The sequence below is a fragment of the Acipenser ruthenus genome, chromosome 3 (assembly GCF_902713425.1).
Source record: "Acipenser ruthenus chromosome 3, fAciRut3.2 maternal haplotype, whole genome shotgun sequence".
Taxonomy (NCBI): Eukaryota; Metazoa; Chordata; class Actinopteri; order Acipenseriformes; family Acipenseridae; genus Acipenser; species Acipenser ruthenus.
Window position 1 is genome coordinate 24,599,729 of NC_081191.1, and position 542,500 is coordinate 25,142,228.

At 37.7% G+C, this 542,500-nt stretch overlaps 11 protein-coding genes, 1 long non-coding RNA gene and 1 pseudogene across 23 annotated transcripts in view; 10 read left to right on the plus strand and 3 right to left on the minus strand.

Moving 5' to 3' along the window:
- LOC117394471 (zinc finger protein 40) overlaps positions 1-68,771 on the minus strand; it is a 114,331-nt gene extending 45,560 nt beyond the window's left edge. The window contains exons 1-3 of one of the 4 annotated variants that reach the window (XM_033992808.3): positions 68,319-68,771; positions 66,635-66,784; positions 8,425-8,478 (exon numbers count right to left, since the gene is read on the minus strand). In XM_033992808.3, coding sequence (XP_033848699.2) covers positions 8,425-8,478; positions 66,635-66,674 — 94 coding nt within the window. In that variant the 5' untranslated portion in view covers positions 66,675-66,784; positions 68,319-68,771. The other 3 variants (XM_033992807.3, XM_059012737.1, XM_059012738.1) reach the window with 3 other exon arrangements.
- Positions 68,772-91,249: 22,478 nt separating this feature from the next.
- LOC131714263 (androgen-dependent TFPI-regulating protein) lies at positions 91,250-114,921 on the plus strand. Its single transcript, XM_059012739.1, has 6 exons — positions 91,250-91,548; positions 93,212-93,346; positions 101,571-101,672; positions 109,193-109,308; positions 110,112-110,263; positions 114,304-114,921. The coding sequence occupies exons 1-6, from the start codon at positions 91,324-91,326 to the stop codon at positions 114,327-114,329; spliced, it is 756 nt and encodes a 251-aa protein (XP_058868722.1). The 5' UTR covers positions 91,250-91,323; the 3' UTR covers positions 114,330-114,921.
- A 33,666-nt stretch (positions 114,922-148,587) lies between these two features.
- Positions 148,588-172,354, minus strand: LOC117435700 (transmembrane protein 170B). The gene is made up of 3 exons (XM_034059062.3): positions 171,903-172,354; positions 163,612-163,782; positions 148,588-153,546 (listed from the first exon to the last, which is right to left on the minus strand). The coding sequence occupies exons 1-3, from the start codon at positions 171,982-171,984 to the stop codon at positions 153,416-153,418; spliced, it is 384 nt and encodes a 127-aa protein (XP_033914953.1). The 5' UTR covers positions 171,985-172,354; the 3' UTR covers positions 148,588-153,415.
- A 52,086-nt stretch (positions 172,355-224,440) lies between these two features.
- On the plus strand, positions 224,441-309,442 carry LOC117435307 (enhancer of filamentation 1-like). Of its 3 annotated transcripts, none has more exons than XM_034058364.3 (7): positions 224,441-224,568; positions 289,622-290,053; positions 300,970-301,068; positions 301,380-301,487; positions 303,586-304,770; positions 305,235-305,324; positions 306,379-309,442. In XM_034058364.3, the coding sequence occupies exons 2-7, from the start codon at positions 289,628-289,630 to the stop codon at positions 306,886-306,888; spliced, it is 2,418 nt and encodes an 805-aa protein (XP_033914255.2). In that variant the 5' UTR covers positions 224,441-224,568; positions 289,622-289,627; the 3' UTR covers positions 306,889-309,442. The 3 variants fall into 3 exon arrangements, with proteins under 3 accessions (XP_033914255.2, XP_033914253.2, XP_033914254.2); XM_034058362.3 differs by lacking the exon at positions 224,441-224,568 and adding an exon at positions 276,937-277,213; XM_034058363.3 differs by lacking the exon at positions 224,441-224,568 and adding an exon at positions 276,939-277,213 and having other exon boundaries at positions 301,383-301,487.
- A 7,592-nt stretch (positions 309,443-317,034) lies between these two features.
- LOC117435628 (small integral membrane protein 13-like) lies at positions 317,035-323,593 on the minus strand. The gene is made up of 2 exons (XM_034058949.3): positions 323,179-323,593; positions 317,035-318,143 (listed from the first exon to the last, which is right to left on the minus strand). The coding sequence occupies exons 1-2, from the start codon at positions 323,252-323,254 to the stop codon at positions 317,953-317,955; spliced, it is 267 nt and encodes an 88-aa protein (XP_033914840.1). The 5' UTR covers positions 323,255-323,593; the 3' UTR covers positions 317,035-317,952.
- A 4,680-nt stretch (positions 323,594-328,273) lies between these two features.
- On the plus strand, positions 328,274-353,632 carry LOC117394483 (uncharacterized). Its single transcript, XM_059020768.1, has 12 exons — positions 328,274-328,882; positions 329,112-329,231; positions 329,555-329,607; positions 329,982-330,161; positions 330,633-330,740; positions 344,797-344,905; positions 345,048-345,125; positions 345,609-345,857; positions 350,415-350,538; positions 351,258-351,651; positions 353,348-353,425; positions 353,540-353,632. The coding sequence occupies exons 1-12, from the start codon at positions 328,669-328,671 to the stop codon at positions 353,630-353,632; spliced, it is 1,800 nt and encodes a 599-aa protein (XP_058876751.1). The 5' UTR covers positions 328,274-328,668.
- Positions 353,633-353,647: 15 nt separating this feature from the next.
- Positions 353,648-372,936, plus strand: LOC117394484 (collagen alpha-1(I) chain-like). The gene is made up of 22 exons (XM_059012741.1): positions 353,648-353,756; positions 355,582-355,635; positions 356,122-356,175; positions 357,123-357,176; positions 357,278-357,331; positions 357,811-357,864; positions 357,950-358,003; positions 359,149-359,202; positions 359,310-359,363; positions 359,541-359,585; positions 360,131-360,184; positions 360,289-360,342; positions 361,670-361,723; positions 363,013-363,084; positions 363,172-363,207; positions 363,659-363,703; positions 363,801-363,833; positions 364,697-364,843; positions 365,091-365,267; positions 368,730-368,820; positions 368,921-368,998; positions 369,969-372,936. Exons 1-22 carry the CDS (start codon positions 353,715-353,717, stop codon positions 370,163-370,165), a joined length of 1,557 nt encoding a protein of 518 aa, XP_058868724.1. The 5' UTR covers positions 353,648-353,714; the 3' UTR covers positions 370,166-372,936.
- Positions 372,937-385,186: 12,250 nt separating this feature from the next.
- LOC117394307 (CD83 antigen-like) lies at positions 385,187-389,898 on the plus strand. The gene is made up of 5 exons (XM_033992435.3): positions 385,187-385,329; positions 385,425-385,558; positions 387,387-387,618; positions 387,940-388,037; positions 388,485-389,898. Exons 1-5 carry the CDS (start codon positions 385,296-385,298, stop codon positions 388,668-388,670), a joined length of 684 nt encoding a protein of 227 aa, XP_033848326.2. The 5' UTR covers positions 385,187-385,295; the 3' UTR covers positions 388,671-389,898.
- Positions 389,899-391,421: 1,523 nt separating this feature from the next.
- On the plus strand, positions 391,422-409,159 carry LOC117394485 (cytosolic non-specific dipeptidase-like; annotated as a pseudogene).
- A 19,435-nt stretch (positions 409,160-428,594) lies between these two features.
- Positions 428,595-437,391, plus strand: cndp1 (carnosine dipeptidase 1). Its single transcript, XM_033992331.3, has 12 exons — positions 428,595-428,728; positions 429,039-429,149; positions 430,339-430,482; positions 430,788-430,950; positions 431,055-431,143; positions 431,764-431,961; positions 432,928-433,012; positions 434,636-434,796; positions 434,886-435,050; positions 435,550-435,691; positions 436,875-437,022; positions 437,205-437,391. Exons 1-12 carry the CDS (start codon positions 428,726-428,728, stop codon positions 437,275-437,277), a joined length of 1,482 nt encoding a protein of 493 aa, XP_033848222.1. The 5' UTR covers positions 428,595-428,725; the 3' UTR covers positions 437,278-437,391.
- A 3,948-nt stretch (positions 437,392-441,339) lies between these two features.
- Positions 441,340-463,591, plus strand: LOC117435786 (beta-Ala-His dipeptidase-like). Of its 6 annotated transcripts, none has more exons than XM_059012742.1 (13): positions 441,340-441,501; positions 447,623-447,800; positions 450,000-450,110; positions 450,644-450,787; positions 452,206-452,368; positions 455,306-455,394; positions 455,484-455,681; positions 456,601-456,685; positions 457,358-457,518; positions 461,084-461,248; positions 461,563-461,704; positions 462,363-462,510; positions 462,929-463,591. In XM_059012742.1, the coding sequence occupies exons 2-13, from the start codon at positions 447,735-447,737 to the stop codon at positions 462,999-463,001; spliced, it is 1,545 nt and encodes a 514-aa protein (XP_058868725.1). In that variant the 5' UTR covers positions 441,340-441,501; positions 447,623-447,734; the 3' UTR covers positions 463,002-463,591. The 6 variants fall into 6 exon arrangements, with proteins under 6 accessions (XP_058868725.1, XP_033915102.2, XP_033915103.2 ...); XM_034059211.3 differs by having other exon boundaries at positions 447,643-447,800; XM_034059212.3 differs by having other exon boundaries at positions 447,643-447,785.
- A 2,849-nt stretch (positions 463,592-466,440) lies between these two features.
- Positions 466,441-467,937, plus strand: LOC117394486 (uncharacterized). The gene is made up of 4 exons (XR_009315219.1): positions 466,441-466,591; positions 466,925-467,068; positions 467,486-467,699; positions 467,796-467,937. It is a non-coding gene; the product is annotated as an uncharacterized LOC117394486 (long non-coding RNA).
- Positions 467,938-473,468: 5,531 nt separating this feature from the next.
- Positions 473,469-542,500, plus strand: part of LOC117394736 (zinc finger protein 407-like) — a 274,187-nt gene continuing 205,155 nt past the window's right edge. For both annotated transcript variants that reach the window (XM_033993241.3, XM_059012746.1), the window contains exons 1-3: positions 473,469-473,602; positions 485,586-490,189; positions 500,514-500,628. In XM_033993241.3, the coding sequence (XP_033849132.2) occupies positions 485,611-490,189; positions 500,514-500,628 (4,694 nt within the window). In that variant the 5' untranslated portion in view covers positions 473,469-473,602; positions 485,586-485,610. The remainder of the gene's footprint in view (positions 473,603-485,585; positions 490,190-500,513; positions 500,629-542,500) is intronic.

Genomic DNA, 542,500 nt, shown 5'->3' on the forward strand with positions numbered 1-542,500 from the left:
TTTCACTCTCTAAAGCACCCACTCTGTATTATGGCTTACCAATAGCTAGCTACTGTATATTTTATTAATACTATGCTTTGTAGTTCAATGCCACTGTAAACTATGGACCATTTATATAAATACATTTAAAAGAAAAATTGTTTTATTAGCAGTTATGAGTTGGACTACTGGGTCTAAGATCTACTGTATCTGCCTAATGCCTGGTAGGACTACATCCTATACAATTATGCTTTTTTAAAAAAAAATTTACCTCTTGGAGGTAGGCATTGCATAAAGAAAACCTACAACAAATATTGAAAACTCCAAGACCAATATAAATGCTACAATATAAATGCTTATGCTACAATTATTACCTCTATATAAATAGATTGTATAGGATCTTACAATATACTTTAAAGAAGCAAGAATGCTCACATTTCTGAAAAGTCTTCTACGGTTGAATGAAGGTCACTGCACTGCAGCTGCACACATTGCTATTTACATCACATCCTTTCTTGTAATAAGATTTTTTATTTTTTTATTTATAAAGTTGTGCGGATCAAGGTGATGTTGACATTCTGCAGAAAAATTACAAATTAATCAGCTCATGCAAACTTCATTCAGGTTGTGCATCCGCTTTTGCAATCTTGGTTAATAACAGTAACTCGTCATCACATGAAACTGACGTACAGGAATATCAGCAAGGGGCTGGCTGTGTGTTCATTAGTTTGTTCATGTGAGAAAAACAATTTATATACCATAACAACAGCTGTCTTAACCACCAAGCATGTGATTTTTCTTCAGACTGTTATAAATGACATCGACAGTCAAGCAAATTTTAGCCCCTTGTGGGAGAAAAAAAAAAAAAAAAATCAGTACAGGATTATCACTTATTTATTATTGACTGTTATATTGTGAATAATTTTTGACACCATAATAAAGGCTGCATAGAGTATTATGGTGTCAAATATTTTGTATATAAACTAGAATGGAATGCCATTCCATTCCAATTTAAGAAATAATCTGTTGACATTGCAGAGCACAATGATCAAAAGGTATTCTTTTCTCCAACTTTACTGACGATCAAATCAGTTTTCACAAAGGTGAGGCAAGCACAGTAGTGGTGCAAATATACTTTCCAGCTACATGGCTCTTTTTCATGTAACAAGGGCTTGCTTAACATGCAAAAATAAAAGTAAGTCTCACCTTTTTGGCATGTTATTTTGGCAGTACATTTCGGGCAATTTGGGTTTAGATGTAGTTTTCTTTTAGGGAGAGAAACTCTCCTTTAAAATTCAAATGGACAAATTAATATAAAAATACGGGAGGGTATATTTAAATGTTTATGTCAGTGTTCCAATTTGGCCTTGCGCAACTACCTGTATTGTGCAACTTTCTTAAACTGGGTTTACATGAAGTTTTTAGGTTGTGTTGAAGAATCGCAAATGCAGCCCGCTTTATTTAGCAACTTAAAAAAAATAAATAAATAAAAAATAACGGAAACAAAACTGAAAAGTCTAAGCTTAAAGCAATCAGCTATCTGATCACCAAACATGAAAATAACAAAAGTATGAAGGACAAAAAAAACAACCTTTCAATGCTCTCTTTCTTTCTTTCTCTTTCTTTATTTTGTTATATCAAATAGCTGTTTTTTACAGCTCAGTATTTTCTATAACCTTGCTTATAAAACAACTAAATTATAATGCAAGATAAATTTGAAACATTGAGTCAATGGTGTGCCATTATAAAAAAATAAAAAATATATAATTAAAAAAAAATTAAAGAAAAATACACTGAATTTTTTTTTTTTCATCGCAGATCTCACTTGTTAATAAAGAATTGCTTGGTACAGCCTTTAGTTACAGTAGAAAGTCGGACAAGATTACCTCACAAACGGGATCATCACTGCTGAAGTATTGTGAACTTATGTTACAGCTTTCAAACTGGTTGCTATGAAGAGGATTTAATGACCAGTTGGTTTATACTTTTTCTAATGTATTTCTTAAATAAACTGAAAATTAATCAAACTCCAATCACTGTTTGTACACTATACTATGACTTGAGCCTCCAGTTCTATAAAGCAATACTCAGTGAAATTAAAAACATATTTGAAAATATGTTTGTAAATAAATACTGCCCTGCCACTATATAATTTTATTAAATGTTCTGTCATATGTTTAAAAATGTTGTCATAATTTCTTTATCCTGTTATCATATTTACCAAGAAATTTGGGACAAAACTAATTTTTATCTCAGCATGCCTTATCTTAAATAACGTAAATTGGTTTGGGATACTTTTAGCATAGAAGTAAAGATATTTTACTAACGGTTTTATTACTGTATATTTAAATTATAACAGTAATTGGAAAATTGAACACTACCAGGAAGTTTCTAGGTTTATATGTTTATCTTGCTTGTTGTTTAGTCATATGAGAATCACTTGACCTTCCTTTATAACGCAGGTGGAGATCAGTTCATCTGATTAATCTGCAGTTCTATTACTGCTATTTGGAGGCACCCAAACTCGCAAATAAAAATATAACCCTTATTATTATTATGAATCATCATCATCACATGGTTCTACTGAAAACTGTCCTGTGACTATATTTGTATATCTACATATGTTCCCGCCCCCATATTTCCGATACATTATGCTACTTTTTTTCTTAAAAAAAAAAAAAAATGTAAATGTAGTTATTCAGTTGTTGAACTGTTTGATTCTGCCTAGTTTATCCTCCTTGATCAGGATACTTGAGCTTGTCATCACATCACAGTATAACAAACATACCATTTTCATGGACTGGCTCTCTGCAAGGCTTAGCACTGTAAGGTTTATACAGTGGTGGAGGAAGCGAAAGATGGGTCCCAGTGCAGGACCTTATTGCGGGCACCTTAATGTAACACTTGTTTATAAACATAAAACATGTCAAGTCAGTATTTAACAATATTTAATACCGCTCAGTGTGCCGTTTAATTATTATAATATAATATTATATATTCATATGTTGAGAAATTATTTGTCTATGAATGTATAATTATAATGTGAACATATTATATTACCTTTGTTATATAATTTCAAATGAACTACATTAGGTTATTTTTTTCTAATCATACAGTAACTTGGGGATTGTACCTTTTAACTATATAAGTAACAATTCACTTACATATTACACTGTCAGATAGAACAGTTTTAGTATACTTGATTTAATACTCAGTATATGTCAGTGAACCTTAGGTAGTTTAGATAAAATTGATTCCAGCCAGTGCATTTGTAGTTACAGAATGCCTTGACACAAAGCTAAAGGTGCGCCTGCACTGCTGCAATCAGTGATTAATGATTTTCCAAAATCCGCCACTGCACCTTTGAGAGAAGGACGACTTTCAGTGCCTCTGTCCCTGCTACTGTAACAGCCTGCCAATGCATAAACACCTTCCTGTTGGAGCCTGAAGCCCAGTGGAGAACTCCCACAGCATCTCACTGGCATACATTTAACATGCTGCTTGCTGAAAATCAGAATTTTTGGGCACCTATTCCTCAAGAAAATCTTTCCCCACCAAAACCTGAAAATGTATCATCCATTGTTTTTTGTTTGTTTGTTTTTCAACAATTAAATCAACATTAGTACTGAACAAATGTAAATGCATGACTTCCCCTTCCTGTGTTAACATCATAATGTACATTACATATATATATACAGACGTGCTCAAATTTGTTGGTACCCCTCCACAAAAAACGAAGAATGCACAATTTTCTCTGAAATAACTTGAAACTGACAAAAGTAATTGGCATCCACCATTGTTTATTCCATATTTAATAGAAATCAGACTTTGCTTTTGATTTTTTATTCAACATAATATTGTAAATAAGAAAACAAATGAAAATGGCATGGACAAAAATGATGGGACCGCTAACCTAATATTTTGTTGCATAACCTTTAGAGGCAATCACTGCAATCAAACGTTTTCTGTAGCTCTCAATGAGACTTCTGCACCTGTTAACAGGTAGTTTGGCCCACTCTTCCTGAGCAAACTGCTCCAGCTGTCTCAGGTTTGATGGGTGCCTTCTCCAGACTGCAAGTTTCAGCTCTTTCCATAGATGTTCGATAGGATTCAGATCAGGACTCATAGAAGGCCACTTCAGAATAGTCCAATGTTTTGTCCTTATCCATTCATGGGTGCTTTTAGCTGTGTGTTTTGGGTCATTATCCTGTTGGAGGACCCATGACCCATGACCTGCGACTGAGACAGAGCTTTCTGACACTGGGCAGTACGTTTCGCTCCAGAATGCCTTGATAGTCTTGAGATTTCATTGTGCCCTGCACAGATTCAAGGCACCCTGTGCCAGGCGCAGCAAAGCAGCCCCAAAACATAACCGAGCCTCCTCCATGTTTCACTGTAGGTATGGTGTTCTTTTCTTTGAAAGCTTCATTTTTTGATCTGTGAACATAGAGCTGATGTGACTTGCCAAAAAGCTCCAGTTTTGACTCATCTGTCCAAAGGACATTCTCCCAGAAGGATTGTGGCTTGTCAATATGCATTTTAGCAAATTCCAGTCTGGCTTTTTTATGTTTTTCTTTCAAAAGTGGAGTCCTCCTGGGTCTTCTTCCATGGAGCCCACTTTCGCTCAAAAAGCGACGGATGGTGCAATCAGAAACTGACGTACCTTCACCTTGGAGTTCAGCTTGTATCTCTTTGGCAGTTATCCTTGGTTCTTTTTCTACCATTCGCACTATCCTTCTGTTCAATCTGGGGTCGATTTTCCTCTTGCGGCCGCGCCCAGGGAGGTTGGCTACAGTTCCATGGACCTTAAACTTCTTAATAATATTTGCAACTGTTGTCACAGGAACATCAAGCTGCTTGGAGATGGTCTTGTAGCCTTTACCTTTACCATGCTTGTCTATTATTTTCTTTCTGATCTCCTCAGACAACTCTCTCCTTTGCTTTCTCTGGTCCATGTTCAGTGTGGTGCACACAATGATACCAAACAGCACAGTGACTACTTTTCTCCATTTAAATAGGCTGAATGACTGATTACAAGATTGGAGACATGTGTGATACTAATTAAAGAAACTAATTAGTTTGAAATATCACTATAATCCAATTATTTATTATCTTTTCTAAGGGGTACCAACAAATGTGTCCAGGCCATTTTAGAATATCTTTGTAGAATAAGCAATAATTCATCTCTTTTCACAGCTTCTTTGCTTTATTCTATGACATACCAAAGGCATGCAAGTATTATATGATAAAATAGCTTTTAATTTCATCACTTTTCAGGAGGAATGAAGCAGTATTTCAATGAGCTGTAAAGGTACCAACAAATTTGAGCATGTCTGTATATTATATATATATATATATATATATATATATTGTAAGATAGCGGGTTGTGAGAGACAGCAGGGAGGGGGTTAAAACCTCCCTGCGAGAAATGCACCTTTTTGTTTAATTTGTGTTTCATTGTTTTGTTATTTGTTCAATTGTGTCATTTAGTTTGCTAATTGTTTTATTATTTAATTATCATCCGCACCTGGGCATTATTGGAAGTTAGGCCCAGGTGCGGGGTTTAAAAGGTGAGCAGGCAGTCTGTTCGGGGCTGCAGAGTGGAAGGAGGCAGAGAGGTGCGCTGTCTCCAGGTAGCCAAAGGAAGAGAGAAAGAAAAAAAAATAAGTGCGGTTTGAAACCGGTGTGTTTGGAGAAGGGCGGGTAAACAGCATAGCTGTCCCGCGTTAGTCAGGGTGTTCCTGCAAGTCGAGTTAGTGCTCAAGAGGAGCTAGGTGTTATTTTGCTTTTGTATTTTGTTGGTGTTATTTTTGTGTTTATTAAAAAATTAGCGCGTCAGCGCTTGAAAAATCCATTTCTGTGTTCCTGGGTTGATTCTTAAAGGGGCAACGAACCCGAGTGAGGGTGAGTCCTTTACATATGGTGGCAGAGAGTGTGGGCGCCCCTAAGACCCAGAAGATGGATTTATTGCAAATGATCGAACAGATCACCAGAAATGCCGTTGCTCAGAAGGAGCAACTTGAGAGATGGAGGAGAGAGATGGGGTTGGCACCGCAGAAAAGAAGAGAGCCAACCGAATTGGAGCTGTTACTCCAAAAATGGGAGCAGGCTAGCGGAGCTCCGCAGCCTCCCGAGCCAGAGGGGGAGGAGCTGCCGCTGCCAGAACCCAGAGAGGAGGAGCCCAGGGGGGAGGTGAAAAGTTTACCTCCACCACAGCCCCGACCACCGCCCCTACGGTCCAGTCCGGCACCGCTGCATCCAGTCCCTCACCCTTTGCTCCAGGACACCCGGCCGGTCTTCCCGGACCTTCCTGCGCTGGACCTTGAGCCCAGGAGTGTGCAGCACTGGCCACAGCTTTTCCCCTGGTCCCCTGCTCCGCTCTTCCCGAGCACCCAGACGTCGCTGGGCTGCTGCCAGACGTCGCTTTTGCTCCCCCTGTTCGCTGCTTCGCTTCCCCTGGGTGATCGGACGTCACTGCGCCGGTTCCCAGGGGAAGATCTCTGCCCACTGCTGCATCCTCCAGTGCCGCGGTCTACGCTCCGGTCGCCCCTGTTGAGCCGTTGGGTCCCCTTGTCGCCGGTGCGAGGTCCCTACCTGGCTGAGCCGGGACGTGGACCGATCCACCCTCAAGCCTGCCCGTGGGAGAGGGCAAGAAGGGACATTTATGGACTTGAGGGTGGGTGGTTGTGTTTTAGGGGAGGAGGTGGCCGTCTCGTGGCCTGTGTCTTGTAAAGACAAGGGGGGGGAAATGTAAGATAGCGGGTTGTGAGAGACAGCAGGGAGGGGGTTAAAACCTCCCTGCGAGAAATGCACCTTTTTGTTTAATTTGTGTTTCATTGTTTTGTTATTTGTTCAATTGTGTCATTTAGTTTGCTAATTGTTTTATTATTTAATTATCATCCGCACCTGGGCATTATTGGAAGTTAGGCCCAGGTGCGGGGTTTAAAAGGTGAGCAGGCAGTCTGTTCGGGGCTGCAGAGTGGAAGGAGGCAGAGAGGTGCGCTGTCTCCAGGTAGCCAAAGGAAGAGAGAAAGAAAAAAAAATAAGTGCGGTTTGAAACCGGTGTGTTTGGAGAAGGGCGGGTAAACAGCATAGCTGTCCCGCGTTAGTCAGGGTGTTCCTGCAAGTCGAGTTAGTGCTCAAGAGGAGCTAGGTGTTATTTTGCTTTTGTATTTTGTTGGTGTTATTTTTGTGTTTATTAAAAAATTAGCGCGTCAGCGCTTGAAAAATCCATTTCTGTGTTCCTGGGTTGATTCTTAAAGGGGCAACGAACCCGAGTGAGGGTGAGTCCTTTACAATATATATATATATATATATATATATATATATATATATATATATATATATATATATATATATATACACACACACACACACAGTAAATATGGACTGGAGAGGAGAACTGTAGTGGAAAATTATTGACCCAAGGGAAGACTATTGTTACCGACAGGGGGCTTGTGGCAGGGCAGACGGCGAGCCAGAGTACGCTGCCCTAGTCCAGCCTCCAACATGCTGATTGCACGAAGGAGTTGCTCTCTTGACAGACGTGGCATACTGTTTTTTTTCTGTGATTTTCTTTCTTGCTTTTATTCAAGCTTGCAATTCAACAGCTGAACTCACTCCATATCCAGTGTCCAATCAACTGTCTCACTAATTAGGCGATTAAGTGCATATGCTTCAGTCAGTCACTCAAGTATGTCATGGTCAAGGATGAATGATCGAGTGTTTAAAAAGAAACCAAAAACATTTTGTCCATCATTTATATACCTTAATTTTTTTTTAAATAAATGTGTTATAATAGTGATAAGTTTTTTTTGATGCTCGGTATATTTAAAACTTTGTAGTGAAGGCTAATGCCCAGCCTACGTTTTGGTATTTTGGTTAAACCTTTTTGTTTTGGCCCTTGAGCTGGTTATTTTGTTCCTGTTTACTGTGTTTGTGACTTGTTTTGTTAAACCTTTTTATTTAGCTCTGTGAGCAGTGTTTTTGATTGTACAACCTTTTGTTTTTGTGTTTAAAAGTCTCTGTCCCTGCTGATACCATCTGGGCCCACAACGCTACTCTGTCACTGGGCTATAATGCCCAAAGCCGTATGCTAGAAGTTTCAATATGATAATGTAGAACCTAATTCTAGAAAAGTCTAGAATGTAGTGTAGGAGAGCAATGTGACATTAAACCCTGTTTCTTCAAACAAAAAAAATGACATTCTTGCTGACTTCAGTTCAACATTGGTTGCTAGCTGGCTTTAAAGCCAAAAGTGGAATCATAATCTTTTCAACTGAAGCATAATCAGCAACTTACATTTCAAATTCCAGCATGTGAATGGTATTGGAGATTACTACAAAATCAGCTGTGCAGCTCTCTAAAATGCTGTAGCTAGCTTGTTGAGCTAACATTTATTAAACAGGGATTAAAACTACCATATTAATGTATTCTAAATTTTACCTTTTTCAGCGTCTTTCGGCTCTTTAAGTTCTTTCTGTGCTTCTTCAATTTTATCTGCAGAAAAAAAAAAATCCTTGTAATTTCTGTTAAGATAAATGATTAATACAGAATTCAGATTATTATTATTATTTGTTTACTTAGCAGACGCTTTATCCAAGGCGACTTACAGAGACTAGGGGTGTGTGAACTATGCATCAGCTGCAGAGTCACTTACAACTACATCTCACCCGAAAGACGGAGCACAAGGAGGTTAAGTGACTTGCTCAGGGTCACACAATGAGTCGGTGGCTGAGGTGGGATTTGAACCGGGGAGCTCCTGGTTACAAGCCCTTTTCTTTAACCACTGGACCACACAGCCTCCTATAGATCCATTTGATGTTATTATGTTTGCTGTGACAACAACCCAATTAAAAACATTATTTTTCACCGATTTGTGCTTTCACTTAACCTAGCACAACAAAGACAGAATTTGAATTGTGGTATGGGAATGATACAGGCTGGAATATGCCAACATCAAGAGTCAGTTGAGATGAGCCATGTGGCTCACAATCAAATGTTGTGTGGTATAGTAGAAATTAAAATTGTATTATATTTTAAATCCAATTGACATTTCCTTGTCTCAATATAAGGGTTTCCTTTTCACTTTAGGGATCTGGTTAGCAAAATGTCCAGATGATTTCAATACCATCCATAAAATCAGCACAAGCACAAAAAGTACAACAAAATGAATGTGTATTTAATATATACACACAGTTCAATTGAAGCTATAGTACAACCGACAAGCCAGTTGGCACCATTACTTTCTACAATAGCCAGAAATTATCCAAGAGCTTTAAAAAAAAAAAAAAAAAAAAAAAAAAAAGGCCAATTTATTCACTGCAAATAGCAAAGTGTAAACTGCTGAAACACGAGAGGAAGGTCATTTATAAATCTTCACCAGAAAACAACTGAGTGCCCCCAAAGCATTCCTGAACAAAGCAAGGGCACTGTAGACCTGCAGTGCATCCTGCTACTGACAGATTGAGAAGTAATACACAGTGCTCCCTTTGTGCTAACCAATTATTTTCTCCATGCAGAAAGCAGCTTAATGTCAAATTTTGCAATAGTACAGGTACTTAGATATCTAATTTAAACTGCAGCCTTAGCACTCCCAGAATAAACAAAATGCAGTCTCTTCACTGGATGACAAAAAAAACACTGGTTATAACTTATAGATGTTACTGATCCCCTGGACTGCACAGAGCACTATTTTAAAGTGTTAAAAATCCAGATCTTGGAATTAAAACTGTTAAAAAAAACAGACACATGTTTATACATATGAATGTGGGCAAAACAATGCTCATTAGTTTAGTTTTCACATCCAAGTAATTAAACAATGCAAGCTACTGCACAGCCTGCAAAACACTAATGGAAACAAGAGAAAAGCAAGCAGACATAGAGAATATTGTGGAGTTGACCAAATATACTGTTTAATAGTATATGATGGGCTGGTCAATGGACCAGACTTCCATAGATCTGGATCAGAGCACTCATGGCATCCAGTAAGCTTTACATTGTATACTGTCAATATTTCATGTTAATATGATATTAACACCTTATTTTACTTACCTAACGATATCTTGGTCTTAAATACAACATATACAATTACAGGTTTCTTAAGCTGACATTCTTGATCTGTGGTCAATAAATACATTTTATATACATGGTTTACCAAGAATGAGGGGATTAAGCACATTTACATTTGTGTATCACTGGTATAACTCAGAAAGGGAAAATAGAGAGAATGGATGTTCTATGTTTCATCTTAAAATAGCTGAAAAAGGCTATTCGAGTAGAATAATTTGTAACTTAATGAGCAACAATTGTTTTTTTACACAACAGGAAACAGTTGCAAAATATATAGTAAATTCTACAAAAAAAAAAAAACAACTTTTGTAACGTGAATGTACTGAATGAATGTTATGCACAAGAACAGGCATACAATACATGTTTATGGTAATGTATGCTTTGCTTCATTGAATTGATGTACAGTAATATAACCATCAATGGGCTGTGACCATGTGTATATACGGGGGGATTTTCACCATATACAGGTGTGGTGCTTGCTTTGAACTTTTAAATATTTGTTTCTCTTCTCCATTACAGCAATGTTTACCAGTACTTTCTAGTCCAGTGTAGAACATTTAATGTTTTTTTTTTAAACAAAATTGTATTGTCAGCAATATTAGACTACTGACAAGTCAACGATTACTATTATTTATTTTTTTATGTGCACTAGAACAGACCATTGAAATTGTGGGCTTGCCCTTAGTTTGAAATCAATGATTTAGCAGTGTTACAAAACATACCCTTTTCATAGAATGGCTCTGTAGCGAGTCTGCTTTTAAATTACAGCCTTACACTGTTCAGTAGTGTAGATTTATCAAAACACACAATCTGTGTTTTAAAACATCTCTTTCTGCCACAGCAAGTTACAGGAGGTCATCTGGCGCCCTTTGTCTCATTCACTTTCAAAATATGAGCTCCCCCCTACCCCATCCTGGCGGCCTTTGATAATGCAAAAATGTTAACAATAACATGGTTTTCTCTTGTGCTTTAATCACCCCAGTTCTGGAAGATTCCGGATCTTGTGTGTGAACACTTTCAGGTGGAATCATTAATGAGCTTGAGCGTGGTGAGCGTGTTAATAGATTGCAGCATGGGCAGGTTTTAATGCCCGCAGAACCCTAGGAACTGTGAAAATGCTTTTGATGTGAAGAATACAAGACAACAAAAAGCTGCAGAAAAAGATGAAGCCAGGCTAGATGGTGCTGCTGGTTAATATGGCTAATACACTCGTCTTTTGTCCCTGGAGGTCTGTGTTGAAATCTGTAAAATGGGTAAAATTCACGTCACAAACACACCAGACGAGACTGCCCCCTCCGAGCAGGCTTGAGGCTTGTGGGGATGCTCACATTGTTGTCTTTGCATACATAGAGTTGACTTCAGCATCCAGCACCTTTTATTCTTGCAAAAATCTAATCACAAAAAAATCCAAACCATGTCAGCTAGCTGAAGAAGATTTTGCACTCTACAAAAATGCCTAAACAGGTCATCACAAAATATACAGATTACAGTAATAAATAAGTAACAAAATTAAACAAATAATTCAACAAGAAGTCTTCTGTCAATCTCATTTATGTATTAATTAGTTGGTGTTAAAATCCCCTAAAATTACACTCACTATGGAAAACGAGTGTACACACGATCTGTATGGCATTAAAAAGTCTAACCAAGCAATGCAGCTAAAGCATTTGAAAGCCTCTTCATTGGCTTCCTGCTTTCAAGTATACTCTCATGACCGACTGACTTGTTCCAGTCGACTAACTGTAGAGTATTACTATATTAATGGAATTCTGTTCATATGATTACCTGTTCTTGCTCTGCAGTGCAATGTTCATTTTATTTCTTTATTTAAAAAAAAAAGTATGTAATTTGATGCATTTGTACTTTATACAGAAACAGCCCAGCTGTTTAATTAAGTGGTGAATCCACAGCTCTTGTCAAATGGATTCACTTCACATGAAGGTGACTGAGCACACTTAAATCTACAGTTCTCTCTGTCAGGTAACAACACGTAGGTGGAAATTGCGTAAATGTGTATATCCTTTAATGAAAGATGTGCAGATGTGACAATAACCATAATTATATGGCTTAATAACTGTCCATAAGTTAAAAACACAATACTGGTGCACTAATCATGTGACTTGTAAAGAATATTGTGCCCCAGCAAAAAAGTGCAGAATTTAATAAGAAAATTCATCAACAACACAAAAATACATATTTATGATTAGGAATCAATAATCTCAAAATAAAAATTAGAAAGAGAAACACAGAAACCAGTGTAGTACTTTATCCCCTTACAAATTAGATACTTCTCAGATTTACACAAAATACGCAAACCTGATACATGTTTTAAACTAACACGATGGCTTTTTAAAAAAAAAAAAATGTATATTTATAGTATACATACCAGGCAAGAATAATGTAACTTACTTGAAACCTATCGAAAGATGTATTTTTCTTATATTCATCAGTGATTTATTCCAAATTAAAAGGGCCCCTTGGTGTCCATAATCAATGAAGAAAAAAAAAAATGTGTTAGAGGAACGTTTTTCTGATTAGACTGACTGTAAGCGATGAAGTCAAAAAGGGAAAAAAAGCAAGCAGGATTTGACTTGGCAAAAAAACATTTTGGTTTGCAGCCAGATGACTCTTTCACTTCCTTCTAGACAAATGTATTAGCTACATACTGTACACATGTCACTACCTGCAGTAAACACTGCTGCAAAAAAGAGGTAGAGAAAGCACTTGCTTCCGCCTAACAGAGAGAGAGAGAGAGAGAGAGAGAGAGAGAGAGAGAGAGAGAGAGAGAGAGAGAGAGAGAAGAGGAACTAACCATAAAACTCTGACTACATATGTAACAGGGATGCCCAAATACAAAATCAGTTGGTTTGCTGCTTCCTCTGGTCGAGCACTTACCATACTGATATAAACAAATTGAAATCTAAGTTATACAAAACCATGATATAAATCATTTCACAAATCCATTTATATTTTGTATTATCTTTACTATGATTTTTCTAAAGCAAAATAATAATATGGTTGACATGTATCCCCCTCCCCTTAAATTGTGTGAGGTATCCTAATTTATTTTTTATTCTGAGAATTTTTTAACTAATTAGCTGCAGAACTAGTGATATATACCAAAGACAAGACCTGGCTAATCAAAACATTGTCTGAGCCATCTAGAACTATAAAGCATTTCATCGTAAGAAATGTAACAATAATACTAGATGACAAAGTGTGATAGGGAGCGAGAGGATCAGAGCTGCAAATCTCCTTCCTGACCTAAGAGGGCGGTAAGCAGAGGTACTCACATGCCTGTACCGAGACAGGTCAGCTTGGAGAGAGGGGCAGAAACGGCCATCTTGGTGCAGGGCGGAATGACCATATTAGGGGACAAGATTACTATGATCAGCTGTGCTGCATTAGACAACTGGCAGGTGTGCCGAGTTGCGCTGATCATGGGGTGGAGTCTCCTAGTATATAAGAGCTGTCATTTTGTAAGTGCGGGGCCTTAGAGGTAGCACTGAACCTGTGTTGCTGAGCCGTGTGTTTGTTTGTGTGCCACGTGTTTTTGCTTGTTTATCATCAGGACCAGGGTCAGAGTGATCTGTCACGCTAAGGAACTGCCGCACTACTGCCAGCAGTTTCACCTTGGACATCACACACCCCGCACTATTGAACTGGACACTTAAGCACCTAAGCACCTGCAATTTCCACCACACCGAAAGTGCACCAAAGAGCTGAGAGCTGTTTCTTTGGACTATGCTCCCCGTCAATAAAGTACACCTCTCTACCATTGTTGGTAGTGGGGTTGTTTGCACGTGTACCTGTGACTCTGCGACGTCTGTTCCACCACCACACCGTCACACAAAGCCACAAACACAACCAATCAAGGTAAATGACTGAATTTCAATTGAGGCCAACATAAGAACATAAGAAAGTTTACAAATGAGAGGAGGCCATTCGGCTTGTTTGGTTGTTAGTAGCTTATTGATCCCAGAATCTCATCAAGCAGCTTCTTGAAGGATCCCAGGATGTCAGCTTCAACAACATTACGGGGGAGTTGGTTCCAGACCCTCACAATTCTCTGTGTAAAAAAGTGCCTCCTATTTTCTGTTCTGAATGCCCCTTTATCTAATCTCCATTTGTGACCCCTGGACTAATGCCTATAAAATGTTTTATTTGTGACAACAATTTAATAGAGGCAGGCACCAAGTTTGTTCTTAATCTGATAACTAATACTATGAGGCCGACGTGTGTTGACTGGTATTCTCCAATCAGCAGAGATCCAAGTATTGCACTGCAGTGGAACTCTCAGAGCATTAGGCAATTTGTCTCGGGGAGCTCCCCCCTTTAGCAGCGCTACGGAAACAGAATAAGCTGCACAAATAAACAGCAAACGTAAGCTTTATATGTAAGGGAAGCACTGGGAAATGGTATTTAATTGCACTGCTTATATTGCATTGCTCATGAAGGCATTTCAGTCTCCAAAGCATTCCTAAACCATAAAGGAAACACCATTTCTTTGAAAGAAAATGTCCTCTAAAAAAGGCACAAAGAAATCCTTCTAAATCAAATTAAATCAATCTGAACAAATATCTTAATTTTAAGCAATGAAGGCATGTTTCTGTACACATATAAACACACAGACTAGGGTTTCTCAAACGGTGTCTAAGACAATGTGCTGAAATTGTGTTGGAGCTGGCCAGCATATCTGCTAAAACATATACATTACTGGCTCCATTACCGGGAAGTTTAACTGTAAAGATGGTAATACTATCTGGTAATGAAATATACATGATATATGCATATGATATTCTGAGCAACAAGGTTTTTTTTTTTCCTCTTGAGAAATGAGATAAAGATTCCATTATTAAATGCAAATGCAGTTTCTTGTCATCTTGGTTTCTTACTTTGTGTAACCTCAACAGTTGCTAAAATTTTGTTTAGTTAACAAACCTCATAAGACTGTGGTTGAATTCCAGTTTTGTAAGCAAACTACACACCACATTTTGGAATCTGGATTTCTTTTTATGATTTTCCCCAATATGGTTATTCCTGTATTTCACAAAACTGATACCAATTCATCGTACTTGTTCTTCTGAACACAGTCAGCAGTGCTGTGAGTGTGAGTGTGTGTGTGTGTGTGTGTTTTCTATTCCTGAGAAGTTCTTTATTTTCTTGGAACTCCTGTGCCCTGGAGCAACTTATTCCTCAAGTGTGTAGGTGTAGTGGTTGACAATGCCATATATCATCTGTACTGAAAATGACTATAATGCCTTAAAACTCTACCCGCCATTTTCCTTCAGCAGAATTTAACCCTCTATGAAAACTTGCAGCCTTAACTTTTAATAGCACTTTCAGGCTTACAACATCAAATGCAAGCTGACATTAAAATGACAGAACAATGCCAAGAACAACCAAGAGATATCAAGTACCAATTTAATTTGAATGTAAAGAAAAGAAATTAGAGAGAAAAAATCCCATTCATGCAGAGACGGGTTTAAAATGAACTTGCTTCAGATTCCAATTAGTTGGACAGGTACATACTCCCACATGTTCTCAAAAGGCTCCTACAGCAACTAGATTCCTTTCCTTTTAACAATCAGTTCTGTTGTACAGAAAAAAAAAAAAACATACTGTAACACTACTACTCAAAAACCAGCTACTTTTACTTTTAATTTACAGAGGCACTGCACATTAGATTTTTTAAGTTGTACTAATGGAGTTCAACCCTTTACTCTATGTGGGACCTGGTTACCCCACGATTATGATTACACTGTGGAAAGACGATTGCTTCACCCACAACAAGATTCTCTGTTACTGTAATATCTAGACTACAACGTGCATTCTTTTAAAAGTTTTAATCGGCATGCTACACACAGAATGCATGTTATATATGAGCGTGATGGGGTTCCCGCCCCCTTTTAGGTATTTGTATTATTATTATTATTATTATTATTATTATTATTATTATTATTATTATTATTATTATTATTATTATTATTGTGTTTGTGTGCGGACAGACGATTATTTGAGATGGGCGATAAGCCGGCTCTGATAATATGTAGTCGGCATGGATGAGGTTAAATTCCTCATCCCTATAAACCTCGTGGGAATGTAGCTGGAGCCTTAAAAAGGTCATTATTTGATTAATGGTTAATTAAGGCTGCAGCCAAAAAGAATAAAAGGATGCACTCCGGGCTCATATAGAGAGAGAGTCGAGGAGTAGAGAACGGGAGCGAGGACGTAAATGCAATAGTAGAAAGGAAACAAATGCTATATGTACTGGCTCAAAACCAGCACGATATTTGTTTTTCTAGTAGAATTATTATTTGTCTGTTTTGTTTTGCTCACAAGCTGTTTTGTTTTTGATAAAGTGTTTTATTTAATCTTTCATTTATTAAGTAGCTGCGCCTCTGTATCTTACGGGTCTGTGAACTCATCCACCAGCCGTCTTTGTGACAATGAGGCATGCAGTATAGATGTGTATCATAAATCACAACATCAATACTGAGTAGTCTTTTCATTTTCATTTAAAGTACGAGGCTAGAAATCCCAAGTAGAAGGCAGGGGTATGGGGGTCCTCCCCCAGCGTGGGTGCAAGTGGCAACGCCCCCCACTGAAACAAATTACAGGGTTTTTAATAGAGGTCCAAAATTCAAAATAAGTGTATAACTTTGCTCATTTTTTTTATGATTTTAGGCATTTAGATTTAGTTACAAAATAACGTATTTATATTAGAATTTTAAAACCACAAACTTGTCTTAGCACACAGTATATTTCAAAGTAAGCAAAGTTAACATATTTAAGCAATAATTACACACAGAAAAAGTGGTGAAAGAAAGACAGAACCAGACACCAATGAAACAGAGAAATTATATTTCAGGCACAAAAACAAACAATGTCACATAGATACCATAATACCAAGTGAGACAGAAGAGAAAAATGTGAAGCAATTTCTAAATTAAAGCCGATAACAAGCAGTATTAATTGATAGTGAATTTGAATACAGAAAAGGTAAGCCATAAGCTGTATTTTGTTTCCTATTTTTTCATGTATTCCATTAAGTTACACATTATGTTTCTAAAAATATTCATGGAACCAACCAGTCCTTACATTTATTTTTAGTCTTCCAAGATTCTGAGTATAAATACTAATGTTGCATTAACTACCGAATCTGAGAATGAATGAATAAATAAATAAATAAATAAATAAATAAATAAATAAATACATTTTAAAAAATGCGCTTGCGTAGGGGGTCCCGAGTGGCGCATCCAGTAAAGGCGCTCCCCGTGGAGTGCAGGATGCGCTCTAAAGTCTGGACGTCTCGAGTTCGAGTCCAGGCTATTCCTTTGCCGATCGAGGACGGGAGCTTCCAGGGGGCGGCGCTTAGTTGGCCGAGCGCCACCGGGGGGGAGGTAGGGCTAGGTCAGCCAGGGTGTCCTCAGCTCACCGTGCACCAGCAACCCCTGTAGTCTGGCCGGGCGCCTGCGAGCTTGCCTGTAAGCGAGAGCTGTGTTGTCCTCCGACGCTGTAGCTCTTGGGTGGCTGCATGGTGAGTCTACAGTGTTAAAAAAAAGCGGTCGGCTGACGGCACACGCTTCGAAGGACAGCGTGTGTTCGTCTTTGCCCTCCCGAGTCAGCACAGGGGTGGCAGCGGTGAGCTGAGTCTAAAAATAATTGGCCAATTCCAATACTGTTGATTTTACGGTTTTCAGAAGTTCGTTACTGTAGCATTTTCTGTAAACATTAAATGGATTTCTACAGTACGTTGTATTTTTTTTTTCTTTAATTTTTTTTTTTTTTTTATTCTGTTAACTGTTGCGTGATTAAAATAAATAAAAATAACAATAAATAATGTACTGGCATTTACCTGAACAATGTAGCTTGAAAGTAAAAGTCCAGTACATAAATATCAAGTTATATAGGTATATGAAATGGAAAAACACGGAAACTGCTTCAAGCGGAAAATCACTTTGGTGTACAAATTACACATACGGTTTATTAACGTAGATTGTATACACTCTATTTAAGACTTTCAATGTAATACTGTTGTAGCTCAATTTTGCCAGAACATGTTGCTACGAGAGGCACTCAGATCGATGAGCCAACTAGACAGCTGGTGAGTGTGTAGGCGTAAAAAGTTTCAATCTGAAAGCAAATGCAGTTAACCCATTTATTAATGCCTTCATTTTTTACTGTGTATCTATGTTTGCACCATGCCTTTTAGCACCCTAAGGGGCCCGGACACACATTTTTTTATTTATTTATTTAGACACGCAGTAGACAGCGTCACACCAGCGCGTCTATACCCAAGGGTCAGTTACATTTCCCGGGTAAAAGAAATAAAATAAAAAAATTGTACTTTATACTAAGCATTACATTTCGCACGAAAATATCCTCCCTTCCCCCACTGTTGCTCTTGCCTAATATACAAAGAAAATATGGCTGTGTTTTGGGAAGACATCAATAGAAGAGGAGATTCGTATTGTACATACGTTTGAACACACATTTCCATTTGACTTGAACTTCTTAAAAATGGAATTTAGACAGTTTTCTAAAAATAACGAACTTAAGTACCGTGTTTCGTGTTTGTGTGGGTGTACCTTTTATCAGTGATACGCTTTAAATCAACTCTCAAGACCCACTTGTTCTCGCTTGCTTTCCATGCTCTTTAAGCCTGATATCTGCTAATATCTGCTGTGTTGTTGCTACTATTTCATGTATTATGCTACTAGATAATGTATTATGCATTTTTCACTATTTAATGTATTTTGCATTGTTTTTTTTTTACTGTATATCATGTATTATGCATTTCTCTGTATTTAAAGTATTATGGATTTTCTTGTTGTTACTGCATCTTGTAAAGCACTTTATGATGGTGGTCCACTATGAAAGGCGCTATATAAAATAAAGATTGATTGATTGATTTTACAACATCCAAGTTCCCTAAGCAGCTCTGTTATATAAAAAAAGATGTCTGTTAAACCTACAGCTAGACGAACAGTATAAAATAAGATTTCAGCCATCTAAGAATTACCCATTACATGAAAAGTAAGATCCATATGCTGTGATTTTAGTTGCCAGCGATCTCTGTGTTATGCAATTTTTGTGGTACTCTGTACAACTTTCCTTTTCAAATTGTCATTCACTTTAGAGCACAGATTATCCCATAAATAAACGGCCCTTTACTTTGCTATTTCTATTTTTTTATAACCTTTTTTTTTATTAAGCAGCAGTTAAGTTGCTCCATGGAACAACAACAACATTTCTAACATAATAGTCACAACGCTTTCAATACACAAGCATAGCAGTGCAGAGAAATGGTTCCTGCTGCATGGAAAACCACCATCACACATTCCAGCTGTCGGTCCTGAGTGCTGAAGTTCAGGGAGATTTAAGGGCTTAAGATGATAATAATGAGAAGAAGAAGAAGAAGAAGAAGAAGAAGAAGAAGAAGAAGAAGAAGACGACAAGAAGGGATGCAGAGAAGCTTAGAAAGAATAATCAAATAATACAAAAATCCTAAGGATAGAGTTTAAGAAAAATAAATAATAAATTAAGCTCCCTGACCTTACTTTATTACCAAATTAACCTCATGTGCTGTAGCATTAACTACCATCGCCTTAGTTAATTTATAGATTGGCCAATGGGCTGATAAATCTACACATTTTCCGGTTAATCTATAGATGTACCGATTTTTACACATGAACCGTAACATATATACTAATAAAGACTGCCATTTATCTGTCTGGACAAGAAGTTTCTATAGAGAGATGTTTAATGTGGTATATTTCTACATTCTGTATATACTGCAGCAATATATAATTGTAACAACATCTGTATATAATTGTAACAGTGTCTGTATTGTCCCACAGAGATATAGTGTAGGTGATGTTAAATGGCATAAGAATTGTCTTCATGCTGAACCACAATTGTTTATTTACTTAACAAGTAATACCTTTCTGGTCTGCGCTTTTGGATCAACAATGACATCAGATTTATTTTTTCCAAGAGCTGGTTAATTTACTCAATTGTTAAGGGCATTCTTTTGTTTACAGTGAGTTAAGATAGATCCAGATCAGAGGAAGAAAGAAACTATCCAAGCAATAAGAATAGGGAGAATGTTTTTTTTATTTAGTTTTGTCTGTTGACAATTCATTATTCAAGTATTCAATATTTAACACATGCACATGATAAAGATAGGCACAGACCATATTCAGGAAAAAAGCAATAATGCACTACAGTAATGAAACACTAAAGAACACATTTCTTTGAAAATTCCGACAGGATCTGCTTTGACAGCAACCATTTTCTTAATGAATTAAGAAAGTAACATGGAAAGCCACCGCTCTGGGGCCATGAAATGTTTGTCAAAATGAGACATTCAGTAAAGACGACAAGGTAATGAAGAATTCTTGCCAAGTAAAACAGATCCGACGGCTCCATTATATGGCAATCCATCATCATCTGCTGTTGCGCTAGACAGATTACTCTATGGTGGTTCAGTGGTTCATTTTTAGTAATTTTAGGTTTACAAGCATAACAGATGCAGCGGGTATATTTGAAAATAGAGAGTAGTCACAGTGTGGTCAGGAGATAATCTGTATGAGCTCAAACTCAAAACCAGTACTAAATATTTTTAAGACATGCTACTTTTTTGTATTTTATTTTTTTTTAAATGTAGGAAAAATGTATAGACTTTGTACTCTGGATATCACCAAGTTCAGTACAAAAGCTGTACGTTCTGGCAATTTCACAGAAGCTGAAGTACAATTCGGAGCAAATCTCACCACACAGATTCAGTTTCTTGCCTAAAACCATTCATATTCTGCAATGCACATACAAATTTGATTAGAAAGGCAAGTAATGTGCAGTCTGATTTCTTCCACTTTCTTTTCATTAACTGACATAACTTGAAAAAGACATGCGAGTGGTAACATGGCATTGTAAAAGAACCAAACAAATACAACTGAAATACCTATAGACTGATCCCACTGAAACATGCAATTGTATAGTACACTTAAGCACCTTGACAAATACAATCACTGAACAGTTAGATGGATCAGTTTCTGTCATCATTAGTGAGGAGGCTTCCTTTTCGAAGGTCGAGAACAGTACTTCAACATCATCTGTCTAAACAGATGGATGCAATGTGCGCAGATCTACCTATACTGCATCTGCAATGTGTGTAATGTAGTTGAAGCTGACACCCTGGGATCCTTCAAGAAGCTGCTTGATGAGATTCTGGGATCAATAAGCTACTAACAACCAAACGAGCAAGATGGGCTGAATGGCCTCCTCTCTTGTAAACTTTCTTATGTTCTTAACAGCAAATACAAATCTCTTTCACAACAGACGTGGTCAAAGTTTTAACGAGAAGTCTTTATTAATGTCTTGATTGAAACGGTTTCATGTCAAAATATGTATCTAAGATATTAACATATAATAAATCTATTTTTGATTTGTGTTTGCCATATATCCCCATATAAAAAGACTAGAAGAGTTGCTTTTTTTTGTCCCCATGTGACAGGGGTGCACAATTCCGGTCCTGGAGGGCCGGTGTCCCTCCTGTCTTTTGTTCCAACCTTGCCCTAAATTACTTAATTGGACTAATTATTACCAATTATTGGTCTAATTAAGTAATTTAGAACACAGTTGGAACAAAAGTCAGGAGGGATCCGGCCCTCCAGGACTGGAATTGTGCACCCCTGCCATATGAGGTCACCGTGAATGAAATGGTTAAAGAGATGCTTACACACAATACAACAAATGGTATAAATCCCATTAATCTTTTTGCATCTGATAATTAGTAAAGAGCTTGATGATGGTGTAGGAACAAAACAGGTTACAGATTATTTAGAGCGTGGGCCAAAAACTAACCTGCTGGCTGTTGGTGGCATATTGTTGAGATTTGCTGTGTTAGGTAGATATGCTTCTAGCTTAAGATCTCCAACGTTGATGGAAGTGGAATGGGATGTATGAACTGCAATTCCTTTGTCCATGGAAAATTCTATATGTTTGCAATTTCTATATGATAAAACCATATATATGTATATATATATATATATAGTGATGATGTGTATGTACCAAACATTAATTTGGAGGCTTTAGGACCCTGGGGATAGCCACACACATTGTATGATAACAAATGTAACAATTGCTTAATTGTATAATTAATGGGCAAATGCTGATCAGATGCAAGTGATCAAGTGGGGGTTAAAAAGGTTTCAGTTTGTGTGTTCAAGGAGAAGGGTTGAAGTGGGGAGAGGGGAAAAACTGAACAGTGGAAAAGTGTGTTGGACAAAGAAAGATTTTCTGATAATGAAACAAAGGTACGGGTTTTTGACAACGAAGTTCTGGACGGTGATTTGGATTAGGTGATTTGTGGAATTAGTTTAAACAGGGGAACAGGCTTACCCTGCCCTGCATTAGACAGCACTACTGTTAACCAGTTTAGTTAGCACCTGAAGAAGGGCTAGGTTTTGTTTTGTGTTTTTGTTTGTTTGAAATATCAGTTTGCTAATAAACGTACGCCACGGCGTTTAAAGAGCACTTTCATTGTGTCATGTGTAATTAAAGTGACAGACACCTATTTGAAAGAACAACACAGACTCCGGCTGAAAAGGTCAAAATAAGTCACAATACTTTTTATATATATATATATATATATATATATATATATATATATATATATATATATATATATATATAAAACACTAGGTATTGTATTCGTTATTGTACATTTTTAGTTACAGTATGTACCGTAATTTGAGAGTAAATATTTAGGAGGATATTATTCATTGAGTCAATAATCTGAAACAATTTTAATTTGTTCTATATATTAAAATGTTAATACTATTTTCTGTAGAAGTAAAAAAAAGCCAACAAGGAGACTGTACAATGAAGACTCCTCCGCTGTTGGTTTCCCTGACTGGCAGTTCTTGTGACCCTGCTTCTATTTAAACTTCACACAAAGAAAAGAACAGCACAGTATTAATTAACAGCCTGTGCTTAAAGATAGCACTTTAATAGCTAAACGCTAATCAATGCTCGTGAAACATTTGATTTGCAGAAGCACAGACAGAAAACATAATACCAGCTCTGCTTTTCAGACTGATAAAGGCACACATAAAATCACCTGACCATGGTAGTCAAGGGTCTGATCATGCCCAAAAACCTTATGAATCACATGGAAAGTAAATAAATAAAAAATGTAAATACCTGGAAAAGAAGGGCTTGCCTAGTACAACCTCATAAATTATTTAATGTGGTTAACTGATCAAATATAAGCATAACTATACCGTTTTGTATTTAGATTTGAAAATCATTCATCAGCTTGGAATTTAAAAAAGCAGTATTTATCCTGCCTGTATATTTACTGTCTCTGGCATAGGGGGGGTTTTCCAGCTAATATCTACAGCAACACAAAAGATACATGCAGCTAAAGATACATGCAGCAAACACGTACAGGCACTGTGTGACAGGAAAACTAAGCATACGTTTCAGTGCATTTTTATTTGGAATTCAAGTCCAGTTGCATAAAGTCTGGCTGAGGATGAGGGGGTGGTGAAGACTGCGTGGGAGAAAGTCACAGCAAGCTGCCTCGTACAGCTCCTTGATGCATTTTGAAATGAACGATTAAGCCTGCAGGGAGCTTGCTCCATTGAGCGATGTGCTAAAGTGGGTGTCAGGGAACTCAGGAGGGAACTTGAACGTAAATCTATAGAGTTTATACCAATTACCTGTCCTTCATTATTTTATTACAAATTAGGACTGCTATAGCTGTCATTTTTTAATGAACTTACCCATATATATATATATATATATATATATATATATATATATATATATATGTATATATATATATATATAATAAAAGATAATAGATGGGCTTCAATGAGTTACAGGAAAATAATTCCAGTTAGGGTTTATGTGACGTCGTAAACTACAAGACCATTAGGTTGAGTAGTTTATAAACTGTCACAGAAACCCGAGATGAAATTTTATTTTCCTTTAACTCACTGAAGCCCATCTATTACCTTTTATAATACATGGATATTATCTGTGATAAAAAAAGACAAATAATGGGTGTTATGGTTCAAATTGCAAGTGAATTTAATGAATAATAGTAACGTAAATTAAAGGGTACATAAGGACCTTTTTATTTTATTGTGTTACATGTTCCTATGTGTTGCTACAACAGTTTACGTAAGGTGTGTGTATTGTTTTATTTTTTTATTTTGTTTACATATTGACCATTTTTTTCAACTTTTAAATTGCATTCCCTGCCTCAAGATGGCTTCCCATGTACCCGCATTGGCCGCTCAGAACTACATTTCCCATCATCCTCCTGCTCACTGGTAAATCCATCTCAGTTACTTATGCAATCAATTATTTTCTGTTTTGTATTTGTAATTAATTTAGAACAATTTGTAGATTTTATTTTTCACTTTGACATTATGGACTTTTTTGTGTTGATCAGTGGCAAAAACTCCTAATTAAATCAATTTTGATTCCATGTTGTAACACAATATAATGTGGAAAAGTCCAAGGTGGGTGAATACTTTTGAGAGCCACTGTGTGTATATATGTATAAGCGTCGTGGAGTACACTCAGATGCCAACAAAATGTGAAAACTTCGCAGGGGGGTGAATACTTCTGCAAACCACTTTGTGTGTGTGTGTATACATTATATATATATATATATATATATAGAATAGTACACAGTACAAGATAGAAAATACGACACCACACATGCTCTAATACTCTGCCTTATGACCCTGCAGACAGAATACTAAGAGGAGGCAATGTGTGCAACGCAGTCAACAATATTAACAGCTTTGCAAAAGAAAAAAAAAGTTACCTTTGTTTCATGCTTATGTGTGGGGGTGCTGTTGAAAAATTGATATGACAAAACCTTCAGGGAACTCACAGCATGACTGTCACTACAGCAATACTCTCTGTAGAAGATGACATATTTATTCTTTAAAGCTGGCAAAATCTTTTAGCAAGGCTGGTTTTCATATTCTTTCACACATTATGTAAGCCAATGTATGAGGAACACACTGCAATACACAGTGTACCCTATAACATATTTGCAAGAGTAAACAACAATGCTTCCATTTTATTACAATTTAGTTTCAGGGAGGATCAGTAATTATCATTTTTTTGCATTTCTAATATTATTATATTTATTGAACATTTGCCTTTGGACTTCTGTAAAACAGGACCCAATAAAATATCATAGAGTATTATTAAAGAGATACATTTCTTTATAATATTGATTTGAAATAATAATTTTTAACCATATAAAACATATGCAAAAGCAAATTGTTACATGTGCTGTACCCTAATTTAATAGGATTAAAGGCAACTCTAACTATTGGAACAGTATACTAATTGACTATGGCAATGACATTACCAGGTATGGTAATTACATTAAACTCCAGGGTTGAGCATCTTCTGTACAGATTGTTCTTTCTCAGCATCAAAATAAACAGTGTGCATGATTGGTGTTATCTAAGCAAAAAGGTTTATCTGAAAACATTGTGAAGATTAAAATGATACTGCACCATACAGTGAAGATGAACAAACAAACACCCAATAATCACAAACGTTTATAAAAGAGAGATGATAAAACTATAATATCTGTGTGGCACTGGTGTTCTTACACAGTTTTATATTGGCACACCAATGAAATGATTTGTTTTTAAATCATGTGGCTAATTTCCCTTTGGTGTGTTGAGAAGTTTTCTAATGCAACTTATTATTTGCATCACACATAAGCATAAACAAAAGAATACATTTTGTAATATGATAATAATATCTACTATCTTTGTGTCCTTATTGGCTCTTCATTTTCTTTCTTCTCCACGCTTGTTTTTCTACCTCTGTCACTGATGAGGTTTTTTTTTTCTGTATTTTATGGTCACATTGAGCTGCTGTACCTAATTGCCACCTTCTCCTACAACTACTGAAAGTTGCATCAAACAAAACCAGGTCTTCGCTTCTCCCACACTGCCAACTACATCATGCCAATGTTTGGAGGACTCTCATAGGGGCACTTATGTTATTTCTATACTAAGAATATGTTTATAGTAGATGTAGTTTATTATCTCAAAAGTTGTGCATGCAAAAAGTCACTTTGATATTTAAACTCCATTAAAATCATATATTTTACATTTCACTAGAAAATAAGAGAGTTGCATTATTTGTGTGTGTGTGTGTATATATATGTGTGTATATATGTATATAATATATATATATATTACTGCTGTGCAAAAGTCTTAGACATGTTGCATTTTTCTACTCTGATGCATTATGAGCATCAACAATTTACTCAAAGCCTCCACTAATGTTTTCTACTATTATAACAACCTTGACTTGCATAAAGAAGGAAAAACATTGAGTGAAATAGCTTGCATCACTCGACTTTCAAGGTGTGGTTTCTGAAACACAATCAACAAGTACAGATAAACATCATCTGTAATTGACAAACCCAGGACTGGAAGACCCAAAAAGCTGTCTAACAAGGGTGAGCAAGACTTGAAGATAATATCCTTAAGGAATAGAAAGAAGACAAGCAATGAATTGACAAAAGAACTGGCAGAAGGCACAGGTGTCGTCGTCCATCCATCAACAGTACGAAGGTCACTCTTGAAATCAGGACTTAAAAGGATGTGCTGCAGTAAGAATACCTCTGTTAAGAAAGGGGAACAAGACTAAAAGGCTAAAATATGCACAAGAACATAGAAATTGGACTATGGAACAATGGTCAAAGGTGCTTTGGACTGTTGATGAATGGACAACGACACCTGTGCCTTCTGCCAGTTCTGTTGTCAATTCAATGCTTGTCTTCTTTCTGTTCCTTAAGGATATTATCTTCAAGTATTGCTCATCCTTGCTTATGTTTCGGATACCACACCTTGAAAATCAAGTGATGCAAGTTATTTCACTCAATGTTTTTCCTTCTTTATGCAAGTCAAGGTTGTTATAATAGTAGAAAACTAGTGGAGGCTTTGAGTAAATTGTTGATCACACACACACACACACACACACACACACACACACACAATTAACTAGTTTGAGTAACACAGTAGCCCTGTACAAAAATACAAGAAAACTACAATCATTATAGTAAACGTACATTACAGTCAGTTACTATAATTAATGAAGCATAGCTTTTTAGAAAGCAATTGAATAAACCTGCATTGACCCTGCCTACCTCACATGAAAAAGCTGAACAAAAAACACATGGCAAAGAAAAATATAAATGCAGGTCTCATTTCAGAGAAACACATGATGAAACGTATTTCTTTTTTTAAACTCGTCGATAGTCATGTGTATTTGTGGGGTTTTACTGAGCTTTACTGATGGTATCACTACATGTACGTATAATTTCCCTCTTCCTACACTCTAACATTTATTATGTTCATCAAGCAGAAGCAAAAAATGTCAAATTTAATTTATTTTATATTTAAATTTCCCCTTAATTTCCCTACTATGTTTCAAATCTAACATTCACCAGTGTTTTACTTATCTAAACCTACAAAACAAAAAGCTTTTCATTAGAAACTTTTACTGAGATCAAACAGGAAGCAATTTTCATTAGTTTCAATCTGAAAACACATTTTGCATATGATTAAAAAAAGGAACAGTACATTCTGACAAAGACAAAAGACAGTAGATTTATAAGAATATTACTTCATCATAATTATACTGCCTGATGTAGGACAACATAACGCTTCAAAAACAAAATGTGCTTGACTAATGCTGTACTGAAGAGCAGCAATTAAAAGGAAATGCACTACATTTTCAGGATCCTTGTGTAGTATGCATGTTTTAGGGCCTTGGACTAAGTACAGTAATTTGTCAAAATGAATGGTGCTAGCCAGAAACTATTCAATTCGAAAATATTTTACCAAAATAATTTGAGATGGAAACGTGCCAAGAATACTAAACTTTTTATAAGACTGTCTACAATAAGGGCTATACAGTTTGGGTTTCTATACAAAACTAATTATATGCAAGGACTGATAGCAAGAAATGGTTCAAACAGCAAAAGCACACAAATAAATTAATTATTCAAGGATTTATTTTCTTTTTTGCATAATCGCTCTCACAGTTGTGCAACAGAACACTGCCAAAAGCCATGTTTGCCTACTGCTTGACGACCAGTCAACATTTGGGATAAATTCCAGGTGTAGAGTACTAGTTTTCTCTATTAACAATACAAACAATGCTGTAAATTATACATGATTTCAAATTAATGAAGAGAACCAACTACATAATAGCGACTTATTACATTTTTTCTTGAATGGTACCAGACAGGGTTTTTCTAAATATGGATAGACAAGAGCCAACTGCCGTTTCATTTCCATTTCCCTCTAACATATATTCCAATACCAAAAAGCAGCAACATACACTGAGAATGAAAAACAAGAACAACATGAATAACAAACAACAGAAACTACTAGATATCAAATAAAAAAAGTTCTGACCTTTCTCAGTATCAGATGATGTTATATTATGCATACTGGTTTGTATCTATAATCAGCAGTTTGTACCACAAGCAGACTTTTTCTATAGGAAATTATCATAACCCTGGTTCCCTGAAATATAAATATAGCCATTACCGAATGGGTATTTTACCTCCTAAAGACCCAAAACCTGAATACAATATAAAAAAGCAGCTCAGCTGATCCTGTGACGCAGCAATGCCGGCCCCCGAGGGTACAAAAGACTGCGCAAAATGTTTCCCACAAAAGTAGCCCACACTGCTGCATTGCAAATGTCCTTGACAGATGCACACTGGAATAAAGCCCATGAAATTGCAATGCCCCTGCTGGAATGGGCAGTGAACTTTTCTGGGAGGGGACAAGTTGGCTCGCTCATAGGCAGTCCTGACTGTGTCTGCTACCCATTTGGACAGCCTCTGCTTAGACAAGACTTGACCACGTTCGGACTGCCTCCAACTTTTCGTCCTGTCAACATAATACACTAGAGCCCGCAGTGGACAGAACGTATGGAGCTGCCGCTCTCTGTCAGACTGGAAAACAGGTGGATGTAAAGCCTTCAGTTCCAGACTGGTTGACACGAAATGCCGAGATAGTCTTCGGCAAAAAAGCAGGATTGGTACCGAGAGCAACCTTCGTCCTGGCCTCTGTAAAAATTAAGCAGGCTTTCGAAATGAATGTCTGCATCTCACTCACCCGGCTGCGGAGGTGATTGCAAGCAAGAAAGCCGCTTTGAGCGATAAATATTTCAGCTCAGATAAAACCTCTGAGGCAGGCACCAAGTCTCAAAGACGGCCCACTTGTACCCACGCTGGGAGCATTTTGCAGGGTGTCAATAACCATATTGGACAGATGCAGACATCGCCGTTTAGGGGCCAGACCCAGAGCTGCAGGCTCGATGGGTTGGGATGCCATAAGGTCTCCTGCGCCTGACTGAGCAGGTCACGGCGCTTGGGCAGTCTCCACGGCTGGCAGCTCAGGAGCTGCATCAGGGCTGAAAACCAGAACCAACAAGGGGTTACTAAGAGCACCTTGGCCCGGTCCTGCCTGATTTTCTCCAGATACAGCGGGAGCATGGCAAGCAGTGGGAAGGCATGTAACAGGTTGCCTCGGCCACTGGTGTGCCAAAGCATCTATCGCCAGCGGCTCCCCGCCTCCTGTTATGGAGAACCAGAGGGGACAGTGGGTCGATTACTGGGTGGCAAAGAGATCTATCTCGGCTCTCCCGAATCATTCCCACATGATGCTCACCACCTCAGGGTGAAGCCTCCACTGTGAGGTGCTGGGAACTCCCCTCAATAAACTAACATTAAAAGTTCATATATATATATATATAGGTTTAAGGATCTCAAATCAATCATAAATGCTTACTTTACTACTCATAACAGGCAAAAACTAAACTCAAAACATAAAATGATTAAGTTTATTAAGGCTGACAAAAGTAAGAAGAATATAGAAGTTAGAAATCACTTTTACACAAGCAATGTGTGTTATCAACACAAGCAGCATCCCCTTCATGGAGAGAGATAACAGCAAAACAGTAACATATTTATAGAACAAAACTTAATTTTGTTTTAACTTTAGTTATATTGATCATAGAAAGATAAGCAGTTCAGTTTCATTCTTCTAACAACATTACCGTTACAAGCATGTTAAACACGTTATACAATAATTAAAGTAAAATCATTTAAGAATTATTTTCACTTTGAACATCACTAAAACATTTCAATTTTATTGGGAAAACATACTTAAACAACTCTTAAAATTTGTGTCCACAAGATTTATTATTAAAATGATTCTAAAACCAATTTGTTTTTCAATTAACTTTTAGAATATGGAGATTAGTAATTTCTATTCACTTAAGGCTCCATGTTTCATGGTAACAATTCATTTCATTGGGTGGGGGGCAGGTCAGCACAGCAGGTAATCTAACTATTCTCCCATTTTAATCTTTAGGACGCTCTGTTACTAATATATAGTCCTTTGAAGTAGATCTAGAGAATGTTATAGGGGAAGGAAGGGAAAGACAAACATAACACGACAGCATCTCAAGTCTCATAGTTTAAGATTTGAAATGTATTGTACAAAGTACATACAATTACAACTATGAGTTTCTCCCACAACCCTGCCAAGGGGGGTTCCATACACCTTGCGCACCCCTGCCATTCCACACAGTACCCCAGCCCATGCTGGACACGTTCGTGGTGACGACCTCCCTTCTGGTGACACTGCCCAGCGCTACGTCAAAGCGTAGATGGGCAGGCTGTTTCCACGAAGAGAGTACCTTTAGACAGTGATGAGACACTGTCAATAGGCAGTCACAGTTCAATGCAGGCTGAAAAACCCTTCTGTTGAACCAGACCTGCACAAGGCGCATGCGCAAGAGACCCAAAGGTAGGGTCTGGGAATCTGCTGCCATCAAGCCCAGAACTTTGTGGAACTTCACTACTGTGAGCACTCTGTTGAGCTGAAAAAGCTCCAAACAGGTGGCTATTCTGTGCACTGCCATCCAACAGAGTGGACAGCATGGACCTGGAGTATGGAGCATGGACCTAGATAGGAAGCTTTCTGAGAGGCGTGAGCTGGCTTCACATGATTCACCGTAAGGCCCAACAGTTGAAGGTGGCAAGTGACAAGCTCCGTGTGGGCATATGCCTGTGCTGGAGATGGCAGAAATGAACCAGTCGTCCAAATAATTCAGTACTCTGATTGCCTTGAGTCTCCATGCTTCCATGCACTTCAAGAAGGCACGTGGAGCTCCGGGTGGCAGAACCTATTGTAGCCTCTGTGGCGAGTAGCCGCGTGCCAGTTCTGAACATTCCCGTGCGTGGATTCCTGTGCTCGGTGAGAGCGCTGCAGCATCTCGTCCACCGCGTGACCAAAGGTATGCCCCGGTGTAATAGGGGCATCCAACAGCGGTGCTTTATCCCCATCAGACACTCGTGCCTGGAAAAGTCAAAGCTGCCTGCGTGCGGCTACCAGCGCAGTCAGGTTTCTACCTACAGCTTACCCGTTCATTCTTGACAGACAGAGCAGGTTCTTATTAACCAGATGCAGCTCATCCAAATATGGTGGTGAAGGCCTGTGGCTGTCAGAGAGGGACCTCAGCAAACAGGACTGGTAGGCTACAAGAATACTATTAAAGTTGCCCAGCACTGGCTGAATAGGCACATTTGAGTATCACCTCCGAGACCGGATACTGTTTGTTGGGGCAGATAGCATCCTTGGACAGCAGCGCTAAATTAGGCACCTGTACCAATGCGGAAATTGAAGCCTCCACAGGTGGAAATTGGGCCAGGTCCAGCTTCTCCGCAACGTGCACCTATATAAGGTGTCCATAGGGAAAAAAGCAGGAGCTGTAGCTGGGTGACCCCAGAACGACTGGATCTCAAAATGAAAATATGAGGGGGTCCATGGGTGGCTCATCCTGTTAAAGCGCTGCCGCTGGGAGTGCAGGATGAGTCACACAGCTTGCACGGCATCAGTTCACGTCCAGGCTGTGCAAAGAGGCAGAACCTTGTTGGGGACCCCAAGGAGGGTGTCACATTGGCTCCGACGCTCCCAGGGTGGGGGATGGGAAACTGTCAGGGATTGCTTCTCCTCATCGCGCAACAGCGAACCCTACTGGCCAGACACCGAGTACATTAAGAGTGGATAAGTGCTGGTCTCTGTCCTTCGGGATCGGTAGCCTGCCCACCTCTGCTCTGGATTGCTCGGCATAAAAGCAATTCTGGCTTTAGGCTTGTGAGATCAGAGGATGCTCAAACACCCTCAGAATGTCTATGTGGGGGGACACGGAAGAAGTGGTAGGCTCGTCATCAAAGATGGACTGCCTTGTCTCACCTTCTATAGGCCAGGGCACTTGCAAGACTGCAGTGGCCCTCTTGATCAGTGGTAGAAGCTCTGCTGACAGGGAGAGCTTAACCGCAGGGGATGTGCTGTCTGACTCCACATCCTCAGACAGTAATGCCAGCTCCTGTTCGCCCACCTCCTCAGAGGCGGCGAGGAACAGCAGGTCATCTTGCTGCCAATCTGCACTCTTCTTTAGGGGTCAACTCTTCTTATATATAAATGTAAACAATAAATCCAGTTTATTTTATTACCCATGAAATATACTTATATTTGCTATTCAAAAAAAGCAAAATTAATGTGTTTAATTACTAAAAAGAAACATCTGTGACTTTCAATTGTATACGTTCTACCTCCAAAACTCAACTTTATTTACCATATACTAACAACACACCACAATTTCAATTTAAAAAATAAAGCCTTTCTAAACTTCATATGAGGGGAGAGAGAAAAATAGGACAAAAAGATAATAGCTTCATATAATGAATACTTCAGTACCATCCTGTCACAAGTTAATTTGTATTTTGTACTCACTTGCTATCAGTTTTTATTTATATGTTATAATCATAAGTATTGTTTTAATTTGTATCACATGGATATTAAACATACAGCATAGGCCTGGATTAAATTAAATGTATGGCAGCACAATAGTTATTATAAAATATAGCTATGGAGGCTTCCTAAACTTTTATTAAATGTAGTCCCCAGTTATGCATTTGTCAGCCTTCAGGTCAATTAATGTTTGTCAAAAGGCTGACAACAAAGCAAAAAAAAAAAAAAAAAAGGAGACCAACCTAAATACCTTCTGACAGTTGCAAAGTCATGACAGACAGTGTTATGCAACTCCAAATAATTAGTAAAAAAAATACAGAAACCTGATGGCAGTTTTATTGTGTAAATTAATTCAGGGAGAAAAATGTGTCTGCGAAATGCTGCACAATTAACAAATACTAAATTTGAAGAGCTGTATTACTTACCATCACAGCTACTATTTCTCAGCTTAACTTGATGTTCACTTTGCATTTAACTTAAATGTTTTGACTCTGAAGTCTGTTATAGCTAAACAAATTAAAAAAAAAAAAAAAAACACATCTAAAATGCATTTATGCTGATTTATCCTGTAATTGATTAATAAAGAGATTTGAATGAAAAAACATTGCCAAGTTTTGCACATACAGAAGCAAATGATAATAATTCCTATACTTAACATACAACATACAAATAATTAGTAGTGGGACTGCAGGTGATACCTTTATTAAAAATGGTATATTAAAACGTAACTGTCTAGAACAATCCTTTTTACATTTCCCTTTTTTTCCTTTTTTTCAATGTAATATTGCCAGTTGAAATCCTGAACCCCCATCTATCAAGTAAAGCTGCCATTTTCGCAAGGAAAAACATGTTTGTTTCAATGAGAGAAAATGTTTAAGACACAAAAGGAAAAAAGTACTGTATATTTCTATCTTGACATTTGTCATCAGCTAAGGGCATAGTCTTCTGCAGGTATGGTGAAATCCTACAGCCAGTGGTATCCAAGTCCCTCTTTCCTTTTAAAAGCTTAAAGAATTTCTCAACATCATATGTTCTCTCTTCTGGGTTAGTTTTGCTCTCTTTAGCATGGGGTATTTTTAGAGTTCTCATAAGACAAAAGGATATCCTCAAAATCAACAAACAGTTCTTCTACTGCTGCTGTCAGCCCTGTTCTGCCACTGAGCCTGGGGACTGCCTAAATTTGAATGCTCTATGTAATTTTTTGCTTTAACCCCCACCACACCTTCCTACCCAACTATATTAAAAGTTACGGTAATTACTAACAGGCAGAGAAACAACCCTGACTTAGGACCAAAAATGTACAGGATAACTATAGCCCCTTTTACACTGGCACTCCCACCTGGGTCCCAACCCAGGTTCTGGCTACCCGGGTCACAATTCCCTGTAGTGTGAAACCATGTACCACAAAACCATGACATGCTTGACCCAGGTCGAGCAAGACAAAATGCATGATGGGCATTCGTAAGCGGATGAAGTAACAAACAGCCAAGCCTGCATGAAGGTTTCACTTCCACAGGAACATTTCTGTTTAGCCATATTTCTATTGATTGAGACACACCATGAGCCAAATTGCAGCAGGGATGAAGAAACATCTTCTCTAAATCAACATTTAAGCCAATGATTCAAGATGCTTTGATGGAAGCATCCATAGCACGCCACCTTGAAAGCCTGGACAGATGAAAGGGTGGTCATGTGAGCGCGGCTGCTTCCAGGGCATTGCGTATGCGCATTTACTTGCTTCTGACACCCAGGTCGACCCTGCTTCTCCAAAACACAGTGTGAGAAAGGGCTTATGATAGCTACAACTATCCCAGATGTCTGAATGCCACTCTACGTTTCTTTGCAGATCTGGACACACGCACAACAAAAATATGACACTTAAAAAAAAAATCTTGCCGGAAGATGTTGCTGATTTGTAGGTATTTAAATAAACTCCATGTTTTAAGGTTTAATTGCTATTGCCATGAGGTTTTTTTTTCTTCTTTTGGCCAGATAAATATAGTACCTCAAGATCATTTTATTCTGGCACCAAATGTGTGAATCCCCCCCAATAAAAAATACTTCGCTTTAACTTGTTTCTTCTGGGTTTTATTCCCACACTCAAGGACATAAAAAATTACATTTGGAACATAGTTTACCCATGTTTTTTGTAAACAGCCTGTTATATGTCAAATTAATATTTCCCCAACACAAAATACTATGTTTACATTTAAACATGGCAGCAAAAGTGGACACTACGTACACAATATTCCATATTACTTTGTAAAACTTTTAAAACACTGCAGGAAAATGTCATTATGTTTCATGTTGTCTCCTATTCATATTGGCTGTTGTTTAAGAGCAATCATTACAATTCTGTTTGTATCATGGCAAATAATGGAGAATTTAATATGTATATAAAATGAGGTAAACAACTTAAACATGCATTTCAGACTTTTTCATATATAAATCTCTCAGAGAAGAATTTTTTTTTTGTACTCCTCACAACAAGCACCCGCCTTGTCTGAAAACCTCCCAACCAGGAATAACCCTGTTTCTCAGAACATCCAATTTCCTTCCAATTAGCTCTAAGCTGAGGCATGAACTACCAGAGCCAAGCCTGAACCACATCCTCATAGTGCAATACAATGAGGGGAATTCCTGACTCACTAAAAACATTGATGTAGCGCCTCCCCGTCTCTGAGTTTACTTCTGTATTCTGGTTACATGTACAGTTGACAAAAAAAAAAATAACAAAAATAAAAAATCAAGAACTTACAGCTAATATATTGTTTAAAGATTTAACTGACCTAGAAAAGGGTGTCCTTAACAAAACATTCCTTATCCATGGCTCCCTGCCAAGTTGTATCTCTAAAACACAGTACATTATTGCAATGTAGACTTACTGCCCGTGTTGCACACACACACACATACATAACAACACATGCGTCAGTCTAAAACCTGTAGAGCAGACACAAAGACAGCAGCGCTACAGATGGGAGGATTCATTTCTTGGTGCCGATTCTGTAAAATTAGTTATCCTGAGGCAGTTACTTTGTGAATCCCAGCATACATATTTGTGCTTCCCTGAAAGAAAAGACTATGAAAGACAATCTCACAGTTCAAAAAAACGACTTGCAGCAGTGAATTGTTTACAAAAGCTGTTATGAAAAAAACATTTCTGTTGGTATGTATTTTGTTGAAATGCAAGTTAAGTTAAATTACACAGCAGGATTGTTTATTTAGTTTTAAAGTAAAAAAAATAAAATAATTATATTTTTGTTTGAAATCCCAGAAAACTAGCAGCACTTGACTAACATTATTTATGTCCAATGCAGTTTATCTCTCTCTCTCTCTCTCTCTCTCTCTCTCTCTCTATAACATTTCATTTGGGGGGGGGGGGGGGGGGTGTTGGCGATGGATTGAGATTTTTGCACATGGCTGACAGCTACGCCACTGACCTAGACTTAAGAGCTATGCACACCGGATTTCCCCTCATCGAATAGGTCCTGTAAAAATTGCAGTACAACTGCTACGGTACAAGTTGTAGGGTCTAATCCCTTAGGCAGGCACCACATTTAAAAAACGCCCCACTTGTACCCATACTGGGAATGCGTGGATTGCGCTCTGGCATTCTGTAGAGTGTCAATGACTCTATTGGAAAGCCCCAGACAGCTCAAATGGTGCCATTCAGGGGCCAGACCCACAGCTGCAGGCTCAATGGGTTGGGATGCCACAACCGCCCCCGCGCCTGACTGAGCAGGTTGCGGCGTTTTGGTAGGCTCCGCGGCTGGCCTTTCAGGAGCTGTATCAGGGTTGAAAACCAGTGTCTCCTGGGCCAATAAGGGGCTATTAATAACACCCTGGCCCTGTCCTTCCTGATCTTTTCTAAGCACAGTGGGAGCATGGCGAGTGGAGGAAAGGCATACAGAAGCTGCCTCAGCCACTGGTGTGACAAGGCATCTATTGCCAGCAGATCCCCTGCACCCGTTACTGAGAACCAAAGGGAACAATGGGTCGATTCTTGGGAGGCAAACAGGTCCATCTGTGCTCTCCTGAACAGTTGCAAAATGAGGCTCACCACTTCTGGGTGAAGCCTCCATTCTGAGGCACTGGGGACTGTCCTTGAAAGGAGGTCCACTGCCCAATTTGTAATCCTGGGAAGATGTACTGCCCACAGTGAAAGGAGGTAATGGTTCGCCCAAAGCAACAGCTTGCAGGCAACCTGGTGGAGACTGGGGGACCTGAGGCCACCCTGGTGGTTTATGTATGCCACCACCACAGTAGTGTTGTCCGTCTGGACAAGCACATGTGTGCCCTGAACCTCCTGTAAAAGTTGCAAGGCCAGAAACTCTGTCTGCAGTTCTAGAATATTTATATGGAGACCCTACCACGGGGGGTCTCCATACTCCTTGCACTCCTCTGCTGTTCCACGCGGCGCCCCAGCCGAGGCTGGACGCATCTTTGGTGACAACCTCTCTCCTGGTAATGCTGCCCAGCGCTACGCCTAAACGTAGGTGAGCAGGCTGTGTCCACCAGGATAGAGCCTGCAGACAGTGCAAAGACACTGTTAGCGTACGGCCGTGGTTCAATGGGCTGAAAAACCCTACTGTTGAACCAGCCTTGGAGAGGGCACATGTGCAGAAGACCCAAAGGGAGGGTCTGGGAAGCTGCTGCCATCAAGCCCAGGAGCCGCTGAAACGTCACTACTATGAGCCTTATGTTGGGCTGAAAAAGCTTCAGACAAGCGGCTATTCTCTGCACTCTGTCCTCCGAGAGAGTGGACAACATGGTCTTGGAATCCAGACGCACTCCTAAATAGAAGGCTGTCTGCGAAGGTGTGAGCTGGCTCTTTGCATAGTTGACTGACAGACCTAACCGAAGCAGGTGGCCTGTGATGAGTTTCGTGTGAGACCCTGTAGATTGAGCACAAATGAGCCAATTGTCCAGGTAACTGAGCACTCTCATGCCAGAGTCTCAATGGGGCCAGAATAGCTTCTTTTTACTTTGAAAATGCACAGGGAGCTAAAGAGAGGCCGAACGGTAAAACCCGAAACTCGTATGCTGTCCCTTGGGAAAGCGAACCTGAGGTACTTCCTGTGCCCTGATTTTATTTGGGCAGACAGCGTCTTTGTTTAAAAGCACTAGCTTTGGGGCTTGCACCAATGATGCGATAGTGGCATATACTGCTGGAAAATCAGCCAAGCCAAGTTTTTCTGCCTCATACAGGCTGTACAGCATCCCCAAAGAACGTGAAGCAGCAGGTTCTGTAGCTGGGTGACCCCAGGATGAATGCACCTCAAAGAGGAAATCCGGGTGCATCAGAGGAGACACCTGAGAGGGAGCGGGATCATCCTCAAAAATTTTGAGTGTATCCGCTTGTCATCTACAGGCCATGGAATTACAGTCATACTCCAGAGAATCGCACAGGTCTCTTTCAAACCATAGGAGTGTGTAGCAGGGCAGCAGGAGAGAGCCCTGCACACTATTAGAGGGGGCAGGGCAAAGCCCTGCTTGTATATATGTTTCTAGTATTATTATTGTTATTTATTATGTATAAATATGACAGCAAAAAGCTGTGTGTTTTGTTATTGTTTGATTTGAATGTAGTTTTTTTGTATTTAAACTACAATGTTTTGGTATTGTTTGGCAGAATGTGACCATCTCCGGACTGATTAATTGAGTGTTAATCCAGAGATGGTCATATGTATAAAGCCTGCAACTCTCTGTGTTCGAGTGTTTGGAGGAGGAACGTGTGTGAGAGAGCGAGACATGAGAAAACAATAAACAAAACAAGCAGCTTTTCGCCGTCATATTTATACATAATAATAATAATAATAATAATAATAATAATAATAATAATAATAATAATAATAATAATAATAATAATACAAAACATATATACAAGCAGGGCTTTGCACTGCCCCCTCTAATAGTGTGCAGGGCTCTCTCCTGCTGCCCTGCTACAGAGACAGCATGTTCTTCAGCGACCTGTCAGCATTGAGGCTGGTGGTCATTGGGATCAAAACTCTTAAAACCGCATGCATATTTGGAAAGATATACAAGTGGCAATAATCTAAAACTTAAATTAGTGTTGGATATTTTTTCCCCACAGTCGATTTGCGCTTTATTTGTTGAATGAAAACTGAAACTTCAGCTTCATTCATATTAACGCTGTACGAAGTGCATGTCAGTTCTGTAGACTTTCTCTATTGCCGAAGGTGTCCGATTTTGGCAAGCATGCCAGTCGCAGCTTTCATGAGGCCATGTGTCATTTTGAAAGCTGCTGTTCAATTTGCAAAGACGACAATCTAAAATATGATTTTACATTGCTCTCAAATCTTCATTAGAGTGCTCCCTGGTTCACTTTCTCAAAGATGAAGTAACAAACGAATCATCCCGTTGATTTGGTCATTTTCTCTTCCGACATTTATTTTCACATGTTGCCATTTCCACTTCTGAAGTAGATGTAAATATCTGTCCACTGTCTTTTAAAAATATTAAACAGACTCATTTGTTTTGCCAAGTTGACCGCCGCACTACTACTAATTAGTCTGCAAGTTTGCTTAAAAAACTTCACATTTAAAATAAAGCTAGAATATGGAAACATCTAGGACTTTCAGAGGATCCGTGCCAGCTGCCTCACAAGCTGTCAATTAAACACGGCTTGCACATGATTCGTTGTGTGAGAGGAAGATCCCACCCAAACATAGCATCACAATGACTACTTTGCTTTGACTGGCTAAAGCCTACGCCATTTTTAAAAATAGCCTTTTTGTCCTAAACTTGAGCTCCAGCCTTCGGAGTGCACAGTTTTAAAAAAATAAAAAATAATAACAAATATGTAAATTTACTTAAACTTGGCATTCACATATGCACAGATTTGGGTGGGCCTGTGTGCTAATTGCATACGCCCCTGGCCTACTCTTTTTAAAAAAAAAATAATAAATAAAAATAAAAAAAAATAAAAGTATTATATTATCAGCTTGATTCATGGGCTTCCGCCGATCCTGAATTTCTGTCGAAACTGGTGGGTTTAATTTGTTGTTATATTGTTGTGTCTGTAACAGAAGAGCTGCTAGTGTATTTTGAGAAGTGAAGGCATGTTCAGCACGCAGCAGACTAGATGTACTCGTGTGTCATACTGTGTGTCATACTGGAACTCACTTTGACAGTATACAAGTAAGCGTCTTTCTGTCCAGTGAGCAGTGAGCAGAACGTTTTTAAAAAATAAATAAAACTGCCATTCATTTGTAGTGCTTTGCTCCATTACGCGGTTCAGTGACTAACTTTTAGTTAACTGCGATTAATTGACAACCCTAATTTCTAGCTTCACTTGCAGTTTGCATTATTCCATTTAAATCAGTAGTTTTAATAATTGGTGTATTCGCTCGCTCTCATAGTTCGCGTCCGGTGTGCATAGTCCTTTAACAGACTGAAACCAGGCAGACAACAACAACCTTAAGAATCAATTGCACGGACGTGACACACTCAAATTTGTTAAAGAGTAAACCTTGAAACTTGACTTGTCTGCATTTATATGCATAGCAATTTCTGGGTACCAAAAATGTGCTATTTCTTTACACAGTATTGCACACCACTCAAATGCATATCTGACAATTGCATAATTCGCTTAATTGCATGAAAAGATATTTCGTACGCAACTGTATAATTAGTTATGATAATTGCATTGGTTGAGGAGTTGACCGCGTGACCGCAAACAACTTCACTTGCAGTTATGGTGACTTCTGAGAGGAGGTATACCACACTTACTTTAGCACAATGAGTTAAAGTTTTAAAATAAAACAATCAAACAAACAAACAAAGTCAAAAGTCAATTGCAGCTGAGTTTGATGTTGATCAAAGCGGAATTTCCCGAATTCAAAGGAACAGGGAGAACATTCTTGACGAATGGCAGACAGCAGCAATCCAGGCAGAAAACGACACAGATTTGGGAAAGCAGAAGACATGGAGGCACGCTATTGATACCAGTAGATATGCTTTATGTAGTCCTGAAGTAATAAATATATACAGTTTACATATACTCTGGTAATGCAGTCCTGAAGAAATAAAGATAAAATGTTCATATCTACTCTGTTAATGCAGTCCTGAAGTAATAAATATATACAGTGTATATACTCTGTTAATGCTTTTATGCAGTCCTGAATTAATATATACTGTTCATACTGTTCATATTATTGCATGGCGTCTGTCCAGTCCCGACTCCATGCAAATAAACGGTACAATACATATACTGAGCATCGAAAGAAACTTATCACTTATATTTGAGCATCAAAAAGAAACATCACTTATAATTTGACAAAATTCACTAGATGTGATCGAAAAATGACAACCTCTGTTTTAGAGGAGGTGCAGTGACTTTTTTATTGTGCTGGTTAACTGACATCACGAAGATGCTGCAAAATGATCTGTTGATCTTGGGCGGGTGTTGTGACTCTTGTACCATTTTCACAGAAATGCAGCTACTGTGCAGTCTCTGAAACGTTTTAACGAGTGTGTAAAATACCCTTTCACAAGGCATGAAATTGCACATTCTATGCCAAAGTAATAACGTCATAACCCTTTCACACAGCCAAAGAGATCGCGCAAGTACAACTTTCAAACCTGTCAATCAACAGACTGTTCTCATGGCAACAAGACTGTTCGCGTGCAATCTGAAAGACTGATGAGACCTAACACATGCACGCAGTGCTTAATTTGTAAAGAAAGAGGTGCCGGAGCACAAGCAATGACAATAATACCGACCATAAGAAGCGCATATTCAAAATCATAACATGTTTATTTGAAAGAGTATTGTACGTACTTGTGTTAGATGTTTACATTCACATATTCTACATCATATACAAAATAGTAGTACGTGCAGAAAAATTAATTAAAGGCAACCGTAGGACAAATAATTAAAAATTAAAAATGTCTGTATAAATGTGTTGTTATGGTTTTGCATTTAAATGGTTTAAAAAAACAAACAAATTAAAAGGCATTCAGGGGCACTCCGGAAGGATGACAAGGATGAAAAAATGCACCCCAACACGAACATTGGTTTGACCCACAGTTTGCACTATTATCAGCGATGTGTATGCAACAGAAGTCGCTGGTAGATTACAAAAATGATTAATTAAACTTAGGCAAGGTAGTTGTTAACTTAGTATGTTTTTATTCTCTATTAATTAAATTATATTCATTGCAAAAGGCAAGAGAACCAGATCGTTATTATTTTTATTGTTTTGGTTTAATATAATATAGCAGGCTAATGTTCCTATTGAAGTAGGCTACAATATTTTTTTTTTTCATTAAAACGTTGCCGTTGTTCTTTGTTGAAATTAATGTTGAGCTTTCATATTTTGTTGTGTACCAAGTAGTGTAAGAAGTTGCTTGTATCGTTCATGATGTTTTTCAAATCAAGTAAGCTTATTTGTGTATAAAAAACGACAACAGAGTTGCAGCCAGTGTCATCTTACTTAAAGGCACTCAAGCTGAAATTTAAGTTATTTAAAAGTAGGCTACAAACGTGGCAGTGGACTGTCTGTCTTTAGCGCGCACACAAGAACTTGCAGACTTAATGCAACTGTGTTGAGATTTTAAAAAGAAAGCATTTTATGAGATATTGAACTAGAGGTACCGGCGCTGTGACTCTTCACGCCCACAGGTTCTGGGCTGTGCCTCGGTAAGCCCCGGCACAAATTAAGCACTGCATGCACGCCCCTTACCTACCTACACTATAGTGACGTGGCATGTTGACTTTGAAACCACACCCACTATAGCGCTTCAGTGGCGGTATAGCCTTTCACACAGGCAGTTATGACGGTTCAGTGCCATCTCTGAACCACCTCGCGAGGTGGTTCAGAGATGGCATAAAATATGGCGGTTCTGTGGCAGTATAGGCAATTCACACAGCGGCGGTTCTGAACCATCATAACTCCTCTGTGTGAAAGCACCTTTGGTCTCCCAGTCTGTGGCCTGTCATTGACAGAGTGTGTCTGGTTATACCATCTCACCAGGTTTGAAATTGCTGGCTGTGAGCACCCAAGATGACGAACCACAGTACGCTGCCATTATTATTATTATTATTATTATTATTATTTATTTCTTAGCAGACGCCCTTAATCCAGGGCGACTTACAATTGTTACAAGATATCACATTATTTTTACATACAATTGCCCATTTATACAGTTGGGTTTTTACTGGAGCAATCTAGGTAAAGTACCTTGCTCAAGGGTACAGCAGCAGTGTCCTCCACTGGGGATTGAACCCACAACCCTCTGGTCAAGAGTCCAGAGCCCTAACCACTACTCCACACTGCTGCCCTAGTCCAGCCTCAGACATGCCGATTGCACGAAGGTGCTGCTCTCTTGACAGATGTGGCATATTGTTTTTTTTCTGTGATTTTCTTTATTGCTTTTTTTCAAGCTTGCAAATCACTCCATATCCAGTGTCCAATCAACGCTCACTAATTAGGTGACTAAGTGCATATGCTTCAGTCATACATTTAGTCACTCAAGCGTGTCAGGGTCAAGGATGAATGATCGAGTGATTAAAAAGAAACCAAAAACATTTCGTCAATGTCAATCATTTATATACCTTATATTTTTTTAAATATAATTATATATATATATATAGCAGTGTGGAGTAGTGGTTAGGGCTCTGGACTCTTGACTGAAGGGTTGTGGGTTCAATCCCCAGTGGGGGACACTGCTGTTGTACCCTTGAGCAAGGTACTTTACCTAGATTGCTCCAGTAAAAACTCAACTGTATAAATGGGTAATTGTATGTAAAATAATGTGGTATCTGTATAATGTGAAATAATGTATAATGTGATATCTTGTAACAATTGTAAGTCACCCTGGATAAGGGCGTCTGCTAAGAAATAAATAATAATAATAATAATTTATATATATATATATATATATATATATATATATATATATATATATATATATATATATATATATATATACAAAACACAGAACATCAACACTAGCAAAATTACCAGAAGGCGGCAAACAAGGCACATTTTAAATGACAAAGACAATGGTATGGTACAGCTTCTCTCCAAAAGGGAACAAAACTAAAATGTAATCACCTGCAGGGTTTATAATTCATTAAATATAAAAAGCAAGAACTTTTTTTTTTTTTTTAAATAGGCTATCAAAATATGCTCAACCATTTAATTAAAAATCTGCATACTAGCATGCAAATCTGTTTTACACTGAAAATAAATAAATAAATAAATAAATAAATAAATACATACATACATACATACATATAATGCAAGTTAAGCAAACCTTTTATATAGAACAAATTGCCTACTCTTTACCACCTGCAAGACTGCACGTTTGTAAATAATACCAAATGTAAACCGGTGCCACAATAAATAACTGTACCCGAGACAATTTCTCAAAGACAACTACTGTAACCTCTAAACCATTCTGCTAGCAACACAAGCTGCTTTCCAGCCTTCTTTCTTTGTCTCAAATCACATTCAAAGCTTTATTTTATCCCATATGTTTGCTGGTTCTCTCACTCGAATTCTTAATTGTTTAAACGGATAAAATAAGAGTACTTTATAAGGTGGAAGATTCTGCACCTTTAAACCCCATGTCTTCTCAAAGATTATCAGTAAAGCGTTACATCAGTGTTCTGTTGGGGAGAGGTCAGATTAAAACTAATCTCCTTAAACCAGTTTTTGGGCATTCCTGATCATTTGCCAGCTAGAAGGCTAAACCAAAGGACCTCCAGGTATTTTTTCTTCCTATAAAACAAGAAACACACTCACTCTCTACAGCATTTCGGGAAACAAAATAAATTTTTTCAAACTCACCTAATTTCCAAACTGTCTGTGTCCCTGACACACATCTGGAATTTCCACTCCAGCAAAATTAGTTGAATTTGTTCATTTAAAGCAAGCGAGCATAGGTGGGCCGAATGGCCTTTTCTCGTTCTAGAATTTCTTATGCTCTGTTTCACCTTTCTTAATCTTTAAAAAAAATCTTTCTTTTTATTTCCTCACAATTAATTTTTAATGTACTATTCTGTTAAATCTGTAAATACTTTATGCAGCACATAATAAATGTTTAGATTAACCCGAAATGCCCAGTTCCCAACACAGATGTTTATCAAGTGTCTTCATACATTTGATTTAAAAAAATGAAAACGAGACAATAAGCACAAACAGCATGCTCTGTAAATTTCCCAACTGTGTTTTCAGAGAATACCTGAAAGTATGGTTAGCACTTCACAAAAAGCAGACATTCACAGAATGTAAGCAAAGAGAAACCTCAGCATTAAAGCTGTGAACTTACCTAAAAGCCTCTGCTACACAGACACGGGAGGTTCTTAGTCGTTTCCCTTTACTTAGATCAAGGCTCACTGTCATCAATTATGCCAGTGACGTTAGACTGCTGTTTACCAACATTCACTTGCTGTGTCTTGTTTACACATGGACACCCTACAGTAAAATTCACAAGACAGCATGCAGTGTCTACAAATCAAGACAGAAAACGATAGACATTAACATAGAACAAACCTAAACACATATGCAATTGCACTATCCATGCAGCTTCTACACCGTCAACTTATAACAACAAATAGCATCTCACTTGTGGCACACAGCCTCCCACACTTAAATAGGTGCTATAAATATGCATCAATCCTTTCCTGCATTGATCCTATCAGCACAGACAAAATGTGCAGCACACCTGACAGCAGCTCACATTTGCAAACATGCTAGAAGCAAACACAACTCACAAAACACATAAGGTTTCAATCAGTGTTGTTCTGTTTTATTTATATCTGCAGCAAGTTATATTACCAGACAGTTAACAGGTCATCCCCTATCATAGATACAAAGGCACACCTGAATTGCCTGGCCAGTGTGTGCCATTCCCATACGTAAACTAACTGCCTCCCTCAAAAGGATTCTAGGAGTCCACCCCTGCTATCTCTCCATGGTAACAGTAGCTATAGTAAGGACAACCCATATGTTACGCAACCCGAATATGAAACATTGCCAGCAGGCTACAACTGTCAGCAGTCATCCTCTCCACCCCCACTTGCTTGCTTGTGCCCTGTCTACACAGACAAGACTTAAAGGTAAAGGTCGCTTATTTACATTTGAGGTTTCAAAAGAAAAAAAAAGAAAAGTCTGTGGTATTCTAATTGAACGAATTACTTGGACTAATTCAATCTTAACTTGAATCAGCATCTCGTAAACACGCACACACACACACACACACACACACACACACACACACACACACACACACACACACACATCGTTACCAGATAGCAGCTTTGCAGTCATACAAAGAAGCCTATAGGCAGCATTTGACATCCCTTTACAGTCATAATACTGCAAACAGCAAGGGAGTGTTTCATTTTGTTTGTTTGTTTTTTTTGGAGTTGTTATTTCTAGGGAATAAGTGCTATGCTTGGCATAATGAAATACTAAATAAACATACTTAAGTTTATTTTTTAATATACTACATTTCACTAGAATTTCTATTGGGGAATATCATAAACAAAATAATAAAGATAACACACTACAGTTTATATTAATATCATTTTGAAAATAATTTTTTGTACTTATGAATCTACAGTACAGTGCAGTGCATGGTATCAATTTGCCATTTTTCTAAATAACATTTTCCTCAGTACACATGAATACTCAACCTACATTGTTTCTTAAAAGCAAAACAAAACAACAAAAACGTAGTCTGGGCTAAACAGGGCTTCTTTGCTAACAAAGACTGGCATGGTTACATCATCCAAGTTCCAGATGGGCTGCTCCGATCTCAGGATGCTGGGTACCTCACCGTTCCAAACATTTAAAAAAAGAACACAGGTGGTAGAGCATTTGGCTACGGGGCCCCTAAACTGTGGAACGAATTGCCAGTCTTTGAGGGAGGCACCAACTATGGCAGTTTTTAAAACTATGCTTAAGACATATTTTTATAGTCTATCATATACATGACTACTACTATTGCCTTTTTACTGTATGTTTTATTGTTTTTATTTTTTATTGTATTTCTGTATTTTATTGTATTTAATAAATTTGTTGGACTGCTTCTAATGCTTAACGCTCTGTCAATTTTCATTTCTCTCCATGCGCTCTGTGGCAACTTGTTGCAAAGGGTGCTATATTAAATAAATGGATTGATTGATTGATTGACTGATTGATACTTGACAGCAGCCACTGGGCTCTAACTCACTGATTGGTAGACACGGGCATCCGGGGCAGGTTTAGTATGACCGACCTACCGATCTCAACTGGTAGTACCGTTAGGCGAGTCAAATTAGACCTAGATTTTAAAATAAATAAAAAAGTGCACCAATCATTACTGCAGCGGACCGTGTAAAACAATTTAGAAACCAAATACATTGCTCCCTCGCTATAACGCGAGTCTTAGGAGGGGGGACGACACAATATGAGCGCTGTAACCTAAGAGCGTTATAAACAGGGGAGAGGGGCGCCACAGGACACATAACATACATACATCTGACTAAAATACAAAATAAAATAACTCCCTCTCTATAATGCACATATAGTGAAGCAAAAATGTAATTCCGTGAATGGACTACGCATAAAGCACCATGTAACCAAAGCTATATTTATATATATATATAAAAAAAGGTAACATTCCCACTGGGATCATTTTAATTAGCCATTTTTAAACTATAAATAGCTTGGCTAAACAGCGGTCGGGAGTTCAGTTTGAAGCGACAGACAAGCAAAGCAAGTGTGAGAAGGAGAGCAGGTCGGGAGAGAGGAAGAGGGAATGGGCTCGCCCCAGGTTCGGCTGCCAGAGCGGAGCTGAAGAGAAGCTGAAGCGTCTCGTCTCCCGGAGAAGGCTGCAAATCCTCTCGCAGCAAAACAGTAAATACATTAGGAAAGATAACCACGTAATAGGCCTAATATTTATTTAGTTATAAAACGAATGCTGAATAAGATACCTGTGTTCTAAAGTGCCAGCACAGCTTTTCGTCAGTTCAGATACTGTATCAAAAGGGAGAGACAGAAACGGAACTTAGACTGAGAAGTTGTTTACAGTTTGAACAACACCGGTACTGTATTTGCTGTAGAAATATTGCATAAATCACTAGTATAGGGAATTGGGGGACATGCTGTAGGAGCGTTATATCCAAGGCGCGTTATAACCGAGAGCCTTATAGCGAGGGAGCACTGTACGTTCGAAATAGTAGTATGTAGTACATTAAAAGCAACTGCAGGACAAATGAAATAAAATAAATAAATATGCCAGTAATTTAAGAGACTTCATGTTTATTTTTTCTGCCTCTGGATATATGGTCTAGCCCGGGCTTGCTCACAAGGCTAGCTCAGCGCTGTCTGTCAATTCCAACAAACTCAGTGGATGCAGAGAGAGCTGTGTCTAAATATGGACAGGTATTCTGAATTCCGAATTCCGAATTTCTCAGAAAACATTCTACTTCTCTCTGCTGCTGTCAGTGCTACTTATTTTTTATCCTTCAAATCTCCATGCCACTTTCTGCCTCTTATGCGCCATTCAACCACAACTTTCTCTGTGGTTTTGCTCCTCCCGCCTCAATGTCTCTGGCTTCTTCCTACTTTCCTGACACTGAGCTGGTTCTGCCTTTCTCTCTCTCAACACCACTGCCAATTAATCTTATACACTCCTGCAGGCAACAGGGCATGGGGGAAGCCACCTGCAGCCAGCTACTCATGTGGCTGGTTACTGTTGTAAGGGTGGGTTTACACTTGGCAATTAATTGCTAGCAATTTTTCTAATCTACATTTGGCAATTTATTGCTTGCGATATTGGTAGCAATTTCATGGCAATTCAACATGGTGCTATCCAAGATTGCGGCTGCAGTAGCAATTATTGCGTATTGTATTGGAGACGACGAGACTGAAAAGCCAAAAAAAAAAAAAAAAAAGAAGAGGAAAATGTGGACAAAAGGGTACTTGTCTGCCAAGCAAAGACGGCAACACAGAATCTTCCAAAATTTTATGGCACAGCTTACAGAGCTTGCTTTAGAAGATCACCATTCTTACCGTAGATGGCCTTGTTTTGAGGAGCTGGCTGATCTCACAGCGCCCCAAATACAAAAGCAAGACACACCCTTCAGGGAATGTATTTCTCCTTCAGAATGAGTGGCAGTTACTTTGAGGTTTTTAGCAACAGGCAATTAAAGTAATAGACTGGCCATGTTACTTTTGTTTAAAACAAGACCAACTTATATGGGACGCAGTGGCCTGATGCAACTTAATATTTTGCATTACTAAAACTAAACAAAATTATATCATGGTTATGGTTTCGTACTATTATTATTATTACACTCACCTGCTTCTCTCCAAATGTTGCACAGCACTGAACGTTAACTGTATCTTGCGTTCAATGTGAATTGAACTATATTGTACTTTTACAACTCCCTATTAATCAATATGTACAGAATTGTATTGCATTGTAATTTGTTTTCCCCAGTTATCTGTTGATTATAACAAACATACTTACAGACAAAATGTTTGTCGCAATAACCTCCTTAAATAAATAACTGATAAATAAATAGTAAATACGTACTACATAATTGAAGTTATACGGATATTATATATATATATGATTATAGTTATGATTATGCATGAAAAGTCTTTTTCAGTCTTTTGGATTAAATAGTTTCAGCATTCACAATACTGCTTACCAATTAATAAGTACATCACCGAGTTAAAAAGGGATGTTTTAGTGCACTGCATGTACCTTCACCATGATTCTTTCACTTAAGTGTTCATGCTTGATTTTTACCTTTGAAGACAAACACAAATACTTAGGTGAACAGTGTCCCAAGTGCAGAAACGTCTTTACCCCTTCTTTATCCACCACTAGATTAGAGCAACACAGTTGGGTGTTTTTGTTTCTACAGTATATGAAAACATTAAATTAATCCCATGCAATTGAAGCACTTACTATTATTATTATTATTATTATTATTATTATTATTATTATTATTATTTATTATTATTATTATTATTTTCTCAGGAGAATCATACACAGGCATTATACCAGAAAAAATTACGTCACACGTCCACAAATTGCCAGCAATATTGCTCCCGTGTCAGCAATAATTGCTAAATGTAAACTGGCCCTAACAGCTACAGTAAGGCTTGCTTATGCTGCCAGCATCAAACTATGCCACACCCTTAAATGGTGTTTCCTGTGTTAAATACTTTAAATGTTTTATTTTGTATTGTTTCTGTATAATCATATGTACACTGCACTTGTTCATAAGATTGTCTTTCTTATAACAAAATAAATGTCATAATCAATTTGGCCTTCCACCATACACATTTCATAACTTGGTACTTATGTATTGCACTTACAAAGAAAATATGTATATAAAATGCACATCCATTCCACGTTTGCATTTATACACTGAAATATTTATCTGTCCTTTAGCAGTGTTCTTCAGTTGGCAGCCAGCGGGCCAAATCCGGCCAGTGAAAGCCTTCCGTCTGGCCCGTCGGGTGTCCACTGTCCTTGCTTATAAATGTTATTTGCAGATACGCACGGTTGAAAGGTCACCGCTATCTACAGGGCATTTGTGTCCCCTAACAAGCGATATTTATTGGCAACACACCATAATACTGGGACAAATGTTCACTGCACTTTATCTGGTAAGAACCCTTCTCCTTCCTTGTTTACAACTCACTCTGTATGTAAGCTACCCTCAATCAATAAACCTTAATTTCATCACACACTCGGTATGCACATTCATTCCTATTCGTGTCAGTAGGCCTACACTCCAGAACCTGTCGGTAATTTTTTTTTTTTACAGTTTACTATTATTATTTAACTTCTTCAAATAATTACTTATCTCCTGTAACTTCTACCTTTACTCTCTCTTTCTGTAGACGGAATTCCGTCAAAATGGCCTCTCCAGGTCCATTCCTATGATTCGTGTAGAAATGCAATGGAGGGGTGGGGGTTTCTGTCTGGTGTCCGACAAGCGTTGCCAGACGTACGATATTGATCATATTTGTACAATTATTTCAAACCCTTGTACGACGTACGATCGATAATTGCAAAAATGGCCAGATGTATGATAATTCTGGCAAGTCCAAAAAGTATTCAACCTTCAATTTCCAGTTTAAATTTCCTAAGAATTTTCTGAGTCTGATTATGACCTTCTACATCACCACGTCACAACACAATATGTCTTATTTCAGAAAATACGATAATTTTGAGGTTCTGATATGATATTTCCACTTTTCAGAGCTGACAATGCTGTGTCTGACTCAGTGTGTGCAAAGTGTGACACGGAATTAATCCTGCCACGTTCGAAGCTCCATCACTGATCTAAAAATATAACTATATTTAGATCAGCGAACTCCATCTATCAAAATACGGCCGGTTTATGGCACAGGGGCGCTGCTATTTACGACATCAAAGCAGCACTGGGACTCTTGCACTTCCAATAAGCAGTAAAATGGCTTATACGGTGATTAATGCTAGTGCCATTTTCAATGCAGATGGCTGCAGAAACACGTCTTTTGATGAGGACAGCAACATGTTTTGCCAAGTTTGTGTTTCTAAAAAAGAACCAACAACATTCACGGTCGGGTGTTATAACTATAGGACATCTACCTTGGAACGAAATGCTGTTCTTGAGAATGACGCCGATACCACAATAACGAAAATGCTCCACCGGGCAATGAAACACAGCAAGATACTGTTTGCTAGACCAAAACATAGTCATGCCTGCCTGATTAGTTATGCCTGAACTGTTAAGTGGCGATCGATTAGTTTTGGACTGGAGAGAGAGAAAGCAAGAGAACAGCAGAGTAAGAGCCTGTTCACACTGGGGCTTTTTTCAGTACTCAGTACGGTCCTGATCGATTGGAGACCAGTGTGAACAGCAAAGTTTGATTGGTAAATGAACCGAACCGAAAAAAACAAACTGAGGTGGTCTCAGTCCATTTAGCCAGCACACAAGTTTGGTTCGCTTGATAAACATAAATGTGAACCGCAGAGAGACTCGGTTCGTTAACAGACAGGAAACGAACCAGGTGTTGACTTCCACCGGAAGATTCGATTGTAGTTATCAAGCAGGTGTGTCTAGGGGAATGATATGGACAGTAGAAGAAACAAGGTCACTTTTTGAAATTTGGTCAGACAGCATAATTCAGAGAGAACTTGATAAAACCCAGAAGAACACAAAAACATTTTCTCAAAGACTGAAAGATAAAGGGTTTATAAGAAGTTGCGAGCAATGCAGGGTCAAAGTAAAAAGGATGCACCAAAAATACTTAAAAACAAGAGACATGCTAAGAAAAAGTGGCTCATCAGCTGCTGTAACGGACAAGTGTCCAAATTTTCATGAAACTGATGAAATTCTGGGCACAAGACCCTGTTCTGGACCTGATAACGTCTTGGACTCTCTTGATGTGGAAAATGAAACAGTGGTATTGGATTAGAATACAATTGTAGAACCCTTATAGTATTATAGTATTATTTCCAATGCTGATATTATTATTACCATAAAGACTAATGATAATAAAGATCACAGTAATAAACAGCAATTTTACTATTACTATTATGATTAGACACAAAAACCCACAAAATAAAAGGATGACTGTGATTTTGATTAATCGGTGGTAGCACTTATTCTTTGGAGCTAGAAATAGAACAGATAAGTTTCACTATTGCTTTTGCACATATCACCTGTAAACATCTTCGTGGAGATTTTTTTGCAGCAGCAGCAGCAGCAACAGCAGGTCACGTCAAAATACTACCCCTGCCCTTTCTATATTTATAGAGCGTACAGGATAAGCTTAAACTTATAAAAAATATAAAAATATCATTGTACCTTTTCAACGTGTTGTTGCCCAGTGGTTCTGTCCTCAAAAACATCAATATTCATCGGTGTCTTCTTTTAAGTGCCGCCGCCTTCATCAAACACCGACGACTGCTGGTGTTGATGATGTGGCGAATGTGCCGAGACCGACGATTGCTGGATACTGGTAACCCTTCTGCTATGCTCCGCATTACTCACTTCGTTGGCGGTAACAAAATTATAGAATAGTGCCCAAACTGCTAAATATAAAGAAATCATTCCCTCACCAAGATGCTTGTTTATTCAATGTGAACACAAGTGAACTGAGTCCTTAGAAAACACGGAAGTGAACCAAGAAAACAAACTTGGTTCATTTATACACAAGGACAGTGTGAATAGCTAGTACATGGATACACTGTTTCAAAGCAAACAAACCGAATTGAGACCGTTTGAAATTAACCCAGTGTGAATGACACCTAAGAGATTGAGTGACAGAGCGTGAGAATGTGAGAAATGCATTTTGATTTTTTGTATTATCCCTTTGGAGCATATAAGAAGATAAACACATTTTTTACTTTATATCTTTGTTTTTATTTATTGTACAGTAATCCATCATGTATCAGCCCGTCATATATCTGCCATTATCAATCTCTTCAGCACTGTGAGTGAGTGGGTGAGAACCAGAACCAGGGTTGGATACCGAAGAGTGATAAGCCAGTCGAAACCGCCGACAGCCAGGTGAGTAGATGGAGTTTGTTTATTATTGAACAGAGAAGATTAGCCTCAGAGTTTCATGCATTTAAATGATAATTTTTTCCCCACTTATCTACACACCATACTCGACACTATTAAGGGGAAAAAAGTTTTTATTGAGAAAAAAATTATATATTAAAAATACAAAACTGAAAGATCATAATTGGATAACTCCACCCGCCTGAGTTAATACTTGGTGGAAGCACCTTTGGCAACAATTACAGCTGTGAGTCTGTTGGGATAGGTCTCTACCAACTTTGCACACCTAGATTTGGCAATATTTGACCAGTCTTCTTTACAAAACTGTTCAAGCTCTGTCAAGTTCCTTGGGGAGCATTGATGGACAGCAATCTTCAAGTCATGCCACAAATTTTCGATTGGATTTAGGTCGGGGTTCTGACTGGGCCACTCAAGGACATTTACCTTTTTGTTCCTTAGCCACTCCAGTGTAGCTTTGGCTGTGTGCTTTGGGTCGTTGTCATGCTGAAAGGTGAACTTCCGTCCCAGTTTCAGCTTTCTTGCAGAGGGCAGCAGGTTTTCCTCAAGGACTTCTCTGTACTTTGCTCCATTCATTTTCCCTTCTATCCTGACAAAAACCCCAGTCCCTGCCGATGAGAAACATCCCCATAACATGATGCTGCCACCACCATGCTTCACAGTAGGGATGGTGTTCTTTGGGTGATGCACTGTGTTGGGTTTGCGCCAAACATAACGCTTTGAGTGTTTTTTTGCATACTTCAAACGGGATTCAAGGTGGGATTTCTTGAGTAATGGCTCCCTTCTTGCCACCCTACCATACAGGCCAGATTTGTGGAGTGCTTGGGATAGTGTTGTCACATGCACACTTTGACCACTCTGTAGCTCTTGCAAAGTTGCCATTGGCCTCTTGGTAGCCTCTCTGATCAGTCTCCTTCTTGCTCGGTCATCCAGTTTGGAGGGACGGCCTGATCTAGGCAGGGTCTTCGTGGTGCCATACACCTTCCACTTCTTAAAAATCGTCTTGACCGTGCTCCAAGGGATATTCAAGGCCTTTGATCTTTTTTATACCCATCCCCTGATCTGTGCCTTTCAACAACTTTGTCCCGGAGTTCTTTTGAAAGCACCTTGGTGCTCATGGTTGAGTCTTTGCTTTGAAATGCACTACCCAGCAGAGGGAAAATACAGGAACTGCTGAATTTATCCTGAAATCATGTGAATCACTATAATTTAACACAGGTGGAGGCCACTTAACTTGGTGTGTGATTTTGAAGGCAATTGATTACACCTGAGCTAATTTAGGATTGATATTACAAGGGGGGTGGACACTTATCCAACCAAACTATTTCAGTTTTTATTTTTTATTAATTTTCTGCAAATTTCTAGAATATTTTTTTCACTTGGAAGTTGTGGGGTAGGATGTGTAGATAAATGGAAAAAAAAAATATTTTGATGCATTTTAATTCCAGGCTTAAGGCAGCAAAAGGTGAACATTTTGAAAGGGGGTGTAGACTTTCTATAGACACTGTAATATGTAATATGTATATGTATATGCACCCCTGACCAATTCTCTCTTATTACTAAATTACAAATGGTACATTGGAATTTCGTTCTGTTTGATATTTTATTTTAAAACACTGAAACTCAAAATCAATTATTGTAAGGTGACATTGGTTTTATGTTGGGAAATATTTTTAAGAAAAATAAAAAACTGAAATATCTTGCTTGCATAAGTATTCAACCCCTGTGCTGTGGAAGCTCCCAGTTTACACCGATGAAAGAAATTGCCCTAACGAGGACACAATTACCTTACCATTGGCCTCCACCTGTGAACCATTAAAGTTGCTGTCACATTTTCTGGCTAAAAACCCCACTGTTGAAGGATCATTGGTCAGGCTGTGAATCTGAAGGAAAATGAAGACCAAAGAGCATTCTACAGAAGTTAGAGATAAATGAATACAAATACATAGATTAGGGAAAGGGTACAAAAAAATTTCCAAGTGTTTGGATATACCAGTGAGCACAGTTGGATCAATAATCAGGAAGTGGAAGCTGCATCACACCACCCAGGCACTGCCAAGAAAACGCCATCCCTCAAAACTCAGCGCTCAAACAAGAAGGAGACTTGTGAGAGAAGCCACAGAGAGGCCAACAATCACTTTGAAAGAGCTACAGAGTTCAGTGGCTGGGAGTGGAGTAATGGTGCACCAGTCAACCATATCAAGAGCTCTGCATAACACTGGCCTGTATGGGAGGGTGGCAAGAAAGAAGCTGTTACTCAAAAAGTACCATCTGAAAGCACGTCTGGAGTTTGCCAGAAAGCATGAGAGTGACCCAGCTGCGATGTGGGAAAAGGTTTTGTGGTCAGATGAGACCAAGATAGAGCTTTTTGGCAAAAACTGAAAGAGCTATGTGTGGCGCAAACCTAACACTGCCCATGCCTCAAGACACACCATCCCAACAGTGAAGTATGGTGGTGGCAGCATCATGCTGTGGGGATGCTTCTCATCAGCAGCTTACAATAATTGATTTTGAGCTTCAGTGTTTTAAAATAAAATATCAAACAGAACGAAATTTCAATGTACCATTTGTAATTCAGTAATATGAGAGAATTGGTCAGGGGTCTGAATACTTTTGCAAGGCACTGTATATACATTTTAGCTCAAAGAGACATATATATATATATATATATATATATATATATATATATATATATATATATATATATATATATATATATATATATATATATATATATAAACATAAATAAACATCTGAACAGACATCAGTTTACAACATACATATTTATAAAACTGAAACGATAGCAATACATTTTTAACTTTTTAACAGCAATCAGTTTGTTATCAGAGGAGCAAAAGCAACTGAACAACATAGATAAATAAACATTTTACAGAAGCGCACAGCACAGGAAGTTATAAAAAAAAGTCTAATTTATTTTTTTTCCTTTACCTTGAGTCTAAGGCTGTTCACAATCAACACAGATAATGCGCTTCTCCACATCGCCTTTCTGCATAGGGCACAGCTGTCAGAAGTTTTATTTTTATTGCACTTGCCAACCTGGCATTGGCATCTCTTGCGGCTCTCAACGGGGTTGCCAGCTTCAGCAGTGGGTACACACTCGGCAGTCTCCCTCTGTTCCAAATGCTTCTTTCGAAGTTGCTGTGCTAACTGTAAAATATATTTTCTCCTTGGTAAATTCTTCTCTGTCCATTCTTTGCAAAGTACCCATGAGTTGATGGCTGCTAGTTTCAATACATTGTAAAACACCTGAACAGGCCATCGTCGGTATTTAATTTCACTAGTCCCGATGCTAATTGACTGACCAAAGCAGCGCAGCTGGCAAGCAGGCGCCAGCCTTCAAAAGGCTGATTGAAAACAATAGACTATCAGTCATTCACTCAGGCAGCGAGTAGAGACTAATCTGATTACAGCTAAACACATTGCGGACTGGTAAACAAAAATAATAAGGTAGAATACCGTTCTGTATAATCAAAATACAATTGTTTTCTGTGTGGTTGTCAATGTGACTGCTCCCAGGGCTTTTAGGTATAATGTAATATATCTCCTTTATTTCTGCATCCCGCGTTTCATGTGCGAGAATATTTAATACAGACGGACAAAAAGGTACATGAACGCACAGCCCCATATGTGTTACACGACTGGAAAAAATTACATTTTAAAACCAAAAACCGCCAAAATGACTGCCACGGGGCTCTTAGTGTTAATGTTAACCCATTCATTTATTAGTATTTCAAGCAATTGATGCATTGAGCTAGGCAAAGGAACATGATGACAAATAAGCTGTTCAGTTTTACCCTAAATAGTTTATTTATTTATTTATTTGATTTATATAGCGCTTTTCATAGAAAAGTATTGCAAAGCACTGTAATGTACATAGCTGAAAAAAGAACAAAACACAATGCATTTGTACACTCAGCCCATTTAAATACAGATTTAAACAGTATACACATAATACAAAAGCAGCAATTTTAAAGTTACATTAAAACCCACTAAGATAAGAAAGCCATTTTATAAAAGTGCGTTTTTAGTCTTGACTTGAAAACTGTAATGGTCCCAGCTTCCCTGATAAACGAAGGCAGAGCATTCCATAATTTAGGATTATTTAGTTATAGAAGAAAACGCCCTACCACCTCCCGTGTTGTTCTTGTTGACCCTAGAAATAACCAGCAGCCCCACATTCCTGTGATCTCAGAGTGCGGTTTGGAAGATACGGGGTCAGTAACTCCTGCAAATAACTAGGTGTGAATACATTCAGGGCCTTGTAACTTAACAGCAAAATCATTCTATAATGCACAGGGAGACAGTGTAAAGAGGCAAAAACAGGGGTAATATGTTCACTTTTCCTGGTTTTAGTCAGAATTCTAGCGGCGGTATTCTGAACAAGCTGCAAGCAGGATACCACATGTTTTGGGACACCAGAAAAAAAGTGCATTACAATAATCAATTCTAGATGAAACAAAGGCATGCATTAGTCTCGCCACATCAGATACGGAAATAATTGGTATAACTTTGGCTATATATGTTCAACTGGATTGAGATCCAGGGTTAGAGTGGCCATGGAAGATGCCTAGAAGTCTCTGTCGTACTCTCCTCTAGCATGGTGGACACAACACCAAACACCGACCCGGGAAAATAAAAATACAGCATCCTGCTCCTACCTATACAGGTATGAAAGGGATCTAAACAAGCAGTATTTTTTCTAAACAGCACAGGTGGTAAAAAGATTAACCATGGCTTCCTATTCCAGACCCTCCTATATCTGCAAAAGGAGAGAGGATGTTTTTAAGTGGAAAAACACTCACATAAGTAAGCTCTGAGTCATATGAATTACTGTAAAGCACTGGGTCTTATTGACATCTCAACACTAACTAAATAAATAAAAAGCTAAAGCAAGTTCTCACACACTGTCGACTCAGTTTTGAATCATTTTGTAAGCCTTCATGTTCGCCACAGGAAAGCTTCAATAGTTATTTTAATATTGTGTTTTGCTGTTGCTATTTTGTAGTATACATCACCCTTTACAAAACCAATCAGTAGGGCACCATATGTAGATTGTGACCTTTTGTGTTTTCATGCTAAACAATTTACAAAAGTAAGTTTGACGGTAAATCAAGTTTCCTCTCCTCCCTCTAGAAACAGCACATGCGTCATAATACACACATTTGCAGTTCATACCCTTTCAAGAGCATTACTTTTTTAGTTTAAGACACTGACATATCTGTAAAGCTGAAAGGGTTACAGTACACCATGATGTATTTACTACCATCTCAATTTTAGATACAAAAACACAGAAAACGTAACAGCTATAGCTCTAGCTCTCTTTTCACAACACATTGATATGTTAGTCATTATATTATGAAAAAAAAAATCTGAATTAAGTATGAGTATTGCATTACTGTGCTATTCACCAAAATTAAGGCTGTAGATAGCAGGAGTACACATTTATTAAAAACACTGAAAACCCATTTTCAGAGTTGCAGACATTTCAGACTTACAAACCAACCTTCACTCCCAAGGTGTTTAACTCTGAGGTTCTACTTTACCACAAAATGGTATTACAATTACGTACACGGAATTACACTATTTAAAAAAATAAAAATAAAAAATCTACTTTTGATTTCTTTTTCCAGTATAGTTGGACATTGGCACTATTCATCCATCCCTGTACTGTATCCATGCCTGGCCAATTGGCTTAATGGAATGGAAATGGAAACATGTGCTGATTGGCTTGGGAAATGGTCCAACACCAAGCTTGGTGTGCACAATAACTGGCTTGGAATATACTGTGCATAGCAACTGAAGGGTTTCATATCAACCTTGTGATTGTATTGTTGATTTTGAATATACCTTATAAGCCTGCTATTAAATGCAGTAAATATACCTGACCAGTAGATATAAAAATAGGTTGTAAAAAATAAATTATCAATAGAACTGGAATATACAGCACACCAAGGGGCTGGTTTAGCATGCATCAAGAGTGTTATTTTGCCTAAGATAAAGAATGCAGTGTTTTGTTGGCTGTGTTTAGTTCAGGCGGTTATCTAGCCAACTGTTTTCTTATGCCATGTTCCGTTTGTGCAATGAGGACAGTAGTACTGTGAACCATTACCCAGCAAGGTTTTGCCATCTGTCCTGTTTTTAAATGTTTATAACAAAACTGTTCAACAGTTTTATATTCCATTGTTTGTTACATTCTGTACATTGAGCAGAATAAAAAGATTATAGGAGGATGTCAAAAGACATATACAGTACAATATGTGTTTTTTTTTTGTAACAGCAATGGAAATACTGTTAACATAAATAGTATACATTACTGAATACTGAGAGCACGTACCGTTTTAACTTTATATAAATATGAATTATATTAACTATATAATATTTCCTACAATATGCAATACTTACTGTATTTGTCAATGGAAGGGATTCGTCTTTAAAACAATTAAAGAACAATTTATGAAGATTATTTTTTTGCACTTGGAATCATGTCAACGTTCCACAGAGGTTTCCATTAAGCAGATGTTATTGAACCTATTTCTGTTTTAAAATCTGTTGTAGTTACAGTTGCTAAAAACCTTCCCTCAATATGCCCCCGGGAGAGAAGTTCCCAATAATGTACACTGGTTGCTTTATACACATTTACGTGCTGAGGAAATACCTTACAGGTTAAGCAAAGAACAACAACATGAACCTACAAGTAAAGCCAACAGCTTAACCCTTTAGACACTGACCAGGTCAGAAAAAAATAATACTGCCTGTACAGGTTCAAATCATTGCACAACAAAAAGTAAAAAGATTCAGAAGCATTAAAAACAGCTTTGTTCCCCTGGCTCATGTTTACTGGCACAACTAGTTTCTTAATTACATTGTGATTTGTTTTTAGACAAAAAAGTAACAGAGAAATTACTCCCACCTTTACCGAAAAAAATGCAACCCCCACCACCAACAGTAATTAACTCACAAGTCATAACGTTATTTGAGGTTTTGATGGCCCAGCTGAACTGGCTGCTTTAAATGTACATATTGATTGGGTTCTTTGCTCCAGAATTCTCTCAAAAGGAAAGGAAAATAATAAAATCTGTAACAATGTACATTTTCCTAGCCAATAATTACACCCCCTCACCCGTATTCAACAGCTTGGGCACACCTGAGCATCGAGATATTTAAAGGTATATTGGGCCATTCATCTTCTCTTGGCATATACCAATATAGATTATATAAATAGTAGCATTGTAATATTTCTATACCTGAGGGACACAAAAGTCACAGGAGAGCTGAGGAGGCTCTAGTCTAGCTACAGTATTATACATACAATACAGGCACTGTTTGGGCTCCATTTTAAAAAGATTGTGGAGGGGCTAATTAATTTTTTGTATAGATCCCTGCATTTTCAGAGTTTACATTAAGTAGTTGATAGTTTTCACCCCTCCTTGACAAATTGCTGTGCCCCCTGCACAATATTTAAATGTGTGTTACACGCAACTTCTACAAACCAAGGTAAGATACAGAACAATATACTGTATGTATTACTGTATATATCATGTATGTATTTCTGTATATATCATGTAGGAAAATCTACCTATTGATGATGAATTAACATATGGTCCCAACTGCTGATATTTTGCATGCTTTTTTAAATACCTGAATGATAAATCCTGGTGCCTGCCAGCTGTCAGTACAACTTTTACAATAAGCTGTCTCTCAATGGGGCCTTCCATATGCCAATTTAAATGAAAAACAATAGATACATACAAACAAACAAACATACATACATGCTGCTTACTTTCTGTTCAGCTGGTTAGAAGATCATCAGCATAACCATGTTTTTATTTCTTACACCTGTAGCTATAAACATAAATTGGTATGATCTTTTGCAGTTTTTATATTTAAAAAAAATAAATAAGACTCAATCATATATATTGTAGATGTACAGTATACAGTACAGTATTCTGCACCTTCTGTTAAAATCAAGCTACTATACAGTTCAATTATAAAGCTTGTTTTAGATCAATATTTTCCACCTATTTTTGCTCAAAAGAGGCAACTGCCCAACATTTTGGTATGGTTCATACATTTCTTAAGGGAGCTTGTGTTTGAAAACATGGCATAACAACTACATATAGTAGCAACACAAATTACGGAAACAACAATTGAGTTAAAGCAAGTTGTCCATTTTCAAAGCTGGATTTGAAACCCTACTATCTCCGGATTTAATCCAGACTTGGTTCTTAGGGTTGTTTCAGGCAAACAAGTTCAAATGTACATTTTTATGCTGATCAGGTCAAGAGGTCAAAAGTTATAAGAAGTGCTCCCCCTCCCCCCCCCCCTCCCTTAACGTTAACCAACCTTTTACTCAAAAACTGTTTGTGCTACAGTCTTGTGGGAGGTGTCATTTTATTGAAAATCACATGGCAAATTCAAAAAATACATTTGGTTTGCTTTTGACTTTTTCCCCCACTGATGATGTGTTATTCATTTACTCATGTCATTTGATTCAAATTAAATGTTTGTTACCTGAAAATTATTCAGGTTTCTTAGAAATGGGGGGGTTGTGAATTTTTCAAAGCAAAACCAAAATATTACCTTCCAGAAATTTTGCACAGACGAAGCCGAGACCCTGACCTTTTCTTGATATTTTTTTTTAGATTCGTATTTTTGGAGTTTCATCCCAAGGTCAATGGTCAAAGGTCAAAAACTTTGTTAAGGTGTAACTTCCTTTTGTTTTCTTTTCTTTTTTTACATTTCCCATGCAATTTCCAATATAATGACACCACCCCCACAAGACTAGCACAAAAAGTTTTTGAGTAAAAGGTCGGTTAACGGTAAGGGGGGTACCCATCAACCACATTTTGACCTCTCAGTAACTTTTGACCCCTTCACCTGATCAGCCTAAAAATAGAAATTTGAGCTTGCTTGCCTGAAACAACCTCAAGAACCAAGTTTGGTATAAATCGGAGATGGTAGGGTGTAACCTGTTGGGTGATTTGTCACAGAATGACCCTATTAGCAACGTGACATTTTCTCTGTATTGTACATTCAAATAGGATTCTGGCTAAGGACTGTCAAAGACAGCAGTACATTGAATATTACAGTAGTCTTGGCAGTCACCATAGGAAAATATTTTGGGGGGTAAAATAGAGAACAAGTCATTCGTCATTGGTAGTAAATATTTAGGGTATCACTGAAATGGTGAGACGGATTACTCATTAAAATCCTTAGTATATTTTTTAAAGAGGAAACAATGGTCTATTCAGTGTTACCAAGATATTTAGTGAGCAAGTAGTCTGAGTAACGTTATCCGGCAACAAACTCCCCATCCCCAGTTGTACTGCTTTCCTAGAAAAAAGAGAAAGTTTCTGGGTACCATTTGCATATTTTTAATAATTATATATTCAGGGATACCAACATATTTAATAATGGATCCAAGTGACAAAAAATAGGCAATACAATTGCCACCCACAGTCGTTCTGTATTAGTTCTGTATTTATTTGTATTAAATAAACAACGTCTCAAATGAAGAGGAAGTGCATACAGAACATTATGCTTGGAGGCACGCAGCACAAAGCTGTGCACGTTCTTCATTTATTCATGAAGCCAGACTTCAATTCAATTCAACCAAACCTTACGAGTCATTTTAAACATACCAACCAGGAAACAATTTCTGGATGCTTTTTTGTTGTTTTTTAAATAGGGCCCATTATTCATAACAACTTTTCACACTTGCACACCCGAGCCGAGCCGAGCCAGAACCGTGAAACTCTGGCCTCGCAAGATATCTGGTACTGGCTTGCTGCTGAGCAAGGCTGGGGGCGGGGTTAACGAGTACTGTCCGAAACAATAAAGTCTTACAAGATTTCACAGGAATTCTGAAATACGGGACTAAACCACAGCACTAAACAGTGTGAAAAAATAAAAATAAAAAATACAACAGGATTACAAAAAAACTAAGGATCATAACAATAAAGGGGGTCAGACCACCAAAAAAGTAAACATTAAGATTTAATGGACGCAGTTCTTGGTCACAGACCTGCAACGACCAGCGCCGATATGTTGAATTCGGCGACTTGTCTTCTCGAATCGATGTGCAGTCCCACATGGAATGAAGCTGAGTTTACATATTGCAATGTTCTTTAAGCTTTGCCACTTCTTATTTATTTTTTAAGTACTTCTCCTTTAAATTGTTTAACGCTGACAGGCTAAAGCAGAGACCAAAAAAAAAAAAAAAAAATTACTGTGTGTTAACTGCAAGATCTACTGCTGCTTGTATTCCATATATATATTCCATATATATATGTTTTAATAAGCCTACTTTAAATCTGTTTTCTGAAGTGTTTACTGACATCTATCAAATACTATCTGTAACATGTGAAAGTTATTATTACTAATAGTAGTTTATCTAATAATATTTATTAAAGTTAAACTTTAATAATATGAAATTGAATTATTCGGTTTGTATTTGCATTCAGCAACATGCCTAAGTTTAATTAATCGTTTTTGTAATCTGCCAGCGGCTTCTGTTGCATACACATCGCTGATAATAGTGCTGGGGTGCGTATTTTGTTTTTGTTTTTTTAATCAATGTTGTCCTTCTGGAGTCCTCTGAATGCCTTTTAATTTTTTTTTAAACCATTTAAATGCAAAACCAGAATAATACATGTATAAAGGCTTTTTTTAAATTTATTATTTGCCTGCGGTTGCCTTTAATTAATTTATCTGCACGTACTACTACTTTGTAGAATACGTGAATGTAAACATCTAACACTAGTACGTACAATACTCTTTCAAATAAACGTGTTATGATTCTGAATGTACTGTTCTTAGGGCAGTATTATTGTCATTGCTTGTGCCCCGGCACCACTTTCTTTACAAATTAAGCACTGCCGCTGCAGTTTAGTCCCATATTTCTCAATTCCTGTAAAATCTTTTGGTAGACTTTATCGTTTCGGACAGTGCGACCTCGTGATCCATTCTCCAAACAAATCCACACCACTCCTCTGTGCGCTTGTTTCCACTGAATTTGATATCACGTTCCACAGTGCAGTGAACAGTAGTGCAAACACACCAGAGCCGTGCTGGGTGGGCTCGGCTTGGCTCGGCTCGGGTGTGAAAAGGTAGCAAACCCAAAACAGTACTTAAAGTCAACACACATGCTAGGGAAACCAGAATGCACAGTGTCTACACAAAGTATTAAAAAAAGCATCAATATTATAGATAGAACCATGTTGATCGACATGTTGTTAATCAAAGCCTCCTACACAATATACAACATTAAAGATATGGTATATGTTTTATATTATATGGGGTCCAATACTATTTTCTACAAGTTTTTGAAAGGTGACTGTGACAGGGTGGCTGAGCAGTGACGTCAGGCCAGATGCAGGAAGGAAACTGACACCAAGCAGTACTGCAGTTCAAAATAATTGACGTGGCGCACCGTTTTATTTTTAAATAACAAAAATAAATAAAAAGTTCAAACAGAAACAGACTGTGCTCGCAGAGCAAAATAAAATATTTAAACAAAACAAATCTCGTACACAAAATAAACAATACCGGTCAGGATGGGCAATAGCCTTCACTGATCCGGTCTTTCTTTTAAAGTTTCGTTTAGTTTCTCTTTCGCTCCTCTCGCTCTCTCCGCTCTCGCTACTAACACACCCACCCCAGAACGCAGAGAGCTGCAGGCTTATATGCAGGTGACCATCTCCCGATTAGCAACAAATTAATCACTTAATTCGGGAGATGGCCACCATCTGCACAAGGTTTTTTTTTTTTTTTTTTAATTCCTGTGGATGGGGCTACCCATCCACGCTACTAAATAAAAACAAAACACGGCTACGTCGTCATATTTACAAAACAATAACTAAATACAATAACAATACCCACAGCACTTCGCCGTCATCTATACATAATAAATAAATCATAACGAGAATACAACAAAAGAAATACAAAATAATAAACTGCACAGGGGCGGAGGGGGAGACCCCGTTCTACAACTAAACAAAATCCATGTACAGGGCTTCTTGTCCTGTTACAGTGGCCTTAAATTCCATTTTGAAATGTGTTATACAGTAGCTGCTATGTCATATTATGTGCGTCCCTGTTTATATATATTTATATACCTTCTATGTTGGTTCTTAAGCAGTTAATACACCCACTTGTTTCATGCAATGTTGCCAGTGCCAGATATTTTAGGATAGCGTAAAACATGCATTCAGAAAACAAAAGAGGAACAGCTAGAGACAGATCAGCAATGCAGTTATTTGGAATATAAACAGAACCTCCTGTGCCATTAACGAGGAGACTCCTAACTTCCTTCTCCATCCCAAATGCGTCATGGAAAATGTCAAACATTTCAGACATCCATCAAACATTGACACCAAAACACACTTGACCCAAACACTGCCGTCTCCAATTGCAGATGTATTCTGTAGTCACTACAACAACAATTTATTTGATCCTGAATCTTGAATGCTGTGCATTACTTATATATATAATTTGTCACTATTCTACCTATATTGTACTTCAATGATTGCAATGTTCAAGACTGCAGCCGAGTCAAAGCTGAAGATGACACCAGGCATCTGGGACAGGTAAAGTTAAGTAGCTGTTTTTCCAACTTCATGTATTCAAAGCACTTTAATTCACAGTAACAATACACATTACTTGAATGCAATATTTCGATTTATTTTATATTTTCCAAAGGTTAAGCAATTCTATTATTATTAGAGCGGAGGGCTACACTCTGGTGTAACGTGTACATATTACAGTGGAATCCATTATTATGATCTTCAAAGGGATAAAAAGGATTGGTTCTTAAAGATAGATCCTCACATTGCCTGAAATTGACTAGCAAATGGTATAAAATGGACATCAAGTATTTTTTATTGAGTTAGTCAGAAAGAGGGCGTTTACAGTATATGTACAGTATTATGATTTTTTTTTCTTTAAATCCATCCATTTCATGTAAAACAATTGCTATAACCACTGGAGTTATGTGCTGCATTGCACAATATACAGAATTCCAAGTTTTGCTTGGTTTTCGATGCATATCTATTATTTTTGTTATAATTTTTGTGAAATAAGTAAACATATAACAGCGATAACTTACCTTTCAGGTTTTTAGGATTATTCTGTTTTGTTCGAGGCATTTTTTTATTTCCAATCACTGGCACATTATTGATGACTGTTTCAGAAGGTCAGTTGGCCAAGGAAGAGGACAGCCTCCTATGACTCTCTTGAACAACATCAAATCGTCAGTCTAAAAGAAATAAGAAAGAAAAAAGGAGTGGAACAAAACATTATAAATACTCACACATTATACCTTTAGGTTTATTGATGACAACATCTATAGCCAGCAGCAAATAATGTCAATAGATTACCTACAAATCAGCTGTGGTGACTTATTTTTTAGCCAAAACAGATAAAAATCTTAGTTTAATAAACATTTCTTACTACTGTGATTTTGGAATTAATTATTTAGATTTGCTAACTTTTTCTGTAGGTTAAAATGGCAGCAACCAGTAATATTTACTGTTGGGGTACACCTGACCTTCATGCCATAGCAATGTGATGTAAAGCAGTCATCTTTGAAACGCATCTGCTGTGGTGCAATCAGTACCACAGCATTTACAGATTGTGGATGGTACTGTATATGATGAAACACATCCCGTGTGCAATGGCTTTTAAGCCTCCTATAGGATTTACATAGCAAATTGAACCAGTCAGACCTGGTTTTACTGTGAGTTTACCGTAACTGGTCACAGATGATTCTTTCCTCACTAAAGAAAGCCTTAGAAAACTCACAATAAAAACACAGCTTTCCACAATATGATATGATGTATTTACAGTAACAGTTGTTAAATTTCAAAGCATGACAATTGGCATTTCAGTAATTTACTTTTTTTATTTTTTTAATGGGGGGTGGGTGTGCATTTTTGTTTGTATTTATTGGTGTATTTTCTGTTAAAATGAATACACACATTAACTGCAAAATGATCTGTTTTTAACTAAAGCAAATCATGTTGAAACAGACAAAGAAGTCTGTGCTAGACAAGGCTCTAAAATGCTTAATTTCTGGTGCAGGCTCAAGAGGTATACCGCGCTTTGCGTTTTCGTTTCATCTCAGCAAAAACAAGTGCGCGGGATTAAACTATGTATTTTTATACCACTACTAGAATATAAATGTGGTTAAGGGGAGGAGCCTGGGAAAACCCCTCTGCAACAACAGTGTAAAACTAAAAGGCAATTCCCAATACTGGAAAAGGAAGGAAAAAAAAACTCTATACAATGGATTCAAACATTTGTGACTTTTCTCTAAGGTGCCATATCAACTACATTAAGTACAACTATCACCACGAAATAAAAATAAAAACAATGAATTTACAATGAACACCGACCATTGAAAGAAAAAAAAAAATACTGCATGAAAACCACCAAAACAATGCAACGTTGCTTGCAACGATTGATAACTGGCCTGTTGGTTTAGGAGACCACAGTATATTAACACGACTGCATCTCTGCCGTTATCATCGTAACATTAATAGACATTTTTTTTTTTTTTTTTTTTGCAGCTTAAACAAACACTGACCTCTTCTTATTTCCAACGTCCTGACTTGATAGCATACACGCTACCCTTTTACACTTCTCACACAAATGCACCCAAAACACATTAACGCACTAAAAAGGCAATTGTTGGAAACCTAAACAGTCATACTTACGAGACTTCAGTTTAATAAATCTCAGGTTTTTTGGTAATAAACGTTTACGGTAATTAAGGTCTGTTTTTTCTTTACCTTCTCTCACTTTCTATTGCAGGAAACAGGCAGGCCCACTGACGTCAACGGGGTCCCGTCCCCGCCTTCTAACTGCAGAAACGTAAGGGAGGTTTGTGACATACGCACATCTATAAAGCAAACACTTTTTCATTTGAATTACATTTCTTTAAAGAACCCCACATGAGTAAATAAAATAAATTTAAATAAACGTGACTCATGTCTTTCAGCTTTTGGTAATATTACGTAAGACAATACGTTATTATATATGAGAGTTGTGTGTCTTGGTGCCCTTGCTAACCTCCCATTTGTACTTAGTTTGAGGACTGACGGATATCCCGGAGGTTCCTTGTTGTCAGGTCACGTTGTATCCCTTCACTACCGACTGGGATTTCCCATTCAGATCTCCCTTAATCCAACAACCCAACGCTTGGTAACGTTAAACTCGGGTTTTAAAGTAAGTTAGTAGAGCCAGAAACACTTCTCCTGTCGCCACTGGAAGATTTTATAAACCGATCTAATTAATTGGAGTTCAAATCAAAGATTAAATACGTTTTTCAAAATTGCATTAGCAGTGCTTTTGCCAAGCTTCTGGGGGGGGGGTCAGATTGCAGATCACTCATTGGCTTATGATATCAGCTGTTTTTTCTTCATTGGTAGGTACAAGTAAGGAATTTCTCTCTTGACGAGCAGGTTTCATTGATAACTGATGCAGGTCTGAAACAAGTACAACTTTTCCATACACATTCACTGCATAGTACCAGAAGTGCTCTCTCCTTACTGTAAAATATAAAATACCGGTAGTGGTTTTCAACTCCATAAAGCATGCCATGCAGCCCCTATAAACACTAAACATACAGACTGGAAGGCTTTTCTGATTCACAGAGACAGATCACCCATATAAAATACTAAGTGACAGTCCCGTTTCCAAAAGTACAAACTATAGTGTTTTTCGACAGTACTACACTACAGTTTTTATTTATTTTGTTTATTGTATTTGGGCCTGCTTCCTGACACTTAACATTTTCTGTGAAGTGTCTCAACAAAAAAAAAAAAGGTAGCCAGGTTATACTTTTTGGTATATATTTTTTAAAAATAATAATTTAAAAAAACAATGAACAGTACTGTATATGAACAGCACTGTGCAGTCTCCTAGTGGACTTGTCACTCTAGGACATTTTCCATTGGCTCCTAACAGCTTGTGACAGGGCAGACTGGCAGCCTCACAGAATGATTGCTCTCATACCAGAGCCCTGATCACTTTCAGTTGCTGCTTTATTTATGCTGCAGCACGGGATGCTATTATTAAGAATTCACAACATTCTGTCCAGGTCCCACTAATGGGTGTAAATCTCATGCTTTAGGGTTCCCATTTGTAGTGATGTGTTTGGAAAAAAGCCATTCAAGGAATGCAGTTGCAAACATCCACACAACTATTATTATTATTATTATTAGTAGTAGTAGTAGTAGTAGTAGTAGTAGTAATAGTAGTCATAGTAGTCCTATTTAAAAGTCCGATTAGGGACTACTGCAGCCGCCAAAAGACGTCTGGAGAAAGGATTCAGTTTAGCATCCTCAACAAGAGGATGTTAACAAGGTTGGCCAATTAACTAATTTTAACTAAAACACCAGTAAAAGTGCTGCAGATTAAATATTTCAATTTAGTAGTTTAATTTTAATGAAAAAAAAACGGTTTGAAACGGACTTAAAATGAAATGTTCGGTTTAAAAAAACGAAATGAAGGGGACGGTGCACAGCGTGCCATTTAGAGCCCACTGGTCAAAAGGCCATCATGTCACCAGCGGACTTTGCATTGGCGTGCTCCAAATTAACCTGGGACCGGACCAGGGCCCTGAACATGGTTCCGCAGTCAAAGAGACCCTCCCTGGAAATCTTACACTTCCTGATGTTGTAAATGGCCAGTTTACCAAGAGCCAGGAGCAGATTCATTAGGTGGTCTCTCACCTTGGTGGAGCCATGAACAATAGTAGTAGTAGTAGTACTGCAGTCCTATTTAAATGACCTTTGGGACAATTGACAGGTGACTGCTGGAGAAAAAACTTCTATTTAGCACCCTCAAAAAGAGGGTGCTAACAAAGATGGGTAATTAAGTAAATGTAACAAAAAAAGGGTAAAAAGGGCTGTAAATTAAATGTTCAAATTTAAAAGGGAACCAAAATAAACTGTGCTGAGCATGCCATTTAGAGCCCACTGGTCGACAAAGGCCATCATGTTACCAGCGGACTCCACATTGGCGTGCTCCAAAGTAAGTAGTAGTAATAGTAGTAGTTGTAGTAGTAATAGTCATATTAGTCCAGGACTGAATAACTGGGTTCATTATTGAGGTGCACCTGAAGACCTAACAAGAGAAGCTCACATGGGCCTGCCAGGTGCCATACCAGACATCAGCCAGAGCCTGTATCATATTTTCTATAATAAATTTAATAGAATTTAAAGGAAAAATAACATTTTTTTTTTTTAAATTAGGATCCACTTCCTTCCCTATATCCCCATTAGTTAGGCAAACGTCATTCAATTTGTAAAGTTCAATGTAAACAAACATACTCAAGATCCATCTTGCCTAGTTAAACCCTACAGCTATGGCCAACAGTTTTGCATCACACTATTGAATTAACTCATTTTACTTCATAAAGTCAAATGAAACCTGCTGAATAATGTTATATTAACATATTGAATTGCATACCGCATTGTAGTTTTTCATATACTTAACGGAAAATTGAAAAATGTGGCATTTCAAAATGTAACATGAAATACTGTACTGCTATCATTTTGTAGTTTCTTTGATTGCATAATGTTAAATAAAATATCTAAATTATGTTCATATATATTTTAAAACATTATGTCTCAATTCTAAAATTCTAGGTGATGCAAAACTTTTGGTCATAGCTGTATTTCTATAATGGGGACTCGGTTACAGACTAGAAACAAGCCTGCTACCATACAACCTGTTGAAAGAGATATATTCTAAAGCCTGTCATTATTTGTAAGACTGGCTTTTGACAAAGAACATTTTAATTGTAATACACTACTATATATCTTAAATGTCTGTAATTTGCAATATACCATTTTGTTGTGCTTTTTATTTTAATAAATTAAAAGATGTTGACAACATACCAGCTTGAAATCAGACAGGGAAGTCTGTCTTAGCAGGCATATTGTAAAAGAAAATCACTTTGGAAAAAGAAAAATCCTCATTCGTCATTTGTCTGGCTGAAACATCAGTAATTTAGCTACTAATATTTGTTGCTGTTTTTAGTAGTTGCTTTCCACTTTAAACAAAAAAAGCTTTGATAAAAAACCACAGTACAAACCCAGTTTGGTAGAATCTGAAAATAATCAAGCTAACAATAATCAAAGGCTTCAAGCTGTCATCAAAATAATGTGAACAAGGGTTGGCTGTTATTTTCCAGTTTTCCACAGCATGTGAAGTTCCTGGTTGCCTCCATTCAGCTGATTCTTTGGAGAATAGTAAAGAGTAAGTAGCAGGGTTATGACTTTAAACTTATAAGTGTAAAAGGTCGTCAGGATGTTAACAATGTGTGGCAAAGTGGTAATGACGTGCAGGTGAGTGCAGTGCAGAATAATCACACAGACCAACGTTGATACAGGTGCAAGGGTGTTTATTTAAATTAATAAATGTCCAGAGCCTCAAGGCAAAACCTGTAAATAATAATGGTGCTGGAAGTGATATAGCGGCGTATATCACTTCTCGTTATAATCCTACGGGTTTGACCCGCAACCCCAAAGTCCCGTTCCGACACCCACACTAAACACAAACACAAAGACAGTGCGTGATTCAAGTGCTAAAAGGTGCAAACAACAGACAGTTCCAGTAGTGAAAAGGTGAGTGGTGAAGTCCGGGTTTGTCGCTGGCCTGCGGCTGCAGCTCCGGATCGTGCTCAGTAATCTTTAGTGAAACAACACACAAGACACACAGTGTTAGGACACAGACACAAAACACTCACGGTCGATTTCACAAACGGGCTCCTTCTTGGTCATATAATTTAACCATATGCAAAGGAACAGATCACTCAAGCCATGCCCCCTATTTATACCCTCGCCCATGACCCCGAGGTTAACGAGCGCATCCGCTCCTCCAGTCCTCGGATGCCACGCCGCTTACCGTCTGGGTCACTGAGCTCGGGTGCCATGGCTCCGCCCCCTTCCGAACTGACCGACTTCCATCTACCCTACGGAATAAATTGTCGTGCCATTTCATTAAGGGTACTCTGTTCCTCGTATACCGTGCTCTCACAGGTCGAGAGGGAGATCTAACACTAAGACTCATTCGATCTCTGTCACATATCCCACCGCTCAGAGTGGAGCCGAAGGAACACTCGGCTAAACCTACCTTTCCCATTACTCCCCCCTCCCGGGAAAAATAATCCGCATTTTGGTGGTCTTTCCCTGCACGGTGTACCATATGGTACATGAAGGGCTGCAATGCCAGATACCACCGAGTTATCCGGGCATTGCTGTCCTTCATTGTGCTTAACCACTTGAGTGGGGCGTGGTCAGTGACAAGATCAAATGAGTGTCCCAGCAGGTAGTATCTTAAAGAGTGAGTAGCCCATTTCATGGCCAAACACTCTTTTTCGACGACGGAGTAGTTGCGCTCCCGAGGGAGCATTTTTTTTACTTATGTACAAAACAGGGTGTTCTACTCCGCCTACCATTTGAGACAGGACTGCACCCAAACCGACATCTGAAGCATCGGTGTGGAGGATGAATCTCTTAGTGAAGTCTGGAGTGATGAGAGCAGGGGCCTGGCAAAGTCTCTGCTTAACAGTATTAAACGCCCCCTGACATTCTTCTGACCATTTAATTAAATTTGGTGCGCTCTTTTTGGTGAGGTCAACTAAGGGATTAACCACTGTGGCATACTCGGGGATAAAGCGGCGGTAATAACCGGCTAACCCCAGTAGCGACCGCACTTGAGCCTTGGTTTTGGGGATTGCCGCGTCTACCAAGGCCTGGACCTTGGAGACAACGGGTTTCACCCTGCCATTCCCCATTACAAATCCCAAATATTGTGTTTCTCTTTTGGCAAACGCACATTTTCGCAAGTTAGCTGTCAGCCGGGCTGCCCTTAGAGACTGAAGGACGGCTGTGATCCTAGCCAAATGCTCTCGCCAGGTGGAGCTGTAAATGACCACATCATCAATATACGCTGCCGCATATTCACGATGTGGGTGTAAAACCTGGTCCATCAGTCTCTGGAAGGCAGCAGGCGCACCATGTAACCCAAACGGCATGGTTGTAAAATGAAACAGCCCCTCTGGTGTTGAAAATGCGGTTTTCTCTCTAGACCTACGAGTTAACGGGATCTGCCAATATCCTTTCGTCAGATCCAGAGTGGAGATGAACCTCGCCGTCCCCAGTCTATCTAGGAGTTCGTCGACCCGAGGCATGGGATACGCATCAAACTTGGCAATAGCGTTTACCTTGCGGAAATCAACGCAGAAGCGGTTGGTGCCGTCCTTTTTGGCCACTATCACAATTGGACTGCACCACTCGCTCCTGGAAGGCTCAATCACCCCAAGTTCGAGCATGTCCCATACCTCTTTGCGAACGCCACTCCGTCGACTTTCCGGGACCCGGTAAGGTCTCTCTCGCACTGTGACACCTGGGGGAGAGATAATGTCATATTCAGCGAGGTTAGTTCTACCGGGCGTGTTAGAAAAAACATCGCTAAATTCCTCAATTAACCTGCGTAGTTCACGTTGCTGATCAGGAAGTAACTGTTCCCCCATCGAAATGTTCTTTGTGCTAGAGGGTTCTAGCTCGGGCCCTAAATCATCCTCTATATTGCCTGGGGCTATAAATAACACCTCTCTTGCCTGCCAGGGCTTTAATAAATTTATGTGATAAATTTCTTTTTTGTTACGGCGATCGGGCTGTTTAATTTCGTAATTCACCTTTCCTATAGCCCGAATCACCTCATATGGCCCTTGCCATTTAGCACATAGTTTGGATTCCGCTGAGGGAAGTAGCAGCATTACCTTGTCTCCCGGTCGAAAAGTTCGGATTAATGCATTTTGATTGTAATGCTGCTGTTGTCGATGCTGAGCCGATCTGAGATTGTCTTGGGCCAAACGACCGACCAAATCTAGGCGATCTCTCAGTAGGAGCACATGCTGCACTACATTTTTGGACGAGCCTTTGTGCTCCTCCCACCCCTCTCTCAACAGATCGAGGATGCCGCGAGGCTGTCGGCCGTACAAGAGCTCGAAGGGGGAGAACCCTGTCGAACTCTGCGGCACCTCTCTCACTGCAAAAAGGAGGTAGGGAAGGAGCGATGCCCAATGTTTTTGCTCCTGATTCACAAATCGTCTCAGCATCGCCTTTAGAGTCTGATTAAAACGTTCCACCAAACCGTCCGTCTGTGGATGGTAAACCGACGTTCTGATGGGACGTATTTTTAGTAATTTATATACCTGCTGTAGCGTATTTGACAAGAAATTAGTTCCATGATCAGTCAATATCTCGTTGGGGATCCCTACTCTTGCCATAATCTGCACTAGTTCTTTGGCTATCGCAGCAGCACTAGTGGACCTCAATGGAACTGCCTCTGGGTATCGCGTTGCGTAATCTACCACCACTAATATATGCGTATACCCGGAGTCAGAAGGTAGCAAAGGGCCGACTATGTCCACTGCGATGCGTTCAAAGGGGGTGGAAATAATCGGCAGTGGGACCAAAGGGCGGGGCGCACTCGACCCGGCGCTACTCTCTGGCAGTCTGGGCATGTGGCTACATATTTCGACACTTCTTTATAAACACCTGGCCAAAAGAATCGAGCCAATATCCGTTCCCTTGTCTTGTCAACTCCGAGGTGCCCCGCAAAAGGGATATCATGCGCCAGCCTCATGACCTCCAGCCGACAAGACGGGGGAACCAATAATTGTGTTACAGGATGTCCTGTGCCCGCGGCCAGGTTTACCCTATATAGTAATTGCCCCTTGATAATGAAGTGTGGAAATACTAGTGCCCCAGCGCCTTCAACATCCTTACCTTCAATGGACCGGACCTGTCCCCGAATGTGCACCAGTGATGGGTCATTGTCCTGCTCCCACACTAGGTTCACATTCGAGTGCCACATGTCCGGTATATTGAGCGGGGCGGGAGTAACATCTGCCCTTGATGGCCCAGTAACCTCGCCCTCTCGGTCACACTGCGTTCCGACCCCCTTTGACTGACGTTTTTCACCGTTATAACAGGCTCCCACCAGCCCCCAGCCTTGTCTCATTAACGCTCCCTCCCATTTCCGCAGCCTTCTCTCTTTGTTTGTTTTTTTCGGCCGGAACAGGGAAGAGAACATTTCCGCTTGAAAGGGAAAAACATTACCAATCGTTTCCCCTTCTACTTTTTCTGCCACATTTGCGTGTATGGCCGGGACTGCCCTTAATTTCAATAAATCTTTATAGTTGGGCCAGTCCCGACCCAGAATAATGGGATGTGGTAACCTTTCCGCTACCCCAACTACCAGGGAACGTTTCATCGGACCGACCGATAAATATGCTTTTACTGTGGGGTATGTTGCCGTGTCTCCATGGATACAGGAGATCGCCACCTGACCTTGTGGCTGCCACACCATACCGCCTAAGAGAGATGCTCTAATTAAGGTCTGACCACACCCTGTGTCCACTAATGCATGGGTTTTCACATTTCCAAAAATCACCTTAACAATACAAGGCCCCTCCCGACCATTTTTCCCTCGCTCACCCGCTTCAGATGCCAGATTACAGACGGATTACTGATGTCCCAGCTGGCGGCACCTAAAACAGGTAGGGGGAAAGGAGGGCACAGTGTTAAATGGTCTGTCCCGCTGCTGGTATGGCAACGGGGCAGGGGCAGCACCTCTACCCCCGCTGGGGGCCGACCTTGGTCTCCATGAAGAGGAGGCAAGGTCGCCCATTGGGGTTGGTGCTCTCGGAGGTCGTTGAACCGGTCCTGGTGGTGGGGCTGATGGAGCAGAGAGAGGAGGTGGGGCTCGGCTGCTCCGTTGAGGTAGCGGGGTGAGTAGCCCGGTCTGGGCGGATACCAGGGAGTCCTCGAAGTCCTCAGCGAGCTTGACTGCCTGTTCCAGGGTGTCGGGGTTGTGGCGCCGTATCCATCCTTGGGTCTCGGCGCCGACCACATGACAAAACTGCTCAATGACGATGGCCTCCCCCATCTGGGCAGTTGTTTTTAGCGCCGGGGTGAGCCAGTGTATCATGTGGTCACAGAGCTTCTGCGCGACCACCCTGGGGCGTACGTTCGGGGACCTCCTGTACTCCCTGAACCTCACTCGGTGCGTTTCCTCCGTAATGTTAAGACGGCGGAGAATAGCCAGCTTTACCAGGTCATATTGAGCGGCGTCGTCATCCCCCATCGCCTGGTAGGCTGCCTGCGCTTCCCCAATCAGGCAGGGTCCCAGCTGGCTTGCCCAGAACTGTCGGGGCCATGACGCGGTGGTAGCCAGCCGCTCAAATGCCACCAGGTATGCTTCTGGATCATCATCCGCCGTCATTTTATGCGTCCTGGCTTTGGGCGCTATGAAGCCGCGTTCCGCTGATGCTGTGGGAGGTATTGCCAGCCCGACCCTCTCGATCAGCGCAGTGTACCTCTCCTCTCTCCGTCTTTCCTCCCCCTCCCGTCTGCTGTCCAGCTGCTCCAGCAGCACCGACAGTGTTGCGTAGTCCATCCCACTTCTGACACCACGTGTGGCAAAGTGGTAATGACGTGCAGGTGAGTGCAGTGCAGAATAATCACACAGACCAACGTTGATACAGGTGCAAGGGTGTTTATTTAAATTAATAAATGTCCAGAGCCTCAAGGCAAAACCTGTAAATAATAATGGTGCTGGAAGTGATATAGCGGCGTATATCACTTCTCGTTATAATCCTACGGGTTTGACCCGCAACCCCAAAGTCCCGTTCCGACACCCACACTAAACACAAACACAAAGACAGTGCGTGATTCAAGTGCTAAAAGGTGCAAACAACAGACAGTTCCAGTAGTGAAAAGGTGAGTGGTGAAGTCCGGGTTTGTCGCTGGCCTGCGGCTGCAGCTCCGGATCGTGCTCAGTAATCTTTAGTGAAACAACACACAAGACACACAGTGTTAGGACACAGACACAAAACACTCACGGTCGATTTCACAAACGGGCTCCTTCTTGGTCATATAATTTAACCATATGCAAAGGAACAGATCACTCAAGCCATGCCCCCTATTTATACCCTCGCCCATGACCCCGAGGTTAACGAGCGCATCCGCTCCTCCAGTCCTCGGATGCCACGCCGCTTACCGTCTGGGTCACTGAGCTCGGGTGCCATGGCTCCGCCCCCTTCCGAACTGACCGACTTCCATCTACCCTACGGAATAAATTGTCGTGCCATTTCATTAAGGGTACTCTGTTCCTCGTATACCGTGCTCTCACAGGTCGAGAGGGAGATCTAACACTAAGACTCATTCGATCTCTGTCACACAATGAAAATAAAATTACAGGTACATTACTTAAACAGCTGTAGCAGCATGTGAGGACATGTGACGCTATATTTTTCGGAACCCCGCTACTTACTCTAACATAAAATGAAAATACCCAGGGTACTTTGAAAGAGAAAAAAGACCTGACAGTGTGCTAGATCTGATAAAAGGGAAGATAAATGTGATCAGATTACTTTGAGATGAAAATTTATGACATCAGTAAAGCGACAGGCTTTAGAAATATGCATTTCAGATCAGAGGTCCTCTGAGTTTCACAAGCAGGTAACATGTTTTAACAACTAACATGTCAAAGCCTCAGACACTGTTTACACTTATCTATATTCACATGGTTTGCCACGGGAAAGCCAAGTCAATAAGATTAAATTCATATTGATGTGAGTTGCGCTCCCTTGTACAAATGTGTACCCTATCCTACGAGAAGTGCACTTCTTCGGTCATCCACCAGATCTTTTAGTGTCTCAATGCCTAGGTGGTACACAAAGGGCCCTGTTACAGTATGTCCCCTCTATTCTCTTTCTAAGATGAGTTTAGGAACCAATAATTCCACATTCTGCAACCTAGCTGAACCAATCTTTTGTTTTCTCAGTTTTTTAATTGCATTCTGATGTATGACTGGTCAACACAAGTATCACGGATAGGCTTAGTGGTGACATCAGACCAGGAAGTACACACAGTACTGTGAGGTACGAAGCTCTGCTGCACGTGTTTATTATAAATAAATGAATAAAACTTTTAAACAGACAAAACCAACGCTTTAAAACAAACGGCACGACAGCCAAAACAAACAGACAATAACACAAACAAGTATCGTGCTGGTTTAAAGCCAGCACGAGTAGCAATTGTTTATATCTTACTTACTGTTTCTCTCCCGTACCTCCTCTCTGTACACCTAACAACCCAGAGTGAGAGATCTCTACCTCTTTTATGCAGCTGTGCCTGGGCTCGATTGCTTGTTAATCATTCAGTCGGGCCCAGGCACATTCTGCATGTGAACTGATTTGGCAGGGAAGGTAATTAATCCTTCCCTGCTGACCTAAAACACCTGTGCCCAACAAACATTCATTGTAAACAACAATAACACATAACACAAAACATAAACTACGCACAGGGGCGGGGTGTACCCCACCACACATCTCCCCAGCACACATGACCCAAAGGCCACCTCCCCCTTAAAGGCCCAAAAGTCTCAGTCCAGGTCCTGGCCTGTGACTTGAGCTACTAATGGGTCCACGGGCAGCCACGTGTGAGGCCCTCCTCCATTAACAGCAATGTTGTCAGTGGCAATGCTGACAGTGGCAATGCTGTCAGCGGAAGTGCTGACATTGGCAAAGCTGGCTCCTCCATCCGGGGCAATCTTGACAGTGGAAATGCTGCTAGTGGTAACGCTGGCAGTGGCAATATTGACAGCAGTAATGCTTACAGAGACAATGCTGACAGTTGCAAGGCTGGCTCCTCCAGCTGGGGCAATCCTGGCAGCGGAAATGTTATCAGTGGCAACGCTGGTAACTTAAATGCTGACAGTGGCAATGCTGGCAGTGGCAATGCTGACAGCAGCAAGGTTGGCTTCTCCAGCACTAAAAGAGCCCTGAGAAGTGACAAACAGGCATCCCAGGTGGTGCGGGACAAGCATCCCCGCAGGCTTAGCAGCCCCAGGTGGTGCAGGCTTGGCAGCCATAGGCGTTGCTGGCTTGGCAGCCTCAGGCGGTGCAGGCTTGGCATCCCCAGGCGATGCAGGTTTGGCAGCCCTGAGTGTTGCGGGACAGGGCAGGAGTGGTCCCTCGGGAGGTGACGGCAAGCAGTGACCCTCGAGAGGCGAGGGCAGGCGCTCATCCTCCGGAGGCGATGGCAGGTACTGACCCTTGGGAGGTGAGGGCAGGAGCTGACCCTCGGGAGGCGACGGCAGGAGCTGATCCTGGGGAGGTGACAGCAGGCGCTCACCCTTGAGAGGTGATGGCAGGAGCTGACCCTCGGGAGGTAGCTTCAGCTCCTCTGGCGGTGGAGATTGGAGCAGCAGGTAGTCTCTTGGGGACGGATGGGCCTCCTTGAGATTCCCCTCAGGGCCCAGCAGCCAGAACCATATCTCCCTCGAGTGTGTTGAACGCTCATGCTCCCCCCTTGTGGGTGCTGGACGCTCTGGCTCCCCCTCATCAGTGTTGGATGCTCGGGCTCCACCCTTTTGGGTGTGGGAAATTGCATCTGCTTCCCCTTGTTCCCTATTCCTTTTATAACATCTGTACAGATTAGTCTCACAATGAAGTGCTCAGGTGATTTTATCATGACTGCAGACAAATGTATGTGTAGCTTTGACATATAATAAGTGCATACTAGTTTATAAAGAACAAGGTACTGCAAATGTACAAGTTTATAAATAATGTGAAAAACTACACTAATCCAACCTCATGTTGACATTTCATAACAAATGTCCATGCAATGTTTTATTTAAATAGGGGTGGATGTGGCTTTTTCAGTAAAGCAGTACAAACCATAGTGTGCAGAGTGAGTTATACAAGCTCACTGGTCGTGTTGAGTTACCTATCTTGGCTACGGCATGAATCACTGAATTAAAAAGCTGGGTATACTGTGGTTTTCCTCATTGCACTTTTGTGACCCCTACAAGTCCAGGGTGAAACATCCACGGTTGGGCCCTCTCTCCGGGGTTTAGTAGCTTGGTAACATTTGTTAGGTTTGGTGGGTTGATATTTGTTGTTAGGCCATTGGCTTGATAGAGGGAACAGAGGCTGTACTTTGATATTTAGTCTTCCTAATTTGTAAGTGGGGTCCATCTCTGATGCCACAGTCGGATTGGACATTTTAAATTAGGTAGTAAACAACAAGAGTAAAATTGATTTTAAAAATTAGGGCAAACAGTTCTCAATATATTGAGTTCAATAGCTCAGCCAATTTGCTGTGAGTAATGTTATTCTTAGTACAGTAGTCTCTGCGTATAGGAGCACCTCCTAAGAGAACACTTCGCCTAAGAGAACACCCTTGTGGTTAAACAGATTTTTCCCAGTGTAAATGCTCCGGCTAAAGGAACAGGAACTTCGTTAAAAAGAACACTTTCCTGGCACTGATAGCAGTTTGTTCACAACAGATACAGTACTGTTTTGTAACCTGATAAGTCATTATCATCAAATTTAAATGAAAATGGTTTATTCAGTCTTTTCAAAAGTGACTTGTCATCACAAGAGTGTCTTGAGGCACACTGATTGGTTTATTAAAACTTTCCAGAAGTCGACGAAACACCGAGGATGGAAGGTGCCCACTTGAAGACCCCAGAGATGTACCCTACTTAGCTCAATCCAGACAGTTGTCATGCTGATGCGCTGGGGAGACCGCACTGTGGTTGATCCCCGGAGCCAGCATCGCAGCCGTTGTGAGTGCTGATGCGCTTGGGAGGCAATAAGCTGATCCCTGGAGCCAGCATTACACTTCAGCCATTAACACGAGACAGAAGGATATCTACATCATCATATGGAAGGAAACGCAAACGGATGGAGACACATATGGATCACATTAGTTTACTGTAAAGCTACGTCTTAGTTCAAATCAGCATGAAGTTTTAACATCTACTCTCGTGTAATGGAAATCTCATCGCTACAAAATGGCATGTAAACAAATGTCAAATTGTGCCGCTGTTTCTCTTGCTACAAAAAGTTGAAAATTGTTCAATCTCTTGGAAAGAACCTGAATCCGACACAAGTCGCAGAGCAATTTGGTGTTTCCCGTTCTGGTGAGTTGCTTCAACATTCTGTTAAATAATTTGCATGTCTTGTATGTTGCTGCTGCATTTTGTAACGTGTGTAGGGGTACTGTGTTAGTTTAGTTTGACAGTTTGTTTATTAATGTTAGTTTGTCTGTTACATTATTATTATAGTTTATTAACATACACTTGCCTATTGCTTTTCTCTTATTCAGTTCATTTCATATGTTGATGTATGTGCGCCTTGACAAGAAATACATATTTATTTATTTATTGATTCATATTGTGTCTGGTGGCTAATGTCTTAGTGAACTCTTTGCTTGTTTCCCAAGGGGTGTTCTCTTAGCTGGAGACTACTGTATGTTGAATAAATTCCAAATGCCCAGGCAAAGATTCATCAGATTCTAGTGCCCAAAATATATCTTTCAATCCTAAATATATCTTTCAATCATACCACCATTTGGTGTCACCACCATCTAACTGGAATTGGAACATTGGAATTAATGGGAATTTATGGCCATTATATTAAAGTTTAATCATATTTTTTGTAACAAATGTTCAGTCAAAGTTTTACCAAATTTTAACAAGAGCATCAGAAGCTTTAATTTTTACAAAACAATTATTATTAGACCAATTATTACAACTAATAAGAAGTTTACAGAACAGTCCAGGCCTCTTCTTAATTCCTGTCAATACATTGAAGAGGAATACATAATTGTAAAGTTAGCATTCATTACCAACTAAATGTTAATAACTCAATAAACTAACATGGGAGAGAATTGTATGAATTATTGAAATGAAAAAGTAATCAGAATCCCTAAGTAATTTATCATCATCGCAGGCTTCTGTTATAAATTTTTTATTTAAATAAAAATGTTATCTAATGAAGACGATTTAGAACTGAATACAGGAGGCAATTAAACATGTATTTATAATGAATCTAGGATTGTAATTTCCATTCTATAATTCTTTTAGGATTTGTGGACTGGGACACTGTTATCTGGAGGCATTCTTAAAACTATGTTAAAAAAAAAAAAAATTATGCAATTTGCATTGATAAATCTAGTTGTTGGGCTTATTGAAGTTAATTATTCATTTAATGGTTCAAGGGCATTAAAAAGTGTCTCAAGAACAACAAAAAAACAGTATTAAAGAATTCTATTTGTGACAATATTTTGAACACATCTTCATTACCATGTTTGCTGTGGCATAACCATAGCACATTGTTGTAAAGTATAAGTAAGCAGACAAGTATGGTAAAGTATGGTAAAAAGCATAATAAACAATCCTCCTGGATGCACTCGCATCACCTCAAACTCAACCTCTCTAAATCTGACCTCCTGTTCTTTCCCTCCTCCTCCTCCCCCTCCTCTGATCTCTCTATCTCCGTTCCTCTGGAATCTACCACACTCTCTCCCTCCTCCTCAGCTAAGAACCTCGGAGTCACCCTGGACCCCTGCGTCTCTTATTCCCAGCACATCTCCACTCTGGTACGCACTTGCCGATTCTTCCTGAGCAACATACGAAGAATCCGACCCTTCCTCACCAACTATGCCACCCAGCTCCTGGTCCAGGCCCTGGTACTCTCCCGCCTAGACTACTGCAACTCCCTCCTGGCTGGCCTCCCTGTGTCCACCACCCGTCCGCTCCAGCTCATCCAGAACTCCGCTGCTCGCCTGGTGTTCTCTGCCTCGCTTCTCCCACGCTACTCCACTGCTCCACTCACTCCACTGGCTCCCGATCACCACTCGCATCCAGTTCAAGACTCTTGTACTAGCCTGCAGATGCCTTGACCAGACTGCACACAGCTACCTCCAGACCCTCATCTCTCCCTACACCCCCACTCGACCTCTCCGCTCCTCCTGCACTAGAAGACTGACTCTTCCTCCTCTACGCTCCCCTGCCTCCAGAGCCCACTTCTTCTCCACCCTCGCCCCGCAGTGGTGGAATGACCTTCCTACAGATGTCAGGACTGCCCAGTCCCTGACCACCTTCCTGCACCTCCTCAAGACTCACCTCTTTAGACAGCACCTGTAGAACTCCTCTTTTTTTTCCCTATGGACACTCTTCCTTAAATGCGCTTTACATGCTCTTATCTGCCCCCTATTTTACTGCATTTAATCCTGTACTTTAGAGTACTATAATCTGTCAAGTGTTATTTAATCTGTAGTATTTTGTATTTAATTATATCCTGATGACTCTCACTGACACTGTTATCTGCTCTGTTATTGAATCGTATTTTGTCATACTTGTACTTGCTAGAACCAAAGTCATTGTATTTATCTTGCTCTTAATTGTATTATTACTTGTACTGTGATTCTTGAAATGTATTTTTGTTTAAGACTATAATAAATAAATAATAATAATAATAATAATAATAATAATAATAATAATAAATGGTGACATTTTCAGTGCATTTCAGTCAAATAGGTTTTTCACATGCCTTTACAGTCTGTTGTGTCATGTGCTAGTTTCCTTGTGTCAGTTTATCCAAATCCACTTATGCAAGCTTTTAAATGCATTATCATATGCTTCTGGCATCTGAATAGTCCCTGAAAATGCCATTTAATGATTCCAGTCTTTGAATATACTGCATTGCTATATTTAATAGTGGCCTTTTTACTTCTATACTTCCTTAACTACAGTAATGCACGTCAGGATCTTCTGTGTATAGTGGACCACTTTTTTTTTTTTAATTGTCTATTGGAAAGATAATCCACTGAAAACATAGTATAGCATCTGTTTGCGTGTTATAAGACAATACAATTACAGCACACAATTTACTGTAGACTGTTAATGTTTTTTTTTTTTTCACAACAGCAGTTTTATAAACATCAAACTTAATTTTTTCCATTTAACAGACATTCTTTAAATAGCCCATGAATACCCCTTAAATTAAAGCTATTTGAATAGGACCATTGTTTCTTTTGTTCTTTCTTTCTTTCTGTCTTTTTTAAAAATAATTAAACATTTTCTGCCAAGTTTCATTCGGTTTGCCCTGAAAAAGCTAAGAGGCTCTTTTAAAAACGTGACTATATACAAACTAAATTTAACAACATTTTTTGAGTTTTATTATTACTTCAATGGTCCTTTTAATTGCAGTCCATGGGAAGCTGTTGTTAATAATGGTGAAGTTATATATAGCCTGGACTAGTATCACAAAGAATGCAGCAGCAATTCAGAGAACACTCCAGCTGAGCAATAGCTATTTATATAACAGTGTGACAATAGCTAAATTGAATTTTATTTTCACAGAACTTGTTCAGACCTAATTTTAAAGTCACGATTAGCATGATTATACAACTATAAACTATATAATGTGCTATCACCACGTTATGAAAGCATTAGTGTGAATTAAGTTAATAGCAGTCATGTGGTATATAAAGTGTTACCATGCACTAAATTCAGTGCATGGTAACACTTTATATAAAGGCATTGTACTACAGTACACAAGTAGTTGCATAATAACAGTGTTTCTGTTTAAACAAAATTACTAATTCTAGGGTGCCACAGTCTCCTTCCAAATCCAATGTGAATGTATGGATATGAAAGATTAAAATATCAGGGTGTATTTTCATGGTTCCCTTTCAAGTACGAAATGTAACCATTACCGTGTGGGTATTTACCTCTTAAAGATAAGATGAATAAGATATATGAAAGCTGCTCGTAGAGCCTGTGATGCAGTCATGGCCTGCCCCCAAGGGCACAAAAGCACTGCGGTCACAGACCCCCAACTCCATTCTTCCTTTCAAGAATTGACCTGACAGGCGAGCTGGTTCAGATAAGTACTGGTTACTTTTTCTGCTATATATTTCACATTTATTGGGTTTTTACACAAATTATAGGTGATATTAAAAATAAGCGCTATATTAGTTTTACTAATTACACATATTTGTGCACTACAAACTGTTGTTTGTTACGTCCCAATGCAGCCTTGTGCACTGCGTGAAACCAGCGGCTTGAGTCGCTCCTTCCCAGGGATCAAGCAACATAAGCCAGCTGACTTTATACTCTTCCCCAGGCTAAAATATTGGCTTTGGCTAAAATTACGAGACGTTTATATTATTTATGTAATTGTCAAATTTTGTTGAGAAAAGTGTTTTTCTCATTGCAATCTCTCCTACAGCATCTTGACGCCGTTTTGGTGACAGCTTTAGCATCACCATTGCGAAGGCTGTTAGTGCATTCTAACAAGCAGGCTTCCCTCAGTCTTGTGTGATTACTAACTGAGTGGTTTTGCCGACCCTGTACCATACCGTTACCAAACCGGGACAGAGGTTACCTCACCGGTACTGCACCGGTACCGTACCGACCTGGTGCTAAAGTCACTGAACCAGTGCCGAACCGACCCTGTTTCTACCCGGTGGTCCTACACGGCCCGCTACCCACCGATGCTAACGTCTTGTTTGGGTCTTGACCCGCCCGGTTAATATCTATAAGCAGATTGAGGCAGCACTTGTATATCTGTATACTGTATACTGCATTGCTTGCTTCTTTCATCATGCTGCAAGGCCAGTCTGCCTGTTCAGGACAAGCACGGCAGATGCTCTTCCTGTCTGGGGCCAGAGCACGCCAAAGAGGCACTGGTGAACTGCAGTTTTTGCAAGTTTTATGCACATTTCTCTAAGTGCTCTGTGTCCCTGTGACAGAAATACAATGAGTTCTGGTGATAAATCTTCCTCCCGACCTGTGAGGGCACTAAAGAACGGGAGGAGAAATATCTGGAAGGGCTGGCCTGACAGTTCGTTTCCGGGACCGGGAAGTGGGCCAGCCTGGAAAGAAGCGAGACTCTGTTGTAAGACCATATTGATTTGACAGGTAAAGAGGGGCAGCTGCAAGTAATAAGGCAGCTGCAACCGTTTACCTAGATATCATGCAGGATTACATATAGGGGCCAGGGTAACGCTGTTTTTTTCCTTCGTTTGGGTTAACGTGAGGAGAGAAGGACTGAGAGAGGAACTCTCAGAAATATAAAGAGAGAAATAAGTGTTACGTGTTGTGTGTTATTTCTGTCTGTCTGTAATTGTCTGTCTTTTTCGCACCACTAGACAGTTAAAGCACACCTCCGGAGCTGTCGCCACGAAAGCACTATCTGGAGCACCACTGCACAGAGCACCTGCACGTTTGAATTCACCCAGGACTGGTGACCATGCCTTTGTTTTCTGTTCAGGACTGTGGTATTATTTACGCTCCCCGCGCTTTACACATTGTTGTGTACTGCCGGGGATTTATTATTTGACGGTCGCCAGACCTGGAAACAGCACAATAAACACTTATTCACAAAATCACCATTGTCTGCCTGTCACTCCTGCATCGCATCACCGCTACACCTGTTCCCCTTACCAGCCACTTTGGCACAGTCCCTCACTCCTGCACAGTGCTCTTCCCCATTCGTTCCCCGGACGACACACCCGGGAAAGTAGCCCATGCAGGGAACTGTCTTCACAGTCTTTCTCATCTTCCTCTGCTTCTCCTTCTCCTCCCCCGAAGAAGAAGAAGAAGAAGAAGAAGAAGAAGAAGAAGAAGAAGAAGAAGAAGAATAAGAATCGCCGTTCCAAACGATCAGCAGACTCAGACTAGATGGAAAAGCTCTGGGCAGCAGTTTCCCACCAAGGAACTGGTCTCTCAGAATTACTGCGGGAACGTTCAGCGGCGCCTGCCCTGCCTGCCCCCTTGGGACATGCCATAAGGTGATTGGTGTGGGAGAATATACAATGTCCAGACAATAGTTCAGTTCCCATAACAGTCCGTATTTATTAAATAAATAATAATCAATCCGCCCCTCTACCATCAATGGTATCGGTGGGTATACAGCAGGATTGCAGTCCCAAAATAATATTCAACAATCTCCCTTTTCATTTTTCCGTAGGATGATCTTTTGATATCCGTAAATCAAATATAAATTTTAAGAGGATATACGTAAAACATACATAACATACATTAATAACTACTATTGCTATAGTAATCAAAACTGTTCAGTCATGAATTGCAACCATAACTAAGAACTGAGCTAAGAATATAAATACTGAATATAAGAATATAAATAGCTGATAATAATCTTTTTAAATGAAGCAGTTGCTTTATTAATAAGACATAAATATACAAAGTATTTTTTATAATAGACACTTTCAATAATAGATATTGTATTTTTAATAATAGACACTTTTTAATAATGCGTAAACAATGGATCATACATATAAGGAGAAAGGATATGAAACAGACTTCAACCTATGACAAGCTTCTTAAAGAAATACATCTTTTTAAATGAAGTAGTTGCTATTAATTGATAGATACAGATAATAAATAGACAATGCATTTTTAATTATGCATTTACACAATAGATGCCGCTTATTAGCAACTCTGATAAAGACAACTTTTGGTTATTAACATTTTTACAGGAACCAATCCTATCCTATAGTTTTTTGCTTATTAACCACTTTCAGATAATGACAACTTTTTGATGGCTACCAAATAGCATCTACTGTATATAAATAAAAAGCTGAATTCAGGAGTTGTAAAACTTACAAAAGATCATCCCGTGGAAAATTCAAAAGAGAGAAAATGAAATGCGGAACACCTCCAAAGCATTAGTATTATTAGTGATTGCAATAATAATAATAATAATAATAATAGGCCTAATCTACCCGCTACCAAACCACGCCCCAGTCTTGACTGCTCATGAATATGCATGACAGTGGCAATTTCTGTCTGTACTTCAGCGATAAAGAGCTCTTGTCAGGCCAGGTGAAAACATTGATCGTAGAAATAATAACACGTATGTGTTAATGAGGGGTGTCTCTAAATAAATCTAGGTGAATCGTGTTTAAAAATGCAATCGTTTTAAAAAGAGCAGGCTTGGAATAAGAAATTAGGCAGATTTTACATTATATAGAGGGGAAAAGTCGCTACCGGAACTCTTTGGATTCCCATGATGCACCTCTTAAGCACGGACGGAAGTTCGAGTGTTAAATCAGTGGAGTTGACCATCTTTTCTGTATAGAAGATCTTTGCTACCATTGAGTCGCCCCGTCTATGGGAAAGCATACACAGCACCCTTACTGGTCAGGAGGAAGATTTTCAGCTCAGATTCCTTCTCTCTCTGTCACAGGGCCCCTGGGGGCTACAAAGACAGATTGGCTACAGGAGGACATACTATCCATCGTCGCCTCTAAGGAGGCTGACAAACAGGAGCTGGCGTTCCAGTCTGAGGACATGGAGTCTGACAGCACATCCCCTGCAGTTAAGCTCCCCCTCCACACAGATTTTCTTTTTGAAATCATCTTCCTGGGATCACACGGCAATAGCTCCTGCTGTTTCTCGGCCTATATAGAGAACACGATGCGGAGAAGCTGGGTCTGGCCCAATTTCTGCCTGTAGAGGCTTCTATTGCCGCCTTGGTCCAGGCGGCTTATTTAGAACACCTGTCCAAAGACGCTACCTGCCCCAACAAGCAGTGCCGGGTCTCTGAGGTGATCGTCAAGCGCGCCTATTCAGCCAGTACGTTTGTCGCAAGGCTGGGCAATTATAATAGCATCCTGGCAGCCTACCAGTGTCATTTGCTGATGTCCCTTTCTGAGAACCACAGGCCCTCACCACAACAGTTGGATGAGCTGTGTCTGGTTAACAAGAACCTGCTCTGTGTGTCTAAACTCAACGTGCAGGCTGTGGGTAGGAACCTGGCTGCGCAGGTAGCTAGGCAGCTTTGGCTTTCCCAGGCATGCTGGGACAAGGCACCTCTGTTAGCAGGTTAGCAGTTCACCTGCTTCCCAAGCGACCACCTCCAGTGCGTAAACCAGCGGCAAACTGGCGCCCTAGGCCTCAGCAGCCTCTAATGTTCGGAACCGGCCCGTGGCTGGGCTATTGGCATCAGTGCACCAGACATCTGGGTGCTTACTACCGTTCAACCTGTATCTGAGCCAAAGGAGGCTCAAAATGTTGACAATGCAACAGCTTTTGCAGTCAATCAGGCCAAGCGAATGCTGAATCGCGACTGCCTATTGACAGTGTCTCATCACTGTCTAAAAGCACTCCCTTAGTGGAAACAACCGGCCCATCTACGCCTTGGCGTATTGCTGTGCAGTGTCACCAGAAGATGTCACCACAGACGCGTCCAGCCTGGGCTGTGCACTGTGTGGAATGGCAGGGGTGTGCAAGGTGCGTGGAACTCCTCTTGGCAGGGTCTCCACATCAATATTTTAGAGCTGCAGGCAGTTTACCTGGCCTTGTAGAATTTTTTGCATGTGGTTCGAGGGAGACATGTGCTTGTCCGTACAGACACAACAGTGGTGGCTTACAGCAACCACCAGGGCGGCCTTAGGTTGCCCAGTCTCCATGTTGTGGCCCACAAGCTTTTGCTCTGGGCACATGAGAACCTCCTCTCACTATGGGCAGTACATCTGCCCGGGGTGACAGACTGAGCGGCGGACCACGTCTCAAGGAGAGTCCCCAATGTCTCAGAGTGGAGACTTCACGGCAAGGTGGTGAGCCTCATTTGGGAGATGTTTGGGAGAGCAGAGATAGATCTCTTTTCCTCCCAGGAATCAACCCACTCTCCCCTCTGGTTCTCCATAATAGGTGGGGACCTGCTGGCAATAGATGCATTGGCACACTAGTGGCCGAGGCAACTGTTATATGCCTTCCCACTGCTCACCTTGCTACCAGTGTGTCTGGAGAAAATCAGGTAGGTAGGACCGGGCCAAGTTGCTGTCTAAGCAGAGGCTGTCCAAATGGATAGCACACACGGTCAGGACTGCCTATGAAATGGCCAAATTGACCCCTGCAGAAAAACTCACTGCCCATTCCACCAGGGGCATGGCAACTTTGTGTTCTTTATTCCAGGGTGCATCTGTCAAGGACTCCCCATACCTTCACTAGGTTCTACAGACTTAATGTCATGGATCCTCAAAACCCTGGTTTTGGAACTAGTGTGTTAAGGGTGGCTTCTCAGTCGACCCTTACAACACAGGAATAGAGTTGGGTTTCTCCCTCAATTTTTTAGCCCTAGCTACTTGTTACTGGGGTTCCATATGGCAATGCACAAGGCAGCAGTCGTTCTGCAATATTGCCCTTACCATGGCTTTGGTACACTTACGCATATGGTAATGGCTACATTTCATAATTGAAAGGGAATGTTAGGCTATTATCATAACCCCTGGTTCCCTGAAATAGAAATGTAGCCAGTAACCTTCAAGGTCACTGCGTCCATGATTGCAGCAGGCTTGAAGGAAAAATGACATTTAGGTCTGTGACCACAGTGTTTTTGTACCCTCGGGGGCAGGCTATGACTGCGTCACAGGCTCTACGAGCAGCTTTGATATATCTTATTCAGGTTTCAGGTCTTTAAGAGGTAAATACCCATTCGGTCATGGTTACATTTCTATTTCAGGGAACCAGGGTTATGATAATATTTTAATATATTACAATATGTTGTCAATACATTTGTTTCATTAAGTAAGTCATGAAGTTCAGCTGAGCTGCTAAAAAAGTTCATTAATATCTGCAGCTGCGTAACTGTTTAAATGCATAATTGGTGGGTCATGTGTGTTAAATTGGCATTTATAAGCTTTAACAAAATTGCTTTGTATTAGATTTTATTTTTTCATTTACGTAAGTAAACACAGTAAATTCCTTGTGCATCAAAATACTTACATAAACTCCTTGGCTAATTCCATAATTAGCTTCACTGATCTGCTTTAATCTTACAATAAGGGCTTTTCTTTTCTTGTTTGTAGAAGCAAAAATGCCCTCTTGTTAACAGGCACGTGTTGGTTTTATTTTCACAATATCAGTAAGGTCCAAAGCTATATTTGCCATATGGGTTTTGGAAATTGTAATCTCCCTTTCAGTCACTATTCAGCTTTATCCAGTACATCAAGAGGCACCATGAATGGAACCATTTGGAGCAAAGCTTACCATATTGCTATGATTGCCTGGTATACTTTCTTATTTACTATATTGCTTCTTGTTAATCCGGATGATCTGCCAGATGGGCTTTTTCTGTATGGTGGCCCGTGGAAATACCTCACCTTCCTAAATTTGGTAAGAATTATGCATTCCTAATTGTATTTATGTTGGAGAAATCATTGACTAAAACAGAACATGGCATCTATAAAACATTGTGACAGTATACAGTGTTCTTCTAAGCAAATAAAGTGATTTACTGTATCCATGGTATTCTTTGATGTTTCCACAATTAGGTAGCACTATATAGAAAACAGAAATTGCTAATGTACTATGTGTGTAACTTTGTAGTTACTACTGTATGTAATATTTACCCTGTAGGGTTACCACAAATAATGAGAAAGCTCATAATGTCTCCCTTATCTGTAGACGGAAAATTAGCACAAATAAAACTGCAAAGAAAAACATAGCCAATCAAGCCAATCTTTAGTGTAGTCAGCTTTCTGTTTTGATTCTGAACTTTGTATTCAGAATATCTGATTAATACTGAGAGATCTGCAGGTAAGTGTATTTGGGATCCTCTGCTGTCTAGATTGGTGTAGGTTTTCAGTGAATTGTCTCATATTTCAAACATTTTGACTTCTGTAATTCAAATACAAAAGTAAATATACAATTGAACAACTTGTTTCTGGTTAAGAATAGAATATTATTTTTGTTTACTTGAACTTGGGGTTTAAAACATTGTTTTAAAACATAAATTATATAGTAAATCTCTGTTATTTATAATTTTTGGGGTTGATTATTACATTTAGTTCCACATATCCAGAACTGACTGACTGACACTGATGTGTTTATGCTCAGCAGCTACACATAACATTATCTTTTTGAGTCATTCAGTTAAATGTTAGGTCAGCGTAGGATTTTTCACTTTGAAACAACTTTTAAAAAACACTATTGACCTTTTCAATACCACTCCGCTCCTCACTCCAACAGATTAATTTATGGCATTTAATAAAAAAAGGCAGTGAGCTGTGACAAACATTAGAATGTCCTCATCAGTTCAAGGTTTGATAACAATGCATGTTGCTGTGGCAACAGCCACAGTGCGTTACATTACAAAATATGCAGCAACATGAGCATACGCTCAGACAGCCTAATCAGTAATTCCAATAACAAAACAGCATGCAACTGCAACAGTGTTGTTTTCTAATTTCATTCGCTAAAGTCTGTCATTCATGATACTTCAACAGGAATTCAAAGTTACAGGCTCTGCACAGATCGTTATTTTCCTGCAATATACCCAATGTCATAAGGCTTTACTTTTTGAACCAGCACAACTTAGCCTCCAACCACTGAATGAATGATGAATGATAATAAAAAAAAAAGACTATCCAGACTTACTTGGTCTTTCTTTTAAATATTTCAAACTCTCAAAATGGCTATACTGTGTTGAAATAAACTGTTTTAAAAATACATTGTTATAATTTTACTTCACTAAAATTCAAAACCAACAGCATTTTACTTCCAGCCCAGTGAGAGATTCTACTGCTGACACGAGTCGTATACTTTATCAATAAAATGACTTTTTAAAGCATAAATTGAAAACTGCCTTATTCTTGAAAATACCACCGTGACGAGGGTTCTTGTGTATGATGCAGGTGCTAATCTGATTTTTGCTTTACATGACTGATTTTTATTTTGTAATTTGAAACTATTGGGTAGATACCATACCATCCTTGTTTATTTCATCATTATTATGTGTTGACCGTTCTATTAAAATAATCTATTTGATCTATTTTAGGTTCTGCAGATGGTCTTCTTTGGATTTGCTGTTGTGGTTGACCTCCAGCATTTATTTGTCAAAGGGAAAGATTTTAAGAGGCTTAATCTATACAAAGACCTTCTCTATTCAGTTATGGCGTTCCCTGTGGGTGCAGTAAGTGAACCAAACCTTTTATTTTTATTTTATGCATTGTAACATAGGATTCCATAACACAGGATTCACATAGTCCAAATAGACCTTTTCTGTATCAAATCAGATGGTGAAAAGTGCAGAAGACATCCCTCAGAGTTATAAACGGTCACCTAGAAGTTGCGATGAAACTGAATATCTCATTTTACTAATGATGCATTGAAAAAAAAATACACTGAATGGGTGGGGTGCCAGCACTCGACTTTTTTTAAATAAATGTTTTAATATTCATTTTAAGGTTATAAAACAGTGGTTGATGTTGACAATACTAATATCAGCATAAGACACATACTCACCTCTCCACTACAGAGCTTCCTCGAGTTCATTAGTAAGACCTGCGTCTTTGAACCATATGGTTTATGCGTTCTGCATCCAGCCCTTGCCTTTCCATTCAGTTTAATGTACTGAGATGCCAATAATGCAATTGAAGAGAGCTTTCTGGGCCAGGCAATTTGCTTAGCCCTAAACCAAACATTCTTTGGGTCTGTAACTACCAAGAACTTGGATAAAATATGATTGAATGTAATTCAACGTAAATCCAAATTACTGTAAAAAATGAATGGTGAATTTTTCAACAAAGGCCTGACCATTTTAATAGACCTACCAATAATACCCAATGATATTACATAAAACAACAGTTTTCAAACTGGTGGCCTCTTTGAGGAGCCTCGAAATAACATCAGTGGGCATCAGAGGATGACAAACTTTTTATAGTTTAGGTTTACTTGTTGTCATATTGTAGTCCTTTTATAGTAGCTGGAGCAGAGCCATTGCCCCATCCTTGACAGGAATAACATACAAGGATATGGTTGAAGTTCAACATTTTGCCTTAACGATCTCAGAATAAACAGCCAGAAGTCGAAAATGACCTCTGAGTGGAATTTTTCCAAAATCAACCAGTAAATTTACAAACTGTCTGCTGGGAAGCAGGCTTGCTCTAAGTACTTTGGAGACAGAAGATTAGCAATCTACAGTAAAAAGAAAATAACATTTAAATTAAAAACACAAAATTGAGATGCACAATAATGTGGTCATACTTGCCCCACTGATGTTCAGCATTAAAGGTCCAATGTTTCTACCTTGTGTTTTGTCTCTCCATTTCAGTGAATTCACGATTCCTTGGCCTATTTCTAAGCAGGTTTTGTTATTGACCATACATAGGCCCTTTTACCTGTGCTTAATTAGGTTGGATGTATAGAAATGGATACCACAAAACAAAATAATGCATTTAACCATTTATTTACAATTTTACTAATGGCAGCCTGAGTGTTTTTCACCTTTTCTCAACAGTGAAACTCTCTGATATATAAACCTTAAAGGGTATATAAGGCCCTTTTTATTTTATTGTGTTACATGTTCCCATGGACCTCTCAGAACTACATTTCCCATCATCCTCCTGCTCACATATGTAACTGAGATGGATTTACCAGTGAGCAGGAGGATGATGGGAAATTTAGTTCTGAGTGGTTCATGCAGGTACATGTGAAGCATCTTGAGGCAGGGAATGAAATTTAAAAATTAAAAAAGTGGTAGCAACACATGGGAACATGTAACACAGTAAAATAAAAAGGTCCTTATATACCCTTTAACCATATGAAAGGAAATATGGCATTTAATTTGATATCTGAGATAGAGATCTTGCTTCTAAGCTTAAAACATAGCAGCAACAAAGGAAAACAGTCCAAGTAATGCAACTGAGGCGAAATCAGAGTTTTAAAACCATTGCATACTCGCACATACATGCTCCAGTTCAAAATCAATAAACTCAGACTAATTTGCTTAATATTACAGAAAGAAATGTATCTTGAAAGGCTAAGAGTTTAGCATAATAATGCATGTTACAAAATACCGGTAAGTAATTTTCGTTATTTTCAGATCACAACATAAACCCTTTAAAACCTATACTTAGCACAATAAAATCCCAGTTGTTTGTCTAAATAAAATCATCAATGTAGTTAAAATGTGCAAACGTACAGTAATACTAAGAGGTCAATTGTATTTTGAATAACCCTGCTAACGTAAAAGACTGGTATTGTAGCTGCTGTTCCATAAACACATGCAAAATACCCCAGCAGCGCAAACAAACACATTTTTTTTTACTGGTGTAATAATTGATCTGTTCACTCACTATGACAAAATCCACAGACAACTTAAAAATTAACAATATTAACAATACAGTTCCGTCCTCAACCTCCTTTCGTCTGGCAATGTTGATTGTGCCTGTTCCCAAAATCATGCTGCTGTGGTCTGGTCTGCCCATTTTTGTTTTTATGAATGCATTCATTAAAAAAAGCAAAAGGTTTTTAACCAAACTAACTCTAAAACATCTATCCAAGATGCAAATCCTGATCTATTAAATTAATCAAACATGTCTATGTCTATTATTATTATTATTATTATTTATTTCTTAGCAGACGCCCTTATCCAGGGCGACTTACAATTGTTAAGAGATATCACATTATACATTATTTCACATTATACAGATATCACATCATTTTACATACAATTACCCATTTATACAGTTGGGTTTTTACTGGAGCAATCTAGGTAAAGTACCTTGCTCAAGGGTACAACAGCAGTGTCCCCCACTGGGGATTGAACCCACAACCCTCCGGTCAAGAGTCCAGAGCCCTAACCACTACTCCACACTGCTGCCTATGAGCTGATTAAATGAATTCAGGAATTCTGGAAAACAAAGATGACCGTGCAACAGCTTCATTGATCATCTGTTCCGTGTGCTATAGTGCCAGTGGTTGTAGCCTACGGAAATGTAAAATAAATAAATAAATAAATATATATATATAATTATTAAAGCTCCAGAGGGTTGTTTGTGTGTTCATTTCTTTTACAGCGCATTATTACATTAATTTAATATATAAAACATTTTGTTTTAAGTTTATAAGCTTGTACATGAGTTTGGATTCGCAAGTGGTAGTCTGAACAACTTACAATTTTAGCAAAATATGGCTTTTTTGCCAGTTCTTTTTCGTTTTCTAAAACAATGATTTTTTTAAAAAACAAGAATGTTAGATCAATATACATTAAAACAGACAACAAATACTAAACCACTTTTCTACTGCATTTAAGTTTTAAGCTTACATAAATAAAAATCTATACACATCTACCCACCAAATAAGTATTGATTGGTAAGAATTTGAATTAATAAAAAAGACCAAAACCGATTTCAGTTATTTTAGACACAGTTTCTGATTTGCTGATTTCTCTCCTTGTCTACTCCATAGTTCTTGTGAACTCGACGAGCACAGGTACTCTTGATTTACCTTCCATGTTGCTGACGCTCTTCCCTCTGTCTCTATGTTGTCACGTGTTCCTCTCGCTCATAAAGAGGCAGGGCTTGTACGCATCAGAAGAAGGGCCCTGTTATTGAAAACAAAACTGATTGTGTAATTTATTTTATCATAAAGACTATGACTCGAGTCAAGTGGATACTTTTGGGCCGGTACTCGAGTCGAGTCGAGTCACCGAAAATTGCGACTCCAGTCGAGTCACTGACTCCAGTCTTTACAACTCTGGTACTGGTATAGTGCATACAGTATGTGACAGGCGCCTGACATGTGGGTGCATGCATTCGCTGCCCCGCAGGTGAACAGGTTGTATTTACATTAACAGAACAGTTCACGTGAAACTACCAACAATGGTAGCACACTGAGGACATACATGGGAATGTACGTAAATCAAAATAAAACACTGTACAAAAAACTATAAAATCAAATGTGCCGTGAAAACGCTGTGCACTACTCCTTAATAAGTGGAGGTCCCACTTATTTACCTCGCTATACTTTTAAGGGAATCTAACATCCCTGAACTAATCTTTACTCTATAAATAATCGGTATCCTACCCTGGTTCACACACCTGGTTCAGCAAGGTGTTTACGTCTTTTTATCTGGGTAACGTGGACAGCCCGTTGGCTTTGGCTTTGAATAAATGGGACTTTTGTATGCCTGATGCCCCACTGGAACACACCTACCTGCTGATTAGGATTCCACACCAATCACACACAGCAGGCAGAGTCCCAGGAGTGTCCTCTTCATGTGCAGGGCTCCTGCCCTGCCACAGCATATTTTTAAGATGCATTTGTTTTGTTGTTTTTATGGGGCACCCAACATCCTTCCTACAAAATTGTAGTATTTAGAAAAAATAACAAAAGACATCTAAGTTCTTTCGATTTACTGTAGAAGAAATAGTGCAAGATGCCTTATTTTGTCCCATATGATTGGAATAATTGTCCCAATACAGTGAGGCAAATAAACACAGCTTTAAAGAAACTATACACATAGTAGGTAATATATGTGTGACAGAAATTGTAGGCAATTGAATCAATGAAGTAGGCAAATAATAACTGTGGGTGTCTAGATGCCACTTATTAAGATGTTATGTGTTGGGTTTCAGACTTTCTGTTTTTTAGGATCTTCTCTTTGTCTCGCAAGACCTGCCATGTTGTGTGTGTCTCTTTAGTCTTCCTGACCTTGTTTTAGTTTAATCAAAGAAATCTAATCCTTTTCAGGGAGGCGTTTTTCATGGGGGTATTTTTTTTCATTTTCCTTTACTTTTTATTTGAGCATCACGTGTACGGTTTAATTCTGTTCTAGTAGTACCAGTACAGGAATATCCATGAAAAACACTTAAGCCATGTGCCTGTAGTATAACTAATAACCACTTTTAATTTACTTTGCACACACAATCTATTGTCTGTTTTGCATTACCTTTTAAGAAGACATATCTTTTATGGTAGGCTTTTTTCCCCCACAGGTTGTGGGCATTGTTTAAAAGGTCATGTCTTTTTTCATCATAGAGCTGGGTCACAGGGAGGAATCGCGCTTGCAAGGCAGTGAAATAAAACCACACATACATGCACACAACAGCAAGCTGTGAGGGTAATACAACAGACACCACGGCAACGCGGGTGAACTGAAATTTTTAAGCGCACTGAGAGGGCTGGCCGAGACAATCCAGCAGTCAACTCCATAGCGGGGCGCGGCAGAGTGGAGGATCACGTGTCTCTTTATTTAAAAAACTGCAATAGCAGAGGATAACACAAAACAACGAGCACTGTAACGTTAGAAAGCAGACTGCAATCGCAAAGCGATGTAGGCTGTTGAAAAGAAAAAGAGTAAACAGTGCAGTTGTGCAGCGTTTATAGCTGAATTGACAGAAACTGGACAGGGGTGTCTATCCTGGACTACGTGTAGTCAGATGACCGGGGCAGCGCGTAGCCTACAGCGGAGTGGAGCACCATCTACAGGCAGAGGGCATCGAGGCACCTCGTGCACCAAGCACCCAAGGGCACTATGCGCACCGAGGTACTAGACACCTGCCTACCGAGCACCTTAGAGTACCGTGTACCGTGTAGCACCGTACGTTTGTGCACTAACGCTGTAGCGCGTGCACCGTGCATACCGAGCACCGCGCGCACTGAGTACCGAGAGCACTATGTGCACCGTGTACCTTGTGGCGCTGTGTCTGTGCACTGATGCTGTAGTGCTGGGCACCATGTGCCGTATGCAATAAGCACCTTGCGTACCAAGATACCCAAGTACCAATGGCTATGTGTGCGCCGCGGTACCGAAAGACCGGGGGGGCAGCTATGCAATTGTGTGTACCCTAACCACGCGTCACACACCTGGGCACCAGGGGGACACAAGGCCCAAAGCCACTGTCGGCGAGTTGAAGCAGACAGCAAAAAAACATGGTAGAATAGATAGATAGGGGTGAGCACACTGTTTGTTTACAAGGCCCGACTCACCGAGGTGGGCGGGCCTATGCAGCTGGCAAGGTCTACTCAACAGTGTGGATGCGGCAAGGCCTAGCCCCGTGGAGGAACTGTGTACTCTCAAGAAAGAAACAGACAAGCACAGGCAGTCGCTCACACACGACAGACAGGTAACAAAGAGCAGCCTACCACGCAAGCAAGGAGGCCGCTGAAAGACAGAAAGGCGAAAGGCTCGGTCTTTTCAAAATCGTTGATTCGTGGAAAGCGGCGAGCTAGCTTTCAACACGAATGCAAGGGAAATACAAATGACTTGATTCGACTCGAGAAGCTCTTTTCTATCAACACGCTCAGCTAGACATAGAGGTCTTACCTTACCATCTTGAGAAGGAAAAAGAGAAATGGCTTCCTCAGGATGACGGTTTTAATCCCTCGGTGGGCGGGACTGAGTGCGTCATCCCAGGAAGGGGCCTATCGGCAGCTCTGGTATAGAGAGCTCAGCGATACCTACCCAGTGGGCAGGCATATCCCATATATAATGTCGTTGGTGGTCGTCTTCGAATTGAAAGGGAAACTACTTGGTATTTCAACAGAAATAATTACAAGGGCGATACACGTACCTGTAAAACATACAGAAATACATTTTAAAAGTGTGTTTCTTTATTCCTATAAAAATAAGGAAATATAGTAAAGAACCCTCTCTCTACACGTCGAAGATTACTATTTAGCAACCGCACAATACAAGCATTTTGTCAAAGTTGTTTCCAAGCATTCCTAAAACATTATTACTAAGTAATTATTTATCATATTTTAGCAATAGTTATGCATTTTAAAACTTTTAAAACAATCTAAAAAGATATGCTTCTTACCTATTTCCAGTCTGACTGGAAACACAACAAACGATTATGTGATCAGACGCTGTGAATGAAAAAATAACACGGGATGATGTTTCTCCCAAGTAACATAGCAGGCTACCACAATTATACAAATTATAGCCTGAGGCGAGGGTTAAAAATGCCTACCATTGCCAACCGCTATGTCCGCCACTGTATACACAAATTAATTCTGGTAAATATGTGCAATAAAGCTGGAGAATTTCAGTAAGCAAGCTGTCAAAAATCAGTGGGAGGAGGGAAACCCCGACTCCCTTTTTTTAGGCCATCAAAATCTAAATTTATAGATATTATTTTTCTGTGAAATTGACTAAACAAAACTGCCTTAGCTACATGTAAGTAAGATAAACACTAAACACAAAAACTCATTCCAATTACACATTTGCAAAGAGTTAGATTTTTTCTATAAATTGTATATATTTAAATATATTTTAGACATACATTGACATATATTTTAAAATATATCTCAACATATAGTATGAAATATAAGGGAACATATTTCAAAGTATGCTTCCATATACTTTTGAAATACATAAAATGATATATTTTTTACAATATTTTTTATTTATATTATAACATTACTGCTACACATGCATTCTTCTCAGAAGTGATAACAGATTCAACAGAGTTAAATCAGCCAAGTTTTATTCACTTAGGTCAGGGAATTCAACACACAGTCGGGAGAGACAGGGGGTCACATCAAACAACTCAAACACACTATACAGTAACACATCACACTTACCCCAGACAGGACAGGACAGCGGTACACACAAGGGGAAACACACAAGGGTTAACTTCTGAAAAGGGGAACAGAACTGTCTGCTTGTCCTTCAGAGCTGATAGAAAGTCCAATCGCTCGGTCCCAGCATGCCCCACTCCGGCCATATGCTAATAAGGTCCCTGATTCCTTGTACTGTGAGGTAATGTCATTAATAAATTGTTTTGTGTCAAGACAGTAATGACTTGTGTGCGATAATATAAAGTGTTAAACTTTTACAGGAAAGGATAAATACAAATTCATAATAAATCAAAACTGCAATATATGAGTGTTTTTAGAATTGTTAAAATGCACTAAAGAAAATGTGTATGTTACAGAAACAGTGTGGGCACGCCACGGCATGCAAAATTCAAAATATATTTTAGAATTCTGCCATCTATAAAATATATCTTGTATTCTTGTAGGAATGCACTGCAATATATTTTGAATGTTTTCTGAAATATATTAGAATATATAAAAAAATATATATGGTGCACTATACAGCACATATTTAGGAAAGAGGACAATATACTACCATGTATTTTAAATATATTTGTATTACTTTGACATATACTGCAATATATTATTTTATCATATGGGTTTATATGTCAACAGTAGATGATTGTTACAAGCATATGTTCAGGTCGTAAGTAAATACAGAAGTCTAAATTTATATCACTTTATCAAGCTTTCAGTATGTATTCACAACAATGAAAATTAAATTTATTCAGAGACCACATAAGCAAGTCCCTCAATAAAGAGTTGGCATCTTAGTTCCTATGTTAACTTTATTTAAATTTTGATTTCAGTTTGTAGTTGCAATCTTTTGGATAATCTTCACATATGATAGAGAGCTGGTTTACCCCAACAGTATCGATGAACTATTTCCACCCTGGCTTAATCATTCAATGGTAAGTATCTTTAAAAACTGTTCAAGAATAGAATTGAATTCTTGTTTTAGAACACAGATGAAATGTACTGTAATACATCCACATTGTTTCATTCTGGAAAGGATTACTGAGTTTAAATCCCTGTATTCAAAATGTGACACATCTTATTAATACTTTAAAGAACAACTTGATAACGATATGAAATATCACAAGTCAATGTTTTTTTTTTTTGGTTTTTTTTAACGGCTCTCATTTTGGGCATGTATATCTTGCAATGATTTAACTCTACCGACAGAATGACATGGAAAATCTCATTGTTCCAATTACTCTGCATCGTTAAGAAGATATGGAGTTTAAGCTCAGGAAAGTAATTCATTCTATCCTGTATCCTTGGCTGTGACATCCATGCCTCACCTGCACTATGTTTACTAGGTGACTTTCCTTTAAAACAAAATGTTTTATTGCTATCCCTTACAATTACTAAAAGAGAGGAAACTGGAAAAACAGAACTAACACATCAATCCCCAGTTTTTAAATATAATTTTGATCAAGCACCTATGGAGAGACTCACAGCAAGGTTTCAGGATGAATACAATGAATTGAATTAAATATGGGCCCCCTTTTTTCTTACATGACTCAGGAGCTATAATGCTTTTTATTTATTTATTTATTTATTTATTTATTTATTTATATTCCATTCTGTATACCAGGCCTGCATTTTCTAGTACATTTTTATATGTGTCTATGTATGTATGTATGTATGTATGTATGTATGTATGTATGTATGTATGTATGTGTTTTGTATTTATTTATATGTTCATGCATTTCTGTGTAAACCTAGAACTCTATGGTTTGTTTCCCTTATTCTAATTATTTTCACATAATAATAATAATAATAATAATAATAATAATAATAATAATAATAATAATAATACTATGGACTTGAATACTGTAGTAAGGTTTCCTGTTTTGTGTTTATTAACAATAATATTAATAATAATACATTACATTGTTTAAATTAGGTTTAAACATACATACATTTTCCAACCATTGTATAACAAACTATTTCATGGAGTGCTGTGGTTATTCCACTCACAAGGATGTACACAGAGCTGTGAAGACTGAAATAGAACATGATATTCAAAGTGATTCTAAACAAGGAGAATGTCAGAGCTATGGGGATATTTCATATCAAGTTGCTTTTTATATTTTATTGAAATAAATAAGAAGTTGGAAATAATGGGTTAGTTCATATGAGATAACATTGACTGATCTTAAAAAAATGTTCCTGTTACCTGTTTGCTTGACTGCCAAACTCATCATTAACATCTATCTATCTGTCTATAGCAAGTTTAATGCACTGTGGTAATTTTTGTTTTTAAACAGCTGAAGAGCTTTTGTCCAAAATGTCCTGAAATAAATATTTTTTTAATCATTTAAACCTTTTCTCTCTCTCTCTCTCTCTCTCTCTCTCTCTCTCTCTCTCTCTCTCTCTCTCTCTCTCTCTCTCTCTCTCTCTCTCTCTGATTTTAAGTCTGTAAACATCCAAACTCACAGGCACTTTGGTCTTAAACATCGCTATATCTGTATTTGTGTGGGCAGAGATAGCAGTGTTTGTGTGGGAAAAAAAGTGAATTAATCTGTCGGGTTTCAAGCAGTGCTAAATTTAGGTCCCAAGACAGATTACATAACTTCTGTAAGTTTATTATCCATGAAACTTAATGCTCAACCTACTGCACTTGCACATGCCCAACTTTAGTCTGAACATTTTCAATTACATTTCTTTAGCCGAGGGATCACTGGTTTTGTGTCTAGAACATCCCAGTCCCATTACAATTAGCCATGATCCCTGCCCCCTTGTGCATGTTTGTTTTCTCTTTAAGTATACAGAGATCTCAATAAGACTCCTCAACCACTTAGTATCCCAAATCAAGCCTAGTGAAGCCTAGTGATTAAAAAAAAATAAAAATTCTGAAATAAAATGAAAAACAAATCTACAAAGAGGCACCAGTGATATTTAACACTATTCTCATTAAATAATTATGAAGTGCTTTCCCTTTAAAGCCTAGTCAACATAAAATGTATCATGTAGCTGGTATATTGGACCTAACCTGGATTTAAAGTGAATATTTACAGGTGTGGAAGCTTAACAAGATTAACATTCTGAAAAATCTGACAAAAACTAAAAAAAATTACAAATAAATTATAAAGAAAATATCCCCATAAAACATGGCTGCGCAATGGTTCTTACACTAACGTAATATTCTCCTGACAACATGTTTGTCATGTGCAATTTAACCCTTTAACAATCAGGTGGGCATGCACAAAACTCAGCTACCAGAGATTGACAGAGAGGCTAAACAGCCGTTCAGTAGCGTAAAAGCCTTCTGCACCACCTGTGTCTGAAATTGCCATTATTTAAACACTAAATCTTTATATGGTATTAATGTATTTTAACTTTTATTGTTTAAGATGTGCAAATAACTAATTTGACGGTGAGGCCTACCAGAGCTGTTTGAATAAATGTTATCGATTACTGGTACATACTGATGGAATAAATTGAAGTGTTGGTTGCTAAATCTTTCAAAGATAATTTAATGCACCCATTCTTTCACTCTGTCTGATATTTTTTTTTGTAGGTTTGCTCTGTTTTTTCTGACGAGTACATACTCACTCTCTGTAACACTTTTTTCAAAAAAGCTATATTGTATATTGTTTGTTTTTAATAATTATTATTATTTATTTATTTCTTAGCAGACGCCCTTATCCAGGGCGACTTACAAATTGTTACAAGATATCACATTATTTTTACATACAATTACTCATTTATACAGTTGGGTTTTTACTGGAGCAATCTAGGTAAAGTACCTTGCTCAAAGGTACAGCAGCAGTGTCCCCCACCTTGGATTGAACCCACAACCCTCCGGTCAAGAGTCCAAAGCCCTAACCACTGCTCCACACTGTTGCCCTAATAATACATCATACAATTTGACTCGTGGCTCTGCAACATTATATAACATGAACTTATATGAAATAGTATTTAAATATGTTTAACTTTTGTTATATGACTGGTCTGTACATAAAGTCCTATAAATTAAAGAAAACTAATGACACTTTGTATCACAATGACACAGTTATTCCTTCTATTGAAAGGCTTGCAGCAAGATTCAGCTTTTAACTTTAAAAGTCATTCTGGTAGACTTAAGCAAATACAAATAATTAGATATAGTTCCTATATTTTTGTATTTGTAAATTAACTATTTGTAATCATGTTTCATAATATGCTTATATAGTACAGTATTACTGTTCAGCCATCTACTGTATATTAAAATAAAATTGGATTCCCAGAATGATCAACTATTTATTTAAATCAAAAAGCGCTTAAGAAACTATCAATTAATATCTAAAACCAAGTAAAATTGTAAAAGTTATCATGACAGCACTAGCAGAAAACATAATAAAGGTAGTGATCCTGACTAATGCCTCTCTTCCACTGTACAACCAAGCCGCACCAGGGCCATACCGAGTCCTCAAGGTGCGGTTAAGGAGAGCCTGGGTTGTTTTTCCACTGCAGAGCTGAGCCGTGCTACTGACATCACACGCAATGAAAGAGTTGCTGTTAATTATTGTTATTAACTCAGTTTACCAAAAGATGTGCAAACAAATGGTGTTCAAAAATGTATCTTGTATCACTATATTTTGTTAATATATTTAGGAATTTCTTTATAATCCACAAATTTTACTGATTCATGGCGACTTAATAAAGTTCAATTAGTTCTGCTGAAGGGGAAAAAAGAAGGTTTTAAAAATATGATTTACCAAAGATATCCCGTTTAAGGATTGTTGTTTTTTTTGTTTGGGTGCTTAAAAAAAAGAAGCTGCACAAGCACACCGAGAGTCGTAGTTGTTTGCATGGTACAGCTCTATTTTGTTTTATTATATTTTTGTAAATAAGTTTAGAACATTTTTATTTTCCGCATTTTTTTCTTTATATTAATATAATAAAGGTCAAGGATAATAAATTTGGTAGAATTTTGTGTTTTTGAGTGTGTGAGTTAAGTGTACCGTACCCACAGTTTATGCCCATTTGCTTCAAATTGTTAGAAATTCAGGCATAAACTTTCTAATTTCTGAACAATATCTGCCCACATAGAAATTAGAGCCTTCACTTCCTCAGCATCCCAAGACTGTACTTTTCTCTCATCACACTCGCTGCCCGCCATGTTTGTTGTTTGTCTTTCTGGAGTGTACTGACTGATGCAACATAATGACGAAAATCCTTAACCCCGCCCTCGGCCCGGCTCAGCTCCGAGCCAGATTCATATATCTTGTGAGGCCAGAGTTTCACGGTTTGGTTCTTCCTCGGCTCGACAAATAGCCAGTGGAGAAACACTCGTACCCATACCGTACCGAGCCCTCACGTGTCGGACGTGCCAGTGGAGAAGGGGTATAAAGAACTAGGAGTGTATTTGGTGCAGCGCACTGAGTGTAATATCTGGTGGGTGACAGGAGAGTTAGTAGGTCTTTGTACAGAAGAACAACGTGGTAGGTTATGCACTAGCTGCAGAGCAGAAAGCAAGTACAAAGATCTGATAGCTAGTCTGACAAAGCAGCTAGACCAGCATGGGGAAATCAAGGAGTTAGAGCAGTTTGTAGACTCACAGGTGGCCCCACTAGATAAACAGGGGGAGGTTGGTGGACCAGGCAGGGAGTGGACAGTAGTTAGAGGGAAAAGTAAATGAGGAAATAGGTTAGAACAGAGTTCAGCAGCATGCAAAAGGAAAGTAGAGCAGAGTCCAGAACCTGCAAACTGGGCCACAAGAGCAGGAGCCGGATAGCGACCAGGGGGAGGAAAGTGAAGAGTTGCAGCAGGCTACAGAACAGGTCAGTAATACAATGGAGAACAGTGTTGGTACTACTAGTAAGCCTGCGGATCAATAGAGTGCAGACAGTCAGAGGCAGACAATCATACTGGGGGATTAAATGATAAAGCATGTACACAGGAAGTTTTGCAGAAGGGACCCAGTAAACAGGAGTGTTATCTGTCTCCCTGGTGCCAGAGTTCAAGATGTGATCAACAGAGTACATTGGGTCACAAAAGGGTTAGGTACAGAGCCAAGAGTGATTGTCCATGTAGGGACAAATAACATACATGAGAGGTCAGAGGTACTGAAAGAGAGGTTCACTGAACTGGCTGCCAGGCTTACAGAGAAAAGAAGTCAATTAATCTTCGCTGGGCTTAGCAGAATACTTGGTTTAAATATATGGTTAGAAAATAAATGCAGAATGGAGGGTTTTTGGTTTGCAGATAACTGGAACACCTTTTGTGGGGAAAAAGCGAGCTTTACAAGAAAGGAAGACTAGAAAGGATTTAAACTAGGCAAAGGGGTCCATGGGAACCAAAATTAGGTTCTAGTTAGGACTAAAGGTGTAAGTCACATAAAATCGAAAATGAAATGCCTGTGTCTAAATGCCAATGTCATTTTGTACTGTACTTAGTCTCTAGCCTACAACACTTCTGACAAATCAGGTATTTTCTATTTGGTATATAGAGCATAAGAAAAGTTTGGGAACAAGAAAAGGTCATTTGGTCCATCGAGGCTCGTCTCTTGTTAGCACACCATTCTCCCCTGTTGGGGGGAACTAATGTAAAAACATATAATCTAGTCTTTTTTTTAAATGTTCCCAGTGTCAAAAAGATTTGCACCCCCGCTATTTTAGACACGGGTGCTGCAGAAGGCCTTTATGTAATTGAAGGGATGTTTATAGCCTGTCTGTCAATACTCTCTATGGCAGCTGAGTTTTGTGCACGCCCACATGATTGTTAAGGGGTCAACTTGCACATGACAACTGTGGCTTTGCTTGGGGTCATGAGAATATTATGTCAGAGTAACAAACCCTGTACAACCATGTTTGGTGAGGGTATTTCTTTATAATTTCCTTGTAGATTTGTTTTAGTTTTTTTCAGATTTTTCTGCTGTTTTTAGATCACTAGGCTCCAAATGTGTTAAACATGTGTCTGCTGTAGAAATGTCATGTTTAGGACTAGGTTTGATGGGGATATTTTCTTTATAATTTCTGAGGAGAGATGTAAAATCATTTTCATACTAACATTGCATATACAAGCCTAAATAAATTAATTTGATTATTAAACAAAACAAAGGTAAACTCTGTTTTGTTAAACGTACACAGCTATGAATATTCACTTTAATGTCTACAATATTTATATTTTTTTACCTGTTTTCTAAATAGGTGTATGTGTGTGCAAGTGCGTACCAGTATATGTAAAAAAATATTTCAGTTAATTTCTCATGGGGAGAGGTAATACAACAAATGAATGCACCTCCTTAATACATATGGCTTTCCCATCTGAATTGTAGGTTTGACTACTGGCCCCCGCACTTCAATCAAAGGTCTGAGCAGGTCTCATTACAAATGGGTTTCAGTGGCCTCAGAGAAAACATTCTTCCCACACTAAAATAAAAATAAAAACATTGGGGGTTTATATGTACTTTTTTAACCAAGGGCAGCTTTTTGATTTAGACTGTTGCATACTGGGTAATGTGTTTATTTACACGGCACATATTGCACAGCAATTACAAAGTAGTTATCTTGTAATTATTGTGACAATACATTATGCGGCGGTGCAGTGCTGTTCATGTCAGTGAGAATTCATGTTCACTGCTCCAGGGTCAGTATGCAAACGAGGGTGCGGGTGGAGGATCTTGGGTATCAGTTTTTCACTATATTTGCCATGATTGAGTTGCATTGGGCTTTGGGTTTTCAGGGGATACCGTTAGTGTATTCTTGCTATGTGGGCGAGGTTCTGCCCCCAGACCTGTATGTAACCAAGCAAGCTGTGGGTGTTATTTAATAATGTTTGGGTTTTTGAACAACTTACTGTATCACTCTGTATTAAGGGAGCACGTTGAAATAAGTTGTGTTGTCTGGGCTACAGTAGGTAACTCAGTTTGTTGGCTTGGTTTTAAATCTGAAATCTAAACAGTTGTTCTAAATACAGTGCTCCAACTTAAAATACATTAGTCCTTGCTGGCATTTACATACCCCAAAATGTGAATTTCCAATAGTTGACCACTAAAATTAGCCACATGCAGTGTCAGAGATGATGGTTTCATAATGTTGTTAAAGGAAATCTTCAACATAGTCAGTTTCAGTGGAGAATATACTACCAGTATACCTGCCTCATTCAACTATGCTCAAAGACTTCTCCAAAGGTTTACATGTGAATATAAAATTGTATATATTTTATTAAACGTGCAGAAACTCAGTTACTATAAAGAATTTCTTCAAGGGTACAAAGAACAAAATGGTGGTAGTTCTTCTTCTTCTTCTTCTTCTTCTTCTTCTTCTTCTTCTTCTTCTTCTTCTTCACTGGTGAAGGTCATGGATGCCCTTGACTACACAGACAATGACTCTAATGTATGCCTGTATTCTGTCTGTGGTTTTTCCAGCTACCTGATGGAAAGTTTCCATTTGAATATCACAGTACAATAAATCACAATTGTACATTTGTATTGCAGCACACAATCGTATTGCCACTGCTTCTGTTAGAAAGCCTGCTTCAGCCACACGCCTACCCAAAGAGAAAAAATGGATTGGCAATTCTGGGGCTCATTTCAGTGGCCTACGTAAGTTGGTAAGAGAGGACGAAGACTTGTTAAAATATTGGCTTGTTGATTCCCAGCTATATTTATGTACCTGTTCTGCCAAAGTTTATACAGTGAAATGAACCAGTCACCAAAGGGACTGAATTGTTACTGGTGGTGCATATTCTGTCATTCACTTGTATTATTTGGGTTAATTCAATGGTAAGAGCAGCTGCCTTTTCAGTTCAGATGAGCATTAACACAGGATGAGCTTTAATACAGTTGGTCATACTTTAGTGTTCCCAAAGATTAACAAAAATACTGTTTAATACAATATAAACCATACCAAGAGGTTCCATAAAGGCTCCATTTAAATGCATTTTAGGTTTCAGCACCTAAAAACCTACAGTTTATAATGTATACTGAAAATCCAAACATCCATTTAAATTGATCCAGGGACTGAGGAGGATGAGAAACTTGCCCCATAGTTTCCTTTTAATTATAGAAGTCATACAGTAATCTGACACATAGGAGATACAGTGATTTGAAGGGAATTCCAAAACATTGCTGGTAAACTTCCCAGATGCTGAAAACAACAGTTCCTGATATGAGGTTGGACTGGTAAATAAACCTGTCCCATCATGTGTGGTTCTTGCTTGAGCTGCATTCTGGAAGGGTAATTAATCTATTAGCTTTGTATCCTGGGGTTCCCAAATCTTTTTATTTAACCAAGGTCCATCTACTAATCTCCATTACTGTTTTAGGCTAATATAAAATGAGGTTGCCAGTCTGTGCAAGATTGTACTTACAATGTTGTGACTTCATTGTAATGTTGTGAATGAATGCTTCACAGGGTCTGCTGGATTTACTTCGCAGTTGGCATTTGGGTTTATCCTCTCCTCGGAAAGCTTAGCCCTTTGGGTTTGGCAGCTTTGTTCTCTGTTAGCGTTGGACTTGTGATATCCCTGTTTCTCCTTGGAGAAGCGCTAAACAGTTACGTCTGGGGTAAGTAACTGTCGTGCACATTAAACAATTACTAGATAATATTGACACACTGAGCCTGCAGTTCTTTACTCAATCGTTATTGGGATGATTTTAATTATTAATTTTTTTTATTACATTTTTAAAAGAATAAGATTATATGCCTGTGTTTATTTCTGGTATGCTAACACTTTGGGTTTTTTTTGTTTGTTTTGTTTTGTTTTTTTTCTCATGCTAATGGAGATTTGTAGTAAAGAGCTTTAAGAATGAAACACCATTATAAATGAACCTGTTTCCGATACTCCTTTGTTCCAAACTGTTATAAGAATATGTTTAGAACACTAGAGGCCAGGGTTAGAATAAGGGGTTAAATTGGGTTGGAATGTAATTGAATGGCATGACTCTATATTCTATTTGGCAGTTAGCATTACTGGTCTTCTGGTTTGTTTGATGGTAGCTGTCAAAGCTTCTGCCAATCCCACATGTTTTTTTTTTATTTGTGTGCTTTGTAGACAAACATCATTTTCTATGGTCTTGTGTTGAGGTGGCTATTTGTATGGTCTTGATCTCCATGCAGGGCTTCAGATACTGAACAGTGTTCAAAACATAACATGTTGTCTTATCTGACTGAATTTATTTTAACTGTATACTGAACCACATGACCATATGGTTTCCAGGGCTGGGTTATTATGCTTGTATTCTATACAAAACAAAAATAACCATTCTTTGTGGGTATTCTTTGCATTTGATTAGAAAATGGTCCATTTTCCAAAGCAAATTTGTTTTTATTATGTATGTATTGGGGGTTTGAAGGCTGACATGCTCTCATCAAAGGATATGGCCAACTTTAAGATTATTTTGATAATACATAAGGTTTTCTAGAGAAAATCATGGCACAGTATTACCACATGTATGTATAGTGGTTATATTCTTATGACTTGAGTTCATGTGAAAAATATACAAATAATTCAATTTTCCAATCCTCATTCATTATTCATGATTTTTTCCTGGGTGGCTTTTTGGAGACCACAGCCACACCTTAACATACCTGTTTTGTCACTTCTTTGATGTGAGAAGTTTTGCAACATCCTGAAAACTGACTCAGCTCTCTTACTGCAATGGGTACAAAGGTTCCTTTTGTTGTTTCAAAAGTAAACTCGCCAGATCACCATCTTTCATTTCATAACAATGAAATGGCTAGCATTTCTGACAGCCAAGTGAAATGTAGTTCTAACCGGAAATTGGATGTCTGGTACTTTTTGATTTGCTGTGTTAGCTGTCTACTGCAATTTAACAGCCTTTCTTATAGTTTAGGATGGTCATAAAGTTCTCTTTTGACCTTTTAATACACAAAAAAAGTTATGTTTTAACTTTACATTTAGTAGTGCTTTACCAAACTTTTACTTTGATTGCTTGTGCATTCATTAAGACTAAGGGCCTGTTCACACTGGAGCTTTTTTTCATACTCAGTACGGTTCGGTTCGTTTGGAGAGCAGTGTGAACATCAAAGTTCGATTGGCAAACGAACCGAACCGAACCAAACTGAGACCACTAGAAGAGGTAGTCTCACACCTGCCTGAGAGAGAGTACCCCGCTCTGTGGCTGCGGCACCCAGCTCTCTCCAAACGACAGCCGGGTTCAGAGGTTGCTGTTGGGGCTGCTCTGGCCAGCCACTGCCTCGCTGTGTGGAGAGGGGTAGCGGTCCAAGGGAGCCCAGATCCAGGAGGGACTCTGCATTGTGTTGCTCTCAAAACCCTCCTGAAGCAGGTACTTCCTGGTCAGGGAAGTGTTTAAGCGGGGGGGCAGTGTAGCGTTGGGTCTCGCGGACCCGCTGAATGGGACTTGTCACTGTTGCAGCCTGGTTCCAACCACAATATTTTGCTGGATACTTTAAGTTCCCACAGGAACACAAATCATAATGCCATACTAATCTAGCAATAAATTGGCACAGGCACATGCTTTTTTAAAAAAAACAAAAAAACAGAGTAAGCTGTTTAAAATCTGCCAGCTTTCTCCAACGTTTGTATCCATAGCCCGCTGCCTGGTAGAAGGAAGCCCTTTTTTGGTACACAGGAAACTTTTTTTTTTTGTTGCTTAGATAGTAGCTTATGATTACCGGTTTAACCATTTAATGCATGTGGTACGTTCTTGGCATACTAACATAACCTATTTGAAAATTAGGCTGCAATGCAAAAATATGTTTAGCAGGTAATAAGAGCTTGAGTCTACTAGAGGAAGCCTTGATGCTTGATTTAGAGAGCAGAGAGCTGATGTACTGCATATTGGACATATATTACAATATATGGTATACAAAAGGAATTATTTGACAAAAAAAAAACTGAAATACTACACTGAATTCCAAATAATTTTTTTAACTTTCTGTGAATGGCATACAAAGTGAATATTGGACAGATTTCCAGACTGAATAAAAAAGTCTGAATTACAGCACTTAATTCTTAATCACAGTTTGTTTTTGCACTGCCTGTGTAATGGAGATCTGAAGCCTTGCCACATTTCTAGGCCAGACAGCCAATAGATCTTGCCAACAAGTTGCAACTGGTTGAACAAGAGCCAATGGACATCAATACAACTCTGTTTGAGGGGCATTTGTTAGGCACCTGACCTCATACAGTCTATTCACACCACTCATTTCAGTTTGAGAAAAAATCAATATTTTCTACAATGATACATTATTTTCAAAGGGGTGTTAACCAAATGCGTTAAAATCAATTATCTTACCTTATTAAAGCTTTATTAACATTATTACTGGTTCCCATTTTATTGTGCAAAAAACTTGTTTTTAAGCCCCATGCCTTCCTGCCCTTATGCCCCAAATGTGCCCTTTTTCTCAGTCATAAAGATATTGTCAACAATGCTTTTCATGCAATGAGATGCTTGAAAAGTGCCCTTTTTTCTCCATGAGCCCTTGCCTTTTTAGTATCCTCTGCACGTTACTGATCAAATGTATAATAAAGTTGCAGAATTAATAAAGACATGCCGAGCACTGGCATAAGAGTTGCACAGCACAGATGTGTTTTTAAAACTTTCCACTAAGTTTTTGAAAAATTGATGAGTTACTACTACCCTGAACAATGCAGAATAAAACCAGTTTTATTTAACCAGTTCACATGTTTCTGAAGGCAGTAAGGATTTTAGACCCACAGCATGTCTGTAGTTTGGATAAAGAACTCCTCCCATTAGATTGTATTCCAGAGTTTGATGCTTACTGTAAATCAGAAATGGACGGATATCAACTATATGCAAAAGAAAACGGTAGTCATTTCTTTGACCAAATTGTGGAGAACTACAGAACTATTTCTTAATTTGGCAAGAAAGGTTAAAATAAATTTGTCAGTTGTTACCAATTCTGTGGATGCTGAAAGAAATGTTTCTTCATATGGACACATTTTCACAGAGCAACGTCAATCCATGAAAGAAGACCAACTGACTTGCTTATGTTTAATAGCAAAATATAATGCACAAGAACTGAGAACACTTATGGGCTTCTTATGAACAACCTTTTTTTATATTATATTCAAAGAACAAAACAAAAGCACTAAAAACAAAACAAAGAAAAAATAAATAAACACAGCTTACATATGTTACAGAATCTATCAAATGCATAGGTTCCATTAAATGGTTATAATATCTATACTGTTCAGGGATTGGTGCCAGAAACGGGACACGCCCACCAGCTGGTTAAGGAATCGCAGCGACCAATCTGCAGCTACGATCCCCTGTAAACAAAACTCACTGGCAGCACTTCACAGGTGGAGCGTCACCTGCAAGTACAGGCATGCACTCGAGAATCCAGTGACGGAACACGGTCCCTGTCACACCCTCCTACATGATCCAGATACTGTTGCATTGGTCCTGTTTTGGACCATGGTACTGCTCTGAAACCTCATTGCCTTTGAAGAGCTTTTTTCAGGAGCATCTATCTTTTTCAGTTGTTTAAACCTCTTTGGATTGTACCTGACAAATCCATTCTATTTGTTTAATATTAGTTTGAAACATTCACAGGCCTGTTGGTATATGACCTACATTTTACTTTTTGCTGACAGGTGAATACAAGATGAAAAGGAAATAAAAAGTGTTTGCTTGGAAAATCTCAGTAATAAAGCACTTTTTCCTTTGTGAGTTGCCATGAAGGGAAGATATGATCACTGGAAAAGCCCAAAAAGGATCACAACTGATGTAACTTGTATATGCATTTTGGAGTTTTAATTATTTAACATTCAATTAACTTAATTTGTTAAATATAAAAAACAGTACTGAAAGTTGAGTGTCTCTTCAAAGATTGCTTTAAGTTGGTTGTGTATTACAGAGTAAAATAAAAACGCAATGTTGCAATGTGTTCTGTCCTTATGTTGCAATTTGATTGTATTATATTATTGGCTTTTATCCTCCTAAGAAGAGTTATTTTAATCACTGAACATTTGTGCAAATGTCTAAACTTTCCTGCCACGGATGACACAAGAGACACGAATGTTGATGTGATGTGATAGCTGTTAATTTCAGCACATAGGCTCTAGCCTTGACGTCAGACTTGGGGTAAGTTCTGATCAACTAGAAAAACTCATCTCTGGAGATTGATCGCCCACACAAGGTTGAGGCAACTGATACATTTGTACTGTATTTCACCTGCATGCAAAAATAAAATAAAAAAATTGCCGACATTACCTCTCTGTTTTGCCAAGACCAAATGTGAAGGTGACTGTCATAACACACAAACTAGCCCCAGGGCTTACAGGAAGCAATGTAGATAAGCGACAGCATGCCATAGGCTAATAGCTGAAATAGCAACACAGCTTCTTCTACATAGTAAAACAACATTTTCTTACAGAACTCAGTAGTTTCACCCTCTAACATGAGTCACATGATTTGGGGGATTTTTTTATTGATTAAAGTGTTTTGTTTTGTTTTCTCTCAAAACTGTGTGGCTCTTAATTATTTCCAAATGCAACTCCTTAACTACAAATTTTGCATTAGGATCTATCTGTAGAGATGTAGAGACACTGTGCGCTAACACCTTTCAGGCTTGTTTTTAATTATTATTATTATTATTATTTATTTCTTAGCAGACGCCCTTATCCAGGGCGACTTACAATCGTAAGCAAATACATTTCAAGTGTTACAATACAAGTAATACAATAAGAGCAAGAAATACAATAACTTTTGTTCAAGCAAAGTACAAGTGTGGCAAACCACAATTCAATAATACAGCAGATAATAGTGATAATTACATCAGGATATGATTAAATAGTGATAGTTACATCAGGATGTGATTAAATACAAAGTACTACAGGTTAAACACTTGGCAGATTACAGTATTCTGAAGTACAGGATTAAATGCAGTAAAATAGGGGGCAGATAAGAGCAAAATAAAGCACATTTAAATGAAGGGTGATAGTGTCCCAGGATACAAACAGAGGAGTTCTACAGGTGCTGTTTGAAGAGGTGAGTCTTAAGGAGGCGTCGGAATGTGGTCAGGGACTGGGCAGTCCTGACATCTGTAGGAAGGTCATTCCACCACTGCGGAGCAAGGGTGGAGAAGGAGCGGGCTCTGGAGGCAGGGGAGTGTAGCGGAGGTAGAGCTAGTCTTCTAGTGCAGGCGGAGCGGAGAGGTCGAGTGGGGGTGTAGGGAGAGATGAGGGTCTGGAGGTAGCTGAGTGCAGTCTGGTCAAGGCATCTGTAGGCTAGTACAAGAGTCTTGAACTGGATGCGAGCGGTGATCGGGAGCCAGTGGAGCGAGCGGAGTAGTGGAGTAGCGTGGGCGAAGCGAGGCAGAGAGAACACCAGGCGGGCAGCAGAGTTCTGGATGAGCTGAAGTGGACGGGTGGCGGACGCAGGGAGGCCAGCCAGGAGGGAGTTGCAGTAGTCTAGGCGGGAGAGTACCAGGGCCTGGACCAGGAGCTGGGTAGCATAGTTGGTGAGGAATCTGTAATCCTTGATATTTTTGTTTGTTACGCTGCCCATGAACCCTGAGCCATTTTGCCAAGCAAGTGAACTGCTTGTCCTACCAGGTTTTTCATGTTTCTGTGGAGTACCTTCTCACAGCCAGCTGCAGGATTCTTTTTACAAGGTGTTGGGATGATAATTACCTTGAGAGAGAGCTTAATTGTTAACTGGAGACGTGCTTCAATGTAAGTACTGAAACTGCATAACTTTTCCCAATAAATGGAAATAAACATTCTGTCCTTCTCAGCTGTGTTACAGTTACTTTAAAGCTACACAGACCAACAATCTTGTTAAGCCTTAAAGCCAGGAGAGGTATGGTGAAACATATTTAAAAACTGGCAAACTATGATAAACTTTGGGAAATGTATAGTATTACCATGGGAAGAGCATGTAAAAAAACACAAAATGACATTTCAAATTTACTGTGATAAACATTTATAAGGGAATGTTATACTCAAATACAATTCCTTGGAGTATGTTTTAATTAGTATTCATTCATTTGGTTTTTGTTGAACTGAGAAAGTATCATCCATAACTATTAAATACTCAATAGTGCTGAATTTATAAATTCAACGTCTTCAAAAGAAAAACATTTGTTGTTTCATTTTAATTTAATTTAGTCTTTCTGAACATAGAAAGTAGACCATAAATACATGATATACAGTTTTGGCGACTCTATTAACTAATGTTCTTAGACACTATAAAAATGAAAGCAGGATTCACATAGCATTATAGTAGTTGCCACTGATTATATATATATATATATATATATATATATATATATATATATATATATATATATACAGCTCTGGAAAAAATTAAGAGACCACTGCAAAATTATCAGTTTCTCTGGTTTTACTATTTATAGGTATGTGTTTGGGTGAAATGAACATTTTTATTTTATTCTATAAACTACTGACAACATTTCTCTCAAATTCAAAATAAAAATATTGTCATTTAGAGCATTTATTTGCAGAAAATGACAACTGGTCAAAATAACAAAAAAGATGCAGTGTTGTCAGACCTCGAATAATGCAAAGAAAATAAGTTCATATTCATTTTTAAACAACACAATACTAATGTTTTAACTTAGGAAGAGTTCAGAAATCAATATTTGGTGGAATAACCCTGATTTTCAAGCACAGCTTTCATGCGTCTTGGCATGCTCTCCACCAGTCTTTCACATTGATGTTGAGTGACTTTATGCCACTCCTGGCGCAAAAATTCAAGCAGCTCGGCTTTGTTTGATGGCTTGTGACCACCCATCTTCCTCTTGATCACATTCCAGAGGTTTTCAATGGGGTTCAGGTCTGGAGATTGGGCTGACCATGACAGGGTCTTGATCTGGTGGTCCTCCATCCACACCTTGATTGACCTGGCTGTGTGGCATGGAGCATTGTCCTGCTGGAAAAACCAATCCTCAGAGTTGGGGAACATTGTCAGAGCAGAAGGAAGCAAGTTTTCTTCCAGGACAACCTTGTACTTGGCTTGATTCATGCGTCCTTCACAAAGACAACTCTGCCCGATTCCAGCCTTGCTGAAGCACCCCCAGATGAGTCCAATTTTCAGCTTTGCCCAACACCTGGTCGTCTAATGGTTAGACGGAGACCTGGAGAGGCCTACAAGCCACAGTGTCTCGCACCCACTGTGAAATGTGGTGTAGGATCAGTGATGATCTGGGGGGTGCTTCAGCAAGGCTGGAATCGGGCACCAGGGTTTGTTACCAGGGCTGCACAACAACATACAACAGACCATTGGCTGGTTAGGAGCAAAATAAGAACAATACAACATACACACACACACACACACACACACACACACACACACACACACACACACACACACACACACTAGTGGAAAACACTCAGGAAGAATATTTGTTATGCACATGGGTACAAAATAAAGATGGAGCTTTTTAATAACAGATGTTTGACTATTTGAAACCACAGAGTATCAATAAGATATTGTCTGTAAGTGTATTCTAGGTATCAATTTAGATTAGCTGGCAACTTCTTTTGAGACTTAAATCTCTGATTAATTTTCTCATGAGGCAAATTACTTTGTCTATGGTTCTATGGTAACACCTAGGGGGGCAGTGCATACATTTTAACACAGGAAGGCAGCAAGTATATATGCCAATGGTATATCTTTATTGAACATAATTCAAAAAACAAAACATGCCTCCGAGGAGATTTTTGAAGCTGCACCATGACAGCAATTAGAAATTCAAAATTCTAGCGCCATCTGGTGTTGAAAACAAAAATGTAAATTAGAGTTCATGCCCCCCCTCTCAATGCAATATGGGTAGCTTGAGCAGTTAGGTCACAGCCTTTTACATAATATCGCACAAATTGGCCAATTGTGCTTTCTGCTTGGCTGCACCTCTTGCAAGGATGCACTATATACTGTCTTTCAGAAAACACATGTCTCTAAATGACTATCAGACAATGTATGTATTTGCTGTGCATTAAATGTAAGGTATGTGTGTTTTTAATAGAAGCATTATGAAATGGAACAACTAGTTTAAGCTAGCCTTCACCATAGCATCGAAGCTGTTTAGCATAAACTTCATATACAGTAAATTGGCTTGATTCGTTTTCAAAATGAACATTTTTATATTAATGATGTGATATGAAAAGCTGCATCCAACTAATTAGCAATTTTGTAGTGCCTTAAATACATGTTCTAAAAAGAATGAGCAAAAGCATTTATGATACAAGACTAACAAGAAACCACTACAAATAAATGGCTCCTACCTTCTACTAAGTTGCAAATTGTTTTATACTTTTCATTTACCTTTGCATTTATTTTTTATTGAACCTCTGATATTTTTAATGAAGGAACTAGAACATGTACCCTTTCCACTACAGGGAATATGCACTCATTAAGTGTTTACTGCCATATACAGTAACCGCCCTCACCCACTAGTCCTATAAAAATAAGGTTTTTCAGACAATCATTGCCTTGAGAGGCAGTGTGTACTGTTTTGATCTGCCAAGCCACATAATGTCTTTCCCTTAGATTGTAAATCGAACAAACCTACATATACAACTAAGGGGCAATGCAAACACATTCACATTTCAATATAAATAATTACATTCCTCTTATCTTAGTGCACTGTGACTCATAGTCTGTAACACTGAATTCTGTTTTCTCACAAGAACAATACAACTCAAAGGTGGCTCATTATCAAGGCTGTCCTGAATAGGCTGCTTTTATTATTATTATTTGTTTATTTAGCAGACACCTTTATCCAAGGCGACTTACAGAGACTAGAGTTTGTGAACTATGCATCAGCTGCAGAGTCATTTTCAACAACGTCTCACCCAAAAGACGGAGCACAAGGAGGTTAAGTGGCACACAAGGGTCACACAGTGAGTGCTTTTGCAAGAACTGAGTAATATCGTTTCGTTATCCAGTTTTATGCAAAACTCATGTTTGAATAGGTTATTCGCATTTCAATCATGTTATCTAACTATAAGAGTGTTGCATTTATGTTAAAGCAGTGGCACGTTTGGGAATTTTCCTTTTCAGACTGGGAGATAATGTGAATAATAAAGGACTACTATATTTTGTAAAAGCCATTTTACAATAAATGGCTGGAATACAGATATCAGGAGTGTACATTTTGCGTACACCTGGAAGACAGTTTGGTCTAGGGGTCTGAACACAGGACACTTTGGCTCCAAGTCCTAGTTAAAACAACCAACTCACTGTGGTTTCACTCCTCTTGTAAACGTACTGTACTTTATTCACTCCTGGATAAAAACATTGTGAAAAACAATACTGGAACAATATGATGCTGCATCTAATTGGATTACAGATCATGCTTTTAAAAAAAGGGAATAGGGAAATGTTTTTTAATCTTACATTTGTATATAGTTATACACCATGTTATGTAATTTAAACTAAAAACATCAAGGAATGCACAGCATTAGGCTACAGAGATATTTATAGCCAATGTAGGCAGGATGACTCATTCTCCATTTTCACTTTTGAGCATAGCTTATGTTATCCTTAGGGCGAAATTCGGGGGGTGGTAGCTCATCATTAACCTCCTATTTAAACCCCAATCTCACACTCCTTCTCTGTCTAGCGTTTCACTTTCTAGCCAAAGTTTAGACTTCCAAAAGGATTCTGAAATCAAATCTTTTTTTAAAGAAATTAATATTTCAGGTCGGCTGAAAAAGAATCATCATGCCTAACCGACGGCGCTTTATTCTTTCATCTAATTCGGACGACACCGACCAGGATTCAGAGTTTCCTACCTTCCATCCATCCATCCATTATCATTAACCGCTTACTCCTTTACAGGGTCGCAGTGAGAGGTAGCCTAATCCGGCATACACAGGGTGCAAGGCGAGATTACACCCTGGACGGGACGCCAGTCCATCGCAGGAGTTTCCTACCTGCTCTTGTTAATTGTTTCATCCCACTGCAACTTCAACGAAGTCTCCAGCGGCTCCTTTACCAACTGCTTCCCCAATTATCCAGTCTCCAGGCCAGCAACCATGCCATTCAAAGTCCAAATCACAGCATCCTTTGCAGCTTCACTACAAAGATAGGCCCATCGCCAAACTCTTAAAAGCTCTTTTCGATAAAGGGATTAATATTCCAGTTGACAGAGTCTCCTCTGCGAAGCAATGTCTGCTGAGCAGGTACTTCCTCCTCGACTGCAAGCAGCTTCAGGCAGCCGCCCCTCCTCCCCACGCTCTGTTCCCCCTACTGCAGGCCAGCGTAGTTCTCAGCTACAATACAAGACCCGCTTTCGCAATTGCACCAAACAATCTACGAGGATTTGAAAGATCTCATCCAGCCCATTGCTAATTCTATCTCCATTATCAACACCAGATTGGACAATCACGAAACTCACGGCACCCCTTCAGCAACAGCAGTCATATCTACCATGCCAGCAATCTCCTATCCAGGAACAGCTTCCTCTTCCGGTACCTCAGACCTAGTCCCCACTATCGAAATTCCCTAGTACAACTTGGCTTCAGCAACAGTGTTCGGCTCTCATTCAGCCTCCACCATCAAATGCCACTCCCTCTCTGCTAATATACGAAAGCAAATTATTGAAGTGTCACAAGGCTGGCTGGTAGTGACACGTCAGACCCGGAAGAAACACACAGACAGACGGTGGTGATGAGTGAAACTGAGTGCAATGGCTGCACTCAGCGTTTAATAACAAATAAATAAAAAGGTTGAACCAACAGAAAACAGGACACGGCACTTGCGGCCAAAATAAACAGGTAAACAAAACGAACAGACACTGACACACAGGGACGAACACTAAAACAAACATGTACACCGTAGCAATTGCTTTTTAACTAATTCTCTCCTCACTCTCTCCCGTTCCTTCGCCCTGAACACACAACACCAAGTGAAAGAAATGTGCATCTATATATACTGTTGTGCTGGGATTCAATTACTAATTAATTATTCACTTGAATCCCAGCACGTGAATTAATTCTGTGCAACTCCGTGCTCACATACTATACATTAAATGCACGTGCCTAAATATAATTATACAATTTAAATACTCGTGCTGCACACACCCATTTATATCCCATGTACCAGCTACAATACACCAACATTAACACACGCACCATACAACACATAACACACAAATGCACACAGGGGCGGGGCACATTGCCACATGAAGATAAGGACATTAACCTTGTATCTATCCTTATTGCCACATCAGAGTTCCTGGCTTACCGCGTAGTGGACTGTGGGGACCTGTCAGGCACCCTAAAATCACGTGACCCTCGCCTACTAAAAAATCTAACACTCAGAGAGTTTGTCCTAGCCTTTGCAATATTCTATGACGTTCTCTCTTCTGTCTAACCTCATCGCCACACAGAATTGGATCAGTATCTGTTCTACAAAGTAGAGCTCTCTGTTTGCTACGGGGGGGGGGGGGATCATGTTTTACGAATATCACAAGGCTTTCTCAGCTAAAGCCGGCGCAATCCTATCAGCTGATAATCACATCACGGACTGGTCTTCTCCCGATCTGGATCTCTTCAACCACATCTTCAGCGGCCTGAGAGCCAATGCCTGCGGAGTCTGTGCATCTACAGTTGACTGCACCTCCCTCTGTCCAAAAACCGCATCAGCATCATTCAGACCAGACTCACAATCCTCCCAACACACTTCAGTTCAAGATCATCAGTTCCAAATCAATCCTCAATTCACGGTCGCAATATCAAGTTCGCTGGTTCCAAACAGGTTTGCAATAACTTCAACTCCTCAGTTTGCTATCATCCATAATGCAAATTCTTACACATCTGCAGCTTTTGCGGCGACGCCCACTCCAAGTCTATCTGTCCAGTATGTCCCAAATGACATTCAAAGATGCTCCTAGTTTCCACTCCATTCAAAATTCCAGCTCTAGCACAAGCGCTCCAACTTCACCCAGACAAAGCATTCACCTCATATCTCATCAATGGCCTCTCACATGAATTCTCCACAGGACTTTCCGAAATCCCTTCATCATCATTTACCTGCAAAAATCTGCACTCTGCTCTGATAGAACCTAACATAGTCAGTTCTCTAGAAACAAACAGAAATCGACAAAGGTTTTCTGGGTGGTCCATTTCCAGCCCCTCCATTTCCCACTTTTAGCATCAACCCTATAGGATCGCCACCCGCAAGTACTCAGACAAAAAGCGCCTCATTATCGACCTCTCAGCCCCTCGAGGAAACCTCACAAGCAGCATAAACTCTCTAATTCCTCATGATCAGTTTTCACTACACTATATTAAAATATCAGACACCATCAAACTCAAAAATCGCAGGTCAAGTTTCATGACTAGCCAAAGCAGACATATTGTACGCATTCCAGGTCATGCCCATTCACCCCAAATTAAGCCACTTGTTCAGAATTAGCTGGAAAATACTACTTCACCACTCAGTTCACTTTCGCCTGCCGTACCAGCCCAAAAATATTCAACACTCTATCAGAAGCTCTCTGTTGGATCATCCTCAATTCCTGCCACGTCCCCCTTCTGCTCCATTTAATGGATGACCTCCTTTTTTATTTCCCCCGCGTCTCATCCTCCAGCACAAGCAATCAACCAAAACCTGTTCGCTTCCCTTGGTGTCCCACTCTCCGAAGACAAAACCATCGGTCCCGTCCATTCTTTGGAATTCTTGGGCACAATGCTCGATACAACAAAGTTCGAAGCCCGCCTTCCACCCTCCACACTACAACGCATTTGCAATCCGACCGACACTACATCACAGATGCTCTAGCCCCATCTGCCAGATCATCATACACCACCGCTTGGACAACATTCTCAACGATCTGTGCACAAAATCACATCCAACCTATCCCCTTCAATGAAGACTACATCTTAGCCTTCATCGTTCACTCAAGAGAAATTCAGTCCCCTCCCCAACTCTCCTTTCAATACCCTCAGTCCGAGGAATTCTCAACCCCCCCCCCCCCCCTCACCCACCGTCATCTCCCCTCGACTACCTATCTCAAAAGGTCTCATTAATTACGACCCGTCATGAAGGCCGTTCATCCCCTACAGACATAACAGCAGCTCACCAGAGACTGGCTAACATGCCCAGAGTGGGGGCTACCTGTCTGACGGGACCACCAGAGGTTTACCCCTTTAGAAGGTTTTTTTTTCCTCTCCACTGAGCAGCAGGTAATCACATGACGACTACCACTAACACTAACTAACCCTTCCAGTTTGTCTTATATGTCCTTTCTTTTCCAGTTCTTTTCTCAGCTTCTCTTTTATGTTATGCATTGGTGCGACTCTATTGTCTGTCTCACAGTGTAGGTCTCTACGGGGAGCTGGGGGTCCATCCTTTGGGGGGGTAAGTGCGGATTCACTCCACCGATCTCAGGTCGCTACGATACCTCATCCTCGCTCTAAGGGGGTTCTCACCAAGTGAGTCAGAGGGGACCCTCGGGCACACTATTCGCAGCTCATGCGCTTTTCTTCCTCACTATGTGAGGTGCTGTCCTTACTTCGCTAGGGACGTGACCCGCTTTACGCTCTCAGTGCCCAGTCCCAGACTAACCCATCTTTCTGTTGCAGATTCCTTGCGGGAGCTTTTTCCCGGCTTTGGAGGACCGAGCCTCACCTCATGTGTTTTCAGATCCCAGGAACGCTACCTTCGACCAAGCCCCATCCTCGGCAAAAGAAGAGCTGATCAGTTGGGATCTCTTTCTATCCTAATTTAAGCAGGCCCCCTCTAGGCTCATTTAAGCTGAGCCACGGGTTTGAGCCTCTATCCCCGACCCGTCTTACTAACAGCTCATTTCTGCTTCTTCTGCTCTATCCTTACAGCCCAGCGGGCATCCCATGAAATACCACTCAAAAGGTATGTGTAGAAGAGTTCATTGTAGATCACAATAACCTGTATGCATGAACACATATATTATATTTATTTATGGATATAGAACTATGTAGAACTATGTATAATATATGGATTACTATAATGTACTGTGTATATACTATACATATTATTTATTTATTTCTTATCAGACACCCTTATCCAGGGCGACTTACAATTGTTACAAGATATCACATTATTTTTACATACAATTACCCATTTATACAGCTGGGTTTTTACTGGAGCAATCTAGGTAAAGTACCTTGCCCAAGGGTACAGCAGCAGTGCCCCCCACCGGGGATTGAACCCACGACCCTCCGGTCAAGAGTCCAGAGCCCTAACCACTGGGTTAGCTGCCCAACATTTATATATATATATATATATATATATATATATATATATATATATATATATATATATATATATATATATGTATATAATACCACAACATTTCTTTTTACTCAATCACTCCGACTTTGTCATTTTTAGTGGTTTGTAAACACTACAGAAAAACACAAAATACATGTCTGCACATTATCCACCCCTCTCCGACACAGACCTTGAAAAATTCCTGAAATCCAAGATGTCATTATTGTTTAACTCCCGTTCTGCTGAAACAACAGCGTCGTACACTCACAGAAAAAAATGAATTCAGTGCCACCTCAACTCCACCTCCTGGTGAATCTTTTCAATGGCAATGTGCAATTTAACACATCAAAAATAAAGATGTACTTACTTTTGCATGTTTCAATTAAGTCAATTTACTCAGCTTACGGACACTCTGTCAGGCCTTATTGCATACATATAGTATATAGTTACTGTTCAATTATAGTATAGTAGGTTTATAACAATGTAGGCATGTTACTAGTAGTACTGTATGTTATGTTGTTTTTTGAAGTGGTTATGAAGGATAATGCACAGATAGTGCTATGTAGTGTTATGAAGATATACTTTTGGAAAACGAATGTGAGCACTTCTTTACTGACATTAAACATGGAGGGAGGAGGTTGAGTTAGTCCCAATTGTTTTTATTTTTAATGAGATGAGCCGTTTTTTATTCTAACTTGTTTTGTGCAATGGTTTGGTCAGGTATGATTCTACTCCACAATCTCTGTATATCTACTATTTACAAGGCCATATTTAATACCTTTTTAATTATTATTATTATTATTATTATTATTATTATTATTATTATTATTATTATTATTATTAATAAACATGTAACTTTATTGAATCTATAAAAAGGCATAAATATATTAATCATGAGTTAAAGATTTGTGACAGGGCCTATTTTAATGTTTTCTAACTTTTTAAAATTCTGACAAGTACTCTGAGTTGCATATGCTTTTTACTGTCTGTATAATAGAGATGTTATTACTGTAGTGCATCTTCCATAATAAGCATGTGTGGGAGTTTTTTAATGAACTGCTCAGTCTGCAACACCAAATGTAACAATATCCACACAAGACTAACAGTTTAATGATGGCACTGCTATCCTTACAAAAACTATGAAAAAAGCAATTGCAATGTTATTCTTGACAAAACGTCGCATATCTTTAGTAAAGCTTCCTAATTAAAAATTTAAGCCCAGGCACAAAAGAAGTCACTGCAGTGTAATTCCGCTGTCTACGGTTTTGACGTGCTCTTCGTGGCAAGTTACACTGTCTTGACATTTTTTGTATGGTTTTCAGGAGACAGAAAATATTGTTGCTCTGTAAACTTGTGCTTCCTGTCATGTAACCCCTGTTATCTTGCATTTTTGTTTCTGATTATAATTCAAATAATCAAAGCATACCTAACACAAACAACTGAAGTGCGGCTAAACAGACTGTTCCAAAAGACAGCGTGACATTGCCGGCCACAGCTGACTCTTGTACCCCAGTTCCTGTTTTTGTTATCTAATAAAGATTAAACCCATTCCTCCAAATGGATTTGACCTCCCCGCTCAGTGCCTCAGCATGCGTCCCTGATTAGTATGTTCCTGTGCTGAGTGAAAACACGGCCCCGGCTTGGTGGATGTGATAATACACCATTATGTTTCAATCTCTGTCCAGCCTGTAATTTTCAAGGAACAATGATTTGGCCATCTGGACTGGAAGTGAGCTGTAGCTTCTCTACGCAGTCAGTATAACGATATTAGAGAAACCACCTCATCTCCTGATTTTGTATTACAGTTTGATTGAAAACAGCCTTTGTATAACAATGCAGCAGGACCCTTAATATCCTACTGACCACCTGTCTTTTTATCTAGGAATGTTTTTGTGGAATGTAGACCTTAACAGAAATAGGGAGGGGGGTTCACTGTTCAATTCGGATCTCACATTAACCACATATATTTCATTTTACTGCATTCTGTGCACACCGATTGTTTGGAGGGTTTTTTTGCATCGATATAAAATTGGCAATATCTAGTTACATTGGGATCCTTTGAACAGTGGTCCAGTGGTATCGTGGTGTCAGGGACCTGGGGCCACTGTAAAATTGACCTGGACTTCACATATGCTTTGGGTTTCTCCATTCTTGTTCCAACAATATAGATACATGATTCCCAGAATGGGCTTTATAAAGGTGCTGAATAACACAGAATCAGCACACCGCATTGTAAAAAATCAACTCACAAACGGACACAAAAACAGTAATCATTGACCATGGGCAACTTCCAAGAGGAACAAATAGTTTAAATTACTATTTCGTATTGGTCTTCTGTGGTAAACCCTCACTTGTTCAGGTACTGCAGCTCACAGTGTATTCTCATATTAGATGCTTTATTTGGAAGTGTAAAAATCTCAACTGGAAAGCATGTAAAGTTCCTTAAAGGGCAACAGTAATATAAAACAGGCATACAGTGAAGTACAGGCTCTGCTTGATTTATATTACCTCTGTACTTTAGAATTGGAGTACTTTCACCCATCTTGTGCACATTATTAGACCTTAAAATTAATCCTTTTACAATGTTTTATTGCATTTGTAAGGGCTATTTATGAGGCCAAATTCAGGTAAAAACAACAATAAAAAGCATGTAAGCACTGTCATTTACATTTCAAATAAGAAGTTAAAAAATGTGGGTGCGCAGAAAAAGGGACATCCCACTGTCCCACCTGTACCGATGACAACCCTAATATAATTATATCTGCACCAGCATACAACAGTTTACCTTATTGGGGCAGGTGGAATTTCTTTAACAAGGCCTGTGCTTTGCTGGACAGCCACTGTTTATTGCAGAGAGGTGTGTATTGGTGACTTTGTGTGACAGTACTGTCCATCAGCTTGACAGTACTGACAATCTTAATCGTAAATATCTGACAGAAAATGATGCTGCTTTAGTTGGTAAACTTATGGAATGCATTGATGGAAATGTCCAGTGGGATTTTTGACATGTCTCCCAATGGCTTGGACTGTCCAGTTCTGTCAATTTTCTTTTTGTGATTTGAAGGCGAATAAACCTGGCTTGTTTTGGGATGATGTCAGGTCAATACTTTCTATAGATACTATTTCCATCGATTGACCAAACGTTTGCAAAGTACCAGCTAATTTGGAAAAATGTGGCCTCGACTTGCACAGATTCTGCTTCATCATACATGCCAGGGACATTAAACTTAATCAGAAACCAGAACTGCTACACATCATATTCCACGTGTAAAGTGTGTGTACTGAGATTTTTCACCCCGATTTTTACAGATGTTTCAATTAAAAACAACTTTTTACTGCTTTTATCCCTATTTTAATATTTGTAAAATAAACTCCAAAAAATTCCTGGGATTTTTTTTTAAACATAAAAACCGAAAATGCAGTACAGTACAGTACAGTAATAATAGTAGTTTACCACAAAATGGATGCATGTTGTAGTCCATGTTTACAAGCAGGTGTTCTCACTTACTTAATGCTTATCACCACCAAACCAGACTGATGTAATATGAGGAGGTGTAGAAAAAGCATGCTGGCTCATTACAGTTTTCATTTTTGTAACATATGATGATTAAGAACACATATACAAGGAAAATAAACATATTAAATTTATATTATAACATCCTTCAAGTTCTCCTAAACGCTCTCAAGTTTGTTTTTCAATTATTTTGTCACATAATACACACTGTTTTTATTAATCTCAATATGTGTATTATAACTGCTGCCACTATGGCTATAACCTCTTGGAAACAAGACGATAAGAAAGTTTGATAAGAAAGTACATTGAATTGGAAAGGTCACCCCTTTGTACCAAATAAACAAAACAAGAACCTCTCTAAATCAGGTCTGCATGCAAACCAGACAGGAAAGGTTAGGGACCCCAAACTGTAGATCAGTTAAGAGATCTTGTGAGAATGTTATAGTATTTACTTTCTTATCTGTAATCAGTAATGATACAACAGATACGACCAACATGAAACAAATAAATATACAGAATATACTATATATATATATATATATATATATATATATATATATATATATAAAGATCGCTGGAATATATCTAAATATATTTTCAACTGTTTGGCAAGAGCTAAAATCTAACTGCCCAAATACTGTACAAAAAGCATTATGGTGGTTTGGTTCCCCCTAGTGGAAAAAAGGTATTAACAGCAACCAAAGTAATCATGTTAACACTGATGAACGTGAGGGGAGAGCTAGAACATCAGATAAAAAGCAAACTAATACCCTATTCGCACAGCCTATGTAATGTGCAGTCATCACATTTTTAAAAAGTGATTGTTAATAAAGTGAATGGTTTTGCAGTCTCTATCGAAATAATACAAAAACAGTTTTACTTAAGAATGGATTTGTTTCTGCTTTTTGGACTCCTCACATGGAGTATAAAAAACATTCTAACCAAGGCCACTTCTGCAGGATGTCTACCTCTGTAGGCAGTCAGGGGTTAAAATTAATAAATATTGGTATTGTATCAAACTAAAACCTGGCAGTATAACCCACCACTATTTTTATTTATTAATTAGAGGCACTTAGAATCCTTGAAAAAGTTGCTTCAGTTCTTTAGAGCTTTAGAATCTTACATCTTTGTTATACTGCATACCAGTATCGGTACAATAAAACTCAAAAACAGTGTCTTCATACACGAAAAATAATTATTCATAATAATTATGATTACCAGAAATTTTACTTCAGTTGACATGAATTTTCCCTCATGCTTAGATATAAACTTGATGGTGTTGCTCTACAAACCACTGGGAGGGTATATTTGTTTTGAAACGATTCAATCCAAATTTTTTAGTGTCGATGGAGCAACTGGAAGGAACATTTTGGTTTTGATCTTTTCACAGCTGTCTTCTTTCCCATCTCTGGATGCTTTAATGCAGACTTTATCCCCAACGGATAGATCTGATGGGTTGACGTATGCTTTCTTGTCTGCATAAGCTTTCATCTTAGCTTTGGCTAGTTCATCATATATTTTTACTTCATGCTGTTCAGATGACTCGGGTAACTCAGGAAATTTAATCCTGAGTGATCTTGAAAACAGTGCTGTAGTGCTATGAGGTGTTGCTCTGTAGTTTCTGAGAAATCGGTACATCTCATGTCTCCAGTTCTTCTGTTACACACTTGCAGCTTTAAAGGTTTTTGTGATGTTCTCCATAAATCTCTCTACCTCTCCATTTGGTCTCATTTAGTGGTGATGGAATCCCAAGTCTTTTGCAAACAGTTAGACATATGGGCTATTAAACAGTGGTCTGTTGTCTGATTTTAGGATTAGGATTAACTTGATGAAATTACTTCTACAACAGGATACCATGAGGCGTCATCGGATATGACCAGTAGATATTCAATTGTGTGCAGTTTGGCCAAATCCATGCTGAGCTCTTTCCATGGGCAAGATGGCAATGGAGACATCTGAATGGGGTTCTTGTTTCACCACAGGTGTAGCTGATTGACGGGTAATATAGTCCTCTCAATTAGAATGTCGATTCCAGAGAACCACACTTTTTCTCTTAGCAATTACTAGCCCCTTGTGACCTTCATGTGCTAGATCAACAGCTTGTACTTGGAGCTTCTGTTGCATTACCTAACCTGCTGCCGTGTATACATGTTCTTTGTGGGTCAACAGTTAGCTCTGCTTTGACTCATTCATACCCTTTGTATGCTGTTACATCAACACTAGTGTAGGTGTCTGCAATAAACCACTTGCCAGGTTTGCTACTGCTTCTAAAGTGGGGTCATTGCTTGTTGGTTTTCTGATGTCCCCAAATGTCATTGCTATTGATGTAGCATGCGTGGCAATGTAGTTGATAAATTCGTCCAAAACCTTTTCTTCACGGGGTGTTGTATTTGTCTGCTTAGCAGGGTGCCGTGACACATGGTAAGTATGGGTTATCACTTCCTGGCCTGTATAAGATTGTCTGTCGTAAGGCTGAAGTCTTTCTGTGACGGTGGTTTAGACTTTGAATCACTGTAGATGGTGATCAGCAGTTTGTGGTCAGTGTATATGGTGAATGGCCATCAATACACATACATTTGAAAATGTTCACATGCCCAGATAACAGCTAGAGCTTCTTTTTCAGTTGTGAGTACACCAGTGTCAAGGCTTGGCTTCCAAATGTCACAACATGTCTCACTTGCTTACTCTAATCCTTTTATAATAGGATTGTTGCTAGACCTGCATTCCTATGCAGTATCCTTTTTGGTTAATGCCCTCAGCAGTTGAGTTAGTGTTGTGTAATCAGACATAAATTAATCATGCCAAGTACACTCCGAACTTCAGACTTGCTGGTGAATCTAGTTCCTGGATTGCTTGAACTTTTTTGGGGGTCAGCCGTCATCCCTCTGTCTGTGAACGCATATCCAAAGAATTCAAGTGTGTTCTTGTTGAATACTGCTTTTAGGTTTGCATGTGGTTCTGTACACAAGAATGTCATCACTGATATTTCTGGGCCCTTTTGAATCTACTTAGCATCTCTCGGATTGCATTCTGAAAAATGTATTTAGGAAAAGCTGATTTCATACAGAAAAAACCCCATCTAAAGTTAAAAATGTACCTCATCCCATTTCTTATCCTCTGATCTGGCAACACTGCTGCTGATTGCCTGCATTACCTCTGACCCGACCTCCTTTTGCTCAGTCCCTACAGATGTCTCATTGTCAGAGAAATGCAAAGTCCAAAACATTACAGTGTTCATACTTGCAAGAAGTAGCCTAAAATTACCTTTTTTTCCCCCTTCTCTTACCTTTTAGGATATTTGCAATGTTTCTGAGCTGTGCTGAATGCAGTTGCTTACATTAGATATTGAGCTGTTTTGAAAAGCGCCGCTTAATGTATGTGACACAGAGACTATGCCAATGACTACCAATAACATCCATAAAATACAAAACAAATCTGCTCTGTGGATCTTGTCAATGGAGAAGTCTCCAGTGGAGTCAACCTACAGTAGCACCATGAAAAAAATATTCCTCATTTAAACTTCTGGTGGCAACTTAGTATGTCTATGAAACACCAGTTATCTGTACCTTAGTTTAAAGCACCCCAATGGCCTTAATGCTGCTCTCAGAGATGTGTTATTTCTAGGTAGACCTGGTATACCAGAGTGTTACCATTAAACTGTCCCCCTGCTACACTCTGCCTCTAGTAAAATGACAAGTGTTGTATTTCTTACATCCACTAGATTGTTACAGGGGAACACGTTAATGTTTACACTCTGCTGTAACAGAGACATGTTTCTGAGAGCTCTGTGAGGGCATAGGGGCACTTTAGTGAATCTAAACAACTTGAAGAATACACCAGTTAAGAAAACTGATATATTCATACACATAGTTGCTCTTTAATAATACTTGTAAAAAAGTACTGTCAACTTGTTATATTGAGGGGAAACAACACAGCAAATTTAGCTATTTAATATATGACTGTGGCAATGCGCCCGCCCCTGTGTGCATTTGTGTGTTTTGTGTGTATGTTGCGTGTGTAAATGTTGGTGTATAGTCACTGGTACACGGGATATAAACGGGTCTGTGTTTCACGTGTATTTAAATAGTGTATATTTGTATTTAGGCACGGGATTGCACATCACGCACGTGCATTTAAAATATAATATGTGAACACGGGGTTTCACGTAATGAATTCACGTGCTGGGATTCAAGTGAGTAATTAATTAGTAATTGAATCCCAGCACAACAGTATATATAGATGCACGTTTCTTGCACTAAGGGTTGGGTGTTCGGAAGAGGAGAACGGGTGAGAGAGAGAGAGAGAGAGAGAGAGAGAGAGAGAGAGAGAGAGAGAGAGAGAGAGAGAGAGAGAGAGAGGGGAGGGGAGTAATTAAGATCGTAAAGTAAAGATAAGTTTGTTTGTACTCACCGTGTCTGTCTGTCTGTCCGTGCACCGTTTGTTTAGTGTTAGTCCGTTTTGTTTGTCTGTTTATTTTGGCGCAAGTGCCGTGTCCTGTTTTGTGTACTGTTTAAAACCTTTTTATTTGTTAATAAACGCTGAGTGCAGCCATTGCACTCAGCTCATCATCAACCACTGTCTTTGTTTTGAATTCCTGTCTGGTCTGACGCCACCCACTCTGGCCGTCTTTGTGACACGTGGTGTCATCGTGGGATAGCCGCGCCTCCAAGCGTCAGACCAGGAGGGGTTTTGTTAAAAAAAAAAAAAAAAAAAAAAAAAAAAAAAAAATTATATATATATATAATGGCAGAAGACGCCACAAAATGGCGGGACTGGTTCCTGGAGAATGCTGGGCTGGAGGCCCAGGCTCTGCCCATAGTCGTTCGGGCCCTGTGGATGATGGACAGTGAGAGATGGGAGGCTTATCAGCAGGAACACACCCCAAACACCTTGGAGGAAGGTGTGGAGTTTCTCCTCAGCTACCTGGAGGCAATGATAAACGGAACAGCAGCCCAGGTAGCAGGACCACCAGCAGAGGAGTACCTGCTGTCCCCATCTCCACCAGCAGAGGGTGAATGCCTGCTGGTTTTGCCTCCACAGCCCAAGCGGGAGACAGATAAAGAGGTGAAGGACAGGGAGGAGGAGTGCCGCCTAAGGGCCAGGCATCCACGGCGATGTAACAAGCCATCGTCGGGGTGCCTCCTCTGCGACCAGGATCACCTGTTCGCCCACTGTCCCTTCCGCAGTTATGGGGAGGAGCCTGAGCGTCCACAGCCCAAGCGGGAGGAGCCTGAGCGTCCACAGCCCAAGCGGGAGGAGCCTGAGCGTCCACAGCCCAAGCGGGAGGAGCCTGAGCGTCCACAGCCCAAACGGGAGGAGCCTGAGCGTCCACAGCCCAAATGGGAGGAGCCTGAGCGTCCACAGCCCAAATGGGAGGAGCCTGAGCGTCCACAGCCCAAGCGGGAGGAGCCCGAACGTCCTACGCCTGAGTGGGAGGAGCCCGAACGTCCTACGCCTGAGTGGGAGGAGCCCGAACGTCCTACGCCTGAGTGGGAGGAGCCCGAACGTCCTACGCCTGAGTGGGAGGAGCCCGAACGTCCTACGCCTGAGTGGGAGGAGCCCGAACGTCCACAGCCCAAAAGGGAGGAGTCGGTGCGTCCACAGCCCAAAAGGGAGGAGTCGGTGCGTCCACAGCCCAAAAGGGAGGAGTCGGTGCGTCCACAGCCCAAAAAGAGGGAAGTCGGGGCTTCCACAGCCGTAGGACCCAAGCTGCCAGCAGAGGGAGAATGCCTGCTGGTCCCACCTCCACCAGCAGAGGGTGAATACCTGCTGGTGCCGTCCCAAGAGCCAGAAGGGGAGGAGTTACAGGCTCAACCCCCTGAAAATTTTTGGGGGGGAGAAGGGCAGGATGCTGGTGTCCCCCAGCAGCCTCTCGCTATGCTGCTGAAGGCAGCACGGCGTGCACATGCCCAGCCGCCACAGCAGAGGGAGCCAGCACTGCCAGGAGCAGAGGAGCAGGAGCTGCCTCTGCCTCCACCACCTCCAGGAGCAGAGGAGCAGGAGCTGCCTCTGCCTCCACCACCTCCAGGAGCAGAGGAGCAGGAGCTGCCTCTGCCTCCGCTACCACCACCGCAAGGAGCAGAGGAGCAGGAGCTGCCTCTGCATCCGCCACCACCACCGCAAGGAGCAGAGGAGCTGGAGCTGCCTCTGCCTCCACCGCCGCCAGGAGCAGAGGAGCTGGAGCTGCCTCTGCCTCCACCGCCGCCAGGAGCAGAGGAGCTGGAGCTGCCTCTGCCTCCGCCACCGCCCGGAGCAGAGGAGCAGGAGCTGCCTCTGCTGCCCGTACCTCCGCAGGGAGTACGGTGGCCGGAGCCCCAGAAAGGGGAGCTGCCGGCCACGAAGAAGGGGGAGGAGGTCTGGAGACCACTTTCCCCAGCAGCAGTTTCGCTGCAGGAGTTCTTGTGGCCGGAGCCCCACAGGAGGGAGCTGCCGGCTACGAAGAAGGGGGAGGTCGGGGGACCACCTGCCCCCGCAGCTTTTTCGCTGCAGGATGGGACCAACAGGCTGTCAGCCGTGCCACTACCGGCAGGGGTGCTGACAGCATTGCCAGCCAAGGGCCCACTGAAGCCTCCCTTCCCAGCCCGAGACTTTGTTCTGGACTGCTGGGTTTTTAAGGGGGGAGGTGGCCGTTGAGGCCATGTGTGCTGCGCACAAGGGGGGGTATATGTGGCAATGCGCCCGCCCCTGTGTGCATTTGTGTGTTTTGTGTGTATGTTGCGTGTGTAAATGTTGGTGTATAGTCACTGGTACACGGGATATAAACGGGTCTGTGTTTCACGTGTATTTAAATAGTGTATATTTGTATTTAGGCACGGGATTGCACATCACGCACGTGCATTTAAAATATAATATGTGAACACGGGGTTTCACGTAATGAATTCACGTGCTGGGATTCAAGTGAGTAATTAATTAGTAATTGAATCCCAGCACAACAGTATATATAGATGCACGTTTCTTGCACTAAGGGTTGGGTGTTCGGAAGAGGAGAACGGGTGAGAGAGAGAGAGAGAGAGAGAGAGAGAGAGAGAGAGAGAGAGAGAGAGAGAGAGAGAGAGAGAGAGAGAGAGAGAGAGAGAGAGAGGGAGGGGAGTAATTAAGATCGTAAAGTAAAGATAAGTTTGTTTGTACTCACCGTGTCTGTCTGTCTGTCCGTGCACCGTTTGTTTAGTGTTAGTCCGTTTTGTTTGTCTGTTTATTTTGGCGCAAGTGCCGTGTCCTGTTTTGTGTACTGTTTAAAACCTTTTTATTTGTTAATAAACGCTGAGTGCAGCCATTGCACTCAGCTCATCATCAACCACTGTCTTTGTTTTGAATTCCTGTCTGGTCTGACGCCACCCACTCTGGCCGTCTTTGTGACAATGACAAACAGTGTTATCTTTTTAGACCCTTTGGCAAGACATCATGGGTGTAACACGGCAGGCCATCAGAGTACTTGATGTTATAAAAAAGAGGCACGTGATACAGCTTGACGAGGAAGATGCCACATTGTTTAAAATGAAGTGCACAAAGAATGATTTCTATCGGACAATGATAGCTGCCTCTGGGACAACATTAACAATGTAGCTCGCTACAGGATTTCTTATCATGGAGTTTAAAAATAAGTGAATGCAGCAGACATTAATCAGAGGGAGGATACTAGAAAGCATCTTGTACCACAGCTATGGCCAAAAGTTTTGCATCACCCTTTAAAATGAACTAATTTTGCTTCAAAAATGTCGAATGAAACCTGCCGAATAATGTTACATTAACATATTTAATTGCATACCGCTTTGTAGTTTTCCAAATACGAAAAACTGACAAAAAAATGGAAAAATATGACATTTTGAAATCTAACAAGAAATACTGTACTACTATTATGGCTTCTTTGATTACATGATGTTAAATATAAGACCTAAATTATGTTCTGTAACAGGGATGTTCTGTTACTCTGTAGGAATCCGCTGAGAGAACGAGAGAGACACAGAGGGTTTGATTTTGAAGTGCCGCTTAGGCGTCCAGGTTTTACTAATAAATGGGCCTTTGCAGTAGTTGGTGGCCGCCACTAGGGTAAGAGCAATGGTAGCCCTAGTGCGGAAGGATATATACAAACACAGTGTCACAAATACAACCATTATTGGGAAGGACCCCATGTATGGTGGTTTTGTGAAATGAACTACTGGATACAATGGGTGAAGATGAAACAACTAGGCATAGAGAGGTAAAGGCCTGGAGTTCAATTCTCTTATAAAGTATTTTTAAATTAATCTTAAACTACATAGATGTTAAGTATGACCTCTCAATACAAGATCCCAATAGTAACCATAATATTGTATTTTTCGGTGCTTATTTTTAGCTATTTTCGAGTTTTATGTAAATCAGTTTTTTTCAGGGCTTTCATTTTTGATATACTGTATGAAATGAGTGTTTTCGGTTACTTTCATTTTTTTTTGTATCAGGGGTGTTTTATCAGGTTTTATTGGTTGAAACTGAACATCAGAAGCCCTACCTATAATCCTGGGACACTTTGAGATGGGTAACATTTTTTCAACTCTAAACCACAAATGAATAAATTTTACATTTATTGTGAATTTCGCAACCTGTTTTTCAAGATTTATGTATTTGTTGTGAGCTTATAATTCATCATGAGAGCATTATAGGAAAATGGATTAAAAACCTACCGTCTGAAAAACTTACATAAAAAATGGCAAAATACTGCACACACTCCTGTTGTTGCCCATCTTCTATTTGTTATAATCCTGTTTCATGAGCCCCGTCTGTCGCAGCCCTAGTTAAGATTCTTAGAACAGTACATTAACAGGTTTTCTTTCTCTGTCTTTGAAAAGTGGACATACAGAGACTTTAATCAGTAAGAAAACAATCTTCAGATCCATTCCAGTAATGTACGCTATTCAAACTAAACAGTAAAGCTAAAATAAGTAATACATTTTAAATATCATATTTGAACTAGATGCTGAACTCTTCAGACATGTCTGTTATTTGTAACACTGTATGGGTTTGAAGTTTGTGGTACGTTTTTCTTTAAAATGGTACCTGGCAGATTAAGGACCCCTTCCCTTAGGGCCCAAATTCCATTGACTTTAAATATGGGACAAAGATTTAGATAAAAATAAATATATGCCATAATCTTTGAATCAGAGTTTATTTTCATTTGTCTGACAAATATTCAGTGAATCCAATAAAGTAGATATCTTATTTACTTGATATTTTACTAAAACTTATTTGTAGCTATATTTTATGTAAATTGGGCACTAGATATGTTTTTAGAAGTGAACAGAGATATACCAAGGCTGAAGTCCTGTAATCCTAACCGTACAAATACCTATTATAGTGGGTTTATATGTACAGTATATACAGTATGTATTGTAGTTTTATAACATAATGAAACAATAAAAAAAACACATCCTATGGTGAGAGCAGTCAGAAAAAAAAAACTCTAGACAAAAATAAAATACTGTGTAATATGGAAGGTATTAGATTCTAATTTTAAAGGTCTTTGCTATTTTCATTTTTATTTGGGCGTTTGAGAACTGAATGACCTGATCCGAGTCATTCTGTGGCATCTTTTCTCATTTTCTTTGGAAAGCCAGACAAAAAATAAGGTCAGTATTTAAATTTAATGCGGCACAAACATATCACAAGAACAGCTTAACCCATTCTCTTTTCTGGTTTTCTTATCAGGCTTATAAAATTCCTTCCGCTCATAAAAGAAAGTCAAAACAAGATAAGGTCGTCTTTCTCTCGGAAAGGCAAGTAACTTCAGCCACATTCCAGGCTGACAGGCTAGACAGTGGCATTGTTCATTACTATGTCTCAAAATAATGTCATTGTTTTAAGCAGTTAGCTGTGCCACCGCAATGGTATTTTTCTTTATTTCTTTCAGCCCTGGATCATATGGAGTTTATTCATGATAACCCATTTTGACCCCATCCTACTGAATGACATTGAATGACCTTGTTGGCTCAAACAGTATTATATAGTCCCCTTGAGGTTTGCAGTACATGGGAGAACAAGATTGCAGTTTAATAGGACCTTCAATGTCTGAAGCAGTGAATAAACTCCATTGCATTTTCAAGAGCCATTGCCATTGTATATCATTAAAACAGATGATGTTTGTTTTTTTCTGCTATGCAAATATTAATAATACCTATTTATTAACCCTGAAGAGATATTTTAGATCTTGAAAGCCTTTGTTTGTACACCACAGTTAATCCAATTAACAGTATCAACTCTATAGAAGTCAATCACTACAACTTCTCCCAATGTACCAAAATGACAGTGATTTTTTAGACAACCTTAAATAAAGGCTGTAGCCTTTTTTCTCTTTTATTCAGTTGTAAAACTTAAATTGTACAATGTATACAGATATATAGACATTTTTTATCATGGGAGGCACAGCATTCATACTACAGCAAAAAGTCTAGGATATTCTAACTAGTGAATATTCGATCCATTTGTTTTAATATTGCTGGTCTAATTTGACACACTGTTTTCTTAAGTCTGAAATAAAGCATGGACAGACATGCCATGTAATGGGATGTTGAGAGCTTTACCGTGATGGAGGAATTTTTTTTTACTTGAAACTGCTTATTTTTGGACTACCACTTGCTGTGTGGTTAAAAACAGGAAACCTATATACATTCTTTCCTATTATTGGGTTCAATTTCATTCTTAAAATTATGAACTGGGAAATAGTTTTGCCCTGATGTAGTTATTGTTACACTATGTGTTGTTCAAGTTCTCATTTTTAAAAATGTATTTTTAAGAAACGTTTCCTGTCGTTTGAACCGGAAAAAAAAAACAACCCAAAAAAACAATGGTATCTGGTGTTTTTTTGTTATCTTAAATATGCCATTCAGCTTGTGCTGATCATTAAACAGCTAGCCTGCTGGTACACCAGAAACTAGCTGAATAATCAGGATGTTATTGTACAACTGACCTCATTAACACTTTAAGGCTAGAAAAACAGATTATGAATCAAAACAACACACTGTTTCTTCTACAGTAACTGATTACAGTTAAATTCCAAAGCCATTAGTCATTTGTTTGCGCCTAAAATGTCAATTTAACAAGGTAATCCGGAACAATATCATTTTGTTTTAGTATGGACCAATAGCAGAGGGTTGCTGTGGTTATGAGTAGGTGTGGCCTCTGGCAGAGGTGATGGAAACGTTCTGTTCTACATTTTCATTAAAATACACCCTACCTCACCGTATTCCCTGACAGACACATCTAGTGCAAATTAATTTAAAAAATACTAAATCTAGCCTCTCCCTGGAAACGGGTGGGTGTACTTATGCTTGTTTGAAGGACTACAGTATGATAACAGTTCAGTTCTCACATCAACAATAAAGGTTTATATATACTGCACATGTTGACAGATTTATATTGTTTGCCGTCTTTCAGATAAGAGATCCAGACAGATATGCTATGGCTATGGCTTTAGGTAATTTTGATTAGATTTTTTTTAAATGTTTGCCTCATCAGTTTTTGCAAGAATTTGTTTTTTAACAATTATAAAATGTGTATTTTTAATAGGTAGGTGTCTTAAGACCTCTTAGCATTTTAAGATTGCTGTGTAGTGCATTCTTTGTATGTAAGGCTTGCAGGCACTGTGACATTTGCTTTTATGAGAGGAGAATGTTTTAAAACAGGTGTGTGTTATACAAGGCATGTTTAATGAAACAGCTCAGTCATGCAAATAATTCATGGAGTGCATGATATATATATACAAATTACAGTACTTCACGTGTCTTGTAGTTATTTGGTCATTCTCCATCTTGGCATAAAACTGATAGAACACAACATTCCAGTCAGTATCCACAGTTAAGCGGCTGATCTGAACAAAGTCTTTAGTTCCATTGACATCATCTGATTCCAAAGCTTCAATTAACAAGACCGTTTCTTAACTATTGTAAAACTTGGTTAGGACACTTTCAAATAATTAGGTCAAGTACATCTGCATCACCTCAAAGGATGGTATAAAGTCAAGCAGTCTATAATAAGCATATGCAAATGTGGGGGAATAGCTTATAATAGCTTATAATGTGTGATGGTTCAAAGTAACACAAAAATAATCAATCAGTTACGGAAGGCATAGCTCTCGACTTGATAACCTCCCACAAATGAACCCTAAGACACCTACCTATTTCTTTGTTTACAACACAAAGGGTAGCATGCTATGATACTAATGCTATTATTCCTAAAACAATTCACTGGACCTGGTCTTTTTTTTATTTTGACACAGGTTTACAGCTTTCTGAGTGCCACCATGTTAATATTTGGGATGTCACACATCATAAGAACCGGTTTATGAATTAAACGTGCATTGCATTAAAAAGGGTGCTTACAACAACTTTGTAAGCTTTTAGAATGATATTACAGAAACATTCCAATTTTACTTTTAAAATATAAGATGTACTTTTTGTCATTTTCGCTTTTCTCTATCTCTGCCGATGGTTAAATGTAATTATTTGATAAGATTCCCTTTTAAGATTCCCTTTTTTAGTTTGCTGTGCAACAGTTGAGTCAATATGCTGCTGCTAATTAATCTTAAGTGCCATGATCTTAATGACTGCAAGCTAAGGCTTTATTAATTGATCTATACATTTCAGTGGTTTTATCAGCGACAGTCTTAAGTATATCCTCAATTTTATCCTGTATTTGTAATGTATATTCATAAAAAAGATTATTCAGAGAAGTCTGTTGTGAAGTATGTACTTTTGACAATCATGGGGAAGTGCTGATGTAGCTGTATGCCCTTCCCTGGTTGTTGTTTTTTTTTTTTGGTACCAAGTTACATGGGCTCTTTCATTATTTGTTCTTAAGATGTGCATTAAGTATTTCTTACAGGAGATAAGGAAGCGTATAATGTTAATTGAATCAATTTGGCCTACCCCCTCCAGGCATTCCACGCTTGGAACGTGCATTTCCAAAAGTATAGTGTGATGATGGTATGATGACATCAAATTCCTAGAAAATGTCGCTGGTTCTGGCAGTGCATGTATGCCTTTAGTAAAGCAGCGTGGCGTTTTTAAAGCACGTGGCGTCAACTGGGCCAAAACTGGCGCTCTGGTTTGCTGAAAGATTCTGAGGTGACGTGACAGGATAGTGTTGTGGGCCCAGGTGTTATCGGCAGGGACACAGATTCAGAGGCAAGGAAGGTGGCAGTTTAAGCGCTCACATGTACTTTTAATAAACAAAAATAACACAAACAAAAGGACACAGGAACAAAGTAACAAATAAACAGGCACAAGAGCCAAAATAAACAGTTAAACAAAAACACAACGGTCAGGCTGGGCATTCGCCTTCACTGATACATATAAAACAAACAACACTCACAGTGTACACTCACCCCAAACAAAGGCTTTTCCCCCTTCTTAAATACCATGTGGCTGGAGCCTAATTATCCATTAATCATTGAATTTAGCTCCAGCCACTTTCTATGTATTTTGGCAGGGCTAGGAACTTAACCCCATCCCTGCCAACCACCACAAAACACTATTTACAGGCAGGACCCTGCCCTGCCACAGACGTATACAATTATTAATAAAGATTTCTTAAACTGAGCCTTTTCTACTAATGGTCTACTATGTCCTCACATTTCAAAATATTGTATGGTAGCACAGTAACTTTATAAATCCATATATATTGTGTCAACCGTCTGTCAGTTGTCTTGTAATACATAAGTACAGTTGCACATACTGCACCTGCTGTTTTACTTATTTCTGAATACAAAAATGTAACAATTTAAAAAACAGGAAAAGAAACTTTTGAAAAAGATTTATGTTTGTATCTCTATAGCTTCCTATACCCAAAGCTGTTTTCTCCAGCCAGGCGCCACTGAAGGCTTTCCTGTGTGGTAGGCCTTTTTCAAAAGAGACCTGGAGTGCAGAAGAGAATGGAAGGTCAGTCTGTTAAACAGGATACTGCGAGTACAGGCAAGGGTCTGACTAGCCAAGGCACGTCTTTTAAGTCAGCAACAGAATGCAATAGCGTCTCTGGGGAAATTATTTACAAGTCTGGCCTACTTGATAGACCAGCCTCTGGTACAAACACTCTTTGTTTGCTAAAGACATGCATTGTTTGAAAACGCCAGGAAGCAGGCAGAAAAATTCCATTTACCATCAGTGACAAACGCTGCATCTGTAAGCAAGGGGACACATGCTACTGTTATCCAAAAAGAATGATTGCCTAATAGTTAAGTGGCCACCATCTCTGCTCCCTTAATATAACGTATCATTTACAATTTAATTGTCCCTATACCCTTTAACTCAAACAGGTTTCCTCCAATTTATACAGCCGTCTTTGTTTTCATTCTGTACATGCAAAATAGAGAACAATAACATGGCATAACTGCAAAACTGCAGTGGAAATATATACCAAAGGTGATAGTTGAATATTTGAGTAAGTGCAAACATACTGTTCTGTTTATGATTTGTAACATCACAGCAGTCTCTGGTTTGCAGGATTCATTTCCAAACATCCATTAATTTACATACGGATGAAAAAATAACCAATAACGAAAACCAATCTGAACAATTTATACCATGGGCAATTGGGGACAAGAGCAAAATTCATCAAGGAATAAGAAAATACAAATACTACACAGAAAAAAAAAAACATATTTAAACAATACCTGACTACCATCAGCGAGACCCAGCAAATTCCTCATATTTCCTGGCCAATTTTATAGTTTGTCCACAAGAAAGTGGGTGAGTAAAACCAAACTCAGAATAAACAGATATATTGCTTGCCATAACTAAAGTTTCACATTTTACATGGAAATGGGTCTGAATTTAACATAGGGCACACTGTTCAGCCTTAACATTATAGTGTTTAAATATTCTTATTTAATTATAAACACTCTTTTATAGGTTGCTGTATGATACAAGTTCTCGTGGGGTAGATAGGGTTATATTCTATATAAAGGACATTGACAAAGCAAAATAATTTCAGTAAATCTTACCTAATATGGACCATATAAAAGATGCACTATTACAGTAAATGTGGATTTGATAAATAGTATTTTTTTTTCAACTCTGTAATTGAAGAATATTTACTGTCCTTGTGGATATTTCAAAGCTACTCTTCCAGTTCAATGCTTTTTACTTCAAGAGCAGCTATCGATACTAGCCAGTTGAGTCAGAGAAAGACAGTAAATGTGTGTGTGTGTGTGCGTGTCTGCGTGCGTGCGTGTGTGTTTAATGCCTTGCTTCATGTAGTTGTATGTTGTTTAGTAGGCTCAAGTCAAATGAGTAATTAAATAGTCCTGTAGTCTGCACAAAACAACAAAAATAGCAAATAACATTGGTTGCCTGGCAACAATCCTTCTTCCATCTTTCATATTGTTTTTTTCTGCCAATGACACGATCACCAGCACAGTCACCACCACCGGGTTCCAATATCTTCTGACAGACCTTTTTTTGTGTTTTTTACTTTCACATCAGCAGCTCAGTCAGCACAGGCAGCCATGATGCCAGACATTCTTTTAACAAATGCAGGACATCCTGTTTCAGTTGGTTTCTTTTCTCTAAAGATGAAGTACATGAAGACATGTTTTTCAGGCATCAGCAAGGAAAAATACTTTCTGCTGGTACTGCATGAGAGGCAAAATGTTTTTGTCTCACCTTCTGATTTATGAGTGATTAAACAGAAAAGGGGTGTTTTATTGTTAAAAGTGTAAATTCAAAATGCAATAGAGCACTGTTCTTGCCATTTCCTTTTGGCAGCACTGCCCGTGTTGTTGGGAAAGGTATCAGATTAGTTTGTAAACAGACATTGCAACAATTAAGCAACAGAACATACTAAATTTTAAATGTGTGTATCAATGAAAAGTGTGTGTGCGTGTGTCACTGTTTCTGATTTCTCATCATTGTTTGGTGGAATGTCAATGTCTTTATTTTGTATGTATTATTTCTTCTCTGTTGTAGTGTGCTTGCTATAGCGAGAATGATAATGGCGAAAGTTTGTTTTTAAGTGAAGCTGCTGACCAAGAAGTGTCGTGACATAGGAACATGTATTTACAGCAGAATATGTACAGTTGTAGTCAAAAGTTTACATACGCCAATGGAAATGTATACTTTCTTGACATTTCTCGAAAACAAAGTATTTTAGGAAAAATCTTTTGTAGCAAATGTTTTGCTTTTGTGGATGAGGAAAAAAATAAATAGTAATCTACAATTATATTACAAGAAATAGTAATCTACAATTATTTATTTCAGCTTTTTTTTTTCAAAACAAATCCAAAAATTCTAATTCCAAAGTATTCATACCCTTTGGTGCTATGATAGTATTGTCTAGACTCTACAAGGTGCTAGAAATTTCAATATGATCATGCAGAACCTAATTCTAGAAAAGTCTAGAAAATGCTTGATTGTAGGTGAACATTGTTAGAGAGTATAAAGGGTTAGGCATAGGATGATTGCTGTCATTACCAATAAGTTAGAGGCAGAACATTATTTATTTTACTCCAGTTTTTCGTTAAGTATATGGAAAACTACAAAGTGGTATTTAATTCAATATGTTAACATATAATTATTCAGCAGGTTTCATTCGACTTTATGAAGCAAAATTAGTTAATTCTATAGGGTGCTGAAAAACTTTTGGCCATATGGCAGGCATAATTTCTCACCAATGACCTTTTCTGCTACTGTACTTCAGAAACTTTCCTCAATGACTTTTAATGGACATAGGGACCCACTCAAGACCACTAAAACACAAGAATTGTAAAATGACAGTCATAATACAAGTATAAAGGATAGATTTCTGTTAAAAGAGAAATATGAGCACTTATTTTCCAGAAAATAAAGTATATACCTGTACTTCACATTTAAATAATTCATTTGTATTTATCCTGGTTTGACCACCTTCTTTTTTTACAACGACATTCCAAAATATTCCAATTATAAATCAATGTTAAATTGAAATGTGGTAATATACAGTAGAAATAATTTCAGTTGTGTAGGGTTTGTCCTTTTAAATATACCTCAGCATGAACCGTGTTTCTCTCAGACAACCTGGCTATGTGACTTGCACCATAACAGTTTTTCATGGTCCTATTGAGAGTGCTGTATATGGTATTAGCATTTGAATTGCTTCTTGGCCCTTGATCTAGACCATTTATGTATTTGTTTATTTATTTATTTTAGGATTTTTACACAGCAACATTGGAACCCCTGCTCCTGATCAATGGTCATCTAAGCAGTTTTTCTTCCAGACGTGGTGTGTGGCCAATGTTTGTTGACAGTCCACAGATGGCTTTCTCCAGTTTAAAATGAGTGAAAGGACCTTCTTTCCATTAAAACCCTTTTTTCAGTAATTGATCCCGGAACAGGGCATTCCTACTCTGAGTTCCTGTTCTGTAATTGTCAGGACAGGGTCAATTGCTTTAACCTGGTTAACAATTAGTAAGCTTGTTGCTGAACAGGACACTTACAGCTACCGTTGCAGAGACCCCATACTAGGGACACAGCCAGCTGCTTCATGTCACTCTGCAGGGGGTAAGAGCTGATGAAAGATATCTAAATCCCCAGTGGGATCGCTGTAGGATCTTTGATGGTGACACTTGTAAGTGGAATTATGTGAGATCTTGATGTGACACACCTATAGGAATGGGCAGTAATATGTTTCAGGTATCTCACCTAGATACTACAGTTTGCTTTTCATTTGACCTCAAAAAGTGGCATTGCTATTCGACAGGACCCTTTTTCTGGGTTCAGAAAAGGAATACCATTATTGATGATTGTAACAGAAATGGGAACCTTGATAAAACTCATAGAGGCCAAATTCTTTTAACTTACTCAGTGAGAAAGCGTTAGAACATCATGATTGTCTGTTCTTTCAATACAAATAATACCTTATAGGAAAACATTTACTGAATTTGATAGGTTTCAATTCACTGTTATTGAACTGGAACACATGTGAACTGTACACTTTTTTTAGCATTATGCAGCCTTATTGGTGAGAAAAAAGGAGAACAAAAAAAATGATTAGCAAGGATGCATTTAAGATGATAAACCCTGCAAATATAACTTTCCACCTACAGTAAGCCAAATGGTTGAGGAATGGAACCCAGTTTCTTAAAGTTCTTTGAAGCAGATATTAATCACCAGTATGTAACCACATTTTTCCACAGCAGGGCTGCACTGAAAAATACTTTTGTTGTTGGTGCTGGAAAAAAAACATGGTAAGAGTATAATCCAGTAATGTTTTCTTCATCAGTTTTCATAACATAAGAGGGGTTGCTTGAAGTCGCAAGCGCAATATCTTCCTGAAACCAAGCTAAATCCGCTCTTAAATGATTTTTAAACAAGAGATTGCAAAGATAGGGATCTATTGGTGCAAGTGGAGTGTGTCATTTAACAAACGCAGGAAGCTCTTGCTTCATGCTTATCTGTGGTTCGAATCTGCTCTTGACTAAATCTCTGTATCACCTTACAGTCGAAAACAAAGCAAATCACTAAGGCTGCGGTTATGAGCAGTAAATTGAATATTTAGCAGAGAAGAGGTCTTGAAGTTGAGTCAAACCAAATCAGACATAAGGACTGCATAGGCCAGCTGTTGGGCTCTAGGTGTCTTTCAAAAAGGATTATGTTACCAAAAATCTGTGAAGATGTGACTTGACTAACCTGTCCAAGGCCAAATTAAAATATTATGTGCCAGGCTGTTGTTTCTGTGGCTTAGTTTTGAAATCAACAGGTGGTTTATTTACTGTGTCTTAGATGTTTGTTTAATAGCTGTATGAAGCTGAACTTATTTAATTTAGGTCCCAACAAGGTCTGCTTTCTTATAGAGCACAGTTCATAGAAGAATAAAAGATCAACGAATAAAAAAACCAATATATTGACTGAATATTGTTTTTTTTTTATTGTAAGTGAAGATAAAACAAAGACTGTGCAAATATTTGCATAGTGCATATAAATATAGTTTTTGAAAACCTTTGTTGGTGTTTCCTTTCAATTCAAGCTGATGAAAACAAATGCGGAGGCGATGCATAATGAAAACAGAACAAAAATAAACCTATATAATAAAGTCTTACATTGGTATGGACAACAAAAGGAATAGCCACACTATTTAATTCAAATGTTAGACAACAGTGCCATCTGTTGGCCTCTTTAAGACAATAACCATTTAAAAATGCTTTGCATATATGGCCTGATTCACAAAAGGGCACTACATTTGGAGTTGGTGCTCATGTAAAGTAGTGAGCTTAACGTGTGCGATAAATCTAAATTTATTGCCCCATTTACTAACAGAGAACGCATTAATTTACGTGCACAGTATATGGCTAATTTACATACCATACCGTGCACAGTACATTTATTGTGAGCGTTAATTTAATGTGCACAATAATGTCAGACACACTGTCCACTGTGATATCAAAAGCCCCAGAAGTCCTGACTTATCTTTTGGTTAGTAGCTCATTGTGAAGGTGGAGGTGGCTTACAGTGACCGAAAATGAGAGATCAACAGACACAGCACTCAGCAGGGGACAAGCAGAGGCAACGTAAAGTGAAACTGCACTGCTTACCTTTTAATTTTAACATGTATTCTTGTGTGATGTAAAAAAAAAAAAAAAAAAAAAAAAAGGCTCCATGGATCAGGGTGACATTGCTCTGTGAGTACAATCAATAGTACCCATCACACTGGGGAAGCCAGTAACCTGGTAGAAGCCCACTTCACATTGATGTACTTAATTGCAACTGGCAGATGATAACACATATTATTGCTACATGTGCAATCCTGTCTAATCCTGTATAAAAAGTAAAGTAATAAAATGAACTACTACTTAATTTCATACACTACAGCTGTTACTTTGTGTATACATGTCATGTTTTGATTAAATATTATTTATTAAAAAATAGGTGTCATTTTGTTCCACTGGCAAGATGTGTTCACCATACTGCAACACAGTATTAAACATGGGTTGTAAAATTAACTATTTTATTGAGTGGATTTTATGCCAACATAAGCTATTTCTGAACACCTTTGGTGCATGTTCCTTCAGCTATGAACATTCACTAAGTTATATTCATAAAAAAATAATGTACTTCATTTAACCTGATCCCATATTAACATCCCATATAAACCTTTGAGATATTTTTCTGCTTGTGTAGGTGTAAAATAATTTAGCATAACAAACAGGCAGAAAGACAGTAGTAGAATTTTTCATTGTAAAATTTCATTTCAAGCTACAGTATATACAGAATGGGATTTTTACATAAATAGGGAAATTATAAAACGACAGTTGCTTGTACAAAATTTAAAACCATAGTCTACAATATATACAGCCAGTATTTCACAGTTAGGTAGAGGTGTAAGATACAGTAAGTCAGCTCACAGCTGAAGCAGGGGTGTGTATTGTGTAAACATGCAATACATATACATAGGCTTGCACATCAAGTTTTAGTTAAGCCACAATTTATGTCAAGTAAAGTAAAACAGCTAAAACACATACAAAAATACTAGGTGGTGTTTGCATGAACAGCAGCTTATTTTCTTGATAAATAACTTGATCAAAAGAAGGGTTTGGAGAAATGCAGCCTCTGCATCTTTCTATTGATCGTAATCTCCTAAAATAGTGATTGACAAAAAAATATATAAAAATAAAAAAATAAATAAAAAAACACATTCAAAACATTTTTTTAATTGGCTATTGGTTTCCAGTTACTGATTGAAGAGGCAGTGTCATGATGAAAATGGTTCACCCAATTTAAAAAAAATAAATTAAAAAAAAAATCAGGAGATCTGGATAGATGTATTGAATCGCACAAATCTGTTCCCAGGAAATATTTACAGAGCTGTATGCAAAACAAATAAAATGTGGTTCTACCATCTATCAGCATTGAAAAGAGCAATACAGATTGCACTTTATTTTCAATGGGTCAAAGAACTCAATTAAACAAATAATAATAAATCACACATTTATAAGTCCGACTTAATTTGGATTTACATCCTGAAGACAATTTGCAGAACGTTCATTAGGATTTGCACCATTGCAAAATATGGTCAATTAAAAAAAAACACACAAAAAAAAAAAAAAAACACACCACCACATGACTTAAAGCCAGCAAGAAATAACTTTGAAGCATTAAAATGAACCTACCCTTCTTTGTTTTGTTTTTTCTTCCTAGTTTTATAATGCTAACAAAAAACATAACAGGGATACATTTTGTACAGAGGGAAATGGAAAGTAAATAAAAGGTCATTGTGTTTACCAAATCTGCTGTTCTTGGTATACTGGAAAATACTATGAATCTGGCGACACCTGTTGGTGAAAAAGAGCAAAACAGAGTTCTGTTCTCAAGTAGTATGTAGTTTAGCTATAAAACTGACAGGCTAACCAAGGGAGAGATGCATTACTGTACGTATAACTGCGAGATATGCAGCGGGGAGCTCTTATTTTCTCTTATGAAGAGAGATCATCCGTCTCAAAGGGTCATTCATAATATTTAGAAAGAATGCCGACAAAGTCCTGGCAACCAAGTTGATTTAGCTGGATCACTGAGGACTTTGCAATTCCATTCCACTTTTCTACTCACTCATCATGAAGACAACATAAAGAATGGCTTAACCCTTGTACATAAAAATCACATGTACAATAACACAGTTGCATTAAAAAAAAAATAAGATGTAAATATTGCACTCGCAGTAATATTATGATGTAATGCAACACATTGCATGCTAACAATTAAACACAAACTGTTCATTTCACTTATTCACTAATAAAAACACACATATCCCTGTTAAAAAAGGAACACTTATACAACATCATCCACATACAACACAAAACAACAAACACAAAGAAAGCTTTTGCCAGATACAAAGCTTTGTTCCGTGCCATTTGTGTTTGATCCAATCAATCCTTGAATAAGCAGTGAGAAAAAAATATAAAACCAAAATAACTTGGTTGTTTATTGGGGTTGTGCCATAACTGTTTTTTTTAGGTCTATTAAATAGTACAGTTACTGAACTTAATTATGAGAAGGAGCATGTACAGAAATGCATTGAAGCCCATCCTTTATAAAAAAAAAGGAAGTATTTTAGACCTAGTACCTTTGCACTCCAAAAAACACACGCATACTATGTACAAAAAAAATAAATAAATACTCTGTCCAAAAAAAGCCCATGCTGCAGTACACTTGATCTCTAAAATAAGACATCAGCAGCTAATCCACAAGGTGCAGGCTCCTATTCAGACACATTCACAATAATGACTACAGTACATGATCTGGTGGTTTTAGAAAGAATACAACTGGATTTCTGGCAACTTTAGGTCATGCAGTATTACATCACTGAACTAGCATTAAGCCACACTACACTGATTCTAATAATTGTGATATGTTAAACAGGAGATGAAACATCCTAAAGACGAGGCATTTACAGTGTTATAATTGAATGTCTTGTTCTCGTCTAATTTCTCTTCAGGGCCAGCTCTCTCTAAATGGAGTGGAGTCCTGTTTTGAAGTGCAAGTGCAAAAGGCACATTTTCAGAGGAATACAACAATTGTAACTATTGAACTAGCAAAAGTACAATTTAAAGTACTCCTTTCACATAGCAAACTGTTTCTTGCAAATTCATGGCACATGGCATGGTTTCATTTATTGCAATATGCTGCCACCCAGTGGACAAATAATTTGATCAGAGAAGAACCAACCAACCAAACAAGCAGTTTAACAACCTTTGAAAACAGATAAAAGTTGATACCAGAGTTCCTCATTTGGCTTAAAAGCAGATTCACAATGTTCCTCTTTGAATTAAATAGAAAACACATTATCAAAACAGTTTATGCTAGTTATGATGCTTTTTGCAGGTGCCGTTGAGAGAGAAAAAAAAAACTAAATAACTGCACACAAGTTTTGATTTGGAAATGCAAAGCACAAAGTAACGTTGAACTTTTAATTAATCTATCAGAGAAAACCATACTGAAACTTTTGCAAGCAATACTTTTCTCTAAAAATACATTTACACTGGCTTCAGTTTCAAATAGGTTAGATATTATATCCGTCTTTATTATTTGTTTTAAACCTTTCTGGTGTACTTGTTTCCCTCCGCAACAAAACCAGAAGAATGCATAAATTAAACTAGCAGATTTTATCTGGAATAGCATTAGAGTAAGCACAAAGTAAATGGATTCCAAAACTATATATTGAGCAGAGTACCCCCTTTACTGTAGTTAATAGTGAAGGTAAAACATACCACCCTAAAAAAGTGGCAGTCACACACAATTACGTTCAATTTTGCCTGTGCCTTCACAAATTACACTATTTAGAAGTAAAAGTTCTTTCCTTCACATTCCCACGAAAAAGCCAATGTAATCCTCCTGTTATCATTCATTTATTGATTTTTTTATTACTTTTAATTTGCAAATGGATTGTGTAATATTTGGAAAAAATAAAATTGGCAAAATCGATCATGAATTAAATTACTACTCTTCCACAACAGTTAGCAATTTATCATTTTTCTTCAGAGATACACAGTATTTCTATACCTCTCCCTCTAGCCTCTTTGTTTACCGAGGACCACATTTTTGCCAGATTTGATTCTCTTTAAAGCTAGATTAGAGCTGCAGGTATAAAATGCATCAAGGAAAGGGGCTCACCGATTCCAATAGATGTTGGTCTCTGTCTTTCCCCACAGTCAGCAACAGCTGGATTCCATGGGTCTCCCACTCAGAATTTCCTCAATAAATTAATTATACTATCCTGTCATGTCCTCCTTTTCACTGCTTATTGCAAGGTTCTAAAGTTTCTCATTTGCTTGCACTTCAAATGGTAATTTCCATCTGTCCTGGCAGTTTCAAGCTTATAGTATTACTCTGCTTTACAGATTTCGCTTACCCTTCTGGAATCTAAGCAATATATCCCAGTACTTTTGGCCACAACCACATTTCTAAAAACTCTTTCTTTCTAGCATTATGATTTTGTGTTGTGGTTCTGGCTAGACGTTAAATGGCATAACTCATTTTAATTTGGTACCAGAACAGATTAATGAAAAGCCCTTGATGTCAATTCTATTCAAGCAGAACATGCCTTAGTTTGATTTATGTGCATTAAAAAGAAATTGACAATAACAACGGTTTGAGTTGTTGAATACATGTTGTTATGCTCCAACAATGCAGATTATTTGAAAAAAATATATCTTCTTTGGGAATTTCCAGTTTATAAACTTTTTGATTTCAGTGTTTTTGGTCTTGAGCATATATCTTGAGCCTCAAACACAGAAGACATCGCCTAGCAAAGGAAAGTTAAATGCAGACAAAAAATAAAATCAATGTTATGACCTTTCAAAAGCAGTAGGAAATAATTAAAAAAATTATATATAATATTATCATATTTGTCCATGGGAAGTGTAACAAAATATGCTTCAAGTTACTTCATCTTTTATAAAAGGGCAACTAGTGATCTCTGTTTTAACTGATAATGTATATGCATGGAAAACAGTTTTTCAGGGTTAAAAAAAACAAAATAAGCATACCCATCACACTTGCTCAAATCCAGTTACACACCCCTTATTATGCAGTAGGAAAAATATTGAATTAAATCAAAAATGGCATTTCATAGCACTTCATTTTAGCTTTCTTATAAGATAGCTCATTTTATTTACAGTTTAAAAAGTCACGTTTGGCACATTTAATACGGATTCAGAGAACAGTTCTTGAATTCTGTGTATACAGACCCATCACCTACAGCAGGTAATGTCCTCATCTGTCAGCAAAGCTCAACCTGATTGTTAGATGTACAAGGTGCTTTATCACAAGGCTTCACGATGCTGCAACAGTGACTGAGGCACATAAGGTGCAGTAGTGCAACAGCTTGAACACAGGCGGCACTGAATTAACTGGACCTGGCAGCCACTCAGTGCGGATTATTGGCCCCTTCTGTCTCCTGCGGGTTCCAAATCAAAGACCTTCAGTTTTGTTCTTGTTATTTATTTTTTGCATTCACTACTTCTTCCACACACACTGCAATATTCAAAGTGTGGCGAGAATCCTTGAGATTGAGATGATGACAGCGAGCACGGTCTGTCCCACCCCAAACACCAAGGCTTCCAAGGGGGCCATGTTCTTGCCTGCAACCCGGTACACACCCGCCACTGCTGCACCTAGAAGGAAAGCAACATTATCAGTGGCTATTTTGAGAAGAGTGACAGCAGGACAATGGTTACACAACCCACAGCATGCAGAATAGCACCAAATCAAACAAGTGATTCAATCAGAGGCAAGGAAGTTTTCAAAAAATATCCTTTGATAGCTCAGGTCAGTGACAGTACGGTGAAAAATCAGGTTAGTGTGATGTAGAATAGCCCCAGTCCATGAATAATTTCTTCAAAATCAAACAAGCATTTCCAAGATACAGCACTCAGCACACTGTCTCATTTTGCTGGTGATATACCGCAAAACCATGGTTAAATAAAATGAAAAGAAAAATAAAGTGGGGAAAAATAAATAAAATAAAACCGCATACTAAAAAGTGAGGGGTTTCAGAACCTGCATCTTCATAACCAGTTACTAGATTTACAGAATCCCCCCTCCCTCACCCAAACAATAAATATGCCTATTCCTAGAAAAAACAAATGTGTGCACCAGGATAAATTTAGCATCTCATTTATACCAGGGCTTCTGTCATGTCCATGATAATACAATACATAGCTGCTATTAGCCAATTACCCAACTAATCCATCCTATTATCTGTCATAGCTTACAGTGCATTGATGAGACAGGGCAATCAATGTACCCTGTCCAGACAATCTTCCTGACCTACTTGCATCTACTGCCCTAAATCCCTGTGCTTACTTTACATTGGTGTATCAGTCCTGCTACACGAGCTGAAGAAACATTTCCCAAACAGACAGCTCAACACTGCCCTGGATTTCCAGCAGGGGAGAAGGGTTCCAACAGTGAGCTAAACAGCATCAAAAACAACACAACCTAGAACAGACGTGAATAGAATAAACAAATCTATGAAATTCATGTTAAACCTGCTATTTGGACTGCTTTTGTTAGCTTAGGGAGTTCAGCTCTGAAAACAATAAATCTACAAACAAAAGGTTGGCAACAGGTCCCTTTTCTGGTATTATAAATACCAGGTATGAAGTGAACTTCAAATTATGTTCCATTGTGGGAAAGCAAAACATACATCCAAAAAATCATGTGCTAATAAAAAAGTTTGTTATGTTACAAAAACAAAATTTGCCAAAGTGTAGGCTATGTAACGCAATTGATGAACTTTCTATCCATGACTAGTGGGAGTATATAAACCAGCCCCCACATGGTATAAATACTGCAAAGCTTAGTGCCATTGCTCAGACCAATACACAATTTTTGTAATTATAATTATAATATATCTGTATGATTAAGCCTGATTAACTGCTACAGTAGTAGTAGCACAGCAATTTTTCTGGTCTTTATTTCTTTGCAAAATAGGATTACATCCCACAGTACATCTGTTTGAAGAAAGCTGTTGGCACTCTTCAAATTTAGTTCCCTGATCTTAAATTGACCAATTAAGGTATTTGTTCTCAAAAACAACAAAACCCAAAAAAGCATGCACTGTAAGTTGGCCAAATATTGTTATATCAATTCTTTTCAACAGGTACCTGATAAAGCACACATTTTTGAAGCAGAAGAAAACAAACATTCTCAACATCATATTATTGCATTAGTAAACACCCCTGTGGACATAATGTAAGGGGAATGGCATCTCATGAAGAAAAATGGATGTGACAAACTGTGTGATCTGTATCTTTGAATGGGTTAACCCTTTAGGACTGTGATCATGTAAACACCATTATACTGATGTGTCATTCTGGGCCCATGATCAGGTAAACAAGATAAATGCACTTCGTTTCTTTGACTTACTGGGCCGCCATACTTTGCAGTACAGCTTGTTAACGCGTATCACTGGATAGGGGTGGGGTTGAACTTCACCGCCTGATTGTTTTTTCGTCACTGAGACAGGCATTTCATTTTTAAAGGGCGGAGACATTTCACAGCAGCACGCAGAGACAAAAACATGACAAAGGAACTTGTTTACAGCTAAGAAACGGGGAAACACTGTAAATCCGATGCATCTGACTTAGTTATATTAGAACATTTATCTAATCTAATTTCTCTCATATATATATATATATATATATATATATATATATATATATATAATTAAAAACATGAGAGACTTTTACAACATTTATAAATAAAGAAACAAATGAATATAAGCAGATCCTGTTTCAGGGACTAAAATTTATCAGGTATTTTTTTATTACTGATAATGGAGTGAAGAACTACTTTATTTATAAATATTTATTTTGAGAAAACAAAAAAAACACAGTAGTATATGTATATATATATATATATATATATATATATATATATATATATATATATATATATATATATATATATATATATATATATATATATATATATATATATATCTGTCTATCTATTAATAATCTTGGGACCTGGTTGGATCCATTGCATATTTCAACTATCTCAAAAGAAAATGGCTCAAACGTTCTCTTTTATAATAGTGAAAAAAACATTATGCTCCAAAGCAGAAATTGTGTTGGAGCTGTATTCTTCCCTTGTTTGATTATGGTGATACTGCGGAGCAATTAAAAAAGCAGACTGACTTCTTTAGATTGGATCTAACTGAATTGTAGAAGGCAACTGCATGTGTAAAACTCAATTAACATTCATCCAGCTTTTATTTAGTGACTGTCACTTGCTACATTGCACCTCACTTTTGGCAAAAGCCCATTCCGATGCATCACTATGCAGTCAAACTGCTCACCACACCACTGGAGTGAAATCATTGGTGCCACTGCTTGCATTTAGAAGTCAACACCCAAAGAGCCATCAGTGCTGTAGTAAATATAAATCTTTTTCAATACAAACAGCACTTTGTATTATTCCAAACATCCAATGAACACCAAGTATTACATTGCTTATATTTAGAACAAAGAAGTCTGAATTAGTATTACAACCATCATCTGATTGAAATGCAAGATATTTAAAGGATAGAGGCACACATTTTTAGGGATGTCCCTTAAGGTTATCCTCAGTAGGTGAATGAAGACACTGCCAAGTACATGTACCAAACTGGCACTACTGTGAGGGTGGCAGTATAATACAATTCCAATAAAATGCCAAAAACTGCACATTAGTAATCAAAATGTTTTATTTTTCAATCTATGATGTTTTAATTACAGTATACATGGATGATAATTTCAAACATTAAGCAAGTATGTTCTGCATTTTAATGGTATGTTTATCATGTGTGTGTATCAGGTAAATTAAATTAAGTTTAATACATTCATAATTTCAGGTGAGTCTACATGCATAGCCGACATTAATATGTTCAAGATCACCAATAGACCAGAGAATGTATAACATTCAATGGAGTACAATACAAAGATATAAGTGCAACATACTCCCAAGTGTGGCAAATGCAATTAGTTGATGCTCAAGTGTAAAACTAGGACCCAGACAGAAGACAGGACCCAGACTGAACACTGTGTGTGGAGTTCTTTGGGTTTGTTCAATTCTCAGGAGAAGTCACAGTAACGTGTATCAAAGAGTTGCTGCAGCTTCTATTAAGCAACAAAAGCTAGTCGTCTTCATTTAATGAAAAAAAAAAAATCTTATTTTAAAATGAGATAACCAATTTAAACCCTTAAAAATTGTATCACTAGTCAATTGCAGAAGATTTTTTGTCCAAGGTCATTAAAAAAAAAACAAAAAAAAAACAACTTACTAACATGTGAGGCTGGACTGACAGTGTTCTAATTCATCTTCTCTTGCTTTCACTTGTAATAAAAATAATAATAAAAAAATACACAAAAGTTAACCAAATGCAAGACTTTGAGGTTATCTTTGAATTCAAGTTCATCCAATATACACCATGTGACCTTTAATCTTACTGTTAACCGTGTCTCAGTGACCCCTACCTTTATATACTCTTTTTGAATGGACTTCACGTCATTGGTGTCAAAGTAATGGATAAACTAACTTTTCAATAATATTTTACTTACATTTTTCAGTATTTTAAATTAGATTGTATTTTTATATGGACATGGGTCAGTTAGCCGGCTGTACCAGGAGTCTAATCATTTCAAACAAGTACCGGTTAATCACCTCCATCATTGTTTTCTGAACCTCCTGACAAGCCCAATATACTATGCACTCATCCTTTGTGATCTATCTGTTCCCTTCAATCAGAACCTTCATTTTTTCCTTGCTGTTCAGAAAGTAAATCTTGATGTTTGTACACTTCATTAGAATCCTTTTAACTAGATCTGAAGGGAAAATGACTAAATCACAGAAGGCATCCATCTGTCATTGTGGTTTATATGTTTTGAAATGGACTAGCACAAGCCAACTAAAATGAATCATAACAAAGCTAAAATGCAGAACTGCTCAGGCTTTTGAAAAGGTCAGGTAGCAGCAATTCCCTGTTAAGAATGTGTTTTACTGGCATTATGCCCTTGACTGAACACAAGCAAGAAACATTTTTACTGGGTTAACAATTTCACACATTAACTTGCCATTTATCTGAACAAAAAACAAGGTATTTAAAACCATTGCAGTGACACGGAGGGTTCTCGTAATCCCATGAATTGTATAGGAGGCTAGGAGTGGAAAATCAAAATGACTGATTGGTGCAAAATCAATACAGTTTTCATACTCACAATGTAGACTGAAAAACAGATGTGAGTCAGTGACTTAGTTAAATGAACTGTACAATTTAAATATTAGTAATATACAGAGTAGACACTAATTTACAGTTTACCGATTCTAGCCATGTGACATTTTAGATGCATTATATTGAGTGGAATACGTGGGTATTTAAAATATAAATTAAGTGGAGCAACAATCCATTTGGCTAAAAGCATTGGCTAATAGTCAAAAGAAATGTGTTTATTTATGCACATGGGGGCGGGGTCTGTAACAACAATAGACAAAAAGACTACGGGTCTTGAAATGTGACTTGCAACCCAGGGAATTCCGATACATAAACATAATAAAGTTTACAAATGAGAGGCCATTTAGCCCATCTTGCTTGTTTGGTTGTTAGTAGCTTATTGATCCCAGAATCTCATCAAGCAGCTTCTTGAAGGATCCCAGGGAGTCAGCTTCAACAACATTACTGGGGAGTTGGTTCCAGACCCTCACAATTCTCTGTGTAAAAAAGTGCCTCCTATTTTCTGTTCTGAATGCCCCTTTATCTAATCTCCATTTGTGACCCCTGGTCCTTGTTTCTTTTTTCAGGTTGAAAAAGTCCCCTGGGTCGACATTGTCAATACCTTTTAGAATTATAAGAACATAGAATACAATCTATTAAAATCACAACAGGTTAATCCAGCAAAGCAAAGTAACTGCTCACATACCATGAAGAGTAAACTAAGATTTGAAATGAAGGAGACAAATATAAATCATAACAATAGCATTAGGCAACTACTGTTCAAACTGGCCCGTTATCATAACGTTGCAATCGTGTCTGGCATTTTCAAGAACCAAAGGCAAACCGGTGACAGGGATAGGATACGAATGCAAAGTTTGACAAGGCACTTATCTAGCTTCCCCAGTCTTTTTACTTTGGGAAGTAGCTTGCTATGTGCATTGCCTATTTACTGTAAAAAAAACAGTAAGGTTTGCTGTACATCCCAACAGAACAAATGACCACTCTCTAGCCTCTGCAGCATGTTTTGTGTATGCACATTAGGAAGATACTGTGTAAAGTGATGGTTTAGTGCTTTTGGACTGCTTAAGGTTAAGAAAGTGACTAATTGTATGTACAGGCTGAAAATACTGTTATAAAAATGTAAAGTTTATCAGATTATAACCAAATGCATTCCGAAAAAATCTATAGGAGGCTAGGATTGTATGACAAAAGTCTGGTGAAGACTGATGTAAAATTAAAAGCAGTTATCGTGTTTACTTTTTTTTTTTTTTTTTTCACCTCAGTGTCCAAATATATTATATTAAGTCTGTTTTAGGCCTTGGTCTCCCAGGGGTTGGTAGCATGTCAACATTATCTGTTGAGCTCCTTGGTGTGCAAGACGTCCACTGACCTTCAGTTCTCCTGAGCTGTTCTGGGGGGTTTGCCCAGTTGAGAATAATAAAACAAATTGGACGCTGCAAGCCCACGGCACTATTGTGATGATAACAGCCAACAGAATCTATAGCAAATGATTTTAATTTATATTAATAAATAAAATAAAATGCAACCCATTTCACATTGAATAAGTTATATTTAGCTTATGTTTTCATTTAAAAACATAGTAACAGTGCCAAACCCTCTGGTATCAGAAAGACTTATTACCTTCAGGTACAGCAACATAAAAGTACTGATGGGAAGACTGCCTTTGTCTCCTGTCTGATTAGTGCTTTGGAGAGTTTGCGGTTTGTTTATTTTTTATAATAATGTATTACCTTACCAGATACCAAGTGCTTATATTTCGATCATGCTCTAACAATTTGTTTAATATTGTAGCAGTATAACATGCCAAACAAAACTATTTGGTGCCTAGAAATTAAACCTAGTAGTAGTAAGAAAAAAAAAAAAAAGTTTTGGGCAGTGTCACAAAGACGGCCAGAGTGGGTGGCGTCAGACCAGAAAGGAATACAAAGAACAGAGACGGTGGTGATGATGAGCTGGGTGCAATGGCTGCACTCAGCGTTTATTAACAAATAAAAGGTTTGAAAACAGCACAAAAACACAGGACACGGCACTATACGCCAAAGTAAAAAGACAAACAAAACGCACTAAACACAAACGGTGCACGGAGACAAACAAACACGGTGAGTACACACACTTATCTTTACTTTTAATGATTTTAACTCTCCTCTCTCTCTCTCACCCGTTCTCCTCTTCCGAACACCTAACCACGAGTGACTAAAAATGTGCCTATTTATACTGTTGTGCTGGGATTCAATTACTAATTATTCACTTGAATCCCAGCACGTGAATTAATTCTGTGCAACCCCGTGCTCACATATTACATTTAACCAGCATGTGAAGTGATTTGTGCTCTCCTCGTGCCTAAATACAAATCTACACTTTTTAAATACACATGAAACACAGACCCGTTTATATCCCGTGTACCAATCTATACACCAACATTAACATACGCACCATACATACAACACAACACACAAAATACACACAGGGGCGGGCACTTTGCCACAGCAGCTATTTAGAAACTAATCAGGACAACATACCAACAAACTATGCTGGGAATCCTTTGTGTATTCATGTTGTTGGCCCTCAGTTTATTTAATGCAAGTTATTTCACTGATGAAAAAGCATAGGGTCAACAATAACCCACTACGATACAAGCACATAGGCCCTATACACCTATCTGCAGAGGGAAGCCCTGCCACAGGCCTCGGGCTCTGTTGACTGTGAGACTGAGCGTATGCCTGGCACAAGTTCTGGTAAATCACAACGGACCATTACAGCTTGCTGCACCAAATGCACTCTGCAAAGGAGCGAATAATGAACCTAAATGGTTGAAACGACCACTAAAGATACAGGGACTATCAGCACTGTTGAAAGACAGGATTAAATAAATCAAATTTTAACTTGACTTTTAGTGAATTAAATTTATTGATTTAACATCTCCTCTGTACTACATTATTTATAAGGCTTCATGCAGCACAGCGTATAACAGGACCGGGAAGTATGTACCTTATCTAATGATATGTTACTTAATGTAAACATTTTTTATAGCTGTCCAATGAAGGCATCACTTATTGATTTGTTATAATCTGTATATTATCATGTTGCCTTTAATTGCTGTTTGGAAATTATGCATAAGATGGGCTGTACCTATTACACTCCCTGTTAATTATTTTAGCCTTGTCAAATAGCACTATGGTTAATTCTTTTTACGCATTACTTCCATTTTGGTATTATGTAAGCATTATTTAGCCACTGGCACGTTGATGTAAAATATAACAGTCTAATTGTGTAATCGTTTAGTAAATGACATGTATTCAATGTAAAATAAATGGAAATGCCCATCCCCACCAGATACCCACTTGTTTTTAATGTCATATAGCAATGTCCACCACCACCCCCCCCAAAAGTCTGGAAAAATAAAATTGTGAAATCTATCCTTCTACTTACAGTAAATTTGGAACATTTTATCCTTAAAAATGGCACACTTTGTACACACTTCCAGGTGCATCCATATGTGATCGATATCAAAAGTATCTGAGACAGTGGGGTGGGGACCATTGGTCCATTTGGCATGGAATGACAGATACACAGAGATCCTGAGTCAAACATCTGCTTTCCAAGGAAGTTTTAAACAATAGGTAATCATACACAAGCAAACAAAACACATATGCACACATTTCCATACCAGACCATACATAAAGAACCACTATCTACATAAACACAGATGCAGGAACACTGCCAAACCACAAGCTTGCAGCTGATCCCCCATTCAATAGCAGCTTATTATGTTTCACCGCTCAATGCTTTATTTTTAGCTCCAGTTCAGGTAATTGTTTGTTTGGCATTATTATCCATACAAAACAGGAAGAATGTTTATATACCCCCCCCCCCCCCCCATAAATTTGTTTCCCGGTCCTACTGTATGTGGTTTCCATCTCTGGGATCTGTGGTGTTACTGTGCCAATATCCTGTGTCTTGCATCGATTTTGTGAAAGACAAAATAAAAAATAAAAAACCTCCTCTGTACTGTGTTGTATGTTATGCATCGGGTATGTTAATGTCTACCGAGACACCTCATTTTCAAGATGCAAGGGATACTGTAATTATAGACGGAAGGCGGTGTGTTAATTTAGTTTCTTGTCACTAAAGAAAACAGATGGCTCCCCAGATAAACTTGAATTTATTTCCTCACCAACATACAGCAGGTTAGCAGGTCCCTTGATTGATTCAAGTGGTTAGTTACACTACACTGCAGCTGCATTGCCACCTGCATTTTCGCTCAGATACAAATGGAGCCCAAAGAAATAATGAATACTTAAGGGACGAATAAACTAAAACAAAGAAATGAAAGAATGTTCAAAGATTCCTATGGGCCTCTCTGACCACCTTTTCTTTCTACTGATCAATCCACATCCAAATTATGCAATGTTTTTATTTTCAACTTTTTATGAACTAGACACCGAAGTCCTCAATATTGATTCAGTGAAAGATTAGATAAGAACCACCCTCCAATTTAGGCATTTTAATGGTTCTCTAGCCCCAATTTTTATTTATTTTTTTCTTACAGACAGGTAGAGTAAAATCATCAAATTACTTAATAGTTTGCGTTATATTGACACACAAGTACAAGTTGAGGTAGAGCGGTGGGGAGTGGACCATGAAGCCCCACTCTGAAAAGAGCTACAGACTGGCAAGAGGTCTAGGGCAGACATGCGTGACTGATGACAAACAAGAACAGCAAATACCAACTATAACAAATACAATCCACAGATTTAACTGGAATTATTAACTGGACACCCATTGTTAACCTTATTAAAAAAACAGCAGGTCAGGGAACTTTATACAGGGATTCTTCAGTCTGATCACTAGAGACAAAAAATCCATCCATGCTGTGGTTGTCAATAGGTTTGACTGATAAATGACCAAACAAAACATGATGGGAATCTGTGTGTGTGAAATCAACACTAATAGTTATCCCTTCTTCAGCAACTGATGATAAATAGGACTTTATATAGTAATTGTATTTTTCCATTGTGAATGTTATAGGTTATGACCACTGTACGGTTATCCAACTTCAGCACAGAGGCTTTTTTTTTTTTTTTACCTGTCATAATTGGGATTTTACCTTTTTTGTACAGCTGTCAATTTTCTCTTGGACATCAGTATGACAGAATTATTACATCCAGTGTTCTGGGCAAGAGATTTGTGAATGCGAGTGAATAAGAAATTAACGTGTTGAATTGATTGTGCATGTTACATTTAAACTCTGCCTCAAATCTGCTAGTCCAAGGGCTTAATGCTTGGCCACTGTACAAGGCAATTGAGATCCCCTCCATGTTCTGGAAAGTGTGACTCAACAATGAGCAGTGGTGTATATTGGGAGCTGTCCATCCTCAAAACAATTTTAAGTCAACTTTTAAAAGGGGAAGAGCTGGTACCCTCAAAAACACCCACACCACAGTTTGTTTCTAGGCTCACTTACTGGTTATCATTCCCCCAGTGCCAGAGGCCAGGAATCCAACGCTGACCAGAATGAAGCTGATGAGCCTCCCTTGCTTGTGTCTCTGCATCATGACGAGCATGAGGAGCCCAACTGCCCCGTGGACGAACAGTGAGGAGAAGAGAGCCCACAGGAACACCCAGTACCACATCTCTGCAAGGACAACAAACAGCAGCAGCACATCAGTACAACACCATGGCCATTCAACTGAATTTCCACCAGACTGCTGGAACAATAATACAAGCTTATTCCTGAATCTCAGCAATAGATTTAAAGCATTCAGGGAGAAAAAAAAAAAAAAAAAAAAAAGTAGGTTACACTCTTAGATTGCCAAGAAATACACAAATATTCACAAACTGCTGCCGTCTTGCTAGACTCTCCAACTGAAAATGAGGCTTACAATTTATATACACACTATGACTTGAGTCTTAGAACTGCATCTAGTACAAGTATAGCCTAGTCTCCCCATCCCCTTTCCCATCAGACCTACCTGTGAATTAGGTACGGGTCCCAAGTGAATGGCATCGGTCATACAGAGGAAGAAGCCACTCGCCAGGGCTGGAGACACAAATTTACAGTATGGCTTAACTGACTGAAGGAAGGGCTTTATAAGATATTTACATACTCGCACACCAACACCTAGTCATCTATAATGAGATTACCTCATACAATGGCTAGACATGTTTACTTGTCATAAAACTATAATAGGGTCATTCCAGCTCAAGTGTAGTAAGTATGGGGACCCCTTTGACTCAATTTTTAAAGAAACATTTTACTACAAACATGTAATTTCCAAACTAGTACCATACTAGATTGAAGAAAGCCATGTGTGCAGACCTTACTCTTGCACTTCCTATGTCAGTTCACCTAGAGTGTGAAATTCTCTTCACCCTACCTTTCTTGTCATTAACCAACCAGCGGCTTACCCAAATGCAGTATTCTTCAATAATCTTTATTCTAGAGTAGTCTAAAATAGGTGCACATTACGATGTTCAGTCGCAGGTGCTTGTTAATTTTACAAAAGCATGGTAATGTTGACATTGGCAATGACACAAACCTGTTAAACAACTCAGCTGATCTTAAGAGTCCTTAAAATAACTTCCCTTAATTGTTCATTTCAGTTTTATAAAACTCTACATTTACATGTATAGCAATGTATAGCATTTAACCTAAGTGAACAGACAGTGCAGGTGTGTTTGCAGCAAGTAGGGCGTTCCTGAAGCTGCACGTTTTAGAGTCAAACTGGTTTGAATTTTGACGCACACCGCTTTGGGTACACATGGTTTCTGATCACTGAGAGATCAGCGGACCTCAGCACCACGGGCTGCTAAGGACATTCTTTAGCACAAATTGGCTGTCTGACCATCTGAATTAATGAAATCCCCATATATCCCAAGATTCTGATAGCATCTAAATATGAGCTTAATGTACTAACCAAGTGTCATCACAACTGGATAAGTGTTTCCCAAAACTTAAAGTGTGTCACAGGCACATTTGGGTGGGTGCCTCTTCTATATCCCCACCTCCAAGGAAATGCACACCAAGCGGGGTATAAGAAAGGCAATAGGAATAGTGCTTTGCTGCTAGAATTTGGGACCTGTACCTAATCCATTTTAAATGGACATTTTCATTACAAATCTTGCATTCACACAGCATGCTTAATCTCGAAAGCAAAATTCATAATGATGGGCAGAGACTGAAGCCGTCTGTTAGTTTGACGCAGCAAAAGATGACTGACAACGAGAAACATTGACTGTCACTAACAAGATCGAACGAGGGCGCCCTTTGAAGACAATCGAATGAGTGAGTGATTCGGCAGTTCCCGTCTTGGCACATGCTTGTTAACAAAGCAAGTCAAGGCTGATTTGATCCACATCCCCTCCTTTTGTTTTTCCTGCAGGGGAGGATTTATTTTGTTTTCATCCATTATAGTGATTGACTATGCTTTGTGTGTTTGTTGAAATGAAAGCATAAAGCAAGTGCAGTTTATTTTTAAATGTTTTTTACGTGTTCTTTACTCTAGGTATGTCAGTCTAGTCTTATGTAAGTTTGCGCACCCTCCTATCTTTTCAGGACACACATTTAAATTCAAGCTGGTATTATAAGTGTAGTTCAGTTAAGCCAATAACTATTGTGTAAAATATTTTAATTTGAAATCGTGAAGCGAAATATGGATGTTAAAAGAAAAGTATTTCAACAACCTTTAAAAACAAATTGTTATAAATTTCTCCATAACTATGTGTATCACTCCAAGAGTGGACGTCAGACAAAGAAGAGAATGGACACAGTACTGCGAGTGAAGAGCTGATGCACGGATTTAATAAATAAAGAACAAACGCTAGACAGAACAAAAACACACATTAACAAAAATAACCGGCACAAGGGCCAAAAGAAAAAGGACTATACAAAAACACAGGACAAAACGGCACAGCACGAAAAACACTCACCACATACCTCTAAACACCAACATTACCTCCAACACACTAACCCTTTCACCACCCGTGATCACCTTATTTATACACTTGTGGCTGGAGCCTTAATTCATTATTTAACTCTCTCGCTGCCTGTGGCGACTAAAGTCGCCCACCCGCTGTGCATTTACCACACAAAGTTAAATGTACAAACAATGACAAGTATGTTCACACTGAAACGTCAACAAAATAATTAATTAATTAATAAGAATTTCCAAACACTAAACATTAACTTTTTTTTTTTTTTTTTGTACAAAAATGTTTATTCCAACACTGAAGTAGTTGATACTAAAGAAATAAAACGTCAATATTAACCATTGTACAAACATTTGCCTATTATTATTATTTGTTTATTTAGCAGATGCCTTATCCAAGGCGACTTACAGAGACTAGGGTGTTTGAACTATGCATCAGCTGCAGAGTCACTTACAACTACATCTCACCCGAAAGACGGAGCACAAGGAGGTTAAGTGACTTGCTCAGGGTCACACAATGAGTCAGTGGCTGAGGTGGGATTTGAACCGGGGACCTCCTGGTTACAAGCCCTTTTCTTTAACCACTGGACCACACAGCCTCCTGCCTAATAAGTAAACAGTAAATTTGAAAAAAATAATTAATATGCATGTTATTTTCCTACTTCAGATATTTCTGTGATATTTAAGGTAATAAGCAGAAACAACATTTTTTTATGCATTTATGTGAGGAAAACCTGACGTGAGAAAAAACAGCAATTCATACATACATTATAATTGCATATGTAGCAACACGGATCTGATTATAATATACTTAAGATGCAAGTTTAGTGACAATGTGCAATATTTTGACAGGGCGAAGACAGGAAAAGGAAGCGAGCTTTTTTTTGCAGGTCAGACTCTTTCAGCATTTTGGCAGCCATCTTGGTTGGGCAGGCTGGCAGCACAGTGTTCCAAAGCAGGAAGGCAGTGAAAGAGTTAAACATTCAATTAACGGCTCTAGCCACATTTCCATTTTAACTCCATCCCTGCCACCTAATACTTCCCACATATACAACCCCGTGCCTCGGCAGGGCTCTCGTCCTGCCACAGACTGGTAAACTATTTAGTGACCAGTCACTGTGACTGGCAGCAGTTTTTCCTAGCGGAAACACAGAGATCTGCGATAGATTTTATAGGTTTTTTTTTTGTATGTACCGTATTCCTTCGAATTGAAGACGCGCTTTAACCATTTTTTGGTTCTCAAATAGCCTGCGTCTTAGGGACTTGTTACACGAGTCAATGCGCTGGCAACATAAGTTGTAGCAGCGTGTTGCCTGTGACGTCACCACGGGGGATTTGACCTGTTACACGATACAACTAACAGACAACTCGCATTCGATACAAATTGCCTTTAATCCAAGCAATATCCAATCATATTTAAGAACTACGTCACGTGGTTCTGGTTTTCAGGTCACATACTTACAAATACCAAGCATCAGAACAACTATTTAGTAGTACTGTCATCTTTAAATAATTGAACAACTAATAATTATAATAATAAAGTAGTAACGTTTACAGAATAAAAACAAATAAGCCAAATATGTAAAACTCAATTTAACGTACAGTACTACACGTAGATAAGAATGAACGATAATTTTTAATTTCTTTAAATGCTGCATCATACCTACTGTTACATGCTGTTTCCGTGCCATTAACACCTAGAATCCCACTGAGTTCAGAGAGTTTTGCCTCTCGTTTTCCTCTTTTAAAATATTGTTCATCCCTCGGATCCCAGAGGAATTTGTGCTCTAAACAGTTCAGTTAGAATAACTAAATCCACCTTCATTACAAAAAGCAGCATTATATATATTATATATATATATATATATATATATATATATACACATACAAGTCATAATAAAAAAACAGCCTTTTATGGTTATATTATCACAGTGCTGCGGAGTAACGGTTTAAAAAAAGGTAACAAAATAACATAATATGGACATTTTTATTCCCCTATTATTATTATTATTATTATTATTATTATTATTATTATTATTATTATTATTATTATTGCTGTCTTTTATACAAAGGTATTTTAAATATTAAGAAGGGGAGACCTGAACAAGGTGCAGTTCGGGCGTAGTTAACGATAGTTGGACAAAGATTTTAATTAGTTTTAAAAACTTGTTAAAAGTAACTCTCCCAGCATTGGTTGTTATCAAAATAGTCCACTACCAAAATAACAATGTGTTGACCACCCTTCATAAAACTCTATGAGAAGTATTTCTCTCTCACAAGTCCAGGTAATTGCGGCTTTCATTTCCATTTCAACTGTTGTTTTCACTGTAGCAGACAGAATCACGTGACACACACCAGTGCTCTGATTGGATATTGCCTGGAACCTGTTGCTTGGAGTAGGATCGCTGTCCACTCAAGCAATCGCGTTGCCATGCAGTTGCCAGAACGTTGACAATACGTTGTCAGGACTGTTACACGGGACAATCCTCGCGGGATTTGGTCGCAGGCGATAAAAGTTGCTAGTAAATTGACTCGTGTAACAAGGGCTCTAGAGTACAGTATAGTGATGCAAGTATTATAAAAAAAAAAAAAAAGCCAAAAAAAGACGGGACTACCCAAGCACACAAACAGCACCGTGACTGACTGCCAAGAAAAGACAACAAAGGCGTCTGCCCAAATACACAAGAAGCAACGCGACACTGAGAAAAAAAAGACAAACCAAGCTTCCTGAGGAATGCCAAGAGAAACGTTTACAATTTCAGCATTTCTAACAAACAGTACCAGCTTGGACAGATCGGATATTTTTTGAAATGCCAAGCAATGTTCAATTCTCTTGTGGTTGCTGGGTTACATGCTGCTTGATGCCGTGGAGTGTTGTCGTGCTTGCTGTTGCCTGCATGTGTGATGCCGTAAGCGAGTGGTGGTGTGTGTATGACAGAGACGCCATTGTAAGCATTACACAGTGTGCAGCACGATAAACAAGCTCTGCGGTTAATCTACAATAACACTGTTTCGTGTCAGTTTTGTACGATACAACAGCGTAATTGAGGTTGTATCTTTGTAAATGCATATTTGAGGTTTTATTTTTTCCTCAAATTGAGGGTGGTAAATTTGGGCTGCATCTTATATTCGAAGGAATACGATATTAAACCAGACTATAGCAAACATGTTGCTATAGGCCATTCCATGTAAAATTGTATGGTTGTTACACTATTGCCCATAATAGAATACACACAATGGTGGTTTATACAGTACAATGCATTGTAAAGAAGATGATCAAACAGGGCTGACATGCAGATAAACTCTATGAATTGTACAGTGGACACCCATTAAACAGTTTTACACCACACTGCACTGCATTTCACAGGCAGCAACATTATCTCCCAGTCTGCAAAAGCAACAACAGCTGGTCAATGGTCTTCTCCAGTAGCAACATGAAAAGTTTATTGCCCTATATGGTTTTAAAAATAGTTTCTACAGCACATATTGTTTTTTTCCTTATAAAACCTAAGCTATCTGCTGAAAAATGTTATCGTCTATAACAGTGTTTCTCAACCTTTTTCGTAACAATGCTCCCTAAGGATCAGCTGAACTTAAATCGCCCCCTTGCCAGAAAATAAAATAAAAATTAAGACTTGACAATGCCGTTTAATTATCAATTACATTTAATTACACTAGTTCCAAGAATTACACAGAAATAATTTATAAAAACAATAATTAAACCCCAGTCACTGGTATAATCAACATGTAGGTACATAGTATGTATAATGTGTACACGGATCTAATGTAAACCTTGAGCATGGTGTCCAGTTGCAAGTTTATCAGGAGTGAAAGGACTGAAGTTGGCGAGTTTCAGCTGAAGAGCACCACACCTGATTTACGGGGGGGGGGGGTTCAGTATCACCCTCATTGTAGTAACGCCATATGACCATTTCCTTTTTGAATTCCTCATTTACTTCCTAAGATAGTTTGAAGATGTAATTTAAACCTTCCACTGCTTCAAATAGCACCAGAAGAATGAAAAAAAAAAAAAAACTATCTGCGTAAAAAAAAAAACAGTGCTAACCACAATCTGCTTATGAAAAAGCAGAAGTTGCAATAGAGAAGTGATACAATGATGTAGACATATATTAGAGGACTGACTGTTGTACAGACATATGTAACACTGTCTAGATCAGACAGTTTATGTAAGTCAGAGCCAGTGGCACCTGAAGAACAGCTATGTATTGCCAGCCATACAAATGGAAATACTCTAGATGGAGCTGGCTCTCAATTCTTTAAACACAGTGGCCATCTAGCTTGGCTAATGTGTCTGACAAAGTCTACTTGAACAGATGAGCAGCTGCTTTTAACACATGTCAAAATAACTTTAAAACACATCAAAAAAGAAAATACAAAAAAAACCCATAATATTTGAGTAATTGCAATAACTACTCAGAATGATTTTTTGAAACTACTTACTGTTTTACTTCGTGTTTAAATAGTTAAAACAGGCACCAAAGAATTATTCATTGGAAAACAAGAATCTGTTACACTGCATTTTGAAGACTGGATTTAGAAAGCCAATATGCTGCACACACAAAAAAAAAAAATCAAATTGCTGGTGCAACGTAACTGACATTAACCAACATAACGGCATAAAAACACACATTTCATAGGCCGACTTTCATTTCTTCTATTTTTAGAGTACACCCAAATGTATAGAAACAATCCTGCTGAGTCAAGGCCATCAAATTGCTGATGAAAGCATAAACCAACACTGCATAAGCCACCAGCCACATTTTACAAAGTTAAATTTTAAAGATGTATTCAATGCAGTGTGGAGTAGTGGTTAGGGCTGTGGACTCTTGACCGGAGGGTCGGGGGTTCAATCCCCAGTGGGGGACACTGCTGCTGTGCCCTTGAGCAAGGTACTTTACCACGATTGCTCCAGTAAAAACCTAACTGTATAAATGGGTAATTGTATGTAAAAATAATGTGATATCTTGTATTGTAAGTCGCCCTGGATAAGGGCGTCTGCTAAGAAATAAATAATAATAATAATAATGCATTGCAATTAAACCAAGTTATAACTTTGAACGATGATTATCTTTCAAAAATACAGTCCTTAAGGAGCAATACTACTCCATCTTTTTGTTTCAGTGTTTCAGAGTAAAACAAACTGCACTCATCCAGGACAACTTGAATACCACAGTTCTACTGTAACAAGATAAACCTGTGACATTTTGGTACAGGGCAGGGAGGCAAAGGGGTTAGCTTCACTCCTCTCTTAACGTTCCTATTTGTTAGAATGCAAAATATTTATGAAATTAAAGTTACTGGACTTGGAATATCTGTCAGAATCCAATATATAATGTAAGGCTTACAGTACCATGTACTACTTTACAGGTCATACACAGCAGGTTGAAAAAAACAACGTGTGTGTCTTATTCACCTGCATTTCAATGACACCAGAAAAGAGAGCTTTTTTTGGGGGGGGGGGGGGGGGGGGGTTAATGAAAAGAAATACATAAAAGCCAACTACAACTTGCTTGTTTTCTGCCCCAATTCCTATCACAACGTCAATAGAAATCAAACAGAATGCAGACTGAGAAAAGTCCATCACACCACATTTTTTGTTCCAATGAGACTTAGCAGGTGCTTCTATGTCTACGGCACTGCTTAATACTATCTCTTTAAAAATGGACGCGCATGAAGTCCATGTCGCCCATTTATTTCACATGATGAAGTAGCTCACACAAACCTGCTAATAAAGGGTGACCTACATACAACTTTAAAAATCCGAAATGTGGGTGCAGGCAATCAATTAATGATGCCTGTATCTTACCTGTGAAGTGCTCGAGGACGGTCCCGTGGACCCACAGGCTGAGGACTTGCTGCACGGAAAGGTTGATAGAGTAATCCTTCATGTTTCTGCCGCTGCTGCCCGGGTTTCCACTCTTTGTCAAGTTGATGAAGACATTGAGAAGACAGATGGTGGTTTCGCCGCGGCTTCTACCTCAGATGGTTTTTCAGTTTGCCCGTAGCTCTGTTGGTGAGGGTGGTACAGGCAATCTGTCTGCTCTTTCGCTGTCTCCAACGAAGCAGCTGCAGACTGGATGCCATTATGAACGCGGCAGGCAAGCACAAACCAAAACCTCCCACAATTCCGTTAGCACAAGTACACACCAGTTAAAGGGGTGGCAATTTCTAAAGGGGAGTGTAGCGGGAGAACGTTACAGGCAAACCAATCACGAAGAGGCTCCTTTTAATATCGGCATACAGGGCAGTAGCTCTAGACAAGACAGAACAAAGGCTCGTAATTATGACACAGGTCAGGTTTTTGGGATGGAACCGCATAAACAGTCTCGCGTTTTGATTGGTCCTTCTCTGTCACAGTAATATGACATCAACCCGAGTGGGACAGCTTGGAGGCATTGTGATCGGAGAGGGAGATTTGTTTTCCAGAACCTTTCAATTAAAATGTAATGTCGTATTTTGCTGTACTGATATGTATTACTTTATATAAATTGTCATGTTATGCACGAATGTAAGAATTGGCTTTCTGTGGTGATCTACTTTTTTCTTTCAAATAGCATATATTTATAATCATTTGCGGAATTTATTTTAATTGCAAATATATATATCCTGCCCACTATTACAGTTTTGTTGCAGGATTTATTAGTTTATCTATAATGTAATCACAGTTTTACATATAGACTGCTCGTTCTTAGGGTTCTGGGGCGCTTTGCTATAATGTCTAAATTTCTGGGCCGCTTTGGTGTTTAGATAACGTCCCAAATTCTGGGCCGCTTTGCTTTTCCGAATTCAGTTATGCATGCTGAGTTTGCCATGATAAAAAAAGTACGGGAGAACTGGATCGTGAATTCATTTAAGAGTAACCCTTAGTACATTAATTAAAGTTAATGTATTTTTTACTCTCTCCAGAAAACATTATTTTTATGACAAAACAGAAGTAAAATGTAAATGTAAAAAAAACCGTATTTCTTTATTTCAATGAAGAAACAACATTGCACTGAAATTAAAACACATTTTTGAGAAGGAACATGGTATTCCAAAAAAAAAGGGGGGGGGGCATCTAATTTTCTTATGTAATATTATATATTGAAGCATTTCGGGTTCTTTTTGGGACAGAAATGAGACTGCAACCGTGAGTAGATGAAGGCTCAAGCTGTTTATTTTTACAATAATTCAATAATCACAAAATAAAATCATAAAGTGAGGGGAAAGGGAACTGGGAGTCGAAAATGAAAATTAATTATTGTAGTAGTTTTTCTTTTAACCTAACCTTTCTCACTATCTCCCCTGAACACAACATTCTCGCACACTCTGGTCTTCCCCAATCCTCCCGGTGTTTTCCCTGCACCCCATTTAATGCCCTCGCTTCCCCCGCCCCCCAACCTGTCTTTAGCGCCAAACCTGCACCCCAGTTCCCCTCCACACACATCACGCAACCCCTGCATGCATACACACCCAGTACAACCCCCCTGCACACACACACACCACCATGCAACCCCTGCACGCACACAGCACCATGCAACCCCTGCATGCATACAACACCAAGCAATCCCTGCACGCATACACCACTATGGAACCCCTGCACACACACACCAAAGCAGTAGTTTTCCTTAGGCCTAAGGCTACATACACACACAGGCTAATACGGTTGTGAGTTCACCTTTTGCTCTTAATACGGTTTGTATACACACACAGTTTGGTTACAAAGGGCAGCGACAACCGCACTAGTTAATCCTTTTCAGAGCAAGTATCGAGTGCGGTTATTAATTCAGTTCGGTTTGTTAATGCGCACTAACTGTGTGATTACAACAACGCTAACACAACCGCAGTTGGTGCTCAGTGGATTTCTGCGCATCTAATGACGTCATTGTTTATCAGACATTTCAATGTGATAAACATAGATAAATAAAAAAATATATAGGTGCCTGATGAGCCAAGTTGATTTTGTAATATTGATGAATTGTAAATTCATAGTAAATATTTATAATATATAATATACCTTTTTATTTAATCAAAGTACAGTTGTATAATATTTTGTTGTAAGAAAAAAAAACAAAAAAACAACGTATTTTTGGTTTTGAAACTTAATTTAAACAATATGGGACAATTCGTGTCCCCAAACGCCACAGTGCGACCGCAACTTCGCTTTTCCACCGATACCGAACTTCTCATCTGTGTGTTTTGTCACTCCAGGAAATGTCTCAGTAAATGACAAAGATGCACGACTCCTTAGACATGCAACATTTTTAATCCAGTATCTTTGGAAATACTAAGATAATCAACTTCATTGCCTTTTTTGTCAGTTTGGTTTTAAAACATGTTAACAAAAGAAAAAAAATAAACAATGTTCAAACCGTTGTGGCTGACTAGAAGAGACTCAAGATCTGTTGGCTAAGATGTTGGTCAAACACATATAGAGAAAACGTAATAAGAAATTAACAACAAACTAAAAAACAATAATGTTTCAGACTAAAAATAAACTATTTCTTCCTCATGTTCCCAGAATTATGGAACACCACCTTTACTACCAGCAGGGGGCTCAGTTAAACAAAATACAACAAAAGCAAAGCAAAAAAAAAAAAAAAAAAGAAAAAGAAAAAAAAGAAGCTTACAGCTCCAGGAAAAACAGCCACAGAACAAACACAAATAATCTATATGGACTAGAGCACTTGAATTAACATGTTTTGTTTAATTCTGTAAACAAAATAAGACCAGTATTAACACAAACTAACTCACGGTAGACCTGCCTTGCATGGCGAACTGAAGTAAGAGGTTGCCTAGTGGTCTAAACACAGAGGTTATGTTGCAAAGTTCTCTGAAAGAGCATTTAAAAAACACTAAAAACACAAAAGTTAGGGATATCTGACCGTTTTTGTTGTTGTTGTTTGTTTGGTTTTTTTTTTTACATAAAACAACAACCACATTTAAAAAGTATCAGCCATAAAAAGATGTGATATCCACAAAAAAAAAGCTACAAACTAAAATTAAAGAAAATATGATTGGGGCTAAATTGACTTTTGTACATTTTCTACATCTTTTACTAAGATAACAACAGATGTTGGCTTGGTTAAATCACACCTTTATAACTTTCTGGAAGAAACAGTGCCACCTGCTGAGCCAAACACAAACAATGGTTTCAGCTTGTTTTCACTGTAAAATTCGAACCAAACAGTACAATTTCTGGTCGAAAACTATAAAATGAATTGAACCTTCTGCCTTATAACGAGAATACTAATGTTAGTGTAATAGCATTATGGGCCAAATGGAAGCCATGACCGCACCATCTGTTCCGCAGTATAAAGGGCCGCCTTATAAAGGGGGAGCACTATGTTGGGTTTTGTCAGAGGGTCAGGCTGATAAGGCAGGAATCACACAAAAAAATGTATAAATGTAAGTCCTTTTTTGGGAAAAAATAAGTCTTGTCTTAGTTTCAACAACTTCAGGATATGCAGATATTTTAAGTAAAATACTGGACAGTGGTACCTGTGCTGTAGGTCACATGGTCAGTTTAGAGCTAGACCATTGGAGTTTAATTGTAGTTGAACATGCTGTGCCGTCCAGCTTTACTGAAACTCAGGTAAATGATTGACCAGCTGGGACAGCCCGGGCCTTTCTATTGGACTAGATCCGAACGAGAAGGACTTATATGGGGCTATATAAGCAGCCTGCGTGCTTGTGTGTGCAAAATAAAAGAACTGTCCGGTTTTGAAATATTACCTGCTTCTACACTCCTTGTTTCTCTAGCGTGTTACAATATTATTTTAAATTCAAGCTGTAGGTAAAATATATGCCGGTAGTTTTTGTTAAAACCCTAATTGTGGTCTGCTTTGTGACACAGTTCTAATGGAAGTTTAACTGTTTTTGCATATTATTGCTCGAAGTACAGGGAATGGACAAATAAGAGAAACACACAGTATGTCACACATACTTTTGTGCAAATACCTGGATTTGGTGTTGTAAAAAGGTTGCATCAGGAGAACATATTTATATTTGGATTTCCAACTCCAACTGATTATGCCTATGGTGGCCCTACACCCTATGAACAAAGTTATGCTTGCTGTTTATATTTTTTGCCCCCTGTATCTATGTTGGGTCGCACTAGATATTCAATTTAATAAGTTGATGCTGATCAAACGCTTGAGACTGGTGATGTTTAGCATCCATTATTATTTAACTTTGTAAAGTCAGGATTTTTAGACCTTTTCAAAGACTAACTGAGCAGTACTGAAAACAGACCGGAATGTAACAGTTCTACTGTATATAAAGGTTAAGTGGCAACAAAAGGGCAAATATAATATAATGAACTACAGTATTGGTAGTATGGTACATAGTGAAACAGTTTTCATATTTGACATACCAATAGTATGAACCAATCCGCACGAATAACCCAAATCATTAACAGTGCTACTGTATCAAGACCACTGTGCTATATTTGTTGGACATCCATTGTGTGACCATTGCTGGTAATGCTGTTGTCTTCTAATGGTACTCTTTTAAAGAGACTTCTTGTATTTTTAGATTTGTTTTGTTTTCTTTATTAAATCTGACACTAGGGCTAGCATTGCTGGTACCTAAGTGACAGCCTGTGTGTTTAATTAAATCTGCGCGCCTGTACGTTGTGTCAACACCGCATTATTATTCAGTGACAACCCACACACTTCTCCCTGTTACAATACTGGTATTTTTCAAATGTAACCTGCTTAAATATATCTAAATATACTATAACAAAGGGGACTTCAACTGCATAACAGCCAGTTTTTTTTTTTTTTTAAAGGGCAGTTATAGTCATCTAAACGATCATTTGTGAATTAAAGTCTGAAACCTCCAGGGAGTGTTGCATGCATTATTGAATGTTAATACAGATATATGTTAATACAGCAATTTTTGGGTAACTGGTTCAATAATATACCAGAACAAGTAATTATTCATGTCCCTGCTTCACAATACAGCTTTTATAGTCAGGCTGAAAAAAACTGTTCACGTTTTGAATAAATAATAATAGCCTGAGAACAACTGAAGAGATGAACAGCTTTTAAAAAGAACACTTTTTGTCCCCGTTGAATTTTGAAAAATCTTGATATACTGTACATTCTTTCTAAAGAAACAGCAAGCAAGGTTTCTTAAAATGGTTTTGGAAATTAATTTATTATGTATTTTTTTCATCAATTGACCCGACTATGTAACACAGTTGATAGATGGTAGCATGAAGCAATCATTGTGAACTCAGTGCCAAGTGTTTTCTAGAGAGAGTAAAAGTGTACAGGTACTGCCCCTGGTCCTTCCTACCTGTTAACCAAGTAGGTCAGGAACATACATCCCCCATCATGACTGTATCACATTTAGAGCAATAGTATGTACAGAATAGTACAGAAGAAGAACTAAAATGTTTAACCACAGTTTGTTGAGCTGTTCTCTAAATATATGCAAACATTTATATGTCACATACAGATGACTAGATGTATGTACAAACAGAACCTCAAGATAGCCAAACCTGATACTGTTATTAAAACCTAGTTTCATGACAATTGGATTTGCGGTTTTCTAGGTATATGCAACTATGTAAGTGAGACATACAGATGTATGTATGTATGTATGTACAGACAGAGAACCTCTGTGACAGGGTTGGACGAGCGGTCTGACGTCACGGCAGAAGCAGGAAGGGAAAACTGACACCAGGTACTGCAGTTCAAAAAGGCTTGCGCCGTTTTAATTCAAAAACAAATAAAATATTTAAACAAAAATAAACACTTGCTCGCAGAGCAAAAACAAAAGGCTTAACAAAAACAAATCACGAACACAAAATAATCCGATCCCAGGTCAGGCTGGGCAGTTGCTGTCACTGTTCCTGGAATCTTTTTAAATCACGTTACGTTTCGTTTCGTTTCGTTTCGTTTCGTTTCGTTTCTCTCCACTCTCGCTCCTCACTAACACCCACCCCCCGAGCTAGAGAGCTGCAGGCTTTTTATAACAGGTGACCATCTCCTGATTAGCAACAAATTAAATCACTTAATTAATTCGGGAGATGGCCACCTTCTGCACGAGTTTTATTATTACTTCTGTGGATGAGACTACCCAGCCACGCTACAAAACAAATCGGCTACGCCGTCAAAATACAAACAATAACAAAACATACGGCGCTCGCCGTCATATAAATACAACTAAATCATAATAAACAAAAACAATAATCTGCACAGGGGCGGAGGGGACTCCGTTCTAAACTAAAATAAACAAAACAATGTACAGGGCTGCTCGCCCTGTTACAGCCTCATATATTGTATGTTATATAATGTCACAGTTGGATAAGCAGTTTTCCAGAAATATGGAAAAATGTACAGTGTGATATACATACTTACAGAGGTAAATTGTTATTATTTATTTCTTAGCAGATGCCCTTATCCAGAGCAACTTACCACTGTTACAAGATATCACATTATTTTTACATACAATTACATTATTTTTTTACATACAACTACCCATTTATACAGCTGGGTTTTTACTGGAGCAATGTACCTTGCTCAAGAGTAAAGTAAAGTACCTTGCTCAAGAGTACAGCAGCAGTGTCCCCCACCTGGGATTGAACCCACAACCCTCTGATCAAGAGTCCAGAGCCCTAACCACTACGCCACACTGCTGCCCTACATGCATTACATGTTCCGAGAAGTTAGATATATGAATGTGTGCAGAAGTGTATTTGCCATAAACACTATAAGGTCTGCAAATTAAGCACGTTGCTGGAGGTTTGGTTCGTATGCTGAGGCTGATTTCAGTGAGGGTGCTTCATGGCTGATAACAGACAGTCGCTTACCCTGAAGTGCTCCATCACTAGGGATTTCATCGACTGCGGAGGTTATTAATCAAACTGTTGTAAATATTCAAAGAGTAAAAACCAGAGATATTGTTTGTTTCTAACAAAAAGAAAATCGAGTTCGTTTTTAAATAGGACCTTGTTAAAAGGTAGAAAACATATCCCACGCATTACTGCAAAAATTAAGACAATTAAAAATGAATTAATTCAGTTGCAAATAATACTAACAGGGTGTTGTTTTAATTCCCGTAGCAACTGTCTATGACACTTCGGGTTAGATTTACTAAGCTTTTGCTCTAGTGCAATATTTATTGCACTGTCGGTAAAAAAAAAAAAAAAAAAAAACAACACCATGAGCTTTTTATTTCTAGTTTTGAAACATGAAAAACTTAAACTGGAGAACATCCTCATTCTGTGTAGTCGCACGCTACAGAAACAGTGTTGTCTTTCTCCGGAACAGCTTTTGACATTATTTTTTAGATTAATACAATTGCATGCAATAAATGTGAATTCCTTCTTCAAAACTACACATATTAGAGGTGCCAGATCATGGGTGAAACCTAGCTCTGTTCCCAGAGTTAATTAATTCTTATGAATAGTGCTTTTGATGCTCTTCTGAAACTGGGTAGATTCTACTGCTCATTAACCCTTATATGTAATCTTATGTGTTATTCTACCTGAGTGCTACCCCCATTCCCTTTCTAAAAGCTAAAACAGCAAGAAAAAACTGGAGGGTGATACTGAATGTAAAAGATAGCAATCTTATAGGAGCCTGTGAAATGATCAATAATTAAGTTGAACTATAGAACAGAATTAGCGGCTCTTAAAAGTAACATTAATCCTCTGTGTCTTTGTACCTGGTTGTACCATTAAAAACAAAACCAGTTCAGTCAGTCATCTCTGGTAGATTACAAGAGCCTTCACTCACTCAAATCACATCAATTGAAATACAACCTCTGTAACGAATACAACTGTAAGCTCTTTCACAGTTCTCATTGTAACCTTGTCAGACAATTACATGTATAGAAATTTATATCGAACCCCTGCTTTAACTTTATAGGAGCTCTGCGGTTTGCTTGAAAGGCCACCTTGTCAGTTAAAAGCAGTCTATTTTCCCACAGCTCCAGAGACCACATGGTTCCTTTGATCTGGCTACATGTGCATCACACACAAAGGCCACTGTGGCAATCACATCCAGGTCAGGTCGTTGCCATGGTGTATGGTGGTACACTAAGAGGCCTGTGTACCAAGTTGTCATTATATCCTCATGATAAACTGCATTGTCATGATGTTAAAATCACAGAATTATACTTAACTCAAACTGGTTATTCTTGTCTGTGTTTAAACATGGCTGGTACATGCCATTAGTATTTCTCCTTCCTCAAGGTCAAAAAGGTGACAGCTTTTGTGGTGATTTTTTTTTTTTCTTGGACCAAATAAACCAACTCCTAATCAAAGTACCAAATCTCCTAAACCAGCACGACCAGCTGAAAACCAGCAAAACCACCAGCACACACCAGTGCTTTTGCTCAGAGCTAATATAACGAAATGTATCAGCGTTGTAAAAGAATAGTGAACCGCAAACTGTGCAAAATTACCTTTTTAGAAAAAAGTAAAGCACTTTTCATCAGAGTAAAAACGTGTCCCTGTGCATGTAATAATAATAATAATAATAATAATAATAATAATAATAATAATAATAATATGGTCCAAAACACACTGGTTGTCCATAGCAGTACCATGAAACCATTTCAATACCAGTGTGCTAATGTATTAGGACCACAGTGCAATATTTGTGATGCCAATGCAGTTTCAATGCTGTGGCCTCCCAATGGTTCTTCAAAGGTTTTTTTCATTTTATTATACTGGTATTATAAGAATATCCAGATGATATTGAGCAAACTTTTCTGTAAGGGTTGATACAGCAAGTGTATTTTTCTGAATTACTGGAACAACTTTATTGTAAATCAAGTATGAGAAACCAACCAATCACAGTTAAGGATTTGTAAATCCAGTACACCTTTTATTGTGTATACAGTAGATGTCATTCTGTGCATAGAACACACAGCACCATTTTAAAGTTAAAAAAAATAATAATATTTTTTGTGATTTATAATAAATGAATACATCACGTGTAGGGTGTCTCTTATAAAACGGACATAATCTTGCACATTTTGAGTAGCCAGCTTTGCGGTCCTCTCACCCAAACTGCACAAGATATTATCTCATACAATAAGAGACACCCTACACACAACGTAATAGCTCATAAATAACCATTTTAAAGATGCCAGTTATTTCAATAGCAATGTTAAATAGAATTTAATCAAATCCAGGAGGGAATCAAGCATAATGCATGAAATGCTGCTAGACATATAATCCCGCCAAGTAGTGATGGAAAAACAAATTGGACTGTATCTGAACTCTTATTCTCCTGAGGGAGATGCCAGCACATGGAGACTGAGTATCAACACTTGTAGCCCAATGAGAGAAAAGAAAGGTCTTTCACCACACACCATATTCTTTTTTCCCATGTCACTTTTGATACAGTAGCCCAACAATAGTTCTTATCCTTTGACTTTGCCTCCATTCATCTCTGAATCGCGTGTCTCGTTTGTCTTCAGTTAACTTGTTCTCAATGTCTCTGGGGTGTCTGAGTGGGGATTGACCTGCAATGTGGGTCCCACACTCTCCTGTTTCACCGGTTCATTTGGTGTTTTTAGAGGTTCTTTCATTAGCTGGGAGTAAAATGGAACACGATCCCTACCTGTGCGTGATCCACAACTAACCAGGAGAGGGGAAAATTGGGGGGGGGGGGGGGGGGGGGGGGGGTATAGCTGTCTACAATATATAGCTTATTGGAGACCTGACACCAAAATGAATCATTATTACACATATTTTATACAAAGACGACAGTGGTTGCCAGGACTTTTATATCTGAGGAGGCTTTGTTTATAAAACTTTACTCAGGTTTTTGGAATAATAGACTGTTCAGGTGGTAGTTAAACCATGTCAAATCTGTGGCTTTATCTGTTTTGTTTTTTAAAATCCAGTTTTAATTAATCTTTGTGCCTTGATTGATATTAAATCCTGTAGCAAAAATTCTGTTCCAACTGACATGTATACGCCTGGGCCTTGCATTTTGATATCCTGCAGCTGCTAAAAAGTTGCCATAGAAATTTTAATTTGGAAGTGTGTGTGGGTCTTGGATTAAATATATTGTCTTATCTTTCATCGACCATTCCCAAAATAAAAAAGATAAGCCAGTACCCTCTGAGAAGAATAACTGTGAAAAAAGTAGATCCATTGTCCAAATGTAGTGCACTATACCTTTGTGTGTTTTAATGAATGAGGGAAAAGGGCCACCTATGTATAATGGGATAATTTTATTTTTGAACAGTAGTGTATATTTGTATATAGAGCAGGTTACAAGCAACTTGAAACAATATAATCACAGGTATATAACACCATTAACAATTATTAACCTTTTATTACAAGTCAACCTATTAATTGTTCCAACAACTATTTATTTTTCCACATACAGTTCATACTTTGAGTATTATATGATACACTACTCAAAGTTTACTCAAAGATACAATCACTTGAGCTCATTACGCTTATTGATACTTTTTGTATCTATAGGTATAATTAGCTGAAGTGATTCAGCCTATCAGAGCACTAGAACCTATTGCTTGACACAATACCCAATGCCACAACTAGGTGGAGCGAAAGTGTAATTTATTCAGCTGGTCATCTATAAGGTTCATTACTTTGACATGTCTATCGACAACTGTACACTGTAGAATGAAGAAAAATAGATACGATTGACCCACATTACTATGGACAAATGGAACAAATAGTGTTTAATAGCTATAAAATTGTTATCAGGGGTGTCCAATCACAGTCCTGGAGGGTCTTTCCACTCCAGATATAACAGGTAAAATGATATAATTAACTACTTCAGGGTCTGTCTGGAGGTTTAATTCGTCCAACTAAACAACTTAGAACAGAGCTGAAAGGGCCAGCTTTGGCCATCCCTGTTATGATTCATAAACAGTTCTGCCTAACAGCCTGCTATAAAGCACAAAAGTCTTGATGGTTGAACAGTCTCTTCTCATTCCCAGCATTTCTTATTTGTGTAAGAGGAAAATTAGCAAAATGCAAAAGGTTAATTACTTTAGTCATCCCATTCTTTTGGAGAAATGCTTGCACTAGTGAAACAGTTTTGTGTGTTGTAACAGGGGTTTTCTTTATAACAATGTTTTATTTGTTGTTGTTTTTTATGTGCTTAACCCCTCTACGGCTGAGACAGTAGACTTAACATGATGACATGTTTATACATGTTTGATGTTGAAGAGACATCTTTTTGATGTATTTCTGGAACTTCAAATGCAACTTGCTTTAACACTCCAACAACAACACTCTTATTTTGTTTAGTACAAAAACAAATAAAATGAGCTTTTCAAGGGGATATTTGGGTTATTATCAGAAGGACAGTTAGTTAGTCATTTTCATGTAACTGGAATATCTTTACATTTAGAAGTGTTTTTTATTATGTACACACAATATTCCACATGAAAAACAAATACAATTAAAAATATATTTAATAAATATAAATTAAGTTGCCATTTTCAAAATTCCCACATTAAATTGGTTCAATATAATCCAAAATATTCGTGTTGGAGAGTGCAGCCAGCGGCTGGTGTTGATTCGCAGGGAAGCACGCAGAGCACAGAGAAGTTTGGTGTAAAACCAATTATTTTTATTTAAGAACAATAATTAAACAAAAAGCTAATTGAACCAAATATCAAACAACTTGAAGAAAGAAAAAGTGGAAACCAAAAATAACTATTTATAGTCACCTAGTCACAGGTACTGACTTCAATAAATGAGTCCAACCATAGAGCTGCAAAACTGCTCTCTGATCTACACAAAAGGAAGATCCTGACTGAACCAAGTGACAGCCTTTATACCTTTCCAGGCCTACCCCTCCCCCAGAATAAACCATTATGCAGGTGGTTATATAAGAACAAAACAGCAAACAATTATCAAGAATAAATAAAGTATTCAAAAAGAAACAAAATCAATGAATATGTATATATACTAAACATTAATCTAACACATGCATTAATACTATGCTTTAAAACAAACAGAGGGAAACTTAATTAAAATCAACTATCCCCCCTTTCAATATCTTCTACAGGTACTGCCCTGCTACAGGAAGTCAGTACCCAGGGAAGTCAATAAAAGCTTCCCTCACCAACATGGCTGGTTCCCCACTTCCTGTCAAGATGGAGGACCTTACCACCACACCCAACTCAGGTTGCCCAAACCATTGCATATCAAAAACATGCATATTAAAATAACTGTTGTTCATTTTAGCTTAACAATAGTACTGCAATACATTGTTCTGGAAGTGTGCACCCTTCCAAACCAACTGTCTAAACAGCACTCTTGATTAACCTTTCTTTTGTTTTTCAGGACACTCCCAACCACAGGCCTCCAGTCCTGATATCCCAGGTAAGTGAATTTTGTTTTTATTATTTTCCTTACTAGACCAACAAGAGCATTTGCAGAAAATGTCCAGATACATACTGAGACAAATGTGAGGGTCTCCTCCCTCACAATTCGTAATATATATTTATTTTCCACTTGTGTTCCATCCACTCCGAATGGATCTTTTAATTTACAGAGTGTCCAGCAGAGGGGACATTTTCCTACCTGAAGAAAACTAACAAAAATGATTTAAAGGCAACATCCAGTTTACTCAAGTAGAGTTCTAGTCCCCCAAATCAATACTTTACAAACATATAATGCAAATTCATAAATTAGTAAAGGATATTGGTTTCACAATTCTCTCTGTGTGATTTGTTTTCAGATATAAAGTTTTTTTCAATATTACTTTAGTTTAAATAAAGTATTTTTATAATGGTGAGAAATTGTACTTTTCAATATTTTCTCAAACATTCTATTTTTTATGTTGTAGACTCCCATTAGGGCTGTAAAAATAAAATATGAATATTTTCTATATCCCATCCCATCACTGTGTTAGGTAATGCTGTTAACCAGGCATTAATTACTATCATTATAAATCACATACCGGTATCAGTCAACCAATCACAGTGCAGTATTTGCCAAAATTCCAGTATCTCTTATCCTGTGGATCAATGTCATTCCATGCATAAAACACTACACTTAATTCCAATATATTAAAAAAACACATATACCTGGTAGCATTAAGAAAATATTACTGAACTTACAGAAACAGAAAAGCAAGAAATGAAATGGCTGCAATCTGAACAAGGTCAAAGATATTTTTAATCCTTTCATGTGGCTAAACATTTACTTTCAAAAATTAGTCTCACCATGACATAAATATATTTTGTTGACAGGTTAAATATGTAACCAATTCTATTTAATGACCTCAGAGCTATAGATTTGGTTATACATTCCTCATATGCAATCAATAGGTAACAAAGAAAAATTATCGTTAATATATAGTTGAAAAAAAAAAACAGTTTAAACATCAGAATTTAAATGTAAGGCGTTTTGATAGTGCTCCAATCATAAAAAATTAGATCTCAACAAATAATTCATTTTGGGAACTCATTTTAATGCTATTAATAACGGTGTATTATGTTGCTTTGAAAACATAAAACTCCACACTTCTAACCAAACACACTTCTTCCTTTTTGTAATTGTGTGCATTTTCTTTTTAAGCAGTGGGCGTGCTCTTCTTTTCCTGCTAATGTTAACTGGCATCTGATTTGCTGGTCCCATCCTACCAGCGAATCAGTTTTTAAAAATGCTTTGTAAGTATTCGCCCCCTTGGATCCAGAGCAGGACGACAGGCTTGTATTCCTGGCAAACAACATGTAAATAAATTGTGCACATTAAAGAAAACGGACTGTATATAGTTTCTTTGGAGTTTCAAAATGAACTGTTAAACCTGAGAATAATTCTGTTTTTTATGGGGTCTTTTTAAATGTATTTTTCAAGCCAGGCTGTGCGCTCCATCTGCGTTTCCTGATTGACGACCACATCTAGTCGATGCAAGTACAATTCAGTGCCGCCCACAGCTGATCAAACCAATGATGTACATTTGAGGAGATTTTTTGGAATCGGGTCCGAACCGAGTATCTGTCACTGGAACCGGATATTTTGAGTCCAGTTCCCAAACTATTTTGAAGAATATGTCCGTATGTCAATGTGTGAGCAGAAGGAGGTGGGGAGGGGGGGTTGGCATCTTATATACATATAAACAAGCACTAGTGCTACAGGTCTACATCAGCATAAAAACCATTAGAAAGACCTCAACAATCACAGAGCAAAAAATAACTCAAACTTAACTCATCACAGCCACAACCAGACAGTAAACCAAAACAAGGACAACACGAAGCAAATATATAGTCTACCTAAGTGCGTGAATGTGTCCATTATATTTATCAAATTTATTTCTGACAGAAATTAAAAGTCTTTGATAATTCATTGTTTTATGTTTTTTATTAAGTTTTAGTAAAACATAATAGCACTCACTGGAACCGGATCCTTGATATTTGTATCAGGGTTGTCGGTTCCAAAGCAGGATAAACAACCAAACGAACAAGATGGACCGAATGGCCTCCTCTCGTTTGTAAACTTTCTTATGTTCTTATGTTCTTATGTTCTATTACTGAAGACAGGTAGTGCAGGTATCGCAAAGTCCATAAACAAAACAAAATGTCAAAGCATGTACCCGGGTTACGTGGTTCATGGAAACGTGGTACAGTATTTCTCAAATGTGGAAGGATTTAGTATATGTCATTTTTATTTTGTTCTTCTTATGGTGAATTGGGTGGCAGGATTGAGTCTGCATCTCAATTTGTATTCAGATTTGTTACAGATTTTGCTTTTTCAATCTCCAAATTTTGGATTTCTGTTTGCATAAACCACAGATAATTTTTATACCGCAGAGAGTGCAACGATAGGAACATTTTTAGCAAGGTTGTGTTTGGGATATAGTAACCCAGAAATAGTGCCACAGGGACACAGTGATAACACTACTATAACGTTGTCATTCTTGACCGTAGGTGTTCAGATGTTCAGCTATGCTAAATGGCTACTTTATTAGGGGCTTGGGGTGTCCCACCCCTGTGCGTATTTTGGTGTTTCGTGTTTTATGTGGTGTGTTATTGTTGGTGTGTATGTATTGGTGCACGGAGTATAATGTGGGCTATGTAGCAGAAATGATTGCACAGGGATTGCACAATCACTTCACGTGCAGATAAAATGTGTATTAGTATCTGGGCACAGGGAGTGCACAAATTAGTTCACGTACTGGGATTCAAGTGGATGATTAATTAGTAATTGAATCCCAGCACAGCTGTATATATTGATGCACGAATCACTCACTCAGGGTTAGGGTGTTTGGTGAGGAGAGAACGAGAGTCGGGAGGAGAACTAAATAAGAATTATAATTGCTACTCATGCTGAACTAAATCAGCAGGTTACTTGTTTTTGGGTTTGTCTCACCGTGTTTGTTTAGTGTATGTCTATTTTGGCCAATGTGCCGTTTTGTTTTGTTCAAGTGTTTTGTGTTTAAACCTTTTATTTTGTTCATTTATAATAAACTTGTGCAACAGCGCATTTACTCACAGTAATGTTGTGACTTCCTTCCTGGTCTGATGTCACCACACGAGCCATCTGTGTCACAGACCTTTACCTAACATCAGGTTGAGCCACTGTTAGCCTTGACATTACACTGCTGGAAGGTGGCTTGAGGCATATTAATCCATTCAGTCATCAATATTTCACATAATCGGTGCAGAGAGGTAGGCATAGGATGACTATACATTGTTCAAGTTTATACTAAACATGCTCAATTGGATTGAGATCCATGGATTGCGGTGGCCAATGAAGATGTTTGTAATCTTTAGTCATACTCCTCCTCAAACCATTCACATACAATTGTGACAGGTGCATTATCATCTTGAAAGTAGCAGTTGCTAATCTTGAGCTGCAACAATACTTAAAGAAACTCCAGCATTTCAGCTGTCTTCCAGGGTAATCAAGACCGATGGCAAATCAGGTAGACAGGTCTTTAATTAAGTGTATAGACAGTGTATACATTTACCACTAATCAATATGACTCTTACCTCTATTACATAATTTAATGCTTTATAAATATTTCTTGTCTTGCATTCTCTGTAATAGTGAAACATTAACTAGATGTTTATGCCAGATGGAATTCACACCCTTGTCTGTTTTACATCAAGGTTACTGTTGGTGGAAATGCAGACAATAAAATAACTTGATTTACATGTGCGTTCATTGTTAGCCTGTTAGATAAGCATTGTATTTGCTTATGATGTGATGAAGGCTAAAGGAACAAACAGTTATTTTCTAAATAGTGTGGACAGGTTTTCATATCACTTCATTGAGTTGTATGTTCCTATAACATAAAAAGCCAGGATGGCATGTTCTCCCATTACCTGAGATGGGAAATGGGAATACAATAACTGGTGAGCAATTTTTTCAGTGGGATCACCCACCCAGTTGATATTTCCCGTAATAACTGGCCGGTTATTACAGGAAACACTGTTCATTAACACCAGCAACACAGCGTGACCCCAGCAAGAGCTGTAAAACTGAAAGGAATTCCAACAGTACCTCACATAGTTGCTGTCTTCTCACCAGAGATTATACAAAAAACTGCATGAGGTAGTGTGTGATAAATGAGAATTTATGTAACATCACACCCATCAGGTGGGCATTAAATTCTCATATCACACACTACCCAAGGCATTATTCTCTATATAATAATACTGTCATTTCAGGCATTTTGGAGCAGTCAAAACCTTTGAGTTTCATTATACAGAACAGAAAAACATATTAACAGCAAATACATACTGTAAATCCAACAGCTGTTCTTTAAGTGTTGCCTCAGCTCTACATTAGTGTTGTTCGAGCTAAGTGACCTTCTTTAAGATAATTTTGCAAAAGAAGTACAGCTGCAGGCCATTTATCCCCATTGCATAGGCCTGAATGTGGTCTGAAGTCCCATAAGATTTCCAGTCTACTGCAGCTGCATTCTGTGTATCCCTTCAGAACATGATATTCTGATGTCATCATAGTGGTTTAGTATAGTCTGTTTTAAGAAGTATAATTATGGCAAGATAGCCTGACTCTTTTGAATCATTGAAGTGATGGAAAAAGTCTTCTTAAATGATGATATATGATAACCCCACCCCTAGGGTTGTTATGAGTAACTGTATGAGAACGACTATTATCCCCTTGAGGTGTTATAACGCTAGAACCACTTACCTCCTACAAGCCTTATGACTGATATATCACGAATTAAAAGGCATGCCCCCATCTGAACCTTTAATAGGAACAACACTTTTAATTGTGCAGAGAGTGTATGCGCTCAGAAATGTGATTGACAAAAATTCTGATTATTAGTCAGTAAACAATTAATAATATAAGCAATTTAAAATTACTTAAATACAACAGCACTGTAATCTTACCATTTAGAGTAAACTTGAAGCAGCCTTTTAGAAATACTGAAAATAAACACAAATTCAATGACAAAGTGTCGGCTAGTCTTTTTCAATGTCTTCAGCATTATTGATTGTGTAATAGTTATGGATCATTTAAGCATACATTGACCAGGATCCAAAAATTATCAGAACTAAACTGTGGACATATTTTTCTCTCCTGGATGCCAAAAAGTGAAGTAATGAAAGTAGCTGCTCCACATTGACCTTGACTGAACCATTTTAACAGTAAATGTGGCTATTTAATGATCCTAGGATGTTTACAGATTGTGTGACATGATTAATAAGGGCTCTTACTGTGTCTGGAATTCCACACAATTAATGAATGCTTTGATATATGTCTTTAATTTAAACTGATAACTTCCTATCTTACATAGCTAAATAAAAAAAATAGTTGAGCAAAACAAAAAATGCACTCTGTATAACCATTCTGTCATTCTGCCATTTGGATTTGTGTAGGTTTTCAATGTGTAATTAACGGGTAACTAGTTGATGGGTGTTTATACTTGCTAGGTAGACAATTTTCAACACACCTTTTAAAAGAAAAGCTGTGGTAAAACTAGTGAAGTAAAAATGACACAATTCAACACTATATGGACAGTTTTGATGGTCTGAAATGTTTAAAAGATACTTTTAAAATATATATATATATTTTTTTTTTTTTGTTTTCAGCCGATGAAGGACTTGTAGTCCGCAACGTCCTGATAATTGATTTGTAATCAATTATTCTACCTTTTTAAGTACCTGAAATATCCTTTTCTTTTTTCTTTTTTCTTATTGATCATTTTGGTACACAGCAGTTTTCCTTTTTCTCAAACTCTCTCTCTCTCTCTCTCTCTCTATATATATATATATATATATATATACAGTATATACAGTATATATATATATATATAGGGAGAGAGAGAGAGAGAGAGAGAGAGAGAGATCAAAGTTCTGGTACAGTATTCAAATACAATCATGTATGTTTTTTTATTATTTAAACCTCTGAGAACCACTATGTAAGATGAACTTAAGCATTAACATGATCTGCAAACATAGCTTAGTCACTTTAGTATTTTAAAATAGTTTAAGTAGGGCATATTTGATCTTCTCTGCAGTCATTGTCTACTATAAGGAAGTTACTAGCAAAAGAAATGTGATAACCTGCACCCATTCAATACTCTTTGAAATTAAACTATTATGAATGTTACTTGAGCCATGGGGAAAAGGGTGAGTAAAAAAAATAAGAGGTTTAAATTACAGCTCCCAAATACAGCTTGTAAAGTTGATAAAAATGGAAAGGAGAGTAAATGCTACTGTAGATGTATGTCTTTTACGTTGTACTGGGTTCCTCGTGACTCACATTCACGACCTCAAATAACTCAGTTATGAGTTAAATTTGTTCCTACCTCAAAGCTCTTTTAAGTACCAGTTGGCATTAAAATAACTGCCACATTTATTCAGACTGACTTTTCATGCCACTGTACTGGAGTTCTTTTTTTTGTTGTTTGTTTGTTTTTTTTTCAAGGGGACTTAATCCCAGCTGGAGATAAATAAGTAATACTTTATTACCATATTACCATTACCATTCCTTTAGAAAAAAAGATAATTACTTTCCAGAAGTATTCAACATGTATAATCTATTTTTACATAAACTGATTAAATAAAATGATATTTTGTTTACTGTGAAACAAGCAAGTAGTAAATACACGATGGACATGCAAGATCCTTAGTGAGAAACATAAATAGTGATTAATGGTTCACAATCTTATCTCACAAATTGATTATTGTTGTGTTATCCATGCAGAACAATTCTGTTTTCTTTATGTTAAGAAAATGATTACAGATTTATTGAAACCTGTTTAAACCGAACTTTTTCTGTGTGTCTGCCTGCTGTGTTGTTTTGTTTGTTGTAATATTATAATTCAATATTCCCCAATTGGAAGAACTGAAGCTGTGTATGAGTGATGTTCCAAAATAGATCTAGTTGTTGCATCTACAAACATCTTTGGACATACATGAGGCATTGCTCTGTCCTCAATTCCTGTTTCTTTTCCTGTCTCACACTTCACCCTTGTTTATTAGCCATCTGTTTTAGCGTTTTTCGCTTGTTTCCCCACCCTGTAATAGAAGCTCTGTAAAAGAGCTGCACACAATAATACTATACAGCGTGCCTGAAAGCTACCTACAGCTGAGATTTCCCTGTGACATACAGTGTCATTCAACACAGCCTTACTGAAGCCAGACAGCAGAGTGAAGGCTGGAATTAGATTAAAGCAGCCAGTGGAGTTTGATCTCAGAGTTCAGATCTGCTTCTCTCTTTATTCATTTAAGCTCCGGTACTGTATCACTTCTCCGCATCTCTGAACTTCTTCAAACTCCAATTTATGTAATTTACAAGTAGCATATGCTGTTACAGTTAAATATACTCAATAAAAGAATGTTAGGGATCATCTAGAGGTTGCCAGAGAACATGTGACCTTTCAGTTGAGGCCTGCTATCTTTATTGACTAATCCAAGTCAGTGGGGATAGATGCAGTAACAGGCGAGTGTGTGAGGCAGAACTTGGCTTTGATTGACACTGGCAGTTTGACTGCTGTAAGAGCCTTCATTCCATGGTGAGACTTCACTAATGTGGCTGTATGCTTATTGTTGATAATGTGTATCCTCTCTGAGCAGTAGTCAACTGGTATCTGAAGCCCTTATTCCCTTCAACATAAATAAGAATTTATGGAAATCCTAATTTACCTTTTATTCCAAAGGTCTCCTCTATGCATCTCTAAAATAAACCCTCAAGCAGGCAATGAGAATTTTGCAGAATTAATTTTGACATTTTCATATGCTTTATAACAAGTGGTTGTCCAGCCAGAAAAATGTGAAAAAACATAACCTCTATTAGCCTGATCATGTAACATGGTTATTCTTTCCATTATAAACTGCTTTCTAAATCTGTATTTCCAACAGAAGTGTTTCTGCAGCTCTCATGGAAAGAAATACATCTCCACTTTCGTGCCAGCTGTCAAACACACCAGAAATACAAATTTCATTCTTGCAGTATATGCTTTTACACAATCATGCAACACCTCCCTTTATCACTCAGATGCCACATGGATTCCTATTTTAAACCTCAGTAGTATTGAATTGATTCTTTAATATTCCACACATTCTGTGCTTTAAGGCACCTACTGTAAGTTTTCATACTTATGACTAATCATGTTGACTAATTATATTCATCCCAGTAGTCTGCCTTTAACTGTCTTTCATATGAAATGTTATTACACTATTTTACAATTCGAAAACAAAGGACTAATAGACCCACTAGGCCAAAACGGTGCATCCTTACAGCTCTGCCAGGTCTTTTAGGTAATTTACTTATTTGGGTCGGATTGGCCAATCCTCGCCAAATCAATATTCCCATAGACTTTAACAAGGATGATCTCTTAGCAGGCCCCTGGGGTCATCACACTATAACCAACTGGACTTCAATTAAATTACAGACTGGTTTCACAGACCCTGATTAGAACTAAACATGGACTGCGTTACCCATGGCAACATTAGTTAGTCCAAAGTTAGTGTTAATTGGGAATCAACTTCAAAATAATAAAGATCTTGCAGTAAAGGCAAACAAATACACCCAAGAACAACATAAGCATATCCTTAAAACTGACCAAACTTTTGGGAGATCTTTATGCAAATGTGTCTTTTATTCTTGAAACCAGTTTACAATACATTTTTGTTAGTTCTCAGTACTTTTGACAGTTGACCTTTTTTTCTCACAATCACTCACAATGCATTGGAAACATGAAATCTAGTATATTATTTATACAATGGTACAGTATGTCCTGTCATGGCACAGTTAAAACACAGATGGTGTTTTATGGAGTCCTAAAAGAGAAGACATTTACAGAGCATTGCTTGTAAAAGTAGAAAAATATGGGATTTTTTTTTAATAGACCATGAAACCTTAACTTCTCATTGGTGGGGATTTACTAGGCTTTCTTCTTGAACTGTGACATATTAAACCCATTGATCCCTGGTCTAAATTTCATTATGTCAAAAACCCATGGTCAGCAAGTTATCCACTAGATTACTTACAGTGTAACTGTAATGAAACCTCAGTGGCCTGCAGCCAAGGGGCAGTAACTATGACAACATCCTGCATTTTAATTGTTTTAAATGTACTTTTATTTACAGTATCTTTTTATAGATATCTTGTCTGAATGGGAGACATGTCACTCAGGGATGGAGACTTGCTTGCACATTGCTGAAATATGTTACTGATATTACCTACTACAGAATTTTCTAGAAACTACGTCCTATTCCGCAGCCTGTTCATGCATACCTTACAATCAATGCGTACAACAATTTTATATGGGTATCAACTTTAATTTATTTGACTGACTGACTTACTTACATTTCTGAAAATTAACAATTTGATTTGATTTCCACTTGATTTATAAAAAAAATAAACTGTATTACCTCATAAAGCTACAGCAACCATGCATATAAATGTTTAATATCCTGGTTTAGTTTTTCGATAAAAAGGACTTTACTGAGTTTAATGATTGATTGCAATGATTGTCTACCAGTTGGAAAACAATCTAGACAACCATATAGAATTGACAGGGAAATGATTGCTCAGATTGTTGGTACCTGTTCTTTTAAGTAACACATGTTAAGGTCACTCTAAAAAAAGGACTGGATGCATGGCAAAGGGTATTCATCCTTGTGCGCTATGTTTATGATTGATTGTATTATTATGATTTATGTATTGTATAGGATGACGAAAAACCATATCATTATATATTATTTGTATTATTATTGTGTGGCAGGACAAGCAAGGTGCCGTCCGCCATGTTATTGTTTTGTCATTTATATTTTAAGATACCTTGTCAGAATGCGTGACTGTCGGCTACTGATTGTTTAAGTAGCTGACAGTCACGCAGACTTAATAAACCTGTGCAGACCATGGCTGAGGGGTGATAGCTAGGTAACCTAGGGTTACCATGTGGCTCCAGATTAACCGGACGCTGTGAGACAGAACGGGATTTCAAACTTGCCCCTAAATTGAAATAAATGAAGGTGTAAATGAACCATCCTTAGCTACAATTAATAATGGTGCTTAAATACCCGCATGCGCGTCAAATAATTGTATTATACTAAGAATGAATTGCAGCCAGTCGCTATTTTTTTCTGTTTGTTAAAATTCAATCGCCCATATTATTCTGCAAATACAATTTCATCATCATCTCGTTGCTCTATCGATAAATTAGCTATTCGTTCATTAAGATCTGATCAGAAGCAGTTGATCAGTGTGACTTGTTTGCTGCGCCCAAGCAGTTCCACCACAGCAGGATTAATCTCAGCAAAGGTGGAGCTCATTTATACGTGAATTACTTTCAGTTTAGGGGGAATTTTGAAATCCGTCTGTCTCAAAGCGTCCGGTTAATCTGGAGCCATATGGTAACCCTAGGTAACCTCTCAGCCAGAATATAAAAGACCTGCAGTTTGGCTGAACAGGGAGAGTGTGTTCAAGATGTGGAACGAGTCAGGTGGTAAAGGAAAGTAAAACTAAAAAGCTTAAAACAATTGCTAAGTGTGCTGGGTCTACACCAGCACAATACTTGTTTTGTTCCGTCTGTTGGGTTTTTTGGCCCTCGTGCCTTTTGTTTTGAAATCTTTTATTTATTATTTAATAAAAGCACCGAGCATCGTAGCATCTCAGTTTTGCCCCGCCATTACCTGTTTGTTGTGGTTTCTGTTTCTGGTCTGACGTCACCACCAAAGTCATCCTGTTCACAGTCCTGCTTCACATTACACACATTATTGATGAAGTAATGTTCCCTCATGTTGAAATAAAAATAAACCTTGCGTAACTTCTAGAAGCTGAATTAAGTGATTGTGGTATTGCAGTGCACCACTTTTGAGGATATGTATATTCTCCACTGTGGTAAGGACGGCATTGTGGTGATGTCAGACCAGGAAGAGACAGAACACAGTACAGTGAGTGAAGCGCTACTGCACGGATTTATTTCAAAATAAATATTTAAACAAAACAAAACACTTGTAAATGTCACGTTGGCCAAAATAGACAGAAAGATACAGTCGACGCCACCTAATCGGGTTCCTGATAATCGGGATTGCTGCTTAAATGGGATACAACTCCGGGTGATGGTTCTTCACAATGCTATTAATGTCGTTTAATTATGACACAGTATTTAAGTGATGAACGGAGACCGCTTTTCAGAGAAAGACAGGCAGCGTAGCACAGCACAGTCAGTGCAGGGAGTACGTGATTACGCTGTGACTTGTGTAAATCACGATGAACTCTTGAGAAAGAGGAGCCATCTGTGGTTTCTCAGGCTGGTGTTTCAAAGAAAGTTGGTGTGTCAACATCGCAGGTACAATTAATTTTGTTTAGGCATAAAAAAAAAACATGGACTCGTATTTGAATTTAACATTTAATTATAATGTGATGCGATTTCATTCTTTTAACACATAACACATAATTGGAACTTTATGGTAAATGATAGGATAACTATGGCATCATTGTTATTTCCAAGAGGATCATTTAAGTAGTGCAGCAACAACAGAAATATTTAGCTAAGATACATTTGCAGCATCAATTTGAAGCTGATTTCCCCTTGCTTATATTTTTTTACTGTGCTGAACCATGGTTTATTTTTTATACTTTACACATACAGTACTTATCAATAAAAGTATCAGTATCTTGCTCTTAATTGTATTATTACTTGTACTGTGATTCTTGAAATGTATTTGTTTACGACTGTAAGTCGCCCTGGATAAGGGTGTCTGCTAAGAAATAAATAATAATAATAATAAGAAAAGACCAAACATGCTTGCTTGTGCTTTGACTATGATGTGTTGATGCTTCACTTGACTTTGCTAGTAAAACATGGTGTACTACCATGGTAAACCGTGAATCTAGGAACTACGCTTTCTATTTTTTGTTTGGTAAGAATATAAATAAAAAGCTTAATCCCTGTGTTGAGATCCCTGTTGATTATAAAGTTCTTTCAACACAAGAGCCTGTGATCCTCGCTCCAGCTTTATGTCAAAGATAAAAGCTTTCTTTTCACACAGAGCACTATACTTGTACTGCAAGTATGGTTGGGGGTAATTAATCTGTGTAAAAATAGTTCACTAGCCTTAAACGACAAGTACTTAAATTACAGGTTTTTTAACTTTTATCATATCTTGCTTAATGAGCCTGTAAATAGGAATCAAAAGGAACAACCACTGTGAGCTGCAGTCACACTAAACCTTAATGTAATGTATGTATCCCAGTACATTGTAACTACATATTACGTAATTAATTAGCACAAAGTTAATACCAGTCGTATTTTTTTTTTCACAAATCTGGAATCCCTTGTTATTTATTTCTGTGCCGTTGTTCGTTACCCTGTAAACAAAGTGTCATGGTAAAAAAAAGAGCTTTTAGCTCTAAATGCTGCCACCTAAAAAACTGTAATTTTTCAATAAATCACCCAATGGTAGAAAACATCATGGAGTTGTAGTGCTTCAAGATAGTTAAAAAAAGACCCCATTGTCTCCTAAGTAGAAGAAAAACAACAATAATAACAACAACAACAACAACAACAACAATAATAATAATAATAATAATAATAATAATAATAATAATAATAATAATAATAAACTGTTTTCTATTTTTAAAACATGTAACATCAGATCCCAACAGGCTACAAAAACTTCAAAGGAAATAAGTTGCTTCAGCACCAAAAATGGAAGAAATGAAAAGGTTTTTTTGGATGGAGAGAGAGAGAGAGAGAGAGAGAGAGAGAGAGAGAGAGAGAGTACAGTATATACACCCTTGTGGTATAAAAAGCCAAACAGGTGTTCTTGTACTCCCAAAGGGCCTTGTGCACCCTCTGAACATCTATACTTTTGATAATTATTCTATATACACCATGGAGAGAACATGAAACGCAGCCTAGAGTTTGGTGACCTCAGGCACAAAGGAGTAAACACAGGCCCCCACCTCACAGTGCCAACACCTGCCTTGTATAACTCACATCAGTCACATCAAAGCCTTTGAACAGGTCTGGGGAGATTACTGCGACAGGGAGATACATTTCAGTTATTCCTAGTGAACCTGCCATGGAACGAGGGCCTAAAAGTAGCAGTGTATTGTTAAAGCCCTCAGATAAATTGGAGTCTTGTTGGGGGGAGGGATTTGGGAGCAGAACAAAGACAGGTGTCACTGTTTGAGTGCACTCGCCCAGTCTGCTGCCACATCAAACGATATAAACAACAGGGATCACCTACTAAGTCATGGGAAACTTGAGGAAGAGATTACATTAAAAGATACCAATAGCTACAGCTCACTGGAGTCATCAAAGTCCACCTATTTACACTGGCTAAAAATATATACTGTATTGATCTAGCTGTTCATGCAGATACATGTGCCCTTCTGTAATGTAAATAAAGGCACACAGATCTATTTTACAACTGAATATATATATTGCAATTGTGTACATATATTATTATTATTAAAATCTAGATAATGAATACCATTCCTATGAAACTAGTTTGGAAAATCACAGTAACATTCATGTGACGTTTACAGGTATGTCATTTCATTTTATGGTAATGTGTTTGTCTTGTTTGTGTTTTTTTTTTTTATCATGTTTTTAGGTACATCACAAGTTGATAGCTTATTTAAAAAGTGTACCTGATTGGTTAATTTTAGATTATCCAAATAAGCTAATATCAATTTAATATAGTCTACAAATCTGGCATTTTTATGAATAGGTACTAAAATAATATTATTTAAAATGTATCATCACCATGTTTAAGCCCCCTCCACAGGAAATGGTTATATGGATCACAGGACAAGATCCAAGATTCAAAAGAGGGATGATCATATACAATTAGCAACTGCTATCTCTACATTGAACATCAAAGCAAAAAAAGAGTCCACACATCACATATAAGAAAACAACAATCTCAAATAGTCAAGGTGTATCAGCAAGGCTGCTGATACTAATGTCTCAGTGTCTCACCTTCATCTTATCCTGATTGAGTCAGACTGTCAACAGACATAAGAACATAAGAAAGTTTACAAACAAGAGCAGGCCATTCAGCCCATCTTGCTCATTTGGTTGTTAGTAGCTTATTGATCCCAGAATCTCGTCAAGCAGCTTCTTGAAGGATCCCAGGGTGTCAGCTTCAACAACAATACTGGGGAGTTGGTTCCAGACCCTCACAATTCTCTGTGTAAAAAAGTGCCTCCTATTTTCTGTTCTGAATGCCCCTTTATCTAATCTCAATTTGTGACCCCTGGTCCTTGTTTCTTTTTTCAGGTCAAAAAAGTCCCCTGAGTCAACATTGACTATACTTTCTGGATTTTGAATGCTTGAATCAGATCACCGCGTAGTCTTCTTTGTTCAAGACTGAATAGATTCAATTCTTTTAGCCTGTCTGCATACGACATGCCTTTTAAACCTGGGATAATTCTGGTTGCTCTTCTTTGCACTCTTTCTAGAGCAGCAATATCCTTTTTGTAACGAGGTGACCAGAACTGAACACAATATTCTAGGTGAGGTCTTACTAATGCATTGTAAAGTTTTAACATTACTTCCCTTGATTTAAACAGCTGACCCTAATTATCCCTTTAATTGGGTTGAGTTAACTAGTGGGGTCAATAACTTTTTCACACCTAAAGATTGCATGTTTGATTACCTTGCACACCAAACAAATGAAAGAAGCACCAAACTTTGGTGTCATTTTTTCTCTCAGACTCCCTCTATATACTACTACAACCCACAAAAAAATCTGACCAAATACAATGTGAAAAATGTGCAAAAATGCAGAAAATCAGACAGGGGGCAAATACTTTTTCACAGCACTATATATATATATATATATATATATATATATATATATATATATATATATATATATATATATATATATATAATATGAAAGACAAGGTTTTTAAAAAAATATACACAAAAGGTTTACAATAATAAAATGTATCTGAGCTTTCAATTTTTAATAAGGCATGAAATATAATTAAATAAAACACAATAACTAGACACTTTTATTAGTCATTCCAAGGTCGCTAAATTGAAATCATGGAGGTGGATTTTGTCTTTAGCCTACTGGATTGGATATGAAGCTGTCTTCTTTATAAGTGTGCGTCATTGTTCCCGTAATTTGAAAGGTGCAAAGATGTTAGTCAACTACAGTTAGGTTTTGATTTGTAAGCTTTCACCAGGGACCAGGGACATGAGGGAATTGCGCTCCACAGCCTCGCCCCCTCTCCGCTCCTGAATCGCCTACAGTAAAGTGTAGAAAAATCTATTTTGGTTGAGTAGAGAACGCAACCAAAATATTTTACAAAAAATATGCCAATATGTATTATTTACTGATGATTAGAGCACTTTATAAACAGTTACCATCACATGCTTTTAATTATTAATTTGATAACCTGCCAGCACGCTCAATCTTCCACTATTGGACTGTTTTGTATAGAATACATGTACAATTAGAATACATGTAAATATGAGATGATTTGAAAAATATTTGGAATGATTACATTGGAATTATCACGGTATTTCCTCTTCACACCGCATGTCTCTCTGCCCCTGTGAAGAATGGCCTGTTAATGTAACACTACTATTTGCATTTAATAATAGCCAGTATGTTGACTAAACTGCAATGAATCTTACCTGGCATTCCTGGGACAGATTCTTGTATATCAACCCTAATGCTATCACTATCAATAGCTCCTTCTACTGAGGCAAGCAAAGAGTGCATAAATGATGTAATTAGGCTGTATATCATGGGGCAAAGGATGGCAAGATGCTCAATTGCGGTTGGCATTGCTCGACAAAATAAAGTTTCTGCTCTGTTGAGTAATTCTGTGCACGACCGCCAGCCATGACTTCTTCGGTATGAATATGAATTTTATGTTGCATGTGGTGTGTTAATGTTGGTGTATATGTATTGGTGCATGGGCTATAATGGGGCTATGTAGCACAAGTGATTTAAAATATATAGTTGTATTTAGGCACGGGGATTGCATAATCACTCCCCGTGCTCACATACTATTACATACTTTGGGACCGTTGGCAGCGGCAATGCTGGCAACGATACTGCTGTCAGCAGACGGGCTGTCAGCGCCAAGGCTGGCTCCTCCAACCCTAGTAAATCTCCGGAGGTCAGCAGCAAATGGCCTCCAGGGCAGGCATCCCCAGGCGATGGCGAACAGGCATCCCCAGGTGTTGCAGGCTCAGCAGCCTTATGCGGTGTAGCCTCAGCAGCCCTAGGTGTTGCAGGCTCAGCAGCCCTAGACGTTGCAGGCTCATACCTAATGTCATTGGTGGTCGTCATCGAATTGAAAGGGAACTTATTTCTTTCTTTATAAATGTTTGCTCCCAGGATAAAACCTCCTCAGGAAATGAACATGAAAAACCGTGCTTCGTGTCAGGTCAAAGTGTCAAAGTACTATGTGAACTGTGTTTGAACTGAGTGGAAACAAAAACTTTAACCACCTTAACATTGGTCCCCCTGCATATTTACAACACCAGAGGTTTCACTGGCACACCCTGATGAAAGGTGATGGAAGCTCAATGATATTAACAAATGGGATCGGAATAACACTACTATAAAATATATAAACCTGTTATTTTGCAGCTCAATAAATCACCCCTGGGGGGAAAACACCAGGATTAACATAGAGTTAAAATACACCCCGATCAGCTATATTTACAAAGCTTTAACTCTTATTTAAATCATGGATTATCAAAGTCTATTTTTATTAAAATACAGTTTGACATTAAAGACTAGTCTAAAATATCAAACTATATTTTGTTCTTAAAAGAGTTTAAAATAAATTTGTTAAAGCGTTTGTGAATAGGTCCAATGGCATAAAGAAACTTTCAATTTATGTAGTAGAATTAGTGAGACACATAAAATTTGGTATGAATTTGGTAACATTAAGTCAATTCTAATGCTTGCCTAGACACAGTAAAACCTGTTTATAAAAATTGCCTTTTAGACAGTTGGTCTTTATGTATATAGTAATATTATACAAATAGGATGTAACTGTAATAGTCTGACTGTAATCTAATACAAAGTATACTGCATTATTAAATCCTAAACCCAACCCCGATCACCCTAAAAAATGTAGATTAAGTAAATATGCAGCTATTGGGTGATAGTCTTGGATAGGACATTTACTGTATCCTTGGGAACTACAGTAGTTTAACTAATAAGTACATGAACATTGAGATATTAAGTCAAGCTTTTGTTTGTTTGTGCGTTGTTGTGTGCTTTGTCTTAACATTAGTTTAAAATCAGCTAACTTTGTTTTAACTGTCATTTTTAACCACATTATTTTTTTAGCAAAATGTATTTAATGTTTCCTATTTAATGTTTTTTGCAAATACACACGTGTTAAAACTAACCACAAGAAATGGTTAGATGAAGAAAGACACCACAGCAGCTCAGGAAGTGTGTTGCAAGTAGTTATTGTAACTTGTGACATCCTTGAACTGCAATGCTAATGATGCAGTGGTGTGAAGAGCTTTACTTTGAAATGCAGTATCATATCAATTTAATTTATCAACAAGCATCTCAGAGCACATTGCAGGCCAACAAATTGACAAAGCTCTGCTATAAAGTAATGTAAACACAGTAAAGTTCAGTTTTCCAAAACCAAATGTTGTGGTTAATTTATTTTTTCAGCAAACATAACTGGAACAACTATAATTACCATAACATTAACACTACATGAATAACATTAAATTGGAGGAAGTAAAAAAAAAACTTCTTGTGTAAAATATGATCTAAGGAAATTAAAACATTTGGCTAAACATAAAATATATTTTATCATTTAACCAAATAATTAATCATAACTATTGCCGTCAATGTATCCATTTAAAGGTAACATTTTACCTCGACATTATTTACTATCTGAGAAAATCAATATCAAAGAATAACCTACAGTACAGTACAGTACAGAACAAAACTAGTTGTATGAATCCAAGAATATCTCAGCAATTGGACTCCCTGAATATGAAAAAACTACTGGACACTAGACTGATGTATCAGCACAGAAGGGACAAAATACAGAATCTCAGAATGATAGTTATGTGAAGCAGATACCACAAGGGAAAGGCCACCCTTTCATTTCCTCTCTTCTCAACACCTCTCTGTTCCCTGGCTAGTTTTGTAGCTACCTATTGTGAGATGGCAGGGAGGGGGTTAAAACCTCTCTGCAGAAAAAACATGTGCGGAATGCACATTTGTCTTGTTTAATTGTTTTGTTAATTGTTTTGTTTAATTGTTTAATTGTTTTTGTTAATTGTTTTATTATTAATCATTACCTGCACCTGGCTACTACTGAAAATTGGAGCCAGGTGCAGGGTTTAAAAGGACAGCAGTCAGTCTGCTCAGAGCGGCTGCTGAAGAGGGTAGAAGCCTGACTGTGCTGGTGTGTGGGTACAGCCGTAAAATTTAAAAGAAAAAGGCAGAGAGTCCTTTTTTTGTGTGTGCTGTTTTGTTTGTTTGTTTGTTTTTGTACAGGTAAACAGCTTAGCTGTCCTGTTTTAGTTTAGGTTCCTGTTCTGTTTAGTTATTGCTCAAAGAGAGCTAGGTGTTTGTTTTGTTTATTTTTGTTTTTGTGTTTCATTAAAAATAGTGCAACCACGCTTCAAAAACCCATTTCTGTGTGTTGGGTCAGTGTTTTTAAAGGGGCAACAAACCGCGGTGAGTGCGAGTCTATCACACTATCTAGTTCATTAAGTAATTAATAGATAATTAATTCCAGCAATCGATATGTACTGAAAAGATTTTTTGCTGTACTTTCTAATCATATATTTAAATCGTGATCATAGATTTAAAGATTAATTTTATTAGCTAAGCGACTCAATACAACATACATTTCACAAATAATTTGCTTGTTAAATAACTTAATAATATCTACAATTTCCTAGCTAATTACATTTATGTTCAGCTGCTTCTGCCATATTTGCAAATTGTTCTCACTTGTCCCCGCCTTTAACGCAAAGAGTTCTGTGACTTCAGCACAAAAACACTTCCACAGAAGTCAACTGTTTTGTACACTCAGTAGAAGGGTGCAGTGAAGGGCACATAAAACACCCTTCACTCGTTCCCTAAGGAATGGGACAACCCTTAAGATGGCAAACATAGTACTTCTGCCCTCAAAGGAAGGTAACGAGTGAGCAAGGGTGCGGTTTGGGACGCAGCCCCTGTCTCCCTTTTGTCTTGCCTCTCTAAAACCCTTGAGCAAGCGGTACATTGCCAGCTCTCTGCTTTCCTGTCAACACATTCTCTGCTTGACCCCCTCCAATCTGGTTTTCACCCAGCACACTCCACTGAAACTGCTCTTCTCTGTCACCAACTCTCTACTCTCTGCCCGTGCCGCCTCCCTCTCCTCTGTCCTAATTCTCCTCAACCTCTCTGCTGCCTTTGACACAGTCGACCACTCTATTCTCCTTTCCTCCCTCACTGACCTAGGACTCTCAGGCACTGCTCTTGCCTGGTTCTCCTCCTACCTCTCCAATCACATATACAGGGTGTCCTGAGGTGGCTCACCCTCTGCCTCTTGCTTTCTTTCGACAGGTGTCCCCCAAGACTCAGTCCTGGGACTCCTCTTGTTTTCTCTACACCTGCTTCCTGGGTCCCCTTATCTCCTCCCATGGCTTCTCGTGTCATCTCTATGCTGATGATGCCCAGATCTTCCTCTACTTTTCCCCCTCTGACCCCGACGTTTCCTGCCGTATCTCTACCTGCCTCTCAGCCATCTCCTCCCGGATGCACTCACATCATCTCAAACTCAACCTCTCCAAATCAGACCTCCTTTTCTTCCCCCTCTTCCTCCTCCACCGCTGATCTCTCAATTTATATTGCTCTTAAATCCATAACCCTCTCTCCCTCCTCATCCACCAAGAACCTCGGTGTCACCCTCAACCCCTCCCTCTCCTACTCTCAGCACATGTCTACTTTGGCTCGCTCCTGTCGCTTCTTCCTCAGCAACATAAACAGAATTCTCCCCTTCCTCACCAATTACACGCAGCTCCTAGTTCAGGCCCTGGTACTGTCCCGCCTTGACTACTGCAACTCCCTCCTGGCCAGCCTCCCTGCCTCTGCCATCCATCCGCTCCAGCTCATCCAAAACTCTGCTGCTCGCCTTGTCTTTTCCCTTCCTTGCTTCTCTCTATTGCTGCTCACATCCAATTCAAAACTCCTGTACTTGCCTATTGCTGTCTTGACCTTTCTGCTCCCTCCTATCTCCAGACTATTATTTCTCCCTACACCCCCTCTCGCCCCCTCCACTCCTCCACCACCGGCAGATTATCTGTACCCCCCCCCCCCCCCCCCCTCCGCTCCCCCACTTCCAGAGCCCGCTCCTTCTCCAACCTTGACACTCAGTGGTGGAACGACCTACCCACGGATATCAGGACTGCTCAGTCCCTGACCACCTTCTGGCACCTCTTTAAGACACACCTGTTCAGACAGTATCTGTAAACCTCACAACTCTCGACTATACTGGACCATATGGCACCAAATTGTTCCAGTACTTGCATCAGCTTGTACTTGCACTGAACTGCTCCATACCTTACCGTATTCTACTACTGCTCTTATTTATAACTACTTCCTGTATCTTGTATTTGATTTTACTCTTATAGGTATCCATATTCATGTTTTTTGCAATCGTTCTATTTGAAATAATTCTCATCCATCTATCGTACTTACTACGTTCTCATACTGGGCTCTACTCGCAAAAGCAAATATTTTTACTATAAGTTTAACTGCTCTTAGTCAAACTCACTCTTGCTTGTTATTATTTACTGTATTCTCTATTTTGCTCTTATTTGAATGTGCTCTTTTTTGCTATTGATTTTATTGTACTTTACAACTGCTCTTATCTGTAATATGATAATCTGTAATGTGATATTCTGTAATGTGATATTCTGAAATGTGATATTTTGTAATGTGATACTTGGTACTGTGATATTTTGTAACAATTGTAAGGTGCCCTGGATAAGGACGTCTGCTAAGAAATTAATTAAATTAATTAATTAATAAATAAATAAATAATAATAATAATAATAATAATAATAACTAAAGCAGGAGAACTCAAACACCACTAGCTTAGGCTTGTACAACAGTTCATTACCAATTGTAAAACAGTAATGTGATGCCAAAAAAAGGCTTTTCACCTTACGATCTTGTACAATATCGCACTCCCACACTGTTTAAGTTAGCACATTATGGAAATAGTAAAGGATGGAATTTCCCAGGTTGCGCTCTGGAAACGTGCTGTCTCTCAGTTAAGTGGTGAAACCTCCTAAGGGCAGCAGTGTGGAGTAGTGGTTAGGGCTCTGGACACTTGACCGGAGGGTCTTGGGTTCAATCCCAGGTGGGAGACACTGCTGCTGTACTTTACCTAGATTGCTCCAGTAAAAACCCAACTGTATAAATGGGTAATTGTATGTAAAAAAAATAATGTAATTGTATGTAAAAATAATGTGATATCTTGTAACAATCTTGTAAAAGTTGCCCTGGATAAGGGTGTCTGCTTAGAAATAAATAATAATGTATACAGATGTTCCTTGTTTAACAAGGCAAATACCATCAGGGGGTCTCAACTAATTCATTTGCAACTGTAAATCATATTTTAATGGAATTTGCATGCATGAAAAAAAACATATGGCAAAGATTTTTTCTTCCCTGGAAAATATACAATTTGGAAGGGAAAGAGAGTCAATGACTTATGACTTATGTGTCTTCGAACAAATCAGATATGAGCAAGTCATTTTTGATATGGTTATCAAAATTGACACTGGCTTGTTACTGGTTACTGGCTTGTTGATATCTTCTTTAAATCTTTGCAGTATACGTAGGTAGGTAAATTATCTTTCCTGTGGAAAGAATAGACAACTAATTTGGTACACCTTAATGGCATGACAAAGGAAGTGCTTAAAATCTGCGTATACTAAGAACAGGAAGATAAATCCCCTTTTGCCATGACAAAATACCATGCAGAACATCCTTCAAGTGCTAAAATTGAGTCACACTATACGCATGAAAACACCAAAGCGTTCAAAATGTCAGTGATTGAATGTCTCAGAGCTCAAAAGAGTCACGCTACTGTCGTAGCACATACTTTAAAACAAAAAGGCAAACGTTAACCATTTATGCTTCCTTTTTGTTACTCATACATAACTGTAATGATTACATTATAAATTACATTAATGATCAAGCCCAGCTCAGCCATTGGCTCACTGTGTGTGTGTGACCCTGAGCAGGTCACTTAACCTCTGTCCTTCGGATGAGACATAAAAACGAGGTCCTATTGTAAGTGACTGCAGCAGCAGTTGTGGTACATAGCTCACCCTCTAGTCTCTGCAAGTCACTTTGGATAAAAGTGTCTGCTAAATGACTAATTAATAATAATCGATGCACCTGTTTAGAAGTTTAAACTTTGTTTAATACACCAGCTTAAAGTTAAAAGGTTGAGGGAGAAAGAGTGTGTGAGAGAGGATGTAATTAATTATTTAAAAGACTGTTGCATGAGGACTCAAACAGATGTTCTTACACCAAATCTGTGTCTCTTGATTTTAAGATCAATACAACAGTTTGATGATCTCTACTATTATCACCACTAATGCCCAAGTGCATTTCGAATCAGACATGCTTGTATTTCCACATTCTCTAGATAAAATAGCAAATGCTCTTGTACACCCTATTTTAATAAAGAGAAAGATTAGCGTGCTAGACTGAATATAAATGATTCCAGACCAAAACATAGCATAAGAAATAGCATTCTAAATGCAAACAATACAATGAATGCACTAAACCTATTTTATGGTGTGATGTAGCCTGTATAATATTAACTAAATTGTAAAGATTTGGTTAGCAGTGTTTATCTTAAAATCATTGTGCATAGGGTGTTATGGATCACTTCACTCACAAATTACTATAAGCCTGTGGGGTTCTCTATTGATATGGAAAATGGAAGAAAACACCATTGTAAAAGGTAGCCCATACATAGTTTACTGTAGTTTAGAACACATTTGAACCAATAAACCTATACAATGGATGGAACAATGTGTAGCATGACTTTTAGAAATAATTCCTGTAGCCATTCATGCTTATCAAAAACATTTAGGCATGGGTAAACGCTTTTCTCACCAAGAGCAGTATAGTAATGAGTGTGGGGTGAAACAAACACATCTAGGACTTCAGGATTTATTGATATGTACACATTCTGACATTTAGTCTTTAGTACAGTTTTTAAGTACCAGACCTTGAACAAGAACACATGTACGTTTGTGGTGTGAGCTGATGTGTTATGTAACAGCTTCCTGTGGCTAAAAATAGACAAGACTGCAGATAGAACCTTATTTTCCACCAAACGATAAAGACCCAACAGAAAAGTGTGAGTCGGGAAAGCTATAGGCTCATTTTTAAACATTTAAGGTGGAAATGTGTTTTAAAAATACCCCTATATGGTGAACTTCATAGACCCCCCTCCCCACCCCAATTTTTTATTGATATAAACTATCTCCCTATATAGACTATAACAACTTTGAAACAATACCAAACAATACTGCGCTTTTTAGGATATTTGTTTTTTTGTCAAAATATTTAACAACATTTAAGTTCATTTTGGTATCTTTAAATCTTTGTGTATTGTATTTCAAGGGGTAATGAAGCTCAATGTATATTTACCATGGAAATAGAGGTAGCACGCTATGATTGCCACTCTATTATTCCTGAAGAAAATCTGTTTGACCCTGCCCTTTTTTATTATGACATGGGTTTATGTAACAAGCATCTTAAACTATAGTACGATGACGGTATGAGTACATCAAAATTCTAGAAAAGTATAGTACGATGACGGTATGAGTACATCAAAATTCTAGAAAAGTATAGTACGATGACGGTATGATTACATCAAAATTCTAGAAAAGTATAGTACGATGACGTTATGAGTACATCAAAATGCTAGAAAAGTATAGTACGATGACGGTATGATTACATCAAAATTCTAGAAAAGTATAGTACGATGACGGTATGAGTACATCAAAATTCTAGAAAAGTATAGTAAGATGACGGTATGAGTACATCAAAATTCTAGAAAAGTATAGTACGATGACAGTATGATTACATCAAAATTCTAGAAAAGTATAGTACGATGACGGTATGATTACATCAAAATTCTAGAAAAGTATAGTACGATGACGGTATGATTACATCAAAATTCTAGAAAAGTATAGTACGATGACGGTATGAGTACATCAAAATTCTAGAAAAGTATAGTAAGATGACGGTATGAGTACATCAAAATTCTAGAAAAGTATAGTACGATGACAGTATGAGTACATCAAAATTCTAGAAAAGTATAGTACAGTGACGGTATGAGTACATCAAAATTCTAGAAAAGTATAGTACGGTGACGGTATGATTACATCAAAATTCTAGAAAAATAATGTTGCACTCTGGGTAAAAAAAGCTGTTGTAAACACAGCCTGTGTCTGCAGATAAAGATGTCAAAGAATGATATTTTTTGTATAAATTAAAAAATGACTGTCGGCCACTTTAATAACCTTGACATAAAAACCTTAATGTATGTATTCTTTGGTTTTGCAGCATTGAAGAAGAAATAATACACTACGCAGGGTGAATTACCAGTCTAGTCGAAATAACATGTACATTTATGTTGATCTCAGGGATTTTTTTATTTTTTTTTAACAAATTACCTGCAAATGTATCCACCCTTGACATATAGTACAATAATAAATATTATTTGCAGATGACAAAGTACACATCAGAGGTGCAGGATACTAATTATTACTAATTGATAGGTCTTCAGTGTGATTTAGGCATGCAATGTGCTCCACAACTGCAGTATCAATCAGATAAATAAAATGAATTGAAATGAAGCACATTTCAATTGCTTCAGGGATCTAATTTAACACAATTAATAGGTAGGGTATTATAATAACATGTTCATTATCTGTACGATAATAAAAGTAAGAGATTTGAAGTCAGGTTTCTAGGATTTATGATGGGGCCTGCGTTAGTAAAACTGTTTTTTTTTTTTTTTTAAATCTAATCTTCACACTACTGTTTATTTTCATTTGAGAGCACATAAAAGGTAGTTTGGAAATTGGTGACAAGCAAACATAACAGATGACAAAGAACTTAAAGCTGACTGTTGAAAAGTTAGTCGGTCAATCTCATGTTCTTAAGTACTTAAGTGTTTTTTTTTCTAATGGGATTTATTTTCTTTGAATGGGAGTAACAGATGACAGTGAAGAATGCGTTTTTTTTCTTATAGTTTCTCATTAAAAAAAATAATCAATATGGCAGATATCAAAACCACAATAAGTTTATCTTTTCAAAACCCAACAGAACCACTTTGCCAGAATCAAATCTTCTTTCTTTTCATGAAAGCCAGCTTCTACAAAAAACAATCTTATTTAATTTGTTTGTTTTCATAAAACATTTAGCCTTACTTAAGCTCCGTTAGGCTTGCGATAAAAACAAAATCTATGGCAGTTTTCACAAGTTTAATCTTTTTTGATTACCTTCAATAAAGGAGGGCAAAAAGAAAAGGGAGAAAGCAACACTTTCAAATAAATATATATATATATATATATATATATATATATATATATATATATTATTATTATTATTTATTTCTTAGCTGACGCCCTTATCCAGGGCGACTTACAATTGTTACAAGATATCACATTATTTTTACATACAATTACCCATTGATACAGTTGGGTTTTTACTGGAGCAATCTAGGTAAAGTACCTTGCTCAAGGGTACAGCAGCAGTGTCCCCACCGGGATTTGAACCCACGACCCTCCGGTCCAGAGCCCAGAGCCCTAACCACTACTCCACACTGCTGCCCCAATATATATATATATATATATATATATATATATATATATATATATATATATATATATATATATATATATATATATATATATATATATATATATATATATATATATATATATATATGTTATTAAGGCACTCTGGATCACCTAATTGGTTATCAGTAGTAAACTACACTGAGACATTTACAAAGCCTAAGTGATAGATCTTAGTTATACATTTCAATAATTTCTATCACTAAGCATATTTTCTGTTCTGCAGTAAGTAGACATATCCTTGTTACATAATACCATCAAAAATGCTATATTAATTTAAAGCATCACATTTTTTACAAGCCTCTGAAACAGGGTTGATCATAATTTACCTTATAATAAAACATATTGTTATTGCATCTACTTAGGGTATTGCAGATCCCCCTGCAGTGTTTTCAATAAACACATTACTTTACCTTTGCTGTTTGCCATGTTGCCCATATTACCACTTTTTTTCCGCAGCATATTCCGTTAGTTTTTAGATATATTTTTAATAACATTTACTCAGGAAAATTCACCAGGAGAAACTTCTAAACATCACAGTGTATCCAGTTCATGCTCCCTCCTGCAACAATGCTGGTGCTCTGATTGTTGTGGGAGGGAGTGTGATCTTGATACACTGCGATCCTTAGAAGACTTTTTTTTTCTTCTTGCGAACTCTTCCGAATAAATGTTAAGAAATGTTTTGTCCAGTTTATTTATGGACGATGATGTGTGATTATTTTTTTTTTAAAGTTGTCAGTATGTTTAAAAAAATAATGCTGCAATATGGATAATATGAGACACAGCAAAAAGCAAACTTTGCAAGGTGTTCTGTAACACTAAGTTGCACAGTAACATTCATTGTCGTCTTGGAACCTGTAATGTGTTATTGATATTCTTCGTGGGGATAAGATAATATCAAGATTTGGTTTAATAACATCCGCCTGTTTGATTTTATAAGGTCCTTCAGGTAATACAATGACTGGAGTTTTCAAGTAGGAATTGAGTAGAGGTCCTATGACTGTAAGAGATAATGTTCGTAAAAACTGAATTTATAGTCCTAAAGGAGCATTCATGCTTCATATTGCAACACCATGTAATTTATTCTGAGTTCAAAGCAACTGATTCAGCAGGGTTTTCATTTTCTGCATGTGCATGAACTATACCCCTCAGAAAAAAAGTCACTGTGGGGTGCTAAATAAGATAATGGTAGAAACCTGAACATTATCCTATAAAAGATGATGTGCTATGGTAAAAGATAACTCTTTCATGTCTAAGAGTACTCTTTCATGTCTAAGATCTTCTGTATATTTCAGAGGTGGAATGAGTTTTAATATCCGAGATTGCATTACAAGACACATCAGGCACACTGCTTAGAACTGTCGCTGAAAGTGGGGGTTCTCATGGGTAAGTATATTATGTATCACGTGGCTCTGTTTTAAAGAAAACAGTCTGAACATGGAAATCCAATAGTCTAACTGTAATTTTAAACTTGAGTTTCTTCTGCACTTAATTTTTGCTTGTGCTTCATGGGTTGGTTTTCATTGTGATGAAGAGAACGAGGTGAATGATATGGTTGCCATGTTAGGTATTTTATGACATGATTTTCCACAACTTTCTTGCCACAAATAAACAAAATAAACTTTTAGTCAGCCATTTGAACAGGAGTTGCCACCTATTAGTTCGAAAGTAACTGACATCTTCTGGTCCAGATTTTTTTCTATTTAGTAGCCCAGTTCTATTTTCACAAAGCTCTGCTATCATGCCCTATCACCAGTCATTCCCTTAATCAATAGAGCAGTGTTCATACATGATTGCCTTCATCCCTAACAAACTCCCCTTACTTAGACATAAAATACAATATCTACACTCACCAAATCACACTGCCATTTACCAACAACATAAATGAATGTAAATGTAACTGTTCAAATGTTGTATGGTCTTGTACAGTGGCTTTTTTGATAGACACTAAGAATTTACCTTATATCCATTTTTTTTATATCTTATTATGTTCCCTTTATAAAAAAAAAAAACCCTAGCACATTAATACCTCAAATTTTAAAATGATCTTAAAGAATTTTGTGTCAGCACTACATCAAGAGGGTTTTCTTTTCATCCTGCTGAGTTCCTATTACAAGCCAGCTAATTTTACCGTCTGCTCAAAATCTCCATTTAATTACAGTAGAAATTGAGGTCAGACAAGAGTAAAACGTTCATCAGCCCTTTAGTTTATAAAGTTTCATGGTATGGTAAAATTCACTTTATCAGTTTGACTGGGATGCTTTGACACTGAGATGTTTTTAAGTATCTGCTTGCCCTGTCTTAGAGGGTTGCTTGCTAGCTGATATTAGGACTCAAGTTACCTCTGTGCGACATCTCCATTGAAAAGTTTGACGGGGGATGAAGAGAGCTGTAGCTAAAACTGTAATCTATATGAGTGTGACAAGATAATATGTTATGCTTTTTTTTGGTCGGAGATATTTGGACTAAACATGAAAATCCAATTGATAAAAGTATGTTTATATTAAGGTTGAGTTCTTGCTATTAAATGCTTACACTTTTGAACTTCCTAAGTTGTCTAATTCTGCAGTGATTTATACCAGAACTATACTTACTGTAACTCTCTTATTTCTATCATTGGTGGGTACATTACTTAAAGTCTGTGTTGCATAACATTTGAGAAGAGACAGTTGGAAATTAAGTAAAAAAAAAAAAAGATATTAGCCTCCCAAACTCACCCTGTCTCAGACCCGCAATCCCCAATGCAAAAAAATGATGGGGAATGTTTTCATGAATTTGCCGTACACTGGGAGTGAACCAGAGTGAACCGTGGATCAAAAGAGTGCGTGCAAGCGTGAGACACATGATAAGCCAGGAGCGGGAAGTGGAAACGGTTGCTACAGTATTTCCCTAATGCAAAAAAAGGTATGGTAAAAAATAATGATATAAATAACATGTATATATTAAATGCTAAATCGTATTTTTTGAGGAAGATGGAATGGAGGGAAGGGAGCAGAGGTCCCTCCCTCAAGAAGGCTTCCCATGTACCTGCATGGATCTCTCAGAACTACATTTGCTCCACGCCAGGTAACCTGGCGTGGAGCAACCTCCACAACTCGCCCTCTCTCAACAGGAGTCCCCCAAGGGTCAGTCTTGGGTCCTCTCCTGTTCTCTCTCTACACCCGCTCCCTGGGCCCCCTCATCGCATCCTATGGTTTCTCATACCATTTCTATGCTGATGATGCTCAGATTTCCCTCTCCTTCCCCACCTCTGACTCCACCATCCCCTCCCGTATCTCTACCTGTCTGTCTGCTATCTCCTCCTGGATGCACTCGCATCATCTCAAACTCAACCTCTCTAAATCTGACCTCCTTTTCTTTCCCTCCTCCTCCTCCCCCTCCTCTGATCTCTCTATCTCTGTTCCTCTGGAATCTACCACACTCTCTCCCTCTTCCTCTGCTAAGAACCTCGGAGTCACCCTGGAGCCCTGCCTCTCTTATTCCCAGCACATCTCCACTCTGGCACGCACTTGCCGATTCTTCCTGAGCAACATCCAAAGAATCCGACCCTTCCTCACCAACTACGCCACCCAGCTCCTGGTCCAGGCCTTGGTACTCTCCCGCCTAGACTACTGCAACTCCCTCCTGGCTGGCCTCCCTGTGTCCGCCACCCGTCCGCTCCAGCTCATCCAGAACTCCGCTGCCCGCCTGGTGTTCTCTCTGCCTCGCTTCTCCCACGCAACTCCACTGCTCCGCTCACTCCACTGACTCCCGATCACCGCTCGCATCCAGTTCAAGACTCTTGTACTAGCCTACAGATGCCTTGACCAGACTGCACCCAGACTGGCTCTACCTCCTCTACGCTCCCCTGCCTCCAGAGCCCGCTCCTTTTCCACCCTCGCCCCGCAGTGGTGGAATGACCTTCCTACAGATGTCAGGACTGCCCAGTCCCTGACCACATTCCGGCGCCTCCTCAAGACTCACCTCTTCAGAAAGCACCTGTAGAACTCCTCTGTTCTTCGCCTGGGACACTTATCACCCTTCCTTAAATGTGCTTTACTTGCTCTTATCTGCCCCCTATTTTACTGCATTTAATCCTGTACACCAGAGTACTGTAATCTGCCAAGTGTTTAATCTGTAGTATTTTGTATTTAATCATATCCTGATGTAACTATCACTGACACTTATCTGCTGTATCATTGAATTGTATTTAGTCACACTTGTACTTGCTTGAACCAAAGTCATTGTATTTATCTTGCTCTTAATTGTATTATTAATTGTACTGTGATACTTGAAATGTATTTGCTTTCGATTGTAAGTCGCCCTGGATAAGGGCGTCTGCTAAGAAATAAATAATAATAATAATAATAATAATAATAATAATAATAATAATAATACATTTCCCATAATCCTCATGCTCACTGATAAATCCATCTCAGTTACATATGTGAGCAGGAGGATGATGGGAAACATAGTTCTGAGAGGTCCATGCAGGTACATGGGAAGCCATCTTGAGGCAGGAAATTCAATTTAAGTTTAAAAAAGTGGTCAAAATGTTAAAAAAAAAAATTAAAACAATACACACACCGTATGTAAACAGTTGTAGCAACACATGGGAACATATAACACAATAAAATAAAAAGGTCCTTATGTACCCTTTAAGGCCTGGTCAAACGGGCGACTTTTGTCGACGGAAACAAGGGGGCGACAGATGTTGCCGTCTTGTCGCCTCGTGTGACCACCCCAGGCAATAACAAGGCGACATACCAGTGACAGACCGGTAACACACCGGCGACATGTCTCCCACTTAGGACGATGTTCTATTTTTCAGGCAACATGAGGGCAACATTTTCAATACCAGCCAATCAAATTTGATAGTAGTGTCACATGATAATAAGGCTAGACCATAATGTCAGACAGACAGTGTATATGGTACATTCTGATTCCTGCATTTCATCCAATTAATTATATGTAGATAAGCGAACATTAAAGTCCATGATTAAAATAACATATTTAAGTTATGAATACAATTCTACAATAATAAAATACACATGTAGCGTATTTTTAAAAATGTTTTATTTAAATTAATTTGCCATGTATGCAGTAGGCCTGTTGTTCCTACATTAAAGCCCAATCATAACATCTTTCATTTTAACGGTAAACAAAGTGAATTTTGTTTAGAAAAATCTCAGGTCGGGGCTCCCGAGTGGGGCATCCAGTAAAAGCACTCGCGTAGAGTGCAGGATGCGCTCTATAGTCTGGATGTCACGAGTTCGAGTCCAGGCTATTCCTTTGCCGACCGAGGGCGGGAGCTCCCAGGGGGCGGCGCTCTATTGGCCGAAAAGTTACCTGTGTGACCAGGCCTTTAGGGAAAAAATGTTTTAAAACCCTTTAGAAATCCTCTAAAATTAAAAAGGTACCTTTAAAGAAAACTTCTGCCCATTTCTTGCCTCCAGATTGCCCTGAGCAGAAACGTGAAACCTCTAAATCTGGAGGTAAAACCTCTGATCTGGCAACACTGCTGCTGTCTGTGGCAGGCAGAGAGAGATAGGCTCCAAGCTGTTTCACTGAAGTTCAGGCCAAGCGGGCAGCATTCTCTCACAGCACCTTGTGTTATGGGCGCGTGTCTTTCTGAGTGGACCTGACGGAAAACCTTCATCTCCAAAACACTTGAATGTACATGTGACAAAAAACAACATTCAAAATAAAAATGACTTAAAAATAACAAATCCAATCAACTTCTAATGCTACCTCAGTGCAGAGTATAGCTGGCTGTGGCAATGTGCCCCGCCCCTGTGTTTATTTGTGTGTTGTGTGTTGTGTGTGGTGTGTTCATGTTGGTGTATTGTAGTTGGTACATGGGATATAATGTGGGTAATGAGCATGAGTGTTTATAATATATAGTTGTATTTAGGCACGGGGATTGCACAATCACTTCACATGCACTTGAAGTATTTAATGATATGTGAGCACAGGGTTGCACAAATTAGTTCACATGCTGGGATTCAAGTGAATAATTAATTAGTAATTGAATCCTGGCACAACAGTATATATAGATGCACGTTTCACTCACTCGGGGTTGTGTGTTCATGGTGAAAGAATGGAAGAGAGTGAGGAGGTAAAATCAATAATAATAATAATAAAAAAATAAATAACAACGGCTTCGAGTGCTGGAAGCACCAGCATCGTACTTGTTTTGTGTTTAGTGTTCGTGCCCTGTTTGTTAGTGTCTGTTCGTTTTGTTTGTCTATTTATTTTGGCCGCAAGTGCTGTGTTCTGTTTTGTTCAAGCTTTTATTTTCTGTGTGTTATTAAACTCACTGAGCGCCACAGCGTCTAAGATTCACCTGCAAGTACTGCCTGTCTGTGTGTTTCTTTCTGGCCTGACGTCACCCGTACAGCCAGCCTGTTCACACTGGCCTATTAGTTTTTTTTTCCAGGTTTGCTGAAGAATTACATTTAGGCATTGTACACAGGGGACATTTTAACATGTTGTATCTTTTGAAACACTGTTTAAAGTGACAAAGTGTCACAAAGTGTTTATGTTCCAAAGTACATCGCGCTACCCCCTATCATTGCTGAGATATTAATAGTTGCCAAGATATTGTGCCACTATAATGTCATTACACCAGCTGGATTATTTTTTCCTGCTATGCGTATATAGAATCTGGGAAAGAACTGAGCGTGTGAAATTTGTTATTAGTATGTAGACAATTTCTTTATCCGTGTTGCTGTAGACAGTCATGCATGTTTATGCAGTTTGAATGAGAGGAAAAAACAGTGAGGGTGTGGGGCTTTGCCTGCATGTGAAAAGAAAAAAACAAACCAAAAAGGTACCATGTTTGTCAAATTTAACTTGTTTTAAGAAACGGCATTGCATTTAAAGACAGGAATCATTTATCCTTGCATAAAAAGAAATTATGAGACCTGTAATTTAGTCTGTTTTACCATTACCACTGTTGTGCCACATAGTGTTTTTATGGAAAGGCATACTTCATACAATGCTTGTGTGGTACTTGATTTCGCAGATGCCATTTGAGATACAGATGCTCCACAAAATGTTTTCTAACTGCAAACTGCTCTATGCATTATGAACATTTTACACATACAACATCATAAAGCCAAAGCCATTCCAAAGCACTTCACAAGAGCTACACTATATCTAAAAATGAAATACTAAAAATATAGCAGAAAGGACAACTTTAAAAAATGGCATTTTAAAAAAGACTTTTGTGTAGGTTTAAAAGCGTCCAGTGGTTCCCTGATAGATAAAGAAAAGGTGTAGAAAAAGTCTGGGGTGTATACCTGCTGCAAATTCAAATTACTGCAAATTCATTCATTAATAAAAGCAGGAAAGTGTATTTTTTGGAAGGTTATGCAAACCCCCACGCCTTTTGTGAAACATAATATAACAGTTACAACTAACTAATTATTGCATGAGACCTATAAAATACTACCAGTTTAACTGTGTTAAATAAATAACACTTGATATTTGAATTATTTTAAAGATATGTATGGTTAGCAGTTGTCTCAGAACGTCCCCGTACATATTTTGTCTCCGGAAGCTGTGGTTTGTGTGAGCAGATGTCTTTGCATGAGTTGATGATAAGTTAAAATGATAGAACCTGTTTAAAAAAAAAAACACACACAGGGAAGGAAAAAACTGAGAAGAAATAGGAAATCTGTAGCCGTCTGCTTTTTCTTTACTGAAAGAATTTAACAAGAATTTGACATGATCATTTAACACTGGTGTATTTATTTACTTATTCATGTTAAACAAAAATAATTAGGTACACTGCAGGCCTCTTTTTAGAATCGTTCTTACTGTAGTAAATGTCATTTAACCTAACACTCTAAAAGTTACACTGATATACTTCAGACATGACATTGAGGCCACCAATGTGCTTTTAACTCTTTTAAGTCACTAGGATGTGATAACATAAACAGAGAACGATACAAAGTGAATCTAACCAAAAAGAATTATACATTAGTTAGGACGTTTGCATACTAAGCTGTTGTGGCAAAGTGGTTAACAGTGTGCAGGTGCAGGAATGCAGCCGTGATCAATGAACAGACAGACAACGATAATTCAGGTACAATGATATTTTATTTGTAAATCCAATGGTCTGATGACACAAAACACAGTCAATAATAATGATAATAAGCAATACCGAAAAAATAACAGTCCCAATCTTTTTACACCCACATGTAACACAAACACAATCACCAGTCCACAGTGCGTGCTCTAGTGCTCGTGGTGCAAATACAGTTTATCTTGAAACAAAGTGCAGTGTTGTCTGGATTTAGTGCTGGCCTTTAGTGACAGCCCTGGATCGTATTAGCTGTCTAATAATAACAAATAAGCATTCGTTAGACACGACAAACAAAACAAACAAAACACTCACGATTACAACACAGGTTCTCCTTCCGATTCAGCTTTTAACCATAGCAAGGAACAGATCACTTCGCTACGCCCCCTTTTGTACCGTCAATCATGACCCCTTGGTTTAACTAGTGCAACCACTCCTCCAATCCACGGCTGCCATGTCATTTCCCTTCCGGGTCGATGATTTAGTGTATCATAGCTCCGCCCCCTTTCTAGATGACCAAATTCCTTTTAACCCTGGGAATGAATTGTCTGGCCATCCAGACCAGGGCACTCTGTTCCCTTTACACAGCACCCTCACAGGTCAGGAGGGAGATTTATCACCAAGAATCATTCTGTCTCTGTCACAGTTGTCCATACCAATGGTTATACGATTATGATGATGGCACCTATAATATTGAAAAAGTACAGATAATGCAAGCACTGCTCGTCTGGTGTTCTCTCTGCCTCGCTTCTCCCACGCAACTCCACTGCTCCACTCACTCCACTGGCTCCCGATCACCGCTCACATCCAGTTCAAGACTCTTGTACTCGCCTACAGATGCCTTGACCAGACTGCACCCAGCTACCTCCAGACCCTCATCTCTCCCTACACCCCCACTCGACCTCTCCGCACCTCCTGCACTAGAAGACTGGCTGTACCTCCCCTACGCTCCCCTGCCTCCAGAGCCCGCTCCTTCTCCACCCTCACCCCGCAGTGGTGGAATGACCTTCCTACAGATGTCAGGACTGCCCAGTCCCTGACCACCTTCCGGCACCTCCTCAAGACTCACCTCTCCAGACAGCACCTGTAGAACTCCTCTTTTCCCTCTGGACACTTTATTACTCTTCCTTAATGTGCTTTACTTGCTCTTATCTGCTCCCTATTTTACTGCATTTAATCCTGTACTTTAGAGTACTGTAATCTGTCACAGGTGTTATTTAATCTGTAGTATTTTGTATTTAATTATATCCTGATGTAACTATCACTGACACTGTTATCTGCTCCGTTATTGAATCGTATTTTGTCATATACTTGTACTTGCTAGAATCGAAGTCATTGTATTTTATCTTGCTCTTAATTGTATTAATACTTGTACTGTGATTCTTGAAATGTATTTTTGTTTACGCCTGTAAGTCGCCCTGGATAAGGGCGTCTGCTAAGAAATAAATAATAATAATAATAATAATAATAATAATAATAATAATAATAATAATAATAATCAGGCTGAACATGAATGCTTACAATATATATTCATTTGTCATTCACCAATTGCTTTGCATCACAGTCCAAAAAAAAAAAAGTTATATCTGAAATTTGCAGATATGCAGTGTATTTTCTTAACTTTACAGGTTTTTGAAGTGTCATTAGATGAAAGGAAGTTGGGTGGTTAACGTCTTCAAACTGTCATCAGCACAATGAAGAACGAGCTGAAATTCATGGCCCATGGTAAACTTGCACAGTAATTTTGCAGACATTTTTTAAACTGAATTCTAAACTGTGTTTCTCTTTAATCTCTATACAAATGTATTGTATTTAGATTTTCTCCTGTTTTTTTTAGATAAAGAATTGATTGATGATTGATGATTGAATGACTGATCATTTTAAGCTGTTTTTCTTTAATTTCTATACACATGAATTGTATTTAGATTTTCTTGTTTTGTCCTGGACAGCACTTTGATATACTTTTTGTATGAAAGGTGCTATATAAATAAAGTATTGATTGATTGATTGATTGATTGATTTTGTAGGTTTCTTTTTTTTTTTTTTTTTTTACTACTGTAGGGTTTTAATAACATTAAGGGCTTAAGTAACACACATAGCATTGGCCAGGTATGTTCCCATTGACATCTACATCAGTCATTCTTAGATCACATTTAATCTGTTTTTCACAGGGAACCCATTGTTTTGGACATCGCCACTATGTTAAAAGATTTAAAAACCAGAAGCATAGTGGTGGTCTAGATTTTAATCATATTGCATGCTGTCATATCTGCTTTATATGTATGTTATAATTATTAACAATACTAGATTAGGTATATATATATATATATATATATATATATATATATATATATATATATATATATATATATATATATATTAGATGTTAGTTGGAAAATATAATACGTTACCCATAACACATTGTTGGTGTTCAGGATAATTTGTCCTCTTGATGTACGAGTAGAATTGAACGGACCAAGGCTGAAAGCCCATACACAGATGCTTGCAGTTGTATACATCTATTATATACTGCTTTATTATGAATATACAAGTTTAAAATCCAGCTATATTTGTTTTCTAATCATTACCAACCTTTATTCAGTCCATTGTCAATTTGACTTAAAAGAAGGAAAAGGTTGCTGAAGAGAATACCGTTAAGTGGCGATTATGACGTCACGGTTTTGAATGGACTTTGCAGTTGAATGGAATTCCGAGAGGTGCCTTAGTTATGATGTTTTAAAGCAGGTGCCATCAGTCGTGCTGGTATGGAGAATATAGAATGGTAAAAAGTGTCACGGTTGATGTCATGAATATGGTAGCTCTGTGATGTATTGTGGAATACAGAAGGCAAAACGTGTGCTGTGATTGGCTAAAAGATCCTGAGCAGTCTATAATGCAGATTACATCATTCTTTAGAAATAGATATGTAAACGATCTTTTCTACTTTAAATAATTTAATAACTTTACCAGGCTTGTTACTTGATGCTGCCAGAATCCCAAGCATTTTCTTGATGTCTGATGAGCAGAGTAAAAAGCTATGTGGGTCTTATCCAGCAGTCAATAGGTCTGCCTGTCCTGTCTAATCCCCGAAAGAAAACTGGTGAATAATGCTTAGTTTTATATATCTAAAGCTGGGGTTGGAAGGTAGGTTCGGAATTCCTGTCTAGTCTGAATAGCTGAGTGAAGTGATATAAATAGATTGAAAAGGGTATTTTGACCAAACTGAGCTGTACTTCCAATAAGGAAATATGAGCAGACCAAGAATAATGAAAATAATTCTGAAAGAGAGCTGTCTGTCCAGGTGGGGAAAAAAAAAGTACTATGGACATAACTAAACATGCTATCATTCTGGCTTCTTATTGGTTAGCCAAATGAAAGCAATATGTCCAAGGTCAATTACCCAATTTTGTTTAAATGCATGGACATTTGTTTCAAGAAGTTATTCTACTATTCATACTTGTAATATGTGTAGGTGATATTGGCTTATTTTAATAGACAGATTGGTATTCTCTTTAATTAGTTTAAGTCTGCAAATGCAGAGACACTGGTTATCACCAATTAATCAAGGTAATTTACTCAGAGTCCAGACAACATTATGTCAAACATAATGTGACCAGTCAATCAGAAACTTTCCCTGGCTTCCTTTGTTCCAAAATCCCTTAAAACAAGAGTTTTAGCAAATAAAATGTTCTTTCAAATTGCCTTAAGAAGTCCTTACTGCTTTCCTAAGAAGATGCTAACTATACAAATGGAAACTCCACAAAATTATCATATAAGGGTAATGCTTATCAGGGTTACCTAGGAAGAGAGGTAAACCATGATATGGAGTACAAATCTATGAGTGTAGGTGATTAGATAACAGATATCCTACCATATAAATGTTAGTTTAAATATCATTTTAGGAATAATTAAGGTACTTCTTTTGTTAATTTGACTGTATCCAGTACAATGCTACTGACATACCTGGTTAATACCCTTGGCATGTTATATGTATGTTAATTATTTGTGTTTAACATACTTCAGAAAAGGATTTTTATTGCCTACTTAGGAGAAAGACTGTTGATGTTTTCTGGAGAGTAGGAGATTCTGATAGGTTTATCAAAGGCTGATTAAAATATGGTGCTGTTTTTATTTACTCACTTTGACCATATTTGTACAATGAAAGTTTTTGTTTTGACTGAGTGATAGGTAGTCTGTTTTAACCCCAACTTTGGGGGCAGTTGACTTGAGTTCATAGTTTCTTGTCTGATTTTAATCTGAAAGTATGGTAACACTGAATGTAAGCAAAAAGGATTAGTAGATTCTAAACTTACAAACAAGAAGTTAAGCAGTGGAGATAAAAGCCAGGTCAGGATGGACAAGCGTGCAAAACTATGACCATTGCCCACAGTGCCCCCTATATTCTGAAAAGCTCTAGACTGAATCACGAGAATGTATATATGACACTCCATGGCATCACAGACAAATATGGACTTTGGAGACAGTACTTATAGATAGCTTGTCTGAGTCACCAGTGTTTTGACCAGCTTCATTTTTATTCAGACTTTCTCGTGAAAAAGGAATTATATGAGTCACAACCTTTTTTGTACCTCAAAGGGCACTATTTTAATGGTGAAAATGTATTGAGGTCAACCTGTTTTTAGAATATTAAAGTCATACTCCCTTTTACAGTAGGCCTTTTGCATCCTGACATCCTGACATGTGTATTGTGTATATACTGTATATATACACAATACACATTTCCAATCCTATTGCAGGCTATATGCTGTTGATAATATTATTTGTAACAAATACAGCTTAAGGTCAAGCAGATAACCACTTGCAGTAACCCTGTCATTTTGGCCACAATTAGCATGTATGTGTGTGTGTGTGTGTGTGTGTGTGTGTGTGTGTGTGTGTGTGTGTGTGTGCGTGTGCGTGTGAGTGCGTTTAATATAGAAGTGCAACAAAGGTGATGAATCCACAAACTGCAGACCTGTGTCAGTTGTTCATAAGGTAAATGTAGCTATATTATAACAACACTGTTCTGTTTTATTAATCTTTTTTAGAAAAGTAGATTGAAAAATGCTTCCTCTCTTTACCTTGCCAACAATACTTTTGAATCTCGATTGTATTTTAATGAAGTCTTTAGTTAAGTACAGACTGGCCTCCCGACAGACGGTGGTGCTATTAGGCTAGCTTCCCTGCCTTGTCAGGATGCACAAGCATTATTAGGCTCATAGACTATTTAGGCAGGCATCCTGATGAGGGCAGCTTCACAGGTGCACCAGGTTTCACTTCATCAAGAACCATCGCTAGCAGTAGCTCAGTAAATTAAATTACTGGCTACTTCAGGATTGGTGGGGCGGAGCCTGGAGCATTTAGGAATTGTGTTAAGCCGGGGGGGGGGGGGGGGGGGTTGCTACTGGGAAAGAGACCCATTAGTGGCAGACAGCCAAAGACTTTTGTTTTGATAACTCTAGCTATTCCACACTGTCTGTGTGACCAGCAATGCTTATCCAGGGAGCCTTGTGACCAAGGAGTGTAACCGTGAACGGTGGACTGTGAGTATTGACGGCACCAGCTCATACCAGTCTGGCCCGTGGCCCCTACCTATCTTAAGACGGCTGTCTCCCGGCAGTGTCTTATAGTGTTTGTCTAGTTTCCCCAGATTGTAAATACGCGTACACTTGTGTAAATATTTGTACCCACATGCATGTGTCACTGTTTGAACCTTACCACTCACAGTAACTTTTAGACACATTACTGCTCTGGTATAAAAAAAAACAAATTACATTTTACTCCAATGCTACCTCTGTAGTCGTGCATTTGGTAAAGATAATTTAGTTTGGGTTAAGGACACAAACCACACCACAGCAGTGTTGATATTCTATGAAACCTTTACTTAGAAATATATCTTGTTTCCTGTGAGGTTTAACATGCAGGGCGTGACTGCTGAATGTGTTAGAACAAATGCTGGTACAGCGTCTTCTATAATCGACCTGCTCTAAGAGAATTTATACCTTTCACTTGGAATTATTAAAAATTAAAGGTTAAAAAAAACAGAATTGTTTATAAAGAAGCTGTGAAGAATTTGGTTCTCATCATTGGATTATCGACTGTTACAAGATTTCAAAACAGTAAGTTATCTTCTGAGTCTGTGGTCCATTGCGACAGGTAGACATTTCATATTTATTAAGTTCCTTGATTTTAATCTGCAGGGGAACTATATTTTGACCACCAGAAAAACTGAGTTTAATGGTCATATTAGAAGTCTGATGTTTGAATGAGAATAATGATAATGCTTTATTTTCATGGGCTCTATTTTGTTTATTACCTTACTAACATGTCAACAAACATGCTTTTTTATTATTATTATTATTATTATTTATTTCTTAGCAGACGCCCTTATCCAGGGCGACTTACAATCGTAAGCAAAAACATTTCAAGCGTTACAATACAAGTAATACAAGTTTTATGTTTTATTAACATACACTTCTTTACCATAAAGACAACAGTACTTTTTTTTTCAACAATTTATAGATAGTTTCTTTTTTGTATCAAGACTTCAAGATTGATCTATCAGTTATAGGTACTTGTAACTTGATCTTGAAGTTTGTCTGCCAATATACTCCTTATTTTAAAGGTTGTATGTTTGGGAAACATTAATCTGCATGTCTACACAATGCACCTGCAGTGTTAGAGTGTGTTGTAAACACAATGCACCTGTGGTGTGAGAGTGTGTTGTAAACCTCAACAAAAAAAAAAAAATAATATAAACAACTAACCCAGACAACTCTTGAACTAAAGTAGGTGTTTGAATGCATCAGCAAGACATGACAGAGTTTGGAAAAGTTAGGATGCCCTCACAATATGATTAGGTTGAAGAATGTTGAGGGAAATGGACCAACGATTCAGAGAATCTTGTCATTGGAATAAAACACCTTTGTTGCAGAATTCATGTACATTAAATCTAGGCCACCTTCAAGGTGGAGTAACTGACTACAACAAGCTGTTGTGGTTAAAGGTGTTCCTGTGTATTTGCTTTGGAATACCAGCCATGTAAATGTTTTCAACAAATAAAGCACAAAGACAATTTGTTATGTCCGTCAGTAGACCACTGCTGAAGTTCTGTGACTACTGATCAGATCTGACTCTCTCTGCCTCTCGGTCTCTTTCTCTGTCTCTCTCAATTCATGCACTCATTATCCAGTATTGTATTTGTTATTATTTCTTAATGGTTTTATTATGCTTTCTGTTTTTGTAATAACTGAATAAAAAGAATAAATGTACTTTTTTCTTCAAGTAGGTGCCAGGTGGTTTTGTGGTTTCAGCTTTAAGTTCAAATGGTACAGAACAGAGCTACCCATAATTAAGATGTGCAGATGTAGCAGTTTAAACTGTTGAACACTTATCACGCAGCCCTTCACTGCAGTTCTGTGCTCTGGCTGCACCCTCCCAAGCAAAGTGTTAGTACTTTCAGTGAAGTGAGAAAAGTAAAACAAGCAACACGAAATTGAAAGTTCCAAAACATATTGCATAAACATTTGTGGCAAACATTCCACAGTAAATTTCCACTGTAATTTTGCAGTTTTCCTGTGATTTTCCCATTGGTTATACTACGCATTTATCACAATTTACCATGTTGTGCCATGCTTTTTAATATGCTTTACCTTACCTCTCTGGGCTTTTCCATTCTTTACCTATGCTTTACTGTGTTTTCACTGTACTTTGCTATGCTTTTACTAAGGAATAAAATAAGGCACACCTCAATTTCAGACTAGAATGATACTGATCAGAGGACATGTAACATTTATAAATCATCTTTTATTTCTGAATACAAAGCAGCGATATATAAAAAAAAAACTTTCTATCCAGTTAAAGATTTTAATTTATCAATTTACACGAAAAAACAAACCATCACAGTTAAGGGTTTATCACAATTCCAGTAAAAAAAACAACTGTATAAATGGGTAATTGTATGTAAAAAATAATGTGTAAAAAAATAATGTAAAAATAATGTGAAAAAAAAATAATGTAATTGTATGTAAAAATAATGTGATATCTTGTAACAATTGTAAGTCGCCCTGGATAAGACCGTCTGCTAAGAAATAAATAATAATAATAATATACAGCTTTATATATATCTATATTGAAATATATAAAACATATATTCAAGTATGCTATTTAAATTGATACTATATTATAATAATGTGCTCAGTTGCTAGAAAGCTAACAGGCAATAACCATCCCAAAAGGAGAGAAAAACAGTTGGGAATGGCTTTCCACTCCATACATAGTCAATATATGTTGCCTGCTATTGAGGAACAAATTGTACATGGGAATAGCAGTAAGTCAATAAACGTGTTAACGGCCAGAACCTGACTATAAGCAGTTCTGCTTTACTACAGACCACAGGGACTAGATGCAGAATATAGTGTGTAAAATATATTAAACCACTTTATTTAATATAGTGTTTTAAAAAAAAAGATAAATACTTTAAAGAAATTCACTGTTTAAACATTTAACATTAGCAAGGTTTCAAACGTTCATAATTTTGCTTAATCGTTTAACCCAATTGTATAAAATATGCACATCAATTTAATGTTTGTTTTCCTCACGTCAATTCATTAAATACATGTTGAATTTATTTTAAAAAATGGTTCTAACATTCCAAGTTATGTTTAAACTTTGAAATGTCTTTATTACAATGAAACAGAATTGAACATCCCTTCAGGTCACCCCATCAGGCACTCAGCATCAGTGGGTAGCATTTGTAGAGGAATATTTCAAAGGTGTAAAGGGAGTGTTGAAGAGCAGCTTGGTAAATGAATGAGACATCACAGTTATCTTAACTAAATTATTGTTTACTATCTATACAGTATATGGTTTTGTTTCACATCCTGGTGAATTTAAAAAATGCAGAAGTTGAAAACTCCCATGTGGTATTTATAAGCTGTTCAACAAAGTACAGCATCCGGTCTTCTTGCAGAAATGCCACATTAGTTCTATTGTCTGTGGTATTTCTTCCTGATGTATTTTGTTAATTCATCCACAAGGAATAAAGTGTTCCAGTGGGGTACAGGTTAATGCTTTCACTCTGGTGTACCAGCGCGCTTTGACAGAGTTCTTTAAAGTCTGTTTTATAAAGTCAACAGGAAGTGATGACTGAAACAGAAAATGTAAGTAAATCTACGCAAAAGGCATCAGTTCAGGTAACTGCTATGGCTATTTCTTATCCATACCAATTTGCTTTTTGAGATGGTGAGCACTGTGCTTATATGACAGAGAAAGTGTGGTCTGAAAAGTCAGCCAAGTGACCAGGTTAAAAGCAATCATAAAGCCACTGAGACCAAAGGGCTGCAGCTGACCAGTTAGAACACAAGTCCTGCATTACAGTACAGTAGGTCTGTCATTCCTGTGTAGTACTTCTGTATACAGTGTTGTATTCTGACAATTACAACCTGCACTCTTTCTTAACAAATGTAAATATACATATATAGTTATTACTGGAAATAATCAATGGAACCATTCAGACTACAGAGGATTTATCGGGGCTCTAAAGGGACGCAAAACAGCAAAGTTATATAAACAGCGTATATGTATATCAAGACAAGTCTCTGTCTTACATCCTTTTCTTCAGTTTAATCTGATGTTCCAGATGCACCTTTTGAAATCAGATTAAGACTTGCCTGCCCGATGCAGATAACAGATATACTGCTAATGTAACTTTCTGGCTCTTGATATTTTGAGTAAAAACCTAATCTGATTTGTGATCACAGACAGTAGGGTTTTCAAAGCCTGTCTACTGTAATAGGGTTCTGCAAAATAACATTTTGTACGCCTTCTATTGATGACGCGGGCAGTCAACACACAGTCACAGATGGTTGAACAGGTGCCTATTTTATTACAGTGACTGTTGTGCAGACCGGTTGATTCTTTCTTCAAACACTTTATATGCAGCCTTTAATGTGATAAACTATAATCACATGAAATTAGTGCCAACTTGTAAATATCCAAATACCACGGGAATACTATTGTAATATCAGTATTTCCTTAAAGCAGAACCAATAGCTGAACCAGTAACCAGAAACACTGGATTTGGATCAAAGATTGCATTGTTGTCCTGATGTTATAACCTACAGCCACCACTAAGCTTCTGAAACATGTTGCACAACTAACAGGTTTCATAATGTTTCAATGAAGAAACCGAAACGATTACAAGGTAAGTAATAGGCCTAACAATCATGTAATACATAGGTCTATGAATATTTTTTGTATAATGTAACTTCATTTGCATATTTGTTTGTAATGCTATATTAAAAGGTAAAACTGATATTAATACCATCACATACAGTCTTAATCAGTACACGGATGAAGGCACTGAAATGTTATGCACAACACTGATTCTACTTATTCATGAGATTATCTCACATTTGAAACATGGAAAGTGATGCGTTTGTCTCTTGTTGCTGGTCACGAGAGCATTGTCTTCCTCAACCCCAACTAAGCAACTCTTCCCAGACAGAGTTTATATGTTTGACCACAGTCTGCTAAAACATGACCAATTGAAAAAATACATCTACCTTCTGGAACTGTAATCCTGGGATAACACTGGTAATCCAGGTTTATTGTCTGAAATCCACGTGCCTCCATTGTTTACTGAAAATACAGGAATTAGGGCCCCAGGATTAACATTCAGAATTCCCACCATTAGAAATCCTTCCCAAAAAGCATCCATGGGAGAATAGAACACTACAATGTTTGTGTGCTTGGTGCCAGCGGACTAAGCAGTCTTTGTATAACGGTGGTCAGGGAGAAAACAGAGTTAAAGTTCAATTTGGTCAATATACATGTTGTTTCTGGGCTGTGAAACCAGCAATGCATTTCAATTCAGCCCACTAATGCTGTTTACATAGAAAGGGCAAAGGCAAGCCTAACCATTCTCCAAAAAGGCAATGTGACAGTCTTTACAGGGTCATCATTGTAGGACCCAGTTTCATTGTAGAACTCAGTTTATCGGCACTGTTACATGACATGTAATATGTTTTTAATACTGCATAAAAGCTATTTTTTAGGCTTCTTCTTACATAACCACTTTATAACAATGGGAAGTGTAAGATATATATTGTTGCTTATTCCATAGAAAGTTGTAAGTTTTAGAATGTGAAATAAATATTACACTAGTGCACATAGCTGTTTTTTTTTGTTTTGTTTTGTTTTGTTTTGTTAATTGTGAATGCAAATTAACTGGACAGCCTGGAATTCTCATTATCCAATCAGATCGCCTAAATTGGTCTTTGTGATTTTATTTAACTTTTTCTTGACATGAAGCTATTTAAAAATCATAATATACAGACTTTTGGGGCAGTTTGAGGCACTTGGTTTAGCTTCATGTCTTAACACATCCACGTAGTACAAACATAGTGTGTTGTGTACGAGTAATCCGCTGCGAGAGATTGAGAGAGAGACAGCTGAATGGCGAAAACAGTGCAATGAAATAAACACAAAAATGCCAAAACAAAACACTGCTACAAAAACACAACTAAGAAATAAAAGTCTGACCAAACAATGGTCAAATCTTGCTTGTTGGTGGTCTTTCTACTCTACAGAAAGTTTGATCCTTTCATGTCACTGAATGTTAAACCGCACAGCACATTTTGGCAGCTTACCTAATAAATTGCATGGGATCAATAACGCCTGCTTAAATGAAGCAAACATTTAGCTTGCAATTTAAAGCAGAAGGATGTTGTTGACACAACTGTGTGAAAGTGTGTCCGTACATTGAGGTCCTAATTCATGCGCCGTTCATCAGTATAGTGTGACACTTAACAGTCTATAAGCGAAGTGAAAATAAATGTATCAACACATGTATTGATAATATCTCAACATAAAAGGACATTGGTAAAAGCTTATTCATGACAGTTGTCTAATGCAACACTAGAAAAGCATTGCTAATGTTATAGGTTTTAGAAAAAAGATACTGTATTTTCCCTGTTGCATCAAAGTTTCTTATTTTCTTCTAAATTATTGATAGTTTCTGATATTGACACTATTATTTATTTCTAAGCAGATGTCCTTATGCAGGGCAACTTACAATTGTTACAAGATATCACATTATTTTTTACATACAATTACCCATTTATACAGTTGGGTTTTTACTGGAGCAACCTAGGTAAAGTACCTTGCTCAAGGGTACAGCAGCAATGTCCCCCACCTGGGATTGAACCCACAACCCTCTGGTCAAGAGCCCAGAGCCCTAACCATTACTCCACACTGCTGCTCCAAGTACAATTTAAAAGAAAACTTTAACGATATGAAATAGTCATATGATATTGTTTAGGCATTGACAAAATGTGTGTGTACTTCTAATCTGTCTGTGTCTTGGATCTTAATAATGTGAGCATTTATCGTGTGGTCTTGCTTTTGACCAGTTTTATGTTAGGCGTGAATGAGTCACAAGATAAGGCCAAACAAAGAAACATGGCCAAAGGTCACTCAGTGAGCCAATGGCTGAGCTGTAATATAAATCCATGATCTCTGGTTTTAAGTCTTGTGCTTTAACCTTTGTACCACATTGCCTCCCGACCCAGCTCAATGTAATGAATCAGTAAGGTAAGACCTAACACCTGGAAATCAGGGGGGTGCAATTTTTGAAAAAAATGTGTTGTCCAAGGGACAAAATGCTAGAAAAATCTATTTGTCCTTCTTAAAAATCTACTTGCCCCCTACCCGTCGCACAAAACACACACACACACACACAATAAAGTAGAATATAACTTGTAGGACTTTGGTTTTATTTAACTGTGAACACAATCCATCAATTAGTGATTAACAGGGGCGGGTCTAGCCTTGTAGCTTGACTGGTTCAGTAAATTCTTCAAGATACACACAAGGTTCCCTGTGACCCCACCTCACCTCTACAAATTTATACCACACCACACCTGCTAGTAAATTTAAGTAACATACTAAGAGTGCAACTATAATAGGCAATACTTGGGAGTTATTCAAATATAGTGTTTTTTTCACTTTCTCTATAAGCTGAATCCAACTCCTGATGTACAGGTGTTTTAGTTTGTTGCATCACGGATATGAAATCATTGCCAACTATGACTGCTGCTTTGTGGAATTCTGATTTTTCTTTAGTTTTCCATTTTGTAGACGCTGAACCCAGATTTTTAAAAGGACTTGTGTATAACCTGTCAAGTTTCTGCAGTTTTTACAAAATGCATGTAATATTTACATTAGGCTCCATCAAATTCTACAAAGACAAAATAATTTTTTTCTTTTGTTTATTTCTATTATATACTTAAAAAAAAACAGTACAACATTTTACAGCTATTTTTCCTCATCTAACATCTTGGGAGGGCAACATTCTTTCCCCACACTACTCTCACTGAAAAATAAACACATAAATTAATTAACACATTGCCATGAGATTTACAGTCTGTATTTTATTAATATATATAAAGTACAGATAAACTCATATATAAGCATTTCATTTTGATCATTATAAACAGATTTGTCAATCATCATGTTTTAATAGTTTCACAAATCTATGGATTGTGCATATCCAATAAATAACTAATATCGCTTCTGTTCAAATTTAGTAAAAAAAAACAACAACAAAAAAAACCCATTTAAATCTAAAAAAAAATATGTAAATATGGTAAATAGCAAACTAGGTTAGTAGCACTAAAATCGAAAATCGTAAATAATGATCAGTGTTTTTGGACCATTATCCTGAAGATGGGCTTTTTTAGACAATATTAATGCATTCATTTTGATAATATTTTTTATACAATATATTAGATTTCTTTCTATCTTTTCGTTTGTTCTTTCAACATCTGTTGAGTTGGGATACTGCTTTAAGATCCTGGTGATGCAGCTTCTTCAGGTCATACATACTGTACAATAATGAGTATGGTGAGGCAACTAAAAAAGGCAAATAGAATGTTAGGCTATATTGCAAAAAGCATGGAATACAAGTCTAGAGAGGTTATGCTAAGATTCCACAATGCCCTAGTTAGACCGCACCTAGAATACTGTATGCAGTTTTGGTCTCCTCACTACGAAAAATATATCATTGCACTCGAGAAGGTACAGAGAAGGGCAACTAGGCTTATGTTTTGAAGCTCATATCTGTAGACTCGATTACTGCAATGCTCTTTTTTCCTGGATTACCAGAGCATGCCTTTTCACAGTTACAGCTTGTTCAAAATAAAAAAGATAAAAAAGAAAAGCGGCCACATAACTTCTGTGCTTGCTTCTCTACACTGGCTTCCAGTAAGATATAGATTGATTGACTTACAAAACACTTCACGGCCTGGCATCTGATTATATAAAAGAACTTTTGTACCTATATGTACCTAGATGTACTTTAAGGTCGACTGATTCGGGTCTTCTGTCCTTCCTGAAGATTAAGACAAAAAGGGAAGGAGAAAGAGCTTTTAGATACAGTGCTCCCAGATTATGGAATAAATTACCATCTGACATTAGAGATGCAGAGTCACTTAATATTTTTAAATCAAGATTAAAACTCACTTTTTAGACTAGCATTTTATACAAAATGTTAAAAGTGTTCTTCTCTTTTTATTTCTCTACTAATATTGATGTTTTTTGTGTGTTTTGGTTTTTTTTACTATAACTTTTTCATGTTCATGTTTTTTTTGTTTGTTTTAATTCATTTTTGTTGTAATTTTTGTTTTTATTAACTTGTAAAGCGCTTTGAGATACTGTTGTATGAAAGGTGCTATATACATAAATAAACTTAATGACATGAGCTATGAGGTTAGGTTAAAATAATTAAATCTCTTCAGTCTATAAAAAAAGGGAAGGAGGGGACTTGATTGAAGTCTTTAAAATCATAAATGGTATATAAAGTTAACCCAAGACAAAAAAAAAAGCTCTAATTTGTCAAAACAATTTTTTTGGCAATTCTGTAACTTAAAAACTACCGCAGGGATTTTCACGAAACTTGCACAAAAAAATTCTCCATCACACGGACCCAGGGCATACCCCTCAAAATCGAGTTTAAACAAAGCTCTGCTTCTAGTGTGTGATCCCTGGAAGATGACTTCATGAAAGTTTGTTAAGCTGATAGATTGATTTGCAAGGCTGTTTTTCCCCTGCTATAGTACTGTTTTGCCAGATGATTGTACGTGCGTGCTGTGAACTGCTCATCAAATTGACAGAGTGTATCTGCAAGGCGACTCTCCACAGCAGGAGAGCTGAGAATTGTCACCTTAAGTGAGAAAAGAGTGACTTTTCCAGCCAGGCCCAGGATGCTTCATCCACAGGAGGTCTTGCCTCCCCTGAGTTCCAATTTGTTAGCCCTGGCTAATCTTCTACTTTTAAACAGACCCCAACAGTTTAACACTTCTGGGAGGCTGCTTAGGTGAGTCCAGCTGACCATTTTAATGGATTTCTATTAACTTGGTTGATTTTTGTTTCTTTAAAAAAATAGCTTCAATATATTGCAAAAGCAGATTGAGAGAACACGAGGCCTGAGAGTTTAATTAAAACCCAAAACACAGCACTTTTCAAGTAAGAAATCATCTGAATGTACAGGTGAACTAGATAATCGTGGATATTCCTAGAGCTGCTATCTGTAAAGGTCTTGCTTCATGAACAACTCAGCAATTTGATGACAACTTATAAAACACTACACAGGTGCATAAAAAGCACTACTACTGAGCACTATCAATTAGAGTTGCAATCGGCACCCTAATTTCATATTCAATTATCGTATAGGCATTTATCAATGATAATTGATGCATTGACGTTTTATTTTTGAAAAATAAAGGGCAAACATTAGGTTTTTTTTTTTTTTTAACAGAAGATCCAATAACTAAAAACATAATGTGCATAATACTTAAACAAAAAGGCACAACTTACATTCAAATTAGAACACTTCCGATTATAAAAAAAAAATAAAGAATATGCGTGCGTCTGCATCAGATGTCCCTTTAACAAAAAAATACTATATTTTAACAGAAGACATTTCTATCTGAACTACTGTATGGTTGTTAATTAATGTTAACATTTTATGTCCAAAAGCAAAGTAAAACATTTGAATTAATCTCACAAATTCAGACTAATTTAACTATCGTACTAAATCCAGCTTCTTTTTATATAATATTGCCATATAATCCAAACACAACATGCTTTGAAACAAAATAAGGTCATCGGTAGATTTTTTTTTAGATTTAAAGCAACAAAAAACAAACAAACACATATTGTCTTCATTTTCAAAACAAGAAAACGTGAATACAATAGGCCTACTTCTGATTTGGCTTGTCCAACTCGAATGTAGAGGCCTAAAGCGTGTATCCTAGCAACACGCTGATCTACCGTACTAGCACTAAAACAAGCGCACACACTCAAGGTTTTAATGCAAACTGGCAACAGGACACTTCAAATTGGGTTCTAATTTGATGCATCGAATCACCATTATATAATCGAAGCTCAGGAAATTTAAGGACAGATGATCAATAATCGATGCATCGATTAATTGTTGCACCCCTACTATCAATACAATGTATACAACAATATAAAGCTTGTGGGGTTTTCAGGCAGGAAATCTATAGTACAAGTGCCTGGTACATTCATTGGTTAATCTACAAGCCTATTACCAGCAAGTTCACGTATATAAACCTACTTCGCAAACTCAGTCTTACCGTGCTTTCGAATTACCACCTCACCCCCAACCACCACCACCTCAGTCCCAGCCTCGTCTAGAGGGGGGAGTATACTATGCTCCTCTGCCTAATATTTTTTGTTCACTGGGATGAACATGTCGCATAGATTTATTATTTTATTCTTTGTTTTTTAGCAGGCGGCAGCAGGATGCTCTGAAGGATGAGGCCGTGCTCCAACTGTATTTACTCTACTTATTTTTCTTCACCCATTTAGGTTAAATGTTTTTGGAAATCTGTAAGATTGTGTATTATAATAAAGGTGGTTATTTAATGCAAGATTGTCCTGACTGAAATCATTACACAAAATGGTCGCCACCATTGTCTCTTTTTACCAACTCACAACCGATTGTGCCGTTGTTTTGTAGTTTTTAATGTGTATTAGTAACATTTGTTAATATTTATTATGGGGGGGGCAAATTGCCATGACATAACAGCTGTAAAATAATTCTGACCGTCACAAACAGACTTTTCAGGCTCATAAATCCTGTGACTGTCTAAAAATATTCTTTGTGAAATAAAAAAAAACAGGTAGACAGCATCGTCGCTTCAGAAATTGCATTGACTTACCACAGCGTTACTCATCACCACAGCTACTTGTCTCACGTAAAATTAGCCTCTAACATACCATGATATATTTACTGTTTTTCTGGCTTCCAAGTTCGATAGCTAGAAATAGCAACAGTACAATAGTGCGTATAGTGCATGAATATTGATTTGTACCGAGATTTGGTGGTATTACTAAACTGTATTACAGTATACTGCAGTTTTGATAGACCTAGGCTGACTGAGAAATATGTCCGGGTTTGGTCTGTGGAAAAGTTGGCAACCCTATTACACAGCGGACATATATTAGTACGCTTCCAGTCACTTCTGTTTACCCAAACCTAATCTGATCCGGCACCTTGGAACCCCCCTATATTGTATTTACATCTGTGTCATGCTGTGTGTTATATGTAGTGATGCCAGTGGATATGACAACACACGAGTCAATTGGGAATGACTCATTCTGTAGTATCTCGACCAACCAGAGTTAAAAACTGCCTTTAGGCCACACTAGCAGAGTTTCTGTTTAAATAAGAATATAAATACCTTTAACATATCCTTGAGAGGCGGCATCAAGTTAGAGATTACATGTATACAATCCCTAGTTACAACAATCATTATTTTAGACAGGCCTGTATTATAATACCACAAATTAAAAATAACAAAGCCCGAACTGCAATCTGAGTGCATACGATTGGAACACTGTATGTGATTGCAGTGCATAAGAACATATAAGAACATAAGAAAGGTTACAAACGAGAGGAGGCCATTCGGCCCATCTTGCTCATTTGGTAGTAGCTTATTGATCCCAGAATCTCATCTAGCAGTTTCTTGAAGGATCCCAGGGTGTCAGCTTCAATAAACATTACTGGGGAGTTGGTTCCAGACCCTCACAATTCTCTGTGTAAAAAAAGTGCCTCCTGTTTTCTGTTCTGAATGCCCCTTTATCTAATCTCCTTTGGTAACCCCTGGTCCTTGTTTCTTTTTTCAGGTCGAAAAAGTCCCCTGGGTCAGCATTGTCAATACCTTTTAGACTTAAAAAGCTCCCGCCCAAGCCTGTTTCCACATGCTGACAGCCTTTTGTTTTAGGGAAACAACTAACTCAATTCAAATTGTTCCAAAGTTAAGAAAGTAACAAAATCCTTTGCCTTTTAGAAATAGCTGCCCTGGAAAAAATGGCTTTGTTTGAAATTCATAGCAGCCCACAAAGGCTAAAACCACATCATATACAGTACACATACAGTACTATGGTTTTGTGGATGAAAATATCCACAGCTAGCAGTAAGAAGGAAAACTCACAAACATCAATTTCAAAGCAGCAGTTTAATCTATGGGCCTCTCTATTTTATTTATGTTCTGCACCAAGCCCAGGTCCAAATGAACCCAAATAATCATGTCAGGGTGTCAGCTTCAACAACATTTCCAGTAATGTTGTTGAAACTGACACCCTGGGATCATTCAAGAAGCTGCTTGATGAGATTCTGGGATCAATAAGCTACTAACAACCAAACGAGCAAGATGGGCCTCCTCTTGTTTGTAAACTTTCTTATGTTCTTCTTATGTTCTTATGTTATTGTCAATTCAAGTACTGTATCTGAGGAACAGGGCTTCAAGTCTGATATGTATTTTACTGAGTTCTGTCTGGAGGATGTGTTTTGTAAAAGCTGTTTTCCTCAACATTGTTCCCTTAAGTACTTAGTTGGAGCCATACTGAAATTGATGATTTTTTTGCCACATTAAAGTTATTTCCTCCAGTCATTTGGCAGGTCATTGTTGGTTTTCAAGAAACGTTATGTAATCTCTGCAATTGTTTCAATGAAAAATAAGATAACATAATGGACTCCATGGATTGTTTCATTGTGCAGGCATGTGCTGCTGATATGCTTTTTGAAATGCTTATGGACAGTTTGTAAAATGATTCATACAGTATTGTTTTATATAGACCTTTTCAATTTTAAATCACAGATTCCTCCTAAAGTAGATAAGAGATCTTCAAAAGTTACTCGCTGCCCGATAAGCTGGAAACAAAGCTAATTTATCTGCCTTGAAATTGTTTTTGTGATATTGCCAACTTTCCCCATGCAACCCATGAGACAGCCTTTAAAATCCCTTGTGTGCCATTTAAAATAGACAAACTCTGGAAAAGCAAGATTATGCTGTAAATCTATAGGATTCTGTAGAGCTTGAAGGAGACACATTTTCCAAAGTATTTTATAATACGCAATGTGCCTTAAGTGGCTACAACAGCCGCCATGTGGTGCACAGAGGCAACGTTTGCACAAAGCATGTGTTTAAGAACATATTCTGCTGAATTCCTGTGAAGCAGTTGTAGGCCAAAAAAAAAAAAAAAATAGCAACAAAAGACAAAAATTGAATATTATTTGCTGGACAAAGCCCCTTTCCTTGAACACCTTGAACTCCACTGCTGTGCCATACTGCTTTACTAAAACAGTGTACTTATATATTGGAAAAGGCTGCTGTAGAGTGTTGTTGTAAAATGTGTAGTGAAGCTAATAAAATATAGAGAAATTAATTTTAGTTGTACACTCACGTGTTTAGATTCTTTTGTATAAGACGCTAAACTAGTATTTACGCTGTAACCTTAAAAGACCCTGTGACAGGATGGCAAAGGGTTATTGAGACTCAGAGACAGTAACTGAGGATTTAAGCGCAGGGGAGCGCATTTATTACACAAAAATAAATCAAAACACTGTTCACACAGCAAAATTAAAAGGTCAAACAAAACAAGTAACAAACACCATCAACAAAAACACAGGAACAAAGTAACTGGCACAAGGGCCAAAATAAAAGGTTTAAACAAAACTATAATAAATACTAACAGTGCTGTCAGGCTGGGCATTCACCTTCACTGACTACCACCAAATAATACACAATTTTAACCCACAGGTTACACTCACCCAAACACCAACCTCCCAAACAATGGATTTTATCATTTTTTTCTAAAACCATCAATAGTTTCAGGGAACAAAATATAGACAACAACATGTAGGCTGCTTATACAAATGTATTGGTGCCTGTCCAATGCAGTGCTCTGCCTTTCTTCAATTATGATTCACTTGTGCTAACTGTTAAGCTGTGATGGTTCCAGAATGAGTATTTGATAATTGGTTATACTGTTTATAGCTACTGTACATTTGTTAGTTAGGTTATGTCACTGGCATATGGTTGCTATTCAAAGGACCAAAGTTTAAAACTCTGGTGACAGTTGCAAAACAAAAGACATTTGCTCTTTCCTATCACATTAGAAAGTTGTATCCTCCATTAGTTCTGGTAATCAAAATAAAATTGTATGAGTAATGGGGTACGGGTGGTGGTTTCTCTCCACTGAGTGGTGAGATTAGTTTTTAATTGCGGTAAAATTCGTCTTTAATTCCCAGGGAATTTTTCATTCAGTTCATTGGCTCGCAGGGAGTTGGTTTCCCTGTGGCCTGCAAACATCCAAGTTTCTGTCGCTCCTGCAATGACGTCACCTCAAATCGCATACTCTCGCACTGCTACTATGCCTGTCCCTGATTCTCTCAAACTCTCGTCCAGCAGGCCCCCGCAGTTTACAGTGCTCAATCTCTCAATTCCACTGTGGGTGTCCAGCAGGCCTCCACAGTTTACACTGCTCAATCTCTCAATTCCACTGTGGGTGTCCAGCAGGCCTCTGCAGTTTACACTGATCAATCTCTCAATTCCACTGTGGGTGACCAGCAGGCCTCCACAGCTTATACTGCTCCTACTCTAACCCTCCTTCTCTTATGTCTTCTGCGGGCATCCAGCCACCCCCCGCAGTTCACCATTCCCTTTCCTATCACGCTGTTCTTCCTCCAAACGCTTCCTTCCAATTCTGATCCGTCCTCTGCATTGTTGGAAATTAATCCAGTTGGTGTAGCCATATTCCTTTGGGGGTTTTCCTAGCGTTTTACACAAGGCTCTTAAAGCTTTATTTCTCTTGCGCTTCCTTGGGTTTTGACATGTTCAGAATGTACTGCTTCCTCTGCTCATTCATGCATTTATGTCCTTAAAAATGCTTTTGCTCTGCTCAGTACTTAAAATCTACTCTGCGGTATTGAGACCAGCTTGGAACTTTTGGGGGTCACATGCCTCGTCCAGGTGGTAGACTCTCAAACCGGGCAGGTTTGTTACCAAATTGTTTTTTTAGATATCATTGCATAATCATCAATAAGTTTTCGTGTTGTGGGGTTTGTCCCGAACTACTGAATTGCTTATTACGCAAGCATGTTGTTGGTTCGTATCTAAAAGCTCCATGAATAGTGTGAATCAGTACTTTATAAAAGTATGTTATCAATAAAAATGGCTTATAAACAGTATCAATAGTGGGTTAAGACAATAAGGAAATTATGGCCCAGTGCCAGTCAATTCTCTTTCTAAAGGGACAATTGTTTCCATTGCAGTTTTTTTTAAATGAACGCCTAATTGGGACTTTGTAAGGTTAATTTTAAATGTACAGCATGTGCATTTCTAATCACAAATAAAATATCTGAAATGTTTGCTTGTCTTTACTTTTAATAGATATTCACTATGTTCTGACTGCTGTGCTGCAGGTCTCCGATATGTTGGGCAGCTGGGCTGTCACACTGCATGCAAAATGATGTTGCACTGCAATAAAAACCCAGAAGAGTCCCTGAAAAGTCTTCAGCAAGAGTTTTCTTTTGGCCCTAAAACCTGGATGGATGCATGAACTGTGATCAAAACACATTGTTTCATCTCTCAGTTCCCATCTCATTAAATTAGCTTGCGTCAAGCCACGAATATGATTTTCAAAATGTTTTTGCTACCATAATGTGGAGATCCAATACTTTCCAATGGGCCATTTTACACTATGGGGCAAGCCAGGGTTTTCACATCTCACAACTGTAGGTGCTCTTGAATTTGGCGAGTGCTCGGTCCCGGTTTGGGATATTGAATGTATTATGCACATATTTAGAGGTGAACTCTTGACCGCACTGCAACATCATTTTCCAGTAGAATTCTGGGAATAAGCACAGGGCTCTTACACATGGCAGCCAAGAGGGACTTATTAGGGGCAGTACATAGGTTTACACAAACTGAAAACACAAGATGTGTAACAATTTGAACGGGACTTCCCCTTTCATATCCTGCAGCGTTTTTACTACAGCTGAGCAGGTTTCCAGTATATGCCTTAATTAATTATTTAAATAAAAGATGTGTTGACATTTCTTGAATAAAGGAGCCTGTAAATCTAAAGCAGGAGAGTGTCGTCATGGAGAATGTTCTGTTACAAGCAATGCTGTTGCCTGCTCTGTAACCAGACTTATTAGCAGAACGTTTTCTACCACTTAAACTGTGTTATGTTACGCTTTAACAAAATACTAAATAGATCAGCAGAAATGTAAATGTATTTTCCTGTAATAGAAAGTTTTGTTACGTTAAACAGACTCAATTACGTACACTGTTTAGTACAGTTTCAGTTCTCCTGTATTGTCCGAAAGAACCCCCAGTGAAACTTTAGTGCAGTATTAATCACTGGTAAAGTGTCAGGGAGTGACAGCGGGAGTTTTATTAGAAATACTGGTCCCCAGGGCCTGTCTGGGAAGCAGAGAGGAGCTGGAACAGTTGTTTGCTTAGCATATTCAAAGACCAAATTCTACAGCAGGGTGTAAATTTCACAGTACCTTTTCAGATACGTGTCTAGACTCAGATCGGGGGGGGGGGGGGTATTTCTAATTATTGGCAAACACTAACTCTAACGATTACTACAACTGAATGCAATGTCAATAGTTCCATCTCTTGGGACTGTATGCTTTTTTATATTTTAGTGTGCATTTACTTATAAATAGGCACATCAGGGTAATACTTGAGACATAATCCAATTGAATTGTTTTGCTTTACTGTTGCATTTCATTTAGATTTGATAGCAATGCCTGTATCGGTATGCCTTCAGTGCTCTTATGTAAGAACAACTCTGAACAGTTTTTTCTTATGCCAAGGAATGTGTTTGTTACCTTTCTGTACTTAACTGGCAGACTTGTTGGGGCCAGTTTGTTTTTTGGTCTTAGAAATGGTTTGAATCATTACATTAATAAAACATGGATTACTTTTTATTTTACCCATAACTTCAAACACTAAATCATCAATGCTAAGGTGTATAACAAACAAAAAGATTTTGGATATAGCCTTATTCAAGTTGTGTTTTATTCTTTTCCATCAGATTCTATAGTGGGACCCCCACCTTCACCCCCAAATAAAAAAAGGGTTTCCTCGCTAAACCGGACTTGTTTGTCCAACATAAGTCGCAAATACGCTCTTATTTATTAAATAAAAATAACAAACACAAAACACACACCAAACAAAAAGGCACAATGGCCAAAATAAATATAAATAAACAAAACAAGTATCGTGCCAGTCTATACTCAGCACGAGTAGCAGTTGTTTAGTTCTTACTTTCTTTCTCTCGGTCTCTCCTCCTCTGAGTGGTCAAGGTATTAACTGTTTATCAATTACCTCTTTCATCCCTTTACCACATTCCGCACAGGTTTTCTAATGAGCGTGTTAAATAGCCAATTCGTCAATAAATTATTAGCTGCCGACTACGCATTCTCACGGATATATTTTGGCAGAGATGAGAATTTAACACCATCCCTACCAACCACATTTAACAATAATAATAATAATAATAATAATATTAATAATAATAATAATAATAATAATAATAATAATAATAATACACAATTACTTTATATAACCAAAAGTAATAACACAAATACATTAAGCAATAACAATACTAACAATAATACACAAATAAACATAGGGGCGGGCGCACCCCATCACAGTAGGCTACACATCACATAAATCTGTACAGTAGGCTGTGACAGAGAGCGAAGGTATTTGAACTGTAAATCTCCCTCCCAACCAGAAAAGGCGCTGTGTAAAGCTGGTTGTATGTGTTCCCCTCGACTGGCGGACCCGACGGTAGGTGGAAACCGGAAGTCGGCCATCTTTGGGAAAGTGTGTAGCTGCAAGTACTCTAAACAACTCCATTGCGATCAGATACGGGTCAGGCAGCAATTGGATAAACCATGGCAATGAGCATGGGAGGAGTTTGGTGGTACAAAGGGGATGCAGTTGCATGAATACAGCCCCTTACATTGATTTTACTAACGCGACGTAGCACTGTGTTTTCTTGTTTTGTTTGTTTGTGTTATAGAGGAGGAGTGAGAGACCCAGATGCTGCAACCACAGAGCCAGCACTAAACCCTGAGCACTATCCTTCACGTTGGTGTACAATGTGAATAAAAGATTATTTTAAATTGAAACTAAATTATTTTAGCGTTTGTATTATTATTATTATTATTATTATTATTATTATTATTATTATTATTATTATTATTATTATTATTATTATTATTATAATAATAATTATTATTATTATTCATTTTTATTTATTTATTTATTTATGTATTTATTTATTTTTAACTTGGCCTACTTAGTAGCCTAGACAATTAACTCAAAATAGATCATGGTGTTGCATTGACAAGTTGTGATACTTACAGGAGGACAGTAAATTCTTGTTAATAGGAATTTCAAGTGACCAGCAACAAATTTTGTATTACACCACTCATTCGTATTATCATGAGTAGCCTATAAGCCAAATGTATACTGTCAGTTTTTATTTAAGTTAATCAGTGGTGCAGTGCTAAATTGTGCACAATTACAAACCACCTGCACATTAATAGAATAGGTGTGTTTCCTATTCCTATACAGATGCTCAAAATGAGCTGGAGGGGTTAGTGGCACATGTGTGCAGTCTATTGCACCCAACACGTTGGGGAAACCAGAAATGTCACAGAAATTTGTTTTCAAGGATTGTAAGTACACCCTGACTTTAAGTACAAATAGGTATCTGGGTGTTCGCCTCAAAAATGCATTGAGCACACCTGGCAACACACGAAAAAAAGCGGACTGGGAAATGCCAGCAACAGCTGCCACAGTCCCCTGAAAGGACCCAGAGGCATGGCAATGCAGGGTGCTGAACTTGATCTTCATTTAAATCGAAAAAGGTAACGCAGGTACGAAATACCCTTTCTCTTCTCATACTACAAATCACTCGTTCTTGCTGAAGACAATGTCGCTTTGCTGCAATCACAGTGGCAATAGTTAGGGGATAGTGTTTTTCATACTGCCATTTTTTGCTAATTGCGACTGTTTAAATGTGCTTTCAAAAGTTCTAAACAAATTGATGAAATTGTAAGCGTCACAATGGCGGCAGATTTAGTACATCTCATTATAATATTTGAGAACCCCTCATCTCCACCTAATTTTTGCGAATTTATGCAGGAAAGCCCATAATTACATATTCATCTAAGGCTGAACCGCAAAGAAAAAATGCTGCCGCAAAGCATTCCCTAAAATGTCGCTAACAGCAATGTGTTTGTTTAGTACATTTCACCCTTGACTTCCAACTCGTTTGCAACTCGTTTGCAACTATTGTGACAGCCGCAACACTTCAGAACATCTACCCCACAGTGTGAAATGTGACTTTTTTTGTATTACATACTGTGTTTTCACATTTGTCTTATGAGAATCCAGTGTGACATCTGCATGCATCACTGAAAACAAACTGTTAAAAAAAAAACATCTGGACCATTGCTCGTAAGAGGAGCCTCTTTTGTAATTTGCTGCAATCTTCCCCCAGTTGGAAGGGGTTCACCAGAAGGCATGAAGTTGGCACTGTGTTTCATTACTCCATAGGTGCAGTACACTGTTGCCTGTGATATTATTATTATTATTATTATTATTTATTTCTTAGCAGACGCCCTTATCCAGGGCGACTTACAATTGTTACAAGATATCACATTATACATTATTTCACATTATACAGATATCACATTATTTTTACATACAATTACCCATTTATACAGTTGGGTTTTTACTGGAGCAATCTAGGTAAAGTACCTTGCTCAAGGGTACAACAGCAGTGTCCCTCACTGGGGATTGAACCCACAACCCTCTGGTATGTGATATGTAAACCAAAGTTTTACTGGCATTTCCAGTAAATGACAGTCAATGGTGCAACAGACCTTTGGTGTTACACAGTGTTGCTGCTTTGAAATCTGTCTTTCATAAAGAAGTAAACACTATGGTGACAGACAATGACAAATGCAACTCCGGTAATAACAAAAAAAACACAGGGAAACCATATGCAAACGTCTTATCTTGTAATATCATATCAAAACCTTGTTTTTCAGTTAGAATATTCATCTAATCTCTTTAGTATGGTTGGGCTTTTTGCAGCTGTCCTTTAACGATGTTTCTTTCATCCTCCCTGAGATTAAATGTTTTTGTTTGTTACAGCACATCTTAAACAGCTGCAGTGGAAGCATACGCATTTATATGTTTATCTGTCAGATAAACAACTGATAATATCACTGCCATGTACATATCACACCCACAAAGAATATCACTGCCACATTGGTCTTCTCGTTTTCAAGACTTTGGGGCTGATTTTCAAAGTGTTATTACTCTATCATTAGTTACAAGATGAAAAATAAACAACAACTTATTATATATATATATATATATATATATATATATATATATATATATATATATATATATATATATATATATTCATACTGTGAAAAAGAAGAGGAAGTGTTTAGAAATTTCTCCTTGAGAAACTAACATGTTTTGTTCTTACTGGATTCGAATTTTCAGGGGGTAATCTTTACCCTTGTGTGAATCAAGCTTACTTTTTTAACACTATTCCACACTGAAAACAAATGTACCTTAATTAAAGAGTAAAAGGAAAAAAGTCCTGATTTATCATTATAGTACAGTGGGAGATAGGAACCCCTGTTTTCACCAGTTTTAACCACACATTTACAAATGTAGCTGCTGTCCTTAATAAAATTGCATAGCTCGTTATATAAATATCAAAGCATCACAATGGGCAACTTGTTTAAAGAGTAGCTGGTCATGTGTATCCTTGATGAACAAGAAAAATGGCAGAAACATAATTTCATCATTTGTTTAGTATGCATTGTAGTTTTAATATTTGTTTAGTGTAGTTTTTATCTGGGTCACATCAGTTCGGATCAGATCACTGCAATATAGATTTAACAGAAAGGATTATGGATGATTAGCTTGTCAAATTTAAAACATGTACCTTTTCGTATAGTCTAGTTTAAGAATTTGTAACTACTCAACTACTGAGGAAATGGCCCATTGTTTACAGAGTAAAGTGTAAAGGTAGATATTCAGATGTTTCCATTTTTAGTCAACTTCCACTGCCATGCTAAGACCAGTGCCATGTAGTAACCAAAATATATACATTTGTGAATTTTTTTGGGCCACTGTTAAAATGAACTGCATCTTCTGTTTGTCAACTAAATACATATGAAGTATTAAAATCAATGTGAGTGTATATTTGTTTTTCCAATAATACAGAGGGTTTCACTCAGGCCACTGCCCCACAGCGTGCAGTTCTGATGTCTATGAAACTCAGAATTTTTTTTTTTTTTCTCTACTGACTGTAGACTGTAGAGCTGTACCTACAGAACGTACAGTTCAATCGACTGGTGTCACAATCGTGTTTAACAGCAGCTGATGTATCAGATGACAGTGCTTATTTCTCATCTCATTTGGAACCTGAAGAAGGAGTTACAAGAAAATTGGTGGGTAGTTTTTACTCAGAAAGTATTAATCTACCTCATTACATGAATCCTGCACATTTTGTAACAAAGGAGTGTAAAATGTGCCTGTATATTACGGATCATGAAATTGGATTTAAGTTAGGATCAGATGAAACGGCATTACCTTAAGGGTCTCATTGTGCCACAATGAAAAGCAAAGCTTTCATAAAAGAATCATTTTTCATAAGATATTTTCTTATGCACCTGAACAATTCAGAACACTAGGGATTAAGGGGCTAATTAGAATTCCACAGCACCTTCTCTGCAAGTTGTTTCATTACATTATTGTAACTGGAGAACTGAAGTAATTAAATACACTCTTTACATGTCCCAACAACGTGAGAATCACTAACCTCAGGGTGGTAGCCCCTATTGAACTTTCCATTTTCCTAATTGGTCTCTTTTGGAAACTTGGAATGAAATTGCAGGGTATCCTGAGTTTATGGCCCTGCCACTCTATTCAGTTGGCAGATTTTCTGATCCTTTAATACCAGTTTTCCACAGGCAGAGCCTCGGCTGGTATTACAAGCCTGCCTGCATCCCCTCCAGCTGAATAAATCACAATGTGGAAGAAACGCCTAGCAACATCAACCTTGCATAAACTGGCCCACAGTTTGACCTTGCGGTCAATAGAAAGGTCTGTGGACACTTTCATCAGAGTCATTTGTTAAATAGAATGCATAGCATCTCTGAAGTGGCTATTGTGTTATCCTGCCTCCGGGTTAGCTTCCTGGTATTTTACCGCATATTACTTTGGGGAGGGTGTATACAGGCTAACATAGTTAACTTTCTTTGGAGATTCAGTTAGTCACTACCTTAGTGCCTGTTTACATCTGGAATGTGACGTAATTGAAGTAAAATTTAGGGCAGTTGTTGCCTGTCCCTTTTGTTTGTAAAATTGTAATTAAGGGGGGAAAAAAAGATTTCCTTTCATATTTATCTTAATTCTAAATTATGTGTAGAATTCCTGGATAAATAGCATACACTGTTTATGTCAATGTACTGCCAGGATGTAGTTAACATATAAAAAGTATGGATATTATACTACAAACCTTTTGAAGAAAACAATTTGTTGTGCATCACACATGTTTTGCAACAGAATGAACTGCTAGCAATAGAAGACATCTGTGTTCAACTTATTAATAAGCTATTATAGTTTAATTTTGTTAAGCAGCAGCATTACCCACATGGCTGTACCATCCAGTCCAACTGAGCTCTCAGCTATTAGTCTCAGCTGGGTTTCTGCTATAATCTGCAGCTCCTGCATACAAATAATAGAAGCAGCTGGAGTTTTGGGGGTCAACAGGAAGTGGTTATAACAATTTATTAGGACCTGCAAAGCAACCAGTCCTACAATAAGACAGTGGAAGCACAAGAAGAGCATGGGAAAAGAGTCAGTTAACACAAAATTAGTATGATTCCTATAGTCATCTGGAAAAGATACAAAAACAATAAGCGTTCGGCAAGAAAATCCCAATTGCCCATCCAAAATAAAATTAACTAGATTCCCGTAAGCCATTTTTTAAGATCTATTATTAATTTCACTGGCTAATGGTTTTCTACTATATCCTTTCATTTATAATAAATGAATATCAAGTAAACATCAACTAATGACACATTCAACATTTATTCCTATTAGCAGTCCCCAGCCAAGATCTGAAACTCCATGCATGACCAACCAGAGGTCTCCTGATCGTGTGACTCACATTGCACTAACGTGGAAGGGCCTTAAATGGATCAGCTTTTAGGGTTTAATATGAGTAAGTGTGGAAAGTATGATTAACTAATGACTACTAAATTTAAATTTTAAATTGTGTTACTATGTAATTTAATTGTCATGAAAGCTGTAGATGTGGTTACTGTATGAGGCTCATTCAGCGAATGGTTTGTAGTGCAGTGAGGAACTGCTTGAGGTGTGAACTGATTTAATTAACCATATCCCATGTCATGCCACCCACAAGTAAAGCAGTTTTGCTCCACAAGCAGCTCCTCACTAAACTAAAGGTTAATGCCTAACAGTTACATTCATTAGCAGTAATGGTATATTTTATTGATGGAGGTGATGAGGACCCAAACCCAACCAGTCTTGTACACTACAGCCTACAAAAGTGCATCCTACAAAATTCACAAGCTTCTCCTTTTTGAGCTCATATTAACAATGGCTATATCACTCTTTTACATTTAACTGGAGAATTATTTCGATTTTTTTTTACCATTCCAAATCAGCCGAAAGATTGCAGGTGTGTTTGTTATGAAGCTCACATTTGAGTTTTTCAAGTCTGTACTTCTGCTGTGAGTTGCCTGTTGTGATGGAAACAACTATCAATGGTTTAATATAAGGAACCGTTCTGGAATCCTGCATGTGATTTGTCAGGCCTTTCTGACTGGTTTTGAGCTGAGACCAGAACCAGTGTTCGGTTGTCATCTTGTGCCCCTTTTCCTAAGGCAGATTGGGTCTTTGTCGACCAGGATACTATCGAAATCACCCGGGGTACATTTCTATATATATCGAAGTGTACTCTGGTTTAGACTAAGCTATCATTTGGTATCTCAGCATGTTACAAATGTACCCTTGGTTTCAAGTCTCATTTCATGCTGAGAACATCCCTCTGTTACAACATTTGTCTGACCTACATACAGTAGCGTATGTGCCATAGCGAGAGAGAACTTGTATGGAAGATCAGATTGTTTTACTTGTTGAAATACATTTAGATGATTTATTAATGATTTATGAGTCAATATGGCCGATAATGATGATCAGGAGGTGAGACCTGGTAATGATGTTGCTAGAGTAAATGTTGGAGGTGATGATCTTGAATACAGTGACGTATTCTGCCTTAATCTTCCTCTCCTTTCTCGCCATATCGGCAGCTGCATATGTCTGAATGCTCATGAGATAATCAAACAAGTCGCCCTGAGGCACACTAGTTTGATCGTTGGCAGCCATATTAGGAGCTGTAATGCACATTTCATAGCAGAGATGAAGGGTTTGCAGCAATTGCTATTTCTCGCGAGGCACCAAAGGATCGCTTCGTCTAACCAGGGTACCGCGACCGACAAAGACCCAATCTGCTTTCCTAACCAGCAGCCTGGTCATTCCAAACTGTCATTCTGGCATTTTGCTTAGGCTATTTATTCATTCATTCATTTTTATGTTACAGTAACGTTACTGTAATAACCAACTACGGACATAAACACATTGTCTATATATTGTGGCAGCAAAAAACAAAACAGAACATTTCACTTTTTTAATATATATATATATAAATGTGCATTGCTATAATTATACACAACATTATTAATAACCGGCACTTTCAATAGTGTGTGAGTAGACTAGTCGTTATCTTTTATATTTTATTTGGACTATATTTAGTCTTTTATTTTCAACTGTGGTCAGGACTACGGGTCTTGAAAACACATCTGTTAATAAATAAGTTGTAAATATGTATTAAGTTTGAATTGTATATATATTGGAAAAGTAACAAGAAGACATTGTTTGCATGAAGACAGTGTTTGTTCAAATTGATTTTAGCATTTTAATGACCTGCAGATATGAGATTGATGCAGAGTTATTTAGATTTTAAAATGGTACACAATTGTAAAGGTGATGAAAATACATTTTATTTTAAATAACTGAGTGTATATGAAGCCACATTCCTACCTCATGATATATATTTTGCTCAGCAGCAACTTATTAGATCTGCTGAACATAAATGGAGGTGCTGGAACAGCCTTGAGGCAACTCCATTCACTAGGCACATCTGCAGCCAGTATCTATTAAATACAGTAAAACAGGGAGCAGATAAGTGCAAGTTAAAGTGCATTAAAGGGAGAGTGCTATATAGACCAGAAGGGGAGAGTTGAGTTTTACAGGTGTTGTCTGAAGAGGTGTGTCTTGAGGAGGCACCGGAAGGTGGTCAGGGACTGGGCAGTCCTGACATCTGTAGGAAGGTCCACTGCGGGGCGAGGGTGGAGAAGGAGCAGGCTCTGGAGGCAGGGGAGTGTAGAGGATGTCGAGAGAGAAGTGGGAGGCAAAGGCAGAGATTAAATCAGCTTTGCTAGCAGAAGAGTGACAGTTCCAGAGGGCACCAGAGAGAGTGCGGGAGGGGAGAGTGTGAGGGGGGGAGAGGCAGTGGAATGAGGTTAGAGGGGTTAGGGGAGCAGCAGCGGAGAGAGGACAGAGGACGGGAGTGAGATGACAGAATAACAGGGATGTGAGAGACAGTCACAGCAGGACAGGTGAGACAGATAGGTATGGTAGTAGTGGGAGCAGGAGTGGTGGGGGGAGAGTACAGACCTGTCTAGTAGTTGGCGTCTTCCAGAGTGCTGCTAGGTTTGGAATTTCTCAAACAGCCTCTGCTCACACCCTCACTTTGCAAGGGAACTGGTTAACAGCTGCTAAACTGCGCTAAAAGACAATACTTAAGCAATAGAATAGTTTCAATGCACTTCAATGGGATCACACAACTACAAAAAGCTGTGTGGAAACCAATCAAATTGCAAATCAACCTCTATTCAATTTAACCACACTCACCTGGTACTAATCACACACACTACATCACCTAATTAAAACACCTTAACAATGTTACTTAAATACAGCTAATGTGAAGAGTTGGAATGAGGCCTCTAGTAGCCAATGGGAGAGATTTGGAAAATGAAAAGGTCCTCGCTTGGACTGCCACATCTCAGACTGCCCTTGGTCGAGTGGCCCTTAGATGGCTGGCGCTTAGAACGGCTGGCGTTCTGACACTGATTGCCAATTTATACTATCCTGTAGGCCAGGAGCCATATACTTAACACACAATTTGCATCATCCTCACAATTCAACACACCCCAACACAGTTTGGATAATTACTATTTTTTAAGTGCAGGCTGGTTACCTTTAGCAAGCAACGATTTTAACTAAACTGCAATCCACTTACCTATTTCAACGCAGATTCAAACAGCAACATGAATTCCAGCCAGGGGAAGAAGCAGATACCACATGTGTTTGCAGATTAAGCTCTCAACTAAATAACTGCAGGGTTATAGCTCTCGACATATGTGCAGGACGCCACAGAACTGACACACACGCCCCCTTGTTAGAGGACAATAGACAGCTAATTGCCGTTTACTTTACTTTACAACCTCACAATTCAACACACCCCAACACAGTTTGGATAACTTAATTACTATTTTTTGAAGTGCAGTCTGGTTAATATTTGTAGTTATGGAAGTATTTTAGCCTTTTCTATACTTGTGGTTATGAATTTATTCACTTATTTATTTTAACCATTTGTAACTTTACGGAATGTTTGTTGTATTGTTAAAATGATATACCGTTGTTTGCATCAAGTGACTACCAAGAAATTATCAATGCAACTGTAGCCTATTTGAATTATGCATACATACATTATATGACAGCTGACATCTACTGTAGATTTTATTTTAATTATACAACTGAACTCTTGGTATAGAAAACGGCATATTAGTTATTATAATAAAGTTTCTTTAGGTAATTGCGGATTTGCTTTTAACACCTGTGTCTTATCCACACAAGAACGAAGAACAGGCGTCAAGGACACACAGCTATGCACTAGGAATGTGATCGAGATCATTGTCATGGATTTTGCCTAGACGTATTTGTAATGTCAGACTCCCCCCACACTTTATGTACAATGTACACTTTCACCTTCACACGTTTGTATGCATATAAAATAATAATACTGTAAGTGTTCGTGGCTAATCATGTTGAGTTTATTTATCACGGAGGCCGAAGAGTAACAGAGAAAATGCATGATTAGAGGAATTCACCGAACAATTAATTATAAACAAATCGTGTATTGGGTTAGAGAGTAATTTTAAAAGCTTAATAAATATATAATGAAGTGTTACATACATGGCATACATGTATAATAACTAACAACTACAAACTCCAATGGCACTTGAACAGTGTGTATTTATATCGTACATACTAAAATACATACAAGATGTCAACATAAGAAAATAAATTCCAACTAATATACATATATGGCTTATGTTTTTTTTTCTTTTGAACCAAAAAAAGATTGCAAAATGCACATTGAGAGAGTTGTATATAGTAAAATGTGCCAAAATATCCCCCCGAATGAGGGTAAACTACTAATGGGGTTTAATTTTTTTTTTTTTTTTTAATCCGTGCCGTCCGATTTTTACCCACACGCCAGATAATCGTAAATCAGCATTCTATATATGAAGTGTTTTAAATAAATGTACATTCTGCATGACAAAATGCACCATTTTTAGAAATGATACACAAAATAGATATTCCCATTATTTTTTTATTTCCATTTGGCTGCTGCTCACTGGTGGGAGAGCCGTCTCCCTGTACGCTAGTAGTTTCCATAACAGCGAATTCTGCTTCCATTCATTTTTCTTGATCTCGTTAACATGCATTTTGATTAACGGGTTCCCCTTATCAAGTCGTTGAGACAGGAAATGATGTACGTGACCTGCGACAATTAAGCTTTTTAACAATAAAATTCAATGACTCAATTTCAAAGCATTAATGGATTGATTTAATTAACACATTTCGTATGCTAAGAAATAAATAATAATAATAATAAAGGGGATCTACTTTTTCACATTTATAAATTCTACTGGTTTAGAATGCTGTGGTCTTGGAGTATACATTGGGTTTTATTGCTGTTTTGCTTTAAAAATATGATATGTTGATATCTGAAGTTGTCCTGACAAATTAGAAAAAAAGTAATGTGGTTTTGCAGACAACCTTTTGACAATACTTTTTTTTCCATTGGGTTCTCTCAAACCTTGTATTAAATGTTTTTTTATATATATATTTTTACAGTATAGTTGAATGCCTCTGTTTTTCTAGTAAAACAGCTGCAGAGTCACTTACAATTACATCTCACCTGAAAGACAGAGCACAAGGAGGTTAAGTGACTTGCTCAGGGTCACACAATGAGTCAGTGGCTGAAGTGGGATTTGAATCACGGACCTCCTGGTTACAAGCCCTTTTCTTTAACTACTGGACCACACAGCCTCCTGGACAAGTAATCAATTTCCACTAATATCTGAGTAAATCGCAGTAAATGTGTGAAACATGTTAATATACACGGTGGTGTCAAATCAATAATAAAATTGGCTTTCCTTCTTGCATACACAGGCGCAAACACATACACGCACAAACAAACACAGACTCTGCATGCTTTAGTAATGGCAAGTGGTTTGCCCATTCTACCTTTGATGTTTATAAATGAGCATCTAAGATATAAAACAGATCGCTGTCGTTTTTATGGATGGATAATGCCTACATGCAAGTCCCCATGCACACAAAAAACGTATTTTCAACAAAAGGCAAAATACAGTATGTGATCCATTTACTGTGCATTCCATTATTTAATAGCTGGGAGAGAATGTACAGAGGAGTACAGCGGAGACAGTATTATTTATGGAGCCCTAGTATTGGATACCTTCGCCCTCTATTCTATGGTAGAGAACTATCATTGTTTTCAAGGTAGACTGTGGGCCCTATTGTCTGTCCGGTTAGGGTTTCTCACTTTAATAGAATGGAGAAACTGAGGGATAATGAGACTCCCTGAGAAAAGAAGTAAGTCGGCCAGAAAGAAAAATAAATAATGAGACGCTTCATTAGCCATTAGTTGGGCCCATTTAAGAAATGTTATTTGAACCTTCTCAACTCAAAGCCATGCTACAGGTTTGGTTTCAAATGCAGAGTGTTTTGTGGCTGCCAAGATGACTGGGAGACATTTCCTTTGGAAAAAAACACTGAGGTCTACATGAGAGCTACCAGAGGAGCTATAAAGAAAAGAAAGAACGCTGACACACTCATGAAATTTCATTTGTCAAGTTTAGAACCCTTTGGTGGAGTGCCAGGATTGTACAGCAAACTTACTGGAGAGTTAAAAAGCTTTGTGTTAGCAGTTAACAGCGAAGCCTTTGAATGTATTAACTACTCCCAAAATAGGTTTATTCATCATCTCGTCAACACACAGAAAGATTCACACACACACACACACAGTTTGCTGCTTTCTTGGCCAGGGATCTGTTTTAAAAAGTGATTTTTAATCGCAAATGACTCCTTGGCCAGCCCTGTTGTATCACTGGAATAACATTTAGAAGTTTTAGTTTATACACTCTGTACTAACAGTCGGCGAAGGCCCAAATTCAAGGCCCGACCGAACCCAAACTAAACCAACCTGGGCCTGGCCTGAAAACCTCTCAATTTCTTCAAACACGGCCTGAAGCCAGAACTATCATCATTCCAATCAACCCAGTTTATAACAGTGGCACATGCATTTGATACATGCATGTATGGAAACACAATAAAACTGAAAACATAAAAACTAGAAACAATGAGTGAACATCCTTAGTTTATACGTAATTGTGAGTCAATGCACTACAAGAAAAAAAATTAAGCATTTTAGATATGCAGTACTGTTGTCTACTATGTTATTCAAGAAAGGCAAAAGTGTGTTACAAGAAATACATTACAGGTACTTACTAAAATAAATATGAATTCATTTTCTACACTACAATTGAGCTAGGAATGCTGCTGCACTGTTCCCTGAGATAGTGATCTTCAGAAACAACATCAGTATTACATGACATAATTTGATACTATAAAACCAGCCATGCAAATATTTAACAGTAGATATTCATCTATAACTATTAAACACTCAATAGTGCTAGTCAGAAGTGACAAACATTTCAATGTTTGTTTGTTTTTTAGTTTATTAAGTTATTTTTAGTATTTTTAAAGATTTGCATGAAACGAAAAAAGAAGTTGAAGAAAAGTTCCAATTTCTTCTGAAAAAGAAAACAAACCATCATCAGTATTATAGCAAGAAGTAAATTAGCTACTAATGCAGTTGTATTTTTTTTCTTGCTTATTTCACATTTTTAAATTCCTTTTCTTCTATTCCTTGGAGGCAAACGCTGCACTTGCTTCAAAACAGAGACTTCTGTTCTGCTTTAAGTAGTGCTATGACTGAAAAGAAGATATACAGTGGAAAGTAAAACATACATTCTTTTATGTTTTCAAAAAGGAAGAACTAAACATAACAGGAGTGAACCAAACAATCCCAAAGTTAAGCATGGAAATCCATGAATTGTTATATATGCCAGAGATAAGCTCACCCAGTTAACACATTTCCCAGAAGCAGGAAAGGTGTCAAATGCACTTGTTAACAGTAAACAAGTTGACAAAATCTCTTTCTAAACCCTTCAGTAAGCTAAAGAATGTGTCTTATCTACTGAGAATGATAATTCCATCAGAAAGTTCACAGAAGGAAAAATACAAAAACACAATGCGCAATGGCCGCATCATATTATTAAGTGGTGCTTGTCAGCCTTAAAAACTTGATTGACTGCACAAAACTTTGAGCTCAGAGTTATAGACAGTGTGTATTGTTCGGAGTGCTCCTGGGCTTTTGCTTGCTGCCTTTCTTGCTTGCTGCTGGGAGAGGGTGGGATGGGGGTTTATTTCAATGGGATTATAATACAAGTTATTTCAGATGGGGAGATTATTGTGTCCGTTTTCTCATATGAAGAAGAAAAACTAAATCCTAAGGGCTTAAAAACAAGATCTTATCAGGTCAGCATGGCAACTCATCGTATAATTGAATACTAATCGGTGAAGCACAATCATTCTGCATTTTATAAATGCTCCTGTAAACATTAATAATAATCCTAATATGGTTTTTTTTTTATTATTATGCGTGGCTGTATTCCCTAATACTGTCTTTTGATTCTGTGCATCCAAAGACTTCTAATTAAAAGTTTTAAGAATTACCGTCTGTCAGTCCCAAACAGTTGTGACATAAATATTAAATAAACAGGAACAAAATGTAATTTGTTAATCAGGTTATTCTAGCTTTTATTGCAACTGTGGTACCACTCAGTAGAGTGAATATTGTAAAGGGGTGCTTGAGCTGAAACCTCCAGACAGAAGGGGTACAGTTTTAGAACAATTTAAAAATACTGCTTTAAGGTATACCAACAAACAGTTAATGACAATGCTGGTGTGCATGCTTAACAATGATACAGTTTAACATTTGTAGTTTTAAAACAGAGGCTGTTTCCAAGATAAAAAAAACAAGACAGTCTACAGCACATGAAAAAAACTTTATGTTCATAGAGGCTAGCTATATGCAGTATATTCCCACTTGTCTAAAATGTTTCAGAGCAATATACTTGAGTCTTGTATTGATATTTTTGACACTTTTATATACTTTCAATTTTAGTTCTCTTATAATATAAATGGTAGAAGCACAGTAACAGTTCCCTTTTTATAACAAGCACATGCAGGATTTGGTGTTTGCAGTCTATATACTTTTTGGATTCCGATTTTACAGTGGGTGGATTTTTGAGGTTATTTAAATAAAGCTTTGCTGTTTCCATTTCATGAAAGTTTCTCCCATAAAATCCTTTAGGGAATAACTCTATAATTGAGGAAATTGATGCAACCAGAAGGCGAGTAGGGAGGATTGTTTATGCTGTTGGGCAAACACAAATGTAGGACATGTCATATATTGTTAGTAGGAGGAAGAGACCATTGCTAAATGTGTGGTTTCATAACCCAACTCCACAGCTGGAGTTTTTGGCGACTGTGCATTTAGGGAAGAACACAAAAAAAGAACTTTAACATAGTCTTTGGAAACTATTGACGGCCAAGATGGTGCTTGTCAATGTATTTAAAATAAAGAGTGAATATTGTTTTTAATTGCAAACAAGGATTTACTTTTTTTTAATTATTATTATTATTTTTTTATATTATTATTATTTATTTAACAGACGCTTTTATCCAAAGTGATTTACAGAAATTAAACAAAATAGAAAAATAATAAATTAAACATTTTGAAATGTTTCTTGCAAGAAGGAAAAAGAAAATAGAAAAAGAAAAAGAAGGAAATAGAGAGAAATGGCAGATGAAAAGACACAGCAGACATAAAAGCAAATGAAAAAGTATAAACATTTAAAAATACACAACTAACTAACTAATAAAATAACAACACATAACAACACAGCGACGTAGGTGAAAACAACAAAGTCCAGTGATGCGCTATGATGCACATAAATACATAATTTTACTTAAAATAAACCACCTGGATAATTTCAGACAGAGCTAAACAAATCAAGCAAAACCAACCTATAAATCTGCAACAAAAAAACGGATTTACTGACAACTGCCTGACCATTTCTTTGTAAGTAGTCTTGTAACAGCAGTGTGTACCAGTGACATAAATAAATCTAACAAATATTGCCACAGCCAGAGCACAGCAATACATTCCAGTGGACATATTGCCTTGCAATTGCACCACCTCTTACTACAATGTACTTTATTTGTTTCTAATCCAATGTCACTGCCTACAGATTACCAAAGCCTTTTCACAACATACAGTATTATGCTTTCTATCCATTTTCATTTTTGCAATGTGGTTTATGGAAAACCAATAATTATTTTATGTCCAAATATGGAATTGAGAAAAAATATAAATATATATTCTTAAGTTTTTAATAAGAGCCGATATAACGTGTGTTCGTTTTTAAATAGAGTACCTTAAGGTTTGTGTATGGATTTAGAAGGGTGTCTAATTTTCATATTTACAGGACTCTGACTGCAACACTAGTTTAAGATGTATATCCTGAAGCATAGTTTGGGTAGTAGTAGGTTCTGTTTAGCTGTTTAACCATTACAAATAAAATAATACCCGAAACACCATTAAAAAAACAAAGCAAACCAAAAAAAAAAAAAACATAACAAAGTGACATTAAAAACAGACATTTAGTGATTGTAATATTTAAAAAATAGACAATATGTGTGCCAATAAATAAATTCAATAACCTTACCATACAGGGCTTGTATATAAAACAGCAAGATTCATTTATAGTAAATGTTTGTTTATGTATGAATCAGGTGTAAATACAGTTTGAGTATTAACTGTATGCCAGTCAGTATGTGCTAACAGGGTATGTTAGGAGTGATGCAATGAGCAAGGCAGTCTGAATTGTTAAGGCAGCTGTTCCAGGAAGTATGGATCAAAAGAACCACAGAGCTTTATACAAGGTGTCATTCTTCCATTGAAGCAAATTTGGTACATGTACTTTCACTGTAAACTGCCAGTCAGATAAGTACCTGGCCCCCCGTGGGGCTGAGTAATACTGTAGCACAATGCAAGTATCAAAAATCAAGTGTTAAAATTAAAATGAAAGCTACGAACTGGTTGCAGAAAACTATACCATTTGAAAATCACACTTATATTCCCTTATACAAATTCACTGGATTATGCAATTACAGTAAAACATCAAGTAACCAGAACAATGGGGTTTGTAAAAAATCTGGTGCTGGATAATTAACCCATGCCCTGGAAGTAACAAGAACACATTACAAGACAGAAAATTACTGCAAGTGTCTAGCTTTGCCTGCTTTAAAAACACAACGCTGATTGTTCTAAATCTGTGTAGTCTGGAAACCCCAAATTAATGTCTTTACATGTTAATAAAAAAAAGAATAATAAAGAAATACACGTTTTAATGGTAGCAGGCACTTTCAGATACTTGGCTCTCCGCATTACTGTACATGGATTGAGGGACCACTCCTATTGGCTAGCAGCAAGAATAGATTAACCACTAGTAGACTACCAGCTACCTCATCACACAAAATACACAACACTCTCTGTACTAAAATTCAATCAACTCTTAAAAACTGATACTACCTCTACTGTACTTTTAGAGGTGTGATGATCTCATTTTAATCACTCCCCCTGTCTTGGCTTGACTGGCTTCATCTATAGTTATCACATATAAATATGGTAACTGCTGTAAAATAATGACCATGGTACAGCACTGTAAATACATATAAGTATTGCAAAGGCTCGGGTTGTGCAAATGTTTTTTGTTTTTATTTTTGCAAATAGGCCCATTTGATAACCATAAACATTATATTCCTGGAGCACTAAACATTAAATATGGGCCACTAACTAATACATATTTCTAGTGCTCAACACAGATTCACATGGTGGTGCATCCCACTCATTCAAGGCCTTTAATACAGCTCCTCTAGGGGTCCTGATATTTGCCTTTCCATGCGGGGCATCACCTTGCGACTGTTACCTACTGTTACCTAGAGTTTCCCAGAAGTGGAAATTGACTTTTCCCCTGTGCAGATTCTTTGTGACTGCCGCTCTGCTTCATTTCATCTAGACCGTCTTGGCTTTAAAATGTGTTTAAATTAACAAAAGGTTGTTAAGTTGCAGGCACACAAACTTTCTCCCTCCTTGAAACCTGTGAATGTAACAGGCATGCTCCAAGTTCATGAAAGAAAAACAAATAGGTCAAAACAAAACAAAACAAAACTTTTCTGCATGTTTTTGTATACTAAATCCTTTTTTTATATAGGAACTGTACAATTTCCTGCATATATATTTTAGCATGTTGGTGTCTTTCCAGGTTTTAATAGTTCAGTGAGGCCAATTATATTAGGCATGGTGTCATTATTAATTATACACAAATTCTTCTGCTTCGCATTTACTAACTACTGCCAAAACCGTACAAAAAAGTGCTAAAAAAAAGGGTAAAAAATAGGGTTTTTCAACAGCTGCTTGCTTTTTTGAAGCCTGGTCTAGTTTGTCTTCCATAGTTTGCATTGCTTACAAAGATAAAAAAAAAGAGGGAATACAAAACAAAGGTTGTTCTGCCCTAAAAGAGAAGCAACCCTCCCATGTAGTCAGCAGACTATAGGGGGACCACTACTCGTACATCAAAAAGACCAGCATTAGTGTGCCAGGTGAATTCATTTAGTCTAGGAAGTAATCCTGCTATTGCAATTTTTTTCCAAGGCTACCTGACCCTTTTTGCTGAGTTGGTAATTGACAGGGTGTTAAACTAAAAGGGATGAAAAAATAGATGAAAGGGCCCCTGTAGTTTGTTTTGTTTATTGTGTTTTTTCTCCTCTCATTTTATGCCCTAGGGGCTGATTTGGAAATGTTTACAGCTGTCCTTGTTTGTGGCCCTGACCTAGGAAGTAATCATTGCTTAAGGAAGTGGTCCAATTACAATACCAATTATTAATTTCACTATCGTTTCTAGTTTTTAATTACAGTTATACAGGCTTTTTTGGGTAAAAATAAGTACAGTCAAACCTGTTAATATAACATCTGCTTATTATCATCACATTGCAATGTCCTGACCACAATATAAGTCAATGGAAACAAGCTCCTGATAATATCACGTTGGTTAATAGATCAGAAGTGTATGTTCAGTGTTTTTTTGACCAGTGCATATTAAAATGAACAAGCCTCGGAAACTTAAAGATGTAAACATAGCCCCGAAGGCTGAAATAATTGTTCTATCCAAGAAAGGAGAGAGAAACAAACAAATAAACTCTCACTTACGGATTTTCTCTGCGCCCATCAATGACCTCCAAAGATTCAGAAAAACAAGAATGCCTATCACAACTCTTAAGTGGCTTCTGCTACTAAAATAATACGTACAGGAATGTACGAGGAATTAGAAGAGAACTTCAATTGGTGTAAATGTATACGTGGTTGTTTGGTTTATTAGGTTATTGATGAACTCCTGATCATGTCAGCTCTGCTTATTGTCACAATTTATGCTCAGTCCCTTTGAAGGGATCTTAAGCAGGTTTGACTAATATATATATATATATATATATATATATATATATATATATATATATATATATATATATATATATATATATATATATATGTTAGGGCTGTCAAGCGATTTAAAAAGATAATTATGCATGGAACAGAATTCACGTCATTCTATTACTGACATAGGTTCTATTACTGACATAGATTAACCACTCTGCCAAAGTATGTCGGCGTAATGACTGACATTATATATATATATACACACACACACACACACACACACACACACACACACAAATAGCGTAAATATCACTAGCAGTGGTAATGTGAGCTACCCCAGCATGCACGAAACCTCTGAAAGGACCTCTCTCAGGGGGTGGAGTAATTCAGGATCTATGCCTATTCAATCCGTGGCGTCTATTTGACAAGTGCACATTTTGCTGAATTGTGCCTTCTAATGTTAAAATTACACTTAGCACTGAGGGCTAAGTAGAGACCACAAAAATATTACACTTGTCAAACCCAGATCAAACACTAGTTAATACACATTTCGAAGTACTGTGTGCAATGTGTGTGGACCATGGGTTAAATTATTCAATGTTGTACCGTGTCTGGGGTGGTAGCCCCTGTGATGATTGTAGTTGCAACGTCAAAGTAGATGAAAAGTAGTTACCTGGTATGAAATAATTCAGTAATTATTATAATTCAGTTTTTATTTATTGCATTTATATAGCGCTTTTTATACAAAAATATTGCAAAGCACTGTACAGTACATAGCAGAAAAAAAGAACAAACCACAATACATTTGTATAGCATGACACACATACAAGTGCCATAATCAGACCATTTAAGTATACACATAATACAAAAGCAGAAAATTTAAAGTTACATTAAAACCCACTAAGATAAGAAAAGCCATTTAATAAAAGTGAGTTTTTAGTCTTCACTTGAAAACTGTAACGGTTCAATAATTGAGGAGCTCTATAAGAAAAAGCCCTACCACCTCACACGTTGCTTTTGCTGACCCTAGGAATAGCAGCCCCATATCCTGTGATCTCAGAGTGCGGTTTGGAAGAAATGGGGTCAGTAACTCCTACAAATAACGTGGTGCTAATCCATTCAGGGCCTCGTAAGTTAACAGCAAAATCTTAAAATCTTTTCTATACTGCACAGGTAGCCAGTGTAAAGAGGCCAAAACCGGGGTAATATGTTCTCTTTTCCTGGTTTTAGTTAGAATTCTAGCGGCGGTATTCTGAACAAGCTGCAAGCGGGATACCACATGTTTTGGGACACCAGAAAAAAGTGCATTACAATAATCAATTCTAGATGAAACAAAGGCATGCATTAGTCTCTCGGCATCAGATACAGAAATAATTGGTCTAAGTTTGGCTATATTTCTCAAATGGTAAAAAGATATTTTAGTAACTTCTCTAATATGTCTCAAATGAGAGATCAGGATCAAAGATGACCCCCAAACTCTTAATTTCTAGTTTAAGTTTTGATGAGAGACTGCAACGGTGAAGCTCATGTAATCCCACATTTCCTTTTAGTTGGTTCTGTGAGCTCACTAGCATAACCTCTGTTTTATCTGAATTCAACATTAGAACATTCTGTGACATCCAATGCTTGATGTCTGTAAGGCAAGTAGCTAATAACACCCAGGCAGAAGAAATTCCTGGCTTTAGGGACAAATATAGCTGGGTATCATCAGCATAGCAATGGAAGTTCACTCTGTGTCTGCGAAAATGTCACCTAACGGTAGATTTTACCTCCCCAATAGAGACAAACTGAAACTTATCAGAAAGATAAGATTTGATCCAAGATAAGGACCAGGCCAGACAGTCCTACTGTGGTTTAAAGATGATTAAGTAGGATGGAATGGTCTACAGTATCAAAGGCAGCACTTCGAGCTAGAAGAATTAAAACTGATGGAAAGCAGATCATGTGCAGCACGAAATCCAAATATGTACCCTGTATCTGAAAGTATTACCAAACTAAATCTGTACATACTGTAGATCAATATTTTAAATGTAGGTGCTGCTGAAGAGTCCTGGTTGTGAGGGATGAGAAGAAAATCAAGTAAATTACAACACAGCTAGAGCCTAAATTGCAGGCCAAGGCACATTGACATAAAATAAACTGTTAACCCTTCATTTGACACCTGTTGGAAAATATCAAAATTATTTGAAGAAGAAAGCCTTACTTTTGCAAATCTGAAGTCATGCTCTTGTTCTGAAATTACTTCAGCGTTACAGTAATTAATGAGGTGCATTTCTCTCTTGACATGGTTACAGGCACTACAGTTCAGTAGGATTTTCTCTGGGGGGGGGGGGGGGGGTATTACATCAATAACATTTGCATCTGGTTGTCTCACAAATGGAAAAGTTGAGGTCATCTGCTTGCTTCCAGACCTCCAGCATGTTAAGCAGTGACATCAATCTATCCCAGTGAAAACTTACAAAAAGGCAAGATGGGCAATATTCACAGTAGGCTCTAAGGAATAAAAGAAAACTTTGATATGGCAGGATAGTAAACATATATTTTTTTCATGAAACTGTCTAGGATATGTAGGTCATAATAGTCTGATTGTTAAAGCTGACTTCACTTTTGTGATTGATATGTTTTATTAAAATATAAAGTGCAAAACACAGGGATCCAATGAAGTGGTATGTGTACTGGTGTATATTACCATGGAAATGCATATCGTTCCTCTTTTTTCCATTACAATGGTGAGTTAAAATGGAGTAATCACTATCCTCATCTTAACAGAGCCCGGCCCTAGAAAACATGAATAATGTCCTGTGTGCACTGCGTTTTGGGTGTAGGTGTAGCAAAAGACGTCTGGTGCTTGTAGAATGAACCCCATAGAAAAGCAAAGTTATTTTTGTGCTGCTGTCCAGTTCGGGTGTGTGAGAGTAATGAAACTACAGCACAAAACAAACAAACAAAAAAAACTCATGGATGAGAAGCTATTTATTTTCTTAGCCCAATAAAAAAGCATGTTTCCCAAACAACCACTTTAGCTAAAAAGATAAAAACAATGGAATAAATTGCTCCCAATGTTTTAAAAACGATGGTTTCTGGTGATGCTGACTGAGTTGGTCCCTAAATTAGAAAAATAAACTATACTTGCAAGAAGTTTAAGCTAGCAGACATTTCATGTTTGTCTTTCATGCTTATATTATCAGATAATAATGGAAAATACTTTATTGTTTTAGGAAAATGTAATTTGATATACACTTGGTGTACACAGTCATAAATCATGAGGTACAACTACTGTATAGTCAAGCAGACAAACACTAAATAAAATGTCAGAGGTTTACACTAAACATGTAATTATTTGAGATCTTTTCATTTTACCTTTTCCCCCTAATGATCTCTGGCACATCCCAGCAGTACAAAGTCCTTGGCTCAGTTAGTATTGTTCCCTTTTATCTTGGGAGGCAGCATCTCAAGTCTAGTTATGGAGGGGATTGCTGTCTGTGACGTGTTAAGCACTGATATGGACAGCGTTCTTCTCCTCACGGCTTTCCAGTGTGTATTTTGTTTTCAAACTGTAGCAATTTTAGTCTTAGAAGTTGAAATTGTCTCCAATTCTCTTTGAATTCCCTACTGCTTGCTAATGTGCTCCCCTTAATAGATTGTAAACAATCAGAGCATTCTGTGACACACATAACATATACTCTGGGAGGCCTTCATTTTGAGATTGTCAATGTTCTGTGGATCATAGCCTCTTATTCTTTGTGCTTTGTAATGTAAGCCCATTTTTTTTGTTTGTTGTTGTTGATAATGTCACCCAGGTAGTTTAAGGGTTAAACTTGTAAAAACAAAGCATGCAAGCTAAAACCACCGGTAAATATAGTAGGTCCTAAAACCCACTCAGTGTGATCTTTTACAAAGTGGCATCAACCAGACACAGGTGGTGACTAATCCAAAACTGAACAATGTTGAAGTAGTATGCTTCAAATGAAACAAAGAGAAACAAAGCAGTAAGCTTGTACAATTAGAACTACTGTCAAAAGTTGTTAAGCTGAAGTTAATTTCATAATTTCTTTAAGGAAATCTGAATATGTGTCATTTAAGAGTCTGAAACAATCAGAGGTTCTCCTTTATAATAGCAACTTCAAAGTGTATAGACTCTAAACAGAATGATGTAAAAAGAAACAAGCAATTATTGAGCTGTTCAATTTAGTCAATCTCCTATGCAGTCCAGTAGTCCATTAACAAAAATACATTCCCCTTCCTTGGTATTGCATGCTCACAGATCATAACTTGAAGGAACTGCTTTTTTCTTACGGGTTTCCCCAAATAGATACAGTATATAGAGTATAATGCATGTGGTAGTGTGGGATATGTGAATTTTATGCCCACCTGAGAGGTGGGATGCTACATAAACCCCAAGGGCGAAGCTCAAGGGGTTTATCCAAACATCCCACCCCGAGGGTGGGCATTCACTTCTCATTTATCACACACTAGCTCTGATTGTTCTGTTACTGGTGTTAAGGAGCACATGTTACCCATAATAATTGGCCAGTTATTACAGGAAATATCAACTGATGAGCCCATTGAAGAAATTGCTCACCAGTTATTAAAAGGGTAAAATCGATTGTATTGAGTTACAATTCCGTCCTACATTGGTCACCGCAGGTAGTCACAATGAAAATGCTGCAGGAGTACAGAAAAGTTAACATCCCATTTTTTGGAGATAGAAGAGCATGTATTGTATTTTCATAAATTCCACTTATTAATATTATATGTTTTGCAGCCAGCCAAATACCTGTTTTTTTTTTTATCTGTAACTGGTACACAGACTTCCTTTTGTCTAACAGAAGAACTAAAATACTTTAAAGCCGATTCAACTGTGTTGTTATCTGTGTAACACTGAACACAACACTTTAAAGTGTAGGTTTGCATTTTCAAGCTCAACCACACAGACCTGGTTAAAAAAAAAAGAACAAACAAAAGGCTTTATATATTAATAAATTGTGAATAAAAGCAAAATCAGAGCCGTGATGTCTGACGGGGAATGGTAATTATCTGATTGTGTGAGGTGAATAAGACTCCCTTTATCCCTCTATCACAAAGTGGCAACCACAGCCAAAAGTGCAGGGGATGCTCAGGCTAACGACAGGAAGTGCAGGCCAGACACTGGGAAGAGGCTAATGTGAGGTCTGGAATGAGCCCTGAGAGGCTCCGGTCAAGAAAACTCCATTCACCTGGAACAAGAGAAGGTATCTCAGGGATTAGAAGTGGGAAGATAAAATACAGCTTTCAGACTGAAAAAGGGGTGTATGAAAAAACGACATCTCTGAGGTTCCCCCCATAAGCCACATGCAATTACTTTGTTTATACGGTGAGCCAGATTGTATTTACGTTGCCCTGCTGCTACACATTCCCTGTTAAAGTTTTAGCTTTTCTTTAAAAATAAATAAAAAGTAAAGAATTGATATCAATTGAGGAGTGTCTTTGAAAAACTTGATAACCCACATTTAAATGTTCTTTAAGTAAGACCATTGTGTCGTATTATCAACCAAATACAATGTTCTGAAAATTGAAATGTTCGTAGATTATTATCAAGTTTTTCCACCTATCCTTTTTTATTTTCTATTCGGTAAAATGCCCATATACAGGTGGAAATACAATAATGAGTTCTGTCATCAAGGATTGCTAGTCTTCAAATGATACACAGAACACGATATTCATACAACTATGAAGAGATAATTAGGATTTTGTGTAGCCTTTAAAGACATGTTCAACTTTTGTTTGTCTTCCAATACGCTGAGGGTGCTCTGGCATTTCACGCAAATAATAACATGGCTAATATTTTTGTTAATTTTGGGTGCCGCAAACATGTACAATGTACAGGTTTAAACAGGTTAGTTACTTGGATGCTGTTTGTGAAGCACAAATGCTTCTTTTATTACACTCAAATCATTTTTTATGAATAGCTAAACAATATATAACAAATACCCTAATGTTGTTAATTGACCCAGAGTTTGTGTTTCCATGACTTGGTATCTCTACCACTAAATAGTGTGTGGCAGGCATAATGAAAATATCTCTTTTTGGTTGGCCATATGACCAACAAAGAATACTGATAGCAAAAAGATACGTAGAACCAATTTGACAAAGCTATTCATGACATATTGGTCTATTTTGAAAGGCAGACCCTTTAACCCTTTAACCCTCACCTTTAGAACTGTGTATTTCCTGTGCCTCTGTTTCCAACACCACTTTAGCTGATGCATGACATTGATAATTAGTGCAGAAATGTGTAGATTCAGAGGACTTTACAGACCGATAACATGTTATTTGTCCTGGACATATACGTAACAGTGCTCTCTATGGCCAAAGGTGATAGTTCTAGAATCTTTTTATACCTCCACCCTTGAAGTTTAACGTTTCTGTTTGTACACAACATAAAGCAGTGTGAAGTGGCCAACTGACTTTAGTCACTGTGGCAGGGCAGAGCCCTGCATGTAAATTGATTATTATGATTTAAATGTATTGTTCTGTGTTTATTTAAAATGAGTATGTGGCAGGGCACAGCCCTGCTGATAAATTGATTATTATGATTTAAAAAAGGAATGGTTTATTGTTGTATTGTTAAGATTTGGATGTATTGTTTGGTGTTTGGCAACACAATGTTTTTGGTGTTATTGTTTTACAGCATGGATGGGGTTATAATTCCCCATCCAGCTAAACACGTGCGTAATGTGGCCATCTCCAAATGAATTAAGTAATTACAAATTTGGAGATGGCCATGTATATAAAAGCGTATCAGCTGCTCACAAAGGGGAGAGCGTTGGTTGGATAAAAGGAGAAAGAAGGAGATAGAGCAGAGAAAGAAAACTAAAAATAACAATTGCTAGTCGTGCTGGGAAGACCAGCATGATACTTGTTAAAAGAGTTTGTCTGTTTGTTTTGGCCAACGTGCCGTTTTCTTTGATAAAGTGTGTTGTTTTGTTTAAACATTTTATTTATAATAAAAATAACAGTGCATTTGCGACTCACCCACAGGACTTGTGTGTGTCAACTTCCTGGTCTGTGACGTCACCCACTCAGCCACCCTGTCACAGTCACCTTTTAATCTTCTTTTCTGAAAAGCCAGCAACACTCATGCATACTTTGCTGATATCTGGGTGAGAAAAATACAGTGGCCCAATGCAAAAAGGGTTTTTTCGAAGTCCCATGAAAATATTGTTCACTGTGTGTGGGGGTTGTGCAGTAATCTTAAAGGTTGCTTCCAAAGACAAAGAAAGCAAGTGACAGTGCTAACTGTACTTTGTACAACATATAAGAATCAGGCACTTGGTGTGTGAGGCAGCCTACTAAGTCCTAGATACAGTATACATCAGTTGAATCAGGTCATTTATCATGGGTGATATACTGTTACATAATGTGCCCATTAAGAGCTGAAACTTCCCATCTTGTTCAAATGATTTTGAAAGGTTGTTTAATTGTGCATTGTCTAATGTGGTTTAGATTGGCGTAAAAGCTCACGCAATATTTTTCAACCGACTGTCTATCCTTCTCACTTCACTTCTAGCCTTCGGCTCCAGCTTTCTCTGGCACAAACATTTGTCTCCTGGGGTGCAACTGATTAGATAATAATAGATAGTATCAAGTTTGTTTCTTGCTATCTGGGTGGCAGGGGGAGAGACAACAAGGGTTGCATGCAGCTCTGGATATAGCAGGAAATGCCTGGGTTTTACTAGGTGGAAACAATTAATGACAGTGTTTCCAATTGCTAAATTTCCTAAATATTTTCCACCCTGTTTACGTCCTGTACCAGCTGTTAGCCCATTCTGTGCGTTCTCTGGTCTGCGCATACCAAAGATTCCTATTCTGCCATTTTGAACGCTGCCCACATAGCTCAGAAAATATATAGAGTGAACCTCAACTGGAGATAAACCTCAAGTCACTAGGGAGTCCTCTGTCTTCACAAGATCCATGGTAAACAGGGAAAGAAATGTATGAATGAGACCCATTCCCTAGTTAGTTTTTTAGTTAGACGTTGCTGCTTTATGTTATCTGTCAAGCTGAAATACACACAAAGAAGCATGTTAACTAGCTGAAACATGACGTCAATGAAGAAGCCTATATACTATGCAGAGTTCAGAAAAAAAAGAACAACAATCAATTGACTTTGAACCAATATAAGATTCTGTGTAAATGTCATATACAGTATACATAAACAGATGTGTCAAGGCTTGTTGTGGAATAAATTACTAAACTCCCACTAATAAGAGGGTAAAGTCCATAATCCACGTCAGGCACTGGAAGTAACAAACAACAGGGATCATGTTTACATTATGGAGTGTTGTCCCTATTGTATGGTAGTTCCTAGTGGAAATAACTTATTCAGTGGGTTTAACCGAATCAGAAGGGTCAAACTCGGAGAGAGACTCCGACAACACCAACACGGGCAGACCAGAGGGACAGCACAGATGTCCGCGGAGAATCAGCGTCTTGGCAACATGGAATGGTTAATAAAAACCCTTAAGTTTAACATAGATTGATACTTAAAATATTTTATATTACCCATAATCGTATAGTTATGTCAGTCTTTTAGTTCACAATATTGATACATTAATTATTGATACTAGCAGAATAACCGAACGCTGTGGATTGCTACTGGCATGTATTTGACATATCTCTCTCTATATACATATGTACATTATATTAAGGATGTGCACATTTTTGTTTTTTATGAATATTACACTAATCATAATGCAGAGATGCCAACGGCTACGATTTGGCCCTAGCAGCTACTATTTTGCTACTAGTTTTAAAATACGCCTTCTTTTTACATCCAGGCCCATCTCTGCCATTATCATCGGTCTTTCTTCAAAACTGTCTGGCGCGAAATGCACACTACATATGTTGGTGTACTGCCAGTGTGACACATGCCACTTTGCTCGGGTTGTTTGAACTTTTTTCTCCCATATGTGCTACATGTTTGTGTCTTTCGAATAAACGGTGAATACTAATATTCTTTTATTCATTTGCCTGACTAGAGCAACCAGCTACAACACAAATCCGAGGCAGTTTATTATAAAAAATGGGCCTGTCTGTGAATATCAATCTGTCATGTGTTCACCTTCTCCCTCTGTGATGTCACTACCGGTAACCTTAGGCTGCTTCAACAGCTGACCTTAAAAAGGCAACATGAAATTCTCCTGTCAGGACACTGCCCTCTGATTGGCTATCATATTGTTGTTAATAAAACAATGAACAATCCTCTCCCTACACGAAACCCTAACCTTAAGGACAGTATGATATACTGCAATCATTACACATCTAAAGTAGTTCATGTTTGGCAGTGAATAAGCATTTTTGTTACTTTTTAAAAAAAGTGACCGGAGGTGCTGACTTCCTCAGTTGTCCTGACAGGAACATTTCGTGGTAGCTTTGTAAGCACTGCGCTTCAAAACCAAGAGAGGAAGTTGTGCCTGTCACATTAAAATTCGCATTTTATTAAAGAACTGTATCACCGCCAACAATTTTAAATCTTGTTTGGGAATACTTGTTAGTCATACATTTTATGTTTCTTAAAAATGGTTCGGAGGGTGTCATAGGCACTTATTTTATTTTTTGTTATTTTTTTTATCCAAGGCGACGAGGGTGTGTGAACTATGCATCAGCTGCAGAGTCACTTACAACTATGTCTCACCTGAAAGACGGAGCACAAGGAGGTTAAGTGACTTGCTCAGGGTCACACAATGAGTCAGTGGCTGAGGAAGGATTTGAACTGGAGACCTCCTGGTTACAAACCCTTTTCTTTAACCACTGGACCACATAAAGCTATACTGTATTACAGTTAGATAGTGAGAATTTAAAACAGAATAGTAAATTGTGGCAAAATGTAAAAAAAATGCCTACACACACACAAACCCCAGAAGAATGTGCCCGTGAATCATAAGGATTTTGTTGTGATAGACAGCAAAGGATAGAAGGTACAACTAAATGTGCAAGTACTGTCGCCCAAACATTTTGTAAAGTAACTAAAAACAATAACTCTACACAGTATATACAAAGCAAAAGCCCCGAAAAAAAACAAAAAACATTTACATAAAACTCGAAAAATAGATAAATAAAATAGAAGCCCTACTTAAGATCCTTAGCATTACATTACAGCGCATATACACTTAATTCTTAACAATAAATGGTGTACAATGAAGACAGACCTCCTACCGTGTTTACTAAGTCTAGACGCTTGTTTGATTGTGTAGGCTATATTATAGTTGTGTATAAAGTGCTAGTGCCGGTCCCAAAAAAAAAACTTTTTTAAATGTTCCGGGTTTTTTTTATTATTTATTTATTTTATTTTTTTTGGCTTAAACACGGTTTTTCAATTTGCCACAATCCTTGGACAATGTTATGATTATTGTTACAATCACTGACAAACTGCGTTTGTTTGCAAATACTGTACTGTATTTCCAGCTCCCAGAACTGCCTGTTGGCTGCGAAAGGTTAGGCGCAAATTTATCAGACAGCAACACGTGTTTCTTAAATGTCTACATACCCCTGAAAGTGGACTTTGAAAGTGGAACTTAAGAAGCCGGTGTTATTTACAAATCAGAGGAGACTACAAGTAAACGGTACCGATACTATGAAAGTGTTCGATGCTTCGTTCCATGTCTGATGGCAAAATTAAATCTTAATTCACACAGAACAACCATCATGGAGCAGAAACACACAAGTCACACAAATGACACGCTTGTTGATTTAAAAACTAACGCCGCTGTGGGTCTAGTTATTATGCCATGGTTTCATTTTGTAGTCTGGTAATTTTGTAATTTACTTTACAGATGAGATGTTTGGTCAAAATAAAAGTGCACTTTTAGAAAGGCTCCGACGCCATTGACTGCAGGCATAATGATTGTATGTCCATGCTTCATTCAGCGTTCCGATGTAGTATGTACAGTCATTTCATACGATAACGTACTGGGGGGGGGGGGGGGGGGGATTTTCAAAGGGGAGCCCAGCAAAATAAGTTTTAACAATCCCTGCACTATACAATATTGATCTGAGTAAAAACTGAAACTAATTGCAAAGGATAAGCATGCCTTTAATTATAATTTTTATTACAGTGAATAAAAACAGTTACAAGTGTTGGAAGGCAGAAAGATGTCATGGTATGTGTGCTCAGTCACCACAGCAACTAAAGGGTATAACACACACCATGGCCTATTCTGGTTGCAAGTCAGGATGTGCAGAAACATATTCAAAATGTATCCCCAACTACATCTTAACATGAAAAATAAATCAAGACTTGTATCCCCTTTAAGGACATGAATAAATGTACATTTCACATATACGCTCTATAACTTATGCTAACATTTCATTATAATTGAATCAGCTCTTGGTGTGACATATGGAAGGTGATACAAACAGGGTATCTCCAAATACCCACAGATTATGATAAAACTCCTTAGCAAGTTCTGCCACAATTGAACATGTGGTTCTCTACAAGCAAAACAAAAATAAAGTGTGACATATCTCCAGGCACCCACCTCCACTATATCTTCTTCATCAAGAAGTAATGCCACATTACACAGGGATGGATCTAAAGGATGTGTAACCTGACCTTAATTTGAGTCAATAGACCATCCTAGTAACTGCAGTTCCAGAACACTAATGAACTGCTCCTACATACAAACTCCATACATGGCTCCTCTCTGTGTAAACGGCATGCATCACTGACACTTCAGAGCACTGTGAACCAAGATTCCTGATTAAAACAAACAAGTGACCAGTTCTTATGTACTGTACACCATGGAACCCTTACTGCTACATTTGTAGCAGCCATAGTATCAGAGCATATGAAGTTCTTATGCTGTGAGATTAGGCTGAATAGACAATATGTGAGACACTGGCCTAGGAGGAACATCTGTTCTTAGTTATGGTGCATTTTAGTCGCCTCCTTTTCCTGTCTGCCAACTCTGGTTTTACAACCACAAGTACTATTGGCAGATGCCCAGGCTTGGGACACAGGCGTGATTTTTCAGTGATTTGTGAAGTCATTGTAACACTAGCACCTGCTAAATATGCACACTTAAAAATAGCCACTCAGAAAGGTCTGCACTATAAGACATGCTCCTGATAAAAGTACATTGTGGTTTTCACGCATGTGTGTGTGTGTCTATATATATATATATATATATATATATATATATATATATATATATATATATATATATATACAGCTCTGGAAAAAATTAAGAGACCACTGCAAAATTATCAGTTTCTCTGGTTTTACTATTTATAGGTTTGTGTTTGGGTAAAATGAACATTTTTGTTTTATTCTATAAACTACTTACAACATTTCTCCCAAATTCCAAATAAAAATATTGTCATTTAGAGCATTTATTTGCAGAAAATGACAACTGGTCAAAATAACAAAAAAGATGCAGTGTTGTCAGACCTCGAATAATGCAAAGAAAATAAGTTCATATTCATTTTTAAACAACACAATACTAATGTTTTAACTTAGGAAGAGTTCAGAGATCAATATTTGGTGGAATAACCCTGATTTTCAAGCACAGCTTTCATGCGTCTTGGCATGCTCTCCACCAGTCTTTCACATTGATGTTGGGTGACTTTATGCCACCCAAAATCAATGTGAAAGACTGGTGGAGAGCATGCCAAGACGCATGAAAGCTGTGCTTGAAAATCAGGGTTATTCCACCAAATATTGATTTCTGAACTCTTCCTAAGTTAAAACATTAGTATTGTGTTGTTTAAAAATGAATATGAACTTATTTTCTTTGCATTATTCGAGGTCTGACAACACTGCATCTTTTTTGTTATTTTGACCAGTTGTCATTTTCTGCAAATAAATGCTCTAAATGACAATATTTTTATTTGGAATTTGGGAGAAATGTTGTCAGTAGTTTATAGAATAAAACAAAAATGTTCATTTTACCCAAACACATACCTATAAATAGTAAAACCAGAGAAACTGATAATTTTGCAGTGGTCTCTTAATTTTTTCCAGAGCTGTATATATATATATATATATATATATATATATATATATATATATATATATATATATATATATATTACTCAACCAACCCATGTCCTGCTGTTGGTGTGTTTGCATTTGTGAGTACAGATGTATTTAATGCAAGTATCCATAATAAGAAGTGTATGGCTTGAATACATACATACTTGTAGAGAAAGGAGAAAAAACGGCTGCAATTCTTTCTGAAATGGAATAGAGGGAATAATTATGTTTTTGTTTTTTTGTAACTGCTAACTGTCATTTATGCAACTTAAAAAACGGTTAACACACAAAAAAAAAATCTAAAAGGTGTTTAGCATCAGAAAACTGAAACTAACTGTTTCAAGGTGATATACGGCATAAATCAAAAATAAATCAGGTTTAGGTTCATTTAACAGCCTAATTATTGTATCTTCAATTTACAAAACATACCTGTCAGCTTTGAGTGGTTACATTCAATGTGGTGCCCTTCCTGGCAGTCACCAACGAACACTTCACATTAATGTTTTTATTGGACTTGTATAAAATAGACACTGATTTCGCAGGTGCGTTGCATCTTCCACCACCTGTGAGTGGGTTGTGTATGACCCCCCAACACCTTCAAGTGTGTTATTGAGCTCATTATTATTTTGAAATTCTGAATGACTGGTTGTACTACTGTAACCACATGGGTTTGAAATGTCAGGATTAGTTAAATCACATTGGTAAATCAATACAATGTTCTTTTAAAATTAAACTATATACCGGTACAGTTTAACTTCCTAACAGGTAGTGCATTTAGTAGATTTGTTTAAGGGCTTGTGCAATTGGCTCATAGTGAATGTCTTGGAGAAAAAAAATGTCCAACATGATGTTGACATAACATTCAAGGACAGGGTAGATTAGATCACAGCTAAGGAATGTTAATGGAATGTACACCAGCATTTTGCAAAGGCATGCCCTTCTGTTTGGGTTTCCATCTTATTGGTCCAGCATTCTTCATGGAATTACACTCTTTCCAATTTGTACAGATTATTGGAAATTTGTAGTTGTAAACTAAGATGTACTGTATAATGCTTTTATTCAAAGTTTGTGTAAAAGGGAGACTCGTAAGTAAGGTAGAGGTTGAAGAAGTCCATTCACACATAAATTGTGATGCAGCAAATGAAGGGAAGTAATAATTAGTTACACATTGCATGGAATAATAGTGGATCTATTACATAGAGATGGGACAGTGGGTAGTTATCTGTGTTAAAGAAAGATGGACTGATTAGCAGAAGTAAAGTGTCTTAAGTTATGGTGTTTTTTTGTTTTTGTTTTTACAATACAACCACACAAAGCCAATATATTAGAGGAAGAATTGATACAGTACATGTGCAAATGTAATACAGTATTATTGGCGATAATTGTTGTCAAGTTCTGTGAGTAACTTTTAGATACAGTTTTAACACTTCAAATTACTGTAACTGACTCGCTATTAATGTGTATTTACTGTTGGTATATTCCCAGGGTCGGCTGCAATTAACCCAGTCATGTAAAGGTAAAGTTGATGAAACAAGGTTACTTGTTTGGCCCTGTCCACACTACATAACCGATCTCGAGAACCATACTCAAAAATGTTTTAATTAATCCAGCTCAAAGCATCCACACTATGCCCTGTCCACACTATGCCTGTAAACTGTATTTGTTGCCTTTAAACTGGTTTAAAAGTGCTAAATACGGTTAGTGCCTACAATACGCAGTGTTTAATACCGTACTCAAGACCACCTCAGGGGGTAGTCTCGAGTCTGGTTCTAAATTAGATCGCATCAAGTAGTACGGGTTGTCAGAAGTGTGGACGCTGTAATACCGGACTACATTTGTGTGTATCCTCCAGTATCCTAGAATGTTTTCTGATATGTTTTGGCGCGTGGACATATCAAATACAGTACTCAGATCAGGCTATCAATACTGCTGTACCATTGTTAGGCTTATGTTGTAAAATGGTGGATTGTGGCGCCACAGAATAAAATTCATATTTATGGCATGTTGACAGAGACTATGCAAAGCTTGCCTATGGCGAGACCATTGCTACCTTCTCCATCGTTGACACCTTGTGTTTTTAAGAAACAAACCCTTAATGTTCATGTTAAGCAGCGCTATGTCTTCCGTGGGCATGGGCGCCATATTTGCCAGGTTGTAAACAGACAGTGCATGAGGGGATACTATCGTATTAAGTCCCACAGTCCATTGTGCTGCTAGGAACTGTAACCAAACTATTTTAATAGTGTTTGTACGCATTAAGCCCGACTAAACATGAAACTGTACTTTAGTTTGGATGCTTTGAGCTGGATTAATTAAAATGCTTTTGAGAACGGTTCTCGAGATCAGTTATGTAGTGTGAAGCGGGCCTTAGTGATAGTGGCCAAATCATTTGCTTTTGTTTAAACCCATCCCTGCAACTGTAGTAGTTGCACATTGCTGTACTATGTATTATTACTCTGGAGTTTTGACCTCAACCTGAAATGTGAAACTGTCTGTGTTGTTTAATTCGTGTATTGTACCATTGTAAGGTAACACAACTCTGCAATGTAAATGACTCTAGAAGCATAATGTAGAGTTGTAGCAGGCTAATATGCACAGCATCCATATGACTTATTCTGAATTTACAAAACAGAAACGGGACCAGAAAAAAAAAATAAAAAAGATTCCAGAGGGCGTGCGGCAGAAAGCAAAAGGAAAACGTCTGTTTCTTGTGTCGAATTCATGCGGAGAAAGTGAGCTGTATGAATGTCTTTGAAATAAGTGCATTTACGAGGCAGTTGCTAGGAAACAGCATTGTCACATATAGTTGCTTTGTGGGCTCAATTAATTTAACTGAGTTAATCTTTCAAAGCTCAAAGCCACCCTCTCTTTTCTCCTTTAGAACTTGTAGGAAGCTAATCAGCACGAAACAGAAGGATTTTGTGTTTTAGGCTGTAGGAGGGGACTAGTGCAGCCTGCCCAATGGTGGTATGATTATGTAAACGAGTTCAGCCTGTTGACCAGGAGTAATGAAATCACTTGGATCAGATACTCCAGTAACCTCGTTGAAGTGTTTGGAAGTGGGAACTTGTCTCAGACGAACTGCAATTTGGAGAAAACTTAAATTCTGTGCTCGGTTTACATTATTAAAACATTAAGCACCAGGTCTTGGATGTCTTCTCTGTGATTACCAAAGCGGATATCTAAAAAAAAAAAAAAACTCACAGCCATTCAAGATGAAGTATAAAGTAAGTACTGTACCTGCGGTGAAGTGTATAAGTATAGTTGTGTGTTAAGACCTGTCTGGTACGGTGCTGTAGGCACCATTCTTGTAAGATTGTTGGTTTAAACGGTAAAACACACAGTAGTTAAGTTGTTACCAGTTTGATTGACAGTGTGAAGGTTTACTTGTGTTGCGTTTCAGCAGCCAGCGTTAAAGAGAATCGTTGTTGTTGTTGTTGAATGGTTGAGGGGAATTCGAAATTTTTGGGGGGCATTCAAGTTCGATAGATCTTTGAAATTAAGTTGTTAAATGGGGAGTGTGCAAAATATTAACTGATTTGATATTTGATTTTGAAATGTTTTGAAGCAAACAAACTGTACAATTTATTGAAAATCCTGAATAGTCTAATCTTCTGTTAACTACAGGGGAAAAACAAGCAGAACATTGAAGTATCTAGTTGTATTTTTCAGTATCAATAAGCAGTATTTATTTTTTATTTTTTTTTTTAAATGCGTGTTTAACTATTTTATGGAAACATTTCTGAGGTAGAGAGCTTTAGTCTTTGGTATGTTTTTGTTAAACTTAATTTCCTTAAACGTAAAACAACTTGATTTATGCATCATAAAATAATTTACTAATAGTTTTTGTACAGTAGTATATTATTACAAAGAGGCATATTCATTATATATATATATATATATATATATATATATATATATATATATATATATATATATATATATATATATATATATAAAATCTGTATCAATGTTTGTGTGCGTGTATTATATTTTTATATATATATATATGTGTGTGTGTGTGTGTATGTGTGTATGTATGTATGTATCAGTGTTTGTATTATTAGATGTCAGAATTATTTCTCTATTATCTCTTGAAGAGATTAAGTTGTTATATTCTGGGGGTCAGATTTTCAATTTGGTGCTTAAAGTAATTTAAACCCAGCTTTACAAGAAAAAAAAAAGTAATTGACATTGGAAGCTTTGGGTTTGCACATGTAGTCATTCTTAATTAACTATATTTTGCTAAACACTATTTTTAAGATGTTTGTTCAATCTTGTCTTTTACCCTTTTTCTGGCATGTTACGAATTAGAACATAATATATCTCTTCCCCATCCCAAAGGTATCGCTGGAAAGTAAAAGCCAGTTGTCTGGCATTTAACATAAGTTAAATGCCTGCCAAATAAAAACAGTTTGCAAACACATTACTACGCCTTAAAGGTATCCAAGCAAGCCTATCTCATAAGTACTATAAATCAAATAGCAGTTTGATAACACAATGAGTCATTGTTTTACTCATATTTCAAGCTGATAATTGTTTTAACTCTGCACAATGTCAGCTGGGATATTAGCACAGAATGTATACACAACACTAGTCTCCTGGTATTGCATGGTCAGTGCTATGATTCAGCAGTATTCTTTTGTATGTACTCCATGCTTACAGCAGCTAGTTAATTTGTGTTTTTACTATTTGTGTGTGTTTCTGGTATCATAAACACATTATTTAGGAGGGTCTGGTTCATTGCGCATAAGTGCTTGTTGCAATTAACATTATTTACACTGTCAGGAGGTTTGAAAATACATGTCGTCATTATTTTTGTGCTCAGCATCATCTTGTTTAGTAACTATAATTTAGTATATGTGTTTGATGAAAGCTAGCATTGTATATTATTCCAGATGTTATTGGTTGATTATCTTCCAGGTCTACTATCTTTCTCATGATGTTTCCAAAAACAAGTTTTGGTGTTAAGGAATGAAGGAATGAAGCTTGGTGCTTTTTGCTTCAGAATGAATATTTAATTATTTTAGCTCATATGTCTTTATACCCCTAACTATTAGATTGTGAATCCAAAATGCAAATGAAATGTAACAGTATTTCATGTTTAGTTCAGTATGTTCAAACTTGACCATTGCTGCCAGTAACCTTACTTGCTTACTCATTCAGATTAGTACTTATACTTGTTATCGTACCATAAAAGGAATGTACGTTTCCACATTCTAGCACATAACATATATGTCTGACCTCAAAAGTGAGGCTTAAAAGTCTGACTGAGAGGCCACGCTGATTTGTATATACCACCCCCACACCCCTTCTTCAGCTAAGCTGTAGTTCACCACTACAGTATTATTATTATTATTATTATTATTATTATTATTATTATTAATTTCTTAGCAGACGCCCTTATCCAGGGCGACTTACAATTGTTACAAGGTATCACATTATTTTTACATACAATTACATTCTTTTTTACACATTTATTTTTACATACAATTACCCATTTATACAGTTGGGTTTTTACTGGAGCAATCTTAAGTACATTGCTCAAGGGTACAGCAGCATTGCCCCCCACCTGGGATTGAACCCACGACCCTCCGGTCAGGAGTCCAGAGCCCTAACCACTACTCTACACTGCTTCTGCAGTTTTAAAATGGGATAGGTCAAATATGAATGTAGCTGAATGGTCTTTCATGTACCATAACTGGTTGTTTTGTTCTGTTGGTTATAAGTAGATACACGTGTGGCCTGAACACAGCACAAAAAGGTTGATCACCATGGGACAAAGTCAAGGTCATGGGCAGTTAACTGAAACACATTTAGTGACTAACTGTTTGCCATTCCAGATACTTCTAAAACGATTTCTAAAATCTCTCGGAAGATTGTAATCAATTGTTTCTGTGTTAACAGAAATGGCTATATTAAAATTGTGTGTAAGAAAAAGAGGTGGGGGGGGATGGGTGAATGCCTGAGAAAAGACACTTGTATCCCAGGCATCGAGATGCTCAAGCTATTTTGTTTTGTGCTGGAAAAGTAATGGCTGGCCTCTAGGGGCTCATAGCCATTCATTTTGTTTACTGTTTGCATTCCTGCCCCAAGCCTCTGGTTGTTAAGCTGTAAGGAGGTTGATTCTAGTTGTAGTGCATGGAGATCATAGGTCAGATGTAGTAATGGTCCACAGCTTGGTTTATTGGCTACCTTATAAGGAATGTGATTCAATTGTATTACCTGGCGTTTGTTAAAAGGTTTTTGTGGTATTTTTTGTTGCAAGCTTTTTTTTTTTCTATTTAAATGCTTTTTCTTTTTTTGCAATTCAGTTTCCTTTCAACTGTTTCAAGTCTTATGAAGTTGTGATGTGCCAGTATTCTTAGTAATGTTGGGGTCATGTTGAAGTCTAAGGACTTAATGGCGTTTTCTGTCGTAACCTTGGACAAGTGTTTTTATTTTGTTTTTTTGGCACTGCTCTAACTGGCTTATTTCTGTTCTGAACAAGAAAATAAATTAATGTCCACTGAATGGAATGTTGTTTGACTCGTGAATGTTTAACTAGTTAGACATTGCCCATTATACACATATGAATATCGGGCAGCATTATTGTAATTCTTTGAGATTGCATGTGGAGGTCATTAAAAATGTTACATAAATAAAATATGTGTATGACCAATGCTTAAAGACACAAAAGCTTTCATTGTAGCTCAAAATCAGTCTTTGCACTGAAAGAAAATACTTTTATTAGAATTAAAAAATGTTAAATATGTTCTTGTGGCAAAGTGGTGAATACGTGCAGGTGAGTGCAGTGCAGAGCGGATTAATCACACAGACAATGTTGTACAGGTGCAAGGGTGTTTATTTAAATTATTAAATGTCCAGAGCCTCAAGGCAAAACCTGTAAACAATAATGAAAGAAGTGGTACAGCGGTGTGTAACACTTCTGTTTATAATCCAGCGGGTTTGACCCGTAACCCAAAGTCCAGTTCTTTCACCCACACAAAACACATATACACAGACAGTGCGTGATTTCGTTAGTGGTGCAAAGACGGTTCCTGTAGTGGAAAAGGTGAGCAGTGATGTCCGGTTTTTACTCTGGCCTGCGGCTGCAGCTCCGGATCGTTTGGGTTAGTATTCTTTGAATACAACAAACACAAGACAAACAGTGTTAACACACAGACTCACAAATAACACTCACGGTATTCAATATACAGGCTCCTTTTCTAGGTTGTTCCTAACCATATGCAAAAAGGAACAGATCACTTAGGACATGCTCCCTATTTATACCCTCGCCCATGACCCATAGGTTAACGAGCGCATCTGCTCCTCCGGTCCTCGGATGCCACGACGCTTACCGTCTTGGTCAGTGAGCTTGGATGCCGTAGCTCCGCACCCTTCCTAAATGACCGACTTCCATCTACCCTACGGAATAAATTGTCGTGCCATTTGATTAAGGGTACTCTGTTCCTTCTTTCTAGTGCCCTCACAGGTCGGGAAGGAGATTTAACACCAAGCATCATTCGATCTCTGTCACAGTCCTACTTCTTTATTCATTTTTAAAAGGTTTCTTCCCTCAGATTATCTACAAAGCTCTGATTGATATTTTCCAAATGTTAACAAATTGCTGTAGCAGCCTTTAAAAACACTTTGTACATGATAACAGTTCATTCTATAGTTTTATCTTTGCACAAATTAAATAAATTCCCTTTAAAGGCACGTTAGTTTAGTGTTTTAAAGTTTATGCTGTCATGTCAGGTTCAAACTGTGTACAGGGACACTTTCTGGTTTACAGTGTAGAGCATCTTTAGCACTTTCTAGGTGACTGTGCCCCCAGGACAACTGGATGTGTCATCCTGCCCTGTAAGTCCTAAATAAAAGAAAAGCTTAAGATAAGAAACCAGGGTGTGTGCCAGTAGGGATTAAAAATCCCAGTGTAGGATGAAATCAACAGGACAACAAGACTTTGTTAAAGTAGTCTCTTGCACTACTGTGCATCAAAGATGTGTCTAGTGGATACAGGCAGGTTCACTGTTGACACACTCCATTTCCGTTACTTTAATAGCACAGTAGTGTTCGGTAGTATGACCCTTAATGGATAAACAGAGGCACAAAAATATTGCAAACGGATTACTGGCTGGTGGTTGTCCTTTGGCTCATGCATCCACCTTTTTAATAATTTATAAAATAACTGATTGTGGATAATACAAATTCATTGTTAATTCTGTTTATAATGTTATTGCCAAGGAAATCCTCCTGAATGAATAGGTAAGCAATAATACTTGGCTAGTGCACTCTCAAGAACTGTGGTGGTAGGTACTAGAATCTTTTTGTGCCTCCCCCTGCCGAGTTTCATTGATTTGCATTGAGGGTTTTTTCCACTACCCACAAAAAGTGGCTTTATAACCACTCTGTAAATTACTCGCTCAAATAACTTATTTTATCTGTTCTTTCTTTGAAACGGTATAAAGGTTTCTACTTGCTAACATCCTGTTAATGTAATTGTCTAGTGCTGTATATTGCTTAATCCTGTTCAAGGAACATGAAAAATGTAGGCCTCCATTGTATATTAGTCTCTTTAAATAAAAATAAAAAAAATACTTTTTCTTATTGAAATATTTCCAAATATTTAGATTAAATGTGTTATGTGAAAAACAGTGTGTGATGGTAAATACGCCACCACATTTGATTTACGAAATTTATATTTTCAAGCTATTTTTTTTTCTTCTAAAGTTACATATCTGTATCTGCCTTAGTTTGAATCTTCAGCTCGGGCATGATTTCATCCAACACACAAGATTCGCCACCACCCAGTTACAGCATTTGGCCTGAAAGTCTCAGACCTCCAGCCTCGCCCTGTTTCAGTCTGAAAATAATAATAAAAAAAATGTGGGAGTAGTGAAAAAAAAACCAATTATGATTGCAGGAAATGGGTGGAGTACAAAATACACAAGTGCTGGCAGGGTCACACACACTAACAGCGGCCATCCACATCAACCTCCTCCCAAGGGACCGGAGCTGACCCAGGCTTTGCTTTGATTAGGTTTGCCTCATTCGTTTGGCCAAGTAGTGCAAAACTACTGTCTAAATGGAAGGTACTGTCACACATTACTTTCCAGCTCTCCCTGCATTCACACCAAGATAAGAGGACGGAAATTGGTAGGTAGCAGTACTCTGATTCATCTCATCACAATGAGTTCTTGTCACACTCCCCCCCCCCCCCCCCCCCCTCTGCGCACACACACACACACACACACACACACACACACTCTCTCCTGGGAATAGTCACAGTACATGAAGGGAAAGATGAACTACTGGAAAATAAAATAGTGAGCATGGGGGTGGGGTGGCTTCAGAGCTGAAGTATGTGACCTGGAAATGTGTTGCCACCATGTGCTTTGATGTAAAAGAAATAAACAAATCTACAAACAGGATATTTCAATTGGATAACCAAGAATCTGAGTGATCCCAGTCCATTTGTGAACAGTAAGTTGGTGAATAGGGCACAAAATGTTTAACAAATATTGTTTAAACCATGGTCAATTTGACTACAGTAGGCACTTCTAAAAATTGATTTTGATGGTTTGTTTTCTTTTGTTTTTTACCATTTTTTTATGATAAACATTGGTATCATTTACCTGCTACAAATGCCCAGCCAATTTACAGAGGGTTCATCTCTGGTATGTCATCGGTCTGCTTTGTATGGATCAGTGCATTTTACCTGATCAATATAATTTGATAAACTTCCTAATCAGGAGGAAATATATTAGATATTTATTGGAGACAGAGCACAAAATGTGGTGGTTAGCGCTTAGCCAAATTATTATACTAATCTGCTAAGGAAAGAACTATATTGGCATCTAATAGAGAAAAAGGGCCACACTGTAATTGATTCTGTTTAAATAAGAACTGTAAGTTGTGATTTGAACTGCTATCTCCCTACAGCTCCAATGGTATCTCCCTGCATTAACATTTAGTTTTGAAATTTGACTGTACCCTATGCTTCAAAGGTTCAGAATGAACTTGATTTTGATTGATTGATTAGATTGTTATTTGGAAAGGGCAGCCTTTTAAATGAATCTGCTTGTAACCAAATGGTACAAAGATGTACTGTATGGTGCAGATTTGTTTTATTAAAATGGGTGACAGTGTAAATACTTTACTAATGTTACACCCAGTCAGAATGCTAACCCAAACTAACACTAATTTACCTGTTGTGCACAGTTGTAATAATGTTCACTATGAGCTGTTCTTAACCACAGCTCACATTCAGGGAATCCAGCACACATTTTTTAGCCCAAGGCTAGATTATCTGTCTGACTTTCAGTATGTATTTAATTATAGGCCCAGTCCATTGTTGCAGTGTAAGAAGTTCTGCTTCACAGCATTGGCATTAACTTATAGTGGATTTTACACTGGGTGTGAGATCATTTGGGCAAAGTCATATTAATTAAGATGATGGGTAGGTTATAGGCAGCACAGGAAAAAAAAAACATGAACAGTAATGTTTGTTATTACACTTCCTTCAAAGAACATAGACACTTTAATAATGTTAACAGTCTAACAATACACTTTAATTGGCTTCTGCTTTGTTTCTTTGATTTGATTGAATTACAGGCATGTCAAATGTGTACTGTGCTATTGTTTTTCTTAATAAAAGATGTTTGTTTTCAAAGCGAGATGAATAATGCGTTCACCCCATAGACAGGTTCCTGCTTCCATGTGTGCTACGGTACAAACCCAATGGTACAAACCCTAGCTCTGTTACATACTTTCTTTAAAAAGCATTTTCGTGAGAGTTTTCTCCGTGTACAGGTGTCCTTTTCTACCTAAAACATAAATATTATGTGAGAATAAGGAAGTTTCACAAAAATAAGCACAAAAAACACACACACTGACCTGCAACTCATATTAATTAGTTAGTATTTGTAAAATTGATAAATGTTTGCCTTAGAAGTGATATGTGCTTCAAACAGTTATGTTTCATACACTTCAGTCTAATACACATGCCACAGAATGTCCACGAAAGACTCATGGGAAGCCCCTGAAATTAAAGCGAGGGAACCAGTAAATATTTGATGGCTCACAAATGTAAATGTGGACTGCCTTGGCTGATTCTAATACAACCGAATACAAACCTGCCCAAGTAGCTTATTTAGTTTTGCAAACCAAACAGTAATTGAAAGCAGAAGTTCTTTGTAAACCAAAGTTGGTCTTTCAACATTCATATAATGAAATATGTTTTAGCTAGTGCATATTCAAATCTTCAAGAAAGTGTAGTGCACAGAAAGTGTTGGGACTAGCTGATGAAACCTCAGATATGTTAAAAAAACGAGCTACCTTACACTGTACATTAATAGCAAAAGTATCATGTCCTAACATCTATGATATCCAACTCTTGTGTGAATCCCAAGTAAAATAAAAAATAAATAATAAAAAAATAAAAAGTGTTTACCAGTAATATGGATTTGAATCCATTCTTTGTTTTTCACCAGCTGACCAAAGCAGTTATTGCAGAAATACAGCTTTTTACCTCCTTGATGTAAGGATCATAATTTGTTCATAATAAAACTCAGAAGCACCTTTTTGGTGCAGTACAGTTGGAAGCCAAATTCTACATGGTTATACTTTAAATCTAAAAAGTGAGAGGATTGGTTTCCTTTAATAGAGAAACATAGCTCTCTAAAACCACTGCCTGCTGGTTGCCAGAGACCATAAAAGAATTTGCTGTTGGTTTAATGTGCCCTGCGTTGACCAACATCAAATTAAGCCTTAGCAACCAGGTCTAATGTTGTCTTGCTGTACACTACAAACTATATGTTTGTGGTTTGTCAGCATCTGTGGAGGCGGTGTATGTTACTGCAGCTTTCTCATTACTCATTTGAGTATCCCGCCTGAGCATAAACAAAATCGAACAAGCTGCAGGTAGGTGACAACCTTACTCAAGTGATAGTTATTTACAATTGTATTATATGCCTCTAACTAGCCAGTCAGGGCATGCAGTCATCTATAATGTGAGTCTTTACATTTGGTGAGCTGGTATCACCTAAAGAATGTGTCCTCGATCCTCCACTTTAAAGAGTTCTGCAATTCATTAATTATCCATTGCTAAGAAAATGAGGACATGCTGAGGCCTCTTTTGAACATGAGATGTATTTGAAGATAGAACACTTTTGTTAGCAATAACACTTTACAGTATGTATCCCAATTGTAATGAAATGTGTAAGTTCCTTTGCAAGTTCTTCTGGGTATCAAAGTCTAGGCCATGGTGACCTGCTGATGCGTGAGTTCTGACCTCTGATTGGTTGGGTTAATAAATGGCTTGACTGAATTTTTAGGAAACTCAGCCTGAACTTTTGTTTTAATGCAAGTTGTTGCACCCACTAGGAATGTACAGTAGATCAGAGAGACCTACATTTTCACACAATGGACTCCAGGTAGGTTGAGTTACTGAAGTCTATGTCTTGAACTGCCCAAATTTGATTTCCATTTGTATGAGAGTCTGTTCTATATATTGGTAAACCAAGTTTTTTGTTGTGTTTGTGCGAATGTTTAAAAAAAGTATTTGAATACATTGGAATGATCCCCATTTCTGTACATGGTATTTCACTTTTGAGATCTTGGTTGCTGTGTACTTTTGTGATCTTTGTGTCAATAGCTCTGCAGCAAAGGTTATTTGACCAAAGTAATTTTATAAGAAGTTAACATAGTTATCTCTTCGCTAAACATTAGCTATCTAGAACTGTTACTAGATATCTAATGTTTACTGCTGTGTGCTCAGTTTACAACGAACCGCTGTGAACCCTGCCCATGGTCTTTTGTCTCTCATTTCTGTTTATTGTGTGCATTTCACAGATGACTGAGAAATAGCCCTAATGAGCATATTTACAGATCATTAGGCAAAGGTTTCATTGTCAGCTGCTTGAAGCTCCTTATAGGGCCCATGTTTGACAGCCTTTCACTCATAGCCTTACTCATGCATATCTTACAGATGAGCATAGACAGGCCGAATCTGTATGGTCGGTTGTGTTTCTTTTAAAGCCTTGCTTGCAACATGCTGCTTGTGTCGATCTGGAAGACAGGGCCTTGTTATTGAACATCTAATTCGAGAAACTGGAGAATCATGGCTGGCACAGACTGGTGTGGTTTTGAGTTTTAAAATTATAGAATGATGCTGTACTCCCTAATTTGTATTTACAAATAAAAAAAATGCTTGTCAGCTACTATTTCACCAGATGCTCTTCTTCTTTTTTTTTTTAGTTTTGTTGATGTTACCATATACATTTTGCTGCCGATTCAAATTATAAAAAGATCTGTTTTAGGTGATGACCAATATCTTTCTGAGTGATATTGGAATTGCGTGGCAGCTCTCAAATTTACTGGAATGCTGCTGATACTACAGTAGGCTGAGTTGAGAAAAATTGAAGATGATAAGCTCAAAAAGGGTCTATATTTGTGTTTGGGTTCATTTCACAGCGAACCAAAAAAGTGGTCTATTTCCAAGACAATAATGAATGCTATTCCTCAACCTAATGTGTACAGTACCTATTGGACTGCTATCAACAGCCAATATTCATTCATTATTCAAGTGCATTTGCATGTTACTTGTACTTCCTGAAGAATGGAGCTTCAGAATAACAATACTTCTCTAATACTTCACACAGCAGTAAGTTTCCCTTCAAGTTTTAATGGACATTTTTTGTGCACTTGAATTCATTTCATGTGGTAGAATCTAATTAGGTTGTCTCGCTCAGTGTGGTGCCACTGAGGGCAACAACAATGGGGTCACGTTTAAAACGTGTTCTGTGAAAAGCAGCACTCTGGGACAACACAACAATACTGGCGACCCAGGTGGCAGGGAAGTCATTGGAACAGAGATAATAACCCGTTTTAGACGGTTCACATGGGAATCTTTAATCTCTCTCCTTGGAAATATAGCGAGTGAACAATCCATGGGAAAATGAAACCTAGCTAAGAGCTAACTATGTTAACCTCTTCTAAAAGGAATGTGAACTGGAAGGAATATTTCATTGTCTTCTGAACAGTTCAAATAGACAAAGTGAGCATCCAAGGATTAAAATGTGCCATTACGGCTATATCTTGTTTAATTAAATTGTTGATTTATTTTGGACAATCGGCATATCCTCTAGATATAATTGTGCTAATGATCTAAAGTGGATTGAGAAAAATACATAAAAGGTTCAAAGCAATAAGACTGCAGGCCAAAGCTATCTTGTGCCAAGTTATCAGATAAAGTACATGGATTCTATTTTGCAATAGCTATACTACTGCCCTCCATACTGTATCTGGTATATTTTGAATGTAGGATAGATTTACAGATGTACAATTTAAAAGAATAATGTGCCATGTCTGGCTGACCCCGTTAGTACCACAGTGTATTAGTACTACAGTGTATTGGCTCTATTAGATCTGCATTACTGTATATATGGAGAGTTAGGTTTAGTGATCAACTAACTGTTCAGACGTTAGTCTACAGTATGCGAGTAAAGCAGAGTGATTCATCGACATGGGTTCAGCCCCATATCAGGTATGGCAAATGGAAGGAATTGAAGGTGTGCTCATTTGCTAGCAGGAGTCTAATTATCTTTTGTGGCTTTTAGACATTGGATCAACAGAGAACTGTGGTATAAGCACATTCTGTAGTAGATACCTGAGTTCTAAACCACTCGCTGGTACTGTAACTCTTTATATTTTTAAATATAGGATAACTTCGTCTTTTAAAAAAAATAAAAAGTGTACAACTGGTTCAAAAATTGCATTAAGTCTTTAGGTAGCTGAGTACGACATAAACAATGCCCCACATTCTGTGTTGAAAATGTGAGACCAGAAATAAACTAGATGTTACTTCATGTCTTTCTGTTCCCTGGCACTAATGTTTAAAATAGATATTTATAAAAAGTAAAGCCTGTTAGGTTTTTACATTATTCATTCAAGCTGCCATAAGGTTGTGAAATGGTCTCATTTCTGGAGGTGAAGTGTTACTGGGACCAAAATAAAAACAGAAGTGAAACCTGACCTGTAAACCTGAGAATTCATAGCTCTGTTCTGTACTTGAACATATGTTCCAAATATGATTTTTCCTAAACCCCAAATGCAGAATGGGTGAGGCTCAACTCATGTTTTTATTGCCTCAGTCTAATTCTGATAAAGTACAGTATAACTTCAATAGAAATGAAAATATGCAATTCCCATGTTTGGACACCATACCATAATTAGCGTTTTTTATTTGCTGTAGCACCTTCTAAAGTGTGTCAGTTAACATTTAATCCTGCTTTGTGTGATATTTCAAACAGCAGTAACTGTACATTAAAAAACTGGTTAAAGTCCAAGAGTTGTGAAAATTGCTGGCAACTATTCAAACCATGATGAGGATCAGCAGCCAACATCTTGGGGTGTATAGCGAAACACAGAGAACTAAGGACTGGAAGACAAGATTCAGGTTTCAGATATATGCCTAGCCACTGACTTACTGTTTAACCCTTGGGCGATTGAAATGCCTCCTGAAAGCTTCTTTGTAAACCAGATATAAGACATGTTAAATTCCATACTTCATTAACCATCTTCTGTAGTAATGTTAGATCTCTCTAAAACAAGTGGGATAATTTATCCCATGTTTTCTTTTGTTTTTCCAGAACCTGATGGCAAAAGCCTTGTATGACAATGTACCAGAGTCCCCTGAGGAGCTGGCATTCCGCAAAGGAGACATCCTGACTGTGATTGAGCAGAACACTGGAGGCCTCGAAGGATGGTGGCTCTGCTCTCTGCATGGTCGACAAGGCATCGCCCCGGGCAACCGCTTGAAGCTCCTTATAGGGCCCATGTTTGACAGCCAGTCCCCCAGCCAGACGCCCACAACCCAGTCCTCCCAGCATCAGGGTTGCCCAGCACCCATCACACAGAACTCCTCTTTCAAAGACTCTGTTTACCAAGTGCCTCCATCTCATCAGAACCAGCAGAGCATCTACCAGGTGCCCCCCAGCCACCGCTCAGTTGGCAAAGATATATACCAAGTGCCTCCCTCTGTTCAGAGGAACGTCTGGGGTACGGATGGACCTTCCAGCAAGGTTAGTGTATGGGAATTATAGAAATGTGTCGCTTTTAGAAATTATAGGATTCTGAAAGCCCTGGTTTGAGAGATGCTGCTCACCAGTGAGTTTCTTTGAAAAAATTAATACTAATTCATTCATTCATTCATTCATTAATATGTTCTTGATTATTGTTACGTTACAGTACATCTCGCCATCATTTCTAGGACAGTTTGTGTTATTCAGTATTTACTATGGTAAAAGCATAGCAAAGTGTGATAAAGTATAGGGAAACCATGGTAAAGCATAAGTAACCAAAGTAATGCCCAGAGAGGTATGGTAAAGCATATTAACTGGACTAAATGCATAGTATAGCCATGGGAAAGGCATACTGCGCAAAAATACCGTGGTAAACTTTTATAAGGGCTTGTATAGACCAAAAAACAAGCTCTGTTAGACGTCGGCAAAACCTGTGTATGCTGAATGGGGCATGACAACCATCGGCTAGCATTAGTCATTTTATAAGATATTTAATTTCCTACAGAATCCTTGCCTTTTTATAAACGCGATTAGGCTTGCTCAGCACTGTTCTAGGAGCAAGCTTGCTAATGTGTTTTTTCTACTTTGAGTGTTCTGAAAAGTGTGTATGTATCAGCAATCTGTGCATTTTGGAAATTGGAAAATTAGATCAGGATCAAGTAGTCGTCGGGGGGGGGGGGGGGGGGATAAATACGGTTATTAAAACTGAAAGAATGAACTAGATGTTACTATGATTTACAATAATGACAAGCTAACTACCAATTAAGTTGCTTACTGAAAATTGTATGTTTTAACTTTCCCGGTGGTGGAGAAATAAATATTAATTTGTGCAGCTTTATTGTGAGCCCGCATAGTACTTTTAGCAGGAAGTAGTACAGGTTGTTTAATCTTATTTTTACAGTAAATGAGGAGTGTAAATACCAACAAAGTTTTCAAAATGTACGACCGATCTTGTCTGTCTGAAGGAATATAAACTGCCTGGGATTTCTACTTGGATGCAAGTTATTCACGTAGTATATACCGTAATGTCGTGCCATCCTAATGCGCGAATGTGCTTAGGTGTTACATCGTGTTGCTTTCTGCGTGAATGAAGTTGGTGCATCAGTATATGTGTGCTGCCGGTTTTCCCCTCTGCACCTCTCCATGCTTCAGTAAATTACCTAATTTCAGGTTCTCCACCAAACTGGAAATTTACAACTGTGCTACTCCTGTAAACAAGGCAGTTCCTCCAGGTGAAATATTATGTTTTTGATGGATGGACAGACAGGCAGGTGTCGAATTAAAACATGCACTTTTTTTTTTTTTTTGTTAGACACAGAGAGTCCTCTGGGTGACCGTGGAGTTAGTCCATTACAATGTGTAGCTGCCTAAGGCTCCTATCAGCTTGAACTTTAATTCTGAAGTTAGTTAAAAACACTTACTGTTGGGAGCAGCTATATACCCCAGGGACAGAGGCATACATTGATCTCCCTTAAGTATTTAGTGTCTAACAGCTGCATATTTTTTTACTGGTAAAGGTGTTGCCTGAACCAAGCAGTAAATAAGAAAAGTCCTGAAAGCCTGTAAACAAAAGTAGTTTTGCAAAGCGAGAGCATTTACAATGCTTGCTGAAGAGATTTGTATTATTACCCAGGGACTTGGAGGAGGACAGGACAGGAAATGCTTGGCTGAAAGGTACTGCAACTTAAATTCTCTGTCCAGTTTATATTGGCAATAAGGTCAGACAGTTTTTACTTCCACCTCTTTTCCCTTTTTTGGATAGGTTTTATAATCCAAGGCTTTTTTTGCATTTAGTGGGGGGGGGGGGTTATAATCCAAGGCTTTTTTTGCATTTAGTGGGGGTGGGGGGGGACCCTAAATTAATTTTTATCACATAAGAAATTGGGAGGGGGGCATTTTTGTGTTGTAACAACTTGCACACTTGCTGTACTGTACATTTAGGACATAGTTTAAAGTGTATAATTTAGGTTGGTGTGCATCAAACAGACAGCAGTGGATAAGAAGGAATTATCACTTCAATGAGCTAAAAAAAAAAAATACGGAGACAGGCAACTCCCTAAAAGAGGGCTAAGCAAAGACAGAATATATAAAATCCCATACCAATGCGAAGTGTTTTCCTTCATTTTATTTGTATACACACTATACTTCTATATAAAGAGCCGCTTATGTAAGTGTGATAAAACCTGATTATTACATTAATTCCCAAATGTTATTGAGAGTATCAGCATGAGATATTTTGAGGAACCTGTTTTGTCTGACCATGTGTCATGTTACATGCACTGTATATATGTACAGTGGGAGAATGTCATGGTGATCTACTTTCTCATGATAGCAACAGCTCTAATTTTGTATCTATAGTCGTGATTTATAGCCGTGACAGGGGACGTTGTAACATATTCACCAGTAATATTCACTCATGTTTGATATAAAATGGTGGTTGTTGTTTTCCTATTATTGCTGGATTGCTGTTGGCTTTTGGTGATTCAGCAGTGGTATTAGTTTTTTTATTGGAAAGAAGACTTTAATACTCTTAACCTCTATGACCTAACCAAAAAGGAGATTAGGTTACTAAGACAAATTTGTTTTTTGCGACATCATACATTTAAGTACGAAATAAATTAATAATATACCTTTATGGCTTTCATTGTAAAAGTAAACCATACTGCTTTACCACTTAATACTTCTGTGTGTTGATGGCACACTATTAGCTAGTTACTTCTCAGCCTGTTGTGGGCAAAATAACAGTGAAGCCATAACATCATCTAATTTTGGCATATTACCAATGATAAACTTTTGAGTTCCCAAGTCTCCCAGACAAAGCTGAGTTGCATATGCCCTTGTCTTCAGATGACCTGGTTTTAATTAGGACATTGTTTCCCGAAGTGCAAATAAAGTGCAGTAGGTGAAGGACTGGAAGCAGTTGGCATCAGTGCTCTCCGGATGTACAGCAGCAGTCCTCTATAAATAGGTCTTGTGAGAATTTAGCATGGAAAAATATTAAGCAGGCTTATCATTGGTTGGGGCAAACTTCAATAAATCTGCATACCTGCTGTATGGACGCTCATGGTGAAAAGGGGCAGAAGGGGGGCTGTGCCTTTTTGCAGACCTTATGAGGTTTAATTGTTTGTGTTAGCCAGTTTTCCTTTTAAAAGTGCCAGTCTTCCCCGGTGTATTTACTGAAGAGGTGAAATCACTGGGTTACTATTTGCTAACAGGGGGGGACTGAAGGCATGTTATAAAGATTTGCTTCGGTACGTGCGTTTTGTGGCTACTCCTATTCATCCATATCATAATTTAATAAAACATTTTTATAACAAGTGTTTGTTTGCTTTTGGCTGGTGTACACTGTATACTGTCAGGGTTTATGGTAATTGTGCACTGTATACTGTCAGGGTTTATGGTAATTGTGCACTGTATACTGTCAGGGTTTATGGTAATTGAGCAACAATATTGTGCCCTCATCGCTCCCAGGCATCTCTCTTTTGTAACCTCGGTGGTATACCTAGAGATGCTAGGTATGGTGTGTGGAGAAGTCTTCCTGCAAGAATGGGGAGAAGGCGCATCCTTAGACAATTGAATCAACAGACATTGCAGAACCAACATTCATAAGCAGTTTCCTATAAAATTCTATAAAATAGCTGAGGGAGTGGGGGGCATTTTGAGCACTATGTTGGCAGTTGAGGGGATTCGCATGGTGTGTAAAGGAGCCAGAAATGTAATTGTTCTTAGGGTGTTGCCTTTTTTTTGTTCTTTGTTCTTGTTTTTTCTATTTCTATATTACGACTTAAAGACTTGAATCCCTGCGTCTTCCTTTTTAAAGAATTGTGTTGGAAGCTATCATTATTTGTCACACAACAGCGCAAGTACCAAGTACCAAGCCAAAGGAGCTTCCTGTGCCCTGCGGGCTTATCTTTCTATGTGTAGAAGTGAGTAAAAGTGGATGAAAAGCACAAGTGATTATTCGTTAATCTTGTTTTCTGCTGACAGGAGCGGGGGTTTTAGATGCAGGCAGCTATGCGGGCCCCAAGCCACGAGTCTGGCTGAGCAACAAGGAGCTGTCTGATGTTGTGACTTGCAACAGGGTTTGTTTTTTTAAACAGGATGGTACTTTTTATAAGTCTGCTTCAAGCTGAGTAAGTAAATGATCTCACCTCCCCACCCATAGCTGAGCATTATACAGTACAGTCACTGATGTTTATTATGTAAAAGTTACATTCTGTACAGGAATCTCCTCTGTTTTTAGTACCCAAGGGGCAAATTTTACTAGGAGTAGCTGGCATACTGTACAAAAGAGTGTTAAATTGTACGGTCTTTCTTCAAGATTAAAACACACAATGCTGTAGATGTGCTAGCATATAAAACTGTACGTCAAACATTATTAAACCTGATGAGACTCTAAAGCAAACACTCAAGTTACAGTAAACGTTTTCTGTACACTTTACAAGCAAATAAGTTACATTATTATATGTACAACCACATGCAATATGTAAGTTTGGCTTTATATTGTATGGAACTTCCTTGTTGCCATATTACACAGGACACAAACTGGTAACTTAGATCTAGCCTTCATAGCTAGACGTCTGGAGACAGGTGTTTTTTTTTGTGATTCACAAGTTACCGTTAGTGTTGCAGTGCTGTACAATATTTTCAAGTTTTTTCTTTTTAAGGTGGAGGGTAACCACATTTTTAAACTAAAACCTCATCATCTAACATGTTTTTCTTCACAGACAGACTCTCCCTTCCCTCTGTGTCACAGCAATATCTTTTCTCTTATCAGAGGTGGATAAATAGACATTCTCTCCACCTGCGCCAATAGGGCCTGGCTCTGTTACTGCTCCATGTAAAGAAACAAATACTGCTCTGCATCACTGTCCTGCCTTGTTTATTTTAGATCGTACAAATACTATTTCACAAAGAAAGTGACGTAGTGTAGCCTTCATTTTATGCTTTACAAAGCACGTACAGTACTGTGACGCAGTTGGATAAGGTTTACAAGGAGCCTATAAAATAGCTGATAGTGTCTGAGCAAGTCTAATTTAACTGTATAAGAATTATATTTTAGCTATTAGATACGATCTCTATTATTATTATTATTATTATTATTATTATTATGTATTTCTTAGCAGACACCCTTATCCAGGGCGACTTACAATTGTTACAAGATATCACATTATTTTTACATACAATTACCCATTTATACAGTTGGGTTTTTACTGGAGCAATCGTGGTAAAGTACCTTGCTCAAGGGTACAGCAGCAGTGTCCCCCACCTGGGATTGAACCCACGACCCTCCAGTCAAGCGTCCAGAGCCCTAACCACTACTCCACACTGCTGCCCCCCCCCCCCCCCAACAGAAGATATTCAAGTAAAAATGCAGATTACAGTAGTGGGTAGGGGTAGAACAACTTTTTTGCCAGTCAATTAGTCAAGGTAGAAATAGTCGACTAGTCGTGATTTTAATACATTGTGCATTTTTTTATAACACATTGTTGTTTGCGCACTGTATTTTAAAACTGTTTGTAATATTTATTAATATTCTAAAATATAATTTATATTTAATGGATTGCAACCACATGGTGTTATGGGAAGACAAAAGGAGCTTCATGGAGCCATTTATATGTCATAATTAAAGAGGGGGGAGGGGGTTCATTAAGCAAACTTAGTTAAGGAAAGTGAACCTAGTTTATCGCAGCATATACAGATTCTGTACCACGTTGATATATTGTAGGATATACGGAATTGGAATCTCTATAGAAATGGGGCAGACGATTCCACTGTCGTATAATGTTTTCATTGGAAGTGTTTCCCATGAGCTCATCAAGTTTTTATGTTTGTAATTTTGGAAACACTTCCCTTGCAGTTGTACCGGAAAGATAATGCAAGGCTACAGGTCCTGTTATAGGGGAAAATAGTCCTCATCAAAGGTTGAAAGCAGGTGGCCTCAAAACACCATTGCAAAGGAGGGCAAAGGTTAAAAGAATCTCCCTTCTTGCAGTGCTGCCTCTGGTAGGCCTGGGTGCTAATGAGTAAGCCTCTCTCTGAGGATAAAGGGAGTGCACCTGCTCTTGTCTGTACAGTGCTGCGGGAGGGCTCTGAGGGGGCACTAGAGGTCACAGTGTGTGTAGGGAGACTTTTCTTTATGGCCTGTGTCACCATGTCCTTTTAGATGTCTGCAGAGAGAGCTGAATAGCGGGGTTAACCAATTGGTTGCAGCAGCCACTTAACAGTATTTTTTTTTCCCACGTTTTTCTTGTTTTCCTTCTCATCTTTGAACCAATTGATGGGTATACACCAAGGCAAAGGTCTTTCCAAAGTCCACTCATTGACTTAATCCTAGATGCTGAGACAGGTTAGGGAAAGGTTTCCCATGGTGGTGTAATTTGTGGATTTGAGGAGGAAATACAAAACCTTGTAAAAAGTTTGTTAGAGGTGCGTGCAAGTTTCTTTATGGAAAGGCAAGCACCTAGTCGTAATTGGATCCTCTATTAGATAATAGAAAAGGCTGCAAATACCACCAAAACTTGCAGAAAAAGCCCAAAGGAAATTATTTTTTCTTCATCTTAATTTCACTGGCAGTTGAAAAGCTGTGGCTGTCAGGCCAATCGAAATGGAAAATGTAAGCGAATAATTAAACACATTTGTACCATGGTAAGTTAGAAGAGAGTATATCCGAGAAAGAAAAAAGGGTCTTCATACTAAATAAATTAAATAAATGAGACACAGTAATCCGTCGCATATCCGACTGCGGTGGGACCAGAGTAAGGGCGGATATGTAAAACTTTGGATGAATGAATCCTGTTTTAAATACTATTGTACACAGCTGTAACAATGAATATATTTGCACAGTTATTGTTTTGAGATTCAGCTTTTATAAAGGAGCTCCCCTAAACCCCTTGTTTAGAAAGATACAGGGTGCTTGCGACTGAGCACATACAACACAGTGTACGAAAACGTTGGTAGGATCTACAATATCTGAACTAATCTATTCTGTTCAATAATAAACTAATGTTGCTGAAGAGATTGATCCTGGCAGATAAACAGTTAGGGTGGATATGTGACAGACGGATACGTAACGGATTACTGTACTTTTAAAATAAAGTTGTCTTCTGCTTCCAATTTAAACATGTCAAATACACTCCTACTGTACAGGGAGCTACTTGGTAATGAAACCACTTTGTACTGAAAGCTGCAAAATGCACCTGCCTTCTGAAAGTATCTCAAAGGCGTGGATCAAATAATGTATGGAGTCTGAGAACAAAGGCTTCTAAAAGGGCAGCCCAGCAGTAAAACAGCATTAACACCTGGGTTCACAGGCTTGCAATAGTGATTTTTTTTCTCATCTTTTGAATCAATATTGACATACTTTTCAGTGAAAAGAATTAGGAGGGGCTTCACCTTTCCTGTTTGTTTTCCTCAAGGCTTGGTAACTAGCAGCCATGTTGTGATTCACTCTCATTACACAAAGAGAAAACATGTACAAGTTCCTTAACCTTGAAATGCTTTAATTTTAGTTTGATGCAGAATTCTGAAAGGACTGAAGCAATTTTATGACTTTGATAGCTACCATTCTATAACTATATATTGCCATTCTATAACTGACTGAACATTTGTGTGACTGGAATGACTGCACAAAATAAATGGGATGTCCAAACTACAATGATACTATAACACCCGCTACTACTGCAGAGATTTAAAAAGAGGCTGGCAATGCCAATTTTCCACAGGGGCTGGCTCCCTCTGTTTCCATTTAGTAACGGGCTAATCTTTAGCTTCACAAATAGGACAGCCGGGCATAGTGGCAGGACACAGGAATGCTCGTGTTGGTATTTGTGGGCATGCCATCTGTGTCTGTAAAGATATAAACAAGCAAGACGAGTGGTTTCGAATGTACTGTTTGGTTTATGAGAAACCAGATGGTCACTCCTGAAAACAGGAACAGCCTTTGTAGCTTATTGACATTCCCCAGGAAACTGATTCACAAACACCACCTTTTTTTGGATATGGTTAATGTGCCTGTCTTCAGATTAAAGCCTGTAGGTCATTAGTTCTCTGGAATGTTGTAAATATGATTCTGTATGGTAAGAATGTTGGGGGTGCGGTATACAGTAGTCTACTTTAGTGGACTTATGCTTTGGTTCCAGAAAATTAAGGACATTTCTAATACTGATTTAAATGGCGCTAAGCTATTCAATCTTAAGCCAGCAACTTTATTTTTAATACATTTAGGTCACCTTTTTTTTTTTTTTTTTTAAATAAGAGTACCCAAACAATAACCTGCATTTCCCATGACCACAGATTTATTTCTCTACAGTACTGTATTTTAATATGATAAGGTTCTTTGAAACTTGCATTGCATTTGATCCATTAAGGAACTACTGTACCTCATCAATGGATGGCATCTGTTCTGTAAAGGGGGTGTGAGGATGGTTATGTGTTTAAAAGAAGAACGTATGGTTTCTATTCTCCGGGCCTCTCTGAAGCCTGTTAATTGTTTCCCATTACTGTGAGCTGTAGGGGCACATGGCCCTGTTCCATCACTTCCTGATGAGTACTAGAGAACAGCATTCCTCACATAGTTCAGTCTGCCGGAGTGCTATAGTCTCCGCTCTTAAGAATGGAAAAAAAGGAGGCTTGATGGAAGTTTGGGGAGTCGGCAAGCTAGACATTTGTTTTAACACTTTACTTTCTGGAGAGAGAAGCGTCTGCGTTGTCTTTCACTTGTCCATGTGGCAGATTTGCGATGCAGCAACCCGTCTTGGTTGGCGGAAGAGTGAATATGACAAGTAGAATTTGGGAGGGGATGCAAGCCACCAGCTTTATAATAATTATCATAATGCAGAAGTCTGTTTACAAGTTCCAAATAATCAAGCAACACCATGCATGACATTAATGTATTCCGCTGTGTGGCTTCATTTTGTTTAAATTGAATTATTTTAGTAAGTAACATGCAGTTCTTTTTTTTAAAGCCTTCTTTCTAACAGACTAGACTTCACAGAAGGTTAGTGAGATATTGCAAATGGTTGCAGTTTTTAAAACTGTTCCTTTTATAATACTGTGCTATTCACTTGAAACTAAAGGTAAACTGTGATAGATATAGATGTAGTTAAATCATACTGATTTGTTATAGAGGCAACCAATTGTCTGCCATGAATTAATCCAATTATTTTGACTGTTAAAAAGCTTGGCTCTCGATGTATAATTAGGTCTTCTGTTTTTCAGTTTTTATTAACTTCATTTTTTCGATACCCCGAAATGTTGTTTTTTTTTTTCTCTGGGCTTTAGCTTTTTATATAATGTACGAATTGATTATTTTCAATTTCTTTCCAAAATGCTTGGGCGTTTTTATTTTTATTGATTTTTCCACAATATGTATAGTAACTCGACAGTACTTGCACACTTAAGTTGTACCTCCTTTCCTTTGCTGTAATAGTCAACAAAATCCTTCTGGTCACGTGCACATTCTTCTGGGGTTTTTGTGTGTCCAGGCATTTTTTTTTTTTTTACATTTCGCCACAATTTGCAATTTTGTTTTAAATCCTCCCTATCTAACTGTAATATAGCTTTCAATCCTGCGAACAAGTCTCCATTCCTAAATGTAAACTCGTTTTAAATCTCGCAAGTGGAGTCTCCAATAGAAATGTAGAAATTTGCTGCCACGCAGTAGTTGGGGTGGGTTTAAAGTATTCGGATCGAATCAATTCTACAAGTCAAAAAGGAGGGACATTGCCCAACTGCACAGGGAAAGATAGTATTTGTTGTTGGTGTGTTGTTTTTTTTAAACTTGAATTCAGTAACTATTTCTGGTGTTTATTGGCTATACACAGATTTCACTTTTTTGTATCTGGGGGTTTGCTGTCGTTTTTTTTTTGTTGGTTAAAATGTGATGTACACTGCTCTCCTTAGTTAGGAACAACATAGCTGGGTACCTTGTTATTTGTATTTGTATTTTCTTGTTATGGTAAGAGAACAAAGATGCCTTTGTGTGAATATCAATTTACAAAACATTAAATTTCAATTGTTTTTCACTGTTGCATACAAGAGAAAATGGCTTGGCTGGATAAATAAACACTTGTCTAAAACAACATGATTAGAAGGGGCTGCACTTTTGTCTCTGGTTTCTCAGAAAAACAATTAAACTGACCAAGTATAAAAGGCTGTGGGAGTCATGCCTGGTCTTAAAAGTTCTTTTTTTATGTTTGTCCCAAAGAAACCTTTTGGGCACAATGAGGAGAATAGGGCTTGTTTTGCTTTACAGAAAATAATCTTCTATCATTTCTTTCAAGTGAAAATCTAACTGCTCTTGTTGATCATGCATTTTCCTGTAAATGTGCCCAAAGCAGATACTCTTGGGAGATGATCAAGATTGATTAACGATAGGGGAACCCAATACCGTGGGAGGGTGAGATGAGGGCCTATACCTGATTAAGATTGGCAAGCTTTTGAAATGTTTACTGCAGAACTTGTATTCATTCTGAGATATTTATGCAGACATGCCTGCTTACTTAGAATTTAGCAAGGGAAATCGCAACTTCTTTGGGAGGTTTTTGGTATGTCCCCAAGAACTTGATAAGGGGCTACATCTATAGATATCAACTCCTCTTACACATATACTAAATTGAAATACTTGTGAGATACTTTCATTGACGCTACTATAAGTTCAGGTTTATACTTTTTAAAACTCCACACAGGCATAGTTCACAACAACCATAAACTAAATAGTTCTGAATTAAACATCAAGGAGTCATTTTAAACTGGCAAGGGATTTTATATATATAGATATGTTGAGGATATAAAAAGTATTTATAGTATTTTAATATTCTCTGTGCTGGTAAACTTGAAGTATAGTTAAGGTAACTCGGGATAATGTTTTTTTTTTTATTTTTGAATGACATTTTTCCTTGTTTCTTGACAAACAGGTTGTCACCCCAGTCCGGGTTGGACAGGGCTATGCCTATGAGTCTCTCTCCCGATGTCAGCAGGATGTGTATGACGTGCCGCCCGTTCGACCACAAGGGGTAAGTTCCTCTCTTAGAAATGTTCTCTTTCTGAGACATGTATGAACAAATTGTGACTGCTGCTATTTGCCATAACACTCAAAAATGATGGTTAAATAAACACATATATAATGAACATTTGTTAAGTGTAGTATACCATCTTGTGTTCATTATTTTGCACTGTTGTGCATCCTCCTGGGAACACTCTCTCTGTCCCCCCCCCCCCCCCCCCACCACCACCACCCTCCCTCTTCGACCAGAGTATTTTTATTCATTTGATATGTGTTTACTCAAGTGTGGCATGGGGGTCTAAAAAGTTTGTTTTGATCTAGCAGGTGTACGACATACCTCCAGCAATGCAAAAGGGCCCCATGTTCCCTGGCCAGATGGGAGATCCTCGGGCTCAGGGAGTCTATGATATACCCCCTTCAACACATGGGGTAGGTGCATTAAAATCCAACTGCCCTTCACTGAAACAAATCACTACCAAACAACTTTCTTACAAATAACTTTTCTCCTGCTTGATACTGTAATACAAGGACCACATGGATTATTGAACATATTCTTATTATTGAGAGTTATTGAAAGTTTTCTTTCCATTTTGGTCTTTTTAAGCCCCTGATTTAATATAGAGTTGATGATTTATTATTTATTTAGAATATTGAAGAAGTGGGGTTACTGAGGCAATTGCAAGAAAGATCAACCTCAATATTTAATGGATCAGGCACACAAAGGTGTGTTAAATGGCCTTTAAATTGCCTCCCCCTCTATGTACTGAACACCCACCACTCACTTGAGTATTTGTAGAAGCAGTGAAGAGTAAGAGGAGAGAATTTATTGTTAAATGTGTTTTTTGCTTTTCAAGCTACCATTCCGAAAGTGTGAAAAGCAAAGACAAGAGCTAGTTGGTAGGAAATGGTCAATGATGTTTTATCTGAGTGAACCTGTTAATTACTTGGGTCCTAATTATAGTGTTTTTAAAACCTCAACGCTTGTCATCAGATGGAAAGCAGACTAAACCACAGATACATGTTGTTATGTTATATATTTGTATCTAAGAAAAAAAACAGATGCATGGATCAATAAATGCAGACCCCTTCACACATACAAGATAAAATGTATATATTATTATTATGATTACGCACAGCTATATGCAATGTTCAACCATCCAAAACATTAGCTGTTCTATATCTAGTGCACTGTTGGCTACTGCATTTTCAACAACAATGTATAAGTAACAATAATAAAACTAGAGTTGCCAGCAACTTTACGGCGTCCAGGACCCGTACCAGTACCAGTACCAAACACTTTAGCAAATAGTGCAGAATGCCAGTAACAGTACCAGCATTTTTAGTGGCCATTTTAATATGCCAGTACCAGTACTAAACACTTTAGCAAATAGTACAGAATGCCATTTTTACATAGTAACCATGACCCTATGTGCACTCTATAATGAGTTATAAGACAGTTTTACATTTGACCTTTAGGAGAGGTCAAAGGTCATGGGCAATGACATTTTATGATAGAGCATACATGGGTTGCGATGTGTTCCATAGTAACCATGGCCCTATCTGCACTCCTATAAGGAGTTATTAGCCAGTTTTGTATGTTGATGATGTCATCCAAAGTGTCCGCCATGTTTTTTATTGTAGCAACTTTCCTTGAACAACCTTTAAAGACAACCACACTAGGATCATGTGTGTCAATTTTTGGTTCAATCGGACTAGTGATTTCAGAGACACAAGTTTTTGTAGCCCTTTTTTGTATGTTGATGATGTCATCCAACGTGGCCACCATGTTTTTTATTGTAGCAACTTCCCTTTAAAGACAACCACACTACGATCATATGTGCCATTGGGTTTGTTTCAATCAGACTAGTGGTTTGGGAGAAGATCTTTGTAGTTTGTGATTATGATGTCTGTACCGTGCGATTTTGAAGTCATGCAGCATGGCTGCCCATACCACATAACCTATCAGCTTCTTATGAACACCAGTTAATCTTGGACTATCCCTCAACAACTATACCAACTTTCAGCACTCTGCAATAAGTTGTTTTCGAACGAATTTTTACATTTAGGCCAAAAATGTTTTTTTTTTTTTTTTTCAATCCAATATGGTAGCCAAACCATGTGACTTACGACATAAGTTCTTTAGCATTTTCCATCTTCCCATAAGCATCTACCAACCTACCGAATGTGGTGAGTTTTTTAGCAACTCTGGCCGAAAGAAGAATAATCCCAGCAATAACAGTAGGCTTCCCAGCCTATGGCCTGGAAGCCTAACAAGGAAAGCAATTGAAGTGGTTTTGAACTGTAAGCATTAACCTGCAAGTAACTTTAAGAGAACTAGTTTTGTCAGTGGTATATTCAAATAACATGAAATATTGTTTCACTCTTGTTCCTATTTATAGACTGTTTGTTTGGTAAAAAGTGTTTATATATATATATATATATATATATATATATATATATATATATATATATATATATATATATATATATATATAAATTAATATATTTATTTATTTATTTTTTTTAGGTGTTTTCCGCCCCCCTTCAAAGAGAGGGTAACTACGATTTTCCACCACCAATGAAGAATAAAGCTGAAGGAGTATATGATGTACCGCCTCCCAGCATTAAACCACAGGGGCATTCCAACTATGATTTTCCACCAAGTTCTGACATGTTGCCACGCAACAACAAAGGCATCTACGACATCCTGCCCCCCCAATTGCTTGGGCATCAGCTTGGGGCCCACAAAGATGTGTACGATATTCCTCGAGGGATGCAACCCCCTGGAAAGCAAAAAGCTGCTGGAGACAGGCTAGCCCCAGAGAAGGGAGAAGGCATATATGATGTACCCCCTCAGGTTTTGCAAGACTCTAAAGGTGTCCATGATGTGACCGATGGGATGAACAGGTTGTCTTTCTCCAGCACAGGAAGTGCAAGAAGCAACATGTCAACCTCCTCCACGACCTCCAAAGAGTCATCCATCTCAACTACCCCTACACAGGAGAACAAACTCCTTTTAGACTTGGACACAGCCATCCAAAGGGTTTCCTGGCTTCAGCAGAGTATCGAGTTGTCTGTCTCGGGTCTCATGGGTTACGTGGCCCCGAACTGGAGGTCCTACGAATATATGGAGAAGCACATGAATGAGATTCGTGCAGCTGTAGACAAAGTCAAGCAAAACTTGACAGACTTTTTAAATTTCAGCAAAGGGGCGACAGCCAATGCATCAGGCCTATCAGACCTGATCCTGTACAACAAATTTAAAAAGCAGCTTCAGAGACTGGAGGATTCTAACCAGATCCTCATGAAAACCAGTCATGCTCTGGATGGCTGGAGCTGGTCCTTAAACATATTGACTACTAATAAGCCACACAACAAATGTGATGACCTGGACCGGTTCATCATGGTGGCAAGGACAGTTCCGGATGATGTCAAGCAGTTGGCATCCTCCATCTCCACTAACGCTGAGCTCCTGTTTCAAAGGTCCCCGTTCGGCTTGAGTTCTAATAGTGTCAGTGATCCCAGAGCTGAAGATAAAAACTCAGTAGACTACATTTATAATAGCCCACAGCCACACCTGGAAAAAGAGGACAAGACAGTAGTCCAGAGCAGGACTTTGTCTGGCCTGCCTGATACTGACCAAAAGTCAAACGGCATTGCTGAGAAATGTGTGAAGAGCTGGATGGAAGATTATGATTACGTCCATCTACAGGTAGGGAGCAATGAATCATTTCTTCTCTCTTTGATGGTCTTGGTGGTTTAAGTTAGTATATCCTGATGATACTGTTTACCTTTGAAACATCCAATAAATTCTAGCTTGATGTAGATGGGATTATGGAGCCCAGCAGCTTATCAGTTCCCATGCAAACACAAACTAGGCAGTTAATTTATTTCAATTTGTACCATGCTCCCTCTTTATAATGCTGTGGAGTGGAATGGCATCATGAGGAAAATGGGAGCCATGACCATACCACATTATTGTATTCTATAAAGGGCTGCCTTTTGCAATGATTCTATTGTATTTAAGTATTACCTATAGTATAATCGTAATATTTTTTGAAATTGAGTGATGAATGCAACCTTACTCTGATCTAAGAGACAGTGCACCTGATCTAGGAGAAAGGCTGTGAGTACAGGACCTTCTCTTTCATTACCATAATGCATTCATTCCAACAGGGAAAAGAGGAATTTGAGAGGCAACAAAAAGAACTTTTAGAGAAAGAGAACATCATCAAACAGAACAAGATACAGCTGGAACAGGAACAGGTATGTCACAGCTACATTCCAGACACTTCTTTGTTATGCCTTTCAGGTGTGCTTTTAATGGTCGATTTTTATCTTTTGATCATAAATATTTTTGTTGGGCGTCCCTGAGCTACATAAAATAATCCTGTCCATGGACTGCAATATAAGTTCAGTATGTTTCTAATACTAAGCAGTTGTGGACCACATACATGTGCACGCAGTTAAAATACATTCACTTGCGGCTACAACTTTTTCCTCTAAAACAAAGTGCCGATAAATTAATTATATTGACAGGATTGTTGCAGCATAGATGTTTCATTTCTCATTAGATTGGAGTAAAGCAGTAAGGACATATTTTCACACCTGGAGTGCCAGAGGCTATATAATAGAAATGGCGTATCTTATTTGCCATAAAAAAAGTATGCTACACCACAAAATGTATTCTGTCAAAGTTCTAATATTGAATTGTATTATTTTTAATAGCAGTGAATCAGTACAACAACTCTGTTTATATGCACTTATTAATAAGTACTTATTAATAAATACACCAAATATGCACTGGAAACAGTTCTGCAATAAAGCTGTGTGATTTCAGGTGGCAGTATTTAGATCTGACAGGGTTTGTTCAGAATTGTAGCACCAAGTCAGAGGTTCAGTTGGCTTGTTTTAATTAAGAACATGGTTGAAATAATGTCTGAAAGTTTAAAGGTTGCCTCCCTCCTAGTTTAGGTAATTAAAATAGACCCTGAACAGTTTTTGAAAGGGCAACATCATTTCAGATACCTATAATGACAGCACAATGCAAGGCTTAAAAAACAACGGAATACTCCAGCATAAATCCAGCAGGCAGATATTATAAGAGAACAGCAGTAGAAAAGATTCAGCAACGTGGCACCTTCAGCTATGCTATTTTGAACAGCGCATTATGAAACTGGCACAAGTTAGCAGTGTATAACCAGCCTATTTTTGAACTTTGGGTGACTCCATCATGGCCTGTATCGTTCCTTGCAGCCTAGATGCAGTATGTCTGTGTTTTTAAGATGGTGTCTAATAAACACAAAAATCTCTCTTTCAGCTTAATCAGTTCAAACAGCTGGAGAAAGAGGTTATCAAGCCTGTAGAAAATGACATTTCTACATGGAGTGCATCCCAGAACATTCCCCAGACGAACAGTGGCCAGTGTGCTAAGGACAAACAGTTGCTTTTCTTCTATTCTGAGCAGTGCGAGACCCACTTTGTTACACTTCTGAACGCCATTGACGCCTTCTTCAGCTGTATTGGTGCAGGCCAGCCTCCCCGGATCTTTGTTGCTCACAGCAAGTTTGTCATTCTCAGTGCTCACAAACTCGTGTTTATTGGGGATACCTTGTCTAGACAGACGTCCACTTTGGAGATCAGGAATAAAGTTATGAACTGCAGCAACATCCTGTGCGAACATCTAAAATCAATTGTGTCATCCACCAAAATGGCTGCCCTGCACTACCCCAGCACAGCAGCTGTGCAGGACATGGTGGACAGGGTAACTGATCTTTCCCATAATGCACAGCAATTTAAGTTGCAGCTTCTACAAATGGCAACTATGTAAAATAAATTAAAAAAACAGACTTTGTGACTTTTAAACTTTCTTCAGGAACGAAGCACCAATACATTGTATATGTTGTATATGTTTTCTATATATATATTGTCTAGTCCTTCTTCCTGAAGAAGGTAACTTGGCAGGACTATTTTGAAGCTTTAAACAAAAGAACATTTATTTTTACAGTACGATGATGTGTCCCAACATTCCACTCCGCTGATATTCATATTAAGCACCTTATGAAGTATTCATCAGATATATTCAATCAATAGATGTATATCTTGGTTTAATTAAATGCTGTGTTTTACTGGTAATACACTCCTCTCTACAAAGTATGTTTCATGGTAACTTACATGAAGAATCAAAAAACTGTTTGCCTTCTGTGTTTATTATAAAGTTATGAATTAAAAAAAAAAGATGAAGGGTGTATACATGATCCCAAGTCACAGTGTGTTCTTGCTATGTGTAATGATGACTCTTCATTGATGAAATTGGGGTTCCAAGAACTAAACAAGTAGTTTGCTTTATTTCCACTGCATAAAATCTGGTACTCAATCGTTAAGGAGAAGCCAGTTTCATCCAGCATAACTGAATAGACTAGAAGTGGCATAAAGATGATAAATGCTGAGGTGAATTCAAAGCTTCCTGTAAATGTGTATATTTTGTTAAGTACCCAATGCTTATTGTATCACGGTCTTTGTCATCTTTTTTCCATGAAGCAGTTGTTTTAGATATTTTATTAGAGCTTAGTTTTTGTACATATTGATATTATTATATTTTTTTTGTCTAGAAAGATTTGTTATGTTTTTTTTATACTGTTTTTATTTTGTAATCTAACTGAACATGGTGGAAATGTGACTTGCCTACTCGAATACACATGAAAAGGGGTCTGATTGGTAATTAAAAGGACTGTAATACATTTAGCAATCATTATGTTACATTTGTTTAGAAGTTTGAAACCAATTTGGAGCTGATTGTGTTGGCTAAATTAACTAGAAAGTTTAACTAAAACATTCTTGTGTTACATTATGATGTCCCAAAGAGATGTGTAAAGAATACATAATATTTAAGTTACTAGAACCAATTGATTAGTGTCTTTGTGCTTAATTGGTTTTAATTACTTGATAAAAATGAAGGATCAAAGGATACTACATTTTCCATTTTACTTTCTATTGTTTAAAAAATGTGAACAGGTTTTTAAGGGAGCATGAATTGGGGCAGCCTTAGTCCTTGTTGTCCACCCATGTCCACTGTTCTACCCATATCTGTTAGTCATTTAGTTGAACCAATTCAACTCCTGGCCAGGTCATAAAACGATTTAATCATACCTATTAAATCTGGAATAGAGTAGCCTCTGTGACCAGAGTTGTCTACCCCTGTATTACACATTATTTTAACCTCCCAAATTATCTTGTAAAACAGCTGCTTTGAAACCCCTAGCAACCCAAAATTCAAAAGCAGATGCATTTACAAGGACATTTGGTAGCTCTTTGAGGTTTAACAAATACTAATGACTATTATTTATTGTTTTCCCTGTGGTTTTGTTAAGTGTAATCTCTCATATGCCAATAAATCATTGGATTTCAATTAAATTCCTTTGCTAAAATAAATCTCCTAGAGCTTGCATCAATTGGAAGAATCAGTGACCTGCTGAACAATTATAAAGAAAACAATAGGATATTTTTATTCTCAGTAACTTTGACATAAACAACAAAAACATTTAGGAATTTAAAAATCCCTTTAGGGCATAAATTTACATTATCTTTGAAAATTGGACATGGTAATATTTTGCAAAGGTCTTTTCTAAATTGGAGTTTTTTTGCATTTCTTTTTTTTATTTTCAAAATAAGTATAGAAAAATTGTGGAAGTTTAAAAAAAAAAAAAAAAAAAAAAAAAAAAAAAGGTAGCAGAAAAATATATTATTTTAGGATTAAATAAATATGGGAATAATGATCCAGACGCATTCTACACATTTATGTGTTTGTACAGATTAGCAGAGCAATAATTTATCATAGGTAGAATTCTGGACCGGCAACTGATTAGCTAACAAAATAATTCCATAAAACGTACCTGCTGCACTTCCATTAGCTACATAGGTCTCCATTTTTATTTTAAAATATTATACATGGTGTCATAGGAGGTATCTGATGCTCTTGTGCTTCCTTGGTCATTTCACAGCAGCAGTGTTTTCTGGGTCAAAGCATGTTCCTGGCTGAAAGCATGTCAGTCAGTTGGAGAAGCATACTTTTGTCTGCGACTGTCTACTTTATACATACATACTGTTTTAAACCTATTCTTTATGGTGAAGAGATGCATGCATGCATACAATATGTATGCTATTCATTATACATGTGACTTACAAAAAGAATACGCTGTAATGACGCACTATATATACTGTATAATTATATATATATATATATATATATATATATATATATATAAAATCCACTGACTTGATTGATATAATTTAGTCCCTAAAGTAGCTTTGTTTAAAGAAAACAAACCAAAAAAATATATAATAAATAGAATGAAAAAAGCATTCTTTATCTTTATCTCACTAAACCATTCCAAAACCGTGTCTGGTCTTTTTTGAAATCCAGGGTGTAGTTTTGTAGAAAGTGATTACAAAGCATTAAAATACTAATGGTTTTTTGAATGGAATATATATGTGTTTTTGTCTGTTTCCTCCCAAAGTCATTTACTTTCTCTGCCCCCCCCCCCCCCCCCCCCCCCCCCCGTGATATTCTACACTCGGTGACCATCGTTTTAAGTACCCATTACTCGCCTATCATAAAGTCACGTGGCCACTTTGTGCTACTGTTGTGGAAAACACCTGTACGCAACAGCAGTGAAACGGTGTTCTGAAAGCAGAACTACTCGGCTATAAAGAGCACCTTAGCTGATGCCTATACACTGTGTTGCCCTGCAGTGGCTTTTTGCGTTTTAACATGGGGTTTCACTGCATCTTCACAGGTGGTGTACTTCAATATGATCTGGAATTGGTATTCCATGAAGTGACCACATGACTTTATAATACACCTGCAGAAGTCCCTCAACGTAACAAGCCGTTGAAAGCTGTGGTATTTCCACAACAACTGGACTTGCCGGATAACAGACTGCGGCGTTTCTGATTAATATTTGGTCCTGTTCATACCAGCTCTGAATAATCCTTTCGCAAATTGTCAAGGACATCAATTCTTAAGGGAAAGGGCTTTGGAGAACCATGAAGGCAAGATAAAACCTCAGGCAGTGGAGAGACCGCCGTCAACTCTGCTGTTGGACTTCTTGCTGCTAGATTCAGGAATTTTCACCTTTCATCCTTCTCCTTTTTTATCTCAAAGTACAATGCCTTTCATGTTCACTAGTGCATTTAATCTTGGTGTGTTTTGGAAGAAGAAATATTAACATAAGCAAGTTAAATGAGTTAAACAATAAATATTACAGGATTAGGTAGTAGGCAATTTTAATGTCTTTTACATATCTGTGATATAGGTTACAGTAAATGTGACTGACGAAAGTTTCTGGAAATCCCTTCTGGTTTGTGGTGTTTGCAGCTGGGGACATTTTTTGCCCATTTTACTCTACTTGCTAACTACATATCTTAGTATTCCTGAATAGAAAATGATACCCTCTTCTGAAACTGACAAAAGATTTTAAAGGGTGAGCCATCTCACAAGAGCATTAGCATAGCAAATGTTTAAATCATATATCATATTTGTTCTTTCATTTAGCCCCAGAATGTGTTTCTGCAACAGGGACTGCCAAAACATTCAATGTGATACCGGTCTCATCAGTAACTATTGCAGATGATGATTATTTAGTCAGCGATACCAAGATATTTAATAAGCAGGCAGTCTGAGCTGGGTAGAATGGGCAACTGTCCCACCCAAGTACTTTAAAGTCCAGATACTTTTGGCGGGGGCAGTAGCCAAAATCATTTTCTTGAAATGTACTTCAAGATGGCTCCAAGAAAGAGATGACTGATGACAGTATAGGGACAAGCCAAGGCCTGTTTCCCAAAAGCCAAGGGATTATGTTGAGATCATTTAAAAAAAAAAAAAAAATCCACTGTCTGTCTGCTTTGAGCTGCACAGATACCCTGTTAATTATTACTTTTCACTGCTGATGTGTTTGAAAACTTCTAAAGAAACAGGGAATGTTGTGACTCATTGACATATTGGGAAAAGTTAGAAACATTTACAACAGGAAACCCATCATTCATTTTCATTTTTTTTTGTTTTAATTTATAGTTTACACAATTATTTATTACTGGAAACGAAAGTTGGTCATTTGGTGACCGAGGCAAGTTAAGCCTGATTTGGGTTTACTGACAAGCTGCTTTAGAAAATGTCCAAGACCAGAGTTTTTTTTGAGAATAAAAGTTTACCACAGTAAATGTGCTTGGTCATTTTGCAGTTTTTCTCAGGGTTATACATTTTACTATGGTATGCTGTGAAAAACATGGCATACCATATTAAATGCACATAAGTTATAATGTGCATTTAACACAGTTTACTATGGCGTGCCATGTTTTTCGTATGCTTTACCATAGCGCTCTGATATTTACAATGCTTACCACTACTTTACCATACTTCCACTGTGCTTTATGCTTTTACCATGGTAAACTTTTAAATGGCCTACCCAAAATAAAGGCCACCAAATTATATATATATATATATATATATATATAATCAGTTTGACTTCCACAGTTTTCATGACAAGTGCAAAGGAATCACTGTACCGCAAGGCTCTCCCTGTCCCGATTCTTTATTTGTTACCAATGGTCTCTTAGTGCTTTAAGAGGGCAGGCATGTGGTGTGCCCTTATACCAAGTGGGTTTGAGGCAATTGTTCATAATCATCAATAAAAAGTAGTTATTCAAATGTATGTGTGGTTGAGGTTTGTCCTGAACTACTAAATACATATTAGGGATGTTATTTCATATGCACGTCGTAAATGTGTGTTGTAACATACAAATAAAAAGCTGATCGTCCATGGTGATACACAACCCATTGACACAAAAGCAGGTTCTAAATATTTCAAGTGCTTCTCATTTGTAGTCCTGCCTCTGTTGTACAGTGCCAAGTAGCATCACATAATCATTCACTAAAGACACCATTCCCTACAGGTAAATACCTGTCTGAAACAGATGGCCACATACTCGGCGCTTAAGCTGATTTACTGCTTCCATTATCAGAAAACATGTGACAGCTAACAGGAAGCTGCAAAACTTGTAGGGTTTGACATCTACCCTTTGCTTGACACAGTGTTGCCGAACCAAGCTATCTGTAATGACCAGCTTAGATAAATCACAGCTCTGCGTTTGTAATACAAGCTAAACTAAATGTGGTTTGTTTTCTTCCATGTTTCTTTTCCTGGATAGACATGGAAAGGTGTACTATTAAAAATTGTGTGGATATATTTCCATTTTTGTTTTTTTCTACCTGATGTCTGGGGATATTACATTTTTAAGCTCCAGATGACATTTTTAAGCTCCAGCTGCCAAAGGGAGTTCATGGAGCTAGTTGAAGAGACTGGAGCTAACAAAATAATTCTGTAAATCTTCTTCAATGCCAAATCTTCTTCAGCTGCTTCCTGTCCTCACTGACGTGCATTCAGCCGGTAACGTTTGAGTATCACGAAAACTTCACATTTTATACTAAGCAGTGCAAAACAGGTAGGATTTCTGAAATCACTTTGTTAGCTACAATCACAAGAGAAAGGCAAGAATGCTTCACATAGGAAGCTTTCTTGCAGGCCTGTAGCTGAATGTACCAGAATGCAAGCAAACTAAAAAGCCAATGATGGCTTTGTTTTACAGTAGTATAGTAGCCATGATTGGCTTTGTTTACAATGATTTCTGGCACCCAGAATGGAATGTTCTATTTATATACAGAGTATCAAAAGAAACATTACTATCATAACACATTTATTTTTTAATAAAAATAAGGTATATAAATGATGGACATTGACTAAATGTTTTTGGTTTCTTTTTAATCACTCGATCATTCATCCTTGGCCATGACACGCTTGAGTGACTATGACTGAAGCATATGCACTTAATCACCTAATTAGTGAGACTGTCACTGGATATGGAGTGATTTCAGCTGTTGAATTGCAAGCTTGAATAAAAGCAGTATAGAAAATCACAGGAAAAAAAAAAAAAAACAATATGCCACGTCTGTCAAGAGAGCAGCGCCTTTGTGCAATCGGCATGAGGTTGGAGGCTGGACTAGGGCAACGTACTGTGGCTCGGCGTCTTGGGTGCTCACAGCCAGCAATTTCAAACCTGGTGAGACGGTATAACCAGACACACTCTGTCAATGACAGGCCACGAAATGGGAGACCAAGAGTCACAACACCTGCCCAAGATCGACTGATCATTTTGCAGCCTCTTTGTGAAGTAAATTGTTAATCAGCACAATAAAAAGCACTGCACCTGCTCTAAAACAGAGTTTGTCATTTTTCAATCACATCTACTGAATTTTATCCATATATAAGTGATACATTTCTTTTGATGTTCAAATATAAGTGATACATTTCTTTTGATGCTCAGATATGTGATACGTTTCTTTCAATGTTCAAATATAAGTGATATGTTTCTTTTGAGACTCAAATATAAGTGATAAGTTTCTTTTGATGCTCAGATATGTGATACGCTTCTTTTCATGCTCAGATATCATGGATTTTGATGTCTATGGGTCAAAACTGTTGCTAATGAAACCACTGAAATCTCAAGCAAGGCAAACTTGCAGCTCAATCAATATAAAGCCTAAATTTGCAGACCTTATGATCCTAGCATCAAATCCTGTTGTTAGAAAATATTTTAAAAGTACTTCTCTTATAATAATTATTGTAGTTATAGCCTTTCTTTGAACATGAATTGATTTGGAGTTAAAAATCATGTACCTTTTAGCAGACACATTTTGTTTACATTGAATTAAGTTCTTATTACTGTGAAGCTATTCTGATGGTTGCATTGCCAAGGTGGGGGGGTAACGGTAAAACAAAACACATATTATTAGTACGTAAATAGAGTTAGAAGATGGAGTAGTCACTTGGAACAGCTTTAGCACAGCACGTTAACTTGTGTGTGTGCTGAGGGTCTCTTAATGGAGATAAAAAATAAAAAAAAAGGAACCCGGATGGCCACTATTACGTAAGTAAAATTGGAACCTTTCTGTAACAGCATTGTGAAATCTTACAAAGTCATTGTCAGCAATAGATTTAATGTGGGACATTCAAAATATTAGCATAATCCCTCCTTAATTACCATAAAATGACATCCACTGGCATAGCACATAGAAGCTTGTTGTAAACCCATGTCAAAATAAAAAAGGACAGGGTTAAATTGATTTTTTTAAGCACTACTAGCATAGCGACACCTCTATTTTTGTAGTAAACATAGCCAATGTCTTATGATGGACTAAAGTGCTCAAGGCTGAACTATGGTAGAATGCAGTTAACAGTAAACCAGAAATCAAATTATATTATACTGACGAGGAATGTGGGACATTGCACTTTCACCTTTATTATTGGAATAAATGTAAATGATAGGGGAAATGTGATTGGTGTTGAACATTGCCCTAAATAGGTTTATAGTCCTGTTGTAATTGTGCAATGAGGATACAACATAGACACGTTTCTATTTATATATGTAGGAGAGTGGTAAAGAAAGAGCCATTTCCTGACTGTGATCTCTGGCCCAAGCACTTCACTTTAAAACGTGTATAAATGATCTGCAGCCTGCAGTGCTGCACAGGTACTTTTTCAATTAAAGTCTTAGCATCAGGTTTTGCATTAGTTACAATAGTCTTAATAGGAACCGTGTGGTGTATTGGTTTTTCCTGGTGCAAGAGGACACAAGGTATGATTCAGAGCTGATGTTAATCCTAGCACCTCAATAAACACCTCTGTTATACTGGTTTACTCAGTAAGAGGCCATTTGCAGCTCATTCAAAATGCACACCTTTATACCCTGATCTTGTACGTCTGTCTCTCTGTCCATCTGTCTGTCACACTGTACATCGTGAACATGATAAACTGCCTTGAATTTGTATACATCTTCTGATATTTGCCAATACTTTGTTTGTGAATATAACAGAAAGCATCTTTCTTGGAGTAAATACTGTTAAATATAAATGTAATTGTATTTGTGGGTTTTATACTACATCACCTACCTGCAGTATTAAGGTAAGAGAAAATGATTTACTTTAGAAGCACAGTGACAAAAACACATATTACGAGCTTCAGCAGGGATAAATGTAAATCCCAAATAGTATAATGTTTAATTTGGTAAGTAGATAATATTTCACTTTGGCTGGACAAATATTAAGTTAGCCAACACTGCCCCCGTGTGGACTGTTTCATTGTTGTTATCTGTATGTAATAGCCTGCAAAAGGGACTGAAAACACGGGGCCCTTGCAAAAGTGGACAATGCAGGAAATCAATTCTACCACCCACCTGAAAATCTTTAAATGTACTGTGTTTGCAGATGCATTCTGTGCCTTTCCACTCAACACAAACCCACATTAATATACTTGTGGGATATTAAAATTTCATAAAGTGCCCTTTTCAAAATGTGTTGCCAGACAGATCAAATCAATCAGTACCATTACTTGTTTGCCTAATCCATTTCTGGGCTACTTTTTTTGTAGTCAAATTTTGTGCACAAGTAACAGAAAACAAACATTTTTTCAAATATGAAATTTGCTTTGTATAATTTATTGGAATCTTTTTTTAAAAACATATCAATATAGTCTTATAAGAACATAAAAGTTTGGGAAGGGGAACAGGCTGTTCATTCGGCCCATCAAGGCTTGTCCCTTGTTAGCACACCATTCTCCCCTATGTGGGGGATCTTCAATCAAGTCCCCTCTTTCCCTTCTTTTTTTCTAGGCTGGTGAGATTTAATTATTTTAACCTGTCTTCATAGCTCATGTAATTAAGTAATCAGCCTAGTTGCCCTTCTCTGTACCTTCTTGAGTGCAATGATGTATTTTCTATAGTGACCACAACTGCACACTGTTCCAGGTGGGGTCTCCCTAGGGCATTGTATAATTTTAGCATATTCCCTCTGAATTGTATTCCATGCTTTTTGCAATATAGCCTAACATTCTATTTGCCTTTTTGATTGACTTACCACATTGATGAGATACATGTAATGATGACTCCACTATAACCCGAGATCCTTATACAACAATTTATTAGTTTATTATATACTGTTGCCCAAGTTTAAACAGTGTTATAAACTCACACTACCGTAGTTCTGCACACAGCCCTGGCTTTCAGAGCTACCAAGGTATATTATTGAAATAACAATGTGTCAAGGGCAATCAGGCTCAAGGCTAATCTGCTCAGAACCTCTCTCTCTCTTTTCATCACAGCTTGAATTAGTGTCGCCTGAGACTGTACAGCTGCGTTCCACTGTTCCAGTGATTGATTGCCATCCACTCCCTCTGCAAGCAGGTTCATTCAGGCCTTAACAAGAACGGTTAATGAAACCTTCTCTGGTCATGTTGCAGACACAGGACTAAAAACAGAACACAAATAATAGACAGCATATGTGTGCAGAGGATCAAAACCTTAAACTTATTTTATAAAAGCAGAGATATTAAACTCCTGGCTTATGATCATTATATGAACTTATTTCAGGGTAGTTCTGAACACCAGGACTGGGTGCATGACGAGTGAGTTTCCAACCCTGCTTTAAAATTGAATTATTGATGCTAAGAAGAGGGAAAAGTCTTTGTTTACTGTAGCAAATATCTGTGTACAGTACATGAAATTATAATAAATATTTTGTTTGTCAGATATGAATTCAGAGCACTAAAAATACAAGTAGGAATGTAAACATGCCAATCTCCTGCTGGTGATGGTTATTGGATTGGAAGGCAATTCAAGAAAACACACATATGCTAGCATGGGACCGTTTTACATGTTAACTGAGTTATATAAACTAATAATAAATATAATTTATATGCCATGTTTTGCTATTAATACTTTGAAAATCAGTTAAAATATAGAAAGGACTATATAATTTAACTGGGTTCTTCACATTGTAACACATTTTTATATTGAATTCACTGCTTTAATAAACTTCTTTTTTTCATGCAAAGCCAAGCATGTTATATAATAATACCATTAAAAAAAATAAAAATTAAGAAATATATTTATTGAAGACAACAGCTATTGCAAAAAAAGTGAAATACAAGTTGTAAACTGACAGTTTACAGTGTCAGGAGATGTTAAATATGAATTAAAATTACATTAACAATAAAAGCATTCCACAATCAGGTACTGTACAATAAACAAACAACAACAAAAAAACAGTCAAATAACGTGAATGTGCACCACAACATGTACTTCACAGACGGCTGAAAGTTATGTTCAGTTGTTTTTATAGCATAATTGTATAAAGCAGCTGTTCTTAAGCCATGCAAACTAGGATATAATGATGTTCATTACCATGTAGTGTTGTGTCATGATGTAACATTCTTCCTTTGAGGTACCTACTGGCAGAAGCAGGCCAAGGATGGCATTGTGTTGCTTATTGAAGAGCATTTCACAGTTTGGCTACAGCTGCCCCATTTAGACACAATCCGATATTCCTTTCATTGCACATTAACGAGACTCTATGAGCATCATTCAGTTCTGAGTTGGAAAATCTACTAATCTACTGAACTGCTGTCAAATTACAATAAGCTGATTTTGCCATCTAAATGGAGTTGCCAAATGCTGCTCTGACTGAAAGACAGCATTTTGGTTTTGGCAAGCAAATGCATGATATTGTAAACACTGAGAACCAAGCAGCAAAGTTTCATGGACACTTGCTGGCAGCAGCATGTGCTCAAATGTGAAACCAGAGAAAAACATGGTTTACAGTAGATACTGGTTTACAGTAGATACTGGTTTACAGTAGATACTGCATACATTTCAGCAGCAGTGTACCACATTGAGGGTAATGTTACCTTAAATATGCTTTGTGTCTGAAACTAAACTAACTCCTAGAATGCAGTTGTGTTTAGAGGCCTAATTAAGAGGTTTGAGCATGGTGCCCAGGCCGGGTACTCTACATGGCCTCTTCAGCTGGTGCTTTCCGTTGCCGGGCAGTTTTGGGTCTGTGGCGGGGCGTTGGAGGTGACTCACACTCTGCCTCCATTTCGGACGGTTCAATGTCTCCCTCCTGGGACCCGGTGTCTCCCACCAGCTCCCGCAGGAATTTAAATTTCGACAGGAACAGCTGCCACACAACGTACCACCCTGGAGAGAGAAACAAAGCTTTTAATGTTTCTTACTGTGACCTGACATAAATAAATGACCAACAAAATAATTATATACCGTTCTGTACCAGTGGCAGCTGGTGACTTCCAAGTCAGAAGAGGCACAAATACAAACATGTTGTTTCATCAATCTGCCATTGAAAAAGGCGCTTCATTAACCCTTTGCAGTCTTATGTCATTCCAGGTCCAACATAACAATTTTTCCTTTCCAATCCGATGTCGGACCCTGTCCGACGTCATCAGAACAGCGTCATACACAGGTCCCTAGTTGTTTTTTACTCCGGAAAAAGCAGAGAAAAGCTTTCAATGGCCGAGAAAAGCAAAAAAAAAAAAAAAACAGAGGCAGATCTGAGTAATACGCATAGTCCCTTCACCACAGACATAACACAGACATAAATAAGCAAGATCGCTGCTTCTACATCCAGCGCTCAAAGAAAATCGTGGACATTTGCCAAGCTTTTTGAGATGTTATAGTAATAAAATAATGACTTGGATCACATTATTGAGGAGTTTGGTGATAAAAAGCTAGTCATTTTTAAGTTGAAGCATAGAAATGCCATTTTACTTTACACATACACTAGTACTCCTCCTCACTGCATAACTATGCTTGTGATACCCTTTAGTCTAATTAGGAAACTAAATTAAAGGCTTTCTGTTGGGGGCCTAATAAAGGTTCAGTAACTCTTAACAAATTGAATGAAAAAAAAACAAAACACTGTAACATAGATACATATTTCCCCATCATTAAAGCCAGTGGTGATCTAAGTATAAAGTTAATTCTACTGTATATCATTATCCTGGAACAGTTCTTGCGCATGCTGAAGCCAGAACTTCAAGTATGGATACAGGAGCATGATCCTGAATCTGCCCAGGAGGAGGATCCCTTTTATGTAGAACTAGCTGAAATACCCGGCGTTTCCCGAGGAAATTCAATATTTCAATTTTTCATGCATGACAAATTGCAGAACGGTAGCCTTATGGTTTCCTATAAGTTACCGATCTTGGGTGTCGCACAATGCGTTCGGACCCCTTTCCCTTTTTTTAACTATTTTTTTTTGGTTTTTGCCATTTTAAATTTTTTCAAAATTGTTGTTCTTTTTACTTAGTTTCTTTTTTTTTTTTTGTGTTTCTTTAATTTGAGATACATGGCTACTGTAGTGATCCAGCAATGGGGTTACTAAATAAAGTACCCCAGGGGTCAAAATTTTGGATCCAAACCTAGCTCTCGACCTTCCCCTGGATGAAAGAGGAGGTCATGCAAAGTTTGTTTGCACTGGTTCCTGCGGGGTATGAATGCATAAAGGAACAGACAGACAGATAATATTTCTTCTTTATATATTAAGATTACTGTTTGTGATGTTTAAATAATGCATAAATAGCTAATGAAAATGTATGTTTGCATGGCAAAGGATCAATACTGGATGGTTATAAATGTTATTATGCTTGTAGTTCTCATGGTAACGGTTGACTCGAGGGGGGGAGCTACCCATTTCAAAGGATAGAAAAGCTCAGTCGAGTGATTAGCCATTATTTATATTTGTAAATAGTTATTTTAAAAAGTCCTTTTCTTGACTTCGTTGTTTGGAGAAAATAAAAGTTAAGCAATGTTTCACTATACTGCTTTTGCCCTGCATCCTCCCAGCTACGATAACCACTCGACACCTCGACAATTAGACAAAAATCTAATCTAGAGGCAAAGTTGTACCAACATTGAACATTCTCTGTCCCATTCATGGATGAGAAAAAATAGGCAGTATTTGGGCCAGTTTACAACGAGATAGCGTGCTGCGCTTTGTCAACACGTCGTTCTTATTCTTAAAATAAATGATACAAAATGTGCAATGCAAGTATTTTTAAAGCATGGCACTGGTTTATGACGAACTCGAAAACATGGTACAGCTAAGTCTCATTTTATAGTAATAAATTGTGGAACGTTACAGTTGTCATTTTCAATTAAACATGTGTTTTAAAAGAGGGTAAAGGTTGTAACGCTACCCAAATTGCTCTGCTGCCAGCTTCCAATATGCCAGTAAAGTAAACATTTCACAGTTACATACTACTGCTACATTAAAAAAACAGCAGTACAACATTATTTATTTATTTATTTTTATAAATTTAGTCGTTGCCAATTAGTTTTTATTATTTTCTCCCCAATTAGAAATGCCCAATTATTTTAGGCTCAGCTCACCGCTACCACCCCTGCGCTGACTCGGGAGGGGCGAAGATGAACACACGCTGTCTAATGTTTTTGCCGAACTAATACCAACATTTGCATACGACAAAAATATGTTAGAAAAAAAAAATCCATTGATTTTCATGTATAACATTTCCTAATTATTTATTTCCATATAAATGCATATTTAAAGCAATGTAACATTTTAAAGTAGTAATTATAACAGTACGTTTCAATCAGAATTTTTTTTTGGTATCCCAAAACATGTAGTATCCCGCTTGCAGCTTGTTCAGAATACCGGCGCTAGAATTCTGACTAAAACCAGGAAAAGTGAACATATTACCCTTGTTTTGGCCTCTTTACAGTGGCTCCCTGTGCAGTACAGAATTGATTTTAAGATTTTGCTGTTAACTTACAAGGCCCTGAATGGATTAGCACCTAGTTATTTGCAGTAGTTACTGACCCCGTATCTTCCAAATCACACTCTGAGATCACAGGATGCGGGGCTGCTGGTTATTCCTAGGGTCAACAAAAGCAACACGGGAGGTAGGGCTTTTTCTTGTGGAGCTCCTAAATTATGGAATGCTCTGCCTTCATTTGTCAGGGAAGCTGGGAACGTTACAGTTTTCAAGTCAAGACTACAAACACACTTTTATAAAATGGCTTTCTTATCTTAGTGGGCTTTAATGTAACTATAAAATGGCTTATTTTGTATTATTATTATGTGTGTACTGTTATTTAAATCTGTTATTTAAATGGTCTGATTGTGGCAGTTGTATGAGTGACATGCTATACAAATGTACTGTGGTTTGTTCTTTTTTTCTGCTATGTACTGTACAGTGCTTTGTGATACTTTTGTATAAAAAGCTCTATATAAATGCAATAAATAAATAATTAAATAAATAAGCCTGTTTCACACTGGCATGCTCTACCCGGGTCAGGACCCGGTGTCATGTGGGTCGGCTATGCGATTTCACACTGCTTTTGATAAAGCAGGGTTGACCTGGGTGACAGACGCAAGTGCACAATACGCCTATCAATACCCTGGCAGATTGTTACAGATGCTTCCATCCAAGCTTCTCTGGATTGAAGTCGGCCCAAATGTTGATTAGAGCAAATGTTACTTCATCCCTGCTGCAATCTGGCTCGTGGTGTGTCTCAAGCAACAAAAATATGGCTATACAGAATAAACAAAAACGTTCCTTGCTGAAGTGAAACCTTCACGCAGGCATGGCTGGGTGTTATTTCGTCGGATGTCACGCATTTTGTCTTTGTCTCGCTGGGTTAACCCGGGTACCACTCAGGTATGTGGTTTCACACTACGCGGGACTGTGACCCTGGATCAGATGTGAAAAAGACAACGATGAGTTTATAGAGCAATTATGCAAACCCGAAAACGCACAGCCCAGCCCTACACATGAGCCTAAATCTGAAAACACACAGCCCAGCCCTACACATGAGCCTAAATCTGAAAACGCACAGCCCACCTCTACACATGAGCCTAAATCTGAAAACACACAGCCCTACACATGAGCCTAAATCTAATTTTCAAATCTATGGCACCTTTTCTTTTGAGAATGTATAAATAATTTACCTGGGCATAAGCAATATTAATAGTTTCTTCCACCAGTAAATCTTTTCTTGTCTTACTGTGTTTAACATATCTGATATTTGCCTTTGACTCATCATGATGTCAATAATATTATATTATAGCGATCTCAGTTAACACAGGCAGGTGCACCACACAGGGCGAGGCTATCCACACACAGGCGGAGGGTGGGCGCGAACCCGGGACCACTTGCACTAAAGCACAGCACGGATGCCCTGTTGCTGCCTTCCCCCATGCACAATACACTCTCCCCTGCCAGCCCGGACTTGCTCACCAGGCTACAGTCCGAGGAGAGCGTGCCGGGGTACCTGCGTCCACTTCTGACACCAATGTAGCACACCTCAGTTAACGCAGGGAGGCGCATCACACAGGGCGAGGCAATCCACACACACGCTAACCCGGGACCTCTCGCACTAAAGCATAGCGCCTATACCGCTGTACAAAGGAGCCGGCTTTTGCAAGGAGCGTACATCGGGCTTATGTCTACGTGTGTGATTAGGTCACCTACCAGCCCTGCTGCTACCTTCCCATGTGGCTACACTATTATTATAGAAATAATAGAATGCAATGCAGTTCTTTGTTGTAATCACTGGACAACGATGACCTATCAATTAAAAAAATAATGAATGCCGTACACAAGCAATTACATCACATAGCAACCATTCCGGATCCGGGTTAGATTAGAAAAGAATGATGTTTGAAAAATGTATTTTATTCGTTTGTGAAGAAAACTTCGACCACTAATATGTGATTATATTATGTGTCTCGCGGCGGTCAAAAAGTGGAAGAATTAATTTCATGTAGATCGTCTGATGACGCCACTAAATGATCATAAGTTAAACTACGTAATGTGCTTTACAGTAGCAGCATTTTCAAAAATAAAACGTTTTTTTTATAAAACATGTGCAGCAAATCTCTAGGTGAACCCAAGCTGTTCTTGTATTTATTACAGTAAATTAACTTTTGTCCGTGTTTTTGTGATTACTGCAGCATGCCGAAAGCAGAAACATGTAATAATACCCGTGAAACTCAGAGACACTCTGTACAAAAGGCAAATTAGTATGACGAAATCTAGGGCATTGCAACTGTATTTAATTACCACTATACTGTTTAACAATGATCAACCGGTTTAGTGCGTGAAAAAAATACACTATGAATACATGCCGTTTTGTCTTAAGCAATGGAAGCACATATTAACAAGTTAGTTATGTCCTATTATGACAGCGTACTTACCAAACAGCATGAACAGCAGGGCACATACTAGGGTGGCAACAATAACCAAGAAGGTCAGACCAATGCTCTGCCACATTCTTGCGATTATTGTACGCCTTCCTCTTCTATTTATGTTTTAGCCGCAGGCCCATTGATGTTATGAACAGGTCCAGTAGCTAGCTTTCTAAAGGAGTGTAACAACAGTAACTGCGCCGACCATTTGTCTAAAAAAAAAAAAACGAATCCAAAAACTAAACAGTATAATAGACTGACACGAACAAAAACGGTTCCAATACAATACTGAGGACGAAGTACTGACAGACTTCCCATTAAAAAGTACTACACGTTAAAAACATACACACACATCCTGTACTACATACAGACAGTACGTGATTCCAGTCGGTACTTAAAAAAAAAAAAAAAGACTAGAAACGCAATGCACAACAGAGCATATGCTCTTTTCGCGCGGTAGCTTGTGGGGGTTGTAGTCCACGCTATAGAGAATTACTATCAACATGAAGCTAAAAAAACTAGATTTTCCAGCAGCCAGTGCTAAAGGAAAACGGCACTCCACAGGGAAGTATAATAAGCCCACAATTAAGGTATTTAATATCAAGATAAAAGTTTAGCGGATGACATTTTAAAAAGTATATAAAAATATATATATTTGCAGACAATGTTGGATAAAAAGTAATAAGATGAGTGATACAGAGGGTATTACAAAGAGCATTATTAGACAAAATAGGAAACTGGTCAGATGAGTGGGAGGTTTAAGATTTCGACCGAAAATTAGACAGAAAAAAATGACATGGAATAAACAAATTCAGAATATGGACAAGAAATGCAAGCAACGTATGAATTTGTTTAGAGCTATTTTTGGCACGACGGGGGGCGGGGGGGGGGGGGGGGCTATGATATATAAATGTGCAATATGGAGTGTTTTGCATGTCAAGTTCTGGGAGCTGCAAACCCAGTTGCAGGGTTTTGATCAGATACAGGCTCAGGCTTTGCGAATGTGTTCAGGAACGATGCGATCTTCATCGGTTTCAATATTACAAGTTTTGATGGGAGAAATGCCATTAGAACTCCGGAGGGTATTATTAAGTATTATAAAATGGGTATTTTAAATACTCTATCCTGATTGGTCAAAACAGGTCACATGGGGGTTGTATATACCCATGCATATCAGCATATCACCATGGGTCGGCACTTTTTTCCAAAAACGGGCAAATCACTGGCAGATATCTATACGCCACTAGAATTTAAAAACAAAAACGGTAGATATATTGGAATTTATCACAATAAACATGACCGACGAGATTTATGTAAATGTTTAACTTTTGGGAAACCAAAGTGTGCATGAGATATCGAGTGAATCTGAATCGGTCACCAACGATTAATTAAAGTAGTGAAAAAAGGCAAACGTAAGTATTCAAATAAATTCAAAACTCGCCATTCTGATCACTCTGTTCCTTCGCCCTGAACTACGGCGTTTCCCTATCTCATTTTGAAAATAAATAGTTTAAAAAATATCTCTTAAACTTTCAGCTTTTCACAGATTTGGGTCCCTCTTAAAAGACTGGGGTTAAAAGATGTTTTGTTGCCGTTGCTCCCCGTCTGTTCGTTCTTGTCTGCCTGCCTGCTGCCACTGGACCCACCCCCTGTGCAGCTGTGTGATCTGATGCTGAACATTTATAAATTCATCTCGACAATTCCTGCCATACCTTTTAAATGTGTCCAGGTACGATGGTATCATGTCTTCTGCTGTGCCCTGCATTGTTTTAAATTGTCTATTAACAGAGGCCCAGTAGTTCTCCACGTTGCCAAGTTGTAAATTACAAAGTCAGTTCGATAAGTAACCGGGTATTCCATGCAGATAACGTCTTTCTCGCCACTGTGAAGCTGCAGCACAAATATGGTATGGATGCCTTCTGTTACTACCCCAGATAACAAAGGATGATTAAAAAAAAAACACACACTCTCACCTCATACTATTGCAGGTCTTGTGAGGAAGAGTCTGTGTGATTTAAAGGCAGACTCATTTGTGCTGTGTCATAATGAAAATGGACAGTAATATTTTACTTTAAAATGTAATGAATAAACCAAGAATTACAAGGTGTAACGAATCAAAACTACACTTTCAATGGCAATGTTCAATTCAACATCTGAAATTAGTTTTTAATGAATGCATTTTTGGTTTTATTTTTTATGTTTTAAGGGACTATTTTTTCTAAGGTCTGACAGAGGTGGAAGGATATTTAATAAAAATGACTTTTTTGTTTATTAAAACATGTTTTTACGTTTTTGGTTTTTTTTTTTAATGTTGGTTGATCCATTTTATAAGCGCAATAAGGCACATCAGGGTGTGGGATATACTCTAATATCCACACGCCCCGGGTGGTTAAAGCCACTCGGCTTCACCTTGTGACTTATAACGCACCCGGGGCGTGTGGATATTAGAGTATATCCCACACCCTGTCGTGTCTTATTGCTTACTTAAATATTGGAGTAAACTTAATGAATTGAGTATGGAGATTCCAGTCAGAAGGCTGTGTGGTCCAGTGGTTAAAGAAAAGGGCTTGTAACCAGGAGGTCCCCAGTTCAAATCCCACCTCAACCACTAACTCATTGTGTGACCCTGAGCAAGTCACTTAACCTCCTTGTGCTCCGTCTTTCAGGTGAGACGTAATTGTAAGTGACTCTGCAGCTGATGCATAGTTCACACACCCTAGTCTCTGTAAGTCGCCTTGGATAAAGGTGTCTGTTAAATAAACAAATAATAATAATAAGAAATTGTGTAAATGAAAATTGGTATTGGCAGTATAAATGCATTCAATGGAAAAAAAAGCGGAGGTACTTTTGGATTTCATGTAGGGAAGTAGATAGACGATTTAAAGATCAATGAATTAGAGCAGATGGAAAACGCGGATCATATCTGAATACCCAGGTGGACTTTTGTAAAAAAAAAAAAATTGTAATCAACTTACAGAAATTATAGATACATGCAGTGGGAAAGAAGTAATTAAAAGACAGGCAAATAGATATGTGAAAGGGAAGAAGGGGGCATTACATGTATATACAGATATTATATACCTGGCATGGAGTTTTGTAGAGGGGAAAGATTATCTGATCACCTGTTTTATATTTACTGCTGAAGCACTGGCATTGTTAGGTACGATACATAAAGTGATGGAAATAAAACCAGCCAGAGCAGTCCTGTTTACTGATTCCTTGAGTTCACTGAATGCTATTGAGACAGGGAGTGGAGTCAGGAAAGATATTATACATGTATATGATATTTTAATAGCATTAAATGAATGTGCAATCAGAGACATATATATTATATTAGCATGGGTACCATGCCATTTTGGGGTGCTAGGTAATGAACAGGTGGATTTGATGGCAGAAAATGGGTTATTGAGAAAGGAAGTGGATCTGGTACCCTCTTTGTGCCAGGCAGAAATAAATGCAATAGCTAAACAAAAAAAAATGGAATTATGGCAAAATCAATGGGAACACGATCATAAGGGAAGGTTTTATTACGATATACAGCCAAAGGTCAGGTTAGGGAACATCTAGAGGGGAATTGGATAGGGCTGAAGAAACTATAATGAACAGATTGAGAATTGGACATACATCATTGAGTCATCATTTGTTTAGAATAGGGAAACATGTAGATGGATTATGTGGAGAATGTCAAAGGTTAGAAACTGTACAACATTATATATTAGAGTGTAATAAATTCAAACAATGAGAGGTATTAATAAATAAGTTGATAAATAAGGCGTTAGAGATGGATAATTTATCAATAGACAGTATATTGAAGGAGAGGGAAGGGAAAACAAAAAGGGAAAGAAAAACATATATTACAATACATACTGACTACTGGAAAATGGGGATGTATCTAGAAGAAGATATTGCAGAAGGACAATAGAGGGCGCTCATCAACTTTTATTAGATGGCATGCGCCAATTCCCTCGAAGAAGAAGAAGAATAAGCTAGTTCTAAATCTAACAAAGTTCAAGGAAGTGCTACGAAATTGTTAAGGAGGAGGGGAGTTGCCTACCAGTAATGAATAGGGATCTTATCATGGACTGGTCACACAGAGAATATCCAAGGCCAGTATTGCCTTCTTGCCCATTCCTGGCAGTAATTTAAGTTAGGGCTCACCATTGGCACATATTTAAAATAATATGAAAATGAAATACGTTTATATAATTAGATTTGTGCTTGGTTTTAGTGTAATCTAATGTTTAACTTTGTAATTGCATGCAAAAAAGAATATTTTGCATTATTTTGGCCATTGTTTTACAATAAGTTGTAAACCCAGTGAAAGGCACATCGCATACAGCTGATACAGGAACGTGCACTCTGTTTACATGCAGTATCCTTTCAAAATGATATCCTTTCAAACACATCATGCCGATTATGGCTGAAAAAGCCAAGAACCTGCAAGGAGGCTGGTGCTTTAAGCATTCAACCACGCTGGCAAGAAGGCAAAATAGTATATTCTGTAATTTTGTGATGTAAAAGCCTTTTGTTGTTGTAAACAAGGAATGAAAGACGAGAGATGACGATGCCTTCTTATCTACATGATCAAGCATTAGTTTAGTTCATTTTTTTTGTTTGTTGTGCTGTATCTCTGCATGTGGAATTAATTGATATTTTTCTGTAAAAAGCCCCAGAGGTTTAAAATCCATTTTATAACACTTTGTATCTGTAGTATTATTCCTACTCTTGTTGTTAATGTGAATTTGAAACTTGTCAACTTTAAAAAAATCTTTATAAAGAACAAGCTGTTTTGGAGTAAACCTTCTGGCAAATTGCAACACAGTTCTCCAGTGTCATTCAGTTTAGTGCTTGTCTTCCTGTACGTAATGGGAGACATTTGTAAGACACAGAAAACATAGAAAGTGTTCCGTAACTTTCAAAGTTGTCCAATAGTTTACAATCAGGGTTGGGGTCATTTTTTTTTTTTTTTTCAATAATTCCAATTGCCAATTCCAGTTCCCATTCCCTTTTAATCAATTCCAGTTCCAACTTGGAATGGATTAAATAATTGATTTTAAAAAGGAATTGGAAATTAAATTGGAATTGACCCCAACCCTGTTTACATTTTTTTAAGTTCTTGCTGTACTGTTACAAGTTATAATTACCTTAATGAATATTATAGAAATACTTTATACCCACTTTTTTTGCATATTTCATATCTCTTTATTATTCTATTATGCATGTTCTGAATTAACCCCAAAGATAAAATATGGAAATGGGGGTCTTTATTAAACATGCCAACTACCCTGCTGAAGCAGTAAAATATGATGATTAAGAACAGAGATAATGAGAGTATAAAAATAAAAACAATGCAGAGAGGGTGTAAATTAATACTTTAATGTAGTATAATCTAAAAAGAGTCAGCATTTATATCCACCACTATTAAGGTCAATTTATTTAACTGAACTATACACATCTCCATGTATCTCCTTTCCCCAATGCTTTCTGTTCAGTACATGTATGAAGAACTTGTTTGTGTACTGTGGTGAGTATTCTTCAGCTCCTGTGGAAGTGCCAGAGAATCACAAGCATGCAATCTGTGACCTGACCTTGGCAGATCGACTTGCCATTTACAATCATGTGATTGCAGAGACCAGCCGGCAGAAATCTAAGATAGAGTCTACAGAAAATGACGATTTGTACGTGGATTTAGCCAATAAGATCAAAGTAGTAGGTAAGTGCAAGGAACTCCTTGTTTATGTTCTTGCTAATTATTTAAGGAACACTATTTAAAGGAGAAAAAAGAAAATGCCTACTCAGAAATAAATTAAGAAATGTTTTTGCTAGAAAAAACCCACTCCTTGGGTCTGTTCTTTTTCTCTTTCTGACTGTCTTTTGACCATTGCCCAGTCATTTTGCACAGAACCTGTTCATACTCAGTGTTTAAATCTGTTTTGCTGTAGATGAGGACCAGAATTGTTCAAAATCACATATTGAGGTTCTTGCAGAAATGAGGGACTATAAGGAGGCGTCAGTCCTACAGATCCAAAAATGTTCATATTACAAAAAAGTCTTACACAGAGGTAAGGTTTAACAATTAAACTAAATAATGTATTTATAAATTCTAACCAGAATTATCCAATTAGGCTGACATATCATTATTTTGTGCATACTCAGCACTTAGCAGACAGTATTGATGGCAGTGTTAATAACATCTAAGTTTGAACATCAAACAAGTCTTTGCTGTTAGTCTGATATTGATTACTTGACGGTTACAGCAACGCTTGTTTATTTGGTTATGATTCAGTCTACAGGAGTGTTTTAGTCTTAAAATGATTGGAGTCTTTTGTAAATCTGCCTGCAGACAAGAACTTCACTGCTCCCTTTGTTTTTTTTTTCACTGTAGCTTACACACGGTCAGTCCAACTCAAGTGGACCAACAGGGATTGCTCATCCTTGGCAAGTCAATTATTTATGTTTTGGTGGAAAGCCCTTGAAACTTGCCTTAAAGTGACAATAAGGGTATTTGTCTTTGCATTTTTACCACCATGTGGTAACATTTGTGAAATGCTGAGGATAGGGAATGGTCCTTGCACAGCAGAGTACATACATGGCCTACATTTGTGAACTTGGGTAACCTCTATTAATGGATAAACTGTAACAAACATTTACACCAAAATAAGTCTCAAACTTAAATTAACAAATAAATAGTTAACTCAGTTGGCATCTATCTACATCTTAATCCTGACATATACAGATGGTACTCTTGTGTTTTCTTTTAAATTGCCGTCGGATAGCAAGGACTCGAGTACAATTGCCTATTCTGATTGCAGGTTATTCGAGAGGTGATTGATGTGGCCTCAGGGGAGCTGGCCAGGCTGTGGCAGCTCGAGGACGAGACACCCCACATGGCACGAGGACGCAGCAGGGAAGGCAGCCCGTCCCGCACTGCATCACAGAGGTATGATGAGTTTCAGTCCCTGCAGTTGGATAGTATTAGAACTAAAGTCATTGTATTTTGTATCTTGTCTTAATTGCACTGTAATTCTTTATGTATTTTATTTTGTATACAACTGTAAGTCGCCCTGGGTAAGGGCGTCTGCAAAGAAAATAATAATAATAATAATAATAATAATAATAACAGTATGCCGCGTGCATAGGCAGACATGTAAGGAAGCCATGGCCAAGAGTACCACATCCTTTTTTGTATTCATAAGAAATGTGGACTATTATTCTTCTCCATTGGTACCATACCATTAATTCCAGGATTGCTTGTATTCTTATCTGAATGGACCAACAGGTAGTCACAGAATATCTCCTTGATGAACAAGAAAATGGGTATGGTCCACCATACAGCTCTGGCCCCCAGCATGTGATAAAATCTGTTGAGCAGTGAGCCTAAGTAACGTGCTCCTTATGCAGTATGTATTTATTTATTTATTTATTTATTTATTTATTTTCACAGACGGAAAATCAGATGACAGGAGGTCAGCCTCAGTGGAGTCCCGTCAGTCGCATGGGAGCTCAAAAGATGCAGAGCGTTCACGGCACAGACTGAAGAAAAGCCGGGATCGGGATTCCAGGAAGAAGAGGTATGTAGCCAAGATGCAAATGTCAAGGGTTTGAAAATATAGAGAAAGCATATATCCTTCCAACAATATCTATAAACTCCTATATCTATATTTTGAAAGTTTGTTATTTCCTTAAAAAAAAAAAAAAAAAAAAAAAAAATTCTCCTGATGAAAGACACAGGGACCACAAAAGAAGAAAATTAACTTGTTCTTCGCTGTAAAATATTCTGCTGAAGTAAAATTACTGTATCAAAAAAATATTTAATATAAAGCGGTATACATTAACTCTAAATAGGATTACTTTGAGGAAAAAGATATACCACTGTAGAAAACTTGTGCATTACTTCTGATTAGAGGTCTGCTCGGGCTTAAATTTAAAACCCGATCTAAACCCGACCAAACAAATCCGAACCCGAAACGAGCTTGAGACCTTTGAAATATTTGCATACATGACCCGACCATCTCCACAAGTATCATAATTCCAAACATACGTTATTGAAACTAAATACCTTCTGTGTAGAGTCTATTCCCGATTTCCAGTTAAAACTTAAATAAAGAAAAAAAATTACTCTCAGTTAATCAGATCTCATTACTTCCTTTCCTAATAATTCAACATTGCATGATTTAAAAGAAGACAACAACAGACTTCTTTAAAACTTTGTTACCATAAAATAATTTTGGACAAATGTACGACTGACTTGGCCCAACAACAGGACGAATACATCCGTTTTCAGTGTGCTGCTGCAGAGATGAATTTGCCGTCATATTTCAGTTATCGTATGCAAGATTTGCATTGTATAAAGCCACATTAACCTTTATTATCGCTGAATACAACAATGTCGTAATTTTTCCAAACAGTGAATTTAGATGGAACGTTCCACTGCTACACATTCTCCTGTTGATACTAGTGTTTTTTTTGGTTTGTTTGTTTTTTTTTTTACTCCTTCCGCCTCAATGCCATATTAATTTTGAATTAATGCCACAGCATTTATTTTAAATTGCTAAAAACAGCGGCGACGCTTATTCAAGAGCGGCGGTAATAAGAAGTACTATGGTTTTCGAAAGGCGCAATTTTTTATTGCGTTTTTTTTACGGTATTTGAGGGAGGCGTATATTGAAGTTTATTTGCTTTGGGAGGAAGATAAGTTAATCCTGTGTCTATCCCCTAAACAGCAATGCCACAGCGAGAGCTACACTGTCTTCTGCTCACCATTGACACTCCAAAACGCCACACACCCCCACTCTCCGAACTTCTTGTCTGGATCAGGATTCTGCAGCGTCTCTTAGCCAAAATAGCGTGCATACAACCAAAACAAAAAGGCATTTTCACCACTCGAATCTGCCGCTCCCTCCTCTCATTCCCGCGCAGGCGGTAATTATACTCCCCCACTCAGCTGCTCCCACCCACTCCACTCAGACTAACCAACCGGGTCTATCCCTGCTCCTTTCCCCATTCTATGTGGCGTGGTTGTACCCTTACATTACATGCAACACATCCACAGAACAAGACAGACCATACAAACAAACGGGACAACGTAAAAGTCCAGCTGACACAGAACGGTGCCGCGTCTTCCAGCGGCAGTGTTGACGGCGTCGGGGAGCCGCGTCTTCCAGCGGCGGTGTTGATGGCGTCGGGTAACTGCATCCTCCAGCGGCAGTGTTGACGGCGTCGGGGAGCCGCGTCCTCCAGCGGCAGTGTTGATGGCGTCGGGGAGCCGCGTCCTCCAGCGGCAGTGTTGATGGCGTCGGGTAACTGCATCCTCCAGCGGCAGTGTTGACGGCGTTGGGTAGTTGCGTCCTCCAGCGGCGGTGTTGACGGCGTCGGGGAGCCGCGTCTTCCAGCGGCGGTGTCGACATCGTCGGGGAGCCGCATCCTCCAGCAGCAGTGTTGACGGCGTCTGGTAGCCGCGTCCTCCAGCGGCGGTGTTGACGATGTCGGGTAACTGCATCCTCCAGCGGCAGTATTGATGGCCTTGGGTAGCTGTGTCCTCCAGCGGCGGGGTCGATGGCGTCAGGCAGGTGTTGACGGCGTCGGGCAGCCGTGTCTTTCAGCAGCGGTGTTGACGGTGTTGGGCAGCCGCGTCCTCCAGCGGCGGTGTTGACGGCGTCGGGCAGTGTTGCCAGGCGGCCCGAGGGAGAGCCCAGTTTCCCCGGGCCAAGTTGGGGCCGCAGGAGGACTGTTGGCCTTGGCGGCGTTGACAGCGTCGGGCAGCCGCGTTTCCCAGCGGCGGCATGACGGCTGTTAGCAGCGCCAGGCAGGATTGCGAGGTGACCAGGGGAAGGGCTGCGTTCCCCCGGTCCGATCTGGGGTACAGCGGAGCCGGTCACTGGTGTTGAGTTGGAGCTCGGGGGTGGGACAAGGACCCCCAGCTCGGAGGAGGGTGTGATCGGGGTGATGGTGAGATCCCGGCCTGCGGCTCAGCCAGCCAGGGAGGGAGGCCGGTTCCCTTGGGTAGGCTAGTGCCATGGTCGGGCCCCCTTGCAGCTGCAATGACCCAGTCTGGTGGTCCAGCTGTCCCCCTGTATAGCGAAGGAAGTCCAGGCAGAATATGCACCGGTCCTGGACAGCTGCTACCCACACAGGACCCTATCTTTCCTACTCCCTGACTCCCACTTTCCCTTATTCAGTCACTCGCTCCCCCTCTCTTTCTCAGACTCTAGTTCTACATCCCTCCCAGGCTTCGTTCTCACACACTCTCTCGCAGGCCCTCTTTCACTCTAATTGTCACGTCTCAGTGCATTCGTCCACTCACCACTTGAACCTGCAGCTCTCTCTCTCTCTCATTCCCGCGCAGGCGGTATTTTTACCCCCCCACTCAGCTGCCCCTCCCACTCCACTCAGACTAACCAGCCGGGTCTATTCCTGCTCCTTTCCCCATTCTATCGTGGTTGTACCCTTACACCACATGCAACACATCCACAGGACAAGACAGACCTGACAAACAAACGGGACAACATAAAAGTCCAGCAGACACAGAACAGTGCCTGGGTCGCTACAATAGGATAGCATATGAAAATACAAACGTTTTTTTTTCATTTTATTAATTTTTTTATTTTAAAACACATTTTGTGTGAAACCTTTAACAAAAAAAATTAAATACATTTTACTATGGTAACTTTTTTGTGCTGCTGTATAAATATTAAAAAGTCCCTATACCATTAAATATTCTTGAATATGACAGTTCATTGGAGTTTTGAGTCTGCCACCTACACAGGAATGTGCCAGTGTAGCTCTAGGTTTCTCGTTGGTATGGAATCTGCTTATCACATGCCCTCAGTAAAAATTTGATTTTACAACAGCTAAAATATAAAGTAAGAAGAAACAACAATGCCACTGTCTACATGTTAGCACCAACCCTATCTATTTGGGATGATATAGTACACTAAACTTGAATGGATATTACAAATTATAATATGAAATGTCCTCTAGACATCAAATATAGGTTACCTTATGTGGGAATAGGGAACAGTCTCTACCTTTGTTGGGTACATACTTTGAATGTCTTCTAAGACCAAGAGAATGATCTTAAGGCTAATTTAGTAGAGGGAGATAATCTATAGCAGTCATCTCCTTTACATTTTCTCTGACCTACTACATCTAACTTGGGTCAAGCCATAATCTCCTCCATCCTTGTGTTAAATGAATGTGAGGATTGTCATCTATGAGTCATACCTTGGGACCTAAAAGGTGTTTGTAATCCACTGAAATGCATTCTGGTTCCCACTTCCCAGTATCAAAAGTCCTACTGTATGTCATTTAAAAATAAATAAATATAATAATAATAATAATAATAATAATAATAATAATAATAATAATAATAATAATAATAATGATGATTTTTAACTCCAGCCCCTATCTCAAAGGAAGTTAGAAAGGCCAAGAGAGAGATAGAAATCAGTACTGCTAAGGGGGCTAAAACTAATTCCAAAATGTTTTTCCAATATTATAACAGCAAGAGAACATTCAAAGAGGAGGTTAAATGTCTAAGAGACACAAATGGCAAAATTACTTTTCACAGGTTTTTACAAAGGAGGACACGGACAACATGCCCCACATGTCGACCTGTTCCTATCCAAATTACAAACCGCTGACCAAGATCATGCAACAGTCTCTTGACGCATGGGTTGTACCGACAGACTGGAAAATTGCAAACGCAATACCGATCCACAAAAAGGGAGACAAAACTGAACCAGGTAACTACAGACCAATAAGCCTGACTTCTATTATATGTAAACTTATGGAAACTATAAGAAGATCTAAAATGGAAAATGTAATAGAAATGTTACAGAAAATAGAATTGGCTCGACATAATGTACTGGCATTTTGCACTCCTATAACTTTGCTCGCATTACCTTGTATGCTTTGCCTAAGATAAAGTTGAAACAAGGAACCGCAAGATGCCTACACTGCAGCTGTGGCTGTGAAGATAACAGGATGAGCCAGACGTGTCTTTTTGCACAGATACCCAAACTACCCATCCTGTTATCTGCTTGCTTAGCTATATGCCACGTATGCATAGTTATAAGTTGTTTTTTCTTATATGCTAATATCTAAATCATCATTGGCTAACCCTCTGCCTTGCTGACAGTTTTAAGGTATATAAGAAACTGATCTAACTCTGTATGTAGAAACACTGCTTGATGATTATCTAGCACCCTGTGTGTTGAGAGTGTTTTCAGTTTGCAAACTTAAGAAATAAAGGCCTGTGTGTTTGGAACTCGCAGTCTCTCTTCCTTTTATTAGAATTTCCACAACAAAAATTACCCATATGGTAACAATATCCTGGGAGACAGTCATCATGGTTTTAGGAAAGGGAGATCGTGTCTAACTAACCAGCTTGATTTTTTTGAGGATACAACATCGACAATGGATAATTGCAAAGCATACGACATGGTTTATTTAGATTTCCAGAAAGCTTTTGACAAAGTCCCGCATCAAAGATTCATTCTCAAATTGAACGCAGTAGGGATTCAAGGAAATGCATGCACGTGGATTAGGGAGTGGTTAACATGTAGAAAACAGAAAGTACTTATTAGAGGAGAAACCTCAAAATGAAGCGAGGTAACCAGTGGTGTACCACAGGGATCAGTGTTAGGTCCTCTGCTATTCCTAATCTACATTAATGATTTAGATTCTGGTATAGTAAGCAAACTTGTTAAATTTGCAGATGACACAAAAATAGGAGGAGTGGCAAACACTGTTGCATCAGCAAAGGTCATTCAAAATGATCAAGACAGCATTCAGAACTGGGCAGACACATGGCAAATGACATTTAATAGAGAAAAGTGTAAAGTATTGTACGCAGGCAATAAAAATGTGCATTATAAATATCATATGGGAGATACTGAAATTGAAGAAGGGATCTATGAAAAAGACCTAGGAGTTTATGTTGACTCAGCAATGTCTTCATCTAGACAATGTGGGGAAGCTATAAAAAAGGCCAACAAGATGCTCGGATGTATTGTAAGAAGTGTTGAATTTAAATCAAGGGAAGTAATGTTAAAACTTTACAATGCATTAGTAAGACCTCACCTATAATATTGTGTTCAGTTCTGGTCACCTCGTTACAAAAAGGATATTGCTGCTCTAGAAAGAGAGCATAGAAGAGCGACCAGAATTATCCTGGGTTTAAAAGGCATGTCGTATGCAGACAGGCTAAAATAATTGAATCTGTTCAGTCTTGAACAAAGAAGACTACGCAGTGATGTGATTCAAACATTCAAAATCCTAAAAGGTATAGACAATGGCGGTGTTTACATGAAAGTTTTAATCACGGTACTACAGTGCATTCATGACATGTCACACGCAAATGACGCATGATTGTGCTCGTTCCAAAAGTGCACGGCAAAAAAAGTGTGTGACTTAAGTGTCATTACACTTTGGTAAAGCACGATAAAGTGCGTGCTAATTGGCCTAATTAGTCCCAAAGCAACAAACTCCACAGTCGTGCAAAATACTTAACGATAGACTTTCATGAAATAACACGATACCTCCTCCACTTCCCCTATGTAAAAGAACGCTCATCTCTGGGATACGGTCTTTCTGTCCTCCTCTGTACCGTAAGTTAGATTTTCCTTATCCCAGTCTTACTAATACAAATCAGTTAAATATCCATCCATCCATTATTATCAATCCGCTTCTCCTGATGAGGGTCGCGGCTAAATTATATATAAATTGCATATAGAGATGTTGATTTATACCATTATTTATTAATTTCAGTGTATTATGAACGATACATGAGAACTACTAGATCGTCCTAACCAGCATTATTATCATAATAATAATAATTCTACGAATAATAGCTTTTCCCGCAGGATGTTTCAAGCTTCCACCCCTCCTGACAGCACGCTGGATGGATGAGGAAACTCGTTCCCCCCTCCAAATTATTGCGGACCTGGGGGTTATGGATGAACTGGATCGACCTCGCCAAAAATAAATGCCACCATTTTCACCAGTATTACCGGTGCTCTGATTGAACTTGGTATAAATAGAACGCTCCTGCAGGTACAAGATAAATTCAAGAAACTGAAATATCTGTACCTGCAGGAGAGAAAACGCCTGCAGTCCTGCGGTCAAAGCTCGAGGTCCCAATAATGGGTGACCGGCCAGTGGCAGTGGCATCAGACCATTTGCTGGAATCCTCATCATTCCAGACGTCCTGTGAAATACCAGCCCCATAAATACAATATGGTAACTGCGCCAGCCATCATTTACTTTTCTAAATTAAAATATGCTACCTCGGTAAAGTTAGCTTGACGTTTGATATTCGTTTCGACTCAAGCTAACCCAACATGAATGAAAATGGCTGTATCTCGCCAACCACAGAAGCTAGAGTGCTCAAACCAACTTTAATTTAAAGGAGACCAATTGTGGATTGTTTCACGGTCTCTGTTTTACATGTGAATCCTAAGAATAATTTATGGAAAATAATAACATACCGCACATTCGCACACTTAGCCTCAGCCACGCGTAAAAGGGCTCTATCTCCTCAACCACAGTAGCTAGAGCGTCCAAACCAACTTTAATGTGAAGAAGACCAATTGTGAATTGTTTCACAGCTTCTGTTTTACATGTGAAGCCTAAGAATAATTTGTGAAAAAACAAATAGTTGGGGATATCAAGCCATTTTACGCATGTCGGGCTAAGTGTGTGCGCATATGTTTTGTTTTTCACATATTATTCTTAGGATTCACATGTAAAACAAAAGCTGTGAAGCAATTCACAACTGTTCTTCTTTAAATTAAAGTTGGTTTGAACGCTGTAGCTGCTGATCCAGGAGCATTGTCTGATCAACAGCACCAAGAGGTGGTTGTGTTGCACGCCGAATTTCTGCGCACAATACGATTCCTTTCCTGCAAACCCATTGCATGGGACTGAAGGAGTTCTTCCCATACAAGACTTAATCTAGCCAGTGTTTGTCTGCGTCTTCTCCATCCATCCATCTTTGTCACAACTACGTTGTAAGTAGGCCTATGATTTTATATACCCTTATAACTAATTAGCAAATACACACAAATTATGTATTTATTATATTAACAGTGTTTGTGTAAGTTTCCACATTTTCTGCATAATTAATTTTAATATTTCAACAAAGTACCTGTGTTTGAAACCAACACATCATGAGTTGTTTTTAATATATTTGTTCCACATTAACGCATATTTGTGATTATTGAACGCATAATCCTTTTGTTTAGCACATTAACAGTTTTGCAGTTGGCTAAGACTAATATATATGGGTGTGTGAAAGGACATCATTAGCCTAAGAAGCATAAGAAAAGCAGTAATGGGAATTGGTGAGTGCTGTCGGTTTTTGTACACATGCTACTTCTACCATTTCTAGAACAACTAATTCTAAACAATAATAGTAATAACTATTATTATCTTCTTCTTCTTGGCAGCATGAACCGTTTTAACTGCAAGCCCTTTGCATTCTAGACAGATGGGGGGTAACCTTCTCTTCATCTCTGCCTAGCGCGTAAAGCCTCATGTAAACCCCTGTGCATTATTTGAACGATATCCTTCATCGCGCAGCATCTCTTTTCAGCGCGTTTGGTGATTTTTAAATAAACCTTCCCATTATTTTATTATTAATGAGGTCGTTTGCATTTGGACGACTAAATTCTCTCTCTAAAATAAACTCTCATGTAAACGTGGAAGCAGAACTGTCATGACCATAAAAGCGCGAGTCTGTTGTCACGCTTTTCAGTTTTTGCTTGTAAACTGCCCCAGTGTCGACCCAAGGGACTTTTTTGACCTGAAAAAAGAAACAAGGACCAGGGGTCACAAATAGAGAATAGATAAAGGGCCATTCAGAACAGAAAAAGGGGGCACCTTCTTACACAGAGAATTGTGAGGGTCTAGAACCAACTCCCCAGTAATGTGGTTGAAGCTGACACCCTGGGATCCTTCAAGAAGCTGCTTGATGAGATTCTGGGATCCGTAAGCTACTAACAACCAAACGAGCAAGATGGGCTGAATGGCCTCCTCTCGTTTGTAAACTTTCTTATGTTCTTATGTTCTTAAAGCTTTCTTTCTATTCAATTGGTTATACAGTGTCGGATACAAAAAACAAAACAAAAAAAGTTTATGTAATTAAAATATAAACCTTACTGTTAGTTTCTTTAATAGTAATCACGAAATGTTTAATGTATATAAAATGGTATCCAATACATTTAAAATACTTTATTTAACTCTTTCCAAACTGCAAACCTCCAAAGAGTTCCAGCAAAAATAACTCCACGCAACAGACCCGATGTATGAATATGGATTGATTTTCTTCTAAGAGTGTTTAAGAATGTATTGGTTTTACAGAATTGTATTTCTTTTTGTTCTAAAATGAATGCATTCTTACCCTTAAAGAATAGCAAGATATGATGTAAGCCTAAACTAAACTGGTAAAAAAATAAAAATCGTACAAATTAAAATCAGATTTAAAATTCAGTTTAGAAAATAATAATAAAAATACCTCTGTATATGATCAGAACTTTGAGACAATTGGTCCCCTTTTAAAGGAGAACAGAAATGCCACGTCGCAGATTATTCATACATCAGGGGTGTGTTTGAGGATGAAGGGCGATCTGGATATTTGCACTTAAGAGGGTCAGGTATTTCTCACCAGGCTGGGGAGAGTAAATGTCTGCCCGTGGCCCTCTGAGATCAGCCTGACAAACTGAGGCAGATGAAATCCTGCCTTGAAGCACCAGGTAGCTAGTTCACTAGGCTGACCAGGGGGACTAAAATCACACTGGATGATATAATAATGAAAAAAGTCTAAAGAACTCAGTAAAATTGAGTACTACCTGGGACAAGTGTCTGTACTTGTGTACACTGAGATAGACTTTAGCACACTGAAATCATGGCAGCTTCAAATGCAAAGGTAAGACAATGTACCCTCTTTTTTTATTTGTTTAAAGCATGTTAAATACAAAATTAAACTGAGCAGGGAATGTCTGCAACCAAATTGAGACTTGCATGTACTGAAAACATAGATGACGTATTTACTGTAACCAGGCACTAGTTTGGATAAGTGTACGAGAATAGCAATATTGGAATGAGTTGAGAGTTTCTATGCTTAAAATCACCTGTTAACTAGTATATATTTGTGTTTTAAGTACTACCCAAAGGATCTTGTGAATTTTATAATAGTAAATCTACATTATGTGGCATTTTTGTGCTCGTCTTACAACCCTTTAACCCCTACTCTTCCCCTGCCTTGTCAACATTAAAGTTTACTTGAGGTTTGATTGTGAAAGTGGCTACTGTTGTAACTGGTAGAGACAGATACCTAAAAGCTAAAGTAAACAACGCAGCATCTTGAGTGTTATTTTCACTGTTCTACTCAGTACAGCATTGAGTGTTTTGATAAAGAAAGATCCATGACAGTAGTTACTTAATATAGAGTCTCAAAATTAATAGAATATCAAAGGTAATTCTTCCTAGGTATTGATATCTTTCTTTGTCGTTTATTTGAAAACTACACGAACAAGGGTGCTGTGCAGTGTATGACTCATTAAGCACGTTAATGACAAAACAAATGCCTGTGTGAAATCAATGTCAGTTGGCTTCCCAAAAGAAGCCTAATGATGCCTCAACAACAGATTAAACTCATTAAATCCTGCTGCCTTTTCCAGGTCCTGGTATTAAGAATCTTAAAATACACCAAGCCCCAAGTCCAAACAACTTATATAATTACCTAAATGTGTTGTCACATTTTCTAGAGAAATTTAAAAGTACTATTAGAAGTTACTTTTCAGAATCCTCTTTATTTATTTTTTGTGTGTGCATATTTAAGATTATATATTTATAAATATCACAGAATAACTTTGTGGTCAGATATTCTACATTTACATTTTAAATAACAATGACATACTTAGTAATTCTAAAATGATTTGACATATGTACTGATTAGTCAACTAATGCAGCAATCCCTGTGCAGTGGGATGTCTTGCACACCCTCAAGTCCCTTGAGGCCTAGGGGCCCCAATGATTGGAGCTGATGGACGCCATCCAATTTGTGCATCAAGGTCAAATTTTCTCTTCATATAAAGGTGATCCCTGATAATATGTCTTGCACTGTACAAGTATGTTTGTGAAAATGAGTTGGGGGATCATCAACTTTATATATATATATATATATATATATATATATATATATATATATATATATATATATATATATATATATATACACAAAAACAGTGCGCCTCATTATAGTGCGGAATCGGTTACAACACGGTAGGGTCGTGGGTCCCATTTGCTCCATAATGCCATATATATGTGTGTGTGTGTGTGTGTATATATATATATATATATATATATATATATATATATATATATATATATATATATATAGTAACTTTAATTATATGAAACAAATTAATTTAAAGTGTTTAAACAACTCAGATGAGAGACTTAATAGTGTCTCATTCTATTTTTATAATATTTTCAACAATCTTCAATTGCTGGGTTCTTGCTACAGAGTCAGCTGCTATTTTAATTTAATATGACTGATTATTTTAAATAGTTTGATTAATTATGCAGTTGCATGTAGGTTTTATTTGTTGTTGAATGGTTGGTAAACTCAACTTAATTGCATAACTAAAATAAATTAATTCCCTTTTTTGTCAATGATTTTTATTACAATTTTTCAAATATAATTTATGATTGATTACAAAAAGTGCACACCAGTAACAAAAACATAATTGTATTAATGTTTGTGAGATAATTTGACATGTGGTTCAAATAACTGACATAGAATAAGAAGGTCTTAAAATTCCATATTTTTAAAAAGCTGTTCAGTCTACGACAAGCACTACGAAGAGTAAGATGTTCCCAATCTGAGAAATCTGGTCCCTTTCCCCTTTCCAATATTTAAGAACTAGTTTCTTTAGTATTATTGATGAATAGCTTAACATTTTTAATGAAAGAAAGACCTTTCCAACCAAAGATGAACTGGCAGGCACAACTAGAATCGGGGCCTCAGTTTAACAAGTACTTGAGAAAGATGTCATGACAGACCTTACTGTCTTACCTCTGGAAAGGTATTTTCAGAAGAGTACGTTTTGCACTTATCTGTTTTTCACAGTCAGGAGTGAGTAAACTGGTCGATACTGACATGTCCGCTTCTGCTGAAATTATGATATCCCAGGAAAACAGGGCACACACATGGAAGTTTGCTGTGAGTGTGGAATGTTCAGCCTTCATGAGAAAATGTTTCTTTCTAAATGATTTGTCAGACAAGAGATGCAGCAGAACCACTCTTTGTAAAAACACTTCACACTATAGTCAAAGCATTGAAACTATTTTATTTCTTTACAAGTATTCAGTGACCTAATGCGTACATTGCTACATTTTCCAATTTATATATGCTGCCCTTTTTTTTGCAGTTTTGAAATAACAAGACAGCATTCATTTAAGTGATGAAGGATAAACAGTAAGCATGTATACAATTAGCATGCATTTAAGTAAGCGACTAAATTGATCTAGCAACAATAATGGCAGTCAAATAAAAGAAGGTTTACAGTAGTATGATAAACACATTTTACCATTATTCTATAAATTGTCATACTTGATGTCCTTTATTCCTAATGTGGAGCAATCACTTTGAACAACTACTATTTCAACCACCTGTGTGTATAAACATACTACACCTCATTTATTATTATTATCATTATCTTTTTATTTATTTAGTAGACACCTTTATCCAAGGTGACTTATAGAGACTAGGGTGTGTGAAATATGCAGAGTCACTTACAACAACACCTCACCAGATAGACAGGTCACAAGAAGGTTAAGTGACTGCTCAGTGTCACATAGTGAGTCCGTGGCTTAGCCGGGATTTGAACTGGAGACCTCCTGGTTACAAGCCCTTTTCTTTAACCACAGCCTCATTATTGTTTTAAAAGATGCAGTGTCAACTATGGTACAAATGGACAGTGTGGTACGTTGAAATGAACACAATAATATAATAGGATGTTTATAATATTATTGTGCGTGTTTATTTCAATAGAAAGTGAATAGATCATTTTCGAGATAGTAGATCACTGACACCTGTTATAAATCCCTGTAAGTGGCCTGTTGAGTAATATGATTGAATACCACTGGTTTAGCACACACATTAAATAAAGTAATGCTGACGTTAACAGGTGGCGTGTATTCAGGTAGCAAGTATTGTGTAGTGATAAATATCTGTATACATTAATACATTCATGGGATGTTGTTATTTTTAATCAAATATATTTAAAATTACATTTTGTATTATTAATGGAAAGCATTTCCAACAGGCTCCACAACCTACCGCCTATTGAAATAATTACACAATACATCAGTGAATATGTGTGCATAGCCTGCAAATTGCATTCTGTATATTGTGTGTAATATTTACATACAGTACAATTGCATTATATGCTTAAGCAGCTGATATAAATTCAAGACTTTGTTTGAATCATAAACCTTGTGATGTGATACCTGGGAGAAGGCAGCAGCACTAGAGGCTGTACAGCAGTGTTTTCTCTTATAAAAGCGTACCACTGTATTTTTGCAGTTTTGCCATGCTTGACCCATGTTTATACAAATACGCATTCAGTGAATATTAAATAATTCATGCAGCCAGCCTTGACTTCAGTTGTATTTGAAGAATTGTGTTAAGAGTGCACACCTTTTTTCTTCTTGCTTTTGAATAGGATGTTCTCAATGCATCCATTATTGTTGATTATTACTATATTCGATTAGGAAATCGGTTAGTGATTTATAGCTGGTTAAGTAGGCCTCTAATTAGGTAAAAGTAAGATATTCCAAGATTAGTGCTATGTGAAACCAAGCAATATTGTTATTATTATTATTTATTTCTTAGCAGACGCCCTTATCCAGGGCGACTTACACCCACGACCCTCCGGTCAAGAGTCCAGAGCCCTAACCACTACTCCACACACATTATACAGTTTTCACACTTGAGCAAAATTAATCTGTTGATTCTGGTAGTCAGATCCTGGAGTAGTTAATGCGGCTTTGCACCCTGTTCTGTTCACACTAAAAACGAATCCCAGATTTGAAGACGTTTTATTTTTCTTCAGTGTAGACACACTAAAGCTGGAGTTGACTGCAGTGCAGTTCTGTGTAAAGCACATTTTTGTGGTTATAACACATGCAGAATCAAAAATGTAGGTCACATTTTTTTTTAATGTGGTTTTGTTTACACGTGCTGATGCAGGGTCAAATGACTCTGGTAGTAATTCATACAGGCTTGAAACTACCCCCAGATGTGGATTAGTTAGTCCAGTAGTCAGTCGCACTCAATGATGCATTAAGGTAAGTGTGAACGAAACAAGGTGTGAGTCTTGCTTCAGTTCAAACTCAACACCACTCTAAAGTGCCAGTGTGAAAACGGTAATAGAAAAATACAAGTGCAGAATATGGTAGATGCTGTTGTGAATATGAGGATCAATAACGTAGGGCTGTTTGAAAGCATGTTATGACACTTGGTTGACATTGGGGGTATGCTACTCTATTGTAACAGAACAGTTGCCAAATATGTATAACTACTGAGCTGATAGATCTTGTTATAATTGTAAATTGTAGGTTTCATCTTCATCAAGGCGAGGAGTCAGGCTGTGGCTGATTGTCTGGGCCCTTGTTGCTCTGCAGTCTCTTCAGTCCTATGGACAGGATTATTCTGGAAACCATTCAGGTGAGTGAAACTTTCCTCATTCGTTTATAATGGAAGAGACTGATGTGTGCAACATACTTTATTTTTAATGTCAATTAATTCATTTGATTGTTTCATCATGATATGTGAAGTTTATGCTTAATTATCTATCTTGTTGATGAAGGAGATTACGATTCCCATGCCAATGAAGGATCAGCGGTAGAAGACTTAAATGGAGAGCCATCAGGATACCCCCATCCAGGTAGCAAATCTGTCTGATTCATACTTGATGTGAATTGTCTATTTATAGGCAGATCTCAGATTCACTAGTTTGAAAAAAAACACCTTGTAACTTGATTTCAGTACACCTATGCATAAAAAAAGAATTCTTATTGGTAACCATTCTCTACAGTACTATCTCATGGGGTCAACTGCATCCTAAGTGTGTATATATACCATGTATTTAGCTTTGCTTTGCAAGAACCTTACAATTCCAGCAACTCGTTGTCAGCGATATGCACAGAATGCCAGTCCGTGGCAACAGGGTTAGTGAAGGCACCAGTGCATACGACACATTTACACATATCTAAAGAACTGCTGTGTTATGAAACTTAGTAAAGACATTTCATAGAAAGGCGTTGTCCGTTTTAATTTGAATTGAATATAGAAATGCAGACCAGCACATATTCCTGACCAATCCCTCATACTAACCCTGATGGTTTTACCATGTAACAAACTCTTTCAGATGAGTATCCTGTGGAGCCCACACCTGGTTATGAAGAGCACACAGCTTCTGGCTACCCCTATCGCCAAACCACTCCACTGGTTACAATGATCACTGAAGAGGATTACCCCTACACCACCACCACAGAGTCCTATGTTGCTGCTAAAGAGGTCACCACCATGACTACTAGAGTGCCGTACCGCTACCCAACAACCACCCCCGAGCCATATGATGACTACTTCCCTGCCCCTGAAGTCTATGATGATGAAGGTATTTGTTTAAAATGTTTTTGTCAGTTCATAGGGAAGTTATTTTTTCTTAATACATTCGCCAGATTAACTGTACATGGTAAATTATATACAAAGTTTAAAAATCCCTTTAGTTTAAATAGGCTGTCCCACACAAGACACATTATTCATATACAAACTGAATCCCTGACTTGTGTATGCTGTAAATATTATAAAACGTATATATTTACTGTTGTCAGTTTCACTCATGGTGGGTAAAACAGCATATCTGTTAAACTTGTATAAAGGCTGATACTATGGTAGGTTTTCAGTTAGGTGCTTCTAGATCTAAAACTGTGCAAATACTGTTGCTTCATGAGAAGTAGTCTCCACACTATTAACTCAGACTTACTAATGCCCTTGATTCTGAAATCTGTTTTTATGACATGATTTGGTTTTAGAAATGACCACTAAGAGATCAAACTTGAATTCCTGCCCCTTCTGCAACTTTGGCAACTTTGAGTTAGTTAAAATAAATAAATCAATAAATCAATAAATAGAAATTCGGAAGAGAAAGAAAAATCTGTCAAACACATTAGGTAGTAAGCCTGGTAATTTATGTTCTAAACTGAAGCAACAAAAGAGAATAATAGAGAATATACATAATAGGATATTAATCAGATAAGAAATCTTTATCTACTCCTCCACCCTATATATAGTATACTTTCAAACTTAAACAAGAACATCAGTCTATCTAGATATTTCTACCATACCATCTGAAATATATGAAACATAAATATTTCATATATGAAATCTCAAATGGCAAAATGACCCTTGGTAAGTTTGGTAAATGCTTCTATGAGATCCCTATGGGCTCAGGTACTGTTGTATAATTCTTATTTAATTGTTTTTCAGTGATATAAAGATAGACTGCTGTCTAGGCCAGTTCTCCCTCATAACAAATGCATACAGTTATCAAAAACCCTACATTTATTCCATACTCATACTACTGTAAAAGATGAACAGCAGTGGGCACTGTTGCGTGTGCTCTTTTTCAGAATATTCTTTATCACACGTGTATACCTTGGTACTCTGCAGACCAAGGCGTCAATTTGATTAACTTAACCTATGCCACAGTTGGATTTCTTAAAGCATTTTACAGCACTTTGTAATCACCCAAGATTGCATCAATCACTGTGGTTATCCCCGGATTACTCCTAAAAAAAATAGGTGATGATTAATGCAAACATTCACTCACTGGTGCTGAAAAATGCTATCAAATTGAAATAGATTATAGATTTCTTTACCATTTTGACAGTTGTATTGACAATAGAGAAGTTAAGGTTTAGTGTAGTAGAATTTGGCTATATATGTTTGGGATTAATTCAGACAGACTAAATGATGATATAATGTTTGTGGCATAATGAGTACGTTTTTATAATGTCTATTGTTAACATTTTCAAACTATATTAAACAATATGTTAATGTATAAACAACTCAGAAGACATACAAAGGTATAGTTTAGTGTTTTCTTTAAACCACAAGTTTAATCACTTCGAAAGTTTTTTTTCTTTGTTTTCCATTGTTTCATGTACTGTATGCATTATGTACATCCCATGGCAGTCAGTAATAGTTTTATTTGTTAAAACTGTACATTGCAAAAATCTTAACTACTCAGTCCATCCTAAAATGTATAGACACTTTTAAATAATTATATAATGAATGACTTATTTTAGGATTTGTAGTGAAGGGTGAAATAACTCAAATAGTGCATGAGTCCTGTGACTCAACATCACTTGCACTGACCAATGCCAAACACTGCTTACATTAACTTGTAAAATGTGTTTTTTTTTTTTTGTTTTTTTTTTAAACAAATATATTGTTTGTTGAGGTGATTGTTTTTGGTGGTTTTTATTATGATTTGTAATGGTCAGTTTGGGGTTTTCCCAGGATGATACTGTCCCCCACATACAGTAAACAAACTCACTGTAACCCCCTCTATTCATCGCCTCCATTACTGAGTTATCATGTGCCTCTAAATCTGAGCTTGTTTGGGATTAACACCTTTCCTCATTCCATTCAAGTCATGTGATAATATTACTTTTCAACTCTTCCAGCTCTGCATATATATATATATATATATATATATATATATATATATATATATATATATATATATATATATATATAGGTTGGAAATTCTGGCCTGTGATTGGTTAAAACCTCATCATAGGAGCAAATATAGGTTGAACTATAGCCCTAATATCCTTACACCACCGGGTAAGAGTCTCCCCCTATCATGTGATTGGATCACATCACTATCAGTCCCACCCCTTTTCAAAGGAACAGCCTCTCCACTGCACTCCTCACCACAAGAGAAAATGTCTGAATGTGAAAAAACTGCTGAATAGCAATTCTGTGACTTAACAGAAAATGAATTGCAAAACATATTACAAAAAAGATGCCCCAAACACTAAAATGTCACTGTTTTCTGACTTTCTGAAATTCAAACAAATTCAACTCGACAGTGTAAACAAATATGACGGCCAGGATATGAACTGGATTATGCAGCAGTCAAGCCAGATGGAGAGCTGTACGCCAAAAAACTTTGATGACTATGCAGTATGAACTTCAAAAACATTTTCTGTTATTTATTTATTTACTTATGCTGTATCAGCTATATTTAAATAAAATATATAAAGTAATTTTTACTATCCAACCTTGCCTCACTTATTTCCTTGACTGATTTATATATTAAATATGTACTGCAGACTCAAGGGTGCAATGCCTCCAGCCTGCAGCTTTGGGCATTATAGCCTCCTGTCAGTAACAATAGTCTTCCTTCTGGGCCATCATTTTGCATTATAGTCCTCCTCTCCAGTCCATATTTACGTGAAGGGACGAACATGTTTGGATATTCGCTCATAATTTAAATATTTGTTCGGATAGTAATTCGTTTTCAAAAAGTAATAAAAGCCATTATATTTCTCAGAACGCAGGCAGTGTGCCTTTATTTTACAACAAGACCTTACAATATGTAACACGTTAAAATAGAAAACTATCCCAGGAGTAAAGAATAAGTTGTGTAGGACTTACTTTACCCCAGTGAATTAACTACAAAACAAAGGATGCCAAATAGCAGTTCAAGTTAAATTTTGCTCAAACAGTGTGTCTGCACTGAGTAACTGTGAACTCCACCCCCTGGTGTATTATTTCAATGGCAATGTGCACATTATAAAAAATAAAGATGTACTTTCTTTTACATATTTTAATTAAATTAATTTACTCAACTTAACTTAGTGTGTAGTTCAAAGTTATACATGGGACTACTTTATTGGCGTAAGGATATTTGAATATACAGACTTCTCGGGGGTTGGAGGCACTCAACTTTGTCTTGTGCCGCACAACGCCCCGAGGCATCTGTATATTCGATGTATACGGACACCCTGTCGGGCCTTATTGCAAATATATATATATATATATATATATATATAATTAATTTATTCTATTCTGTTCCCATATTTTAGAAGTATTGTAAGACAATTTATTTGGAAATCTATGCTGCAATCTTGATGTTATTGAAAGAAGAAAAGATTATGTGCTTACTTTAAAGAGTAAGTAGCAGTGTTCCGAAAAAATATTGTGTTAGACGTCCCCACGTGTTGTTACAACTGTTTAAATAACGTACCTTTTCATTGTTAACATCCTGACAACTTTTTACATTTCTAAGTTTAAAGTCTGTTTCAAAGCTCTTTTCAAAATGTCTGCTCTAGTGCATTGGGGGTCCTTGCAGGAAGAGCAATTTAAAACAAAACAAAAACAACTAGTTCTCTGGCTTTTCTGTTCTGTACCACATCCTGGATTGTTATCACTGTTACCTATTTGACAATATGGGCAATAATCCTTACATTATCAGTGCACTAGAGCGGAAATTTTGAAAAGAGCTTTGAAAACTTTAAAATAGACTTTAAAGTTATAAGTGTGAAAAGTGTTCAGGATGTTGAAAAGAAAAATTACAGGTACGTTATTGAAATAGTTGTAGCAACACGGGGGGACGTGTAACGCTATATTTTTCAGAACCCCGTTACTTACTCTTTAAGGAAAGGCAGCCATCAAAGATGACAAGACTGGTCGGTTTACATGCATCTGGGAATTATAGGTGACTGATTGTGTAAGACAGGAATGGACAACTGTGGCCTTTCCTGACATGTTCTTAATTCTTTATTTGAACAAATTAAACCTCAATCCAGGTCCTAAAGCTACATGTACATGTTAACTACATGTACTTCATTATATCTGTTATAGTTTGAGTTGCCATTCTCGGTGTAATATGATGGCAATTGTGATAGTAAGTGGCATCATCAGAAATGCAGTCATCTAAACACCTAATGCAGAGTGTGAGGCACATTGGTTTGCAGATTGTATGTAAAACTTCAACAAGTTATATAGTTTATAGTTTATAGTTTTTGACTCGATTAAACAGCTCACATGACTAGTCCAGAGCACTGAAGCAAGTTCAAAGAGGGCAGGTCAGAGTCTGAAAATGTGAAACCTGACCAAAAACTAGATATTCATTGGTTTGTTTGATCCCTCCTTACAGGGACGGATGTTCTTGCGGAGATGAGGGTACCCAGTGCTGTGGGAGTGAATATTGTGCCAGGAACCCAGCAGGACATAAGTGCTTATCGCCTTGGACCAAAAGTGCAGGTTAGACGGGAAACAAGGTATGGCATTCAGGGTACAGTATTTTACATGGTTATCAAAATCTCTTTCAGCCTTGTCTGTGAAGTGAGATACTGCGGTTTAGTCATAAACTGGTAACAATGCCATTTAGACTAAACATTACAATATAGACAAATACATTTTATCATGTTGCTAGCGACATTGAAAATAAAATGTGTATCTCCCTAACCAATTGAGAATTTCCAAACTGGAGAATGAGACAGGTTTTCAATTTGCATGAACAGTGTTATATATATAGTAATAAATCATAAGTAATCTGACTTCGAATAAGTAATCTGATTACATTTTGAATAAGTAATCTGATTACATTTAACTTCACTGCTCCTGTTCAGAGATGTGTATTTAAAACGTTATAAATCCCCAAATACTGTATTGAAATAATGCCCCAATATATACATTTTAAATGGAAAATAGGTATCCCAGGAGGTGCAGGTGATGGTCATATGCAAATATCCAACATAATAGGGAAAGGTGTTCCCAATTTTTGACTCTTGATCCCTTTCCTATTGTCCACCCTCCATACATCAATATTGTGTTTCTGGACTATGAACACTAATACAGAACTTGCATTGATTATGCATAGTGGAAATGAGCATGTTGACAAGTGCCTGAATGCACATGCTATAAAAAAGCAGTTCTTGTGCCCCCGTAGCTCCCAGGTAGCACCTGGAACGTGTGTTGCTTTTCTCTCTTTGCGCAGACTGGTTCAGCCGCATGGATTCCCTCAGGAGTTCTCAGTGGTTTCCACGTTTCGGATGCTGGAGGACACTCCACAGGAGGTGTGGAACCTGGTGGATGTGAAGGACCAGCAAGGTGGAGACCAGTTCCACCTGCGGCTCTACGGGGAGATTGGCGCTGTCAATGTCTTCAACGCGGCCGCTGCTGGGGAGGAGAAGGTCACCACTTTTGAAAACATAGGCCGCCTCTTCGACGGCGAGTGGCACAAGCTCTCGCTCAGCGCTCAGAGGAACCAGCTCACCCTGTATGTGGATTGCCAGCAGGTTGGCAGCGCCCCATTCAGTCAGTACGGATCCATCAGAACTGATGGCTTGACATCTTTAGCCACAAGAAGTAGGGATGCTGTAACCCTTCCTGTGAGTACTGTAGCTACCATGCTTATTAGTCTATGGTATGATATTGATTCATGTGTGATAACATCCTGAGGGCATAGCATTTGTGTAAATGTTCTGGTGTGAGATGTAGGCTGGTGGCATGATTGACAAGTGCGGACTACAAAATATTGTACTTTTCTTTACTTTTCTTTAGTACATCTCTGTGATTTAGAACCTACCAGAGCCAAATGTGAATCTGATTGACTGAGGTGATGATCATGTTGATCAGCGGTCCAGATAAGCTGTGTAACTGCCGTTTTTACGGATTCAAAAATCAGAAATACGCACTAAATTTAAATTGAATGTGTAAAATACGCATTGCAATTTTGCTGCACAGCTTGTCTACCTCCCCTAAAACTTCCACTAACAACTACATCTCCCAGAATACAATGTCTTAAATTACTAGGCAACTGTACACAAGAAAAACCAACCCAACAAACATTGTCCAATCTCTGGCTAGCCCTGTTGTCTTTGCAGCCAATTACAGTAAGAATAAGAACAATTCGAAGCTGCACAGGTTGAAGCGTAAACACCCCAGTCCAGCAACAAATCCAACTACAACTATCGTCAGAGGCAACCGCTAAAAAAAGGTGTCTATAATATTAAACAAACTGTTTAATAACTTATTAATGCATGTCCTTATTTTATTTATCTATATGGCTTTATATTGAAGTTTTAACATGCTCACTGAGTTTAAGAATTTAATTTTAAAATATAAGTAACATAATTAATTTGCAGTCAGTGTGATACCTCGAAAAAAATGCTGAGCCGATAAAGAACCTTGTAGAACAAGATGTACAGTAGTTCAAAGTAACATTGCAGTTAAAATGGAAGGCTCTTTTGTAATGCATACCCCTTTACCATTAAAGAGTGTACAGTGTTTATCGAGATTACTCATGACTTCAAGGTAATGTTGCATTTTACCCCCTGAAAATACATTTTACTCTCTCTAAAATGGGTAAGTTACTCCCAGATCCAAAACCTTATCTGGGGCGCTGATGTTGATGATATATTGTTTTCTATAAAGCATTCAGTCTTTAGATGTGTTTCATCTGACCGGACTCTGCAACAGTTCTTGATGAGCAGGTTGTTTGAATGGTTGTCAGTAAATAGAATGGTTATGAAACCACACAGTGCAGGTTGAAACATGGCTTAGAACATGCAACTTACACGGGTGTGGGAGTAATCTGTGCCACCTATGATCTCCCCTTTTGAACAGAGATTTCTATGCCTTGTTGCTAGTGAAAATGTAATTATTCTGAATGTGGGTTCAATGAACATAGAGCTCAACAGGAACACGTTTGAGTCCACAGATGAGTTATGACAGTACAGAGAAATAGAATGAGATCTTCTTTTCTATTACATCAAACAAGTAGCAGTAACCTGTCAAAATTCCAAAACACCTGATTACTTTAAGGAACCTGTTGTTTTCATTTTAATCCATACACTTAATAACATTAAAAGGAATTTTCCCAGCTTTGTCTTCCATTCCAACAGTCTTGTTTTTCTTTTTGTGTCACTTGGTCTTAAGGCCAGAAGGGTCCTAAAAATCAGAAAGAAAAAAAACAAATACGAGTGCCAAGCAGTATATGGTCAACCTTATATCCTAAGCATTTTGAACATCAGGCTTTTGTACTTTTGACAGCAAAATCAATCAAGATTACTTTCTGTCCCACAGGTTGATGTTCAGCAACTGCAGATTTACAGCAACCCCAACAAAGCAGGAGACGAACCCTGCTGTGACATCCCAGGAACTGTGAGTGTCATGCAATAAATGTGCCAGATAGTAAACTTGCATCAAACAAAGTACTGTACTACACTTGTATTGTGGGATAGAAATCCTGACCTTTTGTCTTTTTCTTTTTTACAGAAAGATGAACGGGTAAGTTATGCATTCATTCATTTTTTATTTATTTATTTATTTTTTTTTGCATTTTGTTACACATTTTATTGGTTCTATTAATTGTAATCTCTGTGTTGTTATTTTGTATCCCTCACAGTGTGCTTTGCTGGGACTAAGTCCCGGCCCAACAGAATGTGACTGTATGCCAGGGGAGCCTGGCTTTGCTGGTTTTGCTGGTCCAAAAGTAAGTCCTATTTTCTACTTGCTTTAATAAGCTATGCTAACAATTTAGTTTTGTTTATTTAAGTAAAGCTGTACATGTGCATTAATTCATTTGGATCTTACTAGTTGGCATGAAGCCAGCTGTGAACGATCAAGGATGTGGATGTCATAGAGACCTTAAAGGCAAAAGGTAGCGTCTTCCCACTTTTCTTGCTTGTTGCATTGTTTCAGCACCACAGTGATCTGGATAGCTCTTGTGCCTGGCATCTTTTTGGGAGATATACACACAGCCTGTTCATTTTACCTGCCACTAAATAAACAAAGAACAGGGAGTCCAATTCACTGTGTATTTAAAGCGTTATAAATCACTGCTCCTATTCAGAGATGTGTTGGTACATTCTGCATGTGACTCCCAAGGCATTAATTAATGCAAATGAATGCTACTTGTGTAGGTAAAGGAACCATTGTTGATTGAATAACATATTTCCAACATTGGTATCCAATCATGGTTCAACATTTAAGGGTACATAAGGACCTTTTTATTTTATTGTGTAACATGTTCCCATATGCTGCTAAACAACTACTTACATAAGGTGTTTGTATTGTTTTTTACATTTTGACCACTTTTTTAAACTTTTAAATTGCATTCCCTGCCTCAAGATGGCTTCCCATGTACCCGTATGGACCTCTCAGAACTACATTTCCCATCATCCTCCTGCTCACTGGTAAATCCATCTCCGCAGGAGGATGAACGGCCAAAATTACTGTTTGTGGAATGGGCAATGTTATGTGATGCACTGCCGTTAAGGATTCTGTCCCCTGCCGGTAAGATGAGATGAGGTTAGAAGCACCATAACTACTAACGCAGATGAACCCGGCTCTTTAGCATAGCGGTTACAGCCCTTTTTTTGTAGTGTGCGTGGTTGCTGGTGTGTGCCCAGCCTTCATCTCTATAATATTGGTGCCGTCACTTGGACAACAACAGATTTGCCTGTGTACATGGAAAAAAATAAATGATTGTAGGTGAATGAGAATTGGGACACGATAATCATATATATATAATTTCACATGTCATATATACCAGAATACACAAACAATGGGGATATACTCAAGTTGGTAACCATTAGGCTAGGAATTGACACTTGTATGCAGTGCCACCCACAAGGGAAAAATGAATGCCGGCATTCCTACCAAGTTCAAAGACGCGCAAAGAATATGTGGTTGTTGTGCATAAGTTTTTACTTAAAAGCAGCAGTGTGGAGTAGTGGTTAGGGCTCTGGACTCTTGACCGGAGGGTTGTGGGTTCAATCCCCAGTGGGGGACACTGCTGTTGTACCCTTGAGCAAGGTACTTTACCTAGATTGCTCCAGTAAAAACCCAACTGTATAAATGGGTAATTGTTTATGAAATAATGTATAATGTGATATCTTGTAACAATTGTAAGTCGCCCTGGATAAGGGCGTCTGCTAAGAAATAAATAATAAAAGGAATAACAGCGATGACATTAAAATAATCTGTTCTGTGTGGTATTTTTTACTGATGTATTTCTTCCACTATGGCAGAATGTTGCCGGGGTAATGATTACACTCTGGTGTACCAGCTGTACTTGGAGATCTTGGACGGTTTATATATATATATATATATATATATATATATATATATATATATATATATATATATATATATATATTGTATAGATAAACACACTGAAGAGCCTCACATGCACTGTTAGAAGTTTTTATTTTATTCATATAACATGTAAACAGGGATGCTATGCAGATCTATTACTGTTTAGATCAAATAGGTTCAATAGACCCGAAAACTAAACATGTGATTTTTCCTTGCAGGGTAGCCGTGGTGAGCAAGGCCAGCAGGGTTTTCCTGGCGAACAAGGCAGAGAGGTAGGTAAAAAAAAAAAATATATCATTTTTTTTTTCATTTGGATAGTGTTTGCTTATCAGCTCTTATAAAAAGAACTAAGATAAAGTCAGGTTGTGTTTGAAAGCATATTTCAAACAACTAAATGGGGGGAAGACTTAAAAAAAAAAATGAGTACAGAAAAGAACATTTAATGCAGCTGAAAGCAACTATTTATAAAGCATGCCAATACTAAATTGCTAAAATATGACTAAATATGTATATATTTGACACATATTTATGTAATAAAGAGAAATGAGGTATACAAGAGCTGAAATATATAGAACTATGGATATTGAAATTTAGCATGCTGTTTGAATACTTTTGGTGTTACTGTATTGCCCATGTTATGAAATAAACACCTGTACCATATATAAGCAAGTTTGACAGGATAGAGTAATTTAGTAATTTAACTATTTGCCCATAAAATGACTTCTTATGTTACTCAGATATGTTCACCTTGTTTTTAGGGGTACAAGGGCTCCAAAGGTGCACCAGGAAGAGGAGGGGATCCTGGTCCTGTGGTAAGGTTATAATGTTATTAGCAATAAGGACGCATGAAAACGATTCTCAATATTTTAGCTCAGTTTTAGTAAATCAAACCCCAGTCCTGGCAGCACTACACAGGTGGCCAGTTCACTATACAGTAGAATCTGGTGGTATCTAGTAAAAGCTTGATATGTCACAATTTCAGATTTTAAAAATAAATAAATCTGGAAAATGTAAAGGGATTTAGTGGAAAAGCTTGATAGTTATTGGTTAGCAATTGCAAGCAAGGATAGGTTGTCTAAAAGGTGATTTTTCCTTCCCAAATATATTTTGTGTTGCATCAACACAACCAATTCCACCCAAAATTCAGCCTAGTATTTTCTAAATTAGAAGATATCTGGCAGGGGACCAAAATCCTTGCACACACAACCCTTTTTTTAGAACATTTTAATAATGTTTTATAATCTCAAGGCCATAGAGTGCTCTATGGTTAGCATGATACATGCTATATAAAATTCTAAAATTTTATAATCAGGAATCAACCACTAAGAATGAGAAAAATGGCATTTGGGCTCACTGGTTTTATTTTGTAAACATAAGCGCAACATCACCTACGATATACAAAGTATGCAAGGAAATGTGTATTTATGTAACAAAATACAACAACGAAAAATGACATGGAGTTAAGTAATAGCAAGTGAGTCGAGTGTGTGTTAATCTTCAAAATACAGTGTAGCATTCTTGAATTTGATCGTTTCAATTACAAATCAAAGATCAAATCATTTTCAATAAATTACCAGTATGGGAACTGTTTATACTGGTGCCTTCGTCAAAAATCAGACGTTGATTCCACTGGACATGCTTTGCAGCTTCTGACAATGTTACTTGAATCAATTGAAGCCAATATAATGCAGACAGACACAAAAACAAACAACAACAAAACAATCTGAAGAGGATATGAATATGAATGTTTTCTTTTCAGGGTGATTCTGGTCCTAAAGGTTCTGATGGTCCTTCAGGATTTTCTGGAGTCATGGTGAGTGGCTTTTATTTAAAAACAAAATGTTCACTTGAGTTGTCTTTTATCATGTAATTTTATATACTTAAACTTTTTTTGGTTTTGTTTTGTTTTTGCAGGGTATTCCAGGACCTCCTGGCGACCCAGGTGAGATGGGTGGTTCTGGTTCAAAGGTACGTTGACAATGCTATTAACACTAGCATGTTTTTTTGGAATAGTTTGAGGAGTATTTGCTTTCATGGCCTCACAGTCTTGCTTCTGGTTCTACTGTATCTGAAAACAAAACTAGAACAGGACAGAACTAATTTTGTAGTCGTTCTAATCATTTATTTTATACACATTCAAACGAAATCCTGGTGAGGAGGGGGACACAGAAAACCGCTTCCAAAATCAAAATCAAAGCAGAATTGATCAACAGCAGAATACAGAATTATTCCAAGACCTCCAGGCACAGTAGAGAAGAAGAGAGGATCCTGTTTTTGATCCATACAATAGGGATTCAGAAAGACTAAAACATGTGTTAGTTAGTACTGTACCTGTACATTTGAATATGACTTCATTAGGAGTGATAATTACTTGGTTCACAAGGCAAATGAAGCTTTTTGAAATTGTATTTGCATGTTTAAAATAATCCCTTATCTTTATACTGCAGGGTGACATCGGACTGACAGGGCCTATGGGTGAAGTAGGACCTAAAGGAACGACTGTGCGTAGTATTATGATGAGTGTAATATAAAAAGTTCACCAACACATTTAGTGGATGTCTGCTTGACTGCTGTGTCTTGTTGCAGGGGGAAGTCGGTCAACCAGGAGAGACAGGACCTGGGGCAGACAAAGGAGAAAAGGTATAATGGTCTCTTTTTTTCACTGTTTATTAATTTCATTTTTCGGTGTTAATTTTTTAGCTATTTTTTTGTTTTATGTAGATACCCTGAAATAGTTTTTTTTATGGGGCTTTCACTATTTATATACTGTTATAGATTATTGTTTTCAGTTACTTTCAAAATTTCTTGGGTGTTTTTTCCTGGCACAATAGGTATAGTAGCACTAGTACCTTCTTTCCTTTGCTGTCTTCCACAACACAATCCTTATGGTTACGGACATATTCTTCTGGGGTTTTTGTGTGTCTAGGCATTTTGTAAAATTGCGCCACAATTTGCTGAAAAAACATTCCTCTGAACCGATTGTAATCTCGTTTTAAATCTTGCAAGCGTATACAATCCTCCCTGTCTGCGGAGTCCCCTACAGAAATGTAGAATTTGCTAGTTGGGGTAGGTTTAAAGTATTCAGAACAAATCAATGCTAGATACAAGTTAGGAAGGAGGGACATTGCATAACTAACTGTACTGGGAAAGGGGTGATGTCAGCGTGAATTGAGTAACCATTTCCAGTGTTTTTCTGTTTATTGGATATACACCGATTTCATTTTTTTTTGTATCAGGGGTGTACATTTTGCTACTGTTGCTTTATAATTCGTGACGGATAACACCAGATACCAGATACATTTTTGTCTGACAAAAAATGTTATTGCAAAAAAAAACACTGTCCTGTTCCATGAATTGAATGAGAAAAGTGTACTGCAAGGATATATTTTAGGATGTAACGTCTGTAAGTAAGAACATTACCAGTTTTTTTACACCCCAAATGGCAAAACTCAAAAAGATTAATCGACCTGCCACTGGCATTGTCGAAACCTGAAGATTATTAAAACATGGCTAGGCAAAGGTGGATATTCAGCTACTGACACTTGAAACAAGCTACTGTAAACCAAGGTCAGGACATTAGGTCTGTAAACAAAAATACTATCCCTCTTCCTTAATTATAAGATCCGGTACCTTTTTGCTTACAAATTAACCCCTGAATTTTACTATTGCTGTACTTATATACCAATGGCTCATACCATTGTAGTTGTTCTTGAAAAAATGTATAAAGCAACATTTAGAGACAAAGTTGAGATATCTGAGATAACAAGAATGACTGCTCTCAACAGGGGTCTATAGGAAAGACTGGAAAGGAGGGACCTGCTGGGCCCATGGGAGAAAAGGTATGTTGATTTATTTATTTATTTATTTATTTTAATTCTTCAGTAATTTGCTATTTTCTAAATGGTCTTACTTCACTAAAATGCTCTCCTTGTCATCTTTTTTTCAGGGTCAGATTGGTGCACCTGGATTTTCAGGAGACACTGGCGAGCAGGGTTATATGGTATGTGTGAAGAAAAAACAGTTTTCGATAGAATGGAACACATTTTTTTTTTTTATGGTCAAAAACAATGAATCGTTATTTACACGATAGACATCCCGCCTGGAATCAATCAGATCAACATCTTGTTTCAGTAAGCAATCATTTAATTGTTATTTATTTATTTTTTTATCTTTATAGGGTTACCCTGGAATTATGGGAGGGATAGGCGATCCAGGCATAAAGGTATATATAATGTGCATACGAAACTATTAATTAAAACTATTGTTAACTGAATTCAGTAAATCCCATGTGTTTGTGAAGGTGGGGAGGGGTCTCTTATCCAGTGTCCATGCCATAGTCTATAAAGGAATCATTCCGCTCCTTAGAGCATCAGCTGTCCACCCTTGGGAGTACATGCCCACACACAAACACATTGGCAGTACTACTCTGAGTAGCATTTGGATTTACAATCACCTCTCAGCACTTTACTTCAGCTGAGACTGAACTCTGGAACATCTCACTTTAATAATGGGGCACATATCACATAGTAATATATGTGGTAACTAGAGTGTAGTTAAAGTAAGTAATTACTCGGTAAAGTATTTAGTAATATGTGTTACTATGTAAATGAACAACAGTTATCTTTTAGTTACATGTCACAAGGTGATAGATGTATTCTAGAAAACATTATCCATTTGCAATACTAACCTTGTTTGGGAGGTCAGTACAAGTTAGAAATACAACATTTATGTGTTAATTCTTGTTTCTTTGTGTCCTAATTTATTAAGGGAGACACTGGCCTGGGAGGAATTCCTGGTACTGATGGCGAGCCAGGGGACGATGTAAGTTGCTGCTAAAAATGAATGAAGCAATCAAAATCGATGAATGAATTGTGATGAAAAATGGAAATATAAAAAAGCTGAAGCTGCAATTTGTGTTTTCTTAGGGTCCTATAGGAGTTGGTGGAGTAGGAGGTGAACCAGGACCATTCGGACAAAAGGTAATAAAAACAGATTAATTCATAGTGGCATTTATAGAATATATTTGCTACATCATGAACAGCACAAGTTAAAACAATAGACACCCACTTTTTGGTGAACAGAAAGTATTTTAAACACCGAAATGTACAGTCATTTTCAGCAGCGCCACAAAAACCAGTGTGGGAAGAGCTACTGTATTTTTAGTGGCTTTGGCGAGAAGTCTCACAGTAAAAGAACTTGTATACCAGTGAAAGTGAGAACTGTGTATAGTCTGTTAGTATGTAGTTTAATGTATTAACATTAAACAGTGTGGAGTAGTGGTTAGGGCGCTGGACTCTTGACCGGAGGGTTGTGGGTTCAATCCCAGGTGGGGGACACTGCTGCTGTACCCTTGAGCAAGGTACTTTACCTAGATTGCTCCAGTTAAAAAAAAAAAACAAAACAAAAAAAAAACTGTATAAATGGGTAATTGTATGTAAAAATAATGTGATATCTTGTAACAATTGTAAGTCACCCTGGATAAGGGTGTCTGCTAAGAAATAAATAATAATAATAATAATAACATGTCCCATTATAAATTAATAATACAATAACATACAAGTAAAAATACTAAACTCTTAAACATCTTTTCGAATGTCTACATTATTTCTACAATGTATTATTTTTTATCCACCAGTCTACTAGTTATCCTTCTAATCTGAAATAACTACTTTGCACTGGTGAAGATATATGTTCAATAAAAGTGCAAGAAAAAGTTAATCCAAGTTTAAAAATCTATATTTTCTTTTGTTATAATATGAATAACATGTTGCTGGATACTGTTCATATTCACAAAGGTTGTATTTGTAGCACACTATGAATCCCAATCAGTTAACAAACCACTACCTATGGCATAACCTGAGTTTTTTTAAAAAAATTATAATTATGGTTAGACCTTGCTGGCCACAAACCCAAAGATGATAGAAAATGGCCTTGTCTGAATGTTCCAGTCACAAAATTAGATAATTATGTTTGATGCAGGATTTAAGAGACATGTAAATTGAAGTTAAAAATGTCATACATGGGACATACATGGGACATGTTGCTCCATATATTCCGAGGTTCTGATAATCTCCATAATATGTAGTAAAGAATGTTGTAACCAAGTTTTATGATAACTGAAATGCTGACAAGCGCATGGGCGGCTCTGCTATACCCCTATTGTTGCACAGTATCAGTAGGGCCCATAGTTCTCAATACATAATGAAATGTTTATCATGGATGTTCTTGTGTCTTCAGGTTTTCTGACTACTGCATTGCACTGTAAAGAAAAGGGTAAATAGTTGATATTGTGCTTCGCTGTTCCAGGGTGAAAGAGGGGATCCAGGACGAAGAGGCCCACAAGGAAGGCAGGGTGCTCAGGTAAGAAACCTGCTGTCCATTTTTATATGCTTGTAAGTGTTCTGTGGCTACCTTTGTGGTAGGGCAGTGGTAGGGCTAGTGGCTGGAATAGAGACACGGGAGGTAGGAGATTGCAGTTCAGCGCTTTCTATGCACACTTTTATTTTACAAAACAAAGTGAACAAAATTCAAAATAAATCAACAAGCTCAGTGAAGTAACAGAGAGCACAACGTGCTGCACCCAGTCCTTTCCCAAACTAATTCTCCCCCAGAGCAAATTAGCTGCCACCTCTTTTACACCACCTCTTTTACATCAATTAATCAATTAGGACCTGGTCACATTCTGCACATGGATTTCTGTAGGGATGGGATTTTAACCCCATCCCTGCCAAACTTAAAACTCAAAAACATACAACTTTATTAACAAAACTAAACACACAAACACAGAGGGCCTCAACCCTGCCACAATCTCTAACAATGCACTCAGCATGATAAAAGGTAGCCACTGAACACCTAAAGTATTACAAGTCTAAAAATAAAAAAAATAAATAAATAAGTCAAACATTTTAGCATTTACATTCTATGGGTTAAAATGATACTGCTATTATTACAGGTGTGTACTACTTCAAACCAAACAGTATCATTGGTGTATAGCAGGGCTTCTCAAAATCAGTCCTGGGGACCCCGTGTGGCTGCTGGTTTTCATTCCAACTGAGCTCTCACTTACTTAACTATACCCTTAATTGAACTGATAATTTGCTTAATTAGACCTTTTTACTTATTTTTTGCAATTTTACAGGTGCAGATTTCATGTTAGCTATACCATTTTATACGTAACTTGAAATAATGAAACGCCCATTGTAGAAATAAGATAGCAATTCAATATAGGAGAATGGGGGATGTCATAAACTTGGAGACCGGAGGTAAGCGGTTTTATCCACACCCCAATACACCAAGATTTGATTGCTACGGTTCATATTATCATATCATAGTTTTCTTTTTGCACTCTGCTTAAGCGGTTTTTTATCTTGATTCATACTAGTTGTTATAATTTAGTACTGACCTGTTGTTAATAGTGAAAACAATAGTGCCTGGGTCTTATTTGCATCAGCAAATGTAAGTGGTACCATTCGACTCTGTGAACAACATAGGGATCCACTTTATAATACAGGGATTCATGCAAGTATATATTATATTAAAGAATGTGACATTACATTCCTATAAACTGTGCAAGTGAAACGAGATGTCTGCTTCAGTCATGCTGTCCCATTGGTTTGTAATCTGTTTTATTGTTATTCTTTTCAATGCAGGGAGCGAGAGGAAACACAGGTGATCCAGGTAAACCTGGGAAGTCTGGGCCTCAAGGATTGAAGGGTCCGGCTGTAAGTGATTCTCCATGTTGATGCCAGTCTATTCCCAATTGACTGCTTTGGTTTGTATTAATTTGCTCCTGACATTCATTTTCTCAGGGCTCTCAAGGTGAGACAGGCCCGGATGGTGAAAAGGTACGTTTGTCCTAAATTTGAATATATTTATGAAGCATTGCCACTATGTACTGTGCCATCCTACCTATTTAAACACTGCAGCATCCCTTATCCTGTATATGACTGTATATAGGAACACTTTTTAATGTAATTTCAGGTCCAATCAGTTTAAAAGGTTTTAACCAATAGGTGAATGAACTATCTGAATGACCAGCAAAAGAATATACAGTGAAAGAAGTGTATTTATTTAACCAGGTATCTTATACCACGAACACCACTGTTTACCACATGTTACAGCTATCTTTTTTAGTTTTTTTACAATACTAGTAGCTGCTCTTTTGTTATTGCACTATTCAATCAAAAGCATTTAACCTCAAAGTTCTTCACATCAAAGGCATTGTTTTGAGTTGTATGAGCGTATGAGGTGTTCAGTATGATGTGTTTATTGTTTTAAAATACCTTGTTTTCCCAGGGTCAACAAGGAAGCACAGGTATCAAAGGAGTTGAAGGGGACAAGGTAAAACTATCTGTATTTTATATTACAATCTCATTTAAAATATTTCATTAATAACAGTGGTAAGATGTTAACTGTTGTCCTTTCTGTTTTACTATAGGGTAGCACAGGTTTCCAAGGAGACAAGGGGCAGGTCTGTATGTTTGTCATTTAATATTTGACCTATAACATGCTTGTGTCAAAGTGACCTTAAACAAATATGTACATAAACATGTTACCATCATAAATGCATACACACGGGGCTCCCGAGTGGCGCATCCAGTAAAAGCACTCGCTAGAGTGCAGGATGCGCTCTATAGCCTGGACGTTGCCGGTTCGAGTCCAGGCTATTCCACAGCCGACCGTGGACGGGAGCTCCCAGGGGGCGGCGCTCAATTGGCCGAGCGTCGTCCGGGTGGAGGGAGTGTTAGGTCGGCCAGGGTGTCCTCAGCTCACCGCGCACCAGCGACCTCCTGTAGTCTGGCCGGGCACCTGCGGGCTTGCCAGTAAGCTGCCCAGAGCTGCGTTGTCCTCCGACACTGTAGCTCTGAGGCGGCTGCACGGTGAGTCTGCAGAGTGTAAAGAAGCGGGCGGCTGACGGCACATGCTTAGGAGGACAGTGTGTGTTCATCTTCGCCCCTCCCGAGTCAGCGCAGGGGTGGTAGCGGTGAGCTGAGCCTAAAAATAATTGGGCATTTCAAATTGGGGAGAAAATAATAAAAACTAATTGCCAACGACTAAATTTAAAAAAAAAAAATGATAAAAAAATAAATGCATACACACATAAGGATTTCTTCTAGGTTACCTTTTGTATGTACTGTATACCCACTAGGTTCCGTTTCCAAATTCGTTCTACCTTTCTAGCTCCGACTACCCATTAAGCTCCAGAAACAAAAGATGAAATCCAGCAAACCTATGGCAGCCTTGTAACAGCAATATAGTGTGTGTTTCAAATGTTTACCGCAATTCAGTTTGTTTCATCATGTGGCTGTTCATCATACTGTTGTGTGTCCCTAGCGTGGTGAGCGTGGCTCTTCAGGTCCGGACGGCCCATTGGGAAGAAATGGCCCCCCTGGTATCCCTGGCACGAGGGGTGAATCTGGTCCCTCAGGAGACCCTGGAGACCTGGGAACTGCAGGAGCCAAAGGAGTCCAAGGGCCACCGGTATGAGGCAATATTTAATCTACCTGAACGATGCGGCCACCAGCTCTTATCATGTCATAGGACTAGAAATTTTAACGCTTTTGGTTCTGCCAGGCATAGGCAAAACCCCCAAATCTTTACATTATATGAAGTTAGATGCTGAAGTTGGAAGCAGGCCTGATTTGCAGTACACTACTGTCCCTAAAAAAACAATTAAAAACAACATATGCATATATACGTTATATATATATATTTTTTTTCTTAACAGGGCCCAGCTTTGTCTGATGCACAGATCTATGAATTGTGCCGTGGTGTGGTAACAGCACAGATATCACAACATGCAGCTTCCATCCGATCCAAGTGCGCCAGTGGCTGCCCAATCAACAACAGGGTTCTCATCGGACCACCAGGAAGTCGAGGATTGCCTGGCCCACCAGGAAAACCAGTATGTAACATTTGTTTTACAGATGTTCTTTCTGGGATGCAACAGGGTTTATACAGCAGCAATGAGATTCCTTCAGTGGTTGGTAATGCAACGTTGTGTGGGGCCAGCTTAAGAAGGTCATGCACAATTTGTCAGTGTGGAGTATTTTTTGAGCAAGCAAATTTGGTAGACAGAGTTTCCACATGATGTTCTTCATACAGTTACAATCTCCACTATGGGCCTTAGGGGATGCTGTTCATCATTGTAAATAAGAGATGCACAGCTTTATTAATAGCAAGGGTGCAGAGGAGTCGTTACTTGTATTCATACTCATTCTTAAAGCCACCATACTTGTACGGGTATCAATACTTTAATAGTACACAGAAGTGGCCACTCAGAAAGTTTTACCAAACAGTGTTTTACATTAAGTCCTAATGTGTGCTCTTGTGTTACATATACTCGGATAATACTCATTATACTCATTTATACACTCCTGATAAATACATTTCTCATTGCGTTTGGTCCTAACATCACTTTGTAACCACAAATCAAAAATGTGTTCAATTAGGAAACAAACAAGAGTTGTTTCTTGCTAGTTTTATTCCAGTCCAAAAACAGTGCCATTCTAGTTCTGTACAGTATTTGGGGTTTAATGGCAGAACCCTGATCAATTTCATATTTTAGCAAAGTACCAGTAGTTCAAAGTTTTAGTTTTCTAAGAAGCAGCTCATCATTCTTCCCTATGATTTTGAATGACTAATGTCAATACATACTTTAAATAATACAGGATCCATAACTATAAAACACTCAATGTTGCTAAATTTAGAAATACTAAAAGAAACTTAATTAAATGACAAACATTTCAACAATACATTTTTTTTCAAAATTGAAAATGTTAAAAAGATTTCTAGAACCCATATTGAAGACATTGAAAAACACTTCTAATTGAAACATTTGTCATTGTAAAAATATATAAACATTAAAGTTTTTTAATGTGTTAAGAACTATTTGTCACCATTTTTTTAAATTGGATTTAACCCTAAAAAAGAAGAGGTCTTCACAGGTCCAAATTAATCACCCGACCTGACCACGAACCGACAATTATTTACTCGACCCGACCCAATGTAAAATTCTTGTTATTAGACCCGGATCCGACCCGGCCCGAAAAAACGCTTTTCCTTTCCCCAACGTAGTATATGCATGACTAGACACAGTATTAAAGCAGTGTTTTTTCCACTCAACCTGGAATTCTGGCTGAACTACAGACAGTGTTTATTCCATCATAAACCTACATGGAGGACTGTAAAATTAAATGTATAATATGTTTGTGTAAAAGATACAAAGATAAATACATTATCTGAAAATCAAATGAACTGAAGTACGATCTCGTAAATGTGTGATTTTATTACAAACTTAACACAGGAGCAAATCCAAGTGAGATGTAAAATGTGTGTTTTGCAAAACTTGTTTTCCTTCTTTGTCCACAATAACAGCAAATGATTCCCACACCACAGACTTGCATTTTTTTGTGAGCTTTTGTTTATGGGATTCGTTTTTCTTAAGTTTGTCTCTCACATCCTTCATAAACAAATCCATTACTCCAACTTTTAACAATGATCTAAAAGAACGCAGTAGGGATTCAAGGAAATGCATGCACATGGATTAGGGAGTGGTTAACATGTAGAAAACAGAAAGTACTGATTAGAGGAGAAACCTCAAAATGGAGCAAGGTAACCAGTGGTGTACCACAGGGATCAGTATTAGGTCCTCTGCTCTTCCTAATCTACATTAATGATTTAGATTCTGGTATAGTAAGCAAACTTGTTAAATTTGCAGATGACACAAAAATAGGAGGAGTGGCAAATACTGTTGCAGCAGCAAAGGTCATTCAAAATGATCAAGACAGCATTCAGAACTGGGCAGACACATGGCAAATGACATTTAATAGAGAAAAGTGTAAAGTATTGCATGCAGGTAATAAAAATGTGCATTATAAATATCATATGGGAGATACTGAAATTGAAGAAGGGAACTATGAAAAAGACCTAGGAGTTTATGTTGACTCAGCAATGTCTTCATCTAGACAATGTGGGGAAGCTATAAAAAAGGTCAACAAGATGCTCGGATATATTCTGAGAAGTGTTGAATTTAAATCAAGGCAAGTAATGTTAAAACTTTACAATGCATTAGTAAGACCTCACCTAGAATATTGTGTTCAGTTCTGGTCACCTCGCTACAAAAAGGATATTGCTGCTCTAGAAAGAGTGCAAAGAAGAGCAACCAGAATTATCCTGGGTTTAAAAGGCATGTTGTATGCAGACAGGCTAAAAGAATTGAATCTATTCAGTCTTGAACAAAGAAGACTACGCGGCGATCTGATTCAAATATTCAAAATCCTAAAAGGTATAGACAATGTCGACCCAGGGGACTTTTTTGACCTTAAAAAAGAAACAAGGACCAGGGGTCACAAATGGAGAATAGATAAAGGGCCATTCAGAACAGAAAAAAGGGGGCACCTTCTTACACAGAGAATTGTGAGGGTCTAGAACCAACTCCCCAGTAATGTGGTTGAAGCTGACACCCTGGGATCCTTCAAGAAGCTGCTTGATGAGATTCTGGGATCAATACAACCAAACAAGCAAGATAGGTTGAATGGCCTCCTCTCATTTGTAGACTTTCTTATGTTCTTGTGTTCTTATGTTCTAATCCACGCAACAGGAATTATAAACAATGATTTTTAGTACTAAAGAGAGTCTCTTTATAGTAATCGACAGTTTGTGTACTACTGAGTAAACAAAATCGGACCGACCCGACGCGACCCGAGTGTTGCGTGACAATTTTGCACCCGAAAACCCGTTCGGTACAGGTCGGGTCTCAGGTCCTCGGGTCCGGGTAGACCCGTGAAGACCTCTAGTCTGGAAACCTATTTCTGGACTAATCCTGCAATACCTTACTACTTAAAGTACAAATGTTCTTTTCTTAGTTTTTTTTTTTTAAACTGCCCCCTTACTTTTTATATGAAGTTTATTCTGAGGTCCTTATTCCAATTACTCAAATTCTGTAACACAGACGTTTTTTAATCTATTTAAACAATTGACTCATTTGAACAAGAGCAAGGAGCGTGTCAGCTCTCTTGTAAGTCAGGTAGTAATAACTGCCCCGGCAAAGAGAAGATTGAGAAAATAAGCGCCCAGATGCTATTTTGAGCAAAAACAGTATACTGACTGAGAAGTGTAGATTTGAATATTGCACAAGTGTGCATTTGGATGAAAAAGCATCTTGCAAACCAGGCTGGAATACATGTAATGATGTGTACTGTGGCTTAGTAATTGAGGATTTATATAAGTGTTCATGTAGCCTGGTGTCTGCTGGGGTGTGACATGAACATGGATCAGCATGGCTCCAGCATATCCATGTCTTCTGTAGGAAAAACAAAATACTACTGGATCTAGTTTTCACAATATAATCGTAACTATTTGACAGGGCAAAAGTGGTCTGGCTGGGAAAAAAGGAACTCAAGGGAAAAAGGGACCGATTGGATTGGAGGGAACGAAAGGAGCTCCTGGAGAACAAGGTAAGGCATCTATGAGTTAGTTTCTGGTTCCCTCATATTGACCTTACCAGCCTTGTCTCACTCTCTCTCTATCTCTCTCTCTCTCTATCTCTCTCTCTAGGCAGGAAAGGTGATAAAGGAGAAACAGGAGACAGAGGAACAGGACTTCCAGGACATGATGGACGCCAGGGTCCCAGAGGTAGGCTACAATAGTACTTTGAGAATTCATGCTGGACTTCCAGATACCACAACTAACAGGCTGCATTAAAATGAGCCATTTTAAAGTTTCTACTTCAGGCACGAGAAGGTGTTTCATGTAATAGAACACACTCCTTAAACTCTGAAGTTCGTAAGTTTCCTGCTTAGCTCTACCAATGAGGTATGAAAGAGGTATCATTGAAATGTGAAAACAAAAACTCATGTTTCTAGTGGTGTTCTCAGGAGTTTCTTAATAAACTGAAAACAAATGTTTAGTGAATAAGTCATCTGTATATTTTAAGTTAACAAACATGTTTCTGGTATTTTTTCAGTTACTGGTTTCTTTACAAAATTTCCCTTACTGTGTTTTCCAGTTATTTAAATATCCACCCTCCTACCCACTGCCCTTTTAAATTGTTCATGTTATTGAAAATAGACATAATAGTTGATACGTTGACTGAAGAGTGTCTCTTATTGTATTGTATTATTTGATATGCCATCTTGATCAAAACGACAGTAAAGTGAAGCTGAGCTACTCAAACTGTGTGAAATGAAGTCTCTTATAATAAAAGAACCCCTACATATGACCTGGTAACTTATTATGAATCAGGAACTATTCATAATGATAAAAGGCGTTGTTTAGAATTGGGCCTTATGTTTTATGCACATTATGACATAAGATAAGAGGTATTGGAATCTTGTCATTAGCATTTAGTGATTGGTTGATTTCTCATATTTTATTTAAAATGAGTGAACAATTATAACAGTGGTGTGTATTAATGTGCTAGGACTGTAATTGGTTCTTAATCATGCCACTACAATAACTATGACGCTCCACCTTCCGTTTTCCACTTGTGTGTTCATGTTTTGGACAATATTAGCAACAAGCCATATTTTGAACTGCAAAATATGTGCAGTTTATTAGTTAATGTATTATAGAGAGTAACCAATTATCAAATATTACCTTCCAGGACTACCTGGCTTTGCAGGCGTTCCCAAAAATGGTATTCCAGGGTTGGAAGGCCCTCGTGGTCATTCTGGTCCTACAGGCCGACCAGGATTGCCTGGATCTGCTGGCGTTCCTGGACGTTGTGAAGCTCGAGACTGTAGTATCCACGCTCCTGCACTTCGCTCAGAACATGAGCTTGTGAAAGGACCAGTAATTTAAAAAAAAAGACAACACACGAGAAAACTGAATTTATCAACAATGACATTGTGTGAGTTTCTCCACATACATCTGAGGGTGCTTAAAGTACAATCTTTACATTACTTTAACTGGAGTCAAAACTAAAACTCTCATAGAAGCAACTTTTTTAAAGCATCATTTGTTGTGAATATCTAGAACCACAAAGATTGTGAGACAACATTATTACCATAGAAAACCAGAAGAACTAGCATACCTCCCCACCCCACCCCCTGATTTGATCAATTGAAAGTTAAAATGGTCAGGCTATGCCAACTCATTTCGAATGGTTCCAGACTACTTTTGATTGAATTTTTTATTTCTGTGGATGAGATTAAAATAAAAAAGAGCAATGTAAATAATTCTGTACAGAATCTTAAGTACATGTGTCAGGTTTTTGCTTCCTGCACTTATAAACTATATGATTTAATGGTGCTAATGCTAACTTGAAAGCATTGAACAAACAGAATAAATTTGTTCATACTGTGCATTTTATAAATAGCTGTTTGGAAGATGTAGGTGCTATAGGCCCTTTGGTTAGGATTTTTTCCCCCGCTATGCAGATAAAACACCATGGGGTCTATTTAAATGATAGAAATGGTGGTGCTCCTTAACTCTATATTAATGTAACTGGGGCTTTCCCCTTGGGGTTTTATATTTAGAAACATTACTCCATATAGTAAAATTAACATTACTGCTTATAGTAAAAATCTAGTGAAATTAGGTTTGTCAAAAAAAATATAATGAATTTGAGTGTGTTGGTATTAAGATCTGCCACGGTTTAGATAATTAAAATAGGCCTGTGTATGACTACAAAATTTGTGGTTCTGGAGCCTGAAGGAGATTTAGGAATTGGGGTGAAATAAGTTACGAAATAACGTATGATTTGATATATAGATATTTTACAACCATTTACAGAATTCTATAACAGTTATGAGTTAACTTCTTTATAGCTGCCAATCTATATATTTTGCTTCTATATGTTAACTGCAGGTGTTGCATTTTTTTAGTTTTGCCAAAAGCTTTCTTTTTCCATAAACACAATAAACTTGGCATTTAGTACATTTTAGTAAAATCTAATAAACAATAGTGAATAGTGTTGAGACTGTCAGATCTTGCACACAAATTGATAATTTATTTGACCAAAAATCTAGTTCTTAATTACCAGTTAATCACTAAAGTTAGTATCCATATACTGGAAGAATGATATTACAATGATGTATGGGCATCTTACTTTTGAAAAGAGTTGTCACCAAGAACGATACCAACACTCCCTTGAAATACCTAGTTCATTTCAGATATATTTTGTGAACAGAGGTGTTCATTAAAATGTATTTATACAGAACAAAATTAAAACTAATGATGTGTTAATTACTTTTTATTTATTTATTTGGTATCCTAACCTAAAAACACTCTTTCAGCCTTCCTGTTTTCTGGCAGATGATTTCAATGTTAAATACACACCTGGGTTTCTAAATGATATGCAACCTGACAAAGGTTTGGCAATAGGTCACATGCTGCCATTGGCAAGATACAACTGGCAGTATAAAAATTATGCCATACATAACTTTTTGTGGCTTATTCAGTTGGAAATCATATTAGCAACTTAAAAGCCTTTAATTTACATAGAATACATTTGAAGTAAACATGAATTAGCTATATCCAATGCTTATTTATATTAGAGACCTCTCACTGTTTACGATAAATTCATGTTAATGCAGATTATTATTAGTAAATATTCAGTTTACACAATTTAATTTGTAATTATTAGGTAGTTAAAATTAAGCTTTGTTGACATTAATCATATTGCATAAATGATAAGTTGTAATGCTCAATTGTTTTTTATGAGAAATTTATCATCTGCTCTTACTACAAGGAAAACTGTTACTTTAGTACTTTGTATTTTGTCTTATAATTATTTTTAAAAATAAAATGACCCAGAATCACTTAACTGTCTGGAATCTATTGGGTTTTCCCAACAACTGCTTTAAAATTAAAGCCAAAACAATAATAACGAATCAATCAGTGTCAAGTCAGCTTGCAAAACCCAATAAAATTCCGTGCTGAAAATAGAAACTGGAAGTAAAAACAGTCAGTGACTCATCTTTCCTAGAAAACAGCAGGGACAGAAAAGCATTAACAAGAATTGCCAAAGGCTTTGTGTTGTAGGTTAAATAATAGGGGTGTGCCGATACTCGTGCTCATACTGTAATTGCCTTTAAGAAGTGTTTATCGGCAGGTATTAAATAAATATTCATTAATGTGTCGATTTCAAAACAAGAAAAGCTGTGCTTCCCTCACAATTGAGTACCAATCAATGGCAATTCACTTCCACACTTTGAGTGCTTTAAAAGCCGATTGGATGCACATTTTACTGTCATCCAGAGGGCTGACTTTTTTTGCTGCCATACAGAGGCTGAAAACTGACAATGAAAGTACGTTTCACATGCTAAATCAGACAAAGTAACAATAGTTTATACAAAGATGAGATGACAAAAGCATTCCTTGTCAAAAGGCTACATACCAGCAGTGGCTTAATTTAGCCTCATTTGCAGTTTAAACCTTGCCTTGGGAGGTTTTACCTGGGTCTTCGTTCATGGTCAGGTCTGATTTGTGTCATTCAGAGAAAAATGGAATCTCTGACTCAAACATCAGTTTCTTGTTTGTTTTCTTGTTCAAGTATTTTTTGTTTTTTTCTTTTTTTATGTAATGCATATTAATGTAAAGTTTGCTATGAAATAAATACACTAGATTTTGTGGTGTTTAAGGTTGTATATGAGCACAAAAAACATGTATTAACATTTATAACAATAATAATAATACCAGAAATCAGATTACTCCAAATTGTCAGTAGTACATTTCTTTCAGACAGCAACATTTTTTTCTGACTATTTTTGTCTATTTAATTATTTTGTGTCGGCTTTTAGTGAAATGTTATATCCAACAGAATTCAGGATTGAATATTGCAATGAATCACTCACCTTTACAGTAACAAATTATTTTTTTAGCCACTGGCAATTTTATCAGTGGGATCTGCTGAGTCCTGCCTGCCAGCAAGGCAAGACCACCTGAGAGAAACATGGAAAGGTAAGAGAGCTAAGGACAGGGGAGAACCTTACTGGGGGCTAGCGACCTGAGGATCCTGGTGGATTTTGTGTGCCTGAAGCCAGAAGTCCAGCTCAAGGGCATCCGCAGGCAGTACCCGGCACTCATAGAGTCCTTGGAGGCCATGACAGAGGTCGTGGACAGGATCTATGAGGAGTGGGAGGCGAAGCAGACCAGGTTGGCCAGGGCCGGTGCACCATGGCCCCTCTTGCCTGCACTGTGGGCATGAGGCCAACTGCCCGGAGCTGGACTAGGACACAGACACGGACCTAGAATGGGAGGAGCCCAAGGTCCAGAGCGAGGCAGAAGAGCTGCTGTCCAAGGAGGAAGAGCCACTGCCATGTCAAGAGCTGCCGCAGCTGCCGATATTCCTGGGGGAGGTTCCCCTGATGGAGGAGCAGGGGCTACACCCCTCCTGAAAATTTTTTGGGGGGACAAGGGCAAACCATATTTAACCCTCAGCAGCCACCGGAGGCTGCTGCTGAGGGAAACATAAAAGGTGGGGCTGCCTGTCTGAGTGCCAGAAAAGGAGGAGCTGCTTGCCCAAGGGCCACAGAGGAACTGTCTGCAGAGAGCCAGAAAAGGAGGATCTGCCTGCACAAGGGTCACAGAAGGAGGAACTACCTGCACCAGAGCCAGAGAGGGAAAAGTTGCCATCCTGCGTGCCAGAGAGGGAGGAGTTGACGTCCTGCGTGCCCACCGTCTCAACAGCCAGAGCGACAGTAGACACTGTCTGTAGGAGCAGTGGAGCTACCGTTCTGCACATGATGCTGAGGGGAGCACGGCGGAAGCCAGGCATGCTACCGCCAGCACCCCTACCAGCTACGGATCCAGAGAGTCCCAGCGCTGTGTTTGCCAGCGCCACTGCTGGAGTGCCTCCCTCCAGTGCTACTGGAGGGCCCCTTGCAAGCAATGCCAGCAGAAAGCCCGAGGCTTGCATTAGTGCCGAGGCCGTCTTCTGGAGAGGAGCCCCAAGAAGAGACTAATGGGACCCATGGGGGTTAAACAGGCGTCCCCTTACTGTAGCCCCTTACAGAATTAGAGAGCATGGGTGAAAATTCTGAATGGATCCAGAGGGGTTCCATTCTGAGTGGGAGAGTATGTGGCAGGGCTGAGGCCTGCCCTGTAAATGAATGTGTTTTGGTGGTGGTTGTGTTTGTAATTAAAAAAGGAGTGTTTAATTTAGATAATTGAAAGGAATTTGTAGCTGGTGGCCAGGTGTCAATTGAAGAATTGATAAATCAATTAACCCTGGTCACCTGACTTTAAAAAGAGGCTGCAAAGCCTGTTTTTTTTATCTTTGTTTGGTTGCAAGCCTGAAGGAGAACAACACTCACCACTGTGTGTGGAACCAGGGTGAGTTACAACACGATCACCGCGTGTTTAATTTAGGGATTCATTTAGGGGAATTTTAATCGAAACAAAAGTCAAAATGCAAAATCGGGACACCTGCCATTTATGGGAGGGGGGTGGTGGTATTGTATATTTACATATTTGATACTGTATATTTAATAACAGTATTTAAAAATTAAATATCAACTTATCAACTTTGAATGCTTTTCAGCAGTGTTTTCATCTCAGTATCGAATACTAAAATATTTTCTACATAATGTATAAAAAAACCTCTTGTTGAATCATTTGCACTTTTCCTAATCCACGTTATAACCCATTCCTCTCTAAATTTGCACAGGTGCTTACTTTGTTGGCCTTATAGGATACCTTTGCAGTATCACTATCAGTGTTACTTCAAAAAAGGCCAACAAGATGCTTGGATATATTGTGAGAAGTGTTGAATTTAAATCAAGGGAAGTAATGTTAAAACTTTACAATGCATTAGTAAGACCTCACCTAGAATATTGTGTTCAGTTCTGGTCACCTCGTTACAAAAAGGATATTGCTGCTCTAGAAAGAGTGCAAAGAAGAGCAACCAGAATTATCCCAGGTTTAAAAGGCATGTCGTATGCAATCTTGAACAAAGAAGACTACGCAGTGATTTGATTCAAACATTCAAAATCCTAAAAGGTAAAGACAATGTCAACCCAGGGGACTTTTTTGACCTGAGAAAAGAAACAAGGACCAGGGGTCACAAATGGAGATTAGATAAAGGGGCATTCAGAACAGAAAATAGGAGGTACTCTTTTACACAAAGAATTGTGAGGGTCTGGAACCAACTCCCCAGTAATGTTGTTGAAGCTGACACCCTGGGATCCTTCAGGAAGCTGCTTGATGAGATTCTGGAATCAATAAGCTACTAACAACCAAACGAGCAAGATGGGCTGAATCGCCTCCTCTCGTTTGTAAACTTTCTTAGGTTCAACTTTTAGAGTCAGCCATTTTGCACACACAAAGAAAACACTGAAATTAAAATACTGTACGGATTGTAATTGGTTTGCTGTCACCAAAGTAGACCAGTGACAGGCTGTTGGGGAACATGTGATATGAGTGTAAAAAGTCACATGATACTGTGAATATATAGTTTTATGTCTTAGATTGGCTATCCAATGTGTCAGTCATTCTGCGGCTGTGTAAGGCATTGCAAAATGATGCGGCAGGGGCGGGGCTTTGCTCCAAACAGATATGCTGTGGTTTGACTCTGGTGATAAACTGTGGAATACCGATGCAACTGTTGCATCTCAATGGAGGAGGTCGGGTGGCAAAAAAATCTTTTTGCCCGACTGAAACCGCAGGAAGGGACGTGTGATTTATTTCTATCTACAATTCTGGCTAGAAGGCGGCGTGATCATGAAAGCCACATATGACTGGAGACATGCATATATTCTCTCTCTATTACACACACACACACACACACAAGGTATTCCATTGGTGTGTATATAATGTCTGTGCCATTACCTTTTGAAAATAAGCCCTGCCCCTGACAGCCCCATAAGCATTGTACTTTTTAACTGTTAGACGAAAAGATACCCGTACAGACATTATATACAAACCAATGGAATACCTTGTGTGTGTGTGTGTGTGTGTATAATAGATAGAGAGAGAAAGCATGCATGTCTGTTTCCAGTCATATTACTGAACGCGGCGAACACATTGGTTGCTGATTTTGAGACTTGCGAGCAAGGTTGCCCGATTGGGGGGCAACCCCCCATTTGTAGGGGGAAATCAAAGCCATGGGGGGAAACATAGGGGGAAATGTTGCGTAGGGGGAAATATTTTTCAAATAGTGGGCTTCAGCTAAAAATGCGGGATTTTATGTCCACTGTAGTGAGCTCCTTAGTACTTTCCCATAGTGTTCTAAAAGTGTTTTAAAAATATTAACCCTGCCTTTTGGCAGTGATGGCCTACTGCAATAGCCAATAGTACATGCCTTTTACCATAAGTCCCGCCTTACACTTGAATCCTCCACCATTCAAACACGCACACTCCTCCACTGCGTTGAATATAGTAGATAGGTAACATGTAGATTGTGTATGGCTCTTGGTTTGCAGAAAATATTTTCAGAGAAATTCTGTACTACGTTATGTAGCATTTTTATTATTATATAATAGAGGACGAGGGATGATGTTGGTGATGGATCAAGATTTTTGCACATGGCTGACACTGAAGCTACACCACTGACCTAGACTTAAGGGCTATGCACACCGAGATCGAAGCAAACGACACGAATACAGCACAAGTACATACAAAATAAAACCACAGCTGTAGCGAGAAAATACAAAGAAATAGTCTGGGTACACCACACACTAAAAAAATGACATTCAACAGTGAATGTTTATATGTGATACATTATTCAAAAAGAATACATCTACACATATTTCTTTGTAAATACTGAGAATTAGTTTAATATATACTGAGCATCAAAAGAAACATATTACTTATATTTGGATAAAATTCACTAGATGTGATCGTAAAATGACAAACTCTGTTTTAGAGCAGATGCAGTGACTTTTTATTGTGCTGATTAACAATTGGCATCCCGAAGATGCTGCAAAATGATCTGTCCAATCAACTGTTTCACTAATTAGGTGATTATGTGTATATGCTTCAGTCATAGTCACTCAATCGTGTCATGCTCAAGGATGAATGATCGAGTGATTAAAAAGAAACCAAAAACATTTTGTCAATGTCCATCATTTATATACCTTATTTTTTTCGAAAATAAATGTGTTATAATAATGATGTTTCTTTTGATGCTCGGTATACTTGTTTATTGATTTTCAGTTTTAATAAAGTCTTCATTTAATGTTGGGAATGTGATTATTATTATTGGTCAACATTGTTAAAACAAAGAAGCGTCATTTTACAGAAATACGAAACCAGTGTGTGGCGCTCCCTTTCACTGACTAAAATTAAGGTGAAATAAAGAGAGAGAGACATCCCATCAATTTCCAATTGTTCTGTTATTTCTTACCATATGGCGTCTTTCTTTTTATTGTCTTTATAACCACTGACCCTGGCATCATAAAGAACGTTATATTTTTCAACTAATAATTTAATTCTCATTGATGTCCATTTCTCTTATTTCTTTGGTAATTTTTGTGTGAATGAGACAGTAACCATCTCACAGCCTCTCCTTCGACTCTGCCTGAGTAATGACATGTTATGTACAGAAACATAGAAGGTTGGTGCAAACAAACCATCAGTCTGAGACAACAAGGCAATTCTATTCTTTGGAGTAAGGGGGAAGTTTGGTTAGCAGCTACAGGAATATAGAATGGTAATGTTACACCTCTTCATGGTGACCTCCAAAAATCACACCTACATTGACACGTATTATTAATCCAATGGTCCCTGCAAGAGAGAATTTAGTCATCTATAGCATAAGGGATTTAAATGCTTACCATAATTAAACACTTAGTCATTACCGAACATCAGCCCTGACTACACGTCCCAAAAAAAACACCCATAACTTTAGTCAATTTAGTCACGTATGAAAATAGGGCCCTTCATGAGTCAAATGTATTTTGGGTGAGTAAAATGCAATATTACCTTGAAGTCATGAGTACTTTCAATAAATACTGTGGAATTCTAACTTATGGGGTATGCATTAACTACAGCCTTTCATAATTATGTTACTTTGAACTACTGTACAAAAACGTGGTCTTATAATAAAAACACAAACAACAATTATTCTTATTATTTGCTTAATTGACCACAAACAGTATGGCTGTGAAGCAAATATTAGATGAGTTCGGCACGGGTAGAAAATCCAAAATCGGGTATCCGTCGTGAAAAATCATATCTTTTTCAGGTAATGATTTATTAATGTGCATGATACATATTTAAATACTATACAGTACACATACATTTAGTCCCTTCAGATCTGTAGACTTGCGTAACCTTTTTCAGTACTGGAAATATCTCTGGTGCCCTCTGGAACTGTCACTCCTCTGCTAACAAAGCTGATTTAATCTCTGCCTTTGCTGCCCACCTCTCTATCGATTTCCTTGATCTCACTGAAACCTGGTTTTCTCCTGATAACACTTTAACTCCGGCTGCCCTGTCCTCTCTACGTCCTGTCCCATACTCCGCGTCTCAATGGACGGGGAGGTGGGACTGGTCTTCTCCTTTCTCCCTCCTTGCTCTTTTCTGTCCCATCTGACCTCTCCTCACTCTCTGTTAACACCTTTGAATTTCATGCTGTCCAACAACCTCTCCCTGTCAACTCCTGCTAATTGTACTGTACCATACCCCTGGACCTCTTGCTCACTTTCTTGATGAAATCGACTATCTCCTTTCCTCCCTCCCCTCTCTGTCTATCCCAACTGTCCTGTTAGGTGATTTCAATATCCATCTCTCCAACCCCACCCACTCTGCCGGATTCCTTCCTCTCCTTCACTTCTTCAACTTCTCTCTCTCTCCATCCCCTCCTACCCACAAAGCTGGCCATCAACTGGACCTCACCTTCTCCAGGACCTGCTGTCCATCCACCCTCTCTGTCACCCCTCTGGATCTCTCTGATCACTATTTAATCTATTTTTCTCTGTCTCTCCCTACTCCACCTACCCCCACGGTCACCTCCCGCCTCCTTCCCTCGACACCACCTCCTTCCAGAACTACCATCCTGTCTCCTTCTTACCCTTCCTCTCTAAAACCCTCGAGCGGGCAGTACACCGCCAGCTCTCTGCTTTCCTGTCTAACCACTCTCTGCTTGACCCTCTGCAATCTGGTTTCCGCTCTGCTCACTCCACTGAAACTGCTCTCCTGTCTGTCACTAACTTGCTAAACTCTGCCTGTGCTGCCTCTCTCTCCTCTGTCCTAATTCTCCTCAATCTCTCTGCTGTCTTTGACACTGTCGATCACTCTATTCTCCTATCCTCTCTCGCTGACCTGGGAATCTCCAGCACTGTTCTTGCCTTGTTCTCCTCCTACCTCTCCGACCGCACCTACCAGGTAACCTGGCGAGGCTCAACCTCCACACCTTCCCCCTCCTCTGATTTCTCTATCTCTATTCCTCTGGAATCTACCATGCTCTCTCCCTCCTCCTCAGCCAAGAACCTTGGAGTAACCTTGGACCCCTGCCTCTCAAACTCCCAGCACATCTCCACTCTAGCACGCACCTGCCGATTCTTCCTGAGCAACATACGAAGAATCCGACCCTTCCTCACCAACTACTCCACGCAACTCCTTGTCCAGGCCCTGATACTCTCCCACCTAGACTTCTGCAACTCCCTCCTGGCCAGCCTCCCTGTGTCCGCCACCCGTCCACTCCAGCTTATCCAGAACTCCACTGCTCGCCTGGTGTTCTCTCTGCCTTGCTTCTCCCATACTACTCCACTGCTTTGCTCACTCCATTGGCTCCCGATCACCGCTCGCATCCAGTTCAAGACTCTTGTACTCGCCTACTGAGTCCCTGACCACCTTCCAGCGCCTCCTCAAGACACACCTGTTTAGACAACACCTGTAAAACTCAACTTTTCCCTTCTGGACAATATAGCACTCTGCCTTTAATTCACTTTAACTTGCATTTATCTGCTCCCTATTTTACTGTATTCAATCCTGCACTTAATTCTACTTGCGCTTCTAACCCTGATGTAACTATCAACACTGTTATCTGCTCTTGAACTGCCCTGATATCAAATCGTAATAAATATTGTTATTTATTATATAGATTTACCTTCCAAAAATTTGGTGGACATATAGATAAATTGGTAGGTTTGGTTGAGGTGGACATGTGTTTCTGGTAATTCCCATGCAGGCTACAATTAGCTGTCTCTGCAGTTCTATGGTCCATTCTCTACCGTATGCAGTATATTCACAAGTGACCATTGAGATGCCAGGAACATGCAAACTCAAGTTGTGCAGCAAAATTGCTATGTGTGTTCTTTACGCATTAAATTTAAATATAATGCGTAATTCGTTGGTGCGAAGTATTGATTGGCTGATTTTGGTAGATAATAAAGACTTATTTGGACCAATTGAGTCTTTGTTTAGTATTTGCTGGCCAATAGATCAATATAATTGAGCTTTCATTATGGCAACTCACAATGAAAGTCGGTACTTGCACGGATTGGTTTTAAATTTGCTTCACAGTTGATGATGTGACATAGCAGTGGGTATCTACTTTTTGATAGAAGTGTGCTAGAGCTGGAAGCTGATTGGCTGATGGTACTGAATCATTTTCTAATGTACTTTACATTTGGCAAGAGTAGTGCACTCCATGTACTCTTAACTTTATTTATGCCTGTCTGTCAACCTTGACTTCCAGTCTAGGTCTTTGCTCCAAACATGCCATTCATTATTAAATTAAACCTAATACATTTATTCAAGTAGTTATGGTTTAGTTAAACCTAGAGTTGAACTGTCCTGAACTGTTGACTTTCCTTCCAGTAATCACTTTTCAGTAAGGTAATTCCTGTCAAAACTCAGAACATTTCCTTGTTTAGTATATCCGACTAAAATAAAACAAGCTGGATGAGATACTGTAAGCGGTGTTTGTGGGGATGGAGATAACATATTAATATAATTACTGTAAGTTAAAAGATGTTTCCTTAAAGTCAAAAAAGAAAGCTTCTTACACATGAAGTTTTGGAACCATGTAGTTGCTTGTTCTTGTAAAAGGATCTAGATTTGAACTGGGTCATATTCTAATTAATTGCTGCACATCTTTGGTATCACCCAGATTTCAAGGGTTGATGGGATTTGTAGTTTTAATGGATGTGCGATGGAGGGTGCCTGCAGGAGTCAGACAAAACACTAAATTAATCTGATGCAAATCAACAGATTGGCCACTGGTCCATGTGTTGGAGATCCTTGGTCTAGCAGTTGGTGAAGTTGTGAGCTACAGGGGGAACTAGGTAAGCACTGTTTGAAGCTACCAAAAGGCAATGTGTCAGGAGATTCTTATTAGAACAGTAAAAATATGTATACCTGGTTAACAAAAAAAAAAGCAGCTTACTGTATCCTTTGTAGGGCACAAAACAATCAGGAAAAACTCAAGACACTTGCTAAGATGAATCTTCCCAGAATATAACTGCACACAAGGATTAAATACATTAAATCGTTTTGTTGTGAAGAATAGCCAATGGAGAATCCTAGAAAACAAGGGGCAACACACCCACTAAGCATTTGCTGAACTGTTTTAGTGCCTTTATTACACACGTGCACACACACAGTAAATAAGTCAGATTGAGAATCATTGCTCCAAAAGATTTGACTAAAATCTCTGAAACAATAAACCCTTTTCCATGGAGTAGAGAAAAACAAAATACCTACATTCATTTTTACATTCCATGTTTGTTCACAGTCCTCTGTGGTTCACAGACAGCCTGGAGTTGGCCTCTGCAGCAGGGCAGAGGAGAGCCCTCCATGTAATTAGTGGGGCAGGGCAAAGTCCTTTGTGTAAATAAATGTATTGTGTTTATTGTTGCATTTAAAGATATGGTTTGGGATTATTCATGGGGGAAATATTGTTGTTTAGTTTAAATGTAGCCTGGCAGAGGCAGTGTTAGCTCATGTGAATGCATGGTCGACAGTTAGTGCTTAATGCGGAGATGGTCACATATAAAAACCTGCAGCTTTTGCTTGGGGGGCAGGGGGGGGGATTCAGAGTGGAGAACGTGCGAGCAGAAATTAAAACAGAAAGTAAAATAAATAAATCAACTGAACAACTCATGCTGGAAGTACCAGCACGGGACTTGTTTTGCATGGAGGGATTTTGTGTTTGAGACTTGTTTTGTTAAATGTTTATTTTTGCTCTGTGAGCAGTGGGTTTGTTTGTTTTATTTTTTAATAAAAATGCGTATCAGCAAATCCACCTGCAGTCCAGTGTCAGAGTCAACTTCCTGGTCTGAGGATGTCACCACCAGCTGTCCTGCCCCAGCCTCATAGATTTGTTCAATATCTGGGCACACACATATAGTTGCTTCTTCTCTGTAATAGCTGCAGACAATAACTCTAAAAAATAAATAAAACACATTTCAGAACACTGCTGAAGCATCTAGTAGAGGTGATACCTTAAAGCAATTTATTCTTGGTTGATGTTACACTGCTAACTGTATAATGATAACCTCAAACTTAAACACATTTCCTGTCAAAACCTCAGCAAATTTTCCCTGACTTTCACCACAATGGTAGTTTATTAGTATTATGTTTTATTTTAATTTGGTAAACAAATGTTGGTGCTTACCCAGTGGGTGCTGAATTAGCAATTGAGACTGATGTTGTCTCTATTTATCCATAAAGCGGAGTCAGCATAAACAGTGTCCATTTGAGTTTACCCCTCACTGCCTTGTGAGCATGTGCATCCTCTTGGAAACAGAGGGAGTCTACTTGAACATTCAGCTGTTTCTGGAAAGACCTGCAAAGGCACCCTTATGGTTAGGGGTTATTATTTTGTATTGACTCAGTCTAACATGCTCTTTGAAAATAATTTCTTAAAAACATAGATCAATAATTGCTTGCTTACTGGGAAACAGGAGACATTGATCTGAACTTCCAAGTAGTTATAAGGAATAATAATTATTAAAAAATGTTGTTATTGTGATGGCTTTTCTGTTTACATTATAAAAATCTACATGGATGTATTTCAGTTATATATTAGAAATGACAAGTCAGTAGGAGTCCAGCTGGATAATCATTTTATACATGTGCTTATTCCAATGATGATTGTGTTAGTTTTGCAAAAATAAATAGTTTCTCATCCTGCAGCGGTGAACTCACTTAAAATTCCAGATTAGTATTTAGTCAAATCACAAAATCACAAGGGTCTCTCATTAATTATGTTACTCCCTGCCAACTGTTTTATTATCAAATGTAAATATTCAAATACATGTCCTTGTTTTAGAAATTTCGAAAGAAAATGTGATTATCATACCTACTAGTTTCAAAACAAAAAAGCCTGTAAACAGCTTTATTTTATTATAAACAGTAGTAGCCACTGACAGCCCTATAGATTATATTATAACTCCCAGAGTTTTCAGTCTTATTGTGCACAGCTGTAAGATTTTAAGGTTTATTGTGTACAGGTCGTGTGGGCATCTTAACTGACTTCACCACAGACAACAACTGGCAGTTTAATAAAAATGATACCAACAGATTTAAAAAATATTACTAATGAAGCATTTAAAAAAAAAAAACAAGTGAAGGGAAATACTGTAGTCATATGTGCTACTTTTTCAAACTATAGTAACCGCTACAACTAATTATAACAAAGTACACCAAAGTGTGCAATAATAAAAGCCTGTAAACGTATCTCAGGCTTCTTGTTATGTATCTTGTCAACCCTACATAGGATTACATGCTTATTATGCATACTTTAATGTAGTTTATTCCTTATATAATATAATGAAAGTATGTTCTGATGTTCTGTATTATAATGACTTATAACTGTGCATACTACCCTGGTGAGGTCATGGTTTCACATTTAAAAAGTACGTCGATACTGTAGTAACCATGTAAGAACAAATGGACACTGTACGTTTGATATCTGCTTGTTTGGAATTTCCATTACGCACGTGACGAAACATAACACAATGGTGGGTAAATCCCCCATCGGCTGGAAAAGGGAACTAGTAGTTTTAGTATGCGCACGGTAATTCCCCTGGTTGGGGGAGGGGGGTTATTTAGGTACTTTCTTGTTTCCCTCGCGCTTACTAAAAATATTTAAATGATTAGAAAGGCAATTGAACAGTTTTCTATTTTACTGGGTTTTTCAGAACCCTAACTGAAAGGACCGGTCTTGTGAAATATCCTCCATCTCGCAGAATCTTTGCTTTCCCTTCTTCGGGTCTCTAAGGAACGCCTCCTTGCTTTCTGTCACTTCACGTGCACGCGTGTGTGAGCTTTAGTGCATTATCTTGACGTAAAGTCATGTGTTGTACTTGAATCATATTATTATTATTATTATTATTATTATTATTATTATTATTATTATTATTGGATACAGCTATAGCCTAATATTTGGCACCCTCTGTCTTTCAAGGGTTAGCATTGGAAGGTTTTTGCTGTGCTGCTAACCCTTTTCAGGCACCCCCATTCTATTTTTTAATGGTGGGATGCCAGATATATTCCAACATTACAATAGCATCAGTAATAATAATAATAGTAAAAAAATAAAAAAATAAAAAAATGAAATTAGATGGATGCAGTAATTGTACCAATTAAATGTGCCAATTAAATTATGCAATTAAAACCAAGATTAACTGAATTTTTTTGTTTTTATTCTCAACATTAATTGTGATTTATAATCGCTTGACAGCCCTAAAACCATATTTAATGTTTTATTTTTATTTTGTACTATAAAGGTAATGCGTTTAATCACACACAGATCAATGTAATGTAAAGCATTCATAGATGATAAATAACAAAATCAAGAAACGTGTCAACATTACAATAAAAAACGCACACATATATATTTGTTTTTACTCTGTTCACTCTCAATCAAAACGAAACCTCGATTCAGTGAAAAACACTTGACGCATTAAGGGGGGGGGGAGGCGCGACACTCATCTTTCAGTTTCAGTATGTCAATTTGTAATAAGTAGCAGTGTTCGTCCTACATCATCAGTCATACATTAGTTCCTTCACAACGAAGAGTGCCACACTTTTGCCAAATATGGTTCATAAACTGTTTCTGTTTCTTGTATACGGTAAGCAGCAATTTTAGTATTCGCATGGTTGTAAATTACTCTGTAATGTATTCATATTCATGGAGTCGTTTTTTTTTTCTTTTTTAACTCTACAGTCTACGCTTGTGTTTACTCTGCTGTGAATGCTACAGTAAAGGAGATTGTTGTAAATTGTGAGGAAGATGCACTTCTCACGTGTGAAGCTGGCATGGAGTTCGGGGTGACATATCGAGCTTTACTCTGGTACAAGGTACGAGAAACATAACTTTCATTTTTATGTTATTCTTAGAGATCCTGAAGTATGTTTAAGGAGCCACACGAAAACAAAGAGTTATATTGTGTCTCCTTGGTGTCAGTATCTACAGTATCTGTTCTCGATTGAACACATTAGAAACTAGTTGTCAAATCTTTTGTATCAATACATTTATGTATGGTATTGATGTGATACAGCCATGCTCTCTCTCTCTCTCTCTCTCTCTCTCTCTCTCTCTCTCAAATTCAAAGGTGCTTTATTGGCATAATAACATTAGCGGTATTGCCAAAGCAGTTATAAAGTACTGTGTATAATATAACATTACATAAACATTATGAACATCAATATCAAAAGAAAATAATGAAAAGGAATAATTAAGAGGTGTAAATGTGTAAAACGGAACAATGGTAAAAATAATCAAACAGTACCCTCCCCCCCAGCCTATGAGAGAAACTAGAGATTCTGTTTTTACATGGATTGAGTGAATATTGTGTTGTTAGTTCCTGTTTGCTGTTCAATAAAGCGTCTGTCTGTCTGGGTATTGAAAGATCACAAGACTCCTGACTAGCTTGAAAATGGGAAGAGATTCTGGTGCATCGACTATTATTGAATGATAACAAATATGTATTTAAATATTGGTTTAAAATGTTTAACAGAAGTATAAAGATGAACTCGGGGTTATCAGACTTTTAAATCAACACGTGTCTAAAAACAAATCTAGTTGGTATAGAGAATCAGATAAAAATAAACCAACTGTTAAAAAAATAAACCAAATGTGCTGTATTTAGCAGAAACAATGCATTACAAAGTAAGAGCAGTTATGTTAAAATGATATAATTCTCTGATAAGATCCCAACTAAAATTCAGATGAAGATGAAAAAAAAAACATTGCATTCAAGAAAGTGTGAAGAATGGCTACTAGTCTGATTAACAAAAGAGTGTGAGCTTAAAGTCAATATAGAAAAAGCTGGGACACAAATAAATAGTATTTGAAAACACAAAATGTTAAAACTTTATTTATTTATTTTTTTAATCAAATTCTAAAGTAAAATCGATACATTTCAATCCTGAGCAAGAGGATATGATGCATCACATCATTGATTTATACAAACCGAATTGTAAAGAAATGCGGACAATTGTACTTCAGACATCATGTGTTTTGTTGGCTTAAGTAATGAGGCTAATACATACTGTATGTGATATCTCCACAACCTCAACAACTTTGCTAGAAATATGGAGGCGGTGGATGGTTTTATCTTCAGTTTTGAAATGTGATTTGGGATGAGAGTGACTCTGCTGTTTTAAATGTTAGGGTGAACTTTCATTACTAAGATAATGATTTGAAGTGAAATTACAGTTATCATAGCTTCATGGTTACTTGGAATAGCAGTGGTGTTTCTGGAAGTTAGAGGGTGGTTTACACTCTGTACTGGGCTCACCTGTTTTTGCCCTGCAGTCAGGTCACGTCTTGAGGACCACTGGCTTAGGAGTTTAAATACAACCGTTCTTTCTGGTTTAATAACAGTGGACAGATGCAAATTTATATTTCTTAACCCAGCCAGCTCGTGATTCTGTAATACTTTACTGTGTAAGGGTTCCTCGCTAATTAACAGCTTTCAGTATTCCACGATGTAATGGAAGATTGAGAATTACAATAGGAAATCCCATCTACTGAATGTACAGTTCAGAGGCTTGTCATAAGTAAAAGAAGATGTGGTATATACTTACTTACAGCACGTATCTGCGCATCTTTTTTTTTTTTTTTTTTTTTTTACCAGCGAACTATTGTTTATTCACCTATAAAAATATACTTGTTTGTTTTTAGTGTGATGAAGATCTCCCAGGCTCTTTGACAGGAATCATTCGCAAGAAAATAAAGAGCAATCAGACCCAAAGGTTTAATGGATTTAATCGGTCAGTTGAAGTATTGGATGATGGTTCATATGATCTGAAAATAAACAATGCCACAGTGGAGGACAGTGGAAAGTACAAGTGCTCTCTATCAGCACCACTTGGAAAGCAGAACAAAAAGGGATACGTCCAATTAAAGGTTCTTGGTGAGTACTGAGTTTACCTACAAAGCTCTACTTGTCTAATTAACAACCTCCTCTGCAATTCAGGCATGAGCCACTTCTAAGCAGAGATGTGCTGAATTATGTGGTGATTGCAGTATTCGATACTATCCACTCAGGGCAAGCTGAGACCAAGAACCAGCCAAAGGAAAATAATATTGTCATGCATTTTTTTAGCCACAGTGGACATGTTTCTATTTGTATTATGTTAGTGTAAACCTATGATCATATGAGGGCTTTGTACAAAATCAAAGAGCACACTTTCCTAACTGTTAAAATTAACCTTTTTGTCTTTTGTTCTTATAGGTTGTCCAACTCATCAGACAATTACTTACTGGGACACTTACTGTATTGTTTTCACAGTGATAATACTGGTAGCATTAGTGACATGTTTCTTGTCTTGGGTAAGTGCTCTATTCACTGCATTATCAGTATTTCTTATTTTTATAGTTAAATAAATACTGCACAATATGGAAGTACTTGTGCAGAATTTCACAGACTCTTTTAAAACATCTAGGAAATAAAAATATATAATAATATTGTGTAGTAGAAAAACAATTAGACAAAAGTGGCAACTAATAACTGGTATTATTCATGTATTTTATCATGCGCAGAAGCCAGGTTAAGCCTCACATTACTTAAATGTCTATTTTGATGCATTGCAAAGGCAAATTTTATTCATATAAAACTAGCAAGGAACTATTCAGACCAACAAGTTAGTTTTATATCATAGTTATGAAATAATTTCCTTCCTAATCAGAAAATGTCATTTTGCTGTTGCCTCAAACGGACCATTATATTCAATGCTTGGTATTTTTGGTAATTTTTTTTTTTTTCTTTTAACTTTTTAGAAATGTTTGAAAACTGTTTTAGAAGGTGGCCTCAGTGTTATTAAGGAGCCGATTAAGATAAACATGAAGAATATTCAGAAGGCGGCAAACTTGCCACTTCTTCAGAAAACCAGCTTGAATGGAGTTGAAGCCCAGAATCCTGCTGGAAATACCTGTCAGCACCACACGTGTCTGTTATTACCTTGATTTGGGATGAACGTCTTGCTCCTACAGTAGCTGCACTTGCAAGATAGAGGTATTTGCCATGGCGCAGAATCCGGTCACCAATCCAGGTTGTAAACAGTGAAAGGTGACAGAGAGAGAAAAAGCTGCACTAATAGAAATTGAGGAAGGAATGCTTTACAGATGTGGTACAGTTTGGACAAACACATGTATTAAAGAGTCTGTAGTCCATAGCAACATGAGCCTGTTGCTCAGCTGAATGATGGGAGACTCAGAGCGGAAGAGGCACAAACAGACTTTTTTTTTTTTTTTGAAGTCCTGGAATTTAGAAAATAAATACTAAAAGTCTTGCCATAGAAGAACTATAACTACAGACCACGCAGTGTGGTTAAAAATGTCATTATTCTGTTCTATAAAATGAAGTACATATTGTGATGCTCAAGTTTTCCATCATACCAATAGGTCTAATTTTTAATTTTGTCATGGCAGAGGACGTATGTTATGTGGTACCACAGTGCCATCTTGTGGGTATTATTATGCTTTTGAAAAAGTAAATTGTAACAGTTTTAGGAATACTAAGGAAGGGTACTACAGTCAAACATTTGGGTCCCCAGACCACTTAGTATGGATAATACTGAGTGCTTTTGTATTTACTTGAAATAATTTCAACAGGAATAAGTAGGTGTTCTACTTTTACTTTTAGAATATGAACATATTCATGTTTGTACACTACTGACTTCTGTAACCAATCATAATGAAAAGTTAAATAAGCTATAATATTGCATGGAAATCAACTGCAAAGAGCAGCAAATTCAAGACCATACAGCATAACAAAGTTACTTTCAAATTTCATATATATATATAGTACAGTGTAGGTTATTTAACAATACACACCTCGTTCAGAGTTTCATTTTTTATGTCAATCAGTCAAAGCAATTTTGTTGTTTTTTATAATAAACAAAGAAAAAAAAACAGATTAAGCCTTATTCATTTTGTTGCAGAGGATTTTTATTTAGCCGATTGGTCAGATCTTCTGACCAAATATAAAATGGTCTCAACTAAAGCAAGTAATAACCTTTCCTCCTTTTACTTAATAGACTACATTACATACATTATATTTCTTGCCATATTCGGGACTTAAACCTCATTTAAAAACATATGACTTGGCATTCTCTTTAATCTCTTCAAGCAGGAACGTGCATACAGTAGGTCAACATGCAGCCCCTACATACTGTATTAACCCACCCTTCAGGGATGCCTAATTATGCAATGCAAGGAAGCAAAGCTGTCAAAGGGGGACACAACAAGGCTGTCTTACAGCCCACAGTGGTGGCCCCTAGATTAGATCAGGTTGCTCACCCCTTGCTTAAAGGCATTTACACCATATACATTTTGAGTGTATATTCGTTTTTACTTGTTTAATATCTATGTGTGTTTTGTATAATTCTCAGTTGCTGTTTCTACCAGGATTAATAACTAATGTCTGTTTTCGACCACATGGACTGCTTTTGAAGAGCCTCCTAAAAGCTCAATTTCTGAAGAACCCAGAATCCCCTGCTGATTGTCAGTTTGTTTCTTTACAGTGCACTTCTATGAAAATGATCTAACCTGTTTTCTTGGATACATAAAATAAGGTGACTTATAGTTTTTTTTTAATAGAAAATACTCTGTATTTTCTATTAAAGAAAACCTCATCATGTACGTAGTCTCAAGTCCGGTTCTAATTAGATCCCATCAGATAGTGCAGTTTGTCAGAAGTGTGAGCGCTGTAATACCGAACAATTTTTTTTGTGTATCCTCCGACATCCCAAAATGCTTTGTGGTATTATTTGGCGAAATATTCAGGCGCAGGCGCCTCACGGACTTGTTGTTAGTGTACAACCTGCACTTGGTGTTCATTTTTTTACTTAAAACAACAAAAATAAATCTCTCAGTTAAAATAGTGGGGAAAATAACAAAAGCACAACGTTAAATTAGGCGACTGCAAAAATGAAATAAGAGTTAAAAGTAGAATCGGCGATGTACAATTCACGTAATTTGTCAGCTCTGAAATAAAATTAAGGGCATCAGAATTAGGCGCAGGCAAGATATGAAGGTAAAAACAAATATTGTTTTAATTAACAGTTTTTTTCCGAGTTTAATTATGAAAACAGAATCAGCTCAATTTGTTTAAAGGGACGTTACCTGAATAAAAATATAACCCGAAAACAAAGCCGTACTTCTGTGTGTGGGGGTTCGAATTTACATTTTTTTCCAAAATACTTTTTTTCTTTTTAACAATATGCACCTCTATTAATATGAATCACAACACATTATTTTAAAATAAAATACAGTGCATAGTGGGATACTATTATTTATTTCCACTGTTCGTTGCGCTGCTAGGAACTGTAACTGAACTATTTTAATAGTGTGGGGACGCATTAAGCCCGACTCAACAGGAAACGGTACTTCAGTGTGGACGCTTTGAGCTGGATTCATTTTATTTATTTATTTACCACAAGGGGTGTACAACTATACCCCATTAAAGCTGTGGAAACTTTGAGACAGTAAATGGAAAATCTCTAGCGCATGTCTTAGGTGACAGACATTACTTTTTTACTTCAAATATTGTTGATTTTTATTTTTAACTAATGGTGAAATTGTGGTGATCCATTGGAAGTTAATTTAGTATTTACTTTAGTTGCCGTTGTAACAGTACATTCAGGGAAGATGGTATTGGAACTCTACATCAGTATACAAATCTCATTACATTTATTACAAACGTGTGTGCTAAATATGACGGGCATTGCTAACCTGTTTACACCCCCTGTACAGTTCATGTAATGTAAAGACTGACTATAGGCCTGCTTGAATAGAAAACATACAAAGTAATAATGGTACTTTAATGTAAATCAAATTAGAGCTAATAAACAGCACGGTGCAGTGCTTTTGCGGCAGACAAACCACCATTCAGAAAGAAAAAAACTGAAATGTAGTCCGAACACCCTTGTCATCTGTCAGCCACATCTGTACAAAAATGAACAATTCTGGAAATAAGACTCCCATTTACCATAGACATTTTGAGCCATTCCAGATTTTATGGTGACATTAATCATTCAGACACAATTAAGCTTGTTACTAATTAATGTATCCGTTAATTATTCAGTGCTCTTCTTCGCAACAGACTACAGTAAATTTGCTTTGTAATAACATTAGAATATCAATTTAACAAAGATTTTCCACTCAGAACACGTTAATATTATTACTTTCACTCAGGAGCAACTAAAATACCTGTGCCAACCTAGTTTCCCAGGACTATTTTCAACATGAGCTTTAAACGGTACTGGGGCACTACACCTTTAAATAAAAACACATTTCAACTTTCACATAATAAAGGCGTTTGCGTAATGTGTCCATACGGCGAACAACGAAGTGAAACTATTAAAATGTACAGCAGAATAATAAATCGGTGTCAGCTATTCCACGTCTTTTTCATTAATATTATCTAGTACTATTATTCTTGTTTAAAAATAGCTTTTTAAATAATTTGTATTACATGATAAAGTCTGAGAGTCAATTTAGCGGAAAACTTACATCAACACCATAAGTTTTAGTCTTCATACTGGCATTAACTTTGGCTTTCAAGACACCAAGTGTACCAAGAATTAATTAAATTTCCCTGAATTTTTTAAAATTAGTTGTTCTTCCCTTTAAAAAAAAGTGAGCGCCGAAAACATTGAAAGTGCCATGTTGTTTAGAACCAGGTGGTACAGTTCTGCTGTATTGCAAAGCTAAACGACCATTATTACAGTACCAAATTTCTCTGTGAGCTACTAAAATTACCACCAGAAATATAGTTTAAGACAAGACAAGATGAAATCGTGTGAGTACTGCAGTTATTTTATGTGTATAACTGCTTTATTTTAAAGTGTGCACAGAAAATATTACCGGTGTGGTGTTATTTTGTGGTACATGGTGTAAATGATTTTAGCTCAGAAAACAAGGAAACGCCCATCTGAAAGCGATGTATATATTAAAAATATTATTTTTAATATATATTTTTTTCACAATTAAGCACATTTATGGGACTTTATCTGATGAGCAACAAATTGGGGTTATCTAAAATTGTAAACATATACAATTTTGTGGGTGAACTAGTTTGTCTTGTTTGTAGTGTTTTGTGCAGTAGTCAATCACAGCATTGACAGCATACCCATTTTCTGACATTACATATGTCAAGTTTTGGTACTCGTACCACATTCTGACTATGTTCCACTTTCTAGTCCTACACCGCTTGGTAGGTAGGTCAGTGGCAATCTGAGAATACTAGCTGTACACTTAGAAAATTCATTTTATATTAAAGCAATAAAAAGGATTACATATTTTTTGTGTAGCTGTAATTAAATAAAATATTAAGCATCACTAAGAAGGTTTCCAAGGCAGACCTCGCTGCTAGAAATGCTGTAAATGTGGTTTGTGGATTTCTGGAGCATATGTGTGGTTGGCTGAAAGCTCAACATCCAAAAGGCTTCCTAGTGTTTTAATTTGAAAGTGATTTCTAATGTTACTGACAGTGCTGAATGTTCTTTCTGCTGTTGCATTAGATATGGGTAGTGCCAACATAGCCAATGCAAGTAAAGACACATGATAGAATCTTCTGTCTCCTGTAGCATCTGTCTTTATACACCTCAAACCTTGTTTCCAGGTCTTATAAGTTAAATTGCATAACTTTCTCTCACTTTGGATTATGTCTCCACATATCGAATGGAACGCCTGTATATAGATTATATGCTAAATACTAAATAAGGTAGCATAGAATTTATATACAGTATGCAAATAAGTACAATTGTAAAATGACTTGGATCAATTAAATGGCGCGATTGGCTAAACAAGATCACATGATGGTGGAGTAAGAATTGTCTTATGCAAGGCTAGGGGTGAATCCCCTTTGAAGATCAATCAATTTTTTGGATTTATTTTCTTTCAAATTTGTCTCTTTGGCCACGGCAATCATTCATTTAAAGCCCCAGAATCTTAAATAGGGGTGGAGATCGGTTGCGTTGGATCTTAACAACAAAGGGACAGCATATGACCAAAAAAAAACCCCAAAACAGGTTCATATTAAATAGATTACAGCAATTGCAGACACCAGTGTGTATTCTAATGCAGTGAGCAGTTTTGTTCAGGTTGACCAATGTGATATTCTGCTTGACTGCCACACTGACCATCTGGGAGGTTCTGGAGAAGTCAGGGTTGGGATGATGGCTGGGACACTGAGCCATTCACACTGGTGGAAAAGGATGGTGGAGAACACAGGTTGTATTTTAATACAGTTTGGTTGATTAAATACAGTATGACTAAATAAAAATGGATTAAACTATGGACAAAATGGTTCATGGATGCTATATTGTTAAGATATTTACAACTATGAAAAGCAAGTTACTTTTGGCCTTGTTTTCCAAAGTCCACTTGGATTCATTGTGACATTATTATTATTTATTTATTAGCAGATGCCCTTATCCAGGGCAACTTACAATTGTTACAAGATATCACATTATCTTTACATACAATTACATTATTTATTTATTTTTTACAAATTATTTTTACATACAACTACCCATTTATACAGTTGGGTTTTTACTGGAGCAATCTAGGTAAAGTACCTTGCTCAAGGGTACAGCAGCAGTGTCCCCCACTTGGGATTGAACCCACAACCCTCCAGTCAAGAGTCCAGAGCCCTAACCACTACTCCACACTGCTGCTCATTAACATGTTTGCTGTAAGTTCTCTTACTTCAGAACTTCAGAGGAATTGTAGAATGCATTGGTAGTGAAATGTGTCTCAAGCAATTGCACAAAAAAGGCCCTTTAAATGGTATATCACTTTAAAATCCTTGGTTTTTGCAGAGATAACGCTGTGACTAAAAAATACAGTGTGCCTTAAAAAGTGAAAAGGACGATGCAGACAATATAAAGCTGTAATCATTCGTGTTCATGAGGAATTTTTAGATGGAAGTTAAACATTGCACAATATCCACAAGTTGTTTTTTCTATCTGTACTGGGGAAAGATCGCCTTCATAAATACTTACTTTCATTTTTAACAGTTTTTTTTCTTCTTCAAATTTGTGTAACATAGCGATTAGCAGTTTATAGCTGTTGCATAATTTATTATGATAGCAATCACGCTAATCTTACTGCTTAGGTGAACATTTTCCTGACAAATCTGCAAGTTGTGTAAGAGTAAAATGAGGCTGAACACTGGAACTGGTTTAAAAACAAATTGTGCCAAACCAAATTGCTCCCCAACAGATTACCCGGTAGTTTTACCACTCTCTAGGCAATCACAAAGACAGGTTGTAGTGAGACATTAAAACATTAAGATTGTTAGCTTGTGAATTAAGAGTTACATTGTTAGCAATGCATTTTTTTCAGAATGCAGTACATGCTACACAGAGATGGAAATACAACTACCATTGCATAGCAGTTTAATCCATTACTGTTTTTACTATGTTTAATAAGACACACCTGAGCTTGTTACTTATACACTGGGGCTAATCAAGCCCATAGTATAGCCTGGAATGGGTGAGACTGTGTGACAGAAATACAATGATTCTTGGTTGTAAATCTCCCTCCCGACCTGTGAGGGCGCTAAGCAGCTAGAACAGAGTTCCCTGGACAGGCTGACCTGAGTGAAAGCTATGAAGGGGGCGAGACTCTGTTACAATAACGCATTGACCCGTAAGGGAAACGACGTGGCAGCCGCAGATTGGAGAGGTGGTTGCACTCGTTTACCAAGGGGTCCTGTGTGACAGCATAAAAGGGGACGGAGAATCGTAATCTGTTCCTTTGTACCGGTTTGTGTAAATAAACTGAGAAGGACTGTGAGAGACCCAGTTGCTCGTAAAAAGTACCGTGATTGTTTTGTTTGTTTGTCTTGTTTTGTGCATTACTCGACGGCTAATGCAGATCGGGAGCTGTCGCCAAGGGCCAGCACTAAACCGGACAGCACTTCTCCATTGTCACAAACATAAACTTGTATCACCCACCACGAGCACTACTGCATACACCCAGGACTGGTGACCGTGTCTGTATTATTGTGGGGCAGATATTGTTTATTATTTGGGACTGTCTTTCCTGTGTTATTTAACTCGTGCTGTACACATTGGTGTGTACCGCCGGGGGATTAGTGTTTGGTCACCAGACCTGGAAAATAAAATAAAAACATTTCCAAACCGGATTACAATTATCTGTCTGCTTCTTTAATGCACTGCATCACTCCTGCACCTGTTTCCACTCAGCCACTTCCTACTACGTCTAGGCATAAAACTCCACAGTGATTGTAAATCGATTTTAGCTAATCGCTCAACTAGGCAGCTTTGTGCTATTTTTGTTACATTTCTTTTTATTCATATTTTGGTAAAATTTCAGTTTTTATTATTAAAATGCTATCTCCAAGTCATCAGAGAGTGAAATGTGATTATTTAAAAAATATATTTCCCACTATCAGCTAGTTTATTAATTTGCTGCGTAATGGCAATTTAGACTCCTGTTTGTACTTCTCCCCTCCATTTCAAACTAAATAATGTTATCATTTTATGCAATGTCATATTTACTTTAGAATCCCCCCGATACTGGAGGTGTCATTTACACCTCACTTTTAAGGTAACATTAAGTAGTTCAAAATTAGCGCTAATCAGGAACTGTAAAACCATAATTGTGCTGCGGTAAACCACTGTAATATGCATCTAACTTAAAAAAAATCAGTTAATTTATCTGATGATTAATCTGTTACTATAGATTTGTGCATTAACTGAATATTTTATTTCAAAATCAGGGAATAGGTTCCTGTCCTAATGGCAAAAAAAGAAAAAGCGGTGTGGTGAGTGTTTGGAATTAAATGTACAGGGCCAGAATTTGTAAGCTTTTGCACAAGCAAAATTTTTACATCACTTAAAGTTTAGGGTTATTTAATATAAATGTTGTTTTTTTTATTCCTGAAATGTAAAGGGAGCTGCCAATCAACATCAAGTTCTTCTTCGAAGGAATGGAGGAATCTGGGTCAGAAGGACTTGACAACCTTATTTTCACTCGCAAAGACTCTTTCTTGAAGGGAATGGACTAGGTCTGCATTTCTGATAACTACTGGTTGGGCAAAAACAAGCCTTGCATCAGGTACAGACTCAGGGGCATCAGCTATTTCTTCTTGGAGGTAAAGTGTCAAATAGCATTCAGCTTGGGAAAATTATCTTAGTAAATAACTCAAACAAAACATTGTCATTTATCAGCTTTGTTTGGCACTCAATCTTATAATTCTAGTTGATGCAAAATTTTTGGCCATAGCTGTACATACCGGTTGAGTTAACAGGCAAACCCTATTTAGCTGCTTCCACAAAACAAAAATGAACAAGCCTAATTTCTTAACCACATTTATTCAGTGTTGATAGTATTGTAGCGTGCATGGGGGAAGACAGCAGCAGGGCAGGTAGGTGACGTAATCACACACGAAGACATAAGCCCAATATACGCTCCTGGCAAAGGAGCCGGCTCTTTTGTACAGTGGTATCGGTGCTGTGCTTTAGTGCAAGAGGTCCCGGGTTCGTGCCCGACCGCCTATGTGAATTGCCTTGCCCTGTGTGATGTGCCTGCCTGCGTTAAGATCGCTACAGTATCACTGTGCATCATATATGGACAGATGTCAGTATTCAGAATGTGTTTGTATTAAAAATTGCCCATTTTGAGGATGACATAGACAAATAAGATTAGTGCCATTATAGCTTGATTCAATGACTTTCCACCAAAAAAAAATACATAATTTATGTCAGCCATTTGTTAAATATTTTTAAATAAGTGAATTTAAAGTGAAACAACTGCAATATCACTGGTTAGTTTGCAATGCAAAAAAAGGTCATAATAATCGGAATGTTCTTGTTGTGCATAGACAACATTATAGAAGTGTATTGAAATTATAGATATAATAAAGACAAATCAGGCTACACACATGCTTTGCAAATGCCTGGAATTATCTGCATGTCCCCTGTGCAGGTGAAATGTAGTGACAAGGACCTTCACGCGGGTCTTTTCAGAGGTTCGGTGCACGAAGCCATGACAGACCTCATTGCCCATTACCCTGATGGGTAAGTGATGGTAACTAGCTAAAAAGAAGGGAGTTAACATAACACAAAAATCTTAATGAAACACTCTGACTTTCACTATTTCATTTTTTATTAAGACAACCATTTTACCTACCACTTAATTTATTTCCTGTTTGCTTTCTAAAATGCAGATCCTTTTATTTATTGGTTGCCATTTTGTTAGAAGTTGTCCTTGATTAAAGAACCAGTATCATGTCTGTTATAACACTACTTGTAAGATGTATTGGACCTTGCTGTGCTATTTTCTATCTTCCCAGATCTATCCTGAAGCATAGTTGTACTGTGTGTTTACATTTTTGGCTGAAATTAGCATCTTCATTCTTCATTCAGGTGCACCATGATAAGTCAGTAGATGCACCTACTAGTCAAACCCAAGAGTTCCCCAAGCTAATTTTTACAGACAGAAGCTGCTCAGGTTGCTAGGATATGCTCTGCTTTGCATCGTGTGCAATAGTGTCACCTGGGATGAATTAACTCAATAGCCTATTGGTTTTTAGACAGGTTTAATTTTTGTATTTGAGACACAATTACAATGTCATTTTTAAATTTTTGTAAAATGCATATTTCAGCCGTAATTCTGCACAGTAAATTAAATATCAAGAGGTCAGGACCCGTTATCCTCTCATGCCCCTTTCCTAACAAGAAGCCTGGTCATTTTGCGTAAGGTATTTATTAATTAATTCATGTGCTTCTTATGTTACTGTAATAATAATTATTATTAAAATATCAACTCTGAAAAACGCCCCTGTGAGAGGGGAGGGATCTGGACTGGCTGTCAGGCGCATGCGTGAGCCTGTAGGGGGTCTGTACACCCCGTGTATTCCCACACTGTCAGGCAATGTCTTGTTGACAGGAGTCAGCTGTGAAGAAATCGGCAGACGCTCTGTCATTGGCTGGGGGGTGGGACTATACGGAGTGAATGAATGGATAAAGAGGCACTGTTTTGTATCCTCTCTGGCTCATACAGGAAGTATAGTGGAGCGTGACTTCACGGCAGAATCCTGAGACTCGGAAGGGAAACTGGAAACTCTGGAGCAGCGAGTCGGGGAGACAGTGCAGCAAGAGACACACAGACCCGGTGGTGCAAGCAAGCCACACAATACCATTGCTGGTAGAGTGCCCCGAACTCACAGAAGCACCTGCCAACTGAGCACAGACTAATAAATCTGGGTGCCTGTGCCAGCGTTTTATATTTGAGCCTCATGTCTGCCTTGTGTTTTCCCACACCCTTCCACAGCCCCTAAAAGTATCTTTCTTTGTGGGAGCAAGAAAGTTTAAACCACAGTATGATACAGGATCTTTAACACACTTGGTTTATTAACAGTTAAAGTGATTGTAGCTAACAAAATAATGTCATAAATCTTGCCTTTTGTGCACTTCCTATCATTATATATGTCTGTTACTGTAAACATGTATTTTTTTTTATTTAAAACATGATATCTGGTACTATACTTGGTTTGTTGTCCCCACAGCCCTACCTCATGAAGTGGCTTCTTTCCTGTCAATAGTCAATCAGCTGCTTCTCCAACTGACTGACATGCTTTCAGTCAGTAACATGGTATGACCCAGAACACACTGCTGAGGTGAAATGACCCAGGGAGTGCAAGTATAAAATATTTCCTGTAAAAATAAATAAATAAATAAATGAAAAAAAAGTACATGTTTCGCTATAAAATGTGTTTCTTTCAAATCTGCACATTTGAGATATATTCAGCTAATGAAAGTGCAAAATGGCTAAGATTTAGGGAATTATTTCATTTGCTACAATTACTTTTAAGATTTCTACAATTTTAATATTTTGGAAGCAAAATAATTGTGTTTGCTCTACAGACTATCTTGTAGATAAGAAAGGAAAGATTCTTACCCCTGGTATTTATGAGGCAGTGGCTGCACTAACTGATGAAGAGAAGAATTTGTATGAGAAAATCGACTTTGATATGGAGGAGTACTGCAAAGACGTACGCGCCTGCAAGCTTCTGCATGACACAAAGGTACAGTCTGTCTTTGCAGCTCAGCAACGCTGGGCCACAACTGAACTGCACACTGTGAGCAGTGTCTCCACTCCACATGCTTCCCCAGAGCACCTTTGCATTGGAAACAATTCATCTGTGTGCACCGTCAGTTACTGACTTGCATTGATCAAGCTGAAATTGTTGACACAAGAAAATGTGAAAAACTACCACAAGATGGCAGTGTACCTTCATTTGGAGTGAAGTTTAAGAAGACTGCATTTCACTTAAACCAATTCAATATGGGGGTAGAGGTGTTAGGAACACACAGACTGAAACTGTTAGCTGGCTAAAACCTGAATCTCACTTTAAATTGTAACCAGCAATGTAAATGCTTAGAAAATAAAAGCAGGCAGAAGCTGCAGGCTACATAGTAAGTATAACAGTTGATTAATGATGGACATAAAGGTAATTTGAGTGAATTGTCCATAATGGGCTACATATCTGATGGTCTTGACTCTGCAATAGACACCAAATTATTATTATTTTCAATTTTTTAATTTTTTTAAGTCAAACAAAAATCAAACCGTCCGTGTTACAAAATTCTGGCTGCATATTTTATGTTTTTACCCATACCCTACAGTGATGTTTTTCTTCATGTCAAAAATAGAGTCTCTTTTTTGAAAGCCGTTCGATAGGAAGAGCCAACATAAATATATGTATACATTTTCTGTTTATTTTATGTAGTTTTTTTTTTCATTTATTCTCCTGTTTGCAGGAACAAATTCTGATGCACCGCTGGAGATATCCATCCCTCTCCCTGCACGACATTGAGGGAGCTTTGCTTCAGAAGCCAAAATTGTCATTCCCAGGAAAGTGATTGGAAAATTCTCCCTTCGCCTGTACCCAAATGTTGTAGAGAAACTTGTAGGCAAACTAGGGAGCCGAGGCATTATTGCGTGTGTTGACATCCCAGCCATTAACCAATACACATAGAGCTCGGTTCACAGCCCCCGATACCTTTATTTTATATAGTTCTATGCCGTAAATGATGAGAAATGACAAAATATGCTTATTCATAACAAAAGGTGTAATACTTTAGAGTATTCTTATTGCTGTATATTGAGCTAAAAGCTCGAGCGTTCTGGAACCAGATACAATAGAAGAGTAAATACTTGTTTGAATCCCATTTCTGTAAACTTGAGGCATGTCAGTAAATGCAGCAGATTTACTGAAGCAAAGACCAAAGGGCTAATCACACTACAGCGTTTTATTCGCTGCGTTTTTTATGCCCAACGTTTCGCTGCTATTTTTGTATTCAGACTTGCGCGTCAAATGGGGAGATGGGGGAATGTCTGATTTATTATAGTAGTGCAGAATGTCTTGTTCGTTATGATAAGCAGCACAAGAAATATCTCGCTAAAGAATACAAACAGAAATGATGGGAAAATATGAGGAAATTGGCACTATTGGTATGTTAAAATAAAAACACTGTTTTGACTGCAGGTTTTTGTTAAATGTCCGGTGTAACTTCTACCTCTGCATGCCATGAGATACTGGGCCCATTATTAAATATATTCCACACACAGTTGTGATACCCGTCCTATAGCTGTATGCTATGGTTGTGAAGGAGTTGCCGGTAACAAGGTATCTGAGAAATAAAAATAAAAAATAAACATCAGAATGCATTGAAATAATTGCGTTTGGTAGTCCTATCTGTACTTTGTTTAACAGTGTTTTTATTGCCAATAACACTGTTTGAGATTATTTGTTACCAATACAGAGGCTGATCTGACACTCACACAGTCTCCCAGTCGCTCTCTCATTCTCCTTTGCTGCCCATTCGCGTCACACACACCCAACCTATCGGGGCTCCCCACCCAATATATATATATATATATATATATATATATATATATATATATATATATATATTGTCAAAAATACCTTGCACTTATTTTGTTGTTGTTGCGACTTTCAGCTATGTGGAATTTTATAAATGAGAACCAAAACAGTATTTTTTTTTTTCTCAAAGCACAAGTAAACTTCATGTTATTATTTTGTTAAAACGTGTCTATGGCCACTGTTTACTGTGAAGAAACAGCAATGGCAAGGAATGGGAAAAAAAAAACTAAAAAATAAAATGAGGTGTCAACTTCATGTACTATTTATTTCAGGAATAAACAAAACAACGTTTAACTTGAACTGCCATTTGGCATCCTGTGCTTTGTAGTCAATTCGCTGGGGTAAAGAAGTAAGGCCTACACAACGTATTCTTTACTTATGGGGTATTTCTCTGCCTGCGTTCTAAGCAATATAATGGCTTGTATTACTTTTTGAAAACGAACAAATATCCTAACGAATATTTAAATTCTGAGCAAATATCCGAACATGAAAATCCTGTGTTTTGTCCCAGCACTAATATATATTAAGGGCGAAACACGGTGGTCTGGCAAGTCTAGTTTTGCTTAGGGCTTCTGGGCGAATTTCGGTACTCGTCTGCGTCCAATCTGGTGAATCTAGATTAGCCCAGAACTTGAAAAAGATGACTGGGCGAAACCTGTTTTTTCAACAGTTTTCACTGAATTTTGGGACTAGCTCAGGCGAGTCTAGTTTCGTCCACCTCTTCAAAATCGATGCTGGGAGAATCTGGTTTGCCCATGCCATTAATTTGGGTGAGTCTAGTTTCATCCAAAGCTTCAACATTGATGCTGGGCCAATCTAGTTTTGCCTATGCCAATTATTTGGGCGAGTCTAGTTTTGCATTTCCTACACTCTCCCCTGCCAGCTTCCAAGTGTGTGTCGGGGTACCTGCCTCGCCTCCACTTCTGACAACAATGTAGCGACTGTGTGCTGGGTTTCCAGCGGCGGTGCTGAAAGGGCAGGACACCAGGGCTGGTTTTAATAGCAGTTAAAACCACTCTTTATTAGCTCTCTCTCCCAAAAAGTCTTGCTCCTCCATACACGCAGCTTGCACCCAATCCATACTGCCTTCAGATTATATCAAAATTAACGCTATAATGTGAATAGCCCTTAAGTAGATAAAAAAAACTTACATCACACATGAAATTCTGCCGGTACTCACCGTTACTCAGTACCGGGACTTATTTTGATGCCGGTACTGGGTACTGGGACTTATTTAATCTGCTTTTCATCCAACACGGACACAGTCCACTAGCACAACGTTTCTCAAATGCGCTGTCATTCAGCATTGTTCGTGCTGCTTGCATTATGTTTCCTCACAGTGTTTCTGTTTCTGTTAGCTGCTATTGGCCACCGTTAACATCAGTATAATCACTGCATGTTGATTGGCCGAGCTTTCTTTCTGATCGGATTTAATTTTGGCATGCGTCACAAATCTCCACCTATTTTGCTCTGTATCCGTGCTCATTCGTTGATCAACAAGAGAAGACCTTAGCAGTGCAACTTGAAAACAGTGGCGTGGAGTAATTATCATTATTATGAAGTAATTATTTTCTTTAGTGCAGCGGAGAAACTATCTGAATATTCGAACAACGATTGCTGCACATGAATTTGAAGGCAAAAATCCACATCAGTGTTAGCCATAAATTACATAGTTGGTCAATATTAGAAATAATTATCATAACACGTTTTGCCTTGCACCAATTTACCACATTGCCAGAATTTGCAAACCAGGATCAAGTGCTGCTCAGATTTGGTAAGCGAGTCAGAATCGGGATACAGATGTAGGTGCGCTTCACGCTTTTCAAACACTGGCCCAACTTGCAAGGTACATGTTAAGCATAGTGATCAACATTTTGTTTTGTTGTGATCCTAGTATTTTCTGTTATAAGGACCGTAATAAATGAAAACCAAAACGGTGAGGTGTATTGTGTACCGGTATGTATACATTTTAAAAGTATTTATTCATTGGCACTCAAATTTTTAAAATGTTTACACCCGGCTGTGCATATGAGTACCTGCACTTCTTTGTTGAGAATTTCACCCCTGGCCTTGGCTATAGTAAACCTGGCAGGTTTGGTTGTAATCCCAAGAAGCCGGTGAGCTGTAATCATTAAACAGCTATTTTTTGTTTCTTTCTATCAAACCGCTTGTAGCAGCCACTGCTTTGGTATTAAAGAGGTGTGTTTTTTGTTGTTTGTTTTTTGAATTTTGCATTGCACTATTGTACTTAAGTTTCCATTCACTTTTTAAACCCCAAAAGGAAATAGTATCCCCGCTCGGTGGCTAACACTGACTGCTATTATCATACAGGGGCCAGTTTTTAAATAAGTTTATGGTGCATTCATTTGGATTTAATCCATAGGGCTTCAGGATGAAAAAGTATCCATATATATTGACAGCAATCCTATATTCCCTGCCAATTATAGTAATGCAATAATGTAGAGATATTTGGTATTACATTTCCATGAAGTCATATTGTGTGTTTACTTTTTTTAAACCTTTCGGAAAATCAAACACATTTCTGGTTTCTATTCATTATGGTTTAGCAATGCCCAAATACTACATAAAGGCTTTTAGAAAATAATAAAAATAATCAGAATGTCATTCTAAAATATCTCTTCTCCATTACTCCATTATGGAAAAATATGCTTAAATGCAGGTTGCGTGCAACATTCTAAATGTAAAAGTAAATAAAAGTCAGAAGTGTTCTTAATTAGTTTTAAATGGTTTATTGGCTTAATTAGGAACACATACTATTATCTACTTTTTCAGTACTGCATTGAAGATGGCACTGTGCCTGTTGTGCAGTACGTCATGTATTGCAGGAGACTGCTGTCCTCTCTAGATTCTAAAGAATTACACTTTGAATTAATGTCTCATTCTATTGGGCATCTCATTCAAAATTAATTAAGTTATTCCCCTTGTTGCGCTGATTGTAGCAGCACGTTGTTAACAGATGTCACGACTGTGCTCAGCTTATGGGAAGAAATTGGATTTGCTTAATCCGATGCTTACTGAAAAGCAATGAAAAACAAATGCACAATGTTGAACCAAATTCTTGTTTTAATAACTTTGGACAGATAGTACAGGAATAAAATGTATGCATTATTAATGGTAGAAACTTATTTAGAAATATATTTCAACACTTCTTGGTGCTTTGCTGATCTACATGCTCATCTTGGCAGGCAGACTGTACCAATATACCAATATATGTTTTTTTCTTTTTTTTTTTTTCAGCTAGTATTGCAAACTCACAGCAAATTTGCACGCACCAGTTATTTGCAGTACAGTAGATTTTAAAGCCATTCAAAAGAAATTTCTCAGTTTGCTTGTGCAGTACTGACATACAGTATATCAATCTAATGTTCATTAAGTTACACTTATTTGTTTGTTTTATTTTTTTCTGAAAGGTTGTTGATCATTTGACCAAAAAGTTTGCCTAACATGCCAGTCCCAACAAGATGAAGGTGACTGAGGGTCATGGAGCAAAGTCCTGGGGGGTCTGACTTCAACCATCCCGACTATGTAGCTGGCAGGAAGGCCATAAAATGTGTGTAAGATCAGGAGAAAAATGGGTAGACTGGTATTACCAAAATAGAACAGCCAGATTAAACAAGGCACAATCCATAGTAATTACCTTTGCCACATGTTAATAAGTTCAGTGGTACAGTGCTCATTAAAATACTTTGCAGATGTTTAAAGAGGACACCATTATCAATTCAGAGATACCAAGATATTTCATAAGTAAGGGGTCTGAGTGAGGGAAACATGGGCAATAAAATCCCCACCCCTGGTCTTGCTGTAAATCATTTGCTGTTTCCATAATTTGTGTTGGCACTTTATGTCATAGTGATCTACGTGTTAATGATACTAATACCTCGTTTCCAAGGACACCCAACTCGAGTCGACTTGAGTCCGCTCAGTTTGGTCTGAAATCTCCGAGTACTCCAGTTGATGAAGCCAGTTTGCTTAAACATTAAAAATAGAATTTCCATGAATGGATTTAAAAAATATGGAATTGATCTGATGCAATCAGAAACCCAGAGGCATGGTAAACTGCGTTTGCTACTGTAGTAAGACTGTTTTTTATGTTAAGCATTTTTCGTGCTTTATTTCTTTTATTTTTTACAAAGGTTTAATTAACAGCCAAAATTGTTTATTCCAGACTTGTTAGAAAGTCTCTAACAAAATGGTTGTTTGTTATTGTCGCTACATGGTAGATACGACTATTACTGAAGACACCCATCGTGCAGGTATCAGTCCATAAACAAAACAAAACGTTAAAATAAATTAGTTCTGCACCACATAAAACTGAGCTGATTTTACCAGTGCTTGCTAGTCTAACTGATTAGAAGGCCTTTTTTGTTCTCCAAGTTAATAAGACCTAACAAGAGAAGGAGGAAGCATTCCTATCACCCTGACTTTCCAAGAAGCCACAGGCCGAAATGTCATGCTGCTACCAGTCGGAGCTTCAGATGACAGAGCACATTCCCAGAATGTGAAGATCAGCAGGTGAGATACCAGGTTAACAATTAAGGTTCAGACCAAGGAAGGAAAAAAATATGCCAGAGATTGGCATAAGAACCTAAAGAAAATCATATTATTTCATACACTCTAGTTTTAAATTACCAATGCTATTATAAAGAGTTGTCTTCTTTGAAACCACAAACATAACTTTTAATTATCCAACATCTTGATTAGGAAATAGTTGTGACTAGGGATGAAATGATAGTACATTTCCACGATAGAAACAGTTGTGAGCCCACTATTTCACGATACACCGATTATCACGGTAGTAGCGGTTATTTTGTAACTACATTTTTAAGTGCATACAAATAAATGTAACTTGTGTTGTGTCTTTTATTCTCTGTGGGATATGGTCTGCAACACAAGGAAGCTAGAGTGTTAAAAGAGCAAGGTTCTAGCGAGAATGAAGATATTTCTGTATGAGACTGAGGAAATCACCAACTTTCATTAGCAGGAGTTATCCTGTCCCTAAAACAGAATGTAAAAAATAAAAACACATACAATCTGCCACTCACCATTTTGTTGATAAATTATTAATAGCACACATGTGGAAGGAAAATAATCTTAATGACATTTTCCCTGTACAGTTTTACCATTATTCATATTTACAGAAAATTGAGACCTTGAATTAAGTCTGTCCAAGTGGGACTGCAAGCTTTTTTCTTCCTTATGCTTTGTTTACACGTTATTTATTTAAATGTACTTAGAAACAACCCAAAATATAAAATATAAAATATAAAACTTTCCTTGTTGTGGTTTTGCCACACATTCTGTAGATTGGATGGCCAGCTTCTGTGGTATTTCCCTCTACGTCTTTTTTGTAGCCAAATTACAACCACACCGATGATTTTACCCTCTGATTTGGAGAGAGAAAAGCGCCTGTTCTGCTTCAACCATGTTGCCTGAGTCATGTGACTATCGTTTTCTACGATTTATCGGATCACTTAAAAATGTCCACGGTACGATTATCATGAATATTCATAATCATATCTCGTACTATTGAAAAATCGTTTCATCCATAGTTGCGATTGTCAGAAAGTGCACACCAGGTCTCCGGGCATCCTGTATGTTTGGGTGTGCAGATGAGATATTTTAGACATACCAACCAAAACTCCCTTTATTTAGACTTTTATCCTCAAATTTTAAATCATTACTACAAAGTGAAGAGTTAAGATAAACAAATTGCTGTATTTAAGTGGCCAGTGTAAATGGGGTGTCTTTAGCTGGCTTTGAGGCGGCTTATCTCTTAGGACGTTTTCTTTTTTCTTGTGTGTGTAAACACAGCCGTCCTAATTCCGGCCATCACAAAAGTGGCCTGCTCCAGAACTGGCTTCACGACGGCTTTGGACTCTTTTTTTTTTTTTTGCTTTAAGGCGAACACATCAGTCCCTGAGTGGGCTCACGCAGAGGCACATGGTAAACCACGCCCACAGTGTCAGCATCACTCAGCCTTCTTGGTAACAGAACGCATAACACACTCGGCTGAAGTAATCAGAGCTGGTGCTTGCTACTTTTTTTTTTTAATAATCTATTCTGGGTAGTTTCACTCATGCACAGGATTCTGTTATCTGAGCAGGTTAAACTAATATAAAACCTACTTTAACGCATAGACATGCGGGGACCATGTGTGTTTTGCAATATTAGCAATCAAAATATGCTTAATTTTATACAAAAAGTTTTTTGCACACTATATTGTAAAGGTAAGGTGTATTTGCAACTGTACTAAAACTGTTTTCTATTTAATGGACAAATAAGGACCTGTGTTCTATAAAATCGAAAAGGATTTCAATCATTTGTAAACTCAGAATTCCCGTCTAGCGAATGAACCTTTGAGCACAGCCCTACTTATCATTAACATATATTCTGGGTCAATAATTAAGCAATAGATCCCTGATTTAAAAAGCATTACCGTCTGTTAGCTGACTGTGCTTGGAAACGTTCTGTACAGATAATGCATTCTAATCAGTGTTTTATAGCAATCAGCAACTGGTAAACAGCTTTTATTGCTTCAAATTACAGATTAATTTACCTTTTTTTAATTTGTGTGTTTTTTAGAGCTAGACATTCGATCTGAATGAATGTTTTGTGGGCATCAACAGCTTGGTAGTGTCATGTAATGGAGTTTCTTAATTGGTTCTAATTAACTAGAATTAAATAATGGATATATACAGTGCTCCCTCGTTACAAGGTTCTCAATTATAACGCGCCTCGGATATAATGCTCCTACAGCATGTCCTCCAATTCCCTATACTAGTGATTCATACAGTATTTCTACAGTAAATACAGTAAAAACTGTAAACAACTTCTCAGTCTAACTTCTGTTTCTGTCTCTCCCTTTTGATACAGTATCTGAACTGAAGAAAAGCTGTGCTGGCACTTTATATAACAGACATCTTATTTTTATAACTAAATACATATTAGGAATATTACTTGGTTATCTTTCCTAATGTATTTACTTTTTTGCTGCGAGAGGAGCTGCGGCTTTCTCCGGGAGACGAGGCGCTTCAGCTTTGCTTAAGCCGTTAATAATAAGTTATTTGTTCAAAACACTACAGGGTGTTCGATAATGCTTTGCAGTGTACAGAATAACCACATGCAAGTCTGCCTGTCAATGTAGCACTACTAACTTTGTTGTCTCTCTTCACAGGTCTAACTGCATACAGGGAATCAAACTACTGTGAGCATACTTCCATGAAGTATCTCTTCTAGAGTGATCCTCAATCAGGATTTCAACATGCAGTGGTAAACAGTTTACCCAGTTATTTTGATTTACAGTATTCTTTTTTTATGGGAATCCTGAATCTAAGGTCAAAGTTAAAATGTAGTGAATCTAGGGTTTCACTACATTTAAAAGCAACATTAGTACCTGGTGTTTATGGGAAACAGTAGTCCATTTTGAGTCCTGAATAATGGGAGGAGAAGGGGGTGATTTGCAAGTGTACAATACTTTTAACCTGTTTTTTTGCCATCTGCTCCAAAATCTTTTTGGCTGGTCCTCAAGGTGGTCTGTTTATGAAATGCAGTTCACATGTCTTAGAAAAATGTAATACTTAAGAGCATATCACGTTAATAAACAATGGAGAGCTACTTCTGTGTCTGATCTTGTTTAATCCTGGGTGGACGACACATTTCCCAATTGCATCAGGTTATTTCTCTGTATCTACTTACTACTCTGTATATTCTGTGTAACGGAACTATCGGACATGGCAAGGCAGTTATACATGCTGCTGGTGCTTATTAATAGAATACACTAGTTACAGTGAGTTGTGACTGGGCTGGGCTGAAAAGAAAAAAAAAAAAATCCTCTACAGTGTGATAGATAAGCGGGCGGTAATGGGGCGTAAAACTAAATCTGTTACTTCTCACAATTATCGGATTCAAAATGCATCCTGAGTTCTACATTGCCTGAATCCTAAATGTGGACATCCTCACTTCACCACAGTACATTTAACTTTGTATATGCATTAATGAAAGGTACATGCAACTTATTATAGAAACTGATATTGGATGCGCTTCGGTGGTGCATCTTTGCAATATTTTACACTAATTCTGTTTTACTGATAACTGTTATTCCTGAGGCGGGTATACAGAAAATAAAGATGTATTTATGTCTACGAACAGCTATTGATACTCTGTGTAACGTTCAGCATTAGCCTTGACCTTACTTTGTCTACACTCTGAACATGTTTGCTGTAGGTTAATCATTTAAAAAATAACTAACTAAACAAAAGAAACAGCTGATGCACTGCAGAGGCTGGTAAATCTGCAATGCCCTGTAATTAGATTGTATACTAAAAAACATTAACATTTGCACTGGTTATTGGTTAGATTAGTTGATTAGTTTAGTATATTATTATTAAAAGAAATGGGTTAGGGGGCACAGCAGACTAATTCACTAGCCTTGCCTTTCACTTCTTGAGGCATGGGCTTGAAACAAGCCCAAGTTACAAATGAAATTAGTTAGGCACACTCAACGACTCCCAGTGGACTCACAGGACTGACTAACATGGTGTTTAGTCAGGGTTGCGGGACGCTTGTTTTCATAGCTGTGAGGGGAATCTATTAGGGTACCCCAGGGCACTATGTCTAAGAGTAGCCCGTGTCATTGTCCTTCTCCTTTCATGCGCACCAAAATTACTTAACAGCACATGCATTGCATTACACTTTTTTTGTTTGTTTGTTTGTTTGTTTGTTTGTTTGTTTGTTTGTTTGTTTGTTTGTTTTTTAATGAGGGGACAAGCCTTCCTGGACCAAAGACAGCTGCATTTTTACTGCAAAAAATAAATAAAAATACCTAAACTGCCTCAAAGCCAGCTTGAAAGTGGCTAGTGTAACAGGGTATAAAAGGCTGCTGGAAATTTAAGGAGAGAGCTGTTCCTGGAGATGAGGGTCCTAGTCAACTTAAAGGTGGCACCAGACATACAATACAGGTTCATTAGCCAGTTCAAGTCACAGAACAGATATGGCTGAGTTGAAGTCACTGCATAGATGTAAGTGTTGTTCTGTGGGCATAGATTAACTCACAGGTTACCTTTTAAAAACACCAGTCTATGATGTTTGTCAGGATCTTCTGTTATAACTACCTGTAAATACAATACCTACTTTATACTTTTTTTGTGGTAAATATCTGATTTGTATCAACATTATTTCTATATCAAAATACTGCATGTGCAGGTGTTTTGTTGCTTTTTCTACACATGGTTAAAAGTAACAAAGCTAAAGTAGTAAGCTACACCAAATTGGCAAGACTGTGAAATGCACAGACTTTTACCCAGTCAGGACTACAGCAACATGCATCAGAGTGTTTTGGCTCTAGTACTTCTACTGTAGAAAAGCAAGGTGTGATAGTGTGGATGCTTTTCTCTGGAGCTCTTCCATTGCAGCAGCCAGTGTAAAACATCTATGTTCTAAAGGGTGTTTATCAATACAATAACTGGTTTTTTTAATACTGCCTGTATTCTACATATAGGTATTCTTCAGTGGTACTGTTCAATCAAACAACCAGGCCTTGATGCACACATCACATACTCTCAGCACACAAATATAAAGTATTATTTTAAAGGGTACCAAAACAAGAAAGAAATGGATACAGGGTTAGGTTGATACCACAGTTTAATACAGAGACAACACGGCAAATCTCGAAGGCACAGTGCTTGTTAAAGTATCTTAAATATATATATATATATATATATATATATATATATATATATATATATATATATATATATATAAAGAGAGCGAGAATAATAGATGGGCTTCAGTGTTGCAGGAAAACAATTACCATCTAGCGTTTCTGTGACGTCATAAATTACGAGACCAAAGGTTACATAGTCGTCGTTGCCCCCCCCCCCCCCCTTCCTGCCCCCTGCCCCCTGCCCCCAGGGTTTATTCAGGGGAACTTGAAGAAAATAATTCTTTCAGGTTGTCGACATGCGCGGCTTCTCTGGGTATACACCGATACAGGATACCCTGCTCAACAGTATAGAATATTCTTCCAGGTCGTACTTTAGATTTTGCAATCTCTACAAAATGTTGGGTATCTGAATCCAGTCTGTTACTTTTCAATTTCATTCCAATCCACTGGTAAGGGAAGATCTCTAGGGGGAGCAAGTACTTGCATTATTTAAACCTTAAAACAAGTAATTTTTTCTTTTTTCTTTTATGTAACCATGTTACAAAGTGGTTCACTATTTGTTGATTGAAACCAGCAGTTAATATTTAATTAAGTTTCCTGATTTCAAAAGAGACTTTTCCACCTATCTCTAGATGTGCTAAAGGCAACATATATTGATCCAGTCTGACCTGATTAAAAATGTAAGAGATAGCAAATATGATGTTCAGTTCCAAAGTCCTGCTTCAGTTGCAGTGTGTAAATGTGGTTATAAAACCAGGCTGTATAATAAAGTATAGTTGCCACCACAGGAGAAACAATGTGCTGCAATGTGCAAGGTCATGATGTCTTTTTAAGCTTCTACTAGATTATCCATGCTTAGCACTAAGGGCTTGGCTGCTCCCTGGCAACTGTACCATCTTTCACAGTTCTATTTGGATGACGTTCTGCCAGGTTGCTTTGAAACTATTTCAGAATTTTAATGGAATACAATGCTTTACCTAATCTAATATGTGAACACCTGCCTACTAAAGGTTAATATATCTCACATGCATTCGAATGTCAATTTCTGCAATGGGTATTGCCAATTTTTTTTAATGTTAAACAACACTAGTATATCACACATCTGTCCATGTTTTTAGTGCACCCCGCTAAGAATATAAGGAATGAGATTCCAGCTCTCGAGCGAATCAGGCTCTGTAGGCAATAATTATTGTCTGGTGGTTAGAAGAGTTTAGTTGGCAAGTTAAATACTGGATACAAATATCCTATAAAGTATATGGGTCTGTAACAGGGGGGAGATCTGTGCTGACTCTTCTGGTGTGTTCATAGTGCTGCAGGAAGAGGGCAGCAGCCTTGCAATATCCGCCGGTCAGTCATGACAGTAACACAGAGAGGTGGGAGAGAGGGTGTGTGCGCTTTCCCTCTCTCTGAGTGGTCGAGAGGCGGGCCTTAGGGTGATTGCTGGCCCTATAAAGTAGCGTTCTGTTGTTCCCTCAGCTCTGCCCCTATAAGATGAAACAAAGAGCCAGTGGGAGCTCTGCACCAGGACTGGGAACGGCTGGAAAAAAACGAAAAGAAACTCAAAGAGAAGAAAATAAAAATATTGGTAGCGGGGAAACCTTGGGTAAACCCCATAAGTGCATAAAAAGCAGGCTGAAGGAGCTGTGAAGTGTAGGACGGGGACCCGGGCCGTGCGCGTAGCGACGGTCAAGGTAACGCTGCAGAGTGCAGCACCTTTTCTTTGTAGTTTTTGATTACTGTGTTTTATTTTCTCTTTTTGATTTTGCCTTTTGTTATTATTATTTGAGAGCACCTGCGAGTGCATCAGTGGGTCTGTTTACCTGTGGGTATTTCCGTGGTCCTGTCTACCATCGCTAGTTTTCAGGCCACGGACAACAGCGCCCTCTGCGGGCTAAGCAAGCACTTGCAAATAAAAAATAATAATAATAAAAAAGTAATAAATAAAACTGGGCACCTGTGTGGTGTTTCAAGTACACCCTGCTGTCTCCCGTGTCAGTGAATACCCACACCCTTCCACAGGGTCACATAATTATCAAAAATATACAATTTTATAATTTGTAGCTATTACAATATTTATTATATATTTTTACAGTTCTTAACAGCCCTTATAAAGACATACACAAAGCTAGTTGTCAATCACATACCATTTAAACACGCGTTGTCATCCTATGAAGTTCTACTGAACGTAAAAAGAAAAGTATGAGGCGCCATTAGGGACATTATTCAAACTGACACCTCATACACTACACACTGAAATCTCATACACTACATAGTGAAATCTCATACGCTACACAGTGAAATCGCATACACTACAGAGTGAAATCGCTTATGCTACATACTGAAATCTCATACACTAAATACTGAAATCTCATACACTACATGGTGAAATCTCATACACTTGTGACAGGAGTGAAAGGAGTCCCTCTTGTAATTCACCCTCCCGACTACTGACAGCGCTGTGCAGGAAGGACCGAGACAGAGGAGAAAGGCTGAGTCATGGTTGGGGCAGAAGTCGCAGTGGTGGCGGCCATCTTAACTTGGGCAGGACCTCATGGTTGAGCCCCATTATTGCAATCAGCTGTGCTGCGCTCGACGATTGGCTGAGGTGGGGCAGTGCACTGGTTGTAGGGGTGGGGCTCGGCACTATTTAGGCTGTGGGGTTCTGCCATTTGGCCCCGCTATCCTGGACTGAGACAGTTGTGCTGCGTGAGCTCTGTGTGTTTTGTTCACTTGTTTGTTTTGCTTATATCCAGACTAAAGATTCCCAGGCCGGCTGCCTTCGAGCCCGGACTTTTCCCTGTGATCCTTGACAGCTTCAGGAATTACTTATCCTGTTTTTGAAGAGGGAGCCCGAGCCACCTGCTGTGCTGTGTGGATCACTGAATTACCTCGTGGCAGTGTTTCTTTTCTGTTTTGGACTATTTTGTTTTCATTGCAAGCCTCTGCTTACCATAGCTGGTAACAGAGAAAGTTTTTTTTGTTTGCTGCAATTGTGTTGAAACCCACTGCTCGGGACTTTGTATTTTTGTGGGTGTTGTAAATAAAAATCCAACCCCCAACTACGTGTTTCCTGTCTCCATCACTTCTGGGTCACGTCACTTCCTCCCATAACCCACCACATGTGGAGTGGGATGCAGGTACCCCGGTACGCACTCGTCGGACTGTAGCCTGGTTAGCAAGTCCGGGGCGGACTTGAGGCTGGCAGGGGAGAGTGTAGCGTGCACAGGGGAAGGCAGCAGTGGGGCTGGTAGGTGACGTAGTCACACACAAAGACATGAGCCCGATATACGCTCCTTGCAAAGGAGCCGGCTCTTTTGTACAGCGGTATCGGCGCTATGCTTTAGTGCAAGAGGTCGCGGGTTCGCGCCCGCCCTCCGCCTGTGTGTGGCTTGCCTCGCCCTGTGTGATGCACCTGCCTACGAGGCTGAGCATATTGCCAGGTACTGCCCAGCTGCTATGGAGTGTGACGTGGCCTCCCGTTTTACCTCAGCGGAAGCAGGTGAGTATCAGGGGAAGGGACAGGAGGGACCTTGTATCATTAATGTAAAGGTAGGCAAGATGAGCACCCATGCTTTAGTGGACTCCGGGTGTGAGCAAACTATAATTCGGCCTGCTCTTTTGGAGGGTGTGTCTTGGAGGCCATAGGGTGCTGTGGCTATCTCCTGTGTCCATGGAGAAACCAAGACATACCCGACCACTAAAATTCAGATGACTGTTGGCAGTCGAACGTGCTGCGTAGCCGTGGCCGTCGCAGGGAAGTTGCCATACCCTGTTATAGTCGGTCGGGACTGGCCTTACTATGGCGAGCTGAAGGTCATCCCGACCAAACCTCTGACCGTAAAGGGAGTGGTTGCAACGGGAGACACAATTGGGCAGGTCTTCCCGTGGCACACTACTTTGTTTCCCTCCAGATTCCGGCCCCAGAAAATGAAGCGAGAGCGTAGGGCAGAGAAACTGGAGGGAACATTTATGAAAAAGGTTGGGACCTGGTGGGAGAGTCTGTGGTATCGGTCAAGCGCACGCAGAAGGGGGTGGGTGTTCAGTGTGACCAGCCGGAGCGGGTTACTGAGGCGCCTAGAGCTGAGGCTACGGAACCTCCGCTCAGCATACCTCAATTCTGGTACCGGGATGTGGATCTAGAGTGGGAGCAAGATAATGACCCTACTCTGGTGCACATCCGGGGGCAGGTTCGGTCTGTTGAGGGGAAGGAAGTTGATGGCTGCGGGCCGCTCACATTTCCCCACTTTAGTGTCTGGGCACTTACTGTATAGGGTATCCCAAGCCCCGGGCACCGGACAACCGGTAACACAATTATTTATTCCAAAGTCTTTCCGCCAGGAGGTCCTGTGGCTGGCGCATGACATTCCCTTTTCTGGCCACCTGGGGTGGGAAAAGACTTTGGAACGGATTTTGGCCCGGTTTTATTGGATGGGACTGCATGATGATGTGAAGAAATATGTAGTGGAGTGCCCTGACTGCCAACGAGTAGCGCCGGCACGAGTTCGCCCGACCCCGCTGGTCCCGCTGCCCCTGGTTTGTACCCCCTTCGAACGTATGACAATGGATATAGTGGGTCCAGTGCTGCCTTCCGACTCTGGATATACGCACATTCTAGTGATGGTGGACTATGTGACGCGATATTCGGAGGCGGTGCCTCTGCGATCCACTAGTGCCAGTGCCACACTAAAGAATTAGTGCAAGTTATTGCGAGAGTAGGGATTCCCAAGGAGATTCTGACGGATCAGGGAACTAGTTTCATGTCCAACACTCTGAAGGAGGTGTATAAAATCTTGAAAATTCGCTCTATTCGAACCTCTGTGTACCATCCGCAGACCGACAGTTTGGTGGAGCGCTTCAATCAGACACTGAAGCAGATGCTGAGACGCTTTGTCGATCAAGAGCAAAAACATTGGGCTAAACTCCTCCCTTTCCTCATGTTCGCAGTGAGAGAGGTGCCGCAGAGCTCAACGGGGTTCTCTCCGTTTGAGCTTCTGTATGGCAGACAACCTCCGGGCATTCTCGATCTGGTGCGAGAGGGTTGGGAGGGACAAAAAAATTCCAAAAATGTAGTCAAATATGTACTACTCTTGAGAGACCGCTTAGAATTAGTTGGTCGATTGGCACAAGAGAACTTGCGCAACACCCAGCAGCGGCAACAGCAGCAGTACAATAAAAATGCATGAATTCGGACCATTCGACCTGGTGACAAAGTACTGCTGCTCCTTCCCTCCTCGGATTCTAAGTTGTTTGCCAAGTGGCAAGGCCCCTACGAGGTGGTCCGGGTGGTAGGGAGGGTCAATTATGAAATCAGGCAGCCTGACCACCAAAAACCACTCCAAATTTATTATGTAAATTTGTTGAAGCCCTGAAGAGAAAGAGGCCCTGTTTGTCACTAGTGAGAGGCCTGAGGAGGATTTTGGTCCTGAGGCAGGGTCACCTGAGCAAACAACAGAAATTTCGATGGGGGAACAACTACTTCCCCGTCAGAAAAATGAGCTGAGACAGCTAATTGAGGAGTTCAGGGATGTTTTTTCAAAGGTGCCCGGTAGAACGAATATCATTGAACATGCTATTATTACTCCGCCAGGTGTTTGAGTGAGACAAAGGCCTTACCGGATCCCAGAAAGTCGGTGGAGTGTGATGCGCCAGGAGGTAGAGGACATGCTTGAGCTTGGAGTCGTTCAACCATCCCAGAGCGAGTGGTGCAGTCCGGTGGTAATGGCTCCTAAGAAGGACGGTACCACCCGCTTCTGTGTGGATTTCCGCCGTGTGAATGCCATCTCCAAGATTGATGCGTATCCAATGCCCCGGGTCGACGAGCTCCTCGACAGGCTGGGTAAGGCGAGGTACTTGTCAACTCTAGACCTGACGAAGGGATATTGGCAGATCCCGTTGGAGTCTAGCTCTCGTGAGAAAACTGCATTCGCTACCCCGGATGGTCTGTTTCATTTCCAGACCATGCCTTTTGGTTTGCATGGAGCCCCAGCCACTTTCCAGAGATTGATGGACAGGGTATTAACTCCCCATCATCAGTATGCATCTGCATATATTGATGACGTGGTTATTTTCAGCTCCACCTGGGAGGAGCATCTTGTTATACTAGCATCTGTCCTTCAATCTCTGAGAGAGGCGGGGCTAACGACCAACCTGGGTAAGTGCGCGTTTGGCCACCAAGAGACCCAATATCTCGGCTTTATTATGGGTAACGGACGTGTGAAACCGGTGACCACCAAGGTCCAGGCCTTGGTGGATGCGCCGGTTCCACGAACCAAGGCTCAGGTGAGGTCGCTCTTGGGGCTGGCAGGCTATTATCGCCGCTTTATCCCCGAGTTTGCTACCATTGTCAGCCCCTTGACCGACCTCACCAAGAAGAGCACCCCAAATTTGGTAAAGTGGACGGGTCAGTGTCAGGGGGCGTTTGACTTGATTAAACAGCTTCTTTCCCAGGCTCCGGCGCTGATATCACCGGATTTCAACTGGGAATACATCCTCCAGACTGACGCTTCGGATGTTGGTCTGGGGGCTGTCTTTTCTCAGGAGGTAGATGACGTGGAACACCCAGTGCTGTACCTTAGTAGGAAGTTGCTCCCTAGGGAGCGGAACTACTCTGTCATAGAGAAGGAGTGCTTAGCCATTAAATGGGCTGTGGACTCTCTTCATTATTACCTCCTGGGTCTGCCTTTCACTCTTGTCACGGACAATGCTCCTCTGAAGTGGTTGCACACGATGAGGGACACAAACGCGTGGATCACTCGGTGGAGTCACAACTTTGTTGTGAAACAAGGAACATCTAAATGCTGATTTATTCTCTAGGGAGGGGGGTCAATTAGGGAAGTTAGGGTTGGCCGAGTGTGCCTACGGCTCCACTCTTGGGGGGGGGGGGGGGTAATGTGTGACAGGAGTGAAAGGAGTCCCTCTTGTAATCCACCCTCCCGACTACTGGCAGCGCTGTGCAGGAAAGACCAAGACAGAGGAGAAAGGCTGAGTCATGGTTGGGGCAGAAGCCGCAGTGGTGGCGGCCATCTTAACTTGGGGCAGGACCTCATGGTTGAGCCCCATTATTGCAATCAGCTGTGCTGCGCTCGACGATTGGCTGAGGTGGGGCAGTGCACTGGTTGTAGGGGTGGGGCTCGGCACTATTTAGGCTGTGGGGTTCTGCCATTTGGCCCCGCTATCCTGGACTGAGACAGTTGTGCTGCGTGAGCTCTGTGTGTTTTGTTCACTTGTTTGTTTTGCTTATATCCAGACTAAAGATTCCCAGGCCGGCTGCCTTCGAGCCCGGACTTTTCCCTGTGATCCTTGACAGCTTCAGGAACTACTTATCCTGTTTTTGAAGAGGGAGCCCGAGCCACCTGCTGTGCTGTGTGGATCACTGAATTACCTCGTGGCAGTGTTTCTTTTCTGTTTTGGACTATTTTGTTTTCATTGCAAGCCTCTGCTTACCATAGCTGGTAACAGAGAAAGTTTTTTTTGTTTGCTGCAATTGTGTTGAAACCCACTGCTCGGGACTTTGTATTTTTGTGGGTGTTGTAAATAAAAATCCAACCCCCAACTACGTGTTTCCTGTCTCCATCACTTCTGGGTCACGTCACTTCCTCCCATAACCCACCACACACTGCATACTGAAATCTCATACACTACACACTACATACTGAAATCTCTCACACACTGCATGCTGAAATCTCATACACTGCATACTGAAATCTCATACACTTCATATTGAAATTGCTTACATTAATACTGAAATCTAATACGCTACAATGAGATCTCATACACTACACAGTGAAATCGCATACACTACATAGTGAAATGTCATACACTGCATGTTAAAATTGGCAAAATAATGATGACAACGATTATTTGAAAGTCAAGGCCTTTGCTTTGGTAGTAACGCTGTAGAATATTTTTTCCCCCTGAAAATGAAGATTATCTTTTGTTTGTTGAGTTGGGCTTTCATACATTCCCTTTTGACAAAAAAAATTGAAAAGAAATGAAGAGGATATTGTGAATCAATGGAGTACTCTGTTGCCTTGAACACATAACAAGGCACGAGTTCAACAATGAAATCATTATTTTGGAGCGTCTACACAGAGATCTTGAAGACCATACAAGAATATTAAGTTTGATGCTTTCTGTGTGCAATTCTTTTACTGGTGAACCTGAACATACACAAGAACTTTGAATTCTAGAAATGATTTACAACACTTTTCGTCATTTTCTAAATCAATATGAAACCAGATCGCTCTGTCCTGCCAATGCATCTTTCCGTGTAGCCGTACCCCCCAGCTGTTAGAACTGGGGTTGTGGGTCGTCCTCGATACTGCATTTCACGAGAACAAATAAATCACTGCATATCTCTTGGATTCTGTTGGCAAAGAATTGCTAAATGCTTTGGAATACACCGGTGTACTCTTTTTAGACTCAGAAACCGTCTCAGAATTTAACCACAGTCATTTTTTGCTATTTCCAACCCTGATTTGAATCGTGAGATATTTAATATACTACAAAAACATATGTGCTTGGAAGTCTAAGAGGACGTAATCTCCGTGTTCATCGCTGGAGTGTAAGTATTTGAGCTGTTGACCCCGTTGGGAGAGCTTTCAGACGGCGTATGGCAATTTGAAGACGGATTTATAATGTCCAAAGTTCTAACCACCTGTGGTATGTAATGTAACCCTTTTAACTTTTAAATGTCTTAATAAATACTTTAATTATTTCAAACGTTTGGCTTTTCCATTATTTTAAACTATGTAAAATCTTGTAGAACAGTAAAAGAACTACAAAACAAAATGTTTCAACATTTGTCGTCTCATTTGTGAATAGGTAAAAGCAAAACTATCCGGACCAGGCATTAAAAGGGGTCTGGTCGTCTTAAAACTAAAGGGTCCTACTAATTACCACAAATTACCCCAGAGTTACCCCCAAACTATTACAAAGTTACCACAAAGTACCACAAAGTTACCCCAAAGTACCACAAAATTACCACAAAGTACCCCAAACAATCCTTAAATAGCATAAACGAAAATACATTTTACTCTAAAAAATGATGCATGCTAAATGAATATAACAGACACAAAACATATATATAATTTGAGGCGATATACTTTATTGCTTTGCAGTGAATTACTTTACAATAACAAAACTTGTTTTTTAAACATGTTTATATCAATGAGGATAACTAAAGGTAACTTTATTAATTTTTTATATATACCACAGGTAATGAAAATAAACAGAGAACTTCAGAACATCAGGTAATGTACTATATTAGCAAAAGACTCAAACACTGTTTACTATAAATGACAAATATATTTCTGTACCATCAGCAGTAAGATTTTCACCATTACCAATGCTTATTTCCATTATCTGTGTTGTATAAAAAACCCATTAATGAAGTTACGTTTAGTTATCCTTATTTATATAAACATGTTAAAACAAACACTTTTCTTCTTGTGAAGTTGTGCACTGAAACACAATAAAGTACATTGGCTCAAATGATACAAATGCATTGTTGTTTATGCTATTTAAAGATTATTTGTGGTACTTTGTGGTAATTAGTAGGACCGAGCAAGAATGCTGCCGACAATTACTCCTTATATAGTATAGCCTCCAAATGAAAAATAATTATCATAATACATTTTTCATATTTTTTTTAATAAGCAAAATGCTGCAGGACCAAGACAAAACTGTCCAGACAGGGCATTAAAAGGCATCTTATCTTCCTAAACCTACATCAAATGGTTAGCCTATTACCTCCCCATAGTCCACATATAAAAATAATTATCATTTTAGCAGTTTCCCTGTTTTTTAAAAATACATTTTAATGCTTCCGGACTGAAACAAAACTAATTATCAATTTTCCAAGTTCCGTTTCTTGGTGCTAAAAGAACAGCTCCCTGTGTCAAGAAAACCTGCAGTCCAGCAGGAATATACGAAATTAGGAACCAACTTGTAAATGTAATGTAAATGTATTTTAACAAATAGTGCAGAATGCCATTTTTACATAGTAACCATGACCCTATCTGCACTCTATAATGAGTTATAAGCCAGTTTTACATTTGACCTTCAGGAGAGGTCAGAAGTCACAGGCAATGATATTTTTTTTATAGAGCATACATGGGTTACTATATGTGTTCCATAGTAACCATGACCCTATCTATAATGAGCTATAAGCCAGTTTTACATTTGACCTTTAGGAGATAGCACATATATGGGTTACTATAAGCATGGCCCTATCTGCACTCTACAAGGAGTTATTAGCCAGTTTTGTAAGTTGATTATGTCATCCAACGTGGCCGCCATGTTTTTTTTTATTGTAGCAACTTACAATAACGCGCTGACAATAAAGGAACATACTGAAAAATAAGCGGCACACTAAACGAAAACAAGAAAGTGAACAAAGACAAGCAATCCATTTATGTGGCTTTTACATATGCTTTAATAAAAAGAAAGTGCAGAATGACTGTGTTAATGAATTTGTCAGAGCACTGTGCTTTGCTGGACAGCCACTGTTTATTGCAGAGGTATGTATAGGTGACTTTGTGCGACGGTACTGTCTGTCCATCAGCTAAAACACTGCCTAATGCGACAATCTTAATCGTAAATATTTGACAGAAAATGGTGATGCTTTAGTGATAAACTTACATGGAACTCATTGATGGAAATGTCCAGTGTGATTTTTGACGTGTCTTCCGATGGCTTGCACCACCCAGTTCCATTATTTTATTTTTATGATTTCAAGGCGAATAAACCTGGCTTGTTTTGTGCTGATGTCATGTTCATACCTTCTGTAGATACTGTTTCGGTCAGCACAGCGTTTGCTCAAACGTTCGCAAAGCACCAGTTAACTTGGTAAAATGTGGCTTTGACTTGCAGATTGTGCTTTATCAGACATGCCAGGGACATTAAACTTAATAAGAAACCAGAACTGCTAGACATCATATTCCACATGTAAAGTGTGTATACTGAAGTTTCCCCCCCCCCCCCCCCCGATTTTTACCGATGTTTCAATTAAATACTGTTTTTTACCGATGTTATCCCTATTTTAATATATGTAAAATAAACTCTGAAAAATTCCTTTTTTTTTTTAAAGATAAAAACCGAAAACGTGGAACACTAATTATGTTATACTCTCATCAAGCTTACCACTGCAGTTTGGTGAGGCACTGGACCTGAGATCAAACTAATGTTTTTTTTTTTTATGTTGAAACCATGTACTCTAATCTTAAGAGATTCTGAACAAAGAAGTTATTATTTGTTTATTTAGCAGACGCCTTTATCCAAGGCGACTTACAGAGACTAGGGTGTGTGAACTATGCATCAGCTGCAGAGTCACTTACAATTACGTCTCACCCGAAAGACGGAGCACAAGGAGGTTAAGTGACTTGCTCAGGGTCACACAATGAGTCAGTGGCTGAGGTGGGATTTGAACCGGGGAACCTCCGGTTACAAGCCCTTTTCTTTAACCACTGGACCACACAGCCTCTGTTTCCAATTTATTTCCTCAGGTCATCATCATACAACAACTTGTTTTAAGTTGGTCTTTAAAATACAACTTACCATTTGAACTGAGTGCTAAATTTTTTACTCCTTCAGCTCCTTCAAACATGGGTGACTGCTCAAGGCTGTGTATTAGCAAGCGCAAAAACTCTCTGTGGGGACCCCCTAGATCCACTGCCTCCTCCAATTTTCCCATATCATCCGAGAACTTAGCAGACATCCTTTTGTTCGGACTATAGGTAGCTCTTCGAAATCCTGTCAAGGCTCCATCCAAAATATTTGCTCAGTTTATGTTAAACCTGGAAATGTCCGCATGCCTTATTTTAGGAGCAAGATCTAATAAAATGTATTTTTCTGGCAAAAGAGTGGCTGCTGAAGTCCTATTTAAATGGAAATAGAGAAGACAATTAGTATTACTAAAAAACATAATTGCAATAAAGAACACCAATTAAACTGGATAATGCAATCTAATACCATTATTTAATTTCAGTAGAAAACACTTATTAAAAAGGAATGTATATTTGCACTAGTTCTGAGTTCCAGTAATATCAATTTCCTATTACTCTTTGTAAATATGCTTTTAAAACGCAAACATATCATTTAATAGATTTTATAATGCATATAAACTATTTCAATGGGTTCAATCTAATTGATTAAAAGAACTCAAATTCATTCAATTACTTTTGTAAACTAGACTGTATTTTCTAGTTGGCAGCTTCGATTTTCCACCAGAAATATTGTAATTTAGTATTTTGCCAAAACTCATACATATATATTATGTATGAGTTTTGGAAAAATACTAAATTACAATATTATATATATATACATATTTAGTATTTTGCCATAATTCATACATTATATATATATATATATATATATATATATATATATATATATATATATATATATATATATATATATATAATGTTTGAATTATGGCAAAATACTAAATACTAAATTACAATATTTCTTGTGGAAAATGTATATATATAGCTTAATATAAATGTACACACATGTATATACTAAATACATATGAGGTTGTGTGGTCTAAATTAATTAATGAATACATTATACACCATCATCATCACTGGATTGGAAATATATATATATAACACTGGCTGTGGTTGAGACGGAAAGATTCTGGCTGGGGACAGGTAAGTAAGCTGGGCTGAGTTGAGTGGGGGACGGAGGGGGGTGATGCTGGGACGCCAGAATCACCGTCGAGCCCTCTTGAGGTGTCGTGGGCTAGTCGACGAAACACTGAGGATGGAAGGTGCCCACTTGAAAACCCCAGAGATGTACCCTACTTAGCTCAATCCAGACGGTTGTCATGCTGATGCGCTGGGGAGGCCGCACTTTGGTTGATCCCCGGAGCCAGCATCGCAGCCGTTGTGTGTGCTGATGCGCCAGGGAGGCAAAATAAGCTGATCCCTGGAGCCAGCATTACACTTCAGCCATTAACACCAGACAGAAGGATATCTACATCATCATATGGAAGGAAACGTAAATGGATGGAGACACATATGGATCACATTAGTTTACTGTAAAGCTACGTCTTAGTTGGTGCTTATCTTAGCGAGAGCCGAGTTCAAATCAGCATGAAGTTTTAACATCTACTCTCGTGTAATGGAAATCATTTATATATATATATATATATACAGGTAGTGGACAAAAAAATGGAAACACCTGGGTAAATGAGGGACACCAAGTATATTGAAAGCAAGGGCTTCCACAAAGGTGTGGCTCATGCATTAATTAAGCAAATAACATCCCAGCATGCTTAGGGTCATGTATAAAAATGCTGGACAGGCCTGGTTGCCTATAATCATGGCTAGCATGGCTGCAAGAGGAGACCTCAGAGACTGAAAGAGGGGTGATTGTTGGGGTGCGTTTGGCAGGAGCTTCAGTGACCAAGACAGCTCAACTTGCAGATGTTTCATGATCAACGGTGTCTAAGGTGATGTCGGCATGGAACTCCGAGGGAAAGGCATCATCAGCAAAGGGCAACAGTGGGCGCATAGAGAATCAAGCTTTTAAGTCACCTCACATAACTGCACCACCAGTCTAATAATTTACTGTCTTTGTTATGCAGATTTACAACATGAATACAGTAAAAGGCTATATTAAATGTAACTGTATATTGGCTGGCTTGGGTGAAGTGTAAATACATAATGTAAAATACAAAAAATAAAATAAAAAAAAAAATCCTACAGCTATTATGAAAAACCTATGAGTACACTACCGTCCTTACATCATCAGGAATTTTTGCATGGAAGGCATCCCTTAATTTGAACATCACCATCATGCTGTCCCAATTCTTATTAAACTCAAAGGCATTCAAAATATACCCCATTTCATACAGTTTTGTACAATGTTCTTTTCTTCAGAGTTTTGCAGGAGAATGACATCCTTGTAGAAGTTTTCATGGGGTGTTACACAGCTTCTCGGTCTAGGATAGAAACACGCAGTGCAATTGATTTCTCTTTTTGTACAGCATTTCCCTTTCAATTCCACAGGAGACATCAGCGTCATAACAATTCATTTATAATCTTTACTATAACCTTTCACCGCTTAATGACAAGTTAAATAAATGTGTTTAATTTGTCGCTAAGCTGTAAGAAGAACTAGATCACAACATAGTTAACAGCTGTTTTAAACGAATTACCCATCTTTGCGTTCTGTTTGGCTATCAGCAAATAACCACATGACCAATGTAACCGTGTGTTTACTAAAGTAGCAAAAACAAACTGGTTTCACGACAATTAACATTTCAATATTTTTGAAAGTTAAACAACAAAAAATTGAAAAGCCAAAGCACTGAAAAAGAACACACGCGACGTGTCTGCCGGCATCAGTTAGTTAGGCCTACACTCTTTCACACTTACTGTTATCTCGTAATACACTTCGTTGCATTCCTAAACTAAACGGTAAAATTTAAAATGAACGATTCTCCATATCGGCCTGCAGCTTCAGAATCTAAAAAGAATAATACAAAATCTTAAATACAAGTTTGTATTAAATATGTTGCATTATTTTGTAATATATATATATATATATATATATATATATATATATATATATATATATATATTATTATTATTATTATTTATTTCTTAGCAGACGCCCTTATCCAGGGCGACTTACAATCATAAGCAAAAACATTTCAAGCGTTACAATACAAGTAATACAATAAGAGCAAGAAATACAATAACTTTTGTTCAAGTAAAGTACAAGTTTGACAAACCACAATTCAATAATACAGCAGGTAATAGTGATAGTTACATCAGGATATGATTAAATAGTGATAGTTACATCAGGATGTGATTAAATACAAAGTACTACAGGTTAAAAACTTGGCAGATTACAGTATTCTGAAGTACAGGATTAAATGCAGTAAAATAGGGGCTGATAAGAGCAAAATAAAGCACATTTACATGAAGGGTGATAGTGACCCAGGATACAAACAGAGGAGTTCTACAGGTGCTCTTTGAAGAGGTGAGTCTTAAGGAGGCGCCGGAATGTGGTCAGGGACTGGGCAGTCCTGACATCTGTAGGAATATATATATATATATATATATATATATATATATATATATATATATATATATATATATATATATATATATATATATATATATACGTTGTCATATTTGCTGTGTTTTATTTGTTATACAATACATAAATAAAATAAATAACGATATGGTGGTTGTTTGTTGTGACCATTGGTCCTGGTGTGACCAATGGGATGTGTTTAAAGCTCCGGCACCCGATTAACATAAAGGGGCGGAGTTATGTTATAAAAGGGCGCTGTGTCGCCAATTATGTATTGTTTTTACGGTCCAGATTTGGCTGTGTTATAGAAAGCAGAGAAGCAGTCAGAGCAGTGGTCTCTCAGTGGGTGCTGGAGATTAGCGTCCTGAAATAAAAGATTTGAAACTGATTTCAGCGTGTTGTCTCCCTTCTTCCCTGCCTGCCTGCGCAGAACGTTACAATTGTACCTTTTTCTTGACTTCGAGTGCCAAGTCCCAAAATGCAGCCTAGTTTGGTAGCGTGGTGTGTGTTCCTTTCTTGAATTTGTCAGTGAAGTGATATTCTGAACTTCGTTTGGTTTGCAAGCAGTTTGACTTTAACATTTAGTACTAGTAGGCCTACAAAACAAACTTCATTTCTGAATTGACAGTGGTATGTGCAGGGCGTGCTTCGGCCGATGCCCTTTGATCAAATGCATTTGAAAGAGAATTTATGATTCCCGGTCTAGTTAAAATTAGTTCTATTAGCTCTACCGCTCTACACCTCGATCCCTCCATTCTGGCAACATGTGCAACTGAAATGAACTCCTTTGCCTGATAAGGGAGTATTTTATGATGTGACATCACTGACCTTGTTTGAATTTTTAGTATGTAGTGTATCAGGTTTCACTATGTAGTGTATGAGATTTCAGTATGTCGCATATGCGATTTCACTCACTGTAACGTATGCAATGCGCTTTCCATCCATTTATAACTACTCAGAAGCAACTACTGTACATGAAACCTCCAATGATTCTATAAAAACAGATCGAGTATATTCATACCGGCATCTGGATTTGTTTTGTGTTTATAACTTCTAAAAATGTTTTAATAAATGTTACCGTAATCACGGCCGTGTGTATTTTCTGACGGACACAGATATTTTACAGCGGTATAGCCCCCATACACACAAACAGCTAGCTTGCAGCGTTGGTTCAGGGCAAATTATCAACACATATTGAGCAAATGTAATCAAGACCTGACAGACAATTAACTATATATATATATATATATATATATATATATATATATATATATATATATATATATATATATATATATATATATATATATATAATGGACGCTCTTAAGAAAAAAAGACAATTAAATATCCAGTTTGTTCAGGCCCAGCGTTACGGGCGGACCTTAGGGGGCCTGGCCCGTCCAGTTTAGGTCCAGTGCGTCCAGTTCTAGCGGTAGATGGTCGCTGGAATGTCTCAGCACCATGTGCGTCAAATTTAAAATCAATCAGCGCAAGTCATTGAGTCATTGTTTTAAATTAATATCTTTAGCAAAAGGTGACGCATTCAATAGGATTTGCTAAAACGTTTCTTGCTCTTATGTTCTTAGCTTTTTTTGTTTGTTTTGTTTTTTTCCAGTATTTTATTAAACAAAATAGCATTTTTTTAATAGACCGTTTTTTTGATTGAAATGAATGGGTAGAAACTTTGAACTTAAAAGTAAACAAATCAAGTGCAGACACAACATCATATTCGCATACATGCCAACAGTCCCTATATGGTCGGGACAGTCCGATTTCCTAGCAAATGTCCCGCGTCTCGATGCATAGTCTCGATATTTACACATAGAAAAAATTAATTTATTCTGCACAGTAGAGTTTGTGAAAACCACACGCTGTGCTCTTCGTGCGCCTGTTACATCTGCTGATCACCAACTTATACAAAGGTAAGAACGCTGAATTATGTCTATTTTTAGTCACGATGGTCGTGTCTTGTTAAGTGGGGGGCGGGGATACGTCTATTATATGATAATGGTTTTTTTTGTGTATGACTCCTCCCATGTGTATAATGCATATTATGTATTATGTAGCGTATGCGATTTCAGTATGAAGTTTCAAGATTTCAGTATGTAGTCATTATGTAGTGTATGCGATTTCAGTGTGTACCGTATGCAATTTCAGTGTGTAGTGTATGTCCCTAACGGCGCCTTATAGAAAAGAACGTGTTCATACAATACAAAGTGGGGGAGGAGTTCAAGAAGGTAGGCTCCAGTATAAAAGAAGATTACTGTAAGGCAACACAGAGAACAGAGAGCGCACGAGAAGTCCGAATTAGGCGTCCAGCAATACTAGAAAAGGCATCACCTTTGCAAGTGTCACTGTATTACCATGGTAAGTGATTGTTTTTAGTTACTCTTGTATGATATAGTTATTTTTTCAAACCATATACAGCTACTTTATGTAAATCTTTCTATTTATACTTTATTGTAATGCTTATTTTGGGCTTCTAAAGTTTATGGTCAAACACCGAGATGTGTTTAAAATCTATTGCATAAAGTTTATTTTTAATTCTTAAACATTTGATTTTACAAAATGTGAGCAAATATTGTACACAAATATTTACAATGTATTAATTACAATATGATCATATTTATCATTAAAAAGAGATCTATTCGTCGCTATTTGTTTTTCCTTTGCCTAGATTCAACTTGCGGTTTTCTCGTTGTTGCTTCTTCACTGTACCCACGTTTGTTCGTTTAATTTGGATGAACTGAAAAACTACATTGATAGCCACCAAGAAGATTATGTACTGGTAAGATTTACAGCTTATGTTTATATCCCTAGCAATGTGGTTAAAAAAAACCGAAACTGATCCAGAGTAATATGAAAGAGTAGGAACAAAAGTTGCCAGTCAGTGCTGTGGTTTTCCATCATGTTTGTATGTGAATCGACCAACACTAATTGCAGTGCCATAAGGCAATGAAACTGAATGAATCATTAGCTGGGAAGCCTATTATTGTTAGGATTTTTCTTATTAGGCTTCTAATCTGGCTTGGGAAGCCTATTGTTTTGTTTTTGTAAGGATTCTTTTGTTTTGTTTATTATTAGTATTAGGCATTCAAGCCAGAATGGCTGGGAAGCCAATTGTTATTGTTATGATTTTTCTTCTTCTTCCTATTCTAATATAAAATCCAAATATTTGGTACTTAATGCTTTTCCGGGCTAACAACAACAACAATAATAATAATAATCTTTTTATATTATACAAATGGAATGATTAGGGTCAACATCCACCGCACCAAAGGGCAAGAAGTTACTATTGTCAATTCCATGGATCGACCTGCCATTCCTTCAAAACATATTTTGAGGAGTTTCATTGTATTGAAAGACTATTGCAGAGTCTTTACTTGACTTGTCTGCAACCTTCTGTGGCAAAAGAAATATCCTCTTTCAAAATCTATTCAAAGTGCTTCTGGACCTCCAAGCTAGTAAAACTCACAGTACCTAATAAACACGTCCCCAAAATGTGCTGTCCAGTGATGAAATGTGCTGCCAACATGATGAACCGTTACATTCCTTTGTTCAATTTGTTCAGTTTGTTTTGTGTAGCGAATTAAGTTTCAAGAGCTATGTTTCTGATTTTTTATTTACCACTAACCAGAGCTAACTGGGGACTTTAACCAAAATGCAGCAAGCAATACAGTGCCTGTTTGAAAAGTAGCTATTACAGTAAAGCATCCTGAATTGAAACTGATGGCACTTAACAAAAATATGTATTTCTGTCTGTTAGGTAATGCTGGTTTGATTACAATTATTTGTGTATAAAGGCATTTTAAAAAGATTCTTACTTGGTAGAATAAGGATCCTTAAAACAGATAGTTTCTATACTTAGTTATTTTATAACACAGTAAACAGATTTTTGAGTACAGTTTAATGTTATTATTTTCAAGTGATTGGCTAAGGAGATTGACAAGCTTGTATTGTTTGTTTTTCCCGCCTAGACCTTGAGAGATTGGGTTGCTGTGGAAAGTGATTCCAGTGATGCACTGAAGAGAGATGAATTAATGAGAATGATGAAAATCACCGAAAACAAGTTCAATGATATGAAAGGACACACAAACCTGTTTGATATTGGTAACCAGGAGGTACAACTAAAAGCTTATTGTTTTTTGAGGAGCCCTGTTTCCATGTATGTTTCCATCTTCCACAAGTAGGCCTTTTATGGCCAGGGTTTTGAATCCGGCTGATGCCATTAGGTGAAATGAGCTTATTTACGTCATCACAGAACCTGGGGTTACAAAGCTACATGGGACATTCTGCCTGCCGATAGCCAGTACCATTGTTCTTCGCAAATTAATGTCAAAACCACCATTTTAGAAAGAGAAATATCATTTAAAAGGGGAAGTGCTATGATTTATTTACCCTCATTTTAACTGTTTACTTATTACAGCTTCCTAATGGTCAGATTATTCCTCTACCAGTGGTTGTCACTGCTAGTTTTGGTAACGACTCGAACAAGGCCACAGTCTGCATTTATGGCCACGTTGATGTACAGCCTGCTAGAATGGACGACGGATGGGACACAGAGCCCTACAATTTAACTGAAATTAATGGTATGTTATATTATGTTTTGTTATGGGGAATATACTGTCCCTGAACTGGCTTGATTTGGGACAGGAGATCTGATTCCATGTTGATTATTTCTGGTTCCCTAAAGGAAATCTTTATGGACGAGGAGCATCTGATAACAAGGCTCCAGTTCTTGCCTGGATACATGCAGTAGAAGCCTATCAGGCACTGGACATGGTAAGTGTCACGTTTCAGTTTTTAGAGGCATCATTCTTCATTGGTTACCGTCTCCTTCAGAGAAACAGTCATCTCTTTTAAAATCTAATCTGTGCAGTCATGGGTATGGAAGTACCTGCCTATTGAACTCTCGTCCCTTTATATAAATCTGTCAGATAAGCTGTCTTGTCCACTGTGAAATAATCTAACTTGCAACACAGTAATGCAGTTTTTAATAGTAATAATAATATATTTATTTATTTTTATAAAGTGCTTTACAAAGGTAGGCTGTGAACTGTGCATTATATGCAGAGTCACTTCCAATATTACATTGATCTAACATCTCATCCACAGGATGGAGCACAAAGAGGTTAAGTGCCTTGCTCAGGGTCACACAGTGAGTCAGGCAGAGGTGAGATTTGAACCGGTGACCTTCTGGTTACAAGCCCTGGACTGTAACCACTGGACCACACTGCCTCCTTGAGTTATTTCATTTGTACATTTGTATAAAAAAGAATCAGCAAACTGAGGGACACATTGCAGATGTTTTAATTATGTTTGTAGACCGTACACAGCATTCTTGGACAGGAGAATCTTGTAGTGACAGCTGTTTTTTTTTTTTTTTTTAATCAAAATACTAGGATCTTCCTGTAAATGTTAAATTCATAATTGAAGGAATGGAAGAAACTGGATCAAACGGCCTGGATGAGTTGATCAGTAAACAAAAAGACGACTTCTTTTCCGATGTCGACTACATCATCATTTCAGACTGTGGGTGGCTTAGCAGGAAACCTGCTCTTACATATGGAACTCGAGGAAACTGCTACTTCTTTGCAGAGGTAAAGGAAAGCACTAATTATAGAGTGCAGAATATCTATATTTAACATCATTCCAAAAATAAATTGTGGTTAAAACTGTAGACCACTGTATGATATTTTATTTATTTATTTTTATTTTATTTTATTTTTTTAAAATTATTTTATCTTATATGTAGTGTTCCTTGTTTCTGGCTTATACCGAATTTTACCAAAAAATTATAGGATTTTTTTTTTTTTTTTTAACAGGACGTTGGTTTTTACTGATTTATACCCGATTTGTCCATTCAATATTTTCCCAGTACAATTTTCTAGGAAATACACAATATTTTGATTAAAATGCTGTTTTATTTTGACTCTTGACATTGTAATAAGCAGCCCTACACTGTATCCTAGGATACAGCCACTGTTAATTGATGGAAATGTCCAGTGTGTTTTTTGATGTGTCTCCCGATGGCTTGCACCACCCTGTCATTTTTTCTTTTATTTTTATGATTTCAAGGCAAATAAACCTGGCTTGTTTTATGCTGATGTTATGGTCATACCCTCTGTAGATACTATTTCCATCAGCACAGCGATTGCCCCAAAAACGTTCGCAAAGTACCACTTAACTTGGGCCTCGACTTGCACAGATTCTGCTTCATCATACATGCCTGGGACATTAAACTTAATCAGAAACCAGAACTGCTACGCATCATATTACACATGTAAAGTGTGTATACTGTGACCCCCCCCCCCCCCCCCCCCCTTTTTTACTGATGTTTTAATTAAAAACTATTTATTACCGATTTTTATCCCTATGTAAAATAAACTCCGAAAAAATTCCTGGATTTTTTTTTTTTTTTGAAAGATAAAAACTGAAAAATGTGGAACACAACTTGTATGTTACCAATATAAATCCATCCATGTGAATGCAAGACCCATAGTGCAGGGTTTCACTCACATTGTATGTATAAAATGCATGTTTATCTGCTTTTTTTTTTTTTTTAGGTAGAAGGTCCTAAACAGGATTTACATTCTGGAGTCTATGGGGGTTCAGTTTTCGAACCTATGATTGACCTCATTGGCCTATTAGGTAAACAATAGATCTGTATAATGTATACAAATGTAATTAATATAATTAATTTACCAGTATGCATAAATATCCCCCCAAAAATATTAATGAACAAAATTAGCCCTATTGTAAAAATGTACAGTATTAGAACTATTATTTTTATCCTGTTGGATGCAGAATAACTTGTCGACTGACAAATCTACTGCCCATTGTGACTGAACTGATATAATCAAGAGATGCAGATTTTTTATATTACTTAACTCATGGCAGTTGAATCAGGAAGATGAGAGGCAGCTCATTTACTCAAAAGTGTTTAATACATATTGCAGGTATATCCATTTTCTTGTCTATCTTCTGTCCATACAAATGTGGTAGTCTAGCTCAGGGGACGCAACATCTAAATAGCTTCTAAATTTTAGAATGTTATATAAACCGAAAGCCTTCCATTTGAATTCAAAGGATGTGCGGCTTTTATTCTCAAGCACGTTTGTACTAAATAAAGCATTCAGATTAGTGCATAGCTATCACTTTTGTATGCGAGCTAGAAACATAGGCCCTGTTCACAAAGCTTTAATTTAATGGCTGCTTCATAATTTATTTCGATGAATGAAGTAAGTATTCATGAAACTGTTCCAGAATGTTGTTGGTTTCGTTAACAAGACGGAAGAGTTTCAAAGACTTGACATCCACATTTTCAGAATACAGTACACCCTCGCTATAACGCCCTTCATTATAATGAATCTTCGGCTATAACAAACTTGTCCCCTAGACCCCAAATAAAACAAAAAAGAGAATATAAACAAACTGAACATCCTGATCTGTGTGCATTTGATGCCAGGTTTGCAGTGAAGTCAACTATTTTGTCTTAATAAAAAGCATGCACTGTGTAACTGTGTTCATGAAACGAAAATCATTTTATGTTGCAACAAAGATGGAAACTACATTGATCATTTGTTCAGCAAATAAAAATCTGAGGATCTGATTAACTTTTCATGTCAAACTTTTTGTCGGGTTGATTTGGAAAAGCTCAGTTTGGGATTCTTAAGATTTGGTGCACTTTGAAACGATTCATGTCAGATTAATTTTGAATAAAAGTTCAGCTTCAATTTGGGATTTTTGCTTTATGTATTGTGTGTTAATTCTTTAACGAATAGGATAAAGCAAAGGCAGAATACTGCATACATGAGACGAACAGGTACATGTAATTCTACTTTTATTCACAATCTCATCTCATTAACTTACTCCAACAGTTTATCAATCATTTTGATTGTCGTTTCGCTATAACGAACCCCTCGATATAACGAACAAAAGGCTTGGACCCCAACAGGTTCGTTGTAGCGAGGATGTACTGTACCTGTATCCTAGTATGTGTGCTTTGTATAAATCTTTATCACTGTTTCTGCATTCAGTCTTTACCAGGCTTATTAACTTGTGTACCATGTTACCTTCTTCTAAAAACCTCCTTAAAAGACTTGAAGCTGAATTCCTGAAGTGAGGTGCCTTTAGAAAAGACCACTAGAGCTGTGCAACTGTAACTTCTGCCCCTCTAAAACTCTGGCACCTGAGTCAGTAAATGGGAAAATCTCTATATAAAATCACAGTTCACTTTGTCACTCACTGCTGTTGTTACCAATGTTATTGCAGACACCCTCATTGATTCCAATGGTCACATCCTGATCCCTGGTATCAATGAAGCAGTTGCTGAGCTCACAGAGGAGGAGAGGAAGCGCTATGAGGCAATTGAATTTGACGTAGAGAACTTCAAGAATAAGATTGGAACAGACGGTCTTATGTATGATACCAAGGTAAATCTCCAGTACTTCAATAACTCAAAATTCGTTCTCTAGGTTCAATAGTTTTTTTTTATACATCTTTTATTTTCTTTTTAATCCAGGAAGAAATACTTTCACACCGCTGGCGCTACCCTTCCTTGTCTATCCATGGAATTGAAGGTGCTTTCTCTGCCTCTGGTTCCAAAACTGTTATCCCTGCAAAAGTGACTGCAAAATTCTCAATCCGTCAGGTCCCTGATATGGACCCCCCAACTGTGGAAAAACAGGTAGAGAAAACTTTGAATCTTTTTGTTTTTTAAACAAGTGAAAACTTAAAAAATCTTAAACTAGCAAGAAAAATAATTATCTAGAACAATAATTAAACAATATTATAGCTACTAATTCCATAGTACTTATCTGTGCACTTGTATTTGTTATATAGGTCTCAAATGATTAGACAAACTAGCTGGTTGAAGGATTTGTCCATGACATTTCTTCGACCTCTCCCCTCCACCTCCACTGTCTTATGTCTGTTGACAACTGTTTCTTGTACTTAAAGTGGAGGGACAAGCTGTTTAACACACTGCAGTTTGTTATTTTAATGTATCTAGCATATACAGCATATATCTTGAGTTAAACATTTCATCCAATGCCTTAATCTGTGCTTTATCTGGAACGTTTTCTTACTTGACGTCAGTTTCTTACAGGTTTACCTCAAGGTTTTTGTTTCAGTGTTTGAAGTGATGGATAAATTAACATATATGTATTTTTGCTTTGCCACTGTAGGTGACCACTTATTTAAATGATATGTTTGCTAAACGCAAGACCCCAAACAAGCTGAAAGTCACCATGATTATTGGAGCCAAACCGTGGCTTGCTGATGTCAGTGATCCCCTGTATGTTGCAGGCAGAAGAGCTGTCCAAAAAGGTATAATGCTACTGCGGATGTGTTACGTGTGTGGGTAGTCACTGGAAAACACCGAGGCAGACACCGAGTATTGGTGTTGATACTCCACCCAGGCGCGCAGAATTAATTTTCAACACAGGTGATGACACTTGGGTACCAGCAATGGTAGGACTAGTGTCACATTTAATAAAGAAACAAAACAAAGCTAAAAATAAGTTTGCCACACAAAATGATGAGTGCTAGTCCCACTAACAGGAACGTCCCGCACCAGGAACCTACTACTCTACGTAACCCTCTCTATATTGGTTTGGGATCCACATCCCCTAAGCTGACCTACTTCTGTTCAGTTGCTTCCCAAGTCCTGGCCTCCCATCGACTCCAGGTCATTCGGACGGTCCTGGCTGGGCAATCTCCTTCACAGGCACCGTCTTGCAGTTAAAGGGTTCCGTGGTAGTAGTTCCTGCAGAGCAGACGCTTTCCTCCTTGATGTAAACAAACACACTTCACGCCCGTCTATGTGTCCATGGCATTGCAGTCGCCCCAAGCTGTAGCGCAGCTGCATTTAGAGCTCCCCCCAGCCAATCCAGAACTCCTGATCAGCTTAGCACAGGGCGAGCCTCCTGCTCAGCTGGTCGCTTAGCAACGCGTCTCCGGCTGCGCATCGCAGCTGATTTCGCTATACAGTGGTAACACTATACAGTATAACCACCTTGCCTGCGGTGTAAAATAAGAAGAAATACATTATCTATAATATTTTTTCTTAAATAATGCATTCTAGTTTGCCATTTGAAATTATATTTTTGTATTAACATATAGGGCCTGATTTATTAAAGACATCACACTAAAATCTTACAAATCAAGTAACAAACAACTAATCTGAGTGTACCTATGTTGTTTGTTACTGGTTACGTTAACAGTTTTATATTTCAAACAATGATGCCAGTTTAATTTTGGTGCCCATGGTGCCATATTCACAAAGTTTTAAAGCATGTTTTTTTCAAAATCTGTTTTCATTTTGGCTGATATTTATTTTTTAATGGGAAAAGGGTAACGTCAACGTGAATAGATTAACCATTTCCACAATTTTTCCAGTGTTCATTGGCTATCCACCAAATTTTTTTTGTGTCGGGTGTTTTATCGGTTAAAACCGAAAATCAGAAGCCCTAGTTATCATTTAGTTACCCATGTCAACATCTACTTACAGTGTTTGGAGTGGAACCTGACTTGATCCGAGAGGGTGGAACCATTCCAGTTGCTAGAACCTTCCAGGATGTCACAGGAAAGAGTATTATAATGCTGCCCATTGGAGGATTTGATGATGGCTTACATTCGCAAAATGAGAAGATGAGCAGGTAAAAAAAAATGTAATTCAGTACACAAGCTGTGGGATCAAATATTTTGTTTACGTAACTGGTACGTATTTTGCTTTAAGTTACTGTGGAATCAGGCCAATGTCGGTAACAATTTGTATGTTCTCCAGGCTTTATTAGGCATAATTTTCTTATTAACCTTAAATCTTTTTTTTTTTTTTTAGGTATAATTACATAGAGGGAACAAAACTCTTCGCCGCCTATCTGCATGAAGTTTCACAGATTAATAAATCATAAGTTTACAACTGAGAAACAGAGACTTCTTAGATGTAAAGTCCAGAGGAAGGCTACAGTACTTTTGTGTAATGCTAGATATGTGGTACCTTTTTAAAATAAACACTTTTAAATGGTTCTTGTGGTTTTTTAATGTCCCTTGGGTTTTGTGGCATATTTTAAAAGTACTATATATATATATATATATATATATATATATATATATATATATATATATATATATATATATATATATATATACATACATACAGTTGTCCGTCGCGTATCCGACTGCGGCTGGACCAGAGTAAGGGCGGACAGGTAAAGTCCTATAATTTTATCCTGTTTTAAAAGCCAATATACACAGCTGTAACAATTACTATATTCACACAATTACTATTTTGCAATTCAGCTTTTATTAGGCAGCTCCACTAAATCCTTTGTTTATAAAGATACAGGGTATTGTGACAGGGTAGTCGTCTGCTGTGTGGGTGCGTGCATTTGCTGCTCTGTGACAGGTGGCAGGCGATCGTGATGATGGTTGAAGTTGATACACTCCGCAGGCAAACAGGATTTATTTACATATCAACACACTGAATAGCTCACGTGACACTACCAGCAGTGGTACAACACAGTGTACAAAAACTTTGGTGGGCTCTACAATCTCTGAACTAATCTTCCCTGTTCATTTATAAACGAACTCCGGCTGTCGGCGGTTTTGACTTGCTTACTCTCTTTGGTATCCAACCCTGGTTTTGGTTCTCTCTCACTCACTCACACATATATACACACACACACACACACACACAGGCGCCAGCTCCGTGGATGCTTGAGCACCCCCAAAATGTATTGATACGGGTGCTGCTGAGCTCCCTGACGAAGTGCAAAAAAATGTTTACACTGGAAAAAATACAGGACACGTATATGCAATTGTAAAACCTCTTGCTGCGTGCTTTCCCCACAGCTTGCATGGAAGCTCCAAAGAGGGGTCAGTGTTACCTGACTGTGAGGGAAATTAACTTGTATTTCTGTGAATGGTCATTTTTTTTATTACTCCCCTCCCATGACAAGTTGGCAGTGACTTGCCGAGAATACGGACTATTCAGTTTCCTATGAGAGGTGTTGTTCAGTGTTAAGACCTTGTCACAGAAAACGGTGCTGTTATAAATGTAATCACAGACAGTTTTATGATATTCCATTATAATTGCTTGCAAATACTTTGATTGTAAAACAGCAGTTAAATTAGTTTACCGTCAACCTTAATTCTCTGTGTGAATGCACCCCCTTATTTTATAATGTACTTGTCTGATAAAAAAAAAGGTTTCTGCGCAGTGCCCACCAATTTAGAGTAAAGTACAGTAATTGTGAAATGGATAAGCTTGTAATTCAGAGCATTAAGAAAACAAGTTCAATATCAGAAAAGACACATAGTACAGAACGTGATGAGACCCCCTGATCTGTAGATCATTTTACTAGTAGGCCTACTGAGAACAACACTATGCGATCCACTTGCAAGCTGAACGATGATGAAAAAACCCAGCAGTAGCAGCGAAGCAAAAACTAAGAAAGGCGCTCATTTCAACAAAAATTCTACTTTCAGTGGCTCAAGTATGACGATGAGAAAGGAAAGGCATTTCGCAGAATTTGTCAAGATGCAAAAGGCAGGGGTTTAATGCAGTTCTCTACAGGAGTAGAATCTGTATTTAATGAGGATGGATTTGATGGATGACATCATGCAATAGAAAGGTTTCATAAGCATGAAAAATTTGACTGCCACCGGTACTTGCAATGATACTTGCAATGATAAGTGAAGCCAAGAAAAAATGAAATGGTGTTAAAAGCATTCACATTACTTGCGTATCTTGCTTAGCAAGGCCAAGCTATACATGGTCATATAGATGACTGTGGCAGGGCGAGGAGCCCTGCACATGAAAAGGGGCAGGGCAAAGCCCTGTCATAAATGTATTGTTTATCGCCCCTGTGCAATTTATTATTTTGTATTTGTGTTATTGTATTATTATTATTATTATTATTATTATTATTGTTGTTGTTATGATTTATTTATAAATGTGACGGTGAAGCCGTGTATTTTGTATTGTTTTCTAGCGTGGATGGGAAGCGCCATCCACATTTAAAAAAACCTTGTCTTGAAGGTGACCATCTCCTGAGTTAATTAATTGTTGCTAATCGGGAGATGGTCACCTGCATATAAGCCTGCAGTTCTCATTGCTCTGGGTGGGTGTTCTAGGAAGGAGGAACCAGAGCGAGGTAAACTGAAAAGAAAACTAAACTAAAAAAAAATACGCTGGACATTTCATGCAGCAAGCTTGAAATCAGCTACGGATAATTGCAGCAAGCTACTTCAATTTTTGCAGATGACTGCCGAGGAACAATCGTACTGAAGTTGGTGCCAAAGCTAATGGATTTTGTTCTAGACTGGAGACATTTGCTGTGTACTTCATGTTGCAACTGATTCTGAAATTATTCTCTCGTGTTGATGCTGCAAATACAGCATTACAAGCCAGCACTTCCAGCCTTCAGCAAGCAGCCTTAATTGTTGAAAATTTGAGGACCACCATTCAGTATCTGAGGAATAGCTTTGCTATGTTTTGGACAAAAACAAAAGAGCAAGCAAACAATCTGAGCAACATGAGATGCGTTGCTAAGGAAGTAATTGAGCAGGTAGGCTTGCCCGGCGCTGAGCTGATTGGGAGGTCCGGATTGGCTGGGGGGCGTGCCCGGGGGGTCTGTGCAGAGTTAAGAAATGTCTGCGCTACAGCTCAAGGCTACTGCACGGCAATAGCCATACAGACGGGTGCTGAGCGAAATGTTGATGTTTTGTTTAGTTGCAGACTCGTATCAACCCGGGAGCTGAAGCTATGGAGCCAGCGCTAACCCCAGGAGATATAGATATTGCTTTGAAATAATGAGTATTGGAAAATGCTTACGATAGTGTTTCATATTAATCAACCCTAAAATAGGCAAAAAGCAAAGGTTGTCTTAAAACCCGCTTTGACTGGATTTTGTATGAACAGTGAAGAAGGTCAGACACAGTTCAGTCACTATAACACTATTACATTTTAATGTTAATTCTAGCCTGTATTTAGATATAAATAACTGGACCTTCCCTTAAATTCTTGAAAGATTTATCAAGAGTAAAATTAATATTACAATTTCTAGGAGTAACTGTTATACTGAAGTAACTTAATTAGAAATACATCTTATAATGCCATTTAAAGATAAACTGTTCAAAGAACATAGTAAAGGTTTATTATAACAGAAGCATGGCACTGACAACATTGCAACCATATTGTTGACACGTTTGCGATAATGTTCATTTCATTTAATCGATTTAAGAATTAGTTCAGTTTCTCCAACTAAACAAAAAGTATTTAGACATTACTCTATAAATTAAACCAAAGAATATACATGTTTAGCTTATATAAAGGTTTTACTGCAGTAAGAAACAAAGGTATTTATTTACAGGGAAACTGTAAAAAGTGCAGGTAACTTTTAGAAACAGAGAGAGGTCAGGCATAGTCCGAGAATGGAACAGTTAAATAAGGCTGTTATATTTAACATGTTTATTATAGCTTAAATTTAAATGAAACTAACTGAACTGACCACTGTATGCTTATTCAAAGGCAAAACTTTGTTAACATGCATTTGTATATGAAGTTAAACTGGCCCATTGATAACACACTGAAATGGTAATGTAATATGCGGCTAAGAGGGACATGTATTTTGGACTCAGCTTAATATAATCAAATAGAGCTGGTGTTACATATTAAAAACATCTCTCATATATACACATATACTTGTATTGTATTTGGTAGCAAGGATTCTGTGAACTTTGGTCCACCTGACTTTTCAGAAAAAGGAGGAGAGAGCGATGAAATCATGTTTCATTATTTTTTGGCATGAAGTTATATCCAATCAGTTTTGAAAAAGGAGTTGAACAGATTGTTCTAGAATGTATAATTAACTTAAAGATAAGAAATGGCAAGGCCGAGTGATGATTAGATTTAGTTGGGACCTGATGTATTCAATGGAAGGAAAATCCTATAAAAACCAAGTAAAAACCCCAGTCAAGTATCGCTCAACTTGCTAACTACAAGCTGATGTGATCCATGCTCTGAGGATCTCTGAAAAACTGATTGCTGTTTAGTCGTATTCACAAGACTCTGCTTTTTGAAGACAGTTCTTATTTTTCAATATATCCTACACTACACTTCCATATACTGGAAGGTAAGCATATATTTGAATTTAATATCTATTTTATATTGATGCATTGCTATAAGGTATAGAAATTATGTTTTAGTCTTAAGAGAGTGATATATATATATATATATTGAATGTTCTAGAATTTAGCAGTGGGCGTTTTTAGCTTTATGCATGTATAGCCTAAGGACTAAGCATATAATTAACCATATCTGTATTACTATATTGAAGTATTAATGCTGTTAAACCTGTAAAGGCACCGGCTTGCCTGTAATGCTTATTACTTGGGATTTACAGTGGTCTGTGCAACCAACCAATCCAATTTTTAACATAAGCATTTAATAAACCGAAAAGAGCACTACTACTGCTCTGATTTGTTAAAACTTCAAATTAAATGAGTGTGACAGGCTGACCAAGGTAAGGAGATTCAGAGTCAGGATGTGCAGGGAAAATAAAAGACTTTTAATTAAACTAAATACACAAAACAAAAGGCACAATGGCCAACCAAAAAGACAACCACAAAAACAGGCTTTAAATAAACTATACCAAAAAGAACCACTCACTTTCTCACACAGGTCTTCTCAATCTCACAAACACTCACCCACTAATATACCCAACCACTCCCTTTTATACAGATGCCTGGGCTAATTGGGCTATTCACACCTCATTAGCCCAGGCACATTCCACACATTCCTCACACAAACTCACTGAACCACACCCCAAACTCACTCATATCCACTCTAAACAATACAAAAAACACAAAACCACCACACAATAGGCTGCACCCCATTACAATGAGTCTGTGTGATTTTCTTTATTATTAAAAAGTCATCTGGATACGTTGCAAGCCCAGTGCACGAACAATCCACTACAGGAGTTTTAAACATCTTAATGTCCTCCTGAACGTCTCCCCTGAGTTTAACAGTGTGCTCAGAGCATATACATAAATAAAAAGAGTTCCTGTTATTATTATTTATTTCTTAGCAGACGCCCTTATCCAGGGCGACTTACAATTGTTACAAAATATCACATTATACATTATTTCACATTATACAGATAGCACATTATTTTACATAAAATTACCCATTTATACAGTTGGGTTTTTACTGGAGCAATCTAGGTAAAGTACCTTGCTCAAGGGTACAACAGCAGTGTCCCCCACTGGGGATTGAACCCACAACCCTCCGGTCAAGAGTCAAGAGCCCTAACCACTACTCCACACTGCTGCCCAAAAGACTAATGCTGTTAATGGGACTAACGCTCACCATTTGTGTGGCAAACTTATTTTTAGCATTTTTTTTTCTTTCTTTATTAAATGTGACACTAGGGCTACCATTGTACTTTTAGTAATCATTTTATTGACTAACTATTTCTTACTGATAACTGAGTTAGTTCAATAAATGTAATGGTTGTTAGGAAAGGGTGAAAGTGCTATGCAATAGTAGTCTTATTTCCATGTTTGTGTGTGTCTGGGTTTCTCTCTATCTTTCCCTTCCCCCTCTTTTCTTTCTCTCTCTTTTTCCCTCCCCCTCTCTCTTACCTTATCAGCTCATCTGAGGAATGTGCAGCAGAGTTTGGGGGTTGTAGAATGTATCTATTGTGGGCTGGGATGGGGTTTGTGGGTCTATGTATTGTTACAATGTTAAACTCACTCACAGTTCAAAAAACAGGAGAGGCTGACACGTGCCAACTGTCTAGAGCTAATAGCTAAGTATTTTACTTGATCTGTTACTCTCTGTAGGAGGCTGTGTGGTCCAGTGGTTAAAGAAAGGGGCTTGTAACTAGGTGGTCCCCGGTTCAAATCCCACCTCAACCACTGACTCATTGTGTAACCCTGAGCAAGTCACTTAACCTCCTTGTGCTCCGTCTGTCGGGTGAGACGTAGTTGTAAGTGACTCTGCAGCTGATGCATAGTTTACACACCCTAGTCTCTGTAAGTCACCTTGGGTAAAGGCGTCGGCTAAATAAACAAATAATACTCTGTATCAGGGTTAATATGCTCTAGAAATAGTGAATTTCTCTGTATAATTTTACATCTATGTTGATAATAAAACCTAATTACTGTGATTTGAAATTGTTAGTTGTGTCTGGTCATGTCTCATGTCTCAATAGATATTAAGAAAATAATTAGTTTTCTTACAACCTGCACCAACAAGCAGTCTTTTTCTGCATTACGTCGCCTAAAAAGATTCCTTCAGTCAGTAACTCAAGAAAGACTAAATAGCATTGCTGTCCTCCATATTCATAGAGTCAGAATCAGTGGACTTTGAAGCAGTTACAAATGACTTCATTAGCAGAAGTGCCATGAGAAGGAACACTTTTACCATGACACAAGCATGAATGTAAGAGATTTGTTTTTTGTACTGTAAAATGGGGGGGGGGTTGCACCGATGTTGGAAATGTGACAAGCGGATACACGAATACAATAAAATGAAAAGAAATGCTGTATCATTTCCTTCAATGCCACACTCAGCACAGTTTTAAATTCAAAGATAATGTTTTTTTTTTTGGTTTCAGCCAGTCATTAATATTAATTATTCTAAAATGGTTTGGATAAATTAAATGCTGTGGTTGACTTAACAAAATCACCTGACCATGCAGTAAGAATGGTCTTTCTGCACGACTAGGGGCTAATCAGCTATTAAGATCAAAGCACGCCTTCAACAGCTTAAAAAAACAACTCACTGCCATACTAGCAGCTAAGGCCTTCAGGCTAAATAGATTTTCAGCATTTTTATATTTCATTGATAGTCAAGCATTAACATAAATTAAATATAATTGTAAAAAATTTAAATGAGAATCAATTTCCATGGATTTGTTTTCTTTAAAATATCAAAATCTCAATGTCCTCGGCCAAGGCAATAGTTCCTATAAAGCCTCGGGCTTAAGTACCAAATTCCGCTGGACTGCACCCAGGCATCCGTAAGATATATATTATGTAATTTACACCTTAAAAGCTTACTTATTAAGGCGTATTGATATTAATAGATGAGTTAAGTGAGTTGATCTGTGTCTTACTACACGGTCATGTGATCTTTTTCAGCCAATCACAGCGCTTAATTTATCTAAGCCATTTTCTAAACAGATTTATACAGGTAAAATTCTAGCTCCTACATGGTTCATGCATTTTCTAGGCCCTGTAATCAGAAAGAAAACACTTGTGTAGTACAATATATGTTTGTAGTGCACAAATAAGAGCCTGTGTTGACTATAAAATGAAAAATGATTTGAACCATTTGTAAACTCAGGAAATCGCAATGTCTGAATTAATTCTTCGCCTTGTGTATAGTGAGGGTGTTATGGAGAGGTTGTCTGAGGTCACGCACTTTAGTTCAGGGCCTGTGTCCGTGCATAATAGTTCAAAGCAGGTTCAGAGTGCTGCTTGTGTAAATGGGTGGCTGAAATGATAAGAATCTTTTAATCTAATTGACACCAAGTCAGACAATATAGACTTAAGACTACTACACACCAGATGCAATGTGATTTTTCATCAGATGACAAGATACTTTCACAGCAACATGACCATACTGTAAGAGGTTTGATTTCTTCTTAAAAATAATTAATCTTCTTCAGGTAAAGTTAATCAAAAATAGTTTATTCAGGAATCAAAATGCAAGCAAGGACAAAGTAAATGATACATCAGTGATCTCACATACAAGTCTCAGTTGATGGTGTACTGAGCTGGCATCAGTGTAGATGTTATTTACTTCTGAGCCAAGCTAAGCCAGCATGGCACAGAGATGTTAGTTCCTGAGCCGCCATCAGTGTAGAGTTTAGTTTCTGGGCTGAGCTGACCAAAGAAATGACTTTGTACATCGCAGATATTCAGCTAGCTTACGTAATTTCCTTGACCAAATTTGGTCTTATTTCCCTAGTACAATACAAACACATTCAAAGTTACATTTGTGCTTCTTCTTCACTTTACCAATGTCGGCAGAAACCATAACAAGATAACAAGAAGTTACATTACTTGTATTGTAACGCTTGAAATGTTTTTGCTTACGATTGTAAGTCGCCCTGGATAAGGGCGTCTGCTAAGAAATAAATAATAATAATAATAATTTAAGAACAATGCTATGAGTTTTGCTGAATTCTCACAGGCAGCAAAGCACTATACCCATGCATTAACAAGGTCGAACAACAAGACTGCTGATTGCAAATGGCTGATGTGCAGCAGCTATGTATGACTTAATTTTAGGACTTCTTTAACCTTTTGTTGATTCAGATATTACATTAAACACAGGAAAATCACACAATGTTTACAGACAGTTTCAATTATTTCTCACTTCTTTCACCATTTAAATGGGAAGCATAAGTACACTGCCCCACACAAGGTGTGTGTTTATTAGAAAAAACCTACGTGTTCCAATAGTGTGTTTCAATTGGTTTGATTATGGTTTGTACTGGCTCAAAACAGCCAGTGGCGTGCCATCAGGACCTTCAAGGTTTTCTCTGCTGACCAGACAGTGCCAAGTAAACCTTCGGTCAAATGACATTACGTTGCCTCGCTCACTTGCGTACAGTGTGCTTGCTTATACTATGAAACATACTACTCTAAGTATTATTTGTTCATTTGTCTGACGCCTTTATCCAAGATGACTTACAAGGTTTACTAGAGGTTTTTTAAGAGTCTAGGAGTTTCCTGAAGGGGATGTGATCAGCCAATAAGAGATCTGCATTTCCCCTGCATAAGTCTAAAACAACAACCAGACGCTAAAAAAAAAACAGTTGAGTGTATTCTCCGTTTCAATTGAAGGTCTTCAGTGAGTTTAACCATTCGGCGAGTCGAAGAATGTCCTTTTTTTTAGACAGGCAACCAATCAGGAGTGAGCAGAGGCGGGCCATAAATCTCCCAGGGTATTCTCTGCCTCACTTGAAGGCCCTGCTTTAGCAACCAATGCGAAAGTCAAAGCTCTGATAGCTGACCAATCATTAGTTAGCAACCCCAAAACATGAATATTCCTTGGTTAGCACTGCAGTTAGGAGGGTAGCTGGATTTCACACGATATTGCTTATAAATATACATTGAAAAATACAAATACCTTTACAACATCTAATTATTTCAAATTCTTTACACTAAAATAAAAAAAAATGTGAGAAAACGGAGACACCATAGTCGATTTGGTTATAAATCCTTTTTCAAGGAGAACTTTCTCTGAAAAATTGGAGATTGTTAAAAAAAAAGGGAGTTATGAAAAGGCAGTCAGTCCTTACAAGGCCAGGGCAATACATAGGCAAAAATCATCCTTACAATACATACCTGAAGCGACACAGACGCGATGAGACAGGTTTGAAAACTGACAGATCTATAAAACTATTAAAAATTACTATTGACAAAACTATGATATTCATCAACATGATATGGAAATTATGAGGGTCTTCTCTGACTGTATTTTAACATATATGGCAATAAATCATACATACCAGACTTATAGAGTTCCTTCAAAATGGACTCCCATATATTATCTTTTATCTCTGTATCTTTATAATTGCAATGATCTTTATCATAAAGTTCTAGGTATTCTCCAGTGTCGCCCTGGTGTCTTTCCCGCATTGCCTGTGGTGTGAAAGATACTTATCAAAAGTATAGCTTCTATTCATTTTGTCGCATCACTGCCCATTTCCGCTTGTTGTATCGCGTCTGGAGTGTAGCGGCCTTTAGTCTACATTGACAGACAACATTCAGAGGGCATGTAAAAGAAAAGATTTTCTTTCATCAAGCAGAAAAAAAGTAAAATACATGAATACTGTGTTTACATATATTCCAGCGGATTGATTTTAAACAGTGATTAAACATAGTTTGAGCGATAACATTCGAGGTATTGATCAACCTCATATTGATCAACCAGGTTAAAGGGAATCTCTGATCCATTTTCTAATTAAGCAATAGATCACTGATTGAAGAGCTTTACCATCTGTTAGCTGATTGTCTTTGGAGTAAGTGTAAATGGGTGGCTCAAATGATAAGGACCTCTTAATCTAGTCGACCCTAAACCAGTCCAGGTCTGTTGTAAGTATAAACACCCTATTGGAGGGGCGATACCTCAAACACTGCTCAGGGCCATTTACCTTCTGGCAGTCCAGCTTCAGATAGCACTTTGATGTGCATGTAAAATCTTTTAAAATACTGATGAATAATGATTTACAGTTTTTGGGTTTTTTTTGCAGGCACATTCTATTGAGTTCACTGTGCATCTTTGTTGGCCTTTGTTGGCCTGTTTCTTCATCTGGGCAGGTCAGAAAAAAGTAGAACTTGAACTATGCCTCACATCATGCAAAAGCCTACAAGAAACAGCTGGTCAAAGACCATGGTGAGCTCATGTTTGGTAAATTCAATTTAATCAAACTAAGTTCAATTACATGGATTATAAACATTCTTTGTGTTTACATGCTTTCAAGTTTTCTGAAAAGTGTTGTTTTAGAAAATTAAATCAGAATATTAGACTTCTGAAAACAGTGTACTTTTATGAATTTACATGACTTAGAATAGTTAAACCAATAACAACATTACAATATTTTTTCTGAAAACTACATGTATTACTTTTGAAAGTGGAATTTACTGTTGAAGACAAACATATCTGTAAAATAGAGTAATTCTTGTGTGAACCGCACAGATTACAAGATTCACTGTCTAAGATCGCAATCACTGTACTGTAAACTGTACATTGCAGTAACAATACATTCTGAATATAGTTTTTGCTTACCCAAGCAAATGATTTAAGAAGTTGTCAGACTTCAGCTTACAGTGAAACAGCAATGTTAACCATGAAGACTACACTTTGTACCTTGTTAATAACTAAACAGTGCCTCTAAAGCTACACCTTTTTAAAATGAAAGTTGCAAACTTCCTGTTGAGAGAGAAATGCTGAATCAATTTACAACTGCTTTCTAACCATCTTCACGGTAGGAAAAAAAAAATCTGTATTTAAAAAAATAATCATGTGTTTTTTATAGGCCTTGCTTCATTTTCCATAGCAATATTATAGTAATTGCAATAAACAAAACTACAGAAATCAAAGGGTCAAAAGCGTAAAGTTTTAAGTTAAGTTGTCAAAATGTACCCAGCACCTGTGAAAGTCAACTGGCTGTACAAGGTTATCCAAACATTTCTGGGAATTAAGTAAGAACAATTTATAGACTACGTAGTTGTATGTTTACTTAAGCAATATATTCTGCATTATAGTTGATCAATAAAAACATACTCTAAAATTATGTTTCAAGTATTAAAAGTTTTCTGTGGTTTGATAAATAATGTGGCTTTTGTTTTACAGCCCAGAACAGATATGAAACTAGCATTAAGAAATTGTAAACCATTGTCCCATATGGTTTGTTAAGCATTTTAGCTTAATGCAGTGCCCAATACAGTCGTAAACTCTATTTAATCTAAGGAAGGCTCTATTTCAATGATCAAAAGAGCAGCCGGTTTCCCCCAAGGCTGATTTATTGGCCAACTTAATGGGGCTGAAAGCTTTTAAAGTGTAAATTACTACATTTTAAAGGTAAGATACACCTTTTTTTAAATAAAAAGAAATACACTTACTTAAATTGCTTTCATTTTTTTTAAAATTTCTGTAAATTTAACAGGGGGTTTTCTCTTTGAAAAAACTGTAAATAAATAAATAAATAAATAAATAAATAAATAAATAAAAATAAATTTGGAAACCAGCCTCAGCAATGTTACTAATAAAGTAAAATTGGATCCTCAGAAAACATATTTATAGAGGTGGTATTAAAATCCACCACTCTTTACACACACCCCAGAATGTTCAAAGACAAAGTTATGTTATATTGGAAAAATAATTTGGAAAAAAATTACTATTTGGAAAAATAAAATGCTTACAATTGTTTTTGCTTACTTGAGCTTTTAAGTCATATTCATAATATCCTGCTTCAGCTGAATTTAAAAAATGTGATTTTAAAAAATAATCTTTTTTACAGATCCGCAATACACTATGACATAATCTTGAAACCTGAGCACTCTACCCTAAAACAGATCAAGTTCTGCAAGGGGCAACCCACAGCTCAAGAGTTTTTGATTGGTTCGATTTTTTTTGTTTTTGTTTGAAGAGGCAAACAAAACCTCTTCTAAAAATCTCATAGTTTTGATTGGTGGTGACAAAACATCTACTGTAATGGGTTAGATTGCTGATTTTAAGTTCAGAAAACTTTTAGGATAGACTTTGCATTTTGTATTGCCCCAAACTGAATGTGTTACAGGGCCTCCCTGATTCTGCATGTTCAGGGAATGTTTACTTCTTAGCTCAGGAATTCTGTGTCAGATAATAAAACACTGAAATACATCACAATAAAGAGAACAGCATAAGTTGAATTGGTATGTATAAAACATTATTTGAGGAAATGCGGAACACACAAAAATCAGGCATCATTATACTGAAATATTATGTCAGCTGTTTGTAAGCCTGAGGATTCAAAATCACATGCAAAAAAAAAACAAAAAAAAAAAACATGAAATGAAACACAGTGCCATTATATTCGGGCTTTGATGCATCTTTTGCTCTTCGCAGGCAAAGCTTCTTATTTCTATAGTGGTGATGCAAATTTCCACAGAGGTGTCCGGCTCAGGCTTGGATCCAATTTTTAAGTATATTGACGAGCAGCAAAATGAATTTGTACAGGTAAGAAAAGCTCAACGACCAGTTTAGCAAGTGCTGGACATATTGTGGCAACAGGCTGTGTTATAGAGCAGGTTGAACTATCAGGGTTGGCTAAGCAAATGGATGAAATATTGGAATATAAAGTTGCAACAGGAAAATTGTGTGCCCTGCAGTGCGGGTCTAACCAATGAGAGGAACTGACCAGGGTACAGAGAGTAAGAGAATTCATATTTTAGAAAAGGTGCTATGAGGGGCCAAATTGTAAAAGCTGGTGTTCCCCGTGCTGGTAAATTTGCCTTTTGTCATATATACAGTACGTAGAGAAGTATTCTAAGAAAACCTGCGTGTGTTCATAACCGCAAATCACAATTCATTATTTTACTATTTTTTTTATAAGACAGATCAAAGAAAGGGGAATTGGGTGTATCATTTCTGTGGTAACACAAATTATCAGGATTTTAGGCCTTGTTTACTTTAACTGGACCCATACGTTGTTTTGCACCATTTGCGAATGGTTCTGTGTACCCAGTAACTCATTTCTTAATGTATTGCAGAGGCTGAAGGAATGGGTGGCTATACCAAGCGATTCCAGTGAACCCCAAACATGGGACGAAGTGGTTAGAATGCTAAATGTGACAGCAGACAAGATCAAAATGTTGGGAGGAAATATTGAGTTTGCAGATGTGGGAAGTCAAAGGGTATCTATTTTACTTACATGATTTATTAATGCAGGTAGACACAGTACCACTGTGAGCAGGTAACCACTTACTGCAATTCACGATTGTAAATACAGGATTATCTATGCAGCAGACTCTGGATAATGCAGATCATCTCAATTGACCTTTAACAGCAGCAGCAGTGTGGAGTAGTGGTTAGGGCTCTGGGCTCTGGGCTCTGGGCTCTGGACTGGAGGGTCGTGGGTTCAATCCTTGGTGGGGGGACACTGCTGCTGTACCCTTGAGCAAGGTACTTTACCTAGATTGCTCCAGTAAAAACCCAACTGTATAAATGGGTAATTGTATGTAAAAATAATGTGATATCTTGTAACAATTGTAAGTCGCTCTAGATAAGGGCGTCTGCTAAGAAATAAATAATAATAATAATAATAACATATATGGTGGCACCATAGCCATTAGTTTCTACACTGTTGAGCAGCAGCTATATTTCCAACATGAAAATTTCTATTTAAGTGCAAGTCATGACTTGAAAGTATATATATATATATATATATATATATATATATATATATATATATATATATATATATATATATATATTTAATGGTAGCATCATAAAAGAAAAGAAAAACAATTATAGTATTGTCTGTTTTTACCCCAAAGGGGTTTTAAGTATGGTACCAGTATATTAAGATTTCAAGTCACTACTCTGAACAGCTTGGTCCAGCGTATAATGTGTGTAATGTGAAGGTGTGATCGCAAGTAATTCGATAAGCAACACTCTAACAATGGTGATACTTGGCCATTTACCTCATGTAATCGGGGTGTAACAGGGGTTTGTGGGTATCCGTTGACAAACAAGAGAGAGATTGGAAGTGCAGTTGGAAATGCCGCTCAGTCACACAGGTATTATTTTGTTTATTAATTATAGTTCAGTGGTAGGTGGCTGCCACTTGGGTACAATCACAGTGTAATCAAAATAATAAATACAAAAAAGCACAGTGGAAAAACAGCTAAACATTCTGCAGGAACCTTCACCCTGACACACACTCGATTGAACTGGGTGGGATTTAATTGCCCTAAACTAATCCCTATTCTAAACACCAAGGATCCCAGTTAGCGCTATGGTAGTCCTTGGTTGCACTCAGGACCCCGGTTAAACACGTATTTGCTTCACTCACCCTGGCTGTACACACAGTCGTGAGGCTTCACGCTGGTAGACAAAGAACAAAGGAACTGGCTTACCAGCTCCTTTTTAAAGGCATGTGGCCAGGGTTAATTGATAATCAATTACCAGCCCTGCCATATCTAGCACAAACTAAAATTTTAAACAAACTTTATTTATAAAGAAATAAAAAACACACTATTTACATGTGCAAGACCTCAGCCATGCCACACCTCTCCCTGAATAATTTATTGTATTTTTTTTTTTTGGACAGATGTCTAATGGGCAATTAGTTCACCTGCCACCTGTAATATTAGCTGAACTCAAGAAGGACCCAAAGAAACCCACCCTCTGTATTTACGGGCATGTTGACGTGCAGCCTGCTAAGAAGGAGGACGGCTGGACCACTGACCCATACACGCTGACAGAAATCAATGGTCAGCTCTCTCATCTTACACAATGTGTCTTCCTTTTGAAATAGAAATTATACTATTTTCTTGTAGAAACTTATTATTTACCTTTGGCTGTTACAGGTATTGAAATTATTACATTTTGTTGAAACTTAAAGAAAAAAATCATAGAACTGTAAAGTACTTGCCTTAACCAACACCTGCTCTTAAAAGCAAATGGTTTTTCAGGTTTCACTGTATAAATTGGTAATACAAAGTAAACCAAATTCCAAAAAAGTAGCTTGACAAAATTACAGTAAAATGGGAATAGTCACAGTTGGGTCTGGTCAGTACCTACATCTAATTTTATGATTGAGACATCATTAAAAAAAAAAAAACTGTACAGACATAATTTAGATCTTTTATTTAACATAATGTACAGTAATCAAAGAAACTACAAAATGGTATTGAAGTCATAATTGTAGTACAGTATTTCATGTTAGATTTTGACATGTGACATTTTTCAATTTTTGTCAGTTTTTAATTAAGCATATGGAAAACTACAAAGCGGTAGGTATGTAATTCAATATGTTAACGTAACATTATTCAGGAGGTTTCATTCAACTTCATGAAGAAAAATTATTTAATTCTATAGGGTGATGCAAAACTTTTGGCCATAGCTGTAGATATGTGGGTATATATTTTGTTCACTTACAAAACATCCAGCTGTCACAAACAGATGATTGACTAATATTTTTAGATATCAGCAGAAGGAAAATATAAACTTCTAGCTTATTAAGTGTCAAATGCCCCCACCACTGCACTCCTACAGTAAGAGATGATTGGTAATTAGGAGGCTCTCTTCAGTGCTGATGTAAGAATAGGCGTTATGCAAAAAATTGCGGCTGCAAAATCCTAGCGGACAGGCAATTAATTTGCACCACGGCCTATATAAGCTTAATGTTGCACGTTTGAATAAATAAACAAAAGCACTTTGCTCCAATAGACAGTCTTTATTCCTGCACAATCTGAAAAAGCAAAATATTCATTTTTACAAAGGACGATCACTCGGGAGGTATTTGCTTTGCTTATACAGAGTAGGTCAAAAATAGTGTAACAACCTCGAGAGGTGGCGGGAATCTCTGTGATAGACAGGTGGCGAGGATGCTGATTGGGCAGATCAGAGAAGCGACAGGGGGCGGGTCAGCATATAAGAGCTGCAGGAATGATGCGAGGGAGGGAGAGAGAGTGAGACAGGCTCTGACTACAGTTGAGGGAAGTGAGAGGAAAAAAGGGAGAGGACGGAAAACCAGTCGGGACAAGGGAGTGACTGACAGAAGAAGAATGCAAGCCGGACGGGGAGTCCTAGTGACAAGCCAGAGGAGCTGCAGCTGCGGAGCAGTGTGTATGTGTGTGTGTGTGCGTGTCTTGACCCCTCCCCCCCATACTTCCACCTACCCTGTGCTCTTTCACCCCTCTATCCTTATTCTAACTAAACACGGGCTGTTACCCATGTTTTTGCTACAAACGTTACAATATATCACCGTCTCAAGTGAAGTTTCCCCTTATCACTAATCTGTACTACAAGAGCCCTCAACGCCATCTACTGGCAGGAGATAATAATGACAGCCCAATGGACTATAATGAGATTAACACCATACCGAATATAGAGACCTTTTTAAATTGCCTGACAAAAATATATTGAATTAACAAAAATAAATTCTTGGGGGGTGTCCATCTCTACTATAACACATTAAGAGCAATGAAAATTACTCAAATATTGAGCTGCAATCATGATAATTGGGGTCGCAATGAGCGCCGCCTGTGCATCTTACAGCCCAGAGGTGAGGTGAGTTAGGAATACAGAGAGCAGTAGGCGCTGTAAGAGATTTGTGGAGCACGAAAATCAAACCAAACAAAAAAATATGTCAGAGGAAGGGCAGCAGGCACATGGAAAATAAATGTTTTCTGAGGAGGAGCTGAGTCCTTACGGTTGAGGTCACTCAACATGAAATCTAGTTATTTGGAAAAGCCTCAGCCAGCATCAGTTATGCTACCAAAGAGGCCATATGGTCCTCTATAGTGGAGAAAGTCAATGCTGTCGGTGTTACCAGGAAGACAGTCAGCCAGATGATGAAACGGTGATAGGACAAAAGCAAAAACACGCAACACAGCACAGGCATGCAGCAGGAACAAGACGAGGCCAGCCATCCACATCACATCTGACAACGCTGGAGAGTACAAGCCGTCCCAAACAAAGTGACCCTGGGTTTGAATATGCGGTCTTCTCCGTCTTGCCCTTCTCCTACGAAAGTTTTCCTGCCTGTCCTCAACAAGAGCCAAGCGTCGCATTATCAGGCAGTACCACAGCAGCCATACTGAAGTTGTGTGGTTTTATAGAGCTCTTAATTACTCACTTCTACAATGGCTTGCACCTTGTCAGAGGAGGTGCAAAGTTTTTGGAGGGTCAGCAATTGCCCAAGTGCAAGCAAAATCCTTACATCTCATTAGAATGTTTGCGCACGCTTAGTATTCTGGAACCCTGCCCAATTCCATGCTCTTTTCTTAATTTGAATACATTTCAACATCATTAATCATTTAAATAGATTAATGATGGCAAAGTGCTAATTTGATAGCGGAAAAACTATTCTTTACACACATTTTTTGTGATCGTTAAAGTCCTAATTTATGCAAGCTGAACAAGTTTTTTGGGCGCAATATGGGTTTTGCAGCTGCAAATCACTTTGCACGTGTCCTTACATCGGCCCCTTAGAGTGCTGTTTCTTAAAGAGATCAATTCATTACAATGAATACAATGAAGTACATGTCTACTGTAAATACCCTTGTACACTGAATTTTCTTTTTCCCTCCCTCTTCTACCTGGTTAAATAAAGAATTTCATCTGTGCCATTTTTGTGGCTTTTTCCTTTTTTAATATTATAAACATTTTCTTGAAGTGTTTAACTGAATGACTTTCTCTTCCAGGTAACCTGTATGGACGTGGAGCTTCAGACAACAAGGGCCCAGTTTTAGCCTGGCTCCATGCTGTGGAAGCTTATCAAGCACTAAAACAGGTAAATTATTACAAAAAAAACCCTGTTAATATATTTCTATGTGTCATGTAGTAATACAAGAATAAAACAAAACCTTGCTTTTGCGTTAGGAAATTCCAGTGAACATCAAGTTTATTATTGAAGGCATGGAAGAGGCTGGATCCAATGGCCTGGATACACTCACCGAGCAACGGAACATGACCTTTTTCTCTGACGTGGACTATATAGTAATCTCAGACAATATCTGGATGAGCAAGAAACCTGCTCTCACATATGCAACCAGGGGAAACTGCTTCTTCTTTGTAGAGGTATTCACAGCTGTAACTTGCTGAAAGGATATAGAACACAGAGTACTTTGTGTAGTGTAGAACAAACTTTTAACTTACTTTTGCAGTCTGTGCTGTACATATCACTGCTGCAATATATTTTTCAATATATAATTCACTTATCTTTGCAGGAAATGATTGTCAAATCATTGATGATGTAGCAACTAAAAACTGTAATTAAAGTGATTGTAGCTAACAAAATAATTCAATAATTGTACCTGCTGTGCATTTGTTAAAAAGTTATCAAATGTACAATTATATATTTTTTAAACTTCTTTTTATTTTATTTCAATAATTTCCATAACATTACGATGACAATCAGTAAGCAATACAGTTGTATAACGTGTGGAAAATCTGTTAATTGCACTTTCACAGAAACTTTTTTTATTTTTTTAAATATTATTAATTAATGTATGAATATGTGTAATATACATAAACAATAAGAACTGACACAGAGGGCATTACCAGGCATTATGGACCATTTGGATAATGGGACCCGAGACAAAATAGGGTGCTATTAAAACCAATTGGTCCATAATGCTTGGTAGTGCCAGATGTGGAGGGTCTTATTGCGTTTATACTTCAGTGTTACAGCACAATTAATTATAATTTTGTATTTATTTTAAATGTATTCATTTCATTTTATGATTTTTTTATGTATCCTTTCACATAAGCACTCTAAAATAAACGTTCTGCAAAATACAGTCCTCCATTATAACAACGTTGCCTATGAGCTTAGTGTACAAAGCAGTAGATATTTTTAGAGAAGTCAGCTGAGACATAATTTATGTATTACTTTCCTAAACTATGTGTCGATAGTCATAATTGTCCTGATAAGGCATGTTTATCCAGACACGTGAAATGTATGAACTCTGTGTGTAACTGGGCTTTTCTGATGCAGGTCGAAGGTCAAAAGCAAGATATGCACTCTGGAGTGTTTGGTGGTTCCATTCACGAAGCAATGACAGACTTGGTAGCTTTGCTTGGTAATAATCACAGCTTTGTTTGGTGTATTAGGTATACTTTAGTGTCTAAATTAACATTTCATCACTGCACACATTATAGTTAAACGCAGGACCTGTCTGCATTGGGCAGCAGTGTGGAGTAGTGGTTAGGGCTCTGGACTCTTGACCGGAGGGTTGTGGGTTCAATCCCAGGTGGGGGACACTGCTGCTGTATCCTTGAGCAAGGTACTTTACCTAGATTGCTCCAGTAAAAACCCAACTGTATAAATGGGTAATTGTGCGTAAAAAATAAAATAATGTAATTGTATGTGGATAAGGGTCTCTGCTAAGAAATAATTAATAATTGTGGAAAGATCCCGTATACAGTGTCACTTTCAAAGAAGAGTGGGGTGTTACTCTTCTTGTTCCACAGGGGACCACTGTAAATAGGAATCTATTCTAAGCGGGTCCTAACTTTTTAAATAGGACTAAAGGTATTGATGACATTTGCACTATTGCCTTTATTTCCATTTCAGTTGAAGTGTTCAAATAACATAATCAGCTTAGCTGGTCATAGCAGTAAATATTGAGGTACAAGCTACAGGCAGCCTCTAGTGGTGCTAATGGCAAATGTCAGGAAAAAGAAAATGTACAGAACAAACGCAGCAGCTGTAACCTGTATCTCTGGTAATTCGGCACTTCTTGAACTTGCAGACAGCCTTGTGGATTCCCGTGGTCGCATTCTGGTCCCTGGTATCAATGAAGCTGTCGCCCCTCTCACAGAGGAAGAGGAGAAGAGGTATCAGGGGATTGAGTTTGATCTGGAAGCACATAAAAAGGATTCTGGTGTGACAAAATTCTTATATGACACCAAGGTATTTACCGTAATTTCTATAAAGTTATATTTCAATACAATGCTTTCAAATCAGTAGGTAGCTTTAAGACCTTTTTTAATTCTTTTTTTTTTGGCTGATATTTTGGGTTACATTTCGGTTGTTGTTGTTGTGTCAAAACTAAAAAGTCTAAAGAAAAAAATCAACAGTGTGTATCTCTTACAGTTGTATAGTTATGGATGATATTTAATGCTGCAGTGTGCAGTTCTTCTGGATGTTTAATATGGTTGTACCGTGTATACCACTAAATATAATACTCACTGAAGTGTTATCCTTGTATAATCATTATGAAAATGCATCCTTATTATGCTCTCTACCATGTAATTGACTTTGATACTAGTATTTCTACTGCTTATGAAACCAGTTTTTCTCTGTTATAAAGTGATTTTTAAAATACATACTGTCATATTTAGGAATAACACTTGAGTGTTAATGCTCACTCATGTGTGCTTTCAAAATAAGAGCAACTATTAACTTGGCACATTTATGTAAGTACTCAACACTTAAGGGTTTTTTGCTGAATATGACTTAGACTCAAAAGAGAAAATTTAAACAGTATATCTTATATAAAATAACAAATGACAGGGAGTGTTAAATAATGTAATTTCATCCAAGGTTCTAATGTGGACTTATAAAAGATGGAGTTATTCAGCGTTATATTACATTGTCTGACATTTATAATTCTCAGTGTAATATATTGAGCTGAATTGTATTGTTTTCCTAAATGATTCGACAAACCCAAATATGATGATATTCAAAATGCAAAAACGGGACACCTGCCATGAAGGGGGTGGGGGGTGGTATTGTATATTTACGTATTTTATACTGTATATTTAATAACAGTATTTCAAAATTAAATATCAACTTTGAAAGGTTCTTAACAACGCTTTCACCTCAGTATCCAATTCTAAAATCTTTTTAGGTGTGCGTGTGTGTGTTTGTTAATTGTTCACATGTGAAATGTGGGGGTGTTTATTGATTAATTGTCTCGTCACTAATATTTAATGGAGGAAGGTGCACTGTTTGAGTAGCGTGTTGGAGAGTGTTGTAAGCTGTGTTGTTGTTTGTTTTGTTATAAATAAATAAATAAATAAAATACAGCTAAAAACTTACCATTTTGCCTCCGGGTCTGTCACATTTGGTGTCAGAAGCGGGAGAGAGCGAGCCCGACAGATCCGATGGTGAGTTGGTTTAAAAAAAAAATAAAAAAAAATAAAAAACCCAGCGAAAATGGGGAGGCGGCAGCCACAGCAAGAGGGGGAGGAGCCCTGGGACGTCTGGCCCGCGTGCACGTGGTGTGGCCAGGAAGAGCACTGCTAGTGGGGATGTCCAGAATTTCCCCCAGACTGGTGTGCCCCATGTGAGGGGTATGGACACTGCTGGATAGAGTGCCCCTATGCAAGACCCGCCTTGGTAAAGCAACACCAGCCCGAAGTAGCGCCGTGGTGCCTTGCTTGTGCCGACATCAGGCACACAACCCCCAGCTGCCCCTTCCCTTGCGGGGAGGTGGAAGGGGTTGCCTGAACAAGGCAGGACGAGGCACCACGCAGCCGAGGCGGGGAGCAGAACCGCTGTGTCCGAGCTTGAACAAGGGTGGAGGAGCTGCTGTTACATGTGGCCAGTTGGGAGGAGTTGATGCTGCTGTTTGGCATGCAGGGATGGGAGGAACCATCACTGCTGTCCCGTGAGCCAGAGGAGGAGCCATCGCTGCCGTCCCGTGAGCCAGAGGGGGAGGAGCCATCACTGCCGTCCCGTGAGCCAGAGGGGGAGGACCTATCGCTGCGGTCCCGTGAGCCAGAGGGGGAGGAGCCGTTGCTGCCGTCCCGAGAGCCACAAGGGGGAGCCATCGCTGCCATCCCGTGAGCCAGCGGGGGAGGAGCCATCGCTGCCATCCCGCGAGCCAGAGGGGGTGGAGCCATTGCTGCCCGTCCCATGAGCCAGAGGAGGAGCCAGCACTGCCATCCCATGAGCCAGAGGGGGAGGAACCGTTGCTGCTGTCTCGTGAGCCAGAGGGGGAGGAGAAATTGCTGCCATCCTGAGAGCCAGAGGGGGAGCAGCCATCGCTGCTGTCCCGCGAGCCAGAGGGGGAGCAGCCATCGCTGCTGTCCCGCGAGCCAGAGGGGGAGCAGCCATCGCTGCTGTCCCGCGAGCCAGAGGGGGAGCAGCCATCGCTGCTGTCCCGCGAGCCAGAGGGGGAGCAGCCATCGCTGCTGTCCCGCGAGCCAGAGGGGGAGCAGCCATCGCTGCTGTCCCGCGAGCCAGAGGGGGAGGAGCCAACGCTGCCGTCCCACGAACCAGAGGGGGAGGAGCCATCGCTGCCGTCCAATGAGCCAGAGGGGGAGGAGCCGAGCCATTACTGCTGCCTCCAGGGCCAGAGAGGGAGGAGTTGCAGGCACCACCATCCCCACCACCACTGTCGCTGAGCTGTCATTCATTATTTAATTTTTGTTACTTTCACCTCCCATTGGGACGGGGCTAAAATGCTTGATTGCACTGTGTCTACAGGAATCCAGGACAATTACGGTGCTAAAATGTAAGATTGCACTGTGTCTACAGGAATCCAGGACAATTACTTGATCTTTACATTTTGGGACTGTCCCGTCCAATTAGGGGCGGGTGGTCACCCTATTTATAGGATGTAATGTGTCTGCTTTAATGCCAGCTAGTGTTCAGAGCAAAGGAGTGATTGTATCAGCAGTTTTCAAATTTGAATCACTTATGTTCAGCAGTGTGGAGTAGTGGTTAGGGCTCTGGACTCTTGACCGGAGGGTCGTGGGTTCAATCCCAAGTGGGGGACACTGCTGCTGTACCCTTGAGCAAGGTACTTTACCTAGATTGCTCCAGTAAAAACCTAACTATATAAATGGGTAATTGTATGTAAAAATAATGTGATATCTTGTAACAATTGTAAGTTGCCCTGGATAAGGGTATCTGCTAAGAAGAGTAAAACAAAAAAAAATGAAATTGGCAACTACTCTTTATTGCAGGCTTTTCTAGCACAAGATTATTGTACAATATATTCCAGTCTAAAAATTCCACTGAATTTACTTCTTAAGAAACAATATGACTTTTAATATAATTTAGATATTTTATTTAAAATCATGTAATCAAATAAATTACAATATGATATTGCAAAAGTATACTGGAAGCAATAATAGTAGTAGCGTATATGGAAAACTACAAAGTGGTATGTAATTCAATATGTTAACATAACATTATTCAGCAGGTTTAATTCGATTTTATGAAGCAAAATTAGTTAATTCTTTTTGGCCATAGCTGTACTTTTTCAAGAAACATGGTAAATCTCATTATCATTTCATTATCTGAAGTTTGCAAAATTTGATCTTGGATGCCAACTTCATATTTGCAATGTAATGTAACACCTTGGTGAAGATCTATTGGAAAATCTAACCTTGACCTGTAACCCAAGATGGTATATATATTTTGTTCATGTGACCAGACACAACACATATGTGATAGTTAAACTGTACTGTATACAAGCTAAGATATTGAGGGTTGGTGTAACCAGAACTTGTACATGTTTTAGGAAGAAATACTTCAGCACCGTTGGCGCTATCCATCCTTGTCGATCCATGGAATTGAGGGAGCTTTTTCTGATCCTGGAAGCAAAACTGTTATCCCTAGAAAAGTGATTGGAAAATTTTCAATCCGTCAAGTTCCTAACATGGATCCTTCAGAGGTGGAAAAACAGGTTGGTATAAAATGGAGTTGAATAAGTACATACTTGTGTTTACTTACAGTATTCAAAATCCATGTTAAACTGGAATGAATGGGAACATAGCTTATTAGCAGTTGTATTAAAAAAGAGGTAAAGATGTCAAAGATGAACTGCCCTCCGATGATTCTTAATGACCATTGACTTTAAACTGGTAAAACATTGTTTTAAATGGTGAAAAAGTTATTATTTAAAGTTAGGTTCAAATAGGTGGGCTATCAGGTTCTCAATGTTCATTGCTATTGGTAAATATCAATTGACTTTACAAGGTATTAATGTTTTTGTTGCAGGTCACAAAATACCTTCAAAAACTGTTCGCTGAGCGAAACAGTCCCAACCAGCTGAAAGTGACTATGCCTATTGGGGCAAAACCATGGGTAGCCAATGTGAGTGATCCTCAGTTTGTAGCTGGACGCAGAGCAGTAAAGACAGGTTAGTTGCATGTAATATTTCATAGAGCTTATAACTATTGCACTCATTCTTCTCATCGTAAAGGAATATATACTAACTACATTTTCAGATGATTTAATGTTTATTATCCTATTATATGTGTTTTAGATTGACTTAGTTGACGAGGGAGTAGAAATTACAGCTGCACTACCCACACACAAGGCTATTTACAGCTTCAGTGTCTGGTTATATTGCTGTTGACAGCAACCTTATGAATACTCAGAGATCCAAACACAACAGCCCTAACACAATTGAAAGTCTGTCTCTTTATATTTAAGGCAAGTCTGAAAGTGGTCAGTAAGGCAATTTGATATCCACAGGCAATTTGATATCCATATCATCTTGGAAATATGCACAGGGAAACTGTCCTATTAATATTTACACATTCAATTATCATGAAATACTTTACATTTTAGAGGGGAGTGTAGCCTTTCCCCAGGTCACGTCGAGCTGAACATACAGTAGGCCTGGCATTGACACTGCAAGCCTGAGCTGAGATCAAATGAGAGGGTGGACCACTCAATAAATTCCATCCCACCCTTATTTTATTTTGCGCATTTAGACTGTTTGTTGTTATCACGTGTCATTGTCAGAACTATGGAAAAAGCATTTGTTTTCAGTTTTGTGTTCTGTTTTTTAGTATTTGGAGTGGACCCTGACCTGATTTGTGAAGGATCCACCATTCCCATTGCTAGAAACTTTCAGGATGTGACAGGCAAGAGCATCATAATGCTACCAATAGGGGGCGCAGATGATGGCGAGCATTCACAGAATGAGAAAATGAGCAGGTAAGAAAGCCTAGGTGCAAAAGGTCACGTAATTATTTATTTTCTTTTTGTATGTATTGATCATTTTACCTTGCATGTTATATTTATGCCACAGATAGACTGTGGTATAGTTTTAGATGCTGGTTGGCCAAGAAGCAATTGGTCCTAAAGTTATTTTTTCAAAAATAAGAAACAAAATTATAAACATTGAATGAATTTTACCCTACAAAATAATTGTACCATTAAATACCAATAATGAATGGACAGGAACATCTTAATACTAGAAGTATAAGCAGGACACAAAATGTGTGTGGTTGTATTGTACATTTCACGTTATTCTTTAAATTAATTCAGCTATATGCTTTATATGTAAGCCTTCAAAAAACGTTTGTCTTTGGCTAAAACAGTATGTGTGTTTTTTTGTTGTTGTTTTTTTTAGGTCCAACTACATACAAGGAACAAAGCTGTTCGCAGCTTTTTTTTATGAACTTTCTCAACTTCCACAGAAATAATGAACAACTGAGGCTCACTCAGGATGGAATAGAATAGACTAGCATTGATTAACTATCCAATATGGTGTAGAACCTAGATGAATATTATGTTAAGTTGGTAGTCAAAGTTCACAAAGGGCCATGGTTCATAAGGTGGTATGCAGTACACCCAAAGTGAAACAATTTGATTTATGCATGGAAGATATGTGCTCCATAGCATGATGAATGTAGATATCTTGAGTTGGACTACTAGGCTTAACCTTCATGAAAAGTCACAAAACAAAAAACCTTGACACAAATTGACTGGATTTTCCCATTCTACTTATCAAGCTGTTGAAAATGCCTCTTTGTCTTGTGCACATTAGTTCACAAAAGGTGTATTGTATTCCATACTCATGGACCTCTTTTATGGCATATTCTGAAATGGGAATGTCCTGAATCACCCCCTGAACAAACTATACCACCCTTGAATTTGAATCATGATTCTATAAAGTACAGTATATATGGTATTATGTCATTAACATGTGTTGTCCTGCATTTCACATCTCAGTTAACAATATAGACCAAATATGGCCTTGATGTAACAAATGTAATAAAATTATAATTCATTACTTTGTGTATTATTGTGGGTTTTATTTTGATATATACAAGGTGGGTTTCACAGTGAGTTTAAGTAAAAGTAAATCAAATTCAGATTAAAAAAACAAACTTCTTCCAAGATTATATGAGGTGACAAGTATAGACCTTCTAAACAGTGACCAAAGCTAAACATGAAATGTAAAACTACTTTTAAAAGCCATTTGAGAACAGCAGTAACGTGAGTAGGAATGTGATTTTGAGTTTAAACAGATCTAAGTTAACACCAGCAAGCCCATCTGGTTTCATTGGTTGCAGAGTAAACTCAGGGACGGACTTCCAGCAAGGACTGGATTGGGACGGTAATGAGCAACAGAATAAATGTGTAAATACAAATATAACAAAATGGACAGTTACACATGCCTGTTTCATAAAGAGGGAATACATTAAACGCAATAATTCAATCAACACATTAAACACAACAAGCATTTAGTTATAACTAAACTACAAATTGTGAAATTTAAACAATTTTATTTTGCATGTAATCAAATACAGTACATATAATACATACAAATATGTAGAAGTAAACACATATTTATGAAGAAAAATGTCTCATACAAATCTTTCCAATTACAAACACCAATAATTAACTTATTTAGATTTTGACCATGTAGCAGCATATAGAAAAATAAATACAGTATATCTAGGATATATTTAAGGTAAGTTATTTTTTTCATATGGGTCAGTAATTTTGGATTTATTATTACTAATCAGCCTAATATATCAGATTTGTTTGTGTTTTTTTTTTAAAATGTAGATTAGACTTGCAGTTTTAAGTTTCAAGGCAGAGGCCATTCCCATATCTCCAGATCCGGTCTTAAATTATATTGATGAGCATGTAAGCTTGATATTATTATTTGTTTATTTAGCAGACACCTTTATCCAAGGTGACTTACAGAGACTAGGGTGTGTGAACTATGCATCAACTATGCAGGGTCACTCGAAAGACGGAGCACAAGGAGGTTAAGTGACTTGCTTAGGGTCACACAATGAGTCAGTGGCTGAGGTGGGATTTGAACCGGGGACCTCCTGGTTACAAGCCCTTTTCTTTAACCACTGGACCACACAGCCTGTGATTTTCAACATGTGATTTTCCCTTAATGGTATTGGTATAGAATTCATGAAGCATATAATTAGAGTATAAGGTGTAAGTCAAGCCATGATAGAGGACAGAAAGGGTGTTGAGCTCCTCTGAGAGATTTCCATCAATAAGTACTGTACCCATATCTGAATATCTGAAACTGAAGTAGGTTGGCAGGGTACACAGTGTGGCTTCTTAAATGTAATCATTTTAACTTGCTGATTTTCTTGGATAAAATAAATAAGTCAAGACCAAAGTTTTTGGGTTAAATCCAAGCCCTTCAAAATAAAAATACAATTTATAATTATACCCAAAATACATGTGATTTCATATTTGTTTCTAAAGATCCCAAGTGTTCTTGCTGTCTTGGAAAATCTGTGCCCTTATATACACAATGTTAGTGTATGAACCTCACACTTACAAACTAAACGTACTTCATTTGAAAGTGGAAGCAGGGCTCCTGGCTGCTGTGTAAGACATGCAGGTCAGATGCTGAGCATTGTATCAGTTAAGCTTACACTTTTGTTTTCTTGTTATTGTTCCTCAGATTTATGACTATCGTACACATACATTAAATAGCTGGAAATAATGCAAGTTCAGTTACAGACATTTCAGTCTTATGAGCAAAGCAACCTCCATTCCTAATGTATTCATAATCCTTGTTCTAGAGGCTGAAAGAATGGGTAGCTATCCAAAGTGTATCAAGCAACCCATACAAGAGAGAAGTGGTTCGTATGATGAACCTGATAACGGTGAGGCTACAGTAGCTGGGGGCAAGTGTTGAACTGGTGGATGCAGGCATTCAAAAGGTAATAAAATGTTTCAGTTTACTAATTTATTTTATTGACACTGAAATGTTATACTGCTGCTTTTAGAAATACAATTGAGAACAAAAGCCACAACACCACCTTGCATTGTACAGCACCTTTCAAACAATGGCTCCAGGCCTTGTACATTTGTCAGGAAGAGTGTGGTGCAATATTGTCTTTTCCACTTCTGTCTAACTATACCATGGATACAAGATACAAGATACATACAGATGCACTTAACCATAGTATTCCGGATACCCTTACAGTTGTACTTTATTTATCCTCAGTTATCCAATGGTGAGATGCTCCAGCTACCCCCATTTGTGGTAGGCACACTTGGGAAGGACCTGAACAAGCTCACAGTTTGTATTTATGGACATGCTGATGTACAGCCTGCCAAGAAAGGAGGATGGTGGGCTACAGAGCCATACATACTCACAGAGATGAATGGTCAGAATTTACTTCATCGTATCAAATTCTGTATCATTTTACAGCCATTTGTTCAGCTTTTTTCTTATAGAAACCCTTGCAGTAAGTATTTCAGTTTGTTTTATTAGTCCAATACAGTAGTTATACTACAGAATAAAATACATTGTTGGTAGAGAGTGCTTCTCTGTTTACTCCAGATGTCAGTTATTAACACAAACCGAAATTACTTTCAGAGAAAAGATACAGGTTTTTAATTGAAAGTGAATATTCTGAAAGTTGGGGAATGTTTTATTTACTCAAATAAACTTTCTTGCTCCTTGAATCCTGCTTGATATGGTAATTCCTGAGACCAAAATGGGGATTACCTTTTTTCTAAATCCAGTTTCTGTTTGCTGACAATTATTTACAGGAAATATGTACACATCTCAAATTTGCCCTTAAAAATAGATAAAATTGTATTTTACAAGTGTATGTGGATCTTAAATTATATCCTTCATTATACACTTTAGGCTTGGATAAGATTGTGAAATAAACAAACAACACATTTTTTGCATGATTTTTTAAGGTAACGTATGGACGTAGAGCATCTGATGACAAAGGATCCATATTGGCCTGGATGAATACCATTGAAGCATTTCAAGCCCTGAAACAGGCAGGTACTAGTAATATGACACACACACACACACACACACACACACACACACACACACACACACACACACACACACACACCCTTTTCAGTGTAAAAAGAGTTTATGTTTTATTTATTTGTTTGCTTTGTTTTCATCAATGTTAATTAAAAAAAAATCCAAGTAGGTAAAAAAAAACACCTTTCTTCTAGAAAAACATGATTAAAACAAGAATTGATTAGTTTTGTAATTACATCGTTATATTACATTTATTTTACTTTATATAATTATTGTTGTTTTTTTTCCTTTTTGAAATGGTTTGCCTTATAAACAGCAGTTCTGGTTCTCTATTTCCTGTAGGATATCCCAGTAAACCTGAAGTTCATCTTCGAAGGCGTGGAGGAAATTGGAAAGAAAAGAACGACACATTTTTTGCAGATATGGACTACATAGTGATCTCTGACAGTACTTGGCTCAGCAGGAAACCTGCCCTCACTTATGGAGGTATACTTTACTACTGCATCCATATGATGTGGTTCATGTAATCTGCCTGCAGTAGAATCCTTCTGTCTAATTCAACCAATAACCAATACAGCAGTTCAGCTTCATGTTCACAAAGCCAATTCAATAACTAATTTGATTTCCTTTAGACTGGTGTACTCAACACATTCCTGAGGGCCTGTCCTACAGGCCCTCATTCCAATCAGGTCCTACATTAGTGAATTGACTTCAGAGGTTTTATTACAACTATTTAGGATCTGGTTGGAACAAAGATATTTATTACTATGGCCTCCAGAGTTGAGAGTTCGGTACTACTGCTATAGAGTATTTCCAATCCAAATCATGCCGTGCTCTCTGGAAGAAAACTTGCTTCCTTCTGCTCTGACAATGTTCCCCAACTCTGAGGATTGGTTTTTCCAGCAGGACAGTGCTCCATGCCACACAGCCAGGTCAATCAAGGTGTGGATGGAGGACCACCAGATCAAGACCCTGTCATGGCCAGCCCAATCTCCAGACCTTGAACCCCATAGAAAACCTCTGGAATGTGATCAAGATGAAGATGGATGGTCACAAGCCATCAAACAAAGCCGAGCTGCTTGAATTTTTAATTTGCCACTTTGTCACATAACCTAGTGTAAGTACCAATAAATATCAGCTACTTGCTATTGAGGTTTACAACTTCATTAGCTAAATGAATCCTCCTGACAGTACTGTGCTTTATGACTTTCAGGCAGCCTTGTAGACTCCGCTGGTCATATTCTGATCTCTGGTATTAATGAAGCAGTTCCTCCTCTCACTGAAGAGGAGAGGAAGCTGTATGAGGTGAGTGAGTTTGACCCAGAGACTTTCAAGAATCATGTTGGAAACTTCTTCAGGAGAACAAGGTTTATTTGCTTTTGCCCATTATATTGTTTCTGAGAACTGTTGTGCAGTCATAAAAGTTTATACATGGACATCTCCATAAACTGCCATACTTTTAACAGTTGCCATAGTTGCAGAGGGGGAGAAATTAGAATAGTGATTATTTCTAAAAAAAAAAAAAACATTACTTAGTAACCCTGGTAAATAATGATCTAAGCAAAAACAATGATAATAAATTATACAAAATGCATATGAAATTAAGTAATACTTGAAGCAGCATATCTAAACTATATAATATATTTGAAAGAATTAAGCAGATGAGGTAGCTTTTTCATTTTGGGAACTTTGAGGTTTGAAGTATTTGTATTGTGTGTATTTAAGAAGAACATACTACTTCATCGCTTTCTCAGACACTGGCTCCAAAACCATTATCCCTGAAAATTCTCCATCGAGTTCCTAACATGGATGCTCCAGCAGTAGAAAAACAGGTACTCTTGTTTTGGTGCTGCTATTATTCATTATTATTATTATTATTATTATTCTTATAAGGTAGATCTTTTTACTGTAGAACCAGTTTTAGTCAGTATGGTAATGGAGCCTATTTGTCCAATAATAATTATAATTATTATTATTATTATTATTATTATTATTATTATTATTATTATTATTATTATTATTAATAATAATAATAATAATAATAATAATATTTTAAAGATAGCACAGATGCACATTTTCACACTGAAATAACAATAATAAAAAAAACATTTAAATTAATTTCGACTTCCTAAAACAAAATTCTCTCAGAAAATGAGCATTTGCATTGGCACTTCAAAATAAGGCCCTACAAATAATCAAATCATTAAGTTCATACATAAAACTGCATAGCTCACATTGAGCGACATCAACAAATGATGGAATCACAGCCTTATTATGCATTATTATTTCCTAATAATGAGAATTGTACATATGTGCATGTTTTTGTAATTATTTATTTGATGCTAATTTGAGGTTTCCTGATAGGGAAGTGAAAGAAAAATGTAACCCTTTACAGCAAGATCTCTAACAATGCATTGCTTCTGTACAGTATACCAAATCAGATTTTGTTCTTGCTCGTCATTGTTTTAGGTTTCCGAATATCTAAACCAGGTCTTTACTCAGCTGATAGTGAAATGACAGTGACTAGATTTCTGGATCTAAACCATGGTTAGCTAATATCAATGATCCTCAATACAAAGCTGGAAGAAGAACAGTAAACAGAAGTTTGTTTCAGTCATTTTTTTACCTTGTGATCCAGCTGCTTATAAGTAGGGTCATGGGCTTTGGTTTCAGGTTGTTTTGTGAAACTTATACTTATGGTAGAACGTTGGTTACAGTGATGACTATATGGAACCTTATTACTCTGGTAATAATTTAACTCTGAAAGTTTTAGAGATATTTTTCTTGGTACTCCTAGATGCTATTTGGTATGTTGTTATCATAGTTGTGCTTGATAAGTAGAGCAACATTGTGTTTTTATCATTGTTACTGGCAGTGATTGGAGTGGAACCTGACCTAACTTGAGTGGGAGGGACTATTCCAGTTGCCAGAAACTTCCAGGAAGTGACAGGAAAGAGTGTGATGCTGCTGCCCATTGGAGGAGAAGATGATGGAGAGCACACTCAGAATGAGAAGCTCAGCAGCCAAAAAACATTGCTCCTTTCCTTCAGAAAATTATAAATCAACTTTGAAAGGGTGGAAACATAAAATACAACAATTCTACATTTACATGTTTTCATCTTTTAAAGCAGTGGATTACAATGTCATTTTTCCTGAGCAAATAATTGTCACAAAAAAGCGTAACAGACAAAATGTTAGTAAGGGCTATAAAAACATTTCAGTCCCATCAAATATATATTTTAATAACAGCTCTATTACAACTTTCTTGTGGATTCTTTCCATGCTTTCCATTTTTCTATGTTGTGTGTTATTTTGTGCAGTAAATGTATGGTTATTATCCCGTTTGAAAATAGCACCATTAATGAAAACTCAAATACATTTTAGAACAAAAACAATGTGGACCTTACTTGCTATGCTTCTACTCCAGTGGGAAGTTGGCTGTTCAAATTGTTAATTTCTTTTTAGTAGAAAGAGTGGGTACACTTGGGTCATAGCTTACAATCTCCAGAGCTGCACTCACATAGCTATAGAACGTCTTCAAATATAAGATTCAAATTGACTGATTATTTTTGAAGAAAATTCCAGAACCATGGCAATTTAAAAAAAAGAATGGACCGACAGAGTTTTAATGATATTTAAAAGCATATAGAAAAAATAGCTAAACTACCATAATAATTGGTGTACAGTAACACTTTCTGAGCATTGGCTTTTTTCCCATTGGACACAATTTTCTGCCACCCAGTGGGCAAAACCAATATTGCATTTACTAATACACCAAGCAGTGCAGGGATGGAAAACAGTCGTGTTTCACTTCACTGTAAATCAAGCATTTAAGAATGAAACCTAAAATGCAACAGAATAGAAAGACATTATGTAATTTAAATACTTTACCCTATAATATTTATCGTGGCTAGACTTGTGTTTTGTGTGCGTCTAAAGTATAGTCTAAAACAATTATAGTGAACACAGATTATTTTATCTGAAAGAAAAACACAAGTTATCAAAAGTGCCAAGGTATTTAAAGTGGCGATATCAAAAACACAAGACAAGTTTCAAGAAACCATTGGGGCAACCTTGCCTAGCACAAAGCAAATAGGCACAAATGTAAAACCGATGAGGGCCAAGGTTGCACCCATTGTTTCTTCTAACTTGTATCAAAAACACAAGCTAAGTTAGAAGAAACAATTGGGGCAACCTTGGCCTGCACCAAGCAAATAGGCACAACTGTACAAATGGTGGGGGTCAAGGTTGCCCCAATTGTTTCTACTAACTTGGCTTGTGTTTTTCAGGCACAATAAAAGCGGTCAAACTTGCATCAAATTATTTCTCTTACTGTATGACGTATTGACTTTTTCTTGTACATTTCACCTAAAGTGTTGGGAACTACAAATTAAAGTGAAATGGTGCTTTTGGCTGATTTACCTTTGCTGCGCCAATACCCTGAAAACACGTAAACTATCCTTGCTGATTGCTAATAACTTGGCGCAAGGAACAACTGTTCATCTCAACATTTGCTTTAACAGGTGAACACACACCTTTTTCTCTTTATAGGGCTTGTCTAATTAAGTTCAGGTATTAATAAGCCCACAGTAGAATGTGGAATGATTCAAACTGCACTGCAATGGGACTATTTTTCCAATCCTGTCAAAATTATAAATGCTCGAACATTAGCCAGTGTTTTGAAGTATAAGTAGGTCATAAATGGTCCGTGGTCAAATCTTCCCTCTACCATCTTCGAAACATCTCCAAAAGTCTGTCCCTACCTTTCCCTGCCGGATGCCGAGATACTTTGTCATGCAATTGTTTCCTCTCGACTCGACGACTGCAACTCTATATGGTGGTCTCCCAGCACACAACCGACTGCAGCTAGTTCAGAATGCCGCCTCCAGGATCCTTACCAGATGTAAAAAACGTGAACACATCACCCCCCGTTTTGCCCAGCTGCACTGGCTACCTGTAAAGTTCAGGATTATTTTCAAAACTGTCCTGCTCACCTACAATGCCCTTCATCACACAGGTCCCGAGTACCTCCTCAACTTGCTATGTCCCTGCCCGCAAGCTGAGGTCCTCTGACTCTGGCCTGCTTGTTATTCCCAAGCAAAAGTGCACCACGCTTGGAGAACGCTCGTTTAGCTTCATGGCCCTGACTCTTTGGAACTCTCTCCCAGCTTTGGTGCGTGATGCTCCCACTGTCGCTCTCTTTAAATAAGCTCTCAAGACCCACCTGTTCTCTCTTGCTTTCCATGCTCCTTATCCTGATATCTGCTATTAGCTGCTGTGTTGTTGCTACTATTTCATGTATTATGCTATTATAATGTATTATGCATTTTTCACTGTATTTAATGTATTATGCATTTTTTTTTTACTGTATATCATGTATTATGCATTTCTCTGTATTTAAAGTATTATGGATTTTCTTGTTGTTACTGCATCTTGTAAAGCGCTTTGTGATGGTGGTCCACAATGAAAGGCGCTATATAAAATAAAGATTGATTGATTGATTGATAAATTACAACCCAAACTCTGGATTAGCTCTGGAAAAGAGAAACATATTAAAGGGACCTTTATACCATTTACATTTTCAAAATATTTTTGAATGTCTTACCTGTTTTAGATCCAATTATCATACCTCACAAGTCTCCCGATTTGGTTTTTACATCATAATCAATATGTTACCCACACCAAAATATATTCTGCACAATGAATTTGTGATTATTCACTGCTAAATGTAGTGGGGGTCATGCAGCTATTCCGGCTTTATCTTTTCCCGCAGGAGTTGTGCCGGACTGAGGAACTGCTTGGCTAAGGAGAAGTTACCTACAGAGCAGCAAATAATAATAAAAAAGTAATAATAAAGTCCTTTCAGACTTGCTTGAGGTGTTCTGTGTTTTTAGGAGCAGTTGTGTTATATCATATATCAGTATTATATTACAGGTTTCTTCTTCCTTTTTAATGGACCAACACAGCTGTCAAATAAAAATATAAAGACCTGTTTTTTTTGCTACTGCCATATCACTGTAACGGGTTATCTTGATGTTTCATGATTAACAGCTTTGAAAACAACTTTACCAAAAAACTACAAGGATTATGCTAGGATCAAGCAAGACCATGAAATAAAGCTTAAAGTAAGAACTATGGAAGCATGATACAATGACAATGAAGGATGCAATGCATACCTTGCACAATGCTTGCATATTCTTTGCAGTCATAATTTGATCATTGCATCATCCAAGCATAACCATCCCTCCTTATCCTTGTACATTCTTTGCTTTGCATTTATGTTCTTTCATTTCTTGCTTAATCCTTGTGTTTTCTAGGTATAGGTACTACTATGCAACATTATCAGGGGTCCCTTTCTTAGTGTACTGAATATATTTTGTATTATTTGCTTGTTTAGTGATTTAATCAATGGAGTGGAAATTACGAGTTAAAGTATAAACTTTAAGGGAACAAAAAATCTTGCTAGAAATTCTACTTTTTTTTAATCCTTAGCTATAATTGTAATAATATAAATAGTTACATCTATAACTCTTGAATGTTAAGTTAAAGACTAATATTTATATACGATGTGTTTGTATATTGGAATTAGTTTGTTTATGCACATTTTTGTTTCTTTGAAAAAAAAACAACTGGTGCATATTGTTCCACTCTACAATATACGGTATTATATTTATTGACTAAACTACCGTTTTAAAATGTTTTCAATTTTTAAGTTCTACTGAAAAGTTAGTATACATCTGTAGCTTTGCTGGTCTGCTATTTTGAGCGGAGTTGTCTTTGTATTTACCCTGATGAGAATTCATTCCCAGACCTAAAGGGTCACATTTGATAAAATACGTAAAAACAACCTCTCTGGCTATACAGTAACGTTTCCACCCCCCTAACATCACCTGATCAGCTAAGCTCCCCACGCCCCCAACGCAAGCCGCTATCAACTGTGAGTGACGCACGACTCGTTCTACGGCACGCCACTTGTGACTAAGAACATAGCGAGCGGACCGAGGGAATACAACGACTAAGGTACGTAAGGAACTTACATAACGTTTACAACAGTTACTTATATTAAATATTAGCTTTTTAAAAAGCTACTGTCAGCTTGTTTGTAGTTGAATATAATGACGATTGCTGATAATTCTGGCTGCAAAACCGTTTCCCTCCCAAGATCGCTCTGCAGGCTTTTGGGCCTCTCTGTGCTGCCGTCGTTTTCTGTCTTTGGCACAGCAATCCCGCCCCGTCTGAATTTAGATTGGACACGGGGTGGTTTGAGTTTGTAAAAATCTGTCTGATTAGCTTTTTGCTTTGTCAATCAGGGGTGTCTTTGGAGTAGCATTTGATGTTGAGAAAGGTGTTGGTCAGACTAGAAAACAATTTTTGCACGATAGAATTCGTTTAAAGAAAAGAAACTAATTTTAATAATGAGAAATGTCTTGACGTTATTCATTTTAATTAATTTAGAATTACGCTTAGTTTTCACGACAATTACAATGAAAATCTGATAGCCTGGGGTGTTAACAAAATGCACAATAAACCACCTTTCTCATTTGAGTCTTGTATGTTTCTTGCGCATTGCCTGGTGTCTGTACACATATCGTTAGTATACTACGACTACTAGCTTGTTCTGTGGTTAATTATTTAAATTAATGGGTCTACGGTCAATGTGTGTGTGTAGCCAGTAAACGTATATGGTCAATTGGAACGAATTTAGACCGTAGTGTACTATCTTCAAAACATCCCCAGCTCTGTTCTGTGCTATTATCAATTGCAGCGAAAAAAAACAAACAAAAAAACAAAAACAAATACAAAATAACACGGGACACGCTGATCTCCAACTTTGATACAGACCTCAGGTTTAAACTGATCATTTCTGCTTCGTGTATGGGAAATGTCAGTGAGTGGGGCGGTGACAGGAGAGTTAGAGGAGTGCAGCATTTTTCAACCATAATTTTAAAACTATATTGTTCCGGCGTTTTCTTACATTTTTCTCCATTATATGCTTGTGTATAATTATATTAATGCAGGCCATGTGACATTGAATATATGCATTTTACACTAGGATTTTTTTTTAAAAGATGGTATTAAGTTACCTTTAAGCACTGAAGAGAGAGAGAGAGAGAGACGTGTCAATTTAATTTCTATACCATTGAATGCTAAAATATTCTGTACTTGGAGTTACAGTGTACCTATTAACCCCACCGCTTCTTATTATAACCATTTTTTTTTTTTTTAAAAGTCGTATCTTCTCTTACTGAAAATCTTGGATGATCCAGTGGGTGTTTGTTTGCTTATGTCAGTTATTATTCTGACCCAATCAGTTGTTAAGATATGAATAACAGTTTTGGTTGTTAAGATATGAATGCTATCCTGGTGGTTGTTTCGAAAGCTGCATGAAATCTTAAAGCACCCACTGAAAACTACGTTTTATATCTATTTTTTACCAATTTAGAGGGTAGTACTGTTTCTTACTATAAACTTAAGGAATTAATGTACCATATGTAAGTGAGGAAGTCTGTATTAGTTATTTTATATATAAAATACTATGTAGAAACGTTTCAGATTAGTGGTACAGTAGTTTCACTCCATCAAAACCAAACAACTTCTAAATTTGTTAAGTTTTTCATAAAATGCAAAATACATTAGCATTAGTTTCCATGTTTTTTTTTTTTTTTTTTTTTTTTTTTTGCAAAATTCGTTTTTTTATGAGATGGGCTTAATAGGTACTCAGGCAACCACTGTAAATTACAATCTAAACTGCTCCCAAATTTAATCATTTAACCCTCAGAAACCCTAAGTTAAATCTCCAACTGAAATAAGATGCCTTATTGTTTTTTCATTAGGAGAGCAAGCATTTAATACCTTATTAGCAGATATGGTGCTGTACTGCATTAAGCCCGCTTTGGTGATGATCAAAATAGTAAGACACAACTAAGGAAAATGTTGTACAGCATTATTTTAGTTTCTAATTGGATGCATGATAAGTAAGAAATGTCACAACTACAGAGTACATTCTCTTGCATGTTGGAGGTATGCTGCTTCTACCAAGAAGGCACCAACAAAACCCAGGCTATCGCTCCATCCATAGCAAGTCACTTACCCGACAGAGTCAGCAGAGCTGCATTCATCTGACCTCCCCGAATGATCTCTAACCATTGACAACAACACCAACTATGCTGTGCGTTTTACCAAACCTGTTTTTATAATGGGAGACCTATCAACAATAGCACTACCCAAAGGTGAGGAATATGTGATTTCATATGACAAGTTTCTAAACATGGACCCTTCTAGGGACAAGATAGAAACCTCATTTAGGGAGTATCGATACGATACCATGCACAATATCATGACATGATACTATTGCGATACTTTGGATCTTATGTCCATTACATGTTGAACTAGAGTTATCGTGCTGCTCTACACTTGCAAGCATTTGTTTGTATGTCATCAGCTGACAAGGGATTAGCTGAAATACCACCTTTTTTCTTAAAGGTGTAGAGCCTCTATACATGAACTCCCAAAATTACAAGCACCTATGTGTACATATTTTACAATATAATAATAAAAGGAATACACGTTTTATTTTTGTTGGATGTGTATAGCTATTATGTACTATGTATAGCTTTATGTATTATATCTTAAAGTGCAATGACAGGACACAAAAATGTACTGAATGATAATACCCGAAAATAATCTTAATATTTTTTAAATAAAATAGCAAATATTATTTTAGATGGTGGATTGCGCCGGTCGCCGGCTTATTTTGAAAACCCTGACTGTAGCTAAAACAAAAATCAGAGGTACTTTGGAAACATGCTGACAAGTCTCTATACATATCTATATATGTTTCTGTGTTTTCTTATAGTAAGGCGGCGGAGCAGCTTTGTGGTTTTAGGGAAGAAAAAGAAGGTGAAGCCAAAGCAAAAACTATTTTCTCACACTTACACATTAAACAAAAATATAGCAGTGAGGAGCCATTTTGCTGTAATTACTTGACCATACTTTAGAGAAAGTCAGTCAGAACTGTTTATCATTTCATTTTGTAGTTAGTTTTGGACTTTATGTCTTCTGTATTCCATTTCATTTCATTTAACCTTTTGTTTTTATATGCGCGCCTCTCAAGGTGCCTCACAAAGTTAATATTGGTATATAAATAAAATATATTATGGGGGAGCTCCCGAGTGGCCGAGCGCCGCCCAGGTGAGAAGAGCATGCGTCGGCCAGGGTGTCCTCGGCTCACCACGCACCAGCGACCCCTGTAGACTGGCCGGGTGCCTGCGGGTAAGTTGTCCAGAGCTGCATGGTCCTCCGACGCTGTAGCTCTGAGGTGGCTGCATGGCGGGCCTGCAGAGTGAAAAGCAGATGGCTGACGGCACGTTTCGGAGGACGCGTGTGTCCATCTTTGTCTCTCCTGAGTCAGTGTGAGGGTGGCAGCGGTGAGCTGGGTTGAAATAATAAAATAATTGGGCTTTCCAAATTGGGGAGAAAATGGAAAAAATAATTGGCGATTCCAAATTAAAAATAAATAAAATATATTATTATAAATTCGATCTTTTGATTTGTATAATGCATGTTACTTAAACAAAAGTTGTTGTATTAAAATCCACTACTAAATCTTAGCAACTCTGTATGGTGCCATTGAATGGAAACTGAGAGTCTGTTGATGTATCATGGAGGCAAATCCAATCTCCGGGGTCACTTGACAAGCGGAAGTTCATATTATTATTAATATTTTTAGTAGTAAAATGTGACTGATAACCTGTTTGGAAAGGTGACTGTTAAATAAAGCTTTGTTTTGCCTAAGTCCGCTGCGGTTGGTGCTGCTGCAGTGCAAGCTTACTGTATATATCACAAGTGTAAATAAACAATGTTTTTTTTATTTAATTTATAAAAACATGATTACTGTTTTAGTATTTTTAAACTACATGTGAACATGTAAAATAATAGGATTTTCAATCAAATATAAACAAGTAGTTATGATGACATCACCAGTAAATTATGCAAATTAGTACCATCGACGGTTCGAACCTTCTTTCGGTAATGTGTTCCGAACCTTCGAAGGTCAAATGTATCCTTTGTTGCAGCCCTAAAATATACGCTAACACTAAGAATTTTAATTTTGAAAACTGAGCACCGTCCTCCCCTCCCCGCTCCAGCTTGTGTTATCCAGAGGCAAACCTTTAATTTCTTCATTTGCCAATTCGACAGAAAAGCGTTGTATAGCATGTAGGAACAATTCAGTAATTGATAATTTAATGTTCATCTGGGTTAATTAGTTCTCTTACTAACAATATTTAATTGATGTGTTACAAAGATCGAGGATTTACTATGAACACACATTCACGCGCAGACACAAGGAATGTTTAATCAGTAGTATTATATTAAGTACACAATAAACAGAAATCAGAAAAGTTAGAAAGCAAATCTCTTAGTCTCTAAGAACAAAACACAATACAAAACTCTCACTGGTTTAACTTGACTAGCAGGCAATTGAAATACGACACCGCCTGTCACCTCACACACAAACTGCAGCAGGAGCAAGCTGTAACGCAGCTAGTCACTCGCTCACATACACATGCCCACATCCAAGCACAGAGGAAATCTGAGATAATGCAAACAACATATCACATTCAACTTATTAATGGTATATAGATTAAGTATATGGCAAGTTTTACTTTTAAATAAATTCTTCATTCAACAATATGAGGTAGATTACTTATAGTTACTTCATCAAGTTTCACTAAAAGTTATTTCACACGTAAAGTGTGCAAACTAAATAATTAACAGTACAATTCTACGTGAATGTGTTACAATTAATTAATTTACTTCCATGAAAGGAAAATGCAACTGGAATTATACTCAACAGTTCCTTGAAACTTAGACTTTTGGTCTGCTCTTTTGGAAACTCAATCTGTTGAAGTGTTCAGTACAAAAAGCTCTCCTCTCACAACGAAATCGTCAATCCCACGTTGGATCAAACTTGGCAACAAAGCTTTCAATTCTTAATAGAATCAACAAACAGCTGCAACAAAGTCTTCAGTCCTCGGTATAGGAGCCACAACAGTGCCCGTCCACTCTGTCCTCTTCGCTGAATCTTTAGCTACGCCGGTAGCAGGGCACAGTTTCTTTTGGATACTGTGGTTTTAGGTGTACAACAGACCCAGACTGGTTTGTCTGATAACAGTCGCTGTAAGTTTTATGGCAGTTTTCCAGTCGGTGCCTCAGTCTCGTTGCTTGTGGTCATTGACTCGCTTGCAGCTTGCTTCCTCGTCTTGGGTCTGTTTTCAGGCAGAGTCCTGTCCCTGTCTTGGTGTGGTTTATAGTCAGTCCCGAAGTTGCAGCTTTGCTTAGCAGAGTGACAGCACCTTGTTTAGCATTCGATGTGGAGCGCAGAATGTTCCGTTTTGCTTGGATATTTAGTCTTTTTCACTCTGCTAAATAGACACTTTTATGAGTTCATTTGTGTATTTTGCCTTTTTTTTTAAACTTGCAGTCATTTGATGTTTTAATGTCCTTTTCCACTGGGACATCGCTAGTTTATGTCTTCCTTGCGTCAAAATGATTGTTGTTGCACGTGTGAATTATCTGTACATAATTCAACTGTCCGCTCAGCCTAATCGAATTCAGGCGCCGGCCCTCTAATCAGTAGGTCACATAAGGGCAGCAGTGTGGAGTAGTGGTTAGGGCTCTGGACTCTGGACCGGAGGGTTGTGGGTTCAATCCCCAGTGGGGAACACTGCTGTTGTACCCTTGAGCAAGGTACTTTACCTAGATTGCTCCAGTAAAAACCCAACTGTATAAATGGGTAATTGTATGTAAAATAATGTGATATCTGTATAATGTGAAATAATGTATAATGTGATATCTTGTAACAATTGTAAGTCGCCCTGGATAAGGGCGTCTGCTAAGAAATATATAATAATAATAATAATAGTTCAGTCTGTCTGCAAACCAGAGGCCCCCTTCTCAAGACACAGCAGTTTGCTCTGTTTCTCAAGACACACAGTTTCATTAATGAATCCAGTTACATTTCTAATACACGTTCATGTATTATCATATTCAGGGAATATGTCCCACAAGTATAAGCTGTATTGAAAGAAATGTCTCGAAACCCCTCAGCTGTTTGGGATTTTTTTTGTCAAATGCCCAGACGACCAAAAAAAAAAAAAGTGCAAGCGACTGTTGATGTATCATGGAGGCACAACCAATCTCTTATTATTATTAATATTTTTAGTAGTAGTAAAATGTGACTGATAACCTGCTTGGAAAGGTGACTGTCAAATAAACCTTTGTTTTGCCTAAGTCCGCTGCGGTTGGTGCTGCTGCAGTGCAAGCTTACTGTGTATATCACAAGCAGCATCATTTACGTGTAAATAAACAATGTGTTTTTATTTTTATTTAAATTATAAAAACATGATTGCTGTTCTGTGTAATGTATTTTTAAACTACATATGAATGTTCTATTTCATTTATATGGATTACCTGTAAAAATAATAGGATTTTCAATCAAATATAAAACTAGTAGTGATGTCACCAATAAATTATGCAAATGAGTACAATCGAAGGTTCGACCCTTCCTTTGGTAATGTGTTGAAACAGAGGTGGTAAGTTTAGAGTAACAGAAAACAAAAAGTAACTCCTGAAATATTGTTAGAGTGCCCTTCAGGTGTTAATTTTCCTAAATATATGTATTGGATAGCCTGACAGTGTCTGAGCGGCAGATTTGCAAAAATAACAATTTTGTAAGCACTTCTACCTACAACTGCAGTACATGTTTTTTTTGTATAGTCTATAATAATATTATTTTAGTATACAAGCCCCACCCCCTGTTCCTTCTTAGCCCACATGGAAGTATGTATTTCAATGGAATGTGGGAGGTGGTGTGGTCTGGCTGTACAACTGCGTCTGTGTTACGTGACAGCTCTGGATGTAAACAAACCTGGGATTCATTTTTTTATATATAGACAATGTCACAGGGGGCAGGGTGCAGGTGTGTGGCTAAGTACTGAATGTGAACTTGCCTCACGCACTGAATGCATGGCTGCACAGGGCTCCTCTGGTTCCTAAACCCTGCTAGGTACAGACTGGGATTGCAGTAACCACACACCGGCCAGGACTTTTGCAGACATCAGAGGTTTGCTGACATAAGGGGGGGTTTTGCTCGTGTATTAGTCGACCCCCCCCCCCCCTCAAATTCAGGATTGTGTTTTGGGTTAAAATTTCTCAATTTATACTCAAGCAAATACGGTACATACACACACACTCTTTATATTACGTTCTGATGTATACTGACAGCTAGGGATGAGACGATTCATTGTGTATCGGTGCATAGCAATACTTTACAACACAATACGATACACCTTTGTGTATCACGATACAAGCTTGAAATGAATAGCTAATATACCACATTTATTAAACTGTAAATCATGAAAGAAAAGTTCTTGGTTGTCTGAACGTAAATTCCACTTGATCCTAGACATATCCCATTGTGTAGTGAGCCGGTCAGACGCTTCCAGAATTTAAGCGGGAGTAGAGGAAATGTTTTTTTTCTGTATTCCATTGCTAGCAGGGAATACTGACACTGTATTGAGGCTTCAGAACAGACTACTGAAACGCTGCCTGGCTAATGGGAGTTGAGACAGCTGTGATTCTGGCCAATGGGAGTAGAGAGGAGGCGGAGACTGCCTTTTTTTTTTTTATTGTGGACAGAGAATCAGTAAGCAAGCAGTGTCTGTAAAAACTTGCTGCTATGGCAAATTTTACTGAAGTTACTAGTTGTTGTATTCAAATGCTGTATATTTCTCCTTTTGTGAGAGAGCATTTTATTTCATATAAATAGATAGCTATGTTTTTTCTTTTTCATTTTACCAGTTTTAATATATTACTCTCTTTTTAATGTTTCCTTATCATAATCCGGTTTGAATGATATATATACACACAAGGAAAGTCTGTCATTTATGAATGAGGACAGGCTATACGAATTTTGAAGTGTATCTGAATAATAATAATAAGTCTTATAATAATCTATTGAGTTAAAGTTAAGTATGATGCAATAAAAAATGCTGATGTGCATTTAAAAAAAAATTAACGTCACACCTTAATGCTGAAAGAATTGGTATTTAGATTTTTCTAAAGAAACACATGAACAAACTTTGTACTTTAATAGTTGTCAAACACATTGCTTAGTATTTTTTTCCTTCCTCAGAAATGTGGTAAGGAGATTTGGTTAATGAAGTTAAATCTCATATCCCAGAAACTCTAGCTGACATACTGCTTTGTCTTTAAACTCAATCAAGTGCTATACTACTTAGTGGTAAATACAGAGAATTGATTTTCAACTGAATCTGTGTATAGATCTGAAATATTTAAGTCCGTCAAGCAGAGTTTTTCATGAGTATCGTGATATGAATCATATATTTAACGTATATCGTATATTTAAACAAATTATTTGCATAAAAGTGTACTGGTAAATTAAAGCCAATACATAATTAATTTACACTTATGCGATCTGGTGTTGTAAGTATTCACAGTTGCTATCTAGAAAATATAATATTTTTAGTGGATTAGGAATGGGGAGATGAATCAGTTGTTTCGAATTATACAAAAAGCAAAAATAGCAGAAGTGGGTCAGATGAGGCAGAGGATGCATAGCGCTGCAAATACATTGAGGTACATGTTCGCACTGACAATAAAAGAACATACAGAAGAACAAGCTACACATTAAACTAAAACAAGAAAGTGAACTGAGAGACAAGCAATCAATTTTTTTACACACGCTTTAATAAAAAGAAAGCAGAGAATGACTGTTAATAAGTTTGTCGGAGCGCTCTGCTTTGCTGGACAGCCACTGTTTATTGCAGAGAGGTATGTATTGGTGACTTCGTGCGACAGTACTGTCTGTCCATCAGCTAAAACACTGCCTAACGCCGACAATCTTAATTGTAAATATATGACAGAAAATGGTGATTGTTTAGTTGGTAAACTTATATGGAATGCATTGATATAAATGTCCAGTGTGTTTTTTGATGCGTCTCCTGATGGCTTGCACCATTTTCTTTTCTTTTTATGATTTCAAGGTGAATAAACCTGGCTTGTTTTGTGCTGATGTCATGTTCATACCTTCTGTAGATACTATTTCCGTCAGCACAGTGATTGCCCAAACGTTCGCAAAGTACCAGCTAACTTGGGAAAACGTGGCTTTGACGTGCACAGATTCTGCTCATCATCCATGCCAGGGACATTATTAATCATAATTTTTGTTTACCGATGTTTCAGTTAAAAACAATTTTTTCTGATTTTTATCCCTATTTTAATGTAAAATTCCCTGGATTTTTTTTTTTAAAGATAAAAACCGAAAACGCGGCACACTATATGGTACTAAGGTTTTCAGTTACTATGCCCCTTGGCTATGGAATTCTATTTCTCATAATATGAAAGCCGATGCAATAATTTTTTTAAATCTAGGCTTAAAGCTTATTTTTTAAACCTGATTTTTAGTCAGTAGCTTTTATCAGATTCAATTACAAGCAAACATTGGTGTGATTTGCTGTGCTAGGCAGTTTTAATATGAACCAATAATGTAACAACCTAAATAATGATAAAATAAAAAATGTAAACCATATGGGAATCTTTTAAAGTAGTATTAGTTCTTTGTCTAAATGATCACCAAGGAAATGATTAACCTAATGACTTGACTCATTATTAACTCCACAGAGATATAGTGGAAGGGCTATTGCATTTGTATGTCACACTTTTACATAGAGAACAAATGATTGGACATCCATTAGTACTTGAGAACATCAGATTCCAGGTGAAAATTCCCCTACCTATTTTTTATTGGGTTTGGACTTGTGATTGGTTGCGTTTTATCAAAGTATATGTGTATTTGTTATTATAAATTACTGAACATCCTATCCACGAACCACAATTCAGTGTCACAAATTTTTATAAGGTTTTATTTACTGGTTCAGTATAGGCTGTACTGTTTCCAAAGACAAAAGTTGTGGGATGTTGTTGAAATAAACAGCTCAGGAGGTTTTTCAAAGGCTTCTACTTGCATCTACAATTTATATATACTTTTTGTACTAGTTTTAGAACATACTGTAAGTAGTTTTTATTCCACTATAAAAAGCGTAGCCAACTAGAACTGAAGTGAATCTGGCTCATGGGCCAGTGTCCACTAGATGGAACCAATCGTCTTTGTTGTACTGTTAATTTCATGAAATTCTCTTAAGATTGCTGAGGAAGCAGTGGCAACTCCAGGATTCTAGAAGAGGAGAGGCGAAGGGGTGGCAGACAGATGGGCTTGGGGGGCTGTGACGGGGTACACCCTGCCCCTGTGCATATTATGTTTAGTATTTTGTATTTGTTGTATTATTATTTGTTTATGTGTGTAAAAATACGTTATTTGATTGTGAAATTGTTTTTGCAGCATGGACGGGGTTAAACTTTCTTTTTATATATATATATAATAATGTATGTATGTATATAAACCCGCAGCTTTGGCTGATCGTGTAGAGTGTGTTCAGAGTGGAGAACGGGAGAGACGTGAGTGAAACAGAAACTAGAAACATAACAATTGCTACTCATGCTGGATTTGGACCAGCATGATACTTGTTTGTTCAGTGTTTACTTGCTGTATTGTTTGTTTCTTTTGGCCAGTGTGCCGTCTTGTATTGTGTCAGTGTTTTGTTCTGTATGTTGTTGTGTCGATTCTCTTCCTAGTCTGTGATGTCGCACCACAAGGCCAACCTGTCACAGGGGCCGATTATTATGATCTTAAGGATAAGGGGAAGGAGACACATGGAAGAAAATTGAAGTTTTAAGAAAGGACTGTAGGAGTATTTTTGCTGCAGAATGTTTTTGTGAATTTTTGTTATTAGTAAACTCAAAATTACCACGGTGACTCGCAATGTAATATTAAATACTCACTGACAGTAAATTATATTCAAGAGATACCAATTGTTAGCATAGCTTGTTTTACTGTACACAGCACACACACAAAAAATCACTAGTCTGGATGTGGACTTGTCAGAAAATATTTCTGTATGACACATAGCTCTATTACCTACTGTAAAGTGTACAATGCAATCTAATATTAATGCAATAAGGTACCATTTTTAAATAGTTTTGTGCCTTTCAAACTTGCAATCATGGGGGGCTTTGTCTGCAAATAATTACATGACTTAGGACTTGTATTTTAACATCTCAATTAAGATATAAATATAACAACATGAAAAAGCTCACAACACAGGAAAATAAAACAAGGAAATGCATTAATAAAAATCCTATAACTTACAAAACAGTTTTGCTTAATAGTATAGGCTACTTGTTTTACTACCAGGAGGTACAAGTCATGGGTCCAGTTTCCTTCCTTCTCACTCGTGTGATCATCTATTTAATCGTCACTGACAATGACACTAAGTAGCACTGAAATGTTCTTACTCTGATTGTCTGTAAAGGTAACTGTGCTAACCAGAGATTGGATAATGTTTTGTTGGGTGTATTTTTCTCGTGCATGGTAGCCTGGGAGATGTAGTTTTTTAGTGGAAATTTTAGGGGAGCAGGAGGGGAGGCGAACAAATTTCAGGCGTGGTGCCCCCCACCCGTCGCCTCCCCCTGGCGTCACCACTGTGAGGAAGGGTTCTCCCACCTCTAAATTGCATGTTTGAGGGTGTTTTTACTGGGAAGTTAATTTAATACTTTGAATGCCAGTTTAGTTTAACACCTACTGTAATTTCAATGATGTAGAAAGTGAAGGTATTCATACTGCATGTATAAGGGAAGACACAGGCAGGCCGAGGGGAGGGCCGCAATGTAGGATGTCATGTCTTCTTTCCAATAAACAGACCTGAAAAATGTAATAAACTATACCATAATGTGAAGATGTTTAAATTAAGAAGCCCTGTTAAAATGATTAGTTTATGGTGAAATTATAGGTAATCTTGGTAAATACAAGCTTGTACTGCATACAATTTGATTTCTAATGTCTTATTTTTGTAATTTACTACAGGTTTGATCAAATAAATGGATAAAACATGGAAGCCCCTAAAGAACCTACAGATTGTAATAATGACAGAGCACAAATCGACAGAAGTAATTCTAAGACAAAGCGTAAATTGAGTCCAGGAAAGGAGACACTTAAAAACGAAGAAGATAAAATTGAAGAGAGTAACCCAAAGCCTGGAGAAGACGATCATGAAAACACCCTAGTAGCCAAAAGACTAAAGCTCGATAAATTGGAACAAATTCAGAAAGATGTGGGCAATGGAAAGGACATGGAGAAGGATAATGAGCTTCAAAAGGTGTCCCCTGGCCAAGAACAAAGTGATTTGTGTAGTGTCAACATAGAAAAGGAAAAACCAAAAGAGGGAAACGATCGTGAAAAGGATGCTGATACCTGTGAATGCTCCTTCTGTGATTTTAGGGGAAAAAACCCCACTGCCTTAAAAGTGCACGTAACAAGAAGGCATTCCCACAGCACTGCTTCCAGTCCATCACAAGCTTCTAGTGCAGAAAAGGAAAGCAACGTTAGCAAAAATGACTTGTGTAGAAAAGGCAATGCTAGTATACCTAGTAGTAAGGAAGTTGCATCTGACTATGACAAGCCTACCAAGAAAAGCCGAATAAAATCAACTAATGGGAACATCTGCCCTCACTGTGACTATAGGACAGAACATTTGGCATCAATGGATGAGCATATCAAAAAGAATCACAAAGAAAAAACATTCACTTGTGAATGTTGTTGTTTTCAGTGTCGTGATGATAGTACTCTTCAGGCTCATTACCTTGGAAAGACACACCTTCGCAGGCAGAATCTTGCAGCGAAGGGGAGGCTGGTAAATGTGTTAACCAAAAAACAAAACAAAACAAAGCCGTCTAAATGCTCACAATCCTCAGTCCCTGAAAGCTCAATTAATAGCCTGTTAATTCCAGCCTCTGATGAAATGGAGGTTGACATTTTACCTGAAAAGAAAGACACCAAAGATCCCAATGCGGAAACCACACAGCAGAATTTAGCTTCCTCTGAAATTGAAGATGAAGAAGACAATAATAAAGCCAAAACTCCACCAAAAGCTAAAAGGTTTAAGGGTGTAAAGCAAAACGCACCAGATGATGATGGTGATGATGATGATGGTGGATCTGATGTTCAGAGTGCCACAGACAGGGAACAAACTAGCAAAGAAAAACTGGGCAGCCAAACTGTTGAACAAGACTGTGCAGCAAATGAGTGTGTAAATAGGAAGAATGCAAATGAAGTGCATCTTGTTTGTAGTCCAAAAGAAAAGATACTTCAGGACAAGGACACCAAAATTGTCGATGTAAATGCAAAGGATAGCCTCCTTGGAGAAAAACAGGCAGAACGTGAAATCAAACCAAATGATACCACCATAGAAAGTTCATTCAATGCAGAAGCCACATCTGAAATGATAGTAAATGAAGTTAATATTGAACTTCCACAGGAAAATGAGTCAAGCTCCAGTTCTTTCATTCTGAACCTTCAGTCTGTTGAAAATGTGGAGGTGGAGCTGCAAGGTTCAGAAATGAGTTCAGAGCAAGAGTCTTCTATTGGGAAGGATACTTCTAACTCAAAATCCAGTAAGGGTGGCGCAAAACGAAAACCACCATCTTCAAACCAAAAACCACCATATGTTTGCAGTTACTGTAGTTATGAATTTCAGAGTAAACTTGGTCTAGAGCATCACATTGGAAGGCGCCATACAAAAGAAATGAAGTTCTTTTGTGAGACTTGTCTATATTCTTGTGTAGTAAAAGGTGACTTTGATAAGCACTGTCAGAGTAACAAACATCAATTAAGGAAAAATGTTACTGAGATAGAAGTGCAGATACCAAGAGATCAAGTGAAACCATCAATAACACGAGTGGTTGCAGTAAACTTACTAAAACGTTCAACACATAGCAAACCCCAGCTACAATGCAAGAAATGTTTATATAAAACAAAACATTCTTCAGTTCTCTTAAAACACATACAAGTAAAACATGAAAAAGAATATCACTTCTGTTGCAAGGTATGCAATTATTACACAGTGACATTTGAAGGCATGGAGAAACATACCAACAGGAGAAAGCACTTGCAAAAGGCTAAGAAAAGCAATCTTGGCATTTCATCTGAAGACATTATTGAGGAAGTATGTATAAGTATGTCAGCGATTCCAAAAAAATCAAAACAACCTACTTTCTCTTCAACTGTTAATACCAAAGAGAAAAATAACAAAAATAGCCATGATGGACGGCTGTCTGATGTTGAGAACACAACACTTGAAGAGTCATCCGGGAATATGGAAGGTATTATTGTGACTGACACCATGATGGCTCCTACCTCGAGAAAAAGTAAAAGAGGACGACCAAAGGCAACTGCATCTACAAAATGTCAACATTGTGGGATTGTTGCTTCCAGTATTGCCAATCTCAATGTTCACATTAAACGAAGGCACAGCCACCAGTACAGTTATGCTTGCAAGTTGTGTAACTTCTTTTCTGTAACTAAAGGAGATATGGATCGTCACTGTGCTACCAAGAAGCATATAAACCGTGAAGAAACTGCCTTGAAGGCAAGCCCAGAGAATGAACCAGCTTCTCTGGATGGTGTTGTTGTAGAAGTTCAACACGTTGAACAGAATGCAGAGAAGTCTGAAGAAACTGAGCATCAAAGCAGTGTAATAAATGCTTTGAGAGCTTGTAAAATTTGTAAATACTATTGTATTCGAAAAGATGATATGGATCGTCATTGTGCTACCAAGAAGCATAATAGTCGAAAAGTAATGGCCATGAAGATAAACCAAGAAATGAAACCAGTTTCTCCTGATGATGTTTTAGAAGCTTCGCACAAAGAACAGGGCACAAATAAGTCTGATGAATCAGAGAATGAAAGTAGTGCAATAAAGTCTCATGCTTTGAAGGCTTGCAAAGTGTGCAAGTACTATTGCATACTTAAAGAAGATATGGATCGTCATTGTTCTACCAAAAAGCATAAAGCACACAAATTATTGACAGTGAAAGCAAACCCACAAACTGAACAAGTTTCTCCTGATAGTAGTGTTGCAATAGCTCACAATGGACAGTATATTTTGAATGCTGGAGACCAGCTACAAGACATTAAAGCTAATACAGGCTTAGACCCTGAAAATCAGACAGAAGCTGTGATAAACCAGGCAAAAAAAGAGCATACTGTTGAAGCTGAAATACCAGAGGATTGCTTTCCTTCACAAAATCAGGATGGCCATGCACAAGTTCTTGACGATTCTCCTTCGACAAAAATGAAAGATGTTGCAGTTAATTCTTGTTCTCACTGTAGTTTTGTTGCTCATTCCCTTTCATCTCTTGACCTTCATGTTAAACGCAAACATACTAAAGACTTTGAATACTTATGTATGGGATGCAACTATTATGCTGTCACTCGTAGGGAGATGACAAGACATGCAGCAACAGAAAAGCACAAGCTTAAAAGCCAGGCCTACCTGTTAAAGTTGAAAGAAACAGCAGAAGTGTTACCCGTGGAAACCACAGCCAAATGTGGAGGAGAAGATGAACTTCAAGAAGAGAGCCACAATGAAACACAACAGGAAAGTCCTAGTGAGTCAGTCAGTGTAAATACTACAGTTATGGAAAATAAGGAAAATGACACAAATGTTACTGGAGGAACTGTGGAGAATAGGAATACAGAATCCACAAGATTACCACTAGAAAGTGTGACCAGTGAAGACAGTGAAGGTAACAACTTGGAGAATAGCCAAGATTTGCATTCAGGAGGATGTGGAACTAAAACTGGTGAGGGCCAAAAAATAAATATCCAGGTAGTTGAATGTGAAGAAGGTGATATTGCAGAAAAGGCTAAAATAGATGCTCAACATGAAACCGAAGAAGCTGTTAAAAACAGTGTTTGGGAGACGGATGAATCGGTCACTGAGGGCTTACAAGTTGATGGTAACCTAGAATTGCAGGAATCTAATCTTACTGGTCAGTCTCAGACAAAGGAATTATCTAGAGCTGTTAAATTTGACGCTTCCATTGTTATGTTAAAAAACTATTCTGATGTTGAATATACTGATTATGAAGGGGCTCAGAGTTCAGAAGGACTTGCTTCCGGTAATGAAAACTTACAACCTGTTAGAAAGAAGAGGAGATCTTCACAAATAGAGAAGCCTCGCATTCGGTGTGAAGACTGTGGATTCCTGGCTGATGGCCTTAGTGGCCTGAATGTGCACATATCTATGAAACATCCCACAAAAGAGAAGACTTTTCATTGTTTACTCTGTGGAAAATCATTTTACACAGAGAGCAACCTCCACCAGCATTTGACCAGTGCAGGTCACCTGAGGAATGAGCAAGCAAGCATAGAAGAGCTGCCAGAAGGAGGTGCCACTTTCAAGTGTGTTAAATGCACTGACCCCTTTAATTCTGAGCAGGAACTTTTCATGCATATTAAGGAGAAGCACGAAGAACTGCTGAGAGAAGTAAACAAGTACATCTTGGAAGATACAGAACAGATTAACAATGAAAGAGAAGAGAATCGAGGCAATATCTGCAAGTACTGTGGGAAGATCTGCAAAAGCAGCAACTCCATGGCATTTCTAGCCCACATTCGCACTCACACAGGTAATGTAACTTTTTACATTAAAAATAAAAAAAAAATCAGATAAAGGCAATCGGTTGTAACTGTGGGCCTGATGCAAAGAGTTGTTTATTGTTTTGATGGAATACGTTCAATCCCCAGTGGGGGACACTGCTGTTGTACCCTTGAGCAAGGTACTTTACCTAGATTGCTCCAGTAAAAACCCAACTGTATAAATGGGGAATTGTATGTAAAAATAATGTGATATCTGTGTAATGTGAAATAATGTATAATGTGTTATCTTGTAACAATTGTAAGTCGCCCTGGATAAGGGCGTCTGCTAAGAAATTAATAATAATAATAATAATAATAATAATAATAATAATAATAATAAACAGCAGGAGCACCTAACAGTAAACGTAGAGATTTATGTTAGACTTTCCTGGAACAAGAATACCCTGGTCTTCCTTAACTTGAAAGCCAAAGGTTTTCCACAATTGTTGTATGTCACCTACTTTTCCTTTCTGACAATGGCTTCCTTGATATACTTACTGTAGATTGAGTATAAAAAAAAAAAGAATAGAATAGAGATAAATGTCAACTGATCTCCTGTATGTGTATTACTCTTATAATAATGCTTTCACTTTTTGTTGCTGTTTGCAATCCTCTCTGATTGATTGTTGTTGCAATATTTTTGCATGGTTCTTTATCATTGGAAACTTAAACAAATACTGATCTGAACTGCTTTCATTATACCTACAAAGTGTTGGTGCTGCAGAATAATATTCTCATCCTTTATAACATATTCTGCCATAGCACCCCTTAAAGTCCACAAAGAATTCCACCAAGTTTCAGACTTTTGGCTCAGGACACTTCACTGTTAATTAGGAGGCAACTTGTGCTGTATGGAAAATAATGGGAATTGGTGGGACAAACGAAAATGATAACTACCTTCCTCAATGACATAATTGTAATAATAATTGTTTATATATTTTAGCATATACTTTATTTACATTATGTATGTTTAAATAATTTTCAGGTACAAGCATTAGGGATTCATACTTGTTGTAAGTGACTCTGCAGCTGTGCATAGTTCACACACCCTAATCTCTGAAAGTCGCCTTGGATAAAGGTGTCTGCTAAATAAGCTAATAATAATAATAATAATAATAATAAATGTCTTAGTTAATTTTAATTGGATATTTCTCCACATTCTATTTTCCCAAAAAGCATTTTCCCCAACAAAAAATGTAGCTGAATTGGGTTCTTGGTTGAAATTCAAAGCATTGTGCTGGACACAATCTAATGTGCATAGTTACAATGGATGGCATACACATTTTAACAAATGTACCTTATGCTAAATTGTTAATAATATGGTTCAACTTTTTTTCTTTTTTTGCTTGTTGGAATTAGTACTCCATCCAGTGCTTAGAGACCCTGGACTTTATTCATATAGCTTACACTTTTTATTGAAGAACTCCTAAGTAAGGTTTTGTATTCATGAAACATTTATAATCTGTTTCTAAAGAGAGTGGGAGTTTATTCTTGCATTTCAACAGACTAACCTTACACACATTCCTAACAAACAGGCTTTCAATAAAGTGTGTGGTAAAGTTTACTTTATTGAATAGGCCCAATTTTATGAAGTACAGTACTAAAATGTTTAACGTAGGTCTTCTGTTGCAGTTATTATTATTTATTTCTTAGCAGACGCCCTTATCCAGGGCGACTTACAATTGTTACAAGACATCACATTATTTTTACATACAATTACCCATTTATACAGTTAGGTTTTTACTGGAGCAATGTAGGTAAAGTACCTTGCTCAAGGTTACAGCAGCAGTGTCCTCCACCGGGGATTGAACCCACAACCCTCCAGTCAAGAGTCCAGAGCCCTAACCACTACTCCACACTGCTGCCCCACTGCTGTTAGAGGTTCATTGTTTAGAATTATCTTACTTAAATTGGGTACATAGTTTATTTTGATAGGGTTTCCTTTTCTGAAAAATATACATTTATATTGCCGTCTGTCCTTTAAAAATGAAGCCATTGAGAAAGATGCTAATGGTTTAGAATTCTTTATGCAACTGTCTGGTCAGGACATGTAGCTTATAATTGATGTGTCCATTACTTGAATTCTCTTGTAATTACAGTCAATAAGTCTTGTAAATGTGTTAAAGCTCACTAAAAGCATAGAAATCCAGAAGAGAGTAAGGCTAATAATTTAAAATAATCAATGTAGGCGTTTCAGCACTTAATTTCCCTTGTGTGTTGATAGCTGATCATTCTTAATCCATTAAGATTTATTTTGTCGTTTATAATGCAAAATAGGTTTGCACTGGTCACTTGTGCGATTTCAAAATGTCCAGCAGGTTAAGTGCTGAATGTAGTCCATTATTCTTCTCTGACTTTATGTATTAATTGCATTTAAAATCAACTTAATGCTGAAACGAGAAGTGAGGTAACCATCAATAAACGACAGTCCAGCTCCCCAGCCCCCCCCAAAGTAAAAGTTATATTCGCCACCATCCCTGTTATTAAATGTAGCCTAAACTAATTACTTTCCAGTGAGATACTGTAAGACTGATAGACTAGTCAGATTTCTTGAAATTAGGGCTTATTAAGGAAGCTCAAGGCATTTCTTGTTAAAAGTTGGTAACAATTTGGACTTGCTGATTTCAAAAATTGATGTTACCAAGCTGACTTTTGAGTTTCAAAAACTCTAACCCTGAGTGCTAATCAAGCATACTGCACCACCCAAAATATCTCATTTCAAACAGTAGTCGTTTTTGTTTGAAGTAAGAAAGTTTACAAACAAGAGGAGGCCATTCAACCTATCTTGCTCGTTTGGTTGTTAGTAGCTTATTGATCCCAGAATCTCATCAGCAGCTTCTTGAAGGATCCAAGGGTGCCGGCTTCAACAACATTACTGGGGAGTTGGTTCCAGACCCTCACAGTACCTTACACTTTTCTCTATTAAATGTAATTTGCCATGTGTCTGCCCAGTTCTGAATGCTGTCGTCTGCAAATTTCTGCTTACTATACCAGAATCTAAATCATTAATGTAGATTAGGAATAGCAGAGGACCTAATACTGATCCCTGTGGTACACCACTGGTTACCTCTCTCCATTTTGAGGTTTCTCCTCTAATCAGTACTTTCTGTTTTCTACATGTTAACCACTCCCTAATCCATGTGCATGCATTTCCTTGAATCCCTACTGCATTCAGTTTGAGAATCTTTTATGCAGGACTTTGTCAAAAGCTTTCTGGAAATCTAAATAAACCATGTCGTATGCTTTGCAATTATCCAGTAAATTGGTAAACAGCACTGTGCTAACAATATCACATGCAAAACACTTTTAAGAAACAATTGTTTGGTGAAAATACTATATACTACACACAACATAATTTTAAATGTTTATATTTACACTTCACTGTTTTAAAACTTCTGAAATACATGTAACTTTCAATTAGAATTCCTATGCTGGCACAGCAGACTTTGGATTCCACGTTCTAGGTGCATTATTATAGAAACCAGGATCCACATAAGAATGTAAGAAATGTTGGGAACTAGTTTGTACAGTACTTTGTTTTATTTATGCATGTGTTACCGGGTCATCTGGTATGGGGGAAGGATAGTTGATGGCTGGTTTAAAAAAAAAAAAAAAGTGTGTCTCCCTTTCTGTCACATCTATCAGGAACCATCACAGAACACTGTATCATTCCTACTCGGATTAATAATACAAATCTGTAAGCAAGGTAACTTTTGTGACTACTGATGTATTCTGAGATTGTATTTCATAGTTCAGCTATAACATTTGATAAGTAACTTGAACTGCAGCAACTGTTTAAGAGCTGAAAACAAGTAAACATATCTAATTAAGTAAATTATTAGTTCAATTAAGGTATAGTTAAGTAATTGAGAGCTCGGTTGGAATGAAAACCAGCAGCCACAGGGGGTCCCCGGGACCAAGTTTGAGAAGCCCTGGGAGCCTAACATAAAACTTTAAATAAACACCCCAGCGTTTATTTACAATGTTCGCCAGTAGCCCTGGAGCCTATTGGAGACCGGCGACTATTTGAGACGCGTTTATTATGTAATATCACTAACATCTGCAAATACTTCAGATGCAGTCATGAAAAAGCTGCCTGCACACAACCTTATAGAAACGACAGAAGTAAATTACAACATTCCAGCAACGTCATTAAAGGTTGTGTCAGTAGGTAATAACAGTTTGTATTGTAATAATAATAAAAACAGTAAAAATCCACTAAAGACAGCCCTGCAAATATCGGAACACAAGCGTGTATTACAATAAAAAAACAAACATGGTTTTAAAGTTTAATAAAAGCAATAAGTATCATCTTAACACATATTATATTTATTGTTCACCCTCAAAACGTGTAAATTGGTAAGCGTGGACAATCGATGAAAAATTAACCAGCAAGAATCTTCATTGCAAAACAATCGCATGAAATCCTGTGTTAATACGAAAAATAAGTTCATATTGTTGGTCCACAACACACTCAAAAATGCTTCAAACTGTTTAAAGATTAACAATAAATCTTAGTACCAGTTTTATCACAAAATTAAAGCAAAAGTGAGTAATTTGTTTTTATAACGTACATTGATAAATAAGAACGCTGAGGCTCCCGAGTGGCGCATCCAGTAAAGGTGCTCCGTGTGGAGTGTAGGATGTGCCCTATAGTCTGGACGTCGCGAGTTCGAGTCCAGGCTATTCCTTTGCGGACCGAGGACGGGCGCTCCCAGGGGGCGGCGCTCAATTGGCTGAGCGTCGCCCGGGGGGAGGGAGGGTTAGGTCGGCCAGAGTGTCCTCGGCTCACCGCGCACCAATGACCCCTGTAGTCTGGCCGTGCGCCTGCGGGCTTGCCTGTAAGCTGCCCGAGAGTTGCATTGTCTTCTGACGCTGTAGCTCTTGGATGGCTGCATGGTGAGTTCGCAGTGTGAAAAAAAAAGCGGTCGGCTGACGGCACACGCTTCGGAGGACAGCGTGTGTTCGTCTTCACCGTTCCCGAGTCAGCACAGGGGTGGTAGCGGTGAGCTGAGCCTAAAAATAATTGGCCATTTCCAAATCAGGGAGAAAATAATACAAATAATTGGCAACAACCTAAATTAAAAAAATAAAATAAAAATAAATAAATAAATAAATAAATAAGAACGCTGGAAAAGGAGCAAAATACGAATATTCATTGTAAGACTCAATGCATGAAATACTGTTAATACAAAAAAAAAAAACACGTACAAATACACTAAAAGGCAACCCTGTTAATATCAGAAAACAAGTTTGTATTTTACTTTCATCACACATAAGTTAAATTCAGTTTTCTTATCATTCATCTTGAGCCTCAGGGCCTCTTCATTGCTGTTGAAAAACACATTGGTAAGCTTGCTGTTCAGCCATGTACGTATTGACTGGAACATTCAGCATGACGTACATTATATTATTATTCATAACCCGACATTTAAGAGATCCGGCGTCTATTTACCATATTTCCCAGAAGCCCCGGCGCTTATTAGAGTCCCGACGAGTATTGGAGACCGGCGATTATTTGAAGTTTTACGGTACATTTACCATAGTTTACCCTGGTTTTGCCATGTTTTTTTCTTACTATGCTTTACCATACATCTCTGGGCTTTACAGTGCTTACCTATGCTTTATCATGCTTTCACTGTGCATTACACTTTACTATGGGGAACTTTTTATCGGTGTTAGTTTACCGTGGTTTGTTCTTAAGTATGCTTTACCCTAACTTTCTTGGCTTTACAATGCTTACCTATACTTTACCATGCTTCATGGAAGCTTACATTGCTTTTCCTGCAGCAGGAATTGTGAACTTAAAAACCGAGTACTATGGCGTGTATTTTAACAGCTTTCTAAACTATGAAGTGGGGCATGGTCATATCTTTTGCTGTTCTTTCGTTAATTAAAATCATTTTTTTCAAATGGATGTTTTATACAGATTCTTAATCAACTCATTTACCAAACACTGCGCACCTGGCATTTTTATGAAATCACATGACTTGACCTCAGTATTTTGTTATCCCAAGGAACAATACTACTCAAACAATCAACAAATCTATCTGCTCACTATTTAAAATGTAAATAACATGCATGTGCCCAATGAGCTATTAATGTAAAACTTAGACTGTTGCGTTTTCATTGTGCATCAGTAATGACACAGTGAATGTTTCCTAATGGTCTTAGGCATTTGAGAGGTATGCTGTAGTTGTGTTAAACAGGCAAGGACTGCTTATCCTAAAAATGATAAAGTAATTTTCATATGAAGTGACTTTCCATAATACAGTATATGACACCATGGTCTGTAATTTACTAAAACACTTGGGGAAATGGGGAAGGTGGGTATTACTTTAGAGATTAGTTTTGTCGACTTGGAAAAGGTCTCACATCTGCTTGGTTTGTGCACAAACAAATCTGACTTCTGTTGTAAGAAATTAAGTTGGAATAGAACTAAGCCCTCCAAACATTCTGGCAATAAACTTTACAGCCTTTACTCTGCAACGTTTCTCTTGTGGGTTTCACATAGTAATCCGCCATCTGACTTCCTCCCTGGATACTGATTAATCTCATCTTCTTAACAAATTTATTACCAACAGGCAATCAGAGCTCTGTCTTCCGAGCTACTTAAACTGTGCCCAGACACACCATGAATGTGTTTGATGAATGCTAATGCTTGATTATATAAATGAAGTTCAGGAACACTGTGACTCCAACTTCCTCTCTCCTTCACAAGTCTTGGCATTCTTTGGATTGGTTCATCTCAAGCATATAACGATTATGCATTACTGGCATTATTTAAAAAAAAAAAAAAAAAAAAAAAAAAACAAGCTACAGAAACAGCAACCAGGATTATTTTTTCAGCAGCTAATTTAGGAGGAATGTTATATAATTACTTTCTGTCAGAAGCAATGTCTTATCTATTTCAGACTCCTTTGCTTGGTAAATAGCACTCATGTTTTTAATTAAATTAATTGTTTTGCGTATGATTTGAATGACTGAATCCCTACCAATCATTCTGCTTGCAGTCCAAATTGACAAGAAAAGATCCATTTTGATATCCAAAAAGGGGTCATTTAATATTATGTGCACAGTGACTCCAAAACAGTGTCAAGCAGGTAGTGAGTTAGCTTTACACAGGATTCATTGTCTACCATATTGCAAACATCACATATACCGATGTGAGATTTTAATGTCTGTGTTTTAAACTCCTACATTTTTTAAGGAGTAGTTTGTGTTTAAGACCTTTCAGTCTTGCTCAAGTGGGTAAAATGTAGTATTATTGCACACTGTCTGTGGTACATTGCAAAACCGAACCAGGTAACTACAGACCAATAAGCCTGACTTCTATTATATGTAAACTTATTGAAACTATAATAAGATCCACAATGGAAAATTACCTATATGGTAACAATATCCTAGGAGACAGTCAGCATGGTTTTAGGAAAGGGAGATTGTGTCTAACTAACCTACTTGACTTTTTTGAGGATGCAACATTGAAAATGGATAATTGCAAAGCATACAACATGGTTTATTTAGATTTCCAGAAAGCTTTTGATAAAGTCCTGCATAAAAGATTAATTCTCAAGCTGAACGCAGTAGGGATTCAAGGAAATGCATGCACATGGATTAGGGAGTGGTTAACATGTAGAAAACAGAAAGTGCTGATTAGAGGAGAAACCTCAAAATGGAGAGAGGTAACCAGTGGTGTACCACAGGGATCAGTATTAGGTCCTCTGCTATTCCTAATCTACATTAATGATTTAGATTCTGGTATAGTAAGCAAACTCGTTAAATTTGCAGACGACACAAAAATAGGAGGAGTGGCAAACACTGTTGCAGCAGCAAAGGTCATTCAAAATGATCTAGACAGCATTCAGAATTGGGCAGACACATGGCAAATGACATTTAATAGAGAAAAGTGTAAAGTGTTGCATGCAGGCAATAAAAATGTGCATTATAAATATCATATGGGAGATACTGAAATTGAAGAAGGGAACTATGAAAAAGACCTAGGAGTTTATGTTGACTCAGAAATGTCTTCATCTAGACAATGTGGGGAAGCTATAAAAAAGGCCAACAAGATGCTCGAATATATTGTGAGAAGTGTTGAATTTAAATCAAGGGAAGTAATGTTAAAACTTTACAATGCATTAGTAAGACCTCACCTAGAATATTGTGTTCAGTTCTGGTCACCTCGTTACAAAAAGGATATTGCTGCTCTAGAAAGAGTGCAAAGAAGAGCAACCAGAATTATCCCAGGTTTAAAAGGCATGTCGTATGGAGACAGGCTAAAAGAATTGAATCTATTCAGTCTTGAACAAAGAAGACTACGCGGTGATCTGATTCAAACATTCAAAATCCTAAAAGGTATAGACAGTGTCGACCCAGGGGACTTCTTTGACCTGAAAAAAGAAACAAGGACCAGGGGTCACAAATGGAGATTAGATAAAGGGGCATTCAGAACAGAAAATAGGAGGCACTTTTTTACACAGAGAATTGTGAGGGTCTGGAACCAACTCCCCAGTAATGTTGTTGAAGCTGACACCCTGGGATCCTTCAAGAAACTGCTTGATGAGATTCTGAGATCAATAAGCTACTAACAACCAAACAAGCAAGATGGGCTGAATGGCCTCCTCTCGTTTGTAAACTTTCTTATGTTCTTATGTTCTTTAATCAGGCCTATGCAATTCTGAATTGACAAGACTGTAAAATGTGGAATTGGGTAGTCTTAGCAGTCTTTAGTATGCATGAGGGCACATCCCAAAATCGTCTAAGTAATCGCATATATCCAGAGTCTTCACTCACCATTGCACTCCACGCTCTACTGTTTTCCTCAGGCTTGTTGAAACCTTGCAGCAAATCTTTTAACAAAAAATATTCTATTCACACAATAGTAAAGAACAAAAATGATGACTACCGCATGTCAAAAAGCAAAGAAAACTCTGGAAATTCATGGAAAATAATAAAGAATTCTGAATCTCAGTTCAAATGTAAAAAATGAAAAACGCCAATTTAGATGGCAGTATTAATTTAACATGACACAGTATTAATGGCCAATTTCACTTTTACTGAACTCCCTTAAGTAGAATGGAGTTTCGTAAGATGTGATGGCTATTAGATGTAATGTCTTCCTCCTTTTGGCATTTAAACACATACAGCAGACTGGATATAGCCATCTATGTGCTAACTATACTTTACACCTACACCTTGCGATCAAAATGGCAGAATTAAGAGATATGGCTTCATTGGCACTGAACTGTGAAATACCATTTCTGAATCTGGTTAGTAAAGGTGGCCATTCAATCTTCATTGGAGCATTAAAATTAAATGTGTCGTTTTTACGTGAACCACGTTTGAACGTATTAGTAATCTACACGATGTCCTCAATCTGTTCAGCAAAGTATCAATAAATAAATATTGCGGTGAATTTGAAGATACTATTTTGAGAATAACTTTTGAACCAGAACGGATTGACCTTTCCTCAAGACCAATACATCTTGATAATAATAATTTGTCATATATATATATATATATATATATATATATATATATATATATATATATATATATATATTAAACTGCAAAATAAATTGTGCAGCTGTATTATTGCTTATTGGTTAAAGAGACCACAACTTGGCTTTCTATTGAAATAGAACAGGAACACTGAAATTTAGAATGCATACATCAAGCACATCAAGTTTGTTCATCATTGTCCATAGACTGTTAATAACTCTGCAAGAGCATTGCACTTATTGATAAATGATGAGAAAAACCATATGCTCCTTCATTTTATACAAGTGACATCAGTTGATTTATTAATGACTCGGTATAATCCTCCCCACACCCAATTAAAGTGATTAGTGTTATAGTGATGATTGAGTGGCTAGTAAAGTCACAGAATTGATTGAAATATTTTGTATTCTGTATGACCTTTTAAAACAGGTTGATAAACTGACAAATATCAAATAAAACTAAGACAAAATACTGAGAACAACCCCCCTAAGAAGTGTTTTCTGAACAATAACTTTCAACACATCCCCTCATAAATCAACTCTTACCTTTTTTTCAATACAAATGCATTATATAAAAGATTTGCTATTGATGTTCATGATTTTATATATAAAATCTAATGTTTTCCCTTAATAGTGTATGGTAAGTCCAGAATTTGTGTGCTAAAAAAATATGGCTTTTTAAATGTGACCAGTAGATGTGTTCAAAGTGGTTATTTCATGGAAAAAAAAGTTATCCAGCTATTAATATAGTGCAGAAATGGCATTGTGTTTAGTTACTTTTTCTAGAGTTTTTTATAAAATGTTTTTCTTTTAGGATCAAAGCCGTTCAGGTGCAAACTCTGCAAATTTGCTACAGCCCAGTTGGGGGATGCTCGTAACCATGTCAAGCGACACCTTGGAATGAGGGAATACAAGTGCCATGTCTGTGGGTAGGTACACTGACTTTATCCCAGTACATGATAAGAAATGGAACTAATAAGGTAGAAATTGTTCAGATCTGCTTCTCGGAATCCAAGAGCTCCGAAACTATACTTGCTTATTTCCATTCTATTATTATGGTAAATTTTTTAAACACAGTTATGACATTCCTCTCCCACTCCTAACCCTGCACTAAAGAGGAGCAATTGTACAATTGTACATGCTCCTAGGTCAATCTGAACCTGTAATCTGTACATTGACTAAATTATAGGATGATCATTTATGCTGTCATGAAGAACTATACATTTCACACTGTGGCATCAAATATATAATTTAGCCTTTACCCGAATTGCATTTTATAAACTGTTTACACTTCTAGTGTTAAGATTAGGTGAGGACATATGCTTGCAAGGGCACAGTGATGTAAACATCATCCAGAAATCTCTAATTGAAGTGACTTTGTCAGTGGAAGTGATGTTGTCCGCACTACACATATTATAAAAAAAAAACTTTCAAAATGTGTTTTTAATACTGTCTGGATGTCACTACAGGTTTATAATATTAGTGTTGTCTGTGAAACTAATTATATTACAAGGAATCTGTAACAATTATTAGTTTTTATATAAATTTTTAAAATAATGAATGCATCCCCAAGACAATACTGGCCTTGTGTAATTCAATAACAAGGTCAATAATACCCACAAAATACAAAGCAAGAATATTGACCCCTGCTAAAAAGGCATGTAAATATTTGGCCACAAAATGTAAAATATTGCACATGTCTGCATAACTTATTGATGATGTTTGACTGGGTTTTAGTCTAAGCTCTTGTCCAGGTAGGTACTGCATATTAACAGTTGGGCAAGGCAGTTTAAGTAACACTATGTTTTGAAACATTGTGGAATTATACCATACCTGCAAAAGAGGTGACGGAAGTGCCATGGGTTTTAATGATGAGCATGTTAAATTTGTTTGTACAAACTGCATTGACAATGTCAATTCATTATCATTGATGGCTAAGTAATGTACAGAATGCTCAGCGGACCTATTAGTTCCTCAACATAAGCAGTTTATGCTGCATTTCTTCATTAACTTTAATTACCATACATTTTACCTGCTTTAAAATATGCTTTGAAGGGTGACCTGATCTTTCAGCAACATTAACGTATTAATATCTGTCACAAATACCATGTCTTTGTACTAGGGCTGTCAAGCAATTAAAAAAAATGAATCCACGATTAATCTCACGATTTTAAAAATGTTAATCTTGGTTTTAATCGCATATTGATACAATTACTGCATCTATCTCTTAAGGTCCAAAAAACAACCTAGCATAAAAACCCTATTTTCTTAATTTAATTAATCATATTGTTAGCCCCTCTGGTTTTATATTTATTTTCACAGAATTATACAGAAAAAATCAAGCATTTGCTGTTAAATTGTTTGAACCAACTGCTCAATCACAACTGAGTCAGTTTATTACTCGCCTTACTGCATTTCAAATTAAACTGAATATTTTCTTATCAGTTTCCTTTTAAAAGGATATCTGTTATACTCCATATACTCTTTTGTTTTTTTCATTGCCATTAAAATAAATGTGGTCATTGAAATAAGATTAAAAGTCGGTAACTATCCACTTTTCAACAGCATTGGTTATACAGGGTGTTCTGCTGAAAGCATCCCAGTAAGTATTACAACATACAAATAAGTAATAAATAAATAAATAATCCCATGATGAAGCAGACACAGACATGTACAGGAATCCTCGCTATTACAAACTCGGTTTATACAGGAATGTCACTCCCAACGTGGACATGGACTGAATGCCAACATCTAACTGAAATACATACAGGGCTACTTTCAAGTGGGACACCCTGTATCGTACTGACATGATGTAGCTTGATTCACAGGCTTGCAGAGATCCTGAATTAAAAAAAGTAATATGTTTACAGCTCGCAGGTTGTACAGCAGACGAGATGCATTCTGTGATACTGGAACTAACAGATACAAGTAACAGTCTTTCTATCCAATGATCTGTCAGAAAGTAAAAAAAAAAAAAAATTAACTTCCCATTCATAAGTCCTTCACTTTTAGTGCTTTGCTCCATAATGCAGTTCCGAGACTAACTTTCTATTCAAACGATGAATGCACTTATTGCGTTGCATGCACTCGAGTATATTAAAATAGTGCCGCAGGGAATAAATTACGATATGCTGAGAGGGTCAACGCAGGGCGATTTAACGCACATTAAAAAACTTAATGTAAAAAAAAAAAAAGTGTATGCGTTAATCGCAGAAGTTAACTGCAATTAATTGACAGCCCTGCTTTGTACCTTTCATTTGTAGAGCAGTTTACTAGTGAATTACTCTTTCTAGATAAAGCAGTTTACAGCACATGAATATGTGCTTCAAGTTTTTTTTTAAATTGTCCCACCCAGTGTGAATTAACTACAAAGTGATGAAGCCAAACTTATTTTCAACATAATTGTAGGTGTTTAAACAAAGATTTTGGCAATTTGTTATATTTGCCAGGAGGTCAGGCACTAACCTTGATCAATGCATTTATCATTGTATGCAACAAAAGTTTCAAATTTAAATCGGGTTTCTAATAGTATGGAATCCTTTACACATTGACTGCGGCTACCCCATCTAACTGATCTGACTAACTGAAAAAATACAAAACTTTTTCAACTTGGATGTGGCAAAGTAAGAAAAATAAACAGCGCAACATATATCAATGTATTATTAATTATTTTTGTCTGCATACTTACTAACATGGTGTATTGATCTAACGTTTTGGCTAGCCCGGTCTAGTACTGTCACTGCACACAAATTGCTGTTGCATGATGTGAAAGGATGCTCTTCCTTTCCAGTGCATAAGAGAGCATGGAAGGTAATGGAGTGTCTACAAGCCCTGTTTATTTTACGTGTATGTATTTCAAACTTTCCTTGGGCTTATCAAGGTGCTTTCAGATAGCAGTGCAACATCTTCAAAAAGTTGATGGAAAAGTACACCATACCATACAAAAAAGCTTCTGCTTTTTACAGCTAGATTGGGAACTTTAGACTGCCAGACAATACTACTCAGTTTCATTACCAAATCAGAACATTTTCTTGCAATCTATTTATAGTTGCTAAAAAATATAACCTCTTGAACTAACTAGGCCTACAAGAATACAATCCTATTTGACACAGATAATTATTTAATATAATCATGAAGGTATTCATGCACAGCAAATCAGTTTCCAAAAAGATGTGCTGACCATAAGGCACTTCCTATATTAATGTCGCTACAGAGTTAAAAAAATAGTTAACAGCAATGACAAATCAACCATCTATACTTTGCTCGATGCTGCTTGTAGAGATAAAGTTGATCACACACTCAAAAATCTCTTTCTTGGAGACTTGACTACAAATATTATACTTCAGATTCCTCTTGCATTTTGTTTAAAATACTTTTTTTTATTATTATTGAAACAAAATAAAAAAAAAAAAACTAAGGTGCATAGTACAGTACATGCCAGCTAAACAGGACGTGCTTACGCGGAACGACCACTTTAGCGAGATGTTTTAATGGGAACCGATTTTCCTTGATTAAAAATGTGCAAGTCGTCCCCGAGTGGCTCATCCATTTAAAACTTGGGGAACGCAGGATGAGTCGTTCAGCTTGGACGTTGCTGGTTTGCGTCCTGGCTGTGCAAAGAGGTCTGAACATTGCTAGGGGGCATCACATTGGCTCTGATGCTCTTAGGGGTGGGGATGGGAAACCTACTGGCCAGACACTGAGCATTTCAGAGTGGATAAGAAGCCCGCCCACCTCTGCTCTGGATTGCTCAGTGTAAAAGCAATTCTGGCTTTAGGCTTGTGAGAATGGAGGATGCTCAAATGCCCTCAGAACATCCGTGCTGTGTGGGGACTTGCTGCGGCGAGGATAAAAAACATGGACATTTGAAATTGGGCGGAAAATAAATAAAAATAATAATTGGTCACTCCAAATTTTATAAAATAAAAAAAAACCTTCGGTTTGTAGGTACAATACAAAAACAAAATTTCGCTTTGGTGGGACGATTAGCCGGCTTCTCACCAGTGTTGCGCTTTGCCTGTACACTGAAAGTTGAATAGCAGCTCTGCAGAACTCCACATCGTCTCTGCCCTCCATTGCTGCTCAATTTCACATCTCCAAAAGCCAGGCAGGGAGGATAAGCAAAAACAGAGATGCGATTCTGGGTGAGTGGCAATCAAACTCAAATCCCGCAATGAAAAGGAAACGCAAGGGGAAAGACCATGTAGAGGAAGCACTTTTCGTTTGGTTTCAGCAGCCCTTAAAGGAGCATGTATATCAGGGCCAGTGCTTAAATCAGAAACTCGGGACCTTGCTGTATATATTGTAAATATGTTCAGTAAACAAAATTACAGCTCTGAAGTAAGATGTAACTAGCAATAAAGTTTTTTTTTTTTTTTGCTTTCAATACATGTTCACGTGTGTTTCTGTGCACTTTATCTGCTGTACTAATTGGCTAATCTGACTTCTTGTTTAACTGCACTTCTCTTTAGGGAGACGCCTGCTTAAGCGGGACGGTTGTTCACTCCACCGGGGTGTCTCACTTAAGTGGCTTCGACCTGTATTTTCTTTATTATGGTCTGCACCTGTTAGCTTTCCTCACGCTTTTTTTTTGCGGAAGATAGAGGTAGTCCTTTTTCAGTTTGAACTTCAGTTAAAGCATGGACACTGATCGCTTTCATTAACCTGGTGTTGTATCAGATAAAAAAAAAAAAAAATGAAAACGTCATGAATGAGACCAAAATTCGTGGGATTATTCTTTTTTTTTTTTTTGTCAGCTACAACCACTTTTTTTAATGTTTGGAAAGTGATTTCCTTTTGCATTTAATAACTTTTTAAATGTATACAGAATGTTTTCCATTTTAAAGCAATAAGTGAAAACTTTATCAAACAATACATTTTTTATTTATATTGTATATTTTGCTCAACATGAAGAATTATGCAGGTAGCTGAATTAAACCATCTTTGAACTGATCCCACATTGTTTGCCCACCATAATCTTCAATAGCAGGAAGTTCAGACTTCTGTAAAACTATTTTTATTTTCACTAACAGTTGTTGCAGTGGGATTCCTATGTGGATGATTATAATGTCACTCTCTGATCTTTGCAGACTGAATAATTGTAAATCATTGCTTCATAATGTGTCTAAGAATGTCTGTAGTAGGCAATTAAATGACAGAATATAATAGACCAAATTATTGCCTGTCAGGTTTTCAACAACACAGTTAGTATTTGAGTTACACTTAATCATTACGTGCATTAGCAACTTCACTGGAATCCAGCTTCAGGCTGAGCATGAAATACATTGCATTATTTAAACCTCTAATGATAGAAGCCATTTATTTGTAGGGAAGTGTACGACATGCAGAGTTTTATAAAGCACAGAACACTTAAGAGCTCAATTGATCCAAATCAAAGTCTTAAAGCAAATAAACTTAATTGGCAAAAATTAGCAATTTTCATAAAGCTAGAAAATATTTAGAAATGCAAAGTGTTAGATAATTTCAGACAGCAGGGATTGATATTAAATATTTACTTTTTAACCAGCAAGGAAACTTGTCGAAGCTTTTTGCATAATTCATTCAATAACCCTAATTCCAGTAAATATTTAAAATGAGAGAATTCCTATTAAACACAATTAGGATCTCTTTCATATAATTCTAACCCTGTTATATGTGGATATCATTTATTTTTGTGGGATAGAATATTTATATCACAATGAAGTTTTTTAAAGTTCACTTCATGGAGTATCGGTGAAATGTGTATAGAGAGTGATTTTTTTTTTTATAGCAGGCTCGATGAGCGCTATTTACTTGAAAGGGAAAAAGTGGATAGGAAAGCAAGTCTCACAAGTCTTGGTGACTGAAGGCTGGTCGGATGACCCCCGAGACCTGGAAAACATAAAGTGTTAGTCCCCTACTCACAGGAGAGCCGCAGCGGCGGCGTGGATGCGGATGCAAACCCACGGGGGAGGAGAATAGTCCCGACTCAACGGAGCCGAACGTTGTGATCAAGTTCTTGAAGGAAGAAAATAAGATAGAGAGGCCCATATGATTCCGCAGCAGCGGCACTTAGAGGGGGCTCTATAGAAACATATGTTAGTATGATTACAAAGTTTGAGAGAGTTGAGGAACTAAAGGTCCAGTATAGATGGAAACGTAGCAGAATAGCACACATAATGCGAAAGATAAGATGATTGTGGCCGGGGGTCCCGCTGGCTAGAGAGCTTGAATGGCGGATGCCTGAGAAGCTAGGGGAAGTGATAAATATCACCCCCAGATAATGGACCCCCGGCTCCCCGCTAGAAAAATCCCACACCTGTGAGGGGAAAGAAGACTGCGCCCTGCACAACACTATAGAATAGAAGACAATCAGGACATAACAAGATTAGTAAGATAACCTAGAAGAAAGCCATCCGTGCAGCAGAGAGGAAAAACCACAGTTCTTTTTTCTTTTTACTTTTTGTAAGGTGGAAACCTCTGGTAGTCCCAGTGGAGAGGGAGCCCGTACTCCGGGCCAGCTAGCTAGGGATTGCTGGGCTGAGACAATGTCTGATGCTGACGTTCGAATGAATGTCTCAACTGCTGATGAAGTCCAGTGACCTACAGTTTTAATATGTTGATTTAGTCCTGCTCTGGCAGCTGAAGTTGCAGCTCCGATTCTAAAGCAGCAGTGTGGAGTGGTGGTTAGGGCTCTGGACTCGTGACCGGAGGGTTGTGGGTTCAATCCCCAGTGGGGGACACTGCTGTTGTACCCTTGAGCAAGGTACTTTACCTAGATTGCTCCAGTAAAAACCCAACTGTATAAATGGGGAATTGTATGTAAAATACTGTGATATCTGTATAATGTGAAATAATGTATAATGTGATGTCTTGTAACAATTGTAAGTCGCCCTGGATAAGGGCGTCTGCTAAGAAATAAATAATAATAATACATAATAAAGGAGAGAGGAGTGAAGAATTGCTGTGGCAGACCTGCTTTAGTTATGAGAGAGGACAGATGAGATGAAAACCAGTTCCTAGTGACAATGTTCCTTGAGTAGTCGGTAAACAGCAGATCTGAGTGACTGGGTTTCTTGAGAGTGATGAGTTTGCCAGACAACTTCAAGGGCAAAGGGGAGAGTTAATCTTTGATAATTGAATACATTGTCCAGAACGAAGTTGATCAGTTTTTGATGTGCTCAAAAACTGCAGGAAGTGCTGGTCTTTATTGCAGGAGAGGTTGCTCGCTCTGATTCCTGAAGCTGGAAAAGGGTGCGACCGTGAACTCTGCATCTTAGAAACCCGAAGAAGGCAGTTGTACAGATTGCTTCCATTACGATGTTGTCTGCTTGATTGAAGCATCCATTATGGAGGATGGAAATCATCTTAAGGAAGATGTCTGTCTTGATCGACATCCTGATAGGAGAAGTACGTGGGAGAGACTTCTCGATTCCGCGGAGAGTCAGGCTGACTGAAGGTGTTGAATCCCAGACAGATAGGATCTAATGGTAGTGGGTGACAGCTGGAGGATGTCGCAGAGGTGCACGACGAATGCCAGGATCCCGTTTTGGTTGAACTGTTCCGGGATGATTTGGTGCTCGGCGCAGAATTGGGAGTATGAATTCCATGCTGTTCTGTATGATGAGTTGGTTGCTGGAGACAGAGCTGCTGTCATGTAGCCCTGAAGTAAACTGAAAAGGGATGAATTTATTCTATGATGAGGTGATGGAAGAGAGGAGGTTGCAGAGGGAGAGGCGATGCTGCTGGCATGATCTGGTGGAATTTCGAGATCTGCAAACGGGAGTACATCGGCAACGTTATTAGAGGAACCGGGCACATGCCTGTCTTGAATTAAGAAATTGTTTGACACAGATAGCCATATGAGCCTTCACAGTAATTTAATGATGAATGGTACAGAAGATCGGCCTTTATTGATTATTTGGACTGTGGCTGAATTGTCGCTATAGAACAGAATTGATTTTATGTCCTTCCTTGCTTCCAGTCTGGTGACTGGAGATGTTGTGATGGAGGTTGGCGAGGTCAGCTGAGGCTGCGGGCTGCGGCTCTTCTGATTGATGGAGTTGCTTAGGCAGAGCTTCCATCGAGAACTGCTGCAGGATGCGCACAGAGTTTGCTGGACAATGCTGCTTCGAAGGCCAGAGCAACAGCAGGTTGAGGTTGAGCAGAGTGCTGCAAGATGGAGTGCGGCTGTCTGCTGCACGACTGGGCAGGTGGAAGGAGCAGGGTTGAAAGGTGAGGCAGAGTGACTGCTGCTTGCGAGCACTGCTAGATGCTTTGCAGTTACTGACTGTGAGGCTGTGCTGGAGAAGGAGGCCACTTAGTAGGTGGGACAGAGCCACAGACTTGACCTCTGGTAGAGAGAGGCTGGCTGGGAGTCTGACGTGACTGCTGAGGCTAGCTGAGAGCCTGACGTGAATGCTGAGGCTAGCTGGGAGCCTGGCGTGAATGCTGAGGCTAGCTAGGAGCCTGACGTGAATGCTGAGGCTAGCTGGGAGCCCGACGTGCATAAAGATTTTGGAAGTTGCGTTCTGCGTGGTTGTGCTGGTAGAAGGGGCTGCTTTGAAGGCTGAGGCAGAGTGGTTAGGTGAACATCGGCTGGGCTATGACTGGCCATGAGAGTTGATGGCAGAATCTTGAAGCAGGTGCTGGCTGGCGCCAAGGAGGAGCAGCAGACAGGAAAGGCGGCGCGGCTGCGCTGGAACAGGTGGCAAGAGTGGAAGCTCTGAGAACAGAGGCGGGTGTAGGATCCAGACAGTGGTCCATTTATTAATTGCACGTCAGGCACGTCAGGCACGCCAGGTCTAATTAATTTTCACACGCTCAGTTAATTTTATATGCGCTGTTTAAAAGTATTTTTTTTCACAGACAAAAAAAAGGTTTAAATGGACCTGCATATCAACAAAGCACTCACTAGGCATCTCCAGCCCCGCCCCACCCTTTCGTTTGCTATAGCGTTCACCGATGTAAGAAATAAATAATAATAATAATAGTCGTACATACCGATCGATCATCTCCGGATCACTCGTTTAATCACCAAACTCCTAAATAATGCGATCCAAGTCATTATTTTATTACTATAACATCTCAAAAAAGCTCTGCAAATGTCCGTGTTTTCTGTGCGCTGATTCAGTCAGCCAACTTGTTCACTTACGTCCGCCCCCGTTATCTGATACCTGATACCATGTATGACTAATCATGAGATACGCCTTTTTTTTTTTGACTTGTCTCGGCTCCTGTCGCTCCCACTCGGCAATTGAATGGTTTTCTCGGCTTTTTCCGGAGAAAAAACAACTAGACACCCGTTTATTACGTTGCTATAATGATGTCGGACCCAGTCCGACAAAGGACCTGTGAGGAATAATTGCAATGTCGGACCCAGTCCGACAATGGACCGCAAAGGGTTAATGGCAAACAGAAGAAAAGTCATGCATTAGCTGCAGCAAAAGTGTTGTTTTTTTTCAGATCTGATTGTTTGTTTCCATGTTAGATTGGTCTTGTTCAGTCTCTTACATGAAATGTTGCTCCGGATTTTTGTCCACAGCTGGTCGGCATTCACTGGCTTGATCAACAGACATACGTTTTGCTGCATCCATCTAAACAGTGATTTACACGGACACCATCCAATGCATATTTATCTATGAGGTGCAGTATTATTATTTTATTTAAATAGCGAGGAATGCAATTGAAATCATTTAGATAGCAGAGTAAATGACAGGTATTGCATGATTCAATTAAAGAATTACAAGATTTGTCATTGATATTGAGAGGGTAAGATCTTAAAAAAAACGTAAGTGTGATTTGCTGCTAATAAAATTTCAATGATATTTATCATGGGTTAAGCTGCAAAATATAGCAACAGATTGAAAGCACTTAGCTGGTCTGGAAGCGAGATGTAATATAATGACAAGGTACTGTATAGCAATGAATTGAAAACACTTAGTTTGGTCAGCAGCTGGTTGCCATGGAGCCAGCGCTGGAGCGCATGACGTCACCGAGAGCCAAGCAGGAGTCTAGGCTCTGATGAAGCAGGAGGAGTTGCTTTTTTGAGCATCAAGCCTGATGTTGATGGTTGAGACGGTCTCAACCAGCGGTTGCAGTTAGCCCTTGATGTCAGCGAATATCTCTGCGTGTCGGCTGGCAGGCTGGGCTGAGGCGTCCTCAGAGACGAGCATCCTCTGAGGCAAAGGGCTGGGCTGGGGCCTGCGAGGCAGACTCAGCAGCACTGGGGCGCCAAGACGAGCGGTCCGGGCAGCTGGAGTAGATCGGCCCGGCTGAGAGAGCGTTGCAAAGAATGGCGCTTCGCATAGTATCAGGAACATTGTGCTCCTGTCAGACCAGGCTGGGATTGCCACGTCCTTGTCGACCAGCGCTTTTAAGAGCTTGCTTGTAGGCCAATCCTTGTAATACTTTTTGTGCACAAGCTTTTACTTAACTGCAATGATATTTAATAGGATGCAAAGGGCTGTCTTCCAAGTCAGATGGAAGGAAAGCCTTGATTGGTGACTCCATATTCGAGTAAACAAGCAAGTAATCCAAAAAAATGGTCCGGATTCCGTAAGCTAGGGAGATCCGAAGAGCGAGAGTCGTCAGCCAGAACCAATAAAGCGAAACGGTCAAACCAGGTACATAGTAATAATAGTAAGGAATCGGCAGCAAAACAAACAAAGCTTAAAAGAGAGAGATTGCTAGAAATGGGAGTGTTTTTATAGAGGCAGGATAGATTGGTTAACCAATCAGGAGACAACAAACACATCATGAAATTGATTTGATGTGCTGGTAGAGATCGAGTTACAGATAGAGAAAAGAAGGAGGAGATAAGTCTCACCTTCACTCCTTGAAATTCAACCTAAAGGTTAACACATATGCTAGAGACATTAAGAAATAATGGATGCCTTTCTTATGATGGATGTGGTGTCATTTTAATCAATATATTGATATTGTGTTTATAAAAGTGCCTTTTGCGATTTGGTAATGGAGAAGCTCTTTATTTAACCTATGCTTGTAATCAGAGTTGGGGTAACTTGTTACTTAAGTAACGCACTACTGTAGTAATAAAATTACTTTTGTCAATAGCGATGTAATATAATGTGTTCGATTTTTACTTTCCGCAAAAAAGAAACAAGTTTGTCTCGTTACCTTTTCTCTGTTGTACACCATACATTGGTGGTCTTTTCTTTTTTTAAAACAAAGTACATTTCAGTTCAGTTATAACCCTAACGTGAACTGCTCTTTTTATTGCATTTTACAGATGCAACCTCCATCACTGTTTGTAATCTGAGCTGTCTCAGCCTCTTGCACAGCATCTCACACAGCCCAACCGGAAGCACTAACAACTCACCTTATGGCAGTGCAGCTTTCATACAGTACAAGCTTTATTGGCACAAGGTCTTAGTTTGGTTTTTATGTGGCTAATCAGGTTAACATGGTTTGAGTACAGAGCTCAATAAAAGCACAGCGATGCTGACTGGTACATTAGATTTATAAACAAAATGTTTAAAATAGTTTGACTGAATGTATGCTTTGAAGAGCTCAAATTGTATGCAAACGAAAAATACAGCAGTTTAATTGATGCATATATATATATATATATATATATATATATATATATATATATATATATAATATGTATCTACAAAATACATGTGTGTATCTATTACGTAAGTGATTTATCTAACAATATATCTCAGGGTTTGCTCTGATGAAGACATGTTTTTGTCGAAACGCGACGTGTTAATGTAAGAATAGTTTGTTTTATTAAGTATCTGCTACGGATCTGGATTTTGTTGATTTTGTTGCCTTGTTTGGTTTACTACAATTACACTGCAATTCTAAAAAGAAAGTTAGCTACAAAATTAGAGAAATGCTTTGACGAGTCTTTCCTGTTAACACAGTGTAGTTGTTTGCCCACCACTTTGTACTGCTGTAGCCTTTACAAAAAAACTTGAGGAATCTAGTTCTTCTGATGTCATTTAACAACATATGCAATGGCCTGTATTGTAACACTGCAGCACATCAACTTGAATTGTGACACTCATACTATTGTGTGACTATAGAGGGGATTATCAAATCAGTCAAATCATTTGTTGAATTCTATTACTTGTATTGGCAGGAAGCAACATTCAATATTGTCTTTAGATTGCCAGTCTCCATATATAACAGCAGTGTAGTGCACATCTGACTAGGGCTGTTTTTAAAGATTTATTGTTGGTGTTCATTTTTAGTTGAAAAGTAAGATTATTTAAAGCTATAGTAACAATTTTAAGAAAGCAGGTTAATTACCAGTTTAGTACTTGGCACAGAGACGACATTAGCACTAAAATGTGCCTTAACGTGAATTATTACTTGTATTTCGTAATTCTGTCTGTGAGTGTAATAGGAACTTCCATGTACCTCTTAAAGTGCATGCACTGCATGCTATTATAAGCATACAGATTTTATGAATACTTTTTAATGGATGATCTACCTTGGAGGCTACCTTGGTGCAGATAAAAAGCACATTGTTATACCCGCAAGTATGGAAAGTGAACATGCTGTGCTGGGCAGTCACTGGAAGTCTTCCACAGAATCAGTATATTAATATTAAACAAACTGCAAGTTTAAACATTTTCAAAAAAAGAAAATGTTGAAAACTACCATTGATGGCCCTCTTTTAGAAACACAGCAACCAAATGGTCAACATTGTATTCCTATATGTCCTAAATGTGTCCAGTTAGCAATGGTCCACTTTCAGGGAACCATTGTTACCTGGACACGAAAAGAATGAATATGTGTGGCTGTTTATTACAAGGCTATTTAATTAAAAAGTCTCTTTCATTTATTTGTATTGAGAAAAACGTAGTTCTTTCTGGAGTTTTGTGGCTGGTAAGAACAAGTGACTGTTAAGTGTAGGTAATTCTAAAGACAGGTTTTACTGTATACGTTGTTGTTGCTGGTCCAATCATAATCTCTGCTCTTGGGTTATAATTACTTTTACATTCCTACTTCTCTAGACCTTATTTATAAATGTTTTACCCCTGAATGTTTGTATTTAATGTTTAGACAAGTTGGTAAGACATTGGCTGGATTATAGTTCATTTTTAACCATAAACACTTAGCCTGAACCTCAGCATTATGAGAGTTGAAATGAATGAAAATTCAAATGTGTAATGCCTGGTTTCCTAAACAGCCTTCTAAATGATGTTAGTTGTTGAATGACTTGGATGGTAGAACATACATCAGGTATTCAATTTTAATGAACACTTTTTTCAGCTACTTCAGTAGGCAGATATAATCCGGGCTGCTAAAAGAGGCATATTTTCTCATTGATAATAGAGACGTAAATATTACTTAATTTAGGTATTCAATCATACTTGTTGCTTTGATAGTTTTAAACGATAACAAAAACTGGCACTGGCATATACACGTATTCCGTACACAATCAATATGTTGCTTATGTTATTGTATTTGCCAAGAATCATTTATCCAGTGCTGAAGTTGCTAAGAACAGTCAACAACTGCAGTGCAACCAAAGCTCCAGAACAAAAATCAATTTGAAGAACACAAATCCAGGAATATTCAGAACATTCTCATTTCTCATCCCTGTGATTTAACCCATTCTTGGACATAACAGAATATTTTGGAGTTCTAATTAAACTAATGTTATTGGCCTCAGATTCAGTTTGTAATAATATTGTGGTCAAATAAAAGGACAATCCATCCTCATTGCATCGAGGGGTTATGTGACATGATAAAGATATCTATCAATGCCAACTCGGAATAGAACGTACCTTTCCTGGTACTCGCTGCCTTCTCTTTTCATAATGCATAAATGACAGTAACAAGTGTTGAATTCAGAATAGTATTCAATTTAATTAACTTATAATAGCTTTACTGCTTAGGATTTCATTATATTATTTAAAATATAATTTAATATTGAGCTTGTAAGAAGCATTGTGGATTGGCATTTAATCAGAGCCACTGTCTGCGTCACGATCGGTGATGCTTGATTGTAGATTTGGACCGTAATTGTCTGGTTGAAAGTACAATTGGGACCGATGATGGTTTGCATGCTGTGTGTAAGATTATGAATCAGTCTCCCAGCCAGTTGGTTGTGCTGTCTCCACTTCTCTCGCTGCTGTTGTGCAGGGGGTTTGTTTGCTTGCTGATGCTGTTGTCTCTGGGGAAGCAAAGTTGCCAGTGCTTGAACAGACTGTATTGTGCCAGGTTTATACTCTGCTGAGCCATTTGTGTAATATATTCTGACCCATATATATTGGTGCTGGGACGAACACAGGATTTTCATGTTCGGATATTTGCTCATAATTTAAATATTCGTCTGGATATTCGTTCATAATAAAAGTAATAAAAGCAGGCAGAGACTGCATAGCACCATGGGCAGGTGTGTGTGCCTCTATTTTAAAGCAAGACCTTACAATATGTAACACGCTAAAATAGAAAAATATCCCAGGAGTAAAGAATAAGTTGTGTAGGACTTACTTTACCCCAGTGAATTAACTACAAAACAAAGGATGCCAAATAGCAGTTCAAGTTAAACGTTGTTTTGTTTATTCCCAAAATAAATAGTACAGAAATTTGACAACATATTTTTTTTTCATTCTTTGCCATTGCCATTTCTTCACAGTAAACAGTGGCCATCGACACGTTTTCATAAAGTAATAACATGAGGTTTACTTGTGCCTTTTTGTAGCTGAACAAGCAAACGAAAACTGAAATTTAACTTTAAACACTTCAAATAAAACAAACGTGGAAATGGCGTTTTAAAGTGTTAGTTCTCGTTTATTACATTCCACATAACAGAAAGTTACAACAAAATATATATAATACATACAGTCTATATAAAAACCACTACACAACATTTACAGCAAGTTGTGCACTGTTTAAGTGAGGCATTTCAGAATGACGTGCTTGCCTTTTTTCTGTCCCATGAGATTCTGGCTCACTCTAAAGCAGCACAACGCGTTTTGGCCCAGATGGTGCTCCATAGAGATCACTAAAGGTGCGTGAGCATAATCTGGTTTGTTTCCTTTTTGCTGTATCAAACTTTTAAATAGAGGCTCAAGAGCTGCTGTGTTGATTCTGTGTTTTTATTACATAGATTAATCTCACATATCACATGGAGCTCTTTTTCATTTGCCATTTTTTTGAAACTGTCGTGGAAATTCTGGTGAGACAGAAAGGTATTTTTGTCATTTGTAGCGAATACAAACATCTCATTTTTGTATCTGAATACATGTCAAAAAATATTTGTTTGAATGTTCAGATATTTTTCCCAGCACTAATATATAATTTATTCATAGTTTATATGTATACTGTGTGTGTGTGTGTGTGTGTGTGTGTGTGTATATAGTCTCAATCGAGCGCCCGTCTGTAAACAATCATTTGATCAAACATAACCACTCGAAAAAGCACACAGAACAAACCTGTTTCCACATATAAATTACACCAACACTAATTCCCCCCTGTGGTATGTTTAAAAGAAAACAGTATGTAAATGAAAAAGGAAAGAATGTATACTTGCATGCTGAATACAGTAATTACATGTCCTTTCTCTTGAAAAAACTATCCAGTGTAGATTGCTCCTCACGCCCGTGGCGTTGCCTGGTCGCAGTTTGTGTGAAGATGACTGACAGGCAACGATTGCATTCATCATGTATGATTCATACTACAACAGGTAATCTTTGAATTAGCGTTGTCTTTGAATTAGTCAACCGTGGTCTTTGTTTTCACTGAGAGAATAACACACTGGACACTGGAGAAAGTTCAGTGTCAGTCCGTACTGAGATTGTTGTATCCGGTTCGATCCTGTACGTGATCGTTCTAATAGGGCTAATTTGCATTGAAAAAATCGGTTCTTCCTGTTGGGATAGTTAAAAACGGGTGTTTGTTATAAGAAGGGTTTGTTATAGTTAGACTTGCTACTATTCAAATTTAATTTTTTTGCCAAATCGACGATTAATATCGACGTTTATTTTTGAAAGAATTTACCATTTTTTTTTCTATCTTTTATTTTTCAATTCAAGCACAGCATGGGCGAAACCGACCTTTATGCTTTAAAAAAAAAACAAAAAAAAAACAGACTTTATGTCATTGAGAAATGTCTAATTTGGAGAAACACCTTTATGGTATTTGACATGCAACAAAACAAAACATTAGATAGTTGAACAGAACTAACTTGCACTTACTCCGAGCTCCGCCCCTCTCCTTAAGCACAGCTGGACTCACTGAAGGCAAGGCAGACTGGCCCACTTCGTCCTGCCGTGGAGACTTCTGCCGTCGATCAGGGTATTGTGCACAATACTCATTAAGTGTTTTCCTCTTGCGCCCCATTTTCAAATCAAACTAGGAACTGTCACCGTATATACCTATAATAGCAAACGCTTACTTACACCTTTAACCCACTAATTTCAAAGTAGGCGCTTTATACATATAGAGAAGAGGTTTATAGTGGGAAGCTATGGCCCCTGAGGGAACAACTAGTTACCAACAGGGACCTATAATGCCCGAAGCCGCCGGGGCCTTCAGTTTATCACTATGAGCCGAGGTCTGCAGTGCATGTTTATTTTATGAATTAGTCAAAGTAAGTGAGGCAAGGTTGGGTACTAAATATAGTTTTACAACAAATACATAAACATCTTTCTCCCTGTGGCATAGAATTCTCTGAGGAGTCTGTTGAGTTTGTGAACATCGTAGTTATTTACGTCATCGAGTTGGATTTGTTTGAATTTTAGTAAGTCAGAAAACACTGAATTTTTATGACGATTTTAGTGTTTTCAGCATTTTTGTCGTGTAGTATATTTTGGAATTCATTTTCTGTAACGATTCAGCATGATGACCTTATTTGAGTGAGTTTGTAAAAAAACTATTGACTGAAAGCAGCGTCACAGGGGCAATAGTTGGATCTCTTTTTGGTCACATGATGAGGTTTTAACCAATCACATGCCATCATTTCTATATACTGTATATATAGTAGGGCTGCAACGAAGGGTACATTTTGACCTTCAAAGGTTCGGAACACATTACCAAAGGAAGGTTCGAACCTTCAATGTTTATTTATTTCTTAGCAGACGCTAAGTAGACGCTAATTTATTGGTGATGTCACCATAGCTACTTGTTTATGTTTAATTGAAAATCCTATTTTACAGATAATCCATATAAATAGAATAAAACATTCACATGTAGTTTAAAAAAACGTTATATAGAACAGTAATCACGGTTTTATAATTTAAATAAAAATAAAAATACATGTTGTTTATTTACATATAATTGAGCCTGCTTGCGATATATACAGTAAGCTTGCATTGCACCAGCACCAACTGCAGCGGAGAAAGCTTTATTTAACAGTCACCATTCCAAAAAAGTTAAGTCACATTTTACTACTACTAAAAATATTAATACTACTACTAATAATATGAACTTACGCTTGTCAAGTGACCCCAGAGATTGGTTATGCCTCCATGATATGAGTCGCTTGCACAGTTTGCATTCAACTTTCTTTTTGGTTCTCTAGGCATTTAACAAAAAAATCCTAAACAGCAGAGGGGTTTCGAGACATTTCTTTAAATACAGCTTCCGCTATACAACACTTTTCTGTCGAGATATTAAAGGTTTGCCTCTGGATAACACAAGCTGGAGCGGGGAGGGGCGGACGGTGCTCAGTTTTTGAAATTAAAATTCTTAGTGTTAGCGTATATTTTGTGTGTTTCAAACATATTCTACCATAGCACTTCTCTTACACTGTCTTGTACACTAGGTATTCAGTACATATTTTACTGAAGCAATACAGCCACTAAAGGTACAAGCCCACTGCTTTGGATACTATACCCTGCTTCTGTTTTTGGGGTTTTATTAATTGTATTTTTCAGTGCTTATTTTGAGCTATTTTTGAGTTTTATGTAAATCCGTTTTTTTCGGGGCTTTCGTTTTTTATATACTTTTTTGTACATTTCGTTACAATTCTGTTTTAAATCCTCTGTATCTTAACTGTAGTACACCTTTAAATCCTGCTAACAAGCCTCCATCCTGATTTGTAATCTCGTTTTAAATCTCGCAAGCGGAGTCTCCAATAAAAATGTACAAATGCACTGTCACTCAGTTGTTGGGGCTGTTTTAAAGTATTCAGAACGAATCAATGATAGATACAAGTCAGGAAGGCGGGACATTGCCCAGCAGTCCTGGGAAATGTATTTATTATTATTTTTGTAGTAGGTTTTATTTTTTTAATGGGAAAACGGTAAAGTCAACATGACTAGATTAACCATTTCCACAGTTTTTCCGGTGTTTTCCGGTGTTTATTGGCTATCCACCGATTTAATTATTTTTGTATCGGGGGGGGGGGGGGGGTGTTTTATCGGTTAAAACCGAAAATCAGAAGCCCTGTATCTAATGTATAATGGTTTGGTAGCAGATTTTATGAACAACTTTTGTTTACGTAATATGCATTATACAAATCAAAACATTGAATTTTGCATGTGAGTGACGTGTAATGTGTGATTTTATAGTATTCACACATTGTCAAACAGTTTCTGTCAATAGGAAGAAAAAAAAAACGAACTTTCGAAGGTTTAAAACAATCTTCAAATCCCTGGCTAGCGAACGAACCTTTGAACCTTCGGACACAGCCCTAATATATAGTTTTATTTGTTAGAGATCTAGATTACATTGACATTTTTTTTTTTTTTTTTAAATTTAGTCGTTGCCAATTAGTTTTTTTTTTATTATTATTTTCTCCCCAATTTGAAATTCCCAATTATTATTTTATTATGCTCAGCTCACCGCTACCACCCCTGCGCTGACTCGGGAGGGGCGAAGATGAACACACGCTGTCCTCCGAAGCGTGTGATGTCAGCCGCCCGCTTCTTTACACACTGCGAACTCACCGTGCAGCCGCCTCAGAGCTACAGCGTCGGAGGACAACGCAGCTCTGGGCAGCTTACAGGCAAGCCCGCAGGCGCCCGGCCAGACTACAGGGGGTCGCTGGTGCGCGGTGAGCCGAGGACACCCTGGTCAACCTAACCCCCCCCCCCCCGGGCAACGATCGGCCAATTGAGCGCCGCCCCCTGGAAGCTCCCGTCCACGGTCGGCTGTGGAATAGCCTGGACTCGAACTCGCGACGTCCAGGCTATAGAGCGCGTCCTGCACTCTAGCGAGTGCTTTTACTGGATGTGCCACTCGGGAGCCCCTTTACATTGACATTTTTTATTTGATTGGGAACTTCCGGTAAGGCTAATGTTTTGCATACATTTCCACACCAGCAATTGCCTCTTTCATCTTCAGTTTGGATTTGATGACCTTCAAGCCACAAGTTTAAACATTTTTTAGACACATTTAGCGTAGCAGTCTTTTTAATTTTTTTTACCAGTTTTAAATATGAAAAAAGTGGACCTTTTTTTAATTTCTGCTTCAGTAACTCAGATGCTGATAACTCATGGTGTGGGCTTGTCTCCCTGCATCCATTATAGACAATTGCCTGACACTCCAATAACTCAAAGCCTTTTGTGGCAATTTATGTGTCCCCCAAGGACAGCAAGTAAAAGAGGGTCCACTTAAACGTACAAGCTGATAACATAGTTTCTGTTAAAATGAAAGATTGTACATAAAGGAAGACTATTAACAAGTGTGTGACACCCAAGGGGGGCAGTTTTGGTCTGAAATGTTGGATTAATTCTAATTTAACCATTTTTAGCAGATTTATGCCTCTACTCGACAGCATGTAAATCTCAGTCTTGGTTACTTGTAGAACCTGTTCTAAGAGACAAAAACTAAGTGTGTCAGTATGTCAAATATTCTGTTTTAGGATGCTGAAGATTCAGGATATGATAGTAGCAAACCAACATGCTAGCCTGTTTTTAGAACACCCTTTAGTACAAACAAGTCAAATGAGTTTGAAAGATTCAGCTTGACTTGATTTAATTAAATCGCTGTACAATTTACAGGACAGTCAGTCATAGCTTGTAGGAGACCCAGGTTTGAATGGCAGAGTTTGTTTATCAGTTTTGTGGAAAAGCTCCCTTTGCACCTACCCACACCTAATCATTTTCAGTTGCCATTGCCACTGAAATCACATTACATATACTTTAAAACTAACAAGCAAATCCAAATTATTTTAACATAAGTATACATTTTATGAAATGATTTGTATTGTCTGTGAACGTGTTTTTTTTTTCTTTGTCTTATAAAAATAATATATATAAAACAAACTAACATTCTTTTTTTTTTTTTAAAATGTAGTAGTCTCTAATTAATTTTACCCTGCTTTTCTCCCAATTTGACATATCCAAGGGTATTTTAAGCTCAGCTCACCGCTACCAACCCTGCGCTGACTCGGAAGTGGTAAAGACGAACACACGACCTAAGCATCCCATCCCCCCCCCCCGGGGCAGTGCTCGGCCAATTGTGCGCCGCCCCCTGGGAGCTCCTGTCCACGGTCAACAGTGGAATAGTCTGGACTCGAACCGGCGACATCCAGGCTATAGGGCGCATCCGGCACTCCACGCGGAGCACCTTTATCAGATGCGCCACTCGGGAGCCCAAAACTAACATTCATTTGAGCCTCATCTGAACAATATTCTGTAAAAAGAACACTTTATTGTTCCCATAGCCCAACAAGCTACAGATTTCAGACGCTTAATTAGTTGCAAAGGACCTTTCACGCAGAACTTGTATTCCAGGAACCTGTTGTGATATGTAATCGGCTAGCTCACTGATCTGAGGTTTAAATGTAGTCAAACCTCCTCAAGGAAAGCTTGTTTTTTCTTTATTCTTGTATTTTACTTTCAGTTTAAACGATAATTATTTTGTGCTTTTTAACCTAATAATAAAAAGTATACATTTCTATTTACTATTTACCTTTAACGTTGACCAATGATTATCATTTCATATCAGTAGCTAATTTTGATAGTTGATTGATTTCTGTATATCATTTTTATTTTATTAATTTAGACAGTTTGGATCTGTCTTTCAATCTTTTTTTATATTTTGTCACTTAAAAGGAGCTTTATTTAATACAGTGTATAATTCCTTGTTGCACAACCATTCTCTATAAACCAACCTGCTACTGTCAATCCACAGTAGAAATAGAAAAAATCTAATTCCTGCTACTAATGCAGTATTATTATAAAGGCTTATGAATATCTTCCACTTGTTCCATTATAGGTCAGAAAGTGAAACAAAAAATACAAAAAAAGGGAAATGCCGTTTTTGTGATAAGATGAAGGAAATAAATACAGTGCATCTCTCATATTTTAACCTTAAAATAACTATTTTTAAAACTGTACGATTCACTACATCTTAAATTTTGCAGACAATTAAGAGCAACAACAGTGATTGGGACACAGTCAAACTAAATATACACATGACACAATGTTATTTGTAATTAAATTGTCAGGTTTAACTAAGTAGATCTGATATCCTTTATTCCTTGCGAGTCTGCGTATTAAGGTGTCTTAATTGTTCTGAAGGAATACACAATGAAGTTGGGGGTTAGAAATCCACAGCCAGGTGTGTTCTCCAGAATGGCCCATAGAGTCATCACTTTTGAACATTTCAGGGAGGGAATCCTTTCTTCTGTGACTGGTTACTTTTGCCCACTGTGTGAAACACAATTGCAGCAAAAACAAAAGCTGTGACTTAATCAGCATTGTTTTGAATCAGTCCAAAGTAATGTTAATGTTTCAGTAAGCACAATTATTCCAAACGAGCCGTTTAAGTCTTCCTGAATTATTTTAGTCTTGATAGATTTGAGAGTGATAATTGTATGCAAGTTATGATTAAAAACCAGTTACTGTCATCCTCAAAGAACAAATTAAAAATACCCTGTTTGGGGAAAAAATGACAGTTTTAAAAATAGATGAAATTACATGTTAGGGGTGAAGAACGATGGAATTTATTGAGCTGAAATGTTTTGTGGGAGATTTAGGAATCTTACACTTAGGGGAAGAAGTTAATGACTGATTAACAACAGCAATTAATAGATGAGAAAAAGGTATATAATTAAAATTGCAGTACTTGCTTTGTCAAGTACATGTGTCATCTATTGTGTACTTGTTAAAAGAGTAAGAAAAAGAAACCAGCATTTAATTTCAGACCCCGTTTTGAAGAAGAGACTGATAATTTGCCTGTAGATACAGACTTGAAGGCTGTAACTCATGTTTAAGTGAGGCTGTGTCATTAGAAGTTCACAGCCATGTATTTTCTGTTGACAGTCATCGACAGAGAATATTTGGCAGTCAGAAGTAATTTAACTTAATTAATGGGATGCATATTTGATGGAGGAATAAAATATTCAGGCTCAGCAAAGTGGAAAAAAAGGAAAGATTTAGTGGGAGTAAAAGGTTGAAGAATGTAATTTGTGCATTAATTCTGCTGCTCAAAATTATGAATTGTCTTATGGAGATATAAAGCTGAGCCAATCCTTAGATGGAAATGCTCTGTCCCTCAACAAAGAAAGCAATCAAGATGAGAGCTCATGATTTAATTGATGCTAGAGAGAACTCTCTCTGACAAATAGGGACATTATGGTATTTTGAAAACTTCTGTAGAATAGTTAGCTGTTAGATTCTTAAATATTCATGGTAGTTTTAATGGTACACTGATGCTGTGGCTGTATTATGTGCAACTCAGTGAAAGCTGTTACAGAGCCCTTAATCTCTCCTGGCACATTTTAATTGACTTCCTGTAGGTATAGATTATTTCATGGTAAGTTTGCTGGGGAAATTTGATATTGGGAAGAATGGCATCTGGTTTCAACTCACTGCAGACAAACTCAAATGCTTTCATATGCACTTGCTGATGGCAAGAGTTATTAAAAAAAGCAATCATTCGTCACGATCATCATAATTGAAAGGATGTGCTAACAATTACATCTCTGGACTTGGACTAGATTGACTTGCAACTGTTTATGCATAAGAAGATGTCCAATGTGGCGAGGCGTATTATTTCTTGTAGTGTCTAGTTAAGTCCAGAATTATTTCAGCCCAAGTTATTCATATACTCTGCCTTTCCTGTGCTGTGTACTAGTGTTGGGAGCACAGTTTTGACATTCAAAAAAGATTTGGATTTCTCATTTGTTAAAGCATTTTATTACGTGTGTTTTTATTATAGTTGGCAGCTTCCCATTACATTATTTTCATGAAAAGTATTTATTGACAAGTATTCAAACGTCCGTAATCTTCTTTCAAGTACCATGTGTGGTACAAGGTCTCAGAACAGTACATATGGATTATGGTATACTGAATGAAAACTACACTAGGAGATTCCGGGAAATGGAGTTGCTAAGTTCCATCTGTATACCAGCCTTAAATAACATAATATAAAAGTTTACAAATTTGCAATTTTAAATAAACAAAACTTTTCTGTTTCTATGGCAAATCTGGGTATTCTTTAGTTCATTGGCGATGGAAAAAATATACACAGTTCACTTTACAATTGTATCTGTGTGTAACAAAACACAATTGGTTTTTCAGAAACTACTATACTGTAAAATCGAAGACGCCCCAATGCACTTTTTTTATATCTAACTGTGATGAAATAATATGATATGAATGATGTTTCCCCTGTCCTTGAATGCTGTGTTTTATTTTCCCAAAGGAGGAGTAAAACTCAAGGCTTATGGCAGCTGTACTTCCATTTTCTATTTATCAACTTGTGTGGGTTTGAATCAGTAATTCATAGACCACAGTTGGGTGCATTTTCCAAAATGGGGGGAATTCACTTGATTTTTTAGTGCAAGTTCAGTAACAAACTAGAGATGTATCAGCCATATACTGTATATGTACAATATATGTGTTCCTTTTAATAGTACAGTGAATATTTATAACAACACAGAGACAGAAATAGGCTAGCCACACAAAACACAGGAACGTTTTTTAGTGGAGCAGTCACAAGAACAATTTATCTGATTGATGCATTGGTTAGGTTTGAAACCGTTTGTGGTATTTACTTGAAACTTTGAAAGTGCAGAACAACCATCTATGGGGAAGTAGTTGAGTTTGAACTTGACTTTGAAATAAGTTAAAATAAAGGTTGACATTGTTTTGTATTAAATCAATCAACACTTTATAAAATGTTTAATTTGGGACTGGAAATTGGACTTTAGCTTACAGTTCATAAAAACAGTAATCAACATCCTACATTTAAATTCAGCTAAAAGTCCATACAAGTCTAAAATGTTTGCAAGTTCACTTTGCATATACGGCAGTGGCGACTTAAGTAGGAGGCAAGCACCACCCCTAACTCTGTCCTCCTCCCCTAAAATTACCACTAAAAATGACATCTCCCAGAATACCATATCTTGTTACTAGGCAACCGTATACTAGAAAAATCCACCCAACAAAACAACTAAAACAACTAGGAGGCAGTGTGGTCCAGTGGTTAAAGAAACAGGCTTGTAACCAGGAGGTCCCCGGTTCCAGCTCAGTCACTGACTCATTGTGTGACCCTGAGCAAGTCACTTAACCTCCTTGTGCTCTGTCTTTCAGGTGAGACTCTGCAGCTGATGCATAGTTCACACACTCTAGTCTCGTATCTGTAAAGCACTTTGTGATGGTGGTCCACTATGAAAGGCGCTATATAAAAAATAGAAATTATTATTATTATTATTATTATTATTATTATTATTATTATTATTAGTCATTATTAGTTGACGGTCGTTTTGTTGAAGCGTGAGCACATGAGCGAGAAAGGAACTAAACTGGGCCTGTATAGAAGGCCATTGGGGTAAACATTGGTTATTTAGTACACGTTTCAAATACTTAGTAAACTTATTTATTTGGACCAATCAGAATACATAAAATAGTATGTGTTCTAAATAAATGTAAATGTCCTATGTATTGTCTACGTAGGGGTCTGGTAGAAAGGGGGTCTGACACTTGTATCTCGCCATGCCAACGTAGTCGCTTGTATTGACTTCATTTTCACAGCGTAATTAAAAGAGCCAATCGCCTTTAGGATAACATATATTCAGACATGAAACACCCTTTAAAAATAAATAAAAATAAACCAAGAAGGAAAATTGCAAATATGATGGCGAGAGATTCTCTTCTACGGTGCAAATACAGATTAGCTGAGTTACCAGGCATCCCACGAAAACTGGGATTGCCCCCGTTTTCAGTTTCAGACCTGATTTTTAGTATTATTTTTTATAATTGTTTGTCCTTGTACTCAATTTTATTTTAAGTACTATACAGTACTATAGCAATGAATTATTGTGATCTGTAATAATTACACTCGATGTTTTAACTTTTAAATTATGACTAGGCTGTTACAGACAGTGTTGACCGTGACACGATTCAGTTTGTATTAATAAGGTACCCAGCTGATTTATTATTATTATTATTATTATTATTATTATTATTATTATTATTATTATTATTATTTCCCAATTATATTTAAATAACGTGTTTTTGACCTGACTGGCATTCCATAGACCAGCAACTTGTACCACCTGGTAGTAAAAGAAAAAAAGAAAAAAAAAAGAAGTGCCTATAATATCAAAACAAAATTGTTTTGCTGAGTTGTGAGTTTGTAAGCTATTCCATGGTGTTGTATTTACATTTTAACACATTAACTGAGGCACCAAGTAACGTAATTATTTGCAGCCTCAATTAAAAAATAAAGAACCTCTTATATAATATAAACAGATTCACACAGTTTGGAGGGAAAATTTCTGTGAGTGGTGTCATGGCAAATCCCCCCACCGCTTCTTAGGCATAAACGAGTCTTAGCCTTTCAGCTGCTGATCTGGGCACAGAGGCACCTCCTGTCCCTCCAGGCTGTACCACTCCTGGGAGTGGTGAACTGGACAGTGGACCTCCTCTCCAGGGAGGGTACCCACCCACCCGTCAAAATGGCGACTGCACCCTCAGGTGGTGCAGCGCATTTGGGAATGCTTCGGGGAAGCCCAGGTCGATCTCTTTGCCATGGCAGAAATGACCCATTGCCCCCTGTGGCTCTCCCTCCGCAGCTGCGCAGGTCCACAAGGCGTCGACGCCCTCATGCACGAATGGCCCAAGGCGCCTTTTATACGCTTTCCCGCCTATACCGCTGCTCCCTGCCTTCCTCGAGAAGGTCAGGAGAGAGGAGGCAACAGTTCTCCTGGTGGCCCTTAGATGGCCCAGGAGAACCTGGTTTTCGAACCTCTGCCAACTGCTACAAGGCCAGCCCCGAGAGATCCTGCTGCGCATGGATCTCCTCAGTCAGACGAAAGGCACCATCTGGCACCCAGAACCGGGCAGACTCCAACTGTGGGTCTGGCCCCTGAACAGGACCGTCTGTCCGCCCTTGGGCTCTCAGACGCAGTAGTGAGTACACTGCAGAACGCTAGGGCTTCTTCCACAAGAGCGTTGTATGCCTATAAGTGGAAATATTTTCAAAAATCGGAGGCCATGATCCCGTGTATTGCCCTATAGCAGTTATTTTACAGTTTCTGGAAGATCTGCTAGAGGCGGGTAAATCCCCCTCTACATTGAAAGTGTACCTAGCAGCCATATCTGCTTGCCACGTTCCCATCGACTTAGTATCCTCGGGCGCTCATATACTGGCGACCCGTTTTCTAAAGGGTGCTCGCCGGTTACGTCCTCCTCCATTCGGGGAGGATGTCTTTTATAGACTAGATGTGGTATTAGAGGCTCTCATGAAGGCCCCATTTGAGCCCATAGATACCATAGAGCTGAAATATCTCTCTATGAAAACAGCCTTTCTATTAGCTATCACCTCCGCTAAGCGGGTCAGTGAGCTACAGGCACTGTCCATGCACAGTTCCTGTATGCGTATTTGGGACAATGGAAACAGGGTGTCGTTGCGCACAAACCCTGCTTTCCTCCCTAAGGTGATTTACAGCTTTTCACTTGAATCAGTCAGTGGAACTAGAGGCTTTCCATCCCCCTCGCTTCGCGGAGGAGTCGGATAGGAGATTAAATTCCATCTGCACGGTTTGGGCATTGAGATGCTATGTGAATAGAACGAGAGCGCTGCGTCAGTCTGACCAGCTCATCGTTTGTCATGGCGAATGGACCCGAGGTCAAGCCCTCTCTAAGCAGCGACTGTCCCATTGGATTGTGGACACGGTTTCGACTGCATATACTAATGCCGGCCTACCCTCCATGCAGTGACTATATATTTCCTCCATAGGCGGGACCGAGGACTTCACTCCATGGAGGGGCCTATCGACAGCTTCGATATAAAATGCTCAGCCAATACCTGACAAGCAGGCATATCCCAAAAGTATCATTGGTGGTCATCTTCTCTTTCGGGGAACCGGGGCTACATCTGTAACCTATCGTTTGTATACCACCCCATGTAGATATGCGCATGGCCCACAGTGCAAATAGTACTGGACAGTGGAGTACAAATACTGTCACATATCACAACGTGGATACAATTTCAAGGTATGAAGTTTATTATAGACAAAAAGTAAAATTAAATCACTGTAAAAACATTGTGATTTTTAAGATAACAGGCAGTGACCTAACAGGATATTAAGTTTTATTCAGTGTCTATAAAATGCTAATTTAATCTGTCATGGAGAATGGCGGCTCTGGTTTTGTTATAATGGTAACCCTGGTTTCACCCACACATAATAGGTAGATAATTATAACTTTATCAAAATTCTGACTACAAACAAACAACCAAACAAAAAGAACAGGCGCAAATAGCTATAACGTTACCATGATCCAAGTAACGGCTTCCTTGTTTTATCAGTGCGAATAGACGAAATACAATTTATCTATTTGTTTTCTTTTTATGAGATTATCGCTACCTTGCGTACTTCTCATGTTTAACTAGTAAAATCTGTGCTTTATCTATATCTATCTATCTATCTATCTATCTATCTATCTATCTATCTATATATACCTTATATATATAAAACTTCAATTAAACGCCTCTGATGTTGTTTATTTACAATATTTGCCAGCAGACCCGGCAAGTATTTGAGACCGGCGTTTATATTAGATCACTAGCTTCACATGCTTCATGCGGTCATTGAGAAGCCGCTAACACACAACCTTGTAGCAACACCGGAACTCAATTTAAACATTCCAGCAACTTTGTTGTAACAGTTTTGTTTTATGACAACATAATATTGCAAAATGTTGGAAAATGAACAAGCAGAAGTACGAATTTGTATTTAAAAACGGAATTAGATCTACCATTGTTTAATAATAATAATAACAACAACAGTTAAATCCACTGAGACAGCCCTGTAGATATTGGAACATAATAATAATAATAATAATAATTAATAATAATAATAATAATAATAATAATAATAATAATAATAATAAATAATAATAATACAAACTTCTAAAATGTTTTTTTAAAAATGAACAATAAAAGCAATAAGTATTATTACCAAAAATAATTTATTGTTTCATCTCAAACTTGTATATTGTTAATACAACAAAACACATTAAAATGAACCAATAGGTTTGTATCTGGCCTACTTTCAGCACGCTTAAAATTATCAAAACCTTTAATAACGTAATAACTGCATTAACAAATATGCATTACATGTAGGCATACCTTAAATTACGTTTTCTATTATTATTATTATTATTATTATTATTATTATTATTATTATTAATCCTGAGAGTCACTTTCATCGCTGTCACTTATTAGCAGTTCATTGAACTCAAGCACTTCCTCAGCTTCAATGGCAATGACAGCGACCCGACGTTTAATAGAGACCTGGCGTTAATTTACAATATTTGTCGCAGACCCGGCATGTATTGGAGACAGGCGATTATTTGAGACCCGGCAAATATATACAGTTGACGTCGACGTATCCCCGGGGTTCAATCTCGGAAATATGACCAATACAGTTGTAAGTGCGGTTCTCTGGTCGGCGTAATAAAGAGAACGTTGAAACAAGCTTTGCATGAAGCCTTTTCTTAACTGACAGGATATCAATGTTTTACAGAAAACAATAACACACAGCGAGCGGTAAGTACACCTCAATAATAATAACTGCGGTGACTATTCTTCTCAGGAACTACATTGGAAAGAAAACAACATCCTGTTGGTTTATGTAAGTGATAGCTCTGTGATCCATTAATAATAATCATGTGACTTCCAATACGGAATGCTTTATCTACAGTTATTGCACAGATATAGTTTCTTGCCAAAAAGGTCAAATAAGTAGCCTTTTATTTTTAAATAAATAAGCAAGTGAATAAAACAAAAATATAATAGTGTACTTCCTCCTTTTGAATGAAGTATTTCCTTGGCAAATTTGCAAATTCCATTTTTCTCTTGCTTGGTTAAAGAAATTCCACCCAATGGTTTGCTTGGATGCCATTGTTATGTATTCACAAGACAGAATTTAGTGATCAGGAACGGCACTTTATTGTTACAACCAAACAGACGCACATGTCCCACTAACTCTTTTGTGACTGCCGTCAAAACCCAGCTGCCTCAATTTACGGTAGCTATTGCGACAGTCCATAATGTAATAGCGGTGGCATTAGTTTTAAAACTGAACATTACAGGCATGTTAACAACAACAGCGGAATAAGGCCAATATATGTTGCAAAGAATCCTGCAGCATGAAGCGCATTTAACATTAATACTGTGATTCTTGAAATGTATTTGTTTACGACAGTAAGTCGCCCTGGATAAGGGCGTCTGCTAAGAAATAAATAATAATAATAATAATAATAATAAATAATAATAATAATAATAATAATAATAATAATAATAATAATAATAATAGTAATAATAATAATAATAACTATTTAAACTGAGATTATTATTATTATTATTATTATTATTATTATTTCGGGTACCAGGTATTTTTCACGATGGGTTTCTATTCTCTCTCTCTCTCTCTCTCTCTCTCTCTCTCTCTCTCTCTCTCTCTCTCTCTCTCTCTCTCTCTCTCTCTCTCTCTCTCTCTCTCTCTAGATGTGCGTGTGTGTGTTTACGTATGTCCGCGTTATTATTTGTAATATTATATTGAGAAACACAAACCAAATTTGAATTCAGACACTCATTTTGTCTCACACAGACACACTAATAGTGCTGGTTGTTTTTGTTGTTCAGGATGCGGATAATCGGGATGTCTTCATAAATGGGATACAATTCTGGGAGACGGTTCTTCCCATTTCTATTTATGTTGTTTAATTGGGACATCACTTTGTTTAATTGTGATACAGTATTTTCAAATGATGAACGGAGATCGCTTTTCAGGGAGTACATTATGCTGTGTCTTGCGTAAAGCACTTTGAACTTTATTCCCTGAGCTAAAGTTGAGCTTACAAATAGCATTGATCCACTCTGCTGCTGCAGGTACTAGATGTAGGATTGCTGTTTAGTTATATGACCAGTGGCTGGAAAGCTTCAAAGAGGAGGAAGCATTTGTACCTGTAGCTAAAGCTTAAGGTCATTTAAACAATCTGGTAAGCCAATAATGTCTGGTTCCTTATGAAGCACTGTGCACAAAACGCTAAATTAATAAAGTACGTAATAAACGTACACCCAGGGATCATGTTTTACTGAAGAATGAAACATGACTGTGGTACATTGCAGCTTTATTTAAATACACTTAGGGTAGAACACAAATACACATTTTAGTGTTGTGTACATAATGTTAAGTTACTGAACCCAATAATGGAGCTTTTCAAATTTCACAATGGAACGCACTGATTTGTACATTTCAAGTTCTCACAGAATAAATTATGCTCGTAACTAACAGTTGCTAATGTGTGGCTGGAAATTTTCTAACCCCACAATATGCACGGTTTTTAATATGTTGCCTTCACAGCAGTGTGCTCTACCATCCCCCCCATGTCTGGAAAGTATCTGCCTAATTTTTCTTTAACTTTCTGTAAATCTCATTCAAGAGTAATCAAGAGACCTAAACTAAAAGGCATAAGGGAAAAGACTGGAGTTTAAGGGTCATTTGTGCCTTGCCATGGAACACACTGGACAAGGTATCCCATTTGGATATTTTGAAGTGCCAGCATTGACTTTAGCTCTAAAAGTAAAGCTTTAATGCTAGCAGAACCTCAAAGTAATTGGTTTATTGGTTTATAACTGGATGGCCTAGCTTCACTACCACCTCCTAACACATTAACATATGGTGAGGGAGATGTGGTTCTATAATGTTTTCTCCATACTAACTAATATAAACCCAAGTAACGGGTTTAAAAAAACAAAAACACTATACAGTAAGTAAACACTATGTTTTCATGTGTGGAAGACTATTTTCAATTTTCCCAAATGCTCGTGGCATATGTAACCCAAGAGGTTACGTTGCTGAAATAATTGGTCAAGGGTTCTTTAGATTCTAATTGTGAGTATGAATATACATTTGATTTAGCTTTTTCATTTTCATCATAGACGATAATGGCTAATTTGAAAGTTTTTGTTGGTAAAAAGGAAGATCATTTATTTAAAACAGAAAAAAGACAAAATGTATGGTATTAAAAATTGAATTATTTTATAATTAGGAAATAAGTTGCAATTCCAGTTTCTTGTTCTTAACACATCTACCAGTAGATGGCGACTGTTTACTGTTAAATGGTAAGCAAGTGTGGAATTCTGCTGTAATGTAACCAGCTGCTGTATTCTGTACCATGAATTTAACCAGAGTTCTGATTAGAATTTTTGCTTTTCTGTTTTTCTTGTTCTTGTTCTTTTGTTTGATCAGCAATACCATAACTTAAAATTTGAACCAATTATTAAATATTCTCTATGTAGCACTGTATCTATAAATGAATACAATACAACACTCTTTTCAGTAATTTTTAAATATAAAAAGCTGTCTGACTTTTAACATCATTCCATTAAAAATCTCCTTGTTTTACAGTACATACAGTGTAGTTTCCTTTCAAATATCTGTTTTTTATTAAATACTTCATTCCAATACTGTGCTGCTTGATATGATAATACATCTTTACTGAACAAAATAGTTACCCATATTTTTATTAATGTGACTCCAAAAATAAACTGTTCTAAATAAACCACAATAATTCTTTTCTTTCTTTCTTTCTTTCTTTTTTTGTAGTTGTAGTTATTTTCCCATGTTAATGTTTTTATGACAGTATAACCCTGTATCCCTATATGGCATGTTTCATCTAAACTGTGACTTAAATATTTTGTTGTTCAAAATTAATCATGAATCTGTTAAGGGTGAACAGTATTCAGCTTTATACTGAAACTTCCATGCTGCAGCTTACTAAAGTGATTTAAAGGTAATAAAAAAATAAATTATATATATATATATATATATATATATATATATATATATATATATATATATATATATATATATATATATATATATAAATGTATGTTATGTCTGTCCCTTTTGGTATCATGTTTAACTAGGACATGCTATGACTGCATTCTGGCTTCCTAACCTTGGGGACATTGGCGGTCTCTAGAGGCCCCTGCTAAGTACACAGAGCACCTCAGTCATGGCAGGGAGAGTGTCAAGAGGGCAATTAGCGGCAGGCCAACGACTACAGTGTAATAAGTCCCTGCAGCACCCTAATAAACAAGACAGTGGGAAGTAGTAAAATTAGCACAGATAGTAGTGAAGGGTGCCAATGAAGAATACTGTTGAACATTAAAATCCCAGTTGTCAGATGAGGTGCCTTTCTTGAAGAGCAGCCTGTCCTCTTTGATTTTCCATTAGCTACAACTACATATATATTAATTGGCCCTGAGCCAATTTGTATTCTCCCCCCCCCCCCTCCCCCCTAGGATAATTTAAATATAATCTGTCCTTCAGTCTGTTTATCTGTATTAAATGTTACCTTTGCTGACAAGTTCTCCTGTTATCTGGTAATCTTTCATTATTCTGCATTATTTAAAAAAGAAAAAGCTGTAGTGTTGTTATAAATCACAAGTCATAAGTGAAGAGAAATCAGTCCAAGAGCCTCAAAGTTATATATTATATTTCTGTCCCTTATTTGTGACCTCAGTTTGGAAAGTATAGCAGTTTTTCAAGTTTCTGTTGTGCTGCTTAATAACTAATTATACAAGCTGCCAAAATGATTGCTCTTGTTCATATTTGTTCTTCCTATTTGTTTGCTTTTGTAAATTTGAAATGCATTTTATAAAACTGTTCATTAGGGAGGAATGCAGAATGCCGGTTTGCTTATTTCTTTTAGATTTTAGCAATTTAATCATATAACCTATATAACCTAAAATATTATCAATGGAGGATAAGGCTCTAGATTATTTAGTAACCACCAGTCACACATATACTGTACAAAGACAATAAATATCAGTTGATAATACAGTGTTTGTATGTATCAATATATTTGTATGTAAATATATATTTAATTAAAGTTTTAGCTCACTTTGGTACTACAAAATCCATCATTTGAACTGGAAATTAGACATACGGATATTCATAAATACCAAGTGCAACAAATGTATTTTTTGTTTTAATTGCTCTGTGGGGTTTTAATAATGCTGTGGTATAAAAGGTATCTGTGCAAATGAGAATTGTAAAATAACAGCATTGTTTATTTTATATATATATATATATATATATATATATATATATATAAAAATTAGAAAATACAACAGCAGATTAAAATATGTTAAACCATTTAGTATGTAAAAGAGCATGTGCTAATTAAAGGCTGCAAACCAGTAAAACATAAAGATACCTTTCATTGTAATGTTATGCTTTTTATAGCATGGATTTGACTCGGTCTGAAGCAAACGTGTATTCATTGCTTACTTGCTAAATACATAAACCTATCATTATCATTGAGCCACGCAATTTACCTTAAATCAAAGTAAATGTATCCAGGTGTTGAAAAGAATGCTGTTACTGCCCTATCATTTTACATAGGATAATTAATAACTGTCTGAATTCATAAAATTAATGTCCATGGTTTTGATTTTGGGTATTGAGGGGGGAGGGAAATGGCCACAACAGATCATCATACATAAATGAAAAACAGAGTTAAGCAGTGCTAAATATATGGGTGTTAACATTTACTTAAAAGGAGCGAGTCAATGCATAACAGTGCATACAATTTGAAGATAGCTTAAGCCCTACCAGTAGAGTGGTTAAACATTAGGTTGAAGTGCAGTCTCTTAGATACAATGTGTTAATGGGCTTGGCTATACAATGTCTTGACAAGTGTATTAGATTTTTCTGGTGTGGTCTTTATGTGTTTAGCCTGGAGTGTTCTTGTGAAAATAGCAGACATGTTTTCCAGTAACACTGTATTCAGGATTATCTCTTTGTGGTAATAATGTATCAAGAATCTGTAGGGTTTTTTTTTATAAGCAAGCAATACTGTTTAAGAAAATGGCTTAATAGAACAGAAATATTTGTAAAAAATGTATTAGCATTACAATTCATTCCATTGTTGAGTTGTGCATACCAAGCAGAATAAAACAGTGCTATATTGTATAATATTTAATAAAAAATGATTAAAGTACAGCATCCATATTTGTTTTCAATTTTTAGTGAGAATTTTGTTTTCAATTTTTAGTGAGAATTATTTTAAAAAACAAAAATGTTCATAAGGAATGCCAAATCTAACCTACACTTTTAATTAGACTTTTGTAATTGGTGAATAGTTTCCTATTGTTGTACTTTTAAAGATAAAAGAGAAGCATGTTGGCGCTGTGACAATTCACAATTATTGTAAATTGTAGTAGTCTTAGTGAAATAGCACACGTTATGTACTTTTTAAAAACATTTCCACTAATATTTAATTAACTCATATTTCTGAAAGGGTAAACAGGCATGAGAACCAAGCAACTTCACAGTGTGAAGAGACTTAATTATAATTATATTTTACATGTATTTGTTTTGGTTGTAGTTGTTGGGTGTTATTTAACCACTGGGGTAAATGCTTTTAAAAAAAAAACAAAACATTTTTTTTGTGTTCATCATTGATATCGCAAGAGATGAAAGATATGGAATTCCAGTAATAACAATTTTCTTAGAATAGAAAAAAAAAATTAGGTAGCTATGGTAAGCTATGTTTACATTCAAATGCTACAGTATATTGATTTTCAACCTTGCAGTTATTACATCTGTGGGACCTGAATACTTTTTCAGTGAGAGGGGAAAAGAGCCTTTGTGTTAATTGAACGAGTTTGTCATACATACCGTAATAATAAAAATAAAACATACATGCTTTATTTTTCTGTGCTTTTATTTTACAGCCTGTTTTTTAAAAAATAATAATAAATTGCTTTAATGAAAAAATATTTACAAAATGTGTGAAATATTACAAAGATTTTGTATTTCAGATATGACAAGTACAGAAATCCAAGAATTATTAAAGCCTGTTTTTTGAAGGCTTTTTTTTTTTTTCTCCTACAGATTCTGAGATAGCTTTTAAAGGAAACTTGGTAAAGGACCACTCCGCCTTTATTACAAGATGCATCTTTATTGTGTGATCTAATACATTAGTGGCCGGCATTTGTACTTGAGTGAGCAATTATTATAAAAAGTTTCTATCTACTCCAATGACAAAAGGGATCTGCGCATTTAACCTTTCAGGCAGAGGTGACAAAAGACACATTTGACGGTTGTTTTCTGAAGCAAATAAACCAAACAGTCCTGGATCTTTTAATGATTACAGTTTTTGATAGCTTTCAAAAGAGTGCACATAATTTGTGACAGCTCCAATAAAAAGACATGGCAGCAAAACTTTCCGAGTTAGCGGCAAAGTAAATAGGGCAGGTTTTGCATTTTGAACAGAAATCGTATGAACTGTGATTGAATTTGTCGTGAAAGTGTGTCAGAATTAATCAAGTATTTATGCGCGAGGTTGCTGGGCTTTTGCAGCCTGTTTAGGGCTAAGGACTGGTTAACATGAAAAGTCATTTCTGTGCATTTAGTATTAGACAGCAAAGGACAAATGTATTTCAGCGTGTCTCGGCTCACAATGCCATTTCTAATTTTCAACTGTTTTTGTCAGGACACCAGGCAAAACAACGATGCTTTGAGGACATAATTAAAGATATCGTTCAAAGAACAACTTTTTGCATATTTGAATTATTACTGTCGTTAAAATCATACAAATATGGAAATATGCTTGCCAGAAGCACATAAATCAATGATCAGCATGGCCTCAGAATCCAATAAATATGTGGCGTTAAATACTTTAAAATGCAAATCACATCTGAGCATTTGCATATGGTAGAATTTAAAGGATTTTTCCCCTTTTGCTTAACAACCTCTAAGGTAACAGTAAGGGTTGTGGGTAAACAGAGATTTTCTTTTTTATTCATCCCTGGTCAAGTTGCAAGATTTGATAAATGATATAAGACTCTATTCCATGGTAAAAACAACAGCATCCTTTTCTGAATCCAGAAACTGCCTTGAATTCATCTGAATAATTAAGAGTTAATTATTCTTCATCCATCTAAATCAGAAAAGGACAGATTTAGGGAAGGAATTTATAATTTTTGCCTGGCGTCCTGTCTTCTTGTAATGTGAAAAACTAAACTGACTTTGAATAATACCTACTGACCTTATAGTAATTATGCCTCATATAACATTTTGGTTTAAATTTTAATTGCTTGTATTGATTCAGGGAGATTCATATTAAAAGGCATATGTTTTAGGGTTTGAATGCATTATTTATTTATTTATTTATTTATTTATTTATTTTGCTTCAAAAAACAAACAAACAAAAGCACACATGACATGCTTTTCCAACATTTATTTATTTTTATTTATTTATTTATTTTTTACAAGTACATTGGTTTTTTCATTATTGCAGGTATTTATAATAAATAACGAGATGTTTTAAAAGTACATTTAGTTCTTGAAGTAACATTCAGTAAATGCATTTTAGTTTTAATTATTTAATGATAAACAAATGTTATACATAACATTACAAATTAGTTATACTGATTGACGCAAATAGGTATAATAACAGACTCCTCGCATGGATTATAATTTATCGTTTATATACGGTAGCATATTGATTTTAAAGACCAAAACAGAAAAGGAAAATATATTTTATTTACTATGTGGTATTTATTATATTGGGGTTTATCGATCTATCTGTAAACATTAATAATTTACTGGGGTTTATCTATCTATCTATAAACATTAATAATTTACTGAAAGGTATATTTTGCAAAACAGGAGCATTTACATGTGTTTATAAGCTTTGCATGGATTCAGATTTTACAAAATAATTAGATTACAACAAGGTATGAAGCCTTAATTTTGCTAACTTGCAAGTCGTGTTTTGTAAATGCAGAGAGGAATGGTCTTGGGGAAATCAATGTACATGATCCTTTTCCATTTATTACTACAGGGTTACATTGTTAGGTTAAATACAGGCTAGGTTCCCCTCTAGGAAATGTATTTGTTGTAAAGTGTATAGCAGCCAGCCTCTCTTCAAAGAATCATTTTACATGGCACTGGGAGTGAATTCTATATTGGCGCCTTGGAATAGTATTGACTAGTCAAAAGTCTAAAAGAAGAGAAACAAGAATCTACTACACAATAGATTTTATGAGATTTTTGTTTAAAAAAGGAATAAATTGCAGGGGTTTTCTGTTTGATTAATAAATAACTACCTAGTGCAGTATGTTGACATTTTCCACCTTTTTCTTCAATACGAAAATACTTTTATTTTTTAAAATTTCAATATACGTACCCCTTAGTTAAATGTGGAAACATAATTCTTTTTCAGATCTTTTTTTTTCTACCACTGGCAAGCACTTTATTTTAAAATGCTTTGACCATTTTTGATAAAGACATTCAATTGCAAAGACAATCTTTGGCTTTTTTGTGTTTTTTGCTGAACAGTTCGTGACTGACTGACTTTGCTATTTATTTCTGTCAACACAACCATATTAGGACAGTGTGCTTCCTGATCCCACTTGTTTGTGTGTTTTGGTGGTCCACATGTGTAAAACATGCAAATGCTCAATTAGATATTTCCAACTGTGACGACTTCATTGCATGCTACAACAACTAGTATTTATGTCTGAACATAAAATTGTGCTGAAAGTCACTTATCACTGAATTATACCATTACTTAAAAATTAATCTCAGTGAATTTTCTGGGGGAGGGGTCTTACTTTTAATTCAAAGTGACCACAATATAGGCTATTTATTGGCTTCATTTTTGAAAAATACATTTTAGTATGCCACAAGAAGAATCATCATTCATAAGACTAAAGGTTTTGTTTTCATTTGTTTAACAGTCTAATGGTATATTGCATAATCTTATATTCATATTACAAGAGACATAGAGCAACTGATTTTTATCGAATACAGAAATACAGGAAAATGGTAATTTAACTTTTTCTTGAGTAGCTATAATGAAAAATAACACAAAACAATTAGTTGACAAATGGTAAAAGTGGCTTGTTCAAAGAACAAACTTACAGCAAATTTAATAAAATTACTTTGATGCTACATGTGGAATATGTATATGTAGTATTACAAAAAAAGGTGGGAAAGGGAGGCCACTAGGTAACAATTGCAGTATTTTTCTTTTTTTTTAAACTACAAAAAAAAGGTTGAATTGTAGTCTAGCATATGTTGGGTAAGGTTTTTTTTTTATTGTGAATGTCATCCAGTATGTAATTTTCAAGTGACAAATAAATAAATAAATAAATAAATAAACAGTTTTCATGCCAACTATATGAAGTAGGATACATACATAAGCATTACAGTGTATGAAAATGCATGTGTGTGTGTCTATCAAGTTACTATATACTGTTGAACATTTTGTTGTAATTGACACACTGTCCGGACTGCTTTGGATTATATGTGTGTGTGTGTTACTCTTTTCTCTCTATCTTACACATACATTTTCTTAACAGAAACCTAAAATGGCTTCAAAAGCCAGCCACCTATAATAATGAATATTAGAACTCTACTGCATTCTCCCTAATCAAGTTCTCAATTTAATGTATTTGCTTGCAGGGCTTTTATTAGTATGCTAGCTGTTGGCAGAAGTTATAGTTCTAAAAAAAAAAAAAATCATTCAAATTATTCAGGATTAAACAAAGAAGAATATTTTAAGTTCTTAAAATATGTCATATTATTTGTTAGGATCTGTAACATAGCACATCTGATGAAGAGACGGGTAAGATAGGAGTAGAGATAAGAATTCAGTTAAATTAACTCTTATAATTGAAATTGGCCTAAATATAAATAGATACATTATTCTGTAGGGTCCATAATTCAGGGTTGGGGGGTAAAAAGAGTCAAACTATAGGTTAAGTGTTATTTAATCTCTTCCATCTCATAATAGTTTGCTTCTTTCTACATTATCAGGGCATTATAATTGTGCAACAAGCATACACACATACCCTACACTGCAAATATAATTAGTGTAGGCAGAACAGAAAATGTGTACATTTTCTTAATTCTTAAAACAAAAATATGACTTCATTCTTTCCAGTAGGTGTCAGGAAGGTAGTCACAGAATACTGGAATGACAAAATACTTGTATTAGGCCATGAGACAGTCATAAATATGAACCTAATCCTATGCTATGAAGGTTTAGAAAGGACACTGAATGTGCTTCAGATTAAACAAAGAGAGAATGTGTACCTAGAAAGTGTAAAAATTTTCAGAAAGGAAAAATTAACCAAATAGTTGCCAGATGCTGTGTGTTTCTTTTCTTTTTCTTTCTTTTTTTATTTTTTAGAAAAAGAACATTTGTAAAAAGCTTGAGAATCTGCTCCGAAATAGCTTAAAATGTTCATCGTCATGAACATTTGGGTGCACAGTGCAATATGATTTCTTTTTTAACTAACTAAAAATGTACTAACCAGAAAATTTCCTTGACTGAAATGTGGGCCACAGTTATGCTTCCTCTCACAAAAAGATGTTGTAAGTCGTCTATGTGGGGTATTACCTGGTGATCCACTGTGTCTTTCTGCCTGAGGGGCTTGTGGAATTAATCTAATTTAGTTGCTGTACACCCCATCTCCTTTATTCCACCATCTGAAGGAATATCATGGTAAACATTTATTAGACAGTCTTTGATTGTATCTGAATACCTTTGGTATCACTCATATTTTGAATTTCACAGCTGTACGTTTTCCAATCACAGAGAGGTTAACAAACCATATAACTGTATTACTCATAAACTGGCCTCCTGTAGCTTTAGCAAGGTTAAATAATAGAAGACAACTTTTATCTGGATCAGATGTCTTACAAACCTTGTGACTGAACTGTGTCGGTCAGTATCTGAAATGAATAACGTCTTTTGAAATAGACTTTTTTTTATTTTACATTGGAGTAGTGTCTCATCCCTTGCCACCCACTCCCTTAACAAATGCAAAGCTTTTAGAAGATTACGTAGCCGTCCCCCCCCCCCCCCCCCCACACAAATTAAATGATTTTATATATATATATATATATATATATATATATATATATATATATATATTACACACAAATTTATTTAGACATTAATGAGTGATATCCCCGATTTTCTTGTGCTGGAGATCTTGTTTTTATATGTTAATTCAGGGTGAACCGTACAATGCTGTCTTAGGTCACATGACCTGATCACTTTTCCCTTTGGAGTGGTGAAACTGAGCTGCAGCACAGGAAGTGATTTTGTACCAGGAAGCAGTAGCAACTTTTTCTTCTGTAGTGTTTTCTTTTAAAATATATTTATTTAACAGAAGCATTGCTGATGGAACTTTAACATGTCATTCTGAAATAGTAAATAAAAAAAAAAGACTGGAGAGGAGGGCTATAGTGGAACATTATTGACCTGAGGGAGACTGTGACTAAAATAGTTGCCAATGCGACTTAAAAATATTTTTGGCGACAGTATTTTTTATGTTGGGTACCGTTGGCTCCTAAACCAACATTGACCGTCTCCTTTAAAAAGAAACAACTTGAAAACACCAACAAGCAGAGCCATGGTTTGTGTTTTTTTTTTTTTTTTCACTCATTACTCTGCGTAAATACACCAATGTATTTTAACGTGCAGTGCATGTGTGAGAGACGAGAATTTGTTGTTGGTGATGATTCTATTGCACAACAGCCTTTAGACGATTCAGACGATGAACCGGAAAGTGCACCTTCACAGCAAAAAAAACAAGTGCTTCAAGAATTTCCCTGATTACGTTAAAACATGTATTGTGAGTTTTGCAGTAAAGCAGGGCCAGTTGTTTCAGGGAAAACTGATTTTATTTCTGGAACTAACCATTTTAAGAAAGCGTCTGTGAAGAAGCACGGTGAAAGCAGAAAACACAGAAATGCTAGGGACTACGTTATTGCAAAGATTATGCCAACCCAGACGCCAATAGGCAGATCAATGGTTCGTGCTGCTGAAGTAAATGAAGAAAAAAATGTTTTTGGAATTAAAAATGAAATTCAATACTGCTTACAGATTGTGTGCCAGTTGTGTGCCGCCACCTGGGAAATCCTGGTCACGGTCGGCAGTGACATAGCCTGGATTTGGCTATAGGGCGCATCCTGCACACGGAGCGCCTTTACTGGATGTGCCACTCGGGAGCCTCTCTGCTTACAGATTCTGAATATGAGATGTGTAATTGTTGTATATTAGGGACAAGCAACCCGCGTCCCGTTTATCGTCTGACTGCGGCCCAGTGGATTTATTCCATTTCACTTATGAATATATCGTAAATATTTTTTGTAACTTTGTTGACTTGCTTTTTCTCATTTTTCACATAAAATGCAGCACACCATTTTAATTCGTACAGAGGAGCAAAATTATTTCTCATCAACTTAAGTCTACAACTAATTTCATGAGTCTTACTCTCCTTTCTCAAGTGCACAAACCTGCTGCATTGAAAGAACCCATTCCCAACATAGGAGTCAGACTTTTTGCTAGGGAGGTGACGTCACTGCCCTGTGCCTTTTGCAACATTTGCTGC

What these genes read in the sequence shown, in the direction of transcription:
- LOC131714263 (XM_059012739.1), top strand. Translation starts at nt 91,324, where the DNA reads ATGGGTTTTGGAAATTGTAATCTCCCTTTCAGTCACTATTCAGCTTTA. An exon ending in ACCTCACCTTCCTAAATTTG is followed by an intron (nt 91,549 to 93,211) that starts GTAAGAATTATG and finishes GATCTATTTTAG; the next exon opens with GTTCTGCAGATGGTCTTCTT. An exon ending in TGGCGTTCCCTGTGGGTGCA is followed by an intron (nt 93,347 to 101,570) that starts GTAAGTGAACCA and finishes TTTTGATTTCAG; the next exon opens with TTTGTAGTTGCAATCTTTTG.
- LOC117435700 (XM_034059062.3), bottom strand. Translation starts at nt 171,984, where the DNA reads ATGAAGGATTACTCTATCAACCTTTCCGTGCAGCAAGTCCTCAGCCTG. An exon ending in CGTCCTCGAGCACTTCACAG is followed by an intron (nt 163,783 to 171,902) that starts GTAAGATACAGG and finishes TTGTCCTTGCAG; the next exon opens with AGATGTGGTACTGGGTGTTC. An exon ending in CACTGGGGGAATGATAACCA is followed by an intron (nt 153,547 to 163,611) that starts GTAAGTGAGCCT and finishes CTTTCCTTCTAG; the next exon opens with GTGCAGCAGTGGCGGGTGTG.
- LOC117435307 (XM_034058362.3), top strand. An exon ending in TACCCCCTTCAACACATGGG is followed by an intron (nt 301,488 to 303,585) that starts GTAGGTGCATTA and finishes TATTTTTTTTAG; the next exon opens with GTGTTTTCCGCCCCCCTTCA. An exon ending in ATGATTACGTCCATCTACAG is followed by an intron (nt 304,771 to 305,234) that starts GTAGGGAGCAAT and finishes TCATTCCAACAG; the next exon opens with GGAAAAGAGGAATTTGAGAG.
- LOC117435628 (XM_034058949.3), bottom strand. Translation starts at nt 323,254, where the DNA reads ATGTGGCAGAGCATTGGTCTGACCTTCTTGGTTATTGTTGCCACCCTA. An exon ending in CCTGCTGTTCATGCTGTTTG is followed by an intron (nt 318,144 to 323,178) that starts GTAAGTACGCTG and finishes TTCTCTCTCCAG; the next exon opens with GGTGGTACGTTGTGTGGCAG.
- LOC117394483 (XM_059020768.1), top strand. Translation starts at nt 328,669, where the DNA reads ATGAAGAACTTGTTTGTGTACTGTGGTGAGTATTCTTCAGCTCCTGTG. An exon ending in TTATTCTGGAAACCATTCAG is followed by an intron (nt 344,906 to 345,047) that starts GTGAGTGAAACT and finishes TTGTTGATGAAG; the next exon opens with GAGATTACGATTCCCATGCC. An exon ending in GCTGTGACATCCCAGGAACT is followed by an intron (nt 353,426 to 353,539) that starts GTGAGTGTCATG and finishes TCTTTTTTACAG; the next exon opens with AAAGATGAACGGGTAAGTTA.
- LOC117394484 (XM_059012741.1), top strand. Translation starts at nt 353,715, where the DNA reads ATGCCAGGGGAGCCTGGCTTTGCTGGTTTTGCTGGTCCAAAA. An exon ending in TAGGACCTAAAGGAACGACT is followed by an intron (nt 357,865 to 357,949) that starts GTGCGTAGTATT and finishes GTCTTGTTGCAG; the next exon opens with GGGGAAGTCGGTCAACCAGG. An exon ending in TGGACGCCAGGGTCCCAGAG is followed by an intron (nt 368,999 to 369,968) that starts GTAGGCTACAAT and finishes ATTACCTTCCAG; the next exon opens with GACTACCTGGCTTTGCAGGC.
- LOC117394307 (XM_033992435.3), top strand. Translation starts at nt 385,296, where the DNA reads ATGGTTCATAAACTGTTTCTGTTTCTTGTATACG. An exon ending in CGTCCAATTAAAGGTTCTTG is followed by an intron (nt 387,619 to 387,939) that starts GTGAGTACTGAG and finishes TTGTTCTTATAG; the next exon opens with GTTGTCCAACTCATCAGACA. An exon ending in TGACATGTTTCTTGTCTTGG is followed by an intron (nt 388,038 to 388,484) that starts GTAAGTGCTCTA and finishes TTAACTTTTTAG; the next exon opens with AAATGTTTGAAAACTGTTTT.
- cndp1 (XM_033992331.3), top strand. An exon ending in GTCTTATGTATGATACCAAG is followed by an intron (nt 434,797 to 434,885) that starts GTAAATCTCCAG and finishes TTTTTAATCCAG; the next exon opens with GAAGAAATACTTTCACACCG. An exon ending in CAGAAGAGCTGTCCAAAAAG is followed by an intron (nt 435,692 to 436,874) that starts GTATAATGCTAC and finishes ATCTACTTACAG; the next exon opens with TGTTTGGAGTGGAACCTGAC.
- LOC117435786 (XM_059012742.1), top strand. Translation starts at nt 447,735, where the DNA reads ATGCCTCACATCATGCAAAAGCCTACAAGAAACAGCTGGTCAAAGACC. An exon ending in AGCAAAATGAATTTGTACAG is followed by an intron (nt 450,111 to 450,643) that starts GTAAGAAAAGCT and finishes AATGTATTGCAG; the next exon opens with AGGCTGAAGGAATGGGTGGC. An exon ending in ACGCAGAGCAGTAAAGACAG is followed by an intron (nt 461,705 to 462,362) that starts GTTAGTTGCATG and finishes TCTGTTTTTTAG; the next exon opens with TATTTGGAGTGGACCCTGAC.